Raw genomic sequence first — 576,716 nt, forward strand, 5'->3', positions numbered from 1 at the left:
AAAACTGTTCAGAGAGATCATGTCCCCCCAGAAATTATCACTGAAAAGGTTGATTATGAATCAATAGAAACTTTTTTTTCTATAACAAATTATGTTGAGCTATACCGTACCCCCCAGGCTCCACCCCCAAATCAGAGTAAGAATCTCTTGGGGGTTTTTTGTTTGTTTTTTGTTAGTTTTCATCACTGTAACTATGCTGAAATTCAAAGCAGAGGGGGCAGATATTACACAACTTCATGAAATATACTAAATATACCAGTGGAAATCAAATGTGAGGCATGGTTAGTTTCTAGGGGGGAGACTTACTTGAGATTTTCTGAAGAATTCTTCAGGTTTCCTCCAGCCCCATTTGTTCCTGATGCTGATCAGTGTTTATGATTCCATTATCTTCTTTATGTTACAGGTTCCTCCTTCCCCCAACATTCACTCCATTGTTTTATTATGTGTTGACATCAGCCTGCGGACGATGGTGTTCTGGCAGAGTCCCCTTCCATGGCTTTGTGAATACCACTGGTAAGTGTACTTTGAGCCTCTTTCTGGAACTATATCCCCAGGGCTGCAAATTATACTTGATTTCATTGTTTGCAAGTGTGTAGGGCCAATATGTCTGTTTAAGACACTGAGCCAAGTATTGTCTTTCCAGCACATCTATAACTATTGATTCCTATGAGAGAGGCCTAATTATATTTGTGCTCATCTTAAAACCACAGCATTGAAAGAGGCTTTAAAAATTCCTTCATCTCATCTAGGGCCTGGGTCCATCCCCATCCCCCATCAGCCTTCTGTGGTACAAGTAATAGACACCAACTCTGGGCAAGTTAAACCAAAAAGGATATTTGTGTTATTGAAAGGGGTCTCCAGAAATAAAAAGGCAGCTGAAGAACCAGGCTAGGACGACTCAGGAACCATGAAGATTCTGAGGATCTAGGTGACAGGCACTAAGTGCTGTCACCCAGTGGTGACTCCAAGGAGATATTTGAGGATATTTGGAGGAACTTTAAACCCTTCCATCCTACCCTAATTCTTTGTGTGAGAAGTTGAGCTTTCCTACCCTTATGCAAAATGCTATGTGAAGATAGGTTAAAGTGGCCCCCCAAATCCTGCCCTCAACAGACTGCCAGCCCCATCCCTTCTACATAGAAATTATGAGGCTGCCACTGAAACAAACACTGGGGGATCAGCTTTGCATAGTCTTCCCAACCCCATACTTAACCACTGCAGAGAAGAGAGTCCTGGGGAAGAAATTCCATTTGGACAACCTTAGGTGTGTGACCACCCTTTGGCCAGTGTCATTGTTTAAGTCAAGGCTGCCACAATAGAGGAGAGGGAATTCTCCAGAAGGAAAATTGGGGGCTGTTCCCCAAGGGAGAGAGAATGGCCAAAAAAGATGTGGTCACTACCTTACCAAGAGAGCAAGAATCACTCTCAGTGATATTGGCTGTGCTGACTCTTCAAGTAGCCTCTCGAGAAGTTCTGACGGCTGCAAATCCTGCCTTTTCCTCAAGAGAGCTCAGCCCCCCACACCCGCCGTGGCTTTCCTCTACTGATCCTGGCTACACATTCTTGAGCTCATCCAAAGCACATCTTTCAGATGTTTGATGTCAGCTTGCAAGTCGAACTCTCTTTGCAAGTTGCTCTCTCCTTCTCTAGATATTTTTGGGCGCTCTGAACTAGCTATTTTATTTTGCTGGGATGCACTTGCCCCAAATCCTTACATGCCTGACTCTATTTCACCCTTCAGTTCTCAGCTCAAATTTCATCTTCTAGATGAGACCTAATCGGACATATCAAGCTCAAGGCCCTCGTAATCAATGCTTCTCTCTGTCTGCCACCCTGCATACATTTCGTTGCAATATGAAATTACTTTTTTGGGGTTTACATTTTGTCTATCTTTCCCATGAAACTAAGCTTTAAGTTCCATGAGAACAGAGACCTTCTCTGTCTTTGTATTACTGTATATACTTGTTGCCTAGAATTGTGCCTTTTAGACTAAAGTTGCCCAATAAATATTAATTAAATAAATTAACAAATTAATATGTTTTATACAACCTTTTAGTGTAATAGATAATATGCATGGAGAAACATGCATAAGATAATATGCACGGTTGAAGAGATGGTTCTAAAGTGAGGATTTGTTAACCACTACCCAAGTCAAGAAACAGAATAGTACTGGAATCCAAGAAACGATCTTTGCACTTCATGTATCCATTTCCAATCAAAACCCCTTCTTCCCCTAGAGGTGACTACTATCTTCACTTACGTGATAATCATTTATTTGCTTTTCTTCATAGTATTATCACCTATACACTCATCACTAAACCATATAGTTTAGTTTTGTCTGCACTTAGAACTAGATATAAATGGAATTATATGCACTTATCTGCACAATTATTTCACTAATAATTACTTCATATAATTATTTTAAATAATCTATTATGTAATTATATTATATTATAATTGGTATATTAAATATTATTATATTATATAATATTATCTATTATGTAATTATGTATTTATTTATATTATTAGTGGAAATACTGATTATAATAATTATTACAATTATACCAATAATTATTTCACATATATTTAGTATACTATATGTACTTATCTGCACAATAATTATTTTACTAATTATTAGTGAAAATAATTATATGTAATTATCTAGAAAACTATAAATAATTATAAAAAATTATACTAATTATATGTATAATTAGTATAAGTGTACATATAATTATACATATGATTATTTTATAAATGTTTATAAATAATTATTTTTACAAATAATTAGCGAGATAATTATTGTAATATAATTAGTATAATTATTTCGCTAATTATTGGGCAGAGAAGCACATAGAAATAATGATTTTAAACTTTCAACTTCTAGCATGATGGAATGAGAAGGCAGAGAAATTCTGTCCTCAAAAAGCAACTATTAAGTTGGTCAAAACTTCAAAACCAACAATTTCAGTGCTCTGGAAGTTGACCAAAAGCGTACCACAAACTGATGAAATGTCCTGAAGTTTGGGTAAGAACATCATGAGTCTGTGGCGGTGTTGCCCAGGCTGCTCCCATCCCCTCCCCGCCTGCCAGTTCTGTGGTGGTAGTTCAACCAGGGGGGCCAGGTCATGGAGACCCACAGCCTTGTTGCTGCTGCCAGAAGGTGCTCCTTGATTTGGAATGTTGTCAGTTAAAGTGGCAATCTTAGTAACAAGTGGCTAGGGAGAGCCAGCAGCTCTACTAGTCTGAGATTATGGCCCTATTTGGGACAAGGGATGGACTGAGAGGCTTCCAGGGATTTAACAGGGATGCACAGATGTGAGATAGCCCCAGGGGCTTGATAATCTCCCCACATATCCTGGGTTGACTGGAGGCTGTGCTCATGTACTACAGAGATAAGCTTGAACCCACGCCATTCACACATGCCTGGCAAATAGAACCTGCACACATGAACAGAAGAGAAATAAGAAAACCCATCAGAAAATAAAAGTCAAGCCTGACTTAAAAACTTCCCAAATTTTGAATGTACTCCCCACTCCACACATAGCCCATTAGCAAAGAGTGAAAGCCTCACTGGCTTGAGGTGTTTGAGTGCTATTCCTGACCATTCTTTACCTGAACTCTAAGCTATCAAGGGCAATTCCCAGGCATCCAGGCTTTAAAATGTAAACAAAGATAAAAACTGATCAAAGTCAACATTGGCCACACGCTTTATAGATTTAGCCCAGGCAAGTTGCTAAGTTAAAAAACAAACAAACAAACAAATAAAACAACTCTAGGAGGAAAAAAAATCACAATCCAGAGTGGCTGCAGTATTAGCTAAGATGTTCAATATTCAATATAAAATTACAAGGCATATAAAGAAACCAAAAGGGTGACCAAACTGAGTCTACTGAAACTGTCTCTGAGTGATTCCAGATAATGAATTTAGAAGACAAAAATTTCAAAGTAGCTATTATAAATGTGTTCAAAGAGATGAAGAAAACAATTTTTAAAGATTGAAGCAAAACATGACAACAATGACTGAATAAATAGAGAATCTCAATAAAGAGATAAAAATTATTTAAAACAAACGAAAATTCTGAAGTTAAAAATTCTAATAACTGAAATGAAAAGTTTACTACAGAAGCTCAACTGTAATTCTGAGCTAGAAAAAGAAAGAACTAGGGCCGAGTGTGGTGGTTCATGCCTGTAATGCCAACACTTTGGGATGCTGACGCAGTCAGATCACTTGAGGCCAGGAGTTCAAGACCAGCCTGGCCAACATGGTGAAACTCCATCTCTACTAAAAATACAAAAAAAAGTGGCCAGGCATGGTGGCATGCGCCTATAATCTCAGCCACTCGGGAGGCTGAGACAGGAGAATTGCTTGAACCAGAGTGACAGAGGTTACATTGAGCTGAGATCATACCACTGCATGCCAGCCAGGGTGAGAGAGTGAGTGAGACCTTAAAAAAAAAAAAAAAAAGAAAGAAAAAGAAAAAAGAAAGAAAGAACCAGGAATTTGAAAAGAGAGCAGTGAAAATTACCCAATCTGAAAAATAGTGAGAAAAAAGATGAAAGAGCAATAGACAATCCTTATAGACCTGTGGAATAATATTAAATGTACCAACCTAGGTGTAATGGGAGTCTCAGAAAGAGATGGAATGGAAAATGAGATAGAAAAACACCTAAAAATAATGGCCAAAAACATTTCAAATTTGATGAAAATATATTAATGTACAGATCCAAGAACTTCAAAGAATTTCAAGTAGGATATACACAAAAAGATCCTCCTTAAACACCTCAGAATTAACCTGTTGAAAAATAAATACAAAGAAAAAATCTCAAAAACATAAAAAACCCACAACACAGAGGAACAAGAATCCTAGTAACAGCTGATTTCCTATCAGAAAGAATGGAGGCCAGAAAAGCAGTAGAAAGCTATATTCAAAGTGCTGATAGGAAAATTTTTTAAAAGCCTGCAAACTTAGAATTCTACATCAAACAAAATTATCCTTCAAAAGTGAATGCAAAAATAAAGATGTTCCAGAAATAAACGAATATTGAAAGAATTCCTCACTAGCAGAGCTGCATTACAAAAATACAGAAAAGGTCTGTCAGGCTGAAAAAAAGTGATAACAGAAAATAGCTGTAATCCTAAAGAATAAATGAAGAATGTCAGAAATGACAAATATGTGGGAAAATATAAAAGTCTCTAGAAATGTTTTTCTCATTTTTATTTTAATTTCTTTAAATGGTACGAGACTGTATAAGGCAATACTTATAACAATCTAGTTGTATAGATATAATCTATACAACATAATAGCACTAACGAAGGGGGAAGAAAGAGATATATTAGAGCAAGCTTGTCCAACCCATGGCCTGTGGGCCACATACAGCCCAGGATGGCTTTAAATGTGACCCAACACAAATTTGTAAGCTTTCTTAAAACATTATGAGATTTATGCATGGAACTTTTTAAAAGCTCATTAGCTATCATTAGTGTTATTGGATTTTATGTGTGGCCCAAGACACTTTATCTTCCGATGTGGCCCAGGGAAGTAAAAAAACTGGAAACCCCTGTATTAGAGCAATGTTTCTATATTTTACCAGAAATGACTTAGTATTATTCTGAAGTAGATTGTGATAAGTTGAAATGCATATCGTAAACCCTAATACAACCACTAAGAAAATACCTAAACAACATATAGTAAAATGTAGACAGAGGAATTAAAAATGACACATTAAAAATATTTAACACAAAAGGAGGCAGTAAAGCAGGAACAGAGGAAATACATGACAAACAACACACAGCAAAATGGCAGGCATAATGCAAATATTATCAACAGTTACATTAACATTAAACAAGATTGGACTAAACACTCACTAAATACTCCACTCAAAAGGCAGAGATTGTCAGACTGAATGAAAAAGCAAGAGCCAATAATATGCTATCTATAAGAGATCTGTTTTAGGTTCAAAGGCACATAGGTTAAAAGAAAAGGATGGAAATAATATACCAGGTAAACATTAACCATAAGAGGGTTGGAATGGCTTTTATCAGACAAAATAATCTTTAAAATAAGAAATATTATCAGAGACAAAAGGGCATGCTATAATAATAAAATGGTAATACATTCAGAAAATATAACAATTATAAATCTCTATGCACCAAATAATAGAGCTTCAAAACACATAAAGCAAAATTTGACATAATTAAAAGGAGATGTAAACAATTTAACAATAATAGTTGAAGATTTCACACTCAGTAATTGATACAACTAGAGAGAAAAACAAGAAGCGTATGGAAGACCTGAACACACTAAGACCTGAATAACACTATCAATCAATTTAACTAACATTTATAGAGCAAACAACTCAATAAATCCCAAATACATATTATTTTCAAGTGCACATGGAACATTCTCCAGGATAAATCATATAATGTGTCAATAAACAAATCTCAACAAATTTTTAAAGTTTGAAATCATCTAAAGTTTGTTCTCGGATCACAACAGAATTAAATTAGGTTTAGGGATCCACAACAGTAAGAATTCTGAGTATAACTCAAATATTTGGAAATTATACAACACACTTTTAAATAGCCCATGAGTCAAAGAAGAAATCACAAGGGAAATTAAAATACACTTTGAACTAAATGATAATGAAAACACAGCATAGAAAATGTATGGATTGATTAAATAAGCACTTAGAAGGAAAATTTTAGCTCTAAATGTCTGTATCAGAAAAGAACAAAAGTAATCTAAAGGTAATCAGTAATCTAAAATTCCTCCTTAAGAAACTATAAGCAAAAAGAGAGAAATAAAAAATATTAGAGCAGAAATCAGTGGATCTCATAAAGAGAATCAGTGAAACCAAAAGTTTGTTCTTTGAAAATATTAAGAAAATTGGCAAATTCTTAGCAAGTCTAACAAAGAAAAGAAAATAGAAGATACAGATTGTTAAAAATCAGAAATTAAAGAATGGACGTTATTACCAACACTATGGGAATTAAAAGGATTATATGAAAATATTATGAGTAACTTTATACCAACAAATTAGGCAACTTAGATGAAATGAGAACATTCTTTGAAAGACATAAATTACAAACATTAATAAATAGAAAATATGGATAGATTAGAAGTGAAGAAATTGAACACTCATGTTCATAGCAGCATTATTCCCAATAGCCATAAGGTAGAAGCAGCCCAAGCATTCATTGACAAGTGAATGAATTAACAAATGTGGTGTACACATGTAATGGAATATTATTCAACCTTGAAAAAGAAGGAAATTCTGACACACGCTACCACATAAATAAACTTTGAACTTACTTCAGTCACAAAAAGACAAACACAGCTGGGTGCGGTGGCTTGCACCTGTAACCCCAGCATTTGGGGAGGCCAAGGAAGATGGATAACTGAGATCAGGAGTTCAAGACCAGCCTGGTCAACATGGTGAAACTGTCTCTACAAATAAATTAGCTGGGTGTGGTGGTGTGTACATGTAATCCCAGCTATTTGGGTGGCAGAGGCACGAGAATCACTTGAACGCAGAAGGTGGAGGTTGCAATGAGTCAAGACTGCACCATTGCACTCCAGCCTGCATGACAGAGGGGTACTCTGCCTCAAAAACAAAAGACAAATGCTATATGATTCCACTTATATGAGGTGCCTAGATTAGTCAAATTTATAGACACAGAAAGTAGAATGGTGGTTGCAGGAGGAGGGGAGAATGGGAAGATGTTTAGTGGTATAGAGTTTCAGTTTGATGAAAATAGTTCTGGAGATTGGTTGCACAAGTTTGACTGTACTTAACATTACTGAACTGTACACTTAAAAATGACTCAGGTGGTAAATTTTATGTTATGCAGTTTTACCACAGTTTTTTAAAAAAGAAGCTTCCTTGGAGAACACAAGACTTCAGCACATCATTACACCTGTATAAACTCAATGCATTCCAAAACATTATAAAAAGAAGAATTAGCAATTAAGAAAGTCTGAGTAAACCTCAAATATTTGAATTTAAAAGAAATTGAATTAGCAATTAAAAAATATTTCCAGAGAGAATAGTCCAGAACCAGATGACTTTACTGGTAAATTCAATCAAATATTTAAAGAAATAATACCAATCCTTCACAACCTTTTTCCAAAAATAGAGGGGGAGGGAACACTTCTGAACTCACTTGATAAAGTCACTATTACCCAAAACCAGACAATGACCTTACTGGAAAAGAAAACTATAGACCAATTTCCTTCATGAACATAGATACAAACATTCTCAACAAAATATTAGAAATTTGAATTTAGCAATATATAAATAGGATTATACACTACGACCAAGTAAGATATATCCCTGACATGTTAGGTGATTTAATGGCACTTTTGTAGAGTATATACCTAGAGGTGAAATTTCTAAATTATTGGGTAAAATATTTTGTAAATAATCTCAGACTTGGTTCCAAAGTGGTTGTACTTATTAACAGTGTATGAGAGTTCTCACGTGTATTAAATAACACTGGCATTGTCAGACTTTTAAACTTTTGACTACTTTTATTTTTTTTTTTTTTCAAACAAGGTCTTGTTCTGTGACCCAGACGGACTCACTGCAGCCTCAAACTCCTGGGCTCAAGTGATCCTCCTGCCTCAGTCTTCTGAAGATCTGGGACCACAGGCATGTGCCACCACATCCAGCTAATTAAAAAAAAAAATGTTGTAAAGATGGGGTCTCCCCATGTTGCCCAGACTGGTCTCTAACTCCTGGGCTCAAGCAATCCTCCCCCCTCATACTCCGAAATTGCTGGGATTACAGGCATGAGCCATCGCACCCAGCCTAACTTTTGCCTATTTGATAGGTATAAGACTATCTTACTCTGGTTTTATTTTGTATTTGCCTGAATTGTAATACAGTTGAGCACCTTCTTATGTGCGGTTAGACATTTGGGTATCTTCTGTACATGTGTGTAAAATGCCTGCTAGAGTTTATAAATAGTGATAATATATAAGATGTTATTGAGTGTTTACTACATGCCAGGCACTAATTACTAGATAAAGATTCATTTTATCATCACAATAAAGCTAAGTAGTACATACTATTATTATCTACATTAACAACTTTTTTCTGCTTCTATTGTGAAGACAATATGATTTTCCTCTTTTAATCTATTAATGTGGTGAATTACTTGCTTTTCATTATGTTACAACAACCTTAAAATCAAAGGATAAATTCTACTTGTTCATGAGCTATTGTCCTTCTTGTATATTGTGAATTCAATTTGTTAATATTTTGTTTAAATTTTTAAAAATCTAGGTTAATGAATAGGATTAACCTATATTCTTCTCTTACACTGTTTTTGTTAGGTTTTGGTATCATTATTATTATTATTATTATTATTGTTTTTTTTTTTTTTTTTTTTTTTTTTGAGACGGAGTATTTCTGTGTCCCCCAGGCTGGAGTGCAGTGGCGCGATCTCGGCTCACTGCAACCTCCACCTCCTGGGTTCACGCCATTCTCCTGCCTCAGCCCCCCGAGTAGCTGGGACTACAGGCGCCCGCCACCACGCCCGGCTAATTTTTTTTTTTTTTTTTTTGTATTTTCAGTAGAGACGGGGTTTCACCGTGTTAGCCAGGGTGGTCTCGATCTCCTGACCTGGTGATCCACCCGCCTCGGCCTCCCAAAGTGCTGGGATTACAGGCTTGAGCCACCGTGCCCGGCCTATTATTATTGTTTTTGAGGCAGAGTCTTACTTGGTAGTCCAAGCTGGAGTACATTGGTAGTGCGATCTTGGCTCACTGCAACCTCTGCCTCCCAGGTTCAAGCGATTCTCCCGTCTCAGCCTCCTGAGTAGCTGGGATTACAGGTGCCCACCACCAAGCCCAGCTAATTTTTGTATTTTCAGTAGAGACGGGTTTTGCCATATTGGCCAGACTGGTCTCGAACTCCTGACCTCGGGTGATCCGCCTGCTTTGCCTCCTAAAGTGCTGGGATTACATGTGTGAGCCAGCGCTCCTGGCATCAATGTTATTTTTAATCATGAGTATCATTATTCCATTACAGTAGTCCCACCTTATTCACAGGACATACTTTTGAAGACACCCAGTGGACGACTGGAACTGCTAATAGTGCCAAACCCTATCAATACTATGTTTTTCCTATATATGCTTACCTATGATAGAGTTTAATTTATAAATTAGGCACAGTAAGAGATGAACAATAGCTAATAATAAAATAGAACAATTATAACAACATACAGTAATGAAAGTTATGTGAGTGTGGTCTCTCTCAGAATATCTTATTGTACTATACTCATCTATTTTCTTTAATTTTTTTTAACTCAATGGTTCTTTTAGAGACATATACTTGCCTATTTTCAGATCATGGTTGACCTTGGGTAATTGAAACGCAGGAAAGTGAAACGTGGGATGAGGAGGCACTACCGAAATTTCCCCTACTCGTTTGGAAGTAACACACTCTAGTTCTATAACTGTGGTTGTTACCTTATATTATGGATTGAATTGTTTTCCTCCAAAAGATACACTGAAGCCTTAACCTCCCACCTCCACTCTGTAACCTGATTTTGAAATAGGGTCTTGCAGATGTAATCAAATTAAGATGAGGTCATCAGGGTGCAACCTAATCCAATATGGCTGGCATCCTAGTAAGAGGAGATGGCAGTAAAACACGGGGATGACAGCCCAGTGAAGACAGAGTCAGAGATTGGAGTGATACTGCCACAAGCCAAGGAATACCCGAGACTACTAGAGGCTAGAAAAAGCAAAGAGGGCTTCTTCCCAAGAGCCTTCAGAGAGAACATGGCCCTGCCAACACCTTGATTTTGGACTTCTAGCCTCTGATACTATGAAAGAATATATTTCTGTTGTTTAAGTCCCCCGGTTTGTGGTACTCTGTTATGGCAGGGGTAGGAAATTAATCCTAGAAATTCCAACCTCCATAATTAATGTACCCAAGTTTACAAGTAATCAGAATGTTATTCCCTTCATGGACAAATGCGGAACACAGGGAAACCACAAAGCAGAACCTTTTATTATTTCTCTATTTCCCTTCTTCAAATTCATATGCTTTTGTTATCTGGTACTTTAATCAATCCCCCCTTTTCCCCACTAGAAATTCCGATTGCTGTTTTATACAGTTGATGCTTATTTTGTTTACCCACATTATCTACTTGCTTTGTTCCACAAAGTTTGATGCATCTCAGATATTCTTTCTGGTGTCATTGTCTTTCTGCCTAAGTACAGGAAGAGATTTTCTGTAGTGAGAATCTGCTGACGACAAATTCTGTCAGGTTTAGTTTGACTTTCACTGGGTGTAGAATTCTATGTGGCCATGATTTTCTTTTGGTACACTTAAGACAGCATTTCACTATCTTCCCTCTACCATTACTGCTGCTGAGAGAAGAGCTAGCTCTTCGTTGGAATCACTCTAATTGCCATGCTTTAAAAAGTTATTTATCGGGCTAGACGTGGTGGCTCATGCCTCTAATCTGTGCGTGTCTGGAATTGGTGGGTTCTCGGTCTCACTGACTTCAAGAATGAAGCCACAGACCTTCGCAGTGAGTGTTACAGTTTTTTTTTGTTTTTTTTTGAGACAGAGTCTCACTCTGTCGCCCAGGCTGGAGTGCAGTGGCGCAATCTCGGCTCACTGCAAACCTAGATTCTCCTGCCTCAGCCTTTCCGAGTAGCTGGGACTACAGGCGCCCGCCACCACGCCCGGCTAATTTTTTTGTATTTTTAGTAGAGACGGGATTTCACCGTTGTCTCGATCTCCTGACCTCGTGATCCGCCCGCCTCAGCCTCCCAAAGTGCTGGGATTACAAGCCTGAGCCACCGTGCATGGCCGAGTGTTACAGTCCTTAAAGGCGGCACGAAGTTTGTTCCTTCTGATGTTTGGACATGTTCGGAGTTTCTTCCTTCTGGTGGGTTCGTGGACTCGCTGGCTCAGGAGTGAAGCTGCAGACCTTCACGGTGAGTGTTACAGCTCTCAAGACTGAGCGTCTGGAGTTAGTTCCTCCCGGTGGGTTCGTGGTCTCACTGGCTTCAGGAGTGAAGCTACAGTCCTTCGTGGTGAGTGTTACAGCTCATAAAGGCAGTGTGGACCCAAAGCGTGAGCAGCAGCAAGATTCATTGCGAAGAGTGAAAGAACAAAACCTCCACAGTGTGAAAGGGGACCCCAACGGATTGCCACTGCTGGCTCTGGCAGCCTGCTTTTATTGTCTTATCTGGCCTCACCTATATCCTGATGATTGGTCCATTTTACAGAGAGTCGATTGGTCTGTTTTACAGAGAGCTGATTGGTCCGTTTTGACAGGGTGCTGATTGGTGTATTTACAATCCCTGAGCTAGACACAAAAGTTCTCCATGTCCCCACTAGATTGGCTACATACAGAGTGTTCACTGGTGTATTTACAAACCCTGAGCTAGACACAGAATGCTGATTGGTGCATTTACAAACCTTGAGCTAGATGCAGTGCCGATTGGTATATTCACAATCCCTTAGCTAGACATAAAGATTCTCCAAGTCCCCACCAGATTAACTAGATACAGAGTGCCCACTGGTGCATTCACAAACCCGGAGCTAGACAGACACAGGGTGCTGATTCGTGTGTTTACAAACCTTGAGCTAGTTACAGAGTGCTGATTGGTGTATTTACAATCCCTTAGCTAGACATAAAGCTTCTCCAAGTCCCCAGCAGGCTCAGGAGCCCACCTGACTTCACTCAGTGGATCCCCCGCCGGGGCTGCAGGTGGAGCTGCCTGCCAGTCCCACGTGCCCTGCGCCTGCACTCCTCAGCCCTTAGGCGGCTGATGGAACTGGGTGCCGGGAGCAGGGAGCGGCGCTCCTCAGGGAGGCTGGGGCTGCACAGGAGCCCATGGCAGGTGGGGGGAGGCTCAGGCATGGCGGGCTGAAGTTCCCGAGCCCTGCCCTGCCCTGGGGCAGCTAAGGCCCGGTGAGAAATCAAGCACAGCAGCTGCTGGCCCAGGTGCTAAGCCCCTCACTGCCGGGGGCTTGCCGGCCGGCCTACCGCTCCGAGTGCTGGCCAAGGAGCCCACGCCCACCTGGAACTCGTGCTGTCCGGCAAGCGCCGCACGCAGCCCTGGTTCCTGCCCGCCCCTCTCCCTCCACACCTCCCCACAAGCTGAGGGAGCCGGCTCCGGCCTTGGCCAGCCCAGAAAGGGGCTACCACAGTGCAGCGGCAGGCTGAAGGGCTCCTCAAGTGCGGCCAGAGTAGGCTCCAAGGCCGAGGAGGCACTGAGAGCCAGTGAGGGCTGCAAGGGCTGCCAGCATGCTGTCACCTCTCACCAGCACTTTGGGAGGCGGAGGCGGGAGGATCACGAGGTCAGGAGATCAAGGGCATCGTGGCTAACAGGGTGAAACCCCATCTTTACTAAAAATACAAAAAAATTAGCCGGGCGTGGTGGTGGGCGCCTGCAGTCCCAGCTACTTGGAGGGAGAATGGCGTGAACCTGGGAGGCAGAGCTTGCAGTGAGCCGAGATGGCGCCACTGCACTCCAGCCTGCGTGACAGAGCAAGACTCCGTCTCACCAAAAAAAAAAAAAAAAAAAAAGTAGCTTATCTTTTTTTCCTCTGGCTGTTTTAAATATTTTTCTCTTTACTTTTGTTTTTCTGCAATTTTACTATAGTGCATCTAGTTGCAGATTTTATTTTACTTGCTTGGGGCTCTCTGGATCTCCTCAATTTATAGATTAACATGTTCCTTCGATTCTGGAAAATTCTCAGCCATTTTCTCTCCAAACATTTCCTGCACCTCATCCTCTCTTTCCTCTCCTCCCAAGGACACAGTGTTAGATTTCTCACTATATCCTCCTTGTGCCTTACTCTCGTTTTTATTTTTCCTGCTCCATGTTTCGGTTGGATAGTTTATCTTTCCATTTATTAATTCTCATCCAATCTGCTGTTGAATCCATTCACTGAGTTCTTAACATTATTTTAGTCTTTATTTATAAAAATTGTTTTTTTCAAATCTGGTATGACAAATTTGATAGTTTTTCTGTTTCCTGCAGATATTGTAGAGTTTGTCATTTACTTCTTTACACATGGTTAACTACGGTGATATTTTAGTCTGTATGATACTTTCAATACAGGAGGGGAGTGCAGATGTTTCTGCTTTCTGTTGATTCTGTGGATTCTCACTGAAATTCTAGCTTAATTTGAGGAGGTCTCCTAAAAATTTCCCACATTGGATGGCTTTGAGCCCTGTCCTTTGCTGCCTCTCCCCATACAGCCCCTGAGCAGAGCCCAAGTGAACTACAAGCAGAAATGCTTTCAGGCCTAAGTGCTTTCGTGTCTGATATTCCAGTCCTTTTTCTGGTTACAAGTCTGTCCCCTCAAATTGTCCTGGGAACTTCCGACTGCTGTTTTTTTCTTTTCAGTCCTTTTCAGGAGAGTTCAAAATTATTTTGACCTGTGTGTGTGTGTGTTGGTAGTAGAGGGTTCATTTGAATGACCTAGCTGCCATGGCTGGAAACCAGAAGCTCAATGATACTATTTTTGGTGTCTCACATTCTTGAGTATATCCAAGTTGGCATGATATCCCCACAACATAATGGAATTTGAGTGCTTAACTGCATGTGAAGTACTATGCATATGATTATGGACTAGCATCAAGGAAAAGCAAGGGGAAATTAACTTTGCTTAGATTTCTTATCCAATTCTAGTTATTTAAGAATATTATCCAAGTCCTTATTTAACAACAACCGTTTGCACATCTCAAGACAGTATGAAGTCCACAAATCTTAACATAAGAAACTGAACTCGTAGTCTAAGTGCCAACATATTAACTGGACACAGATTTATTTAAACAATCAGATTTGTGAATGGAAGCCTCCAAAAACACAAAATTTAAAAATCAACAATTGCTTTTGCTTATTAGAAAGAGGCTGTATTTTTATATTTTAAAAATATCAATGCTTCTCACACATGCCCTTATACAAAATTAATGAAATAGAATATTTTATCAAAATATTCAAAATAACTATGCTTTTAATGCTAACACTACTGTGAAGACTAAAAACATTTTGAATTCAAATTACAAAATCATTTGGTCTGAAAACATAAGGTACTCCACATTTTACCTATTGTAAAGTTTAAAGTCCTTGTGAGCAATTTGAAGTGTCAACTTTCCTACTGATGTGGCCTACATATTTCAAAATCCAATCTCTATTCTGTTTAATAGTAGGTGCTTTCTGAAAGCTATAGTCTATCACACAAGAAAATACTTCTTCTCACTTATACAACACATGTGTTCATGCCATTCAATTTCAGAGTACAAATACTAAGTCGACTGGTCTTCATTCTCTTGAAAAGCTAAGCGAGGTAAAAAAGTAATAGCCATAACGTACAGATCACAAAAAAGGTTCTTTTCCACGTGGTTTCCAACAGCCACGATGAAGCTAGCATTGGGTGCTGAATGAGTGTCATGTGGGTTTTCCGGGGCCCAGGGCAGTCATGCTCAGCAGCAAGGACATCATTCCTCAGGTTGCTTAAGAAGTCAAACCCAGGCCAGGTGCAGTGGCTCATGCCTGTAATCCCAGCACTTTGGGAGGCCGAAGCAGGCAGATCACGAGGTCAGGAGTTCGAGACCAGCCTGACCAACATGGTGAAACCCCCGTCTCTACTAAAAATACAAAAATTAGCTGGCCTGGTGGCATGCGCCTGTAATCCCAGCTACTCAGTAGCCTGAGGCAGGAGAATCACTTGAATCCAGAAGGTGGAGGTTGTATTGAGCCAAGATCACGCCACTGCACTCCAGCCTGGGCAACAGAGCAAGACTTAGTCTCAAAGAAAAAACAAAGAAGTCAAACCCTGTCTCTCCTGACCCCATAGCCTCTACATGCTCCACCTTGATTTCCAGAGGCTTGAGACCCCAGATGTCCCTTCTGTAGCTTAATCAAGTCATCTGGGTTGGTTTCTCCACATTGCTTTTGCACATATACTTATAAATGGGTATCTCAAAGGGGAAACCGAATCTTTCTCTTGAGAGGCAGCATGGTGGAGTGATGGCCTCAGGCTTGGCCTGGGATCCAATGCTGACTTCGCCACCTACTGCCTTACGATCTTAGACAAACTGTCTCATCCCTCTTTGCCTCAGTTTCCTCATTTGTTAGAAGAGATAATGATTGCTTCCACTTCATAGACTTGCCATGAGGAATCAATGAGGTCATAAACAAAGGATTTAGACTAGTTTGGCATATAAAAAGTGCTCAATAAATTTTTTGATGTTATTATTCAGACTTGAGAAATGTTGTGCACTGCTTTGGTTAACTCACCTGGGGAGAGTAATATTCTTGAGAGAGAGTTTTGAATGTAGTTCAGAAATAATTAAATGCCTTCCTTGATTGAAATAGAAAGGCAATTAAGACAATGAAGTATTTTTCTCTGTAGTATCTAGGACATATTTTCTCATTTTCCTTTTGTAATGGGAAAATGTGAAACTCGGTGAAACTTTCTCAGAGTAGTGACAAATTACTCATTCTGAGGTCAATTGTTCCCCAACAAATACATTTCAAACAGGGAAGGTGGGTAAGATTCTAGGCCTCGGAATTCAGTGCTGGGGTAGAATGATGTTTAGGACTCAGGCAGCCCAGATTACTAGTGTTGCCAGCCATATGATTTTGGAAAAGCTCTTTAATCCCTCTGGGTCTCAGGCTTCCTAACTATAAACTAGGGGTAAAAATATCCATTGGCAATGGTGATGGTGTTAGGGTGACAGGAGACAGGCTGTGACTGTTACTACATGGTAGCTAAGCAAAAACCCAGGACTGACTTTACAATGGGTTGCAGGGACTGACTATAATAGGGAGCAACATGTTCACATAAAATGGACCCAGTAGCCAAGCTTCTTTCATTCTACCCAAGAAAACCATCTCACAGGCCAGGTGCGGCAGCTCACACCTGTAATCCCAGCACTTTGGGAGGCCTGAGGCAAGCGGATCACCTGAGGTCAGGAGTTCAAGACCAGCCTGACCAACATGGTGAAACCCTGTCTCTACTAAAAATACAAAAATTAGCTAGGCATGGTGGCAGGTGCCTGTAATCCCAGCAGCTCGGGAGGCTGAGGCAGGAGAATCGCTTGAACCCCAGAGGCAGATTTTGCAGTGAGTTGATGTCGTGCTATTGCACTCCAGCCTGGGTGATAAGAAAGAAAAAGAGAGAAAGAAAGAAAGAAAATCATCTCACAGATACATGTATCTTGTTATCTGGGATGGGGCACAAAACATCTCAAATATGTGTCTAGGAATAGGGCAGTGGAATGAAGGAGGGGGAGGCAGTGACAACTTAGAATGTTATAGATGCTGCATCCATTAATCTCTTCATACACATCAGTATGTTTCTGATGGGAATTATATTATTTCATTAATGGGTATTGGGAAGGCTCTGGAGAGGGTAAGCAGATGAATAATCCACAGTCCCTGTCTTTAAAAGAACTGTAGGGAGAAAAGGGAAGTATAGTATTTACAGAAAGGCATCTATGTATTTGAATATTATATCAGAGCAGGCTATTGTCAAACAGCTCTAAAATTTCAATGACTTGACAAAATAGATGTTCATGTCTTGCTCATACAAAATCTATTTCCTCATGTAGTAGTTTATGGACACAGACTCCTTCCATTTTGTGACTCTGAGATACCCTAGAGTGGGAGTCAGCAAACTGTGGCTCATGGGTCAATTCCAACCTACCTACTGTTTTTTTTTTTTTTTTTTTTTTTTTTTGAGACAGAGTCTCCCAGGCTGTAGTGCGGTGGCGCGATCTTGGCTTACTGCAGCCTCCGCCTCCCAGGTTCAAGCAATTCTCCTGCCTCAGCCTCCTGAGTAGCTGGGATTAGAGGTATACGCCACCACACCCGGCTAATTTTTGTATTTTTAGTAAAGATGGGGTTTCACCATGTTGGTCAGGCTGGTCTTGAACTCCTGACCTCATGATCCACCTGCCTCGGCCAATCTACTGTTTTTAAACATTCCTTTTTTGTAAATAAAGTTTTATTGGAACACAGTCACACCTATTCACTTCCCTTTCATCTGTGCTTTGTAGCTGCTCTCACGTTGAAATGGTAGAGTGAAGCAGTTGTGACAGAGACTGTATGGCCCATGAAGGTTAAAATATTTAGCATCTGTCTTGTTAGAGAGAAAATTTGCTAAGTCTTGCCAGAGGGCATCAGAGTCCAGTGTTAGATTCTCTGATTCAGCCCACAGAATGGGGAGAAAAAGAGTGGAAGATTATGCAGGAGGATTGATGGACTATGGAAATGGCTTTCTTCAATCCCACCTCAGCCTGACTTCAACAGAAGCCAGGAAATGCAGCCTTGCTATTGCCCGGAAGGAAAATGCAAAGCAGTTCTCCACAGACTGGTACTGTGCTAGACTCTTCCATTCACTCTCTCCTTTTTGTTCATCAAAACAACCCTTTAAGCTGGGTATGGTGGCCTGAGTCTATAGTCCTAGGAACTTGGGAGGCTGAGGCAGGAGGATCACTTGAGCCCAGGAGTTTGAGGCTGCTAAGATCTTTGATCACACCTGTTAACAGCCACTGCACTCCAGCTTGGGCAACATAGACCTTGTCTCTAAAAAACAATCAAGCAAACAAAAACCAAAGACAGAACTGCTTTGCAAATGAGTTATCTGAGGTTCAGAGAGGTTAAGCAACTTGCCTCAAGGTCACCCAGCATCAAAATATTTGTAGTTGTAGTAGCAATAAGATTCTCATCATACCTGTGCTATTCTTTCTGAAAAATCTTTTTTAATTGTGGTAAAATATATTAATACTTCACGTGACATGTACTCCTCTAACTATTTTTAATGTGTGCACTTCAGTGGCATCTGAAATGTGTTCTTGAGACTGGGAAGTTTCCCAGTTGTTAATAAGAAATTTAAAACTTAGGGTTTTCATTTCAATGATAATCTTAAAAAGTTAGATTCGTCTGGGCAATACCTTTAAACTGAAGACTGACATGAAATTTCTGAGCTTAAATTTTAGTTTGTGCTTATTGGTGCTAATGGTAATTCTGAATTGTCATAGGCTGGTAAGAAGGGGCTGAAATAGATTTGATACTGAAATTATTCCTTTAAGCTTTTCCTATATACTATGAACTAAGGAATGTTTTGTGGTAGTTCACAAAAAGAGAAAAGTGGTAGAAGAATTAAGTCATTACAAATGACATAACTATAAAGGCATGCCATATCCAAAAGAATCTACTCCACTGAATTCAAAACGGTGTTGATATTTGAGAGGCAATTCAGTTTCCACAAAACAATGTCATCCAGTATATTTGATTATTGTTTACTTATAAATCTTTGGTTTTGTGGGGTATTTCTTTTTCTTTTAGTTTGCAATTTAGTTTCGCCACTGTTTAAGCATTGTTATGCATGAAGAATTGATCTCTAGTTTTATGCTTGCACATATTTTAGTTACATAATAAAATTAATTTAAATAAAAACATGAAGGTCTAGAAGAATACTTTCTCCTTGAAAGGTATGTGTCTATGGCTGAAGTATAAGAGTGTCTACCCTACAGAGATAGTTCTCTTTTACAAAAGATTTAAATTTGAATTAGGTAACCGTGCCAGTGAAGACAAGCTAAGTTCAGCTGCAATAACAAGCAAGCCAGAAATCTGAGTGGCTTAAACCACTTGCTTACATTAAATCCATTGCATATTGGTAAAGAGCTCATGGTGCTTCTTCTGTCTGCCTATAAACTCCTCTTGGTGTTAAAATATTCCATTTACTGAACAAAAACAACACATGATAAACTGCTCAGAAAGGAAACTTGTTTTTGCTTTTCAGGGATGGACATCTGTTTGGCCCTATAGGCATATATAGTCCAAGAAACTTCTTCTGCCAGTTTCTTCTAAATGTCTGCCTACAAACTTCTCTTTGTGATAAAATCTCCATTCACTGAGCAAAAACAGTACATGATGAAGTGTTCAGAAAAAGAAAGGTTGTTAATATTTTTCACGCCTGGGTAACTGTATGGCTCTATAGGCGCAAATGGGTTTAAGAAACCTCTGCTAGCTTCTTCTTCATGTCTGCCTATAAAATCGTCTTAGTGTTAAAATCTTCTATTCACAGAAGGAAAACAGTACATGATGAACTGCTCAGAAAAGAAGCTTGTTTTTACTTTCCAGGGCTGGATATCTATATGGATATCAGGACCCAAACTGATCATCATAGCAGAACCTAAACTGATGGATCTACCCTCAGTAATATTTCTGGTTGAGGAAAACGAGCGCTCTGGGGGTTCTCTCACCTGCAGATAAATGCACTGAATCAATTAAGTCAGATGACCGCACCAAAATTCTAGAACAGGAGCATAGTCCTCAGGTATGGCCAGGATGAGAGTGAACCAGGCATCTGTTACCAGAGATCATGTCTGCGACAGAAAGCATCTTGCATCTTTTTATAAAATAGTGCTCCATGGCATTGTTCTGACACTTTCTATTCCCTACTAAAGCTTCAGACAGCTTTCTAAATTACATAGGCAGCTGTGGCTTTTGAGTTACATCCCAAATCTGGTGCTTCTTAGCCACACGGTATGGGCAGATCTAAACCTGTTCCTCCTCTGTGAAGCGGGGCAGAAATGTCAGTTGCCTGGTGTGTTGCGAGAAGTCAAGGCAGTAACTCATGTGAAACTTCTTTGCCAAATTTAAATTATTATCCAAATGAAAATATTATAACAATATTATTCTTGGCAGTCAGTCATGCCACACCAAGGATAAAGAATAGACAGTAATGATTTCACCCTATAGCACTCATCATACAATCAATATTTTCTCACAAAAGTTTCCTGAAAATCCACAGAAAAACTCTTTAGGTTATCAGATAATGAAACCTATAGAGAATAGCTCTTCAATATAGAAGCAAATTTCTCCTCTTGGCTAGAAAATGACAAAGCATTTTACATGGCCCCAAATCTATACAGCACACTTTTCTAGCAGATTCCCACGTTTAAAAGATTTGAGGTTTAAGGAAAGAAGTACTATTTTGCCTAAGAAGCAGTTGTTTTAAATTGAGATCAGTATGAAAAAATGAAAAAAGGTTCACAAAATAGTGTTGGGGATGGAGACACAGGAAGATTTTTATACTGTACCATCAACGCTGAAACTGCTATCACCCAGATACCTCAAAATTCTAGCTTAGTAAAACTGAGTGGTACCCTGAAGTTCATGTTGTCTACTCTTATTTTCTAGTTGTCTTAGTCAGCTCAGACAGCTATAACAAAATACCACAAACTAGGTGGCTTAAGCAACTAACATTTATTTTTCACCATTCTGGAAGTTGGAAAGTGTGAGATCAGGATGCCAACATGATGAGGTTCTGGTGAGGGCTCTCTTCCTGGCTTGCAGAAAGCTACCTTCTTGTTGTGTCCTCATATGACAGGGAGAGACAGAGACAGATGGAGAGTACACGCTAGCTTTAGTCTCTACCTCTTCTTTTAAGGACACTAATCCCACATTCATGGCCTCATCTTAACCTAATTACCTCCTCATTATCTTTGGGAAGTAATACCAACACATTGTGCATTTGGGTTTCAATATATGAATTTGGCAGGGCAGAGGAGCGGGGCAAGGCAGAAACATTCAGTCCATCACACCACATGAGGACAAGAAGGTCTGGAAAAGTTAAATGACTTGCCCTAGATCACGTTATTAAATTCAAGTTGATTAGTCAAATATTTTTCCTTTTCACCAATCTGATGTTATAGAATTGAACATGAGGAAGAGAGAAAAGTTCCTTTACGTCTGCATACAGTTGCTAATAAAGCCTTTTCTTTTTTTCTGTCTTTTTTTTTTTTTTGAGATGGGTCTCTCTCTGTCACCCAGGCTGGAGTGCAGTGGTATGATCTTGACTCACTGCAACCTCTGCCTCCTGGGTTCAAGCAATTCTCCTGCCTCAGCCTCCTGAGTAGCTGGGACTACAGGCGTGTGCCACCACGCCTAGCTAATTTTTGTATTTTTAGTAGGGACAGGGTTTCGTCATGTTGGTCAGGCTGGTCTCGAACTCCTGGCCTCAGATGATCCACTCGCCTCAGCCTCCCAAAGTGCTGGGATTACAGATGTGAGCCACTGTGCCTGGCCAATTGCTAATAAAGTATTTTCTAATCAAAACCTATGTAACTCACTTCATGATGTATCTGCAAGTGGACTAAGGACCCACTGAATATTCTTGTCGAGGTCTAGCAATAATTTTGAGATTCCTTTTAAGTATTTGTACAATTTAGTTGTTCTCTTTATTTCAGAGGGCTCCAGATGTTTTGACCCCAGGGAAATATATGAATAGACTAAGAAAATGAGATTCAGATTTCTAGTTGAATGATTTCATTTTCTGATTATTTTATTTAACTAGACATGGCAGTCTACTTTTCACTCTAGGAGAAGAATTTTCAAATTGTCCCCAAAAAGAAAAGAAAAGAAAAGATAGTTTCCTTTCTAAGTGTATTATTCCAGAGAGGCTAGGTTATACTGCAGTACAGAAAAATCTCTGGGATTTACGGTAACAAAGGATTATTTCTCATTCTTGCTAAATGTCTATGGGTGTAGGAGAGGTCTCCCCTCCACACGTCTGTGCCGGGGGTGGGATGCTGATGGAAACTCCATGTGGGGGGACAGCAACAGCTGTGCCACCGGGAAGGGGATTTGGTAAATTGAACAATGGCTCTTCATGCTTCTGCCTGTAAGTGACACATGTCACTTCTGCTAATTCGTTATTTGCCAGGGCAAATCACAAGATCACAGCTAAATGCAGAAAGGTCAGAATACTTCCATCCTTCTATGCACCTGGAAGAAGAAAACCCAAAATTTTGGTGAACATCTCTAATGGCCACCATACTAGGAATAAAAAAGGAAAACAGAACACACTCCAACTTTGTCAAAACGCCAGTGTCTCACACCATCAATATGAATCAAATTCTCAAATATCCATCAGCTATACAATAAAATATCTTAACACATTATAGAGTTTTCTGAATCCATTTCTTCATCTCTATACAAGAGAATTGCATAGAATGGGAAGCAAGTACAATAAAGTAAATTAAACTGGGGCTGGAGTGAAGTTTCTAGAAATGGATTGTGGGCCGCAAAATGTGGAGGCACATTTATACCTTTTGTGGTTTTTGTTAGCCTCATTTCTCAGAGGAGAAATCATGTGTTTATGACATGACAATACTAGTCAACAATCTTTCCAAAATAATTGGATAGTAGGAAAGTTATAGCTGTAACGGGAAAAAGTTCATTTTCATCTAATTGCCAATAGGAATGTTTGTTTAATGGGTCACTCTGGAAAGAGATGTTAAATCTTTAAAACTTAACCTTTTTGGGAGATGTCTTAAGGTCTAGAATATGTTCAGACAACCTTCATTTGTTTATTTTATTTGGATACAATCATTTGCTTAGACACGTATTTTTAAACTTTTAATGTATTAGTAGTAATACATTATTTTATTTGAGTTTTCTTTTATTTGGATACAATCATTTGCTTAGACACGTATTTTTAAACTTTTAATGTATTGGTAGCAACGATGTTTTCAAGTAGGGAAACATTTAAACTAGCCCAGGATCTCCCCTAAATTAAAAAATAGAGTTTTGTACTTTCCAGAATAATAAGCATTTTTTTTTCTTTTTCTTTTTTCCTTTTTTTGAGGCAGAGTTTTGTTCTTGTTGCCCAGGTGGAGTGCAATGGTATGATCTCGGCTCACTGCAACCTCTGCCTCCTGGGTTCAAGAGATTCTCCTGCCTCAGCCTCCCAAGTAGCTAGGATTAAAGGCACCCGTCACCACGCCTGGCTAATTTTTTGTATTTTTAGTAGAGACAGGGTTTCACCATATTGTCCAGGCTGGTCTCAAACTCCTGACCTCAGGTTATCCACCTGCCTCGGACTCCCAAAGTGCTGGGATTACAGGAGTGAGACACCGTGCCTGGCCAATAAGTACTTTTATAGCATTTCTTTAAATCTTTCTTGGTAAAGATCTACAAAGCAGGAGGAAATTACGAGAGGCAAAGTTTGCTGGTTTACTGTTTAATTATATCTCTCCCCACTACCCCTTAAATATTTGTAACAGAGCAGTGTTAACATTAACACCCTAACCACCTTAAACTAAAAATATTTATTATATAATTCATGTCTAAGATGAAAATGAAGATATAACAGTAAGATGATTTCACACAGAGGTACAGTGAATTCTGTGTGACTAGGGTAAGTCAATTTTGTGTTTTAGTTTTGTTTCTTTTGTGTTTCAGTAGTTTCAAGTTATTATAATTACTGAGTAATGACTAGAATGCTATATATCATGTAATTCACATTTTTTTTCTCATTTAATCCTCCACAGTAAACCTACTTTTAGAACTTAGGAAACTGAGGATGAAGTGACTTGACCAAGGTCTCCTAGCTACTTAGCAGAGGAATACTCTTTAGAGATAAATAACTGTGGTGACATTTCAATCAAAGTATCTGATAATTGCAGTGCCTTCCCACACCCAACTCACTAGGAGAAGAAATAATTTAAATGATACATTTATTGATAAACACACAAGTACTCATTCTGTGTCTTTTCCTATCACAAAGCCCACGGATATAGAGACGAATAAGTCCGCAAGACAGAGGTTAAGAAAAGTTGGCTCTGGCATCAGATAGGCTGGCTTGGATGAGGCTCTGCAATGCTACCTTGGATGGGTACTTATTTTCTCTAACCTCAGTTTCTTCATCTGCAAAATGGGAAAAAATATTCGTGCTTTCCTCATGGTTTTGCTAGGGAAATGAAATAAGACAATATATTTTTGCACAGTACAGTGCATTAAACGCTCCATAGTATGCACTTGATATATGTACTAGGTTTTATTGTTGAATAAGCAAGGATAGCCATGGCTCCTCTCAGAGGAGCTCCCTGATTAGGGAGAGGAGGAAAACGTTTAAGTGGCATTTCCTGTCCAATGTGATGCGAGCAGTAGGGAAACCAGGGAAAGGCACGAATGACTGCCTTGGAAAAGTCTAAAAAGGTTTCATAGAGGTGACTTTTGAGCTGGTGATTTTAGGGGGAGCAGTGCTTCACCGGATGTAGAAGGAGGTAGACATTCTGGCTATGTCCAAATGTGGGGTGGAAAGGCGTGTTTGGGGACCTCAATACTCAGGATAAGGGAACACTGGAGCGAGAGAAAGGGAAATAATGAAAGTGCATGGAAAACCAGTAAGTGTGGAACCTTGGGGGCTTGGACTAGAAAGGGCCAGCCTTCTGTGGCCGTGAGGGAGGGAAGCTGGAGGATCGCGAGGTGGCGCTGTGGCTCCACCTTAAGGGAAGATTCTGGAGCTCGCGAGTCACCCGCACTCCAAGGGCAGCCTCGGAGAGGTGGGGCAGCGCAGTCTTGGTGGGTTTGGCATCTTCACGGCAGCTGCCAAAAAATGACGTTGATAAAGATAATAAATACATAAGCAAATAAACCGGAAGCAGTCCCTTTTAGGACACACGGCAAGCATCAATAATCAGAGACCGTCGGCGAGGAAGGATTAAGAGCACGGAACTGTCCAGCAGGGACCGTTCCCAGCTCAGTCCGCGTAATCCGTAGGCCCGCAGCGGGAACCCGCATCGCCTGCCGGGAGCTGAGCTGTAAGCTAACCCGCGTCTTCGGGCGGGCCCAGCGCCTCGTAGGCGTCTCCCTAAAGCCGAAGTCGTAGCAGTCTGCACGCCTGCCCTTGGGCCCTCGGTCCGCACCCTGCCTGGACCTAGATTTTTTTGGATTTTTTTTTTTGCTGAATTTCATACCCACACGTGTACACAAAACCACGTGTGAGTTCAGGCTCACACACGTTTACGATGCTCTTGCACAATACACACGGACTTTTGCAAATGCACACCCCACTCAGACACGTCTACACATGACGCGTGCACACACTATACACATGCGCACTCACGCCCGTGTGCACCAATGCCTTACGCACCCACGCACACATTCAGGCAAGTGCTCGCTGTCACCCGCACAAACACACACTTACTGCACCGGTCCACAAATGTGCAGCCACTTTTCGCACATGCAAACATATTTGCACATTCACATCATACACATCTCGCATCCTAGTAGCCAACAAAGACCTCACAGCACGCAAAGGTGTGTAAATATCCAGCAAATTGTCCCTCGAAGGAAGTATGCGCGCAAACTTTTTGTTATCCAGGCATCTCGAGCTTTTCTGCTAAACTCACCCTCCCTCCTCCAACTTTCCCCTGAATAAACAGGCCTATTCCTCCCAGTCTCCCCTCTGAGAATGTTTTAAGGCCAAGGTTTCCTCCATAAGGTTTGCGCTACTGAAGGGATGCTAATTTTCAAATCGCTAAGAAGCTCCCTTCTCCCATCCCAGAGCCTCCTTCTACCGAGGGAGCAGGGACCTTCCCAGATCGGACTCCAATCTCGTGGACTAGGGGACTGTGGGCAAGGGCCACTGGGTGGGATATGATGGCGCCCTAGGGCATCCTCGGATTTAAAGATCCTTTCCGACAGTGCCCCCAACTGTAGTCTCCCGACTCAGAATGACTTCAGCTTTTAGCTATCTATGGTCATGCCAGGGCCGAATCAGCATCTCCCCCATTAAAGCCCATCCGCAAGTGTCCAGATTTCTGTCCTTCGATGGGCATCAGGAACATCCCCCCCAAAGTCAGATACTTAGTCTGTTCCAATAGGCGAGCTTGCGTGAGCTCTAAGATCTCATCTAGGACTGGGAGAGAGAAGTGACTGACAGGAGGTCACATAGTAAATGTGGCAGAGCCAGGGCCGGGGCTGGCACGTCCCTGGCGCGCTCTGTCCCTGTGGGCCAGGAGAGAGAGAAGCACATCGGTAACTGACCACGTGAATGCGCATTCAGTACGCGCATTAGTTAGGACGTTTCATAATATTCCCCTTTCCTCTCTCTCCTTTGCTCCCTGCCCTCGGGAGGCACCGTGCGCGCTCGCTCCTTTCTCCTCCCGGATGCGGAACCCGGGCCTAGGAGCTCCAGAGCCAAAGGACACTTGAGCGTTTGGGGGCAAGAGATTCGCGCCACAGCTGGGTGGACGGTTTGGCTCTATATTTAAGGGGACAGGCTCTGGCGATATTCTGGCTTGGGACAGGTTTTTCAACTTCGCTCACAGGGTCTCCGTTTGCTCACCTGTAAAACGCCGGAGTGGTCTTACCTGCCGTGGTCTGTGGCGGATATTCGGTGAGCTCCTGCCCGTAAAGCCTTCAACAAATGGGATCTATTATTATCTGGGGCCGCCCAGGGGGAAACCCAAGAGAGTTGGCAGGCTCGCCCCAGTAAGGTCTGTAAGGAACCCCTTGCCCCAGGCTTCTGGCCCTATCAGACTAAGCGCTCCCAACCTGGGACAGAGCCCCGCGGTGTTGTTTGCTTGGTCTCTATCTCCTAGCCGTCTGTGGGTGTCTTTGTCCTTCTCTAGGCCTCAGTTTCCCTGTGTGTACCATGGGGGGTGGGAGGTGGAGGTGCGCTCCCAGGGCCGGGAAGTGTCGGTCATACTGGGCCAGCAGAGGAGGCCTTCTCTGGAGCGCAAGGAGTCGGAAACAGAAATCAGATTCTGGATTTCCAGTGGACCCCTGGCCTGCTACTCCTACGCGTTCCCCGAGGACTGTGCATGGAGATCACCGAGGAAAAGAGCCACGGTTTTGAGGGCTGGCGGTGTGTCACCGTGTTGGGTCACTCCCGCCATCTTCCGGGTGCAGTTCAGGGGCCCCGCAGAGCCGCGCCTTCGCGCAGGTCCCGGCTTTCCCAGGGCCCCGGGCCGACACCCACTCCTATTCTCCTCCACCGGGCAGCGCCGTGGCCCCTGCTCCTCTCCACCTCAACCCCGACTCCAGGCTGCTGGTCGACTCTTCTGGAGCGGCCGCAAACTGAGGGACTTTGCGCCTTGGCTTAGGTCGTTCCATCTTTCTTTTCCCCTTTCCCTTCCCAACACTGAAGTAGGCGTCTGTCCTCCTGCCTCGTTCGAAGGTGTCCCTGGCAGGTGGCGAGGGAAGGGGGCACGTCCCGGGACGGTTTGCCCTTCTGGGGGCGCGCCCTCACAAGAGGAATGGAGATCAACGGAATTTTCCAAGTGACAGGTCCCAAGTCTGGCCTCCTGGGGGCGGACGAGCAGAGACGATTCCCTCTCGCTGGGACCTTTCCACGGGCCTTAGTTTGGCTGTATTTATCTAGTCTCTTCTCTTTGGGGAGACCGGTGTGTTTCTACTGGAGTCCCCGGAAATTACTAGTAGATGTTGCCTTTCAGGAAGGGGAATTGATTTCCCTGTGCCTCAAGAGGGTTGGGATAGCCAAGGAGCAGAAGGTCAGGGTGGGAGTGGGTGGGTAGGGAGGGCTTGCACACTGCCCTGGGCTTCCTCCAGGCCCAGGTCAAGAGATCCCGAGAGCTGGACAGCCCTGCCTACCGCTGGGAGCATCTGAGGAGCTGTGTATCCTGAACTCCCACAGCTGCAGAAATTTTGAGGAGCTCAGCAGGGAAACTAGGCTCCAGGGGAAACCCCAAACCTCTCTAGTTTTTCTTTCCAGGTGTAAACATTCTGCTGTATGTTTTCCCCATGCAAAAATCTTTTTTCCTCACGTCTTCTTTCCCTTCCTTCTTTCTCTCAGAGATGATATATATTCAAAAATCAAGAGTTTCCAAATAACTTTAAACACAGATCCCAGGCACCAACACAGGAGGTTCTGATTCTGTGGGTCAGGATAAGGCCTGGAAATCTGCATTTCTAACAAGTGCCTGCACCCTTCCCCATGTGATTAGCCTGATGAACCCAGTTTGGGGATTACTATTATAAACTACCCTAAAGTCAAATCCCTCATATGCCATAAAGCCTAGGCAATGCTGTACATACTAGAATATCTCATTACAGGATACCTTTACCATAAAGTATATACCTAAGGTAATTGTGATGGATAGTGCTTGAAGTATCTGCTTTCAGGTATGATGGCAATCACCCTCTACACACATGCTTTGTCTCTGGAGGTAGTGCTACCCTCACATGAAGATTTAGAAGTATTTAAGAGGCTCTTTTTCAAAGTTTAAAATTACAATTGCTGGTTCAATATTCACCAGAGAAAATCCACAAAAAAACTACTGCTCTGCTGGCCTGTGTATCATTTCCAGTTTTCTGTCACTCACACTGTCTCTCTTCCACTTTCTCTTTAGCCTCCTTCCTACTTAAACATTTATTACAGGATGAGAAAGCCAGGTTGAAAGCACAAGGACACCCAGAAGAAAAGCTATGAATACACTCTGCTTGATTAAAATAAAGCACACTCACCACCCCAGGTGAGGTATGTGCTGCCTCTGCACAGCCAAAGGAAATTAGTCTTATCAAAATATTCCTGCCCCCTTTTATTTTTCTTCCTTCTCTAGCCTGGCAGGTATGGAAATTGCCTCCCTCATATTTAGTTCATGGAGAGACTGGCTCTGGGGTAGAAATTGAGCTGCTCAATACTTCTTGCTTTGTGCCACTTTCTCATTTGGGTGAGTCAGCTTCAGGCTCTCAACAAACGCATCCTTTGCAGATGCTTCTAGATTCTGCTCAACCCCAGAAATCTATCTGCTGTGTGTCTCTTGCTGATCCTGGACCTGAGGGTGTCTATGCTTTTCCTTTCCCTGGCACTTTTGTCGCCTTCTCTGGCAGTGATCTGCTCCCTTATTTTGTGTCCCTCACCACTGGAGACACCCCACCAGACTCAGCTGGGAGTCCTGCAGTTGAGGACGGTTTACTGGAGAGTAAAATGGAGGTTCAGGCAGATAAAGAGAAGGAGGCCTGGGCCTTTTGCCAGGGCTATATGGGACCCATTGATAGGATGGGTGGGCTTTGCTTCCTCATCTCCTTACCTTCAAGGATCCTCTCTGAGCTGGAGAATATGGCCCAGGCAGAGGGAGGGATTGACTCTGGAGACCCCCTTGGACCTGGAGCATCAGGTTAAGTTTGGAGCTTTAGAAAGTTTTTAGCAGGCCAAGTTTCAATTGTGCATTTAAATACTATAGAGACTGAAAATGTTCACATACCTATCCCCACAAACCTACAGCCCTTCAAGTCTCTCCACCATTATACCCTTCTTCAACATGAACGCTATGTTAGGAACCCTTGTAAATGCTATGGGGATCCCAGAAGATCAGACCAATCCCTTTGGGGAAGTCCTGGAAGAGATGGCATTAATTATGGTACCAGGGGAAAGTGCTCAGCACACAAGAGGTCTAGATTACATGTGTGAGAGCTGGGCAGGCCTGGTGCACAGAAGGTAAAGCAGTGTTTGAGGACAGTGGCCATGCACTGCAGGCCAGGACCACACTCTTTCATCCAGTTTAGGAATCAGGAAGTGGCTCCACTGCTCTGCCAAGAGCACAAAGCATAACTCTTGCCTGTCTCTATTCAACATGGGCATGTGTACTTTTCCATCACTGACCCCATAAGCTTCCTAAATCAAAGGACCAAGGAAGGCCAGCAGAAAGGGGACCTGGATTTCTGGCCTAAGGACTCCCCGAAGGAGTCCTTAGCAGATTTGGCTGCAGTCAGGGAGTTCCTTTGAGGGCAATGAAACAGAAGTTCACCATGTGCTTATTAGAGGTTACAACCTGCTAAAAAATGATGGGGCACATTACCCAGAAACTTCTAGCTATTTCCTTTGCCAGCCACAAAGATACATGCTGAAAAGCCTGAGGAAGTAGACAATTTCGTCATTTTTTCTTTCCCTTTTTCCTTTCATCTCTCCCGTTTCCATTCGTTCCTCCTCCCTGTCTCCTTCTTTCTCTCTCCCTCCTTCCTTCCCATTTTCTTTTCCCCTTCTTCCTTCCCCTTTTCTTCTTTCCTCCCCACCATCCTTCTCTTCTACCCCCACGCTTTTCATATGGCAGAGACAGAGTTAGGAAGGATTTGTTCAAGCCCTCCTTTTTAACAGGAAGAATAAAGGAGGATGAGAAAAACCCTGCACCAAATAACCAGCTAATCAAGGACGGTTAACATTGCTGTTGCTTTGGTAGTTACTCTAAAAACAAACAAACAAACCAACTACTTGGGGTGGGGATGAGGGGTTGGCATTTAATTTGAGAAAATTTAAAAACGCATCCTGACACAGCCCCAGTGAGAGCATTCATTCCACCATTCACATATCTCGAGGACTGCCCAAGAGAGGTGAGCGTGAGAGTGAGAACAGTGCCCAACCCTGGCAGCCTCTAGGCTAGCGGCTGGGAGAGAAGCGTTTCAGAGGCCAAGGTGGGAGCAGAGCCTGGTACCCCACTTCCTGGGGACCCACAGCGTCTCATTTGCCGGGGCCCAGCGTCCATTCATCCCTCCCAGCGTGGAGGCCGTGCCCCTCCGCGAGTTACCAGCCCCGACCTCGCGCACCCATATTCCATCCCACCACCCCCGCCTCAAAGCGAAGAGGTGGGCACCTGGGACGCGCGTCCTGCTTTTTCTGCCCGGGCTCTCCCGTCTCCTCCACTTTTGTCCCCGACGTCCCAGAACAGCGGAGCAGGACGCGGCATCAGCCCTGGGAGGGCGCAGCCTGCGAGCCTCCAGCGCGCTCAGGGCGCGGCGAGGATGCTAATGGACTGCAATGGCCAGGATGCAGACCCCCAGCTCAATTTCCTGAGGAAGACACCCGCCTCCCTTTCCCTCTGTCCCCTCTCCGTCCTCGCTCGGACCCGCTCCTCCCCAGCCCAGACGCCAGTGCTCAGCGCTCCCTCGCTCGCCACTTTGCGAGGAACTTTGGCCGGCTCCCCTGCGCCACCGGGAGCGGGATGTTAATGAGAGAGCGTGGCCTGGCGCCGCCAGCGAGCCGGCTCCCGGGCCGCGATTGGCTGCGGCGGGCGGAAAGATGACGTTATGCAAATGAAGGGGCGGGGCCTCGAGGCGCGGGCCCCGCCTCCTCCCTTTGGGGTTAGTGTGCCTGTGTTTAGCTCTGGGGAGAGTCAAACTGGATTCCATAGGGAAAGCCTGCAAATCACTTCTATTTTAGCAAGGAGAAAACAGAATCTCCATCCAGCAGGGTCCACCCCTCTCTCTTTCTCCCTCTCCTCTCTCTCTATCTCTCTTTCCCTCCCCCCCTTTCCTCTCTCCCTCTCTCCCCTTCCCCCCACCCTCTCTGGTGTATCTGTCTACGGCAACCAGCGTCCTCCTCATCTACACGCAAAGGAAAGAAACATCTTTGGTTGGGAGAGAAGGAGGAAAAAAAAAGAGAGAGAGAGGAAAAAACTTGCCTGGTTGTGGAAAATGACACTTGAAGTAGCAAAGCCGGCAGCGCGAGTTGAGTCTATTGTTTCTTAAATTGCCATCAGGGTTTTTTTTTTTTTTTTTTTTCTTCCTGCTTCTTCAAGTGAAGGGTACCTCTACAAAAGGAAACTCCAGCCCCTCCTGTCCTCCACCGGCCTGTGATCATTACAAAAAAAAAAAAAAAAGCAAAAAAAAAAAAAAAGCACCCAAACCAAAAATCAACCAACCAAAACAACCCCCAACAGCCAAGCATACATCTCTAATTTTATTATTTTGGTCTTTTCGTTGGATTTTCCCTTTCTTCTTTTTTTCGGGTTATCGCTCAGTTTTGAGCAGAGGTTTACATTTTTTAAAAATTTGCTTTCCAGCCCGCCTTGATCTTCTAAGTGCGAGTTCATCGTCTGAGAAAAAAAATCTCTGGTTGGCGTTTTTGTTTCTTTTCTTTTTCTTTCTTTTCTTTCCCTTTTTTTTTTTTTTTTTAAATTTTTTCAAGGGGGAGGAGATTTTCCACAAGAAAAGGTTGTTTTCATGTTTGGGATTCAGGAAAGCATCCAACGGAGTGGAAGCAGCATGAAGGAAGAGCCGCTGGGCAGCGGCATGAACGCGGTGCGGACGTGGATGCAGGGCGCCGGGGTGCTGGACGCCAACACGGCGGCGCAGAGGTGGGTACCGCGCGGGGACCGAGGCCGAGGTGAGCCGCGAGCGGGAGAGCCGGGAGTCGGCGGCGGCGGCGGCGGCGGCAGCGGCAGCTGCTGCCGCGGGGCCGGGCCGCGGGGTGCGTCCGCAGCCGCTGCGCTCCGCTCTCCGCCGGGGCTCCGCGCTCTCCAGCCGCTCTGCCTTCGTCGCCTTCGGCCGGAGGACCTGGAGCTGTCTGCGAGGAGCCCACGCTTTGCCAGCACTTTCCCCTGCCTCGTCTGTGACTGTTTTCATTTTGTTTTAACCCAGAAGAGGCGTCTCAACACAGCATGTTGGATATCTGTGTTTTATGTTTTTATGTGATTGCTCTTTCTTTTCCGGCCGGCTGTCTTTTCTTCTTTCCCTTCGCTCTTCCTTTCTCTCTTTTCTTTCTTTCTTTCTTTCTCTTCCTTCTTTCTTTCTTCCTTCCTTTCTTTCTTTTCTTTTTTCTTTCCTTCTTTTCTTTTTCCTTTTTCTTTCCCTTCCCTCTTCCTGCCTTTCTTTTTTCTTTCTTCCTTCTTTCCTTTCTTCCCTCCTTTATTTTCTTCTCTTCTCCTTCCTCTTCCTTTCTTTCCCTCTTCCCTCCTTCCATTTCTTTCGTTCTTTTCTTTCCTGTCTCTCTTCCTGCCTTCTTTTCTTTCTTCTTTCTTTCATTTCCTTCTCTCATTTCTTTCCCCCACCTTCCCTTAATTCCTCCCTCACTCTTTTCCTTCCTTCCTTCCTCTCTCCATTTTCTTTCTCTTCTTTCTTCAGCTTCCCTCCTTTCTCCTCTTTCTCCTTTCCTTACCTCTCTGGCTCTCCTGTTTTTTCGTCCCATTTCTCCCCTGAGTCTTCTCTTATTTCTGCTATCTGGTTCTCTTCCCTCCCTCTCTGTCTTTCAGTTTTTCTTAGTCTACCGGTAGAATAGCAACTCCCAACTTTAATTCTGACATCTCCCAAAAGTCTTCTCCACCCCCTGTCACCATGGCCCCTTCCAGCCCCTCTCTCACTCGCAGCTCCCTAGACACTAGACTGTGTGGCCTGGAGGCATTGCCCTTGGAGGTTGACCTGAGGGAACTTTCCTGGGCACACCCAAGGCCCTTTCCCAGGCTCCTGGTCCCAAGTGAGAAATGGCCTTTTTCCCCCCATTAAGTCACCAGCTGAGCTTGGGACAGTGGGGGATCTGGTGGCCCCAGGCCCTATCGGACTCAGAGTGCGGAAGGGGAAGAAGGAAGATGACTAATTACATCATCTCCAGCCTCCCTGGGCTGGGGACAATTGTCCCCAACGCTGTTCCCTTCCCCACTGAGTATTAGGATGGGGGTGGGTGGTAGTGAGAGTGAATTGGGTAACTGGGCTGGAAGTGAAAGTGTGTGCGCGGGGCGCTCGTGTGTGTTCGTGTATGTGTATGTGTGTGCCTGTGCGCGCTTGTGTTGGGCAGGTCCGGCTGTCAGTGGCCGCCTGGCGCCCCAGGCGCTCCAGCCTCCCGTCGCCGGCCGGCGCACTGAGCCAGCAGCCCTGGCCTTTAGGATTTCTGGAATGAGTGTGAGGATTTCTGCGAAACAGCGAAACTTTGTTAGGACAGGTCTTTAAGAAAACACCCCTCTTCCCTTTTTCACAGCGACCACCCGCGACAGTTCTGAGCCCCGCCCTCGGACCCTTCTCCACATGCTTTTTGGTGGTGGGGGGATGTGGCTTCCCAAGGCCGGGCACTCGCAGTTGGCCGGAGCGTGAGGGGTTCCTGGAGGGTGGCTGCTGCGGCGAGACGCCGAGCGTGTTTTCCATCCATTCCCACCTGCCCTGCTAGCTGAGACGTGAGATTCGAGGGGTGCCGGAATAGAACTGTGGGTTCTATTCCGCGAAGGTGGGTTCACTGCATCCACCGCCACTTTTCTTCCTCCCCACGCAGTGCGTGTCAGGTAGGAGTAAATGTTTATAGCGTTTCATCTCGCGCGCAAAACCCAAACAAAACTTTCACACCTCTTCAGCGAGTTCTGAGGACGCACGCGTCCTTGGCGGAGAGGACGAGGACATGAGGGGACATGTGCGTCCCGTTGTCAGCTGGGTCTATGTCGCCTGAAGGGGCGTGAAGAGCGCCCACTGGATGTTTTGGGGAAAGAGGAGGTGGGTGTTTGAGGGTTCGAATGTGTGTACAGGGTGACAAGGGGCGCGGGTCGGCGTCCGGTTTAGCCATCTAACTCTGCGTCTTTGGCCGCAGCGGGGTGGGTCTGGCCCGGGCTCACTTTGAGAAGCAGCCGCCTTCCAATCTGCGGAAATCCAACTTCTTCCACTTCGTCCTGGCCCTCTACGACAGACAGGGCCAGCCCGTGGAGATCGAGAGGACAGCGTTTGTGGGGTTCGTGGAGAAGGAAAAAGTAAGTGGGCGCAGCGCTGTCGCCCCTCGTCCCCGGCTCGGCTCGGGAGCAGGCCCAGGAGCCTTGGGCGGCGCGCCCTTCCTTGAGTGCAAAGCATCCATAACACACTTCTGTGTGGGGGTCCCCCAAGCCACTTCCCATCCCAGACGAACCCAGGGTCCTGGTCCACTGGCTCCTTCTCCAGAAAAGTTCGCACGGAGCCCCCAGAGCTAGAGAGAGGCAGGCCTGGCTCTACAATCCACAGCCAGGGGCACCCGGGATGAACCCGCCCTCCACTACCAGATTACGCACCGCCTGCCTCTGGTGGCCGGGGCACGAGCCCCTAGGCCCTGGAAAGAGGATCGCCTGTGTGGGCCCGACGGAATTTTCTTTTGGGAGAGAGGGAGCAGTCAGGAACGGGGGGCGGAGGAGGGATCACAATTGGCCGCAATTTCTGCTGCTACCGTGGCTGGCTGGCTCGCCAGCGGGGGTCCCGGCTTGGGGAAAGTTGCCTCGAAAGTTGGTCCACTCGCTCACGCAGACCTCTCTCCTGCATCTCTTGTGTCTTTGCGTCCTGATGCAACCCAGGAAGCCAACAGCGAAAAGACCAATAACGGAATTCACTACCGGCTTCAGCTTCTCTACAGCAATGGTGAGGCCCGGGTCGGGTCTATGCCCTCACCCTGGGGCTCCGGGTCTGGGCAGGGGGCGCAGGGAGCTCCAGGTGGAAGAAATCCTCCAGCGAAGGTCAGTCATCCGCTTTATTCGAGGTGAATCAGCCTCTCCTAAATTTCGCCCCAGGAGGTTTCACCTGAGGAGGCTCCGAGTGGCCCAAGAGATTATCGGTCTCGCGTTTACCTGGGGCCAGGTGTAGTGCCTCATCCCTCCCTGAGCCACTTTCATTCTTCCTCCCCTTCCTGAGGCCTGTTCCTTTGGCTTGGCCCAGGCTCCAGGCCCAAGGCCCCCTGGGCTTAGGGGCCAGGAAGGGTCATGGCCTTGAAGGCTGCGTGCGAGAGCAGAGGGACTCTTGCCGTGAGAATAGACAAGTCGGGGTACCCCCATCCCAGTCCCAGCTGCAGAACTTGCGGTCTGGCTTCCAGGAGCGCTAAGGCAAGGCCAGCAGCACCTCTCTGGACACTGGGGAAGGGAGATCCTGGCTGTATTTTCCAGGACAGTGGGAGTTCCAATCAGCCTTGGAGCCCCTTTCGTGGTATGTGTGTGGGGGTTTCGTTGTTATTTTTTGTTGTTGTTTAGTTATTGTCCACCCACCCTCCATCGCCTCTCACTTAATTCTCCTCCCTTTCCTCATTTCCAACCCTAGGGATACGGACGGAGCAGGATTTCTACGTGCGCCTCATTGACTCCATGACAAAACAAGTAAGTTTCTTGATTTTGGGCCACGGGGGACTCTGTCACAAAATTCAGGGCAGTCAAGAAGCTAGTTGCTCCACCGCAGGTGGGCTGGGACTCTAAAAGCCAGAGGGGGCGGCTCAGACCACACTTGCACCGCCTTCCAGTGTCCATTCATGCACTTGCACCGCCGCGTGGGGATGAGGGCTCGACGGCGCCGTCCCTCCAAGGGAACTCGGGCCTTGTGAATTAAGACTGCAGGGTGCTGAGTGGCGAGAATAAAGGCTGAATTTCCTCTGACCCGGACAGGGAGCCCCGAAGGGCGCAAAAGGTGCCCAGGGACCCTGGTGCGGAGTGGGCTGAACCTCTGAAACCCAAGCTAGCCAGGCCTCCCCGGGAGGCAGAGGGGCGAGGGGCTGCGGGGGCGGAGGAGGGGTGGCAGAGGCGGCTTCCCCAGGAATGATGAGATGGGCTGAGAGCGCAGATGACCATTCTGCAGATTTGTTTTCAAAGGGAGTGATGGTGAAGGTAGCGTTGAAAGAGGGAGCGACAATTGTTAGAGGATACTTTGCAAAAACCCTCCTGCTTTTGCCTCCAAGTTTGGCAGGAAGCCAGGCAGCATGAGTGAGCTTGTGGTCTTAAAGGTACATAGACGGCATTTTCTTAAGCTCCCAACACTCGGGTGTCAAGCAGTATACATTAAGGTTGAGTTATGGTTTAAAAGATACAATTATGAGCCGAGTCAGAAAAGAGGCCTGACGTTTTAATGAGGCACAGGAGCTTTTCCCCCTTCTTCTTAATTTTAAGAAAAAGTTTAGTTTCAGAATTAAGTAGCTGGTTAGGTAGTTGGAGGAGTTAGTAGCAGAAAAAAGAAGACAGCTTTATTGGGTGGGGGAAAGAAATCAGAACAAAGAAAAAAGTTATCCATTGTGTACTAACCAGCAATTTAGCAAGAGGATTAAAATTTATTTACTTGATTATGATTTTAGAATGTTTCCTTTAAAGTAAGAGAAATGATTTTCTTTCATAGATATTGCTAAGAAAGTTTCAAATTAGGGTATATATGCATGTTTAAAAATTGTTTTTAGATACACCACGGCTTAAATATGTGGTAGAAATGTCACATTAATAAGCTGTTGAGCATTTTAAAAATCTAATCTTCAAGAACCAATTTATTAACAGCTATTTTTGATGATCACTTTCATATTTCGATGTGACACCAGTAGAAAACAAGAGTATAAGCTCTATCTTTTAAAATAAAAATAAGTATTCATTGAAATCTGTTTCATGTTATTTGCCTAAAATATTTGGCTTTCTTAAAAATCTGTTTATTTCTCAGTTGATTGCTCAGAGTAAATCACCATTTATAATTTTGGTCTTGGTTTTATTTTCTTTAATGGATTTAATCATTACATAGGATAATTCCCTTTCATTTGGACACTGCATTTTTTTTTTTTTGCCTTCCAAGGCAGAAACACAAAAGCCTGATTTTTAATAACTTTTTTTTTCTTTTGCGATGTCAAAATAAAAATGTCTTAAGTGGAATTTTGTTTTCCAAAATTGCCTTTGATACCCTGGATATCCTTTCCTGCCATACTCATTACAGGAAAAAAAAAAAAAAGAAAAGCTGGGAGCGAGAGGGGGAAAGTAGGAACTCTAAGACATACTCTATATGTATTTATTAGGATTTACTTTCTAAAAGATAAAAGGCACACATACACAAATCAGTACATAAGGCCCGTCTGCTTGTGCAACATTGACCAATGAAATATTAAATTATAGGTAGCACTATGAAATGAACAATTGTAAGAAGCACAGAATTAAGACATGTTTGAAGTGATTAATCGCTCTCTGAATTAAACCTCCTCAAAATTTTATTTTAAGTCTCTCTAGTCAAAAAGTGCCACTACTAATTGATTTTCCCATTACGGGATGAACTTACTTTATACTCATATAAAAATGGGTGGAGAATCATCTTTTGATATTTTTAAAGCAATACATCAAATATCATTTTACTAACAAGGTCATAGAGCTTAAGAAAAACTGCAGCTTAAGGCATTCTTTGGCCACTTGGTGTCATAAATTCTATCAGGAAAGAGGGAGGAAGAGAGAGAGAAAGAGAGAGAGAGGAATAAGAACAAGATTAGTTTTATTTTCGATAATAGCACTTACGAGAAAGTCATTTGCCATAATATGACATCTCAGTAAAAGTCAAAATTATAAATGCATGCAATGATATATTTGGGTGGGGAGTGGCCTGAGAAAAGGTTTAATAATTATCTAAGTCTAAAAAATATCAGGAAAAGGAATATTTCAAAGCATACCTGTGTGCTTTCATAATAATTGTTTAAATAACCACCTCTCTGTAGCTTTCACTTTGAAAGGCAGTTCCTACTCATTATCCAATTGCTTGTTCTTTGATTATGTGCTGCAAGTTTTGGAAGTAGGTTAGCTTCTTGTCTACAGGGTTAATACAATGGCCTCCAAAAAGCAGATAGATGAGCGTGAAGAAGCTTAACTTTCCCTAGGTGTGACAAAAAAATTATTTATATTTAGCCTTAATGAGTAAAACAGTGAATCTTCATCTAGCTTGAAATTATTCTATCATAATTAAATACCAAGTCTGATTTAAAGTTTCTTGAATCTTTGATTTTAGTTTAATATACAGTGGCTCCTTAAATCAGATGTAAGTCTTGATATAAACTGATTGATTAAATGATTACATTTTTTTTCCTGTGAAATTCTTCCTCATAGATTATGGATTTTGATAATTATTTAGAGTACAGAATGAAACGCTTCTGGTCTGATAAGTTCTGATAACATCATCAATTGTGGAAGGAATACCTAGCCACTGTTCAAGTGTCTTTCTTAGCTGCCTGTTTATTATAACATTTTTCCTATCAGAGACACAGCTTTATGTGAGTGATGTCATATCCTTGACTAGAAAGTGGGGTTAAAACTCAAAAGGAATTTTGGGCAAGCAAAATTTAAAACTATTTGTGCATTCTATATTTCCATAAACTGTTCTTGATCTTGGGTGGAATAAGCAGCATTGAGATAAAAAAGAAATGTACTCAATCAACCAAGATGTATTGGTATGACACAGTATTTCACACCTTTTCAAAGTGTCTCATTAGACTATTTTGGGTAATGACTCTTAATTTTTGGACTCTACCAGGAAAGATGAAGCTTCATTAGAAATGAATATATAAGAATCTGAGATCCCTTATCACTATGCCTTCATTGTAAAGCACACAGGATATAATATTTTAAAAATTCATCCACCAACTAGAAAATAAGAGGCTTGCTTTTGGGAAGCGTTGTTCAAAACCAAGTTTAGCTGGACTAAAAATAGTTTGTTTTCGTGTCATTACTGTTTTTGGTATTCCATTAGTGAGCATGCAGAATGCCCTGTAGGACCCAGAAGTTTATGGCTGTTGCATCCAGAAACAATATCTACTGCAGAAGCTCAAATGAATCCAGTGGGGGAGGTCTGAGGTTTAGTGGGCATCCTTTCAGATTTTCATGTAGTATTTGAAATATGATTACATTCTGTGGATTGCTATAGTGAGTTATTTATCTTTAAATAGTTTTTTTTAAAGTTTAGCTTATCTTCCCTCTTGCCATCTTGCTTTAAAAGAGTGATATTTTATAATTCAAAGAAAAGATACCAAATTGTATTAAGTTATCAAAACAAAACACTCTCTTCCCCTAAACAAAAGCCTGTTTGAGAAGCAGAAAATCATAGTCACATAATCCTTGTATGTATGGATTTGAAAGTAGGTGATGTAGTGAGGAGACTGTGAAAAGGGTCCCAAGACAGTGGGGGGTCCAAGGTACAATCATCAGAAATGCTATCAGGTTTCTCTTCCCAGCTAGACTTCTTTATATATTTGTTTTGATCTTCCCCGTACTTTAAGTTATTGATGCAAATGTATTTTTTTCTATTGATTGTTTCATTATATCCTGCCATGGCTACATAGATTTGCTTAACAACCCTTTCAGTTCTTGGTTCTTCATTGGTAGATAAACACATTTTCAGTATATCAATAAGTTCCGAAGGAATTCACTAGGCCAGCAGAGAGGTTCTTTCATATATTTGGGGAAATAAACAAACAAAAAAGGACACAGCAAGTTTATAGTCAGAGGCCATATTACAGCAGCTTTCTCTCTCTTTTGGTAACATGTCAAAAATGCAGGTGATTTAAATTTCCTTGCACATAGAGGAATGAAGAAGTTTGGAATTTTTATGCATGATCAGGACCTGTGTTTGGGAAAATGTAAACTCATCACAGTGGAAAATGTGTTGTTTGGAGTCTGGGGGTGAAAACAAAGCTGATGGTTTTGGAGAGATTGCCGGAGCCAGATGGCCTAGTACTTCCCCAGTCTGGCGGGCCAACTGCTCCCTCCTGGATAATATACAGCCATTTGTTCGGGGATATTTACGCTAGAGCTGTTTCCATGTGAATGTTTGAACAGCATTAAAAACGAACATATTAGTAGAGATGCATTTATTGAACTCATATGACTGTACAGATAGTCTGTTCTCTCTGTCTTCTATTGCTGAGAGCAATGAAGGAGTGTTTGGACATTGGTGAATTGTCTACATAGTTGTTGAGCAAGAATGGTCTGGTCTTAGTGAGCAATTAAAATACATCAATGTTTGGAATCAGACTAATGGAAATAATGTTAGCACCTACCTTGAAGCTCTGTTGTGAGAATTAAATAACTTCATACGTGTTAAGAACTTAGAACAGCAACTGGTACAAATTAAGTGCTTAATAAATTAGATGTTTTATTATTATTATTATTATTATTGCCCCATTGGGTTGACAAAGCCAATTGTATTTACTAATATAGGTGTAAATATAGTTACCATAGGAGAGAAATATCTTTTATTTGTGCTAGAAAAAGAAGTACAATATGGGATTGTTAGAGTGATTTAGTTTTTTTATGGTATTTGAATAATATAAGGGGTTTTAGCTCTTTGAGACATAAAAGATGCATTCTAAAGCTAACTGCTTTTGGTGCACATTCTCTTTTTATTCAGGGCTGTGATGTAACTGAACAGCATACTGAATCTGATATCATTCCTTCGCAACTTTCCTAATTCACTTCTGAAAATGGGCCTGCTTAGCTGCTGAGCTGAAATTACATCTTTGTAATTTGTTCACCAGTAGCCAAGCTACTAATGGAAGCAAAATTTTTATTTTATTTTATTCCACTACTAATGTTGGATTGCTGTTTGACACGTTGTTTATGAAATGTCAGATTTGTAGTGTTTCCTTTGGCATGGTTTAATTGTTAACTAGTGTGCCTTCACCTACTGGAAATTTCTAAGATCAGATCAGCTGGCACCATTTTTTTTTTTTTTTTTTTAATGACAAGCAGTAGAACTTGGTGGTTGAATGTAATGATTATTATTATAGTGTGTTGATATTGTAGGTGTGCATATCATTTTTTGATTAGCTCAATTCTTGGTAATTTGCTGCCAAAGTCTTGTTGACAGTTTGCATTCAGAAGATATTTCACTTTTGGTTAAAGCAGGTACTTTGTACTTTCATGAACTTATTCTCTTAGGTGACAAAGTAGGTTTGGCTTTTTATTTTGTAAGGGGAAAAAGGAGTAACATATTTTCAAGGTACTGTTTTGATTTAAATAGAAAATTAGGAGTCTTTGTTAGTTACTGATAACCTTTCTTTTCCCTCCCTCCAATCCTTTCTTCCTTCCTTCCTCTCTTTTTCTTAATTTCTTTTCCTTCCTTTCCTTTCTCCTTTTTTTTCTTTTCTTCTTTCTTTCTTTTCTTTTCTTTTTTCTTTTTCCTCTTCCTCTTCTTCAACTAATGATGATAAGTTTCCTTTTGTTTGGTTATAAATCAAGAAAGGCCCCTAATGAAAATATTTTGTTTCCAAAAATCCTTTGGATTTTGCTGAACCAAAGTCAAAAGTATTCTCTTCACTGCCTTTATTTTGGTGTGGAACACAAAGAGTTAAAACTATTAGAAAAGTAAACACAGAAAAACCATGTTCAATTCTCTGTATTTCCTTTGGCATCCTATTGAAGTGTGATCCCGGTGTACATTCACTGTGTATTTTTTCATTTTACTGTGTGGTCTTTACCTATAGTAAGTTTCAATTAACTTTTAAGACCTAGCGGTATTTAAGAAAAGCTAGAATGAACTATGCTTCACAGTATGCCTTTCAAAACAGTGGCAACTAAGGCAGGTTTTGTATATTGATTGATTGGTTGATTTTCAAAGATATTACAGGTTACTTTATAATTGAGCGTTTAGAATTGATATTTTATTCATAACAGTAAAATTTCCAGAGCTGTTTTTCCATAAGAATATGAAAGTTTAACAATTTCTATGTTTTCTTCTTTAGTTAATTATTTTAAATATCCTTTAAAAGCCCCTTAATCTGAAGTGAAGACAGTATCAAAAAATAATATGAGATATTTTCTTTCTACTTATTAGAGTATGACAGTAGAAAAGGCAGGCTAGTATATCACAAAAATAAATCTGTTCCAAATATGTCCACTTTTGACAGCTTGTTTGTCAATTTCACCAGGTTTTTAAAGTTGAGATGAGGTTAATGTTGTTTACTATTTAACTCTTCCTCTTACACAAGCATTCCTGTCACCTTAAGGGATTTATTTGCCATTGGCAGGATTAATTTAAACATTGTTTTCTACTTGATATTGCATTTTTGTTTCTTAGGTTACAAACCTCAACTTGATTCACTAACAATTGATTTACTTAAATAATATATTTTATATTATTTTTCTCCCCCTCCCACCCATCTATATAGCAGGCATCCCATCTTCACTTCAGATAAACACATTGATTTATTTAAACCAGTGTTGTCTTTGTCCCTCTCACAACAGACAACTTTCCTCATAGTGAGCAGACTCATGATTTACTGTGGAGGATGAAAATAAGCCTTCTTCTTGGTGTTCCATTGTCTGGGCCCTAAACCAGCTGTCTATTAAAATGGTTTCACTTAAAATAGCCAATGCTGTTTATATGCTTCTGTGATCTCCCAGCTGATCCAACCCCAACCAGCTTTACTCATACACCACAGAGGCACATATTTAAATTAGGAAGAAACGCAGAAACTTCTCCCGAAGTTGGTGTTAGCAGGATCCCTGTCTTTTATGGCTTAAAGTCTGGGTTTGCTGAGCTGTGGACCAGTGTTGATCTGTATGCTAATGTAGATGGTAAAATTGATGTAGGGCTATCAGTTGGGTGTGCAAGCTGCAGGGAGAACTTTATGGCATTTTGAAAATTCTTATTGTTGCCACTCTGCATCAGAGACATTCATCAAAATGAATTTATCATATATTCTTATAGTGGATCCAATCAGGATGTTGATTTCCATGCCCATACCTTCTGTATGATATGGGTACATGTGTGTATGTGTGTTTAACAATACTTTTCAGTAACAAAAACTGCTTTGGTGAGGTTAGAGGTGGATCTGTCTTTGACTGAATTCCACTCTAGAGCTAACCTCATTACACTGAGTTTCTAGTTTACTTTAGTTACAGGATTTTAGTCCTACTCCATGGTGGAGTCTCACTTGCTTTTATTTCAGAAGTCACAGAGGCAGCACTTCTTTCTCTGACTTTATGTGCTGAAAATATTGTTCTATAGAGGCCCCAAGGAGAGGGAGAGAAGAAACTTCATGCTTGCACTCCTCCCTAGAGTTCCTAACTATTTCTGAGCAAATCCAAACTGATGGTTTCATTTTTCTATGCTTGATTTGGAGAAAGATTCTGTTTTGACTCTGCTGCTGGAAGCATAGTGGCAGTGTGGTATTTGGTGAAGAGATGTATCTTGGAGGCGCAGGGCCTTAAACAAGTCATATTCAGTCACCAAAGAAGTGACACAGGATTTCTGGAAGTCTGTATCATCTGCTGTTTAGGGAAGCCATGAATATATTTGCATTGCAGCATTGCATCCATTGAATATCATCATGGGCCCACTAATTTCAATGGAACCAGCAGTCTTAGTAAAACTAATATTTGCATTATCTAGAAAGAATTGAAATGAAAAGATCTGATGTAACTGATAATTCCCCCGCCTCCAAAAACCAAGCTTTTCTATATATATATATGTGTCTGTGTGTATATATATATTATATATATATTTTATATATATATTATATATATATTTTATATATATATGTGTGTGTGTGTGTATGTGTGCATACATATATATATTAGGGAAAGCCCCATCAGTATCTGTGAATTTATTTACCAGCTTACTTCTTTTAGCTTAGCATGACAAATATATTATTTTTTAAAAAGTGGTGGAACCAAAACATGACAAATATTAAAGCTGAAACAGAGATTATTATGAGTATTTAGAGAACATACAAGCCATGTAGTACTAATAGGATCTAGAAGAAATGCTTCATTAGAGTTTTTTAGCATCATGTATGAGATCTAATAAGTAATTTACTGTGTTTTTAAAAATGTTTTCAGGAGTGATTGCAGGAAATAAAGCAGGCAGATATAATTTTTGGTTTTCAAAACATTTTTAGTTAATGCATTTTCTTGAGTAATGCAACTGCTTAGGATTTTGAAAAGGTCTTTTAAGAATACAGGAAAGGATCATCAATGCATGCTGAAACTAGCGGATGAAAATTTGACACATAATAAGATATTAACACAATCTAGATTACGTCCACAGAAGATAGTTATGAATTGCATAGGGTAAAATAATAACTTTACCCTGGGGAAACCTGGCTGATGATCTCTGATAGCAAGCACTACCTTAGCCAGTCAGAATTTATGTTGCCAGTAGTGGAACTAGTCAACAACATGATTTGATACACTGAGAAGAACTCAAAATCACCTCTGTGGTATCCCTGCTCTGAAGTATGTAACTTTAATCCAAGCCTGAGGAAACGCAGGCAAACCCAAATTGAGGGATGTTCTACAAAATAGCTGGCTTGTATTCTTCAAAAATATCAATGTCATGAAATATAAAGACTCAGAAATGTTCCATATTAAAGGAGACGTGACAACTGAATGCAGCATTAGATTTTCTTTTGCTGTAAAGGACATTATTGGGTAACTGGTGAATCTCAGTAGGGTCTGTAGGTTAGATTATTGTATCAACATTAATTTTCTGATTTAGATATCTGTACTGTGGTTATGTAAGAGAATTCCTTGTTTTGAAGACATACAGGCTGAAGTATTTAGGGCATGTCTGCAATTTACTTAATAAATGATTCAGAAAAAAATACAGAGAAAAGAATAAAGCAAATTTAATAAAATATAAACATTTTAGTAATCTGGTAAAATCTGGATGAAGAGTATCTTGGAATTCTTTACATATTCTTGAAAGTTTTTTGTAGGTCTACAAGTATGTCAAAGTAAAAACATTTTTAAAATACAAGGTATTATAGGTTAGCCATAAGAAGTGGTTTCAATGGACCAATGGTGGAGAAGTATTTTCTCCTCATGCAAGTACATTTTCTCATTTTTTATTTTACTGCAATGTTCATTTTGTAACGGGATCAGATACCATAACCACAGTTCTCTCTGAGGATCTATACACACTGGGTCGTAAGTTATACTTATCATTTACAGGTTCTGAAAGTCCCAGGTTCAAAAACAAAGCACATTAGAGCAAACTACAAGTTAGTCTTGTAGCATCTCTACGTACTATATAAAGATAGTCTCCGGCTAATTTAAGTAGTTTTGTCATCAAGGAATTGAGGGCTATAGGAATGTGTGAAAGTAATTTTATTAACAATTTGAAGCCATGTGATATTAGTATTATGCAGTGATACAGTGTTAAATTAGCTAAATGTAGCCCAGTGCAGAGCCCTGCTCTGCTAATAGCTGTGTGTGTTGCTTTGGTCCAGGTATTAACATGTAGATCCATGAAAGCTGAAGTCCCAGGGAATCTTCTTGGGTCCTTGAGTAAAATGTTCATTTTACAAACACATTACAAAAAATAGAAAAAACTATTTGGACTGGTGAGGTGGTTTGGGACTCCAGATTTTGAGAGTCAGTTGTAACTCTTCTTAGTTTAGGGAGATAACTGTATGGCTTAAATCCACACACACAGCATATGCCAGCGAGTATTCCTGTTTGGGTGGGTGTACACCCTGTGAGAGCACATGTTCTCAGCCTGTTGATGGGAAGAGGGATTTTCCCTGACTGATGAGTCATTGCAAACGTGACACAGTTAGTGAATGGACTCCTTAGTTCACCTACACTTGTTTTCTACTACTCACCCCTGGAAGACTAAATGTTGAGCCTGGAAGTAGTAAAGTGAGGAGGCAAATACATATCATTTAAAAATCAAATCCAAATGCTTTTCTATATTTTCACTGAATAGTATCTCAATCTGCTAAGCCTTCTGGGGTTTCCCTCCTTATTGATGAGATTTATTTATATTCTGTATTAAAAGGAGAATTCTGGCTGTCTTGCCCGTCTCACACTCTGATCCAAAGATGTGCATTGTGGCAAGGTGGTTGAAGGGGCAGAGAGGAACATACCTCGTTCCATGCCTTTCGGGTTAATCCCGAATAACATACCTTCAGACAATTAACCCAGTGATGTCTTTGGCTCCTCAAAGCTAATTTGGCCTTCAGTAGTGGTGAAGTGGTTAAGAACTCAATTGTGATCTTTTTTTTTTTTCCTGCTACTTGTTTCCATTCTTAGCTAAAACTGTGCTTTTGCTTTTAGGCCATAGTGTATGAAGGCCAAGACAAGAACCCAGAAATGTGCCGAGTCTTGCTCACACATGAGATCATGTGCAGGTAAGAAATATCTTGGTCTCTCCCATTAATTAGCAAAGAGAAGATGAATTTGCATTTCAAATCTTGGTGAACTTTGGTCTTTTTTTTTTTTTGGTACACATTTATCTTGCTTCTATAGACAATCTAAAAAGAACTGTTAGATGTGAGTATTTGGTAGTAAAGTGTCAGGCATCACAGTAGTTCTCAATTATTTATTAGATTTCATCCCGAAAGACATACATTTCCATTTTGATATCACACTGTTAATGGGCACAAAGCACTGCCTTCCCCTACTCCCTTAAAATCAAATAAAACAATATAGCCCTTTTAATGTTAATATATGTGCTCAACTGCATTGCTAGTAAAATGAGTAAGAGTTCTATTGATGTCAGCAGAGTCTTCTGTTTGGGTAAGACTTGAAAGTTATAGTTCCCCTTTCTAATTCTCCCACTTGAAAATATGACGTCCACACTTAGGCATCATTTCTTCTTAAATTGAATGTGGGTTTTTTTTTTTCTTGCCCTTGCATCTCACCTCTTAGTTACCCTATATATAACTCTGACAATGTAGCCAATACTTCTCAGAGGTAGTGAGCTTTCGGAAGGAAGGCAAAGATGCGTCCCTAAAAGGTATAAAATTCATGTGACCTGTAGATGAGTGTCTTTATTTTTGCCTGTAATCAGACTGAAGCTACATTTGAAAACAGGCAAGTAGACCAAATTAACTTCCATGGCCTCAGCCAGGCTTTCCACATGTGAGGGAGCAGGCCAGGGAACAGCCCTTTAACTTGCATTCTTATTCTGCATAAAGTAACACCAGCACTTTGCTCCCAATATATTCTGAATAATTGGATAAAGCATGAAGATGCCACTGTGCATCAGAGAAAGGCTACTAATTGCTTTGTTAACCATGCAGGCTCTTCCTGGCACAATGCTGGCCTGGCTGCTATTACTGACCAATCCGTTTAGGGCTTCAGCTGCTGCCTCAGCATGGGTGGGCTTTATTTGCTGCTCATGGACTTGTGGGGGAAAGCAACCTTAAAACTCTACAGGTGGAAAGAAAAAGGGCTTAATGTACTTTCTGAGTGAAATCCCAAATACCAGCTTCTTCTATGTCTACAATTATGTATGGATACATAATTTTCATTTTTTCCCTTTTAAAAATATTTCTAACATATTATTCTAAAATATATAGGAGTTTCACAAGTTTTCATTTCAGTGATTTGTAAAACTTGTTAATTATTATGAAAACAGGTTGTTTTTCTCTAATTTTAAAACAGTAGCTGAACCCCCAAAATACGGCAATAGATTTCTTGATAAGATATTATTAGGCAAAAATTAATGTTATATTGTACATAACAATTCTACAATAAAGCTGAGTTGCACCTTTCAGAATTGTGAGTAAAATTCATTTTAGAAAGCGTTAAAACATGACCTCTTTCTTCTTACTATCTTTTTTGACCATATCTCTGTTCTGGCTTCTTACAATTAGCATGTCATTAGAATGAATTTTCCATGTTGTACTACATGTGATTCTAGCAAAATAGGAAACAGGAAGATGGATCTCAACCAATAGGCCAAATAACATCTATATATTATAGATTTGCGTCTCATATCTGCACATGTTTAGACTATGCTAGAAATCATTCTAGTCTTGAAACACTTAAAGATATATTATGCCTTTCACACACGGGCCTACCCTCTATTAATGCAGTTTATATTTTTCTTGTTTTTAAAATTCATTGGTCTAAAGTACTTTATTATGCTGGTTGGTGTGCTTTACTGCTGATGTTCTTTCTATTTTTCAGAAACATAAAAATAGCAAAAATAAAATTCTGAAGCCACTGAAGGCAAATGATGATGTTTGTACTGCGTGGCTAAGAGGGAAAAGCCGTATTCAAAATGTCATCCTGCTAATGTTACAGATTACGGGTTTTCCTGGCTGCCTATAGATGTATAAGGGGTACTGTTTGTTTACCAGGCCGCCATGACCCTATTACACAAACCTGTCATCTATTGTGTGGCTAACAGTCTTTTAAATTGCAAATCTGATGCTCTTTAGGGGGCTTTAGGAAAAAAATTCTCACTTTCCACACCATCCTATTTCTCTTGATTTCTTGCCTGTTTTAAGTGGAAGTTGGGATGTGCTGAATTTGCACCAGGGGTGCAAATGCAGGCTCAATTATAAGCATAAAATTAGAGTCTGTTCCCCATTAATCAGGCTGGCTAATTGCTATGCACCACCATTAGCCATATGGTGTGAAAGACAGCTTGCTCTCCCCAAGATGAAATTTCTTCATTGCAGACATGAAATAGTGAGGGCCCTGGATTTTAAAATGGCTTGTTTTAGATATTTAATTTCTAAACAACTTTCTGCAGTGCTTTCTATCAAAGCTAACGGCACAATAAAACTTTGCGTTGATGTCGTGAAAGCTGTATATTTATAGTATGTCGGCTATGGTGAAGGAGACTCAGAGAATTTAGATCGACAAGACAAGGCTTGGTATGATTCTGTTTTGTTGCAGGCAAAGGGGGAAAAAAAAGAAAAACTGAGAAACACCAGAGAATTGTGTCTCAGGTGGTTGCAAATTTTAAAAATCCATTGTGTTCTGTCTAAAAGGTGACCCCACTGCCTGGGCTGGCTAAGGGACTGGCCACCATTGGATTATATTATAATTATTATTACAACTCAGAGACAAAACCTCTTTGACTTGACATGGAGCTCTTTCTGTGAAATTCTGAGAGAGTCTCTGCCTGTTTGGTAAATTGGAATCTATCATATCAATCATCATTACATTTTGCTATACCTGGTGGCTACGCTCTTAAAATAATACGGCCCCACGCATGATTTTCTAAAGCACGATTCTAGAAGGGATTTGATTAAAGGGCCTCCTGACATTCTGTGTTTAAATGTGGATGGAAAATAGGAACTATGCTTGGTCAGTGAACCTAGTTCCCAGAGCTCTGTTTAAGAAAGACCTTTTTCCCTCATCAGTGTACGGTTTCTTATAGGACCATGAGTTCTCAGGGCTCCCTTGAGCTCCCTTTTCTTCCTTTCTCTTTCACTGGCTTATTCTGATTCCATCCTTCAGATTCCCACTTAAGCATGGCTTCTTCAGGGAAGCATCCCCCTGGCTGTCAGCCTGAGTCAAGTCCCATTGTTACGTTGTCCTGTAAACAGTGGTCCTCTTTTATCCATGAAGGATGTGTTGCGTGACCCACAGTGGACACCTGAAACTGCAGATGGTACCGAACCTTACATATGCTATATTTTTCCTATACATGCATGCCTATGATAATGTTTAATTTAGAAATTAGACATAATAAGAGATGAACAACAATTAGTAATAAAATAGAACAATCATAAAAACAAACTGTATTAAAAGCTATGTGGATGTGGTCTCTCTCTCCAAATATCGTACAGTATCCCAGCCCTTTGGGAGGCCAGGGTGGGAGGATTGTTTGAGCCCATGAGTTCAAGACTGCCCTGGGCAACATAGTGAGACCCCCCATCTCTATAGAAACTAAAAGAAAAATTAGCCAGGTGTGGTGCGTGCCTATATTCCCAGCTACTCAGGGGGCTGAGGTGGAAGGATCGCTTGAGCCCAGCAGATCCAGGCTGCAGTGAGCCAAGATTGCACCACTGCACTCCAGCTTGGGTGACAGAATGAGACCCCATCTCAAAACAACAACAAAAAAATGTACTGGACCACAGGTAACTGAAACCATGGAAAGCAAAACCATGGATAAGGGGGACTACTGTCTGCTGTGCTTTTCTTTCATAGCACTCAGCACACTTGTAACTTTTTGCCCACAATCTGTCTTCCTTTGCTGGACTGATTGCTTTTTGAAGGCAAGGAACTTACTGGGTGTTCCTCTGTCTTCAGTTTTCCTATTCGTGAAATGGAGGATAATATTACTTATCTGATAGGGTGGTGATTAAGATTAAATTCAATAATCCCCACAAATGCTTATCACAGTGCCTTGACACACAGTAAGTACTGAATATCTATTGTTATTATTGATAGTAGGAGTATTTGTATTAATAGAAGCAGCAACAGCAATATTTCAGTGTGGGGCTAAGTACCTGGTGCGCAGTTGTTCAGTGTGAATGAGGATAAAATAACTTTGAATCAAAGTGAAATGTCTACTGAAACATTCATGTACTTTGTTCATTCTAGTTGTGGGGGTTAAGGATGTTTTCATTTATTCTTTTAGCAACTACTATGTGCAAAACACTCAAAAACAGAGAACCAGGAAATACTTCGTTCTGCAGTGGGGGAGCTTATGGTATGGCCTGGGAGATGATATTGGTTGGCAGACAACGAGACTGCACTCTAGAAAGGGTTGAATGTGATGAGAGGTTGAGGCAAAGGGCTATGTCTATTCAGAGAAGGGAGGAAATACTTGTAGGTGGGTAGCAGGAATAGGGAGAGGGATTTTAGAGGGTGCATGAAGTGTTTGGGCACATCTGTTTCAGTCCAGCCAAAATTTCTCTGTGGAGAGTCCTGCAGGTGGAGAGTCCTGCAGGTGGATGGTCCTGAGTTCTGGATCTGGAAATAAAGTTATGGTCAAAGATAACTGACTTCAGAGGTCTTTTCCCAAGGGTGAGAGTTGAAGCTATGGGCTTAGATGGGATTGACAAGGGAGGGGGAATAGAAAGAGAAGTCATGGCTATAGTCTTGGGGGAATAATCACGCTTAGCAAGAAGGCAGGGTGTGTTAGAGAGTTCAGAAAAAGAAGCTTGAGCATACAGAGCATAGAAATAAAAGGAGGAGGTCAGGTATAGTGGCCCATGTCTGTAACCCCAGCATTTGGGAGGCTGAGGTGGGCAGATCACTTGAGGCCAAGAGTTCAAGACCAGTCTGGCCAACATGGTGAAACCCCATCTCTACCAAAAAATACAAAAATCAGCTGAGTGTGGTGGTGTGCGAACCTGTGGTCCAAGCTACTTGGGAGGCTGAGGCACAAGAATCACTTGAACCCAGGAGGTGGAGGTTGCAGTGAGCAGAGATTGCGCCACTGCACTCCAGCCTGGGTGACAGAGCGAGACTCCACTCCATCTCAAAAAAAAAAAAAGATAAAAGGAGGGTGTTTCAAAGAGGGGGAGTCATATAACAAGTGCTAGAGAGATCCAGATGGACATGAAGGCTGAGAAAGCACCAGACGGTCACTGGTAAACTTTAAGAGGAGATTCAAGTACGCACTGAGGGCCTGGATGCCTGTATTATGTGGATGAAGTGGCAAGCAGTGACAGGGACTCTTATAAGAAGGATGTCGGCAGTGAAGAAACTAACTCAGAGAAAAGAAGGAGCGTCCTTTTAAAATTTTAGACAATGGGAAAACTTGATAATGTTTGCAAACTGAAGGAAATAATTAACCAGGGAGGGAGGAATGGCAAATGCAAAACAGAAGAGGAGTACTTGGTGGGGCTGGTCCCAGGTAAGGCAGAATGAGACGGACCTGTGAGCTCAGGTACTTGAGTTAGTGTGATGAGGATGGATCACTTACTTTAAGACATGGGAGGAAGAGAGAGGATAGAAGAGCCTATTTATGTAATGGATTCTTTAAAATCAAGTCATCTTTATAACTATTAATAAGTCTATTCAGATAAATCATAGATCTGTCTCTAGCCACTTTAGGGAAATAGGTAAGGCATCTTGCTTTTCACTAGTTTGAAATGATGCTTTCCTCCCATTGAGAAAGACACTATTTGTAGGAAAAAGTTCCATGTCCCTAAGATGAGGATGTGCCGATCCCATCACTGGGAATATTTAGGTGTTTCTTGCTCTAGTTTATGAAGCTCTAGAAATATGCCACCTGTGTTAGGCTGGTAAGAAAGAGACTCATAAGTTCACTTTTCTCTGGATGTGCGGAATTCTTTGGGAGACACACGATCCTGCTGAGGAAAGGGCTGCTGATATCGGTTTGCAGTGTAGGTACCACACCAGGTGCTGGCTACCTATGCCTGAGACTGGCCACATTGTTCTCCTGTCACTGGGGTTGCAGGTTCGGAGGGGATGTAAACAGTGGCCTGCTTTTAATATCTTACCCTGGCGACAAAGCAAATTAGGAAACTCCAAGCCTTGCAAGATGCCAGCATGAGAGAGCAAATCCCAAGTCTGTGCCTGGTACAGTGCCCAACACACATAGTAGGAGCCTAAAAAATAGTGCTTTGAATGGATGAAGGTCCGTCAGTCACACAGTGATGAGGACCTAATTATCATTGTGATTTTTTTATTAACACTGTCACTTTTTCTGTTAAGTGCTTTTGCATCTGTTTCATCTACAGAATTGTTTCAGTATGAGCCCTCTTCTGCCTTAAACATAAGTGAATTCATTCTCCTTTCAGCCTTTCCTTCTTGGTTTCCTCCTGTGTATAATGGAGGTTGGTGCTCACTCTTGGTCCTTCTGAGCTTAGCAGAAAGAACTATGGGGAGTTCTACCTGAAAAGGGAGAACTCACATGGGCAGGAAAGAGCATCGTGGCAACAAAGGAGAGGTCCTCGCTCTGCTCGGCTCTAGGAAGCCACAGGGGGCTTGATATCAGCTCAGTCTACAAGAAGTCTTTCCTTCCACCGCTTATGGTTGATTTTTAATTTTTAATATAAAAGCATATTGCCATATAAAGCAGAACACTAGGCTGGGCATGGTGGCTTGCGCCTGTAATCCCAGCACTTCGGGAGGCTGAGCTGGGTGGATTGCTTGAGCCCAGGAATTTGAGACCAGCCTGGGCGACATGGTGAGACTCAGTCTCCACAAAAAAATACACAAAATTAGCCGGCTTGTTGGCATGTGCCTGTAGTCCCAACTACTTAAGGGCCTGAGGTGGGAGGATCACTTGAGCCCCAGGAGGTCAAGATAGCTGTGAGCTGAGCTGAGATCACACCACTGCACTCCAGCCTGGGAGTGCAAAAAAAAAAAAAAAAAAAGCAAACCACTGCAAAAATATAAAAATAAAATGCATGTCTTCCATTCTTCCCCACTGCCTGTTCCACTCTCTATAGGTTAACTCTTTGAGGTTCCTACATTTAAAAAATATTTCCTGATGGCATACTGTGTGCCAGGCTCAGCTCTAGTTGCTGGGGATATAGGGGTGAACAAAATAGTCTACGACTGTCTTTGTGGGGCTTATATTCAGGTGAGAGAGACAATAAAAGACGAATATAAAATACAACATGGTGAGTACTATGAAGAAAAGTGAAGCAGAATGAGGAGCTAGAGTGCTCTAGGGCAGTCAGGGAAGGCATTTCTTTCTTTTTTCTTTTTGAGATGGAGTTTTGCTCTTGTCACCCAGGCTGGAGTGCAATGGCACGATATCAGCTCACTGCAACCTCCGTCTCCTGAGTTCAACCGATTCTCCTGCCTCAGCCTCCTGAGTAGCTGGGATCACAGGCGCCCACCACCACATCCAGCTAATTTTTTTTTTTTTTAATTTTTATTAGAGACGGGATTTCACCATGTTGGCCAGGCTGGCCTTGAACTCATGACCTCAGGTGATCTACCCAACTTGGCCTCCCAAAGTGCTGGGATTATAGGTGTAATCCACCATGCCCGACAGGGAAGGCATTTCTAAAGCCATGACATTATGCAGAGACTTGAATGAAGTGAGGGAGTGAACCATAGTTGCAGAAACTGTCTCTTCCCCTCCCTCTCTCCCTTTCACTCTTTCATGCTTTCATTTTTCTCCCAGAAATGGGGCCATACTCTGAATAGTATTCTGCGACTTGGTTTTCTCAGTTCACAGTATGCTGTAGATTTCTTTCCACGCCAGTGCTTCTAACCCTACGTTTATTCTTTTTAATGCTGCACAGAACTCCATATACACATGTATGTGTACACACACATCCATATATATACACACATACGTATGTATGTACACACGTGTGTGTGTGTATATATATATATTTAAAAGGAGCATATTGTAGACATTATTTTGTAGCAGACACTATTTTGAGGTGCAGGACGGAAGCTGGAGTAGCCCATTTCAGGAATAATGACTATGTGATGCAGTGATGTGACCCAAGAAACAGGAAACATATTGGGCTTATTTTTCATACTTGGCTTAAAGTTTTTTTTGTAAGTGGTGAGAGACCTCCAGCCCTTTATTCTTTTTTCTCTACTTTTCTTCATTTTCCCCACTTCATTTCTGTATTTCCTTCTACACTTCTGCTCTTTGCATCTGCCTATTTCCCTGGGTCCCTTAGAAAGGAATGCTTCAATTCATCTGGCTGCTGTCAGGGGCATTTTTATTTTTAGATGACGACTGTGCTTAAGTCAAAAGGAAAAATCTCAGGCCTGGGGTGGCATGCTTGGGGGAGGTGGTTTGTTCTACAGGGTGGGATGAGGTGCAACTTCCTTCCATCAACAATGCCTTGGATTTATCTGTCACCCTTTTATTCTTCTGGATTGTATTTGCCCCCCAATACATAACAATCATTCATAAAATTATACATTTATTCAATCAATTAATATTTGAGCTTTTCTTTTCTACCCCAGGCCTTATGCCACTCATTAGGTAAGTAAAATTGATAGTTTCTTCCTCTAGGAAGTCTACAAGTTAAAGGAAGAGAAGAATAGGAAGAGGGAGAAAGACAGTAACAAAAAATACACACACATATATGTAAAAATATAATTTGCATTGAGTTAAGTGCCTTAAAAGGAAAAAAAAACAGGAAAAACCTAATGGAGATTAAAGGTGGGGTGTCAGTCCAAACCTCTCTGGGGAAGGAGCTATAGGCTGAGCTCTGAGGGTGAGAAAAGGTTGGCTGACTAGGGAAGGGTTGGAGGAGTGGCCTGCCAGGCAAGTCGGCCAGGGTCTGGGCCTGAGGTCAGATTGAACAGGGCACAACTGAGAGGGATTGAAATGGGCCAGTGAGGTAGGAGCTTGGCAAGTTGGAGGAAGGGGGCAGGAGGTTGGGAGGTGGTCTGGTATGATGTCATGTCATGGATTTGTTCTAAGTGCAGTGAGAAGCCATTAAAAGGTCTTGGGCAGTGCGGTGGCACAGTACCGCTGACATTTGTAAAAGCTCACTCTGGCTCTTGCAGGGGGTCAGAGTGGAGACAGAAAAGTAGGCAGCCACTGCAGAGTCCAAGGACGTGGATGGAGATGGTGTAGTGGGGAAGGAGAAAATCAGATAGGCTTGAAAAACAGACCCTTGTGCATGGTTATCAGCAAGCAGGTTGGAGGAGTTCCTGGAGGACATTTCTCCCAGGCAGGTCTGTGGGCAGCTTGCATTGCCTACTTGCTGTTTTGAAAAGGAAAATGAAGGAGAAATAGGTTTTCTCACCTGGCAGTTTTCCTCCATGGGTAAAGGAGACGTGGGCTCTGTCGATGGGCTGCTTTTGGAGACCAGCTGCTTCTGCAGAGCACAGGGCAGATTTGCTTGGACTTGAAGGAGGAGGGGACTGAAGAGGGTAGGTGCAGGGGGTGATAATGATGCTTCATTGTGGCTTTAGTGAGGCCAGTCATGAAGCCAAGTCTTTATACCCTTATTGCCTCAAGCCTGTTCCATGGCATTTAGAGGTGGATACTTCAATTGCCCCATTTTACAGATGAGGAAACTGAGATCCTGTGAGGTGGATTACCTTGCTCAAGTTGACATAGGCAGCTCTATCAGATTTCAGAACGAGTGTTCTTAACCACTATACTATTCTGAGAAGCCCATAAAATGTAGGTATAGGGGATCAGAGCTCAGGGATGGAGGAGTTACATTTTTATGTATTTTCTGGCATGCATTTCAACTGCTTGTACTTTCCACTGCTTCAACTACTTGTTACTTTATGTGTCTCTTAGATATCGAGATACTTTGGGTTTCCCGTCCCAAAAGTAGCAGCATATAGCAGAACTCAGGCCTGGAGGAAATAGTTCCCTCTGAATCAGAAGGTGAAAGGCTATAAGGTAGGCAGAGTGGTTTTAGCTGAGGCTTTGACAAAGGAGATACAGTTCTTACTCTTACTTTCCAAAGATATGAGAGAAAAACAGAAGACACCTAAGAGTGGAGACTAATTCTCTTCTCAGAGGCATAGTTATGGCAAGAAAAGAGACTTTCCAATTTTGGTGAAGGACTCCCTATGCAGGAGTACATTTCTAGGTCCTGAAGATGAAGTTCAATATTTGGTTCTCTCCAGCAGCCCTCTAAATTTAGCCTGTTATGATTCACTAAGTTGTAAGTGTGCGCGTATATGTGTATCTCTCTCTGTGTACACCTGTGTGTGTAAGAGCAAGAAGTGCATATTTGCTTGTGGTGCCTGGTGAAATATAAGTTTTGGAGAACTTCCCTCCCCATCTACTTCACTGCTTTTATAAGTATGCCCCTGGTGCAGATCTTGTTTTATTTGCAAACAAGTTTCAGATGGATCGTTTTCTGTTGACCATTGTACTTTTCAAAAACAGAAAATGTTCACCCTTTAGAAGGCATCTCAGTTTTTAAAAAACTGGCAGCCACAACTGGCAGGGGAGATTTTAGTAACAGGTACTTTTCGAGCCCATAGGCTGTTCCTTCTCTAATATAAAGAGCGTCCTCTCACAGAGCGGTGCTAACCTTTACTTCCAATGTCCATAATGCCCCCAGAAAACTTAAGTGAGGGCCAGAGCAGGCTTTTATAGCCAGAGGAATGTGAATCTCCACTTTCTTTTATCTTGCCTCTTCCTTGTCTCAGTTATTGTGTTTTACCTTTATTCTCATGAAAATGGTTCAAAAGCAAACAGTTCTAGCTGTAGGATTTTTGGAAAGGCAGTGGTTGAAGGAAATGCTACCCATAAAGGAGAAAAGAGAAGAAAAAGGAATCCATTTAATACAAAATGACTGGAGGGGGAGATATCACTCATACCTCATTATTGATGCGTTCCACACAATTAGTGTGATCTTCAGGGAAGAACGTTTGAGCCACCCACAACCTCGAATATTCTCATTGGGTAGATGTGATAACAGTGCACTTCACAGTGAACTCTGCCAGCACCGCGGGCAGTGATGGGGAGACCCCATCTTGGGGCTCTGAGTCTTGGCTTTGGGTGAGCCCCTCTCCCCCACCTCCTTCTTTGAGCAGGGAGAGGTTAAGCCTGGCCATTAACCCATAGGTGACCCAAATAGAATTTTCTGTCCCAGGGATCCGTTGATTGCCAGGTATGGCTTTGTGGTAATTCTAGCATTTGCAACCCAGCAATTTGAGCCTTCTGTCTGCCTAAATGACGATTTTACATTGTAATGGTTGTACTAAATCCTTTCGCTTTTGCTCCATAGCCGCTGTTGTGACAAGAAAAGCTGTGGCAACCGAAATGAGACTCCCTCAGATCCAGTGATAATTGACAGGTAGGGACCACTCTTCTTTCACTGGATTCTTATTCCTCATTATAATGAAACACCTGCCCTTGTGTTGCTCACGGGCGAGGGTTAGGAATGCATGTGGCCGAAATTTGCCTGTTGGTCATGACTTATGCTGCGCTGAGCGATTTTGATTCCTGGGAAAGCCATATAGAATGTTCTTTTAGAGGCCTGTTCCTTGGATGGCTCCGGTTTTTGTCTGATTCATGCTCCTAAAGGAATATATTTTTTCTTTCCTGACTTTCTGTGGCTCAATCCTCATGCTGTGCCAGGAAGCTTCAGAAATAAAATAATAATAGTTTGTGATTTATGAAATGTGGTTGGGTGCTTATAAATATTTAACTTTTATTTGAAAAATGTTTGAATCATTATCACTTTTAGCTACAGTAGTTCTGTTGGACGTAATCCATCTACATTTTAAGGTTTTATTTATGCATAAAAGCAATTTAAAGAGATCTGTGAACCAAGATTTTCTACTTTATTTGCCGGGTTTGATTGCAGTATGAGACTATATTGTAAGTTGATTAATTTACCCTCCTTGTCTTAATTATTGTGTTTTTAAACAGATCCATATTACTAATCTGACATGACCAAGTAAATCACTGTAGAACAATAAATCTGTTTTAGTTGTTCGGTGCAATTTTGAGTCAGTGTGCACGCATTATGCAAAGTCGCATTCCAAATATTCATTTTACATTTTAATTATTGAAATTCATTGTATGGAAACATGTATGATAAACCATTTGTTACATAGCATTACTCACTGAGAGTTAAATGGCCTGCAAGGTTTATAGATACTGTCAATTGTCAGCTAGGAAAAGAGCTAGCATCTTGTACTAGCTGGAAAAAGAGTCTTGCCAATAAGACTGACTGATCCCTCATTGAGGACACCAACGGCTGAACACAAGTCCCTTTTTGGGTTTCGGCAATATTGATTTTTGACAACAACAACAACAAAAGAAAAAAAACCCCATCTTTCTTTCTACCTTTTTGGGGCTTGTTTTATCATTTTTCAGTTAACAACAACAACAACAAAAAACAAGATGTTTACTTTGCTTCATCATAATTTATGCCAGTAGATTGATTGTTGATTTTGACTTACGTGAGTCTTCAGGCTTAAACTCAGTTGATTGCCAAGAAGCTTTATAAAGGTTACATTTCAATCAGATATTTTAACTAAATATTCCTCACTAATATTCACTAAAATATATATATTTTTGCTCCACGTAGGAGTATTAGTATATTTGATTCAAAGTTAAAAGATGAGAAAGTTTGACATATGTGTGCTACCTATAGAATTAGGATAACATGTTTATCTACAAAAGCAGATATACTGTTCATATAATTGCTTTTTCTGTGATTGAACATAAGTCTCCAAATGAATAAGGTCACAAGTAAATTTAACCTTTATGCTGGTTTGTTTTATTTAAATTTACCTCTCCAAAATATCATTTGTTATTTTAAGCATTTTTCTTCCTCCTCTGTTGAAAAGAAAGTGTACTGATCAAAGGGCCAGCCCAAATAGTCCCCAAAACTTTGAAACTATAAGCATTTTGTTCTGCCATGTAGTTGCTTTTGGTTTAGATGATGACAAGAACCTTACGTTGCCACCCTCAATGAAAACACTTTTTTTTTTTTTTGCTTGTGAATGGGTTAAGCTTTTAAGTTCTTCGTTTGGTTTGAAGCTGTGACTCTGATACAGAAGGTTGATATGACTGTGGTTTGAATAACATTCGATTTTGACCTGTTCCTGTGGGTTGCAATGGCATAAGAAACTTGACTCAGCAGCACTGTAATTAGCCCGGCCCCTGTTTTTGAAACAGGATTGTGTTACCTGGATTGCATTAGTGTGGCTTCTATTGTTGCCGCCTTGCATCTGTCCCAGAAGGGTACTTAAAACCTTTTCTTGGCTGGGGTAGTTCAAACAATTTAGGCAAAATAAGTATGCACTTTATGCTGTTGGTGGCTTTGGAGATATTACTCATGACATTTATCCTTTTCATTTTTTTTTCCCTTTTGGTTTGACAAAGTGGAAAGCAGTGTGTAGCCAGTCTTGGTCTCTTCAGATAGGAGTACTTTAAAAACAGCTGAAACTCAGTGTATGTGCACAAGCCCCACAGCATATGTTTATTCGCTGGCTGTTGCCATTGTCTCTGATGAACTATCTTTTCACGCAGTGATGCCAGTTGATATGCAAAACCCCATTTAGCTATTTTTATTTGCATCTGAGTTTTCAGAATTTATTTGTCCTTCAGGCTGCCAAAGGTTTTAAAAGCTCCAGTCCTGTCTGTGCTGATATGTGAAACTTCCATTCTTAACAATGAGAGAAGAGAATAACAACAAGAAAAGAACTTATGCAAGAAAGGGCAAAATAGAAAAGATTTTTCAATTCCATAAAATTGCTGCAAAGGGGAAAAAATGATGGCAACCGTGTTTGAATTTCATAGTTTCCAATTTGATTCTATATTACTGATTGCATAATATCTGTGTTACGTGCTTAGGGTTTGATTTGCTTTCAGATTTATGGATGTGAATCCCTGAATATTTTGTAAAAATAGGCTATGAGGCCTGCATCCAGTAGCAATAGTAACTGTTTTCAAAAGATGCATACGATATGCAATTACAGAGCTGAGGGTACAGGCAATCCTTCCACTAGGATTTAGCATAGTTTTAACACGCAGTCAACTTTTGAGCACCAATAATTTTTAGCTCTTTGCTTGTCCTTCAGAATTTGGGAGAACACTGCTATTTTTATCAGTCAAAAGACTTTTAGCAGTGGTTATTCAGGAAAACTATTTATAGGGTAGAGAGAAGAGGCTTTCTGGTCATAGTGCAATCGTGCAGGGCAAGCTATTTCTGTGTTAAATTTTGGCTGTATTATTTGCTGCCAGTGACTTTGGGACATCAGCCTGGCATATTCTGTCAAAAAAGTAGAATTAACAAAATCAGCAGTTGCAAACTGTGATTTAGAAAAGGGGCTTCTACTATGCTTCATCCTTATGGCATGCACAGACTAAGAAAAATATGACCCCAATTCTTTTTACAATCATGACAATTTGTCAAGTCACTTCAAAAAAGTTTATAGAAAAATTGCTGTAAATATAGGAAGTGCACATCTGGAGTTGAATGCCAGGTTACGTTTCTGTGTGATGCCAAATAGCTTGATTAAGAAGCACATAACCCAGCCTGCACTCAGTGATCCAGATATTTGAGCTGCATAGGCATGGGAAAAGTCAAATGTGTTATGTTTAATAGCAAAAAACCAGGAACTAATAACAGCAGATTTCATTATTTTTGAGGTAAAGGGCTATGTGTGGTAATTATTGTTAAAGTAAAAAGCAAAAAATGACTTCCAGTTATTGAATTATGGTGGAGATTGATTTAACATATTCACACAGTAACTAATATTTGAATTTAAAAGGTTTGCAATAAACTTCATGTTTAGAAATTGAATAAATAGAAGTTTTATTACCACATTGGATATCCTTGTGTCCTAACCTTTTTCCTTGGAGTTATCTTAGTTCAATAAATAAAACCTCATTAGACTATTCCCATTTCAACGAGTTTATTAAATTTTGCAGGAGTAATTAGCATAAGCTGTGCTAATTTTTCTGGAGGACTAATGAGGGAGGTTCTTAATTAGGTTTACTTTGTAAGAATCAGAAAAGATGATAATGACAAAAGTCACATAGGGTAGTCTGAATTGGGAACCCAGTTTTTCTGCATCTATTAAAAAATCTTTCACTTTCTATATGGAAACTTTTTAATAAATGTTAGAACTGAATATATTAAGTATGCAGACTGTTAGTCCATATCTAGTTAGGATGACCATTCATTCTTGATTTGCTTCCCCAAACTCTTTATTTTCCTAAACTATCTTTGAGCAATGACATGGATGAATACAGATGGTCTTATAAAAACATTTCTTTCTCCAAAGTATGCTGGAGGCTTCTTTTCACAAGTTTCTGGCTAGATTTCCATTGCTTATTTGCAGTGGGGCGGGATAGGGGGCAGCTTAATGTTTGTTTGTTTGTTTGTTTCAATTTAGAATTAGTGTGATTGATGAAATGAACCACTAAGTAAGGGTGACAATGTGAGCGTCATTCCTTGTGCAATGAATCCTTACCTGTTAACAAGTGGATTTTTTTTTTAGTAGATAGAAATACTAAAGGATGAAATTCCATCTCAAATTATGTTCTCCTATTGGTGTGAATTTAGACCTAGTTTTTTAAAGATATAATGTAGCTCCAGTAACCTAAAAGTTTTGGGTTCCTCAAAGCTGATATTTAAAACGTGGATGTTAAAAGCTTGTCAACTTATGTACCTCCAAGAATTTTGAGTTTGTTTATTGTAAACTTAACAGAATTACCATGCCTTTTCTCCCCATTTTTAAGAATTCCTGTATCTATATGTATAGCTATGGGATGTAGGCCTTGACATTGAGATAAAAAAATACACAAATTTTGTAAAATGAAAAACCTAGTCTGTTTGGAATTACTTCAGGTCACACTTACCCAAGGGTCTCCTATAAAGAAAAAAAAGCCTATATTTCTTTTTTCCAGATTTGTCTAAAGATCTTCCACATCTAGATCACTTCCATTTAGGTAACACGAACTGGGTTTGTTTTATGATTATCTGAAATAGAATGTTCAGTAATGAAAATATTAGAATGCCCATTTGTCTGTTGATTTTATATGATGTACATCATATGAACAGAAAAGCTTAACCATGTTATGGTTGCTCAGATAAACAAGTTTATCGGACTCATTCTTTTTCTAAGAGGTGTAAATTCTGTGGTAAGACTTTTCAGAAAAGTGCAGTGTTGTCTTATCATCAAGCTAATTTTCTTCATTAAATTGACCCCAATGTATTTATAGAACATATATGCCCATATGTATAATAGGAAAACAATATAAAAATTTTAGAGTTAGGAGAGATCTATCTATCTAGCCATCCATCCATCCATCCATCCATCCATCCATCCATCCATCCACCCACATACTTTTTACCATTGGGTCGGGTGTGGTATATATTTGCCAAGGATTGTAAAGGCATCTGGGCCTTTCAACAATCAATGGCTTTCTTCTGTCTTTTATAATCAGAGGTAAATTCCAATATTTATTTATTTTTTGTCATCCACATAAAGTCCTCAATTAACATGAACATAAATATATAATTTTATTAAAGTTGCAAATGAAGCTTTTAGTTAGTTTCATGATTTCATTCCAATGCCCTATCAACTCTTATTATTTTGGTCTTCATCCAGTTTTTAGAAGGACCAACCACCACCAATGCATAATCATTCTGCACTATACACAAATGGCTGTCTGGGGTATGAAGAACCAGAGGTGTAAATGCATTTCTCAGCGTTCTGATAAACCTTTTATACCACCTGATTTGTAACCTTGACTGCTTGGTTAAAATAAAAGGAGGAGGAATTCACTCTCTAAAATTGCTCTAGGCAGGATAATTATCGTGTTTTTGGTTGGTTTGAGAGGTTTGCATTTTTTCAAAAGTGAAAAGCCAGCATTGACACTGAGCATGAATTTAAGACTGTTTATTAACCCTAGTGTGTTTAAACATTTGTTTTCTCAGTGGGAATTCACATGTGATTATTAGCAGTGAGACTTATGTGAATGAGTATCATTCTAAATTTTATCACATATCAGATAATACCGTTCTGAATATGAGAGGAGCCCCGTATATTTGTGTGCAGTTTGCTACCGGGATAAGAAAATAACTAATACAATAAGCTGATAGTAGTCTATATTCCATTTGCTATCAGCTATTCCCAAATACACAACCAGGATACATTAAAATGCATTTCGAATATGCTGACAATGTATCATAATGCAAAGTACTTTTACATGGTATAATACTATTGCAGACACTGTGTAATGAACAACAGTGGTTTTCCTGTAAAGGAAATAATGGCAGCAACTTCCAAGAAATGTATTTAACGGAGCTTCAGAGAATCAGTAGTGTGTATGTGTAGCATGGCCCGGGTGTCAGCCCGTGGTGTAGGTTTTTAATCCCATGTCATCATAACTTTGCTTTTGTAACAGTTCTGGAAAAATACAGAAAAGCAGTACGAAGTCCCCTGTGTGTCCCATTAGCAACTATGCACAATCATTTTGTAATGAGAATATATGATTATATTAAACATGCTTTTACTTTCCTAAAAGAAGTTGCTTAGAACGGAGGGAAAAACTCTCTCGAAGTGTAACTCTCCATTGATAAATTCCCCTCATTTCCTCATTTCCCTCTCCTGCCAGCAGCCGGTTAAGTCTCTAATAAAAATTGACCAGATTTTAAAAACTCCATTTAAAGGTTCCTGCATAAAGAGATGGTATTTTGGTCACTTTAATTTGCATGAGATGTTATCTGAAATCGACCACTAATTCTTCCTTCTCACAGCCCCCTATCCCATTCCTCTCTTTACAAACCATGTAACTACATACCATCCAGGACAATATAAAAGTGACCTCAATACTCCTATTGCAATCAATGAAATATGGTGAACAGTACAGGCTTGACTTTCATTGCTTCCTGCCTTGAAAGGTGTGGGTAGATGAAGAAAAATCTCCCTTACAAACTATTTCTCCAGTTACAAGTCTTTGTCCAGAAGCAAAAGAATGTTTTAACGTTACAGTACTTATTATAATAGAATTTTAATTGCCCTAATCTTGCTAAAGTGTGAAGCTGAGTGTGTGTGTGTGTGTGTGTGTGCACATGTATTCCTAATAGGGAGGGGAGTCATGCAAAAAAAAAAAAATCTTTGCTACATTTTTCATGGGTGGGGCAGGGGGTGTCACATATGTTAAATGATGCAAACTTAATTAAACTGATTCTGGGGAAGAACAGGCCATTGGCATTCCATGTATGAAATGTATACCCCACTTTCAGTGGGAACAGAGTGGTCTTCTGTGTGCTTTGGGAATTTCTATTTTTGAAAGTGAAGTGCTTGGTTCCAGTTGCAAACATGCCCTAAACCCTACTTGTCATGACTGAACTAGACAAGCTGGCAAATTATATAGCTTGATCCTACACAATAACCTCCAAAATGGCACTTGGTAACTATACCATCCTGCTAACTGTTTGAGGCACAATAGTTTTGTAATATAATATAAAGTAATGGTGTTAGCCAACACATCTTTAATAAGATATTGTTCGTGCCTTTGCCATATGCTACAGAGCAGCCTCTCACTCGGTGGGCCTTTTGATTCCTCTCAATAAGATTATTTCAAATACTCTAATCCTGAATCATTGACATGAATACAAAAGCCTAGTGACATCTAATAGATGCCTCTTAGCTTTGCTTTTCCTCTTGTTCCTTTCCTTTTTCTTCTCTTTTTACCTGACAAAAAGCTCATAGACACTTGGGCTCTGTCTCTCAGTAGCAGCATGGGGGGCTCCTCATGAAATATAAAGGGGGAAAAAGGACTGACAGAGGCCCGATAAGCTACAGAGTGAAGGGCCATAGATTAAAAGTAAATGCCAGTAAATCCTACCCTGTACACTCACTTGTTCTTTTATTGTTTTCTTTAACACTTTCAGAGCCAGGGCAGGGAAAAAAACAGAAAATAGTAATCAAGCTGCCCATGTGTATTTTTAATCTGGACACTATCACTATTATATATATTTTATGGGGCTTTGGCAACATTCTCAAATTTTGGTTCATGTAAAGGTTGTGGACGGTTTTTTTTTTTTAAATGGCCTTTTAATCAATATCAAGAATCCCTCAAGAACTTTTTTGCTCATTTGCTGCTCAATTAACTTAATATTGATACCATGTGTGGGTAGGAAGAGCCCTTCTGTAGGGTGTGAACACTGGGGCTCAGGACATGATGTCTTCAAGGCTGAAATAACTTTTTTTCTTTTCTTTTTTAATCGATGAATTGAAAATTATCAAAGTAAAATGATAGGATATTTTGTTTCATGACATCAGCTGCTGCTTTTTCATGTGGTGCTGCTCCCTGCCAGTGCCGTGAATTCTCTGCCTGTGCCGGGTGGTGCACGCGACTCAGACTCTGCTGGTGCATGCCGAGGAGTCAGAAGCCCAGCTGGGTAACTTTTCTAATGGTCAAAAGGTTATTCCTTCCTCCACCTTCCTGAAGCAACCATGATTTGACTAAAGCTCTTTATTACTCCACCTGAATATCAGACAGTCATGCTGCTTGCAATTTATTTATTGTTTTCCAGAGGTAAACTACTGAGATTTTCCCCACCTGTTTTTAATGTGCTTCTCATTCATAAGTATTCTGATCTGTTAGTAATACTTGATAATATCACTTTTAATAGTCTTGGGTGCACTATTGGCTGAAGCCCCCTCACAGGATGGAAAGTTAGTTTGAAGAAGTATGGATCCCCATTAGGTTTAGCTACATACACCACACACACCACACACACACACACACACACACACACACACACACATACACTACAGAGACCAAAAAAAAAGATGAAAAGAGAGCAGTCTCTTTTCCATTTTTCAAAAAGTTCTTTAGAAAAGAAAGTTGGTTAAGAGTTCACCTGGTTGTCTTTGAAGCTGTTACCAACAGTTGAAAACCCATGTTTCTCTACACAGTCTTGTTGTTTTCCTAAAGCCAGATTCTAATGTCAGATGTACGGGATATGTCTCAGAATATGGTTTTAAATACTGAGTTGTTCTTCCTGTAGCTGTAGAAATGAGAGTGCCCTGATCTGGCTCATAAAGACCAGCATCTGAATCCTGGTCTATGAGCACCTTAAAACAAAGCAAGCAAAACCCCTGATCCCTGTGAGTTTAATAGTAGCTTACATCTAAATGGCACTTCCAGCATTTTAGAGCACGTCAGGGTATACCATCTCAGAAAATTCTCTTCGCACAAATTGACTCCATTTGACAGATCTGTAAACTGAGGCACACAGCCTAAGGAACTATCCACTTTATTGGTGACGAAGCAAGTGATTAGAAACTCCACATCTCCTATCTCCCAGACTGATTTTTTTCCCTTTTCTCAATTGCTCAGCTAAAAACACTGTTTTCAGTATTTCATAATGTCTCTTTTATTTCATTTTTCTTGCTTCCGCAGATCATTTCCATGTATTACTCTAAACCTATTTACCAAGCCAGCTTTCTTAGTTGATGTCACAATTAACTTTCAGGATTTTATATATATATATACACACACACATATGTAAACATATATATATACACACATACACATATATGCATATATAGATATATGACATTGTTTATCGTACTCATTGCTGGAGCAATGTTTGAGTTCTTATGTCCTCATTTAATTTGATTGTGTATTTGCTTGATAAAAACATCAGTAATCCACAGAGAAATCTGGGAGGAGGCACAGTATGATGGCAAAGGCATAGATTTTGGAGTGCATTGGCTAAGGGATCCAGTTCCTCCACAGCTACTTATTAGTAGCTGAGTCTCAGGGGGCTCAGTTTTCTCATCTTCAAAATGGGAAAAGTCACTTCTATTTTGAAGCGTTGTGAGGATTAAAACACCTAGCACTGGGCTTGGCACATATCAGGTGCTTAAAATCAGGTAGCTCTTGCAATTTGAGCATCATATATTCCATGTGGATTTTCATTCTTAATGTGATCGTTGCAATGGGACTTTCTTTTGAGTACAATTACCTTACTGAAGTTAACCATGGTAGCTAAGTCTCCTTAGATGAAGACTCACTCATTGTTTTGTTTCCACAAATACTTATTAAGCCTCTATTATATGTCATGCACTGTTTTCAGGGTTGGGGGTATAACAGTGAAAAAGACAAACACAGTTCCTGGCTTCGTGGAGCTTTCTCAGTGTCTCAGGGTTGATCTCTGCCCCCAGTCCCCCAAAAATAGTTGGAATAGTAATAGCAAGTATAAACAAAGAATATATTGATATATATGTTTTAAAAATAGAAGAATGCCATTTTAGACTGGGATCATGATGTAGAAGAAAAATATCCCTGGGTTAAAGTCGCCTTTTAGCTCATACCCAGAGGTATCGAACTTGGGCAAATTCCACGGCTTTATTGCACTCTTCTGAGGCAGTCTACATGTTGGTTAAGACTGAAGGAAGAGATCTCTAAGACCCTTTCCAACTATGGAATTCTAATTGTAGCTGTTTGTGGTATTGCTGAGCACAGGCAGGTAGATGAGCTCTTTGGAGGGTAGGCTGTAAGCCTAAGAGGGCAGTGACTATGTTCAGCACAGTGCCTCCCTCCTGTGTACTAGATGCTTAGGGTTTGTTTTTGTGAAAAGAAAGAATGACAGGAACTAGAAATGCAGTTGTTGAATCTGGTGGTCTCATCTCTCTGTCTAAAGACAGGCTTGTTATAACTACACAATAAAGTGAAATGGCATTGCCATTAAAGAATGATGAGGAACAGAAAATGTAAGATAAAATATTAAATTTGTTACAGTTAAAAATGTTAATCTTCACACGATTACCATGCAAATCTCCTCATTGCCTAACTGTTTAATTGATCAAGTAAATCACGGAGCAGACAAGTGAAAATCTCTGCTGTTGACATTCTCACAAAGCATATTTTCAAGAATATATTCTATTAACTATGTGTATTACACATGATAACGGGAATTTTTTATTTTGTAGAAACACATATATGTGGCATCCTTTGCAAGACAGCAGATTTCAGAGAGTTTGGGAGAAGGCTTGATTTTTGCGGGGCAAAAATTCAGCCATCCTCTATTATGTCAAACGCGAAATCAGTGTTAGAAGGACCCCTGTGCAAGCAGCGCCTTTGTTTTATATACTATTAGAAGACTTCAGAATTCACCACCTTTTCTTTCAGGCAGGTATAGCATTGACATGGTACTCTGGAGATTGAAGGGTTAATGAATTCTCTTTCTCTCCCTCCCCCCTCCCCAATCTTCCTGTCCCCCACCCCCAATCCCATCATGTGCCTGGTTGACTCTGAAAGAAGGGGCTTGAAGTTGCCCACAGGGCATCCCTTTCCCCAGCCTTCTCCAAGGCCACCTGGGCAGACGGGAGCTTGCCTTCTGTCCTTAGGACACAAAATCCAATCAGGCGCCTGGCCTGCCAGTCTCTCTGACCTGCGAGCTGGGAAGAGGGAGGAGAAGCAGAGGCCCTCACATTTGATAGGCTGCATCTTTGTGGCTTTAGGGGGCTCCTGTGTCTGCTCGAGGAAGGAAGTTCTCCCTTATTTTAAGATAAGGTGTCATTCATGAGAGCAATGTGCTGAACTAATCAGGTTAATTGAGAGGCCGTGAGTCGTCCTCATTGAGCCCATCTCTTCTTCCTGTTAAAGGCAGATAGCGCAGACAGACAGATTACACATATTTTAGTTTTTTCCCAAAAGCTTATGAAATAATGTAGGCAGGCAGGGAACGTAGGTTCAGCTGAATGTCATTCAGGCTATTTGAGCATGGATTCTTATTGTAGAACAATGTAGCATTCAAAAAATAATAAAAGAATAAGCTCTCCTCAAGATTGAAAGATGAATGTCTCTGAATGTCTGATACACTCTTTTTTTTCTTAATATTATATTAAACTAACCTTAGCATTTCAGATCAGCTAGGAAAGAATGTTGGTTGAAGAGTCCAGTTAGATTCCTCCGCGGCTATTTTATTTAAGATTGAAACGTAAAAAAAAAAAAAATAAAAAAAAAAAATCTCATCGTGATGTGTCATCAGTGACAAGTAGCTTCTTGAGCCATGTTTCGATTCTTCGGCTTCCGAGCCGGACACTGGGGGCTGTCGCCCTGACTAATCGCATCTCGGACTCCCTCTGGAGCAGCCGAGTGGAGAAGAAAACAGTGTTTCAACTGAATTCCATAAAGGGCGGGGGCTCCTCCTCCCTCTTCTCCACTCAAAATGATTTGTCATAGTTTAATTTTAAACACTATCCTTGACTATTCTTTCTTTCTACCCCACCTCTTTCCACATTTTTTTTTCTTGGAAGTTCCAGGAATGACTTTAATTATCTCCACAATCAAATTCTCGTTGCTGCCTCTGTGAAAGTGTGCAGTCATAGATGGCAGGGATTATTTTCTTTAGCACTTGGGGATAGAGAAACCGGTTGTTTCAAAATGAGAACCAGCTGGTTCCACAGAGCCCTTATTTAATGGGGAGCCACTTTGTACACAAAGCCTTTGCTCAGGTCAGTCATTATGGCAAACCCCAAATCAGCAGTGTTTGGTCTATCACCCTGTATTAAATGTCGAGCGAGGAGTGATTTATCAGATATGATAATAATAATAATAATAATAATTAAGAAATACCCAGCACACCCTGCATCTTTAATTTTGCCTCAACTAAACACTCCGGTTTGGAAGGAACATTTCTCAAACTTCTTCCTACAGTAATTACAATCATAGACCTAGTTTACCACTGCTCTCTCATAGATGGCTGAGGGGTGTGTGTGTGTGTGTGTGTGTGTGTGTGTGTGTGTAGCTTTAACCCTCTCTAAATCTAGAAAATAAAATTAAGCTCATCTTTCAACATAATCTTTTATCTGACAAGCACAGTAGATAGATGAAAGGTAGATAGCCAAGTTGTGGGTCCCCTTAATAGAACCAATTGGAGGGAGAGATAACTGCTATTATCAAACATCTTTTATGCCATCCTGTAAAATAAGGACAAGGGTGATATACCATATATATTTTGCTGTCTTTCTAGCTTGTAGAAATTGGTTTGTTGTCATACCCTGTTAATCTCTAACAGCACCAAATTCAATTTGAAATGAGGAGAGTACTTTCACTATTTGACTGTACAAAATACTTTTGAAGCATGCAAAAAGAAAAAGAAAGGATAAAAGACACGTAAAACCACAATAGATATTCAGTTATGAGAATAGTTTGCCTTTAGAACCTAGGTTGCATTTTTCTAAGGTGAATAGTTTTGGAGGATGCAATGTTTATTCAATCAGGAATTGAAGGATTAAAAAATAGCAACTTTACATAGATTTTAAAAAATCTAGTTTAACCAAATTTTATCTTACAAATATGAGAAATTATTTTGCATTACTAATAAGAATATGTGGCTTTTAAAAATTATGGCATGCTTTTTTTACATTGATAGCAACACAACAAAATACTTTGAAGAGAGGATAACGATTTAAAAATTTATTCTCATGGAGTTTCATTAAGCTGAGCACTGGTATATCTATTTTTAATTATTTTTATTTTTAGGATTTCCATATTGAAATATGGTTTGGGTAAAATCTTATCTAATTATTTTGTTTGTTTACCAACTATTTTGATTATATAATGTCTCTTTAGTTCAAACGGTAATTCTATTGTATATTTTCTGTATTTGTATTTTTAAAAAATTCTGTTGATTTTTTAATATAAAAAACAAATGACTGTTATATTTCTAGTCACTCAAATTTGAACTGAATTTTACTTCCTGTTTCAAAGGTCAAGGCAGGCTGACCTCAACAGCAGTGTGGAGGCTGCTGAATTATTCATATCATTGACTTTGTGTCAGCTTCCACATTTGTGGAGAGGGATGTTTTATTCATTTATCTCATTTAGGGTTCTTCTCTGCACCTGTTTCTACCATTAAGTACCCTGTAATTTGCATTTGATGCTAATTTAGTTTCATATCAGCCTGGTCCCCCCTTGTTAATTTAATTTTCTAAGACCCTTTTCATTACAGTAGAACTGTTTTCCTCTTTAAAGCAAACATCTATACAAGTAATTGTATAAACTGCCTTTTAAATAATATCTTTTAGAAGATTCCATCGTTTAATTCCTTAATTCCTATAATTAGCCATGGTTTGATTAATGTTTCAAAGGGTTAAATTAAAATGCAGAATTACTCAAATGCATACTTGAATAATTTCTTATATACAGCAGAGTTAGTGTTGTGGTGTTCTTCCTGAGAATTCTCAGACAGTATGTCTTAACAGCAGTCATTTTCTTTATTTAGAGTGCTATTTAGTTTACTAATAGTGATTCTTTCAAAATCACTGTGCACTCAACATTACTTGTGAAATGTTAGTTTTTTTTTCTTTCATCAAATTGTTGATAGACAGTGGCTTAAAAATGTTTCTGCAACATTGATAATGACATACCCAAAATAATCAAGGCAGAATTAGGTCCAATTCCTTGATCTATCCTGGAAGTTTGGTATAATGAATTTCAGGAAACTCTGTTATATTATATGTCTGTTTCTCTTCTTACCAGCTCTTTTATTTCTGTCTGCTGCTCAGGGTAGATTGCCTGGAAATTTGTCAGCTTTCCAGACATGGTTTTAGCCAGCTTTGGTTTGTATCTATGGACACCCGTTGGGCTACAGTTGCCACCTACATATTGTAGAAATTAGGAGTAAGTTGTTTGAGGAGGCCTGATTGAAATGGTGGCTACATGGCAGAAGTGGCCATGTCCCTGGAATGTCTGTCAAGGATTTGGGGGTTATGAGAACATGCTACTCATATAAACCAGGTCCATAGCCCCTCTGACTGTTCGGAAAAGAATTCTAGCTCAGTCCTTTTCTTGGAACTGTTTGGAGGGTGTTTGACATGAATGGCCTTATGGAATCCGTTGGTAGTGGGAATTCAAAACAAGGGTATGAATTACAAATTCAAGCACTAAGATACGTGGAAATTAAACAGAAGGGAAGTGGCTGCAGCTGAATATTACTAAGAAATTAGCCCAAACTCTACAGATCCTTATTTCCACTAGGTTGGATTAGTTTGATCTGTTGTTCATATTCTCTGGGAAAACCAAATGAGGCAGTTCCTTTGGGTTTCTGGAAAGATCTCAGGTCTATTGAAACTGGAGTTTGAAGGTGGGTTTTCCTTTTCTTTCAGTTATAAATGATTCCTGGGGACTCCCACACACAACTTTGTCATTGTGGAAATGTGAAAGGGTATCTCCAGATATTCTAGCAGACAGCTTCATTTGTCTGGTTGCAAGGTAGGGCTGGGGGTGGACTGGACACTTCCCCAGGGTGCCCTTCAGCTGAGAACTTCCCTGGACCTATCAGCGACTTTTTCACATCCTACGGCTTATTAAGGTAGCTCTGTGCTTCTGCTGATGGTCCTAAAGCAAAGTGAGAGCTTTCAGGAATGAAATATGGGATCTTTATTCATTAACAAAACATTTACTTACTCATTCTCCCTCCCACATCCCTCTCCCCCAGGTTTAGATATTCTTTTTAGTTTGGACAAGTCCGTAAGCTCCAATAGAAAAGTCTCCTTGAGGTTTGATTAAACGGCTGGGTTTAAAAACAATAAAGACTATCTGCGGAGCTCGTGAGAATGCAGGAAAGGTTTTCCCACCCAATTCTGGCTGATGCTTGGAATTCCACTGTCAGAATCTCATCCCTTTAGCTAAGAACCTTCAATGTACACCAAAACATACACAACTTAGGGAAGGCTAGCACTTTAATTCTATCATTCACATACCTCTTCGAGGGAATGACATAAAGATCTCACATGGATTCAGCTCTTTTTAGTTTTCATGACAACACAGTGAGGTAAGCAGGATTTCTTTGTACCATTTAACAAATATGGAGAATGAATAGCTTAAGAACGCTAATACATAGCCTAGCTAGATCCCAAAGGCAGGTTTTCAAAAAAATCTAGATTCCTGTAGGAAGAGACCACGATTCCATTTAAGCTGGATGGACTCTCAGAGATTACAATTCAGCCCCTTCATTTTAAAGATGAGAAAGCTGAGGCCAAGAGAAGCACAGCAAAGTTGCCCAAAGATCTAATTAGTCTCAGAGCCAGGACCATAAGCCAAGTCCCTGGCTCTGGTTCCAGTGGCTTTTCTACTACTACTCTGGGCCGTCTGGGTCCTGCTCGGCTCTCCATTTCACCTTGTGTGCAATCAGCCTTAGGGAAGGGTACAACGTGTCTTTTCTGGGTTTGGGTCCAAGGAAACCCCTGAGTCCTGTATCTCTAACAAGGCCTAGCATTGTGCATGGAGCACAAGTTAAATTGTTTCTCAGAAATTATAACAGTCCGTTGGGCGCGGTGGCTCAGGCTTAGTAATCCCAGCACTTTGGGAGGCTGAGGCAGGTGGATCACCTGAGATCAGGAGTTTGAGACCAGCCTCGCCAAAATGGCAAAACCCCGTCTCTACTAAAAATACAAAAATGAGCTTGGTATGATGGCACATGCCTGTAATCCCAGCTACTCAGGAGGCTGAGGCAGGAGAATCACTTGAACCCAGGAGGCGGAGGTTGCAGTGAGCTGAGATGGTGCCATTGCACTTCAGCCTGGGTGACAGAGTGAGACTCCATCTCAAAAAAAAAAAAAAAAAAAAAAGGAAAGAAAAGAAAAGAAAAGAAAGAAATTATAACAGTCATGGGGAGGAGGAAGCTACAGAATATCCCATCATAAAATATTACTTTATTTTTAAAAGCCCACATATTTCATTTATTTGCAACTGTGCTTGTTCATACTACGTCACATAACACTGTGCGAAAATTGCAATTTTTGTTTTTGTTTGCCAGAGGTATTTCATCAATAGTCATCTTTCAGTAGGAATTTTACAAAAGGTCTTTCTATTCCAGATGTCTTATCATGAGCAGTTGTCTCTGACAATTATCTTTCTCTGGAAGGTACTGACATACATAAATACTGACATTGGCAATTTTCAAATAAGTCTTAATTTAAAATTTTTTCTTATATTTAAACCTAAACAAATTGAAAGTACCCTTTCCAAAAATAATAATAAAGGAAGTGAGGCATTGTTGCAGAATATAATTCTGAAAAAATTGTAGTGAAAGGGGAAAAAAGTACACTGTATTTCTTCCTACTTAAACCACTTTTGTGTACAGTTTTGCCTAAGCCCGAAGAGGTTTGTCACACATTTGGAATTGCCAAGGAAGGGCAGAAGTCATGGGTATGGTGCTGAGAGAAATTATTAGCCGCTGGCATAGTCTCATGCTGAACTGCAGGAGAATGATTCCAGAAGGCAAAGGGGCATCCGCCTGGTAAGCTGGAGGGAGAGGTGGGGAGTTGCCAGCTTCTGTACTGTTTCAGAGTATGGGGCAAAGGAGGAAGTGACAATTATTTCACCTCTGAATTATTTGACTATCTGGTCTGGCTGAAAAGATTGAGCTGATTTGGAAAAATTTAATTTTTTCCATCTCCATTGAAAGATGTGACTGAATGTAGTCAACCAACTAAATCTTTCTTCCCAGTATCAATCCACTAAAATTAATTTTAAAAGGTGGAATTTTGAATTTATGTATACTCTTTTCTTCTCTTTTTCCCTTCCCAAATTGTTATAAATCATTCAACAGGCTGGATTCCTTTCTGCTCCCAGATATTTTGATACCAGAAGCCAGAAAGGATAATCATGCTAAACCTATTAAAAAATGGTTTCATGAAGGGGTAGTCTCTCCTTTAGAAACCATTGTTTACATTCACAGAGGTGGTGAGAACAAGCAGCTGTTGAGTTCATTGACCTCAGACAGGAGAAACAAAGGACCCAGCATGTTAATTTATTCAATAAAGTTCATGAAGCATCTACTATATAAAATAAGTTGTACCCCCAATCCCAGATTGGGGACTGCCCCAAAAGCACTTTGTGGTCCTCCCAGGGCACTCACCTGTTAAGGAAATTGGATTTGGTGTAGAATCTCTTTCTCTTTTTCAAATCACCACCAAATCCATTGCTATTCATCTGTCTCCTGCCATTACCTGGCCGTTCCCAGGGTAACGTCCCACCTCCAAAAAGAGATTTAAAGTAATTCATCACTCATCAGATTTAGTGTAGGTTAATTCCCTACTATGCTAATAATTTTCATCTTCAAGGTACTAATAGTTCTAATATGAACCCAAATTTGTGCATATTCTTCTGTTAAGGAGAAAGCATGCTTTGGTTCTGTTAAAGGCTCGACATGTTAAATTGCTCATTCTGATATGGGACTTCTCATTCATTATGAAATGAGAAGGAACCTCATATAGATGCTGAACTGGGACACAGGAGACCTGGTTTTGAGTACTGCCCCTGCTGTTATTTAGATATGTGAGCCTCTATGTCTGTGTGTCTCTTAACTTCTCTGGATTTCAGCTTTCTCATTTATAAAAAGAGAGAAGTGAACACTTAGGATCTTTAAGGTTACCCCTCTCAATGACTTTAATCCTCTCTACCCTTATAAATCTGGTTACCTCTCATATCTGACACTGGGCAGTACCTATTATTAAACATGCGCTTAAGTAGCATGTACTATAAGGTAAATAGCAACCTCACAGTCAGAACTGAACAACCAACAATATTCTCAATCAACTTTCGGTTCTTCTTCCTTACCTCATCCAAGGGATCAGACAGGTAATAAGAAGATAAGGCAGCAGGTACAGCCCATGTCTATTGCTAAAATCTACCTTAAGGCAGGAAGCTAGTGGGTGAGATCTTTAGATGATGCACCTTACAAGGCTAATTGAGTTGTTATATTTAAATTTATCGGTAGCATAACTTGGGCAAGATGGGGAAGGGATCTAGTAAAAAGAAAATCGTAGGCTTGTAAAATGTGAGGCACGTGGACCAACACATTTATCTCTGTGAGACAGTAACCCCAAAAGGCTGTGGGCAGAGGTTACCTATGCAACATCCTCAAGTTGTCTCTTAATCTGGTTGAGACTTGTCTTCCAGATGAAGCAGCCTAATGTTCATATACAGAGAATCTACACTGAGTTGCACATAGTACATGCTCATTAAATAATTGTTCATTTTCTGCATATCCACTTTGTTTCTGTACTTTTAGGGTGGATAGTTCCTTTTAAGGCAAATAATGCTGAGTATCTTTGGAATGAAGCTATGAAATTATATGCTCTGCTAATATCCTTTGCTTGTGAGTGACAATATAGTATATATTCCTTAAGCTTGAAGAAATTAGAATTTCATAAAATCTTGAAAAAAATTTTTTTCTATATGCAGAGGGGATGAGAGAGAGACTGAGAAACAGAAAACTTTGTCCGGGATGGGAACCAGATCTCTCTCTCTATTCTTTAAATTTTAAATTATCCAACTGTTAAATATAAACATTATAATATTTTGACAGGTTTCCAAAGAAATAAAATTGTGAGTCACATGGATAATGATTTTTCTGAGAATTCCAGGTACAGAATAGGCCCTTTCAGGATTTCCTGTTTTTTTGTTTGCTTTCCTTCACTTCTTATTTTAGGTCCAATAAACCTTTAAGCAGGATCAAGTGTTAAGACAAACCAACTACAGAGCTAATGTATAGAACATTAATTCTATAGAAATGCCCTATAAAAAGCAAAGAAATAAGACTAACTATTAAAAGAAATCCATATGTCTCTGGAATTTTTATTTAAGTTTATATTAGCAATAATGACCTTGGTTCTAGGGAATTCGGTAACGATTAATGACCAGCAAGGGGTCACTGGCCCCATGGTGCTTTGGGCCAGCAACCCCTTCCAACAGGGACAAGAACTGGCCATTTATCCCAAGGAAGTGCCCTAAGGCAAGGTCCTTATCCTCTTGCCATCTGATTGTAATTTAACCTCAGCTTTTAAAGGGCCCTTAGGAGCAAAGATACAATGGGTTGTGCTTTCAGTATTTTAAAGAGTTTATTTTTGCCATGCAATGCCTAATTGGGTATCACTGAAAAGAGTTGTCAAAATAAAGTTGATAATTATGTTCCTTTTATTCTGGGGTACAGATACTCATTTTGTGTCTGTATATCTGCTGGCTTGTATTGGTGTAGTGTGCATCTATGCAGATGCTTATACTCACATTCCTGTGTCTGATGTGTGTGTGTGTGTGTGTGTGAGAGAGAGAGAGAGAGAGAGGTTAAAATACCCAATGCCAGATCAACAGAATAAATAAAACTTTAATGACAGAAACTTCAGTCACATTAGTTTTACCTGCAAGAATAAATTCCTGTAATATGTAAAATAAGGGGCCAGAGGCAGAGTAAAATTAGTCTTTTCTTGGTTACAGATGACTGGTGTGGCAGTGACTGGCATTGGTGTTTTGCATGTTCTGTGTGTTATTGTCATTACTGTAATTACTGATGATAACTAATCATTTATGAAGCCACATATTAGCTGAATTCTGGGTATTCTCTCATTTAATCCTTACAGCAATTCTATGTGGCGAATATTCTTATTTCTCCCATTTTACAGATGAGGAAACTGGGGCTTCCGTTGGTTAAATAACTTGCCCATCGTCAACACAGCTATTAAGTGGTGGAGCTGGGATGCCAACCTTGCAGTGTCTGACCCCAAACATCAGGGTTTTAATCATAACACTATTCTGCCTCTATTTAAAAACTAACATTTCCATTTTCTAAGCGCAGCCCTTAAGATATTCATTTAGGCAAATCTCCATCCTTTGCTGGTGTAATCGCTATTCCTTTTGTTGGTCATTGCTCCCCTGGGCTTCCCTCAAACATGGTCAGAGGTGCCCCGGACTTTTTAAAGATGGAAGAAAGGCCACATGGCCCTGCATAATTTGACCGAGACAGCTGTGCAGTTGGTTGTCTCATTTAAATTACAACCACAAAAAAGATGTGCCAGGCTTCACTGACGCAAAGCTAAGGGCAGGAACACGGAACCGTTTCCTGAACCTGCCCTGGGTTCCTGCCAAAGGTAAGCAGCCACGCTCAGCGGGGTCTCACAGACCACTGAGGAGGCAGTGAGCTTCACTAAAACAATTATCCCTCCCCAGGGCTCTGCTGAAGGTTTGCAGCTCCAAATTCTCATGGTAAAGGATCCGACCAGTCTCTGAATTCCAGCTTGGAATGGCTGACCTAGGCAGGAACTTGAAGACAATTCCTCTGAGAGTGAGGGAGAAAAACAAAGGTGTGGGATTTAAAAGGCTGGTATTGCAAAGGATCATCTTGACAGGCTGTGGCTCAGATTTAGAGAAACCCCAAACTGATTTGCAGAGGACTGAACACCAAACCTTGTAACCACAGAGCAGGCTTCGGGGAGGTAGTCATAGGACCTGACAAGCAATCTTTTAATGCAGAATCTGGTACAAAGATCCATGTGTGTATTTTTGCTGTGGGTTTTCTTTTTCTATGTCTTTTGGAATGGAGTCTAATCGTCCAAAGGATAGTTTTCACGTGTAGTGTTTTTCTCTTTGATTTGAGGTAGGAGGTTTTCTGTGGCTGCAAAGCAATACACATATACCTACGTGGCATACGATATCTTATTTTTTTTGGTGGAATTGTTAGCATGCATATTTTTCTCAGCTAAATGATTTTTAACAGCAGTTATTTAGTTCCTATTGCACCTTTCCAAAATTGCATTCATGGTAGATACTTCCCAAATAAGGTTTAGTTTTATTAAAATTCTCATGTCTTTCTGAAACAAATATACTAAATCTTCCAGAAGAGCCCATAATAATTTTTTTGCATGTGTCTTATGAGCCTGTGCGAATGTGTGCACCACGCAGATTTGTGTACACATTTGTATGTAATACTGTTGTAATACTGTTACAACTATAAATGGCAAAAGAACGTACTTTAAGCCTCTTGGGGTTTCAACAAATTGTGATAAAAAGTGGTGGTGGCCGAGATGACTTTCTCCCACTCTATTAAAAAAAAGTGCAAAATGAATGAGGACAAACTGCATGTGCTGGCTGCGATTGTGATTGTGCACAACTGCAAAGCGGGATCGGCCGGGATGGAGGCCACGGAGCAGGAACACCCCGTGTCTTGCCCCCCCCTCTGAATGCCTCTCAGTAGTGGCATTGTGGGGACTCATGAATTACTTCTTACAGTCGGGGCTCCTTGCTATAAATCCAGCCCTGGTGCCGAGCGCACTGTGGGCAGCGGAGCACCGAGCCGGGCAGGCGGTGTTTGTGTTGTTGTTAGCGACACGTAGCGAGTTCCTCCTAAGCGGAAAGGCCCCGGCTCCAGTTTGTCGCCAGCGAAAGCCGAAACACGAGTCGCACATGTGGAGCGGGAGCCGTCAGCCGCCCAGGGGGTGGGGTGGCTGCGGGAGGCGGGTAGAGGGGGAGGGAGTGCGGCCCGAGGCGGGGCCTAGCGCTCACCGGGGGATTTGTTTGGGGGGCTGGGGAGGGGAGGGAGGGGACAGGGTGGGAGCAAAGAAAATAGCCCAAGGGGAACCAGGAAAAGGATGCCTTGACCTCTAAATGTTGTGCCCTCCCCGTGACATCTCACTACTTGTCTGAATATTTGAGAGAATTAAAATAAAAAAAGGGAACCCTTTGTGGTGCGGCTTCAAAATGGTTTTCCTTCCCAGGATATCCTGTGCCTGTCTTTGGGTGAGTTTTTCATGGGTTACTTGGTTAGGAGACGTCTCCTATCCCTTTAAGAGGTAAAAACATAAAAAAAAATGTAAATGTAGGGACTTTAACACTTCCCCCCTTCCTAACATTCATCTAATTGCTGTTAAGCCACACTGAAAACCCTGGGGCCTGGTGTTCACCAGGGTAAAGTTACATTTCACAAGCAGAAAATTGACTCACCACTTAGGAAAATTGGCTACCAATTATGTGTCAAAGGCTCTAAAGTCAGACCTGAGGTTTTCTTTTTGCCAGAATGGGGAATTAAAAAGAGCACAGGCACCCAGCTTTGTCCTGGCTACTCCCTCTGGGAGCGATTCTTGCTTGCCGCTGGGTTTCTTCTGAGTTTGCTTCTAAGCCTTGGCGGGGAAGGAGGGCTCCTGGCTGAACCCGGCCTGACTCGCTAGCAGGACGAAGGGAGGCAGGAGTCAAGTCAACCCTTAGAAGTGAGTTCATGCACAAGTAGGTTACAAACATGCTTATGGCCTGTGTGCAGAAAGTAACTGGTGGCCTAGCACAGTTGACCAAAGTTCTAAGAGCTATGACTGAGACTCAGGGGCCCAGTGGAGCTGAAGAAAGGAGGGGCTTCTGAAGGCCAAGTCACTAAAGTCAAGGGACATCTGCTGTCTCTGGTGACATGTCTATCACACCCACACCATGTACATTGTCCTGGAAATTTATTGTTGTCTCCTGTTGTAGGAGAAGCCACCTGGGCAGGAGGGGAGACAGTCCCTTGTGGGAGGATTGATGGTCCTGGGTGGGGAAACATGGAGGGGTAGAAGTCAAGAGAGAACAAGAGGAAGAGACAGACAGGGATACAGAGTCATAGATACAGGGGCAGAGGTGGAGTAATGCAGAGAGAAAGAGAGAGAGGAGAGGGAGGAGAGGAGAGAGAAAAAAGAGAGAAAAGAGAAGAGAGAGAGAGAGAAATGAACCTCTTGTTTACTTCTCTCCCCACTGTCCCCTTGTTCTCTTGTATCCACTTTCTTGACATACTCCTTGCCTTCTTCCAAGGCCTGCTTTCTGTTCCTGTCAGAGTGGCTTATCCCTGGTTTTATTTTTATGCCTTGAAATTAAACCTTATTTAGTGCTTCATTTTCTGCCTCTAGAGGGAGAGAAAGAGAAAGCGTTAGGACCCGCCAAATTGAATGAATTTGCTGTGCTGTGTCAGAGAGAGTTAGTTTTGTAGGACAACCAGGATGTAAAATCATTCTGGAGATTATCCCCAGATAAGCACCCCTCCCAAGAACACGATGTGATATGTAATAATTTTAGTGAGGAAAACCATCCTCATTTTGCCTTCTGGGAAATCTTATGCTATTTCTATTTGATTCTAATGTTGGACAATTTCCAGAGTTCTGAAGAACCATCTTAACTCCTCAATGATTTTGACAGGGAAGACAAAAAAGGGACAGCAATTCTGGGGCTGGGTCTCAACCAAAATATCTAATTTCAATTTAGTCCTGGCTTCTTAGCCGGAACAAAGAGAGAGTTTTTACATTTTGCGGAATATTTAGTTCACCTCAAAGTCTATTGGGTTAAAATATATGTGTATGTGAGTTTTTCCTTACATAGTGGTTCAGAATGCCTGAGAGTTTGTCTAATCAAGACTCAAATATTTTGAGTGGTTTTTTTTCCCTCCACCATCCTACTTCTCTGAGAGATCTTTTCTAGTTTTAGGAATCTCACAAGCTTCCTCAAGTGATGCTTAATTAGAGGAGCTTTCTATCCACTAAGTATTTTCTTAAATGTATAATTGATTGTGCAAGGAAGGAAGAGCTGCTGGAGTGGAAATCATACATCATTTCATTATTAATGGCAATGTCTAAATAAAATGCAGACTTTGTCATGCTAATGGATAGCTGAGTATGTTTAGCTTTAAATCAGAAGCTTTTTTCCCCTTTACTGTTCTGGGATCATTTTAGGAAGTTTAAGTAGCATTTAATATATTGATAAATACCTTCTAGAATGCTGGGCTAGGGTTGGAAAAAGGAGCCAAATGAAATCCTGACGAATGCAGGGGAATGGTGTGACAAAATGAATAATTTGGGATGCCGTGTACATTACCTCCTTTTTACTACCTGTGAAGAAGCTGGATTTTTACCTGGATTTAATTTGGAAGACATGTGTATTTAGCACTTACTGTGTACTGTTTCCACTGAAAACATCCACAGATGTCCTCAGAGAACAACAGAACTGAAAAGTTGCTGAACGGCCCTCACCCTGTTTTTGGTGTGGAATTCATCAGCCAGAGTGAAAGAGTCTCTTGTGGATCCTGAAATGGCTGGCTTAGATCAGAGGCTCTCTTAGTTTGCAGTTCCCCAGAAATTAGACCTTCAGCAGGGATTTGGATGCAGGTAGTTTATGTGGGCATGATCTTAGGAAGCAGGAAATGAGGGAGAGAGAAGAGGGAAAAAAGGCAAGGAAGAAAAAGTAAGGCAGTGATGCATTATCAGAGTCACTGCTGTGGCTGGTACATGGTCCCACTGGAATCTTCTAAGGGACAGAATAAAATGTGTCTCCTAGAGTCAGGCTCCAGGAGTACAAGAGGCTAGAGCATTATCTCCTGGCTCCTGTCCCCTCCTGGTTGAGGGCTGTCCCAGGGTGCTGGTGTGCAGGCTGAGCATCTCCTTCAGAGTTGGCATGACGTGGAAGGAAGCCGCGACATGGCAGGATGTGGTCAGGGTCAGACATGTGGCTGAAGTCACAGGTGGGACACAGGGATGTGAGGTAGGCACCAGACACATCTGTTATAGAAGCTGAGTGTAAAGTTCCTATGGGGAGGGAAGCTTGATAGTCCATCCTTTGTTCTTTATTGAGTACCTACTGCGTACTTGGGCGTAGGAGGCACCTGGTGATTCTTCATTGAGTCCATCAAGAAGTGCACAAATTCATATACCACAAATGTTTGTTGAGTGCCCATTGTATGTCTGGAGACCATTCTGTCTTCTTCCCTAAGAGTGTTCATGCTGTTGGACCAGGTGTTATGATTTTGCTCTGGAGAATATGGTATTTCCACATGGAGCATGTGGAAAATATAGTGCCTATCTCCTGAAAGGTCCAGGTGATGCAAAGATGAATGAGACATGATTGGAGGTTTGTCTTCTGTCTGAAATGCAGACAGTTCTGGGTTGGGCAGCTCTGTAAGATGCTGAACATGTGTCCTTCCAAGAAGCAAGGATCAGAAAGTAGACTTTGATGGGGGATGTGAGAGAAAAGTGCAGATAGGCTTCTATGAATTTACTAAAAGTTTTGGAAAGGTTATACCCCCGTGGGAGGGAAATAGCAGTAATGGGGTATGTGGCAATGGGTACAAAAGGGTTGGGGCTGATGTGTGAAGGGCCTTGAAGGGCATGAGAAGAAGTATGGGTTTTCTTTTGTAGGGAGTCTTTTTACACAAAGGGGAACATAAAATTCATGTGAATGAAAACTCAATGTCAAAACATGAATTCATCTTCCTCCTTATTATTGACGGATTTCTCTATCCCTTCAGTTATAGGAACTGAGGAATGATCCTTGCTGTTGCCCCACCCCCATCTCTGTCAGCCATACTGGTTATCTCTCAGCTCTGTCCCCTTTGTGCCACCCCCACTCTGCGACCTGACTCCTGCCTTAATTCCAGATTGGTGTCTCTGCATTCCTTTGGTTTTTCTAGAGACCCTTCTCTCCTTATAGTGGCCAAAGTAAGCTTTTGAGAATTCAAAACTGATCACGACATTCCATAGCCTTCAATTCATCAGTGGCTCCTTATTGTTCTCAGGATAAAAGCCAACTTTCTTACTCATCTGCTGTTCCCATTGCTTCTGTCAGGGACATTCATTCCTCTCTGAGAAGTTCAATTCATCCATCAGATTCTAGCCCCTTTCCCTTCAGTTCTCAGAGACACCTTCACTCCCCAGCTGGGACAGTTCCCAGCATAGGATGCTGTAAGCTCCATGCAGTCAGGAGCTGTGGTTGTTTGTTTACTATTCTATTCCTCCTGACACTCAGTACTCAATAATAAACACAGTGCCAGACACTCAGTGCGCAATAATATCTATTGAATGAGTTATTGGATGAAAAGCAATGTAGCTTGTGGCTGTGGAGGGTACGGACTCTGTCCAGTGGTGTGCTGTAGCTGGCTTATGTGGACTCATAAGAACCAATTGAGTGAATCTTTTCCCAGCTCTGTTCAGTGATATCACATTGGTAGCTTGAAGTCATTCATAGTGGGGATAGAAATTGGCAAACACTACAGAGCTGGGCTCCCTCCACCCACTTTACTCAGAACACTGTTGATCCTGCCAGTCATGAATCTTATCCAATCTTATGTTTCTCAGATTTACCCTCCATACTGTGAGTTGTCACCAGTTTTCTGGAGGGCAGAGATCACATCTTATTAGTCTCTGAATCATTAATCTGTAGCAGAGTGTACAATTCAATAAGCATCTGTTTAAAAAAAGAAAGACGCTCACTAGTGGCTTGAGTCTCCCGTCCTGGCATGCTGTCTCTTCTACTTAATGTGCTCTTTGAGAAAAGGATTTTGAAATGATGCTTTGGCATCTTTGAGGTCTCTTCCCTTCCACCACTCCACTTAGGCCCACGGCTCTTACACATTCCACTGATGTTCCAGTAGAATGTTTTAATAAGTAGGATTTTTGTCATTGCGCAAGTCGACACAATCTAAAATTCACCAGTAGACCTAGTGGGTTCAATTCAACAAGATTATTGAGAGCCTGTTTTGTGGGAGATGCTATTGCTTATATGCTTGTGAAACAGATATTTTCTGCCCTTGAGGGTCTGTGCACTGAGAGGCACAGTCATATGCAAACCAAGAGTAACTGATAAGATGGTTAAATGGTGGGACAGAGTGTCAGGGGCACCTACATCAGAATTGATTAATTCTGTATGGGGGTCATGGAAAGCTAGAGAGAAGGGATATTTGAGTTAGACTTGGAGGAATATACGGAGAGCTATAGGGAACAGAGCCCAGAGGCAAGGAGATCAATTTGGGAAGTTACTGAGATAGTAATGGCCCAGAGATGATGAAGTCTTGGTCATTACTGGTGGCAGAGCTAGAAGGGAGTGGGCAGGGAACAAAGCTCAGATAGGCTATGGGGAGGTGAGGGAGAAGAGAATCAAGGTGAACTGTCTGGATCATTTTCTCCTCCAGTCCTTTTTGTGGTGGGAAGATGGGAGAATTGAAACGATCTAAATATGGCTTCCTAATGTTCATGTTATCGTGACTAATCTTGATAAGACTTTATGACAACTTTATCTCAAGCTCCTGCAGTTTCAATAGAAATTGGATTTTAGGATGCACAATTTGATTTAGCCAAACAGCTTTGGACTTCCATCGTACTTCATTGTCCCTGAGTGTCATGACTGTCATTGTCTGCATTTTAATTCTGTTTCTATTTGAGTCATTCATTAAGTACCTAAAAATTATGCATATAGTAAATTCACAGGATACCATATGCAAATAAGAAGTACCCCTCACCCTAGTCCTAAATAAACATTGTGGATTTGTTAAATAAATTTGGGAGTTTCAGATCTTTTTTTAATGCAATGAATTGTAACGTCACACTTCCAATACAACAAGGATTCTTTTTTTTTTTCTTCTTTTAAATACAAGGAGAAAAAAAAAAATTTCATTTTGAGTCAGAAAGTGGGTGTACGTGGGGAAAAAAAAAGGAGGGAGGGAGGAACTGTATATAAATTCTCTTTTGGGTTTTGGCACAAAAAAGTTGTTCCCATCAGCTCAGCTTGGCTAAGAGAGGCCTCCAGATAAGAATTCTTGAGATCTCTGACTCTTCTCCACATGAAAAATTTAAAAAACATTAAAAAAAAGAAGAAATTACAAATGATCTGATTTTGAATGCCAAAAATCTAACCTTTGATGTTGGCTTTTTGGAAGTTAAATAATGAACCAAAGTTTCTTTTTTTCCTCTTTTTTCTAAAGGACTACTTCATAAAGCCTATCTTACTTTATAATAAAAGGAGGAAAACATAAATAAAGGACACTCAAATATTTATACAGTTATTCAAAGGATTAAATGTATTTGGTAAGGTCTTAAGGTTATTTAATATTTTCCCCTTCTTTTGAATCTTTGTTTTTAGCCCTGGTACATTGAAGATTTTCTTTTTCCTGTGGTTTTGTTTATGGAAATTAACAAATTCCCTTATGATCCTTAAGAAGTTACTTTAGAAATATACAAATATACATGAATGAGAGAAAGGGGATATGAAATAGATGAGATAAAGAAATATTGTCATAATAACTACACCCTTTATATTACACTACTTAGTTAACACTGGGTATAATTGAATAAATGACAAAAACAGTGAGTAATAGGCTACTTATTTGACTTATAGATAAAAATCTTGGGGACTTGCACTTTAGAAGAATATAATTTTACTTTTAATTTTTATGTTATATGAATACTCTGTGGCAATGTACATACTCCACATGTATTTTCTGCCTCATGACTTACACTGGAAGAGAGAGGAATGATTAGTTTATATGTTAAAAATGCAGTGAATTTTTATTTGTCCTGAGTCCACCTCCTCCACTCCTACACACCAGCTAGGATTCTCTTGTGAGACAAACACACTTTATAATTTTGGTTTGTTTAGTTATATCAAAATTTAAGTATTCAGACAATAGTTTTTAGTAGATTAAAACAACAACAATAGCAACAACCACCACAATACCTGCATTTACTTGGGGCCCTTCAAAACCCCAGTGTTTCCAATAATGCAATTTGTTGCTTAATAAATAGGAGGTTGGGCCTCCTCTGCTAAGATTGTCATCACTTTCACTTAAGATGAATTAAATTTCTCTTAACAAACATTAATGGGTATTCTATGTAGTTAAACATTCTGGTTAATAGATAATTTCTTCATATGATATACACAGAACATCATTTTTAGATATAATAACATAGCTATGATCAATACAGTTTTATTCAACAATTAGGTGTTGTATAAGGTCCCTGGGGGAATTGTATAACGTGTTCTCTTCTCTCAAAGAACTTCTCACCTAATGACATTTTTCTGTGATTCAGAGATACCTTGGTGACTTGCTGTGAATTAGGGTCACAATTATGACTATAATTTATCATTGTACTGTGACTGCACAAGTGCCAGTTAATAGAAGATTCAGAATGATAGAATGCAGAATAAATCACATCACCTTTTTCTGGAGTAGTGTCTTGGTGAGCCGAAGCAGAAGCAGAGCATGGATGCTGATATTATTTCCATCTGCAAGCCCTCATGACGTATGAAGTGCCGTGAGACATTTATGGTTTTGTTGCTACCATTAAGACCTTTGGCAGAGTCCTAAACTTATTTTGGTCTCTCTCTCTCTTTTATTGCAAGCTATTTCCAGCTGTTTATTTTTATCTTGCTTTGAGATGTTTAAATAAAAGACATAATTTGAATCTAAATTGTAGTTGTTATCAGATCTGGCTAGAATAATAAGACAGTGATATCAATTCTCCTGGCTTGAAGTTTGAAGTAGTGGGTCATTTATTCATTCAGTGAACACCTACTATGTACCAAGCAAAGACTGTTGTAGACTTTGCATAGACTTTATAGTCTAGTGGGAGAGGCAGTCATTTAAAGAATCACATAAATAAAGGTAAAATTACAATTGTTTTAGGTGCTATGAAGGAAAGGGCAGGAGGATGATATGATATGCCAGGGAGAAGAACTGGCTTATTGAGGGTTCTGGAAATGTGTCCCCAGTGAAGTGATGATCAAACTGAGCAAATCTCTTATGCCTGCATTTTCCCCTTAGAGTCCAAACATACATGCTGGAATCAGATGGACAAGGGTTCCAAGTCTCCAGTGTTCCTAACTAGCCATATGACCTTGGAAAAGCAACCTCATCTCTTCGGAACTTAGAGTTTTTATCTGCAAAATAGAGAAAGCAACATCCATCCTGCTGGATTGCTTGGTGTTGTTGAAACAATACATTCTATAGGTACCTGATTCAATTAGATAGTAGGTGCTTCATAAATATCAGCTACTATTATTATTTCACCTATGATAAAATATAAGTTATGTGAATCAGGCCTTATCCTTTCCAGAGTTATTTTTTAAGAGGGCTTTCCTGAAGCCTAACCTTAAGCAGCTACCTAGTAGCTCCCTGTCATGACATCCTATTTTTTAATTTTTTTTTTTTACTGTGAATATTTGGTAAATAAAAATAAAATATATGTAACATGCTATAAAGTCATCTAAACTTGTGAACACTCTACAGAACTTAACAACTTAGACTTTTAAAAATTTAAGATATTAATAAGTAGGAGGGCCATGGTACAGTTCTCTTTAGAAGATGGATTTTTTTAAGTAACTGAAAAAGGAGGTAATTATTTTAAGCTTTAATATAGTTTTTGTTGCTGGGGAGCTAAAACATACACACACACACACACACACACACAGGCAAAGAAATTTTTTTTTTTCCTTTGGGAAAACAGTAATATGTCTAAACTGGTTTGGAGGAAGTTTATTGTTTCCCAGCCAGAATGACATTTAGGATATTTGAATTCATTGATCATAGTTTTGGGTAAATAAATGCTGAAATAGGGTCAGCTTTTAGATATATGGATGGGCTGGGATGCAAGAGAAAGGCTGGCTTCAGGTCCAGGCTTTGCCTTTGATGGGCTATGTACCTGGGACTTGTTTATTTTGCTTTTTTTTGGAGCTTCAGTTTCCTCACCTCTGAACTGAGTGGATGAAATGACCGTCAAGTTTTTCCATGTCCTCAGCCCCCGTCTGTGTGATCTGGTCTTCTCAGATCCAGATCCCTTTGTGAGCAGAAGATGCAGGCAGGGACCAGTATCCCCATGAATGAGGCAGGCTACCTGCAGGTGTGCATCCCTCCATGCCATGGCTCTGATGGGTTGGCGCCGACAGCAAGCTTTTTTGCATGGGAAAAAGTTCCCTTCCAATTACACAGCAGTTTTGTGGTGGCTGAGGGCTATAATGGGAATGCTTTGCAGCCAAAGCACTCTCATTCATAAATTCCACTGTGACACTCTAATTTTTTCTCTTTTGGATAGATCAGTATTCTGTGGTTTCCTCCACCACAGCCATGCAAGCAAAAGTGAGTAGTTAAATGTCGTCATGGCCTTTAAATCTCTGCAACACACGGACATGACAGTGTCAATCATAAGCGATATTTGGTGCAGTAAATAACAGTGAGCTGACCCTTCCAATATCTTCTAGGAGGTGTCTTTAAAATGAAGTACAGGAAAGAACTAAATATAGGAGCTGGTCTGTTTCTAGTTTATGGATTTCTCTAGAAATAGACATTTTATCCTGGTAAAAGCTCTGTGTTCATCACACACAGCTAGATGCATATGCTGAATGTCAACCTCCGTGCAGGTGTGAATATCTATTGTAAATTATGGAAATTTAGGCTGCTTTTAAAAATATTTTCTACATCTGCTTTCGTAATTTGCATTATTCCTGGGATCCCTTTCTAGAAGTGACTAAAATGCAGAAAGAAAATCAAAGTAAATATCATTCAAAGAAATGAAATATATAAAATAACCACACAGAATCCATATACGACAGGCTGTTTTAGTATTTATTTTTCAAACATAAGAAGTATATATATTCCCTTAAAGCCAATGTATGAGTCCCTTTAGCAGTGATCTAAAAGATTTCTATTTCATGAAAAACATTCTTCTGAGAATCTGCACCCTGTGTTCATGTGGGTATGTATATGACACAGAACATTAAAAAGTTAACGTTTGCATTTTCCATGCAGTGTTTGTTATGTTTTCATAGCAGGGATGGGTTAGATTCAGCATAACTGGAATTTCAGAAATACTGTTAGTTTATTAAGGCATTGGGGATTGGTCAAGCTCAGTTCAAATGACCATCGATGTGTGTGACGATGGGTACCAAATTGTGGTGTAGTGAACTGTGGATTGTAAGTCTGCCAAGGGTTTGCCTCTGTATTCCCCTTTGGAAAAGATGACTGTTCCTCTGTGGATATGTAGCACAGAATCCATTTCTAAACAGCTACGATAAAATCTGTTTATTGGTGTCTCTTGGCTACATACAGCCACCTGTCTAAAAGCGTAAATTCACATGTAGAAAGTGGTCTATTCTCCCTACATAAGTATATGTCACCCCCATCGGCATCAATGAAAGCTATGTGCTTACCAGCAGGAGAATAGATTCGTATGCTGTGAAAAGGTATGGAATTCTGATTTATAGTCTGTGTTGCTTTTAATGGATATACCTGCAACAGCCACAGAGCTAAGCCTGTAAGGTGTTAAAATAAAACATTTTACAGTGCAATATATTGCCTGCTTGTTAGTTAAAAGCACTACCAGGGAGCACAGTTTGGTTAAATTTGGCTGTGTTAAAAACACATGTACAAAATCTTTGTTTTCTTTTCTCCATTCTTGTTCTCTGTATTTCTCCAAGGATGCTTTCCCTGTTTCCAGCACTCAAGGCCTGGCAACCCCAAGGGCACTGAGGGTGGACATGCGTGTGGCTTGAGATGAAACTAAAATGAAAGATTAAAGCAATTCTGAAAGATTTCAAGATAGGCCACTGCCAACTCAGCTTCAGAAGAAGAAAAAGGGAAGGAAAACTAGTTTCTTGAGTCACTTGTAATCTGGATGATAGCCATTTTGGTGGTGGCCTCAATGGATGTGAAGTAGATAGTGCTTTCAAACCCTTCATGCCAAGGCTCAAAAGCCTTTGCAGAATCATTTATTAAATATTTAAGCGCTTCCTCTTTCTGCCTCTCACTCAGCGACAGAGAGAGCCTGAGAGCAGCATTTTCTAAGCCCAGTGCGGTGCTGGTGTGCAGCACCTTCCTTACGTTTACTGGCCAGGGTCAGCTTTATTTTGGCTGATTCTCAAGCAAGCACCGCTTCCTCACAGCTGCAGGACCCTCACCATTACAATTACAAATGCTAATGAAAATACTTGGATCTATGTCCTTTTGTGTTTGTGGAGTCTTTAATTGAGGTGACATTTTAAAGAAATTCACAGTGCTTTAGAGAATGGTTAATATTACATTTGAGCAAAAAACAATTTTATGCATAAAATTTAGGATTACCTCAAGCAAAGCTTTTGTTTAGTTTTATCACCTTTTGGAGGTACTCCAGAAAATATTTTAAACCTAGCTGTCTATATCAGGGGTCTGGGGACCTCATTATTAGAAATGCTGGGCTGTACTCATTCAATAATTTATTCCTTACTTGTTTTACTCCCTGCCCAAGTCTTGCTTTTAGGTGAGCACGAATCAAATCCAATGGGACATTTTTAGCTATTCCCAGGGCCCTTGAGAAGGAATAATAGTATGTGTTGGTTTTAAGTTTCATGACAAAACCGCTTTTAATATTTAAATAATTTTTCTTCTGAAATGGGGAACTTCAAATAAAAAAGTTATTTAATAGCGAAGTTAATTTAACAACTGGCTTTCCTATTTCTTTCTTTCTTATAATCTGGAATGGTGCTAAAATAAAGTATAATGTAATATTTCAGATAAATATATTTAGGCCCTGTGAAAATCCCGCTTCACAGCATTTGTAGGGAAATGTAATGCATGCAAAAGTAGACAGTAGTTTATATAGTAGTTTTATTTTAACTAGTACAATATAACAACCTGACATGCTGTGAAAAATAAATAACTTTTAGAAAATGCATTTTCCAAGTATGAAAGTAATATTGAAAAATGACTGAGGTAATCACTTTTGTATAGATTCTGAAAGTAGAAGAGAGGGGAATAGTAATTTATGGTTTAATGCATAGAGTTATACAAAAGTGTAAAAGATTTTCTTTTCTGATGGACCCGGAGGAATCTGCTGTGCCATTTTGCAGAATGACTCAGGGAAGAGGGCTGACTTGTGAGCCAGCACGTGCAGGCGTCTTGGCCAACTCATTTATACCACAGACTCTTTGTTTTGGTTTTGGGGTTAGCAGATTGAGCAAATGGATTTCTTTTTTATTCCTTCAGAGGAAAAAGGACTCTTTTGGCTGTTGAATTCCAATTTTCTAAAGGAAGTAAACATTCCATCTCAGGCTTCTCACACATTCAGATAAACACCACTTTGAATCATATGTTTATCCTGGAAGGAAATCGCCGCTCCATTTTGTAGATGGGGGCCCAGGAAAGAGGCTACTTGTCCACGATCCTACAGCTAGTGGGCATCTGAACCGGGATCTCTTTCTACCCCATCCCATTAGCCCTCCTGGGAAGAGTTAGGGTGGAATTTCTGAGACTTCCACAAGCAATTAGGTGCTCAGACACTAGATCAAGGGGAACTTTCAAAGTGGTGTTGATAGTCTTGCTAATAGGTCAGGCAGCCCAAAACAGTGCAAATATTATGAGGTCATCAGCACTACACCAAGGAATGGCTTAGGAATGAGGTCTGATCCCCACTCTCCATAGTCTCTATCAGCTACCCACTGGCCTTCTTAAATACAGTCTAAGTTAATGTGTGTTTGCTTGCTGTGAGACATGGCCTTTTTTGCTAATTCCTTTCACCCCATACTCTCCTCCTGTATGGAAATACTAGCGCCACCCTGCATTCGATTTTATTTAAGTTGTTTTGACCCTGAGTCTTAACGTCTCCCTTTGATATGAGTAGGTAGGTCCATCTCGACTGGAGAATGTATATATAACAAGTCTCTTTCGTTGGTTCTAAAAGTGTAAAATATCTGGTCTGTTACCTAAATGCAGAATGGAGAAGGCAGGGCAAGGTCAGACTAGGGTGGATTTCCCCACTCATTTCCCTCCACTGTTTCGCATGGTGTTTTATCTTTTTGCTATAAAGCTTATAGGTTAAAGAGAAAGGTGAGATTGCTTTGCTGTCTGTCATGGTGATGGTGGGCCGTGAATTTAGGGAGAAAGGACTGCCGAGATAAGAAATGACATGGTCTTGAATCCCTGGGATTGCAAAGGATAAGGAAAGACATGGGGCAAAATCAAGACATTTCCTTCACAGTATCCCAGAGAAGTGTGGTGAGTTCTTCAAAAATAGCCTTGGCAGCCAGCCTCTCTTGCCACTCTGGCACTGCCCACGAACCTAGGTATGGGTATTTGTGCAGAAACAGTCCCTGCAAATTGACTTGAACCCCAGTCCTCTTTCCCTAGGAGATCAGAGGGTGGCTGATATGACAAATGTGATGGTGGCAGTGGTCCTTATTGATAAGGAAGCTTGGAGGGGTTGAGAGAGGAGCTGATCTTCTTATCAGAAGCAAGGTATCTGAAAGTGCCAACCCATCTCTGATGAGACAATTAAGCAGTTGAAGTGCAACTCTGAAATTCTTCTCTTCTGACCTCTCAGTCACTGTCTTCAGTCTTTTTTCGTGCATCACAAACTTTATCCCTTACTCTGCACCCATGAAGCCAATATTCCCTAAGAACCAAGTCTTTCCTGAGCAAGGCAAGGTAATATGAATAGAGTGAAATAGTTTCATGTCCTCCACCACTGGGGGTCAGGAAAGGAGAACTTCCATTTTAAATCTTTGGGGAGATCAACCCAAGGACTGAATCTTTTAATGGTAAAGTTCAAGGTCCTCTGAACCCCAAAAGGAGATTTTAAGGGAGTGAGTGATTATCACAATACTTTTGTGCATGCATGACCCTGGGAAAGGCAATAATTTGGAGGGCAAATTCTGTTTCCTCACAGTCTTCAGCCTCTCCATTCATAAAACAAGTCTGAAAAGGGATTTCTTGCCTACCCATATAAAATAATTTGGGATCTGATAAAAATGATGATGTCAGCCAACATTACTTGTGTGACAACAACTGTTGTCATCCTTATGCATAGATGAGGAAAGCTGAAGCTTAGCGAGGTTAGATGAATTGTACAAAGTCTGCAGCTAGTTTGTAGAAAAACTGGGATTTGAATCCAGGTAGTTTAATTTCAGCCTCTATGTATGAAACCATTACTCTGTACTGCCTCCTTCAAATATGGTCCAACATCCTTCAATCCTGTGATTTATAACATCAAATTTCTGCTGATAACTTAACCTTTGGTATCATTTAATATCTAGAGCTGCCAAATAGATTTTCTGACTTTAAAACTCTCGGTTTCTTCCTGGCATTTACTTTTCACTTATTTTGGTGTTTTTTTTGTTTTGTTTTGGTTTTTTTTGTTTTTTGTTTTTTTACCAGTTCTATTTAACAGAAGTAAAACAGAAAATATTTGGTGGTTTAGAGATGTTTCCCTTCTCATAAGCTTTCAGTCACTGATGGCTGATGAGCCTTTGGATTTATTGCTCCCCTGATGAAATGGTGATCTAAACTCAGCTGCCTCGGTTCTCTTTCTCTCTCTCTCTCTCTTTCTTTCTCTTTCTCTCCCCCTGTCTCTGATGGCTTCAATGAGTCAATAATGTAATTAGGCCACAAAAATAGAGAAAACCAGTGGCTTCTGGTTTATTTTTTGATTTTCTAGTAGGAAATACCCCTAATCCTTGATGTTCTCTTGCATATATTTTCCAAAGAGCACCACGTTAAGCCAGATTTTTATTGACTGGTCTTTGTTTCTCAACATGAGGGGAAAAATGGTGATAGGGCACTGTCCTGGTTGGACCAGGTAGGCAGGAACCATCAGACAGTAGGATCTTGTGCCTCGCTCTTGGTTTTTATTACCTAGAGCTCCATCATGAGTCCCAGGGTGGATTGAAATCTTACATTGAGGCCAAAAGTGAAAGGAAAACCAGGACAAAGAAATCTGCAGGGCAAGGGGCGGGGCTTGGTTAGCAAGAGCAATGGAAAACAACGACAATGAAGTAGCTTGTAGCTTACTGCCTAATATGTGTAAAGCGATGGTACAGGCAAGATGGAGTTAATTCAATAAAATAAATATAAAATACTCTCTCCTCTGTCAGGCCTCGCTGGAAGCGGGTCAGGGGTCACTGAGCCGCTTCACTGGAGCACTAATCGATTTGCTGTCAAGGTGGCCTGCTGGGGTTTCAAGCCGGAGAGGAATTGAGAGGCGCTCTGGCCCAATTTCCATAATTGCTCACTGCCTTTAGTGTACAACCTTTTATGAAACACAAAAAATATATCATGGAATTGTATTGATTAGCCATTGGGCTGAATAATTCACTTAGTATTTATTACCTGACCCCAAGAGGTTAAATAAATCCACTATCTAACTTGGGTTTGTGAGAAATATTACTTATTCATTGAAATGTGGGCTGATTATTGCACAATAGGCCTGTATCTTTGTTTCTTGATTTTGCAATCAAGATTAACCCTTCTTGCATTTTAGGGCTAACAAGTCAAAAAAAGCATGGTTTGAGTGCTTCCCAAAATAAGCCCAATAAAATCAATGCTGAATATCCCTTTGAAGCAGTTTTTTTTGATGTTGAATTTTGGTCCTTTGAGTCAAATTTCAAGATGGCCTCAATGTATAGATGCCAATGAAATATAGATGCAAGCCTGGTTTTCACTGTAAACACTACATTTTATAATAACAGATGTAATAATAGTGATGACATCTAAGCCCATTTTTATTACACCATTTTTGGAAAGCTTACCCTATTACATTAAACACCCATAAATTAGATGTCCCAGGAGACAAAGGGGTGTAGGAGGTGGTTGGGTAGAATGAAGACTTTTTTGGTCTTAAAGAGGAATCAATCCTGGACAGATAACTGATATTTATTCCAGAAAAAAAGCCAATTTTCAGTAACTTGAAAGTATGATGGAATTTTATCTGTAGGGCATTTTATGCATTTGTAAACTTTAGGGCAATCATTAATTATTTACCGGCCAATGGCATTTGCACATTTCTGTTACTCTGAGCAGTAAATCTGTTTTGATGTGCTATGCATCCCAGGCACAACTACATGGCATTCAAATCTAATTATGTTCTCAGTTGCCATGAGCTCTAACTGTCAAGATACAACCCTTCCTTAACTCCCTCTGAAAAAGACGTTTTAACTTTTGTGTAAAGTCTTTCTTCAGTTTCCTGTCTGCATCCTCTAGCATCTCAAAGCATTGTTTTTGAGGTTTAATGGAATTTGTTGTAGGTCAAGGAAAGGAAGCCATGTGAAGCTTTTTTTCCCCTCTCTTCAATGAAAGGGAAAGGAGAAAAACATTCATTTGAGTTCAGAGCTAACTATGTTTGTTGATCATTTAGCATTTCTGTATCCAGGATCTAATCTTACGATTAATGGTAGGAAAAGCTGGGGCTCTGGAGTTATGCTCAGAATCTGCCTTTCCTGTGCTGTGGAGTGGAAGGAAGAGATGGCTGCAAAGCGGGTAAACGTGTGCAGAACTTCCTAAAGCATGCTCAGGTGCACCCCACTTCCCGCTTCCAGGCGGCTGCTCCTGTGAATTTGGGCATTACATTCAATTTCTGTGTTCCATGTTACCACGATTTGTTGATTACCATTTTGGAAATTTTCAAGTTTGGATTTTGATGTTTGGTCTCTATATTTAGTTTGGGGGTGGGGGCGGATGTGGGAGGGTGGAGAAGGTAGAGGAGGGAAAGAAAGAGAGAATAGAATACTTGAATTTTTTTTTTTAAGCAAGGTTTTAAGTCTTGCTTTCCTTCCCCTCCCTCCTGTCTGTGTGGGGCTCCTTTAAATAGAGAACACAGTTAACAAAATGACTTGAGAGCTCTTGATAGCCTCTTGAGATAATTTGGTTACAAGCACTGAGCAGAATACATTCTTTGGATATACTCATTTCAAGTGCTAATCGTGAATGTTAAATTTTTAAGGAAGCCAGTGTCATAATACTGTTCATGGCAATTCCAAAATAAATATTAGTGAGATGCTTTGAAGGGAGAGGGTGGTTTCAGAGAGATAGGAAGACAGACATATTCTGGTTTTTGTTTCCATAAAATTCTTCTATAATGTAACCTGGAATCTGCCATAAGGCACAGGATTTGCCTATGTTTAAGAATAATAACATCTAGAAAAGCGATCTGTTGAAGAGGCTAGAAATAATCACTCTGTTTTATGCAGCTTATGTAATAGTCCAAGGAAACTAAGAGCTGATCAAGGAGCCCGTGGCATGTCTTGATTTCTAAATATAACTGTTTTGAGTGGGTGGGGGAAATCCCTTCCTATGCAATAAATATAATGGAAAGGGCCTAGTCTTTGAAATCAGATGGCCCTGGGTTTGAATCCTGGCTACCACTTGTACCTGGAAAACTTAAGTAAATTATTCTGTTTTTTACATTTGTACAACGGAGATAATCGTACCTATACTCACAGGATTTTGGACTGAGGATTTAGAAACCAGGATTACAGGAGATGATTCCGGCACAAATTAATGTATAAATAAGTGGTAGTTGTTCTATTGTTATTCTTCAGAAAATTAAACAGGGCATTTGTTACACCTGTTGATATTGACTGGACATTTTGAGACTCCTCTTGGTGGAGATGCTAAACCGAAAACAATCTACGTGTACCAGAGCATCCAAGAATGTATTCACCAGGTAACTTAGAAGAAATACATAGTTCAACATTTGAAAATTATTGTTTTTTTATCATTAAAATTCCTTCGAAGACGGGAGGAGTGTGGCTGATTTGCAACTGCACCCACAAAAGATGGCGGGTTTTGTTTTATATTTTAACTAAAAGTGGCCAAGATTTTCCAACTGTTCTATTTTTACAAATTTTAAAAGTTTCATCGCTGGGTTAGATTTAGGGCCTGTGTGGGAAACAGAGACTTCTGCCAGCAGCGCAGCGAGAGCCCTGCTGTGTTGTGGTTTCCATGTATTTTTACATTCCACGCATTGCTGAACTGTGTATAGGAGCAAGCTCTAAATCACCGGTGCTTTATGTGAGTTTGCGACCTTTTGATTTGGGCTTCAGACTGAATGCATGATTTTAAAACTGGAGATGTGCTAGTGACTGTGCCACACAGACTTTGCCTCCTCCCCTTCTCCCAGCTCCACCCTTCACTTCCCCAGTTGAAGTCAAAGGTAGACTTTATATAGCACAGGAAACATTTGGGACTGCTAGTAAATACTTGTAAGAAAGGAGGAGGCTTTCATTGTTGGAGGTGCATATGCTGGGCGTTAAAGAAAGCCTGGTGGAGATGGGAGGTGAGGAGGGGGTTACTGCTTCTCCCAAATGTCCAGATTTCTTCAGGACAGATTATCTGTCTTAGTGGATTCTGGGCATGTTGTTAAAGAATTCCACATATAGGATCCCTTTCTAGTTGGTGATCCTCTTTTATAAATTCCTACAGCTCCAAATGTTGTTTAGGCCCCTGACCTCTTCTCCACCTCCCAGCCTGTCCCTGGGCTCTACTCTTTTCTTTTTCTTTTCTTTTTTTTTTTTTTTTTTGAACGAAGTCTCGCTCTGTAGCCCAGGTTGGAGTGCAGTGGCATGATCTCAGCTCACCACAGCCTCTACCTCACGGGTTCAAGTGATTCTCCTGCCTCAGCCTCCAGAGTAGCTGGGATTACAGGCACGCACCACTGCATCCGGCTAACTTTTTGTATTTTTAGTAGATACGGGGTTTCACCATGTTGGCCAGGCTGGTCTTGAACTCCCAACCTCAGGTAATCCACCCGCCTCGGGCTCCGAAAGTGCTGGGATTACAAGCATGAACCACCGTGCCCAGCTACTCTTTTCATACTTCACAGCCCCACATCCAGCCCATCATGCACACTACAGCCATGCTAGTCTCCATAAAGTCCCGTTCCGAACATGTCACTGTGGCTCACATCCATTGGAACCCTCTTCCTTTGACTTATCTGGCCTGTGGGCTTAAATTCACCTTTTCAGCCTTATATTCCTTTAATGTCCTCAGGAGTGTCCATGCTTCTGCGATCCAGACTTCTTCTTCTTTCCCAGACACATTCAGTACTTGTCCATCTCCAATTTCTGGCTCCCCTTGCTCCTTCTGCAGGGCTGGCTTTCCCACCTGGCCCTCTGCTCAGATCGGATCCTGTTGGCCCTGTAAGGAGCCACACAAAGCGTCGCCTCTGCTGGAGGCTTTCTCCAGCTCCTCTGGAGGGAATCTGTCCTGCCTCTCTCTACTGCTTCATTCATGATTAGATTTTAATTAGAAGTATATCTATTTACTCAACAAATATTTGTGGAGTACCTCTTTTATGCCAGCTCCTTTGCTTAATGCTGGGACGTAGAGATGAATAATAATATACCATCCCCTGGCCATCAAGGGTTATTTTTAAACATTAAAAAAAGGTTAGAAAAGTAATTTAACTGCATTACAGAAAAATAGGAAAAGAAATAAAAAAGGAAAGACCCCATAATCCAATTATACTCATATTATTGCACTTTTAATTCATGTGCACTTTTATGTTTTTTAAAAATTATGATATTACAACTACAATTTTGTGTTCTTTGTTTTATATTCATATATATGTAAAACAAAGTACATACAAAGTATTTATATATATTTTTTTCTGTGTCTCTATATAGCCTAGGTTTAATGGATAATAAATTACCTTCTTATTGTTGAAAATTGAGGTTTTTTCATTTTCAACTATTATCTACAAATAATACTGATGAGCATATTCATATTTATAGATTTTTTTTTTTTTTGAAGGAGTTTTGCTCTTTGTTGCCCAAGCTGGAGTGCAATGGTGTAATCTTGGCTCACTGCAACATCTGCCTCCCAGATTCAAGTGATGATACTCTCGCCTCAGCCTCCTGAGTAGCTGGGACTACAGGCACATGCTACCATAACCAGCTAATTCTTGTATTTTTAGTAGAGAAGGGGTTTCACATGTTGGCCAGGCTGGTCTCGAATTCCTGACCTCAAGTGATCCACCCGCCTTGGCCTTCCAAAGAGTTAGGATTACAGGCGTGAGCCATGGTGCCCGGCCTAGTTATTTTTTATAATTTGGATCATTTTTTTAAGATAGTAGGGTAATTTTTTTTTAATTATTAGAACTTCTTTTTCAAGTAAACTTGAAACAGAATCTGAATTTCTACAACAGAACTGTGCTGTTTGTCAGGAGGTAGAATTCCTATAGCCCCAACCATTCTTCCCCTTTCATAATCATTCCCTGGACTTCGCTGTCAAAAATCTTGAAGCCCCTCTGCAGAATCCTAGGGCTTTGCAGAAAACACTTTGAAAGCCTTGGGATAAATCTCAGAAGAATTACTGCTTCAGACATTTCAACATTTTCATGGCTGTCAATGCATAATGTCAAATTGTTTTCCAACAACTTGAGTCCCCAATGCTCGATTCTATTGGTTATTTGTGAGAGTACCATTTATTCAAATCTTTGCCAACATCGCGTATCTATCATTAAAGTTACTTTTACCTAACTTAATAGATTGAAATTGGGCTTTACTTACATGAGTGTTTATCTTATGAGTATGGTTGGGCATTTTTCCATATGTGCATTTTTTATTTATATGTCTTTTTTGGTGACTTCTCTATTTCATTCCCATTGATTCATTCTTTATGGAGATCTTATTTTGCTTATCAATTGGTTTAAGGCTTTACAGAATAAAGGTAATAGCTATCAAAAATAATGTATATATTTTAGGGTTGTGAAACACATATGATTGATTCTTCCATTTTGTTTGCAAAGCAAACAACTGTGATTTTATTCCCAGTACCCACTCTGCCACACTCCAGCCTCACTGGCCTTCTTCTGAAATGCTAAACCTGTTCATCCCCTGGGAACTTGCTGTTCCTTCTTTCTAGAACTTTTCCTGCAGAATAACCATGACTGGCTCTTTCTTGTCTTTTAGCTCAAATATCACCTTCTCAGAGAAGTTCCTCCTTTCCTTCCAACCTTCCATCCAACCATCAAGCCACCCAGTCACCCAGTCCTCCATTTATCCTTTAACAAATGTTTGTTGAATCCATGCTCCGTGCTAGCACTGTGCTTGGTGCAGGGGATAGAGCTGTGAACAAAACAGATGAAGTCTCTCTGTTTTCATGTTGAATGTCTTACTCTTATTTGTTTCTTTCTTTAATTGTGTGACTCCTTCACCCCCACCCGTAGAATGGCAATTCTTTGTGAATGGGTACCTTATCCTTCTTGCTCACCATTACATTCCAGCCCAATACTTTCTAAATAAATGTTTGCTGGATGAAAAATATTTCAAGCCCACCCCTTCTGCAATCTCCTCCTCTAGTGCGGCACCATTACAATTGCTTGGTATGTTGATAGCATCTTTTCAGAAGCTTAGGTTTTCTTAGTCCAGTGGTATATTTATTGGGTTTTCTCTCTCTTCCTTGTCACCAAGTTCCTGGATAGAATGAAATGAGGGAATATCCTCTCTCCTCTATCCTTACCCCAAGTCCTCCTATTGCCATCATGCCACTCATGAGTTTTGATCCAAAGGATGTATTTTTCCTTTAGTGCATGAGCCCAGCTCCCATTAGGGTTAATGAGGAGGATGCTCTTTCATCTAGAGCCTGCTGGGATTGTTCAAGCACTGTCTACATACTTAAAATAGAGACACTTCAGAAAGTAGGAAGCAGTTGCACAAAGCCCCAACTTCAATCTGCTTTTAATAATAGAAACTCTTATTTACCAAGTCCATGTCATTTTTTCCCTTGCAAGCTTTATTTGGAAGATAAATGGGCTAAAGTTCATTTTTCCAAAAGAGAGTAAATGAAAGATCCATATGAACTGGGGGAACACTGGGCGTGACAAACTTGCATGTACTTTGTACAACTCAGGAGCTGCAAAGATCTACTCAAAATTCAGCTGTGGCCTACCCTGCTGAGTGACAGTTGTTGGAAGGCTGGAAAATTCAGGCTAGAGGGGTAGGAACCAGAATCAGCATGTCATTGTTTCAATCCAGTAAGTGTTTTTCAGATGCCAGCTGCTATACAGTGCTGAGAAGTCAGGCAGTGACTATGATGAAGGACTAACATTTTGGGATAGCGTGATCTGAAGATCAATTGGTCAAATGAAGATTCCCAAGCCTCAGCCAGAATCAGAATATCTAGGGGCAGGTGACTGGGGATTTGCATTTTCAGCAAGCTCCTCTTAGATTCTTTTGCATTCTAAGGTCTGAAGAACACTGGTGTGGTAGTGTGAGAAAGAAAGACAGAAAATAATGATTGAGTGCTGAATGTTAAGCAAGGTGCTAGGAGAGGGTGTGTTAGGGCAGCCTAACCTGGTCTGGGGATGAACAGTGGTCTGAGAACGCTCCTGGAAGAAGCGACATTGTATTAGTGACTTGGAGGAGTAAGGGTTAGCTAGGAGTGGATGGGGTCAAGGCCTGGTCTTGGATAAATGGTAGATTAACAGGAGGAGGAATTTAGTAGCTCTCTGAAAAGTGTTCAAGTCATCAGTGTAAACTAGCACAATGTCCATGTGTCTACAACATCAGGAATGGGAGGAGTGTACAAGTAGGAATTTCTTGCTCATGAAAAAAATCAGGCTACGTAGTGGCACTGCCCCTGCTGAAATGCTGGACATACCCTCTTCCTGTTTTCTAATGGAGGGATGAATGGATCCAGGACAGCCATGAAAATATGCACTAATGGTCCAGATAGATGCCTGAGGCCAGAGAAGCCAACTGGGTGGGGCTAATGGAAATTAGGCAGGGACCCAAACTAAACGAAATAGATTGTATCTCTTCTTCTCTTCATTTTTCAGTTTGTTTGATTCCCCCCAAGTGGGAATTTGTTTGTGCTGCAGGCAGAGGCCTACTATTTTCTCTTAGCTTAGAGACACAGGGAGGGCAGGAGGGCAAGGAGCAGAAAAAGGAAGGTTTGATTATTAGAAAATAAAGCGGCATTGGTCCTATGCTTGTGTATTGGGCCATGTCCTTCCCAGATCAACTATCTGCTGATCTGATGTAGTAGATTTCAATATCTAGGGCTGCATTTAGCTTAGGGAAATAAAAATTTGATTTGAGAACATGCATGCCTTCTAAGGCCTGCAGTTCTGGAGAACTGTGAGTCCAGCACGTGGGGTGGATTTTTTTCTGTGCTGGGGAATAAAGGCCTGGACTTCATTGGGATGGTAAGAGCAATGGTGGCCAGCCTAGGACTCTGTTGGCGTCAGCTCTAGTTTTCCCAGCATTGCTAATGGGAAATGTTATTTTTGCCCCCACAGTTCTTAACTCCTATGTTTGCTTGGTTTGTTAGCACTGACTGGCTTCCCTCTGTATGCTCTTCCTTCTCCTGTAGTCTCAAATGTTCTTACACTGACCTGGCTATTTAAAAGCATGAATTCCCTGATGGATGTGGGGCTATTTGTATTGAACCTGGAATTTTTCTTCCCTAAGTCCAACTTATATATATAAAAAAAACAGTCTTCATTAACACAAGAGCCTACTCACCAAAATACTGACTAAGTCTGGCTGTAGAGTTTCACTTCATGACCTTTTAGGGTTGTGAATGTCAAAGACTGAGCCCAGGGCAGTGTGAAATAATAAACAACTGGGCCGTAAGATCCAGCTTGACGGGCATCATCTGAAATCACCTTCCTGAATTTATTAGAGTTAATCAATCCAGGCTGAAAAACGGAGCTAGGAAATCTCTCCCACCATGCTCTATTTCATTCATACTTCCATCACGTAATAGACATTTGTGAGTTTTGTTTCACTGTTGTATTTTTTTGAGACAATCAAGCATGTCCCCAAATAGATGCTCCTTGGATGTAACTTGAAAGGTGATAAAATGCCCAAGAAGAAAATCACCAAGTTGTTGCTTCACTTGAATTGCCCAGGGCTTTTTTCCAAAGGTAAAACTTATTCCTCCTATTCAGAGGTGTATGTTGGTGGTGACAGTAGTTAGCAGGAATCACATCTCATTTCAAACATCCAGGCAGACCTGTAGAGATACATTAAGGAGATGACCCATTGAAAGAGAGCTACCTATAGAAAAATCTTACAGGGTTCAGGCTAGGGCAACTGCTTGTGACCTCAAAGATTGGAAATAAAAAGGCTGCTATTAGTTCCACATCGGTTCTCAGAGTGAATGTTGCAGAGTGATGGAGGGTGTTAAGCTGTCAAATACCAGCAAGGGTTAATAAGGTTAAAGAAGAAATAAAAGCTGGTCAACAATAAAGTGGTATGGATAAATCAGCTTCAATAAATAAAGCATGTCATGTCATGTATACACAGTGCAGGAAAAACAAAAATCATAACTCATGTACTCAGGCAGTAGTTGCAGGAATTCTTCAGTGGGACATCCCAGATGCTTTCCTTGGGCATCTTACATGCTTACTTGGACACATCAACAGCCCCCTTTTCTCTCTGGAAGTCATTTACTCTCTCCCCTTTTAGAAGAATTTTCTAACATCTATCAGACTGTGTAAAATATAAGAAGAGCAGAGCCAGGGTAGCTTAGCACCTGATGTCAAAGAAAGGCAGTTATAAACCACCACACCAAGGAGGTGATTCACTTTCTGTCCCCTTTGACCTCTACCCTGGAAAGGGAGGTCAGATAGATACCTTTTGTGTGGGCTGTATTTGCCCAGCTGACCAGGAAAATTCAGGGCTTTGGTGGCCAAAGGATTTTGCAGATTATTCTGTACATTTGTATATTTCCTGTAAGTAACGGAAAGCCTTGATGACCCTGCAGCTGAAATGCCTTCACAGCCATAGACACTTGCTATTGTGCCCTAGAGGGAAATCTTGCAGGCAAGGTGGCTCTGCGCACCTATGTTGCCGTGTAAGTGCCAGGCTCCAGCTCAGTTTTAACTGGTTGATGGCTGGCCATTCCAGCTGACTTGTGGACCTCACTTTTATTGTTTCTTGTCTACTTCCAGACTCAATGGCTATGGAGAATGCTTCTGGTTAGTGGTCACTTTTACTTAGAGACAATTCTATAAAGCATGAGTACAAAGAATCATATGATGTATTTATTTTTTAAAGAAGGACACCCCACTTACACATTTAAGTCAATATTACTCTTTTGAGAAGCTGAGGACTTATTCCATTGCTTCAAACCTATTTTGACTCCCAGCCTGTGGCATATTACTTTGACTATCCTTGGTAGGGACAAGTCTCCATCCTTGGGGTCTGTGTTTGGAAAGAGCCTAACATTAGGTGTCAAACAGGTGATCACGTTGGGTGATTTTTTTCTTTGTTGCATTAGATTATAAAGTGTAAGTACTGATTTTTTTTGTTTGGCTTGGTTTTCGATAGGACTGTCAAGGGCTTTCCAAAATATATCAAGCAAGGGCCATAAAATTGGAAAAATTACATCGTTTCTCCAAGACTTAAGTTCTGGTAGATGTGTTGACTAAGCATCAGCCTATCACTTTATAGTCCTAGCTTGTCAACTGTCACGCAGGTAATGAGTTTTTGAAGGTGCACTTTCTATTCTCAGGAAGAGCCTTCCAGCAGGGAATTAGTAGTCTATGAAAAGTGACCTTGCTGCCTTCTTTGCTTGGATCTGTTGAGCTCCTGGAACTCTAGAAACCGGTTTGTGAAGTGTGTAAGGGTTCCAGGATCTCAGCATCTGGGGTGGCCCAAGTCATGGAGGTTTTATCAGAATACTAGGGGCTTTCCCTTTCTTAGGAGATAAGGTTCTGGCCTTCAACCACTATTTTCACTGACAATTTGTCTTTCCTTGCTTGAATAATCCCGCTAGCAATCTAAAGAAATAACTTTTATTCCAAAGAAACATACTCATAAAGCTGTGAATTGTTAAACAGAACATGTAAGTTTCTCATATGCCTACCTTCCACTCCTCCTGTTTCCCACCCTTTCCTCCAACTCCACATTCAACTTAGGATAGTTTTATTTACACAGTGAGGCCTGATTGTTTTGGGGCTTTCTTTGTCATATATCATGCCATTTAAAGGTAAGCAATACATTTGTGACTATTCTTTTAGGATACATCAGACTTTCCCTACAAATCTAAACGGAGTGAGTGGTATGGAAAACTAGCTGCTAGAATTTTGTTTTTGCGAGTAAAAGGCAAAGTAACATAAAAATTAAACAAACGTCTTCCTTTCCAATCACTATCTGCATGTTGCAAACCATGTAGATTTGTAACTTTGCCAATACACTATGGTGTAGGAAGGGTGCCTCTGTTCCAAGGGCTTCACTCTTTGGAGATGTGTTTTCAGAACATGGAACACAGCGGGGTCAAGTCTATCAGTATGAGGCACAGGGACAATGGGGAGACTAATTTAAAAAGCATAATGTGGGCATCAGACAGAATTGGGTTTAAATTTCTGTATTTTCCTTACCAGTCAAAAGGTCTTGCTTGGTTCGGTCTGAACTTCATTTCCCTATCTGTACAATGGGCACAATTCCTTTTTCATAAGGTTTTTAGTGCTGTATCTATCATGTAATGATCATAGAATCTGATATAGCCTCTTGATTCTCTTTCTTTTGTCTGAAGCCATTTGCATAAAATAAGTCTCACAAACTTAGTTTTTTTTTTTTTTAGTGAGAAAATTCTGGCATCTGATGTAGAAAATAAATTAATATCTGCTTTAGAGTTCTCTTTTCTGCAATGAAGCACAGCTGTTATTACTGTTAATGGCCCCAAGCTTTCACGATTCCCAAACCAGAAAAACAAGCGCAAGATCTTTGCTATGTTGAAGGGAGAACTGGGAAGGCAAGGTCTCAATTCAGGGCCATTTGGAAATATTAATATAATCATTTAATTTCATAATTTCTTTCAGCATTTGGCTCGATGACTTTACAATATTTTTTTAAAAGTCAAATGCTAACAAAGAGAAAACTTTGAGTACTTCTTGCATTTTCTTGCATTGAAGACTCTTCTTGCATTTTTTCTTTTTTTTCCTCTCTGTCCCTCTGTCCGTTTGTCTCTCTTTGAATATGTCTGAGTTGAGGAGTGACTTTGAGAATCAAGTGACATTGCGTTGCCTAAATAGCTTGTGTTCTTATCCCAGTGGCTGGTTTTCAAAAAAAAGACTCCTTTTTCAGTCTCTTTTCTTCTTCATTATATACAAACTGCAAGGCAGAAAGCCCTTTTGCCTGTGCCCTAATTCCTTAGCCCATCCTTAATTAGTGTTTTTACGGTTAATCCCTACCATATATCTTTAAGAGTTGCACATGCGTTGGCTCCCCACAAGTTTTATTGCATTCAAAATAGAGGCAAGCTGGCAGTGTGTGATGGTGGGAATATATACAGTCACTGAGGAGGGTTGGCTGTTACTTGTAATTGATTGCTCACTGAAGCCTGCCCGCGCACTTTACCCCGAGGCCTGACTTTCCTCCATATGCCTAGTGTCAGAACTTGGAAGCCAGCTGGTCAGTCAGCGCACATCCTGTGGGAAGCGGCAGACACAGGCGGCCGGGTAGCCATCAGCCTCCCCGAGCACATTTCCTCTGTGTTTTGATAATAGTTCTGTAAGCTTTAATTATGCTGTGTGACAACACATTCATGAACTATCAAAATAAATCCTTTGAGGAGATGGCTGCTAACAAGTTTTGAAGCAACAGTGCTTGTTGCAAAGAAGTCAGGAGCGAGGCAATCAGATTTTGCAGGATCCCCCTGGATGTTGAAACCAGATGAAACGTTCTCTTGCCTTTTTTTTTTTTTTTTTTTTATCGTGCTGACAAATGTTCCTTTTAAAGCTGTGCCCTTAAGAAGTTAACTGAAGACACTTATTGCAACACTCGAGTGTATCCAACACAGCGTTTCACGATTAGCAGCGGTAATGCAGGCATAAAAGCTGTGCCCCAATATCAGTATATAATCTGGAGGAACACCACAGGGTCCATTAAGGCCATTTACAGTTGAGACTGAGACTAATGGTATTAAATTATTACGGCTATTGCTAAAAGGGCATTATAAGTGAATCCCTTCCAGCTGGGTTGGTTGTATATGCTCTTTGTCAACAGTACAGTCCTTTAAGTATATCCTTATTGTTCACGATCATTTAGACGTGCTGCCGTGAGCTTTACTGAAGGTGTAAATAACATCTGACAAAAAGACTGGGAATTAGGGTTTGATTAAACTTGGCTTAGAGTTAAGTGGAGCTGAGTAGTTCTTGGGCAAATCCTCCTTGTCTTTATACACACACGCACGTGTGCTCACACATGGGATTGCCTGTGTTCATGCGCTGCATGCGGCTGTGTACTTTTGCCTGACCTCACAGGCACAGGTGGACCCGTAAGTTAATTAGAGTTGCTTGGATTGTCCGAGGTGATTGTTCTGTTTGGAACTTGGCAGAATTTAGGGCATTAGTGTTAGAATGCCAAAGAGAATTCTGTTTGGAAACCACGTTTTTAAGAAAGAAGAGCGATTCATAATCCTCAGCATACATTAGTCTCCTATTTTTTTTTCCTCCTATGAGTGCGGTTGCCCTTTTTTTTGGCGGGAGATTCCCAGAACTTCCTCCAAGGTTGGTAGCATTGTTAAGTGTTAAGTTATTTTAGCTCCCTCACTGCCCAAACAGGATACTGCTTTAGGGAATAATTAAGCACCAGGGTCTTCAATTTCAATTTACTAAAGTAAGGAAGTTGCAGAGAGAAATTTGAGAATAAATTCAAAGTTGCTACTGAGCTCAAATAATGAACATGGCATGAATTAATAACTCCAGTATTGTCAGGGGTGCAAGAGAGAGAAGACTGAAGCACACCCCGGAGCCAGTCTTCTCAGGAAGAGGTCAAGGGTCAGAAGGTGTTCATTGCAAATAAGAACAGGTAGGTTGCCGTATTAAGTATATTCACATGTATTATTCATAACTATTATACTATATATGTCTCCTCTTCATTGTATAAATTAAATAACTGTAGCTAATTAATTGTTATTACTTATCCCCATAGTTTGCCTAGATCAGATATATTTTCTGAGCATCTACTTACTTTATGACTTCCACTGTACTAGGCACTTTGGAGAGGGGGAAGAATCATATCAGACATGACTCTTGCCTCAGGGAGTTTACAATCCAGCTGGGAAGAATAGGTGAGTTTAACAGAAAAGAGAAACTTGTTCAGAGCTAGATTACATGGTACTAGTCATGAGTATAATAAAAGTTTAAAGAAGAGACAAAGTAGGTGAGGTATTTTGGCCACAGAGTGTGTAGGAAATGGGACTTGAGCTGGGTACAGAACTGCAGGAAGGAGGAGGTGGGAGGAGGTGGCAAAGAGAGCAGAGGAGTCCGCATCGCTCGATTGAGGGTGAAGGCCCAGAGAGGACTGAGCAGTGGGCTTTGGCAGATACTGCAAAGGCTGGCTGGGTTGAGGCAGAGCCTTGTTTCTGCTGAGTCCTGTGTTAGGGTCTGGGGACACAAATGGGTAAGACATTGTGCTACCCTCAGGGGACTTAGAGCCTCTTGCGGCCATTCTCAATCTATGTGCCTTTCCACTGGAATAAAAATTTGTTTGCACCGAATTCAAGGAACTCAGGCCCTTTGAAGCCCATCAATTGATCCCTTGGCTCAAGGTTAAGAACTGCTGCCTCATGGGAATGTGCCGTAAGTTTAAGGTGGGCTGGTTTGCAGGGGTGAGGTAAGGACACTTAGAATCCTGGCAAAGGAGTCTGACTGACATAGGAGGCAACAGGGGGCCTTTGAAAAGACCTATAGGGAACGTTAGAGATGGGCCATTGTCTATCCACCTCATTCTTAGGTGGGGAAACTGAGATCCCAGGGCTGAGGTCACCACCCAAGCTCCCCAAGTTGTTCCTAGGGGTTCTTTTTTTATCCTTAGCTTAATGGAAACTTCTTGCTTGGATCTGACTTTCTCAGGAATTATTAGGGTGGCAGCAAAGGGTGCAAGATGAAAAAGTGACCTACGTTAACGTCTCCTTATCAGAGATGCACCAAGAACAATCGGAGCAGTAAGAGAAAAGCAGAGTTTAGGAAGAAGCTAAGAACAAAGGATGGAGCCACTGGCATGAAAGAAACTCTACCAAATCCAGTTTTAATGCACATCACTGTTGGCACATGAGACACTTCTTAGTGAGAAACCTCTTCTTGAACTTTGTGATAAAGCAGAGAATCTTTGCAATCTTTGAAACCTTTCACTTTGGAAATATCCACAAAACAAATGGGAAAAACAAACATTAATGAGGCAGATATAAAACACTTTGGAGAAAAAATAATTTAGCATTTTCATAGTTGCTATAGAAACACCTCAGCCCTCACTCGTGCTAATTAGTTGGATTTTACACATTTTATATTTGGAAATGCAAATCAGTTTTCATAAATTATTACTTATTTTTCATTTATATTTACAGTACTGTTATCTAGGTATACACAGAAAGTCTAGGATATTATTTAGTTATATAACGTGACACACTTAGTTATATGAGCCCGACATTATATCCACAAGACATTTCTTAGTTTAAATATTCTCCTGTTAAATGTTGTGGGAAATTATACAGAGATTTAGAATTTTTACAGAAGAAAATGTAAATTATGTGGTGGCTTACTAAAGGGCTTTCTCATGGAGTCTTGGGAGAGAAGGGGAGGAGTTTTACCCCCAGTAGACTTTAGTAAACATTTAAAAACTTTTCTCTGGTCGTGGGAATTATGGTTGGTTTGGGTGTCTTCTGAACTTTTGGTACTAAACATTCCATCTGTAAACACTTACTGGACTTACAATGATTGGAGAAGACACAGGCATGTTTGTAGCAAAGGGAATATAGGACAGCTCCAAGATCTGGGGCGGTTTATAGTCTTTGCGGAGGAGGTGAGTGAATGCTCAGACTCAGTAGATGGCAATTATAGACATATTTTCAGTTTATAGAAAGAAGACAGGAGGAGTGAAGCTGTGGACTTTGGCTTTGTTGTTGAAAAGGGGTACTCTGTGACAGACCTGGGTTCAACTCTCAGCGCTGTTACTTACTAGCTACGTGATTTGGGGCAAATTACTTGGCCACTCCAATCCTGTTCCTGTAAAATGGAGGCAAAAGGAATAATTCTTACATTATAGAGTTTTTGTAAAGATTAAGTGATAGAATATTTATTAAGCATTTGGTTCAGGGCCCAGTACATTATGAAGTGCTTAGCCAGTGTTGTCTGTTATAAAATTGTCATCACAGTCAATTCTCACTGTGCATGCAATTATCCTTCTGATTTCAACTATGTGTGCTGGAACAAAAAATTAAAAAAGAGAAAAGAATGCTAAGAATAGTTTAAATAATGTTCTTCATACACTCACTGTGCATCTGCCTCCTAGTGAGCCCAAAATATAAACAGGCTGGTGATCAGACCTTTGTATATAGATGTTAATGCTCAAGGGTGCAAACACATGCATACTGCACTCTATATGTGGTTTCAGGTATTTGCAAAGATTTTTTAGACTTTCTGAAGTTTTTATCTTATACCCTGACGTGAGACACTAACTCCCACATCATAGTTGAAGCCACTGTTATTGGTGTGTTGATAGTGTTACTATTGGCTTGATGTGAAAGAACAAATAGGGTAGCTGATGGAATGACTGGAAGCTACAGTTGAGACCTTGGATTAGATCTAGATGTCCTTGGATGATTTTGATAAGGAGAGAAAACAGTTAGTGGGTAGAAGTGGTGAAAGATCCTTAAATGTCCAGTGTGAGGGAGAGAGAGAAGAGGGGGTGGGGTTAGCGATGGGAGGTGTTGGGAGGGGCCATGGCTCCTTGCCCAGGAGGTTGGAGCAGGGACGGGGGAGACAGGAAATGGGCCTCTGAGTAATGGGAGCCACAGAGAGACTGACTGGGTGCTTAGCCCCATGTGGGAAATAAGCAACACAGGGAGAAAGAAGTTTATATGGGCACTAGTATTTTTAGAGACTGTCCTTTCAGTGATGCATTTGAATAACAAGGTGTCCTAATACTCCTTAGCCTTCTCAGTCTTATGTCTTCAGTTATTTGAAAAACAAAGTAAATAGCATCGCTTCCTTCCCTAGGCTGATTTCCGTCTTTTCCTGAATCAGTAAGCAAGGATTTGTTTCTTCTTTGTGTGTATGACCCCATTTAAATTCAGAGTTCATGGTAACATAAATGGTAACTGGTAGGAAAACAAATAAAGTACAAATGCATAAATACATTTCTTTTTCAAAATTTACCACATTAAAGAAGCCAATAGTTTTGATGTTATCTCCACAAGGTTGAGACTTTGCTATTTATTAGACCTACTGGGATGTGTCCAGGCAGGAAATGTAAGGTACTAAAGGAATGGGGGTTGAGGGAGATGGCAAGCTGGAAGCGAGTGTGCCTTCTAATGGAAAGAGCTGAGGCTCATTCTCAGTTCTCTCTGCTTGTTGCTGTTAGAGAATTGAACCCAGGGTTATCAGATATGATTTTTTGATAAAAGCCAGAAGGTATTTTATTGTGAAATCGGATTTTAAGTGATGGCAACTAATTTTCAAAAATTTAAATCACTACGAAAGCAAAACAAAACAAAATTAGTCTGTGAGTTGCTGGTTTGTCAACTTTCTTTTATAGCTGCAGGGTAGCTAGATGTGGTTATTGAGCACTGGAGAAGTAGCCAGCACAGATTGAGATACGCATTAGGTATAAAATACACACCGATTTTGGAATATTAAGAAAAGCATCTATAATCATTAATATTGCTTACATGTCAAAATAATATTTGGGATATCATGGGTTAAATAAAACATTGCTGAAATTGATTTTACTTGGTTTTTTTCTCTTTTTAAAATGTGGCTATCAGAACATTTTGAATTACATGTGTGGCTTGCATTATATTTCTAGTGGACTCACTGCTCTAGAGAATTTGAGCTGGGTTTTTCCTCTAAGGTCATCTCTCAAAGTGTGTTTGTGATTTTCTGTGGGTGAAGGACCATGAACTTATCTACTTGTCCATTCTTCCTTCTTAGACCAATCTAAGGTCAAGAAGGGTCTGTCTTTTGAGGGACCCTCCAGCCGGGTCAGTTTTGATCCAAGGATAGAGCTAAAGATGGATCTCATGCTTTGAGCTCAGGTTTCGATTGGCTAGTCAGTGTGTGCCCAGCTGTCCTCACCCAAGTGCCAGTAATGATGACCCTGACACCTGGCATTGCAGTCATAGGCATGGAGTCCTTGGTGCCTAGGTTCTTCAGAAGGCATGGTAAATTCCTGGGAATCACACTTCTTTTGTTTGCCATCATTTTGCTTAAAATCTTATTTTCTATTAGATAAAAAAGAGCAAGCACTTAAAATTTCCTATCATCGTTATCATTGGAGTCACATTTTAACTCACATTTTGAGTTAAATTGAAGCCCATATTTTAATTGATTCAAGTCTTTCAAGCCTCACCTCAAGAAGTTTAACTTATGAGAGAGCAATTCCCAAAGGCAAGAGGGTGGTAACCAGTCAGAGGGGCCATAGCTGAAAAAAACAACTTGGAAAGATGGGAAGCCACTGGCCAAGTTCTTCTCTCCAGCTTTTCAGAGAACACAGTGTGTTTGTAGAGCTCATCAAGCAAGCTCTAGATTCAAGTCCAGGAAATGTTATTGCTTTACTTTCTAGGGACTAGGTTCTGTATGGAATGTTTGCACAGACATCACCTCTTTTAATTCTCACCTCATGAAACACATCTAGTAACCTCTACTGAGGTTTTATGTGCTTAATCTTAAGAGAGGCAAGGAGGAACACTTGACAGTCTCCACCCACCTCCAGACATGCTAAGGATTTAATAATTTTCTTAAAGACAGGATAGTTAGAGTGCCCAGATACGGGAATATGGATGTTCCTTTTGTTCCTTTCTTTGGTCCAGCTCAGTGGCGCTCAAATTTTAGTAGGCTGTAAACGCAAATCCATATGTGTGGTATTTTATGGGCATTCTAAGTGATTCTCAAGGGTAGTTTTGACTACATGTGATTTTTGCTTTTCAGGCTAAGTCTAGGACCCAACTTCTTGGCTAAATGGAACTCCTTTAAATGTGTAAAAGTTCTTAGAGCACAACTCCAGGTGGTTGGATACAAAGATGCGGACCATATAGCCACTGTCCCCAGTGCTTACAGAACAATGTGTGTTCTTCATGTGGGCTTTGGTGGGGTGGGGAGAAAACCCACTGAAGTTTAAATAGTCTCAGTGTTCCTGAAGTTAAGGAGCAGAGGTGTGGCCTGGCATGGGGAGGCATTCTTTGGAAATGGAGGTGGCAGCAGACAGGCATCCTGAAGAGGAGAACAGCCCGGCCCAAGGCGACTTCCCTGCCTGAGGTTCAGGTCCTCCAGGTATTTGGCTTCACTTCAGCCACGCTCACCTTATCTCTAGAAATTGCTTCAAGATCAGCTCCAAGCTGAGTTCCTGCAGCTTTCAAGAGTGTCATTTATGAGGCCCTCAACCTTAAGTATAGCTTGATGTTGGAGCTTCCTGGTTGTTACAGGGAATACGGTGAAATTAATCCATTTTGTGAGAGTTCACCACGAGTTCTGTTGTGCGAGGATCTTAGTGCCAGTAGCTAACATTGAGGGTTTATGATATGCCAGAGACTGTGCTACATATTAAAGTTAGATCCTATCACATTTAATTCACGTAATACTCTGAGGTAGGTTTTACTCATCCTCTTTCACAGATTAGAAAATTGAGAGAAATTAAATCATTTGCTCAGTGTTCCATGCCTTTCTTTAGGTGACTGCATCAGCCATAGTTAGATTTGGCTGCAAGTGAGGGAGCCTCTGGCCTGACCCAAAACAAAACAAGAGTGGCCTAAATAAGGCAGAATTTTATTACTCTCACATAAATGAAGCCTGGAAGTAAGCAGCCTAGACCTGAGGTGGAAGCTGTTTCCCTCGAAGCCCTCCAGCCAGGTTCCCTCTAGCATATTCTTCTGCCATCCTTAGAGGGTGGTCTCATCCCTGTTCTCCAAGATGGAGCTGTAGCCATTACAGCAATATTCCTAGCAGCAGAATGGAGGAAGGAAAGGGGCAGGGCAGACCCTTCCTCTTAATGATACTGCTTGCATATTACAGATAGCACCCTGCTTTCATCTCATTGGCCAGAAATTGGTCACATGGTTACCTAGCTTTAAGGAAGTTTGAGAAATACAGTTTTTATTATGGGCAGCCATGTACTCAAATAAACATTGAGGATGTTATAACTTCATATGAAAGAGCAAAGAGATATTTGGGGTCAGCAATAGACTTTGGTCACCATAGTGACTTTGGGTAAGTCACTTAGATTCCTCTTGCTTTTTCATCTATAAAATGAAAATGATGATTACTTGTTCTCACTTGTGCCTCATAACACTCCTAGAGTTAGGATAACTCTAGTTAGGGGTGTCATGAGGAGTAAGTGAGACTTTGGAAAGCATTTAGCATAATGTCCTATAGTTGGTATCATTCAAAACATAGCTCTTTTTAATTAAAACATGACAAATCCTTCCATATTTCTGTTAATTTTGGGTACATGGTAACATAGTCACTAGAGAAAGATGCTTGCTTTCTATATTTTCTCATTCGTGATCTGTTTTCACTATTAAATAATACTTTGGAATCTTCTGCCTACCATGTAACTTTAGTTTAATATCTATTTTTCTGTCAGGCTGAGGTGGTAAGATTCACTGATCATGAATTTTAAAAAGTTTGAAGAAGAAATAACAAAAGATAATGTTGACTTTCTTTCTCTTTCTGTTGATACTCTCACAGATGGTTCCTTTCTCTGTAGAACTCAATTTTATGTTGTGTGCTTAGGAAGCCCAATGTTGATGTAACTATAATTTAAAATAATTTGGAACTTACCCTTTAAAGGAGTGGGCTAATTGGGAAATTTCACATCTGGATCTATATTTATATCTATCCAGGTTACCACTATTTTAGATTGGCTTGGGAGAGAGGCATTCTTTTTCAACCAGAAGTTGGAACTCTTCTTTGGAGCGCTGAAGACTGGTGTTAAAATTGAACATCTTTGCTTGGGAGGAGTGTGAGCTGGAAAGATAGGTGTGCATGGGACAGAGAGTGTTATGCCTTCAGTTTGGATCAGTCTCAAGGTGTTAGTACAGCCGATAGGGATGGGTGGGGGTGTTAAGCTAAAGTCCTTATTGGTTTCCCACTGGATGAACCCATCTGGATCAGTCCCCACTGCATCACCATAGGGCTCCAGTGGTTTGATCTTCTGCCTCACCAGCCTCAGCCTGGATCTCAGGCACAGCATTCTGGGCCCTCCAGCCTCATTCATGCTCCCTGTACCTTGGGGTCCTTCTGCAATTGGACCCCTCTACCTGGAGTGCCTTCCTTGCCTCTCTGCCTCTTGAAGTATTCCTCGTCCTTCAGATGCTATTTCCAGGAAAGTCTCTCTGAGTTCCTGAGTTGTCGGGCTTCTTTGTTTTCACTCTTATAACACTGGGCCTGTGTCCTTCAGAGACATGCCTAGAGTCCTCTTAGGAGACTATTTGATTCATGCTTGCCTCCTCCTTTAGTCTGTAAGCTCACTGAGGGCAGCGCCTGTGTCTGCTTTTGCTGACCTTCTTGTTCCCTGTGCTTGGCATGGTGCTTCACAAATATCCACAGAATAAACCAATTTGAAAATTCATATATTACTTATGGATCATCCTCTGGTAACTTAGAAGGGCTGCTCAAAAAGGACTTTAATATAAATATATATTTAAAGCTTAGCAATTGCATGATGGGTACACTGGTTTGCCAGGGCTGCCATTACAAAGTACCACAGACTAGGTGGCCTAAACAGCAGAAATCTATTTCCTCACATTTCTGGAGGCCAGAGATCTGAGATCAAAGTGCTGTTGGGGTTGGTTTCTTCTGAGGGCCTCTTTCCTTGGCTTGTAGACGCCGTCTTCTTCCAGTGCCTTTGCACGGTCTTCTCCTGGGCATGTCTGTGTTCTAATGTCTTCCTCTTATAAGGACACTAGTCATATTGGATTAAGGCCCACCCCAATGACCTTATTTAATTTTAATGACCTCTTTAAAGACCCTGTCTCCAAGGCTGGGTGCAGTGGCTTATGCTTATAATTCCAGCACTTTGGGTTGCCAAGTTGGGAGGATTGCTTGAGGCTAGGAGTTTGAGACCAATCTGGCCAACAGGGCGAAACCCTGTCTCTACAAAACTCTACAAAAAAAAAAAAAAGTACAAAAATTAGCAGAGAATAGTGGCTTGCCTGTAGTCCCAGCTACTCAGGAGGCTGAAGTGAGAGGATTGCTTGAGCCTGGGAGGTTGAGGATGCAGTGAGCCGAGATCTCACCACTGCATTCCACCTAGCCTGGGTGACAGAGTGAGACCCTGTCTAAAAAAAGAAAAAAAAAAAAAAAGAACTTATCTCCAAATACAGTCACATTCTGAGGTACTGGGGGTTAGGACTTCAACATATGAATTTTGGGGTGGAATGGGACACAATTCAGCCCATGGCAGTGGCCATCATTAGACTCTTAACTAATATGGAAGCCAAATGTTCTTCAAATCACATGTCAGCATTTTCTTTTCTTTTCTTTTCTTTTTTCTTTTTTTTTTTTGGGATGGAATCTCTCTCTGTTGCCAGGCTAGAATGCAGTGGCACGATCTCAGCTCACTGCAATCTCTACCTCCTGGGTTCAAGCCATTCTCCTGCCTCAGCCTCCTGAGTAGCTGGGATTACAGGCGCGTGCCACCACACCCAGCTAATTTTTGTATTGTTAGTAGAGATGGGGTTTCGCCATGTTGGCCAGGTTGGTCTTGAACTCCAGACTTCATGATCCGCCTGCCTCGGCCTCCCAAAGTGCTGGGATTACAGGCGTGAGCCACCACACCCGGCCACATGTCAGCATTTTCTAAGCAGAGACCAGGGTCATTGCAGTAAGGTCTCTCTTGGTTAGAGTGATTCAAAGCCAAGTGGCTTCCGAATGACACAGCAAGAAAGCCAAAGAAAAGGCTCCACAAAGGCTATGTGGGCCACATTAAAGCGCAAGATTTATTTTCATTATATTTTTTCTTAGCAGAGCCCATCTTATCTGGTTAGACAGGCTTCTTTAGAACCAGATTTTGTTCTTTGTGACATTTGGAGTTAATATGAGGAAATGCTCTTTGTATTGCCCAGTATTGAAAATGTCAGTAAACAAACGCAGCAGTCAGAGAAGGGGGGGTTCTAACAAAAGACATTGTTTCTTGATGCAGGAGGTAACGAGTATTTAGAACAAAGGTTTTCTCAAAATAGGCTTTTTAGCAAACTTTGGAGCCCTGCTCTGGTACCCCACCCGCTTCCATTCTGCTGAAACAGCGATGTTGATGAAAATACTTATTATTTTAACCAGCCCCCCAAACTTACCAACACAAACACACTCTTAATTTCAGGGCTGACAGCAGGGCTGGGAAGGTCCTTATAGGATCGCAAAACAACTCGGGCAGTTGAGGGCTTCCGGCAGCCAGCTAACAAAAATATACTCTCAGAGGATGCAGCTCAGGGAGGCGTGGGACCCGCACAGCAGAGAGCCTGAAAGCTGGCCTTTCCGTTTTTTACAGAGCTTCACCCCTCACATCTGGCGGAGCTGTGACAATCAGTGTTGGACCATTTTAGAAATCAGATACCCTGGGTACCAGGAAGTTGATTTGCCTTCGACTTCCTTAAGAAAACACGCATTAATATTTAAGCTGGGTTTTCATAAAAGAAGCGTTGTGCTTGAGATGTGAAATAAAGTTAGGCGGCTGGGAAAACTCCTCCAGATACAGTGACCCTGATGCAATTCAAATCACACTCCAGATTTGAAAAGGAAAGGGAGCAGGGCTCACCCTCCCCGCAAAGTCTTTGTGGCATTTTGTATCTACTGTTTTATGGCGTGTGTCTATAATTTGCAAGGAACTGGACTTTAAGTTGTAACTTCCTTCTCTGTAAACAGAAGTTGGAGATTCACGAAGGTTACTTTCTTAAGTGATCCCAAAAAACACTGTTTATGATTTCCCCTTGGTATTGTTTCTTTGCAGCTTTTTTCAATTAAAGAGCTCTGTGGCGTACATCATCTCGTTACGGGGCTCATGGAGGCTCTTGTTGTACAGGTCCAGCCTTACGCAGTTCCCTGCCCTCCTTTGGATCTACTCCCTGTGGAGCTGACATTGAGATGGTGTCAGATAAATCAGGCAGGACAATTCTGATAGTGCCATCTTGAATGTAGTGTGATTTTAGTATGTCTCTGAAAGAGTTGTGGAGACAAATACAGTTCTTAAAGGGTGAAAGAGCTTTTTCAAAGATCAGTATAAATGGTTTACTTTAAAAATAAACATTTTAAATCACTTTGATCTTAGCTGTCCAAAAGATGCAAACTAGTCATGCTTCTGGGCGAGTATTTTCCGGGGTTTTAAACCTAGCATAGACCATTTCCTCTTTGTTTGCAAGAAGATAAATAATTTTTGGAACAACAGAACACAGAAGAAGCAATGTGTAAGTAGTGGACAGGTAATATACTGAAGGTGTTGCAAGAGCGGAAATTGGTTTTGCATTTGCCCATAGAGCTTTTGGTAACCTCTGTAGGTAAGGTTATTTATCCAGATCTGAATTCTGCAAACTACATTCCTCTGTCTGTGTCTATCCATCTCCTACTCATCTCCATCTCATCTGCGAGGATATCGTGACTTGTTTTTGGTCAGATACCTTATTGAAAATTTGCCCATGACTTGGCATAACTTCAACCTTTTGTTTCAAAAATTAGACTTTACTCTTTCACGCTGTATACTTTCATGCTCACCCGGCATCATCATTCAAATATGATTTCAGCATTAACTTAGTACTTAAGTGTCAAGCCTGTATTTGGTATTTTGGTACAATGGTTAATATTTTGAGAATTGCTTGAATGTTAGATTTTGAGTAAGTCGTACATAATTGCAACAGGAGTAAGTTCTGATGCACTTTCAAAATCTAACCACAAATTATGCAGAGATAAAGTGAAATAATTTTGAGATTTTCCACATGTTTCTTTTGCATGGAAAAGCAAGTGTCAGCTATGCTAATATCACATACTATTTCATCTTTAATTTATTTTTGCTTTTTTTTTTTGAGACGGGGTCTTGCTCTATTGCCCAGGCTGGAGTGCAGATCTCAGCTCACTGCAGCCTGGACTTCCTTGGCTCAAGGGATTCTCCTGCCTCAGCCTCCTGAGTAGCTGGGACCACAGGTGTGCACCACCATGCCCAGCTAATTTTTTTTGCTTGTTTTTTATGTGATGTCTAAAATAGTTACCTCCTGGATAATAGGAAGTTGTCCTCAGTAGGTCAGCCATCTTTTTTGTATTCATAGTATGAATTCTCACTCTAAAGTTTAAGGAGACGTGATCATTTACAAAGATACTTTAAGACCAGGGCTGGCATAGTAAAGAAAGTGTGATATTTTATTGTTAACTGGCTTCTAGTGGCATTTCTCAAATGAGGCTCTTTTGTCAAGTTCCATACAATCACACGGTGGAGGGTAGGTTTTGAAGGAGGAAATACTGTGCAAGACAATTTGGGTAGTTCTGTGTGGGTCTCTTAACAATAACAGAAAACGTGTGCTCTTTGTTGGACAGACAGAACCACAAAGTGGACACAGGATTATCTGAATGAAGACATCTGAGTTTTAATATGAGATCTTCAACTAACAAGCTTTGTAACTTTAGGCAAGACTTTTAACTTTTCTGGGGGGTTTTCTCCTCCATAAATTGAAAAGGGCCTGGCTTGACATCAAGTTAAAAATATAATTAAAGTAAATAAAAGCAGAGCTCTTGTGGTTGAGGAGAGCATGAGGCTGGGAGAGCTTTCCACTGGCTGAGCTTCCCCTTGGCCAAGGTCAAAATCACCTCCTACTGCCAGCATCTTACATTCCTTGAGTCTAAAAGAGATGATGTTAATTAGAATTCAAACTGATAAAAGCCATTTTGACATTTTTAAAGTGTCCCTTTGCTAATATTACTTGTTATAGAGGACTTGGAAAACATGAAAATGTTTAGGCTGGGCGCGGTGGCTCACACCTGTAATCCCAGCACTTCAGGAGGCCAAGGTGGGCGAATCACGTGACGTCAGGAGTTTGAGACCAGCCTGGCAACATGGTGAAACCTTGTCTCTACTAAAAATACAGAAAAAAATTAGCTGGGTGTGGTGGTGCACGCCTGCAATCCCAACTACTTGGGAGGCCGGGGCGGGAGAATCGTTGATGCCCAGGAGGCTGAGGCTGCAGTGAGTCCAGATTGTGCCACTGCTCTCTAGCCTGCCTTCATGACAGAGCAAGACTCTGTCTTTAAAAAAAAAAAAAAAGAAAAAAGAAGACATTTAAAAAGGTGACCAAAATAATTTATTCACACCAATTCCCAGATAAATGCATTTGAGATGTATTTTGTCTTTTATTTTCTTTCATATCAGTCTCCTCATCTGTTTGTTAACTAAAGTGTGTGTGTGTGATTTTTAAAAAGATCCTTGCTATTGGATATTTAAGTTATTTCCAGTTTTTCATGGTTATAAATATCACTGTGATGAACACCTTTGAATATAAATCTTCAACTGTTGCTCTGATTACAATCTTAGAATAGATTTCTAGACATAGAATTTCTGGGTCAAAAGTTTGGCTTCTTAAACTTCTAGTGATCTCATTTTATTTTACTTTTGTTTGGTACCACTTGTTTCAATAGAAATAATCTCTTATTCTTACACATGGAACCATGATGAGTTGTTCAGACTGTTAGGTGAAATAGTATTGAAGAGTAGTGAATGTGAAGCAGCTCTTACATGCTAGCAAATAAAGTCTATCTCCCACATCATGATTAAATGGGTCATTGTCCACTTTGTATGCCATGGTAGAAAGCTGCTTTCCAATTTGGAGAAAACAACTTGTAAAATCAATTTGAACATTTGTTGGGTAACTGGGATCTATCTGGTTGCTAAGATTTTTCTTTCCTTCACATCTCATGATACTTAACGTTGGTTTAAACAAATAGGACTTATGTGTTTCTAACACCCCTCATTTCTGAACTCCTATTTTTGAAAAAAAAAAAAAAATTGGAACTGTGCATTTTGATGGAGGGGGAGAGAATAAATGCATATTTAAGGTATGAATGCTTCTTTCAGGAATTGATCTGCATCTTGGCTGGCAAATCTCTCAGGTGCACGAAGGGGCCCTGGCTACTTGGTCATTCATGGAGGAATATATTTTTTAAATGCTTTCTTGACCCTCTTCTAATTTGGAGGCAAGCACATTCCTCACTTTTTCCCAACCAAAGCGAACCAAATTTTCATGTGCACAGAGTGTGTTTTCAGTGGATTAGACCCAAAGCTATGTTGTTCTAGAGGTCTTAGAACTGCTTATGTAGTACACAATAAGCTTTGTAGCACAATTTAAATGTTGATTTTAACATATAAACAGTCATCCAAAGGCATTTCAGAAAAGATGTTTTTAGGAGTTGGCTTAAAAGTGTATTGGATAATGACTTCTCAAGCATGTTTATTTTTTTTTTTGGTGTCTTTATTTAGGCATATAAAGTTTTTCCTTTTACTGGGACCCCATAAAGAAGTCTGTGTCCCCGTTTTTTCTCTCTCTGTGCTTCTTCCTTTCCTTTTCCAGCTGTTCCTTTAATTCGTCTGAGACATTAGATGACATTCTTTATTTTGCCAACAATGACTTATTTATAACTAATTGCCTGGGTTCTGGGATTGTTAGGAAACTGTATTGACAATGATAATTTTTAGTTGTCTCACAATGAGGGCACATGAATTATCACAGATTCCAATCAAAAAATGGCAAGTGAGAAACAAAGCCCCCACCAACGGTACATTTCTGACATTGCCTTTGTTAAGTGTTGCATTAATAGGAAGGTGACATTCTTTTGAGAAGTAAAGCATATGTAAATAGGAGGAGTTTTTAAAAATAGAATTCTTCAAGCCAGACTCATTTCTACAGCTTCATAAGGAACAGAACAAGTTAGACAGAAACCTTCTGTTAACAGAGAGTAGAAATTGGAGTTGTTTTCCTGCTTTATTTATGGACCAAATTTTTTTATGTTTTGAGTATTTTTGGGTATAGTTTGGTATAATTAAGTGTGGTCTGACCAATCAATTCTGTGTTTAAATTTCATCATTAGTGAGAACCCAAGAGATTCCTAGGCTTTTTTTTTTTTTTAACATGACTATGATTGGTTATATGAGTTTGCAAAATTACAAACCTAATTTCTGAGTGGTGTCAAAGATGGGATTACCTGAAAAGGATTCCCACGTTGCTTTGTGATTTGGTGATTATGGTTCTTGACTTCTCTAAGAGAGGAATAAAAGTGCCACACTCACTAATGACCAAATTGGTCAGTTCCACTCATATGCCCCCTATAGCCTCTTTACCATCTGGCCTTTCCAGAGTTAACCTATTGTAAAATTAGATTGTAAAAATGGACAGAGTGGCCACCACTCTGGGATAAGGGTGAAGGACTCATGGTGTCATCCCCACTAAATACTCCAGTGGAAATTATCACTTAATTATTTGTGGTATCATACAGCTCCCCAAAGAGATGGGCTTCCTTTTCAGCCCCAGTTATCTTTTGGAAGTGTAACTCTTTCATTTTGATTGTCCTGGGAACACACACAGTTTTCTCTTGATGGGGAAACCCCTCTCTGAAGGTCTGCGTTTTAAGTGGCAGAGATGCAAAAACAGCCTTCTAGACAGTGTTTCTAATTGAATTCTCCTCTATACTGTTATGCATAAACTGAGTAATGCATCCAAGGAAGAAGAGAGGATGAGAAAGGTCAGGAAGTTTAGATTCCAGTAAAATTTAAATAGCCACTGCATTTGCCATAACAAAACATCATGAACTATGATTCTGTTAGCACACAGGAAAAGTCAATTAGATGAACTGATTTTTTATGGTGTTGGGAATATTATAATTCAGGGATTCTTAACCTATAGCTTAACCTATAGGCAATTTAAGACTAGATTTCAGGGGTAGGGCAGTGAAACTTCTAAAATTGTTGTAACATTTTTTATTAAGTCATAGGCAGTTTCCTAGGGAGAGGCTTTTATCAAATTCTCAGAAGAGTCCACTCCCATAGAAGATTAAGGAACCACTGCATTCTATCATCATAATTTTTTGTCTTCTTTCAAAAGTTGATATTCTGTTTTTTTTTAATGCAGAAAAGACAAAAGCATGTACAACTCTGATATTTCATGATCTTTAATTTCTTCCCCCTCCTGGATGTCCTATAATAAATGTACAGGAAAGAAATATAAAACGTATCCAAACTCAGTTAATAGCTCTGAGAAATGTACACTCAGAGTGCTTTAAAATCAGGTTACAAATATCATTTTCAATTTGCTGGGGAGAAAATAGGAAGAGTCCCTTGGAATACGGAATAAATGCATCGCATGTACATTATCAGTGTTGGTTCATTATATTCTCATTGGCCCACAACTCAACACATCTTTAAGAAGCAAAAGTGCATACACTCTCCCTACTGACAATATTTAGGGGAAGGCCACATACTTTGTGAACTACAGTGAGTTGAGTTCTTGTAGTCAAAGCAGTAGTAGGTGGAGCTTCATTCTCTGGTATTAAAATCCTAAAAGTGAGTAGTGTTATTAATTGGGGGCACTTTTGAGATTTGATTAAGAAATTTACTGCTCTTGTGGGTTGTTTCCTCCCTTGTGGGATGTTCTGGATGAATGTCAAGGTCTGGCCCCAGTGGATTCCAGAAAGCTTGTTCATCTTAATTTGCTGTGAAGCTATGGGAACTTTTCTGTTGCAGTCTTTGGGTCATGGTAACGTGTAAAGCCTAGAGTTTGTTGAAGGGCACTTTTCTCCCTCTAAAATTCTCCATTCCTCACAACTGGTTTTTATTATTCTGTGACATGCTGGGAGTGTTGCTATGACTGTTTGAGAAGTATGGGCAGATATATTGCTGGCTGGCTTCTTACAGGAAGAGTTTCCCATGATGGTAAGTCTGGCTGTAAATTTCAAGCAGCGTTGCCACTTCCACCTCAAGCTTATCAAGACTCTTAGCCTTCCTTCACCATGAAGAATCCAGGATCTCATCACCTGAAGCTATTGAAATAATGTGACATTCAGTGGATCTAGAGACTTCCAGAGCACAGTTCCCTACTTGGCAGCTAGTAGGGAAACATGGAATTCATTATAGAACAAGCTAAGCAGTTGTAAATTGAAATATGGCAGCAATAACTACCTTTCTACTCAGTGACTCTGAAGGACTTTGATTATCTGCCTACCTACCTGCCTACCTACCTACTACCTCTCTGTCTTTTTGGTTTGCTACTTTATAGCAAAATGATAGTGTTCTGGAAAGACCTGAATTCTGGTCCCAGGTCTTGTAAGTCAGAGCTGTTGAACCTTAAGATAGTCTGGTAGCCTCCCTGGACTTTGTTTATCTTATCTGTAAAAGGAACGTAATATTATATGCTTTGCTGACTTAATATAGTCAGAGTGAGGAGGAAATGAGACATCAAATGTGATATCACTGAGAAGCAGTTTCTTTTTTTTTGGAGATGGAGTCTTGCTCTTGTCGCCCAGGCGGGAGTGCAGTGGTGTGATTTCGGATCACTGCAACCTCTGCCTCCGGGTTCAAGCGATTCTCCTGCCTCAGCCTCCTAAGTAGCTGGGATTACAGGTGCCTGCCACCATGCCTGGCTAATTTTTGTATTTTTAGTAGAGATGGGGTTTCACCATGTTGCCCAGGCTGGTCTCAAACTCCCAACTTCAAGTGATCTGCCCACCTTGGCCTCCCAGTGTGCTGGGATTTCAGCTGTGAGGCACCGTGCCCAGCCCACTGAGAAGCATTTTAAAGCCAAATGATGATTGCCTTTTTCCTTGATAGAAACTCTCCCAACATTTTAGTGGCTCACAGTTCTGGCTTTGGAGTCAGACAGGGCTGGGTGAGAATCCTGACTACACCACTTACTCATCTATGATCTCAAAGGAGCCACTTGTGTAATCTTAGCTCCATCTTCCTCATCTTTAGAACAGGAGCAGTGATAGATCACACCTACTAGAGCTGGAGTGTGGATTTAACCAGGTGAGATACGTGAAGTTTGAGCACATGGCTTGTGGGCATGTGCTCAGTGCTCAATGAATGTAAGCTATTGTCACGTTTTGAGTCCCTCTGCCTATATTGCTAAGAATTAGAACATCCTGAAAACAGATCCATGCATATGTGCTCTAAGAATGCACAATACACAGGCAAGCTGTCATTTTAAGAGGAAATCATCCAAGGTCTTCTGGTTAGTCCTCAATAATCACCTTCTATTACAATCAGATTAAATCTTCAAGTGGTGGCAGAATGCCAGTTTTTTTTTCCTGCAGTTCTCAGTTTCCTGTGCCTTCTAGTGGTATTCAAAATACTTCACAATTCAACTCAAGAAATTTAGCACATCTTCAGAATAAATTATTATTGTCATTAGCACATTACCACCCAAGAAAATCTGTACAGAAACAGAATGCCCAGAATGAGACACTGCGTGTTCATCAGCTTGTGGGTGCCATATGTATGGGGATGTTTTTGTTTCGGCTGTTGCTTTTTGTACACCAAAGCTAAAAGCAAGACACACCCAATGATGTTTGTTGATCTTGTGACTAACAGAGTTAGCAAAGAGCCAATTAAAGCAGTTCAAACAGACAGAAAGATAAAGATGCCAGTGCAGAGAAAAGTCACAGCAGCAATAACCCTTGATAAAAGGGCAAATGGAACCAAGATCTTACCTTTCTTGAGCTTATATATGTAAATGTATCTGGCAGTAGAAGCATCCCAAACTTGCATCATGAGTAAAGAGCGATCGAAAGGAAAATCTGTTTTGATTATTTTCACAAAACTTCCTTTTGATGTGCACTGATTTTAATCAACTTTCCTACAGAGCTGCAAATTAGTCCTCTAGCTCTCCATCCACTCTATTGCTTTCCTTCCTTATGATTCTTGTTACATTTTAGTTTAGCACATGACAGATCCTTTTTACTTTACAGATTTCCAAAGGTGATAATTTCTTACATTTTACATGACTATGTATACTAAAGATGAAGTATTGCTTTCAAGTACAATTTTAGGTGCCTATATGGCTTCATCCTTTGAATAGCACTCCTTCCTCCTTTTCTATATATATATAAAAACTATGTCAGCCTTGAACCCAAACTAAAATTTCTTCCATTAAAGGGTATGTTCATTATTTACTGTAAGATGAATGCCCTATGGATTTTTAAACCTAAGCCTGGAAAATAGGAAATAATTCACTCTGGCTTGAAAAGGGTGGAGATTTCTTTGTTTCTTTTTATATTTATTCAGGAAAAGCTGACAATCGTCCCACATTAATGAACTACACCATCAATCACTGTGTTGACAATGAGCGGAAAAGCGAGGTATATGTCAGGCTAACGGCATATTGCCTTTTTCAGTGAGGGCATGGCTGTTTATAGCACTTTCATTGGCAAAATACTTTTGCACTGGAATAGGAATAGAAAGGAGAATTACAAAGGCAGCCAGTGGAAAGAGCTTTATGTTTTCAAATTATGGAAAAAGTAATAGGGGAAAATTGAGAAATGATTATTTTTGTACTGTGTGTACCTATCCCACAGGACTTGAAGAGTAAATGGAAAATGAAAAAAAAAAAAAAAAAAAGGCTGGGGGGAGGGTGGTTTCTTTTATTTCTCACCTTATTCTACTGGGCTGTTGTCTTTCCCTAAGATCATGGCAAAAAGTTTCAGAGATTGTGAACAACAACTGTATTGGAACCCTGCAACCATTACAAAATTGAATTAGAAGTAATTGGTTTTATGCTACTCTGAGCACCCATCATAGCTTAAATACATACACACGTGCATGCACTCAGGCACATACACACACACACACAAACACACACACACGGGTGATAATGAAAAATACTTTAGTGGCCTCAGGAAATGATAGAATTTTCTCCCATGTTTAGCTCTTACTCTCCTGAGGAACAGGTTGGTAAGGAGATTAGCTAAGCCCTGGTGAAATCGCTGTGTCAAACAATATTGTGGCGAACTGTGACTCAGGCTTAACAGCTATGTGGTCCTGTAGCCCCTGAGAGGAGGAATCTTCATCTGTTTTGGGGAGGGCACTTTATCCTCTCCTTAAAAATCTAAACAACTTTAGTGTCAACTTAATAAGTTGGCCAAAAAGGACAAGATGAAGGTAATATCAGAAGCTAGTAATTATTAGAGGGGGTTAGTATGTGTTAAGGACTCATAACAGCCTTGTGAGGTGGGGGAATATCATTTCTTTTACAGATAAGCAAACTGAGGCTCAGAGGGATGAAATGATTTGCACTGGGGATCACACAGTCAGTGAATGGCTGAGTCATAATTTGTGGATCTTTCTTAACTACAGATTCCAGTCTCTTCAATGCTAGACCAGTGCTTTTCAAACCTTTTGTCCTCAGACTCCTTTACACTTTTAAAAATTGTTGAAGATCCAAAAAAATTTTGTGGATGTGGCTTATGTCTATCCATATTTACTGTCTTATAAATTAAAATGAGAAATTAAAAAAAATTTCTTTCTTACTCATTTAAAAATAACAATAGCAACCCCATCACATGTTCACATAAACACAGTTTATAATGATAAAATAACTCCATGTTCTGAAACAAAAACATTTAGTTAGAAGAATGGCATGGTTTTACATTTTTACATTGTCTGACTTTTAATAGAATACAGTATTCTCATATTTGCTTCTATATTCTGTTCCTGGATGTCATTTTGATCAAAGTATATGAAGGAAACCCAGCTTCATAAATATATATAGTTGGAAAAAAAGAGGACTATTTTAATTGTTATTTTTCAGATAGCTGTGACTATTCTTCTTTGATACTACACCAAAACTTAACAAGTTTCTTAAAAGTTAGTTGTGTGATACCTGAAACAATATCAATGAATTTTTTAACTCCTTACATTAAAATACATTGGTATATCTTTCACTATGAATAGGTCTTTTACCCATCATCATTTTATAACATCACTCATTGGTCTTTCGAAAAATATTGGTTCACTGAGTTATGTTCATTGAGTTATGTGACATACTTTGTTAGACAATGTCAATGATTTATGTTCATTAATATCACCATTGATCTCATCAGAAAAGGTATTGGAGAGCTGTCAATCTCATAGTGGTGGACCCAGGTTTTCCAAAATTCTGATTTCTACTTGAAAGCTTGAATTTTATTATTGGCAACACCTGCTGTCAATAGTTTTCTTTGAAGTGACAGTCTTACTTTTTGAGAAAATGTTTGCAATACACAAGTTTGAAAAGCCATAGTTTGTCAGTTGTATTTTCAAGTAAAAATGCTGTTCTATGGAAAAAGCAAAACAAAATAGAAAACAACTACTTCAGCTTGCAACTGAGATGGTTGCACAAATGCTTTATCTGGACATGATCATTGTACTTTTTGGTATGCAGCGGAAAGCTTTATCTGTATTACTCATTTTATCATTTTATCTCAAAGAATAGTACGAAGATGTAAGGAGGGTCAAGATTTAGTAAAATTTAATATTTAAAAAAGTTTAATAAAATTAGTAGTTTTATTACTTCAACAACATTCTTAAGTGAAGTGGCTTTGATGCTTTGTGTTTGTGTGTGTGTGTGTTTTTACTGCAAGTGTGTGATGGAGAAGAATACAATGATTAGTGAGTATGGTTTGGCATGATTGCCATGATTCTCACAAGGCATGAATTGCTTTATCCATCATTGCTTTTGCACCTTCAGCACAAATGTCAGGTCAGTAGTATTATAAGGAAAATAGTTTTGACCCCATGGCCCATAAAAGAGACTCAGAGACATTCAGATTTCTGCAGGAGCACATTTGAGAACTGCTGCTCCACACAATACTGTCTCTCAAAAATGCCAGTGATAGATGTACCAACAGCTTTCTGTAGCAAAACAGCAGAAAAAGTGAACAGTAGGAAAAGAGTTGGATGCTATCATTCTTACAATAAAGTTTTAATGCTTATTTTTATACATGTATGTCTGTCTGTAATGGTAGGTAGAGGCTTTGTTAAAATGTCAGTAGGTTTTTATTTCTTATTGAATCTTTGTGCTTCATTTCAAAGAAGAAAGAAAAAAATACACTACGGATCAGTGGATAGCATAATTTTGAGACCATCAGCAACTGCTGAACTTAGTTTTCATTTTTACCATGTCAACATTGGAACATACTGATCGATTCTCTGTTTATAATCCTGAAAACTTGCCACTTGGAATAGATTTAAAATATTTGTGTATAGTTACAGCATTTTAAGAGGCAAAACCCACCAATTTCTCACGAATGCTTGGAAAGCTTTCTGTTCTCTAACTGAAAACATCTCATGTTCCCGCTTAGCCAAGAGAGAGAGAAAGATTTCAAGACAGATCCTTTAACTGGATGTAAGGAGTTCTCTAAAAAACTTAACAACTTATTCGAAAGTAGTTCTTCTTAAAGAAGAAACCTGTCTTGGTTAAAGTGAAGAAAATTTGGGATTTTTATGGAAACTAATTATAAGTACTAATACTTCTGAAGTTATGTCTCCATTGCTTGGAATGACTATTGGTCACATTTTCTGTTTTTGGGGCATTATACACTCTTAGGAATTGCTGGTGTTTCAGGCTGCAGCATAGCTTCATCCCAGAGTGCAGTCTCTGGGTAAGAGCCATCAATATGGCTTTCATTCTGTTTCTTTTTCTGTCAGAATTTTTTTTTTCTTTCAAAGAGAAAATGAAACACAAAAACTCTTGTGTGTGCTTGAGGTTCATTCACTGCAATTTGAGAAGTGTGGTATTCGGACTGAGCCTTTGAAGCTTCCATGACAGAGAAATGCTTTGGGTGTAGGCACTAAACTTTTCAGGTTGTGGGTATTTTTCAGTACTAAGTGAAAAGCATACATAATATGCATCGTGATCCGGCACAGTTGGGGAATCAAAGATCTGTTTGATCAAGTCAACAGCACTTCCCAAAGTGTGGTAAGCTACCAGTAAAAGCACCGGTGCTGGCCTGTGAGATGATTTCAGGAGGTACACAGGCATTTCGAATTTAATAATTATATGCCTACTTTTGTGCTTCCCTTCAGTTGAGTGGTTTTCTACATATAGTTTCCTTTTAGAATAATTTTGCTGAAAATAGCTAGTCAATTTAAAGAAAAGTTATTAAGTAAATGACAATAAGGGCGGTAGGTGGGTTGGTAAAATGATAGACAAATGATTGAAGTTTTTGGAAGCTGAGGTAGTTCAGACATTTAGTGCGTTCATTTGCTTATTCAACGTTATGTATCGAATACCTGTCTATTCCAGATACTGTGGATTCAGGCAGTCAATAGTGGGAACAAAGTCCCTGGCCTTGTGGAACTCTCATCCTCGATGTGGAAGAGAAATAAATATATGCTATAATGTTAGGTAGTTAGTGTCGTAAAGGAAAATAAGGCAGGGTTAGGGGCTAGAGCTTGCGGAGTGGGGGCAGTTTTAGAGAAGTGGCGGGGAAAGCTTTGTTGAGGAGGTTGCATCTGAGCAGAAAGCAACACAGATTGGGTTTAGTTCATTTTGCAATCACACATGGGGTGTTTGGCTCTGGAAAACAAATACAGAAAAGACTGGCCAGAAGAAGCTCATAATTTGGGGGTGGAGGACTTCATTAAAATTTAATAAGATAGAGTATAGTGAAAGCGATGCAAGGAGGAGACACTGGGAGCATGGAAGAAGGGAATGGCTGTCCTAATTGATGGGAGGTAGTATCATGGAAGATTTCCTAGAGGAGGTCAGTGTCCTGAATTGAGCCTTTCAGAATGAGGAGGAGGTGGCAGGGGAGGGGAAGGAAATGGTGGCAGGGCAGGGCCTTTACAGCAGAGAGAACAGCATATGCAAAGGTATAAAACATTCCTTGTGGGGGGCACATAGTGGGCATCCAGTAAATTCCTGTTGAATGCAAAAATGATGTGAGGAGTGCTTTGATGTTGCAGGAACATGAGCGTTGAGGTAAGGAGTAGAGGGAGAGCCTGCTGTAGAGCTAGCAAAGGCCTGTGTCTGGGAGGCTTGGACTTCTTCCTTTGGGCTACAGGGATCCACTGGAGGGTTTTACAAGAGGGGTGACATGTTACCTGTGCTTCATTCATTAACTACTATTGTGTTAGTTTGGAGAATAAATTTGCATGGCGTAAGAAGCACCAGTGAAAATCAGGAATGGGTTCAACAAGACCCAGAAAGAAGTAATGGGAAGAAAAGAGCTACAGGGAGTCTGTTGGATTTGGCAGAATGGGCATGATTGGTGAATTTAAAGCAGCTTAATTTATGCATTGAGGGTAGTATCTGGATTTTGGGGAACTGAGGAGTAGACGGAGGATAAGCAACTCTACATATGTGGATTAGCAATTTTTAGATAATTGGAAACTGCAAAATATTTAATACTTAGCTATGTAGAATGTGAAGTATTTATTCAGAATGGGGCTGAATGTCCAGCACTGCTCACAGACCCAGTTCAAGGGTCTTCCGCTTGGACTCTTCTCTTTAGAGGGTCCCAGTTTGGCTCTCCTCAGGGAGTGAGACCCTTGGGGCCACCTGGAAACTGCCCACTCTTGTAAGATGTTGCTCAGAGTTCTTGGGACCCAGGAATTCACTGCTCCAAAGGCCCTGAGTTCATATTCAAGGCTTGGTTCTGCAGGGTGTACTCATGTGTGCACCCTGAGTCTTGAGGAGTAGACCAAGGGCTTTTGTGAAGGATGAGGAGGGAGATTGGATGTGAGCACTGCTGTGTTCATATGTGTGCTATGTTCTGATCCTTGAGATTTGGATCAGAGCCAGAGGTGGAAAGAGAAGAGGATGGGTTGTAGTTGGGGCTGGCCTCCCTATGCCACCGACTACTTGAGAGGAACATTGAAGAACCTGAAAATTCTACAATCGAAGTTGGCCTTCCAGGTTGTTATAAAGAAGTATTTGTCAAGATAGGAGGTATAATGTATTTCATTTAAAAGTTTGCTAGCTTGTTTTATAGCTTTTAAATATTTAGACATGTAAGATGTGAGCCTTCTTTTATTAGGAATGGGCTTGAGTATCATAATTCTTTGCATTTGTTGTCTTTAAACTAGAAACTCAGTAATAATTGGTAGAAGTGTCCAGTTCCTGTAAGGCTGCTTAAGTGGATTTTTACTAACTATAAAGTGTTTTCAAGAAATTGTGTTAAGATTCGCCTCACTTTGCATCGATACTGCATGTCTTTGGCCTCCCCACAACCTTAAAAATGTACACCCAGAACTGAATTAAGTAATTTAGAGTAAGCTCACATTTTAAAGTTACTTTTACAAACCAAATTTGAAGAAAGTGAAACAATACCCTTCGCCCCTTACTTCTGGGTAAAAGACAGAAATCACAACTGTCCAAATCTAGACAACAATCTTTATGGTTAACTTATAAAGTGAGAGTTAGTTAAAAATTTCATAAAAATTAGAGAAAATTGTAGCAAAGCCATCACTAATTTACCCAGGAAGTATATTGAGAAATTACATGCTTACAAGTTATTTATAAAGTCCCAGATATGTTTGTTGATCTGATTAAAACAACACTTAGTACTTCCAGAAAAATTCCTTTCTAGATAAAAAGATCCGATAAATCAGCATGATTATCAGATTTCTCTAACAAAAGAAAGGGTGTTGGAAAGAGTGAATTCCAGATAAGTCTTGTGTAATGCTCCTGAAAGCCATGAGGTCACCAGTAAATTAAAGTTGGATTTGGGACCCAGAATCTGTTATAGCTGTTTGTATTCTCCAAGGCTGGAGGCCAGACAGCTAGAAACAGGGCTGAGATCCTCAGAGAGTCTAAATCCTCTTCATGCAGCACTTGACACCGTTATTGCACCTCTGGAATCTAGTAGGTTTCACTAATACATTTTGGGGGGCTCTGCACGTCATGTGATAAAATTGCATTGCGAGTCTGTGACCGAAAATGAGATCATCTTTCTTAGCTCATCGTTTCAGGCAAGGGCCACCCTACCCATAGGTGGAGTAGCACAGAGTACACTGTGATATGAAGAAAGAAGGAACTGAGATTTTTATCGTGCAGTGATCCTGTGCCAGGCAGGGTGCTGGGTTCTTTCTTAAATCATCCTGTTAATCCTTACAATGACCCTGTAAGAAGGTCGGAGAGGGTAAGGCATATATTCAAGCTCACAGAGCTTAACAAATGGCAGATCCTGGAGTCGTTCTGCTCTCCACAGGATGCCCTGTTCGGGGCTTTTTCCTCAACTCCACACTGAGGGGTGTCAAGAGCCTCTCTTGCACTGGAAGATTATTTAGCTTTTTAGACCCAGGACTCAGAAGGGCCTTGGAGATTATATAGTCACAGAATCCTGACACCTGTGCATTTGCTGCTGAATTCACAGCAGTTCTAAGCCAAGCATATGAGCGTCCCCCTAGCATTGATCTGCTACTGTGCCTAAAAGTTTCCCCTGCAGTGACTATTCCACATGAAACCAATGTCTCTTGTTAAATAAAATATGACTGTATCATGAAGACACCACCAATACTTAGGTTCAGATGATTTTATGCCACTAGTAAGAATCCAAGGACAATGTGTTATTGGGGAAAAGTAGAAGAAGGAAAATCTGACGCAGCACCTGGCATGCTCTTTCTCCAATTTTCTACCACTTACTCCCATTCCCCAAATTCTCCCATCAAGGAGGAAATGAACTCTGAGACAGAAGATGAGTTTTCCTCAAAGCTTGGCCAGGATATAAGTGGATGCCTTATTGGGCAAAGCAGAGGGTAACCAATTAGAAGGCCCTGGCTTCTCTTGATTGATAGCTGAGAACCCATCAGAGGGATCAGTGCTTTCTCTGTGTATTGCTGGAGTCTGAAAGTGTGACTCTCATGTCATTGATTCATTTCTGAAGTGTTAAATTCAGAATAAATTTTTGATAATCAAAATGAACTTGGAGAACCTTGTTGTTTAGCATTGTCTAGAGTGAAGAATTCTTGCCTAATGCAAAAAGTCATCCATGAATTTTCTGCCATATTAGTTTGAGCAAAACTGTGTTTTTTGCCCTACTGGATCTCTTAATGTAATGGCATGTTTGGGATTTTGAGGTTGAAATGAATTTCTGATAAAATAACGATTCCAATGATAAAATGTAAAATGGTAATGCAAGATCAGTCACTCTCATTATGAGGCGTCCGGCTAATATGATTATAAGTGTTAAAGCCAGGCAAAATCTTAGGCGTAGAGTTCCAAGAAATATTATACTTTACTCAAAAGGCATGCAAGGGATGTTCCAGAGTTGTCATTAGTAGATTATGATGTCAGGTGACAGCTCCGCAGGTTGTGTCATTCTTGCTTATGTTGTGTTTTCACAGCTCCCTTTAACAAGACACATTTAGACTTAGTGGATTTTGTAGGTTGAAAATCCCCTTGACTCTAAGATGAAGAGTTAAAAGAGGCTGAGGTTGGCTTGCTTGCTGGGTTTGGGCAAAGCCACTCTACACAATACCCGAATAATATCTGGAATCAGATCGCTCATTATACTTATAGAAAATTAGAGTGTTCTTTGGTCTATTCATATTGTTGGAGTTTCCCATTTGTCTTTCCTTGGTGGGGAAGTTAAAGAGGAATCTCACAATTATTTAAGTTGGTGGGATAGAGATGTAGCTCATGTTGTTCTCCTTCTGAGACATACCCACCTGCAGGAAGGGGAATGATTAACCCACCCCATGAGGGGGTTTGGCTGAGCATAGAATGAGATAGGAGAACCCAAGTAACTCACCCATCTTCCCTCCTGCTGTGTTGATAACTGGGGTCATTTATCCACAAAGCTTAAAGTGACGGAGACAACCATAGGCATTTGCGAATTCCTTGTCTGCTTGCCTATTTGCCTAGGACAGACTTACATTTTGACTTGCCCTTTCCTCCCCAGTTGGACTGGAATTTGAGATGTTCCATCTAGTCTGTTTAATCCTTTAGGTCTGACCATGATCTGAGATGAAGTTTGTTCCTTGGTTTTGCTTTTGCTGGTTTGCAATCTTGGTTCTCGACTTAGACTTGGAAGGCTGGACATAGCCAGAGAGAGTGGCAGTGGTAATCTTTACACGTGCTTTCTCCTTATTTCATTTTACATTCAGAGCAATCCCTTGAACTCACAGGATGAGTATTGTTAGTTCCATTTTACAGACAAGAAAAGAAGGCTCAGAGTAGTGAAAGGACTTGCCCTTTGAGTAGTTGATGTCTGTGTCCAAATATTTATTCCACTATTTTCTCTACTAATCATGGTATTTCTCATCACCATTGCTATGCCTGTGACTGGAATTTTTATCCCTGTTTTCAGAGGGAAAACATTAGGATTTTAAGAAACTTTTCCTCCTTGATAATCCGTCAATTCAGTAGTTGTGCCAGATAACAACCAGAGACCTCCTTGTAGGTCACACTCAACCCCTAACAAGTCTAAAAGAAACAGGGCCAGGCGTGGTGGCTCATGCCTGTAATCCTAGCACTTTGGGAGGCAGAGGTGGGTGGATTGCCTGAGCTCAGGAATTTGAGACGAGCCTGGACAACACAGTGAAACCCCATCTCTACTAAAATACAAAAAAATTAGCCGGATGTGACAGTGTGCACCTGTAGTTCCAGCTACTTGGGAGGCTAAGGCAGGAGAATCGCTTGAGCCCAGGCAGCGGAGGTTGCAGTGAGCCAAGGTTGCTCCATTGCACTCTAGCCTGGGCAACAGAGCAAGACTCTGTCTCAAAAAAAAAAAAAAAAAAGAAAGAAAGAAACAGCAGGGCTCTTAATATACCCCTTAGTGGAGATAAATCCTATAAAATTACACTTCAGCAGCAAAATAGACAAGCACAGTAATTTTGGTGTGAAATGTGCAAAGTCTTATTTACAGAACATCTCATGATGCTGTTCCCAGATGTCTTTTTAAAGAAATTTTTAGTTACATGCAAAGGAACTGAAAACCAGGAATATAATTGGTAAGAAACGTAAATCTGTCCAAAAAAAACAATTGCAACAACTTGATGAGATATATATTTTCTCAGCATCAGCATAAAAGAAAGAACATTCTGATCCAGAAATGGTATGTAAGTAAATAAACTTTAATTGGTTTGACAATGCCCCTTTTCCTGGCAGTGCCAAGAATCCTAGCATTATAATTACACAGTTCTGGGCAGACATGTGGTTTCCATTAAGAAAGACTTGTGATTGACTGAGTTCATGAGGCATGTCAGAAAAAACACATCAATGTCTTTATAAGAAGGGAAGAGAAATGGATCTAAATGTATTTATAACTTCACAAGATACACATTCATAGTTTCAAAAGGGCATACATTTCTTTAATTCCGATGAAAAAAAAATCATTAGGGAAAGCCATTGAGAGCATTTTGGCCTCCACTGCTACATGAGCACAGTACAGTGACTTGCATTTAGGTAAAAGGAATACTTTTTTTTTTTTTTTCCCTTACAAGGATTTATTTAAGGATTCTGGAAGGCAAATGTTGAGGAAAGTCTTAGTTGAATAAGCTGTTGCTTCATGGTTTAAACGTTCCCCAACCTCCTTTTTTCCTTTAAATGGCTTTACCATTAACAAAAAGATTTTTCAGATCCATTCTGTCTTAGCCCCGTGTGGTGAGCCAAGTAGGATTTAGTAGTCTATCTCCCCTCAACCCTACCACCACCTCAACTTTTTAATAGAGGAGGAGACTGAGTCTTGGGAAGTTAGTGAGTTGCTGAAGGTCTTACAGCTAATAAATGCTTTTAATTTAAAATGTGTTGCAAAAACACTGGAGAGGGGTGAAATGGGCAGGCAGGGAGGGGCTTCGTTCAGCTCTTGCATTGTGCAAATGCCAACACTCCACAGGTAACACGGATACAACGTAAGAAATGGTTTGGATTTTATATGCAAAAGGATAAAACTAGCTTGGTTGAGAAGGGTGCATTTCCTCCAAGAACATTTTAAACAAAAACCTAATGACTTGCCGTAATCACCTAAAGTGACTAAAATATTGAATTGTTTATTTTTTGCTTTTGCATAAATACTTTTAAGATGATAAATACTTTTAGGTCTGCCAAATACTGTCATCTTTTGGCAATGTTAACATCTCAGGCTTGATATATTTTCTTGACAGTGAACAATTGTGTGTGTGCGCTTTTTCTTTTCTTGAAAAACATTTTGTCAAGAAGTAGTGGCAAAACATGTGGTAGTGTTTTTAAAGAGACTATCTCTACAAAGGCATCTCTTGCATAAAATACGAGACTTTTTAATTTAAAAAATAAATTTGCTTTATTCAATGGAATGTCTAAAGCTGTTTTATGATTCAGATATTTTTAAGCGACCATCTGGTATGCTAGAATGAATATGAAAAATATTGCAGTCTGAAATTCATGAAACAATGGCCTATGATGTCATCAATAATAAAAATAACAATGAATGATAGCCTCCATTTATCAGGTGTTTCTATGTGCCAGGCATTGTGCTCTGTGGAACATGTTTCTTTAATTCTCTCATTAGTGCCAGGGGTAGGGATTATTAACTCTATTTTACAAACATAGAAATTACAGTTCAATAATGTATTGCTCAAGATCACACAGATAGTACATAGCAGAGCAGGGATTTATGATTCCCTCCCTTCCTTACGATGTCCGTTACTCTTTCTGCAGTTGCTGGACGTTGAGACATTGAGCAGGTCCTATGACTAAAGCTCAGTGTTGGGATCCATTAGTATAGTTCTTATATACTGGCTTTTGTCATCAATTGGCCCATTGGTGCTGAGAAAAATGGAAATTGATGGGTTTAATTGAGATTAGCCCAAGTCTTGAGTGAGATTATCTCTGACATAGAAACTAAGAGAGTAAAGAGCCTCAACAGATCACATTATAGGAATAGTAGAATTCTGTTACGAGCCTTTTTCTTTATAGTTCTTATAAAAAAGTGAAAACACATTTATGCAATTCCCATTAAGAGTTACTGTGGATAGGGACAGACAAGGACAACAAGGCACAGGGAGACTAAGGGACTTGCTTGGTCACACAGCTGGTTTTTACTTGAATTGGGGCTGGAAATAAGACTTTCTGACTTGGAACCCAGTTCTGTATGGAATCACATTAGTTCTCAAAGCCAAGCCTGGTGCTTATTTTCTGGGACTGTATGAGTGACATCACAGTGAGAGCTGGTCTTTGTGTCATTACTCTTTGGTATCAAAACCTTAATTCAAGGCCTGTCTTATTGCAGTTGCCTTCTAACTTGACTTTCTGCTTAAAATAGTCTCCTCCTCTAATCCATTCCTCCACACTGCAGCTAGGGAGACCTTCTTTAAAGTGCCTCTTCTGTTATGCCTTTCTCCAGTGAAGAAGCTTGAGCTGGCTTCACGGAGCCAGGATTGCTGAGTGTTGACCCAAGGCCTTCCTGGTAGGAACCCAGAGGCTGGTTTCCCTGGGATGTCCCCACAGTGTGCTCCATCACCAGCAGAAGAGTGCCATCCTGGTATCAGGGTGGTGTTTCTCTGCATTCTTTATGCTGCCCCACCTGCACTTTGAACCCCTTGGTGCCCCAATCCCATGTCTAGAATCATTTTCACCCTGCCGCAGGAGGTTCATGTTTTGCTTCCTCTTTGAAGCTTCCTGATCCGTCTCTTAATCACCCCCTCCAGTGGTTTCTCTGAAGTGTTGTTGTGTTTTGTTTGTATGTCTCATAACACTCATCATTTTCCATCTTGTATTCTAGTTGCCTTTTCCATGTTTTATTCCCCCTGCTAAGACTGCAAGTTCCTGAAGGGCCGTACCACTTAAAGTTTTGCATAGAAATAATGCACTCCATAGCACTTAGCAGGGCAGGTCAGGCAGTCAACGGATACTGTCTGGTATAAGGGAAGGAGTGAGTTATAGCATGTCAGACATGCTGTTATAATAAATTAATATGTCTTGAATGAATGAACACATGAATGAATGGCTGTGATAGGCACTTGACCTCTTACAGATTTAAGAAAGGGGAGTAAGAGTGAAAGTTTTAAAGTCGTTAATGCTGATCCTCTCTCCTCATGGCCACTCTGCTCTTCTGACCATGAGCTGGGTTTGGAGCTGCACACAAACACAGGAAGGCTTTAGTAAGAAAGCCTGTGTCCCCACCAGGTTTCTGTCTGCCTTGATCACAGGGATGCCTGCAATTGGTTTTAAATGGTGGTGGATTACACTGATGGCTGTGACTAAGCACTTGTCTGAGGTTTTCCAAGAGCCCCACCATCACTTGTATCCATCATTTGACATGAAGAGGTTTGTGTTTGCTCTCCAGTCTGACAAGAAATTGTCCATCATTTGGCTCAGGAGCAGCAATCTCCCACCCTAGCAGCCTGCATTCAGGTCCGATTGTGCATTTTATTAAAAACCAAGCACAGCTCTCTGACCTGGGGATTGAAGAGGAGGCTTTGCAGAAAGCCCTTCTTCTCCAATTTGTTCTTTTCTGTTTCGTGCTGGAACAAGAGAAGTACAGACTGTAGCTGTCCAGCTGCTGTGATATGGAGGGGTGTCACTCAATTAGGTGTTGGAGGTGGGTAGGAGGATTTGCTGGGTATCAGACAGCCCGGAAGTCAACACACATCTCCTGGTGTGCCCCAGAGGCCTGGAAACGTGCATGACACTGAAGGACACATCAATGATGTCCCTTTGGGGCAGAGAAGAGGGCCTAAGGCCGCAGTGGGCAAGACCAGTGGCTGCCAGAGGGTTTTCTGTTGGAATTATGCAGGAGCTAATTCAACTGGAGATACCAGCTGCTGAATGAGGCAAAGAGGGAAGACCCCTATGAGGGTTTAAAAAATTCTTTTCCTTCCTCTCTGTGTTATTTCACTGGCTACACTTTGCAAAGTCTAAGCCAGAAGGAGAGAAAAGGAGCAAAATATTTGAAGTGGTTATCTCTCCTTTGCATCAGCTAGGGGCAACCTGAACAGGCTATGCACTTCTTGTCATATTTATATTATTGATAAGTTCTGGGAGGCAGACTCAGAAGAACAATGGGCCTATTTAAAGCCTCTTGGAATTGCATCAGCTGATACAATAGCAACCCTATCCCCTCAACTTCTCCCTTCAAAGATAGGGTGGTGGGTGTATTAGGCAGAGTCCTTTGGTTTACAAGCAACAGAAACTGACTCTTGACAACTTAAGCAAAGGGAAAGGGATTTATTGGAGAGCTTAGAAGTGAGAGGAGTTGAATAAGGAGGAGTTGGGAAGATGAACATGTGAGGCAGTTCTGGGGCTGTGGTGTAGTCTCTCAGGATGCTGCCTGGCAGAGGCCTGGACTCCTCCTTTTTCCTCCCCTAGGTCCCAATCTTCTCAAGAGTCGGTGTCTAGGGAAAGAGTGAGAATGGCCTGACATGGTTATCAGTTTCCCTAAGACCATGAAGAATGGACCAGGGGCAGTTTACGAAAGGAAAAGTACAATTACGAAGAGAAGGAGGGGGCATTGGGCAGGAAAAATGACAGACTTCCACCAGAATGGGCCAGGTCCACTGCAGATGGCTGGCTCATAGTTTCTTCCGTCTTTGTGACCAGAGGTATTCATTCATTCACTCATCTATTCCACCTATTTTAAGTACCTACTATGTTCCAGATAACGTGCTAGATGCTGAAAATACAGTATTTAATAATCCAGTTGTCTGTGTTGTAAATGGTGCTTCAGAAACAGAGGAGCTGGGGAGAGTGGCCTGTTTTCTCCACAGTGCTGCTCCAGTGAGCCCCGGGGGAATGCCATTCTCAATGCTAGTAAGTGGGGGATATGCATAGAAGGGGATCTAGGCCTTTGACTTTCCTCCTTCAGAAAGTTTTCTATATTTTACTATCTAGTCTTGGTTGCAATTGCTTCTAGTAATTTTTTCCTGTAAGTATTTATCTACATAATTTGCAGTATAGTACTTCCAGTTGATTTATGTTGCTTCAGATTTCTTATATCTTTTTCCTGGGCAATTAGTTGTGTTATGATCCCTATGAAATGTCTAGACACCCACGGACACATGTAATGCTTCTACTTTTAGTGGTCTTCCCTATCCCCCACTTCCTCCTTGGAGTGTCTAGTAACTACAAGAAAACACAGGGTTATGGATCCTATGTCTGTGTGAATTTGGACATCCTCTGAATCTTTTCCTGCCTTCATTCTCTCATCTGTCATACAAGGTAATCCCTGCCCTGCCTACCTCCTTGTATTGTTGGGAGGATCAAATGAAATAATGGGTATTAAAAGGCTTTGAAAAATTAAAAGGGTTCTTAAACTCCAAGGGCCTGGGATTCTATGGCTGAAGGCTAGAGGGCGTAACATGAGGAATGATGACTCCATAGTAAAGATAATAGAAAAGTAACAATAGTAGTGCAACTTATCTGGGGTTTATTATACTCCAGGCACTATGCTTGTAATGCCCACCCACTAGTGGCTGTAGGAGATACTGATGCTATCTCCATTTTACAGATGAAGAAACTGAGGCTCAGAAAAGTAAAATAGTTTGCCCAGGGGCATATGGTTTGGTATATGCATAAGCCTGGATTTTAATGAAAACCTGTCTACTTTATCTCTCCAACTAGATGAATGAATGCTGTTCCTGTCTAACTCCCTCATATTTCTCAGATCTCTTAGCACTAGGGTTGGAAGCTCCACAGTAGATGTAGGGTTAAAAATGTGGAAGCTGAAATTAGACAACCTCAACTTCACATTTGGCTCTGACACCTCCTAGCTGTGTGATTGAAGCTGAGTTATTCAGTCTCTCTGAGCCTCAGATTCCTTATGTGAAGTGGTGGCAGTAGTAGTTCCTTATTCATAGGTGTGTTTAGCAGAAGTGCACATGCAAAGTTATAGAAATAGTAATAATAATTACTATTATTTGGTTAAATGAGTGATTAAATTTCTAAACAGGGGTCCAGGCAAAGATTATATAAATCTGGCAAGCCCAATGAAATGAGAGAGATTAAATTCTTAGGAATTTTCTCTCCCCTTCCCCCAACCTCACACCAGAGAAAAGTCCACAAATGGATAGCTTCCTAACTTAATTTGGTCTCAGATGCATTTGGCTTGGTCTGCAGAATATTTTTTAAGAATTTGAATTTGATGCCAACATCACGAAATCAGGCTTCACATTCAAATCCATATATCTGGCTGCTTTTATAAAATTGGAGAATGTATAATTATGGGCTCACACGCCTGCCCAGCAACCCCCAGCTGTTGCTGAGTATAGCTGCTCTCTTTACCTGGGGATGCAGCACTTCTGTGTGTTCCTGTAGGCATTTGAGTTTGAGGCCCCTGCCTGAGAACCACCAGAGTCAGCCTAGAAAACCTAGGGGAGGAGATAGAAGCGACTCTTTTTAATCTTAAAAAAAGTCTAGTCCTGAAATTGTACCTGTTCCCAATTTCGTCCAGGACTTGTCATCAGCATTTACTTCCACCTATTATGCTAAGAAGTAGAGAGCAGCACCCATTGTTGCAGACCAAGGAAGGGGGAGATACAAGGGAAAACTAGAGAGAGAAGGACGGGAGTAATGGTGTTTTTTAATTAAGCTGGGAAGGAGACAGGGGCTGGGAGCGGAATGGCTCGCGGCTCAGCATTTATCACGCAACTCCCCCCTCCACCCGGTGCCTGTGCCGGACAGGAGAGCCAAGCTGCTTGGAATGGCTTTGCTGATGTGCCATTGCTGGGGTAAGTGGTTATTGATGAAGGGGCTTAAGTGGTATGTGCCCCAGAGCTCACTCCCAGCCTCTGCAGTGTACCCCGTCTCCAGGAGCTTTGTTGCACAGTGCTGACCTCCATGGGTCCTCTTGGCACCCAAGTCAAGGAATCATACCTTCTTCTTCCTGCCCTTCTCACACACACTGAGCTAGGAGTTAGGAAGCTGGACTGTCTGTCCAGGCTTTCTGACTTTAGACTCTGATGCCTCTGCTTTAATGGCTTTATTACTGATCTGAGAAGTAGGCAAGTAGCACATTAATGGCTTTTGTGGATAATAGTGGTTTGGGAGATGTCACATCAGCAAAATTCCAAAAGGATATGTGGATCCAGAACTTTGAAAGAAAAGGAGGGGAAGGTTAAAAACAAACAAAAAAGTAAATGCAGGGAGAAAAGAGATCTTTGCATTTTAAAATTATTTTGAGTGCAATATTAAGTCTCAGAAGATTTTAGAGATCCTTTCTCCCAATGGTTCTCTGCCCTGGACTTATATTAGAATTTCCTGGGCATCTTTAAGGCAAATACTGATGTCTAGCCTTTGCCTCCAGAGACCCTGAAATAATCGGTATGGGGTAGAGCCTAACACTGGCGTTTTCTAAAAGTTCCTCAGGTGATCGTAGTGTGCAGTCAGGTTGAAAACACTGATCTAACTTTTTCACCTTATGGTCAAGATAGGTGATGTTCAGTGGCTTTCACACAGTCCCAAAGCTGGTTAGGCAGAACTACCACCAGAAATCCAGGTTGCCAGTTTTCAGCCCAGGTGTTTATTTTAAACCGGATTTCCTTGCAAACGCTATTCTTGTATCATTTTCATGACTATTGCCATATCTTTATATCATCTGTACTGTTTTAAAAAACAAATGTATTTACATCAATTTACTCTTTAAACTTGAATTTATTTGAAAAGAAACTATAGTGCCGCAGTAAGTAGCAGCAGTTCAGTCTCACCTGCCGTAGATGGAGGGTAACCACAAGATAAATTCAGTGAAAAGAAAGCAGCATTGGGCCGGGTTTCGTGGCTCATGCCTGTAGTCCCAGCACTTTGGGAGGCCGAGGTGGGTGGATCAGGAGGTCAGGAGATCGAGACTATCTTGGCTAACACGGTGAAAACCCATCTGTACTAAAAATACAAAAAATTAGCTGGGCATGGTGGCACGTGCCTGTAGTCCCAGCTACTCAAGAGGCTGAGGCAGGAGAATCGCTTGAACCCAGGAGGCGGAGGCTGCAGTGAGCTAAGATCGAACCACTGCACTCCAGCCTGGGTGACAGAGTGAGACTCCATCTCAAAAAAAAAAAAGGAAAAAAAGCAGTGTTGTTAGCTTGTAGCTGGACACTGTTGCCTGCCAATGACTCTGCTAAACATAGAGATTGGCAAGTGGTAGGTGTTCCAGATACTAGCACCAAACTGAGACTCCCTCATTGATGTAATCAGAACAATTAAGAGAAAATTGAAAACGACACTCTTACTATGTGATTCCATATTATTTAATGCTCATGTCCTTGTACCACTAGAATTGTCCTGAGCACATTACTGGTACAGTTTTATTTCCCTTAACAAGTGATGGTAGTGCTTATATAATAAGCAAAGTAGCCTAAAAAAAGGTCAGTATCTACAAAATGGAAAAATGAAGTATAAACTCAGGTCGTTGAACAAGAGACTTGAGAAACTTAGAGAATAGAAGTTAGAAACATGAACTAATCATGAACAGCACCATAGAAATCAATTTTCAAATCAGGTGAGAATCTTAACATTTATGGTTTTGGCCACCATTGATATATCATTGTTAGCAGACTTGTAGGTAGTGGTCTCAGCTTAAAGCAATAAGTTGAATTTAGAGGAGCTGGAAACTTTAAGAAGAGTTTCTTGAGATTTTGTTTTACTCTTTCTTTTGAGATTCCAGGTATGATTTGCAAGATTCATGGCAAATAAACTCCTAACTAAAGGACTCAAATATTATAACAGTAACCAGCATTTTAATTCTATTTTTTATTATTGAATTTCCACTGGAAGAGACATAGTTCTATGTTCTTTATTTGGTTACACACACACACACACACACACACACACACACACACACACACACACACAAAGTTGCAGGATGAGAATCTGCCCAGATAAAGTACTAACATACTCTCAGGTACTTATAAAAATTACTATCCTAGGCCTGGAATCTATTCTAGGTTTTGGTTGAGCACATTATCTCAGATTTGGTCATATTCGCCCTCCCTCCATATCTCACTCCCACCCATGTGGTAGCATTCATTTTCCGAATTGAAACACTTGCTTTGTATTCCCTTTGATTTTTCCAAAGACATTAGAGCCAATAGGGAGTCTTAGTCACCTGGTCAATACTCTTTGATACATTTCCCTAAATGGCATGTTCTCCTTCATGTCGTTGCATCCATGCAATAATTAAATGTACCTTCAAACACTATTGAAGGCAGGTAGTCTTTGAGCTTATTGCTTAATTAGTTCAGGTTTGTCCTGTAGTTTCCCATCACTGTGCAATCAATACTACTCTAGACAACATTCCACCAATATTGTGAAAAGATGCCTCTTGCCTCCACGAGTGGATGCAGCAGAGTTCAAATTGTGTTGTAAATTAGTCGTATGGGAAATATCAAGTCAGTCATACATTCAGAGAACTTAATAAGTGAATATACCTCTTCAAAACACACTTTATATACAGAAAAAAAACCCCTACCTACTTCCTTGGGACTTATTGTTCCTTTCTTCTTTCATGTCTTCAGGTTAGTAAAAATTTCAACCGAATAAAAGATACAGCTTTTTCAAGGTTCCTGACAAAGAGAACCCTTATACTATTTTACCACCTTCTGGGCCATCACACTAATTTGATTGAAAGGAAAAGCTGGTATTTTTCTGACAAGAGATCTACTAGGGAGCTGAAAGGGTAAGGGTTGAGGGAGTCAGGAGCCCCCAAGATGGATATCCAGGGCCTCTTAGATAAAGTGCGGCAGGTGGAGCCTGGTGCCAGGGGCAGCGGATCCTGGGATAGCTTTGCCCTATGAGGTAACAAAGCAGTTCCTCATAGGGGAGCAGACCAGAAGGATTCATAGTTTCTAACCATTCGTTATGTTGGATTTCCTCCCAAGACAATTCTGGTTAAATCAAGAGTTTCATACGTAGGATGCTGAATGGGAATTTGACCCTTTTTAGACCACAATATATATATATCTTTTGCTTTAAATACCAACAGGATTATATTCTCGGAATCAAGGGATCATGGATACTTTATTAAATTATATTTAGCTAGGGAGTTTTCCAAAAAAAAGCAAGCTGGACTTGTGATGGAAAAATTCAAGTACCGTGTAAAGCAAAAAGAATTAGACTGTGAATGCCTGGCCAACAGAGATTTTTATTTTGTTATTAATTCATCTATTCAACAAATATTTATCAAGTATCTTCAAGGTGCCAAGCACTGTGCTAGGATCTGGATGTATCACACTAAGTAAGGCAGAATAAAAAGTTATGGCCCTCAGGTAATTTAATCTTGTTAATCTTTATATCCTCGTTGCCTGACACAGTGGCTGACATGCAATAGTCCCTCAATAAATAGGACTGTTAACTTGAATGTGAAGTATGCTCAAGTGCATCCTTTTCATCTGTGTTTTTAAGCCTTGGTCAATCTGCACCTTTGATTGAGCCTTACTGTGCAAATAATACTATTAGTAACAACTGTAGCAGCTAATGTTTATTTAATAAATGTCAAATGATTTACATTCATTAGCTCATTGTCTCAGGCCATTTATCTATTTGACCTAGGATTTCTAAAGATATTTTTGGGCATGTTTAAAACCTATCTACTTTTTTTACAGAGTTTCAATTAGTGTGTAGTTTGGTCTAGGCCATTGTAACTTATTTTGAATCCTTTTCCCCAAACCATAATTTGACAATGAAATCCCATTTTAAGCACATAGTGGGAACTCAAACAAGTTCTGATTGAGTGAACTGGATGTGATTTTAAAATGATGTTATCAGGAGGCTTATCTAGCTAGATCATGAGTCAAGTCTCAGATCTGTATGATAATAATTTGAAGCCATTAGTCAATGCTGTTTTGCTATATGTGTCCACTGGACCTTTAATTCTTTTTTTTTTAGTAACATTCTATCAGCACTGTTTTGATGAAATATTTAAAACAAAACAATAGTAATTGTTCTACATCAGTCAGTGCAGTTCTGCAAAGTAAACGTAGCTTTTTGCACCATTTTGTTAGGAGCTTGTGGATTATATCATATGCCCAACCAACAACATAAAACCTTTAAAAATACAGAACTCAGAGTACTTGAATGTTTATAAAGTTTTTTAAAATTAATTTTTAATGAGTTTTAATATTTTAATATTATACTGGATTTTAAGTAAGAAAGTTGTTCTCGTATTAGGCAGTGGTGTACAATATTACTTCATGGGATAATGTTTAATTAAAATACACTAATTTATGTGTTTGTTTATTAGCTCTATCCCTAAAGCAGAGAGAACCTCTTCACAATTTTATGAAAAATGTAAATGAGGGTTTTGGCACCACTAATATAGTTAAATTAAAATAGGTGAAAATGTATGCTTCTACTTTCATAACTTTATAAAAAAGAACCTTAAAATGTTGATTTGACATATAATAAAGATCAGTTTTCAGTGAAAAGATTAAACTCCCATGAAAACAACCTTCTATTTTTCTAATTTCCTTTTGACTTTATTAGGTTTTACCTGATTTGTTCTTGTCTCAAAACATTTTTCCTTGTTTCTGTAATTGTCGGAGTCATTTTGATGCAAGGATATTATAGTCCGTTTTTTTTTTTTTAACATTTGGAAATGGTTAGCTACCCTTGCTGAATATGGCCCATTTTGAGTATTGGTGTAACAAATGAGAAACACCTTATTGAATAGTATATATTCTTTGCTGGTTTCTCTTATCCCTAACTAAGATTTTATGTTCCTCAAGATTTGGGCTTGGTTTTTGTAAACTTTTGCAGTGGTTTTAAATATTCATCATGTTTTAGAAATTAGCAATTATATTATAGCATTAACCTTATTATGAAACTTACTAGTTTCATTTTCCTTTTTAAAATAATTGTTTAAATCCCTTGATATAGGCAAGGGGAAAAAAATGAGAAGGAATGTCGTACTCCAGTTTTTCAGAGTTTTATTTAAGTATTCTAGATACCAGTACACAAACACCTGCTGTTTTTACTGGGTGTCATAGAGACACCTTCAGTAGCAACATGTTTCTAGCAGAAAATAAAACAGATTCAAAATACATTAAAAGGGAGAATGCCATGAGATATTTTCTCTCCATTCTTCCTTTGTTAGTTATTTATATTCACACATCTTCACTTCACTACATTCCTTAGTAAACAGCTTGCAGGGGGTTGATGTTTGTTAATGAACTGTCAATAAACACATGTTCTCTCGACTTCTTAAAAAAAGACTATATTGGGGGTGAGTGTGCTGGTTTCCAATTCCTGTTCACGCCATGGAGACAGAGAGAGGAGTCTTGGCTGCGGATCTGGCCTCAGAGCTGGGCACGGTTTGCGGTCACGTGGTGGAAGCACAGCTTTTGTGCAGGGAGGAAAGTGGCAGATTTTGATAGAGAGCGTGCCAGCAGTTATTAGGAAGAAATTGGGAAGTGTTTGGAAACAGGGCTGCTAGCATTCCCAACAAAGCTGGAGAAGTCTCTCCAAAGAACAAAAGGCAAGCACACATTCAGGGTGAGGACTTTCTTCTCTGTTGACATATGAGACGTGAAGTGAGTCAGAGGCTGACCCAGGTTTGGAGAGAGGACAAATAATAATATCTTTGTTGAAGGAAATGGGGTCTAGTCATTTCCTTTTCTTCCTCCTGTTATTATTCTTTCTTTGCCTTCTCTTTTTCTCTCTATGGCTGAACATCTCCACTCAAGTGTCTAATGAAGTCCTTCTGACTATAAAATACCAACGGAGAAGAACCTTGGTCATTTGGAAACAAACAAACAAACAAACAAACAAACAAAAAACACTCCCAGTGACTTGTGGGTAGAGGAAAGCAATGATACTGCAAGCAGAGAGTGAATGCAGGGAAGGGGCCAGAGCATGACCTTTTCATTTTGGGCATCATCCTAAAGTACAAATGAATAAGAGAAACTTAGAACAGCCTTAAAGAAAACTATTTATAATTTGATTAGTGTTATTACTGCCTTCTATTCATTTTGAATCAAATTATCTCAAGAGCAACAATTCTGGAAATTTTTGCTTTAGAAAAAGAAAAAAAAGGTTGAATTTCCCAGTATCCTTGTCTGCTTTTTTTTTTTCCTTAAAAATTTCATGCATTGTTAGGGAAGAAAAGTCTAGTCTAACTCACAAATGCATCCTTATTCTCATGTATATTTGATACCGGCCCCAGTCTAATCTGATAAAGTGCACTTTGCCTGTGGTGTCTTACAATAAGCTGGCTGCATTAGTGCCGGGAAAAATCAATACCGATTTATAATTTACCATCGCAAAAACCTATCACTTTTTATGACCCTCCATCCTGGCTCATTAATATTACATTAAAACACACACACCCACTGCAACAGGGGGAAATTGTAGCTTGTCAGGTTTACAGCCATAAAGAAACCTTTAATTGGGCTTAGTTTGGGAATTCAGGCACAGATTTTGTTTATTTGTTTTATTTTTAATGTATGATATTTACCTTAGTAAATTTTAAGATAATGCATAATATACCTATCTATTTCTCTGAAAAGAAAGGAGAAAAGCATGTCGCAGAAATTCTGACATCCACTTTCGTATAGATCTTATACATTTTAATAGTCTCTAATAGCATTCTTCTCTGTTTTTCTATAGTCTCCAAACCTTTTTCACTTTCTTCTTTTTTCTCTTTGTGTGAGTGTGGATTTCTTTTTGCTGAAACATTCCAGCTGATGGTATTTCTCTTATCTTTTTGGCTTGTCATAGTTGATATTTATCCTTCCCACCTCAGATCAGGAAGAAGCTAAATGCCATCTTTTGCATTGTCTGTCTCTCAAAGAAAGGATGCATATTTGATTTTTCTTCTACACCGAATAGAGAATATTACACTGACCCTGCTTGGAAACTGAATGATTCTCCTAGTGCTTGTTCTTTCCCAAAAGAGAACTGTAGACTCTGTGTGTGTGTGTGTGTGTGTGTGTGTGTGTGTGTGTGTGTGTGTCTGTATCTTCAATTCTTTTACCTTCAAGAAACCCCCAAAGAAAAATCAAACAATAGTCTTTCCTTAATCAAGCCTATTAAGCGGCTTTGCCCTCATATGTTTTTAGACTTAAAAGTCTTATATCTAAATTCTTTCCAGATAATGTAAAAAAAAAAAATGATGTCACTGTTTATGTTGGCAGCGGCAAGGTGCTCTATTTATTTCATACTATTCAAATAGTTTCCAGGGAATTTTTCCTGTAAAAATCGTGAAGAACCGACCTTACCACACGGCTTGCCCCTTTCCCTTGCTGCCTTAAAGGTTAAGGCTTCTGCCCCTTCCAACCTTAAAAAGAGGCAAAATGAAGTGTAAAGCAGAGCCAAAAAAATAAATAAATAAGGGAAGGGGGAAATTCAGTGTGTTCTCAAGTGTGCAGTAGATCCACACCATGCAGCAAATACATGTCGTGATTGGGTTTTTAAAAGACGTCCGCCTGGCCCCTGACTGACAGGGCCTATTGATTTTTTAGGTTTCTGCCGTCATCGGTTTCCAGCCTCACAGCGGCCGCATGTCGGGGGTCAGGGCGCACCGGGGCGCAGTGAGCCAGCCCTCGCCACTTCCCAAAGTGAAGGGCCGCTGAAAGAAAATCAATCATGTCATAAGTGAGAAGCATCAAAAATTTTCCCCCTGTATGGCCAAGGCCCATCAGCCTGTCTCCACTCAGTAGCTAAGGTTAGGCATCTGTCAAGTCAGACTAGGTGAAAAGTATTAGAAATGCCAGTTTACCCACGGGTAGACCGTGTGGGTGTGAGGCAGCCTCTTCCCTTTGTCTGGCCATCCCGGGATGACAGGGTTGGGGTTTTCACTTAATTTTTGAGTCAGAATCACCCATTTTCCCTTCCTTTAGCCTTTGTGTGTGTGTGTGTGTGTGTGTGTGTGTGTCTCTTTCTCTCTCCTCCCCCCTCCTAAGGCAGGGCGGGTTGAGGCCTGGTACCCTGTTTATTTAAGAACCAGTGAAAAGTCAAAGTGGATGCATTCCCAGGCAGCCCACTTGGAGGTCAGTGCCATGGCATTCTTACTAAGTCACAGAGTATATTTCCCTAAATGAAGCAGATTTTTAACTACCCCTTTCATATCTTGCTGTGGAAACGCACATGACACAGATAAGTTTAACTGTGAAATTAATAGTGCACATCCCATGGTAGAAATTTTATTTGGCTACTGTGCTGATGTTTCTGAACTGATAGGACACTAAATTTTCTTCCTGTGCCACTAATTGGGAGAACGTATATTTTTAGTTCTCAGAGAAATGATCAGGACTATTCTGTTCATTTTTAAACAACTTTTTATATTTCTTACATTCCAAATCCATATCATGAGATTGCATAGTTTGTTGAAAGAAACCATATTGTCTAACTTAAAGAAACCCTTTACATGTACTTGCTAATTCTGAGCTTAGTATTTAGTTTTCAAGCTATAAATCATAGATTATGTATTCTGTGAGAGAATTATAGGTTTTTATTAATATATTTTAGATTAGATTATTTTTAAATCAATAAGGTTCAAATGAATAGTTTTGCTTGCTTGTCTGTTTCGAGGGATAAGAAGGGTGGATTGGGGAACTGGCTGTCAGGCGGGCCTCACTTTGTGGTTTGCAGCTACTCAGCTCTGCCTCCTTTCAGGTGTGTTGGTTCACTCTGGTTCCATGATAGTCGCTGTCCATTTAAGAACAGTTTGAAATTTCCCAACGAGAGCTTCTTACTGGAAAACCTGCAGGAGGAGTTCATTTGGGTGTAGGGGCAGATTCTGAGATCTCCTTCTGTGCATGGGATGACTACCCCAGGAGCATTAGAAGGACCTGAAAATGAATTGAACTGAGAGCTCTGCTGTAACTTTCCACCCTAAATTGACATTCACTGCTTGAACCAAGATGTATACTCACTAATAAATATTTTAGCTCTCTATGCCTCAGTGATTACACTGGCCATTCCATACAGATAAAAAGACAAAATGTTTCTTTAATCAGTACTGTGATGTGAGACCGTTAAGGTAATAGTGCTTGAAACTATTAGAATCTCAAAGATATTGACTGGCTTGCTTTTGGCATGGCAATTATAATTACATTTTTAGGTTACATTTTTATGGGTTTATACTAGTTATTCTAACATAAAAGAAATTGCTGTCCAGAATTTTAACAGAGGGCAGAATGATCTAGGTTGAAATCCTTAGCAGTCCCAGCATCAGGGCTGCTAATATATGATCTAATTGTGATCAATACTTTCTTTTCTAGTTTCTGTAATGACAAGGCCTTTGCAATAAAAACACTACCATCTTTTTGAAATCCACAGAATGATAAATGACCTAGGCCAACTTGGGGGGAGGTGGGAAAGTGTGGTGTATTTTACATTCCTAGTGATTTATTGTGGGTTTGCACACATAACTGGTGTGAAATCAAGCTGGAGGGGGGTTGAGGGGAGGAGGAAAAGTACCCAACAAAGAAATCCATTCTACCTAAAATGCCTAGGTTTAAGTCCCATTACCATTGATGTGAGCTAAGTACTCTCATCAAGAGGCTTGGGAGCCCTTGAGTATTTAGATTCTTTTTGTAACATTACAGGAGAGGGGAAAAAAGCCAACACAATGAACCACTACTTTGCTATGTATGAATGGCTAGGTCAGCCTAACTCATGTGTTACATAAAAAGGACCAATTTCATTCTGTCTTGACAATAAATGAAAGCTTGGCTTTGAAGGTACTCTTTGCCGGGTCTATTTGCTTTTGGAGACAGTCTATTGGACAGGCTCTGGGAGGCAGGTTATTTCAGGTGTAAGAAAGGAAATCGCCTCGTTTCATTAACTATTAGGGACTTAACTTCCTTTGGTGTAAAGCTGAGTCCAATCATCCCAGATCTCCAATGAGAGGGTGGGGGCGTGCTTGCTGTCCTAATCAAACCCAGCTGGTCATTCAGTCCCAACAGGTAAAGTTTTTGAGGAAGCCCAGTAGAGATTTGTGAGTTCTACAATATAAAAATGTGAAAAATGTGTCAATGTGAGCCCCTTCCAGCTCTGACCCCCCAGTTGTTTATGTCCAACAGTGTTTCTCATGTGGCTGTGGTTAAGTTTCTCCCTCTTTCCATTTTAAACTTCCGTTTGTAGGTTGCCTGTGACATTTTGCTTCAGGCCAGCACTTAGCATATAATATTACAGATGCCTGAAATCTTTCAGCCTTTCTTTTTCTTTTCTTCTTTTCTTCCTTTCACTCTCACTCTTTTTTTCCTGCCTCTCTCTCTCTTTCATTTCACTCCCAACTCCTTTTTTTCTTACAACACCCAAAACTCTTTTGTTTAAAAAAGTTGGAAAATATATGAAGACACCACACAGCATTCACAACTTTAGCACTGATGTGATCTATTTTTCTGCTATTCAACAGACCTCGATTTTTTCCCTATGAACCAGAAAGTCTTTCGTTTTCTTGTCTCAGTAAACACAGCATACGGTACATACTAAGTATTAGGACTCAGGGGTCTTATTCAAATATTTTTTGGGGGGAGAGGGGTCAGGACTATAGAAAGAGATACAGGAGGTGTAGGAGACAGGGTTTTAATGTGAGATCATTAATCATTTCTTTTTTCCTGAATCAGGCTTGGGACAGAAGGGATAAAGAGGGTTTTCCCCTCAAATATTCAATTTATCCTATCAGATTTCCCACAGTGACTTTCTCTACCAAGGTTCTTAATGCACTACTCTTAGAATGTCTCATCAGTGACCAGAGCTGATGGGGTCTTTGAACATTAGACGGTACCCATTAGTCAAGGTCCCTGGGCTAACATCTCTGGATGGCATTTTCTTCTAAGTGTGCCATTAGTTAGTATAATGGACTGGTGTCTGTCAGCCTTTGGGGCAGGACAGAGAGGTGCATCGAAGACCCTTTGTTAGAAGATGGGCTGTGTTTTTTCTTCAACCTGGAAGCATGTCCCCAGCAACGTTTTTAGCTTTTGAAAGACAATAAATGTTAATAGCTTCAGTGAAGTCTTTACAATCTCCCAGGTCAGAAATTGTTGTTGTTTTTTCTCCTTAAAGTCTCAAATATGGATTTACAAAATACTCTTTGGAACCATTATAGTCTTTTGGGTAAATAGTTTTCATTTTAAAACATTTTTATAATACACACATTTTAAAAAATGTTGTAAATATGTATTTTTACGATTGATCGTGACAGCGCCTTAAAGAGCCATTATTGCCTATCAGGGAGATAATGTGTGTGTGTATTAAAGAAATTGTCTACAAAAAGAAAACTCCATCTCGAAGCCGTGTATGTTTCCAATGAGGATTTTTTTCTCACCAATAAACTTGAAAAAATTATGCAAAACAATTGAAATTTAGACAGATCATCCAAGTGAGACAGTTCAGAGTTGAGGATTTTTGCAATGCCTCTCAAGTGGCAATTGAGAAATTTCAGGATTGAAAGCTCAGAAACGCTGGCTACCTTCCTTGAGGCTGTGAACATAGGTTACCAAAGGTTTAGGTAATTTGCCAGACTTTCTGCCTCAAGCCTGCAGTTTTTAAAAAGAGAAGGCTCTGATTATATTGGGTTCTCTGAACCACAGGTTGCCATCCAATCACGGAGGGCTAGAAATCAGTCCAAATAGGGCAACTACTTGTTGGTTTATTCAAACGTACTGACTGTATCATTGTGCTAGGAATTAGAGATATTAAGAGGATGAGCTGCATCTATGCCCTTGGGGAGCATGCAGACCTACAAACATGTTCACTGTGGCAAATCTACAATGGAGGCATGAATGAATCGAAACACCAGCAAAATGATTTAGGAATAAGAACGGAACTGCTGTTCATAAGATCTAGGTGTCTGTGGATTTCCTCAGGGTACAAGGTGGTGGCAAAAGACTGAGGGAGCTGGCCCACGTGGGGAGAGGTGGTGAGAACCAAAAAACGGCATTCAGGTGATAACAACAGTAACAATGACCACAGCTGCTACTACCACTACTATTACTAGGAATTATTGAGGATTTTATGGGACATTTAGCTAAGAATAGAATATGAATTAATTTTTACCTCAGAAGATAAATGTTTGCCTCATTCAACCAAGAAATATTTATTGCATGCCTTCTATATGCTAGTTACTTGGGGGTATAATGATAATAGGGTCCTGTTCCCATGGAACTTACAGTTACTGAGGTTGGGGGTTCTGGAGCTCAGACATTAAATTTAAAATTCACACACCTGAATGTGAAATCTGTAATGTGATAAGTTTACAAAAGGGAGGACACCAAATATCTGGCTGATTTGCTGGTCCTATCTAATGAAGGCAGCAGGTGTGTGTGTGTGTGTGTGTGTGTGTGTGTGTGTGTGTGTGTTGGTTTGAGCTGGTTAGGAAGGTCAGGGAAACCTCTGAGAAAGTGGTGAAAGAAGAATGGAAGTCATGTAGGTGAAGGGGTGGGATTGGGGTGGGGGAGTGTGAAGAATGTTCTAGAGAGGGAAATAGGGGATGAAGAGAGAAAAGGCTAGAAGGAGGAGAAATAAAAAGATGCATCAAGAGGGTGGAAATATCCTTCCTTCTCCTCCGCTTCCCTTCTTTCAACAAGTATTTATTGAGTACCTTTCAAGATCCAGACACCGATCTTAGCAATGGGGATTAGCACAAATAAAAGAGTGAAAAAATCCCTGCCCTCGTGGAGCTTACATTCTAGGGCAAGGAGACAGACAATCAACACACAAACCAGTAAAATATACAGTACATCAAATGGTGATGAATTCTGCAAGGAAAATAGTTTGAGAAATAAGGTGAAGAAATATTTGGGGAGGGGCTGAAGTTGTTATTTTAAATACAGTAACCAGAAAAAGCCTCACTGATAGGCTGGCTTTTGAGCCAAAACCTGAAGGAGCAGAGGGACAGAGCCTTGCAGATAGCTAGGGGAAGCAAACACAGGGCAGGAAAGGCAGTGTGAGGCCAGGCCCTGCAGGGAGTGTGCCTGACAGGTTTGAGGAAGGCTATGGAAGCCAGTGGGGAGGAGCAGAACATGCATGCAAGAAAGTAGCAGGTGGCGCTGCCCAAGGCATCCTGGGGCCATTTCTTGGGCCTCGTGGGCGCTATAGAGGTCCTGGGCTTTTACTCTGAGTGAGATCGGAAGCCATCGAAAGTGGAGGACAAATAGATGAGAAGAAGGTTTCCGAGCAATGAAGAAGATATCCACCCAGTCATTAGCATTAAGCTGAGAAGTCTTAAACTAAAGGGAAGCATTTCCAACAACAGGCTTTGGGTATTCCAGGTCATCTGACATTTCCTGCATGAAACCTTAAGACCACTACAACTAGAGATTTGATGTTTTTAGAATGGCTTCTGGGTCAGTTCCACTAACAGGATGGCTAAGCCGATCATGATTCATAAAGATGCATTTTGGGAACAGATCCATTGTATTTATTAAACATCGATCTGCTTTGACAACCCTATTGCAAAACTCAGTTTCCACAAAACCATCTATGTTTATGTGACAACTGTGTACCTAAATATACGAGATAGTACATGGGTAATATGGGCAGGTGACTGAAATAAAGTCAGCTGAGGGCTGAGTGACAGGGTATCCAGCTGGGTAGATGGAGGAGCAGGGAGGGAAAAAGAGCAGCTGGGGACACAGATTGAGGTGGGCAGGCAAGACAATGGTCTGTCAGGATGAGCACCTTCCCACAAAGGTCATCAGCCCTTCATGGACAATCAGCACAGACACCTTGGCTTTTGTATAAGCTGAAGTTTCATTCTCTAGAGAAGCCAGTGTGTTCTCCAAAAGGAAGGTTAAAATTCATTGTGGCAATTTGCAAAATGATGAAGAGGAAGAAATAGTGTATTACTCACATTCAAATGCTTTGTTACCCATACATGAGGGTCCTTCTTCTGGTTCCCTTTCTAGCATTAGGGCTATAGTCTTTGGTATGAATCTTTAATATTAATCTCTGAACACTAGGAAGCAATTCAATGTTATGGACTTTAGGTCCTCGGCACTTTTCCAGGGCGGAGGTGAGGGAGAGCACTCCCTAGGCTTAGCTCTTGAAGACAGTGCTGGATGGGCGTGTTGGTTCTGTGGGCTTTTTAGAGGCCACAGTAAAAATCTTCTTATATTTAGATCTCTTTACGCTTTGGGACTGCTTGTGATGTTTTTCCTGTGGTCTTTTGGTCATCTCCTTGACAATTTCCTCCTATGGCATTTGTTCTAGAAAACAGAGATTCTCAGTGTCTTGGGGCAAACACTCTTTGATTTTTAGTGAAAAGTCACGGAACCTCTTCAGCCTTGACCTGGGTGGGAGGTGTCTGGCAACCGAAGCAAAAGCAACTACAACTCCAAGAAGGCAGTCCCCTGAGAGCCTGTACTGTTGGGTCCAGGGCCTTGATGCCGGGAAGTTATTTCGTTTATGTTTGCTTGTTTAAAGTCCCCATTTGCTTTTCTTCAAGGTCCAGCTTCCAAATCTAGTTGACTTTTTACCATCACTCACTGGGCTGGCCACACAGTGCCGGAATTCCTGGGTCTCCCTGGACAGGCTATTTTCCGAGACCCATGGAAATCAGATCAATGCTCGCTTGCTCTATGACTTTCATCATCCACGTGCTTTCTAAATATGAACTCATTCTTCTTGCAAGAATCAGGCTAAGCATTGTTATCCCCACTTTACAGATGGGCGTGCCCAGATTTCATTATTCTGAAGATAGATTTTGAGTCCTTGATAAATGTACTTAGCATTATAGTACATTGAAGATGAAAATGCCTAATAGGTTACCCAGTATTGCCCCTCCCTCTTCACCTCCATGCTATCAGAAGCTCCTGCAATCTACTTTCTAGTGCTTTGACCAGTCTTCGTTTAAATGTCCCAGGGGAACCTCCCTGTAAAGCTACCTTGGAGAAAGAATCTCCTTCTAAAAGCTACTTTTGTGGTCTCAGTGCTGCAACTCCTCCTCCCTACAGCTGAAAGGCACTTGGAAGTGAGAGGAATATGGTTGGAAGTCTCTTTTCCTTTCTCTTTTAGGAGAATTACAAATTCCAAGAGTCACACGTGTATCTTTTCCTTTTATAGTAGATTTTTATATGCCTTTCTAGGTTTACTAACAGACATACAGGATTTTGAGTTACAGTTGGGACATGAGCTCATGAAATTAGTCTTAACTGCTTTAACCCGTAGGTGCTCGTGTTTATGGAATAAGAAAGTCATAATCGCTGACCGCAGCCGTTAAAATCTGATGTGAGTCAACTTTGAGTACAAAGACTTTCTATAAGCCAACCCTCTTGAAGCAGAAATGATCACAATGTAATATAATGAGAATAATTAATAAGGAGTGTGCCAGTGACCTTGAATATTAATATTGTTTCCTTTTCCTGTAAACAAACTGGGTTATTTTATTATTATTTTAGTGTGTAATTTGGCATAAACACTCCTTTTCACATAATTTCCCCAGGTGACTTTTGTCTCCTTGGCAATTTCCGGCTTTAATAAAGAAAACCTAATTAAGAAGGAGCTGTTGATTGGTTTGCTAGTGTAATTAACACAGGTGATGCTAATGAGTTTCTATGAAACTGGTGGTTTATGGGAAAAATAAACAGACCGTTGTTGCATATGGCCCAACTGATATCTGCACTCTGGAAGAAATGCTGATTTCCAAGTCTCCTGTGAGTGGTTTGTGGGCATGGAATAGGCAGATAAAATATTTTATAAGATTCATTAGTGGAACTTGACTAAATTGAGAGCAAAAAAAAATCTCAGTGTTAGGCAATATTAAAAAATCTGATCCCTGGCTGTAGTACTGTTTAGATTTGTCATTTTTCATGTGCCTAAAAAGGGGCAGATTTCTTTTGTTTGGGGTGTGTTTCCAATTTTCATTATAGGCATTTGAAGTTTGCAAAGCTTCTAGCAGCCTTTTCTCTCTCTCTCTCTCTTTCTCTCTCTCTCTTTCTCTTCTTTCTTTCTTTCTTTCTTTCTCTCTCTCTCTTTCTCTCTTTCTTCTTTCTCTCTCTCTTTCTTTCCAGAGTCTCACTCTATCACCCAAGCTTGAATGCAGTGGCACGATTACAGCTCACTGCAGGCTAAACTGCCAGGGCTCAAGTGATCCTCCCACCTCAGCCACTGGAGTAGCTGGGACTACAGGTGCCTGCCACCATGTTCAACTAATTTTTGCTTTTTTTTTTTTTTTTGTAGAGATGGGGTTTCACCATGTTGCCTAGGCTGATCTCAAACTCCTGGGCTCAAGTGATCCTCCTGCCTCGGCCTCTCAGAGTGCTGGGATTATAGGCGTGAACCACGGCACCTGGCCCCCAGCAGTCTTTCTAGGGACCTTTTAATTTTTATTCTCTTCTCCTTGACTTTGTCCATTGACTCTTGAGGATGCTGTGACCAGGAAGGCACATGGGATTGCTGCAGAAATTAAGATTCCTTAAAGTCTCTTTTCTTGGCCTACAAATCCTTCCTGAGGAGCTCTTCTTTTGGGTTGGGGGGGGGCAGAGTCTTGCTCTGTTGCCCAAGGCTGGAGCACAGTGGTGCAATTTTGGCTTACTGAAACCTCTGCCCCCCAGGTTGAAGTGAGTCTCATGCCTCAACCTCCTGTGTAGCTGGGATTACAGGTGCACGCCACCATGCTGGGCTAATTTTTGTATTTTTAGTAGAGACGGGGTTTCACCATGTTGTCCAGGCTGGTCTTGAACTCCTGACCTCAAGTGATCTGCCTGCCTCAACCTCCCAAAGTTCTGGGATTATAGGCGTGAGGCACCACGCTCGGCCAATCCTGAGAAACTCTTGATATTTGTATTTTCAGTGGCATCCAGGCTAGGTTGGTACATCCAGAATTACTTACAAGAAGCAAATTTCTCTTCTTTTTTTCTTACTTTTTCTGGGCTGGGAGGGGTGGTGGGGACACGGGTTCAGATGTCATTTCACAACTTTATACAATGAACAAGATTTTTGTGGCATCAATGCATATTTTCTCATTGTAAATTTTACTTGGAATACATAGCTATTAGTGTTGATAATTTACAAATGCCCTGTTCAATTTCAAAAATGATTTTTGAAGTTGTTTTCATAAAAGACAAGTTGATCATAAGCCCTTTGATGTTTACACAGCATTTCGAGGCCCCTTCTCTTTTTCAGTGGTGTGTTCTTCCCAAATCAATTTTTTAAGTATGTGTTTTCTCTTCATTTTTATCTGATATTTCATCAGCAGCAAGTTAATTCTTTCTCTTTTTTTCCTGCCTCCAAAAATGCCTATTCCACTTTGTCTCTCATCTATTGCTATGTGACAGAAAAACCAGAGACATTCTGTGTCTCACAATGCACCTCCAGGGACATCTTTTGAACTCTCATAATTTGTATTTATTGCCACCCACTTTGTAAGTTCACAGTTTAATTTGCCAGCAGTGGCAGTGTTAGGCCGACACAGTAAAACAAGATAACGTTAAAATGTCAGAATGAGAGGGGGCATGAATGATGCATTACCCCTACCAGGACTTGCACTTGTCATTCCTTTCCACCAAAGTGATGTTAACTACCTTTTGAGAGCTTTATCTGACTGGTATTACTCAGAAATAGGATCATTAGTTCACTGTTCTGATTAGGAAGCCGCTATGCTTGATTAACTCTTCTTGGACTGGGATCTCAGTGGAAGCATTAAATGAATCGCACTGACTTAGACATCTAGAACTAATTTATAATTATTTTTTTGCAATTATTTTTAGTTGTTGACATGTGTTTTTCCATGATGTGGTACTTAACGGGAATGAGTTAAACCTACTGGAGACAAGCATGTTTGAGTTGCATATTTTAATCCACATTTCAAGACAGGTCTTCTAGATTTACAAAATGTTTCCTGTGGACAGATACTAAGCCATCGTTCTCAATAGCATCTATGTCTAATTCATTCACAACTTTTTGAAATTTCTGAGTTTGGGAAATTTCAGCCCTTTTGTAGTTTTGGCTGAATCATTGCCCTAGGGAGAAACTAGTTGAATTCATGTTTACTCACAGTGGTGACTTCATGGGCGTTCAGAAGCAGGGCTAACATGTGCCTTAAAGAAACTTCCAAAGTGATAAATCTAGAATATTGAAACAGGAAATCCCTCCCCACTTCCCCATTCCCCGAAACCACCTCACGCGGTTCTTTCCCTCTCTAAAATTTTCTTCCTAATCCTGCTGCTGTCTGAAATCCTATCATATTGATTCTTTGGCTTCTGAGCAACTACATAACTCTCTGCCCTCTTCCAAACATATACTCGATACGTATATGGATGAGTTTTAGATTATCTCAAGAGCCAGTTTTGATAGGGAAAGCATTGAAAAGCTAGAAGGTGGGTATGGGAGTAGCACTAAGGAGGAAATTTATCCTACAACAAGCATCTTGATTGTAATAAAGACGTCTTTTGAGTTTCATAGGAAAGGGCTCCATTTTACAGTAAAGATATGTATTGATTCTGGTCCATAGTTCCAGAATGAAACTTGTATTTTAGTTTAGCCTTTCCAAAATAAGAATATTTTTCACCTTATAATTCAAAACAGAAACAGAGCTGTATGAAATAATCTGAGAGGGATTTGTGTCTCTCCTGCACTACCGCATGTACAGTGCCCAGCACTCCTGGGGGCTCCCTGTGCATTTGTTAAATGGAAGGGATGAAGTTATCACTATGGAGCAGCCTTCCCCACCCCCCTTTTAAGTACTTTCCCCCAAATCTCTTATTTCCTGAAAAGGCTTTTTTATCTGTGTAGATCCAGAAACTTGGGTTGTTATTACAGATGCCTCTGATGAACCTGGGGTTACCCTGAGCATATTAACAGCACCATCCCATTATGTTCCTTTATCATATACTTGACATCTGCCCTAAGTTACTATCCTTCACTATCTGCTTAAGTAAACCTATGTTCTCTTTGGAGATTTCTTGGCAGCTAACCCTTGGCTGTAGATACAGATGAATTGGCCTTCAGCTATTTGTATTAAAAATATAATCAGGACTTGCTTGTCTAAAAAGGTGATTTGGACCTGGTTTTCAGTACCAAGCCAGGTGGCTGTCTTTCAGGGGGACAAGTTTAACTGAGATGGGGGAAGCTGGATAGCAGTGTAAGAATTCAAAAAGGAACTTGTTTTCAGGGTAGTTACGATAAAGCCCTAAGAGGTACAGGAAAAAGAATATGTGTTTGGTTTGAGTTTCTTGGGTCTATTAATTGCCTTCTAAGAGTGTACTTTTTGTCAGGGTGAATCATTTATCGCCAATTCCAGTTTATTGATATTTCTCTCTGTGAGCCCATTTTTCAGTGGTTTTGCCATCTATTGCCCAGAGAATTGATGCTGTCTGAGATTTGACTGTAATGCTGCTTTTGGAGAGTGGGGAAATGAAGGCATAGAAAAATAAATAGCTTTTTATAACCCTATGTGAAAAGGTGGTCATCAAATTGGAAGGACTTTTTCTTTTTCTCCTTCTATACCTGTGTAGCAGAACCTTTTGGTCAATATGGGTCAGGCTTAATCAAAATTAACTTTACTTTAAAACTGCTGTTACTTGGAAGTTTCCTTTCTATACTCTTTCTTAGAAGGGAAGGTTGGGTGTGAAGTTCTAAAAGAAAAGCTCTTTGGCCAAGAAAATATAAAACATTTTCCCAAGAGTCACAAATATCAGTGTGTGTTTTAGGGAAGCAACCAATGTTACTTCTCCTAGAAATAATTGGTGTAACTGAATTAAGATTACTTTCCCAAATCAGATCCTCTGCCTTACTCAAGGTTTCCTGTGTCCTGCCTTGTCCCAGATAGAGAACAAAATGAAACCCTCACCAATTTTGTCTACCTTTTTTGCTCTAAGCCAAGGTTTTGCAGCACCATTAGGATGTAGATTATCATATTTAAAACCTGTGATGACACCGTTGTACCCATCTGAATGATTAATCTGCTCATTAAAAGAGTGCCGATGGGCTAGTCTAATTGGAACATGGATCTTCTTAAAGGACGTTACAGGGTCGGGAATAGGAAATATTACTCATAACATAAAGTAGGGATTAATTATGCTACTAAATACTACTGTGTGAAATTTACATATGGGTCTGGTTAGAGACAAGGATTAGAAAAAGTGCAGCATCCCATTTTATAACATTTATGTCAACTTTAAGACAGGTGGTGTGTTCCTTCTTTAATCCCAAATCTTAAATCAACATTTACAAAAGCTGTTATAAACTCAAATGCCACAGAAGGCTTAGAGGTTGGGATAAATGCAGAATTTGCATAAGTGAATCACCGTGATTTAACTGTATGGATTTTCAAAAACAATTGCAAAGATCCAAAGCTGCAGAGCAGTCTCTACTCTCCGTTAAACCTTAAACTTCTGCATGATATTAATCTTCCTAGGAATGAAAGTACAATTGGGATCTTTCAGAAAATAGGCAAATCCACTAAGCACAAGTTTACAAGTATTTTTTTTCCAAATAACCTTTCTTTAAACAAACAATATGTATAAAAGATGTAAGGGGATTGCTCAAAGCAAAGGGGATGGGAGATTTGAATCTCCACTTAAGAGCTTTTACGCCACATGCATCCTATGGCCACACAGTTAGAAAACCACCGTATAATATGGAGGTGGATCCTAGAATCTGGGTTGAAAAGAACCTTGAAGCTCTTTTATTCTGTCTCCCTCATTCCCAGGCAAGGGAGCACAAAACTTACATAATGAGTTAGTGACAAGCCAGAGCTAAAAAGTAAAGTTTTTGGCTCATAGTTCAGGGCCATTTTCAACAAACAACATGATATCTCTAGTCTGGTTACCAAATATCTCGACATGTTGGATTATTTGTTTGACGCATCACATGTTAAGGTATCTCTGTTTACTGAAGTCAGACCTGTTTGACAAATGTGAAATATATTCTTACACATCTTGATGATTTGTTGCATTTCCACTACTTGAAAATTCATATTTCTTTTTACTTGTAGGCAGATGTCAGATCATGTGTCAAGTAAAATATGGAAAGTTGCTCCTCTGGAGTAAACACTCTACCGAGAGAAATGAAAATTAGAGCACTTGGTTATACGTGGGCCTCTACCTGTTTAAGGAACTCAAAGGATTACATATTGGTGTTTTGGATCCTTCCAAGCTCAGAGAATTTCCCTGGGCTTTGGTAATCATATATTTCTGGGATTGGGGAAGCCTTAGGTAGAGAATGCTGTGCTTAAAGAGACCCTAACAGACTATCATTGTCAATTCGAGCTCCTCCATACCTGTGGGTCCTTCTAACCAGCTCCCATGTTTGTTCTCTCCTCTTCATTTTATTCTGCTTGTCTGACTGAGTTGAATTCACCATTATCTCTCACCCAGATTACTGGAGTAACTTCCTAGCTATCTCCTGGCCTCCAGTCTTAACCCTACTCGGTCTGCTGTCTACATGGCAGCTAGAATGATCTTTCTGATGCTTCTGACATCACTCTTCTGCTTTAAAGTGGCTCCCACTTGGACAGCCTGGCTCCTCATTGTCCCAGAGATAAAAGTGCAGGCTTTTAAGGTTATGTACAGTGTCCTTCCTGGCTTCATTTCTTGCTACTCCCCTCCTTACATTGGACCACTTTGCACTGATGCAAACTTACCGTGAACTCTGAGCTTGCTTTTGTCTTTGCACCTGTTTTCCCCTATAACTGGTATACTCTTCTTAGCTTTCTCCTTGCCTCAGCTTCCATCTGGCTGTGTCTGACTTATCCTTAGGATTAAATTCAGCATTAGCTTCTCAAAGGGGCCTTCTTGGACCCACCAACTTAGGGTACAAGTGTGCACTCTCTCTCCATCATAGCATTTTTCACACTGCTTGGTAACAGTTTACCATGTAACTCCCCCCACCTCCAGCAGCGAGCTCCTTGAGGGCAGGGCGCAGGATATTATTGTTTTCCTATTTTTGTTTCCAAGTACTGATTCCAAGAATGAAATCAATAAATGTGGGAGGAAGGAAAGAAAGCAATAAACCCCAATAAGAATTTACACTAGAAGTTATGCAGAGAAAATGTTCCAACACTCTTTCATTAGATATTCCATTATATACTGCCATTCATTAATAGCTGGGTGGGTGCCTTTTTATGTCATGTTTAAATGTTTCAATTTAATATCTTTGTTTTTTTCCTACCCAAGTTACAATAGGGATCAGGTGACCACCAGCTTCCCTAGCATCACCTTTAAAAGCACAGGCTCCCTGGGGTCATTCTATTTGTGATTCTATGTTGCATGCTTTGTGATATGTTTTGTGTGCAGGCAGAGGCCTATAATTGGTAGAAGAGGTAGGAAAGTTGTTTTTCAGTTGGAGAGAGAAGCTTTTGTCATGGACTTCGGAGTATTCTCTAAGCTTGAGTTGTGGCATGTCGTAGAGGTCAGTTCTGAAGATGTTCTTACTGTCATCTGATAGAGGAGATGAAACCTTCAAAGAACCTATACTGTCATTCTGTAAAAGTTAATAGCAAAGTATCATTGCAGATCTGTTGGAAAATGCTTGGTTTTTTTTTTGTGGTAAACCTCTGAACATTTTTAAGACTCTAGTGTGCAGAGAACCTTTCTTTAGAAATTCAGATCTGGTGGGATACCATTATTGTCTAGTGGTGGAACAGACATTTGAGGATAGTATTCTTTAGTGAATATCATTCATTCCTGGACCTCCACAGTCTGCAAGTGAAAATATAAGCTATAAGCCACCGAAGAAGTTAAGGAGATACGTGATTGTAGTAAAACCTTGACTGGCCAGAATGCCAGGGAAATGGAGTGATCTGTTATTTTTTTTCAGCTTTGCTGGTGAAAAAGGATTTCATCATCTTTTTTGGTAAATAGTGGTCTGGCTATAGGGCAGTGTTATAGGAGGTACAGGAGGTTGGGCTAGATGTGAACTCACTCTGGGGTGTCACTGAGTTGTTTTCCTAAATTTTAGAATTGTGGGCCTTTTGAGTCAGTATGAAACTTACCCATGATCTGATAAAACCCCATCCTTAAAGAAGTGGAAAGAGAGGCTGCAGAGGTGGCTCGAAGTCCTATACCTTTTTAGTCCCACAAGCAAGATTTATACTTTGCTCTCAGACTTCTAATTCACTGTTCTTCACCCTAAACTGTAAGTACCTATATGGGCTTTGTGGGCTTTAAAAAGTATTTACTTTCTTTCTCTTATAAGCCCAGTACAGAAAGCAATGCTAGTTAACTGAGGAAAGTGAATAGAATGTAAGAAGTTGTACTCTGATAAAACAAAGCTTTCTATAATGACACTGGTTTATAGCACTGAGAAACTTCATGATTCTAGAAACTCTTCCTAGGGAATGTGCAGAGTCAAAGGTTGCAGACTGGCAGCTGTGATCATGTTGAGCTTGGGGAAGCATTTAGTTTGGCCAGTGTGGTGTTGTTGCCTTGTAGATGGGGTATATGGTCCTCTGCTTGCCTCGGTCCCCAGCCTCTTGGCAGCTTCACTTCATTATGCTATTGGCTTGGTTTCCAAGGCTTTTGAATTGGAAGCTCTGAGTTTAATGTGATTGTTTGTTTTGTTTGGGGCCTACAGGAAGGTAAGCAAGAGATGCCTATTTTATTTTCAAAACATCTGAGAAGGGGGCTACATTTATGGGATGGGCTAGTTGTTGACATGTTGTTTACATATTTTAGAAGCATACTGCCCCTCAAGCTGCCACCAGCTTTATCAGGTCACTTAAACACAGTCCCGTGCTGCCATCGATAGTCCAAATCTGTGACAACTGGTAACCTTCAGCATTTGTATGGAAAGATGGTTGATCGGCCTGTGCGTCGGCACAGATGCAAGGTGTAAACAAATGGGGTTGTTGCATTTGTGCCACTAACCACTCAGGTTTATACAAAAAGTATCAAGCTTTCCCTGTTTTATCTGGAATAAGACTTTCCAGGATTTCAAAATTTCATTTTTCTCTCTTCCTAAAAAAATTTGCTCTCTTTCCCTCAGAAGCTTAGATAAAGAAATAATTATTGAGAAAACAAATGACCTTCACTGGTGGGAGTTTTACTGAGTGGTAGGTGGTAAGCATATAATTTATCTCTTGTTCCTAAAATGATTTTTATTTTTTAGAAAATAAATTAAAAGAGTAACTTATATTCTCTGTAAAGAATTTAAAAGAATACAGACCAGAAAGAAAAAATTATCTTTTATCCAAAAATTTGGAAAAATCATCTTTTTAACATCTTCTGTATTTTTTTCAGAATATTTTCTGTGTATATATCAGAACTGTATATTTACAAAATTGGATTATACTGTTTTGTGACTTGCTTTTTTCTTTTATTGTGAATATTTTAGTGTATCTCATAATTTTTTAAACACATAGTTGCATAGTGTTACATCCTGTGGCCATAAGTTATTTACTCTGTTGTAGAGTCTGTAGTCAGTTTTCAATTTTTTGCAATTGTTAAAATCAGCAATGAGCCACCTTGTGTATCTTCGGGTTGAATATGATTTTTTTTTTCCTTTAGGCTTAATTCGTCAAAGTGTAATCTTTGAATTGAAGGAGATGATTTATTTTATTTTATTTTATTATTATACTTTAGGTTTTAGGGTACATGTGCACAATGTGCAGGTTTGTTACATATGTATCCATGTGCCATGTTGGTTTGCTGCACCATTAACTCGTCATTTAGCATTAGGTATAAAGAGATGATTATTTTTAAGCCTTCTGGTACATGTGGCTAAATTGCCCTCCAAAAAGGTTATACTATTTACACTTTCACTATGTGTTAAGACAGTGCAGTTCGCTGGCATCCTCAAAGGACCTCATTTAAAAACTTGTACCAACTTGGTAAACTGAAATATAGTATTTCTATTTTGTGATTATTGCTGAGGTTGAATACTGAGCTCGATATTTTTCTTTGTGTTTTTGGCCATTTGTATGCATATTTTGGTGAATTGCCTGTTCATTTTCTCCCTTATTTTTTTCTCTTATGGGCTTTTATTTAGGTTTTAAAAAATAAACATTTATTGTCTCACAAGAAGTTCAGGTCAGATGTAGCAATCTGAAGGCTCGACTGGGGCTGGGAGATCTGTTTCCAAGGTAGCTCGTTCACAGGGCTATTGGCCTGAGGCCTCAGTTTCTTGATACATAGCCTTTCCGAGGCTGATTGGGTATCCTGATGACATGGCAGCCAGCTTCTCCCACATTGAGTGAGCCTACAGAGAGCAAACAGGAAACTGACAGGCCTTTTTGACCTAGTCTTGGAAGTCATACATTGCACTTTTGTCTTCTTCTATTTATTAAGAGCAAGTCACTAACTCTAGCCCACATTCAGGAGAGGGAAACTAAGTTCTACCTCTTGAAGAATTTGTGGATGTATTCAAAAACCATTAGAGAACTTATTTTTTTAAAACATTTTTCAAACATTTTCCTCCAGTTTGCCCTTCAATTTTAATTGTTTTTACAGGGATGTACAATTTTAATGTACTTAAGTCTATTAGTCATTTCCATTTTTAGAGTCTTTCTTTTGCTTTGTGCTTAACAATGTCTTCTCTACTCTAGGGTCAAATAAATCTTCACCTATAATTTTCTTTTAGTTCTTTGTTGATTTCACTTTTTGCATCTAACCTCTTTAATGTTTCTATAATTTATTTTTAGAAATAAATTAGATACAGCAATTTTTTTTCTGAATAACATTTATTTAAGTGGCAATTTTTGAATAAGCTCACTTTCTCCTAATGATTTAGAATGCCTCATTTATTATCAGTAAATATAGGGTAGATATTCCACTGATACTTACAATATGACTATAGCCCTTATTAAAATCTTAAAATGCTTCCATGCTGATTGGTAAATATCTGCTGCTCTAAGTGTCCCGTCCTTTCCTTCCCCCTCAGTTCAGATCCTTCTCTATCAATTTAAAGGGGCTTCTCTGGTGCATTTAAAGGAGTGAGTGTGGTATTGTGTCTTCCAGACTGGAGCTCCAGGGACAATGTAGGTGTCAATTCTGCTATTTTGAATAGCCACCCTAACTAAGGATATAGAGGCACATGGCTTTCTGTTCTGTTCCATTGATTGGTTGATCTAGTTTGATTCTCTTACTGCATGATTTTAATTGCTATGGCTGTATAATGTGTTTTAATTATATAATCATCCCCTATTTTCATGATTATTATTGCTTATTTATTCTTGTATATGAATGAATGAATCATATTTTTGGTTAAAATAATGTCTTTAGTATGTTGAATAATGTATTAAAGACTGGGGAAGTTGACATCTCTACTATATTGAGTCTTTCTATCTTGAAAGTATATATATTCTTATGTCTTAAAAGTCTTCCTATTTTAAAAGAATTATATATTATTTATGTCTTTAAAATTCTTGACCAGACCTGGTGGCTCATGCCTGTAATCCCAGCACTTTGGGAGGCCGAGGCAGACAGATTGCCTGAGGTCAGAAGATTCAGACCAGCTTGGTCAACATGGTGAAACCCTGTCTCTACTAAAAACACAAAAATCTGCCAGGTGTGGTGGCACACTCCTGTAATCCCAGCTACTCGGGAGGCTGAGGCAGAAGAATCTCTTGAACCCTGGAGACGGAGGTTGCAGTGAGCTGAGATCGAGCCACTGCACTCCAGCTAGGGTGACAGAGTGAGACTCCATCTCAAAAAAAAAAAAAAAAAAAAACTTCTTAAGTAGAGTTAGAGTTTTTCTTTATATTTTTGTTTTAGTTTATTTCGATTTATTTTATGTTTGGCATCTTTTTTTGGTGTTAGGAATAGTATATTTTCTAAAATATGGGCAAATGCTTATTACAATTATTTATTCCTCAGATATGTTAATGGTTCAGGGGTTCTTTAAGAAAGATATTTTCTAAGTTTCGGAAAATGCAAATTTACTGAAGTCCTTTAAATAATCCCTCCTCTCACTAGAATTTTGAATTACCTTGATATGATGCACAAAAATTCTGGTCACTTACAAATTGTTTAAGTAGCCAGTTCAAGATGACTTGGGGACAACTTGAGTAATGTGTGAATCGTGTGGGCAATCACATGTTGTTGATATCCAAAATACCAGCCTTTTCATTTTCTTTTTCTGAATGTTTCTGCTTGAAATTACCCATGGTTTAAAATATGCACGGCACATGGCATTGAACGTGGAAAGTGTTGTTAAGTTTTGAATGGGATGGTTAGAAAACGGGGTTTCTGGTTGTGTAAGAGTCTCTCATCTGGATCTGAAGCCTCTTCCAGGGAATTCCAGGCCTTCACCCCTCTATGTTATAAAAATGACTGGGTGACTTAGCAAAGCAATAATACCAGTGGGATGTGTATATTAACCTGTCTGTGGGGGGAAAATGCTGAGAGCAACAGGCCTATAATTTAGGTAATAGCAATAGTCTATGAAAAACATGCTGCTTTTGCCTTGATGCTAATCAGGAAACCATCAGACAGTCTTCCCTGACTGAGTAAGGGCAGGGCGGGAAGGAAGTCAGCTGTCATCATGTTTTTGAAGAAGAAAAAAATGAGAGGTGAACTGAACTCTGTGATCGGAACCTCACTCTAAGGCCGCTTCCTGAATTTAAAGGTGTGGTACTCCAATCAGCACCGCAAATTGGAGGCATCTGATTTGCATGGATTAACAGGAGTGGGTCACAACCTTCTGACAGGTCAATGGCACCACTGGGGATTTGAAGAAAACTTTGATTCTCCCTCTTTTCCCCCTCTGCCATGAAGCAATCATGCTGTTCTATTGTAAAAGAGGATCCCTTACTTATAAAGCCAAGCTTGTCATTTAAATTCACTCAAGTTAGGACACCACCGAGCTCTGTCAGATGTCAGTCTCAATTCAGCAGGAGAATGTTTTTCAACAGCTTTCTAACCTCTTTGCCGGGAAACACAGAGGCTGGGATCAAGGGGGAGGGGCAGCTGACTGGGCTTGAAGGATTTTTACAAAGGCAAGATTGGAATTTTTCATTTCAGGCAGGTTTTCTTTTTCTTTACGTTTTCTTCTTATTATTTTTTCCTTTTTCCCTCTAAGCCTCGTGTAAAAGATATTCCCACAAAAAGGGAGTGAAAAAAATCAGATTGGTTGTAAGGACTACTTCATTTGAGGGTCTCCTTGAAGGCATTTAAACCTGGGAGTGATGTTGGCATCTTTTCTGCATTAGGGGTAGTGGCTGTTTGCCAATCATTTCCCTTGAAAAATATCGTGCGACCATAAAGGAACTATGAAATGTTTGGCAGAGGAAGCGTCCATGGCAGAATAGGGACAAAGGGAAATGGAGATTTTCTGATTCAGCCTCTGGTGCCAGACCCAAATAAAAAGAAGAGGCGCATGCCATGGAACTATGGCTTATCTGAAACACCCTGGGTCAAGGAGCTTTGAAATGGTAGTGGCAGAGTTGGGACCATTTTTTTCTTGAATATTGATACACCAAGTGCTCCGGAGATAAAATGTTCAGAGAGTTCTAATATACTCACTTGCTACGTATTGTTTTCTACATTTATCTACAACTGTTGATTCAGCATCTCCTATAGGCCAGAGATTATGCCAGACCTAATTTGCAACAAAACAGATTTGGTTCCTGCCCTCTTGGGACTTCCTGCTTAGACCTGCCTCATCAATTTTCATTTCTTATGTGACTTGATCTTTGTCATGTAAATTCCAGTATTTTCTTGCATCCATGACAGTGCTTAGCATTGTATTAATAATACCTTACCAAAAAGTTTGGTACATATCTATCATTTTATTGGCTGTTCAAATAATGTTTAAATTTAGAAGCCTCAGTTTTCTCATCTGTAAAATGGGGATAATAATGTCTATCTCACAGGGCACTTGTGAAGAGTGAATGACGTATAGACAGCACTCAGCAGAGAGCTTGGCACAGAGTACTTAGTAATTGGGAGCTGCTAGCATTTTTCATTAGAAGTGTGGCTCACGCCTGTAATCCCAGCACTTTGGGAGGCCGAGACGGGTGGATCACAAGGTCAGGAGATCGAGACCATCCTGGCTAACACGGTGAAACCCCGTCTCTACTAAAAACACAAAAAATTAGCTGGGTGTGGTGGCAGGTGCCTGTAGTCCCAGCTACTCGGGAGGCTGAGGCAAGAGAATGGCGTGAACCCGGGAGTTGGAGCTTGCAGTGAGCCCAGATCACGCCACTGCACTCCAGCCTGGGTGACAGAGCAAGACTCCATCTCAAAAAAAAAAAAAAAAAAAAAAAAAGAAGTGTTGGTGGCAGAGGTAGTGGTAGTACATGCTTAACGTCTAGAACCTTCTCTTCTGGTTAATTCCACTGGAATCTTTCTATAATATTTTCAACTTCTTTTTTCCTTTAGTAAGTATGTCTTTCTCAAAGAATTAATTGTTGGATGGTTGAAGATAACTTGGAAGACCTTAAGGTCATGATTTCATGATTTGAAACAAATTGTCAAGAGCTATTTTAGAAGGAATATCTGAAAGTGTGCGTGCGTGTGTGTGTGTGTGCGTGTGTGTCTATGTGTGCGTGCAATCTAAGGTACATTCTGCAATTAAGCTTCCAGTTAAAATTCCAGTTTTGAAAAGCCTCTTGAACTCCTTTTTGAGTTCTCTTTCTTTTAATGGTACAAATGTCCTTTCAGAGAAAGGTGCTCTCAGCTCTCATTCTCCTCCTGGTGAAAAACATTCAGAGACCATTAGGCTGCGTCTCAGTGAAAGGAAACTGCAGCATAGAACTTGATCTGAAAAGCCTGTGACACACCGTGTCCCTCCAAAGTAGAAGCCTCCTTGGTACTACAAGACTGTGGACTGGAGTGTGTTGCTGGAGTTTGACATGGGTTCAAATCTTGCCTTTGCCATTTATTAGCTTTGTGACCTTGGGCAAATTTCTAAATCTGAAAGACACGCACACACACACACATTTATATTTGTTTAATTAATGCAGTATCTGGCATATTCAAGCAGGAGCTTGTAACAAATAAGTAACAACTGTAAGCAATAAGTATTTGTTGCATAAACAAAGCAATGGCCTGTAGGTACTCCTCCTTTGGTAAGCCATTGCTAAGCATCTCTTTGCTCCTCTTCCTTTCAGCTGCTGGCTGAACCTGCAGCATCTTCTTGTGACTCCCCTCAGTGGTAGCACACTTCTACTCTTTGAGGGTTGATCTGAGTTTCGGAAACAGCCAGCAGTAATTTGGTACTGAGGCTGGTGTAAAACATCAGTCTATTAAAGATCATTTTAGATCAGAAATGATGCGTCCCTGTAAGGGAACTACTATATTGAGATGAACTCATAGCATTCGGCCTGGATTTTAAAGACGAGCTGCAAATGCTCTCAAGCAGTCTTCCAAAGTGACAATTAAGAATGGGATGGAATTCATTTTGATGTCCAGATCTAGTCTAAAAGTCAGTCACATTCCAGGTCTCCCTCTGGCCACTGTGCTCGGGAAAGCGAGGAGCAGTGAGATATGGCCGTTGCTGATATGAAAAGCAGAAGGTGGAGGTCCCAGGCTGCTGAGTTAGCCCTCAGTTTGAATCCTGCCTCTGCTGTTTATTAGCTCTAAGTCTTGAGGCCTCTTATATACATCTACTCTGCAATTACTTCTCTCTCTCTCTTTTTTTTAGACAGAGTTTCGCTCTTGTTGCCCATTCTGGAGTGCAGTGGTGCAATCTTGGCTCACTACAACCTCTGCCTCCCGGATTCTAGAGATTCTCTTGCCTCAGCCTCCCAAGTAGCTGGGATTACAGGTGCCCACCACTACGCCCGGCTGATTTTTGTATTTTCAGTAGAGGTGGGGTTTCACCATGTTGGCCAGGTTGGTCTTGAACTCCTGACCTCGTGATCCACCTGCCTTGGCCTCCCAAAGTGCTGGGATTACAGGCGTGAGCCACTGAGCCTGGCCCAATTACTTCTCTGTAATTTTTTTCCCCTGAGGATTGGTGGGGGGGGGGGGGGGAAGCTTGGCACATAACACTCCATGTTAAGTTTCAGGATTATTTCTTCTTTTTACATTATTTTAGTTTTTTGTTCATATGTACTTAGGGCTCACACTTTGCTTGGCTCCATAAGTCCTAGAGAAAAGTGATATGAGAAATGAATTCACATGAAGCATTAGTGCCTTAGTCTCTTACTGTTTTTACCTTTCCCATGAATATTTGTGCTTACAAAATGGTGTCCAGAAAGGCAGTGCCTCAGCGAGATAAATATGTTTCTAATCTTAGCATCTCGGGCAGAGTGAGGCTGGCATCTGAGGTTGGGGAGGCCACAGGGCCACACTACTGACCGCATTGGTAGCAGACTCCATTAGGTTGACAGAAAGGTTAAGGTTCCTGGAATCTGTCTCTGAATTCTCCTTACCCCCTCATTAGGTTAGAAGCCAACGCCAATACAAGTAAGCAATACCAAACCCTCTTTTGCTTACAGAGGTGTTATTAAGTTGGGGGCATCCTAAGAACAATTCATTGCAAATAATCGTTGGCACATTTATTCTCATGGCACAACTTTCAAAAGCAAATTAATTATAAACTGGTTGCAATTTAATTCAGTTTGTCTGGATTATGTGTTTGCAAGGCCTAGAGTACATTTGGCACCATTGCTGGCACATTTGGATTTTAATGTCTTTGACAAGCCACAGCTTCCTTGGCCTGGGTAAACGGCCCACTGCCATACTGTCATTTAACTAGATTGCGTCAGAGTGATTCTTTAGCTTCGCGGTGGGTCTTCAGTTTACAACCCCCACACCACCCCTATCAGCCGCACGGGCATGGATCTCAACACGTATCAGGAAACTGGAAGAAAACTGTGAACAGAATACTCTGAGAAAATGATGGTTAATCGTGTAGAAAAGTTTAACTATTTGCATCAGCACAATATTACACAGGCACATACGACTTTCAGTTCCCTAAACCTGAGAAAAGATTTAACAACATTGTGTGAAATCTGACATCTTGCTATTCATATAAATGTAAAAGGCAGATTGGGAAAAATACAGTAAAATCCCCCCTTTTGTGCAGAGAACGGTGCATATTTTTCCCCTAATTATGGAAGGTAGCCTTTTATTTCTTTTGAATTCATTCATTTCTGAGCCTGTGTTTTCAGCTTGCTTATGAAACTCAATTATAAAACCAAGGGTTAAAAATTAAGTCAAGTCACAGGCTATACTCCTCTTTGATTTTGGGGCTCCTGAGAACTTCCAACCCTCTGCCACTGGCTTGAAAAATCTCTACCCTTATAAATCTCTCAAGCTTTCATGCACCTCTCCTACACAGCAGATTAATTAAGGAAAAAGATGGAAAACTCCTGGCACCATTTTATCTTTCCAAACGGTGATTTGCCTCTTCCCCTCAAATCTTCCCTTCCCTCTCCTCTGCTCCCTTCTCAAAAAGAAAGTGTATGATTGTCAACTTTCCGAGTTCAAGACAGTGGAGGATTAAACTGGCCTTACTGAGATTTGAACTTGTGACTCAAGGATTGGATTTTGTGAAAGAGGCCCAAACTCTCCGGACTGGACAGGTTACAGCTCCAGTTTCTGTCCCTCTGCTGTCTTTTCCTGGGCAGCATGAAGATCTCTGGCATTTATCTATCTATGAGGCTTGCAAAATCATGGCCTGTCATAATGGTAAATAAAATGTGTTAAAGTTAATATGAAGAAGAAAGGAGCAATTACAACTTATTAAAACAGTCTTCAAATATACTTAAGCAGAGGTTTGCCACGTAAACACACAATTAAAGCAGGAATTTGTGATGGATGCAAGAGTTTGACGGTCCCAGACATACTGTTTACTGGTGTAGTTAGCAGATGGATAAGTCAACTGATCCCAGATGTGCAGCTTATAAATATAAACTCATGTCTTACTAGTGATGTATGTCTGCAAGTAGCAACAAATTACTTTCTATTTAACTCTTGACTGTTTGCTAGGGGGAGCTTCATAATGCTCACTTGCTTAAAAAAAAAAAGAATTTTTAAACAAGTTTCCTCTTTCAAAAGTGGTAACCAAATATCTAAAAACAAGGTACTTTAGTGCAGGAGTTGTTTTAAAGGACAGGTTTAAATAGGCTTACTTTATTCTTTTAAGTTCAGATACCTAAGCCTTGTGTCCCTAGCCACAGTTTTCAGATATTTGCAGCTAATTAATTCTTAGGAAATCTAATCTGAATTGAATTAATTTTCCCTTTTAGGGCACACGAAGCAACTTCTAGGTAAGAAAAAAAATGAAAACAGCTTTTGTTGCACATAATTCTTGCAACTAATGAAAAGTAATATTGCTGTTCCCTTCAAATAATGCAATAGCAAAACACCAAATGAGAACATTGCATTGTATTGTTATATTTGCTGTTTAAATAATTTAGCTGCAAAAATCTGAAGGCTGCTTTAGCTGTAATTAATTATTCATTAATGACATGCTAATTGCACAATACCTTTGAATATTTAACAAAATGCAAAAACCAGGCTCTGAAGTTCTGTTTTTAGTGCAAGGGGGAGAAGATTCTTTAGTCCATCACTGTACCAGGAGGACAAAAAAAAAGTCCTTTTTCACATGCGAGGTAAAGTAGTAGTAGTGGCCTACTTTCCATTCACCATCTCAGTCACCCTTTGTGCCGTGGAATATAATGTCCTTATCTAGACTTAACAATTGACAGGGTGGTAAATCCCTTGACTTTTGTCCAAATGATTTCTCTACAAAAATGGGTTAATTATCGCCTTTCCCTAGCTTTTTGACTAACAAAAGGCCCTGGATCTCTTTTTTCCTTTCTTTCCTATTTACTGTAAGGAGCTCTTTGAAATGTGATAGTTTAATCGGCAACACCTTCTACAGGGGGAATACTGAGAGGCCGGCCTGGCCCTGCCTGGAGCTCAGGTTGCTGTGTGAACATTACCGTGGTTAGGAGATATGACCTTTATTATGCCAAAGCCATCCTGGACTTTCAGGATGAAAAACTCCTGAGTGCTCGGTAGTCGACTTCATTTGTTTCTGCTAATAAAAGCTGGCGGGTTTTTAACAGTGTCTTCTAGTGGATGGGATGACTAAAGGGCACAGTGTTGAACTGGCTTAGTTGTGTTTCACTAATTCCCTGCAAGACAGCGAGTTTGCATCTTTCTGTGCCCTGTCTCTGTTTCCAAGCCTGAAAGCTCCTCATTGTCTCTGACCTGTAAGTCAGAGATACTCTTCATAGTGGATAAGCAGAGAAGAGGACTGGCTTTTTTTCTTTTTATTTGTCATTATCATCATCTTGGTCCCAATCAGAGAATCACCAGCTCCTAATTTAGTACAAGGCAGTGAGCTGTGTGGCAGCTTGTCCTTGTGGTTGAGAATATATTTCATGCACTAGGGCCTACTTAGTCATATTTTGCATTTGACTGCCATTACTATTAATGGCATTTATGAATGCACATTGGCGGGAAGAAGACCCCATTGAATCTGTGCATTATCAGAGATTGGGGAATTAGCATACTCTGTGTCTGGTTCATGATGGATTTTACTGTGCTGTGGAAATACTTAGCAATTAAATGAGAAATCACCATTGTGAACGTGCACCTGCCAGGAAAAAAAGAATGGAGTAGAGAAGGAGGGGCATTCACTCAAGTTGATGCCAAGTTCCCTCTTTTGCCATTGCCTTCTCTCATATGGGAAATGCTACATCTGCCTGTAGCCATTGTTCAACATGGCAATATATAATAGAGCCACTGTTTAGTAAACGCATGGCATCACAGGCCCACCCAGCCAAAAGTGTGTCAGGGTCAAAAGTGTTTATAGTCAATTTGGAAGTCACAGCTTGCAAAGTGAAAAGTGAAATAATGCAAAAGTAGTGTATGATTTAGTGCCACACGAATTAGAGAGTTCAGGGATTGCAAAGTGGCAAACCATGTGTTCAGACCAACCCAGAATCAGATGCATTTTACCTGGCTTGAACTTTTTTCATTCTAAGTTGGAGTTAATATTTAAAAATTGGGAGATTTATATAGAAATCTGACTTTCCATCTTCTCTTGAAAAGTCAGAAGGTCTACCAACATGGGCTGCCAGCCATCCCACGTGGCAACAATTGGCCAGAGCTAAGTAGCCCGGGCTTGCATTTTCCATTTGAATACCTCACCTGCCTGGAAGTTTCCTACCTTGGAACAGAGATTTGAGGTAGGAGTGACTATGGGTTAGAGTGAACAGGGAAGGATGACTTTTGGACAAACTCCACCAAATACACTCTCCACATGCCAGTGGTATTCAGTCATGATGAGATTTCAGATGGTTCTCGCCACTCATTTATAGCCTTTTCCTTTCTCAGAGTAAAATGTCACAGATAAAGAAGGTTGTCTCCCAGGCCACTGAGGAAATACTTCTTTGGCTTTCTGCATGGTCCTCAGAACGGGGCCAATTTTACCCATAAGACTTCTTGATTTCTTTTTTAGATCTCAGAATTTGTTTTATTAAGCCCCTCTTCTGTGCGAGACACTGGGCGGAGCACTTCTCACACAAATCCACTTCTTTCTGGTCCTGTGTGGGCTGGACTCTAGCAGTAGTCAATGGAAAGCTTTGGATTGTTATAGTGGAACCTCTGCCTGGACTGAAGTTTTGTTGGGAAATAAATGGCAGTGTGAAGAACAGGTTACTATTCTTCATCGGCTACTGACTCTGGGACTTTAGCATACCTTGAGTACCTTGGGTACATTCACTTAGGATTAATGAATGATGTTGTTACATAAAACCTTGTTTCTGCTCAAGTCCCGAAGTGAATAACATCTAAGAGAAGTAGGCAGGAGTGCCAAGAGAAGCCAATTTCATCAGTGTTAATTAGAGAACTTTGGGCCAGGAAATAGAAGAGCATGGGTAATCCATGTCTCCTTAGCCCACTGCCTCTGTGGAAGCCAGCCTGAAACTTTTGATGTTACTTAGCAATATTAGGGAAACATCTGTGAACAGGCACCACTGTACACCACTGGGAATTGCCTAAAAGTGATACAACGTGAATCTGTCAAGTGACAAATACTGCTGTGGGAGCATGACTTATAAACTGTGTGAACACAGTTCTTCCTGGAAGTTTGGATTGAGCTAGGGAGTGGTGGTTACCAGTAGAGAATTTGTTATCCTAGTGTGAATTAGGGAATACATATCTAACATGAGACAACTAGAGCAGGGGAATTCTTGGATAAATATGGGTAGGGTGTGTATGGCTTAGTGCACATTTGAAGTTCATGACTGAGAAGATTTACTTTGTGAACATTTATTGAATAGATACAATGGGAAAGCCTGTATTTGTTGAAAGGGGCAGATATAGACATCTGAACCAAAGTACCACATTGGCCAGCCGTGTCTAGATTTGGTATGGGTCACCTTTTTATCTTCTAGGAAATTATCTTACTTGTTGAAGTGGCCTCTTTTGGAAAAAGCCTGAACATAGTTTGTCTATTGTGATCTGTTCTTTTTCCTGATGAAAATATTTTCTTTTTAGTTTTTAACTTTAAAAAGTTTAAAAAGTTGTTTTTTAACTTTTTAAGTTTAAGATGGGGGTCTCACTATGTTGCCCAGGCTGGTCTCAAACTCTTGGCCTCAAGCAATCCTCCCATCTTTACCTCCCAAAGTGCTTGGGATTACAGATGTGAGCCACTGCACCTTGCCCATAATGAAAACGTTTTAAAGGAACTAGAAGAATGATAAATGGGCATGCCATCAAGGTGTGGAAACTATGATAATTCACAAATTAAATCTGCTCAAATGCTTTTGTGGATTGATAAGAGACAAGTGATTATGGATCAAGTTATTAATATTCATCAATGTAAAGAATAAGTTGGGGAATTATATAGAATTGTAAGGAGAACAGGAAAAGGTGTAAGAGGGGATATAAATTACTATTCTCCTATATGCACAGACAAAAATCACAAATGTCTAGTATAAAAAAGGAAGGGTCTTGAAATCCATTGGCATTTCCAGAAAATATTCCATGACCTACTCCTGTTGCAAATGTGCCTTTTACCATTGCAGGGCGATAAAATGCCACGATCCAACTCCAGAGTACAATTAAGGGCTTGTGTGATACAGCAGGCAGCTATCCCATACTTGAGAGTTTTCATTGTATAATTAAAATAAACTGAGGGGCAGGAGGCAGGGAATGAAGTGGGGGAGGAAGGTCCGGCTGAAGCATATTCAGACATGACATTTTCTAATGTCGATAACCATCGAGAGCTCGGCTTCTCTGTCTATGAAGACAAGAATGCCACATGTCAGTCAAAGGCAGAGTCGCTGAGCAGGGCTGGAGACTGGAGGAAGCAAGAGAGGGTTCATTTGGCTCTGGGAGAGTGCAGACTGGTCTCCTCTCAGGCTTTAATTGTGCTTCCTTTGTGTCAGTGGTGTCCACGTCCAGATTTCTGATGATGAGTCCTGATGATTCGGAGAGATAGCAGGTAGTGCAAATTTGGCTCTCCCCTTTCAAGCTGGGATTCTAGGCCATGCTTAGTCCCAGTGGAATAGATAAAAATAACACACCCAAGAAGCAATCTCAGACTTATGTTTTTGAAAGGCATTTTAAGCAGTTTTGGCCCTTATACAGTACACTTGAATAATGCCCCTGCTACAATGATTTTTTTTTTAAAGGATTCCAGTGTACATCCCTCTGCGAGGGGCTCTGTCACTCTATTTATATGCTGTAGTAAACTAGCTTCCTCTCCTTTGGCTGGGCAGCAGCTGCCATTGGCCTGCCCTTGGGCCTCCCCTACATCACAGAGACAAGCACATGTGTGAGAAGAACCCAGATCTCCCCCAGCAAGGAACGGAATGAGGACTCCAACCTGGGAGCATGTAGTGATGTTTTGACACACCCACCCGTACCCTCCATCCCGATGCAGGAAAAACTGGAATCTCTCTGTTCCTGTGACAGTCTGTCAATTTTCCTTCCAGAATAGTTCTTAGGAAGCACACTCACCCTCTAGGAATGGGGGATTCATGTCTTAAAAGATCATTACAAGTTCTTCAGTATATGCTGAAATTTTTTTCTGTTGTAGTGCTGGAGGTAAATACCAAGAGAGCTAGTGCTTTAAAAACAAAAGCTGGTTGTTAATGGAATAAGGATGCTTCAGCGATTTAGGGAGAGAACTTTTAAAAGGGGGCTCCACATTTCTACTGTTCTCCTTCAACCTCCATTTCTACAAAGGAGGTAAATGATTTTCATCCCAACTCTTTACTTTCGTATTTAGCTTTGCTCAGACATGATTCCTTCTCCTTTACGATTTCTGTTGGCTGCTATCCCCCTGTGTACCTCCCAAATCTAGGATTATAGATTGTCATGGCATAGATTAGAGGAAAGCTTAAGGAGGTTCCCAGGCAAGATGGCCGAATAGGAACAGCTCCTGTCTGCAGCTCCCAGTGAGACCAACGCAGAAGGCGGGTGATTTCCTCATTTCCAACTGAGATACCTGGTTCATCTCATTGGGATTGGTTAGACAGTGAGTGCAGCCCAGGGAGGGCAAGCAGAAGCAGGATGGGGTGTTGCCTTACCTGGAAAGCACAAGCAGTCAGGGAACTCCCTCCCCTAGCCAAGGGAAGCCGTGAGGGATCCTGCTGTGAGGGATGGTGCTATCTGGCCCAGATACTATGCTTTCCCCATGGTCTTTGCAACCCACAGACCAGGAGATTCCCTTGGGTGCCAACACCACAAGAGCCCTGGGTTTCAAGCACAAAACTGGGTGGCCCTTTGGGCAGACACCAAGTTAGCTGCAGGAGTTTTTTTTTTTTTTTTCCATACCCCAGTGGCACTGGGAATGCCAGTGAGACAGAACCGCTCGCTCCCCTGGAAAGGGGGCTGAAGCCAGGGAGCCAAGTTGTCTTGCTCAGTGGATCCCACCTCCATGGATCCCAGCAAGCTAAGATCCATTGGCCTGAAATTCTTGCTGCCAGCACAGCAGTCTGAAGTGGACCTGGGATGCTTGAGGTTGGTGGGGGTGGGGAGGGGCATTTACTATTACAGAGTGTAAACAAAGTGTAAACAAAGCCGCTGGGAAGTTCGAACTAGGGGGAGCCCACTGCAGTGCCACAAAGCCACTGTAGCCAGACTGCCTCTCTAGATTCCTCCTCTCTAGGCAGGGCATCTCTGAAAGAAAGGCAGCAGCCCCAGTCAGGGGCTTATAGATAAAACTCCCATCTCCCTGGGACAGAGCACCTTGGTGAAGGGGCAGCTGTGGGTGCGGGTTCAGCAGACTTAAACGCTCCTGCCTGCTGGCTCTGAAGAGAGCAGCAGATCTCCCAGCACAGCGTTGGAGCTCTGATAAGGGACAGACTGACTCCTCAAGTGGGTCTCTGACCCCCATGCCTCCCGATGGAGAGACACCTCCCAGCAGTGGTCGACAGACACCTCATACAGGAGAGCTCTGGCTGGCATTTGGTGGGTGCCCCTCTGGGATGAAGCTTCCAGAGGAAGGAACAGGCAGCAGTCTTGGCTGTTCTGCAGCCTCTGCTGGTGATACCTAGGCAAACAGGGTCTGGAGTGGACCCCCAACAAACTCCAGCAGACCTGCAGAAGAGGAGCCTGTTAGAAGGAAAACTAACAAACAGAAGGCAATAGTATCAACATCAAAAAGAAGGATGACCAAGCAACAACTCCATCTGAAGGTCACCAACATCAAAGACCAAAGGTATATAAATCCGTGAAGATGAGCAAAAACCAGTGCAAAAAGGCTGAAAATGCCAAAAACCAGAATGCCTCTTCTCCTCCAAAGGATCACAACTCCTCGCCAGCAAGGGAACAAAACTGACAGAGAATTAGTTTGACGAATTGACAGAAGTAGGCTTCAGAGGGTGGGTAATAACAAACTCCTTTGAGCTAAAGGAGCATGTTCTAACCCAATACAAGGAAGCTAAGAACCTTGATAAAAGCTTAGAGGAATTGCTAACTAGAATAACCAGAAGAACAATAGAGAAGAACATAAATGACCTGATGGAGCTGAAAAACACAGCACGAGAACTTCCCGAAACATACAGAAGTATCAATAGCTGAATTGATCAAGCAGAAGAAAGGATATCAGAGATTGAAGATCAACTTAATGAAATAAAGCATGAAGACAAGATTAGAGAAAAAAGAATAAAAAGGAATGAACAAAGCCTCCAAGAAATATGGGACTATGTGAAAAGACCAAATCTACGTTTGATTCGTGTACCTGAAAGTGACGGGGAGAATGGAACCAAGTTGGAAAACACTTCAGAATATCATCCAGGAGAACTTACCCAACCTAGCAAGACAGGCCAACATTCAAATTCAGGAAATACAGAGAATACCACAAAGATACTCCTTGAGAAGAGCAGCCCCAAGACACATAATTATCAGATTCACCAAGGTTGAAATGAAGGAAAAAATATTAAGGACAGCCAGAGAGAAAGGTTGGGTTACCCACAAAGGGAAGCCCATCAGACTAACAGCAGATCTCTCTGCAGAAACCCTACAAGCCAGAAGAGAATGGGGGCCAATATTCAACATTCTTAAAGAATTTTCAACTCAGAATTTCATGCTACTGGTACCAAAACAGATATATAGACCAATGGAACAGAACAGAGCCCTCAGAAATAACATCACACATCTACAACCATCTGATCTTTGACAAACCTGACAAAAACAAGTAATGGGGAAAGAATTCCCTATTTAATAAATTGCATTGGGAAAACTGTCCAGCCATATGCAGAAAACTGAAACTGGACCCTTTCCTTACACCTTATACAAAAATTAACTCAAGATGGATTAAAGATTTAAACATAAAACCTAAAACCATAAAAACCCTAGAAGAAAACCTAGGCAATGCCATTTAGGACATAGGCATGGGCAAAGACTTCATGACTAAAATACTAAAAGCAATTGCAACAAAAGCCAAAATTGACAAATGGGATCTAATTAAACTAAAGAGCTTCTGCACAGCAAAATAAACTATTATCAGAGTGAACAGGCAACCTACAGAATGGGAGAAAATTTTTGCAATTTATCCATCTGACAAAGGGCTAATATCCAGAATCTACATGGAACTTAAACAAATTTACAAGAGAAAAAAACCAACAACCCCATCAAAAAGCGGGTGAGGGAAATGAACAGTCATTTTTCTAAAGAAGACATTTATGTGGCCAACAAACATATGAATAAAAGCTCATCATCACTGGTCATTAGAGAAATGCAAATCAAAACCACAATGAGATCCCATCTCACGCCAGTTAGAATGGGGATCATTCAAAAGTCAGGAAACAACAGATGGTGGAGAGGATGTGGAGAAATAGGAACACTTTTACACTGTTGGTGGGAGTGTAAATTAGTTCAACCATTGTGGAAGATAGCATGGTGATTCCTCAAAGATCTAGAACCAGAAATATAATTTGAGCCAGCAATCCCGTTACTGGGTGTATACCCAAAGGATCATAAATCATTGTACTATAAAGACACATGCACACGTATGTTTACTGAAGCACTATTCACAATAGCAAAGACTTGGAACCAGTCCAAATGCCCATCAATGATAGACTGGATAAAGAAAATGTGGCACATATACACCATGGAATACTATGCGGCCATAAAAAATAATGAGTTCATGTCCTTTGCAGGGACATGGATAAAGCTGGAAACCATCATTCTCAGCAAACTAACACAGGAACAGAAAAGCAAACACTGCATGTTCTCACTCATACGTGGGAGTTGAACAATGAGAATATATGGGCATAGGGAGGGGAACATCACATGCTGGGGCCTGTAGGTGGGTGGAGGGCAAGGGGAGGGATAGCATTAGGAGAAACTAATGTAGATGATGGGTTGATGGGTGCAGCAAACCACCATGGCACATGTATACCTATGTAACAAACCTGCATGTTCTGCATATGTATCCCAGAACTTAAAGTATAATAATAAAAAAATAAAGAATAACTGATGAATTTCAAATAAGTTTTCTCTCTCCTGCTTACACAAATCGATTGCTTGTGGCTGCTTGGAGTGCTTTGATGGGAAGTCTAGGAAGGCGCAGTCCGGGCTCAGTGGAAATGAGCGTGATGATAAAGCTTTCCCTGCACAAGAGGGTCTGATATTTCTCACTGCTGATTTTGCATAATCTTATTTTCCATATATTATGAGAGAAATGATTATAAGTTACTTGATTGACCCAAACACAGAGCAGTTGTGCTGCATAGAATATTTCAATGCCTTCTTTCCCATTCCAGGGGCCCTGCTGCCCCCTGCCCTCCCCACTATTCTGTTTCCCATGTCAGTTGAGATTTCAGAGATGGTTCACAGTTTTCCCAGGAATTCAGACTTCCGCTTAGAAGAGGCACTGCCACGCTCTTAGGTAAAATCTGCTCAGCTTGCCTCCCTGATTCTAGAACCCAGATTGATTCTGGAAGTTATGTCAGAGGTCTTGTATGCATATGTCACGAGAGACCTGTTCTGTTTAGAAGCTTTTCTGGGGAGATTTGGATCCAGTTATGGATGCCACGTATAATATATATCACAACTGGAATTAATTACTTCTTTCTGTAATTATTATATAGCCTTTCACCTTGCTAGACTTTAAGATCCAAAAGAGCACTGCTTTTCTCTCTATTGTGTCCTCAGAGCCTAGCACACTGCCTCCGGAATGTGTGTGTGTGTGTGTGTGTGTGTGTGTGTGTGTGTGTGTGTATCCAATAAACACTTGCTAAATGAAGCGAATGAATGGTTATCAGTACACTTTTAGACTCTGGAAGTCAGCCCTAAAGATTCCCTAAAGACTGTCTAGTTAGAATGATGACTAGCCTATGTGTCATTCTGGCCACTCTTTGCATTAATGTGACCTCCTGAAAGACAGAATATTCAATTTGCCAGAGGACTGCCCTGGATTCATTTGTGACTCATGATCAGTCTTTCTAGTCACCTGCAACAGTCTTTTCTCTTTCTTTCCCTCCCTCCCTCCCTCCCACTTCCCTCCCTTCATCCCTTTTCCCCTCCCTCCCTTGCCCCTTTCCTCCCTTCCTCCCTTCCTCTCTTCCTCCTTCCCTCCTTCTCCCCTTCCTCTTTTCCTCCTTCCCTCTTTCCCCCTCCCTCTTCTACTGTCTTTTCTCTTTCTCTTCTCTCCCCTCCCTTCTTCCCCCTCCTCCTCCTTCGACCACATTCTTGCAACAACACTTGCCTTGCTTTTGCCATTTCTACTATTCTCCTCTGGAAATCTATGGCGCCAGCCATCGTAGAGCCTTTCTAGATGGTCCTTCTATTCCAGCATTTCTCCTTACAGTGTATTAAACCCCACGGGCTGAACTTTCTTAAAGACTGCTTTAGTAGACCATTCCTCCTTCAAAAACCTTCACTAGATCCCTATTTCCTTGTATATGAAATTAAAGTCTCTATTTGGAATTCGTGATAACTAGTAATCCCACTTATCCAATTCTAATGTCCAGTGAAGCAAAAACAACATACAATATTAATAAGAACTCTCATTTGTTGAGGGCTTACCACATGTCAAACACTGTGCTAAATGTTTTTTTCCTATGGAGTTCCAGCTACTATAATTATCCCCAATTTATAAATAAAGTTTCTAAAGCTAAAATAGCTGAAGTAACTTGCCCAAGGTTACATGATGAGTCAGTGATAGAACTAGGATTGAATGCAGGTGGTCTGATTTCAGAGCTAGGGTCCTTGACAATTAGTTAATGATATTATATTTGATGTTCCTTATATATTACCAGATAGGGGTTTCATATATACAGGGACACAATGCTAAATGTGATGATATCTTAGGACACTGCTTCACAATGAGATAAAAGTATTTAAAATAAGTACTGTATATATATTTTATTTTATATAGCACAGTTTCTCAGAGAAATCCCGTACATGATATATGTGTTAATATCTGAATTTTTACCCATTCCTTTCTTTCTTGTTTTTAGTGTTTGTAGTGAAAAGAATATTGCATATTTATAAAATGCATATTTCTCTAATAGTCGTATGCCTTTTGTTTCCTCAGAAAAATACTAAAGGCATATTAGCTGGGAAACTATTCACAACTATACCAAGGCTTTTGTTTACTGATCCTTCCCATCTGACGAATCATTTCACCTTCAGAGCATTAGAAAAGAGGATGTATTTAAGTGGCCTAGGATACCACAGTTCTGGACACAGTAGTAGAGGTTGTTGCAGTTATTACTACTCCTTGGACTGATCACCATCTGATGTGGGACCCCTAATCCTTGGGCAAATCCTGCCCTTTGGTTTCAGCAGGGGTGTGGACTGAGAAAGCATCCTGCGCACAGGTGAAGCAGTTTGCAGGTGCTGTCACACCCCACTATACCAAGGCTTTGTTCCAAGAAATATAGCAACCAAATAGCATAACAAAATGGTTAAGATCTTGGGTTCTAGCATCTAGACCTTAAAATCTAGGATCAAGGATCTTTGGATCCTTGGAAGAAGCAGTTAAGTTTGGATAATTCAGTGGAAGTCCTGATGATAAATGTGTGCACGAGTGTGTGTGCATGTGCCCCTATAGAGTGTGTTTAGGAGGAGGACAGAGACAGGATGAATGAATATCTTCCTTCGAAACTGGCAGTGTTATTAGGCTTTGACTATAGATGGTTCTGTTGTATTGGTTCCTTTGCCTCTGAAAAGCTGGGTTCTTGCTACAGGAATTTATGCTTGAGAGATTTGCTGTATTTGTATGTGTTCCTGATTCAATCTCTCCGGTCTGCATTGTTTGGGTCTAACCCCTCACATTATCAGTCTTCCTCAAATGTGTGTGTCTGGAATGAGTGCCTCTTTCACTCACAGCAAACCTGAAGTGCATGAATGGCTTACAGAAAAGCCCCAGGTGCCATATGTTCATCTTTTTTATTTTCTGTCCACCCCAATACAGCTGGTGGTAGTCAGCAACAGATGATTGTTTTCAGTTTTGTCTTTTCTTGAGGCTAAGAGCTTTGCCCTAATGATCTTCAAGGTGGTTGACATTTTCAATTAAAGTCTGCTCAGTCAGACAGATATAACTTCTCACAAAAAGCTGTCAGGAGCTGTCTCCTACCCAAATGTTACACAGATAATGATTATAATCATAATTGGTTTCAATTCATACACAGGCCATCCTTTCATCTGGAGTGGTTTTATTCCAGAGATAGTCCACTGGGAAGTGTCCTCTGTTGGGGATTCACTTTCCATTGGAGTCCATCCTCCATTTGACCCGCGGGGGGGCGGTGGGATGGGGGGGTGCAGTCAGAAGGCTAATTGTGTGGAAAGAGCCTGTTTTATCTTCTCTCCTTGTAAAAGGCTGGATAAGGTGGCCTGTATGAACTTCCTGTCTTTGATGTCTCCCCGAGAATGTTCCAAGAACGTTCCAAGAACTACAGCAGCCAAATAGCATAGCAAAATGCTTAAGATCCTGGGCTCTAGAGTCAGACAAATCTAGGTTCAAATCCCAGCTTCACCACTTGCCAGCTGTCTGGCCTTGGGGAAGTTATTTTACCTCTCTAAGCTTTTGTTTACTGATCCTTCCCATCAGACGAATCACTTCACCTTCAGAACATTAGAAAAGAGGATGTATTTAAGTGGCCTAGGATACCACAGTTCTGGACACAGTAGTAGAGGTTGTCACAGTTATTACTACTCCCCGGACTCACCACCATCTGATGTGGGACCTCCAATTCTTGGGCAAATCCCGCCCTTTGGTTTCAACAGGTGTGTGGACTGAGAAACCGTCCTGCACACAATCTCCAAGTTGTTCAGTCCTCTCCCAGGTGAAGCAGTTTGCAGGATCCATCACACCCAGCTGCTTGGCTAGTTGCTTTGTGGTTCTCTTACCAGCAAAGGCTGCAGCTGGTGATTCTGCTAAATTGAAGTGGGAACAAGAAAACTCTCCCAGAACGCACCAGGGCGAGGCAAGGCGCTACAGCTACCTGCCAGGTAAATAGATACTGGGTGCTGCAGTTGGAAAGAGAGCAGGAAAGCCCCTGGGTGAAGCCTTTAATGAGGAGAGTGGTAAGAGGGTATGAGAGTATTCCTTGAGAACTGTTCCAGAATTCCAAACTGGAATATTCAGACTCCATAATCCACGGTGTTTGTTAGCTTGGTAGTTGTGTGCCTCTCTGGGATCATGGGCTCTGTGGGTCCAAGAAGGACAGATTTCCATGATGACAGTTTCTTAGATGATTTCTGAGGTAGGAGCTACCTCACAGCCTCCCCCACCCCCGCCCGGAAAGCAGACACAGTTAACCCTCCATGACTATTGATATTCGCTGATTGAGTGCTTAAAAAGTGGCAGACTAAAGGTTTTCTACAATTGTATTGCAGATGTCCTCATTCCACCAAATCATACCACAGAGCAAAGTCTGATTATGTCATTCCTCTGTGTGCATAATAAAGCCCAAAGTTGACATTCAAGATATCAAGTAGCTTCCCATTTAACTAAATTTCAATTTAATTCCAGTTTTAAGCCAGGTGTGCTGGAGATTTTCAGTTTTCTTGTCCTTGCTTATTCTGGTCTGCTGATCTGGTATACCCATTTTCTGGTCATCATCTTCACGTTGACTACCAGCCTCTTCTAGGAGGCTTTCCAACTCCCTCTAAGCCAGCTGGAAGTACCCATCTTGCCTCTGATTTTCCATAGCATGTGTCCATATCTTCTGGCACTTTCAGTTTTGTACTTGGGAGCACAGGTTGTTTCTATGTGTATCTTTTCTCTGTCTAGGCCATAAATCCTTGAGGGTTAGTTTCTAGTTTATCTTTTTCAGAAGTTTTTCAGAAGATTCAGCACTTGTCCCGCACATAATAAGCCCTGAGGTACATGTGAGGCCAGTGAGTAGCACCAAGTGCCCACAGGCTCCGTTTAATGTGCTGCTCCTCTTGATTTATTTAGATGCATAAAAGCACAATATGTGTGCCAGGTCTTGAAATTACAGCAGAAAATAATATGGACACAGCTCTTGCTCTCCTGGAGACCAGTGGGAAAGTTGGACCAGAAAGTACATGTTATGTTCAGTGATTCCATACTTAAATCCAGGATGTCAGAGATGCCTCTTGGAGGGGCCCTAAGCTAATATTTAAGGTTAGGTGCTAAAAAAAGAAGAGCTTTAAGCTTTGGAATGTTATAGACTGAATGTTTGTGTCTTTCCAATATTCATATTTCAAAGCTCCAACCCCCGACGTGATATTATTAGGAGGTGAGGTTTTTGGGAGGTAATTAGGTTTATAGAAAGTTAGGAAGGTATAGCCCTCCCCTGCCATAATGGCATTACCATCTTCATAAGAAGAGGAAAAGAGACGAGTGCTCTCTCTCTCTCGTTCTTTGTGCCATGTGAGGTCGCAGCAAGAAGGCAGCCCTCTGCAGACTGGGAAGAGAGCCCTCAGCAGATATTGAATCTGCAGCACCCTCATCTTGGACTTCTCAGCCTTCAGAACTGTGAGAAATACATTTCCTTTGTTTATCAACCACACAGTATATGGCATTTTGTTATGGCAGCCCCAGCCAACTAAGACAGTAATAAAGATGGGAAGAGCATGAGAGTGTTTGGGACAGAGGGAACAGCTGGGACAATTCCCGGAGGAGAAGGGAACATAGCTTGTTTGGAAAACCCTAAATAGCTTATAATGCTGGAGCAGAGGAGGGGAGGAGGAGGGTAAAAGGTGAAGCTGCACAGGCTGTCCCGGGTCAGGGCCTGGAAGGCACTAGGGTTCATGTCAGAAATGCTGGACTCTCCCCTGGGAGCAAAAAGGAGGTGATTGATTAATTCAGAGGCTATGTTAAAGTATCACAATTTTATGTTGGTTATTCAGGATCCTGCAGTAAGGATAATGAGTTTCTTTTGAATTGAAAAGGGTCTCAAACAAAACAAGAACAAAACCAAAACAAAAATATCGAGATTCCAGGAGCAAAGACCAAGGCACTTGAGCCGGAGTGAATATTCCTCCTTCAAAGAAAGGTACATTTTGCCTTACAGTGTGAACATGTCAGGTCCACGGTGAGACATTATTCTCATGGCTCTGACTGGCAGCCAGGAGCCGTGGAGGAGCTCTTGAAGTGAATGGGGATATTTCTTGAGTGGTTTATTGAGAAAGCACAATGGCTAAGGGGTGGGTGTGGGGGACAATGCTTCAGGCTCTCGCCAGTGGGTGCCTGATGAAATACATCTTGACGTGTCATTGAAGTGTGGAGCCGTGCGGCCCCGTGAGGTCACCTGTCCCACCCCCTGCCCAGGCAGATTATTCCTCACACTCTCTTTCTCAGCTCTTTGTCCAGTGGCTTTATGCACCTCAAGCGATGGGGCTTCCACCGCCTCCCTTGGGAAGCCATTCCGCACTCGAATAGAGCCCACTCTTAAGAAGGTTGCCCTGATATTCAGCCCAAGTTTTCCTTTCTGTAATTACATCCCATTCCGCTCTGCTCTACCCCTTTGCGTGACCCTGAGCAATTCTTTCCCTTCATCGGTGTGCCTACACCCTTGCTCAGGGAGAGTATTTGATCCTCGGTTCTTTTTGTCATCCCTGAGCTTTGCTTATTCCTGGCTGGTGCTGCGGGAACCCTTATAAGTAGCTCCTGCTGCTGTTCTCTTTAATCCTCGTGGCTTCCCTTCTTTGATTTCTGTCCAATTTGCCTATTTCTTTCAGGGGTACTGAAGGGCCCAGAATGAATCCGAGGCTTCCTAACTATATTATTTATTAATCTTTTATATGGAAGACCTTCTCAATGATGCTAAATCAGGTTGGGTGGAAAAATAAAAATCTCTTTGAAAGACGGAGCTGATGTGAACTCCCTGTGATAAGGACTCTGGACACTTCAGAAAAAAATGAGTTTGAATACAAGGAAAAGTACCCCCACCCAGTCTTCTGATATTCATGCACCTGTACTTCATTGTACTATTGAGGGCAGAGGAAGCATGAATTTAGGCCACCGAGAGACTGAAATGACCCTCCCCAGTCAGTCGCACTAAGTACAGCCTATTCTCCAAGCCAAGCTTTCGGTTGCCCTCCTCCATGACCCTCTCTTTGATCTCCCCTAACCTCTACTTTGGTATAAGCAGATAAAAACAATCCCTCCTTCCCATGACTTGCCACAGTACTTTTGCAGGGCTTGCTTTGGTGGTACTTCCTATTCTCCATTTTATTCATTTACCCATCCAGCAAACGTTTATCTCGTGCCTACTCTGATCATGATACTATGGCTTATACTGGGGGAAGTGGAAGATCAACAAGATTAAGGTTATAGGGCAAAATTCTTGCCCTCAAGGAGTTTCCCATCCAGAGGAAGAAGCCAGTGCATAGCTGTAGACAGATGCTGGAGTGGAGATGTGCTGGAAAACGGCATGACTATGAAACAGGAGTGACTTGCAATAGATTCTCATACTTGTTGTGGATTGTGAGCTCACAAATGTGGGAAGGGTCACCGATTTATCTGGGTATTGCCTACAAAGCCTACCATGTGCCATCCACATGCTGATGTTAGTATGGTACACTTATATGTGCCAGGCAATGTGCTAAGCACTTTGTATGTGTATGTCATTTAGTCTTTACAACTTTAGGTACTATTATTACCTTTACATACGAAGGAGGAAACCACGCCTCTAGGATACAAAGTAACAGACCTGAACCTGAAGTCACAGAGGTGGCAGGTGGCAGCTGAGTTTGAACTGAGACCCTTTGCCTGCAGTGTCTGTTCTCCTGTGCTCTGTGCTATATATATGTGGGTCATCCATTCATGATCAGCTGAGATGGGAAACTGAGGCAGGAAATATGGTTCACAAGGCAGTTAATCAGAGACCATTTTCATGTGTTATCCCATGTCATCTCCCCGTTGCTGGTCTTGGCAAAAAGCAAAAATGGAAGTAGCAAGGCATTTTGTGTTGTCAGACACCTAGGGAACATGCACAGATATTTATTTATCATTTCATTGGTTGCGTTGGAAAGAGGATGAGAAACCAAGCCTCTCCTTTTTAAAAAAATATTTTCTAATCCAGTGTCATCACATAATTCAACCAGTCTATCTTGGACTATTGAGGAGCAGAGGGATCTGTCTCAGAAAATGGCCACCCAGTGCAAAGATAGCTGAATAAAAATGAAATATGAATCATCTACTTATTTGAAAAACCTCTGGGTTCTTGGCAGATTTTTGGAATCATATATATTGTCTTTTTCTGGCATATACCCAGCACAGAGTAGGTGTTTGTCATGAATTTGTTTAAATGAATACATGGTCCCTACTTCAGATACATTTTGCGCTTTTTTGGGTGAGAGTTGTATAAATGTGCTCCAGCCAAGAAATGGCTCATTATAGTGATGGGAATTGTGATAATTTTAAACAGAGTCACTAAAGGGAAGAAAATAATCATGTTAGTTTGTCTTTTTGTATGTGCTGTCCTTTTGATAAATGCCTTTTTTGGGAGATGGGTCTAGTTTTTCTTCTGCATATGTTTTCTAATCATTTGTATGTGTCTGTGTGTGCACGCGTGTACATGCAGTGAGTCTGCAGCAGTGGATATAGGGTGTTCTACCAGCTGGCCTGCCCCAGTTCACTTATGCTAATCTGGGAGTGGGACAGCAGCACCTGTGCCCATGGCTCCCCAGAGGCTTGCTGGGCAAGCGGGGTGGCTGTGCTGCAGCAGCACATTTGCGTCTCCGGAATGTGTCCTCAGTTCCTTGGTGCCTCTGGGCTGTGCTCTCTGAGTTCACCTTAACTGTGCCCTCGGAACACAGCCTCTGACTGGCTGCTGCCTCCAAGATGCCTCTGGCAAACCCCTTGTTCTCATCTTCTCTTGGGCAGGGGAATAGGATGAGGGGCAGGGAGCTGGATGAAGGACACTTGCCTGCCCGAGCACCTCCATTGAGGCCAAACAAAAACTGGGTCCACCATTTCACTAGAATAAACACTAGTGCCCATTTTTCTTAAATGTATTTCAATCTAATAGATGAAAAAACGTAGCGTAATCAGTTACATCTTAGGCTCTGGAGCCAGGCTGCCTGGGATGCACCCTGGCTCTAACACATTTTTGTTGAATCTTGGGCAAATTAATCTCAACGAGTCTGTTTCCTTTTCTGTAAAATGGGGATAATGATAATGTCTGCCTTGTAGACTTGCAATGAGTGCAATCATGTACATAAAGCATTTAGCTCAGGGTCAGGCTCTAATTTTTACTTACTGCTTCTTCTGGCACGGACATTTAGTGAATACTACGTGCCAGGCACTGTCCTAAACATTTTACATATGTTGTCTCCTTTGATCTTCATAACAACCTACTAAGGACATTGAAGTTATTTGACTAAATAACTTGCATTTGAATTCTAACTCAAATAGTTATGAAGTTAACAGAGGAAAAATGTTTGGACTGATTATAAGTTCTACAGTGCCAGAGTCTGTAATCTTTCCAAATATTCAACACTGCCCATTACAAGATCTGTCTGAGAGTTGAATTTTGAATGGCTTATTTGAACTACGAAAAACATTTGAACTTGAAAGCTGGAGAAAGAGGACGAAAAAGGTCAGTCCCAAGATCTTTCACTCTGGAAGCTTCTATTTCTCTCTCTTTCAAATGACCTCCCCTCATATCTCTACAGAGTGATATGGCATGCAGTCTTCCAGATAACTTTAAGGAGACAATCTAGCATGGCGATGGTGGGATTGCTCTTGTATGAGTGTGTGTGTGTGTGTGTGTGTGTGTGTGTGTATGTGTATGAAGTGCAGTATACTACACTGACTGGCGTTGCAGAGGTTGTTGAGTGAATGAAGGAAGGAACTATGCATATAAATGACACATGGTTCTAAAGTGAGATTCGGCTCCCATAAGTGGTTTGGGAGAGTCTGTGTCATCCCTTTAACCTGGTAATCATACCACGTACACACTCCTACACCCAACACACACACACCATTCTCATTTGCCTGTGTGTAATGGGCATGGTGAAATCTACCTGTGGCTCCTTATCATGGTTTTGAGATTCTGTTTTCAATAGTATGATAGATATTGAATGAGGGCAAGTTTCGTTTTTGTGTAATTCAATAAAAGAGCAAAATACAAAAAAGAGTCATTAAAGCATTGTGACATCAACGCAGACTGTCCTTTGTGGAAGTGCAAAGCAGAGGAGGTGCTGTGTTTACTGAAAGGTCTGTGCTTTCAATTTATTCATTTGGGTTCTTTCGTTTTGGGGTGTGAGCAGATCTAATTTATTTGTGAATGTATGCTAACTTTAAAGTGAAAAAGAAACCTATATTGAACGCCTACTATTTCTCCAGCTCTGTGTTAGGTTACTTAGCTTTTACACACCCTTTGAGAAATAAGGTGAGTGACCATTGGCTCAGAGAGGTTAAGTCACTTGCCTGAAGTGGCAGAACTACTAAGCAACAGGACAAAGATGCAAGTCCTGGTCTCTCTGTTCTCAGCTGTCTTTCTTCCACCTCATAGCTTTGAAAAGATTCAAACAATCAGTGAACCCTTCAATGAGTAGTTGAATTTTATTTACTCTCCAGTAGGGAAAAATCTATATTATTTTTCTGAGCATCTCCAAAGCCCACATAAATCCTGTTGCATTAAGAATTTGATTGGGAAAATGTTAAGCAGACAATTTATTGATCCCCTCATCTCCAGCCGACAAGGTGGCTTGTTTTGTGCACCTCTTTCGGTGTCTTCATTTTAGTTGTAATTATGTTATCCTTCGTAAGAATGACGGTTGCCTATAGTGGTAAGTTTTCTACCTGCAGCTGAACTAGACCCCCTTCCTTTAGCAAAAGCAATTTCAAACATTTTGTTTTTTTTTAAAAACAGTCTCTGGGAAAAAGTTTACATGTCAAAATATTTTTCCCAGTTTGCTTTGAATTTTTAGTTTTCAAAATTTAAGTGATACCCAGTATGTATGTGTTGACAGTTTCTCACTGATTAGGAAGAAAAAGATTAAAAAAAAAATGAGTAAATGAACTGAGCCTTGGCTACAATTATCCTAAGCCCAGTGAAAGGAAAAGTGCCTTCAGAAGTTCTGAGGGATCAGAGACCAGGGTGTCTATCACTCCTTAAAGTGAGTAAATAAATCCTTCAAGGAAAATATCTACCCATGAGGATCTTGGACCATGCTAAGAAATGATCTGGGGCTCCAAATGTTACACTCTTGTCTCATGTGAATCTACAGGAAACTTTATACAAACTGAGGTAACTATTATGGGTTTGATGTACAGAGATACTTTTAAAGGAGTGTTCTGGGAGTGCCCTACTGAGAATCTCATAATAGCAGTTCCAGCATTTCAGTAATCTCTGGGCTTGAATGTGGCTAAATAGTTATGAAGTTCATAGAGGAAGTATGTATGTTTGGACTGATTATGTTATAAATTATGTAATGATATAAATTATACCATAATATAAAACTTCTAATAACATCTGGGTATATTCTAAAAAAGACATATTATTGAATTATTTTATAATTTTCATGTTTAAAATGAATACTCTTTACAAAGTATAAAGATAAACATTAAAATTGCCTTTCACTTTATCTTCCCTCAATAACCACTGTTCACGCTTTGGTATCTGTTTTCTACTCTTTTATTTTAATGTTTACATAAATAGATGCATTGAAATTTATGAATATGAGGACATATGTGTTATACCTGATGTTACATCTTTAGCCCTCTCCTTTGTTGCTATTTTTATTAATATGCATTCCGAGAACACGTTTTTTAATGACTGTATAATATTGTATCATGTGGATATATCATCATTTATCTAACCAATCTGCCATTGTTAGACATTTAAGTTTTTAATTTTTCATTTTTATAAATAACGCTTTGATAAGCATCCCTGATTTCCTTAAGATAGATTCCTAGAAGCGCAATTACAGGCTCAAAGGATATGAATGTTTTCAAATTCTTGATGCAATACCAAAGTGCTTCCCAGAGAGGCTGTGCCAGTGTGTGCTCACTCCCCTCCCACGGGTGAGAGTGCTCATCCGCTGTGTCCACACTGGTGCTGAGTGCTATCATTACTTGACATCTTTGCCATTTTATTAAAGAGCATATGGCTGGTTGCTAAAGGTAAGGTGGCAAACTAAAAAAACTGTGAAGAGAAGCAGAAGTTTAAATTCCAGACAATAAATGAAAATTGGTAAAGGCATCTGGTTCTTCTAGAAACATCCTTCCATTAATTTGTAGATGAGTATCTCCTATTTCTAGGAGGATGTGTCAACATTTCACAGCCTCCTAGAGTATTAGCTGCCCCTAAGCCTCTCTCTGTATATTCTCATCTGGCATTAATGCACCTTAGATAGGGATTTGGAACGTTTACCACCTTGTTAGAACTTCTGAGCCATTTCTAATGTCTTTCCTATGCTGAACCCTCCAATAAAAAGCAAGTGACTGTTTATATAATATTAGAGCATTTTGAGGTTCCTCTGCAGCTAACTAGTTTAAAAATGACAAATTAAGGCAAAGTTTGATTTGCTCCATGATACTGATGTTTGCATTTCCTGGGATGTTTCAGGGAATTGACTAAAAATTTTGATGGAGACAGTCTTTGAGAGTGTTCTATAAAACTCCACAAGGTCATCTAATTCAATCCCTTGCTGTAGGATCAAACCAGCCCAAAACATGAATACCATGAGGAAGGAAAACAATTTTCATTTTTCATTCACAGTAGTTAAGTGTATTGACAAAATCCCCCAAACACCTGTTTTTTCCTAATCTGTGGCTGGGTAGTTAGTAAATAAGTGTGGAGCATGTTGAGCTTATTCTGAATCAGCAACACCGCTATAGGAAGAATAGTGACTGCTTTAAGTTATAAAATGTGATGGGTCAGAATGGCTTTTCTTTGGCGTTAAAAAAAAGTAAACTAGAAATGGGCAGCTTAGTGGGAAATAATTACTTTTGGCGAAATCAGGTGAGATATGAGACTGGACCTGCTGCTTTGATGAAGAATTTGCTGTGCACAGCCTTGTCATTTCCATCGTAAGAAAATCAGAGATGCTCATCAAAGCATTGCTTATAAAAATGAAAAATTAAAAACGTAAACGTCTAACATTGGTCCCCCATTTGCAAAGCAACAGGCTGCCATAGAAACACTGCAGAGCTTTTTAGTTTGTGCAAGATATGAAAATGTGTGTTTTTTTGGGGGTGGGGGGCAACCTCAGAAAATTAAAGGAGACCATTTTGAATTGCAGAGGTGGTATGACTTGGTGAGATTGGAACAGGGCTTATACTTGCTTTGCCTCTGACCTGGGATAAATTACTTTGCTCAGTTTACCTTATCTGTAAAATGGAGGCATTTTAATGCTTGCCCCCCATTAGATGCCTTAGAAATGTGAACAAGCATTTTGAATTCTTATGAAGAAGGCAGTGTGGAAATTCACAATGTGATAAATTCCTAAAATGCATCATACAGCCATACTTGTGTTTGGGAGACTGGAACCATTTTAAAGAAAAAAGTATCCAAAGTATCCCATTCTTGTTCAAATCAAATGCTGAATTATGTAGTGGCACGCCTATGCTACCAAGATAAGACTACATAGCTTTACCTGCAGGGCGTGGGAAGGTGGGCAGCTCTGTGTGATCAGAGGCGCAGAACCTGCCACACAATGGCCAGGCTCAGAGGAGCATCTTTTTACCCATATCTTGTTGATTCCAGATTTCCTTGATTAGTCATTTGCATGCTCATTTTTGTTCTGTTCCTCTCTGGCGGGGTCTGTTAATTACTAAACATGGGAGACTTAACAACCCCCCCCCCCCCCAAAAAAAAAAACCAAACTAGAAAACAGCTCGAGCCTTTTTTGCTCAAGTTTTGTTTTAGGTCCAGTAATTTGAATGGGCAGCCAAAGGAAAAAAAAAAAGTAACAGATACACCTAACTTGCATTTCGTATTTCTAACACTCAAAAGTACAATGCTTATGGTAATGAATTTTATCTATTACGAGGGAAAACAATCACCTTTGATGACATTATAGAATAAACACATTTAACAGCATGCTGAATTGCTGAAGTATCATTTTCAACGACCTCATTAGTGTCACTTAATTAAAACTTCCTGCTCTTGACTTTGATGCTGGTACAGGCAAAAACACAGAGGGAATTGAACAAACAACAAAAAAGGTGTAGGGGGTGCATTTTCTAGTGATAAATCGCAGAGGTTGCTAATGAAACCAAATTATGTACCTTTTTCCTGCAACTCCCATAAAATAATCTGAAACACGCAGCAACTTTGCATCAAACAAATTAATCAGCTGTCAGTGGATTTGCCTTATAATAATCTTTTGCACTTATTGATCACTTAAAAAGGGGAGGGGCTTTTTTTTCTCTGTACACAAGCATTAGGTTGGTGATAATTAAAGCCTCAGCTTCAGAAATGCCATAATAACCGTTAATTAGCAGGATGCTATTTTCAACATAATTTGCTAATTAGGCAGTGAGCTGGTATAGTGTATATACCTAATTATGACGGGTCTTGTGCTGTAGACACATGTGACTGGAGTGTAAATGACACCATTATAGGAGTCCTAGCAGATTTTTTAAAAATATAGTTTGTTCAGAAGTGCTTAGTTCTTTAGGGACTTCTTCGTATGGGGAATATTACTCTTGGCTGTTTTGCACGAGGCTAAGAAGAGGAAACATTATGTAGAAATATACCATTTCTTTTATCTGTACTGTGGACAGACAGGATCACTAATTCTAAAGAAGCTTTGTCGCCTGATGCCTAATACAAAGGCTGATAATTTAGGCACTGAAGTTGTACATACTGTACTAGTAGAGAATTACTGTTTGCTTGCCACATGGATTCATCTGTGGACCAGGACGCTCTAAATCTTTTAATATTATATGTCTGCCATACCTTGATTTTTCTGCCACACACTGATAACCTATAACATGTATCTTTCTGCCTCTGTCTCTCCCTCCTACTTTTCCCTTCATGTCATAAAGAAAATCTAGACTTTCGAAAATGGTTGTTTATTTCTGCCTGGTTTCTTCTCTAGCCCATTGTCTGTCTTGATTTTTAAAAAAGATTTAAAAATTTTTAAAAGAGAGGAATGATAAAATACGAAAAGTAAGGGTGAGCGTCATGCAAAAGTCTCAAATTATATGCATATTAGCAATATTTATGAGTTTAAATTTGGCTTTTCAGCAGAGCATAAGCAGAGTGAGATCATTTGCAGATATATAAACTGGCTTCCTGGATCATAATAGCTGATTTCTTTTAAATGTTTTACCTTGTTTCAAATAAAACTATATTTCTTTATTCCCTTTAAACGAAATGAAAACTTAATTCAATAATAAATGAGCTTCAGAGCAGCACAAGAGTCACTTAACTTAAATCTTTTTGTAGAGGTTCCCACTTAAGCGGCTTGAAAGACAGTAAATCACACTGAAGAACGGACATCCCAATTTCATTGCTGCGCTGTAGAGAGCTGAATTAATGGCCTTCTCTTTAGAATGTATGGATGTGCTTTCCAGCTGCTGAGCCTGACAGTGTTATAGCTCAATTAATGTGATTTTGATGTAATTGCAGATAGGGAGCATGGTGCCGAAAAATTATTTTTTTCATAAGAATCACATTTTATCATCCAGATGTGGGCAGAGGGGTGCTTTTTAAAGCTAAATGTGATAAGTAACAGGGCTCCTATTTTTGTTTTTTTAATAATATATTTCTGAGAAAGGGGAGAACAGTGAATTAACATAGTTATTTATTGAGCACTTACTATGTGCCCTGCACTGTGCTAAGCATTTTACTCTAACATATCATTTGATCTTTACAAGCCTATGGAGCAGGTCGTATTGTTATCCCCATTTCACAGATGAGAAAAAGGAGTCAAAGAGAGATCAGGCTAGTAGAGGCAGGCCTGGGAGGGATTTGAACCCTTATATATCTGACATCCTGAGATCATAATTAACCATCATATGGTTTCTCTCCAAGTTGTCCTCAGAGGCCTCTGGCTGGAGATAGTAGGATCCATAAATGTTTAAATGGTTAAACCAACTTTTTAGAACATTATAGAGTGGTGTTGTGAGAAATAGGTTTTAGGCAGGTTGCCTGGGTGTGAAGCCTAGATCTGCAGATTTCTAGCTGTGTTTGATTTTAGGCAATCTGTTTAAACACCCTGAGCCTGAGCTTCCTCAACTGTAAAGAGGGTGTACTAATGATGGCTTCTTCGTATGATTTGTTACAAAGATTAAATGAGAGAATCTGTGTAAAGTGTTCAGAACAGTGCCTGGAACATAGTAAGTGATAGCCAAGATAACTGATAGCCAAACACAAGCCAGCAAGGTCATTGATCTCTTCCAGTACAGTTTTCTTTGCCTCATCTTATCTATTGGGTGCAGACTGCCTCTGGGAACTTGGCTGCCAATATTTCTGGGAAGTACCCAGAATGGCATTTAACATAATATGGGCTGTGCCTGCTGGGATTGATGTGAAAAGGCCTTTCTTTTTTGATGCCATTTTAATTCCCGTATTATTAGAATGAATAATGATGCTAACTTGGAAAATGATAAGCTGTGTACTTGTTGGTGTATATAGCATTAGCTGTCAGCCCAAGCTCTGCTCATAGATATTAGAAAAGCACTGAATTTAAGGCACTGTTTGGGGCTCCAGGACACAAGAAGAACAAAGCAGTGGTTCATTAACTGAAACAAAACTCAGTACATCTCTTGCATTCATGATAGAAGATCTAGTTAAGGAAAGAGCATGGAGAAAAATGATGACATCGATGATGATTATGATGGTAACTGAGTGCTTACTATTCGCCATTCTGCAAAATTATCACATTCAATGCTCATGATATTTCTACAGATAAGAACTAGTGTTATCCCTACTTATAGTTGAGGGAAATGAACATCAAAGAAGTAATTTGTCCAAAGTAATACAGCTGCAAATCTTTTTATGCATCCTCTCACCTCAGTTACTGATCCACATTGCATAGATGTGGTGAAGCCACCTTAAATTTGCCTTGAGTTATGGGTGAAGGCAGGTGGGGTCAAGAGGCCTGGATTACTTTTATTTCTTGGCATTCATGGCATCAACAAGGAAGGCTTGCTTTTCCACTGGCTCGTTACTTTGTAAATAATAATGTCATTTATTTGTGGTTGTATTGATTGAGTTGCAATTATTACATTACTAAAGTCTGTATAGACAACTTATTAAGAGGGCTATTATTTGTACAATAAATCCTGGGCATTATCATTGCTGTGGACCAATAATTTAAATAAGATAGTTCTTTCTTTCTTTTTTTTCTTTGTTTTTTTTTTGTTTGTTTTTTGAGACGGAGTCTCTCTCTCTCTGTCATCCAGGCTGGAGTGCAGTGGCTCAATCTTGGCTCACTGTCACTTCCGCCTCCTGGGTTCAAGCGATTCTTCTGCCTCAGCCTCCCAAGTAGCTGGGATTACAGGCATGTGCCACCATGCCCAGCTAATTTTTGTATTTTTAGTAGAGACAGAGTTTCACCATATTGGCCAGGCTGGTCTTGAACTGCTGACCTCATGATCCACCCACTTTGGCCTCCCAAAGTGCTGGGATTACAGACGTGATCCACCGTGCCTGGCCAATAAGATAGTTATTTCTAATAATATACTGGATTGGAACATTTTGACGTCTAATAATCCTAATGTGTATGGTGATGTCATTGTTTCTTATTATTACCTTCAGAATCAATATGCAAAAGTTAATATTAAATTTTGACATCACAGGGGATGCATTTATTAAGATATAACAAATGCGCTATCATTTGCTTATAAGTAGACCTAAATAGAAATGAGCTAGGGTGCTTAGTATACTTGCTGAAATACACATGATATGAATAGCTAGGCTTTATTATTTTTATAGAAAAATAGTTATGGAAAGGATTTTTTGGGGGGTTAGAAATATAACCCATATATTAAAGGCACATTTCAATGGTGGAAGTATAAATAAAATATATTAAGCAGGCACTATTTGTTTTTACAATTTTGCCTTGCAGTAAACCTTCAACTTTGAAGCTATTGAAAGAAATTCCTCTTGTACCATTTTGATTCATTGTCTTTTTGGAGCCCACTAAACTTTGTTCCTGGACACATGGGTAGTGGGAATAATACTGTGGACTGTTTCTGTTCCTGTGTATTATCAATCCTGCACATTGATTCTCTTCCAAGAGCATGACCTTCTCAGTTTAAAAACAGTTGATATATTAATTAGAATTAAGTTAGGTTGTAATTAATTCCCGCTCATCTCCACCCACCACACTTCTACCAAATAACAGTAGCTTAAGTAACAGAAGCTTGCTTATTTGTTTGTTTTCCTGTTTAGGAAATCTGGAGATGGTGCAGTGTGGGGTGTGGCTCTGTGGTGTTGGGGCCCTGGTTTCTATTTTGTTCTTCTGTTGTGCATGGCTACAATTCCCAAGGTCACCTAACCATCAGAGACAGTTGCTGGAGCTTCAGCCTTTACCTGCACATCGTGGCCAGTGGAAGGAGGAAGGAGAGAAGAAGAGGGAGCCCTTTCCCTTTGGAGATCCTTGAAGGAGTTACACTTATCACTTCTCCACGCATCCATTGGCCAGAATTAGTCACATGGCCACCAGGGAGGCCAGGAAATCTTCCATTTATCTATCCAGTTATGCACCATTCATTTACTTAACAAATATTTATTGTATATTCACTCTGTGTTTGCTTTATTCCTGGCAATAAAGAGGTGAACAGGCAGACAAGGCCCCTATTCTGATAGCTCTTGCATCCTAGCAGGGAGCTAGACAATAAGATAAAAGTGATACGTGCTGTGAGGAAAATAAAGCAGGTTGATTTCATAAAGAGGTGATTCATGGCCACTGATAGGGATTACTTTAGATTGGGCAGTGAGAGATTCCCTTTCCAGAAAGGTGACCCAACTGGTGAATGCAGTGATCTTGGGTGTGAGGAGAACTATTTCAGGCAGTGGGAACAGCATGTGCAAAGGCCCTGAGATTGGGATGAGTTTAGTTTATTTCAGGAACAGAAAGAAAGCTGCACACAAGTGGCATGAGATGGCTGTAGAGGAGTAGGCAGGAGTGGGGCCAGGCTAGAGATTGGATTTCTTTCTAAAAGCAGTGAAAACCACTTAGAGGGGAGGCTAAACTACAGAAAGGAAGGACGGGCACGTGATTCAATTTATCTCAGCCTAGGCTGGAGTGCAGTGGCGCAATCTCAGCTCACTGCAAGCTCCGCCTCCCGGTTTCACGCCATTCTCCTGCCTCAGCCTGCCGAGTAGCTGGGACTACAGGAGCCCGCCACCACACCCAGCTAATTTTTTTGTATTTTTAGTAGAGACGGGGTTTCACCATGTTAGCCAGGATGGTCTCCATCTCCTGACCTCGTGATCCGCCCGCATCGGCCTCGGCCTCCCAAAGTGCTGGGATTACAGGCGTGAGCCACCACACCCGGCCCAGTTTATCATTTTTAAAAGATCATTCTGAATGCCACATGGAGAAAGGTGTAGGAAACAGACCTATGATGCTGCCTCACTCAGCTGTGGCGCTGCCTCACTCAGCTGTGGCGCTGCCTCACTCAGCTGTGGCTGGTGTAGGGAGAGAGGGATTTGCCCTCTGCATCTATGTCTATGTTGAACAAATGAAGGAGATTTTCTTTGTCCAGTGGCATCCAGGGATTTGTGTTCTGCCAGGACCTTACGATGTGGCTTTTGCAACACACTGAGAGGCTTGCACGTTACAGAGACATGAGGGAATTGCATGGAAAACCTCCTTCCTCTCTGCAGCATCTGGCATGAGGAAGGTAGTGAGCTTTCACAGTGAAAAGGCAGAAAGACTGCAGGTGAAATGGAACAACAGCTCACCAAGTAATCTGCCTTCTCGGCAAATTGTTTATCCGTCATGGGGCAGAGCTGATGTAGATGGGCTGCCTGAGCCCCAGGGTGAACCCAGGAGTGGAATGCTAGGGGATAAAAAGTTAGATGACTAAAAACTTTGTCTTGTCATTCTCACAAGGGACAATGTTTTGTGAATAACACATCTGAGCTGCGGAGAAGGTCTCAAGGGCTTAAAACTAGTGATTAAAACAGTACAACTCTGTGTGAATGTAGTTTCAAGTAAGATCATTAAAATGTTGCTGTAGCCAAAAAAGGCTAAAAGAAAGAGGCAGTAAACAATGCCCAGGTTTGGCTTTTGAGCTCAGAGGTAATTGGTTTTGAATCTTCCTTTTGACTGGTCCATACTAGTTAACGAAATTTGAGATTTGTTGATTCAGAATCATTGAGACTTGGATCTGAAAGGGACCTTACAGTGAAATGGGCTGGGCCCTGGTTTTACACACGGGTACAATTTGAGACCCAGAAGAGGCGTGACTTCTCCAGTTTCTTGATTTAAGCTATTTCCTCTAGAGCAGACTTAAGGAAGCTAATAGTAGATCCCTTTGGTATAATGTGGCTTTTTTCAAATCCCACCTCCCGCCGCCCAGCACTTTCATTCTTTGCCTGGTATTGCAGAAGCTCAGCAGAGCTACATGGCTTCAACAAAACTAAATTTCCTGTTTTGAAATAAAATTGATGGAGCGATCTGAGACCCACCCTCCATAATAAGGGAAAATTTCTTAAACTATTTTGAAAGTGGCAATATTTTCTGTAAGGAATAACTGAAAGATGGATTCATTTTCATCATTAAATATGGGATGAGAATGCCAGAGAAGTTTTAATCTGTAATTTTAAGAGAAGGAGAGAGAGGAGGAGATGATTTTTACGGATAAAGTAAGGTTGGGCATATACTTTGAAAAGCAAGCTTTTCAGGCAGCTGTTAAAATCTTTAAAAAAATTTTACCCCCATTGGAAGGGTGTTACTTATCACCTGGACCTGGAGAATTTTAGAGCTTTAGGAATAAACTGACTATTCTCTGATTCTGAGCAGTCTAGCTTTGCTTTGATGAAGAGGCTAACACTCTTCCTGGGTTTTGCTGGAAAGCCCCAAGGCCTTCGGGCTCCATGGAGGGGCTTTCTGCATTCAAATTGCCCCTCCTGCTAATAGACCACCTAATTGGCTAATTGTAGGCTCAGCCATTCACTTGGGCTGCAATTAGCCACTTACTTCTTACTTTGCAGGTACAAGTGGCCACTTGAATTCTCAAAAAGTCCATCGTGAATTCAGTTATTTGTGTGTCTCATTCCACCTGGACAGAGAGTGGTTAGAAAAAAGAGTAAAATAAAATAAATGATAGTCCTTGAAATAAAATCCCTCTGAAATCTGGCTCAGGCTTTCTCAATTCTGAAGTGACAATAACCTGAACAGTTAGTTCTTTTTTCAAAAAATGCATATTAAACATAACACACACATATATCCCAGTAACTGGAGACTTAATTTTTCTCTTAGTGTCCTTAATGTAGAGCAAGACATACCCACCTGCTGTTTTTCAGCTTCTTAACTTTCCGTAAATCTACTTTTCCAACGCTTATATCTTCTGTGTGTAATTTAATTGGCTACTGTACCTTTCTGTATAAAATGAATGTGCTAATTTCTAGAGTGATGCATTAATTCTCTTTGTTATCCACAAAATTCTGGAGAAATGGAAGATCTGTTTTAAATGTCTGCCCCTCACTGACTCTGTCTTCTAGCAAAGTGGAAGAACTATTGTTTTCCTACACCTTTTTGATGTGGTCGGTTATTGTTATGTTGGGTCAAAGGGACTTACCTGGGGGATGACAGATGCAGACATTCTGCCACCAGCTTCCTTAGAAGTGCACAATAGCAACCAAATCAAATCACTGAGAGGATACTGGGTAGAAAGTTGCTTTTGGGGAGAATTCTAGGAAAGAGAAGACTGTGACCTCTGTTACTGCACAATGTCAAGGACAGATGGGAAGAAGGTATGAATCAATATATGTCAACGGCACAGATGGTATAGCCATACAGTGTCCACATCCTGATTTTCTATCCCCTGAAACTGAAATTAATAATGCCTTCATTATAGGCAGTAGCTGCCAAGCAGCTGAGAGAACCCAGCACAACTAAGAGCACTGCTCTGAGCAAGGTGTTTGAAACAGGAGTTTTCGCTGTCTGTCTGTCTCTCTCTCTCTCTCTTTTAGAAGATTAGGAATGCTATGGATCATGAGGCAAAAGGGAATCATCTTTTGATGCTGAGTTTTACAGGTTCAAGAAACCAAAGATAGAGCAACTGTGGTTGCTTCCTGCTTTGCAATATGTTTGTGCCAGGGAATCTTTCCCCAGGTTCTGGCCATGTCATAAGGGAGAGGGTTAACTCTGCTGTGCCAATTATTGGGCTTGGGGTGTTGAAGATCTCAGACCAGGGTTGGAAGTGGAGTGCAAAGTAAAAATAAGCAACCACAAACCGCCAAAACAAGTATTGGTACATTTCTACAAGCTCCGGCTAGTAATGATGAATTCAGTATTCATCACATGGACTAATTAATGCACGCTAACACATCCCAGTGCAATTTGCGAGTCACAGATTGCATTAGGTGATACAAATGACTCATTTGTGAACCTGAAGGATGACCTTTGGCAGGACTATCTGCTGACCTCAAAAATATTAAAGAAAGGTTATTTCACCTTGCCATTGTCTCCAAATGCCAAAATAGCCCAATTAAAAACCTTGACTTGGAACCATAGGAGCAGATGTGAGTCCTAAAGGGCATTAATTATTTTCAGTGTCAGCTGGTTGTATAACTGAGGCCAAATGAGAGTTTGGAAAGCTATTAAGGCAGTGTATTATATGCACTGGGTCTAAGATTTGAATTCAGAATAAGGTGTAGATTTCATCTATTTAGGCAAGCTGTATAGAATTTGTGCTGGCTGTCCTGTTAAGGATTAAGGGCTAACATAGGTGAAACAAAGCTCATCACCCTTGCTGGGTTCTTCCCTCTGTAATCATTCATCTATTTTCCTAAGTCTATTTGCAGAACCATCATTAGTTACCATATTGTGAGGTCAAATGCATAAACGTGTGCAGTATTAGCTTGCTTCCAAGTGGACTTTTCTCCCTCTCTACAAGTCTAAGCACTGCAAATGATCCTATACTATTTCCACCCCCAAATGTGGTGACAGATGAAGATATGTACCCAAGCTAGGTTCCCATATGGCTAATTTCTACATTTGTTTTAACAACATGCAGATTTTTAGGCAAATTGAAACACAAGGACTTCCATATTCATGACATCCTCTCCAGTGCCATCATCCCTTCCTCCAGGTGGGTTTCAGGGAGTCACGCTGGTGCCAGAGCCTGCACTAAAAGGAAAAGGGGCAAGCATGTCTATGAGGTGTGATTGATTCACAAGAGTTCCTGTTAAAAAAAAATGGAGCCAGGTGCAGTGGCTCATGCCTATAATCCCAGCTACTTGGGAGGCTGAGAAGGGAGGATCATTTGAGCCCAGGAGTTGCAGGCTGCATTGAGCTATAATTGCACCACTGCACTCCAGGCTGGGCAACAGAGCAAGACCGTGTTTCTCAAAAAAAAAAAAAAAGAAAGAAAGAAAAGTTCCCTTGGCATTGCCTGCTGCACATGCCTTTCAAGTCACTAACTTTTACTGTGGACGCTGACCACCAAGGCCTGCCATGTGTCCAGTAGGTACAAAGTAGAGGTGTTGGAGGGCAGGGAACGACATATTCTTTTCAGCCTCTTTAGAGCTGAAGTTTCAGATTCTGGTTCACCTTCACGTCCAATTGAAAGGGATGGAAAAGGTAGAACAATATGATAGGAAGTCCAGGGGATTGGGGACCAGACAAATTTGGGTTTGGATCTCAGTTTGGTTATTTAGTTGCTGTGTAAACCTGAGCATGTCCCTAACTCAGATTCAGTGTCCTCACCTCAATCATAACACCTGATGGGATTGTTAAGAAGATTACATTAAGTATATGTGTGTGTATACACACACACACACACACACACACATATATATATATAATGAGCACCTTTTTTGGAATACATCTTTCTAAATATTGATGATTTGCAATTTCTCATATATATATGTTGCAAGTTATGTACATATGTACCTAAAGAGGTGCTAGGATATCATGGCTATTGTTATTTTTATCATGGGGAATTTATAGGCAGTTTTCAGAGATCTGATTTTTTTCCTCTAGATTTTTCTTTCTGTCCTTTTGTGGGGCTATGTGCAATGCATATAGCAGAAAAATACAGCTTAGAAATTAGAGTCCTGTCTTTAAAGCCCTGTTCAGTTGGAAAGTTGCTTAATCTTGATAAACTTCAGATTGCTATCTGTAAATTGGGATAATAATACATACCGTCGTGTTTTTTGAGAGGATTAAATGAGATAATGGATGCGTATGGTGCTTGGCATTTGGTAGGAGTTAGATCAATGAATGCAATCTTACTGTCCTTGCCCTCAGAATATTCCTATCCTTTGTCCCCACATATGCTGTTAATAAGCCTTTAGTTGAGAGAAGATGTAGTTCTGTTTCAGGTTTCCCAGGCTAGTTCCCTGGTGTTTATTTATTCAAAAAAAATGAGTACCGTTGTTGGAATACGTCTTTGCTAGACATTGATGATTTGTAACTTCTCATTCTCAAAGTTGAAGGGAGATCTGCTTTTTCATTTGGTGTCTTTATGTTTCTCTGTTGTTTTCCAGCACATTATTTGGTGACATCCCATGTTATAGATCAAAATATCGCGGGCATCAAGATTGTTCTCACTGGCCTCTCAGATATGGTTGATGTTATCTATGAGATAACCCTCTCCAGGGATTTTCTCCTCTGGCTACTTAGACCACATGTTGCCCAAGCAACATGAGTACCATGTTCCCCCTACAAGGTTGTTATTATTCCAAACTGCCATTTCAAAAGAAAAAATCTTAATTTCATCCTAAGACCCTCATAAATGCCAGCAGCTGATGAAAGCAGGTTTGTTTCTTGCTCCTTGGGAGGTGGCCACCCATGTCAGCACTGGAGAGTGTCTGCACATCCTTGCAGGCCCAACAAGTGCTAAACAGATGGAGTGAGTTCAGAGCTGAATTACCAAGGAGAAAATTCTGTTCTTTCACCAAATGTGATTTTTAACAGCCATTTGCAAAGAGCGCTACGCCATGGAATATTGGGAGGGTTGGCTTCATGGATAATGAATGCCTTAGTTGAAAGCCCATTCAAACTCTGTCAGCAGCTAATTTCTATATACAAGCCCTCCCTTAACTTAAATTTCAAGAAAGCAAGCATGCATTTCTGAATGCATGGGCTGACTTTGTGCCAGAACGGAACTTCCTACTGGACAGTAACTTGCCCTAATTTTGGTATGCCTTGCCCAGCACACAGGTTGCTGCTCTGAGTATTTGGTAAATAAATAATAACTTCATTGTTAGTCCATTCTCTCCAGAGATGAACCAATGTAAAGTAAGGATAAGTGTGGGGAGTGGAGAGAGATGGGTGAGAGGTGGGTTTAGTTACATGAGCACTCAGATAACCTTATCATAAAGTGGCTTAACTATACACACAATATTCCGCTGAGGGATCAGTAAATTATTAAATCTCAGTTTCTCAGTCTTTCTGTCTTAGTCTCAATCTCTTTATCTCTTACTAATTCTCTGTCTCGTAACACTAATGGTAATCCATTCTTCTCCAGTATCGGTTCTCAAGCCTTAGCTCACAGAGAAATCACCTAAGAAACTAGTTAAAAGTGCAACTCACTGGAGTTGACGTCAAGAGTCTGTTTCTATAAAGTCGGGTGGGCCTGAGAATTCTGCGTTTTAACAGAACCCTTCTCCCCAACCCAGGAGATGCTAGTATAAATGGCCCTTAAGCCATGTTTTGGGAGAAGCTAGATGATGCTGATGGAGACCAACTTGCTTCACCATAAGCAAGGTTGCAAAATACAAGAAGACTGAAAGAGTTTCTAGTAGTTTGAGGGCTTTTTAATCATTTCTAGTATTAGCGGAATTCTTTAAACAAAATCTCCATAAAATTCTTCCTTCAAATGAAATAGAAAAAGCCTGCAAATAAAACCTCTCCCAAGTAAAGCTGCCCTGGCTGAAGGAGAGGGAGGCCCAGGGAGCCCTGCCACTTGCCTTCTCTCTCTCTTCTATCTTCAATGGCCTCAGTGTTCTGGCCAGTGTTCCTAGAGTCCACATCCCCCTTTCTTCCCAAAGGGACCCACGATGAAGGCCTGGGTCCTTGTGACAGGAAAGACGACCTCATAGGATGTCTGAGTTCTAGCTCCAGCCTTTCCTCTTTGCTGCATGGCCTCAGGAAACTTATTTAACTTCCCTGACCTTCAGGTCATCCCTTGAGGAAAAAGAGGGAGTTTGGGCTAGATCAGTTTTTCTGGATGTCCCGTCGTTCACAGATCCGCTGTAACTTTTGCTATAGATGAGTACCACCTGGAATATTTACTCCATATTTGTCTTTATAATAGAAAAAGTCTATTCACTGTTGCTTAACTAAATATTCACTTAGTTTTTGAGCTAAGCAATGCTCTCTACAGTTAAAAGTTTGATGTGCCACTTACGGTTTTTCTTTCCTAACACATGAAGATAAATACATAACCACTAACAAGTGTGTATACCTAAAATCAGTGGTTTGCACATGACCCTTGAGAAACATCAAGCCAGATGGTCTCTAAAGACCTCCTGCTCCATTCGCTGGAGCTGGTATCCAGGTAGTTCTGTGTTGTTATTACTTTGGGGGTTTACAGATGGGGGTAGGTTATAGGGAAAAACAAAGAAATCCTCTGAGTGTTATAAGCAAATGAAAGGAGTGAGGAGGACAAGAACTGCTTGTATTGCTGGAAAGAATGAGGGAGCTGGAGGCTTGGAGAGTGTGTACAAAGGACCTAAATGGTTCAAAGAGAGCTTTCAGTATTAATTTTGTAGAGACATAGGGCCACCAGCTGCTTGATTTTATTTAGGTATAATAGGGAGCTTAATAACCAAGAACATCATTGGTTTCTTGTTTGTTTCTTTTATTGAGTGTCAAAGAGCTAACAGTTTTTATTATAGATCTCCCAGGGCTGAAGTTGGCTAGTTAGGACAGTGGCAAGGCAGGACACTAGTGAAGGGTGCCAGGAAAGAGCCTTACCCTGTCCTTGGTATATTTTGAAAACTGAGCTCTAAATAAATGGTTTTCAAGAGACACGTTGTGGGAGGCAGAGGATGCTGAAGTCTTGCTTCCGGCACAGATTGCAGAAGGAAAGACAATGTTTATGACCTGCTTATTGCATGGAATGGGAGACAATGGCTCCAAACGTATACCCGCTGAGCTGGCTTGGAAAATCCACGCAGACAATCTAGCAGTCATGGTGGTCCAGAGCAATGAAATAAAAAATGTAATTGAAAAGTGAGGGAAACTATAGCATGATTAAATTTGGCCAGCATTGAGGCACACAGTTATAACATGGAAGTCAGCCCAGAGTACATATTAGGTTAACAGCTTTGGCTTCAGAGATAGACAGACCTGGGTTCAAATCCCATCTCTGCCACTTCCTGGATGTGATTGCTTGGACTAGGTACTTAATCTTTCTGAGCCTTAGTTTATTCACCTACCAAATGGATCTAATATATACTTCCAGGGCCACCTTAAGTATTTCATGACTTAAAGAACTTTGTACAATGTTTGGCATATAGAATAATATTTTAGTAAATTGTACGTGCTATTTTTACATGATGGTTTTATTTCGTTCTATCAACTCCAATGAGGTAAGTAGTATATAGGTGGCCCATAGAGATGGAAAGGAGATTGCTAAGACTCTGGCATTTTCCCAGAAGAGCCCATTGTGTGCCTCTGAAATGCTGCATTCTTATGACTAATATTAATCTTGAAAAATCATTACTTAATGATCTTGAGATATCCATGACAGGGTCACTTGTCATGCCACATGAATCTTGACTAAGGTTTCAAGGACAAGAAGTCTTTGGACAGATAATTTCCATCCTCGGCATAAAGGCTCTTCTCAGTAGGTACAGGAGGATTAAGAAGAAGTAAAGAACTATGACCTGACTGCAGTCTACTCAGCCAACATCAGCCAAATTTGGAGCCCCCTTTGTCAGTCAGGAGGTCACCCACACTTGTCAGGAGCTACAGGTGTTGAGGGCATGAAAAGGCAAGGTCTGTCAGGACATTGTGAATCAGGAAAACCAGACCTTTGCTCTTCAGAGGCTCCCACATGTGAAGATTCTTAATAAACTTTCTCACCTGCCAGAAAGTGTGAAAGCCTTGAATGTGGATCCCTCTTGATACACCTGGCATTGTTGCATTGAGTTTTGTCATCCGTTTCTAGAAAAGATAAAGCAAGCTTATTTTATAACTTCTTTTCTTGTTTTTACTTACTCTATCTTCATCTTCATTAACCACAACAACCAAGAGTGCCAGAATTCTCTTGTAGCACTAACCCCCTTCTCTGCCTCCTTGTCTCCTTCCGTGAAAAGGCAACAGCCATCTGTTTCTTTAAGGGCCACAGATCTCCTTACTGCTTGTGCCATAACTAAGAATTGCTTGTGTGTCTCCACGGAATTCCCCCCACCCCCGATTGCTTTACATAAATGTCCAATTAATGCCAGTTAAAAGTTCTTGTTCATGATCTGTCTGAAGGGAGAGACAAAGAAGGGAAGTGGAGATGGCCCCACTGCTGTGGCCATGTCCTACTTCTGTGATGCATTACCAGCAACTTCTTTCCACATGTTTTTGCATTGTTTCTTCTTACATTTATCCTCTGACTATTGTTTCCTTTTGTTCCAGCAACAGCTGGAAATGGTAAATTTGTGTTTTGAGCCAATGTTTTCCTTTGCCCTGGCATTTCTAAACATTTATTTTCCTACAAGCCCAAAGTACCAGCAAAGAACGCTTTTGGAAAGATCATCATCCCGGCGGCTGCCCATCGCCCTCCGAGGCTGTCCCTTTAAATGAGGCCCCCAGAGTTCACTTTCTGAAGTTCATTAGCTTGTGTTATCAATAATTTAGGATAATACTCCGGTGGAGCCTGAGTGCCTGGCCCGCCCCATTTTCACTGTCAGTTTTCTCATAGCCTAGCAGTCCAGTGAACTTGATAAGTGTCCCATCATCCTGTTAATCAAATTACTTATGAACTAAAATTGACAGTTTTCATTAATTATAAAGGATTATTCTAATTGCAATTCAAATTTATTCATTTAGAACAGACGGCATTCAGTAATATTTCAGGAAATTTGCATATTAAATGGAGAGGGTCGTCCATTAAGTATGGTAATGTATGCATATTTCCTTATTTTTAACTTCTAGGCCATATGCACTGCTGCTACTTCAGCAGGTGAAAAACCAGAACGTGCTTAATTTGTTCAACAAACACAGGGGCCAGAGCACATCTTTTGGCACTCAGTACTGGCATCCTTCTACCTTTATTCCTTCTGCCTTTCCTTTCCCCACCTCCTACTGCCCCACACACAGCCAAAACCGTGGTTGCTCTTTCGAAGAAACTTTTTTGATAAACCTGGGCATATCCCCCCCTCCTTTTCTTTTTCTTAAATGTAGGCACAGCTGGTAAGGGTTGATTGAAATGTTTTGCCATAGAAGCTGTGTTCATTAATTTCTTCAAGATGCTGAAGTAGGCATTAAGGTTGCCGGCTGGAGTCCTTCCCTGTGACATGTGGAACAGCAAGGGGCCTAATAGTCAGCCTTGTAACATCAACTGGTTACCCCCCTCGTGCGGCATGAACCTTTCCCCTCCAGTGAAAAATGAACCTGTCTGAGACAAAAGCACAAACCACGCATGCAATGAGACAGTGCCATTATTCACACCCATATAGGCTGTTTTCAGAGATCATTAAAAATCATATCTCCATGATATTAATAAGCACCTTCCCTGATCCAGTTCTCGGGTAACAGGAAGGTATATTTAGCGCTGCCCCCACCACCTACCTAATCTAAGATCATGAATCTGGGAGGAAAAAAAATGCATGTAAGATGAAGGTTAACAAGCTGGTGTGGTAGGAGCCACTTGGCTTTTTAAACAGCTGGTGTGTCCCAGCTCTCCCTACACCAGGCCGAGTGGAGAAAGACAGGGTGTGGCCCCCACCACATCGAGTTGTTTCTGATGACTTTTGCCTCTACTCCTCAGAAATTATTGGTATCTGGTCTTAATGATCTGAAGAAAGCATCTGCCAGCTCATTCATCTCCAAAAACTCACACTGAATAACTGGTTGCTCATTTAACCTGGTTTCAAGTAGACTTGTTTTTCATTTTCTACAGTTAAACTAAAGGCTTTGTTGTTTTATGTACAGATAGTTTATTTGCGGAGCATATTTCAGTCTGTTGGTATAATACTCGCGCTCTCGTGGCCATATGTTATTGATTGAAAAGCCTCCACGAACTCGAATTCTGAATAGGCACTGTGTCCTTGGTAGGTGTCCGAGAGGCAGAGACTTAGGGCCTGCTCCCTGCCTTGCCAAACCCATACCGAGGGCCCTTTCCTCTGCCTTCCCTCCTCCCAAGCAATACGTAAATCACAACCAGTGCGGAGTCCAGTTAATGCTTCAGTTGTTTACACAACCTCTCCCCAAATCTCAGCGGGAGCATGCAGTACCCAGCTTTCTCCTTTTTGGGGTACAGCCATTTCTGCTGGAATCACTAGGATCGAGAAAACAGACCACCAAGGGCTATTTCTGAAAACACTGATGGAAAATTCTCAGAAATCATTCAAGCCCACTGACGTGTGTTAAGTCAAGCGAAGTGTCTCCCTGTGGAACATCTTTTCCTGCACTTAGTTCAGCTTTAGAACCATGAAGCCCTGGTCTTAATCCTATTTCTGATGTGAGTTAATTTTCAATGCAAGTTTTAAAAAATTTAATTGTCACTGATTACTTTGACATGCAATAGTAAAATAAGATAAAAGAATGCCACAAATGATTAAAGTAAAACTTAACAACATACGCATTTAAAAAATCCCAGAACTCTATTTTTGTTATGGGAAATATTAAGTTGCATAATGTGACCCAGCGGTACAGGATAATTGCTTAAGAAGCTGTATTGTACAGATATTTTGTATATTATATCCTCATGTGCAGTATTTCTGGTGATGAATTCCTCTGCAGAAAAAGGCCCTCTTGAATGGATGTTGATTATATCAGAATGTGGAGCAAAAGTGATGCCAGGAATAGAAGGTGGTCCTGGATATGCAGGCGTCCTCTGGAAATGTTGAGGACAATATCTCAGGAATTGCCTTTGCAGTCAGCATCTATACTACCTGCAAGAATAACTACTAGAACCTTTTTCACGTGCTACATTTTTTTTTTCTTGAGGCTGATACAGAGTAGGAAGGACAGGAATACAAGTGATGTATAAAACATGGCACAGAGCTAATGAGGCGGAATTAGGCATAGTGGAGGGAGCTAACCTCTCTGAGCCCCATTTATTATATCTGCAAAGTGGAGCTAACATTTGCCCTATCTTCTTCATGGGGCTGCTGTGAAGATCCCCTGAGACCCATCTGTTTTCCAAATTCTCCTGTTCATCAGAATCACCTGAGAGTAGTTAAAATACACATCTCCAGGCCCTTCTACCAAGGGATTCTAGTTCAGTAGGCCTGGGGTGAGGCTTGAGAATCTGTATTCTTAAATATTCTTGGGTGATTTTTATGATCCAGCAAATTTAGAAGGGACGGGCACACTGTATGTTAAGTGCTCTCCAAGATACAGTACTCTTAGGAAGTAAGAGGCTTGCACAAGAAGTAATTAGAAAGTAGTTCAAGACTGCACCTATGCATATCATTCCATTTTAAATTGGGCAAAGCTCTGGATTATAGGAATTCTAAGCATCCACTACATTCTGGAACTTGAACTTTGGTGGGTAAGTCCCTGGGATCTGTAGGTGAAACTAATGGCTATGTGAAATTTGCAATGTTTGTGCAGAAATGGGAATCTTTGTGTCCACCAGGAGAACCCATGAGGAAGGGCCCTTACTCTCCTAAGACATGTGCAGCCCACACTACTTAGATGAGCCCTGAGTCAACAGCAGGTGCTTTTCAACCAAATATCTAGGTCATTCTGTGAATGTTCTTTATAGTTAAAAAGACTCTGGAGGTGAAACTGTCATTACTCACCCACTAAAGAAATGAACTTGGAGAAATGGAGGAGAGAGCAGTTTCTTGTCTGTGAAAGCACATGGAAATGGTGATAGAGATCAGATATGGCTGTATTTATGAACCATTATTGATGCAGAACCACTTCATACCATGTCAGAGAAGAATAAATTGGATAACAATGGGGTGACAGCATCATCCAATCTAATGTTAGTGTTGCTTAATAGTTACATTTTAGCTGCCAAGTAGGGCATGTGGAGTGGGTGCTGAGACTCTCAGTTCACAGTGATTCCAGCCAAGGATCGTAAGAGGAGTGGTGGGTATACTCTCCTACTCAAGGAATCCCATTCCAGGGCAAGGTGAAATGGGGTGAGTAATGCTGTTAAGAGATGATGATTATTATGTTATGATTTGCTCCTACTGTATGCTGTCATAGCAGAAAATGCCCTGTTGTCTCAGTTTGCAGTGGTAATGGATTATAGCTTGGTTTTAGATGAGATGGAAAAAAAAATGGGTCTTCATTTCTTCCCCTCTCCACCCTGAGGATGATAGATGATTAAAAACAAAACAAAACTGAAAAAAAAACCCCTCTATCCTCATGAAACATTTTTTGTTAATTGTCTCTTTGTAGGTAGTGGACTGCCAGGCTGGTTAGAGACAGAAGTAAACGGTCATGTCTCTGACCTCTGAGAGCTGACACCTTTAGTTAGTGATACTGAGTTAGGCATAAAGCTCACAGAGGTAAATGAGCAAGCCTTGGATGTTGAAAGAGTACATGGAAGAAGGTCTAAACATTTTGTACAAAATGGGTGTTACATTTGGTTTTAGCATTCAGCGATTTCATGAAAGGAAGGAGATTTGCAGAGGTTTCCTGTTCAGATAGGCGACTCATTGAGGGAAGTTTTCTAGTAGCTGCTGCAATTTCAGAATGTGTGTTCCATGACTGAAGAGATAGAAAGGAGACTATGGTACATGGGGAAGGAAATTCTCTCTACTGGGCTCTTGGTACTCTCCCCTGACTGCCTTGCTCCCCTGCAAGGCATACACACACTGCTTTAAAATATAGGGGATTTATTTTTCTTGTGAATGTGAAACTCTGAATCAGCAGGTGCTAATTGGAAATAGAGTTTTGTGGACTAGTCGAGGACAGCAGTGTTTCCCTTTGGGGCCACAAATTGGACTTTATAATTTCCTATTGAATCACTGCAACAGGCTTCGGCCAGCCTTTGTTTTAGGGGTGTCCTAATACTTTCCAAGATCCTGCACCAATTATTGTGTGCATCTGGAGAAGACAGGGCTTACAATCTTCACGTTTTTCCATAAACCATAAAGTCTGTTTGTTCTGAGAAATACTTAAAGATTGGGGAAAAAATTACTAGGTATTTCTGAGATTAGTCTGAGGGCATACATCAATTAATTTTTTTATTGAGCAAAGAAAATCACATCTACATAAAATATGTAGTTTAAAAAAATCATCTTTGCTACAGAGATTCAACATACTGGTTCTTTTGTATAGGATCTAATTTCACCAAAGTAATTCAATCTCACAGTTCTCTGAAACATTTTCAAAGATAGAGATGTGTTTAGGATTTGATGGTGACCCACCTTCCTCAGCATATCCGTATGCTGGTTTACTTCCACGAATTTCTAAGTACCATTAATGGAAATTAAATGTACCTTTCTCTAAGAGAAATATTAACAGAAAGTTATGCTTTTGTGAGATAGATCAACATGTGAAGGCATTGTAATAATTTGATTATGGTACCATCTTTTTCATCCTTGGAAGACCCACAGCTTGCTGGGTGGCCACGCTGTTTCTGATAGGAACAGTGAATTTCCATTTTACAGATTGGGACACTGAGGACCAGAGGACAAATAAATCATTTTTGGCTAGCACTGGAGTCAGTAACAAAAATGTCAGACAAATTCCATAGCTCAATGAGGATGACAATGTCTCTTCATTTCAAATGTATGCAGTTGGGAAATTAGGAAATATTACATCTGATTGTATTAAAAATGTTAAAATCTGCTCTTCTAGTTCTAGCTCTGTTCTTTCCCCTGCATTTTTTTTTTTTTTTTTTTTTTTTTTTTTGAGACAGAGTCTCGCTCTGTCACCAGGCCGAAGTGCAGTGGCGTGATCTCGGCTCACTGCAACCTCCGCTTCCCTGGTTCAACCTCTGCCTCCCTGGTTCGAGTGATTCTCCTGCCTCAGCCTCCTGAATAGCTGGGATTAAAGGCCTGTGCCACCACGTCCAGCCAATTTTTGTATGTTTAGTACAGATGGGGTTTCACCATGTTGGCCAGGATGGGGCCTCCCCTCCTCCTTGACCTGATCTGTAAGTGTAAGAACTCTCATCACGGCCAGTGCCCCGTCTTGGAGAGTGTCGTGTTAGAAGAGGAGTAAATTCTTCCTGAGCCAACCAATGATCAGTCATGCCTGGCAGCATGAGTTTTGATTCCCCTCAATGAAGTTTGTATAACTTCAAATGATCCTAATGGTGACACAATTATCTGGTCCTCTTTAATATGTGACCAGGGTTCTTGGTCCTCTAGTTAACATGGGTTATTTTTGAACATAAGCCCTTATTGTTTGGCATTTGTTTCTGTGTCTTCTAAACCAAACCAAACCAACCAAACAGCGCCCCTCTCCAAAAAACCCCCACCAAAATTCAAACAGACAAACCAACAAAAACCACCAGCACCACCATCCTAACCTGAGTGTACATTGCAGTCCCACCAGAGAAGGAATGCAAACACTCGGTGCAGTTTGAAACACCTCCGTGCATTTCACATCTCATGTTTCTGTTCTTTCTTTCTTTTGCTTTCTTTTTTCTTTCTTTCTTTTTTTTTTTTTTTCTGCTGCCCATGAGTTTCATTTTCCCATGTGCCATAATATTAATGTTTTTCCCTGCTGGCTTCCCAGCCTGGGGGTCACAGCTCGTGTTTCACAACACAAGACACCCAACCATAAATCTCCTTTAAATAATACAGACGGCAGGAGGGGCACTGTTGAGAGCCAGTCGGTCTGAACAAAGTGGCATTGATGCATGGCAAGCGGAGCAGCTTGACCACAGCCCTGCTGGACAGGTAGAGTGTGGAGCAGCCTTTATTTAAGGGGAGGAAGGCATGTGCTCTGCATGGCTCCAAAGAGCCAACCTGTTCTGGTTCTCAGTATGAGTTGGCTGCCAATCACCGAGCTTTCCAGAGAATAATCACGCCACCTCTTCCTGGCTCTGGTTGGAATACCCAATTAACATAATTTGTGTTTGGAGGTGCAAACACATCTCCTCCATTATAAATCTGCATTTCTTGAGGCCTCTTGGCCATATTTAAAATGAAGTTGGGAACTGTCAGGGTGGAAGTAACAACACACACCTGATCGGAATACATGATGCATTGTGACGAGGCTGTTTCCTTATTCTAAAACCTAGAGTGGTTAATTTAAGGGGCCTGGAAAAAAAGCTTGATTGGAGTTAATGGGAGCCTTGCTTGCAGAGGAGCTTACTAAGATGGGAAAGGAAAGAGATGAGGGTTTGCCTAGGGATTTGTTAGCACAAACAAAAATTATAACAACTTATTGACACCCCTCATCCAAGAAATCATGTTAAGATAATTTATCTGTGGCAATACCTTTTGTGAACAAAGATACGTGCAAATCTATGTAGATATACATAGAGATGATGTGGACAAGGTATACAAAGATATTTAGTTTGTGCACAAAGATAAAAAATGCATGTATGGGTGTGTACACCCTCCCCAACAGTTTGGGAAATAATTGTCAAGCACAGCAGGTAATGTGTATTTTAAGTAAAGAAGAGGATATAGTGAGAGGAGCCACAAAGTTTCTTTCGACTGACAAGGCTTTTCAGGATTTATGCCTTGCTCATCAGTTGCCAAACTCCAGCTCGGTAATTTTTGTCTGCCAAAACTCGGTGGTGGGGTGTTGGGGAGAAGATTCGCATCTCATTTGGTGAATTTTTTTTGGACTACTTTTTCTACAGCTATTAGTTACACTTTTGAAAAGTCAACACAGCTTCTAATTTCTCGATTACTTAACTCATTGTAGTGGTGTCGGGAGCAGTTTTCATTGAAGTGATTTCTAGAAGCTACTGCATACTTGACAAATGCGCTGAGAACAAAAGAGAGAGAGAACACTAATGCAGGGAATGATTGTGCTGGTTTTGGTTGGTTACACCTTTGAGCATTTGTTATTTTTTTATACTGTTGACATTAATTGCTACTGTAATGTAATAATTGCTTCAAAGATACACGTTTTGGGTGGTGATAGGAGTGAAAGAGGAGAACTGATTCTGTTCTTATTCATTTAAAATAACAAATGAAAGTGATAACTCAGGAATTCATTTCATGGGACCAGGACACCCATGAGAATAGGAAGGTTTTGGTAAACATGTTAACATCCCATACTGCAAGTTTTGCTTTTCCAGCTTAACGTGGTTTTACATGGGGCATCTCAGTGATGAGTTAATGTGTTATAGAATTACCCTAGATGTTAATTGGGTATTTAGCAATATGCTAAGATACATACCTATTTTCCCATATTTGCAAGCCATGGGTGTAATTTTGGCCTTATCTTTTTTCCACCTCATTCATAAATGTAGGTTTTCAATTATTTGAAAAAACTTTGTTTCTGATTTTATTTGTTTTGGTGGCTTTTTAGAGCTAAGAGCACCATACTGATACCACCCTGCGAGTATGTGGTATTGCTGTGCAAGATACTTCCCTCCTTGTCACCTTCGCTCCACTGTTTATCTGTCTGGGTCCGCATTAGAGTGACTGCTGCGTGAAGGCAGAGATGATGTCTGTTTCGGAAACTGTCATACTCCCAGTATCTAGCCATAATTACTTTTAGTCTGACCAACTGCCCTGATTTGCCTGGGGACTTTCCTGGTTTTAGAACTGAGTTCCAACCCCAGGATGTCCCCCAGTCCCAGACTATCTGGGTACATAGGTGCTCATCAATATTTTCTGAATAAATGAACCCCTCATCGTAAGGAGGTTACAGAGTTATGTGGGAGAAAAGTGAACTCAACTTCTATTTAAAATTAGCATCATATGTGTACATCTTATCTCCCTGGTCAACACTAAAGGATGTGAGAGCAAGGACTGTGTCTCTTCTATTTCTTTGAATTTTTCACGGTGCCCTAGTAAACCTTTGAAGATAGAATTCAGTCAAGAGCCAAATGAAATAGAACCAAAGAGCAAATTGTTCTGTAGTATAAACCCAGACTCTACTCCTTCCTGGCTCTGTGAGGTTGGGCAAGTTACTGTATGTCTCTGTCATCTTTTTCCATTATCATCGTGTGTAAAATGGGAATAATAATAGTACCTGCCTCATAGAGGTGGTGTCAAAATTCAGTAAGACCGGACTGGGCACGGTGGCTCACGCTTGTAATCCCAGCACTTTGGGAGGCCGAGGCGGGTGGATCACGAGGTCAGGAGATCGAGACCACGGTGAAACCCCGTCTCTACTAAAAATACAAAAAATTACCCGGGCATGGTGGCGGGCGCCTGTAGTCCCAGCTACTCAGAGAGGCTGAGGCAGGAGAATCGCGTGAACCTGGGAGGCAGAGCTTGCAGTGAGCCGAGATTGCGCCACTGCACTCCAGCCCGGGCGACAGAGCGAGACTCCGTCTCAAAAAAAAAAAAAAAAAATTCAGTAAGACCAAGTGCAGAGCACAGCCTCTGCTTCGTGGTGAGTATGAGATGTGTGTAAGCTATTCCTCCTCCTCCCCTGCACCTGCCTGTTCCTTCTCCACACATAATAAACACTGAGCATGTTCAGATAAGTGACAGTGCCTTTTTGTTGGTACATCTTGTTAAACTGAATTTTGAGTTGTTTTTGTATAGAATGGTTTGCCTGGAAAAAGATGCTTTTTTGTATGTATGATTGGTTCCGAAATGTCTCATTCATTTTACCTGGAGTCTCTTTGCTTTTTTTTTTTTCCTGCATTGCCAGGGTAAGGAAAGACAGGCAGCCTACTTCCAAGCAAGTGATCTGTTACAGGTGGGATAGTGAAACTGTCACTTACAACATTCTGGTAGAGAATGAACACAAGACAACACTCACACTAGCAAAGAGAGAAGCTTTGAGGGGAGGTGTGTGATATACTGAGTCTACCTTTATCCCTCTCTCCCTATCGAACCACCTTCCCCTCATGGTAAAGCTGGGACCTGGGTATATTGGTGGCAACGTTTCTCTGCTGCTGACCTCAAAGAGACTAAAAGCATATGTGAGTGAAATGAAAAATGAGCAGCTATTTATAAATAACTCCTGTTAACGAAGGCATGTGTTTCATGGAAATAATCTCATACAAATGACTGCTTTATTTTGCTCTCTCCTCCATTCCCTTGTATCCCTCCTGCTACCCACTAAGTGGGGCCAGGGCAAGGCTTTCCTTACAGGTCCCCTATTTTCTTAATTTTTCTGGTGGCAAGCAGCAGAACAGAGTGGTGTCACTGGGTTGCCTTTAGAACTTTAGTCATTAAATCTCCTTTGCCCCAGCTTCAGTGATGCATATTTCAATAATGATCGAGGAAAATTGGTTTATGGTAGTTTAATAAAATCAGAAGACAAATGTTGCCCCTGTGCAAAGGAACTGAATTACATACTTCATGAACCAAATTAGTACCAAAACATTTGGCTTTGTTCGAAAGGTAATATGCATTTATGGGCCCATTTTTCAGTAAGATAAATACGACACACGCCAAGATTTCCCTGAAGTAAATACTGTAAATAATAAAAGACTCTGCCAAGGAAAGCTGAGAAATGACTTAATCCTCACCCAGTACTATCGCAATGCCAAAACGCCACTGTCTGGACTCGAGAACAAACTGCCTCTTTAATAAACTCATCTCATGATCAAGAGAGTGCAAGGCCCTTTAATTTCCCAATAATGGTCAATATTCCTCAATTCTGGCTTAAAAAAATACATTCACATAGGAGCTAGGGCATTTTATGGCATAAGCAAATTTGATTACCAAGTAACAAAATACATTTTGAGGATGGTTGGGAGTCACACGGCAGCAATGTTTATGTGAATAGGTGCAAATGGGGAGGTTTTTGCAGAAAGTAAAAGCTATCACTCTTAGCCTAACTCTATAATCCTCATTTCGCTTGAGCTTATTCCAGTTTGATTTCAGTTAAAGTTTTCTGCTAGCAAAATGTGCTGAATGTATTTCTTCTCTGGGTGCAGATTTGCCTGTGAGAAGCTGGGGTGATAAAGAGAATGCAGTGAGATGTGAATAACATGAGAATTCACAGTGCCAGCAAGTGCCTTCTTGAAAGTTATTCAGCTGGTTCTAGAAGATGTTACAACACACTTCCCGTAGTAGGGCACATTGTTGTCTTAATGCTGGAGAATAACAAATTGAAATGCCACCTGAGCAGGCAGTAATATAAATGAACAGAGGAGGCGAGATTTGAGAAATGCATCAGGGAGTGGGGAGTACTGGGGTAAACTGGCAAGCATGTGCCTTGTATAAAGGGGAAGTCACCAATATCCCCAGGTCTCAGCTTTACCATAAGAGGAAGGTGGTTCTGTAGGGAGTGGGGGGTAAAGGTAGACTCAGTGGGCCTTTAGAAATGGGCCCGTAAACGGATATTACCTTTCAAAAAAAGTCAAATTCAGTTCCTTTGTAATTTCGGTTCCCAACTAATAGCTGCTGTGCAGGAATGTGGACCCAGTATTGCTGGATGTTTTATTTTCACAAAATGTGGGATATCTTGATGTTTCAATGAATGCTCCCAATTAGTAAATGCTGACAATAAAAACAGAAAGACACTGTATCCCAAATAAAACAAAGGCCATGGGCTTAGAGTTTGCGAATTGTGCTTTGAAGTTTTGGGCTTGCAACACGAGAAAACAAATAGGCTGTAATGAATGGCATTTAGTCCTGAAGCAGAGGCGAAGGTGGCAGCTCACGTGGCTGGGAACTTGCTGTGTGCTGGGCTCTGTCCTAAGCTCCAGGTACATCACCTCATTGGGTCTTCAGGTCCCCCTCTCAAGCAGGCACTGTGAGTAGGTACTACTTCTTCTCTGTTTTATAGATGTGGAAACGGAGGCTCCAAAAGGCACAGGCAGAATTTGAACTCAGGTTGGCTCTGTGAGCTCTGAGGCACCACTCAACCATTCCTTCCCCTTGCTTTGGTGGTGTGGCGCCACAGGAAGTAATGTGAATTGGAGTCAGGGCCTTGGGTTTGGGTTTTGCAGCTCCCCACCGCTTCTTGTCTTTTACCCTGAGCCTCTACTTCTCCCTGGATCAAGCGTTTTGTACCCTCCACCCCCTAGAATACCGGGTCTTTTACCCTGAGCCTCTACTTCTCCTTGTATCAAGTGGACATGATACTACCTGCCCGCTTTACCTCACGGGGTGGGGGAGGATTACCTCAGGAATACGAGCAGAAGAGTGTGGCAAATTGTGAAGTTCTCTGTCAACACAAGGAGAAGGAATATTGCTCATAATTAGAGAATACAGACAGGTGAGATAGTAAAGCCACTGATTGTCTTTGGATCAAATACAATTAAATAGCAATCCCTTCTTGACTCTTCAACTCAATAAAGTGTCTATTTGTAGAAGTGGCTAAAACTGAATTCACTTTGAAAATTAATCAGCCACCACCAATGGCTGGATTAGCAGACTGCGTTTTTTTTTAAGTGAAAAAGAACACAGCAGATAAAGAAATCTACCTTGCAAACAGAAGTTAACAGCCTAAAGACCTGGCCATTGTCTGCCAGGCTCTTGACAGGAGGACAGAGCATGAGGGCACCCCACTGCTGGTGCCTTCTGTAACCCCTAATCAAGGGACTTCCCTTAGGAGAAGCCAGAGAGAGGGGCCATTGCTGACCTGATTTGGAACTATTAATTGAAGGTGGCTGATAAGGGAAACTTCCTGACCCAGACACGGTGAGCATTTGAAGAGAAAAAAGAAAAAAAGGGGCATGCAGAAAACATTTATGGAAAATACCCCAAGGATGATGCAGAAAGCTGTTTATGCATGTAGGCAGTGAGTAATCTTCTTATTTATAAATGAATGAGCTGACCTGGGGAAGGGGAGCTTTGTGGATTATAATCACAATCCAATGCGACAGGCTTCTTCGCTGAAGAGCTCTCCCCTCACAGCCAAAGCCTTGCAGAATTTTTCCCCCTTTATACTGGAGTCTCAACCTAATGGCAGTGCTAATTTGTCCTCCAAAGTTTCATGAACTGAAGGTCCTAGTTATTTTAATTTACAAGATCTACTTTAAGGAAAATCTTTTGTGCCTGCTCAATGTTGTTCTTAACTTTCCAGCTTTCCCTTCTCCTCTTTCCCCAGAGCCGTCCTTTCGCTCTACCCAGCAAAGTCTCTAACTGCACCTGTCAAAGAACCTTTCCTGTCTCTGGGCTTGGATTAGACACCCCCAGTTAGAACCTTTGCCTGCTCTTCTCTATCCACAGCTTTGTGTCCTTGGCCACCATGCTGAAATCTTTTGTCCCCATACAAGAAGCCTTTTGGGCTGGGCTCTGTGGTTCACACCTGTAATCTCAGCACTTTGAGAGGCTGATATGGGAGGATCCCTTGAGACAAGGAGTTTGGACCAGCTTGGATAACATAGAGAGACCTTGTCTCTAATAATAATAATAATGATAATAATAATAATAAAATTATTCAGATGTGGTGATGCATGCCTGTAGTCCTAGCTACCTGGGAGGCTGAGGCAGGAAGATTGCTTGATCCATGAGTTCAAGGCTGCAGTGGTCTATGATTGCACCACTGCAACTGCATTGCAGCCTGAGACACAGAGCAAGACCCTGTTTCTAGAAAAAAAAAAAAAAAGAAAAAGAAGCAGGCTTTTGGGCCTCGCCCTACTTTGATCACGCCATGAATCAAGTCAGCTTGTAACTTGGGCATGGAGTTTCATCAATACTCTTGCTCAGTAATTGATAGGTAATTATTTTGAGGGTGGAGTTTTGATTGCATTGTGTGGTTGTGTCTCTACAGCCTCATGGGAGACATTCTTATTAGCTTCCTAAGAATTTCCTCTCCTTCTCGACAGCAGTAAATAATACATAAACAAGCACTCCTTACTCTCAGTAGATGGGAAGCAGTATATTGTCAAGTTAGGAGCATCAGAAAACTTGTGTGTGTCTTTTTTTTTTGAGATGGAGTCTTGCTCTGTCGTGCCCAGGCTGGAGTGCAGTGGTGCAATCTCAGCTCACTGCAACCTCTGCCTACCTGGTTCAAGTGTTTCTCCTGCCTCAGCCTCCTGAGTAGCTGGGACTACAGGTGCATGCCACCACACCCAGCTAATTTTTGTATTTTTAGTAGAGACAGGGTTACACCACATTGCTCAGGCTGGTCTCGAACTCCTGGCCTAAAGTGATCCACCTGCCTTGGCTTCCCAAAGTGCTGGTATTACAGGCGTGAGCCACCACACCAGGCCAAAAACTTGGTTTTGAGTCTTCTCTTCACTACTCACTCTCTGTGTAAACCGGGGGAAGTTACTGCATTCTCTATACCTCTCTTTTCATATCTCTAAAAAGGGGGTTAAAAGAATACCTACTTCATATAACTAACATATGCCTGGCATATACCCCAAATATTTCTTGGTAAGCTCTTAATAAATGTTAGGTATAATTATTATTATGGAAAATGCTTGTTGACTAACTGAACTTATCACCAAATACTTTCGCTGTTACAAAATAGTGCTCACATAGTGTTGGATGTTGAATGAAGGAATGAAAAAAATGATTGAATGAGGGAATGAATGAACCAGAAGGCACAGATATATTCATTCATTTATTGTTGACGGCCCATTGAGTGTCAGCTGAGGATGTAGCCAAGAACAAGGCAAACACTATCCCTGCTGTCATGGACTTCAAGCCCAGAGGAGGCAGACAAATAATAAGAACATTAAATAAGGCAATTTTTCAGACAGCAAGCTTTAGCGGTGCTAGGTGAATGTGAGGACAATTACAGAGAACTAATGGTATTTATCCTACAGTCAACCCAATGGAGACCAGAAAGTAGGTTCAAATGTCTGATAAGATGTATGAGAGAGAGAAAGAATTGTTCTATGTTATTCCAAAGAGCAAGAATAACATCCATGTGGTAGAAGTTAACAAGGAAGATGATTTTAACTCTGGCTAATGAAGATACTTCTGGCTCAATAGTCCAGAAGTGGACTGACTGCCTTGAGGGCAGTGAGTTCATTATCAAAAGAAGAGCATAAACATTACTCAAGACATTCTTGAGTAATATGTAAGGTTGCTTTGGATAATCTCCAAGGTTTTTTCTAGAGTAAAGATTCTAGGATTTGCTGTTCTCCAATTGACTAATGAAGAGATCTCTTAGGCTTTGGGATAAGAGAGACCACATTTCAAGTCTAATTATTAATACTATCTGCGGGACCTTACTTATTTCCACTTTCCTCCTCTGTAGAATGGGCAGACTTATTTGGAACGGGGTAAAGATTACATTAACTGAGGCTTGTAAAGTACCTAGTGTAATGCCTGGTGCCCAATAAATGGCAGTTGCTGTTGCAGTTGATATTTTTATGATCATTGTTATTAGCATCAAAATTTGGGAATAGCTGCCTTAGTTCTCTGCTTCAGGGGATCCTCCCTGCTGAGGCAGTGACTAGGGAGCAAGTCAAGGAAGTAGTTAGGGGTCAGTGGGAAACAGGTGGTAGCTGCCTTGTTGAAAAAAACAGAGTTGTACAAATGCTATCAATTTCCGGGCCTCATGCCCATGTCATTACCAAATCAGAACTGTCTAGAGAGAAAGAGCCCTCCTCCATCTCAGATGACAGTTCTTTTATCATTTTTCCCTCTTCTGAGCTACCTTTATTGTTAATCAAAATTTGATTTCATAGGAAGGAAAAAGTAGTAAAAAGTGATAGAGGAGTGGAGACACAGTATAATTTGTTTTGCACCCTCCACTCCCCTCTCCCACTGCCCAGGTCTCCAGGGAGATGGCCTTGAAGATACATTCACATATGCCTCTTGGATCCAGGCATCTTTGTAAAATATAACCCCAGAGGGAAAAACACAAGAACATCTTCTTAGATAAGAACGTGCCAATTCTTCTGGTTCAAAATGTCTTCGTGTGAAAAATTTCCTGCAGCGGTAGGAGGAAGCTCATGCACAGGACAAGCATGAGACACATCTGGAGGGAGCCCAAGCCGGGAACCCGAGGGCCTGACCATCTGCCAGAGGGCCAGATGCTGCTGCTGGAAGCCTCTTGCCTCCCAGCTTGTCATCTGGGTTCGATGATGCCATCCAAAAGAGGGCCACAGAGTGGGAGGGTGATGAGCAATCCATCTTCTCCCACCCACAGTTCTTAATTGTGTGATGTAGGGGGTGGGAGGAAGAGAAGAGGGTTAAAAAGTTTGCCCACAAAACCGCACCTTTCTCTTGGAAACGGCCATCCTAAAACACATGGCTCTGAGCACCCAGAACTTTTAGAATATTCCATTCAATATCTCGAAGAGGCTTGGCTGTGTAGCTGTCAGTGGGGGCTGCCATCTTCTGTCAACTTGGGAGTGTATTAAGAGTTTCTAACCAATTGCATTGGTCGTTACATTATGGGATTTCCTATATTGCAAGTGTTCTTCCTATTAACAGCTTTGGTGTCTGATTTTGGCCAAAGCAGATCATTGGGATTCAGAGGGACATCCTCTTCTTTTTCCATTGCAGAAACAATCAAGAGTCTGTGCATACAGCACTCATAAAAGAAAAATGATCAAAACCACACACAAAAAAAAGACTATTAAATTCCAGATGAGATTACTGCTTCATGTGATTCCCACCATTCAGGAATGTCTTTCTGCTTTGTAATTGCCCACTGACAGACTTACACAAGCAAGATGTAAACATAGTAGGATTATCTCTTACACTATCATAGATGTTTTCTGCTAAATCCTTAGACATCTAGGATGGTTTTGGCCATGGCCTGTTTTCAGTGCCAGTGGTGGTATGTTTTTGTATTAGTGTACATGCTTTAACTTACAAGTAATTGCAATATTTTCTAGGCATATGCAAGGCAGAAACTGTTTTATTTTAAAATGGCACCTGTTGGAATAGTTTAATATGTAATTTTCATTTTCACGTAATTATTCAGATACACTATTAAATAACTTATGCATCCTGTATTCAACAATATTAGGAACAGTATATTGTGTGTCTAAAATCTTGGGCTGCTGATAGTTCCTCTGCATTCATTAGAGGAATGACTGGGGCATCCTGGGCTGAAACCTTGTTATCACTGCTCTTTGTAAGCAGGTTGTGTTGTCACTGTGGGGAGGGAGGGCTATTTTAAGCTTTGTTTCCACATTTCTTTTTGCAGGGCTGGTAGGACCACCACCTCAGGCAGTCTTTCACTGCCCTGTAACATGGATCCTTCCTAAATCTTCACTGTTGGATTGTGTTGCAACTTCTGCCTATTAGAGTTGCATCTGCAATAAAAAAGCGAGGTTCCTGAGAGACAAAAAAGATAATCCCCTGCTTAGTGCGTGGATGATAGCCACACTGAGTGCAGTACTACCAGTGGAAAGTCTGAGGTTTTGAAAATAGCAGAAGTGAGGGAAATGAAAATGTGATGTGAATTTATACTCAACAATTGTTTTCTATATTTCTTAGGCTAACAAATGTCCAAGTTAGAAAAACCTCTGGTACTGGGTAGTTTGGAAAAATAAAAGTTGCATTGCAAAAATAAAAAGAAAGATCCCGTTCTAAGGTTAGGGCAAATGCTTGAAGGTGGAAAGAACTTCCGATTCTGGTTGGTGGTTTATTATATATGCTTCAGGGACTTGGGCACAGTTGACTACAATGAGTAATTTCTGAGAAACGATAGTGAGGGACAAGAACTTTTCTGCCAGCGTCAGAAATTCTTAAGTCTGATGTCAAATGATTAGTAATGATGTGGAACAGTTGCCAATGCAAATATTGGTAAAAGGAGAGCACCTGGAGAAATCAAAAAAGACCGGGGGCTATTCAGACCCAAGATAGATGTCTCTGGTCCTCAGTAGCTAAGTATATACACTATAATAACAGTGCTGCTTTTGATATTTAATAAAATGTTTTAAAGACAAAGGGTAAACTTAAAAGTCATGGTTCTTAAATAGCAAGAGATTAGGGTCTTCTGGGGAACAAAACTCCAACAAAAGATTCCCTTTTACACAGTTTTGGAATCAGCAATGACCTTTCAATGGCAAATAGTGATGGCCAGCGTTTGTCGAGCCCTCTAGATGCCTCGCCCAGCACCTTTTGTGCATTGTCTCATTTCCTCCTCACAGCAGTCCAGTGGAGGTACTATTAATATCCCCATTTTCCACTGTCAAAGCTCACACCACTCTTCACTGTTAGAGACAAGACATAACTCTCCATTTCCAAACTAATCATCTTGTAAGAGGAAGAGAAAGTAACTTCACCAAAACAGCTGTGGAGGCAGTGGCACAACTTGAACTTGAAGCTAAGTCTTGTGGCTCTTTTTGCCATTGGATGGTGGCTTCTATGAAATTCTGTTGCTTGTGGTTAATTAGCATCATCAACTTGCACAGTTCATTTCTTAGTCGCATATGCATGTTAGCTGTCCCTTTCAACTAGATGAGAGCAAGAATGATTTTTTTTTTTAACGTTTAAGTTCAGGGCCACATGTGCAGGATGTGCAGGTTTGTTATATAGGTAAACGTGTGTCATGGGGGTTCGTTGTACAGATTATTTCATCATCCAGGTATTAAGCCTAGTACCCATTAGTTATTTTTCCTAAGCCTCTCCCTCCTCCAACCCTCCACCCTCTAGAAGGCCCTAGTGTGTGTTGTTTCCCTCTATGTGTCCATGTGTTCTCATCATTTAGCTTCCACTTATAAGTGAGAACATGCAGTATTTGGTTTTCTGTTTTGTGTTAGTTTGCTAAGGATAATGGCCTCCAGCTCCACCCATGTCCCTGCAAAGGACATGATCTCTTTCTTTTTATAGCTGCATAGTATTCCATGGTGTGTATGTACCACATTTTCTTTATCCAGTCTATCATTGATGGGCATTTGGGTTGATTCCATGTCTTTGCTATTGTGAATAGTGCTGCAGGAACATACACGTGCATATGTGTCTTTATAATAGAATGAGAGCAAGAATAATTTTAGTTGTCCTGCAGTAATACTAAGGGTCTAATAGACCCTTAACAAATATGAACTGGCTGCTCAAAGTGCCTCTATGTTCGGTGTGTCTTGGGCTGAAATCAAGGGATCCAAATTCTACCTCCATTACTATTTAGCTATAAGAACTGGACACATCTCTGAAACTCTGTGCCACTGGGATAGGATAGGTGAGTGGGCAGGGGTAGGGGCAACCAGTTTTTTTTTCCGATCTTCCAAGGAGAAAAATGCAATATCAAAAGTGGAAATTCTTTGGGTATTTATTTTACAAAAGGTTTTAAAGAGCTATTGGAGTCATTTGGTCTACAGAGACAATTTTAATGGAATAATGAAAGAAGATGGTGAGATCATGGAGAATAAAGCAACCACCCATGTGACTTTATCCTATGTGTGTAAATATGCACAACACATATGTACAACATCAGAGAAACAAGAACTTTGAAATCATACAATTTGAGTCCCAGACTTTGCCACTTAGCTGTGTGGTCTTGAGCAAGTTACTTAAGCTTTGATTTTTTTCATCAGGAAGTTGTGGGTAATAATATTCCCCTAAAACAAGATTAAATTAGAGAATTATGAAAAACAATCAGCACGTAGTACATTACAGGTCTTCAGAGATGGTAGCGATTACTATTATTGAATGAACCATTTATTGAGTGTTTAATCTTTCAGAAACGTGTATAAAGGAGATACAAGAAAAAAAATGGGCAAAGCTTGTGCCCTCTGGAGATTACAATTTAATCGGTAATAGTTGAGGAAAAAAAACTCACCTTCCCATCAATATAGCAAATCATATTCAACAGTGGATAATTAAATGGAAATTCTGTGATCCGGTCTCCACATCGAATGGTACCATAGTCCTTGAAAGCTCTTTATCCTCAAGTGATTAAGGAATATTTTATTTTGATTGAAAGTGATTTGAAACTTGCCTTCTGTGAAGGGTTAACAATCCATATTATTATTTCCTTTTATTGTCTTTGTGACTAAAGAACCTTTCCTTGTTCAACCTGCCTGTGCCTTTAATTTTTCTCTTCCTTGTTATCCATTGTATACAGTAATTTGGAATTCCTTTCCTTTCCATCTTTTAACCACTCCTCTTCTTTGCCTCTCTCTTTATGCTGAATCAAGAATGCATTTCAGGAGAAGAAATGTTTGTATATGTCAATAGTTCCAAAAGTATGATGTAGCTGATCTCAGGAGTTTTATTTTTAGAAGTTGGAAGTTGAGTTGCATTTCAGCAGCTGGTTGGAAAACAAGCTTCAGATATGTTTACAGGCTGGGAGCAGTTTCCACTTGTGCCTCAAGGGATCACTGGTTAGGTAGTTCAGGCTACCAGGCTTCAGAATCTCCTTTGGCCAGGTCACTCCTCCCGATCTGAATTGCTTACCATTCTTCTCTCGAGAAGTATCTTGTTTATGGATGGTGCCCCAGTAGAATGATAGCATTGTCTTTAGTCACTGACCTGGGCAGGGCAGATGACTTTCCTTCTTTCTGGCCCAGCTTCTTGTCTGTAGATTATGCATAATATTTGGCATCAATTATTGCGACCATTAAATGAGATAATACATGTAGAATGCTTAGGCATATAGTAAGTACTCTGTAAATGTCCACTGATATTAGTATTAACTTTATTTTCATCACTATTATTATTATAAAATAGCCAAACAAATATTATTGTTACAATTTTATTTTGAGACAGGGCCTCACTATGTTGCCAGGCTGGCCTCAAATTCCTAGGCTCAAGCAATCCATCTGCTGTTGAACCTGGCTAAATGTTATTTCTTTACTGCATTTTTATTCTTTTTCAAAGTGCTGTACTGAGTACTCTGCTCATAATGAATGCTCAATGAATAGTGTTGATGTCCAACATTTCCTACCTGCCATCTGACTTATTCTTGATGCTCATAGTCCTGCAAGGGAAAATGATCATCTGTTCTCCTCAACTGGTAAATAAATTTGGACAATGCTAAATAAATTTGGACAAGATTCTTATAGACTGAAATTGATTTTGGCATTCATTATAATCTTTATCCTATTTAATGTTCATATTTATATATTTCACTGATGGGTTGTTACATAATATACAGTATATATAGTATATGTAACATTAACTTTCTAAAATCTAAAGGATTCTGCATTCTGAAACATACCTGGCTTCTTAAAGGAAAGCAGATAAGGGACTGTTGGCTTAGAGATGTGGGCGAACTGATACTTTATAAAGCTTTTATGTGCACTGGCCCATCTTATTGTTGTAAAAGCCCATTGATATCAGCAGGGCAAGCATGAGCCCCATTTTACAGATAAGGAAATGGAAACACAGGGACGTTGGATGACCTGTCCAGGTGACACAGTAAATGGCCAAGTTCCTATATTTCTTCTGCCACACTTCCTGCTCTTCTCTGTGATGTTGAAAGAGCAACTACTCTTGCCTGTAAAACCACGAGGAGGTGATATCTGGTTTGAGTTTTGAAGGATGGGTCACTCTACATGCTGCAAGTAATTGGGACCTTTTTAGCACCATGGAAAATAATCTGCCTCTTGATGGAACTTAACCCAGGGTAGTTTCAGGAGTATGAGTAAAAAAGGGGGAGAAAAATAAACCTGAAAAGGGTAAAGACATATTTAGGCATTAAAAGATTTTACTTTTTATTTATCTGCCTTCTATTTTTTATTTTCTCATGTTTGTGCATAGAGAGGATTTTTAAGAACCAAAGAAAAAAAAATTCAATGGCCTCTTCCCTAACTCAAGCTTGAAAAAAGATCCAAAATAGATTTGATTCAAAGAATAATATTGTCCCAGTATTAAATTTTGGTATCAGAAATGCATAGAGAAATTTAATGATTATTTCATGATGCAATCAATACTCTGGACTCTGCTATGTTTGCTAGGAACTTGGAAGTGGCATTTTAGAGGATATGTTAATTTTTTATTTTAGTGACCTTTTTTTCCTTCATTCATTTGCAGGAGTTTAGTATTTGGGCCAGAACTGCTTAAAACATATTTTAAATAAAGCTTCTCAACCTCACTTCCCTCCTTTTTTAATGATGTAATCTTTGATAATTTTAAATGTTTTAGCAGAGCTCTTTAAAGAACACCAAATCTTTGTAAGATTTCTCAGATAACATTGTCCTACACCTGGAACACAAGAACCATTTTGAAACGGTAATTTGGTCCCCGAAGAGCCCTTCAGCCTCTTCCCTGCTTGCTTGCCCTAACTGGACTGTCTAGAGAGAAAGCCCAAGATAAATGGGGCTGGATTTATGCAGAGTAATTTAAAGTCTCCTGCCTCTTCTTGTCTGTCTTGTGGAGAATATACTTGGAAATGTGTTTTAAGGTTGAAGCATCCCTTGAACACTTATTTTGTCATTTTGTTTTCTTCCTTTCTCTTCGTGGAACCTTTATTAGAAGACTGACGAGCCTTGGCCTCAGCAAAGGTTTAAGTGAGCTGATTCTTCATGTAATAAATCTAAAGACATATTAAAAGCAAGGAAAAGGGATTTCCCCTGTGTTTTGGGGGGATTTATAAGTGCCAAAGGCTAAACAACTTACAAGAGAAGTAAGATTGCCCCTTTTTCTAACCTGGACATGTTCTAATATTGTGACATAGCGTAGAATTAAGCTGGCTTACTAAGTAGAAACATGTAACGTAATTGAAAATGCACAATACAGAGAGGAATTCTCAATACAGCAATGTCCTGTTGTGAAGATTACACTGATTTATAAGGAATGCCTTAACTCCTAATCCCAGCCATGCAAGACTATAGAGTCAAGTTGAGTATTTTATAACCAGGGGAAGAGAAAAAAGGCTTAATAATATATATTCCCAAAATTGAATATAAATTTGGAACTGGTGGTTGAGCAAGCCATTCATTTCTCTTAAAACAATGTAACAATGAAAACATTTTTATTACATTTTGACATGTGGATTTTCAAAGAAGTTCAGGCATTCTCTATTTCAAAAATGATGGGTATAGCCAAATCAGAGAGGAGTAATGGAAATGAGTGGTGTGTGAGGGAGAAGGATAAATATTGTGGGACATAAACTGTTTAGAAAAGATCAGCAAAGAAGAAACGTGTCAGGCTAGCAGAAATAAAGCCAAAGGAATAACCTTATGTATAAAGTAAGGGTTAGAAAAAAAATCAAAGTAAAAGGGGTGCTTGGAGTAGATGCTGAGTGAGCAAAATCATTATGGCTTGAAATTAAAAATAATAAAAAATAAGAATAGAAAGTGAGTGCACCACTTCTTTCTTTTTTTGTAAAATGTCTTATCAGGAAATGTCATATCATGAGGTCTGCTCAGGATGGAGAATTTTAAGAGCTTGTTTATGCATCAAAGATATCCTGGGGATTGTACCCATCTCTAAGTTCAAAATATATTTTATGGATATATGTCTTAAACATATAGCCTAAAGGTAATTTTATACAATATATTAAATAATTTTGTGCATGAAACGAAGTTTTGACTGCGACCCATCACATGAGGCCAGGAGTGGAATTTTCCACTTGTGTCATGTCAGCACTTAAGCTCATATTTTGGAGCATTTTGGATTTTAGATCTTTGGTTTTTTTCGTCACCCAGGCTGGAATGCAGTGGCGCAATCTTGGCTCCCTGAAGCCTCCACCTCCCGTGTTCAAGCAATTCTCCTCCCTCAGCTTCCTGAGTAGCTGGGGTTACAGGTGTGCACCACCACGACCGGCTAATTTTTGTATTTTTAGTAGAGATGGGATTTCACCATGTTGGTTAGGCTGGTCTCAAACTCCTGATCTCAAGTGATCCGCCTGCCTCATCCTCCTAAAGTGATGGGATTTCAGGCATGAGCCACCATGCCCGGCCTCAGATTTTTGGATTAGGGATGCTCGACCTGTATATAATAGTGGAAGAGTAAAATACTGTTGAATAGAATATTAAACTTAGGAAGGACTATAAATATGTGTGTGTATGTATATGTGTGTGTGTGTGTGCATATAGGAATAAAATGAAGGGAAATATCTTTGGAAGATAATATTCCCTGGTATGTTGTACACAATCACAGCAATTGTGGGTGAAATCCATAAAGGCTATGTTGACTCTGCATACAGAACAAGGGGAGCTCTTGGGTGAATGGTAACTCACTGGCAAAAATAAACAAATAAATATTTTTTAAAAATAAAGACAATATTGAGGTTTGCATCATTTGTTTGTCAGTGAGACCAGAAGAATAAAAACTGAAATACCAAAAGAAATTTCTAGTTCATAGGAATTGGAAAACTATAGAGTAAGAGGGAGTTGAACATTCAAAACCTTGCCAAGGAGACTTTACTGAGCCAAGAAATGGCTAATTATTGTGTGTGTCTATAGCACACACATATATATGCATAACCATACCTATGTAATTTACAATTTACACACACACACACACACACACATATGCGTATACACTAGCTGGCTCTAAGAAGGAAAAATATCAGAGAAATAAAGATTAGCCCAAAGTTGAGACCTGGGAAAGTGATGGCTCTGGAAATGGCCAGACTTTAGCACTGGGTCTACTTCAAATCCAAAGGAAATAACGGGAGAGCTGCTAGAGAGATTTATGTTTTGCTTGCAGGGAAGTGAGCATTAGGGGAAAAATACACATATATATCAATAAAAAGGGAAGAGGATTTTGTTACCATAAGAGAAGGATGAGATCCTTCCTACAGTTACAGGGACACAGTTCCCACTGAAATCAATTTTCGTTGCTCAGAGACCACTGCACTTAGTTTTCTAACTGCGGAAGTTGGCTACATACAGAAATGATGTCTTGAAGCCAAAAGAAGGCAGTGGCAGGAGAGAGACATAGGGTTTTAAAAATGCCAACCTCCCATATCAGAAAGCATTGTTGTGCTCAAACTAAAACAAACACACACACACAAAACTAAATTATGTGCAGTGGGAAATCGTGAACTTCAATACCTCCTCACTTCAGGGTAACCTGTGATTCTTTTGTGGAAAAGAGAGTAACATACCAGTTTCACTTGTGGATTAACTTCCTGAGTGGACAGAAAATCTGTCTTATGCTCAACAGTCAAGTTGTTTATCTTTGATGTTTCAGGCAAGGAGAAGAAAACAAATAGTGTCCATAATAAGATAGACACTAGCCCAGGATGCAGTAAAGCATTTCATGAGGACTTGGCTAAACGGAGGGTAGAACTAATGCCATCAGAGCTGATTGAGTTTTATTTTAAAATGTTAAATAGAAAACCTACACTTTCAAAAGTGATTCATTCCCAAGTAAAGGGAAAATGGCATAATCTCAGCTTCAGTATATAAAACTCTTGTATATTTGATAGCAGGCTTAGCAGCAGGGTGGCAGGGGCTTGGGGGAGGGACCGAAAACAAAGGCAGCAGACAAAATGAAAAGTATAAATAGAAGTATTGAATATACAGTAACCTGGAGGAAATTACTCTAATGCTGCTCTCAGTTCTTGTCTCCATTTGTAACAATGAGAAAGAAATGACTGAGGTATGTAAGATAATGCTATAGGAGTCCCATGGTTCAGACAGGAAAAAGGTCTGTGTCTTTAGAAAAGAAAATTAAAAGATTAATGGAGCTCGTTGAGAAGTTTGCATGGTTCTGAGAGGCATGTAGAAGTGGCTGGTGGCTATTTGTTTTAGAATTAAATATATGAGGATAAGGGCTGTTAAATGAATAAACAAATACGGATCATCTTTGACATTCCTTGTAGGAAAGCATAATTGCCACATTGAATAAAGGCCTTGTGGCCAGACAGCAGGAATTAAACATTTTTTAAAAATTACATAAGTGTAATACTTAGGGAAAAAAACTCTTAAAATATCCCTGTGTGACAGTGTTAGCTTTGCAAAATTTTTTTATATCTAGCATATATATTTTCATTTTATGCATTCTCACAACAACCTGGAGGATTAGACAGGAGGATATTATTATAGTTGTCCTTCCGTATCTGTGGGGGATTGGATCCAGGATGCCCCCTTGGATACCAAAATCTGCAGATGCTCAAATCCTTTATATAAAATGTCGTAATATTTGCATATAACCTAGGCATATTCTCCCGTATACTTTAAATAATCTCTATATTACTTATAATACCCAAATCAATGTGAATGCTATGTGAATTGTTGCCATACTGTATTTTTAAACATTTGTTTTGTTTTCGTATCACTGTTTATTGTTTGAATATCTTTGATTTGTGGTTGTTGAATCTGTGGATGTGAAACCCATAGATACAGAGGACCAACTGCAGAAGAGAAGTAGAGAAGACCTGGATGTTGGCTTTGACTCTGCTGGTAGCTCATTCCATGACTTCACACATATTCCCTTAATCCCTCAGGGTCTAATCTGTAAAATGGAACATCTGAGAAAATAATTTATGAAGCTTTTCTGCTCTAGCTTCTAGAAACCTTTAGTTGTCCAGTTTCACTAATGAATTAGGTATAACAGAGGCTAGAATGCCATTCTTAGCTCAGCATCATAAATACCTTAGATGTACTTATTCTCAAACTTTCTGCTCAGCTTTGCCATCATCTTTGAGGTTTTTTTTCCTTAATTTTTCCTGTATATAACATTAAGCAGTAGAGGAATTGCTAGGACTTGTACAAATTTATTTTTAAAATTTTAACCTCAAGAACCCTAAGTAGAATGACAAAGTGGATCCTTTAGCTGCTCCAGCTGAAAAGCTGACTAAATACTGTCCTCAGCAGAATTTTCCAGGGTCCTTCTTGCCATATCCCACTTGCGAGTACTGTCCCCCCATCCTCACCACTTGCCGTCCCCATCTATTGATTTAGATGTGCTTTATTCCACAAGTACTTGTTTAATGCTTACCATGGGCCAGGCATACAGTATTAGGTGTTTAAATTAGCATTATAGAATCCTGGCCACTTTCTAAATGGTGGAGTTTGAAGTTGTGGGAAATCAGGGTAGTTTTGGTAGTGTTACAAGCAGGTCTTTCTCAGTGGGAAACATACATGAGGAAAAAACCCTAAAGCAATCAGTGGGAACTTAATGCCTAAATACATGGATGGGATGGGAGCAGGAAAGGAAGAGAATTATTCAACGTATTGGTGGGAGAAGTAAAGGGAAGAAAAGTCTGCTTGTGTTGATTGGGAGAGGACACATCTATGACAGGGAGGAGGGCAGGAGGAAAATCTGGTGGGAAGATGAAGAGGGAGAAGGAGGAAGAGAACCCTAGGTTCATAGATGGAAGTGGTGGTGGGTGTTCCCGGAGTGGCAGAGGCTGGAAGAGAACTGCACTATGGGAGAGATGATAGGGCAGTAGTGGGGATATGAAGGAGTAAATTCATATCGAGACACAAATTAAACCCTTTTGGTTATTGTTTTTCCCACTGCAGACTTCTCCTCTATTCAAAATGTATCAGTACCAGTTCCATGGTCTTTAATATAATTTGTCAATTTTTATTGGGATCTGGTGGAGGTATTTATTTTAAATTGAAAAGATATAGTCATAGAAAATGTTTTCTTGACAACTCACTGAACAAATTTAGCACACTGGGTGTGAAAGCTTTCTGTAGCTATGTAGATTTATTACTTTTATGACTCTATACTAGGTTCACATTCTTGCCTCTTAGGAATGTACACAACTTTCTCTGAGAACAGTTTGGCCCAGTTACATTTTATTAGCCATAATACATGCTAGCCATAGTCAATATTCTTTCTGATATTTTGATTTTAAGTCAGACATTGATTCCACAATATACACACAACAAACACACACACGTGTGTGCACACACACACACACGAATAAAAAATGAGGAGTGAATTTTAAGAGCCTCTTTCATTTCTTCACCAACTAGGAAAAACGGAAGAAGAACTTAGTGGTGGTAGCTGTCAATATATGTTGCCTTTTGTGGGGTCTCTTTCCTAATCAAATAAATAATTTGTAAGGTTTTGATGACAAAAGGATGTGACTTCTGCCGAGCCCTCACCTGCCAGCTTTACTCCAAGCAGACTGATTTAGAGGTTTAAGCAAAGAAACAGTCCTTTCTCCTGTTTCCCCTGGAAACAGAGAGTCCCATGGTGAGGTTAATCATTTGAATTTTGCAATTCATATTGAGGCAAAACAGAAATCATTCTTCACCTTAACCCTGGAAATGTGTTGGCAAACTTTTCAGAGCTCAAGGTTAGGCTTTTCCCCCACCTCTTTGAATCATAAACATGAATGCTTTAAATATATTGTTTCATAACCCAGTCTCCCACTGAAGTGAATCTTACTGGGCAATAGAAAAATGGAGTAGAAATCACTTCTAGAATACTGGGTTAAAGTGAAAATAAATAGAGGAGTATAAAAGATGCTTCCAATCACAGAGAAGCTTGTTGAGGATGCAGGTGGAAGCTGACCGTGAGGTTGTCATTCAAAATGGTATCTTACCCATATGTTTTTCTTAAGAATTGTCTGGCAAAATGTACACATTTTATTTAATAGTATGTATTATTTATATTTATTAAATATGAAATTTAGTTAAAACTGCTTCTGAGAAACAGGACATTTCAGAGATGAGCCTTAGCATGAAGGTCACTAATTCTAGGCCCAGGAATTTTGCAACAACATTACAGGCATTCGTCACTAGCTACAATGGCTGTTTCTGAAGAAACCACGTATACATTGAAGTCCATTTTTAAAATCTAGGGTGGTTGATGGTAAACTTTGTGGTTTATTTTTAGGATCAAAGAATTTCTAAGTTATTGACAAGGAAAAGATGTATCTTCGGCTTGGCTGTTATAATTCAGCAGATGTCTCTGTACCTGTTAGGTTTTATTGGCCATATTTTTCAAATGAAAATAGAGACATATGGTCTTATATGTCTAAAAAAGTTATGACAACAGAACAGAAGCCATTCATTTGTTGAGTCATTGAAAAGAAATGTTAAGTACCCATTTGTTTTTGCCAATTGGTGTGCCTAAAAAAGACTGAATACTTGAAATTGGGGCCTTTGAAAAATCTAGGTTTCTACATCTGTGGTGTCCTCTTCTGTTAATATAAAGTCTCTCTCTCTTTTTTTTTTTTTTTTTTTTGAGACGGAGTTTCACTCTTGTTGCCCAGGCTAGAGTGCAAGGGCATGATCTTGGCTCATTGCAACCTCCGCCACCTGGGTTCAAGCAATTCTCCTGCCTCAGCTTCCTGAGTAGCTGGGATTACAGGTGCCCACCACCACACCCAGCTAGTTTTTGTATTCGTAGTAGAGACCATGTTGGCCAAGCTGGTCTCAAACTCCTGACCTCAGATGGTCTGCCTGCCTCGGCCTCCCTAAGTGCTGGGATTACAGACGTGAGCCACCGCGCCCAGCCTAAGTCTCCGTTTGTAAAGAAAATAATCATCCTATGTGTGTTTTGAATTTAAAGTAAGTATGCATTTTCTCAAAGTGGCTCTACGTGTTGTTAATCTCCTAGTATGTAGGCAGCATTACCTTACATAAATGTCTGGCTAGAAGTAAATCTTTGAAAGAGAAACAGAAACATGACTTACTTTATATTGGTTTAAGATAGAGGGTTTGGGATTGGAGTTCCATGTGGTGAAAACCCTCTTTTACCCCCAAATCTGTACAGAAATGCTTTAATCTAAAGAATGTATTTGTGAATCCTTTGGACTCGAAAACACCAGTGCAGAGCAAATGCCTATCTATCTAACTTGGAATGTTATACTTCAGAAATAGCATGGAATGTGTCAGTTATTGATGAAGATTGCTGGAAGACACTGAGCATTTGGCTTCAGACCAGCTTTTGATTTGCCAATGCAAGGAACGTCTGTTGGGTTTGTAAAACTTGTGGTTTAGCCACTGGTCCACACAGCTTTTCCAATGCAACATTTTGATGACAGGCAGGCCTTGAATTATGACTTTGCTTCTAACAGGCTGCATAGACAATAGCTGTATCCTTGTAGATAATCTGGAAGTTAGGCATTGATGGGTTCCTCTAAGGATTAGGACAGAAGAGTTGGGCAAAGGGAGTGGCACACCTTCCCATTCACACCGAGTGCTGCCAGCAAGGCCAGGCTCCTTTCTTCCTCCTGCCTTAGAACAACCTCCTTCAAACTGTGCTTGGAGTGAGACTTGGGGGAAGTTGTAGGGAGGGCAGAGGCAGAGAAGAAATTTCAACAGGTACTTTGCAGAACAGACCTGCTACATTTGATCACGTATTTTCTGACATTTTTCTATGCTAGGAAGAGCAAATTGAAAACAACAGAGAACATCATGGCAGAGAATAATGGTTGACATAGCCTTCAGTGCTTGGCAGACCTAGGTTTGAGTCCTAATTCTGACACTTGGTGACATTTAAATGACTTGCCCAGACATTGTGGACCTTGTTTCCACATCTGTAATGGAGCCAGTATCTTTCCTGCAGAGTCATTGTGAGGATTTGATGAGCAGAGGTGGACAAAGTGGTAGTGGAGTGCCTGGCCCATAGCAGGTGCTCGATAAACTCTGATGATATGATGATGATTGTGTGGGCTGCTTCTGCTCCTTGTAATACCCCTGCAATGTGTGCATAATTAGCTGATCCTCTGAATGTCATTGAACCAATAGTACCACCACCCAGGCAGCTCCATCAGCCCAAAGCAAGGGTGTCACCCTTATTTAGTCTGTCATCAACTCCTGACCGCATTACTGACTTAACATTTCTTGCCTGAGTCCACTTCTCTTTCTCTTGTGTCCTCTTTATTTTCCACTCCGACAACTGTGACTGTCTTCTCACTGTTCCCCTTTCCTATTATGTGGCTCCATTTTAATTTGTCTTCCACGTGACAGCCAGAGGGCTGCTTCTAAGACACCATCTTCTGGCTGAAACCTTTCCATGTCTTCCCATTGTCATCTGGATGAACTTTAGATGCATAAGCAAATTGCCTGTGTCTTCAGTGGTCAGCCTGGGCTTATGTCTCCTTCCTCTGCATCCCCAAACAGTCATAGACCTGGCCTTCTACCACACTGAGCTCCCTGCAGTTGCAGGAGTGGGCCTTTAACCTCAGGCAGGTGTGCTTTTGCACATGCTGCATCTGCTGCCTGGAGCACCCCTTCTCTCCATTTGTGAGACAAATAGCACAGAAGTTCAGCGTACAAACGTAGAGTTAGGCCACCTGCATTTGAATCCTGGATCTCCCTCTCAGTAGCTGGGTGACTTTGGGTAAATTATTTAATTTCTCTGTGTCTCAATTCCTCATTTTAAATTATGGATAATACTACCTACTTTTCCTGTCAATAAGCACAAATGGACGAAGAGACAAATTGTTTAAGATATTTTCTATCATAGAGTAAGCAATTAATTGAATATTAATAGTATAATAATGATGATCAGTATTGTTCTTGCTGCTGTTTCAGAATTGCACTCAGGATTAAACTCTGTCATGATGATTTTTCTGACATCTCCCCCGAAGGCTGAGTTGGGTGTGTCTCTTGCACCCTCCTGTTATGCCCTGTGTTCCACCTAAAAGCACTCTCACACAGCATTCCAGCTGTCTGTTCAACTTTCCCCTGTCCTGAGGGCTACCTTGCTTACCTTTTTTTATTTTTACATCTCCAGCAGTGATCATGGTGCTTGGCAAGTAATTAGTGCTAAATAGATGCTTATTGAATGTATTATTCTCATTTTACAGATGAGAAAAGTGAGATTAAAAGAATTTGAGAGGTGTATTAAAGTGTTCACAGAACTCCCTAGATTCATATTTCTTATCTACAAAAGAAGGTATAATCAAGTACTTGTTAGAGTCAGGAATAAACTGAGATCTCTCTGACTTTCAACCCCTCATTTATTCCACTATGCCTCACTTACTATATTTTGCTAAGATGATTCTGATCAAATTGAAATGGATGACACTTGATTTAGTGTCACAGCAGCTATTCTGTTCTTTGAACCAAAATAAGTCTCTGAAAATATGACAACAGTGACTTAAGCTGTCAGGATAGAAAAATGTTAGCAAATAATAGTATTGTGCCAGAAACTTTACAGGGTGCAGGGTGTTTGTTCACCTGCTTTAACAGGATCATACTAGAGAAAAGATGCTGTGTGTGTTGGGGCACACAGCTTCCCTGAAGACATCTCGGTTCCCAAGGCGGTGCTGAGTTTGCTGTGTGCTTCCTAACTTTTTGCTCTGCTGGGAGGTTTGTTAGTTTCTGCCTTGTTAGTAGTATATATGGCTCTTATACTAGACTGTGAGCTCCTCCAGGGCAGGGACCACTTCTTTATCGTCATATCTTCCTTGGTTCTTCACACAGTGCCAGAGTAAAATGCTATGAACAGTAAGGAAGGAGACGCACAGTCTTTGGCATCTGGTGGAACCCAGGCTCAGTGGCTTATCAGCTGTGAATTGAGTAAGCCGCGTAACCTGCCAAAGCCTCAACTTCCCTACTTGTAAAATGGGGCTAACTACTCTCACAGGATTGTGAGACTTGGAGACGGTAATGTTTGTAATATCCTCAGCATAGTTCCTGGTGCTGATTGAAGGCTACCATCTCTGGAGCGCTTAGCATTCAAGCGAGCACAGCGCCTTTTAGTAGGGAGTGCATGGTGGGGCATGCCGAATGTGTTATTAACTCTCTGCATCACCTGGGTATGCATTTCTTTATGCTGATATGTGTATGTGTGTGTGTGTATACACACACACACACACACACACATATATATATATGTTCCTGTAAAGTGAAGAAAAGCTGTCGCCAGAAAAAGGGACATTCATGTTTTATATGTATTATATGTGTATATATACATACATTTGTATCTATGCATACATGTATATACACACAGACACAGATACATACATTTCAAAAATGAGTGTACCTCTCTGTGGTGACAGCATCCCTTGACTTCTTTTTTTATCGTTACATACATATTTTGAAGAAAAAAGACTGATAGGATCAAAATGGCTGCAGACATTTTATGGGCTTGGGGATTGTCTCCTCTTCCATAAAGAAATAGTAAAACAAAAGGAATGAAGGAAGAAACACAAGAGAGGTTGACAAATAGAAATGGAATGATTCGCCCCCTTTTTCTTTCTTTGAAGGCCTGTGTCTTTACCCACAGATAAATACATTCCTAACACAGTCATGCAGATTCACACATGAACAGCGGGGCTCTGCACCATCTTGGGGTGCACCTGCCGTGCAAGGTGCTCGATGGTGTGTAACACAGCAACGTGTATTGCTCCATGAATATCCCTGTGCTATCGAAACCTCCTATTGGAGAAGATATGTTAAAAGACTACTATCTTTCTAGTCCCAAATCAGTTGCATCTTGGAATTACTGAGTTGTTGGCCATTACTTTCCTATCCTTTTTTATTTTAAGGACTCATTGTTGTGATAAGGTTGGATACAGTTATTTTTCCTTTGAGAAACTTTGCATATTTTTATCTTGTATTGTCACAAAATAATTAGGAAAATCTCCTAATTTCTCCATACCTTTCTCCAACACCTCTCTTTCCAGCTTGGGTCTGTAAATGTTCCAGGACTTGGATTATCCCTTTGCCGGCTGAGTACCTGGCATCTAGCACATTGCAGCCCAGAGTATGTGGCAGGCTCAGGGGACGCCAACTCATTTTAAGGAGAAAACACTCATTTTTCCTGTGACAATGAGCATGACATTCACATGCTTGCATCCTGTACCGACTTGCAGCTTTTACACCAAATGGAGAGACGTTACTAAATGAACATATCTTGCTCTTGTGTAAATAGATAGATTAATGGTGTTAAGTGAAAGCCAAGCCTGCTTGAAATGTTAACTTCCTTATGGGGTTTAGAGTTTCTCTTATTTTTGATAAATGGACCAATCTGGCAATAAAATCCTTGCACAGTAGGTTAATAATGTCATAGCTGAACTGTGAAATAGTAATGTGTGTACCATCTCTCAGCAAACAATAATCCTTGAAGCCTGATAAATCTATTTCCAGCCCAATTGCATGTTCATTGTTACCCACAACTCCTTCTTTGCAAATACAAAGCAGTTTTGTCACATGTATTTTTAAGCAGAAGCAACTAGGGAAGTCAAAGACACATAGCCCTGTGAAGGGAGGTGGGGGACAGATTCATCTGCAGCTCTTCTGAGCCTCTCCTGCCCCCAGGGCCTGAGGTCACTCCTGAGAATCCCTGCATTGCTGGTTGGGGTACAGTGTAACCTTCCAGTCCTCCCTGAGCCCACATCACTGATTTGCTGCTGGAAGCAGACAACGATTGGGACCAAGGAAGCAAACATCCCCCAGGCTCTTCAGTTTTCATTGATCACTTGGTTGCGAGCAAGGTTTGGTGCTATGTAGCCCAAATCCCTGATGACAAGAGAGGCGATGTGGAGACGTCTCTATGCTGACTTCCTGTAGAGCTGGGAATACAGAATCTGGTGAATGTCTGCAGGCTTCAGACAGCCCACAGCACATACAGACCTGTGTGCAGAGCACTTCAGCACCGCAGCAGATCGTAAACAAAAGACAGCCAAATGCCCTCCTTGTACTAACACAGAGGAGGAGGTATGGCCCCCTCTTGCCCATCTGTAGCCAGGGGCAGGCAACTCCAGGGTAAAATTTACACTGTGTTGCTAAAAAAGAGAACTGTATCCAAAATCACAGGTGATTTTGAGGGGATTATTTAAGCGTCAGAATCTAAGTAGCTTGGGGCAGTTCACTAAACTTGACAAACAGGCTACTTTAGTCCTGTCTGACTGTATCAGCATAATAGGGCAATGAAGCTTTTATTCATTCAAAGAAAGGTCGAGTTTGATTGGCAGGGCAGCCTGCCTGAACGCGAGTGGCTCTTTCCCCCAACACTTCTCTGCTATCAATTACCGTTTTGAATACGAAGTGTTTCTAATGTAAAATAATGCCAACCTCTGCTTCTGTCCTCAGGCCGGAGAGTTTCTTTGTGTTATTTATTCCCAGTCTGTGACTGTTCTGAACCTTCCTCTCTTTACTGTTTTTTTTCTCCCTCTTCTTCTTCTTTGCAGTCTCTAAGTGATGTAACATTGCCAACAGAAGTGAGGTTCATGCAGAAAACATTCCTGTTCTTTATTTTAATCAATAACCTCCTGGGTGAATGACATTTCCACCTTAGTGATTTAAAATCAGAAGACCAGGGGATGTCCGTGCTTGTGAATCACCCCGGGTTCCAGGAACAAAGAAGGCATTTTTGTTTTTTGTAATTTCCCCTTCACACTACGAACAACTGGGCTCTGAAGTTGATTTCATTTAGCAGTCAACTTCTGTCTAGAAAAATGTGCACAACTGAACCGAACACCGTTCTTATTTAGATCGGCAAGCGATTTGCTTCAGCTGCCATCTGTTGGCCGGTTAGCTATCTTAATTTGATGTTGGGGACATTACCTGATTTTGTATATTGCGTTTTGATCTGCATCATGTTTGAGAAATTTCTGCAAATGACTCTAAGGGTGCTATCAGACAAATATGTACATATGTTTAATGCCATGCTGGGCAGAGGAGTGTGGGAATGTACCAGCGTGTATATAAGACAGTGTGCATCTTACCTAATAATCTTTATGGCCAGATTGAGAATAAATTCTTCAAAATTTTCTTCCCTCCACATTTCCAACTGGCCCTTATTTAAACGTCATTAATGTTGAGCTCTCTCATGGTATCCTTATCCATGTTTCTAAAGCTGCGGTTTCTCAGGTTATCAAGTTTATAACCCTTGTGAGCAAGTCATGGGTGGTGGAGGAAGCGTGATGGAGTATCTGCATGAGACTGGGGTCTGAGTGTGGGAAACCTGTGGGATCTTCTCTTCCTCCCTTTCTCAGAGCGCCCAGAGTTTGACAGCGCTTTGTGAGTATTTATCAAGAGCCTCCCAAAAGAGGCCGTGGGGCAGTTTGCGAAGTGCACAAGGCAAAAAGTCAATAGCCTGGTTTCTTGTGCTGGCTGGGCTTCTTGCCATTAATTAGTTGTGTGATTTTGGGGCCAGTCCTTTAACCCATCTGCACTTCCATCTCCGTGTGTGTAAAATAAGGTGATTGTACTGGGCGATCTCTAAACACCCTTCCTGTCCTGATGTTCCAGAAAGCCTGGTTTGGGAGAGAGAGAGACAGACACAGAAAGGCGTGTGGCCCAATCTCTGCTCTCAAGTATTTCAACCATAGGAGTGATTAATATTCACCACACAGATTCAAAATCGGGGCTACTCCAGGGCTGGGGTGCCCTCCTGTCCATTTCTTTTCTCCTCACTAATAAACTCAAATTGCCTACAACTTTTCTTTTTATTATTATTATTATACTTTAAGTTCTAGGGTACATGTGCACAATGTGCAGGTTTCTTACCTATGTATACATGTGCCATGTTGGTGTGCTGACATGCACACGTATGTTTATTGCGGCACTATTCACAATAGCAGAGACTTGGAACCATCCCAAATGTCCATCAATGCCTACAACTGTTCATCATGATTTTATTCTTCTCAGCATTGCCTTCCACACGATGCTCTTTTCTATATAACTTCTTCCTGTGAGTTTCTATAATATTTGCTCTGTGCCTTTCTTTTCTCACATTCATTGTCTTTCAGGTAGAAACACCCAAGAGTGTTTCCACTTGAACTTTCCTCTTTCTCAGGACAGCCTCTTTGCCAAACCCATCTTGACGCATGTCCTCTCCTCCTTGAGCATACGTGCTTGCAAACACTATGTGTGGTAGAATCATATGTTGTTGCCACATTGAAGACACATAAGATGCCTCCACTTTCTATGTTCACCATTGTGATCATTGATCACGTGTATGTGCCCAGTTACATACTGTACTGAACCAACTACTCTACGCCAGACGTTTACAAACAAAACATTCAGACAACAGATGGGGCATAGAGGATGATAATAAGGCAGAGTGGATGGCAGCAATCAGCAGGGTGAATAATAGGGATGTAGACTAGACCAAAGGAGAAAAAAAATCCTGGGAGTTTTGGTTGCAAATTTGGAATGAAGAGAATCTATTCTCTTTTTCTGTTTATTGGGCTTTAGGACTATGTAAACAAATTTAGGCTGGCAAGGCCAGGCATGGTGGCTCACGCCTGTACTCCCAGCAAGCACTTTGGGAGGCTAAGGCAGGCGGAACACTTGAGGTCAAGAGTTTGAAACCACCCTGGCCAACATGGTGAAACTCCATCTCTACTAAAAATAAAAAAATTAGCTGGGCATCATGGCACATCCTGTAATCCCAGCTACTCAGGAGGCTGAGGAAAAAGACTCACTTGAACCCGGGAGGCGGAGGTTGCAGTGAGCTGAGATCATTCCACTGCACTCCAGCCTGGGTGACAGCGAAAGACTCCCTCTCATGAAAAAAAAAAAAAAAAAAAATAGACTGGCTAAAAGTAGAAATGTGGCCGGGCGCGGTGACTCACACCTGTAATCCCAGCACTTTGGGAGGCCGAGGCGGGTGGATCACGAGGTCAGGAGATCGAGACCATCCTGGCTAACACAGTGAAACCCCGTCTGTACTAAAAATACAAAAAATTAGCCAGGCGAGGTGGTCGGCGCCTGTAGTCCCAGCTACTCGGGAGGCTGAGGCAGGAGAATGGCGTGAACCCCGGGGGGGCGGAGCCTGCAGTGAGCCGAGATCGCGCCATTGCACTCCACCCTGGGCGACAGCGAGACTCTGTCTCAAAAAAAAAAAAAGTAGAAATGTGTGATCTTGGGCAAATTACTCAAATTACTCGTCTGAGTGTCAGTTTCCTCATTGAAAAATGAAGGCAGTACTAGCATGTACCCACATCATAGCATTGTTGTGGGGGTTAAATGAGATAATGAGATCAAATGAGACACAGCCTTTAGCAGGGCACCTAGCCCACAATAAGGGTTCAGTAAATATTTCCTCTTGTTGTTACTGTTATGTGGAAGTCATAACACCAGAAACCAGTGCCTTAATTGAAGAGATACTTTTAGAGAAATGGGCACTAGCTTTGATTTGGGAGGCTCTGTGGTCACAAGTCCCTGCAATCTAACCAGTAAAGCTTTCTCTTTCCTCTCTCTCTTCCCATGCCACTTTCTCATGCTCATATACATTTTTTTCCTGCTGATAGTTACATATACATATCTGTCCTCACTCCAAAGCAGGTCAATATTCTCATTGCTGTTCGTTGCAAAGTCATAGGTGATTTATTACTAGGGAAAATACTTTTTGGACTCTGCATTTGCATACTCAGTTAGTGTTTTCTGGGTTGTCTTCTGCTTGCAAATTGATTTAAACTTCTCCCATGAGCAGTGACAAGTTTTCTTTGGACTTGAGCACCTGACAGAGTTGCAGTTGGTTTAGGTTCCATACAGCAACATGGAGTTATGTTATTTTCCATTGTGACTCAGGAGTTGGCATATGCATTCTATTCCTTGCTGGCTTTGCAGGCACTGGAAGCTATTATTTCCAGAGCAATATATGGCGACCGGAAATGACTTCGTTCCTAATTATTCTAATGAGGCTTCCCAAGCATTATTGGAAAGGGAAGCCATGGAAACTGTGCATCCTCACAAAACTTAGTACTGTCAGCATAACATTAGGTCTAAAAAGGTTTTCAAAATATAATAGCAATTGGAAAGGGTGTGTGTGTGTGTTTTTAGTATTTGGTTGTAAACTATTATCATAACTCAGGGTCACTAAAATGTCTCTCTAGAAAGAGAACAGCCTAACAGGAATGAAATAATTTAGTCTCTATTTTTGATGAAGCAATAATATTTTTGAACAGTCAGCTGAATGCCTTCTAAGTTGCCTGGGTGCCTAAAGGGCTTAGAAAGTTCTTCCATGGAGATAAATAAGCTGTCAATTCATGATGAAGAAAATCAAACTCATGGTGTTGATCTTGGCTGGGACGCTGGTACAAGTATGAGAGAAATTTTTGCCGAGATGTAGCATAGCCCATGTGTTAGCGGTTAGCACTCCAGTGCCACACTGTGCCTCTGCTCGCCTTTTCAAAAGGTAAACATGGCTGTCGAAATAAGGAAAAGAAAAGATTAACCCATTCAGGGGCATGCACCTAGTAAGTGACACTGTAACTCCCTAGAGGATACGAAAAGAATAGGGGCAAGAGTCCAGAGAGTGGCTTTTATTCAGTTACTGGATTTCCTCTTCTCAGCACCTTCTCAGGGTTGGGCTTGGAACTGTGGGATGAGGTTCTGAAGTGAATCTGGGTGCAGTAGGAAAAGGAGTTGGTGGAGGTAGAGGCTTGAAGAAAATGCATGCCAAAAGCCAGTTCACTTGCTCAGTTCTTTACACTTTTACAATAAAACAGGGTATTTCTCTGACTTTGTGGTCTAAAGCCATGCATATTTTGGAGCACCTAAAAGAAGACAGCAAACAGGGTAGTTCTATTTGTACCAGGCTAGTGCACGAATGTAAAAAAGACCTCTAAATGTTACCCTCCTGTTATGAAAATCCAAAGCTGGGCATGAGCAGAAGAAAGGGAGAGAATCATGCTATTTTTTAATTTCCTTTGCATTAATACAATCGAAAGGGGGCTATCAAAGCATAACACTGGCCTGCCCTCCAGCTGCTGCGGTAGGTGGCGTTTCACTTGGTTGCCTTGAGATTTACAAATTCTAAAGGTATTTTCATGCCTCCAAATCGAACACAAAAGGCAGGCCCATGGAACAGTGGCTCTGAACTTCTTAAACTGAATAATAGGGCAACGTGAAACTTTTTATGGAAAGATATTGTTTTTCCTGAAGTTCTTGTGGTACAGGTTGTAGGAGCTTCCTTTTTTATCTATGCCCTCGGAGGTCTCACAAAGCAGCAGGCACAGTGAGACCAAAAACATCAGTTTGTTTCCCATCTAGGAAGTCTCCAGTAATAATGGGTCCATGTAATAAAAGTATCTTCTAGCCAAGACTCAAATAGAGAATTCTGATGTAACTTCCTGAAGAGTACACTGGAGGGAAAAGGGGTCGTGGGATTGGGGGTAGGAGATACATGAATCTCTCTAAGCCTCAGTTTTCGTATCCTTAAATGGAGACAATAATAATACTACCTATTAGAGGTATTGGGAGGCTAAAGGAGACAGTGCCTGCAAAGTACAGTGCCTGCCTTATTGCAAGCTCACTGTAAATACTTGAAGTTGTTACTGATTTTTATTTCTGCTAATATTATTATATCTTATATTATTGGCCATCGTGTTTCAACTAGTCATGTGATACCGAATATGCCATGGAACAGTTTTTTGGCCTCTAAACTTTTCTCATCCACAAAATGAAGCGGTTGGATCAGAAGATGTCTAAGGTTCCTTCCTGTACTAAGATCCTAGAGTCCTAAAGTTCCATTCTTGTCGTTGTAATGAGTGAAAAGCACACATATTCATACCAAAAGGGTCATAAATTTAAGATTCTTCTGTGGAGGGACTGGGAAAAGTCTTTACAGTTTTAGATTGTAATTAAGAAAGTGAATTATGCTAAAATTGACTTTAGGAAAACAATGGTGTTTTGTGTAACCACATGGATATCATCTGGGTATATGTAAATAGGAGGCAGGTAAAAATGATGAATGTTAATCTCTGTAAAATTCAAATGAATATTAACTCTTATTCAAATAGCACAAGTACATTGCACAGGGAAATCAAGACGTGAATTCATATGATTTCATTTTTTTCAGCTGCGCACATCCTTTGGTTACAGAAACAGCTCAGAACTTAGGCATTGCTCGTTTCCTAATAGAGTATGACATCTGGGCTGCTACTTTTAAATATAGTAGCTTGTTTGCTCCGGCTTATGGCTCAGTAATATTTGTTTTGTCTTATGAATGTAGTGAAAGCAGGGATTACAGGTATTCCTCAAGGACTAATTAGAAATAAAAGCTTATGTATATGAGGGAAGTTTTCAGATAGGAAGTGCTCTTGCTTGAGTCATGAAGAAGTGACACTGGTTTCAGTTTCAATTTTGGTACATTGGAACTTGGTACTTTTTGTAGAGTCCATTTGGAAAGGTTAAAAAAAAATCACTTGGAATTATCTGCAGAAGTTCAGGTTAAAAATGGTTTGTCCTTCTTCCTCGGTTTCAAGCTCCTCTGCCCTATTGACAAATTCATACCTTCATTCCTCTGTTTGGATTTTAGGAAATAAATTCAAGAAAAGAAATATATGTAACTATCAGCACTGTTTACATAAAATAATGGTGTTCTAGAGATCAAAGAGAGGCCTTGTCTTGGAAATACAATTTGGCCAAAACTGCCTGGTTGTGTGTGTGTGTGTGTGTGTGTGTGTGTGTGTGTGTGTGTTCATCTCTCCATGATTCATTCTGAGAGCTGTTTTAGCCTTCATAAAATATTCATGCTAGTTGTGCATGGTTCTATAATTGCCATCTCAGGCCTTGAATTATTTATAGGTTGTACTGTTCACATAGTCTCATTTACTGATAGAGAAGATAACACCATACAAGAGGATCCCAAACACTCTGAGGCCTGTTACTTTGCATTAAGTAGTGGAATTATATTACTGTAGGTGTAAAACGCTGGCCTTTTTTTCCTCCTCTCCCTTTAATATATCATTTTTGTATTTATAATATGCTAATTGTCAGAATGCTGTTAAGCCTCATAATTCCTGCCGAGTTTTGCAGAAATCAAGATGTGGCTGAGATGATTTAGCTCTTGATCTCAGAATGATCGTTCTAAAAAAAACCTGTCTACACACAGCATAATTTATTGAAATGATGTATGACTTTACATGCATACCTGAGCCCTTTTGTTTTGTACTATTGATCAGTTTGTATGTCTCAGTGTTAACCAACACGTGGTTGGTTTCGGTAGACATTTACCAAGAGCCTTGCAAGCTTGCTGTCCCTAATTAAATACTGGGTCTCAATTCACTTGTGTGACAGTTTCTCTGCACCTATTTATTTTGCTTTCCTAATTCTCCTTTCCCTTTTCTGCCAACTTGACCTTTCTTCCACATAGATTATACTCTTGATATTTATTTGAGGGTAGGAACATGCTATAGGAACATACTATAGTTGTGTCTCCTCTCTCTTTTTTTGGTGTTATTTAGTTTCAAAAGTCCATTTAATGTTAATAAATATCAAAAGCCAGATTCACCACAGAGTGTACTTTTCTGGTATTTCATTATCAGTACCCATGTTTAAAAAGGAAAAACAGAAAAATTCATGGCAGCTCATAATCTGCTGATATATTCTAGTTTTCTCCTCTACCGGTGGAAACTCATGAATTTTCCTCTGGCCTAGGAACTTCCAACTCTATACAGATCACTAACAAACCATCCTCCGTCTCCTCTCTTTAAGCTGATCAATATTTTCTCTCTAGCCTTCTTTCCATCATACAGGTTGTATTCCCTTGTGTGTGTGATGTGAGCTTTCCCATACCTGTATTAGCCAACTCACGGCTTCTCACTGTTGACCTGCATACTGCTGGTGGTGGTACTTCTCACTGTATACCTACATACTGCTGGATGCTTTTAAGTGGTACCTGTAGGTAACTTTAAATAGCACTGAATCAGGTGATAAGGAAATCATCTTATTTAAAATTTCTTTTAGTTTTCCTGATTAGGCCAAAGTCCTTGTTTGGTGGGAATCTGTCTTTAACACCTCCCTCATATTTGCTTCATCTCGCTTTTCAATGAATACCCTGTGGTAGGCAACAGTATCTAGCCAAAATTTAGTAAATTTTTAAAATTTTGTTTACATTCACTTTTAATTATGTTGCTTTCTTTTATCTCAGACAAGCAGTATTGGTTTTCATTCATAGTAGGAATGGAAGGTGTCATTCAAAAATAAGTTTATTAGGGATAAAAGGAAATGAGTCAGTATACATAAAATATTAAGTGAATAATATTATAGGTAAAAATGGCAAAAACTCTGAAGGTGCTGTTATGAGTGATTGAAGTTCAGGGAACACTGTGGCAATGCCAAAATGTGGCGAATCACTCTAGAGAGCTGTGTATTCTATAGAGTCAAAGGGAATGGAAGGGTTGAGTGATGGGTAAAAAGAGGATGTAAAATCTAAGATGCTAGTGGGGGTAAAGATGTTCACTTTTGGGCAATTCATTTATCTTTGTCTTTAGACAGTAAAATCTCCACTAACTAAATGGGGTTCTGGTCAGTCAGCTTTTCTAATTGAAGGTTCACTTGTATTGATGAAAATCATTTCTAACGGCGCAGGAGTCCCATTTCCACTACAGTAAGTCAGAGTCGAGGGAGAAATTGACTATCATTAATGAATGAAGGTTTTCAGGTTGTTTTAAGCCATTGTGGATCTTGTAGAGTAATGTTGATTAGCAGTAAAAAAAAAAAAAAAAAAAAATAGTGTCATTCTTGACTGAAGAGCCCTGGACAAAGGTATGGTTTATGATAAAGCCAAAATATTAGCTTGTTTTGTTATCCAAAGGGAATGTGCTCTGGGAGATTTCTGGTCTATGCCCAGGCACAGTGCCTGGCATATGGTAAGAGCTTAGCACATACCCATTGTATTGAACTAACTGAATTAACGGTATGTAGCTGGGCTCTGATTAACTAATAGTTCCTAAAACAATGTACTCACAGAAAAGAAAAGTGAAGCATGATTGAAGATGAAATAAGATCATTGTTTCATCTACTAGTGTATCCCACAGTGTAAATGCCTATGTTTGTACACTGGGTGGTGGCCCAGGAATAAATTATGTAGTTCTTAGGAGCTTTTGACAGTTCACTTGACAAGAGTGAATTGTGTGCTAAGCAGTTTTAAAATTAAAATTTAGATATGAATGTCTTGCCTTCTCATTTCCTTCCATTCTATCACCAAAATCAGAAAAGACCAAAAACAGGGCCGGGTACAGTGGCTCAGGCCTGTAATCCCAGCACTTTGGGATGCCAAGGCTGGCGGATCCGTTCGAGGGGTCAGGAGTTCGAGACCAGCCTGGACAGCATGATAAAACCCTGTCTCTACTAAAAATACACAAATTAGCTGGGCATAGTGGTGCATACCTGTAGTTCCACCTACTCGGGAGGCTGAGACAAGAGAATCAATGGTACCCAGGAGGCGGAGGTTGCAGTGAGCTGAGATCATGCCGCTGGACTCCAGCCTGGGTGAAACAGTGAGGCTCTATCTCAAAGAAAAAAAAAAAAAGAAAAGACTAAAACTTTTCTACTTGGATAGATAGGAAAGTCCTGTCTAAAGGCAGAGGGAAGCTTAAGACCATCATGGGGCTGGGATGACTGCATCTCTCCTGACTACTTATTAGTGTCTGTTTTGGCAACAGATTATGTTGTGAAGTATTTTTTGTAAAATTCTTTCCACTGACTTTCCGTATTTTTAGAAAAGCCATGGCTACAATTCCACCAAGTGCTCTGCACCTGCTGTGGTAACTACCTGCCTTCTTTTAGGCTTTGATCCCATTGGACCTGAGTGTTCCAAGCTGGTGCTGTCTAGGTTTTTGTTTTGTTTTGTTTTTAGTTCAATTCTAGAAAAATGAATTTGGTGCATTGCTGTAGAAAGAGATCCTGGATCATAAGGCTAGGTCTGAGGAAGGTTGTGGCCCCAACTCTGCAATGAATGAACTGTGTGTCATTGAGCAAATCCACTAAGCTATCTGAGCTTCTATCTCCCTGTCTGTGGAAAGACATGACTGAATTAGAGGTTCTCCATTGTAACATTTTATGGTTCTATCATTCCTGTTTCCACATGTGGGGATGGACTTCAGATCCTTGGCCAGGGGGTTTTATAAAGTCAGAGCATCATTTGTCATAACTTAAAGAAGACTGCTTGTTAAATATTTCTTATTTCTGCGTCCCTAGACATATGACCATCTGCAAGAATGACTCTCTGGCTATTTCCTCCCTATTTTGATTGTTCTACATATTATTATTATTAGGTAAATAGTCCTAATAGCAACAGTTGTGTTAACACAATTGTATGGCATTTTTTTCCAAGGGAGCCCAAATGTGTCTAGAACATTATTTAATTACTATTTTTTAAGTCAGGAGGGGATGGTCATGCAGATTTGTTCTCATGCAGAACTTTGTTTTTTCTAACTACCTGGCATTTGGTTTTAATGTCTTAATTTGTGTTCTGCAGCAATCTGCATGTCAGAAGTTGAACCTCTCCAAGCTTATGCTGGTCTTAGACCCTAAGGCTTGAAGGGAAAGTAGTAGCAGCTAGATGAGCACCTCACTTATCTGATATTTCTTCCAAGTAGTGCCTGGTCTTTTCTAGAATGTGTGCTGTGATAGGGAATTCATCTTGTAAGGCAGCCCCTTCACTATTAGAGAGTATTTTTTTCCTTCTGTCATATTAGAGTGTTCCTTCTTGACTGAATTTTCACGCTTTGGTCCCAGTCTGTCCTATAGACTTTTTAACTGTAGGTTTGCTGCTTTGTACAAAGAGTAAATAGTTCAAATATTTGGAAACAGCTATCTTGTTTCATCAAGTCTTCTCTCTATCAGACTAAATATTCCTTCAAATATTCTCCTCATCTTGCAGAGTCCTCTGATGCCCTGTCCACTCTATGTTAAATATAAACAAGTGCAAAGAGCCAGGGCATTAGGTCAACCAGATGTTGGTTCAGGTTCCAGACCTTGCTATGTGGTTGTGGGCTAGTGGGCAAGCCTCAGATTTCACATTCTTTTTTCTTTCTTTTTCTTTTTGAGGCACAGCCTCACTCTGTTGCCCAGGCTGGAGTACAGTGGTGCAATCACAGCTCACTGAAGCCTTGACCTCTTGGGCTCAGGTGATTCTCTTACCTTAGCCTCCCGAATAGCTGGGACTATGGGTGTGTACCACCGTGCCCAGCTAATTTTTTGTACAGATGGGGTTTTGCCATGTTGCCCAGGCTGCTCTTGAACTCCTCAGCTCCAGGGATCTTCCTGCCTTGACCTCCTAAAGTGCTGGTAATACAAGCTTGAGCCACTGCACCTGGCCAAATTTCTTATTCTTAAGATGGTGATAATATGTGAAAATGCCTAATGTCATCCATAGTCTATAGTAGATGCTAAATGAAATTATTGCTTCCTGTTACTAACTTTATTTTCTTGTCCTAAATTATGACATCTAGTAATGGTGGAACTCCAGAAACGCCCAGTCCTTTCTGGAGGAGTAGAGCAGAATGTTCACATCACCTCAATTGTGAACACTGTATTTTTAATAACATGGCCAAATGCTATTTTGCCTTTGGTTGAAGTGGAGGGCATGCACACTTCTGTTTCGGGCTCTCTAAATCTAGTCCTTGCCAATGTGCTTTGGCAAAAAAACTTTGTTTTGGCATGAAGTGTACTGCTTGTTGATACACAGTGGCAGCTTTGGAGCATGAAATCTTGCTCTTTATGAGTATTTGGCATATTGTGGAATTAGAGTTTTGCCTTGTCTGGGTTTTCTTGGCTTTCTTCAGCAGCCTCCCTACCTGGTCCCCAAAACAAAACAGCAGGAATAAATATCACCCTCAGACATGCCTCTTTCTCATTCAAAAGAAAGGCAAACAAAATAGGTATCCCCTAGAGCACAGAGAATAGACTCTCCAATTATCTTCATGAAAGAATAAAGACAGTCTTTCCAGTGTTCACAAGATCAAGTAGTGAATATGTCATGCATGATTCCAAGTCACTGGCCTGGATGAAAAGGCAGAGTGAAGTGAAAAGGGGATGGGGAGACCTTGGATTTGGGTGGGTCCCAAAGATCAAAACAAAACAAAACAAACAACAAAACATGTGTGTGTGTGTGTGTGTGTGTGTGTGTGTGTGTGTGTATTAGGACCTGGGCCAGTTAGGGGAAAAAAGAGAACACTACTAATATAGCAAAACAGAATGTTTGGAGAAGAGGAAATAAGAGGGTCTCAATGATTTCATGCAATGAAATGATGTTAAAAGGTTGAGGGGGGGTCTTCCCTCCTGTGACCCCACAAACTGAATGGCAATGCCTTTCTCTCTAGTGGGCTGGACTGAAAAGTGTGGTGTATTCTCTCAGGGTATCCAGATCCTTTGGGTCCTCCCGGATAAGCAACAGCACATTGTTATGCAAATTGTTCCTATTCCCAGTGGGATCTCACTGCGCCTTGTGAAGCCCTCTCTGCTGGGAAAAGCACTTTTCAGCTGTCTTCTCCTGGGTTGATATCTTTATAGAGCAACCAAAGCAGACAGCATTCTGCATTTTCTTCCATACGGTGGCCAGAGTTCTGGTGTCTTCCATTTTTGTCTTACTTTTACACACATACACACACATGTACACACCCCAAACCCAGTGCCTTTTTCCTCTGACACACTGCAGAAAACACCAATCCTGGATGGAGAAAAAGTTGAATGCCACATTTCATGATTCCGAAGGAAAAGTACGTATCATCTTTCTTTTCTTTCTTGGTCCCTCTTTGTCAAGAGAACATGAAACCGCCTTCGATTGCTGTTAGTTGATTCTATGAAGTAATTTTGAATCTTTTCAAGAGTAGGTTAAAAGTTAATGCTTTCAACATCAACCATGTTGAAATCATTTCAAGTTTTGCTTATGCCATTCCCACCCTTCTGTCCCCAGCAAAGAATTGCCATGGCTTTTGACCGCTGTGCAGCATTTTCAGCATCTGCACTACATGAAAATTGTGCAAACACCCAGAGACAGGGGCCCCATGTAATCACTTGACTTATTGGTCTGCTAGTCTGTACTGTTGCACACCATGTGTGGCTGTGTGACGTGTGACTCCGCACCACACTCTGAAGCCATTTTCTTGAGCATCAGACGTTGCTCAATTTTCACATAACAAAAAAGCAGTGCACTTTCTTCACTGTGAATTTCTCTTCAATGTGTTAGGGGATGTGAACGGTGTTAGTCCTTGAACTAGACATTCACAGATCCCAGAAAAAAAACAAACAAACCCAAAACACTGAACTGGGCAGTATGTTCCCTGCCAGATGAAGTGCAATGCAAGTACTTTCCTAATAAACATGTAATAAAAACAGTTTGGAGCTCTCGTCTTAATTTCCTTTAAATTTTAGAGTGATTTTTTTTTTAAGCAGCATGTTTAGCTCTCTAACATTTCTAACACATAGATTGAAAGAATTAAACTCTCAGCCACATACACACAAAAATAAACTCTATAAACTCTGGGTTTATAAAACAGGAATCTTTGTCTAGACATTTAAATCCTAAGGCTATTATTTCTTAATGATAATTCAATGACAGAATGAAGAATATGGCAAAAAAATGAATAGGAGCCATTTTTTATGTTGTTTGTTTCTTGGAGAACTCTGATTTGAATCCTGTCCCTGATATTTGAGCGAAATCCTTGTGTCAGAACTACATAAAGAATTTCCAGATTTATATATACAGTCTTTAGAGAAAAAAAAAATTTTAAGCTTTTGTAGGATTTGTATAGTCACATGGTAATGCTATCTTCTGAGTTTTGTAGGCAAGTAGAAAAAACAAGTGAAGGCAGAGTCTGAAATGGTTAAACGCTCATCAAAGAGGAGCCATAATAGCAACCCTGGAGAATCCACTTCAAACTTTTCAAGTATCTAGTTTTTCAAATGTTATTCATTTTTATGTCCATTGTAATAATTAGCTCTGAAGCTAAGATAGGATTACAGGGAGAAAGAAAATATTAATAATAAAATATCTAATCATATGGAAGTCTTTGGTACACTCCAATAAATGGAGAGGTGTTTTTTTCCCCCAAACTAAGGCAGGTGAGAATTGTCTGCACCAAGAACTCAGCCCACAGAGCTGTGACCTTGTATGCAGATTGATTCCCGAGGAAATCTCAGGCGTTCTTTGCCCCTAGAGTTTTGTCACTGTGTATGGTGTTCAATCCAGGTGTGCAAAGACCCAAAGTGTCTCTGTAGTTCCAGAGCTGCCTCTGACAGGGGCAAAGAAACAAAAAAGGGTCACCAGTTAAAGAAACACTATATCCCATCTTGAACCTTGAGTTAGACGAAAATATGGAGGTAGAGTTACACCCAAATTACATACTAATGATTTTTTGAAATATGAAATCATGGCTTAGAAGAAGATATAAATTATTCAGGTCTGTTTAGAAGCAAATAAGTAACCTCTTCCAACCCAACACCCAACGACCACCAATTTTGTCATAAAAACTCAGGCCCTTCCTCTAATTACTGGTATTCTAGGCATAATGTGAATCCTCCCCTTTCATTGACACCATTATTAGCTGGGATGTGAGGCTACCCTGAAACCTGGCCAGGCGCAATAGACCAGAACTTACAACAAACTTGAAATTGACATTGACCACATTTATGGGACTGTCATGGTTCCTAGTGCTGCATGTTTAACCTTTTAGAGAAGAAAGTACAGGGGATATTGCACAGCTCTTTGTGAAAAATTATGCATCATATTTATTCCATGTTTGTGCCTCTGTGTATGTTGGCATGCTTTGTTAGTTTGTGTGGTATGTCTGTATGTGCTTAGACGTATGCACTATGTGGCTATACATATATATATATGTATATATATGTATTACTGGAGTCCCCAGTGTATAGTTTATAGTTTGGAAAGAAATCATCTTCCATCATTCGTCACTGCCTAGCTGTTGTAGACTGGGCCAGAACATCATTTGTTAACGGCGACAAAGCCGCACTCATAAACGCCGACATGTTACATTAATTTATAGGCACTGAGTGACTTATTAAAAGTGACGTGTGAAATATAACAGGGCCCGGTATGGATGATTAGGTTTCGGGCTTTGAATTGTTGACAAGGCAGGGGTAATGAATTGCGGGACACCAGCTCCTGCATTTCCCCCTCATTAGTCAGTATTAGCTACATTAATAGTAATAATTGGATATATTCATCATTTAAAATGTTTTAATAAATGTTTGGACAGTACCCGATCAGAGCTGTCAAATATTAGGCTGGAAGGGTTGTGACAAGAGAAAAATGATGATGTTCCTTAGGTGAGAGATTTATGCAGCTTTGGAGGTGCCAGCCTTGACTTTCTACTCCCTAAGGATCTCTGAGTTCAAATGAGTTAGGGTTACAAACCATGGAAATGGGGAAACCTGACTCTCTCCTGTCTCAGAGGACATTTCTGCAAGAAGGCTTTGAAGGAGATCAAGAGGACCTGTCCAGAGGGGCCTCAGGTCTGCAACTGGTTTGCCTAGGATGGCCTCTGGGAAGAGATTAAGGGACCCAGCTTTGACCCAAGTTAGCTTTGTGGCCTTGGGCAAGTGCCTTCACCTTTCTGAGCTTCCATTTCCATGCCTATAATGTTTCATTTGGGTCCCTTTGAGATCTAACATTATGTGAGTTTGATCATCAAATGTGATACCATTAGCCTAGAGCAACCTCTAAGTCACTTCTTCCTTTCTCCACTCTTACTAGTATTTATTGAGGACTAACGTATTTGCTCCAACGAGGGTGAATAAGACCTTTCTTTTGCCTCCAGGAAGGTGATCTGCAGACATTGTTTAAGTATTTGCAGCATTATCTCTGTGATATGGATGTGGTTATATTCCTGCAGTAATTGGAGGCTAGATGTGTCCAATTTTATGGTTTAGTTCTTTATTGATCTTTCTCTGTTACTGTGATCAGATTAGAGTGATTGTATTATATGCAAAAGATCTGGGGGAAAAGTTTCAGTAGCAATGTATATGGCTGCTATTCCCCTACCCTACTACAGCAAACACAACACAACACATATATCTTAAACTTGAATTTGAACAAATACAGATTTTAGATCAAGATGGGAAATGATTGTGATCCCATTATCACCCACTATTATCATCATCAAATTAGTACTAGCTTAACCTTACTGAGCATTTACTATATGACATCCATAGCCCTTGGAACTTTATATATATTCTTACTTATTTCTCACAATAATCCTTCAAGGTAGATATTATAGTTCTCATTTTACAGATAAGGAGGCAGAGGCTTAGAAAGTTTAAGTGACTTGGTTATGGTCACACAACTGATAAGTGGTAGGGCCCAGACTGGAACCTTTTTTAACCAAGTTCATGTCATAACCAACCTGCTGTGCTGCCTCTAACATTCTGGAGGCTTGCTCAGTTCTGGCATAATTGAGGAGGGGTGTTGGCTAATTAGAGAGTATTTGGAAAAGGGTGAACAGGATGGAACGGGTTTGTGAATCCTATCTTGAAGGGGTGGATAACTAAAGTAGGTTTACTCTGGAAAAGAGTCCTGGGAAGAGAAGGTGGCCAGTTTCTCTGATTTAAATTATTTTTGGGTTGTCTCAGGGAAGAAGGAGATGTAATGCTATCTGAACCCAAGCTCAAAACTGAAGTTTCTGAAGGTAAATGATAGGAGGGAAGAATTCAGTTCTCAGGAAGAGGGCACCTCCTGGCAGAGCTGTCCAGCTCATATGGGAAGGACCACCTCCCAGTGACGGGCTGCTCTCTGTTAGAGATGGAATGATCCTGCCTCTCCTGGAACTGTCTTCGCATCACCTCCCTCCTTGCTCACTGTGCTGCAGCCACACTGGCCTTTGCATTAACTGGAATGCTTTTCTGGGTTTTGGCATGGCTGGGCTCCTTCTCGCCCTTCAAGTCCCAGCCAATATATCATAATTTCCAAGATCTTCTCTTCTCCCCTTTCTAGCAACCATCACTTTCCATCTGCCATCCATTCTTTTCTAATAGTTGGAGTCAGTAACTGACATTATCTTTTTTAACTTGTGAGTCTTTCACTTGTTTTCTGTCTTTTTTCCCCACTAGAAAGTCAGTTGATGGAGGGAGAGTGCTCTCCTATCTTCTCCACTCCAGCAACCAGAACAGGCATAGAACTACTGGGGCAATCATTTGTCAGGGACACTGGGGAAAGGATCCCTTCTTTGGGTGAAAAGCTACTCTAGACAACTCCAATGTTTCTTCCTCGTTCTTGTAGTCCGTGAGCACCTCATTTTTACAGCAGTTTCCCTTGCCCCTTTGGCTTGGCAGAAAGATAAGGAAGACAAGACTATTTGAGATTTTAAGTAAATCCAGTGCCAGATCTTGGTTAGTTTAAAAACCAGTACTCTCTTCATATCCAAGGTGACCCCCAAGTTAGATTTTTTTTTTTTTTTTTTTTTTGAGACGGAGTCTTGCTCTGTCACCCAGTTTGGAGTGCAGTGGCATGATCTCGGCTCACTGCAACCTCCACCTCCCGGGTTCAGGTGATTCTCCTGCTTCAGCCTCCCTACTAGCTGGTGTGTACCACCACAACCAGCTAATTTTTTGTATTTTTAGTAGAGACGGGGTTCTGCCATGTTGGCCAGGCTGGTCTCAAACGCCTGACCTCAGGTGATCCACCTGCCTCAGTCTCCCAAAATGCTGGAATTACAGGCATGAGCCACCACACCTGGCCCCTGAGTTAGATTCTATTTACCCCCTCAGTTAACTCTGCATCTGCTGCCATTGAGCTTCCGGTTTCTATATATTTTTATGAGACTTTGGCATCATTTACGTAAAATATGTTTAGAGCACACCAAAGAAAAGGTTTGAGTTATATTAAAGAGACTTTACAGAGCTTGTATTTATTGTTATAAATGATATTCTGCATTTCATGAAAAAAATCAAGATTATGGTCACACAGTATAAAGCTGCAGATGTTTTTTATTAATACAATTTGGTTTTGCAAACATTCCGGCATATGATTTTTTTTTTATAATAAGCCATGATACTCTGCACACACACACATGGTTTACAGCTAGAGTGTCTTCAGGCTCTTGGTCTATGTTACTTTATTTTGGATTCTCAATTATTTCTTAATCGTAGGTAGCATTTTATCATTTGTTGTTTCAGAATCAAGCAGATATTTATAAGTAAGCTCTATCTCAGGTTCTGAGGATACAGAGACGAACATACATGGTTGTTATCTTCAAGGATCTTACTCTCTCGTTGTGGGGAGATTGGTAAGTGGCAGTCATGGAGCAATGGGATGAATGTGGTTCTGGAGGAATGTGCCATGGAAAACTGAGGTGCGATGTTCTATGCCTGCCTGGAGGAACTTGGGAAGGCTTCCTAGAGGGAGAGGTAGGAGTTGTGATCATTCTTGAAATATAGGAGATTTTTTAGACCAGGAGTGGGCAGGGGTGAGGACTTATATGGGGGAAGGCTTAAGAGAGCTCAGAGAGTTTAGGGAACATCAAGTGAGTTAGAGTTCCAAACCATAAGCATGAAGGTTACAAACCTTTAATATAAAGGAACGTAAAGGATATATGGGATAGGGGGCAAGAGATTTAGCTGACTGGGTTTTTGGTGCCAAATTGTAAATGGTGGACTTTATACCATGTGACAGTGAGAAGAGATCACATATAATTTGAGTCAATAGCAGTTGTATTTGAGGCTGACCTCTCAGGACAACAAAAAGTCTTCAAAATCAAAGCCAAGGTCTGTAGAATTCAATCGTTCAAGAATGTGAGTCTAATGAAGGACTGCTGTTCCTGATGAGATGTTCTTGTTGAACAATTTCCAGGTATAATTTTAGGAAAATGATAATCATATTGTAGGTCACTTGTTTTGAAGTTTCCTTAAAGCCTAAGTTCACAATATGGTGTCCACTTTGCAAAGGATGCAGTTTCTCAGGGAGGATATAACTTCATTCAGACTTTAAGCAGAGATCGCTTAAAAAATGAGCTTTCTCTCACCCTACTCTTGGACATGCTGTCTTGATGGTAGCATGGGCCAAGTAGAAAACCTGACTGTATCCAATATTAACTTGCTTTGCTGTAGTTGAGTCCTTTTCTCAGACCTGTAGCAGGCACAGTGGGACAAGCATAGTGGCACGTAGGGGGCTTCTCTGAGACAGCCTTCATTTGTAGTTACTGCTAGCCCAATACGGTGACTACTCTGTCATGGGTTTCAATGCATTCTAGAATGGCAGGTGAAGACAGGTTGGATCATGGATATGCAATATGTGCTGCTTGCTTCACTGCAGTTTTTGTTTGTTTGTGTGTGTGTGTGTTTTTTTTTTTTTTTTTTTTTTAATAAACATTGGATGTCCCTGGAACCCAACTTATCAAAACCATTTACACCATTGGGCCACTTTTTGAAGTTTTCCCAGCCTACTTTGGCTGAATCTCAAGTTACCTTGACCTATGCCAACATTTTTTTTCAGATGAAACTATTTTACCCTCCATCTCCAGCAATCTGCCACCTTTGACTCAGAAATTCTTGTCCTAGGTAATTGTTTCAAGGCAATCCTTGCATATTCAGATAAAATTTTACATACAAGGATGTTCACCAAGGGATTATTTATCATAGCAAAAAAATTTGAAAGTAATCAAACATTAGGAGATCATTTGAATGTCTACTGTATATGATGAAATGTTAGGGAGTAAAATAATATTTTGAAGATATGAAATAACATAAAAAAGGATATCTGTATATGGTTATTAAATTTGTATGTACTTGAAGAGATTGAGACAAAATGGGATACAGGTGGCTTTTATTTATCTATGAATTTTGGATTTTAAACACTTTTTTTTTTTTTTTTTACAACAAGTCAACCTTTATAAGAAAAAAAATCTAGACACTATTTCAAAATATACCACTTGGAATTTTAAAGAGGTGTCTCTTTGTAAGATGCCACATAACCAAAGAAAAGGCAAGGTGATGCATCATGGCCAAAACAAGTGGGAATTGCTAAAGTCAAACTAAACTGCTTTGGCCCTGGGATCTTGTTAAGCAGCAGAGAAGCATTAATTGAAGGCAGCATTTGACTAAGCTAATTCCGGACATTTCTCTCAACTCCTGTGCCATTGGTTTCAAGTTGCAGGGAACATTTCTGGCTCAGGCCAATGGAGGGAGTATACATAAACATGGGGTTTATTTTGTCAGGGATGTTCTTGAGAGACTCAATTCTCTACTGATCTTTTTTTGTTCTTTGTGGACATTTATTTACTTTTGAAAATGCCCCTGCAGATCCTTGCTTGAGTGAAAAGGAGATGTGTTCTCATGGCAGGCCTCCATTGCTGATCAGCAAGTCTCTAAAAATTGAGTGTACATTCGGTTACTGCAGTTTTTAACATTCTACTAGGTTGGCTTCATTTCTATAAATGAATGATTTTTCTTCAGATATTTTCACAAATCCCCATTTGATAGACGGCATTAATAATGTTTCTCTTCACCTTCCAGTTCCTTTATTTTTTTTAGCCTGCCTTTGAGTAAGATTCTTGATAATGAGAGTTCTTAGCCATCACCTTGAATCCTCCAGGGGACACAGGGGACAAGTGACCAGAAAAGGTCCCAGTTGATTTTACTCATCACCCCTTTAGTGAGTGCATGAGAAGAGAGGAGATTTACAGTTAAGGTCCTAAATCAGTTCTGGCTGTTAAAGCTTTTGTTGAGGATTTAGGGAGGCTAAAGCTAAAACTGAGTGTCATCTTGGAGGTTAATCTACCCACCTCTGGAATGTGTGTCCTGTTCCCTGTGATACTGACATGGCGAAACAGCTGATGGTTAGAGGCCCATGCTCACCCTTGTGCAGGGTGCTGGAGGTGATGTCATGATGGCGATATCAGAGTTCTGAGGCAAAAGGGATTTATGCGCCAAGACACACATGCAACAGAGACACAGGATGTGCCATGGTCTCAGACTGAAAGGGAGAAGGAGCAAAAGAGTCTGAGCCATCAGAAAATGTCACTTGTTTGTCTTACAAAACCTTAAGCAACGGTTCTTAAAATTCAAGCTGACCACGTTGGCTCAGAAAAGCAGGCAGTGAGGGTTTTCTTGTCTTTCTAAAAGTGAAAAGGGCTCAGTGGCACTGAAGAGAATGATGCCAAGATGGCAGCCAAGTCCTATCTCAGTGGAAATCGTGAGAGGTGGCTCCTGTCCACATGGTGGTGGCTTGTCTCTACACTCTGAGTGGGGCCACTTATACCCCAGATCTGCATTCCTATGTCAGAAGCCAGGGTGAGTAGGCATTCTTCACACATATGTGAATACCTTCCAAATCATGATCAGGTGGCTACAAATAGTGTCATGAACAAGAACACAGATATTGGCCTTAGTCATACCTGGATTTGAATCCAGGGTCCCACAAGTACTAGATTTGTGACCTCAGGCAGTTGGACTATTGCTAGTGTCTACCTTAGTAGTTTCTATCTTAGGGTTGTTGTGAGCATTCAATAAGATGATGTTAGTAAAGTGCCTAGCAAATGACCTTGCACAAATAATGGTAACCTTAGAAATAAGAATAATTGTAATCATGCTGATAGCATCATTAGTAGGTGCAGAACTAGAAGTTTATTGGCAGTACTGTGGAAGTGTATCCATCAGTACTTGTCTTATTTTTCTGGAGATCCCAAAGTGAAATATTAGACTAATGTTCATTTATTCACCAAATGGTGATATACAAACAAGATTCTACTAAACATTGTGGAGGAAACAGGGTTATATAAAATATGTTCCCTTCACATAGATGGTTATAATCTGGTTGGCCAGATGTGAAATGTAAATGCAGATAGGCAAAGTACAAGGTACTAAGTGACAAATGAGATATCAACAAAAGCCTTGGGAATTTAGATAATGCTGTTCTGGCCAATGTGATCAAGGTGGATTTGGAGTTGGCTTGAGGAGTGGGCTCGATTACCTTGCAGTAGACGGACAGCTTTCCAGACAGAGGGAAGTGTTTGACCACAGGTTAAGTGAGGGGCAGCTTTGGAGGTACAAGTGAATTAGTTTCAGTCAGAAATAGTCCCAAGTGTAATCAGTGAGGTTCAGCAAAGCCTCAACTCCCTTGACCCCTTCTAGGTGTTCACAGCCAAATGAAGCCATCAGATTCATGCACAGATACCCAAAGTATAAAATGACCTCAGGATTGTAAGAAAGACACTCACAGACTTTGGACACCTCAGTTGTACAGAGAAGCGATATCAACTCCGAATGGGAAAACCTGGGAAGTCTTACGGGGAGAGGGAGAATCTTAACCAGACCTGGAAGTGGAAGGATAGGGGGTCTTTGGAAGGGAGAGAAAGGCATTACAGGCAAAAGGAATGATTGAGCTAAAGCTTGGAGGTCAGAGAGGGCTCTGATTTTCCAGTGAACATGGGCCATATTATATATGAAGTCCACAAAGTGATTCTAATTTGAGTTAAAGACCAATATAAATGCATATCACTTGACTCAAATGGAGGGCAGATAAGAACTCTTACTGGCCCTTTTTTCACATTAACATTGAGATGCGTCTCTTGTATGGAAAATGGAGAGGGGCTGATTTTTCTTTTGGTAGATAAACACGTTGTCGGGTGGCAATGATTGTGGTGAAAGTCTTTTAGACCACCCATGGATGTCAGGCAGAAGCAGACTGCCTGAGTCCTCTACTCCTAAAGCTCACTGTCTAACAAGCCAAGACAGCTGCCCAGTTTGTTCACTGTCTCCCTGTCACTCACCCGGCCCCATCCCTGACCTCATCAGGAGGGCTTTACCTTCCCTGAAAAGTGAACCAACTACTTCCACACCAAAAGGTCTGTTCAAGCCAAGCCCCTCTTCCTTTCCTCTGAGCCCCCATCTTCTGGAGCAGGCTGCCTTGATGTGAAATACAGAGGCACATTTTAAAAATGTATGTTTCAGAAAAAGGGGAGCAGAAATTCAGCTTCTACTAAATGTTTGTCCCTTAAGCCTTGGTTTCTTTACTTTATACTTTGCTGCTTAAAAGGAGGAGAATGCAGTCTTCAGAGCAAGCCAGTGCCTTCCAGATTTGTTATCTAATGATGACATTGTTATCCAGAGGTGGCTTTATTTTGAAGTGTGTGTGTGCGTGTGTGTGTGTGTGTGTGTGTGTGTGTGTTCCCCGTTCTTTTGAGCAAGCAGGTATGAAGAAGCAGTACTTGAGAAGGCAGCATGTGTCAGGCGGGTCTGCTGTTCTCTTTGAAGAATTGCCATGTCTCAGCTTCTAAATTTCTTAGGAACCTGAACTAATGCAAGTTTACCACTAGATGCAGCCAGTGAAATGCCAGCGTCATGTTACAATTAACAGTAATTCTGGTGGCTGTCATCACTTACTCTGAACAGAGGATCTCCAGCAAAAGCATGACACTGTCATGGCTGCTAATTCAAAGGCATTGTGTGAACTATGACAGACCTTATGGTGCACCTTTTATGCTTATTCAAATGAATAAAGTCTAGTCACTTAAATGGAGGAGAGGGAGAAAAAGTTTTAACACATTTCTGCAGATGAGCCCACGAAGGGTCAACTTGGAAAAAAAAAGTTGTGTTAAGGAAAGTAATTAAACAGAGGCAGAGAGATTGAATATTAGTGCTTTTACAGAGTAAATGAGGATAAATTCTGTTAATTATGTGACTTTTTCCAGTACTAATGTGATAATAAAGCACTCTAATTCTGGAGAGGCTTGTCACAATCCCAGCTAAGGCAGTGACCCTTCTACTAGGTGAGACCAAGAAGCAACTTACAAAGCTTTCCAGCAAAAAAAGCAAGAAATCAAAGTTAAATGGATTTTTCCCCCTCTCTCCATTTTTAGTATGGAAAACTGCTACCCAACACCATCATGAAACTCTTGGTGAATGGACTGTCTTACTTGAGGCACGAAAGCACTTACACTTACTTTTTTTTTGCTTAGTTCCTGAGGGAAGAAACGTGAGCAATTCAAAGAGTATAAATAGCCCAGTGCAGGATTCTAGTCCAATGATTAACAGCACCAAGAAGATTATACTTGGAATGTGAGTGAAATTTGGTCTTCAGGACTTCAATCTTACAAACATTTATGTCATTGTGAATGGGTAGGAACTTGTTTTTAGGGGCAACAGAGATAGGAAACTTGATATTTTGCAACATAATAATTGTAGCGGAAGCCCAGAGGAGAGAGTTTGGGGAGATTTTGGGGGACAGCCAGGGGAGTGTCCCAGTGCATGTGATATTTGGTGGATGGGATTATGTGTTGTTCAGGTGAGAAGGGATGGGAGAGGTGAAGAGAAAGTTTGCCAGGAGAGAGCCATAGCATTTGCAAAACTACCGAGTTGGCCAAGCAGAAGGGGTGCTGAGGGAATGCAGAAGGATCTAACAGGGTTAGATCTAACAAACACTGTTGGTCTTCACATCAACATAATCTCTGTGGTAGAGAGTAGGAGGCAGAAGATGGCAAAGATAGTTTTGTTCCAGATCACAAAGGAAGGAAGTGATTGCTTCAAGGGCAGAAGAAAGGTTTGTTTTGTTTTTTCTCATTTTTTTAAAATAGAGAGACATGTTGCCAGATTTTACCATGCAGTATCTAAGGACTGAGGGAAATACGGTAGCTGCCAGTGAAGGCATATTGCTGTACCCTACAGTGGTACAGGGAACCCAGGTTCTTAGCCCAGTTGCAGTTCTTATGAGCACAAGCTGTCTAGTGAGACTCTGCATTCAAATCTTGTCTATACCTGCCATGAGCTATCTGTTGGCAGGCAAGTTACTTAATCTCCCTGTGATTCAGCTGGTTTCTTACCTGGAGCCCTGGGACAGAAATGGAGGCAGGGTGAGTGGATGGGGGAGCTTAGGGTTGCTGTGAGGACTAAAAAAATGTACTAAATGTAGTATAAACATTAGCTATGCTTAACTCATTATTATTTTTCTAAAGCTTAGCACTTGGTAAAGTATTCAGTTAGGCTACTTTGGAGCAATCTTTCCCTCTAAAAGAATCAACCATCATCAAAAGGAAATTGGTATTCTGAGTCATCTTGGCTAAGAATCACCACACCACTAGAGTGTGTAGGCAAACTTGCTTCCCTAATTCAAGGAAAAATACATAAAATCCCATATTCTCCCAGGCTGTGCACTTTGAGAACAATTTATCATCATTATCTTTGTTAAGAGAAGAGCCTTCCATATCAAAAATAACACTCAAAACACTCTCAGAGTTCAGGGAATGGTTTTGGAAGTAGACTCATTGAGAGGGAACACATACTAGGTTCAAGCAGACCCACTGCTCTCTCACCACACCTCTTGGCTTAAATTGGGGTGCAGGATTGTGTCAGGTTTCTCTCAGAGGCCCCTCTCTGACATCTGGTAGCCATCAGCAGAAGAACCCCAGAGAGAGGGATGTAAAACTCAGAGAAGAATTAGGGATCTCTATTGTAGCCTGCTATACCTGCTGGTAGCTTCTTCTCTTCTTAACTTTGAAGACTCTCTACTTTGCTTTAATAAACGATTGTTTTATGACCATTTTTATTTATATCCTCCACATTGTATGGCTCTTCCTGCCATACTTAAGAATCTAGCCTGGAGTCAACTGAGAAAGACATTGAAGAACAAGTGTGTGTTTGGAGCAGGGCAGGGGGTGTCCCACCATGGTCTCATTTCAGCGGGTGGGTCCTTAAGTATTGCTGGGGCAGGATTTGTTTTCATGTGTTACACTACAGATGACCAGAGGTGCTGGGGAGAAAGTCCTGATGCATAGTCACTATTATGAGTTGGAAAATTCAGAAAGTTGAGAATTCATCAGGCGTTCATTTACTTACTTACTCATTCACTTAGCAAATATTTGACTGCCAGATGCCAAGCACTATAATAGGATCTGGGTATGACGGTGATGGGGAATGAGAGGGGGACCACTGAGGTAGGATACAGGAACATATTCCTGGGGAGATGACATCTCAGAGGCCTGAAGGCTGGGAGAGAACTAGGGCCAGATCCCTCCGGGACCCAGGGTGGGGAAGAGCTTGGCATGTCTGTGGATGTGAAAAGTAGCCGCCATGGCTAGGGTGCTCACAAATGGGAACCAGAGGCTGCCACTAATCAGCTGGGTGACCCTGGCCATGCCAACTGACTTCTTGGAGCTTCAGTAGACTCATCTGTCAAATGGAAATGACTTTATTCACTCCCTGTCACATACTTCAAGACTTTTTGTGAGGATCAATTAAAGAAAAGTTAGAAATGATTTTTTAAAGTGATGCACAGTTTAAAAGGTATAGCCTGTTTTTAAAAATCGTTATTGATTTAGTGGAAAATTATTGCCTATAGAATTTAGCATAAGTTTGAATACCTGTTTTTGATACAAGGAAGTTTATCCCCATTAATACCAGAAGCTGGCTCTTATCACGTGGTCTTACTTTTAACTCGGTGCAGGGGAAATCAGTGAGTTCTTTTTTTTTTTTTTTTTTTCTGAGACAGAGTCTTGCTCTGTTGCCCAGGCCGGAGTGCAGTGGCGTGATCTCGGCTCACTGCAAGCTCCGCTTCCCGGGTTCACGCCATTCTCCTGCCTCAGCCTCCCGAGTAGCTGGGACTACAGGCACCTGCCACCACACCCGGCTAATTTTTTGTATTTTTAGTAAAGATGGGGTTTCACCGTGTTAGCCAGGATGGTCTCAATCTCCTGACCTCGTGATCCGCCCGCCTCGGCCTCCCAAAGTGCTGGGATTACAGGCGTGAGCCACCGCGCCTGGCGGAAATCAGTGAGTTCTATGCTAAGATTTTGCTCTCTGTTATGAATAATATATTCTGGGCCCAGATCCTGGTTCTTTCATTTATATGTGACCTTGTGTTCTTTTACTAATTCCCTTCACCTCAGTACATTCATCTGTAGATGGGAATATAGTAGGCCCTAACAAAGAGGTGGTGGTAAGAATTCATTGGAATGATTGTGTAAATGCCCAGTGCCTGGCATGTGCTGATCAAAATGGGAGCTCTTTATGTGAAAATGGGAGTGATTCCCATGCCAACAAGGCCTGGCCAGATCCAAGTGTCCTCCCATTAAATGTAGGAAGGGAAAAAACTTGCTTGTGCTGGGTTTGATGGCGTCTTCTTTCATACAGAGAGTTCCAAATTGCTGACTTTTGAGGCCACAGACTCTTTAGAAGCAGGGAGGAAGGCACAGAGTCAGTTGTTTTGTTTCCTGCATGGTTAATTGGTTGTAAAATGCTACTAAAACTTACTGCTTCTGATTAAATTAAGTGCCCTGGGAAATCCAGCTGTGAACAGGTGGGTATTGGAGGTTTTCCCTGTGTCTCTATTCACTGTCTGTGGACAGCCTCATGCTGGTAAATATGCACTGCCTTCACTTTTGCTTCTGGGACCAGATGCTTTTCCCAACTTCTCCCTTCACCCAACCCGTCAGCTGCCAAAGGTCTGGGAGAAAATCAAGCTTGACTACATCTGAATTTCAAGTGACGCGTTCCTTAAAAATAACAAAACAAACAAAACACGCCATTGCTTCAAAAGCAAGAACTACGTTTGGTTTTTAATGAGAGGAGTCCCATTTAGTGGAGCCACAGGGGTCCTTGTTTTGTTATTGTTTTTATTTTAAAATGGGCACAAAGTGGCCCTGCCCTAGTCTTGCAGACAAATGACTTGCTGCCACTTTGGTTATTACAGTTTAGGGCAGGAGATGCAAACTGCATCCCTCTACCAGATTTGTTGCGTCTGGCCCTTCTGTTGTTTGGAAGATTGGCAAATTTCACACTTAACAATATGTATTTCCAGCTTCTCTTCAAATAGGAGAGTCTGACAACACTGTACCCATATTGCCCTGTGGAGTCAGTCGGCTGGAGAAGAGTCAAGCTGTCCCTGAAGACAAGACATTGACTCTTGAGTTCTGATAATTCCCAGTACTCGCTGTGGTTTTACATGCAGCCTAGTTCACTCATTGATTGACCTTCCTGGGCTCTGCAGGGTCTGAGTTTGAGACTCTGCATTTAAAAGCTTCTATCATTTTGAAAGTTAATAGCAATTCTGTATGAGAAATAAAAAATATATACATAAATGTATGTGTATGTGAGTGTGTGTGCATGTGATAGACTTAAGAATATTGAAGTTCTGGAGCCTAAAAGTTACCAGCACTCTATTGAATATTCTCTCTCTTACAGTTTTGAGACTGTCTTGTCTCCTGCCACCCTCTAAGCACATCTCCTTCCCCACTTCTCCTTATCTTTCTTGGAGGGCATTGTATGATGTAAGCTCGTCCTACCTTCTCTCTTCCCTACCTATGAAAACTCACTTTTCCAGTGATCTCTACAAGGTGGAATATGAGTGGATTATATTCTATTATAGATTCATCCCAAATGTATTGAATTTTCCAGCAACCCCAGCTGCACATCCTTTTGGGTTCAACTCTCATAAATGGAAATTGCATCTCTTTTTTTTAAAGCCACCCAAACAAAAGTCCTGAGACTAGCTCAGATAGAGCCTGATTGGCTTGACTTGGGTCACATGCCAGTCTCTAAAGCAGTTACATAGTTGGGGGTTATGATGCTCTGACTGGCCGGGCCTAGATCACAAGTGCCGCTTTGGTCCAAGTGTGGAATGAGTTTATGCTGCTGAAATGTAAAGACTCTTGAGTGAGGGTGAAGATGTTCTCTAAAAAGAGAATAGCAGACTATTATCAAAACAGAATAAAAAGGATTCTGGCAGTCAATTCAGACTCCTTCCATCATCTGAAGCCTCTGGACCCATTCCACAGGAAAACAAGTATACAAAAGTTTGCATACAATGTTGGAGTGATCACGAACACCATGTAGACCATCCACTGAGTGCTGGTTAAGAATATCTGGATTAGATCATTTCTTATCCCATTCCAGCATTCTTTGTTTTAGTAAATGATCAACCAATTTTGTGATGAAATGAAAGCTTTTTTCAGAATTATGTTTCCAGTGTTTCAGGTTTAAACTGAAGCTGTTCAAAAGTGACACGTGGGGAGGGCGAGCGAGTGACCTGTGAGCTACAAAGCACCCTCAGAAAGTCTAAATGCTGTCATTGTTCGTCTCTGATACTGCTTTAGTTTCATTTTCCATCAGCATCCTTATGATATCATGAGAAATAGTGCTTAATAAAGTGTCAGACTCTATTTTGCATTATGATTTCAAAATGATAAATTTCTTCTTATATTTTTATGGACTAGAACACACAGGCTTATTGGATCGTCCATAATATAGACTAGAATAATTTGGAGCACAAGAGATTATTGTCAGTGCTCTGTGGGCATGATGCTCACTGGTCATTTTTATTTGTAGACTGGTCGTGAGCTTTAAATCCAAATTAAGGAGTCACTTGTTTTTATCTGAGCTCAGCTTGTGTGGCATATTGGGATGCAGAGTTTTTTTTTCAATGAAATCCATTGCTCAAATTAAATTCATTATCCCCAGTGATGTGTGAGGCCAGGGGATGGCAGGCAACACATGAAGATGTTGAGATTGGGTCAAGGGAGGGTATGCTGGGAAAAGTGAACAGACAGATGCGGTGAATATTAAAAGGGTAGTGATTATTTAAAATAGTTTCAAAATACTTTTCATCCTTAGCAAGATTCTGTGTTTTTTTTCCCCCTCCCCTGCCTTGGGGAATAGCTTTTTCAGCTGATCCCTTTTGTCTATATGTACTTTTTTTTTTTTTTTTTGGTTGAAAAGTGAGTTTATTTATTTTCCTTGAAGGACAAAGTTTCCAAATATCAGCTTTCTACTGCAAACAGGAACCCCTTCCCTCCCCTCCCCTCCCCTCTCCTCCCCTCCCCACCCTTTCCCTCTCCTCCCCTCTCCACCCTTCCCTCCCCACCCTTCCCTCCCCACCCTTCCCCACCTTCCCCTCCCCTTCCCCTCCCTTCCCCTACCCTCCCCTACCCTTCTCTTCCCTCTCCTCCCCCGCTCCCCTTCTCACCCCTCCACACCCTTCACCTCACCTCTTCTCCCTTTCCCTTCTTCCCTTCCCTTCCCTTCTTCCCTTCCCTTCCTTTCTATTCCCTTCCCTTCCCTCCTTCCCTTTCCTTCCCTTCCTTTCTCTTCCCTTCTTTTCTTCCCTTCCCTTCCATTTTCTTCCCTTCCTTTTTTCCCTTCCCTTCCTTTCTCTTCCCTTCCTTTCTCTTCCCTTCCCTTCTACCCTTCCCTTCCCTTGACTTCTCCTCCCTGCTTCACTTCCCTTCCTCCCCTCCCCTTTCCTTCCTTTCCTTTCTTCTCTTCCCTTCCCTTCCCTTTCCTTCTTCCCTTTCTTGACAGAGTCTCCCTCTGTCACTCAGTCTTGGCTCATTGCAACCTTCACCTCCTGGGTTGAAGTGATTCTCCTGCCTCAGCCTCCCGAGTAGCTGAGATTACAGGTGTGCACCACCACACCTGGCTAATTTTTGTATTTTTAGTAGAGACAGTGTTTCACCATGTTGGCCAGGCTGGTCTCAAACTCCTGACCTCAGGTGATCTGCCTGCCTCCCAAATTGCTGGGATTATGGGCATGAACCATTATGTCTGGCTAGGAACCTTTTTCTTTCCCTGCAGCTTGTGCTGGGATAAGAGAGGATGGGTGGGGAAATTTTATTTTTATTTCTACGCAGCAGTGTTTTGACTTGTTTTTTTGAGACGGAGTCTCTCTCTGTCACCTAGACTGGCACCATCTCAGCTCACTGCAACTTCCGCCTCCCAGGTTCAAGTGATTCTCTTGCCTCAGCCTCCAGAATAGCTGGGATTTCAGGTGCCTGCCACCACGCCTGGTTAATTTTTTAGTTTTTAGTGGAGACAGGGTTTCACCATGTTGGTCAGGCTGGTCTCAAACTCTTGACCTCAAGCAATCCATGCGCCTCAGCCTCCCAAAGTGCTGGGATTACAGGTGTGAATCACCGCACCTGGCCCTACTTAAGTTTTTTTTGTTTTTTTTTTTTTCGAGACGGAGTCTTGCTCTGTCACCCAGGCTGGAGTGCAGTGGCACAATCCCGGCTCACTGCAAGCTCCGCCTCCCGGGTTCACGCCATTCTCCTGCCTCAGCCTCTCCGAGTAGCTGGGACTACAGGCGCCTGCCACCACGCCCGGCTAATTTTTTTGTATTTTTAGTAGAGACGGGGTTTCACCGTGGTCTCGATCTCCTGACCTCGTGATCTGCCTGCCTCGGCCTCCCAAAGTGCTGGGATTACAAGCGTGAGCCACCGCGCCTGGCCCCTACTTAAGTTTTTATGCTGAATTTCAATTGCACATGATGAGATGCCCAGGCAATTCACAATTTCTGGTATATAGCTCCATGATTTCACTTATCACATAGTATTGGTATTATTGTTAATTTTAAGAATCAACTAGCTATCAATTCTCAAGCTTTAGTGTGCATCAAAATTCTTCAAATGCCCCTCTGGTCCAAGTGGACTCATCCCACAGGAAAGAGTATGTACAGAAATTTGCATACAGTTCCTACTTTCTCTCTGCCAGGGCAAGTTTCTCAAGGCTGATGAAGACAGCCTGAGAACTGTACTTCGATGAACTTTCACAAGGGAAGGGACTGGGTTTTCTTTTGTATGCCTTCTGTTTGGTGCAAAGTATGTGCTTAGTAAATACTTATTGAATAAGGACAGACTGAATGAATAAATAGAACCTAAGGAAATAGGCTGAATGAAGAAATAGTAAATCATTAAGAGTTTTAACTAAGGGTTTCAACAAAAGTCAACAGAATGGTCTGTAGAATTTTGGAGAAGGAACTAAACAGACTTTAGTTACATGGCCTTTTACTCCTTTGGTTTACACTTGAATGATGGGAAAACAATGGCAGGTTTAACTTGGAGATAAAAATTTCTCAACATCAAAGTTTAAAATATTAAGTAGGAAGTTAAGGACACCAGTGGTGTGGAGCCTTCCCAGTTGATACTCATGTATGAATTATGCAATATGAAACTAATAAATGATGTACATTTCACAGAGTGTGAGATGGATAGCTCTTAAGTGTTCACATTTGAGTTAAAAGGTAAATCTTAGAGCATAGAGACTTTGAGAAAGCCACTCATAATCTTTAGTTACTAATTTATTCCTTGTAGAATGGAGCCAACGTCCCTAGGTTCTGTGCTGAATGATATTCACTTCAAGTTTTACAATGCAGTTGTTTGTTATTTCATTAAGGTAGTGCCTATTCATAGAAAATTCAGAAAATATAGAAGAAAGAAATAATCTTTATGCTATAATTCAAAGCTAACTGCCATTAATATTTGCAGCTAGTTTAAATCAGCTGTGTATTCAGTGTTTTTTTGCATGTACAGCTGTGCGAGATGCTGTCGGGAATGGAAAGGCACTATCAGAAGTCCATGGTGTCACGGAGGGGCAGACCATTATATAAGCAACTGCAGGCCTTGCAGTGAAGGCCAAGTGTGACAAGTGCTGTAACAGAGTGTAGGTGGCAGGGATTAATTCTAGCTCCGGGTATCTGGGAAGGTTTCATGAGCTCAGTACATTTATACCGCACCTGGAGGGATAAGTGGGATGATGGGAAGCTGAGATGGTGTGGGAGTGAGGGAGGCATTTCAGATCCAGGGAGGCAGCCTATGGTGAAGGCAGGAAGGAGATTTCATGTTCAGGGCACAGGATGTAGCTCGGTGTGACTTAGCAAAGAATGCTGAAAAGTGAAGAGTAGGAGATCACTTTATTGGCATTATTAGGGACTTTGAAAGACTCACTGATCTAGCCCCTGCCAGAACACCCACAACTGATTAATATTTTAAAAGTATTCAATCTTCCTTGGCAATTACTCGAATACTCTATCATCCTAAGAGTCAAAAGTTTTCCTGGGAATTTGAATGTAAAGAGTTGTCTTCTTTTTTATTTTTCTTTTGGAGAAAAACTTGAACCAAAGTTATGGTGCTCTTAGTAAAATTGGTATTGAATGAGAAGAATCACTACATATTGGACTCTCTGGAAAGTCTGTTGGTTGAGTAAGTGAATGAATGTGTGACAACGAACATTTGTACTTTTTGAAGTCTTGAAAAGAATCATAAGTTGAGCATCCAGGCAGAACTGTATGCCTCAGTTACTGTGGACTTGAACTTCTTGATCTGTCTGACATCTGTCACCTCCACAGGGGAAGTTAATATCAAAACCCTCTGAACCCTTAGAAGGGAAAAGTGAAATTCTAACATGAGATTCTAAATGAATCTGCTTTAAAATGCTAAACACATATGTACTGAACAAGGAGCTATTAACAGCCTTTCATTTTCAACCCCTGGCTTTCTGTCTGCATGAAAGACATACAAAAGTAGTGACTGGTGACAATCATAACTACATATAGTATAACTTAATCCTTATGATGATGTTCATTGACTCTTCCCAAGAGACCCAGATTACATTGGTTTTGTTTTGGCCACTGTTCTCCATATTTGGGTTGGTTCTGTTACCAGATCACCCACTGGTCTTTCATTATGGTTAAAATGCATTTGAGGGATCACAAATAGGGTGAAAGTGGTTGGAAGCAAACTCAAAAAATATTAAAATTTATAATTGGCTATAATCTAGTGAAAGTGTTGGCATTTCCAGTGAAATGATTATGCTGGCTTCAGTTGTAATTTTGAATGAATCTGGTGATGATAATAAGAATATAACCAGGTATGGTCTATGATCCCATGATATATATATAACATGTAAAGAATATAGTTTAATGGATGTGGGCTTTGGAGTCAAACTACCTATGTTCAAATCTCAGCTCCACTTGTTACTAGATGGGAAACCTTGGGCAAATTACCCCTTACCTCTCGGTAGCATTATCTATAAAACGAGAAAAGAAGTAGAATCTCATAGGACTGTTGTACAGAGTAAATAAATTAATACATACAAAGCACTCAGGACAGGGCCTTACACATGGTGTAGTGCTTGTGTTTGCTGTAGTAACTGCTAAGCTGGGGAGCTGAGGCTCCTCCTGCCTCATTTTTTATGCTTGGCTTTGTGGGGTGGGTTGCTGTTACTGAAGCAAAGTTGCCACCTGCCTATGCATCCTTTTCAGCCTGGGGAAAGATTTGCACCAGTAACCCAGAAGTGCAAGACCTGATACCTTTGCTCAAAACCTGTCCCTAGGTCTGCAGGAACTCTGTGGCCATGATTCTCAGTAGAAATTGGGTTCCTTGTAATGGAAACAGTTTAAAACAAATGTGTCCTCAGTCTGTCCCCAGTTCCAAGAAGGACAGACGGACACTTGGTTTTGTGATCTGCCTCATTCCTGCCACATATTTCAAATCATTAGGATGACTTCAAATGTTCGCCCAGGGCCAGAGTTTGCACCTTAATATGTTTTGGCAAGAAACACTTGGCATTTGAGTAATCTGTGTAAAAGAGCATCCCTGAGGATAAACATCTCTACCACACATGAACTTAGAATTCTTTCTTTCTTAAATTTCCAGTCAGACCTTGCTAGGGGAGTAAGTTGGGCCAGATAGCCAGAAGTCAGTGTTAAGCTACAGCCCCCTTGCTCTAACCTGCCTTCTCTGTGTCATTTCTAAGAAATCGTAATTTTTTCTTTCCCCATTGGCCACTGGTTAGTTGTCCTGTCCTCTACCTATTCACTGTCTCAAGCCTTTTTCCTGCCTTTCAGATTTGACTTCGAGTATGAGGAGACCTATGTGGAGTGGGTCCTTTTCCTTAAAACTATTTTTAAATTCTTTCATTGGCTGCTGTGCTGTGACAGCACCATTTTGTTTTTTTTAAATTCTTGCCACTAATGATGCCCTTCCCTCAAGGGCATACTCTGAGCTCTGAGGTAATGAATGCTTTTCAGGTTGATCATGTTCATCCCTTCAGGCTGAGAACACTTTCCAGAAATGCCCAAGATCTAAAGGACCTTGGCCAGCGGAAAAGGTAAACTTCTTGAAGTCAGTGGCCAAGAATAGGGGCAGCCACATGCTTTCCCCCTGGGATCCCCAAGATAGTGCCACAACTCGGTACCATTCCACCTTCCACTGTGGGGAGAGAGGAGAGAATTTGCTTCATCCGTGCAGAATTCCCTCCAGGATCTTATTCCTCCCCTTTCTGCCCACCCACCTCTCAAACAGAATGATTGGTGCTTAAGTCAAAGAGGGTCTCTCTCAGGAATGCATGTTAGTATCAGAAAAGGAGAGGAAGTCAGCCTGGCAGTGAGCAACCTTTACCCTTACATGGGTTCAGCCTCTTCAGCCTGCCCTTGTGGCATCCTGGGATTTTGGCAGCCTTATGGGTATCAGATTTTCACATGGATGAACTGTACTCTACAACTACTTCTGTGTGCTAGGAACGAAAATGCTTTCTTTGACATTGAAAATAGAGTTTTCTCCTTCTCACTGTTTTGGCCTGCTCTGTTGCAAGAGAGATCCATTTTTCAGGGCTATGAGACTCTTGTTTATCTCTTCTCAGAGCTCTGTGTCTTTGAAGGCTACCAGGAGGTAGTGACAACATTTCAGATAAAGCCCCTGGCAGCTCAGGTGGGCTGGGTAGGGATAGGTGCTTTTTGGTTCAATATTTTCAATTTGGGAGAGAATCGTTAGACTCTTAGAAAGACTTCCTTGGCTATTTCTGGGCAGTAGGCTTGGTCATGGAGGCAAGAGGTTCTGCATTTCTTTTTCAAAGCAAAGGTGATGGTGCTGTCTATGGAAACAACTTTTCCAAAGAGGTCCTTTTAATCATGAGGCATTTTGCTGTCTACCCTCCAGTGTGTGTGGGGTGGGAGCAGCTTGAACTTCACACGGAAGGGACCCCACAGTTGTTTCCACACAGCTGTTTCCTGCATTGGGCCAGAGCAAGTCTCCATGTCCTGAATATCTTCGGGAAGGATCATCTGCCACATAACCATCTGCAGGCATAAGTCAAGAGGAACTTTCGAGGAGCCTTAAGATTGCAAATGGAGGTTTTATGTCTCAGTTTAGGTGTGCCTTGATGCTTTTCCTGTCCAGCATGGACATTATGAGAGCAGCTGCAAGAATCCAAATGTGATTTTTCAGAATTTGGGTTAGGGGAGGTAAAAACTCAACCTGCTCAGCCCAGATCGATTGCAATGCTTTGCATAATAATGCCTCACAAGCTGTTGCCTAATGGGCAGTTTTACTGTGTGTGCCCTTCACTTCTGACTAGCTGGAGTCCTCCACGATTTAAGGCACTACTCCTTTCCTTTATGTGTCTTAGCCTTTGGGTAAAGCTGCTGTAGTCATTATTATCTTTCTTTGGTGGTTATTTCTTCTTCTTCTTTTTTTTTTTCTTTTTTAGGTCATTCAGTGAAACCTATAGTTCTCATTGGGTACATAAGTCTTTCCTTCTTTTCTTGACCTTAACATTTAAAGAGTGAAGAATACTTTTTGTATCTGAAAATCTCAACATCTCTGAGTGCTAGGCAGTAAGCAGTTGCCAGGGTTAAATGATGAAGAAACGAATTATCACTTCCTCTATGGCAGGTACTATTTCAACACTCCACGTATGTTAACTCATTTAATTCTCTTAACTCTTTAAAGTAGGTTCCGATGTTCCTCCCATCTTACAGATGAGAAAATTGAGGCACAGAGAGGTTAAATAATTTGTCTAAAGTCACCCAATTAATTAAGGAGTAAAGCTAAAATTATGGTGAAAGCTGCACAGTGATCCTAGGAGAGAGGTACTATTATTCTCATGTTTTAATGAGGCCACTGAGGTTCAGAGAATTGTTGAAATTCACCCAGGCTTGTCTTAGCTCCAATGCAAGCTCTTGCCCAGTATGCTCTACTGCTGTCTTTACTGTAAAAACACCCTTATTTCTATCCCTTGGAGACCCTAGACTCCATTTAGTTGAGCAAGTATTTACTGAAAACCCACTGGGTTCTAGGTCTTATGCCAGGCACTATGCATGCAGGGATGATTTTTTAAAAATTTTATATCCTCATGTAGGTGAGTCAGATCCTGCTGACTAATTGAATTAATTTTCCTTTTGGGGGAGTCCAGAGGTGCCTGTTGGTCTTGAGTATTGTGCTGGTTACAAGGAAGCTACTCAAACTAGATACTAGTATCTGTTGCTTGGCAAAAGGTGATACAGGTATGTCATTGAATAAGCAATTTTGTTCTACAAATGTTTGTGTTGGGTTCAGTTAGTTCCATGATGGGCTAATGTCCTACACTGGCCTGATCGGTGAACCCAGATACAACTTTTAATAGGATGTCACTTTTGGTTTTATGACTGTCACTTCCTCATTTGAGATAGTAAACTAAACAGTTTCAGAGCACAGGCATTCAGCTCTTACAGGATTGGCTTGAGAAGCTAATATTATGTTGGGAAAATCATATAACTAGACATCAGGACATGCGGATTATAGTTCCAGCTCTGATATTCATTATTAACTATGTGAATATTGTCATGTATTCTGTTACCTCATTTTTCTCATAGGCAAAATGAGGAGGTTAGACTAAGTGATGGTTAAGATCACTTATAAAATCCTAGAGTTCATGGAAAACACATACCATGACTAGTCCTTTTGGTCAATTTACAAGATTGGTTGTTGGCTAGATAAATCCCTTAATTTTGTTGTCTTTGTTTTCTTGCCTTTCAAATGGCTTTGATAATTCCTGGTGCACCTAATTTATAGAAATTCCATGAGGATTTAGTGAGATATTGGTAATATAAGTGCTCTGAATAATTAACGCATTGCATGAACACAAGATGATATTATTTGTACTGAAAGTTAACAGAAATATGTCGAGTTTATCGTGACCTCCTTCCCTCCCCCCTCAAAAAAAAAAAAAAAAAGATTTGAGTTAAAAAGGAGTTTGATCCTGATCAGGCTGTTTCCTGGAGTTTATGGAACTCCTTGGAACTCTACAGGGTCAATAGGGGCTTTGTCCTGCTGTGGGTCAGTTTCCCACAGTTGGGGTAAGGCTGCCACACTTTTTCTCCTGACAACACTTTATCAAACACACCCGCCTCACAAAATGCAGCAATTCATTAGACAAAAGTGAGGTTTTGAGTTACAATAACCTCTGCTTTGTTAAAAGCCCCCTCGGAATCTGAAATCTTCTCCGTAGGCCAGCAGATGTGCACGTGTCCCCCGGTTTACAAAGGCCTTATAAACTTAGCCTGATAAGTCATCCCCCAAATTCGTGTGCCATGTCTGTTTCTCAGTGGGGATATTTTTAACTCCTCCTTCTAACTCCTCTCAGTTCCTTTAAGGAAGCGTAATCCGAAAGGGTCAGGCACTTGGCTTTTACTTAGGGGAAAACTTTGAAAGAATTTCAGAGGCTCCCTCTGGGGTAGGGCTGGCTTTCCCCAAAAGAACTGACCCTTCAGAGCGTCTTTGCCACATAAGGGCTTGTGTGAGGCCTCAGGCACCAGTTGACGGCCGTGTCTTCCCCACGACAGATGGTCGAGCTTTCAATTTCAGCAAGTGATCCACTGTTGAAGGGGCAGGCGGGGGACTCTGCCAGCATGCCAAGTGACAGGCCAGCTTAGGGTAACAGGGATCTGGTGTGTGCCCGGCATAGCTTTTGTGCTAACGATGGGCTGCTGACAGGCGCCCCGCCCTAGCTCATCTTTGAGGCAGAAGATCCCCTGCTCCCTTGATTCTGTTTCTCCCTGGCATAGCTGGTGTCCTGTTTGCCTGTCTTTCAAAATTCATTTTGGCACCAGATGGACCCCCTCATGGTGGCTAGCAGTTGTCTGACTTGAAGAAGCCAGAGGGTGTGCTGACAGCTCCTTCTAGCACAACCTGAATCTGGCTGTCGGGTCTGGGCTCAAATGGCTTAAACACACACAGGCGGCAAATATTACCAACCCTGGGGAAGCAAGCAGGGGGGCCCTTTTCAGGGAGAATGGCAATGATGTCTACTTCCATAATGTTCATGCTGCTGTTGTGGAAATCATGATACTAATAATTATTCTTAGTAGTTCGATTAGTCTTATTTACTCTTATTAGCAAAATTGCTGTTACAGTACAATTGCTATCAATAGTACAATTAGTATTAACATCATTACTGCACTACTTCTGTCATTACTAAAACTACTACATCATGGTGGTTAAGAGTACAGTCTCTGGAGCTACGCTGTCTGAATTTGAATTCTAGACTCACACTTCATAGCTTTGGACAAGTTGTTTCACTTCTCTGAATCTCAGTTTCCTCATCTATAAAATGGAATTAATAGCAGAGGTTACTTAGGAGGATTGTATGAGAAAACGGATTTGTTCTTAGCATTGAACTGAGCACAAGGTAAGCACTCAATACACGGAAGCCATTCTTATGATGACTGCCATCATCAGCATACCTACCATGTATCTGTTACTCTGCCTTATCTCAATTTTCACAGTTTCCCTATACAGTAAGTCCTGTTATTATACCAGTTTATAGATAAGGAAAGTGTGGTGCAGAGAAGTTCAGCTCCTTATCCAAAGTCACACAGGTAGTACCTGTCAGAGTCAGGATATGAATCTCATTATTCTGGGTGTTTCTAATGGCTGTGGCCTTTCACTATATCACACCCACTCTTGTTGTCAGTTTAGTGGTAATCAGCCCTCTCCTGGGGCTTGAAGTAGCTTGGAAATACGCCCTTCTAACTGGCTGTTCTTGAAAGCAGCGGCCAGTTTTCATGTCTTCAGTGTCTATGGATATAGGATTGAACTCTAGCAAGATTCGAGGATCACAACTATCAGCTCCAGTGTATTAAATGGTTTCTGAAAGCCATGTGTGATCAGCAGGGCTACCCAGCACTTGCCTTCTGGGAGCTCAGTCCAACAAGACATGGCAAAGGCACTTAGGATTTGCGCCACTCCCTTAACCCCCCTTCCTTTACCAAATCTATCATATCGAAAGTGGGCAAGAGTCAGTGACTGGCTGATTGTCCTGTGCAAGGACAGTGTGGGTCTTGGTACCAGGAAAGGGGAGCTCAAAATCGGATTTTGTTTCACACAGCTAGGCTTCAGTGGTGTTCTGTAAGCCATTTGTCTTGGATGAAAGGTTGATCAACTTTGGCTTCTGTGGAGAGAATCTGGAAGTAGCGGCAAGTGATTATTTAGAGGCCTGCTTTCATTGATGGGCAGTCAAATGTTGTGCGGTGTTAACAAGTCATTTTAGGAAGATGTTTGCATTGTTAAATGTTACTCTTTTGGTTGAAAAGGCCATTGTTTGTCTCTAAAGAATGATTCCCACAACATACTCCCATCTTGGCAGATTCTAAGAGACCAAGGAGGAGAGGGATTCATCTGGGACTTCTCTCAGTTTCATATTCAGAAATTGGCTGAACTTTGTATGTCTTTGTGCAGTGCTGTTGTTATAGAGGATCCAAGTGTTACATGATTGACAGACATTGCAGTCAGAGCCAAATTCAGAATGAGGCATCATAGGGCGATAGTTCTTCATAATCTATTTGTGTCGAGGTGGGGATTTTACTCCAGTGTGGACTTGAAGTGGAAGAAAGGGGAAGAGAATTGAATTACAACAAGAATTCAGTTGACCAGCATTTTAATGCATTTTGATATTTTTAGGAAACATTTGAGCCTGAAATCCACAGGAACATCACATCTAGGCCTAATAGTAAAAGAGATTGCAAAACTTAGGTATCTTTGGAAATACTTCTTTTCCCAAACCTGGACAGGTAGAGGGTTTAATTACAGGTGGCCGACATGAATGCCCGAATATGACACTTTCAGTAGCTGCTGCTTTTCCATGATAGACTTTAACAACTGTGATGGTTACATAAGAAATAACTCAGAAAGTTATAGAGTGACCATATAATTTATCACCCATACCAAGACATTTTTGAGAGTTAAAGTAGGTACTATTAATACATACACCAGTACAGCTGGTATAAACTAGGATTTTTCTTGGCAAATTGGGACCTTTGGTCACCTTAGCAAGTAAAACCCATGAATCTCACTATAGAACCAATTCAGAAACCAACGTGGCAGTGAGGCAGGAAAATCTTTATTCAGTCACAGCTAGCTCTTGTCTACAGCAGACAGTTTAAGAAAAACATTCAGGAGGTATTTGAGATGTCAAAGGAGTTTAGTTAGTTTGTGAATTTTACTTATTTCTCATGGGTACTACTAATTAAAACATTTTACTTGAGAGGCTAAGATAAAAAGTGTTTACCAAATCCTTGTATTCATCCAGCATGTATTTGCCAGTTCATCATCTGTGAGTTTATAGGGCTTAAATTGCATGTTGTTGTTGGGGACCATGAGTAATTCTCAGACAATTATATCCAATTGGAACCTATCTTAAATTATGATGAAAGCCTTCCTTCTGTATGAGTGAAAATACTTCCTTGGGGCATAATTCTTCTGTGAGATCTGTTGGCGGTACCAAGAGTGTTTGTGTCATAAGGAAGGTCCAGCGTGGATACAAAACAAAGGCTAAGGCCACAAATGAAATATTGGTTCTAACACCATGCTGAATATTTCAGAAAACGCGTAAAGAGAATCGAATGCACAACCCAGGGGTGACTTACCTCTTTTTTCCCTCCCGTGTCAGAAACTGAAATGCTAACCATGATGATTTGTTTCTTCACAGGTTCTTCTTGAAATTTTTCCTCAAATGTAACCAAAATTGCCTAAAGAATGCAGGAAACCCACGTGACATGCGGAGATTCCAGGTGGGTCTGACTTATCTTTCTTGAATCTCAATAATGGAATGAATGTCAGAAGAGGATAAAAAAGTCTTAGGCAGAAGATAAGTAGTTGTTTTCCCAGAGGTGAAGAGCAGCTGAGGCCCTTGGTCCCCCAGGTATCTGCAATCTAGCAGTTGTTTAGATTAGAGAAGAGTGGGAACTGTACCACCTGTGCTCACTGGTGGAGATAATGGTGTCTTTTGAGTCTAGTTTTGGCTTCCTGAATGGACTCACGTGCCTAAACCCCCACAGATTAAGTAAAGTACATAGAAATGATGAATTCGTTGCCTAAAATTTTGTATGTGGAAAACCAGTAAATAAGAGTAAAGAGGCAGAGCGCAATGGCTCATGCCTGTAATCCCAGCATTTTGGGAGGCTGAGGTAGGCAGATTGTTTGAGGTTAAGAGTTCAAGACCAGCCTGGCCAACACGGGTGAAACTTCAACCCTACAGAAAAATACAAAACTTAGCTGGATGTGGTGAATTTGCCTGTTGTCCCAGCTACTTGGGAGGCTGAGGTAGGAATATCACTTGAACCCAGGAGTTGGAGGTTGCAGCTGAGATCATGCCACTGCACTCCAGCCTGGATAATGGAGTAAGATCCTATACCCCCTACCAAAACAAAACAAAACAAAAACAAACAAAAAACAGTAAAGAGTACAACTGGTAAAACTGCTCTGCTTTACAGTAATGGCTTTCTCTTCCTTTGCTTCTCTCTGCTCACCTCTTCCAATCTTGGAAATTGTTAGTGGTAGCTGCCTATTATAAATGGCCCTGGTAAGAAGCATAACATCTCTAAAATGATACAGATAACAGTTCTGTTTCAGAAATGTCCTTAATTATACATTTACTAAAGGAAGAGGACTCACAAACACATGCATTTACTTCTAAGACACAAAATGGTACTTGGATTTTAGGAAAGGTTGTTGAGTCTAGACGTGGTGCTTCTCTGACTTAAAATTACTGAAAATCCCCTGAGGATCTTATTAAAATGCTAATAGAAGTCTGGGGTGGGACTGGAATTCTGCATTCCTCACAAGCTCCTGTATGATGCCAAAGCCACTGCCCACACTTTGAGTTGCAAAGTTTTACACCCTCGTGCTGCTCTCCACCTAATGGCATGGCTAAGTTATTTGCATGGTCAATGTTAGTTTCCCTGTCAGAGCAATGATCCATTTACGTATACTCATATGGTCCATCAGGGAAACAGCGTGGTGTTTAAAGTATGCTCTTAAGTATATTTAGTCAGCTTTAAGTGTAGATTGAAATGTATGATCTCTGAGAGGATCTTGAATAATTTTAGCTGCACCTTCATTCTCTGATGGGAAAAAGGAAAGACAATCTTGAGCATTGACTGGGGATGTCAATATCTCTTAGTCTCCAAGATGATTTCTTTTAAGGAGGTGAGACTTACTAGTCTCATTAAAGAACAAATGCAGTAGAAAAAAGTCATCTCTCCTGAGATCCTGAGGTATTTCTCTAAAATCATCTTGGCCTCACCACCTTTTGTCTTGACACACAGGAATGGGGAGGTTTCTTTTTTTCTTTTCTTTCTTTCTTTCCTTTTTTTTTTTTTTTTTTGAGATGGAGTCTCGCTCTGTCGCCCAGGCTGGAGTGCAGTGGCACGATCTCGGCTCACTGCAAGCTCTGCCTCCCAGGTTCATGCCATTCTCCCCCCTCAGCCTCCAGAGTAGCTGGGTCTACAGGCACCCGCCACCATGCCCGGCTAATGTTTTTGTATTTTTAGTAGAGACGGGGTTTCACTGTGTCAGCTGGGATGGTCTTGATCTCCTGACCTTGTGATCTGCTTGTCTCGGCCTCCCAAAGTGCTGGAATTACAGGCGTGAGCCACTGCGCCTGGCCAGGAATGGGAAGGTTTCTAGTTTCTTGCAAAATGTTTCCTCTGGTCATCTTCTGACTTCAAACTTGGTGTTCTCATTCCCATAAAGGATTTTTTGTGTTATGTTTTGAGTCAGCTTTGCAATTAAGCTGGCAAAACCACACATGTGGTGCTACTAAGTGTGTGTTGCTGAGGGTCTTGCAACATGAGGCTGAATTTTGGAATAAACTGTTTTGTAGCTTGCTTTGGTCTTGACATGAGCCTTATATTTCTTTTGACCAAAGCTTGAGTTAGGAGCAAAGTATAGCTGGGCGTGAAACAATGTATGTCTAATAAACATGTCTAATGCCTAATGTATACCAGGATTAACTCTGCTGTACCTCTTAGGGCAGCAGAGTCTGGGATGGACTTTGATGACACTGGGAACCTAAAAGAGCATTCATGTAGAACTTCCAGGGGCTCTCTTTACTTTGTGGAACCTACTAGTAAAATGTCTGAAAAGGTTGAATTATAGAAATATACCTCTTGATGAGAAACCAATTTAGTCTATTATTTTTGAGAACATCTACAAAGCTTCTATTTTGCAAACAAAATAGTTATTCTTTGTTTAGTAGAAAGGCTACTGAGATGAGGAGGCACAACATAGATATCTGGAAAGTCTTATAATCCTTTGGAGCTTCAGTTTCCTCAACTGTAAAATGGCGTAAAATTGACAATTCTGCTTATATCACTACATATGAAAGAAAGTAATATTTTGCATGTATAGCTAATTTGTAAGTGATAAAATACAAATGCAAGCCTTTGGAGAAAATCCATGTGATAAACTGAAGATGGATCATGAGTTCAGTCTAGGGTTTCTCAACCTGGGCACAGTTAACATTTTTGACTGGATAATCCTTTTTGGGGGCAATCATGGGGGTGTGCCCCCGTGCATTGTAGGATGTTTAGCAGTGTCACTGGCCTCTACCCTCCAGATGCTAGTAGAGAACATCTACCTCCAAATCATGACACCCAAAAATGTCTATAGACATTATCAAATGTCCCCTGGTGGAGAGAGGAGGGGCAAAATGGCCCCTGACTGAGAACTACTGATTTAGTCCTATATCTGATAACCGCTGACAAGCTCTTAGTGGTGACAGTGCCACTGTCCCAAAAACTGCACACTTTGATTAAGCGTGAGAGCTGCCCAGCACAAAGTCCATACTGTCTTTCAAATAAATATGATTTATCTGAACTCTGACACTGACAATGCTCTTGCCCATGATTCTCAAATGGGTCCTAAAATAGATCAATAGGGGCAGCTACCTTGGCCACCATAGAGTCAGTTTTTGAGTTAAGGATGAGCCGTGTCTTTCTTTATTAACAATGACAAATTCCTTTTCGGGTCTCAGGTTTAACCTGCTTTGTTCCCATCACCCACTCTTTGCTGCCTAGAAGAGGATGGAGGAACCTATGGCGGAAGGAACACTGACACATTTTATTTTGTATCCCTATACATTAATACATTTCTTTATTATTTTCACACAATCAACATTGGTTTTCATGCATGCAGGCGCATGGATATTTGTGTAGTTAGAGGATGGATGAATTGCCTCAAGAGTTAAAGCAAAACCTCAAATCTCTCTAACCCAACCGTTTACTTTTTCTTCTTCAGTCTTTTTCTCTTTCATGACTATTTACTCCTACCTCTCTCTGTGTTATTTCATGCTGGCAGCCATTACACCCTTTTTGAATCCTTTTATTTTTTCTTGAATTATATAAAAACAGTCACTCATTCTGAACTCCCTACAAGGGATGCTGTTTGTTTGTCTTCTGTAAATGTTGGTTTTCTCCGTCTCCTTCTGAAGTCCAGATCTTTTCCCATTTTATAGGCTCTCTCCAGTATCTTCTCCACTCATAGCATCTTAACCACTATTTATGCATTGAGGACTCTGATATCAGAATCTCTGAGACCTGACACCCAGGTTTAGGTCTAACTGTCCAGATGTCTGCTGGATATTTCCAGGAACTTCAACTCAGTCAGCCCCAAACTGAACTCATTGTCATCCTCAGGTGTTTTTCTGTTTGTTTGTTTTGCCTCCACCCCAAGCTTTTTAGGTTCTCTGTCTTGGTTCATTCTTAACTGCATTAAATGCCGGGAAGATAACTGTGTCTATATTCAGCATGTTCCATGTTCACGTGTATAAATGCATGTGTCCATGTGTTCATCTTTATGTGCTTCTATGGATATTGGTAGCAATGATGATGATGATAAAGCTAACATTTATTTGGTGCTTCTTTAGTGAGAGACATTGTGCAAAGTATTTTACATGAGTTATCATGTTTATCGTCAAAATACCCTTGTTAAGAATATGGAAATGTGGATTATTCCCATTTTTAAAATGAGGAAACATTTTAGAACAGTTAAGCAATTTACCCAAAGTCACACATCTACTAAATGGTAAGGCAGTGGTATAATCCAAGCAGTCTGACTCAGATTTTTCTGATGTTTTGGAACAAAAAAAAATTGTCCGTAGTCTGTGAGCAGATATTTAGTGAGGCTATAAGGAGATCTTGTAACACCTGAGAGCCCTAATGACCCCCCCACAAATATGTGCTGGAAACCCAGGAAAGCCTGAGAGGGGTCTTCAAAAGAGATATTTGTCCTAGTAGAGCCTAAAGGTGCCATCTGCATGAAGAACATTGACACACAATCAAAGTTCATCATGCAGAGGGTAGAGTTGTGTGGAAGTGGGGGAACATGAACATTTTTCCAGAGTACAGCTACAGTGTTGATCAATTTCTACTTGCAGGGACTTTAGAAAAACAAGCTATTATTTAGCAGGCAACCTGAGCTTCACTTAACCTGTAAAGGGTTTGGTCAGTTCTCCAAGGCAAGAGAGCCCCTCACCTAGATGGGGCATGAATAAAGTGCCCCCAAGACATCTCAGAGTAGTCTGCTAAGAAATCCTACTAAATTTCCCAAGTCTTAGGACCGAACCAAGACAGGGAGGATTAGTCTTTGCTGTAGCTGTCCTGGCTACAGAGGTGTGTGTCATAATGATATTGGTTGAAGATTGCTTATGAATAAGACCAATACTTTTTAGCATTTTTCTCATAGCACACTAATTGGGAGGCTGGTTTCAAATATTTTTATGTCTCTGTTGCCTCTGAGGGTGAGTGAAAGAGTGTCTTTCCGGCACAAAAAAACTCTGGTCTCTTCCTTACATGTCAATGTGGCTTTTACCAGTTATATTGAAAACCTGAGTCCTGGCACATCTGACTGAAGGCACCCTCTCTTGCCTACTAAGCAGGGTCTGTGCAGTGGTCACTGCTGCTGCTTTCCTCCATCTCACTTTGTATGCTTGCCAGCCAGCCTGATCTTCATATAGCAACGCCGGAGCGTGTCTCCTCTGAACAGCAATCAGGGGCCTGTGTAGGTGACTGAGGAGGACATAAGAAAGGTTGTTGATCTCTTGACATGGAAAGACATTCTGTCAAGCAAACTCAGCTTCACAGCGGCTGGGCTTCTGCTGTGTAAACAGAGATTGCTTAATTACACAGGTCGTGTCAATTAGTGTGACCTTAGTGTTTTCAAGAAATTAATCACTTTCTGCAGCGCTGGGCTGTGTTCATACTTTAAGGCAGTATGGAATAAACCTTGTAGAAAATCTGGCACAATCTTTTTTTTTTTTTTTTAATTTACAATGGATGCTTTCCCTAGGCTGTGGTTAGGGTAAGAAATTTGCTTAAATACAACAGTGCATACAGGCTTTGTTAAGGACTGGTGGGTATGAGGAAGCCTGGAGGAAAGAGAAGGGGAGCAAGCTGGGGATGGAAATAGCTCACGACACAGGGAGAAATTCACTTATGACTAAACAAGCCTATTTCTTCATCTTGACACTAAAAAGATGCTAATGTCAAAGGACTATGTTAAAACCATGCCACGGTCTGGTTTTTAACAGACAGGAGCCAGACAATTCAACCTTAAGATTTAAATTTTTATCAATAGCTTTCCTTTTGGGGACTGGCAGAATGAGGGTGGTAAGGGAAGAACAAGAATTGGGTTCAAGCTGTCATTGCAATAGATACCATAATACCTGGAGACTGAAGTAAAGTATAAATTTCCAAATTCATCTTATCTCTTCAAGAAAGTTTTTCCATTGGCTATAAATCTATATTCACATATAACTATTAGATCTATAACTATATATGAATGTAAATAGAAGACATAGTTATGCATACATGCATGCATGCATGCATTCAGTAATATTTATTGAAGTTCTAAGTGGTGAGTCTATCATGATGAACAAGAAAGATAAGGTCTTTGCCCTAATGAAACTTACATTCTTCTTGGGATGATACTAGCTCTTGTACAAATAGACCATATAATATCGAATGACTCACCTGCAGCAGAAGGTTATTTCTTGCTCACATAATGGTACAAGGCAGGTGTTCCTGGTTGACGAGCAGGTATTGTCCTTGAGGTTATTTGGGGACCTGGGCTCCTCTTATTTTATGCTTCCCCTATTCTACAGAAACCTGCTCTCTTTATCCAGTTCTCTGATGGGAGAAGGACACATGAAGGGTGCCATGTGCTTTTTAAAACCCTTGGCTTACACATTTGCTCACTTCCATTGGCTAGAAGTCAGTCACGTGGTCATACACAACCACAGGGAGGCTTGCATGGTCTAGCTGTGCAGCCCATGAAGACAAGAAAATGGATGTATGTAGAATAATTGCCATTAGCTGCTGCAATGAAGATGTGTACAAATTAACAATTACAAATATTAGAAATTGTAACTGCTGCTATAAAGAAAATTAAACAGGATATTATGAGAGAGAAAAACAGTGTGGGGTGGGAGGTGAAAACCTCTTTTTTTTTTTTTTTTTTTTTTTTTTGAGACGGAGTCTGGCTCTGTTGCCAGGCTGGAGTGTGGTGGTGCCATCTTGGCTCACTGCAACCACTGCCTCCTGGGTTCAAGCGATTCTCCTGCCTCAGCCTTCCGAGTAGCTGGGACTACAGGCACGCACCAGCACCCCTGGCTAATTTTTGTATTTTTTTTTTAGTAGAGAAGGGGGAAAACCTCTCTTAAAGTAGGTGACCAGGAAAGCGTTCTGAGGTGAGGACACTCAAGTTCAGAGATCAGGAATAAGGATAAACCATCCTGGGAAGAGCCAGAGAGGGTTCTGAGCAAGGGGAATAGCAAACACAAAACTCATGTCTACCTCATGTTTATCTAAGGAGGCAAACAATCTTGCTTCACGTCTTAGTCATTTGGATAGTAAAGAAGAGGAGAAACCACTGGGTTATTCATCCCAAATTCCCACCAAAAATGTGTTTTGCTTTTTAAAATGATGACATGAGTTATGACACTGAAAGGCAACTCCCTGCCTTTTCAAGTAAATTCTAGAAATTTTGGAGAATCTTTGCTGTTTGTTTAGCAAGCCATGGTATCTCTGGATCCATATGTTATAGGGAATGATTAGAGGATTCTTAAAATACATGCCTGATCTCTGCAGTTTCCGTCTGCTTTAAATACACTTACATAAAAGGGATAAGAATATGTCCTTCTTTATTTCTCCTCCACTGACTCCCACCCCGTCTTGGATGTACTTACATTGTTATATTGTTTTGACAAATAGCACATCTTGCAATTAAATTCTCTACCAACAGAATGCTAGGGGCCTGAGCTGCGATCACTCTCTTCATACAGAATAATTTCAAGAGGCTCCATGCTGATTAATTATACTGAAAGCAGCTCTAATGATAGTTTCAGAATACAGGATTAATTCACATAACATGGTACATACAAATGGTGGATTTTCAACCTGATATATTAAACCATTATGGCTTATTGGGCAAATATGTATCTTGGCATGAGCCTTATGCTGAGCCTTGGCAGAAAGTGTGCATCACTGAGAAGGAATCTTTATGAACAGCATTTGATGAGTGGTTGCTCTGCACTTAGAGAACATATATTTCTACATTAAGCACAGCTGCCTTTAAAGGAAATGTAAAATACATTAAAGGATGAATGTAAAAGTGTTTGGTTTGATCAGTGATTGCCAATGGATGCTGGCTCTGAAGATGCCTATAGTTACTGGGATTTACCAGCAAAAGGTATCCTTATATTCTTCTACTTTTTAAGTTGTAATTTGTAGAGCTCTAGTTATATGTCAGACAATGTACTAAGTGTTATACATGTATAATCTTACTTATTTTTCTACCACTTTTTCTCTTGTTTGCTTTGGTCCTGTCAAGCACATTGGCCTTCCTTCATTTTTCTTCCCCACATACACCAAACTCATTCCTGCCTCAGGATCTTTGCACTTTCTATTCTGTCTCCCTGGAAAACTCTTCTGACACATTGAATGGCTGGACATTTTTTATTCAGATTTCAGGCTGGGCACAGTGGCTCATACCTGTAAGTCCAGCACTTTGGGAGTACGAGGCAGGTGGATTGCTTGAGGCCAGGAGTTTGAGACCAGCCTGGCCAACATGGCGAAACCCCATTTCTTCTAAAAATACAAAAAATAAAATTTCGGTTTTTTTCGTCACTTCCTTAAAGAAGCCTTTCCTAATCACCCAGTTATAAATATCTCCCACCTAGGAATCATCTAGGTGGGAGATATTTTATTTTTTCTTAGAACTTATCACAATCTGAAATTTGCTTTTATTGCTTACTTATTTTCTGACTCCCTCTCTGTCCCCAGTAAGAACTAAACTCCTGCTTGGTAAATGCTTTATCGGTTTTTTTTCATTGTTGCTTCTTCAGTGGATAGAATAATGTTTGGCACATGGTAGGCACATAGTGGGCTCACCACTTATTCCTATGACTAAGTGACTCATCTAAGATTACAAGCAAGTAGGTGATGGGACTGGGGATCAAATTCAGGATCATCTAACTCTAGAATCTGAGCCATTGACCAATATGCCATTTTCTTGCTCCTGATTTCCATGTCCCTATGCCGTAGCCCCATCGTTACAGAGCACACATGACAATCCTGTTTGTCTCATTCCTACCTAAAATGGCCAATGAGGACACACACACACAGAGCACCAGTTAAACACCAATGACACCCTCAAGAGTTGTAAGAGTTGTCAAAAGTGTCTCAATCCACAGAGGGAGGAATGAGGTTCAGATGACTTGTGAGCTTTTCATGTTTATCATGTGTCACTGTTCAGGAGACAGAAGCTAATTCTAGTTTCCAAAGGTCTAGATTAATTTAGCACATGTATCTGAGGATTTGGAAGTGTCTGTTCTTGTCTTCCTGTTAAGAGCTAGTTTTGTCTCAAGCCTTAAAGTGTGAATGTAATTCCATTAACCACTCCTTTACTCCAGTAGTTCCACTCCGTGACATCCTGTAGGTTCACACGTCCTCCATAATTTTTAATGAGTTATTTGGAATCTTTCAACCAGATAGAAGCTAGCAATCAGGAACATTTCTGAGAATATCGCATTCCACATCAGCCAAGGATATTTTAAAGGACAAAGTTAATGAAGACCTAACTGCTGCAAACCATTTTTATGTAAATAATACTTAAACTGTAGTCAGTCACACAGGCACCATAGATTTGTACTGGAAGATATTAGGAGAGTCCAGAGAGGATGTAAGCCAGGACTGTGTATTGAAAGGCCAATGGCCAACTGCGTTGGCTCACACCTGTAATCCCAGCACTTTGGGAGGCCGAGATGGACGGATCACGAGGTCAAGAGATCAAGACCATCCTAGCCAACGTGGTGAAACACCATGTCTACTAAAAATATAAAAATTAGCTGGGTGTGATGGTGCGCCCCTATAGTCCCAGCTAGTCAGGAGGCTGAGGCAGGAGAATTGCTTGAATCTGGGAGGCAGAGGTTGCAGTGAGCCGAGACTGCACTCTGCACTCCAGCTTGGTGACAGAGCGAGACTCCATCTCAAAAAAAAAAAAAAAAAAAAAAAAAAAATGGTGAAAGGCCAGAACTGGGAGTGGGTGAGAACTGCACTGTGAGTCTACAGGTTTCCCTTCAGGCTTGCCTCTGCTCTTAATTTGTCCTATGATCTTGAAGTTGTTTTTTTTAAACTCCTGGTCCTTGGTTTTCTAAGCTGTAAAAGAAGGTGTTGGACAAATTTGGACTGTCATAACTTATATTGAGGAGTCCTTTTATCATTTTCTCCTATGAACCTCCTGTGATGACATATTTTTCAATCAAATTGCATTTATTAAGAATCACGTTCTCTTTAGAGTTCTTTAATGCCATGTAAAACCGCTAGTTGAGAGCTTCTCATGTAGATGAGATAACCAGAGTTTCCATATGGAGTTGATAGGGTCCCAGACACGGGAAAGTTAACTGAGTATTTCAGTATGCAGCCTTACTGTGGATGCTTTTATGATTCCCTCTGTGCAATAATGTCACCCATTATTACAGTCAAAAACTCTTAGTTAGGAGCCACTAGATTAGCTGATCTCTGGGATCTCTAGTGACTCTAACATTTGACGAGTCTGCAAAGTAGTTCAGCTGACAGGTGGAATGTAGAATGTAGACTATAGGGGGTTCAGGGTAGAAGTGTGATCAATACCTTTTAAAAAATATAGAGAGTTTATTTTGTAGAGCAGTTTTAGGTTTACAGAAATATAATACCCTCTCAACCCCATCCCCATCCTCTACCCCCCACTTTCCCCTATTATTAACATCTTGGATTAGTGTGATACATTTGTTACAATTGATGTGCCAGTATTAATATATTATTAAAATTCATAGTTTTGTGGGCTGGGTGTGGTGGCTCATGCCTATAATCCCAGCACTTTGGGAGGCTGAGATGGGTAGATCATATGAGCCCAGGAGTTTGAGACAAGTCTGGGCAACAGGGTGAAACCCTGTTTTCACAAAAAAATACAAAAAAAAAAAAAAAAAGGCTGAGTGTGGTGGTGCATGCCTCTAGTTCCAGCTACTCAGGAGCTGAGGTGGGAGGACCGCTTGAGCCCAGGAGGCAGAGGTTGCAGTAAGCTGAGATCACACCATTGCACTCCAGTCTGGGTGACAGAGCAGGACCCTGTCTCAAAAATCAACACAAATCAATTTATAGTTTACACTAGAGTTCACTGTTTATGTGTACATTCTATAGGTTTGGACAAAAGCATGGACATATGCATCATTACAGTATTATACAGAATGGTTTCACTGCTCTAAAAATCCCCTATCCTTCACCCATTCCTCCCTCTCTTCTCCCAGACTCCTGGCAACCACTGATCTTTTCACTGTCTTCATAGTTTTGCCTTTTCCAGAATATCATATAGTTGGAATCATACAGTATATAGACTCTTGAGATTCACTTTTTGTTATTTAGTAATACGCATTTAAGACCCCTCTATGACTGTCTGTGGCTTGATAGCTCATTTTCTTAAATTGCAAAATGATATTCTATTATATGAATTACCAGTTTGTTTATCCATTCGTCCATTGAAGGACATCTTGGTTGCCAATGCCTTTTATTTAGTTGAGATTTTTATTCACATAATTTTAGGTTTACATGCAGTTATAGAAGTAACACAGAAAGATCCTACGTACCCATTAGCCAGTCTTCCTCAGTAACATTTTGAAAAGTTATTTTACAATATGACAATCAGAATATGGACATTCATGTAATCTACCATCTTATTCAGGTTTCCCTTGTTTTACTAGTACTTGTTTGTGTGGGTGTATTTTTAGTTCTACAAAATTGTATTATGTGTCTAGCTTTGTCTAACACCACAGTCCATATATAGGGAATTTTCATCACCACAAGGATCCCTCGTCTTGTCCTTTTTTAGTAATCATACTCACCTTCTCTGTGTGTCCAAATTTCCTCCTGTAAGGATTGGATTAGGGACCCCTCTAATGGCCTCATTTTAAAGTAATCAAAGCCCTATCTGAAAATATAGTCACATTCTAAGGTACTGGGGATCAGACCTTCAATGTATGAATTTCTGGGGAAGGAAAAATTCAGCTCTTAACATGCAGTATGTATCCCCTGGTTACTGGCTTTTTACCCTCAACATAATTCCCTGGGATATCAATAGTTTGTTCCTTTTTATTGCTGAGTATTATTCCATGAAATGCTGCCCAATGCTTTTCATTTAATGTACTTCAAGTTAATATTTTTAAAGCCTTGTGATTAGGGGCCCTAAATTAATGCAAAAGTACAACAAGCAAAAAACAGAGGTTAGGAAGCATAGAACAGACTAACTTTAACCCTAATTTCCTTTTACTGAGTTACCATGTATCAGCATTGAAAACCAAGATTTGGAATTTTTAAATAATCATTCAAAATTAACGTGAGGAAGTGTTTATTTTTTGGAAGGAAGTACTTAACTGTCACAATATTCTAAATTTAAATTTCAAAAATATATTTATGGTCTAATCTTTGCTCTGATTCTGTGTTTGTTGGAGAAATGCTTAAAGATACAAATTTCAACATGTTTGGTTGCTTTTGTCATAACTCCTTCTTTCCCACAAACTGCTACTTTTGTTAATGTGATCTTCCACTCATGATTGAATTTAGCTGCTTGTGTCTTTTTGAAAATCTGCTCATGAGACAGAGGTTATGCTTCATGAATCTTAGATAATAGAGTTCGGACATACAAGGTCTCCTGCCTGACATGAAGGGAAGAGGGGCTGCCCGAGAAGTGATGGTGAGGAAGTACTCACCAATAACAAAACTCCTGAGAAACCCTCATTGATGGGAAATATTGGGAAAACTAGACTGAACTGATGAGACATCTCATTTACAGACTATTTTCAGAATAGTAAGGTTTCATTTAGTTATAATAAAGCCTCAACTGTAACAGGGTAAGATACAGATAGGGTCTAGAAAGCGACATTATATAAACCAATGAAAACCGCAATCTATGCAAGGCCTAAATGTATAATAATGTGTTACTAGCACAAAGGTCTTTAAAATTGTACGTTTGTGTTGAGCAGTGGACATAGAAGAAACACTTTCTGTATCCTTTTATTTAAAATTACAGTGTATGTTGGGTCTTCTTTATGGTCATTAAGATGCTTCAGGTTATCAACCTGACACATTCTTTTGAACTTCTTGTTTAACATCACCCACAAAGTGACAACTACTACTCTATTACTGCTACTAATGTTTATTGAGTGCTCCATGTGAACCAGGAACCATGCTGGCCACTTTAATTAATTTAAGCCTCACAGTTACCTTATGAGTTAAGTATGGTGGTTATTCCCATTGAGAGTCAGGGACACTGGGACTCAGAGAAGTTAACCTGGCCAAAGTCACATCAACCAGGAAAGCTTGAGAGCCAAGGATGAAATTTTGTGTCTAGTTCTTTCAAATTCTAAATAGAGCAGGATAGGAATAATACCTTTTAGGGGTATCTATCCAGAAAAGGATATAACAGAGGAGATTCTGAACCACTGATATGAGCCAGGAAATTGAAAATATCAGTGTAAAATATCCAAAGTCCATGGGTAGCTAGAAACTTCTTTTCTGCCCTTCTTGTTCTCATATAACAAATACTCTCAACTGGAAAGGAAGGCCCAGATGAAAAGTACCTTGGAACGTGCTGAGTGTTAATCAGCATATCTCTGGATTGCCACATTAAGAAGCAAAGCCACCAGTAGAAATTTCATTCCAAAAATATAGTGATAAAGTATACATGTATAAATCTAAACCTGTTTACATAGGCTGATATTTATTTCAGAAGATATAACTTGGGCATCTTCAAGAATCAAGTGCACAATTTATTTCAAAACCATTCTAGAGCAGTGCCATCCTATAGAACATTATGCAATGATAAAAAAATTCCCTGTTCACCATGTCCAATGCAGTAGGCAATAGTCGCCTATGGCTATGAAACGCTCAGTGTGGCTATTGAGGCTCAGAAAGGGAATCTAAAATGTCGTTTAGTTTAAATTTAAATAGCCAGGCATTTGGCTTCTGTATTGGACAGTGCAGTTCTAGAAAGTAAAGGTGTAATTATAACAGATATCATGAAATTCTAAACGTATCTTTTCCTTCATATTCTCATCATCTGTTTCTCTGGGCAGGGGAGTGGAGAAGGGGAGAAAGAAGGAAAGGGTGGTTGTGTCCAAAGGTAAAATCATTTTTAATGTTTATCTGTCTCAAATTTAGGCTGTAGTTTATTGACAAAATTTAGGAAGGTTGAAGATTTGGCAGGCCTATCTGTCCCCTTGCCTGTGTGAATGTGTCAGCACCTCATTAATCATGTGGTAAACTATAAAGGCCCTTTTCCCTCCTACCATGGGCCTATTTTTAAAGGACACTTCAGTACCCCTTTTGCATCTCACAGTGGTTTTTTTTTTTTTTTTTTAATTTACAAGTCGCTCTGTGGATTAATTTTAGCATATGTTTTATTTAAATATATCCTGAATATTTCCAAATTGAAATGGGAGAAATTGTTTTGTGGTAGGGAAGTTGTGCTGTGAGTTTTTGAGGAACATATTAGCTGCTCATTTTCTAGAAATTAAAAGTATGAAGATTCTCTGTATTATCTTTTTTCCAATTTTGATTGGCATTTCAGCCAAATGATTCTATCACACATGTGGCCCTGGTGGTTCTTCTCTTGCCAAGAAAAGAAAAACATATGGGGTATAGTTTTTTTTTTCCTTAACCGTTTTTGACATTTTTGTTCAATGTAGGATTAGATGACAGTGTCTTTGAAAGATACTGAATATTTTAAGCCTTAAGTTTGTAGAGCTTGTGTCTTACAGGTGCATGGTGAATTGTCATTGTTTTTTTTTTTCCTCCTAAGACAGACATCTAGAATAACCACTTTCTGTATTTCCTGACACTGAAAACAGATATGGTTTGGGATTCCTTTTATAGTTTCTTCAGCTAACGACTCCAGTGACCGCTCAATTGTGGTCTCATAGTAAATCAAAATTTCTTTGAAAGACCCAGCTCTGTTATGTAATTGTAAGTCCTAAGAAGTCGTCTCTCTAAAAAGAAAAGTGAATTTCTGTTATCTTAAATAATAATTGACTTTGCCACTGCATATGATAGTTTTTGAAGGCAAAATAGTAGACCGTTTTCTTCTCTTCTTTCTTTTAAATTAACCTGTAAACATACAAGCTGTGTTTACACATAAGGCTGTGTCAGATCTGGTTGGTCAATCATGAATAAAGAGAAGAACCACTCTGCAAACTTCTGCATCAAACTTACATGTCATCCCCCAAATGACTTGTTCTAGATGGAATTTGGGGTTTCACAGTGGCTAAGGAGAATACTCTGATTCCCTGATTGAACTCTCAACTGTTTCCTATGCATTTTAATAAAGTAGATTTAGAAAACAAAATCAACCTTATGCTACTAGCATGGGTGATGTGTTCATAGCCTGCAATTCGTGGGCCTCTTTGAGGCTCTGGGAAAGGAAATTCATCGTATTTTGCCAGGATGCACTTAGGTCAAGGAGGAGGACAGTGGAACTTTTAAGTACGGAAAGACTGGTGGGGACTGGCATCCAAGCTGACAATTCACAGGCATAGGCCAGGGCCCAGCGTTTTCCCCTCTGCCCAACTTAGCTGATGAAACATGTTGCACAAGACTCTTCAGAAGTCGATGCCCCCTTCAGCCAACTTGGAGAAAAGGCTTCCTCAGAAACTGAGGCCTCGGTCTGGTCTGTGCCAACCCTTGTAAAGCGGTTCACCTCTTCAGAGGCTAATGCCTCTCAAAACCAAGAACAATTAAAGCAAGAGTCTTTCCAAGGAACTGGGGAATTGAGCAAAATAAATCAGAAATCCTCAGCCTTCGCTCTGGAGGCTCGCCTCATTATGAGAGCAGATCTATTAGCCCTCTTGCCATTGTCTTTCATTTCTCAAGTGAGGTGATTCTAATTAAATTAATCTGCATGTCAATCTATCGGTGATCAATCAAAGAGCCTGAGGTTTCCCCTATGCTGCAGGGTGCTTGCGGCTGACAGGGGCTGATAATGGAGGAAGAAATAAACTGTCGAGCAAAGTTAATTAGTCAACATAATAGGTGGATTAAACGGGAGCGGGCTGATTGCTGTTTCCCGTGTCAAAGCATGAGGTGGGAGCTGAAGCTGCAATTACAGACAATTATTATATTTGGTTGTAAGAGGTCGCATGAATAAACATATCTCTGTGGGTTTCAGTTTTAATCCCTTTCCCCATTTAATATAAGGAGAAGTGTAGGTCATTTCTTCTCATTGTTTTAGTCAAAGTTCTCTGAGACAACATCTTTGCCTGTGTCTCTTCTGGCAAACTGGGTTCACAGTCACTTTATGAGATGGTTTCAGTGTCTAAATTATGCCTTGGGCCAGTCCCACCAGTTTTTTGTTTTTTTTTTTTAATTTGAAACAGATCTAAGACCCTTAATTAGCAGGAATTTTTGGGGATGGGGTGATGGTGATAGCAGTGAGGGGGACTTTGGTCTGATGAACCAAACTAATGTAGAAAGAAAAAAGTACAAGAAATCTCAAAAAGACACCCAGGAGAGAAAAAATGCATCCCAGCTCTTACTGAAATCTTTTTCATTTCTCTATCCTCTTAACCCTGACACAGTGGGAGAAATATTTTAAAGATTCAAAAGATTTTTATTTGCATGATCAACTGTGATATCTGCTTCAGTGTCTAAACTGAAGGGTAATTTAGGTGAAACACAACCACCCTTGTGTAAAAAAATATGCTAATAAAGATCCTCTTGTTAAAATTACAGTTAACAGTGTACCTTCTGCTGTATAACTATAAACTGTGCAATTTTACTTAAAACTGCATCAAAAGCGTTCCATGCCAAAGACCCACTCATCAATAGCTCCTCTTGTTAGACTTGTACAGCATAAGCACCAGTTATTATGTGAAATAGCTATGCAATTTTCTTCAGCTCCCAGCTGTTATTTATTTAACTTGAGTTTATTACCCACCATGCTTTTATATTAAAATGTTCATTCACTTCTTTCTTATGTCTCCAGGTCGTGGTGTCTACGACAGTCAATGTGGATGGCCATGTCCTGGCAGTCTCTGATAACATGTTTGTCCATAATAATTCCAAGCATGGGCGGAGGGCTCGGAGGCTTGACCCCTCGGAAGGTACGCCCTCTTATCTGGAACATGGTAGGCGAATCATTTTCATTGGTTGGCATTGCTACTTTAACTGTGAATATATTTGGTTTCTTTCTTCCACTCCACCACATGTTCTATTCTGTTGCAAATTTCAAAAGTCTTTTTGAATAAGGTTGGTCCTCCAGGGTTTTTTCTCTTCAACATATGATGCCAAATATTTAAAGACAGGAAAATATCTCTGAGGCCCACCTTTCTTGTGGGACCACTCTCTACTCTGGAAATGGCTAATATTGCCTCCTTTCAGGTTGAGAGAAAGAAGGAGGCCTGGGCCACTGCTTTATTCTAAGCTCCCACTGGATTACAAAATAAGGAAAGGCCAATCCAAGGGAAAAATAAGGAAAGGCCACACAATTTGGTATCACTAAAATTGTGATATATTTGACATATTTATAATTGACCATTGAGGTTTTATAATGAACCCATCCTCTTTACCATCCTCCTGGTGTATCTCAGTGACTACCTGTTGAACTTCATTTGGAGATCAGGTTCAATGTTGAGGTTGGAGGTGCTTTCTGAATATGAAGCCCAGACCAAATGTCCCTCCTGTGCCCTGTACCTAACTCTCACCTCTTCACCATGTGATAGAACTTGCTATCTGTAAGTAGACTTTGGTAGGGAGAAATCCCATTTGTCTTGAGAATTATGGCTAATCAGTGGTGCCTTTGAGAGGACTGAAGGAAATCAGATAAAAATTTGAATCAAGGAAAGTGAATGCCACTCAGAAGAATCATGGGTTGGGTTAGGGGCATGCCTGAATTTTTCAGTGCTGCATGTGTGTGTAATGTATCCACTCTTCCTCCTCTCCACTCATCCATCCATCCATCCATCCATTCATCTATCCATCCATCTGTCTATCCATCCATCCATCCATCCATCCATCCATCCATCCATCCAAGAATGAGTGACTGAGGCTCTGCTGGATACCAGTCACCATATTAGACTTTCTTCAATTGCTTCAAACTCTCAACCCATTTCCCTCACTTCCCTTTCCAGTTTGCTAGGGTCAGCAAGATTCTTTTCAGAACACTACCACACAAATTATCACCTGATTGCCTGTTTTTTTCCATGGGCCAGGAGTTGCCCATAATTCACAAGGTAGAAAACTCCCTTCTCTGCCAGCATCCCAATTTAATAAACACATCACTCTCATCATTTTTGCCTGGCTTTTCCCCCTGTGCTTATGGAACACACGAACTGTACTTTTTATTAATTAGCCAGATGTAATGCTCTTAGAAGGGATTCTTCACCACATCCAGTTTTACAGTCTTTTTAAAGTAAACCATCATCTTTCAAAAGCTGCTTCTTTATGGTTTCATTAGTGCTGACATGGATGGATATTACATTTTGCAGGAGGCCATTTCAAACACCTGCTCATAATTACATTCCTAGTTCCATTTCTGTACTTAAAATTATTCTGATCCTCACTTTACAGTAATGTTGTCTTTATAATACCCTTGGAGTCACTTAAGGCATTGTGTGACTAGAGGTGTTTAGGTGAAAGGAGGAGGAAAAAATTAGGGAAATACTCAGTGGGCATGATTTGGAGAGTGCTGCTTAAGGAGTGAAGTTACATTTTTGACTGTGGGTGGTTAGTTGCAATAGGTACTGCCCAATCTGGTGACAGACTTGACTGTCAGTTTGAAATCTGGGTTCACACTTTCAAAATATGCTCAGGCCACACCCAGCTCCTATTTCTGCTCTTGGGAAGCCAGTGAGAAAGCTCCTGACACCACGCAAATTATCCCTCCAACAAAAACGCAAAGCAAACATAGAATATAGCCTGCTCTAAAGGATCCCTCTAGGCAATGAGGATCAGTAACATTATTTTGCAGCATGATAAAGGACTGGGTCTTGAAATAGGTACCAGGAACCCCAAATTCAATCTTTAGTTTCACTCTGGCCTCTATTTGACCTTGGACAAGTCGCTTTAGCTTTTAGGATCCTTGATTTCTTCGTTGTTAAAATGAAGGTGATGATCTGTAGGAGAGTTAAAAAAAAAAAATCTGTGCTTTGGGTGGGGGCAGGTAATGTAGATAGGGAAGTGGGCTGGGTGGAGGCTGAGAAGACAGGCAAGTACATGCTCTGGTGCCCCTCGGCCCCAGCCAGTTGTTGCTAAGGGGAATGAGAGCCCAAGTGGGGCCAGATGTTCCAGTTTGGCAACAATTAATTTTTAATTGTTGGTAACTAATTACAAAATTTTTGGACACTGAAGGGAAGAGAGGGGGAAAAAAAGCCACTTAGGAAGAATGCAGCCACAGGCCAGCAGTTTGAGCCCTCTGGATCAACACAGCTCTAAGCTTCCTCCCAGCTCAGATATTCCCTCTTCTAAGAGTATTAATATTTCAGTTGAGATATCATATTATTCTAAGTTTTAAAGTCAGCATTTTATTCACCTGCTTCAGTTTATGAGTCCACAGATGGCCCTATTACTATAAGATATTATTCAAAAAATGGTGAGATTTCACTGTGTGTAAGTGGTTGGCCATCCTTGGGGACATAGGTATGTCCTATTTCCTTCAGCAAGGGGCTTTGCCTTCACCTAAGCCTTATTTCACTTCTCTCCAGTGGAAAGAAAGGGTAGACATGTTCAAATTCTTAGTAATGACAATAACATAGAAATCTGCTTCTCTGCAGAGTGAGTCAACCAACCACACAAAACCACCCACTCATTTAGACACTTCAGGCTGACACATAAATATCTACTCAGCAAAGGATGACTATTGAAGTCTTTCATTGGTAATGTGTGGGAGTGGACCTAGATGCTAATTCATGTTGATGTGAGGGTAATACTTTATTTTGCTGTTGAAAAGTCCTATTTCAAAATGCTCTGTTTAAAAGACTTCGAGAATCACACACCCTCATCCCTCTGTCTCTCCACTCCCAGCCCCCACCGCCTTCAAACAGCTACCACATGGTGAGACCGCAAAGCATGTTCTCCTCTTGTGACCTGTGGGAACCTACGTTCTCCCCCATTCTGGACTTTTTACCATCTAATTTACAGGTAGCCTGAATTATTTTGGGCTATTCTGCAAATCTCTATTTATATCCTGCTTGTCAGACTGTTGGAGGAAGTTTCCTTTTGTGGCTCACCTTTCTGCATGTAAGTAGAGACAGAGATCGTGCTTTACATTCATGCATGGGCTTTCTTATGTGACCCAGGGACTCGCAAACCCCTGTGCTCTGATAAATGACCCTGTAATTCAAGTATGAGAGTTGACAAAGGCAAATTTATTTCATAGACTCTTGCATGGTCCAAAGATAGTGAATCCTGGCATGCTACAGATCGTGGAAAATGGTCTTCCCCCGTACTTTCTCTTCATTCATAAATACCAAGATTTTCTTTGGCTGGATATTTATGGGACCATTTAGCCTAGTGAGGTTTCTTCTTTAAGCAATAGCTTTATGGAAGATGTACAGTTGTGGAGAGAGGCAGCCTCAGAATGTAACTGCTCTCTCAGTTCCAATTTTTGAAAAAGCATGGGCTCGGGATGAAAGGAGCTGAGTGGCTGCCACAAGGCTATGTTCAGCGCTACCCTGTGTACTTGCCTTGTCTTCCAGTCATTTGGGCAAGTTCATGAAGACTGTGTTCTGGGGAGTCATTGAGGGACCTGAGGATTGTTGCTACTGGCATTGTTGTTCCCCTGAGTTCCAGGTTGTGTTTACTTGAATTCAAGGCCAACTGTGGCATCAGTTTCTCTGTTTCTTCCCCCTGTGGCAAAATGCGGTGCCCTCACAACCCTGTGGTGCACAGCCCCTGTCAGCTTGCATGCGCTAACACTTTATTATCGAATGATCTAATATGCTACAAGGCAAAGTGCCCGTGCTCATCATTCTGACATAGAATGCCGGGAGAAGTGACTAAATTACTTTATGTACCATTAGCGCTTGCAGCTATGGTGAACTCACCGGCAGCATTTATGCAAATGCCTGTGAATACACTCTAGTGGCTTTGTCAGGAAACCGTCTGACAAGCAGTTTAAATGCTCATTTTTTAAAGGGGATATATGTATTTTTTTATTTTGGTGTGCATGTGTTTTTCTCCGTTCCTCTCTTCTTTTTCTTTCCCTTCTCCCCTTTTTGGGCTTTTGGAGGGCTCGCCTCCTCCATAGTGACTAGAGAAATGTGAGCATGTTCTAGAGCTCACCCACCAGTAGGAGCCCTTTCCAGGAGTGGGATTAAGTCCCCAATAGGGTATTCTTTAGATCTAGTTTCTTTTTTTATTGTTTGAATATGTACATCCTTCATATTTATTTGGAAAAAAAAATCAATGGAACTATTAGTCAAGAGTTTTTAGAATATAAACATGTTAGTGTTATGAGCTCTGACCTGGGGTCCTACTTAGTTTTTTAGATTTAAGATAGATTCTTTAAAACATACTCACTTTTTAAAAATGGAAAATGATTGAAATTTAGCTTTTGTGGGCATCAGATACAAATCAATTAAATTTCCCTTCAAAGTTATAAGAAAGACTGCAACATAAAACATAAATGTGCCAAGATCTCAAGATAAATAAAAACAATAGTGGAGTTTGGTCACACTCAAAATATTTTGAAGAATAAAGACTGATGATAGACTCACTGGGCCCACCTCCTGGCTGTAATTATAGCTTTGGAGAAATAGAGTCAGGTATTCACCACCACCAGTGAATTCTGACCTTTTGGTTGTAGTGTCACATTACAACTGTCCCTGACAATATGGTGGTGTTCTTGATCTTTAGCATATGACCTTCTATAATCCTTTTGATCCAGACAGAGGCAGTTTTTGCTTCTGTCAGTTGCCCCTGGGTGTCCAGTACCATTGACTTCCTGTGACCAGCTGCATTTAAATGTGTTTTTCGTTTGTTTGGTTTTGTTTGTTTGTTTGTTTTTATGTTTTTACGGAAGTGTGGAGAAAGACGGTTTGAGCTTGGAGAGACTACCCCAAATTGAGCCTGTCTCTTTTCCCTTCTGTATAATATGGTCCTAACAAGAGGATAGAAGGAGGATCAGGCTCTCTGGCTGAAGTGGCCCTGGGAAGGTCACTTTGCTTCTGTGGGCCTCAGTTTTGTATGTCCGGTGAGAGCCAGGTGGAGTCCTCTCTAGGCTTCCTTTTAGCATGTACTATTTTATGGTGCTCTGAACTGAAGCTATTGGCACATGACTTTCTGCAGGAGGTGACTTTGGAGAAATAGGGCTTTCTGGGAACAGAGAAATCCACTGGCATTTTCTAATAGAATCCTTCCTTTGGATCTCCAGCCAAGGGATAAGGTGTCAATAAGGTGGACTTGAAATCGCTCATTCATACTGAGCATGCACTACATGCCAGACATTAAGCTAGGTGCAGTAGGATAATGCAGACTCAGTCCTTGTCTTCACAGAATATATGATGTGAATAGCAAGGAGAGGTACTAAGCAAAGTGTATGACAGTGTAAATAGCGAGGAGAGGTACTAAGCAAAATTAGAATGGTGCATCAAAGGCGGACCACAAAAGCGAGGAGAGTAATGAAGTGTCAGGGAAGCCTTGTTTGAGGAAATCTCATTTATGCCAAAACCAAAGAGATGAGTAGGTTTTTACTAGGTGTCTTAGTCTGTTTTCTGTTGCTTTAACAGACTGGGTAATTTTTGAGGAAAGGAGTTTATGTCTTACGGTTCTGGAGGCTGAGAAGTCCAAGGGCATGATGCCAGCACTGGTGAGGGCTTCCAGGCTGCATCATCCCATTGTGGAAAGGTGGAAAGGCAAGCAAGTGTGGGTGAAGAGAGCTCACTTTTATAACTACCCCACTCCCACAATAATGGAATTAGTCTGTTCAGGAAGGTAGAGCTCCCATGACCTAATCACTTCTTAAAGGTCCTACCTCTTAATACTGTTGAATCTGCAATTACATTTCAACATGAATTTTGGTAGGGACATTGAACCATTCATCTATTCAAACCATACCACTGGGCAAAAGGGACAAAAAAAATTGCCAGGTATAGGAAACTGTGTGCAAGGGTTGTTTTGCTTAGGTGAATTCCAGGAACAAAAGGAGACTGAGAGGGCTCCTGTTGCTCCCAGGCAAGGGAGGAGTGGCAGGAGATGAGACTAGAGTGGCAGTGAGGGCTACATCATGCAGGCCAAAGTGGGCTGGTCAGGCCATGGTCTCGGTGGCAATTGCGAAGTGGGGAGGAGGTCAAGCAGGGCTTTGATGAACTCCGTTGCAATTACATGGGCTCCTCAGATCCCATGAAAGCCCAGGGCAAGATTGCTCAGACCTGCTTATAACTTTGCTCTTTGCTGCTGGACTTTGGAAACTCACCAGGGAGTTGGCTGTGCTTTGGAGCTGTCCCCCTAATTACTCCTTATTGTATCAATAGTGCATGTGTTCTTTATAGAAAGTCAAACATTTTAAGAGTCCTTTTTCCTTTTTTTTTTTTTTCAGATGGCTTTGTATCATTGATTTACTTTTTCATAAGTGGCTTAGAAAGAGTGTACCTTTTGACATCTTTTCAAATTTGTAGAGACCCTCAACTTTTCATGGTCTTTAGAGTAGAGGACTGCTGCATTATTTGACCCATTAAAATGTATATTACTCCACCAAAACTTAATGAGTGAAAATAAACTAAAACCACAGAGAAAAATATACCCTCCCAAATTTCTCTCTCCCCTCCCACCAGGGGCAATGCCTGAGTCACAGCTCACACTGAGTGAAGTCAGTGAAGGATGGAAGATCATTTCTTTCACTCTTTCTCATTTTACAGAGACCCAGAGAGTGGATATAATCTGCTCAAACTTAAACATAGCTTGTTTCTGTCAAAATCCTTTCAGTACTCTTTGTACTTGTCCATGTGCATTTCAGGGTTTGCATAGTTTCCTGGTCGCTGGATAAACATGCCAGGGGATTTGGGGTCCACCCCAATGCCTGTGCATTTCATATTGGCTTAGCCTTGCCTCCAGTCTTTGTGGGATTCCCAGGATGCTGAGAAGAATGTCTGTAAAATAAATCCAACTTCTTGACAGAAATGTACATTCAAGGGCAGATGATGGATGATGCATAGCTTCCCACACAGCCAACAGCCCTTCTGTGGCTAGTTTTGGTGCAGAATCCCAGCCAAGCCCACTAAGGCAAGATCATCTTGGTGAAGGGCCCAGGCTAAGTAGAAAAATATTGGTGTCATCTTTTGTGACTGAGGGTGGCATGTTACAATTTACCAATTGATTTTCCTACTTGAAAAAAGAAGACAGGTGCCAGAGCAGAACATTAGGGCTAAGAATATCCAGATGTGTCATAAAATAGAGCACTGGGACCTCAGATTTTCAGGTATCAAATCAGGGCTTTTACTTTGAGCAGTTGAGACGATGCCTTTTGTCTTTCCTTGAAATAGAAAGGATGTGGTAAGTGGTCAAGATAACGCACAAGGATGTTAGTGAAGACTGATTTCCAGTGTATCCCCTGAGTAATTCATAAAGCAGGTAACACCAGAAATCCTAACACTGGGGATATGGTAGCCAGCAGGATCTCAGCATCGGACAGATTGGAGAGTTCATGAGCAGGTGATCTATGTTCTGCTCATTTGACCATGGCACCACCAATAGCATTGATAACAAAGGAGAAATAGTGCTCAGAATTTTTGCCATGCTTGACAGTAACCAGACCAGGTAATAATATTTATTATTCTATTATTATTTACTACCACTACTGTTGTTTTTTTTTTAACTATTAGCATTTATGGATCATTTACTATATATGCCAGCACCATGGTAACTATTTTACTTATCATCTCATCAGGTCTTCCAACGAATCTCATGATATATAATAATTATTATCCCCATTTTACAGATGAGAATACTGAGGTTTAGAAAGAGTCAGTAACTTACTCAAAGCTGCAGAGCTAATTAGAATTGGACCTGGAATTTGACCTTAGGTCTGCCTAATAACAGTGTTAAGAATAATAACAATAAACATTCCCTGAGCCCTACTATGACAGGCACAGAGTGCTATAGGTACCCTGTTGTAAAGATGGGAAAACCAAGGCTAAAGAGAGGGTCAATAACTAGCCTAAAGTCACACAGCAATTAAGTAGTAGACCCAGGGTTCAAACCCAGGAAGCTTGATGCTGAAGTCTGCACTCTCATCTACTGCTCTGATCCATTACAGTATGAGAAATTCCTTCCATCCCCTATCCTATTGTTCTTATTTTTTTCTTAACACAAGCAAGGCAATTGTGCTGGTATCTTAAATAGACTTTTCAAAAGTTAGCCCAGAGCATACCTTTTTTAAAAAATGGGGCACATCACGTATATTTAGTTTATAGTTTATTTTCCTTCAGAAACCTGAAGGAAATTTTTCCCGTGGCTGGGACACATTCTGCTAGTCAAATTTTAAAAAATGCTGATTTTATTCGATGACTAGTGCATTTTCTATGGAGCTGGCAAGATAATAAGGATGCTGGTAATATTTTATTTATTTGCAAGAATGTTCTAACTCATCTCCCTAGAAATCATTTGTTGACCATATGGGCTCTCTGGCACGTGTACAAGGTGTGGAGGAAGGAGTCCATGAGAAAATGATGAGATGATGAGTTAAGCAACCGTTAGGATACTGAAGAGTTTGTAAACCTCATGCTAGAAATAACATGGGAAACCAATTTGGATATAGGGAGGCTAGTTTCTTATATGAATTTCTTGACAAACCTGTAAACTGTGGGAAATTTCCAGTATTTGGTTGGTTGAGCTAATAAATGAGTGAGTCACACCTTACTTATTTTAATAAGCACAAAGTGTGGCGTGTTGCATGTTGTAGGGGAGATTTGGGGGGAAAAGACTGTTGCTTTCTACTTATATTTTGGCCAGAAATGACAGGACTTTATTTAAAAACTTTTTTTTTTTTGAGACAGGGGCTTGCTCTGTTGCCCAGGCTATGAAGTGCAGTGGTGGAATCATAGCTCACTTTAGCCTCAAACTCCTGCACTCAAGCTATCCTCTCACCTCAGCTTCCCAAGTAGCTGGGACTACAGGTGCACTCCACCACATCAGGCTAATTATTTTGATTTTGTAGAGACAGGGGTCACTATGTTGCCCAGGCTGGTCTTGAATGCCCGGGCTTAAGCAATTACATCCCCTTGGTCTCCCAAAGTGCTGGCATTACAGGTATGAGCCAGCCTGGTCAGAACTTTTTTAAGCCTAATTTTTCTTGTCTTATATTTGGTTACAAAAGTATCATAATTCCAATTGCGTTGATTTGCCTAATTGATTGTTTCAAACCAAGCTGTCTCTATACTTACCTGTCACAGGAGTTTACCTCACTTGAGAATTTCAGAGGCTTCAAATGATGTTTATGGGCAAGTGAAAGCTTTGATGTGCTGTTCATAAACCCTTCTTAAGATGAGATATTTAGAAGCAGTGGCCAGGGGTTGATTTTGAAATAATTTTGTTTGACCATTTTCAGTTATATATGCAGAAATAAATTAAAACCAAGCTCTGCCACTACCTTACTACATGACTTTGAGTATGTACTTTGATTTCTCTGGGCCTCTGTTTCCTCATCAATTAAGGTGGGTCTTGGAAGAGCCCTTCAAGCTCTGATGATTTGTTTTTTGAACCCAGCTAATTCTGTGAGAGGTTCTTCTATCTCTTGAGGGGCTACACACCTGCAGCCTTGGAAAAGTGGCTACCAAAATGCCCAGGTGAACAGACCCAATTTCCCTCCACCTTGGCCATCTCTGCAGGAGGTTAACAGTTGGTTCTAGGAGGCCCGGAAAAGCCATAGAAATGTGGCATACATAGCCATTGTGCCTTAGGTAGCTCTCACCCTGCATTCTTCTCCCTGGATTTCTTCAGCTGGGAGGGTATTGTGTACAAGTGGCTTGATGGTTTGCAGTGAGCTTTCAGACCACTATTTCCCATGCAGTAGGTGAGATAATTTTAGAAAATGGAGGAAAAACATTAAAACACTTTTAATGGTTGTGTGTTTATGTTAATGCATAAACAAAACAATAACTCCAACTTCAAAATCATGATCTCACAGCTATTATTGCTTAGGGCAAGACTAAAGTTGAAGAAAAAGTTGACTAAACAAACATAGCAGCTGAATACTATTAAGTAAATAATAGTGTAAGTGGTACAGGGATAGAGGAAAATCAGGACTGAAGTTTGGGAAATGCTGTTAGAGAGGGCTGTAAGGGTTGGGGGAAGTAATAATTCTTTCAAGTCACCAGGAAACAGTGTAGGACCCTGGGAAACATTCTTTTTTTGAGTCAAATCATTTTTAAAAGAAAGTCCTTTAGGCTCAGTTTACCATTAGAATAGACTTAAATATCCTAACAGGATTTAAAAAAATAAAACTCCCAAGCTGCTGTTTTTTTTTATTTTTAAGCAAGTAGGGTCTGCATGTCAGAGAGCAGAAATTAGTTTACAAAGAGGACTTGCATCAAGAGAGAAAATCAGCCAGGGTCCACCCAGGCAGCACATTATGATAATATATACGGAACCAGCTGGACACTGAGCAAGGCTGACATTGTGTTGTCAAGGGCAGGATCGCCCATCAATTTCTGAGCTAGAATTTGAGTTCAAATGACAGAAAGAGCAGCAACTGTGTTGAAACTGATGCATGGGGGAGGGGCAGGCAGGCAGGAACCACCAGGCCTAAAGGCAGGAAGTCCTGGTACCTCCGGAAGGGGGTGGCTCTGTTTTCTCATCTGGCTGCTACCCTTCCTTCTAACCTTAACATCTGTCAGCAAGATCCACCTGGGTCCTTGCATGATTAGAGCCCACTAAAGGGGGAGCTTACTGGTGCTAATTTTAACCCCCAAGAGAATGGAGTGCCTGCTGCTGAAATGGGGGCTAGGTTGACCCAGGAAATGGGACTCCACATAGCCACCAGTTGTCAACCTAAGAAGCCCATCGTGGGTGTGGTGGCAATGGTTCATAACTTTTGGAAGAATTCTTAACTTTTCAGCTACTCTGTTTAGTTCCTTAACATCTTAATAACACCAGTGATTCCTCTTTAGTTCGTTTACTTATTCGATCATTCATCTATTTAACACTACCACATGTTTAGTGACTGATTGCCAATTATATCGGACAATAGGGCTACAGAGGTGATAAGGCAGGGACAGTTGTTAGCATTATGACGTAGACTGTCACGTGAGTGTAAGTATTTATGTGCCGATATTAGACAAATAATGGCACATGGAATGATTTAAACTGCAATGATGGTTAAGTGCTATAAGGTACAAATACAGACTCCTAAGAGAGCTTAAAACTGGGAGACTCAGCCAAGTCTGAAGAATCAGGGAAATTTTTAAAATTTTAAATGAGAATGAATAGGAGAGGGGAAAGCATATTCAAAATTCCATGTGGGGATAAAACATTAGAAGCTGTAGGGAGGGCAAATAGGGAAGGTAGGTTAAGTCTGAGATCCATTTTTGAGAAACAAAACTTGGAAAATTTCCGTAGGTTGTTTACTCTTTGACTTTGAGATGTGGTTCCATTGCAGTTCCTTAATCATGGGCTAACAGAACTCATCGTCCATAAAATGGTAGCATTTAGAGCAGTGTTTTGGGTGATCATGGCCTTACTGTTACGATAGCGGTTGTTAAGTACTTTCTCTGCATCAAGTTCAGTGCTGAGCACTTTGTATGATCTCTTTTAATGCTCTTAACAGCCATGGGAGGGCACTAGTATTATTAGTTTTACTTAACACATTTGGGAAACTGAGGCCATCCTTTAAGGATTTGGTCGTGGCCAAAGTTAGGTTTTCATCTGCAGCTTTTGGATCTCCAAGTAGCTGACACAAGGGGTCCTCACCACTGTTTTTTCTTATTGTTTAGTCAGTGCTAATCTCCCCTCCACATTGGATTTCAGACATGGAGAGAAATTCTCCTGCTATTTGAGCATGTAATATAATACCTGCTTCAATTGAAACAAATTGACGACATTACTCAAAGGCAAATTGAAAAGCCAGATCTATGCTAAATCCCAAGGGTAAGTTAGTTGGCATGTGCAGTGATATATGGGAAGGTGCTTTTCTGGGTTAAGATAAAAAGTCCTGGTATCACGTCACACTATCAGGCACCCCATCTCAAACTCCCTGTGCCAGCCCTGCAACTTGAAATACTCAGTGGACAGAAATGATACTTTATAGAAATTAGGTGGTCATCATTCTTATCAGATGAATATGATGCCATCAGCATGATTTTAGCATCCTCAGAAAAAAGAGATTTACCTGGAGGGACACAAGAGAAAATCTGAGGCATGGATTGCAGGACTGTGGCTTTTCTGCCGGCCTGCCGTGTGCAAGTTGGCTGGGAAATGACCTAGTAATTAAAATCTTGCTAAAACGTATGCTGCTGGTCAGTCATAACAGAAGCACTAACATGGGTAACCAGAGAAAGAAAAGAAAAGCGAAACACAAAAGTAACACTCTTGAGCCCACAGGGTGCAGAAATAGATCTGAATGGACTGAGTGCATATCTGAACACTAAGCATGAAAGCAGAACCCAAGTACTAATATATTTTTATCCCAATCTGTGAAATTAATCAATATTTTATATGCGAACATATGCTCCTGTGTTGCTGGCTTATTTAATTGACAGTTGCAATCAGCAGGACACCAGTTGTTCAAACCCACATTTTTCATCCACAGTTCTGGGGAGAAATGCAGCAGGGGACCCAGGGAACAGGGACACAGACAGTGTCAGATTTGAGGCCTCTTCTCAACCCTTCAGTTTCTTTCATTGACCTTGGGGCAAAGTAATAAAAATTTCGAGATAGTGCATATATTGAATAGGAACAGAGAGCAATGTACTTGGGCTGCCATTTAGAAGAATGATAATTAAAATGAACATAGTTGATACAAATTGAGATCTTTAATTCTTCATTATTTTTTATCTATTTCTCTTTTGAACATAGCTGGAGAAGCCAACAGATACTGAGCACCTACTATGTGCTGGGCCTGAGGCAAATGCTGTTGGGTGTATTATCCGTGGGCTGGTGGGTGAGAGGGGTATATCCCAGCCAGTTCCAATGTATTGGATCATTTCTTGATAGAGGAAGAAAATATATCTTTGGTCTTTCTTTGCCAAAATCTTCTGGCGGAATCATCAAACCAGCTGTGCTTTTCCAGTAACTGTTATGTGCAACAAATCTATAAAGTCAAACCTCATATTCCTCTACCTTTTAACTTTGGCAGAATCCTAGAAACTCTCCTTGATTTGGTTAGCTAACGGCCTGTGGAATCCAATCTTTGCTGTTTAAAAGAAAAAGAAAGTTGGGGGAAAGTATTATTAAGGTACTATTTTAGAATAGTCTATTTGTTAGTCAGTAAATTGTTATTATTTTCATGATACTTGCAACATTCTATAGTGAAGACCATTGGAATGGACAATGTCCAGATTAAAAATGAAAGTTAAAAGGGACTGCCTGATACTTTAAAAATGTTTCTCATAGTGTTGCTATCATTCGTATTAGATGTTCAGACTCTGTGTGTTTTTAGCAGCCCAACATGTAACAATAGAAAAGCTTCTAAGCCTGGAAGTTTGGCAGTATTTTCAATGTTCCTGTGTTTAAATTGGCACCTGTGCTATTATATTAGGATGCCATTTTCTGAACTTGGAAATAGAAGAAGGTGGAGAGAGATTTTACTATAATTCATATGCGGGTCTGAGTCTTACGGGGAAAATAACTTTACTTGGAAATAGACTAGTAATATTCTGTAAAGTTAATAAATATCCACCCTCTATCTTGGGGATAAGAAATTGCACAACTTAAGATTTTATGGGACTTTGGCTGTATTTGTATGACTGAAGTGAATATTTTAGCCAAACTGAACAGAAATTTCAGATAAACACCAAAGTTGAAGCGTAGTTTGGGTGTTTTAAATATTTGACTATATCAATCAACGTGGATTCTCAAAGTCTCAAGTCCAGTTGAATCCCTGAGATTCAGCTATGTCGTTTGTAAAGTGGAATGAGGAATATGGTCTGCTTGCCTAGTGCTCAAGGTTGATATTAAGAATAATTAAGATAATGTATGGTAAAGCCCTTTAAAAACTTAACAATGCTAGTTAATTGTCAGGTATGGGTTGAGTGCAGAGTACTGTCTATCCAGTTCGTAAATGAATGAGGTCCCTGTCTGCAAGGGATGCATTGACTAGTTGGGGTGATTTGCCTGTGTATATACCTGCCCAGCTGTATATATAAACACATGCATATATCAAGATAAGAGTTCAAGGAAAAGTGCAGTAAATAATAAATGGGAAAGATAGGAAGAGTTCGCTAAAGGGTTAGTGTTTTGTAGACTGGGATAGAAAGAGACACCTTCATGCAAAAGATGGATCTTTTTGGCAAGTAACTGTTTGGGTGATGGAAGTAAGTGGTATATCTTTCATAAAAAAATAAGCTGGGAACATGCAAAGGATGTTTGGAGACAGTGGATTTGGGAAGCTGGTCATTACCATCTTTCTTTTCTTCTTCCCTATTTTCCTTCTCCTTCTCCTACAGCAACTTCTTTTTTTTTTTTTTTTTTTTTTTTTTTTTTTTTTTGAGACAGAGTCTCGCTCTGTCGCCCAGGCTGGAGTGCAGTGGTGCAGTCTCGGCTCACTGCAAGCTCTGCCTCTCAGGTTCATGCCATTCTCCTGCCTCAGCCTCTCCGAGTAGCTGGGACTACAGGCGCCCGCCACCACGCCCGGCTAATTTTTTGTATTTTTAGTAGAGACGGGGTTTCACCGTGGTCTCGATCTCCTGACCTAGTGATCCGCCCGCCTCGGCCTCCCAATTCTCTTCTCCCTCCTCCTCTTCATCATCATCTCACATTTTTTGCCCACTCTGTACTGAACTCTTCACGTAGGTTAACTCATTCAAACCTTATGACAACCCTATGAGGTGGGCTGTCTTGTAATTATTATCCTCAATTAAAGTGGTAGAGACTGAGGCTTTCAAAAAGTGAAGTAATTTGCCCAAGGTGGTAAATGATGAAGCTGAAACGTGGGCTAGCTGAGGCCCCCTGAATCCAGAGCTGGTGCTCTTAACTGCTGCTGAGGCTGAAAATGAGGCTGGAAAGGGAGAATGGGCCAGACTCATGAGGGTGGCCTTGATCCTGCTGGCTAAGTTTTGAAAGCTGGTATTTGAAGAAGGTTAATCTGGGTTTTGATAGGTAGACTGGACTTTGCATATAACTAATAATTATGTAGTAGAAGTGAATCACAAACAGGCAAGTGTGAGTATTTGCTCTTTGATATCCAGACAGAACAGCCCAGACCCCAACGAGTAATTTTTGAGGAAGTTGAGTCAGTACATCATGGAGTTGAGATGAAAGTGGACTTCCCACTCTTCTTTGCATGGCTTACGTGGGCAAAGTCAATGATACATATTCCTGTGCTTATGACATCACAGATCATCACCACGGAAACATCTGTGCTGTAACAAATGCTGGATTGCAGTGTCACTGAATGTGTCAGGGAGGAGAGGAAACTGGCTCAAAATGATAAGGCTCTGAATAATGAAAGTTCACTGAAATATGTTAGCAATGGCAGCCTCTGCTGTGGAGAGAAATATAAGCAGAACTATTCCGAAAAGCACAAAGCAGGACTTGTGCATTATTAAAGGTTGGGCAAGGTTGGTTTCAAAATGCTGCTCACATTCAAAACATGATTTTCTTAAAAAGTCACTATCTATGCTGTCTTGCATGATGACAATAAAAATCCTTCAGGAAGAGGGAGCTCATCTCCCAAACTGCATATAGGAAATCTTCTGCATAGCAAAGAAAGGCCATCTGGGGGACTTCCATGTGTTTTGGGAGAAGACGTAAAGATCAGGAGCAAAATTGGCCATGATTATGTTTATTGTTTGGTAAGTCAGTGACAGTATTAGTTCTATGATTGCAGAAATTAATAATTAATCAGTAAAAGATGACTCTGAGCCCTCCGAGGATTTATATAAGTTGCACAGTGGTAGATCATGAACCGAATCCAGCCTTCAGCCATATTTATGTTTGGGTTGCATGGCACCTTAAGAAATTATGTATTAGTTGCTGGCAATTAAAAATAGAGAGATTATATGAAAACCTGGATTTACAAATGTCTTTTATAATCAGAAGAGCTGGTAGTGCTGGATCCACATTCTCAAATGGCAACGGATAGGGAAAACTCAGAAATCATCTTCCTTTTGGATGAAGCACATACTCTACATTTAGCCACAATCCCCACCAATCCCATTGCATCGCCTTGTCCCATTTCATTGACTTACCTTCCTGCCTAGCCCCGTGAGCATTTGATTTTGTGATCCTCGTTGGAGGGATTAGAGATTAATTGTTGTTCCTAGCACAGTTCCTAGTCTATGGAGGGCACCCCCTATATTGTAGCTCTGATTAGTCTCTATCAGTTATAGGCTGAGTTATGAAAACTTGATCCTGAGATCAGTGGTATCCAATTGAACTTCCTGTGATGATGGAAGTGTCCTATCTCTGTGCTGTCCAATATGATAGCTACTAGCCACTATAACTGTTGACTACTTGAAAGTATGGTATGACTGAGGAAATAATTTGTATTTCATATTAATTAATTGAAAATTAAATGTAAATAGCTGCATGTAGCTAGTGGCTACTGTAATGGGCAAAGCAAAAGCAGATTGAGTAATGAGATCAAACATCCAGTCAGCTGTCCTCATTTAGGATAGAATGTGGAAGATAGACAGTAGGGTTGTGTGTGTGAACTTGCCCATCTTATAAGAGATGACTTATAGTAGGCTTCATCGCCTAGGGGCATCTACTTCCAAAGCGGGAACCACTACCTGGCTAGAATTCTTGTCAATTTCAGGAGCCTAAGACATGTGTTTTACAAAATGTTTATGTGCGCATTCATAGCAATAAGCATAAGTCATCTTAAGCTTAAATGGGAAGTCTGACTGTTCTCTGTCCCCTAAATGTTCAGTTAAGGGTACTAGTTAAGTATAATAACTGTACTTGTGAGTGGAAAAGCTTACATTATTTTATGAGGTGCTTGACTCCCACATTCACGACAGCATAGAGCCAAGAGCCAGGGTGAGTGAGGGTACTGTGAGAAGGAAGGCTATGGAATCCTGCTAGACTGCTGGAGGGATCCTCCCTTCTTAGGGCCAAGGGCACACAGGCTGCCATCTCTTGAGATTTCCATCATGAACACACTGAGCACATCTAATGATCATGTTGCTATAAACCAGCCCACAAGTAGGATTCTAAAAGATCCCTCTCTCATGCAACTTTTTCTTTCGTTCACACCTTGTTTGCCTGGGAAACTTGTCACTGGCCCTCTCCACCATGCCTGGTAGTCAGAGCCCTCCCTTTGTCTTTGTCATAGAGTTGAAACCCAGAGCCATCTACCAAGCTCTGGCTGATTGGCAACCCACTGGCCTTTTTCCTGAAACCTGCCTGCCGTAAGCCAACTTTTCCAGTTGATCAATAAGTGACTTCACTGCTTCTAGGGATATGTGCATGGAGGACAAAACAAATGTCTGCTTTTTTCACTCCAGTTGAAGCTCGAATTATAGCTTCTGCTCCCACACCCATACCCCTGCCCCAGCAAAAAAAACACATGCTTCCTCAAAAACATAGAAATCTTAAAGAAAATGATAGAAACAGTGTTGTAGCTAATTTTGTTAAGTGATGACTAATACTGATCCTCTTGTAATAGAAAAAAAAAGAAGAAAACACACGTGAATATCTTCTGCTTGGATCATTCATCCAATTGGAATTATACGTCATCTAATCTTACAGTCAAATTCCGCTAAGAGGATACCATGTCTTTTTTATCTTTGTGGGCAAACATCAATGTAAACTCCTATTATAGTAGTGAATTGAATGATTCCTAGAATTCAATAGGAAGAGAAAGACAAAACCCTCTAACAAAAAAGTAGATTCTACATGTTTTAAAATTTCTTCTTAGCAAAATTCATAGCAAAAACATTTCCTAGAAAAAGATCAAGGTAATATGAACTGAGAGTAACTAATGAAATGCTAAATTATCTGCATGCATCTATGTTTTTATTGCTGAATTTGGTCCTGCCTCCAGACATAAGGAGGCTAAAAATTCATATTCAGATAAGGAAAGGCAAACCTTGGCGAACAGATGGAGCAGAGTTCAGCATAAAGGTTTAATCCTATCAGGCCGATTCCTGTATGGCCATCTGGATAATCCGGCACACACATTCAAGGCCTGTTAAAAATACGACTCCAGCCAAGATTAACGTCACAGATTTTCCACTAGACTTGCTCATATTTGACTTTATGATTTTCCAGGCCCAGGAAGACTGCTTGTGAATAAAGAATTGAATAGTCCTTGAAGAAGCAGTTGCATATTTTTTTAACCTGAAAATTGTTTCCCCTTTTCACAATATCGGGTGTCCATTTTTGGAAGATTATTTTCATTTCCTTTTTTCCCCTTGGCTTTCATTTCCCAAACTTTTCTTACAACAGGACAATAAGGAGAATTGGACTAAAAATAATTTTGTGCATGAAAGTTCTCCTTGTCAGGAAGAAGAGAGTTATTTACTTATTGTATAATCAGAGGCACGTGAATGTACTATTGTTGCAACAAATATCACAATTGGATTCATGAATAATTCATTTTGAAAAATCTCTTACCCTCCATGACAATTTTTCCCCATTGCTTTGCAATGGACTTACTGGCAGTCATAGAATAAGAGGCGGGAAAGAAACCCAAAGAACTGATGACAATATTTGCCTTTGGCTGCTCTAAGATTAATATTTTGTACATTTTAATTTTGGATTTGGCAGATCAAACGTGAGGTGGAAAACGGTATAGTCACACCTTGAGTTATAAAATTCTGAGCTGCAGTGTAGTTAACAAACAATTTTTGCATATTATGAAACAATGCTATGTTGTGTGTCATTAAATCAAAAAGCCTTCAACAAGTCTTTCAAATGCAATTTAGAAGTTACAGGTACATCAAAATGTCAAGATTTCTTACTGCTAAATTGTCAAATAACCCTGTGTAATGAACCTGCACAGTTCCAGATCTCCGACAGACAAACTCAGGAATCCAAAAGCGCTTGCCCTGGAATGTTTTGGATTACAGTTGTTGCACCAGCATTTTTGTCCTTCCCTTGCTCAGGTGCTATGTCCATTGATTGTTGAGAAATTTTGCTAATTCAGAATAAAATAAGAAAGCTGCAAAATAGGAAGAGAATATAATTTGGGCTTAGTCTATAATTAGCAAATGGCATAAATTGGAACTTAGACACTATTTTGCTAAGTTTAGGTACATCTAGATATTCACCACTAAGCTAACACTGCCTTAATGTAGATGGACATTGGAGCTACATTTCCAAATAGTGCCTGTGAATTTTTCCGTTTCTTCTTTTCTGTGAGAGCCATTAATGCTGTCAAAGCAAAGGGCATTCTTGCCAAATGAAGTCACTTTGGAATAAAGGATGAAAAACACTTGAAATTCTCAATCTCCTCATTTAATATTTAATAGGTTTAATTGCATCTAGTACGGAGAAATCTCTGTATCATGGGTTACATTTCTCCTTAAAGTGACAAACATCACACACACACACACACACACACACACGACTCTTTTTCATATATAATACATGAATCTTTGCCAAGTATTATCTAGATATGCTAGTGGACAGGGCAATAAATGCAGACAAATAACAAAATGAAATAAAAACCCTAATAAGCAATAAAATGCTTAACTGCATAATGCAATTACTGAAGAAAATAAAGTGAGGCAGAAACAAATCGCTAGTAACACAAGTTAAAGCAACAGCATAAGTGTTATAAAGGCTGCTACACCTTGCATGAGGAAACTGTCAAATTTGTTTGTTTATTGGCTGAGTTTATTTGTTTATTTGGAGTTAGCATTCTGAAAGTGAAGTTTGTATACTCTGGTACCAGAGTTCAGGTCAGGCATTCTAACTGCTTCTGGTTTCTAAAGCATCCAGTTGGAGAATGGATAAACAAAGAATAGATTTGCCTCATGTGCATGGTGAAAATACAGAGGTCCAGTCTTCCAGCTGGAAGAAAACCTTCTGTTGGTCCTCTTGCCTGTCCAGTAGCTGCTAGTTTCATGATCAAAGAAGGCAGGTTGTAGTGCTAAGGAGCTGTGAGCAGGAAGGTCATCATTCACTGAAAAAAAAAAAAAAAAAATCACCAGCAAAAACAAGCATTCAGATTGAGCAGGAGGAAGAGATATCTGTGTGCTGAGTCCAAGTGGAATATTTTGTGCCCTCAATAGTCTCTCCATTTCTCCCAAGTACAACATCACCAAAATTAAGGAGATAAAAGGGAGAAAAGCATGAGTTTTACGAGGTCACAAGTATCCCGTAGAAATGAGCTGAGCTCATGGGTTTTATGTTTTCTGCCAAGTCTCAAAAATTTGGGACAATAACATTAAAGTCAATTCCTCATTTCTGAAAAGTTTCCCATTAATATTCATTCCAGGCAAATGAGATCCTTAAAAAAACATTCTACTTTGGAGGGACTGTTGCCAGTTCCACCTACTCAGTACATTTAGCTGGATATGTTAGCAAGTAGCTGAACTTGGAGTTCTTACGAAAGTCTTACAATAAACTACATAATCTGAACTGATGAGAGTATAGGGTATTCTCGTAAATAAACTCTGGTTAATGAGGAGCTGATGATAATTATTATAGCAGCAACTAGCGTATGATGTGGTGCATAGTAAAACAACAAAACACAAGTAGTCATTTTCTGTGTATTTTGCTGGAACTCTGTGAGGTGAGTGCCCACATGGCAACTACAACTTAAAGAAGGTAAGAGACTATTTCGAGGTTGCACTAAGTGCTAGATGTGGAATTTGAACAACTGGAGTTCTTGCCCATTTTCAAATACAGTCATACTCCAAATGTTAAAATCAACAATATAATTTCATATTTCTGTCTTTACTCAGAAGCCAGTAAAGGCTAGTGCCAGCATTTTCACCTCCATTGTAAGCATCAGTGGTCTGCTTTGTAGAAATGCTCACTAATGGCCGGGCGCGGTGGCTCACGCTTGTAATCCCAGCACTCTGGGAGGCCGAGGCGGGCGGATCACGAGGTCAGGAGATCGAGACCACGGTGAAACCCCGTCTCTACTAAAAATACAAAAAATTAGCCGGGCGTGGTGGCGGGCGCCTGTAGTCCCAGCTACTCGGAGAGGCTGAGGCAGGAGAATGGCGTGAACCCGGGAGGTGGAGCTTGCAGTGAGCCGAGATCGCGCCACTGCACTCCAGCCTGGGTGAAAGAGCAAGACTCCGTCTCAAAAAAAAAAAAAAAAAAAAGAAATGCTCACTAATAGAGATTTCTGGTTAATAGAATTCTGGAAAAGAGAGTGTGCATGTTTTCCTACACCATATGTAATGGGAATGGAAAAGAACCTTATATCACCTTGAGATTTAGATTTAGGTTAGAAAATTTCTACATTTGTACATTTTATCAACTCACAGAGTGTTGTTTCTCCAGTGTATTTAGATACAGGAATGGAGAAAAAAGCCAAACAATATATCTCTAATTAGGCTTTCATAATGTCACATTGATTATCACAAAAGCCTCATTTTGGGGATAAGATATGATAAATGCTGAACCTGGGTCATCTATATGGCTACCCCAAACAAGTGAGGTATTGATCACAGCACAGAGAGATTTCAGAAGAAAAAAATAAGAGCAGCCCTGGGGCCCTGCTGATAGCTGCACACACCACTAATTCACCTCAATGGGCAGGCACCTCTGAGCTCAATTAACCCTTATTCCCAAGGCCACCCATAAACCCCGAGGTAAACATGGCTCTCCTGGCCCTTGCTTTCTATCAATGAAATAGATCATTTCTATTGGAGGCTGAAGTGCGATTCCAGCTTATAAATTCACCTTGCTAATAAAGAGACTGATGCTCCCAGTGCAAGTGTGCAGGCACTTGAATCATGTAACACTTATTCTGTAAATCAGAAAATTTTAAACTACCGAGGGCATCTGTGATTTCTTCTGCCTTCTGTGGCTTTTCGAAGGAAATATAAATGCTCGGGAGATAGAGCAGGTGATAGCAAATGTCCCCTGGTGCAATTGTCTGCACACAGAACATTAGTTGTTAAATACGTACTGGAGCTGAACGATTTTCTTTCTTTCTTTCTTTCTTTTTTTCTTTTTTTTTTTTTTTTATTCTTCCGTCTCTTTTCCTTCTCACCATGACCATTGTTCAAGAAGCAAATTGGAAATCTGGTAATTAGGCCCTGACTCATGGTGTAGTATTAGAGTCCTGAGCCAAAGTTCAACACCCTGAAATGAAATTTAAACCAATTAATCTGTTAGATTTTTATCGCTTGTCCGTGTTTTCTCAGCAATTCCCCCAGCACGTGGCCTTTGATCAACTCTCATACAAACGCTAAAATGTGTGCCTGCTGCTAGCAAGATGGGAATGACATTAACATGGTACTCATAAAACAATCAGAGCAGAGAAGCCCTCAAACAGGCAGGGCATAGTAATATTTAATAAAAGCACACACATAATCTTCAGAATTAGCATTTTGTGCCTTGCAGTACCTTTGGGAGAAGAGCTTTTATTTGTGGAGTGATCATTATTATAACAAAGAAGAGCTACCTAATAATTTCCACTTTAACTCTGCAATGTGCCATGAGCATTTCAGAGCCATTATGCTAAACTGTGGTAGGATAATCATGTTATTGTCGTAGTTTGAAGGAAGGAAAATCTACTTTTGTGGCTGGTGAGGGGTGGGGGAAGGGATTTAAAAAAAGAGGCAAACCCCGCCCCCTAACCCTAAACTTTTATTTTTAGTGAGATTTAAAACCAGAAATTGGGTCACTGGCCTTGCGGATACTTAAGAGTGTGAAAATTCGTTGGAGAGGAAGAAAGAATCTTGTATTAATTAAATCAAAAATTTGCTGGTAAAAGTGGTTTTGTATTCAAATACCGCCCCCACATTCCATAATATTTTCTTGGAGATAGAATTGTATTGATTATCACATCCCTGTGCTGAATTGAACTCTTTCATAAATCTTTTCACAGTCAAATTCCACTGAATCCATCCACTGTGACTATTAAAAGTGATTTTTCCCTGTCTTCCCTGTGTTTCTCTCTGGGTATCCCAAATGTAAGAAACAAGTCCTTGGCTGCTTTGGATGTTGTCTGAGCTTTCTCAGAGAGAACATATCCAAAATGAGGAGAGAAGGGGAGGCTCAGGGTCAGCGCAGCTGTTTTGTTTGTTTTATTTTGCTTTTTTAAAATGTAATTTTGCTCTAAAAAGTAAAACTGTTCTCTCTCATAGAATTAAATGTTCTGCTGCTACTTAATTTTTTAATTATTATTACATAGTACCTTATTTGTACACATTGAAAAAATTTAAATCATACAGATACATAGGGAATAAATGTTAATAGTCCTCCTTTTCTGTCAACCCCAGTCTAGTCCTTTTTATAAGGACCCGCTGGGGACAGTTATGCATATCCTTCCTTCCAGGCCTTTGTCCATCATACCTGTTCACATATAACTACATGCATACACATACTAGTGCATACACAGGTTCATATATATCATTTAAAAATAAACTTAATTACACTGTTCTTTAGTTTGCAAATTGTTTTTTTTCACTTGCTAACCTATTTTGAAATCTTTCCATCTCAGTTTATAGAATTGTTTTGTGTATTTTAATGACACTCCTAGTATTCTATAGTATGAATATACCATAATTTCTTTAACCACTCCCTACTGGAGGCACCTAGACATCTGAATTTTTTGCTGTCAATACCACAATGAACATTTGGGTACCTATAGTTTTAGCCACAGTTGCAAGTATTTCCAGGTCTGCTTTTAGCCTGGCAGGTGTGTCATGAGTAGGGTTAAAATGTAAAATAGCAGCCTGTGAGTTAAAGCCAGCCTACAAACATTTTGTTTGGCCTACGCATTAAAAAAATACTGAATTCGTTTCCAACATTTAAAGATTGAAAAATTTGATATAAAAATGTGGCTTCCTGGCTTCTTTGGAAAGATCACCAGAAATCCAGATGATGCTAGGCCTGCATTTTTATGGGGTCACCAAAGGCTGAAGCTGAGCAGTGCTGCCACCTTTCCCTGGGGCACGTGCAATTCACCAGCACCTTCCCGTTGCATTACAGATGTTGAGAATCAGTGGCCATTCATCTCATGCTTGTTCTGAGAGCCTGAGCTGCTGCATTCATTTGTATGTCTTGCCTTGGTCTACATGGGTCTGTGAATTCTTAACAATAGCTCTTGGGCCTGATTCTCTTTTGCTGGTCACGGGGTTTTCTACATTGCATTATTGACATTTTGCAGTTCTTCATTTATGGGGACTATCCCACGCATTCATGCATTGTTGGATAATTAGAATCTTTTATTTTATTTTATTTTATTTATTTATTTATTTATTTATTTATTTATTTATTTTAAGAGACAGAGTCTCGCTCTGTCTGGAGTACAGGGGTGCAGTCATAGCTCACTGCAGCCTTGAACTCCTGGGCTCAAGCAATCCTTCTGTTTCAGCCTCCCCAGTAGCTAGTATGACAGGCTTGCACCTGGCTAGTTTTTAAAAAACCTTTCATAGAGACAGAGTCTTACTGTGTTGCCTGGGTCAGTCTTGAACTCTTGGCCACAAGAGATCCTCTCACCTTGGCCTCTCAAAGTGCTGGGTTTACAGGTGTGAGCCACTACACCCGGTTTGACCTCCAGTTACTAAATGCTACTAGCTTCCCCTCCTCATCCTGTCTCTCTGTGATAGCTGATGATTCCTTTACATATTTTTCAAATTTGCCAGTGGGGAGGTGCCACCGAGCTTCCCCTCAAGACTAATATGTTATAACAGATATATAGGAGGAGCTTTGGAACCCTTAGAGGTCTAAACTTAGAAAGGTCTGAATGACTTACCTGCTCTAAGAATGGCATAGAGTCTCGGAGCAGGGATGGTGGTTGGTGCTGATTGTAGAGGTAGGATGGACTGAGGGGTGTGTCATTCTTCCTGGGGTACTTCCCTTAAGGCTTTATTTCTCTAAAACTAAGAAGATGGTGTCAAATATTGTTTCCTCACCTGGTTATCTCTGGAAGCTTGATGCTCTTTCTTGCCTCTGAGGCACTGACATATAGCTTTGCTTCTGGAAAATTGCTCACAGTATTTGAAAACATTGCAACTTTCCTTGGGAAGTGTTTGAAAGCACATACACACACATGCATGTACACCCACGTGACTTCTGTATCCTACATATAACAAGTGGAAAAAAGAGTGAAGGGGTCAAGTTCAAAACCAGCAGGTCTTGGCCATGCTATTTTAAGGCCTTTCCTATAGGAGGGTTTCTCAAAGACACAGAAACACCCGTTTCCACCTCCCTTTGTGCAATGATGAGAAAGCCTGCAGGAGACCGTATTTAGCTAAAGAAATATGTGTGTGTGATTAAAAAAATAAAAATTAACAGAAATTCCACAGCTAAAACTGATAATAAACACCAAGACCATTTTGTGATCTGTGTGGGTAATCTCAGGGTCAGCAATTAATGACCCCATTGGATTCCATAGTTTGGCTCAGTCAGGACTCTCAAGACCAATTCAGTTAAAACAATATCCTGTTCTTCTCAGAAGTACTAGGGATATCATAACACTTTTTGTACTCCATTCTAGCAACTAAGTAGACTGAGTTATAAATTAAGAATTGATATTTGGGGACATTAACAAAATGTTTCCAAACTGCATATGTATTTAGAACTTTATGTAGTTGTCAAATATAGTTTATTTCTCTTATAACTTGCTTCAAATCATACATCATATTCTACCACTGGTTTGGGAGTACTTAATCATGCATTTAAACATTTTTTACTTTTAAAGGTCACTTTTGTTTAAGAAAAAGCCCTATGGTTGTGGAACACTGATCACAACCTCTATGTATGTTAAAAAATCAGACAAGAAATGTCAAGTCACGAATCATTTACATCTTCTTGATTAATTATTTTGTTTTTGGGAGAAAGTAGAGGAGAGAAAAGTCATCTGAACTGCCCAGTTTAAGTTGTAAATGCATTGCTATGAGTTCAGCCAACATGAAATGTTTAGTTTGGATATTTCCAAATTTCTCTGTGCAAATTTTTAAGATTAATTTGAATCAAAATCAAACCCATTCTATTTGTTTGTGTGGTGGCACGTGAGCAATGGTCCCACCGGGCTGGACTTAATATTTTCTTTCCTTCTTGCAAAAGTTAAAGCATGACATTTTGCCAAATTTGACAAAGTCCAAATATTTTTTTGCCAGTTTTTTCCCGTTAAAATTAACTAGTGCTCTCATTGGCTTCAATGCTCGGAAAGTCAGTCTTGGATACTTAATAAACTTTTTATTAAAGATGAGGGTCCCATTTTCTCTCCTTGAACAGTATCTCCCTTTAGGATTTTGCTTTCTTGTTGTTCATAAAAATAATCATGAGAACAGAAGCATGACACTGTAGAGTTAAAAGTCCTCAGTGGCACAAAGGTGCCCTCTGAGAGATTTTAAAAACAATCCAACAATTACATTTATGCCCAGCAATTCTGCTGAAAGTATGCCATGCTCATTAAACAAACCACCTCCAGTCTATTTGGAATCACAGTATTTGCAAATTATTTCCCATCTCCAAGGGCCATTTATTATGGAAAGAAAAGAGATATGAAATTTTGAAAAAGTCAGTTCTAGGGTTTTATGCCTGGGAAAGACAGCAAAGCAAAGGTCATGGAAAACTCTGTGGTTGAGCCCTGACTCAGCTATTTGGTTACATAATTCACCCTGAGTGACCTGCATTCTTCACATCTGTAAAATGGGATCTATGACATTTATTTGAAAAAAAAAATCTTAATGATTTTTAATGAGACATGTTGCAATGTTAGTGTTTCAGACAGAAGGCATGGAGCAAGAATCATTTCCTGCTCCAGTCTCCTCTCTTTCTTAGCTTCCTATTGGATGGTAATGTTTATCTAAAAAAATGTAAGTTTTCTTTTCAGGAGATATATTTAACTATGAAGCAATTCTGTAAGGTTTCCAATATATTCCAGGAAGTCACCCATTTTTAATAAGAAAAAAATCCTTAGCATTTCACAAATTAAAATTTCCTTAGTGTTTTATTTCATAAAGTTTCAGGTTTGATAAAGATTTGGGTAAAATATATGTATCATAATAGAAACGATGAAAAGAATGCTTTTCAAAACTGAAGTTGCACCCTGAAGTTTCAGGTCCTAATGTGGCTAGAAAATGCTGAGATCTTGAGGGACTTTCTGTTAGTGAAAAGATAAAAGATTTTTTTTTTCCTTTTTCTCAAGTCTTCATCATTAAAGTTTGGTTCTAACAGCAGACTCCTTCTCTTTTTCATGTGTGTTGAAAAGCAGCTACTCCCTGTATCAAAGCCATCAGCCCGAGTGAAGGATGGACGACGGGAGGCGCGACTGTGATCATCATAGGGGACAATTTCTTTGATGGGTTACAGGTCATATTCGGTACCATGCTGGTCTGGAGTGAGGTAGGTGTTGTCTGAACATTAATATCTAATAGCTTGATCTAGTTGAAGATACTGTCTATACTTGAATTTCTAATAGAATGTGTAGACTTTAGTGGTGCCGCTCTGGGTGGGCCAGCTTCAGTCTACAGAATTTGGGGAAACTAGAAGAGTTGGTTTGGGTTTACCAGGAGGCAACAGTTACTACTGGAATGACTTCCATTCTTTGGCCCATAAGCAATGGGAGAGCTTCTGTTTTGCAGTTTGTCTTCTTGGGCTTGCCATGGTGTGGAGGTCCTATTGTATGTTGGGAATTGAAGAGGAGATGCAAAGTCACAAGATGTATAGAAAAAGCCCATTCAAGTTTTAGCAAGGGTGTAATCTGTGGCTATTTTGTAGAAAGAGTCTACTGTAGCCTGATCTTCAAGGAACATCATTCAACGGCAGCATAATCCAGGTGTAGGTGGTTCTTGACTTATTCGATGACTATTCATCAGAGAGAGTGATTTGCTGGGAGAACCTAGAACCACCAAGGGCTTTTTCTAGCTATAGGAATTTACAGCTCTCAAGCATCTCAGTGTGTGACTGCAACCCCCTGAAAATGACCATGTTTTAATTGTGCAGTGCTATCCAAGCACTGTGATTGTTCTTTTAATCTACCAGTTGACTTTTCTGGCAACCATCAGCATCAGTTCAAGATTACAAAACATGCATCCTGTTATATAGATGCCATGGCAAATCTACCATTGTGTTCTCAGTTCTGAGCCCCAGTTTCTTAGCCAGCATGCTCCGAGCACCCTCTTTTTCACTTCACCAAAGTTTAGAATAAAAACAATGTTAGGCCTACAAGGTACCATAGGGTTCATTCATCCCATTTGCTCTGTAAGCATGTAGTCATCCTAACTTACTGAGACTTACCATATGCTAGGCAATGTGCTAAACCTTAAGATAGATCATCTCACCCTTCTTTCTACACTATTAGGTAGATACTCGTAGCATATTTCTTTTCTTGATAAGGATACTGAGGCTTCGAGACAAATAGTTACATAGTCACAGAGCAGCTGCCCAAAGCCTATAGAATGTAAGTGATTTGTATATGGCCACACAAAGATTTCCATTTCTAGCTGTGCTCCCATGACACTGGTTTAGCCCATCTACATATTTTCTTTGTGTTGTTTTCTCTCTAGAGGGGCCATACAGATGAGCAGAAAGTTAAGGCTATGATACTTGGGTATGTTTGTCTTTCCAGAACAGAGGCTGTTCTTTTTAAGCCTTCTGTGTATGCTGCTTACTGCCAGTAACCCACTCAGGCAAGCCCCTTGCTAGCTCGTGCTGCTGCTGCCTTGGTATTTTCTACTCAGCAAACAAGGGGTATGCATTTGGTCATAGAATCAAAGTTCTCATAAAGCCAAATCAGAGATGAGCTTCCCAGACCACCCAACTAATTGTTAGGCAAGTTGGAACATTCCAGGTATGAAAGGTGGAGTAACTTCCCCTTGCCAACTGTACTCTATTTTTTGTTGAAACTATTGGGTTGTAAATTAGAAGCATCAAATTCATGGCATGTTTTGCTGCCAGCCTGGTGTCTTCATCCTGCTGGAGACAGCAGTCCTCACGAGGACAGCCTGTCCCAGGTCTTGTGGGCTGTGTCTTCCACCTTTTCCATCTTTCTTTCTGTTGCTTATCTCGGAAGTTGGGAGATGGGAAGAGTAAATATAATATGGACTCCTTGCTTCCTATCATTGCAGTCAAAGTGGAGCTCAAAATTGGCATTTGAAATTACTGACCCTGTGAGAAGGAGGTGGGTTAGTCTGCAGCTTCCTATAAAACCTTGTGCCTTCTTAACCCAAGTGGACTCCGTTGAATATGGAATAAGGACACATCAGGAAATCATTCATTTGCACCTCTGCCTTGCGCTTAATCAAGGTCCCTCTGTTTTTTCTCACTTTCCTACTTTCTTGACCTGTTTTGGGAACAGCAAAGGGAGGTTAGCATGTAACTTGGATTTATCCAAATTGCTTTAAAGGATCTGTTTCTATATAACAAAATTGATGAAATTCATAGGAAGGAAAACCCATTAATGCATTACCTTTGTCCTCCTCCCTCCTTTGTCCCTCCAGTGCCACTGCCTTGTGTGTGCCAGGAGCCCCTCTTCACTCTGTCCCAGGAGTCAGGGTGGGTCCAACCAGGAGCTGAGAGTGGAGGATGCATGCTCCTTCGTTGTCTGGCCCCTGCTTTCGGACTGCTCTTGGTTGTAGCTATGTCATAAATCAACTGTGACCCTGTCCTGGTGCAAACTGTTTCCCAAAATATTTGTGCAGATCTTCTTTTAAAACAAGCAAATCCAACTGCATTAGCAGTTGGGTACCTGGATGTAGGACTTTAAATTGGGCTGTTATCATCATGATTGTCCTGATGTTCAGAATAATGAGCCTTGTAGAAGTGAACCTTTTTTTGTAATATTCTAAACTATTTCTATATTTAGGTTTTTATACAGGCTACTTGGCACACACAATTTTCTCTGCCTTTTCATGGAAGGAGAGAATTTGATACTGCCCCAAATAAAGAAATCCATTGTATAAAGGTGAGAATGGAGAAATAGCTCAGACTTGCTAAGGGTTCATCATGTGTAGGCACTTTATAGGTATTACTTTAAGCCTCACAATAGCCTTCTATGCAATATTCCTGTTATTCTAATTTTACATATGAGTGAACTGAGTTTCAGAGAGGTTAAAAAGCTTGCCCAAGGTTACACAGCCAGATAGGACTAGAGATTGGATTTGAACTATACCGTATTTTTTTTATATATAAAGGAAGGAAAAGTCCTAGTTAATAAGAGAGCATATGCAATCTTGAGAGAGGGAAGAATGACAGAAAGAGGAAAGAAAGAAAAAAAACGGAGAGGTTTCATAAGCCAGGTGGTATAGTAGTAGAAAGTAGTAATAGTAATTGTAGTCGTGATGATGGTTGTTTTTAATCAAATAAAATTACATGAGTACCTTTTATTTTTGTAGAAGCAGAAAAATATTAACCAAGTTTGAGGCCATTTGTCAAGGCTTGCATTGTACAGAATCAGAATTTGATCAGAAGACATCCAAGAAAAAGCTACAGAAAATGCAGAGTATGACTAATATTAGCTAACATTCATTCATTGAGCACTTAGTTCCTGCCAGGCAATATGATAAGTGTTTGTTAGCGCCCTTGTGGGATTCTCACCACTGTGTATGATGTTGTTTTTACTTTACCGACGAGGAAATTGAAGCTTGGGGAAGTTAAGTAAGTGGTTCAGTTACCAAGTGGTAGAGAGACGAGACTTGAACCCAAGCAGTCCAACCCCAGGGCTTACCTTCTTAACCTTCCATAATTTAGCCTATGCCACCATTTTTATAGTAGGGTGTTATCAGATCAGGGTGATAGGCTCACATTGCCATGATGTCTTGTGCTGAGGGTGCCTTAACAGTTGCTGTTACCTTCCAAGGTCAGGTAGAATTGGCATGTACAGACTCAGAGGTAAGAGGGCTTCCCTTCATCTTCCAGTTGTATGTTTGTGATCGGCGCCACTGGATTCTAGGTAGAATTTATCTTTATGAAGTAAAGGATACATGCCTGTGCTAGGGCAAGACAGTTCACCTGTTTAGCCTCATCTCTAGAGCTGGATCCCTGTCCATCCAAAGTCTTTGCCCCAGACCACATGATCTTGAGGTTTATGCCATCTCTAAGATCCAGGCCTTCTAATTTTTAGTAGACTTTTATCACTTCTGCATTTCCTTACTGTATACCCAACACACCCAGGAAGCAGGCTGGCGGGCTAGGACAAATAGATAACATTTCAGATTAGCAGCTAATGCCATTATTTAGTCTTTTTTTTTTAGCTAAAGAATTTTTTAAAGAGCCAGAGAAAATCAGGCTGGCTTAATTGACTCTAATCTGTGCTCTTTCCCTACCAACCCAATCTTCTGCCAATGAGTAGTTCAGTTTAGCTCATGGATCGCTCCCTGAGGGGTGGGAAGAAGAAAGGGGCACTTTATTGCTCCTAACTCAGCTCTGCCTTCTGCGAGCTCCCAAGTTCACATGGCTTTCTTGTGAATTTGATTTGCCCCCTTCCTCTTTCTTTATTGTTTCTTGCGCTTTCTCCCCTCCCTCTTTTTAGAAAGTAAATTATTTTACCCTTATTCTTGTGCTCTTGCCCTGTCCTACCCTAAAAGTCTTTCAAAAAAATTGTTTTAGTATTTTATATACAAATCTAGGAAAACTAGCAGGGTTGATGTGTGATAATGTTTAATGTGGGGTGAGATTTTTTTCTTGACCAGAGCCGCACTTGGTTGTTTTGCTTTTCTACCAACATGTGATTTGGAGCAGGGAGGGGATCCTGCTTCTGGTTTGCAGAACTAATTGTTATTTTAATATCTCCTCCAAATTCCTCCAATTTCTAAACAGTGAGCACTGGTTGGCTTGCCTGCTGGGTGTCTAGCACTGGGATAGGTATCATGGGTAATTAAAGTTGGGCTTTGTGGGATCTGGTGTTTTATTTGGAAAGACAACTTGCTTCCATGAAGCAAATTAGAGAGTTACATAATATATTTATATAATCTAGTATTAAATTGGTAGTTTACAATTCACGCTAAGTTCTGGAAGGCAGTGAGAATGGTGTAGTCAGAAGTAGATTGTTTGAATGACCAATCAAGTTCCTCTTATGTATGGATGTAGCTCTGTGCTAGGTACGTTAGGCTCTCATGACCCTTTTATTTTATCACAGAATTTATACAACTTAGAGTATTTAAGCTGTCAATTAAAAAAAAAAGTACAATGGTGGGTTTGGTGGGGAGCAGAGAATAATATTCCAGGCAAGGGTTGAGATTGCATGGGGTAGCAGTGGATAAGTAACCAATTGAGAGACTTGGGTATTGATTGTCCTTCCATTGCCCAATCAGAGGATATAGATTTAGTCATTGTTGGTCGCTGGACCTCAGTTTCTCATCTGAAAATGAAGGGCTTAGTCTATATCCTCTTTGAAAGCAGTGCTACAATTCTAGCAATTCTTTTTTTTTTTTTTTTTTTTGAGACGGAATCTTGCTCTGTTGCTCAGGCTGGAGTGCAGTGGCATGGTCTCACCCCACTGCAACCTCCACTTCCCAGGTTCAAGCGATTCTCCTGCCTCAGCCTCCCAAGTAGCTGGGACTACAGGCACGTGCCACCACACCCGGCTAATCTTTGTAATTTTAGTAGAGACGGGGTTTTGCCATGTTGGCTAGGCTGGTCTCAAACTCCTGACATTGTGATCCACCCGACTCGGCCTCCCAAAGTGCTGGGATTACAGGCATGAGCGACCGCACCCAGCCTAGTGATTCCTTTTAGAGTTTGTTCCCCTGAGAATCCCCCCACAGTCAGAAGGGGACAGTGGTGGCAGGTGGAAACTGCTCCTTTTCTTCCACTGTTGTTCTTCTCTTTCAGAGCACACTTGCAATACACAGATGTGATGTTTATTTGCAAAAGGATTCTTTGAACTTCATCAAAACAATTTAATTGGCCACAAAACTGGATCTCCCTATTGATAGGTCTTTAGTCAATATTTTTACTCTCTATGCTTCAGATTCTGGTATCTGATATAAATCTGAGACTTACGCCACAGTGTTGGCCTAATTCGTCTTCTAGATAATGCTATGGAAGACTAGTTCTTCAGGATATTAATAGATACCCATTGGGAGATGAGAAAGGGAGATTTTTCCTGGTAAGTTTGGGAAATGTTGAGTCAAACAAATTCTACTGGTCGTTCTTCTAGGGCTTTGCACAATGTTTGAGGTACTAGCGTGCACTGCAAATACTTAGATACAGTATTCAGCATGTCCCAAACTTTTGTGAAGGCAGAACTCTTTTTTTTTTTTTTTCCCCAAGGATCACCTTACAGGGAGATATATTGGTGATGGCTGAAGTGCATTTTGATTTCATGCTAATGGAGCCAAGTCATGAAATTCAATCACGAAGTGGTTGGACTGGGATAGATGTGAGAAAACCATCTGAAATATTTGCAGAATATCATTCAGATTAGACTAGGAATGTTTAGAGCCATTATTCTTCAATGCTGCAAAGCTTTGAACAAAATTTCCCTCATATTTTGCATCTGGTTTTAGTCAGTACACACTTGGCATTAGATGCTATATGATTTTGTAGGGCAGCTATATTTAAAGATTGCCAGTACCACTTAGCTCAGATGGGAGAAGCTAAAGTTTCCTTGTATATGAAGCAATTAGTCTCACACAGGTTCTCCTCGTTGTCTTTATCCCGATGCATGCTTTCTTCAGCTACATCCCCGGACATAGGGAATGAAGTCAAAAGAAACCTCTGGGGGAGACCTGTGGGGTGAATATAGTTGGGTAAATGGTGGTTTAGGGGCTGAGAAGCAATTTTGCCACTTAAATCAAAAAATTGGAAAACCAAGTGGTAAATGCAGTCCTTGATTTCTTTCTTTCTTCCTATCTATCTCTACTTTCCATTCTCCTTTGTACACATAGCTCAGAGGAATGATTGTCAATAAACAAGAGGATTGGCTTCTCTATGATATTCAAGAGTGGATGACTAAGATGCATACATGTATTCCACCGGAAGTTTCCCAGGCCTTTTTGCCCGGCCTTGACTCTTACTGAACCACATGTAGAGTCACCACATTTTAAGGGCCTTGAGAAACCTTTTTTCAGTCAAGTATAGTTTCTTATTTTGTGAGGAAAAAGAGACTTCACAATGGTAGGGTGGCTTGTCCTGGGAGCATATTATCTACTTAATGCTGGGCTCAGAGCCCAGTTCTCTTGACATCCAGCTTCACCCCCATTCAGCTTTTGGTTATACCAGATTTTCTCATGAAATTTCCATGGGCTTTTAACATACTTCCAGAAATTTACCAAACCTTCCTGAATTTTATACATAATTGCCCTAGCACTCTAAAGGCTTATCTATACCACGTTTTATGTGAGATACAGCTCCACTAAAATAAAAAAGAAAATTAAGATGGAGAAAGACATTATGTCAAATATTACCTCTTTCAAAATGTCATGATAGAAATGTAATACAATGTAAATAGTTGTGTCCATTTATTTTACATATATTGAGGCTTACATGTATAAATTTAATTCAAAGTTGATTGAATGCGTGGATTTAAAATAACTCATAGTTGCCTATTTTTTTCTAAATATGTCTCATGTCCTATATTTAACCTTTGCTTATTGACCATCTATTATATAGAAGTTGCTTTATGCAAAATTATAAATGTTATTTGTTAAAAAATTTAAAAGCAGTCTGGATTAGTTGCATTAAACTTTGAATATGGCTTTGAAGAACAACTTTCAAGCCCAAGTAATTTTATGAGAAATCATTTCTAAATGAGCCAGCATATTGAAAAAACAGATAAAAATGGTCTAATGGCCTTTTTAATATAGTTTCATAGTTACAACCATGCTCACTTTATTCCTAAGATGCCTTAGTCTATATTTTTATTTTTGATGACTGAGACACTTGAAATCTATTTTCTATGTTGATAATTATGAAATAGTTAAAAAGGACTTTAAGATGACATTTTCAGCTCATTATTTACAGTGTGTTCAGGAGGTACATGTGTCTGTAACTTGAAAATAGGAACCACAGAAGTGTGATGAATTTCTAATTTTTATATGAATCAATGACAGAATTCACACCTGGCTGCGGTCACGTGAGTTTTATGAGGGAAATGAATATTTATGGATATTTAGATAGTGCTGTATTCCTTTCCTGCTGATTGCTGATCGCTGGGATGGCTCCCTGATACCCTGAACTAAATAAAGCCTTCTACCTTATACAACTTTTACTGGCTTTCTCTTTTCTAAAGCCACAACTTTTTAGTTTGAGATTCAAGCACACCACCTTGACTCCAACCTTTCTTTTCAACATCCTCAACCAACATTCATTTTAATTTATATTCTGTTCCATTGACTTGTTAGCTGCTTCTTGTACCTGTGGTAATTTTTCTCCCTGTCTTGCTGGTGCCATTGCTCCCCATGGGATCCCTTTCCCGCCTTTCTGTGCCCATATCCCTCTGCCCTTTAAGATCCTGTAAAATACCACCTTTTTCTCTGAAATCTTCCCATATGACTCCAGGTATAGAATATTTTCTCTTCTGTCTAAATTCTTATGTTGCCTTATTTCTACCATACTGTGTTCCTTATACCTTTCCATCTTTAATTATCCTGATTTAAGGGCATTCCCTCTTCCTTGAAGGCAGGATCCAGGATAAATTCAGCTTAATCTTTTGTGATGCCCAGCACAGAGCTTTGCACATCTGAGGCATTAGTGAAAATTTGTTGAATGACACTATTTCCCCTTTCATTCATTCATTCAAACAAATGCTCCCTAATAGCAACTGTTGTAGTTGACAATGCTTGAAAGTGTCAGTACTAGACAGATTGTGGTCCAGGTTTTGCTAATGCATGTATAGGTAGGTAGTTTATATTTAGATATAATTGTTGTGTAATAAGTATGCACACAAATGTCTTAATGTAAATCTATTGGTGATGGTGAAGATTGAGTAGTAATAGAAGTAACACGTGTTGACTGATTGACACAAGTGATGCCTTTCCCTACACTTGTTACAGGAATTGTGTCAATTAATCCTTGTAATAAACTATCAGATAACAAGTCCCATCCTACTCTCTCCCTCTTTCCCCAATAAGGAAACTGAAGGTCATAGAGGTTGAGTGACTTTACAAAGTTCCCACAGCTGATTATTGACAAAGCTTGGATTTGAATCAAAGTCTACCTGACTCCATAGCCGTCTCTTAACTGTCTAATATGAATGTAATAAAACTTATTTATCCAGAGATGTGTTATAATAATCTCAACTCTCTAAAATTCAGCATGAAACCAGAAGCAAGCTAAAAAAGTAAATAAAATAAAAAGCTTTGGGTTAATAAGAACAATACTTCTTAACAAACTATGTTATCTGTTTTCCTAGGTCACAGCAAATTAGAAGGCCCAAACTAGAGGCAGATCATGTGTGGAGGCAGGCTATTGGATACAGGCTAAGTGACAGCTGATGGCCTGATGTCTAGGGAAGAAATGGAAAACCTAAAAAGCAGACACAGAACTATATTACTATGCAGCTCATTAATGACGGTGGCCCTGAGTAATCAAAAAAGAGATGGCAATTATATTTAGTATATTCTGTTTAAAACAGCAAGATATGTATAATGCAACCTTGAAAGACTTTCAGCAGAAGCAGTTGTACAGCCACATTATTAAAAGGGGTTTGGCTTCAGTTTTTTGTAGTGCTTACTTTTATTACAACTCTGAGTTCCATTACTGGTTGTATGTGCTAGTATAAATGTATACCATATCTAGATATGACCAACACCACAAAAAATGTTAGAATGAGTCTCTGTATCGTAAAGCTTTGACATCTTTTTTGTTTTTAAGCTTGGAGAGACTCTACAAGTCTTTTGGTGAAAGGTGAATTTATTCCCTGACTACTTAATCTATCAGTCTTTTGGCTTTTATATTTTTCTTTACTAATTCCATAGGCAAAGATTCTGCCTTGTGAATTGCCAATGTTGATAATAAGCATTCATCCCCTTCCATAAATGCATTCTGATTTCCTTTTCCTTTTATATTTTAATTTTCAAACAAACAAGCAAGGAACATAGGACACTGAGCCAGGCCTGAGTAGGGAATGATGTTCCTTCTTGACTGAATTTAGAAAAACAAGCCTTGAGAAAGAGCTCATTGTGTAGCCTCAAACCACAGGGGCTGGCGTTGCTGGTGTCTGATGCTCTCCTTCTGGAATACCCTGGGCCTCAGGAACTCACCCTTGCTTTTCCAGCTCCCAGATGGTCAGGATGGGATCCAGTCTTTAATGGGGCCCAACTGGCACAAGATCTACATCCTGGGAAGAGAGCTGGAGAAAGTTTATTTAAAAAATAAATTACAAAATAAATAAATAAATAACCCACAAAACCAGAGGTAGTGGAAGCATAATGTATTTACTTCAGTCTTTTTTCTCCCAAATCTGTTATTTTGAAAGATGATCTTGTTGCCATTTTGTTTTGTACAATTAACTGCATTGATTTCAGGACCTGGTTACATTCCTGGTCAGAAGAACTGGGCAGTATATTTCTGTGAATGCTTAATGACGATACCAGGAAGTTTGTGGTGGCAAAGTAAGAAGTTTTTTTGTTGTTGTTGTTTGGGAATTTTTTAGTAAAAAGAATTCAGAATGGAGTGGTGTTGATTATTTTCTTTTTGTAGATTCATAAGAAACTTTAGTGAATCTTTATCTTAATTATTAATGGTGGCTAATGGCATCACAATATTTATTCATTCAATGTTCAACAAGTATTTATTGAGTGCCTACTAGTTCCAGGGCCTTGTTAAACACTGGGAACATAGCAAAAACAAAGAAGGCCAAGATCATATCCTTATGGGGCTGATATTCTACTTAGGGAGACACGGACAATGAATAGGAAAGCACATCTACATCTCTCTACCATCCACCTGAGTCTATGTCGATATCTATGTTGAGAGAAATTTCAGTGATAGGTAACAAGACTGACTACTCAAAAGCTAGATTTTAAGTCCCCCATTTAACTCAATTCCTGAGACTTTAATTTCAAAAGTCTCCTTTGACATTCATACATAAAGTTTATCATCTTTAAGGATTCACGTGACTCAGCATAATTTGGTAAACATCGGTTTAAAGTTATTTTCTTGAAAGGACAAAAGGAAACCAGAATGTTTGTGAAACAGTAAATGCCTCCTCTGGCTTTTTCTCACGTTCCCTGAGAAATCATACACTGCTTTTGAGACAGCAATTCTTGGGAATGAAAGAATCTGTGTTATGAAACCCAGAGAACTCTGATTAGGGAACAAACCAAAACACACCAAGGAACTCAGAAGAAGAGCTGGCATCCCCTGATTTATGTGGTAGCCACTTCAGGGAAATAGAGATATAATATGGAGGTTCAGCCAGCACAGTCGCCAAGAATATATGCTTTTCATATTTCAGCTTCCTTTAGGAACTCCTGAAAATAATATATTTTAAATGCCGTGTCTAACTCCAAAAAGATGCATGTTTCAGAGTGGTGGAGGGAAAACAAGTTTGCCTGTTTGGTCCCTAACACCTTGGTATCTCTTTTAAAATCCATAGTTTGATTTGGTTCTAGAGCTTTAATTATGCTTTTATGTTACAGTTTTCTTATTTAAGTGTCTGCTTCATGTCTATCACTCAGTACCCCCTGCCTATCTCAAAAGAGATGGATATTATTATCCTAACTGAGGAGAAGGGAGAATGCTGTGAGAATTATTAATACATAAATTAAAAATTAATCTGGAAAGTGCTTTAGGGTCCCCAGAGAAGCTCTACTCAAACATAAAGCATATATAATATTATTATCAGCACCTCCACAGAGAAGATAGGAGCTGGTGCAATATAAGATTAGTAAACTGAGGCACAGAGGGTGTCAATGAGTGAATGGGCTAGCATGACCCTTCAATGGGTAACATCTAAAAACCACCTTGCCAGTGCCCACTTTAGGCTTTTTCTAGCCACAAATGCTCATTATTTTTCCAGAGAAGAAACATTTCCTTCCTTTTATCCCTTCTCGTTGAGTCTTTGCTTGTTTTGGACTTTTTTTCTTTACTTTTAAGTGTTGAAGGTGATTAAGGTTAAAATATTAGCTCCTAAACCTAGTAATGAGAAATCACTGGTGTGCTTTCTAGTAACCCCAGTTATTTTTTGGCTTTGTGGCTTGGAACTTCAAATTGCATTATTTTACCTACTCCTATTGGTTGGAAAACATGGATAAAGACTTATCTTGGAATTGCTTTTTTGTTTTCCTGGGGAATCATTCTCAGCTTGCCTTTCACCAGTGAGGAAAGTTGTTTTGAGTAGCCCCTATGTTCCCAGTTCATTTCAAGGTATGGGAAAAGCTGAGGATACAATCCACGCTTTCAAAGGCAGAGGTCAGATGCAAAGTACATGTACCAGGAATTATGGAAAAACAATAAACAGTCATATGAAGAGACAGTCATGGCTGTATAATGATGGTCATTAGTCAGGCCGACTGGCCACTTCCAGTTGGTTTCTTGATCATATTTCTTAACTTTCCTGAAACTTATTTTTCTCATCTATGAACCAGCTAATAATCATACCTACCCCATAATACTACAGGATGTAAATCACTGAAAGAGTTTAACATAGCACTTGACACATGGGAAAAAGACAACAAAAGGTCATTATAGTTGAAGTCATTATCAGGGTCATTACCATCATCAATTTAGTGAGAACTAGAACAATACAGATAATAAAAGCTGTGGAATTCTACAACATGCTTCTACTCATGTTTTTAAACACTAGGTACTCTCATTTACCTACCATGTGGGCCATACTTTTGATATGATGGGAGGCTGTCTAAAACCCATGTAGAAGCTTGTCCTCTTCCCTGCCTCTCTTCTGGGCTTCCAGACTTTGCAGGCTGCCTCTTTGGAGTTCTACGTGCACAGCTGCATGATCTACCATGCATTCTCTCTCCTGATTTCAGCTCTTCTGTCAAGGAGAGGCCCCATTCAACCACCTTCATGTCTGGCTCCATCTCTGTCATGGCCACAGCAGCTTTACTTTGTACCCAGAGGCCTCAGTGGGCATATCTCACCTGGCTAACCCCCACAGGATTCTTCAGGTTCTGTGGTCTGAGTCTGGAGAAGAGAAAATGCTCACACAGGCAGCTTAGAGGGAGCAGAAGTGTTGCTGCTGGCAGGTCCCTGGCATGCTGACAGCCTCACCTGGAGGCCTGCAGAGATTATGTGTGTTTCATCTTAATGCCACATGGAAAAATTCTTTTTTCTGAATATAGTATTAATGCATTTTTATTGTTGAGCAATTGGAGAATTCAGAAAGGCATACAGAAGAAAGTAAAATTGCCCATACCTCTACCATCTAGAGGTAACTTCCATTAACATTTTGATGTTTTTCCTTTCTTCTGTGCAAATACACATCTAATTCTTATATAATCACATGTAATACATATTGCTCCAAACTGATGTTATTCTACTTTTTAAATAACATTTTTCTCATAATAAAAATAATGGCTTTATATGTACAAATAGGTTTATTCCATAATTATTTACATGATCCAGTGCAAGTTTGGGGAATTTACACACACAGAAATACATACACATAGGAGGAAGAGGCAGACAGAGAAGACAAATCACATCGAATGTTATCACTCCAGAAATAAACACTCTTACCATTTAGCAAAGATCTTTTGTGGCATACTTTTTAAGTATTAATTTTTAAACTTTTTTTATTTCATTTTATCATTTCTCACTGGAGTTACACACATTTAGACATCCTTTACTTTTTTACCACTTACATGATATACAAGCTCATGCTCATATTGAGATCTGAGTGCTGAGCTAGTCAGATAACTAATATTAAAAGCAACTTAGGTAGAAAACGAGAGTTGAGTATTATCAGGTTAAGAACAGTAGACTCACCTGGACTCATGGATAATGATTAAGATACCCAGTGGAGTCAATGATTTAGTAGAATTCTGGCCTAATTTATGTAAATATTTATTCCAGAAATATTTTGAAAATATTCTGTATGTAAATCATTAACTACTTAATTTGTTTTTTATTTTATTTTATTTTATTATTTTTTCTGAGATAGTCTTGCTCTGTTGCCCAGGCTGGACAGCAGTGGCACAATCACGACTCACTGCAACCTCGACTTCCTGGGCTCAAGCAATCCTCCCACTTCAGCCTCCCAAGTAGCTGGGACTACAGGCGCATGCTGCCATGCCTGGCTAATTAAAATTTTTTTTTGTAGAGGCAGGTTCTCACTTTGTTTCTCAGGCTGGTCTCAAATTCCTAGGCTCAAGTGATCCTCGTGCCTCGGCCTCCCAAAGTGTTGAGATTACAGATATGAGCCACCACACCAGGCCAAGTTAACTACTTTAGAGGTTGCAAATGTGAATTAGACTGTGTTCCTGATCTCAGGAAATATCTAATGAGAGAAAGATGTGTAGGACAGTATTTATGGCACAAAGCAAAATAGGCTGCTAAGTATTATAGTATCAATATCATAATAGTATAAATTCCTCAAAAATGCAGCAACTTTCACCCTTAGGATCAGGTAAAACTTACTGGAAGAGGGAGCGTATGATTGGGGTCTTTAAGAACAAGTAGAATGTCAGTAGAAGAATGTTTAGGAAAGAATGGCATGGAGAAAGCAAAACTGTGGGGCAAGGGGATGGCGTTTTCATGTATCCACATGCCCTTTACTCCATAATGTGGTAAAGCAAAGTGGGAAGTGTGCCTAGGAAGGGAAATTGGCCATCAGGCCTTGGTGAACCCTAAATATTATTCTGTTAAGGAGTTTGAACTATGTAATAGGCAAAGGGGGCAGCTGAGGGTTTGGTTTGAGGCAGGGCATAATATGATGAGATTGTATTTGAAGAAGATAATTAAGGTGGAAAAAGTAGAAGTAGAGGGAGACCATTTAGAAGGCAATTTTTCCTACTATTGTAATAGTGTAAGAAACAGTGACAGTCTGAACAGGAGAAAGAGAAGACACAGAGAAGAGCCAGTGGGGCCCAGTTTGGGGCAGAATCAATATGACTTAAGAAAAATAAAGGAAGAAAAAGAAATAATGGTAACCTCAAGTTTTCTGTTTTGGGTAATTCAAAGGCTAACATTCCTTTAACTGAGACAGGAGACACAGGAACAAGAAATATATTTAGAGGTAGTAAGATGATAAATTTAGCTTGGGTTATGTTGAGATTGAGATGGCAAGAAGACTTATTTGGGGAGATTCTGTTACTCTGTTGCTAATAAAAGTTTGATGCTTGGCCAAAGAGATCAAGTCTACAGGTGTAGATTTGGAAATCAGTTTAGCTGAGGTGGCTGAGCTAATGGGTGAAATCAAGAAGTGCTAGGCAAATAGATAAAAAAAAAGAGGACAAAACTTGTGAAATTTCTACAATTAACAAGTTGACAGAAAAGAGCAAGTGAAAACCAAAATAATCAGGAATCAATGAATAAGAGAAGATCTCTGGAAAATACTTCTTTACAGGTATAAGAGATTGGTTTTCATCCAAGTGTTTCAAATAAATTAACTTGCCTGACCATCAACTTTTCTCATCTGAAGTACATAAACCACAAACATGATTTTAAAAAATTAGTGAACATGAAAGTGCTTTGGTAAACCATCAGACACTTTGCAAGTCTTACGTCTTATGATTATTGTCACATAAGAAAATGGAGAGTTCCAAGGAAGGGAAAGTAGTGTCAGATGCTACAGAGTTTCAAAAGAATATTTATTTCTAGCCCAAATTGTTTGGCTTGTAATTTAAGGAAGTTAAGTCAAAGAATGAATCTGTTCTCTAATCACTTAGAACAGTATTTACCAAAGTAATGGGGCATAGACCCTTGGTAGTACAAGAGACATTTTTAGATTTGACACAGACATGAATTAGAACTGAATCACACTGTGAGAAAGTTAGTCTCCTTTTGGTTTCTCTTTTAATCAATCCTTTTGTTTCTCTTTTAATCTTTGTTTTATTCCATAATTATGATTTTTATTAAAGGGATAAAGTCTCAGGGCAAAGAAGTCTTTAACATTTAACACTAGCTAATCACCCTTTTCAATAAATTCCTTCAGGTTGTCAACAATAGCTAGCTAGAATTTATATTAACTTCAAGATTACTATCTACAATACCTTCTTATTTTGCAGTTGATACCAGTTTTCCAATTATGGTAGTGACATAAAGTTTTCTTTTCAAATAAGTTTTTTAAATAAAAAGATAATCACTTTTAAATTATTAAGTATGTAATTATATAGGTGGTATATAGATATGACAAAACTAAGAAAGTGATATTCCAATGATGAAAGTTTGAAAAATTTAGACTAGCCCTCCCTCCTTCTGTTGCTTTGAGTGGCTGCCTTGGGTTCAACCAGGCTGGAACAATGTGTGAAATTTGTTTTGTGATTTGTGGGTCTGGAGTTCTACACCCTAGATCTAGACCCTGTCCCTCCTCTAGGGTGTTGGGTCAATTTTCGGAGCCACCAGACATTTCTAGATTTTTGTGTCCTTAACTGTCAAAATAAGAAGATTAGCTTTAAACTATCACTAACATTCCTTCCAGCAATAAATTCTGCAGTTCTTTGAGTGATTAGTAAATAAGCCTGTGCTTTCAAATTGATCAAAGTTAGCTAAAATGTTTTTCCTCCATAAGCATCAATATCATGTGTCAATGCTAGAGATTCTTCCCAGACTAAGATTCACAGCTAGGAAAACATCAACAAATTTATTCTCTAATTATGATTCAGATCCTACCTCATCTGTGAAGGATTGTTGTTTAGAAGGAATCTCTGCTTTAGTTAGGGCAATTAATTAAAATTGAAAATGAAATTGTAAATGAAAATTTGTTTGCATTTCCTGAGCCTAATGCTTTATGCTAAAGCCTCACTCTCAGTCTGTAGTTTTATTGCAGTCATATCTAATCAATTTATAAAGCCCATGAATTTTATTCCTTGGTATAGCAACTCATACATATTAAGTCCCTATACTTAAAAAGAATCTTCATCCATCTATTTACTAATATCTTTCCATCTTTTAAAATTTATTTCCCCTGAGAACAAGGAGAGCAGGTGAAGTGTTTTCTAACTGGCTGAAAGTTCTTATCAGTATTATTGTGAGTTAATGGTACTCTGTATCCCAAGTACGTGTTAAAATTAGAAGCATACCTTCTATTTGAAATATAACAACATGGAACATCCTTCACCACCAAAAGCATGGCAAAGGACCAGGCAATAAATGAAAAATGGAGACAGCACAGGTGCAGAAAACACACACACAAAGTCTTTGGATCAGAAAAAAACTGAGTTTGTTACTACCTTTAAAAAGTTTCTATATGAACAATTTTTTCTCTATGAATACAAAGGAAGTGTTTGTCCCGTGATTTTTTTGAACTGCATCAGCGTTGCCTTTTGCTCTAACTTGCTGTGACAAGGGTAGAGTTGCTTATGCAAGCAACTTAATTTTAAGATTCTGTTTTCTCACCTGAAAAAAAAGGATAAAAATACAGTCATTGTTCTGACCAAATTGTTGTTTGTATGTAAAATATCCACCAATGTGGTAGATACCTCCTGGGTACTCTACAAGTTTTAGTTCCCAACATTGCAGTAACAGTGTCTCAACAATTAACATGCTCTTGATTTGGGGAAGGTCATCTTTTACTGCCCTTCAGAGCCTCTTTCTTCTTATTCTCTCTACATTATTAAACTCGATTTCCTGATTTCCACGCTCACAGATTACAAGAGCAAATTAGAAGGTGCTAAGAACAACAGGAAAAAAAAGACAAAGAAGCAGAATAAAAGAGAAGTAATTTCAAAATCTTAGAAAACTGGAGCCATTTAGTACAGGGATAAATAGCTCTTCATACCTCAACAGTCATTTAGGGCTTTTTTTATATTACAGCAAGATATAATACAGGGTATTCTAAATGATGATCTTTATTTACCAAGGGTAAGTTAAATTATACACACTTTGCTTATTTTAAAAGCATACAATGCATTTTGGAAGAATTAACAATATGAATAGAACTTTTTTTTATAATTTTAACTTTTATTTTAGATTTAGGGGGTAAAAGTGCAGGTTTGTAACATGGGTATATTGATGTTGAGGTTTGGGATACGAATGACCCTGCTAACCAGGTAGTGAGCAATGTACAGATAGTTTTTCAATCTTTGTTCCTTTCCTTCCTCCCCAATCTAGGAGTACCCAATGTCTATAGCTGCCACGTTTATGTCCATGAGTATGCCCTGCTTAGCTCCTACTTATAAGTGAGAACATGCGGTATTTGGTTTTCTGTTCCTGTGCAGAATAAAATTTTAAGAAACTTTTTTTTGTGTTTTGCTGGGTGAAACCTTAGCCTTTGAAAACACTAAGCCATGGAGATGAACTCGGTCTTCATGGGTTCCACATAAGCACGGTCTTACTGAAATATCTTTTGTGCATCTTCAGCAAATAAGCCAAGGCTGTATATATTCTATGGAGGAGGATAAGGCATTTGTAATTGCTAAGTTAGAATGGTTTTTATGCAGATATGACTTTTTCTTTGTTTCAAGAAGGAACATTTGATATAAATTACTTGTGGGCTTTAGCAATAACAACTTTTTCAAATTATTTTCCCTAGGACTTGGTGTTAGAACAGTTTATCCAGTCAGGGACCCATTGGCTATATCCAGCCTCTCATGGTGTTATCTGTGATTCTCTGGGCAAAACACTTGAACTGGGCCTGCTTTGCACATTGAAATAAGAGCCCTTTCTAAGTTATCCCCATGAGAACAGCACAAGCATGTTAGTTTAAACTCGTGTATACTATATAAATTATCCACTGTATGCAGTGGACTCAATACCACAAATATTGAGCTAACTGCATCTGAAAGGAGTCAAAGAGTAGACAATTGCAGAATCCCATAGAAAGAGAACATGTAGAATCCAGCACCATCAGAGGTCAACCAGTCAAATACCAGGGCTGGATTTTTCAAAGAACCAGATAATGCCAGTTTTATGGCCATTAATAACATTTTAGTTATGTAAACAAAGATAAGAGTAATACAAAATAAATTCTGCTTCATGGTGTAATCTGATTGCCAACAGAGTTCAGAAATGAACTTTCTCATTGTGCACGTGGCATTGCATAATGGACCAGTGATCATTCCGCAGCCTCCCCAGCCTTCCCTTTCCCTTTCCCTTTTATGGAGAGTCCTTAGTTCTGCCAGATCCCTAAGCTATTCTAGGGAGGCAGATTCTTTGCTTTCCCCTGTAAAGCTCTTTGATTGTGCCTCTGGTAGTTAATACACCAAATGGTCTTCAGGGGTACTTCATACGTGCACTCTGCAGCTAATCACAGTGCCTTGGCCTGCTGTTTCCCTACCTCTGTGTTTTCCACATGTTGACGGGCTCAGTTCAAACACCAGGCCCATCAACTTCTGGAGAGGCATGGCAAAGCTCGGCTCTGATTTGGGTGTCTGCTTCAGAGATTTTCCAAAGGATATCCTGTAGTAGATAAATCATTTCATTAGGCCAGGTTCCCTGTTCAAACCAGGAAGCAGAGGGCCTGGCATGTAGGAAAACCCACATAATGTTGTTATGGCTGTACTCAGAGCATTTGTAAATATTGTTGTCAGTGTCTTTCATGCAGGTTCCATCAAGATTGGATTTAAACATAGACACGTTAATTATGTGTTTTAAAGCTTTGTTTATGGAGAGCTGTTAGGAAGACTGTGAAGTTTTAAATATTGCAATGACAATTTTTCCCCCCAAATGTCTCCTCCAGTTGATCACTCCTCATGCCATCCGTGTGCAGACCCCTCCTCGACACATCCCTGGTGTTGTGGAAGTCACACTGTCCTACAAATCTAAGCAGTTCTGCAAAGGAACACCAGGCAGATTCATTTACACAGGTAAGAACCACTGCACATGGTGAGCACAGAACTGCCTTGGTCTTGTGGGGTCTTTCCCCTTATCTTGTCTGTATAAAAGCATCTGTTTTATTTTAAAATCTAGTTAAAGCCTGCTTTCTTTTTTCATTTTACCATATGTATGACCAAACATGGTGCTTTTATTATTGTATTAAGAATTCATCTAGGTGTCCATGTTGAATGGCAGGTTCTGTTGAAATAACTGGTTGGATACCTAAAGATGCCACATGAAAAATAAGAGAAGGGGAAAGAGGTGTAGCTAATCCTGAGTTTCTGGATGTTAAGCCACCTTGTTAGGGTTTGTTTGCTTTATGGAGTAGGTTTGTGCTTTCATGAACAGTACGTCTTTCGTCTAGCCTGTTCACTGCACTTGTATTACATACAATTGGTAGTTTTCATATTTAATTCTGGGTTGGTGCCTTCTTTCCGAGTATGCTGCATTTTTGTCCTCCCAAAACAGCCTTGGCACATGGCTCTGCCTTGCGGCAAGAAGCTAGGGTTTCAGAGTGAATGTGAATTCCCTCCCATCAGACAGAGAGAACCAGGCAGCATCTCTGTGGAATGACATCAAGTAAAAAGGCTGAGTGCCCAATGTGTACGCTAAGAGATCCCTAGATTGTGAAGTGCAAACCAAACACCCAGGGATCTTTTACAATTCACATTCTGCTACAGTAGGTCTAGGTAGAACCTGAGATCCTGTTTCTTAAGAGCTCCCAGGTGAGGCTAATGCTGCTGGTCAAAGAACCACAGGTGGAGTGAGGTTCTGGGCCCTCTGCTTAGTGTCAGTCATCCTTGGATAGTGGTAGCTGTCTCCACGAACCGGTCCCAGGTTTCCTTTTCCATTCAGTAAAAGACCACAAGGCCAGACTAAGTACACGGCGGAAGTTGCTTTCACACAAAGAGATAACAGAGCAGTGAAGGGATAACAGTTAACAAATCATAATTATAACCATACAATTAAGTGGGTGAATTTTATTTTTCTGTGACATTTTACTTCAGAGCATCTTTCCCTTGTATTTCAATATTAGGAGTAAAACCAAACATACTTCTTAGTCACCCAGTTTCTCTCTCTCTCTCTCGAAATTATAAAAACAATTAATGCATCCTGACCCTTGGAAATGCCTCCCAGCCCTTTAAACAAAATGCAGGTTTGGTGCCTGCCTGACGATTAGTTTTAGTTAATTGAAAATTATAGGATTGACCCAAGAGGAAAATTTTGTTTGCACTCCAATCACTTTTACAAATTAAGGAAAATTACCACAATTTTGTTTAGCTAAGGTTTCACACTGAGTTCAAGAAATTAGCTCAGCCATCCCAACAAAGTCAGCACTTTGTTAGTGAGCACTTGAAAAAATAATAGTCTATCTGGAGTTTTGTGGTGTATACAAACGAAGCATAGAGAAAGCTATGATGCTTTATAGAAGTAGGCCAAGTGTTTTTAATTAGGCTCATTGGTTCAGCGCAAGTTTTGAAGAACAATCAAACTAGCAGATTAGCTGTTTCTTTTAAAGCTAGGATTTCTTGCCATTCATTTTTCCCATGAGAACTTCCACATAGCAGTGTGTGTGTGTGTGTCTGTGTGTGTGTCTGTGTGTGTGTGTGTGTTTTACAAGTCTCATTATGGGGCTGCAGGAAAAGGACCAATTGAAACTTCTGATACTGTAACATTCCCCAGCATCATTCCAATGGATGGGAGTTTTTCACAGTGTTCCCCACTGAACTCGGTGTTCTGGAACATATTTCAAAACCACAGAGGCCAAATGTTTTCTCTGAGAAGTTTGGACTCTGTTTTTGGCCGAAAACATTAGGCCTCGCTGGCTGCTTATTTACTCAGCTATTAAGAACAAGAAAAGGAGAAGAAAAAGAAGAAAATGCTTGTGTGGTGGGAGGTACAGGAGGCAATCAGGCATGGTTTCCGCTTTGGTGACAACGTCCCTGCCCATTAATGGTTACATTTTGTGGTCAGGTCTCATTTAGAAGAAATTATTTTTAATCAGTCTTCAACAAAATATCCCCTAGAGCCACCTGGCCATAAAAGTTAGAAAAAAAAAATCACCCTCATTAAATTACTTAAGTTCTCAAAAGAAAAGGGCTAGGTATCCATCAATATTTGGAGTTTTTTTAAACACTAAAAAAAAAAAATTGCCGTCAGTTTAAGAAATCACATCTTAGAAAATCTATATCACACTAGAATTAAGAAAAAAGTGTTGGATTTTCAAGTCTAGAAAAGTAGTTAAGGATAAGAGCAATAAGTTGGCGCATATGCACGTGTGTACATCTGTGGGAAATTTAAGGTATGAAAAAATGCTTCTGGTGATCTGGCCTCAAACTGTGGGCACCAGGCAAGAAGCCTTGTTTTTTTTTTTTTTTAAGTATTCTAGGAGAGAGTTCTAACCTCTCCCCATATTGGAAAAATAAAAATCTGAAGAAATTGGCACAGTGATTTCCCCTCTGGTATAGTTACTTGGCTGTTAACAGTTATTGTGACATCACATCATTTCTGATGAAAGGGAATCTGTGTTCACTGGTGACCTACACACAGACCTTTTGATCATTAGCATTAAATGCCTCTACCATGCGTTGCTTGTTCATGGCTGGGGCTACTGGCCTCTGTGATTTACTCAGTTTACCTCTGCTGTCACCACTTAATAGTAAGGGTATAGAGGTGGCTCATAAAACCTCTCTGTTCTTTGTATCCAAACAACTGCTCAGATCATTGCAAATGTACAGCATGCCTCCTTTGTCCACCCACAGAAGTTCACACTTCATTTTCTTTAACATCCATAGTATTTCAAGATGTGAGCCTTGGTTTTCTGGATTGGGTGAGCTAACCCTCTTCTTTGTTAGTGAAATATCACTTGGAATTTTTCCCTTGAAAAATATTATTGAGCTGAAAAGTAACACCCCAAACTAAGGCCTTATTGCTGTTTTTAAAGTATGCAAGAGAGAGTTGGCATTTGTAGATGTAAATGTCTCTAAAAGTCCATAGCATTAACAAGAAGAAAAAAGGCAAGAACAACATGGCTTAATCTATACTAATAAAGGCAGACCTTTTGGGGAGGGAAGAATCTGACCAAGCACAGATTGCCTGCAAGCTGGCTCCACTTGTGAAGATGGTAAGCAAGCATACATCTCTCCCTCATTGGTTCTTCAGACCAGAGACACACGAGGAATCCACGGCTGCTAATGTGCCATGCCCTTGTGTTTGTCCAATCAGAGGCACAGACTCTGGAAAGTGAATCCTGACTGGATTAGAAGCAGAAAAGCTCAATAGCACTTTCTAGATCTTACTTTATTGTGTCCAGTTATTGTTATGTAAATGTAGGGCAAGGCCGACTTTAATTTTCAATAAATGTTTTCTAAGAGAAGGCAACAAAAACACTATCTAATCACATGATTGATTTCAAATCCCTATTATTGTTTCTGGTCAGTCCAGTGGGAATTAAATCCACTATAACCTCACTGCCATGTAAGGGCTCTCCCTAATACCTTTATTATTCTCACAGCTTGTTTTCTTGCAGGTGTTACATCTTTAAGTGACTTGGATCTTTTAGAATCATGATCTCTCCTGCTAAGCCCTAAGTAGCCTTGGAAGCTAATAAAAGACTCTTAGGCACCTTCAGCTGCTTCCTCAAAGTTTTTGTAGTTGGTTTTCCTGATAAGAAGTGGCCAATTCCAAATGCATGTTTTGCCTTCATTCTAGTTGTATTTTCTGTAAGAATTTTCATATATTCTCAGGGAATATATGACTGAAAGAATGGGACACCAGGACAAGGTTTGAGCAGCCTAGGGGTACCCTGAGAGCTGTACACCACCTGACCCCCCAAAAGTTGGTGAAAACGGTGATGAATGATTATCTAACAACTCAGATGTCTGGTTAGGTCACTTATCAGATCTTTACTACCACTAACTTTTCCAATTCCAAACATTTTTCACTCAATTTCCTGTTCCTGTGGAAGGACTAACCCACATTCCTGTGTATTAGCCTGTGAACTAACTTCGAAATGAGAATTCTTCGTGGAAATACTTCCTGTTTGTACCTTGTGCCCAAAATAACTCCACATCCCTTGCCAATGCATAACACATTGCTTTGCACATAGGAGGGGCTATTTTGTCTGCATATGCTCTGTGGAACTTGACAGCTTTCACTATGACTTTTAAGTTTTCCATTTTTTCTCCCTATCCCTCTTATTTTCTTCTTGCTCTCTCATCTCCCCTATCTCCCTTTTGCCTTCCTCCCTCTTTTCTTTACTCCCCTCATCCTTTCCTCCCTCCCTCCTAAGGGGATAGTACCTTGCATACTGATTGACTGCTTAGGTTCAAGATGATGGATATAGATTGAATTCTCAGATCTACCATTTACTAGAGAGGTTATCCTTGGGACATCATATGATGCCTCTAAACCACCGTCACCTTATCTTTATAAGGAAATAATAATAATACCTTGCTGGGGTTGTTTTTAGGATCAGGGAAACATATGTAAAGTTTTAGGATCACGGAACTGTATTTAGCATGAGGCTAGATACTAGTAGTTTCCATTAATAAATGGTGGCCATTATGATTCATTCCTTTGTTTCTGAGTCCCTACCAGGAATAACTATTTTCCACGGATTGTTTATCATCCTCGTCATCTTCCTAGAAATCTAAGAAATGTCTTTTGGGATTATTAGTAACACAACTGTAGGCATCAGTTTAAAGAAACAAGTAACACCTGTCAACCCCAAATAAAAGGAGCAAAGTGTAAATAAAGTAGCAAGATAAAGAAATGCATAAGTGTAAATGTAATAATTTGCTTAAAACAAATATTTTCGCAGGAATGCATCACACAGCTAATATTTTAATCAGATACTCCTGATTTGTAAAGTTCTCTGGTGTTAACTTTTTTAGGGAACAACACATGCTTGTTCTCTTATTTCCATCTCAGCCCCTCCTCTGGAGGTCCTCGCAACAGGAGTACAGCCTATCACCAACTCTCTTCAAAAGTATTTAGGTTATAATCAGCTTCAACTCCAGCTTCAAGAGTTTTCACCAGAAAGCTCTGTTTCTCATTCTTGGAAACCTCCTCCACAAAATGAAGGCTGCCACCTTGGGCTTGAACAAAGTCATCGGTTTTAGGGAGGAAGTGGAGTTTGCACCTAATGGATCTCCTGCACTTTAGCCTTTCTTACACGAATTCTTTGTCACAGCATGCTTCTGAAAAGCCACTTTCATGTCATTACCCTGCGGAGAAACCTTCCCTCTTTGCTCACTGTATGTAAGATGTAGCCCAAGTCCCAATGTTTGGCTCACTGTGCTCTGGGGCTAGGGCTTATGATGCTCCAGTCAAACCAGTTTCCTTGCTGTGCCTCCAGCTCGCTTTAGCTACTTTGGACATGGTGATTCACCTGAAGGATCCAGTTCAAACTCTTACCTCTCTGAAGTGTTCTCTGACCACTGTGGTATAGTGGACAGAGCCCTGGGCTGATAGCAGTGAGGCTTGCGTTGTATGCCAGCCTTGCCACTCACTAGCTATGGGACAAGTTGCTTACGTGCTCCGGACTCCGGTCTCTTCATTGTGCAATGAGTCAGTTGGAATGACTTTGGTGCTCCCTGTAACTCATCTGGATTGACTGAGAGAGTCTCTGTCCTTGAATCTCTTTTGTCCCATGTGCTAAAACCATCTCATTCATCATTCACTTCCTTTTGTCCTTAGCTCTCTTGTTCTGTTCATAGGTAGACAAATCATAAAAAGTCCACAAGCTTCATGAAGAAAGAGAAACTCTTCCTCAATCTTATTTTATATACTATGTTGAAGCGATTTGGCTCAGCATTTTACTTGTAATAAGTGCTAATAATTGACATATTGCTCAGGATCAATGGGTCTTCATTGATTTTTGTCCTCTGGATAACATGGAATGTAAATAAGAGCTGTTAATTAAGAATCTGTCCCTTTCTACTTGAAGTTTTACATGCATGAACATAGTTTAAAAAAATGAGATTTGGCTTATATTATAAATTTCATTTTCTTATCTGTAAAATGGAGCTAGTTTAATAGTACCTTCACCTAAGGAGTAAAAGGGTTAATGTATTTGATTCAATCCTGAGAGTACCTGGTCCAGTACGAGTGCTCCCCAAAAGTAAGTGAGAAAAGCAGATAGTGGGTATATATATTTTTGAAAATCCAAAGAATTTGTCATCAGTGTTTGATGTTATGTATGTGTCAGCTTGGATTGTGAGTAAAGACATTGTTTCTTTCTAGGCATTAGAATAGGAATAAAAATACCTGTGTTCTGTTCTGATTTTACTACTTGCTTTTGTTACTTCATTCATTCACCTCACAAATGTTTGTGGATTGCCTGTCCTATTCTAGGCAATGTTCTAAACCAGTTCTAGGCCAAGTCCTAAAACAGTGTTAAGCAAAACCAGACACAATCCCTGTTTTCTTTATTCTAAAGACTAAGAGGGAAAATGGGTGTTCATAAGTTTACTATTTCAAACCTGGTACGTGTCCAGAAAGAAACAGTGCTCTTGATCAGCACATAATAAAGGAGCCCTGACCCATCAGAGATATTTCTCTACAGGAAAAATTGCACGAGCTGAAGTTTGAAGGATGACAAAGAGCTAACCCAACAACCAGTGAAGGGTGGGGGTAGCATGGGGTTAGGGAATGAGCCTTCCAGCAGAGGGAGCAAATGAGAAGGCCCTGGGTGGGAGGAAACACGGTACCCTGGATGGCTGTAAGAATTGCAGTGAGGCTGGAAAATCAAGAGGGAGGAGGAGAACTGTGAGAGAGAAGCCTGTGAGAAGCAGGCAGGGACAAGGGTATGCAAAACTTTATAAGCCATGGGGAGGAGTTTGGTTGTTATCTTAAGAATAATGGACAGTTTTGAAGTGTCTGAAATGACAGGTGGATGTGACCAGGTTTACATTTTGAGAACAAACTAACTCTGGCTTCAAGAAGCATAAGAGACCAGAATGTATCTTGGACGGCCTCTTAGGAGGTCATTGCAGTAGTCTGGGAAAGAGATTTGGTGACGTTGATTCGGGTGGTAATCAATCAGTGGAGATGGAATGGAGTGAGAGGAATCAAGAGGAATTTAAGAGGAAAAATGGAAAGGACTTGATGGGTTAGATGTGGGGATGAGGGAGACAGAGGAGTTAAAGCTGCTAGATTTTTGTCTTCCTCAACTTAAGGGATGGTAGGGCCATCACTTTTCTGTGCATCCCAAGGATCTTGTGAGTATCAATGAAAAAATGGCCATGAAAATATTTTGCATAGCGTAATATTCTATACATATGTTAACTGTTATAAAGACAAGCCTACGCAAACTCAGAAAGAATTGGAGAAAGGAAGGCAAGAATGTGTTTTCTTTTTTTGTCAGATTGTTTTCACTTAGGATTCAGCCGAAAGAGGGCTGGGTAATGAATACTTGACTAGCAGCTCTGCCTTAGCAGTGTCCTAATTGGAATAGACCCAACAAGAAAGAAAAATTCACAGGCTGCTCCTGTCCACATGTCTTAAATATTACTCCAAATGAACCATTTACACACACAGAAAAGAATTCAAGGCAGAGGGAGTGTTTATTCTTTTTGCTTTTGTGATACTAAGGGTAGGTCCCAAGCCTCTCCTTTTTTTTTTTCCCCACAAAATATGATTTTTTCCTGATCAGATGTATGCTGATGTGATCAGTGATTCTGAATCTGCTGGCATTTGTGCAGTTAAATACTGTTGGCGTCATAATGAGAACAACAACAACAAAAGTCACTGAAAGTAACCATTGTACTTCCGTGACAGCTATAAAATCAGAGCCATTTCTGCAAAGAATAAAGCTGATCTGAAGGAAGCATATTATTTTGCATATTTTACGTATATACTTTCCAAGAAATATGACCTTTATTTCCTATTTGGAGTGGAGTGTAATCAGGACTTGAGTAGCTAGTATAACAGGATCATTAAAAGGGATATTTTCACTGACATTAGAGGTCTAAATGGCCACGAGGCCTTATATACAACCTTGGCTTTTTCCTGTCTACTCAGAGTTAATAAGTGATAAGGCCAGGAGAGAGATAAATCACAGAAATCCCTGTCCAAAGAAAACATATTGACTACAGCCAAGCAAATAACAGACCATAACCAATGGTCCCATTCATCATTCATGTAATAAGGATATAAAGTATTTCCTACCAATGAAACCGTACAGTAGGAAAAGGCAGATAAGCTGGCCCAATCTAAGGCATGAGATTTGGTTATTAAGGAACATGAACTATTTGTCACATGGCTTTAATCTTAAGATGTGTTGCCATTTCTAAACTATAAATTTCTGGTAAGGGATTAGAAAGCTATTAACAATAAAGGTAGGAACTGAGCTGTATATGTATTCTTGCCAATGTAATGTAACACTGTAAAGTTTTGAACCTCTAATCTTTTTAGTATGATATTACATGATTTGGTTTGCAAAGCCAATAAACTATTTGGAAGTATTCAAGTTTATTTTTTTTAAACCGAGCATCATGATAAATTAACCCTTCAGCTTTTGACTGTATATCCTGAAATTTTCTCAAATATTGTGGAATAGGAGGAGGAAGTGGAACTCTAAATTTCTTTTCCTCTTTTCCTAAGATGTATTCCAAATGTTTGATGGAGGATTATTCATTTTACTTATCTGTGTTTGCAGTGATGTAGATGCCAGTCCTGTTCATTGTTAAAGTTAACGAAGACATGTAGGACCCGCTAGGGCATTCACTTTTGTTTTTCATTCTTTATTGTAAAGTTATGCATGTTGATTTCAGATCATTTAGGAAGCACCAATAAAACATAATTAAAATAATATTGAAATTGCTTACATTCCTACCAGTTTCTTGTAACATAAACACTCAATAAATGTGAGCTATTAATATTGTTTAATGATATATATTTTGCAGTATTTTTCCTATGCATATATCTGACTTATTACCATAATACTTATATCTTACATCATATTATTTCTTTTTTCATTTGAAAATACATAAATATCAGGGAGTTATGAATTTAAAACAATTTTTAGTCATTGATAATCATCTTATGCCCCAGCAGAACCTTATACTGAGATATATCATTATCTTCATGTTAAAGCATAGCCCCCTGGAATTTGGTTTCTCCTCTCTTTTTCTTTCTGAAAAACCCACAGCACAGGGTCAATAAGTCCTACACCTGGATTATTTGGGGTCAGGATCTGAAATTTATCAGCCATCCCCAACTGAGTGGGTGTGTGTTGCTCCAAGGGCCCAGTGTCCTGAGAGCTTGGGAGCAGCTCCCAAAAGCATTTAGCTGTATAGTGTGGCACTGCTTCTGTTTTCAAGCTGAACAACCTCCAAGGTAAATGAATTCCATAATCATGCTCCCCTGCTTCCCGGGACCCACCACGTGCTGCGCTTTTTATAAGTTAAAATGAAACTCATCTAAAACCCTCACGATATCTGAAATGTAATCAAATCCAAAATTGTAACAAAAAGTACGTCAATGTAGGTCCTTCTCTGATCCTCCGTAGGCCAGCAGCATTTCTTGCTAGAGCTTTGAGCTCCTCCTTTGTCTCCCGGCTCTTCTGGTTTTCCACTTCAGTGGGCTTTTGACATCTGTTGACTTTTCTCCTGTTGTTCTCTCCTATTCCACACCTTTTTTTTTTCACACTAACTCTATCTTTTCTCTCAGTCTTCTTGTTCTCTACAATTACTAAATGTAAAGCAATCCCCACCCCCACCCCCCCGGCGCCACCCCTGAGAATCTGTGTAAGACAACCTCTATTATTAGCCTATTTTTAACACCAAAAAACTCAGGTGAAGTGACTTCCTGGGTTATGTAGTAAGTGGAGGAGCCAGAACTTGGACCCTGGTGAAGGGTACCAGAGCCTGCACTGAGTAAGCCTCCTGGCATGCTACTTTACCTTGTTAATTTATGGAATTGCCTGATTCCCTGAAATGAGGTTGTTGGTGATGGGAGAGTGGCGGGTATTTCTAGGACACGTGAGTTCTGACAGGAACTGGAGCCTTAAATATTTTAACCAAATTATATAATTGTGAACATAATGCATACTTATATGGAAGATTTTTAAAATACAAAAAAGTATGAAATAATGATTATCCATTATTCCATCCCTCAGGGATAATCACTTAATGTTTTTGAGTACTTACTTCTAATATAGAAACCATATAGAAGGAAGAGACAGATAAGCTCTCACAATCTAAGGCATGAGATTTGGTTATTAAGGGACATGAACTATTTATCACATGGCTTTAATCTTTAAGATGTGTTGCCATTTCTAAATTATAAATTTCTGGTAAGGGATGAGAAAGCTATTAACAATAAAGGTAGGAACTGAGCTGTATATGTATTCTTGCCAATGTAATGCAACACTGTAAAGTTTTGAACCTCTAATCTTTTTAGTATGATATAACATGATTTGGTTTTCAAAGCCAATAAACTATTTGGAAGTATTCAAGGGTATACAAGAAGGTACTAAAAAATACTCCTATATTTTTATCAGCGAGTCACAATAGGTTTATATAGTTTTGCATCCTGCTTTGTTGTTTATATTATACACTACACATTTCCTCTGTTAGTTCAAATTCTCCCTGAATGCATTTGGTGGGTGTATAATAGTCCGTCTGATGGCTGCATCATAATTTGCTTCATCATTCCTCTATCATTGGACAGCCATATCTTGTCTTTTTTTCAGAATTTTTAACATCAGCTATGCCAGAATATAGTGTGATTCTAAATATATGGTGTTCTCCCTTTTTTCTAGTGAAGTTTTGAGCTTCCAGGGCGAGTTAACCATATACATATTTATAGATACCAATACATTATCAAATGTCTACTTACAATATTTCACATATAAATTTTGTTACTTGTACCTATCTAATATCACATACATAATTTATAACATTTACAAATACAACTTCTGCATTTTGGGTTTCCACCATTAATCAAACTTTTTCTAGTCATTTTTTCATCAGTTTTTTTTTTAAATCAAAGCCAGAGCCATTTTTCTCCCATTATAGTCTCTTCTAAGTTGTTTGTGATACACCTCTTTTTAAATTTATGCATGGTGCTTTCACTGGAAGTTTTTTTTCTAAGCCGTAAGTAACCATTAGCAATATTTTAAAAACCAGTATTTGAAAGGCTTGTTTTGAGGAATATTTGTAATGATAAGAGGTCAATCTCCTTAAAAAGCTACTAAATTTGTATTAACTTTCTAATCCTTTTTGTCTTGACTGACTTCTGCACCTCTGTAAGCATTACTAAACCACCATTGATTATGATTATTTCATGCCCCTACCAATTTAAAGTAACATAATTGAGAAAGTATCTTGCTTTAAAAATACTCAAATATTTAATGAGAGAACATTTTTGGAGGGCAGGGGATCTGCCCATATATAGTTCAGCACACTGATATTTCTTTCCCATTGCTGGGTCCTCAGCCCTGTGCAATCCTTGGTATGAGTTGAATTATCTGTACCACAAGTCAGATATTTTTGACTTGAATAAAGTAGGCTCACCCTTTTACGTGGACGTCATATTATTCAAGGTACTGAAAGTGCAGGTGGAAACCATCCCATTAATATCAGGCCTGAGTTTTTCTGCAGTATCTCTCAATGATGAGAGGTAGACAGAAACTGGCACTCCCTAAATCATGAGCAGAAACAACAACAGAAGAGCAGACTTCCCCTCATACCCACTGCTGTTCAACCTGGCACGTGTAATTGTTCATCTTTTTCCTGTTAACATCAACTGTGGTTAACTTCTTTACATCACGGGTGGAAGGCCTGACTTGCTAGGCGTAGCCACCTGGGATCAGCCTCGGTGGTTAGCTGCAGGAAGCACCAACTCCCAGTCAATACGGAGTTAATTTAGATCTTTGTTTAATGCCAAAAATATATTCACATTTAAATATCTGCACAAAATATGGCCTTCCCAGTCATTCTATACACGTTCATCATTTCCTTTGAGTTTTAATTGATTTTTAAAATAGTCAATGAGGCCAGGATGACTCTTTGAGCTTGTAGGGAGGTTTAGATGAAGGAGTGTCTCTGAACAATCTGTTTTCAGCAAGCTTGTAATTCTCGTGATTCTCTACTTTTTTAAGACTAGAAAAATGAAACATTTGCACTGGTTAGCTCAGAAGACACAGGAGGGTTATCTAAAGGTTTAGAAATTTTCCTTAATAAAATTACTAGCATCAAAGCAAAAAAAATTGTTGTGACTTACTGGAATGTTCTATATTGGGGGTCAAAGTACAGGCCTGATTACTGATACTATGTGTCTCTTCTTCATCTTAGTGTTTGTAGAAACAAGTAAATTTACTTAAATGCATTTTTATAGTTGACAAAGCCTTTCTCATTCATCAATTCCTTTTTGTTCTTTATGAGGAAAGACAGGTATTTTTAGCCCCATTTTCAGGTATAAAAATGAGGTGTAGAAAGAAGTGAAGTGATTAATTTATGGTCATTTAAGCCATCTAGTGATGGGTCTGATATCAGATCTGTATTCCTCCAACTAGTTGATTATACCTTTCAATATCTTAGATTTTTATACCTACCAAATGGACTTATCCCAGTTTTATTCCACTTTTTAGTTTTCTATAAACATAATTCACTAGTTAGACTGGGGGCTTCTAGAACCTCAAGCTGCCTCCCCAGCATTGACACTTTGAGTACATGTAGTTCTTTTATTTTATTGACAGTACTATCACCAGCTGATACAATCTGAATTATTTCTTTGCTTCCTTGTGTGTAGCCTGTGTCTCTCACTAGAATATAAGCTTCCTGAAGGCCGTGTCCTTGTCTTTCTCAACCAGTGTATTCACAGTGCCCAGCATGGAGTGAGACGCAATAAATATTAATCAAATCAATGAATTAAAAAATGTGTGAAGGAATGACGGACAAATGTGACCTTAAATATATGGGATGTGAGTCTTCAAGATAATCTAGTTGTCCAAGTTGTTGATGTCTTTATAGATGGTGAAAACAAGGCTTACAGAGTTTTAAAGACTTGGCTAAAGTCCCTCAGTTAGTGGTAGATATTTACACCAGATTCCTTTTCTTCCACCTATCAGCCAAGAGCTTGTCTCCACACTACGTATATTTTCCTTAGCCTCACCTAGTTACAAAGAAACTGTATGACTATAGATCTCTAGAATCATGACAGATCCCAGTTTGAGTCCTGGCCCAAATTCTTGCTAGTTTCTTAACCACTCTGAGACTCCATTTTCTCATCTGCAAAATGGGAATGAGAATATATCACAGGACTGCTGTGAGGATTTGATAAGGTCATGCATATAAAAAGCTTAGTACAGTGCATGGCATATAGTAAGTGCCTGATTAATGGTGGATCTTATCAAAAGAGCATCCAAGAGAACAGTTGCCTGTAATTTTGAGTTTTACAGATGGAAAGGTCCTCAGAGATAGCCTGGACCAATCCTAACATTTTGTAGAGGAGTCAGCTGAGGCTCAGATAAGGGAAGGGTCTTTCCCAAACTAACACAGGATGAATTTGCTTACAAAACCAGAGCAGATCACATATAAATGGATTTACTAATTACTTTGTGAATAGATTCCCAAGTATGCAAATATATAAAAACATAAAATTTTTGAATGTATATGAAAATCAACAAACATCACCATGGTCATTTGATAAACTCTCTTTAATTCTCTAATTTCATGAATCTTTCAGTAAACTCTCAAGGAAAGGGTGAGGTGGTATAGATGCTTAATTCCTCGGACCTTCCAATATGTGATATGTTTACAAAAGGGTGTCATGGACATCATTATTCTGATTTGTTTACATGCTTTTCTGTCTGTTGACAAAAAAGAAGGGGGTTTTCTTGACCTCTGAGTAAATCAAAGCCCCGCAGAAAAGCCAAGTGCCATTTTCACCATGGGTGAACTGGAGTTACGCAATTTAAGGACATGTCCTTTATCTCATCTTCTTGTGGGAGCCCAGTGTAAGAGCAGGGCATGTCAGACACCAGCACATTGTTGGAAGACCTCATTGGAACTGATGGATCATATTCCCTGGGTCCATTTGGGGAGGGACTTAGTGGGGTCCACCCAAATATACTGTCCCCTGCTGCACTCTTGTAATCTAATGCCCAGTGAAGACTTTTGGTGAAATTCCCTCTTGGCCACAAAATGTCTGTGGACCCTCCTTTGTGCCTCAGTCCCCTGGTGGTCCTTGAGGAGATAAGATGTAAAAGCCTTTATTCAGTGATCTTCTGCTTAGTGGGTTTAGAGGCAAATCATCAAGGGCCAATGAGAGAGAAATACTTGCAAGATGATGGTCATCAGGGATAAGATTAAAACCTGCCTGAGAAGAGATCTGTGCTGTGTGCCTGGCCCAGTGAAGTTAGTTACTGTTTGTTTGATGCCCGACAGGCAGGTTGACTGGCTGACGATGAATGAGTCCAGAAAGTGTTGTTAGGATTATACTGCAGTTAGAGGTGAGGAGGGTATCTATCATTCAATTTTTCCATGGCATATCCGAATTCATAAAAAAATTAGCCAGGCGCGGTGGCTCACCCTTGTTAATCCCAGCACTTTGGGAGGCTGAGGCGGGCTGATCACAAGGTCAGGAGATCGAGACCATCCTGGCTAACACGGCGAAACCCCGTCTCTACTAAAAATACAAAAAAGCCGAGCGCGGTGGCGGGCGCCTGTAGTCCCAGCTACTGGGGAGGCTGAGGTAGGAGAATGGTGTGAACCCAGGAGGCGGAGCTTGCAGTGAGCCGAGATTGTGCCACTGCACTCCAGCCTGGGCGACAGAGCAAGACTCCGTCTCCAAAAAAAAAAAAAAAAAAAAAAATCAAGATTGTATTATATAAGGGATTTCTGTTCTAAACCTTATTTGGGGCTTGTGTTAGGATTCAAAGAAAAGATTTTGTTTTCAGGCCTTCCTAAAAAGGCACTGAATTATTAGTTAAAAGCCAAAAAGGGCCAGTTGTCCATTGATGCTACAGGTAATGAGTAGAGTAAAAAGTAAAATATATCTATTCCCCCTTTCCAACTGCAGCTAATTAAGGGTAGCTCATTTAAAAGCAGACCTAATTTAATCTCTAATATAAGTGTTCAATTAAAGTTGTTCCCACTGCTTTCTTCTCAGAAGGCTGCTTTACACATTTATATATGATGCATTTATGGTATGAATCCTTCTAAGGATCCAGGTGGTAATAGAAAAGTGCTTTCAGGACTTCATAATTGCCCAAATTAAATAATATGTATGTAAATGGGGATTGGGGTATAAATTGTGCACTGCAATGCTATAAGGAATTGAGCCCCTATATTCTGCTATCTTTGCTATCTTTCAGCCAACCAGAATAAAGTACTCCCCATTTTATTCTATACTACTTAGAATAGTTTATTGCATTATTAAGTACATGTTACAAGAAGCACATTGTTGTTTAAGACTCATTGATTTAAGTAGAACTATTCTTATAAAGTTCCATAGGCTTTTACATAAAAAGAGAAGAGCCCATATAAAATTATAAAACCTTAATGTAATAAAACAGCCTATAATATAATATTCTCCCATTTTCTAAAGAAATCACCAAAAATTTTTAATGAGTTTATTAGAACTACTGTTTGTGAATCCTGGGATGTCATGTCTAATTAGGCTTAATGGATTTAAGTATTTCTTTAATGAAATCTCTAGCTTAACTCACCAGGATTATATTCCTTGTCCTCCTGCCCTTAAAATGATTTTACTTTATTTTTATTTTGGGTGGCATTAAAAAGAAATGAAAGACTATGATTCTGCCTCATTCTCAGATGGATATAGTGAAAAATACAGTGCTTATTATGAAGTTAATGTGAATTACTATGTAATTACCACTGGCTGCACTGTAGTGATTATTTAGTTACCACTGAGCATTCTCTGCCAAATAACACACATTATTTCATAGGAAGCATAGAATTAACTCAAGTCATCCCGGAACTCGGGGAGAGAGTATATTCCTGATCTCTTTCGTTGAGTGTGGGCGCTGCTAATGTTAACATCTAAATAATCAAGCTTGGAGCAAACCGACAGCAGAACAGGATATGAGTTTACATGATTTGATTTGCTGATGTTTTAAACACCTAGCAGGAGACAGCTATAGAAGCCAATTAAATCTCTCCAAGGTGCATAGAGTTATCTCCTTTGTGAGAAACAATTTAAGGGAATTGCATTGGCCCTTTAACTGAGGGGAGAAAAAGCATTAGGAATGAAATTTCAGATGCAAAGTGCTGATCAATCCTGCCTCCTTTTGTGTTTTTCAGCTTTGTGCTGTTTGGGCTGTTGCTATTTTAAAGGATTTGCACTTTTATTTTGCAAGCACAGGGTTATGTTAAACTTTTCTTTGGCTATCGATTATGACGTGCTTTAAACAAGGCATTGTGTCTAAAAGAGTAAAACAAAAACAAAAACAAAAAACATGTCAGTACATTCTGTCCCTTTCAGATACTGCATCTTATTTAGTGTACCGGAATTCCCAGTTTAAAGTAATCACAAAATTTATGGAGAAACGGATAAAAAAGGTTGTAAAATATCGATTTGAGGAAAATAATAACACAACTCATCGATAATAAGAAGAAAAATGAAGCAATAATTCAGGGGGTATCGAGCGGCTTGCTGCTGGGAGTATTGATCCAGTCCTTTACAGTATAAGATCGCACCTGAGATTGCTCTGAAAGAAAGAACAGCATTCCTTCGCTCATTATTTCTTAGATACTATCGCCTTGTTACATGGGTCCTGCAGAGTTGGAATAGTTGTGGCTGGGAGAGTGGGACCTGCAATAATAATAATAAATAAATAAATAGCTCAGAAATCTATATTGCCTTAAAGCCACCATGCCTGGTCTTAATAACACATTGGCTCTGGTTTTATAAGTTCTTCATTGCCTTATAGTAGCTAATGACAATTCCTATGTTGTGTGGTTCATTTAGGGGCCGAACAGATCTTCATCTTACATAATGGGTTCTCATGTTTGGAAGGAATTCCTGTCTTGACTGTTGTATTTCTTGTTAAGTCACTAAATTGAAAACAATACATTTATGCCACGTTGGGCCATGGAAAATGTTGGCTTTTGCTTTAATGGGGCATTGTTTTACATTTTAAGACAATTTTTGGACTCAGCAGGACTATGATGGTTCCTGAGCAAAATCTTTAAATAAATTTGGCCTGAAACTTTGAAATTCAAGTTCATAAGTCATGAATTTCTGATTTGTGATAACTGTGAATTTATTAATTCACCTATAATTTCCAAAGTCTTAAAGGACAAATCTACTTGGCAATGTACTATCATCACAGTGAGGCCTTAAAATGGCAGACTGTATTTCATTCCTGAAGAATTCTAGGTTCTTTTCAGACTTTAAGATGATCTTACAAGTAGTATTGAAGAAACATGAATATTTTGCTCTCACATTATTGTTTTTTTGGAGGGGAGGGTGCAATAATATTCAAATTCCAATTTAATTAAAACATTTTGAATAGCTATTATGTTCCAGGCATTTTCTATGTTCTGTGACCCAGAAAGGTAAGGTTCTTGCCCCCAAGACACCTGTATTCCAATGAGAGAAGGAAGGCAATACACAAGGAGGCAGAGAATATAACAATCAGATTGGCAAAAGTGTTAAGAAAGAAATAGGATGATCTGGTACAGTGCAATGAGGGGAGCTAGAGGACTTATTTAGACAGCCATGTGTACCTTAGAATTTGTACAGTATACAAATGGATAGCACTGTAAGCCCTCACAGCATCACCCAGGTACACTTGTTTTTATTTCCAAGCATCTGTGGATTTTCCCTAGTGCTCACGCGATGCTATCATTTGCCCAGAAGATTCACTCTCCCTATCCCATCCCCCAGCCACTCTGTGATCATTATCTAGAAATATGAGCCGTATCAGCTGACTATGTTCTCAGCAGATCAAGCTTCATGAAATTTCAATAAGCATTGATTCATGTCATTGTAGCAGATCCTTGAAATTGTTGTTTCTGTAATATCTGTCTCTCCTTTTCTGACTCTAAAAGAAAAAAATAGGTCCATGGAACAAGAGGCTTATGCGTGGTGTCAATAAAGGTGAATAGAGGGGGAAGGATGGAGAAGCAGAAAGAATAAGACATCTAACTATCAAGACTAACTCCCAAAATAGCTTTCAATAAACTGCAAAGCACACCCCTCCTTCTTTATCCACATAGTAAGATTGAAAGTCATCACTGAGTCTTAAACTGTGAATATTGAAATTGTAAGATGTATGGTACATTTAGTGGAGACGTTGGTGAAGTGCACAAGTCATTTTAACTTTGTCTTTTAATTTTCAAGATTTATTGGTTCCAAGGGAAGAGAATATTTATAAGCGTTTTAGGTATTCACAAAACAAGTAGTTGCCAAACAGTGCAAAGAATGAAAAGAAATCATCATTATGAAGCTGGATGATTCAGGAAATGTGGTGATAAATATGGGAGTGACAACATATTATCTCAGCCTTTTCTAGCTCCACATTTTTGAGTCATGATTATCAAGTGTATCACTTCAGGGAGTATGCTAAGTCAGTTTGGAGCTAGAGGAATTTTAGTTTTAAAAGAATAACCACGCCATGTTTGGGAAGTACAAATACAATAAATTATGTCAAGTCATCTCAGTTTGAATAAATATATATTGTATAATTTGCTTCTGTCTTTTAATTTCTCATAATGAAAAGAAAATGGCAAGCAACATGAAAGCAATTAATTGCAACAATGATTACTTAGCTTCTTAGTGCCTGAATTAAAAAGAACATTAAGATTACTTTTCTAATAGCTCATATGTTTTTTTTAAAAAAGTCATTGATGTTTTATAAAGGGCAGGTGCATTTGAATTGTCCTAAAATACTAGTTTTTCCCTCGTGGGCAAACAGATTGTCAAAAATAAACTGTTGGCCATTCTGCTGGTTGTGTCATAGTGTAGTCTCAAATTCAGGAAGATAAATGTCATATCCTAGCTAATCTATTGTAATCCTTCTCTGTTGTGTGCTTCTTTTGAGACAGGCTGATTATTGAAATACAAACTTGTGACTGTCACTGTGATTTTCTTATGTGTATAAGTCCTCTCTCATCAGCCCAGAGCTTTGTATTCAGCAGTACCCAGTAGATGTTGAGTAAATGAATGGATCAAGAGTCAAGACCTTGCCCTCTGGCCATAGAGAGATTACATTATCATTTAAACCTCTATTTTCTCACCTCAATAATGGAGAAAATAAATAAGCGTATCTTCTTCACTAGTTTGTTGTGACAATTGAAATAATACGAGTAAAGTACTTGGCACATTATAAATGGTGCACATGAAGAACTCAAAAAATGATAGTTATTATTAAAGACTTTAAGTAGTTCTCAATCTGTGATTATCTCAGAGTTTACTTCCATTTGGTTTACAAGTGTATTTCCAGTGCCTCATACTATGCCTGGTCTAGAAGATGCTCAAAAAGTGCTTGCTGAATGAACAAAGCCCCCAATTCTTATTAATAAATAACAACAGCTACTGCTGCTAACACTCACAAAGCACTTACTCTACCACACACTGTTTTAAGCACTCAACATATTTTTAGACATCTAATCTTAAAAACAACACTACAAGACAGGTACTATTATTATCGCCGTATTACAAATGAAGAAACTGAGTCAAAGAGGTGTTCAGCATTTGCTCAAGGTTATGCAACTAGAAAGTGGTAAAGGCAGGACTTTTACGCAGGCAGACTGGCTTCAGAGTCCAGGCTCTTGTGTGTATAACATGATCTTCAGTATTTAGGCACAAAGGTAATGGAAATGTTGCACTGTGCCCCATTTATTCATTCAACAAATATCTATTAATCATCCTCAGTATGTTAGTTACTGGAGATACCACGTACATAATGTGCAAAGATGTGCATAATCCCTGTCCTCATAGAAATTATAGTCTAACAAGTCTGATTTCCTCAAGTTTCAATTTGTTCCATACTTTCCTCAGTGACTCTTGTAATGAGAGACAGTTAAAGTCTGACTTGATGCAGTAGAATGGAGGCTATAAACATTTGCAGGAAGGAGAGTGCAGGGGTAAGCCTACAAGGGAGACAGTTAGGGTGGTATTGTACTGATCATTATGGGTTACCTAGCAGACAGCCCACCTTCCCTTTAGGATGTATGCATGTAGCATGACTTTTGAAGCCCTGGATGCCACTGAAGCCCTTTTCTCCTCTCAAATTTTGTAAGCAGATGTGTGATCTTGCCATCTGTACCACCACACTGACATCTAGGTCCAAACTGAGCAAAGCATTGCTCCAATTTAGCCACAAGGAGGCAAGCTCCTGGCTCAGCCTGGGAAGGGTGATGGGGTATTTGGAATGAGCCCACTTTTTTTTCTTTTCTTTTTTTTTTTTTTTTTCAGCATAAGGGTCAGAAGTCATGTTTTTTTACAAAGAGGCTCCACTAACTTTGTCTTTTATGTTCAGTGCCTCAACTTCAAGGTTACAGGAATTAGTGCCCATGTGTCCACATTTTAAATCTGTGGTAGAATGTCCTAAATCCATAGGCACACAAAAACCGTGGCACATGCATAAATTTCACACTGCTCTGCTTGTCTCTCCAGTTTGAATTTGCCTTCTTCATTATTTAGTTAATTCATTTGTTCATTCTTTCATTCATTCATCATCTATTTCTTTTTTTTTTTTTTTTTTTGTTGAGACGGAGTCTGCCCTGTCGCCCAGGCTGGAGTGCAGTGGCGCAATCTCGGCTCACTGCAAGCTCCGCCTCCCGGGTTCACGCCATTCTCCTGCCTCAGCCTCTCCGAGTAGCTGGGACTACAGGCGCCCGCCACCACGCCTGGCTAATTTTTTTTTTTTTTTTGTATTTTTAGTAGAGACGGGGTTTCACCGTGGTCTCACCGTGGTCTCGATCTCCTGACCTCGTGATCCGCCCGCCTCGGCCTCCCAAAGTGCTGGGATTACAAGCGTGAGCCACTGCGCCTGGCTCATTCATCTATTTCTTTATTAAACGTTTACTGGGGAATTAAAAAAAAAAGGCAGCTGCAAGGATAGAGTTTGCATGTTAGGCACCGCAAGCACAATGACTGGCAGAGAGTTAAAGTCCTGTAATGGTTGTCAGATAAGTGGATTGATGAAGGAATAAAAAAGGAATTCGAAAACCATGATATTTATACTTCAAGAGGTTATTTTTAATCAGGAATGGATTCAAGTAAAATATTCTAAGTAATTTTTGAAGAATGAGTAAGTTACTCAATTTAAAAAAATAAAGGGGGCAAAAGAAAAAATAAAATTTGTCCCAACAGAGTTCAGTGATTTTACAAAACAAATCCATTGATCTAGACTCTCCCAATTTTGTCTGCCTTTTCCTGTGACCACGGGTCAAGATGACTGATTACCCAGGGAAAGGCGCTATAGACTATCTCATAAACATAAAACAAAACAAAACAAAAAACTCACACTTGGTCAGAAGGCAGCCCAAACGCTTCATCTCCAGAGGCTGGGAAAGTTGATCTGTGGTTGAGATTTGGCCAGAGGGAAAGAGCCTGCCAGAATGAGAGCCTGGAATCTGGGGGGCTCAACCAAGATGCCAGTAGAACTCACCTCAAGAGCCCAACACATTCAGCAAGTTAGCAGCCAGGGCCAACTACAGAACTTACTAAGGTTTGCTGCTGAGCTCTTTAAGCTGCTAAAGTACCACTGACATTTTGGCCAAGTTAGGAAATTTTTTTTTTTTCTTTTTGAGGCAGAGTCTGGTTCTGTCCCCCAGGCTGGAGTGCAGTGGCACCATCTCGGCTCACTGCAAGCTCCACCTCCTGGGTTCACGCCATTCTCCTGCCTCAGCCTCCCGAGTAGCTGGGACTACAGGTGCCCGCCACCATGCCCTGCTAATTTTTTTGTATTTTTAGTAGAGACAGGGTTTCACTATGTTGGCCAGGATGGTCTCGAACTCCTGACCTCGTGATCCGCCCACCTTGGCCTGCCAAAGTGCTAGGATTACAGGCTTGAGCCACTGTGCCCGGCCCAAGTTAGGAAATTTTAGAAAGAGAGCCTTAAAAACAAAAATATCTGATTTCACACGTGCCTTTTTTCAATAGAAAACTTCCAGATGTCTTTATCTACACTATTTCATTCAGAATCATAGGTGATCTTTCACCAAACTATGTTTTGAATATTTGGGCACTAGTTTTTGCTTCTACAGATAGGCCCTGACCCAAACTCCCTCAAACATAGAGGTTCTCCCCAAATCCTCTCATGGCAACAACCATTTTCCATGAAGCCCCTCTCCCTCCAAGGGCATTGTACCAAGGCCCTTGCAGGCCTCAGCCTTTGTTTTCTTTTTTAAAATTCTGTGGGAGTTCCAAGTCCATCAAATATCTCAAAATGCCTTCCCAATCCCTGTCTTTCTTTCCACTTTTAGGCCTTCAGCTAGTTAATCCCAATAAAGATTTAGGAGCTTGAAAGTAAAATGAACTTCCTAAAGTAGAAGTCTATTGGTCTCTTGAATTTCATTCTCTGCCTTTTATTGAATGTCAGCTATGTGCAAAGTGTGGTACAAAGCACTAAGATAAAATAGGAGACAGGTGCAGAGCAAGGATGAACAGGAGGCAGGCTGTGCTGGCATATGATGCAAATCAAAGTGACAAAATGCTCTGGTAGAAATCTGGGTAAATGGCTAGGGAGAAGACAGCCCAGCCTGGGAGTCCAGGGAACTAGAGAAGTGGGGAGGGGATATGGCCAGGGGGCTCAGGGTAGGAAAGATTACTTTAAATGCGTGTTTTCTACTTTTTCCCTAATTACTGAGCTCCATCTTCTTAAAAATGTGCAATGGGCAGTCTTTATATGTGAAAAAAAACAAACATTAGTTTATAAGAAATTATAAGAAAAACTCTACACCATCATTATCTATCCCCTTTTAATTTTACTTCTCAGCCATAATATGTTCTACAATAGTCCAGGACCTTACACAAATGATTTCTCAAACTCATTGTTGGCATTGTCCCTCTCTGTCCTCTTAATTCCTTCTCTCCCTGACCTCTCATGAGAGATTTCAGGTTACTTAGGGTATTTTCATTTTCTTTATCATGCTATGGAAAATCCTGAGCACTCGCTTGAATTCAATTTTGAGTAAGAAAAATTCCTTGCAATTGTAATTGTTGGCATTGAATTGAGTGGAGTTTCCAATATTCATCTATTGTCATCTAAACACTTTTGTTTAGAGCAAAATAAGGTGCTTGTTACAATGAGTCAAATATTTGGGGGTCTTTATCAGGTCAGGATGATGTTTTTGATCTGGCCAAAATGTAGTATTTGCTAATACTTTTTCTAACTAGAAAAAAAATCCAATCTGATATCATAGATTTGGAATCAAGGCTGGTGAGTGGCATAGGTTGAGGAGGCTCTTTTGGAAAAGTTATTGAAAGAATAAATAAATGAATGAATGAAGAATACTCCAGCCTGGATTTAAGAGTAAACCATATCACTTGCTTCCTTTTCAAGATGGCCTCGTGTGGATTCTTAGATTATTGAAGCTTTGGAGCATTTTGCTAGGAAATCCTTTCCTTCTATTGCAACATTGTGGCGATCAGGCTGCACTGTCAGTTGAGCACTGGGGACTGAGATGTGTGTGAATGCTGTGGTCAGTCAGGTCTGAGCTCAATGAAAAGTCATTGCCTGAGGGTTGCGTAACTTGATTGCTACAGGTAGGGAATGGCCTTTCACCAACACCAAAGATTTATTGACTTTTGGGTGGAAAAAGTCAGCTTTTATATTTCAAGAGAGTAAATCATCTCTTGTTAATTGTGAAGCCTTCAAAGGCTATTTAGGATGGTGAACTTCTGCTAGAGCTTCATGCAGTAATATGTAAAATATGTAGTTGACCAGAAGTTTACAGTTTTGACTAATAGAAGTATTAGTCAATGAGTAATACTTCAAGTTTGCCAAGTCCCAGCTTATAACTGGACCTTCATAAGCCAGCCTCATGTTCTAACAGTAGAAGCACCCTAGACTTGCAACTTTAAACCTTAGTTAGAAAAAAAATTGGCAAATACTGTATTTTGGCCAGAAAAGAAAGTCTAGGGCTACAACATTTTACCAGGGACTCATGTTAACATTTGGTCTACAACAACTTTGTTTATAGGATACTCATGCAGGTAAGCTTTGTGGTCGTCACAATATTTCTGAAAGTAAACATTTTTGGAAGTAGAAATTTGAGAAAGCTATGGTGGTGCTATTAAGTAACACAGGCCATGGAGAATTTGATCAATGAAGATCAACAACTTTGATGAAATAGTTTTTACCTGAATAATGAATAATTTATTTTGCCTAACAGTCTACATTGCTAAAAAGGTGAAAGCAGTGGTCAATTTAAAGAAGAAAAGTGCATTCACTCAAAAGTTTTTGGCAGAAAGGAGAAAAAATATCTGGTTTATTGATTTCCTTATTTGCTTTCCAGCTGGTGGTTTTGGTGTGGTCGAGACACTTCATGGGGTTCCTGCCTTTAGTTATGCTAGTTGTAGCAGACCACTACCTTGAATCAAGAAAGCATGTTGGTCTAACTCGAAGATTATAGCCAGAACCCATCTGAGGGCTAGAATTTCTTTCCACTAAAAGTTCCGTTATAAATTCTTGTGTTTTGTCGTGTTTCTAGGTATATGTTTAAATGGTTTCAAAATTGATTGCTTTTAATAGTTCTTTTGTTGTTGCTGACAGTTGAGACAGTAAGATGGAGATACACACAGGCTTTTCTTATTAACAGATTTCCTGTTATACATGTATTAAGATTGTCGGCTTCTACTCCTGTTTCCTTTCCTTCTTTCTTTCTCTCTCTCTCTCTTTTTTTTTTTAATTTAGCTTGCTTCATCAGAGGGAGAAAGACTAGCTCAATTGTATTATCCTGTTAGATTGCATAAATCATGTTTAGATAAAAAAAATTACTTTCTGCTTTCTTACTACAGTTCATGATTTCCATTTCGTAAGGCATCTTTTCTAAATTTTGTGCTTTATTATTTTTGCGGTGTTGAGCGAGCGAAAACAAACTCTAGTTCATAATTCACTTTAAAGAACATACCCTTTCTTTCTATTTTCTTGTTAAAACCAAATTGTGTGCAATTTGTAGGAAATTGAAACCACATTTTTCACTTAACTTTCCAAAATTAAAATTTATGGGGAAAAAGAAGCAATAAAACAGTTACAATCTGGTCATCTATAATTATCTGTGTGGTGTGAGCAGTTCCACATTTGAAAAAAGTGACACGGATAACTTATCAAGATTTTACAACCGTGGGACATTTCACTTCTTATTTGCTGCATTGGAGCCAAGATCTCTACAAAATGCTGAAAGTTACACTGTCAGTTTGAAAGTTACATGTGCGAAGAGGAGCTTTGAAATGTATAGAAAACAATGGACAGTATCTAAAAACAGTTGTTTTCCTCCCTCACTCAGTAATGAAATGTATTACAGTAAAAATTTGCCATTGTAGACTGTTCTTATTTCCAGTATTGTTCTTGATTTCAGTTACTTTAACATTCTCTTGTCACGCTCTACTGGGTAGGAGAAAACCACAGAACTAGCGAGATGAACCATCTGTTTATTGGTGCTGCCATTGCTGTCTTGGTATCTCTACTTCTAAAGCTTTCTGCATCTTTATAGATTTCCTAAGAAATGGATCCTTGAAGATATTCAAGTCCTAAGCTGTGCTTTTTTTTTTAAATAAATACTTTTTCCCCTTTTAATTTTGCCATCTAATTGTTTCTAAGTTATAATAGTAAAAAGTTTTAGATTCTAAGAAATTTGATACTTCAATCCTAGTTCTTAATAGAGGGAAAGTTCATTTAACAATGGCTCCTTTGTGGAAATATACTCATATTTAGACAACTTGATGCAGCTGTGGTGAAGTCATTCATTTGTGTTTTCATTCAGTAAACATTTATTGAGTATCTATTTAGTTTCACATCTTCTGTTAGAATCTAAATATAGAGTGGGGAACAAAACACTACAAATAGTACTGCACATAGTAATTATTCCCTTGAACCTTAGCATCATCAACATCATTCTGGATAAAAATGTATGGATGGACAGATCTTTGGCAGTACAAAAAAAAAGATCTAAAACCACTACAATCCTGAGTCTCATCTTAAGCTCAACTGAAATTGTACCCTTGCCTCAGCAACTTACAAATGTTCAAATGTTTTATAAATATTTTGGCCATGTCCATTTCTTTATTGGTAAGTTGATTCTGATCAATATTATCAGAGTTTTAAAAATGTTTTCATTTAATGGATAAGTACTTATTGTATAACACAGTCTTCTAAGTGTTTTACAAATATTTAGCCCACTGAATCCCTGAACATCTCTATAGGGAAGGTATTTGACTGTCCTGATTGAACAGGTAAGGAAACTGAGACATAGATTAAGCCATTTGCCAGAGTTACTCAAGTGGAGGAACCTAGCCAGACCATCTGACTCCAGAATTCATCCTCTTAACTGCTCCACTGTACTCTTTCCTCAGTACTTTGATATTTCTATAACTACGTATGTCTTTTAAAAGTGTGATGATCCCTGAGTGTATGATGCTTGGACATATCTGGTAGGATTCTGCAGACAGCTTACTCTGCCTGTAAGTGGGGAGGTTCCAAAGAGGCATCAGTAAAGGAGTCCCTGGCATGTGATGGCCCTCAGGTCATTATGAGCCAGGGGCAAACGAAACATGTGTCCTACCTTCCATTCATTCTAAGTGGTTTATTCGCCCATCTCTCTAATACTTGCTTAGATATAAAAATAATATGTGCTAATTTAGAAAATTTAGAGAAAAACAGGATAGAATTTCAGGAGTTAAAATCATCCGATACCCGTCACCCAGAGGTAACCACTAAAAACATTTTTGTATATTTCTTTCATATTTTTCTATACATAACAAATATATATGAACATTTTCTTCATATTTGTGGTCATACTGTATACGTGTTTATACACACACAGTTTTATATCCTGTTTTTTTCACATAGCCTAATAAGCATTTTCCCACGCATTAAAATTTCTTCATAAACATAATGTTAAAAGGCTGATCATCTCCCACAGTGTGGATTTACTATATTTATTTATCCATTCACTATTGCTAGAAATTTAAGTTGTTTTATTTATACTCATACAATGATACAATCTTTGCTCTTTTCTCTAACTTTGATGCTTTAAAAACCATAGTAATTTGTGGTAACTAAATGTTCTATCCCTTTATGAAGATTTTTTTAAATGCCCTAAATGATTTTTTTTTTGCGAGTGGTAGATTTTTTAAAAAACTTTTGAAATAATTTTTTCATATAATGCTTTTATTATTTGCACTATAAAATGATGCTATAAAATATAGAGTAGAAATAAAATATGCCCAAGTGTACACATGAACTCACGATTAGTCTAGGAAATTATATCTAGCCATAAAGTGAGAATATTAAAGCTGTTGTATCTATATTAATACAATCAGCCATACTTTTTAATGATAAGTATTTAATCTATCAGTGTCCTCTCTCTTTTTTATCACCCAGTTGCAAACTAGATTCATTTTGGATAATTACCTTTGGTACTAAATGTATATTATCTGCCCAGTTAGGAAATAGATCTGAGGGAATTCATAAATCAATAGTAATAAAGTAAACAGAGAAATGGAATCTATTTCCTCTCTTACCATTTGTTTGAACCCACGCTACTAAAGACAGGGACCCTGTCTAATGGATGTCGGACAGAGGACCACAAGTAAACCCCATTGGGAACAGCTTTCCTTTAAGAATTGATCTGATATTTCAGGAAATATCTTATTGTTTGAATATTATAATGGTAGGTGCTTAATGACAACTACGATGCTTTGACTTCTGCTGTTTACGGAATTGATTTCAGTTTCTCTTTCAATGTTTTTGTATCTATTACTGGGTGCACCTCCTTTCTCTCCAACCTCTTTCTAGCCTTCATAAAACAATTTTTGACAGAGCATTAATGTTAGATTTACCAGTGTTATGCTAACCACAATCTCATTGTCCAAAGGGAGATAAAAATCCAGTGTCCCATACTGTTGACTACAAAAGAGGCTCTCTGTAGTTTCAACGTTGAAAAGATAATTCAATACTCAGAATGGGACCTGTACCTCTACTTCAGCACAAACATGGGAGAGTTAGTTTACCTTGCCCAGACCTCCAAATTGTCTAGCAGGCTAATGAAACTCTGAGAAAAGTCATGCCCAGCCTCCCTTGTTGATATGCTAAATCCCACAGCCAAGAAAATATTCCTGCCATGTAAAAGAAACTCATCACTGCTATTATTCAGTGTATATTCACCTCCCTCATGTAATATAAAAGTATTACCTGTTTTCCCCAAATCCTAAACTCTATAGGAGCTTATTGACTTATGTCACAACTAATGGCATTGCTAGGAGGTATACTAGAGCCCACTTTCACAGTTTTCTACCAAGTGTTGACTTCACCGTAGCATGGTTGATCCTAGACTCAAGTGACCTGATTTGGTGGTGCCTTCCACACCAAAGTTTCAAGGCCAGGAATGTAGTGAGTTAGGAATCTCTTTCTGTGTTTACAGGTTTATAGTCACTGTTGGTTTTAGAATCTTGGCCAAGGGGAAGACTATTAGATTCTGAGTTTATTTCCAAAGCAAAAGCAGGAAATCTAAAGAGATGGCATTGCATATTTTGGGAGGTGGATCTTCTTCGTGGTTTCCAATATTTTAATGACAATTAGAAAATTGTTTTTGATAGGACCCAAGTAGTTCCAAATTCAGAAAGAACTTAAATATGCTTCTATCTTTCACAAAGTCCAATTGTAAATGATGTCTTTATTAGCAGAGATACATACTCTTGCACCCTTGTGACTTTAAGAGGCCACATACTAGGGAAGAGGTATGTGCTTCCTCAAGGAGCTCGCTTCTCCTGGCATAGAAGGGCAGTCAATCTAGGCCCTCTTCCACAGGGAATTGCCATGCTGTGGGCCACAACTTGACAAGATTGCTTTAGGGACACACCTCAAACTCCTGCTTAGGTTTTTCTGCTCTGGAGAGACAAAGTGGAACTTTCAAACAGGCCAAATATTTCAAGAGAGAAATCTGCAATTAGTTTTCTTCCTCCCTCCTTTGATCATTATACCATCCTTTTACATCTGCCAGGCTCTATTTGCAAGCCTCGTCTTCCCTCAGTAGGCACATTTGAAGCCTGCTTAACTGGTATTCAGAGGGCAGAATGGCATTATTTGTGATTCCTTTGCCACTGACTCGGAGCAGTGATGGGAGGACGTCAATTTTGCAAGGGCAGCATTATTTGACACTCTTGCTGCTCAGCCCCAGAACGCTCGTTTGGTTGTGAAGATGAGCACTTAATATGCTGCCTTCTTTTCTCTCCTGTCCCTTCCATATTCCTGCTGAATCTCACATTCCTGTAAGCACAGCCCTGAGAATGCCAGCCTTCAGACAAGCCAGAAAGAAGACACCCTGTGAAAATGGGGCATTAATGGTTTGTGAATCCGAAGATAGTTAACTGATATGTGCATTCAATTAAGATTAGTTTTTCAGTTAAAAGACTCCCCAGGAAGAGCGGCTTTATTCTCATTTCTGGGGTATGAGCAGTTAATGAAGAAGGCATACCAGAATTCCACCCGTGTTATCCGGAGCTACCTCTGGATTCCATAACCATTTTCAACTTACTTGATGAGGGGAAACTTGCCAGTTGAGATTAAACAAGCTGGACAATGGTCATGGAGAAGCATGTGTCATTTCCCATCTTTTTTGTGGGTGACATCACCACCACACACCTCACAGAAACTGGTCTTGTATTTAAGTGTGATCCATTCTGGCAACTTTCCCTTTTAAAATGTATGTCTTAACCAAGTGAAGTCTTTATGTAGCATATGTGGATATGCATTTATATTTTTCAAGTCTAAGACAGATATTTTTACTGTAGGCATCTTTTACTATTTGTTTTCTCCTGTGTTGCCCTGAAGGGAAAGATAACACCATTGCTTCCAATGTATTAGCTAAATGCTTCCACAGGGGCAGTCCATCACAGAGAAGCCAGTTAACAATAGTGACAGCCTGCCCTGGTTCAGCTCTTACTGCTGTGCAACTGGGGCAAGATCCGTCACCCCTCTGTCGTCCTAAGGGTCTTTCTCCTGTAAAATGGTGATGATAACAGTACAAGACTTCACAGAGACAGCAAAGAGTTGGTGATTTGTAAGATAGTGCTTAGCACAGTCGCTGGCACATGGTCATTGTGCATCAATTACTGTGAACTACTATTCTTATCTCATTTCCATTACAAGAATGTAGGTAAAGTCACAGCATGTTGTTTTTAGTCTTGGAGGTTTTTGCAAAACAGCCTTTAAAGGACAGCTTGGGAATGGCTTTAAAACATGTGGATGCTTTGTAGACATGGTCCATGATACTTTCATGGTCCTGGGAACGTTTGTTGTCTTCCTTTTAGTTGGTGTTTGTTTTACAAAATGGCAGGTCCATTTGGCTTTGAAATGGCCAGCAGTAATAGGAATTGGATCATGTATGTGAAGATGTCATCTGAATGACAGATTTGATGTTGTCTTTTTCCATAGGTGCAATTCAATCACATTTCATTTCTTTGCCTACCAATCCTTCACCCAAGACTAGCAGCCACTGTTTTCTCATCTGTGAAACAGGAATACCTACCTTTTGGGGTGTCCAAAGGAAAATAACAAGTTCACAAAAGTGAAATGCTCAGAACCGCTTCTCAACAAATGATCCTATTTAAGTCAGGCTTACAAGGAGGAATGAGGCAGAGGACCTGGGGTTGGTTTGGTTCCAACATTTGAGTTTTAGTTGTGATTCAGCTGTTGACTAGCTGTTGATCTTACACTGGTCACTTAGGCTTTCCAAGCCTGGTTGTGTTTGCTGAAGGAAGATTTTTGCAGTAATAAAGTTCTGAGGTTGATTGAGGAGATGTGCATTTGCCCCTCTCTACCTGACCACATCAAGATCACACTGTTAAATCTAGAGTTAGAAGGGAGACTTAGAAGAATGTATTTGTATCTAAAAGTTGTTTTGGTAGCTTTTGAAAAATGCAATCCAATATATGATTTTGTCCTTAAAGGGTCACAATACCTATTGTCCCAATATAATCACAAAAATTTTCCATTTGAGAATAGGTCAGCAGTTTATCAAGCCAATCTCTGCTCCTGTAGATATGTCCCAGCCCTCTGAAAAAGCCAGCAACAATATCTCACATATTGGTCTCAGGCAAAGTGAATTCCACCGATGGAGCTAAATATGTATTTTTATTTCCTCTAAATTCACCAGGCTTCAATAGGAGCAGGAAGATTATAGAGAGAGTATAGAAGGAAGGTCACTTTGTTTTTCCTTGTTGGTTTTATGCGGGTCCATTCCACCCATAAATATAGAAAGAAATGCAAGATTCAGTTTGGGGAACTTCAGTCTCTTAATTCCAGTTAGAAGGAAAAAGAGGTCCGGAGGAATCTTAGCAACAACAAGGGCTTCTGGTAACACTAGATGACATTTCTAAAGGCCTTTGCCCACTTGGAAAAATAGTTTATGTGGCCACTGGGCCTACTTTTGGGGACGCCTCTGAACTTAAAACAGATCCAGTCTCTAAGCTTAAAATTCTTTCATCCTCCCTACCCAAAATAGCCAGTTAGCCCTCCAGAAAGCTTGTACCGATTTCTAACCAATCATCCGGGTATAAGGGTTCTCATTATCTCTATTAAAGTTTCTGTCATTAAGAATTTACCCAATTGTCACTTTTATTAGTAAAAGCTAACCTACTTTTGCTTCATCTTGTGCTGTGACAAATGCTATGCTCTAACAGCATCCTGTCATAAAGTTTTCTAATGATGCATGTACCTTAGGAGAACCATTTGCAGCTCTCAGACAAGCTAAACAGAAATATTAACCATGAGTCTTCCTCCAAGCTGGAAATAACCCAAAGCAGTAGTAATAAAAACTTAATCATGAAACATGGACTATGCTATCCTATCCTTAAAAGTTCAGGCCATAACTTTGGCTAAGCCTCTCTTTCACTCCCTACACTCACCCACATTATTCCATGGGAATTAGGAAAGCCTCTTTAGCAGTTGGGATGGCACGTCAAAGAAAGAATCAAAGCCTGAAGGTGGAGGCTGATTGGTTTCTTCTGCTTAGGTTAGTGGATTACCAGGGTGTTTGCTTATAGATCAACAGCAACAGCCAACATTATTTTCACTTTCTCCTAGACAGTGTGGTCCATATTCCAATTAGAACCCCCACCCTCCCTCTTTATCCTCCACATTTAGACAACAAATTATATCCACATGGCAATTTCTTTCTAATGCAGTTACCAGACCCCTTTGTTTGGAGCCTAAATTCAAATGAGATTATGAAGGCCTTTGGATCAGTAATGTAGCAACTGGTCCAGTCTCTTCAGCTCTTGAGAATTGATGTAGGCACTAATGAGATAAATTCACTAAAACGCTTTTACACGGAGACATGGTAAAGATACACGACACAAAGAGTCTTCTGTGTACCTGGCTTAGGTGGGTGGGTTCAAACCTTTTCCTTGCTGAAGGTCAGAACCAGTGTCAAATTTACAGAAAACCCACTTATGATGCTTGGTGTTCCCTTTGGTTTTTATCGTCACAGTAGGTATTACCGGACCAAGAAGTAATTACACCATTATTTTTTATGTGGTGCTTTATTACTTGCTTTTCAAAATTGGTTTCCACCATCTCACAAGCTAATAGCAACAAATATGTGATTGTAATGTTCACTCTGTCAGGAGACCTGGGGTTATTGCGGAAGTGGCCACATACCCATTGCCCACACAATAACTGTTACTCCAAAACAAGTGAACTGCTTAACTAAACATCTATTGATTGTAAGACGCTGGGGACCAATATTAAGACCACCAACATCCAAAGGGGAAGATTAAATTCTAGTTATTATACACTGTATTTTGTCAATATTTTGTGGTGAGGAGACAGATCACAAGTCCAAATCTAGGGTAGATTAGAAGAAGTAGAACTTCGTTGGGTACCTTAACTCATTAACTTAGTTCCATCTACTTCTTAAAAGACAGGCATTAAGAGTGTGAGCAGAAAACATCAAGAACCATGGAAATCCCCTCATCTTCACTCCTCCAAATATACCAACAGGAATTAACCAAATCTAAAAGTCAACTCAAGGTTTATCGTCATAGTTGTTTCCGGTGAATGTCACAGCTTTTGTCTTGAGGCACCTGAAGTTCTACAGTTTTCTTTAGGACTGGGGACTGATCTGGGACTGAGTGTCTTCCACGCTTTCTTGTATGGCTGTTATGATAAGCTAAGCTACAATTGGGCAAACAAGTTTGCCAACCTCACTTACTCATTTAGGTTCATATCTTTTTACTGGGAGTTATAGAGTGAGACTGAAGAAAACCAGAACTTTAGGGTTAAAGCATCCACAAGTTGTCTAAAACTGTGTGTGCCATTTATGCTAATGATCTTAGTATAACATTTACAACTTCCTAATATACTAATTTACAAATTTGCTTACATTTACAACCTCTCCTCAGACCTCTCCTGGTTGGTTACTTGACTGCACTAGATGGTGTTGATAACACCTTATGTTTTGAGTTCCTCGTTTCAGTGATACTATTCTCTCCTGGTATTCTTTCTACCTTTTTGACCTGCATTTGTCCTGTTTTGTCTCTCAATCTCTCTCTAACCATTCCTTACCTGCTTGTGTTCCCCATAGTGTCTGTCCTGGGTTCTTTTTTCACATGTGGTTTTTGCTGTTACCTATATATTGGTGTTCCTGATAGAATTAACTCCATCACTGAACTTTTTTCCTGAGCTTCTGTTCTTTTTTTTTTTTTTGGACAGTGTCTCACTTTATCGCCCAGGCTGGAGTGCTCACTGCAACCTCCACCTCCCAGATTCAAGCAATTCTCCTGCCTCAGCCTCCCAAGTAGCTGGGACCACAAGTATGCACTACCACACCTGGCTGATTTTTGTATTTTTAGTAGAGATGGGGTTTCACCATGTTAGCCAGGCTGGTCTTGAACTCCTGGCCTCAAGTGATCCACCCGCCTTAGCCTCCCAAAGGCATTGCAGGCATGAGCCACCATGCCGAGTCTGAGCTTGTCTACTAGATATTTTTACCTAGATGTTCTTCTGGCACCTAAATTCCAGCATGTCTGAAATTGAACTCATGATTTTTTTTCCTCCTGTATATAGTTTTCTTTCTGCTAAATGGCCACTGTTTCCACTCAGTCAGATAAATTAGAAATGTCAGCCATCCCCCATTCTTCGTATCCCCTTACATCTGGCATATTACTGAATTCATGTAGATTTTATTCTAAAATATCTCTGAAATCTACTTTTTCCTCCATGACCGCCCCATCATTAGTTGGTCTTTTATTTTCCATTTGGATTATTACAATAATGCTGCCTTTAAGAGCCAGCCTTCATTTTACTTCTATGGCTCTTTAAAATGTTGATCACATCGTGTTACTCCTACGATCTGGAAAATCTTAAATGACTCTTTGCTGTCTACCTGCTCTTAGCAAGGCACCAAGGCCAATACTGTTACTTATGGTTAACTTTTAACACCTCACTCTCAACATGTTAAGCTGTACTCTCCCCAAACTGGAACATCCAACCCTACTTGAGCACATCTTTTGTATAACTCTTTCCCTTTGCTCTTTCTGTTCCCATTGCCTGGAATGCTTTTCCTGTCCTTTTCCGTAGAAAAGTCCTATTTATCTTTCCATACCCAAGTCAGATATTTGAGCTAAGTATTTCCCTGACTCTACTACAGAGAATTTTTTCCTCCTTTTGTGCAGTGTACATTAATAATGCTACAGTTTTGTATACTTTTGGGTAGCCAATTACAGGTCTGTCTCCCCACTGGACCATGTTCTTCTCAAGGGTATGGCACAGTGCCGAGAAGAGTTTTTCAAATGGAGTCATTTCCAGCTGGGGACTCACAGGGCGCTGGACTTGTGTGCTGTACTTTTTTCTTTTCATATTCTTAAGCATGGGGCCTTGTATACAGCAACCCTACAATTTTATTTAATTAATTAAACAGTATAAAACACCCCAAGTCTGGAAATGAATCCCATCTTAATTAGGTGTCTCCTACTTATTTTTTTCTCCTTTGTTCACAGAACTTACATTGTTTTAAAATGGTTGTGTCCTACTCCAGATGGAGCTCATTTTCAGGGTAATATTTGAGAACCAGAGGTGGTAGAATTCTTTGAACTGTAATTCCAAGTTAGCGTAAAGGAGAGGGGGAAGGTTGAGTCCCAGGGACAAGTGTAACACACCCACTGTTCTAGAACCCTCATCTTCCTGCCTTGTATTTGACACACTGTTTTAGAATTCTGTTTGTGTCTTTCTGCCCCTCTAGACTCTGGAGTTCCTTGAGAGTGGGGAATATGTAAATATGTCTAATTAGTCCTGTATTCATTGCACCTGCCCCTGTTCTTAGCACATGGCCTATATTCTATTAATAGTAATAACAACTGCCTGTTGGGTGTTTATGTGCTAATCACTATACAAATAATAGCACATTAAATCTTCACTTCACAGTTGAGGAAGACTTTAAAGAATGTAAGTGACTTTTCCAAAAGGAACATATATCTGGTCAATGATGTAGACTGGCTGCAATCTAGCTGAGTCTTACTCCAAGACAGCTGAGACAAAGGGAAGAAGAGTGTGTTATTAGGAAAATGGAAGTCAAATGGGTTCTGGAGTGTTTTCTTGGAATATAAATTGAGACAAACGAAAGGACTAAAACAGATTGTAGATAGAAGGATACATGAAGAGCAAAAACAGTATCACAAAAGTCCTGGAAGCCAAAATTATTAGAGATCTGCTCTGAAGAGCCCTTGGTTGGCCTAACTTGCTGCTCTAATGAACAGGTTCAGAGTAGGGCTCTGGAGGCAGACTGCCTGGGTTTGAATCCCAGCCCCTACATTCATTAGCTCGGTGGATTTAGGCAAAGTCTTAACTCTTCAAGCCTCCGTTTTCTTCTGTGTCTAATGGGAATAATGATAGTACCTCCTCGTAGAGTTGTTGTGAAGGATAGGTTAATCAATATAAAGTGCTTGGCATACAGTAAGGCCTTAGGAAGTGTGAGCTGCTGTTGCTGCTGTTGTAATTATTAAAAGAAGACAAGATACACATGAATGAATGTAATTCATTGTGGCACTTAGCATTTAATTAATATTATGCTTCTGAGTGAATCCATGTTTTCTAAACTTATCGACCAAGGTGTCCCTACAAACTTAATGGGATGCTATGAGATATTTTAAACTTGAGGGAAACAGTACATCAGATACTGTATAAACTACCAGTTTAAGGTAGTTCAAAGCTCAATGTTACATTATACTGCTTTTTTTTTTTTTTTTTTTTTTTTTAAGACAGGGTCTTGCTCTGTCACCCAGGCTGGAGTGCAGTAGTGAAATCATGGCTCACTGTGGCTTCAAACTCCCCAGCTCAAGCTGTTCTCCCACTTCAGCCTCCCGAGTAGCTGGAACCACAGTCATATACCACCATGCTTGGCTAATTTTTTAATCTTTTGTAGAGACGAGGTCTCACTATATTGACCAGGCTGGTTTCAAACTCCTGGGCTGCAGCTGTCCTTCTGCCTCAGCCTCCCAGTGTGCTAGGATTACAGGTGTGAGCCACTGTGCCCAGCCTTACAGTGCATTCTTTTGATGGTGTCATACCTTTGCAAAGCTGGTTTTCAGCATTTACTGTGGTTAAAAAAAAAAAAGTGCCATGTGAAAACCAATATGGAATCAAAAATGAGGGTGGCTGTGTTTATAGTCTGATTCTGAGTTGTGCAAAGTTGTGTGGTGCCCACCAGGAACACACGTTTCACTAGTAAATTGTGATTATTTTAAAATGAAATAAAATGTTATATTTTTCTGTCCATTTCTTTATATTGTTTTTGTCAAATATGTATGTCCCACTAAGTTGCTAGAACATAAAGTTTAAGCTGTTTGCATCTGAGTAGTTAATAAACAGAATTGTTGGGCATTGCTTTTGGCTTAGGGATGCTTTGAAGGGATTGCTGAGATACTCAGGGTACTGTGAACAGAGAAAGTTTGAGGAGCTCTGAAGTAGACAATAAATACATAAGCAAAATGTGTGTTAAAAGTGTTCTAGCATGTAATAGAGGGAGGAGACTTCTTAGGATCAAGATGCTCAGCAAAAATAATCATTTAGGTTAGGTCAATATTGAAGAAGGCTGACTTCATTTGTTTTTAAATCAAGATGCTATTTAAGTTGGAGCTTTGGCTGATAAAAACTTCCAGGCTTATCTGCAAGGCCATTGTAGCTCGCTGCATGGCATACTTGTTATAAGTTCTCTGTAATTCCATTAAAATGTTACCAAATAATCACTTAATCTTCTAATATCTTCCAGTTACAAGTACTTTCCTGTCTTATTAGTGGAATTAGTGGATGATTTGGAGCCACTTTTTTATCACCATTCTTGGGATTTGTTTTTTCCTTTCCAGTCTGACCGTCTGCAGAGCTCTGTTAATAACTTCATTACAACTCTTCTGAAACCTGTCCACTGGTTTGGAGGAAACGACTCTGTGAACAGTGGGAGTCATTTTCTGAGTTGTCTCATAAAACCATGATATTAACAATCACAAGTAGGACTTCAGCTCAGAACTCCGCGTTTGGTTAGCACAAGGCTCAGGGAAGGGTTTCTTTGCCTTGGAGCCTAACTCGGTGCTGTCCCCTGCTGAGAGCCATAAGTCGCTGGTAGGCTTGTTCTATAAGAGTAATAAGTATTGTTGTTTAGCAATTGTGTTGAAATTCAGCTCCACTATGTCTGACAGTATTTATCTAAAATACTTTCCCTGGTGCGTGTTCAAGTTCCAGTAAACCGTGTCTTATTGTGCGACCTTTTCATTTTCCAGTGAAAAGGGATCAGCTCGTCAGATAAAAGCTACAAGCCAGAGTACAGGAAAAATGCGTGCTCAGAAAATCCAAGCATGATTGAAAACAAGATGTGTTAAATCAATGCGGTTTATCGCCTGCCTATTCCCGGCAATTGCTGTTCTAAGCTCATTCTGAACACACACGGGATGATAAAAGTATAGTGTCACAGCACTTGCTGGGGTGGGGAGGTAAGAAAACATGTTTATCAGACAGGCTCGGTGATTTTCCCCCCTCGATAACAGCTAATGTCAAAACTCTTTGGGAGGAAATCTGAAGAACAATTATAGAAGTAATATTACTCTTGTTATATCAGAAACTGTGCCAGTAGGGAAGAGAATTATGGACGTATCCCTACATGTTAAGACAGAATATGTTGGTCTCCAATATTTAAATGCCATCATCCATTACACAGTGGAAATTATTCTTCTCATCTCATTTAAAGGAGCAAATTTGGCTTTGAAACCTAATCATAAATGATCCAAATTAAGAAAACACCCAAAATGAAAAAGCTTGAAAGGCCAAAAAAAAAACTGTGTACATTCAACTTCTGTTTGCTCGAGGGATTTAATTTTAGTTTTAAAGTTGGATCAAATTTGGGAATCTAAATTAAGGCTCCTGGAAGGCCATGCTGTTCAGAGCACATCATACACAGTAAAAGGGGCAGGTTTTCTCATCAGCTGTAGTACACTTAGAGAGCAATACAGTTTTTCCTAATTATTGGAGGTTCACCTACTTCCCATTTTAGACAGAGTGTAGCCCTCCAGGGCAAGAAAGGGGTCTGTTCATGAAGAGATGCTCCACTTCTGCCAGTAACTTCTCACCACACATCTAGAAAATGCCAACCGGTTGTAGTATAAATTGGTTTAATGTATCTCAGAGACAGCATTTGTGTCTCTTTCTTTCTAAAGTCAAATCAGCATTTGAGAGCTCCTTGTAGGCTTAGGCCTATAAGAAGGACTTGATGTGACAGAAAACAGTTTCTTGAGCATTTGGGGGCAAATTTAAAATACTAGGGTGGCCTCCCCGAAAGTTTGTGTTAGTTGACATGGTGAGCCTTACATAATAAAAATCAGGCCACCAAATGGCTTGTTCATGTGTAAAATGTCAGGAGCCTAGGCACAGAGATTCCTGTTAGTGCTGGGATTTTGTTTCACAGATATTTAGTAAAAACAAAAACAAAAAACAGCAGTTTAATTGATTTGGTATCAGGACTTGTTAATGTGCTGCAAATTGAGGTTCATCAATATTAACATAAAATAGTCATCTTGGAATAATAAAGGACTGCAAAAATATAAACAATGAGGCTTCTGTGCTAATTTATGCAACCAACTTTTTCTGTGCCTCAGTCTCCCACCTTTGAATTAGGAGTACTTTTTAACATTTACGTCAAGGGCATATTGTAGGAACCAAGGAGATAATTTCTAGAAAGCACTTTGTTATTACTGGATAAAGAGTCTTATATGACCTCAGGGTATGTTTAAAATGGCAACTCCACAAGGAATCATTGTGACTATTACACCTACAATCTTCAGAGGTCCTTATAACTTAGAGAATAATTGAGTTCAAGATGCAAAATCTTAAAAATTAGTTTTCTTTTGCAGATGCCTTTGAAAGTCACCTGTCAAAATGTAAATTGGCATAAATTTTATGAAGGATAGTTAGGAAATATGTATACTGAAAGACTTGAAATGTGCATGTTCTTTTATCCTGAGAAGTGCTCATTATAAATGCTTCTTAAGTCAGTGAAAATTTTGGGAAAAAAAACCCTACATTGCAGTTAGTAGAGGATTTGTTACATAAATTATGTCTATCTGTATAATACGGTAAGCTACAAACATCAAAAAGAGATAGGTATAAGCCTGTATATAATCTATATTTTTATAAAATAGTATTGTGAAAATGTTTGAAAGCATACATACTAAAATATCAATCATGCTTCTACATGAATGGGGATCTTATGGGGTTTCCCACCTTCAAACTTTTTTTTATATAATAATTATGTTAACATTACTTTTAGATTTAGAAAAACAGTAAGGTGATTTCATTTTGAAAAACAAAAGCAAGTCTCTTAATTCTTTGTTCCTCTTCTTGATTGCTTTTACTTCTCCAAGAATTGTTAATTTCTAAACATAGGCAAGTTCTTTGCATTCCAAGCTACAGTCCTGAGGATCTTCCCTCATCAGTCTTCCTCCGAGTGCCCCTGCTTTGTTTCATCCTCCTAGGCTCTTTGCTTTTCAGTTGACCTTCTGTCTTCAGCCTTTGCTTTGCATGTTGCCCTGGCTGCACTCTTTGTAAAAAGGACGTAGCCACTCACGGCACCTAATACCTCTGATTGTGCTTGTGGTAGAGTGAGGCATTGCTTCCTTTGCTTGACTTTTGAATCTCAAAGTTGTTGTCACACATCTAGAGACCTGAAGACTACAAATGAGACATCAGGGTGGCCAGGCACGGTGGCTCACGCTTGTAATCCCAGCACTTTGGGAGGCCGAGGCGGGCGGATCACGAGGTCAGGAGATCGAGACCATCCTGGCTAACACGGTGAAACCCCGTCTCTATTAAAAATACAAAAAAATTAGCCGGGCGTGGTGGTGGGCCCCTGTAGTCTCAGCTCCTCGGGAGGCTGAGGCAGGAGAATGGCATGAACCCGGGAGGCGGAGTTAGCAGCGAGCCGAGATCGCGCCACTCCACTCCAGCCTGGGCGGCGGAGCGAGACTCCATCTCAAAAAAAAAAAAAAAAAAAAAAAAAAAAGACACCAGGGCGTGTTCAAAGGCAGTTTGGAAATTTTCCTCTGGCTTCTCTATTGGTTAATTCTGCCTATGTTGGCTTCGTCTTGACACCCTTCTTGTTGCAGAAAGTTACAGCTTTCTGTGGTTCCAGGAGTCCTCCCCTGAAGCCATCCTGAGCCTCACTCTCTCCGAGGCGGGGGCACCAGGCTGTAAAAGCATTTCACGGGAAAGCAGGAGCTCCACTTGCAAGGAATTTGGTGTTAGGTTTCTTAGGAAGTGTATCGCTCCCACGGAAGAGGTGACCTGGTGTGCCGTTTGTGCATCAAACATCTAGGCAGGTAATGAAATATCCAAAAGGCTGGAAATGCAACAAATTTCCTTGTGAACAATATTTCTGGCCTTGTTTAGGTTTCTGGTTGATTTTTCGGTTTATATATTTTAAACTCAGTCTTAAAGATAGATTCGTGAAGATAACTTGCTGTTTTATTGTTTACCTCTGCTTGTTAATTTAGTGACTGAGGGAAAAATGGGGCCATTATGGAACAAAAAGGCTCTGCCTAACACATATGTAATAACTCTCATGCCCAGAATGGATCTGCCTTGGAGGGAAATGCTCTGCTGTTACTCCTTTAGTTCAAATATAGAGTAGTCACCAGGGAAGCTTGGAGACCCAGGTGCTAGTTTTATCATTGACTCTGCTATGAGGTTTTATTTATTACTTGGCGTGGAGTCTAGATATTCGTTTGGACATTAAATGGCAATAGAATATTAATATTGCCTTCCTAATATCTGCATTTCTTTTTATTTCCAGTCAAAATGACATCATGTCACACAACCATTAAAAAAAGGAAATTAAAACCCCAGAAATATGTGAAAGCACGGCAGTGAGTCGCTGAGCTATAAAAGCAGGGAACTCTGTGAGCCAATGTTGGAATGGCACCCAAAGCACTTTTCCCCTGGTGTTTCTGAACAGAACTCTGCAGCCTCTCATTCCCATTGTTTCCAGGAATAAGTATTCAAGAAGTTAAGGGGGATGGAGGAGTGACTTCTTTAAAAGGAAACTCCAAAAAGAGAAAAATCAGTTTTCATAACTGAGAATGCATCTGGCTTGACTATATGATTTTAATTTGCAAATAAACCCCCTTACAGAGAATTTCCTTTATTTGATGTGTTTGCGAAGTGGATTTCTTTAAGAAAGAAAAAGAGACTATAGGCATGAAAATGCCACATATACATTTGGCTAGAATTCACTCATTATTAAGAGTTTTCAATTGAATTTTAGAAGCTTGTGATTAGTATGAGTGCATAAAAACTAGTTGTGTTATCTCAATTTTCTTTGCATATAGCATTTCATGCTGTATGCTGCATAATTAGAGATTATAGCTTTGTAGAACCAGAGCTGTTCTGTCTTGACCACCACCTGGGCTGAAGCCCATTAAGAGAAAGGCTGAGAGACCGGTTGCTGGTTTCCTTTAGGGGAGTCTGAGATGATGAGATCCGGAAGGAACCTGAAGCCCTCTATAAGCAGTCCCAACATAAAGCCAGAATAAAACGGTTTGATTTTTTTAACCATTTCATAAACTTTATTTTCAAAAGTAGTAATGTTGATACAGTTCAAACGGCATCCTGGTGCATACAACAGATAAATCCCACCAATATCCATTCCCCAATATCACATCATAGCTGTGGGTGAGGGGATCCTTCTCAAATCTCAGCTGAGACATTTGCCCTGCAAGCTTGATCTCCTGTTTGGGAGTATTTGATCTTGCTTTTTATACATTACAGGAACGCTTCAGATGTACCCCTCCATAAGCTGTACACAACTCCACGAAGTCCTACTATGCTGGTTCAGTAAATATCTTTCTACCAGTAAAAGAGTTTGAAGGGGTCGGTGGAAGACAGCTTGAATTCAATTGCTGTGGCCTCTCAATACCCTGATTGTTCTTTAAATTAATGTATCCCCATTAAGTGTATTGTGACCCTAGACTTTGTCAGAAAGAGGAGCAGAGGTGGTGACTATGAGGACCTGGCTGTGAGAGGCTGAGGTGCTGAGCTGCATCCCAGCTCTGCAAGTAGAGGGTTTCATCTCTCTTTCAGGGTTGGATTATGTGTACCTTTCAGAAAGTTTGTTTTTAAGGGCTTATGGTGTTGTGACACTAAACAGTTCATTCCTATGAATGCCACCCCCTCTCCTTGAGCATATGGTAAGCACTAAAAATGATTACTGAATAAATGGATAATTTAATGTCTTTCGGAATTTTTAAAATGCATACATTGGCCCCATTTTATTCTCATGGTATAAACATTGAGGCTTTTCTATTTGGGATAATGGATTCTTCTAAACCTAACTGGTTTAGGGTGACGCCCTCTCAAACCCTTTTCAGAGTACGTGGACTGGGTATTTGGAAGCAGGGCCACACAAGCTGTTCTCATCATTCCATTCCTCTTGCAGTTTACAGCTTCATCTGTTTTTCTTTTTTCAATCTAAGATGCTCATGCTTCTTTATTTGTGGTTAATTGTGTCCAATTAAGTTTTTTTTTTCTTGCTCTACCAGATTCTCGGAATTGTCCCAAGTTTGAGGGGAAAAAAAAATTGGTTAGTCCCATTTCTTCTGGTGCCTCCTGAGCCCTGCGCTTGAGTACAATGAGGTCACTTTGTTGAAGGATTAACTTTATATTACATTCTTGCAGAGTAGATGTATGTCCCTAAGGTATGACTACCCCCACTGATGAAATAAATATACCATTCTTTATGATTCCTCCCTGTTACCCTCTCTGTTGATTTTCAGAGAGTTTATGAATAGTCACATATTTATACAACTGGCCAAAAGTATACTACTTATTTTTCTTATGGTCTGTAATAACCTATGCAAGGTTATTAAAGGGTATACAGACCCCTCTTAAAGCATAGTTTCTTATGTCATTTACTTTATACAAGCAGGTCAAATTCCATCTCAGCAACAATCTCTTGCTCTTAACCTTTTTCTCTGATTATAAAAGTAATATATGTTCATTGTGGAAAATTTAGAAAATTCACAGCAAAAAGAACAGAAAGAAAAGCACTTTAAGACCCGCTACTTAGAAACAACTACTATTTGGCAGTTTATACACAGACATATTTTCTTTATTCGATATATGTTTGTTTAAAAAAAGCAACTATATTGTACACATGCTCCTGTAATCTACTTTTTAACCAAGCAATATATCAGTAAATATTTTTTCCTATGACATTGCTTTTGAGGATGGCATCATATTCTATTCCATGAGGGTGCCTTAAGTTAACCATCCCCCACTTCCCAGATATTTAATATATTTTTTTGTAGGGGCAGTTAAAATAACAATCTTTGTCAGATTGCTCCCCCACACTCAGTAATTGGTTTAATTTTTTTCTCTGGTCAATGCAATCAGATAAATCATCAAGTTCCTTTGGATTTAGGACAATGAGCTTTGTCTAGCATCTTTAATGTTAGCTTTGTCTGCAGCACTGGACAATTCCATTGTAATATTCAATACCTGTATTGAGGGCAGGTTAACTTGTTTAAAACTATGAACAGACAGCAAATCATAAAGGCATGGGACATAAGTTAAAAGCCCTTGCCTTACTATTTAAATATTTCCTCTCTCATAGTACATGTCCATGGAGTAAATCCTTATTTTTCTTTGAATAATGAGTTTAATATGTCTAATTCAATTACTCTGTGACAGCAGAATGACTTCTCCTCAGCTCTTTAGCTATTAGTTCCATATGATATTTGAATTGGTTCTTTTAATTGCTGATATTGTCGGTCATTCCTCTGTGAGCTGGCCATATAGCCGGAGAAACATCTCTCTCCCCGCCATACATCAGACAGTCATTCAATTAACAATCATGAATTTCTAGACAGAATAGGAATTCATTATGCTAATGATTGAAGAGGTGGGGCAACAATTCAAATTTTATTGGTATCTTAGACTGAAAAGTAAAACCAAGAATTAGAATTTTCAGGATGCTGAATTATGTTTTCAGATATTAAAATGATGCATTTAATTGTCTAAAGCTACTATTTATGGTTAAACATTTTTGTTGGCAATTAGCATTATGGGTGGGGGTGGATATTATAAATAACTTAAACCTTGGTGCTCATTCCTGTCTCTCTCATGCATTTCTTGATTAAATACCGTGGATTTTACGATTAACAGCTTCCCTGCCTAAAGAATTCTATGTCATTTTCTCTACAAGTCTAATTTGAAAAAAGAATTATTCTCAAGGGTTTAGAAAGTAATTCATAAAATGGAAGGAATAATAAATATTGTGCCTTAACTCATATACTAGTATAGATAGAAAGATTTGGTACACCTGGGTGTAATTTTAGTTAATTTCCACAAGAGACAGGTTGAAAGTTTACTGTTTGGAAATGGGGAGAGGGTTGACTAAATCTCATATTTGCAAAAATGATTACATTATCTTAAATGAAAATGCCACTCTATTAATGACTTCAATAAGCATTGCATTTGGGGAAAAAAATCTTTCTAATAAAAAGTTACCTAAAGTTCACTCTAACTTAAAATATACAAGTGAAGAAAATGTACTTACTCTGATTTATGTGTCTTTTGGAGGTGTAATTATTGGCTTTTTACTCACCTATGTAAAACAATGTACTTTTGTAAATGGATTTCTGGCCACTTTATGCAGCCTTTTTTTTCCTTTTTTTTTCCTTACATAAAAAGTAAGCACTGTCAATCAAGGAATTTTAAGGTTTATTTCCTCTTTAGAAATGATTGATAGCCTTTTAGATTTACAAGTTGACAAGTTAAAGGGTTCTATTGGTATAATTATGTACTAAATTCACAGTCTTTCAATTTAAATGTCCTTTTAAAACCACAAGATTATCATACCTGTATTTTGAAAAGTGGGCCAGTCAGTTTGGGTTGGTATACAAATTGCTTCCATTAGCCTTGGGACCTATTTGAATTTAATACAGTTTTTTAAAGTTAGTACTAGTATGAATCTTACTTTTAAAATTTAGGTTAATGGAAATGCATTTTAAGTAAAGCGTGTGGCAACTTGTTTTTTAATGTATAGCTAAATGTCAGAACTACACAGACTGTCTTTTTTATTCAGCATGTGAGAAAATACATGGTCGAACACTTTGATTACACTAAAAAAGAAAAGAAATTAAAAAAAAACACCCACCTACCCCTTACTTAGAGAATATAGGGATGTGGAGGCTATGGATAGGAGCTGGAGCTGCCATGTTTTCCATCTCCGCTGTTTCATATGAGACAGCCTGAAGATATTTCACATACCGGGGAGAAATTTTGAAAATGATAGACCAGAGTCCACTTAATATTGTGTTTAATTTAAGGATGCTTTGAAGAGTGTGTAGTCAACGTGCACACAGCAAGGTCCTTTGTCTCCAAATGTTATTCCAGGTTTGCTCTTCTTTTGGTGTTTTCAAGGATTATTCTTGGAGATTTGGCTGCTCTAAGCTAGTACTTCACAGACGTTGGTCCCAAATAGTATCAATATTGGTGAAAGGATCTATCATTTCAGATGTGAGCGTTTTGAATCAGGGCATTTTCAATACCCATCCCTTTGTAGACTCTCTCAAGGGTGGCACTGGCTTTCCATACCTCAACGATTCACTTCTACTCACTCTCCTCTGCTCTCACCAATCTCTTACATGCTTAATTGTGCTGAGATATTGTATCAGCTGAGGTCCGCTAGGGACTTTGCAGTTAAGCAGATACTTTTAATTCTCCTGCTGTTGACAGTGTATAGATAACACCAGGCAAGCCCTTGAGTGTTTTTACCTGAGCAACTGAATTAGAGTGGATACTAAAAACCTCACATCAAATACCATTTTACTTTCTATTTATGATCACGTAAGGAGTGTAGAATTTGGCCAAAGGAACACTGTCCAAGACCTACTCCTAATGTTCTTTTGGGCAGGTCACTCCCCACCGTGGTATAAAGCAGATGGTGGAAAGTTCAGCAAAGAGATCATTCACACAATCATCTTGTGATCCAATTCAAAAGTATCAATTAAACTTTGGACTTCCCGGTTATTTCCACACCATTAGTGTTGCAAGCCACGTTCTGCTTTATTTCTTGAAAATGTACTAATTGTGTGACTTCTTTATTGCAGCGCTCAACGAACCCACCATCGATTATGGTTTCCAGAGGTTACAGAAGGTCATTCCTCGGCACCCTGGTGACCCCGAGCGTTTGCCAAAGGTGAGGATACTGCCTTTTTGTAATTTCTGAAAATTTGGACTTGAGTGATTTGCAGAAAACTCTGCTGCTGATAAAAATTAGTTCACAGGTAAACAACTCATATTTTTGTGTTTTGTATGTTTGGTGCTATAAGGTAAGCAATAATAAAAGTAGCAAGCACTTATGTGCCAGGCAATACTGTGCTTACTTTTATATCTGTTATGCCATTTTATCCTCTCAACAATGCTCTGATGTTGGTACTATTACCATTCCTATTTTAGAGGAGAAAATAAGCAAAGAGAGATTAAATAATAATTTGCCCAAGGTCACATAGCATGTAAATTGCTAAATCAAGATTTGAACCTATGCAGCATGGCCCTAGAGTCTGGGCTACTTAATCGCTACATCTTACCAATTCTCAAAAGAAAAAGCAGCACCAAGTTTCTGTCTACAAGTATCCGTACTTAGTCCTGGCAAGAGGAGAATAGTTAGGGCTCAAAATGTATTGGTAGATCTTGAGATTGGGCAAAGACAACCTCTCTTCTCCTAAGGCATTCTACCTAGTTGGGAAAATAGGCACAAATACGAGAGAAATTAAACAAAAATTCAAGACAGAGTCATATATGTCACCAAATACATCATTAATTGCCAGTGCAGAAAGAAGGAAACTGACCTTTATTGACTATTGCGTACCTGTTGTGAATGTTTGGGATATCCCCATCCCACCTGAAGAACTTGGGCTTTATGTGGGAGAGAGTCCCAAACACAACTAATCATAACCAAAAATACTAGCTCATTAAAGAAAAGTGCAACCAACATTCTGTGAGGACTCAGAAGAGAGGGCAGTTAAATGTGAAGGAAGTTCAAAGTACAGAATTTGTTGAGCTTGCATTCACTATTTACTGACAGCAAAAACTTCATTTACTACACAAGTGAAAACTATTAACATTAAATTGAATTAGTAGTTTGAAGGACTCTTTCTTGCCACAGTAAGTCTAGAGATAGGCCATTTCTAGGTTTATGTATCCTTGTAAAACACTTGTGAAAATGAAGTTGCCATCCTTCTTAGCTCGTTGAAGCTCCTTGGGGGATCAGTTCATCATCAAATCCTACCTGTGTGCTGGCTGCTTTTGTAGGCAGGGCCATCTGTCAGAACTGGCCCTGTCTGGGAGAGATCCACCCCTCAGGCCACTACACAGATATGAGGTCCATGGGGAGGAGGGGTGCTAACTGCTCCGAGAGAGGAAGGACTGTGATGAGCAAGGGCCTTTGTCCTGCATCTTGACTTTGGGGGAAAAACACCTTCAGTTTTCAGAGATGATGCCTTCAGTTTCAACCTTCAATTTCCAAGAACAACCTCTCTTCCACTGAAGTGCTGTCCTTCCCTTTCCTTTTCCACCCCAATCTATTCTTGGTAAGCAATTAAATCATCTACAGGTTATTTAATATTATTTAGTAGATTAAATAATCTAACTATAATAATAAACAGCAGTCTCCACCCATGGCGTAGATGGTCTGTGGAGAGATTTACCATTAGGTTCCTCTGTCTAGCAAGAACATGGTCCCATGCATTTCCTATGGGACAACTGGTAATTTTATAGCACGATGATATAAATGATGTGGGTCTGACTAATGGTAGGTGCCTTAGCTGTCTTCGTGCTAGAACAAAGGCAGGGGTACAATGCCAGATTCTTCCCATTGTTCCCAGTGAGGAACATTTGGGCACTGTATTCACTTTATATTTAGCACTTGCTTTACCATTTGATCTCTAGAGTTCACTGGAGGTATTGAGGAGAGTCAGGTTGGACAAGGTGGAATTCAGACATTGGCCACTTGCTAGCTCTGCAACCTAGGTCAAAATTGTTTACCTCTCTGTGCCTCAATGTCCTCATCCGTTAAATGGGGATGGTGCTATGTTGTACCTTTTCGAGTTTTATTACAATGACTTATTTAGCAGCCAACAAAAGGTATCTATGATGATTTGCCAGTTGAGTGAGAATGGGACCCTTGCTTCTGAGAGCTCTTCCACCCAATCTCTGCAGAGCAGGAAATCCTAATCCTGGTGAGCAGTTGAACATGTGATTTCTCTTCTGTGCCTCAGTTTCTTCATTGATAAAATGGGGATAATTAATCATGCTAACTCACAGGGGATCATGTAAGGATAAAGAGAGGTCATCTCATGGGTGCCCTTGGCATAGCATCTGGCCCATAGTTGCCACTTTGAAAATACTTATCGCACAGTGGCTCATGCTGGTAATCCCAGCAATTTGGGAAGCAGAGGTGGGAGAATTGCTTAAGGCCAGGAATTCGATACTAGCCTGGGCACCGTCACAAGACCTCATCTCTACAAACTAAAAAAAAAAGTTAGCCAGACATGGTGGTGTGTGCATGTAGTCCCAGCTACTTGGGAGGCTGAGGTGTAAGGACTGCTTAAGCCTAGGAGGTCAAGGCTGCAGTGAGACATACCCACCATTGCACTCCAGCCTGGGTGACAGAGCCAGAAGACCCTGTCTCAGAGAAAAATAGAAGACAAATCTGGTTTAATGGTTGAGGTCTACGGAAACCAGACAGTCCTTTTTCTTATTAGAAAGGAGAGAAATGGGAATCTAGGGTTGAGTTTTATGTACTTACTTTTGAAAACACTTTTATGGTTGCATGTTACGTTCAGAAATGTTGAACAAATAGCATAGGCACGTGTCACTTTGTCCCTGATGGTAAAATTCCCAACCCTCTTTTCCTGGGTTTGGAAAGAGTAATCAAGGACACAATGGATTTGTGTGTTAAGGAAACACTCCGCGGCTTGCATCTAGCCACTTGATCGTGCAAGGCCTGGCTGGAGCCCACCCCAGGAAGCTCTCAGTGTGACTCAGAGCCGAGTGGCTGTCCTCTCGGCTTTGAATGTTAAAGTGGAGCGAGAGTTCAAGGGCAGGGTCAGGAAGTGGCGGATGGAGCCAGCACAAGGTATTCCTGTGGACTTGGGAGATTTATACTCCTGCTGTCCATTGTTAGGGGGATAAAAATGGGCTGCGCCTTTCTTAGGATCATGGTCAGTGTTTGTCAAACAGGAGTGTTTCAGTGAGCTATGGACCACACACTTTAAAAAACAAACTCCTCTTTATTAAACCCATGTGTTTGTGAATAGACAAAGCTAGATTCATACAACCACCCACATATTCTGTCAAAAGAAACTGCTCCAAAGACCAAGCAGACAGCTTTCCATAATAATATGCCTTTGTATACAGGCATGTGCTTTTTCAAAAAAACTTGGACGTGCTTTGTTTTATTGGAGTCCCTCCTGCGAGAGAGGCTGGGGCAGCAGACATCTTTACCATTTACCAAGTAGGAAAACGGGAGCAAGCAGAATCCTGCTCTGTAAATTATTTTGTCCCTGAAAGTCACCATCAGTGATAGTTGCTGTACACACAAATTTAAAATACTGTGATTATGCTAACCCCAGATGTTTTTTGGTTTCCTTTTTCATATACACAGGGAGAAAAGGGCAGGCTAAGGTTTTTAAATCACAGCATTCTGTTCTGTTTCATACAGTTTCGCCTTTCTCTCTGGATCCTGGCAGGAAGGGGAGGAACATGTGACCAACTTTGGGGTCAAGGTTGACTTTTCTTATAATTTAGAGGTGGAGGGGATGGGGAACATGGTCGATCAGAAATTCTGAGATGCTGATGGCCACAGTGATGCAATCCAGACACATTGAGCAAGGAGTGCTCTCTGTATTCAAGGTCAGAAATGTCTCCGCCCCCTTGCAGTTTGTTAGTTGCCTTCATGAGTGGTCAGTAAGCCTTAGCCCTAAGGCAGTGACAGCGCGCCCTGAGCTTAGCTGGCGTCAGGCAGGTCAACTGTGAATCCTAGGAAGCAAGGAATGTTTACTTCATGCCTACTGTGAGCCCAGCACTGCATTATTAAGGTTTTCGAAGAGCATAGAGGCCAAGAGAGTGGGCTCTCAAGTCAAACGCGATCCCCTACTTGGTGCACATGACCTAACCTCCCAAGCTTCAGGTTTCTCCTCTGTAAAGCAGCTGCGTCACAGCATTGTTGTCAGGTGTTAATGAGATAATTTATGCCAAGAGGCATCCCTGGCATCTAGTGAGACTCCAGTAAATGGGGGCCACTAATCCCTGCACCATGGGTGTTCCCCATTTTACAGTTGAGAAGTTAGAGTCCCCAGAGGTCTGAGTGACTTGCTAGGACGTCACAGCTAGCAAGTGGGAAAACTACGATTCAAACTCAGGCCCTCAGGGTCAGTAGCCTCACTGTCTTCACTATGTTGAGTGAGTTCCCACTTCTCCTGCCTTGAGGTGTCTCCTCTGCAGACACCTGGCCCCCATCCTTACGTAGATTCTCACCAGCTTTCTCTGGTTTCCCTACTGAGAAGGTTTGGCCTGGGGACCTTCTCAGGGCCAATGTGTCTTTTCTGCAAGAGCCAGCCCCTCTTTTAGAGAAAATAAAGCAGTTTGGGAAAAGTAACAAAGGCTGCATTTGTGTATTTTGCTTTATGGAGCTGAAAATATCTGGTAAATTGATCCAGTGGGAGTAATAAATACACATTACTTTATCTTGTTCTTCATGTCCTATACCCCTGAGCCTTGATAGAACACCACCACTTAATAGACTTAAAAAAGAGTAATTACACTCATTGGTTGTGTGATTTTTCAGCCCTCCCAGCCCTGCCTGACCTTCTAATTTAGATCACCATGTCTAACTAATGCATTTATATTCATCTTTTATGAAGCATGTATAGTACAGAATTGACTTCAGAGCCTTTTTCAAGCTGTCCTCCTAGGTCCCCAGTCTAATTAGTAGTAAGGAGAATGGGGGCTATCCACCTCTATACGTTTGTATGTGTAGATAACAGGTAGACATGGCTCAAAGCATTTTCTATCCTTTATGAAACATAAAAAAGTATTTATTGCATTTTTACTTTAAAGCTTTTATACATTCGAGCATTATTTACAGCTAAACATGCAGGCAAAAGATGCGACTGTTTTTAAAATGATTACTGTTAATGTTTCTGCTTGTCAGAAGTGCTTAAATTTTCCTGCACTTTGTCTAAAAACTTAGTACTGTTGCCTTTTAAGAACAACACGTTTAAAAGATCTTGCAAGTCAGATTTGCAAACACTGCTGACAGTTTGTGATGAATGAGATTGCAAAATTTGCAAGATGTTTGTCATTTCACACAGCCGACATATTAAGGAACAGATTAAGAAACGTGAAACCCCTATGGAAAACAACCATCCCAAACAAACCTCCGCCAAACCTTGAACCCAGAGAGCACACCAGAATCTCTCACCCGGGTTTTCTCTCCCAACTTCCCACTCAGCCAGTGGAACCCAATTGTTCTCAGTGCATTTTCTCTCACCATATGGTCTCCTCATTACCATACACTAAGAGTCCATATGGGAAACTTGTGAAATGAACTGTATTCATTTTAACTGCCAGATGAGCAGCCTTTTGCTTTGCAAGCTTAGCTTAAGTCATCTGCTGTCTTCATGTTGTTATGGCAACACAGCACCAATAAAAAATTCTAATCTACTGTAAGTGATCACAGTATTTTAAGTGCTTGCCTATAACTGCCCTCAAAGGGGAAGAGAGAGGAGGGTTCTATTTGTCCAAGGAGCAAAAAGTTGTTCATTCCAGCAGGTGTCAGTAAAGAAGTCAGTGATGTGGGGATTGAAGTACCAGTGTGGCTGGCTGTGCAGTAGCTTGGGATTATAAGGGAGGTGAACACCAGTGGGGTGGATGGTGGGAAGGAGGGGTTGTGGACCCTTTTGGTGGGTCTCCAAAAGCACATTGAATGTCAAGCCCCATAGTGTCTCTGGCAGACATGTTACTCTGGTGGTGCTGTGTGGCCAGCCTGCCATGAAGGAACTCAAGGCTTCCTTGGAAATACAGAGGTGGCAAATCCTCACAGTAGCTTCCTCCTTCACTGGCATTCGAAAATCTCAGTCTCTATGAGGCAGCTCTCCCTGTACATGTGAATTAGTCATTTCAAACACCAGGCTAATTAAGAGTACCTTAAAGTAATGGAAGTAGGCAGCAACATCCTTAAATATAAATCATTTTCACCTCTGCGGGCCACATGATATGTTGCATCTCTGTCGCTCTATCTGTATTGAAAGTGAATGTTTATAGTCTCAGTTCATCAGTTCACATTAGCCTCATGCTGAATATTTAAACACAGAACAATTTGAACACACCATGAAGGAAGACAGTGACTGCACTTTCATTTGGAACAGCAAGGGCTCATCTAATAATAATTTAGTAAATCAGCCATTTAGTGGCTCAGTTGTGCACTGCATTGTGCCAAATATTATTCACTTCAACTGTACACTTGCAAAATTGAAATTCAGACTCCAGTCACAGGCACTGTTTTTGCTCAGTGGAGAGACGAGACCTAAAATCACCCTCCCTAAAGAGCGTTCGTGTTTAGTGATTTATCATAAATACAGAGCTGGGGCAAAATAAAACTGGAGTTGGCTGTATACAATGTATTCTAATTATGCTTTTATTGTTTTAGTCTTTATGCAAAGACTATCAGTAATTCAAAACCTGCAGTTGCATCAGTGAAAATACAAATAAGAAATCTTTGCATAACCACATTGCCTCCTAGCAGAAAGGGAGATGACTAAGGGTTTCAGAAAAGGATAAAGAAAAACTTAACATCTTCATATTCCACACTGACACTAGCATCTCTCTTGCTCTTGCTATTTCTCTTTCTCGTGTATTTACTTTTTTAATTTCAGGAAACTCAATTAACATTATATCCTGAAATGAAAGTGACCCTCCTCAGACAAAAACACAGAAACAAATGGCAAATCTTATGGTATACTCAGATCTTAGAAAAAACATGCCTGAGTTTGATTCCAGGAAACATTTTGTCTCTGCATTCTCTTGTCAAAAGAGACAAGCTATGGAATGCTGTCCATTTCCCCCACCCTCTCCTGTATCTACCAGAAAACTTACAGGCAGGTTCCATTTCCCCATTTGATAATATGCTCAGTTTAGGGGCTTGGTATCCACTACTACTTATATTTCTTTTTATCCAGGGAGTTTAGCCTGGATCTGTGTACCCCTAAAATTGCATTTAGAATTCCTGTGTGTGTGTGCGTGCATGTGTGCATTATGAATATGCACACACAAATGCCTGCACATGTAATTTATCTGGGGAAAGAAGTTGTAGCTTCACTAAAAAGGCCGATGGCCTCCATGAAAGTTGTAATTCTCACCTCTTTAAGTTATTTATCTTTAGCTGACTTATTTTGCCGGAAATTCTTCTGCTTGTCATTATTGTTTCCTTCCCATTTTAGAGATGAGGAAACTGAGGTTTATACAGGACAAGTAACCTTCTCAAGCTTATGCAGCTAGTAAGTGGAGGTTTCCTAACTTCCCATACTTCCTAACCAGTAGTCCATTTAGGGTCTTTTATAGAGTTTTGAAAATAGGATTACATCTCAAACATAGCACTCAAGGCACGCAATACACATTGACTTTAAGAATGCATGTATTTTGCCAGAGTTCCTTGGAAAAAAATGGGGATTATTAATAATATTGCTGGTTATTGCCTGATAAGCACTAACTAAATATGATCTACTAAACCAGGTGTTGGTATTAACTCTGTTTTACAGATGAGGACACAGAGGCATGTGTTTACACTGCTAATACATAGCAGAACATGGATTTGAGCCAAGTCTATTGGACTCCAGATCCAGAGCCTATATCCCCTAAGCAGTGCCTCCCAGAATTAAGAAATTTTAAGAAAAAAAGCCAATTTACAAAATCAATCTTAAAACCCTTCCAGCCTGGTTAGGGAAGGAGGCAAGTGGTGGCCTGGACCTGAGGTTAGCTCACAAAGGGCTGAGCTAGGTGGAAGCGGCAGGAAGAATTCACATGTAAATGCAAACAAACTCTAGGTACCATGCTTTCCCTCTTTAGCTGCAGAGTCATTGTGGGAGGGACTTGCAGTAACCGTTATCCAATAGCTCAGTGCTGGAACTCTTTCGAGTTCCTTTTTAGCACTGAGTTCTTGATGGGGAGGATTAAGTGTAACTTATTTCATATCACACCCTGCGTACAGGGGCATTGAACATAATTACTCATTAGTTCAAGGGTAGGTGACAGGAGAACCAAGGGACGAACTCATTTCTACCTCCAGCCACCCAACATCTTCCCCTTAAAGACTGAAGCCCTTAGGAACAGAGACGCTCGGAGGTCTTAAGTCTTGCTCACCATTTTCAGCCCTCAGTAACACTTCAGTGGAGCATTAGAGTAATAAGTGCCAAGCCCCAACGGTCTTGAAGCAGTGGATTTTAATTGCAGTTATACTCAGGACCATCTGTAAAGCCTTGAGAATTACCATTTACAGATATTGTTTGTCTGGAGATACATATAATAACCGATGATGTTCATGCTCAACAGTTTAAGAAGCAAAAGCAAATTATATTTTTGAGTCCCTTATATATCTATATAGTATGGGAACGTGTCACTCAAGTTTCCCTATAGCATACGTCCAAAAATATAAATATGCATGTGCATTTGTATACACACACCAAACATACAAACACATCCACGTATGTGTAAATGACAAATACATCTCTTTGTTTACTGAGCAGTCCCTCTACTTTTAAGCTCGGTATTTATTCAGCCTTGGCCGAGGGAAAGAAGCCACAGCCAAAAGACAAAGAGAAACAGAAGTAGTTAATTTTTGGCTTTTTGTGTTTTCTAAAAGCTCAGGCCTTGGCGACTTAAAGGTGACTTAAAAGATTTTCAAGGGTAATTTTGACTCTAGGCCATTTTTGTTTCATGTGCTGACTTTACAACCTACCCCTGAAAAAGGAACCTCTGTCCAGAGCTTTCTCTTTAAGCAGACACTTTTATCCTGATCAGAAAGTCGATTTCCAAGGCACTCAGCAGGACCTAACCCACAGCGTTGGTCTTAAACCAGTACAATGAATTGGAATAAGAAGATCCCGCCAGAGGTTACCAAGTTCAGCTCTGTACCTCCAAGCAGGTCATAGTCACAAGGGTGCAGACACCATTTTTCACTGTATTTGTGGCGGGAAGCACCCCAGGCTCCCATTCACCAATTACCATGACACCATTTAGAAGAAAATGCCAGGAGACCAAATAAAAAAAAAAAAGGGAGGGGAAAGCCATTGTCATAACTCTTCTCAGAAATACCTGGTTTCACAATTTATACTTAACTGCTGACACTTGAAAAGTCGAACATTTTGGTAAAATGAATCAAGCTGTAATGTTTCTTTTATGAGATCCCCTTGCAGGAAAGGGAAGCTTGGCACCTCATGGAGCCCAAGCTTAGTTATCCATCATAGTAAAGTCAGCTGTCCTAGCCAGCTTCTCAGAGGTCACGCGATGGAACCAACAGCTCTTACAACTATATTATTGCTTACGGGACAGTAATTGAGGTACCAGATAAAAATTACCTGGTCTAATAGGCAGCGAACAATTTTCACTCAATAAAATTATGAGCCAAATCATTCATTTCATAACACTCTGGCTAATTTATTTGTTGACCTTTTAATATCCATAGCTCTTCAGTGGTATTAACTGCAACTCAGACAAAATCTCTTGTTCATTTCACTTTCATTGATTTTTTTTTCCATTGAGGCAATAACAGTTGCTTGAAAACAGCCTTTTTCTTTCCACTGTAAAAGTCAATCACGTAAGTTAGTATGTCTTACGTTGATATAGCTGCGTTAGCTTACAACCTAGTTTAATTTCATATGATTCAGAGTCTCCTACACCATGTTTTTAACAAAGGCAAGGCTTCCTGGTTTACCTCCAACCACGCTGCATGCTGGTTCATAATAATATGTTTGAGAAGTAAGAGGGCTGTCATCTAATCTGAACATAAAATCAACTTTAAAATTAGAGGAGGTTCAGAAGAGGTCTTCCCGCTGCATTTTCTTTAGACTAGAATGCTTTTGGTGCCTTGGCCTCTGGTATTAATAGCAGTAGACGCTTTCAAAATATTTAATTCTTTTGTTCTGGAAATGTCTAGAGATTTTTACTGTGGTTTGAATTTCATTTTTTAAAAAGACTGGGCAAAAAGTATGCGCTAGAATGTTCTGTAGGGCAGTCGAAGCTTCAGCTGAATCTTCTTATATACTAAAATACTATGAAGTCTTTAGAATGCGGAGTTATAAAATATAATTGTTATACATTTGGCATTTTATGCCTCCCTGGAAATAACTACTTGCTACCTATACCTCATTTATGTTCCTCCTTTCCATTTCAATTTACTCTAAAGTGGTCCTTAGCTATAATGAGAATGCCCCTTTCAACAGAAACATGTTTAATTATATCCATGCTACATGTAAGTGACTCCTCTCAGTCATAGGGCTTCTCAGTAAAGAGTGTGTAAAGTGTGACACTAAAGGCTTCTAATGATCTGCAGTAAGCTCTATTTCAAGAAGTTTATATTACAAGAAAAAATGAAAAATTTGAGGAATGTCTCAGAGGATGGGAAACTAAACGGTGCCCAAGTGTTATTTTGGTTTGTTTTACTCTTTCCCTCACTGCCCTCATTATACTGATTTTTTAGAATGCAAAGTCTACCATTGTGGAATTTTCCATTTGGCTGAATAAACACAAAGGAAGTTGGGATATAAAACTACTCTGCAAAGAAATACATCTCAGGACAACTAGTATTTATTGCATTGTACATCCAGCTCTGCAGGAAATGGGCTGCAAGAAACTTCCAATCAATTTCTCAGCATTTGGCCTTTCCAATCAGTAATGTCACCCAGGCTTTCAGAAGCCAGTGGGGAAAGATCCAGGACTTAAAGTCTGGGAGCTGAATGCACACATCAAAATCTGGGTCCTGCAGCAAACCCTATATGAAGGAAGGCAATGAAATCAATGCTGATTTCATCGATACATACTTATCATCTCTACATCAAGAGTGATTTTCTCATTTCACTTCATTGTATGTTGCTGATATTTGGCCACTACATTTTGAATCCCCTGATAAAGCAAAGTAGATTGGTGATAAATGGGTATCAGGGAAATGTGCAGCGACAGAGAAGTATTGTGCTTCTTTCTCAGAAATCACCCAACTCAACTTGACTTTGATTATTGATGCTTGTAGTTTTGTTTTTTTTTTCTGTTTCCATCTACATCCCTGAAAACATTATTTCCTATTTGCGTAAGCATAAAGCCAAGCACAGATTATCCTCTCAAATTACTGAAGCATCCCCGGGCTTTAATTTTACGGGTGGAGTTCCCAGAGTCTCAAAATCTAATGCTGAAACATGAAAATTAATGTTGTGTTCGTGTATGGGTATCTATCGGCTTTATGAGTTGACCTACACGTGCTATGAACAAAAGAAAGTTCAGACTATCTTCCCTGCTCATCTGGGGTTGAGTTTCCCAAAACATTGAACTGGGTTTATAAATGGGCCCAGTATTGGCCAGTTAGACAACTTTTCCCTTCACTCTAGGAGGCTAGATGTGGCCAGTGAACTTGAGCTTATTAGCTATAGATTTCAGGTCAAAGGCTAAAGAGAAGACTCCCACAGACGGTGAATAATCCTAAGATTTTTAACTCATAAAATAGGAGATGAGTTAACTATGTCTGCATATTTGTCATGATATGCGTGGTTCCCAATGTGTCTTTCTATGAATATGCAAATACCTAACTATTTCCAAGGGCCTAAGAGTACAGCTAATAAAAGGCTGAGGACCATAAGGACCAACCTCATGTTGCTAGCAGCCTATAACTTGAGATAATGTCTGTACTAGGCATGATTCATTGTATTAATCATGAAATTAAAATGTAAGTCCAAGCCACCAGGAATGAAAGAGCAAATTCATAAAAAAGTGACATAAAAAAACAGTGATCAAAACTTGACCTTTGGGAATTTATATATTGGATTTAAAATCTGTAGCTAAATGGAACACCAAATTTAAGTCTTCTACTTTTATAAACCATGCCAAATATGACTTTGTCATTTCATTATACAAATTAAGTGTGTACTTTTAAAAATCAGTAACTGTATCTTAGAATAACACATCAACATGAATTTCTCAAGACTTGTGGTTTGCTAAACATTATGGTAGGAGCTTAGAGAAGGAGATTAAGAACCTATCACTGGCCTCAAAAAGTCTGCAGTCTAGCTATGGAGAATGAAGACTAACACACTTCAGATCAGAGCAGAATGACCTCTCAGTATGTACTTCTGTGCTGTGCTGGGTGACACAGATGTTCAGCACTCTTTTTCAGAGGAAACAGAGATATTAGGAGCTGGGGTTATCAGTGAAGGCAGAATTATTTCTGATAGAACAGTGTGATTTTCAAGAGCCAGGCTCTGATGTCTAACAGGCCTGGGGTTGAATCCATGCTCAGCCACTAGTCAGAGGTGGAAACTTTGGGAAAGTTAGCTGACCTCTCTGAGTGTCAGTTTCCTCATCTGCCAGATGGTAATAGAAAGAATACCTTACGAGGCTTTCTATGAAGGTTGAATGAGTTCTTGTTCCACTTTGCACATGTACCCTAAAACTTAAAGTATAATAATAATAAAAAAAAAATTCAAAAAAAAAAGAGAGTGATCTCCTTCATTACCATACTATCACGATCCCCTTCAGTAGAGGCTTCAGAGGATGGAGAGAGGCATTGTCAATGGGCACAGATTGAAGCCAGCATTCCCCCCCAAAAAAGGGGAAGGCAAAAGGAGTGAAGATATGGAGATAGAAAGGAGCCAAATGTTTTACTTCTAGGCTGGGGAGGACAAGCAGAGAGAGCAGTTCTTCAAATACATAGGGAGAGATGACTGGATAAAGATGGTAGGACCAAATGATGGCGACAATCTTTTGTGACTCTCATCAAACTTTGTAGGTCGGTGCTGGGAAGATAATGTGCCCTGAAAGTTGCTGGAGAATAAGATCCACATATGATGACAGACAAGGGCAACAAGAAGCTCAAACAATATTTGCTAATTGATTGGGTTGCAAAGTAGAAAGTAAAGCTGAATCTTCCCTTTATATTTGTAGCCCATTCAGCATTTTTTATTATAAAGCTTCCAAAATATAAGTAAAACCCATGCCAGCTCCATTTGAACCGTTTCTTGGAACCCATTCCTCCTTCGGTCTCCCAAACATTTCTGTAGACTCTAAATAGAGGAAGAATAATGTATTCACATTTTTCTCCATAGACCCCCGCTCACATAACCATCAACCTATGGTCATAGCAAGACAGGTGAAGCCACATTTTGATAGTGAGATGAAATCAATCAGTGAAAAGTAGTTGTTTTTAAGGAGTAAAGCTTTTTTGTATCTTTAAGAGAGAAGAAATCCAAGGCCATGAACAGAAAAATTGTCTGACTCAGGATGTAGATTGGAGAACAAGCATTACATCTACAAGGAGACTCTGGGGCTTTTCGATATTTAGGATACTAGTATTTGTCTTTTTAATTCTCAAAAGGGAGTTTTTTAAAAAAAATCCAAGGATAGGATTAATTATCTTGGAATTGTCTAATATCCACTCTTATGTTTGAAACTGCAAGCAGGGAGACGTTTTAAACATTATGAAAAGAAGAGAAAATCTCCCCTGACAAATAGATGCCTTGAAACATTAGATATTAGTACTAGTCAAGTGCTCTTTCTTTTCAGAAATATTAAAATTGCATATTAAAATGAAAGATCCTTAGACTGAGCTCCTGCCTAATGCCACAAAAAAAATAAGAATTTAAGAACAATTTTAGAGACAAAAGATTATATGAAACATCCAGCTCTTCCCCTTATGGGAAATTTCTTTTTTTAACATCCAAGGCTCAATCATTTCCTAATGTGAAATTACAGATTTTGCAAATTACCATATAAAACTGCAAAAAAATTACACTTGTGACCACAGAAGAGATGGCATACACTATCAATTTGATTTTAAAAGGCATACATCTTTTATACTACCTGTCATTTTTATAATGCCTTTTATAAATTTAATCAATACATTTTAACATTCTATATACTTTAAGTGCAATATACAATAAATATTCAAGTTTCATCTTAAACATGCTTTAGCCTTTAAATTGTTAAAACTGCAGTGCCCTTTCAATCTACTTACATAATGTCATAAAATATACATTTCAAGGTAAATGAAGTCAGCTACTTCAATTTAGTCCCTCAAACTGGTAGTAAATGAGAGGTTAACACTATGGTGCCAAACCCATTATTGAGTAAATTTAGCACCTTGGACAGCTCTGTAAAATCTTTATTGCTTTCCTGACCTGCTCGTCATGTTCTGTCTGTGTGTTCAGTGGCTCTCAGCTCTGATTGAAAGGCAATATATTAGATCCCCAACACAAACACGCTTGGGGGCTAGTTCACTGGGAGCGTAATGACATGGAGGTGAGAGCAATTTTCTGGTCACTGAAATCCAAGCACCTTGCAGGTCCATTGCACTAACTCACAGAGGACCCAGAAATTTCCTTTCTCCTTCGCATTTGCAGAAATAACTAATAGAAGCCGAATCACATGGGCAAAGCTGAACCAAGTCTTTCTTAAATCCTTACAAGTTGATACTACAGTGAAGGATTTTTTTAATGGGTAAGATATTATTTAAGGGTGTCCCTTCCAGGACAAGAAATCCAGATTCACACTCCTCAAATCCAAGACTGCTGGCCTGAAGTGACGCTGTGCTGATGACCTACCTATGGCAATACTCAATGGGAAAACATGCCCCAGCATGGTGGATCAAAGAAGGCAGCATCATGGATCAAAGAAGGATGCTCCTTTAGGAAACAAGATCCTCGTGTTTTATTCTCAAAGGATTAAATGGGGATGGGAGCTCTGGATATCGATATAAAGGGAAAAAAAAAGTAGATTATGTCATTGAAAAACTCTATCACCAAGGATATGTAATATATACTGATAGATGGTATGTTTTCAGACTTATGAAAACTTCGAAGATCTTGGAGTTTAATTTTGAACTTCCCTCCTCCCTGCTTCTGTGAAATTAATTAAAATAAGGTACACTGCTCTAAGTCCCCAATTATAGTGTTACAAGAGCGAAGTTCACAAGTGCAGTTTCTTTCTGTGCCTCATCATGCTTGTGACAAACAGGAGACTTGCTATTTTCCCCCCTAAAATGGAAAGAAAGGAAAATACCTTCTCTGCCAAGCCCCAACACTGGCATAAATATTTATTTGGAGAAATAAATGAACATAGGCCTAGAGAAGTCAAATCTTAGTAAATAAACTCACTTGATCCTGTTTTTTGTTTTCATCTTTCCTAAGAGCCAAATAAAGCCAAGAGGTTTTAGTGAAGGCAACACAGGCTGAATTTGATCTGGGGATAGGGTTTAGTGTGCCCATACCATAGTAAATTATTAACCGCTGTGGTCAGACACTAAGGCAAACAAAAAGTGTTATATTAGCTTGTAGCTTACATTAAAAAATAAATGATTTCAGATGTATTGGTTCAAATCCCTTTGATTATATAATGTTCTTTACTCCCTACATGAAAAATAACTAAACTGTTTTATAAAGGGGGTCTATCAGCTTAAGGCAAGCATAAATGTTTATTGAGAACTGAAAACCCCTCTATCTTATTTTTGAATTTAGGACATTAGATATGTCATAAGTAGTTACTGTAGTATGACAACTACTTTATCTTATATTATAGAGAATTTAAAATTGAAAAATGCTAATATGTATCTAAAAGCTTGTCATTTCAAGAGTTGTTCAAGGATTTTTGAAGAGGCTATGGTGACAGCAAAATGAATGCGATTATCTCCCTATTTTCTGATCAGCGACTGCAGTCTGTGAAAATTGAACAGCACTGCTTCTCCATGTAGAAATCTATTGTATAAAATATTTAAAGTTACACTTCTGTTTGAAACTTTGCCCACAGCCAAAAATGGTAAACATATCTTCCTGCAAATCACCTCTGATGATCATACCACACCATTAGGTTTGGTTCTCTGACAAGCCCCTACCTTTTATATGCATTAAGCTTAACTTTGCTTTTCTTTTCACATTCTAGTGGAAATGAATCTGAAGAAAATTAGGGAAAAATGAAGAGAGTGATTTCTTTCAGTTAGAACCAAAAATATTAGCACCACACTCACTTTTGTGGAGTACTCCCTATTATTAGAACCAAGCATGCAGGCTAAATATGGAAGTCCACCTAAGTAAAAAGAGGGAGATATTTTTTCTTCAACTGGAATGAGTAGCCGAGCATATATCTAGGATGAGAATGAATGAGCAAATGGGGGAAATCACAAACAATACTGAAATAGCAAATAATTGCTATAAAAGAAATAGATATTGCCAGTAATGAAAATTGGTGCAGAGGGGACTTCTGATGACAGTAGAGTCCTTTCATAAGAGTTTTTGACAAACAGTGCATTGCCTCAGTATGTGGGTTTCCTACATCACCCTCTTATATTATGGCTCTGTCATCCAAGAGAGATAAACAAAAGAAGTTTAATACTACATGCTTCTGGTAGCTGAAGATTGATTGGAAATCCCTTGAAAATGACCTGTCTGATAAGGTCATTGTTCCTGGAATAAGCAATTAAGTGCAAAATAAACACATCTTAGGGATTCATACCACGCATTGAATGACATCGATTGTAGTAATCTAGTAAATGACCTAGGAATTGTATTCAGCAATAAACATATGAGTGCTTTATCATGCCTATGGCAGACTATTGAGTGATGCATTTTATCTTGCAGTACCAATGATGCTCACCTTTTGACTCAATTAAGTGTGTATGTGAACAGGGATAAATTGGTGATTTAACGCCGTTCTGGGGTTCCCCAAGCTACGGCCTTTATAGCAGTGCCTTGGCAAAGTATGGCCAGAGGGACTGGAATGTGATCATGTCAAAAGATAACGACAACCTGCCTTCACTCAAAGGATTGTATCTGCTTTTCTCTTGACAGGAAGTAATACTCAAAAGGGCTGCGGATCTGGTAGAAGCACTGTATGGGATGCCACACAACAACCAGGTGAGCGCTGTGGGTTTCTAGCCTGTGTGGACTGCCACATGCAATTAAAGATGTCAGATTCCGCATCGTAATGAGAAAGCACAAACACTATAAAAGCCATGTGCATGAGTTAAGAGTATAAGTAATTCAGATATAACATGTTGCAAGATGATTCAATCCTCTCTCTTGTAAACCTTTTATTGCCCTTTCCAATGAATCGTTTTCCATATGAGAAAAGGTACTCCATTTGAAACTAATCTTTAGTGGGAACATACTTCATAATTGAAGAGGAGAGTTACTGGTGCTTTATTTTATTTCTCTCAGGCTTTCAAGCAAATTTAGGAAGAGAAAGAGGGTTTAATTTTTTCTCCAAAAAGTATAACAAGGCCTGAATAGTATTGTCTGCTTCTGTTTCATAGAACTCCACGTATAAGATTCACATAGCTTAGGAAACTGAGTCTGACAAACCATTCACTCCTTTTTCGTGTAACCTGAGTCAATGTCTGAGGGACACAGTCCTATTAATACTCAGGAATGCAGGTAGTCATGTACAGCCTTCCCTTAACATCAACAGGGGAGATGAATTGCAGCCTCTCTTCCTCTCCCCCTGGGTAACCTCAGACTTCCTACATGTTATTGGGAAGGATGGAAAACCCCATGGTGCTGTCCTGTATGGACTGTAGGGTAGTATGAAGGCATAGTTAAGATAATGGACTTTCAAAGTTAGACAAACAGGCTTATGAATCTCAGCTCTGTTCTTAAATAGGTGAGTGTCCTTAGATGAGGTTTTGACTTTCTGAGCCTCAGTTTCCCCATTTGGGATACGGGCATGATGATGATGAGACTAATATAACAGGTTTGTCATGAGGGTCACAGAAGTTAATGCAGCTGACCACTGAAAACCCTGAGCACAGTGCCTGGCACTGAAAAAATGGTATTATTGGGAATATGATTGGGGGCAGCTAAAGGGGATATTCCTTTGACTTTTCAGGAAATCATTCTGAAGAGAGCGGCTGACATTGCCGAGGCCCTGTACAGTGTTCCCCGCAACCACAACCAACTCCCGGCCCTTGCTAACACCTCGGTCCATGCGGGGATGATGGGCGTGAATTCGTTCAGTGGACAATTGGCCGTGAATGTCTCCGAGGCATCACAAGCCACGAATCAGGGTCAGAAGCTTGCTTTTCTCTTCCCTCCCCTTTTCCCTCTCCCTCCCCAACCTTAAGCACCCCATCTCCTCATTTATTGGTCATGAACAATTTTTACATTAAAAACTTATTTTCATCCCAAAAGGAAGATTCTTAGTTTGTGTGTATAAGATATTATTGTACAATGTTGGTCCTAGCTATCATTCTGGTAATCTAATATAGAGGGCTAGAAAGGATGCATGCATTTAGCCATCTCTCTACATTTGACTTTTCACCATAAACCATGAATGACAGATTGCGAAGAGGGATGGAATTAAAGTTTTGAGGGCCCAAAGCACATCATTCTTGCCCAGGGAATAGGAACCTGTTAACTCCAGGGTACATCTCTTAGATCGGGATTTATTTCTGCTCTAAAATGATAATTTATAGGCCCAGCATTGCCATTTCTCACGGCCCTGCTAAGTATTTATGATCTCCTAAGAAATGTGTCTTTTGCTCGCTTCCCATTTTAATCACAGAGCTAGCACCACCAACCCACGCACATGAATCACCCACTCCCTTCCCTCTGGGTTGCGGCGACGGGGCCAGAAACAGAGACCTTCCTTTCCCCGAGTCTTCCAGGATTACCACCATCTGAATGCCACCCTCACCTCCGGTTTTGCCCCCACCCCTCAGGTTTCACCCGCAACTCAAGCAGCGTATCACCACACGGGTACGTGCCGAGCACCACTCCCCAGCAGACCAACTATAACTCCGTCACCACGAGCATGAACGGATACGGCTCTGCCGCCATGTCCAATTTGGGCGGCTCCCCCACCTTCCTCAACGGCTCAGCTGCCAACTCCCCCTATGCCAGTAAGTAGAGATGTGTGTCCTGCATTCCTGCACGTTTTGCTAGAAGAACTTGGCATCATGCCATGTGGCCCAGTGGGCAGGGCTTCTCGGTCCAAGGGCCCCTATCTTTGTCTCCTGCAAGGCACTCCCCTGGGTGATGGTGCTAAAGGCACCATTATCTCCAGCAGGAATCTCCGCTCTCCAGTGCTCACCTTCCTTCCTACCAAGTCTCCCTAACAGTCAGAATGTTGCTACCGTCCAAAGCGGCTGTATGAAGTCGCTTCAGGAACCCATGCTCGGAGTTAGATGAAGATGAGTTGACTCCCGCTTCTCCCAGTTACTAACTCCCACCTCTACCAGTTACCACCAGCTACTCGGGAAACTGAGGCAGGAGGTTTGCTTGAGCCCAGGAGTTCAAGGTTACAGTGAGCCATGATTGTGCCACTGCACTCCATTGCCTGGGTGACAGAGCAAGACTCCGTCTCAAAGAAAAAAAAAAAGCAATCAAAAAAACCCCATAAACAATGAGGACACCATATTTGTCATCTACTTAATCCCAAAACGTATATTAGTTTTGTCTTGTTTCATCTGATTATTTTAGCTACATAAAAGGAAGCAAGTTCATTTCCTCTCCAAGCCTCAATTTTCTCATCTGTAAAATTGGGAAGGAACTAGCACCCACCCCATCCAGTGTTGTGAGACATAGAGAAGATAATGCATACAGTGAGCTTGTCCTGATGGCAGACACATGGAGGCGCATTTAGTAAATCTAATAATCATAGTGATGCAAAGATAATAACGTGGTGGTGATGGTATGACATAGTAACAATAGTCTAAAACTTAACTTCTCTCCCTTCATAATTATTCATAAAGCACTCATGTTGAAAAATTCCGATGGAATAAAAAAATAAGACATTCCACTGGTGAACACACATATGACTCCTTTACTTTTTAATGCTTGGATTTTTCCCCTTTGTGTTTGGTGTATATTTAAAACAACAACAAATCAAAACACACTTTTTTCCAGAAATCTGGCAAGATTTAAAAAAAGAAAAAGAAAACCACATACACATACAAAAAATGTTCTTTGGTGCCTTGTCTCTGCCTTAAAGAAGTTTGCCTACAAAAAAATTTTGGTACATTTATATTGCTTCTAAAGAACCTCAGAGAACCGGCCTCCTTATCTATAAAATGTCATAACCCATGTCCTCACAATCTCTTGATCTCGCTCTGACTTTGAAGTTCATCTTGGACATTGCGAGTGACTCTTCTGATGTGTAAAATGTGGCCAAACTCTTAGATATTTGTAGAAGGGTAGATAGATGTGCCATTAAATAAAAGAATATTCATGATTTCTTAAGGAGTCTTGGCTAAAAATACTACAAATGATGCCCTCTCTCATAGTGAAAGTATGGATTGTTCTAGTTCTTTGAAAGAGGAAAGATCATTCTTGCCCTGTAAGAGAAGTTATTTCTGAAAATGTACTTAGAGACTTTTACTTTCTGGGTGAATTTTTCTGCTCAAGGTCCACAAAATTACACATTTCTACTTAGTTTGGAATCAGCAGTTTGTTGAACATTTACAACTCCCCAAATAATCTGCATATATTATGTCTGTCTACTCACAAGTCAATGTTTAGGATCAGTTTCACATTAGATTTTGATTTATCAAAAGATTGTTTCTCACAGAGATCTATAATTTCAGTGTTCTCCCATTTATTCAATCAGAAAATGTTTCGATCATGACCTGAAAATTAAAAGGTGGCATTCTTAATTAAATCAATAAACTAATTGCTATATGGTAACAATTCAATTTTGGGGCTTGGAATGCTCTCCTCCCCAAGCCTGTGCAGACACTCAGCCGCTTCAGCCTGAGATTGCATCTGTCAGACTGTGAAACTTTGAACATTTAATTTCCATTAATTGATTTTCTCAGTGCTCACAAATATAGTATTAAATTCTCAAATAGGCTCTCAGATGGGACGGTTTTATTTGCACAAATGCAAATAAAACAATAAACACAAAGCCCAGTTGATTTGAATTTTTGCCTCTGTAATACTTAATTATTCATAAAGCACTCATGTTGAAAAATTCCGATGGAATAAAAAAAAATAACACATTCCACTGGTGAACACACTTTCTGGTGTGGTGGCTGATAACTAATAATGTTATAACAAATGGAGCTGCTTGACTATATTTTACCCCTACCTCTGTTAACTGGCCCCCCACCCCAAAACTCCCCACCTCTAAATACACATAATGATCGCATTTGCCAATGAGATTAATTGCCTTCCTCAGTGAACCAGCAGGATTTCAAGTCTACGAATATTTAAAAATCAAACCTCCAGTGCAGGAGTTTTGCAATTTAAATGGGTGTTATTACTGAGCGTATTTTCACATTTACAAATCCTAAGAGATGTATAAAAATGCTGGCCTCATTAAAAGAAAAAGTACAGTTTAGAAAATGTTTGTGAAAACTCTGAGGATGGCGGCTCTGCATTCGGCCCCATAAAGCACTCAGTGCGTGTGGATTGGGTAGTGCCTTGGACTGATTAGAAGGGGTCATTTTCCCCTGATGGCAATTGTTGCCTATGACCAATTGGATTCCCACTTTCCAAAGGATAAGGCCACCCAAACAGCTCCTTGGACTCTGGTGGGCTCATGGGAACGAGGCTTTTCCCCCTGGAGATCTGTTTCCTTTGCAGGGTAGCTTAGCAGAAAGAGCTCGGAATTTGGGCGTGATTCCTTGCTTCAGCGCATTCTAGCTACGGCCCTTCGAAAGTAGCCTAGTGGCTAGCCCGAGTCCCAGCTTGCTTCACTTCCTCGGTTGTTAAAAAAAAAAAAAAAATGTGATAGGCCCCGACTTAAGGTTGCATTGCCCATGACAAGATGAAAAAGACGTGAAGATTCTTGTGAATGGTAAAACAATATCTGATGTTTTATTAAGTTGTGTGAAAAAATAATAAAATAGAAGAAATATCTAGGATACATACTTTCCTGTAGGAAATGGAGGAAATAGAAAGCGAGTGTGTGAAAATATTAGTCTTGACTTAGCGTATGTGAAATCTCTGTCTTCTAAAGTAACTGAGAGATTATTAGCCTGGAACAAAAGATGAGAGGCCAGGCCAAGAGGATCATGGTCGGTAGAGAATGTACATCTACCGAGCTCTTTCATATCCCCAAGCTGCTAGGTTTTCTCTGAGTTGCCAGAGTTTTCCCATCATTGGTTATCTGCATCCCTACTACTACCAAACTGTGAGTATTTATGTAAGGCTCTGATCCTACTGCTTATTAATTCCCAAACATTCATGTATATCCCATGGCAGATATAAAGAATTTGGAACTTGCAGAGTTCCACATTTTTCACAAATGCTGCATGTGGCAGTCTGGTGGCCATCCTCTCAAGCTGGCTTCTTCCTGTTCCCCCTACCCCAGCCCCTTTCCTAGAACCTTGGTTTAGGCTCTACCTGGGATGCATCCCCTGACACCTCTTCTATGAAGTCTTCTCTGATTTCCCTTCAATGCCTACACTGAGATGGCTATGTTCACCTTTGTCACTGTTTTGTGCCACTCTCTCCCTCATAAGAGGGTGTTGAACTTTTGTTTCCTGGCCTGGAGTACTCTGAGGATGGTGGCTCTGTGTTCTGCCCCATAAAGGCACTCGGTGCATTTGGATTGGTGAGTGCCTTGGGCTGATGACCAGGGGTCATTTTCCCTTAATGGCAATTGCTGCTGATGACCCCAGTGCCTAGCACACTGCCTGGCACACAGTGGCCCCACAATAAACACATAAAAGATCCCCAGTAATGAAAGGTAGCACGTGCTAAGTTCTGTATAGTGAAAGTGGATGAGAGCCTGCGAATTCAGGGAAGGTTTGTGCTGGAAGCATCGTCTGAGCAGAGCAGAGCAAGGTGGCTGGGTGAGGGATAGATCTGAGCTTCTTTGCTTCAGGATGCCATGAGAGGCACTGATTTCTCCTTTCTCATTGCCCCTCTCAGTAGTGCCATCCAGCCCCACCATGGCCTCCTCCACAAGCCTCCCCTCCAACTGCAGCAGCTCCTCGGGCATCTTCTCCTTCTCACCAGCCAACATGGTCTCAGCCGTGAAACAGAAGAGTGCTTTCGCACCAGTCGTCAGACCCCAGACCTCCCCACCTCCCACCTGCACCAGCACCAACGGGAACAGCCTGCAAGGTAAGCCCCAGGCCCCACCTGCCAATCCAGATTCAATGCCCTGACTTCACCCTTCCAGGGCCTGAAGCAGATGCATCACCATTGCTGGAGGGGATCAGCCTTGGGCCCTGCCTGATTCTCTCTGCCCTCATCTCTTCTGTTCCTTTGTATTTGCTCTCCTCAGCCCTGGCCCTTGGCCCTTGGCCATACTCATCTCTCCTCTGCTGGAGGTGCTCAAGAAGTCCTCTTTCCAACTTCAGCAATTCTTCTCAGGCCTGGGATTTGCTTGGGAATACTGTTTCTACTGACTAACAGCATCATTTCTCTTTTCTCCTCTTTCATTCCCTGTGGTCGCCATTGTCAGATCAGTCTTTTGTGGACTCTAGCAAGTTCTCCAGTGCAGGGTCTCTCCCGGGACTGGCCTTCTCCTGAAGTAGGTCACTCAACCTTCCCTTCCTGTTGCCTGTGTCAGAGTGAACGTGTGCGGGGCTGATAACAGGGAGGGGGTGAGCCATAACTTGATCAGAGCCCTGAGGTTAGATCATCATAGACCAAAGACCAAAGACTGCCTACTGGGATTAAGAAACCCCAGAACACCACTAGAGTATTCTGATTCATACTAAAATCGTTCAATCGCTTTCTCACCATTGCATGTGGAAAATAAAATAGTTGCTAAGAGTTGAGATGACCTTTTCATTAAGAATAAAAGGTTACCCACCTTTTAAAACTGAGCACATCATTTCTTACATTTTTCTTATGAGCTCAGCACTGGGTTGTGTGTCATATGTTGAGACCTGCACAGCCTCATTCATTGCCCCCAGCAGGATTGTGTGGTAGGTACTCGTATCTCCTACTTGACAGATGAGAAAACTAAAGGTTAGAGAGGTTATGAAATTGCCTGACTTTTAACAGCTGATACATGGCAGAAGCTGGCTTCAAACTCAGACTCAAATATTCATCTCCTAAATACTTTATTACTCAGAGGTGCTAAAAGAGACATAGCCAGGGTTCCTAAGGCAGCTGGTAGGGAGGTAAGATTAATAAACTAGTCAACCACCATTTATTGAGCACTGAACACTGTACCTGGAGCTGTCCTATGCATGCAGCAGATTTTATACCATTTAATCCTCACATCTTCCTAAAGTATGAGGGCCATTATGGTCTTCATTGTGCAAATGATAAAATGGAAGCTTAAAGAGGGTAAATACCTGACCACAGACATAGTCAGTTAAATGCTGGAGATGAATGTAAGCCCCATCAGAGTCTGTGCCCTTAAGCCCAGCTATACAAAGTTTCCCACAGTGTCTTCCCTTGGTGGCTGGCACCTCACTGACGGAGGTCAGCCTGGAACTGAGGGAGGGGTGAGGAAGGCAGTGCACATGTCTGGGATGTCTCAGCCCTGTTTCTTATGTACAAGTACATACATATTTATACTTGTCTACACATACTGTTTGCTGGATGCTTTACATTCTGATGAGCATATAGTGATTCTCCTGAAGACCGTATGATGTTAGCACTAGTCCCATTGTAGAGATGGGAAACTTGAGGCTCAATTTGATACAGGTCACATGGCTAGTAAATAGTACAGCTAAACTGGAACTCAAGCCATGTGACCCCAGAGCCTGAGCATCCGATCACATTGTGTTTCTGCCTCCAGAAGGACTCTTCAAAATACTCCTCAGCCCTGCTTGCAAATCTGCCCAGCACAGCCAGACTCATTGCCCCACAGAGCACGCCGCTCTTCCCCACTCTAACATACAGTGGCAAATCCATCTTCTTAGAGGAAAGAGGAAAAAAAGCGTGCCTGTGCAACTACATTTCAGGCAATATTACTCATGATAGAAAATGCCCACCTCCACAAAGTAGAGCCACTCATTCCTGCAAATCTCATTCTCTTTCAGCTAAAAATAATGCTTTGTCACCCTCAGTACACCTCCAGCTGGCAAACTAGGGATATAAAGCTTGAGCGAACATAACTTATAATAGGTTTAAGTAATGATCATACATATGGAAAGCAGAAATTTACCATTCTTGAGCTGCCAATCTCAGCCCTTGCTAAACATAGATTTGACATCAGAAACAAGATATGATGGGCTTTATAATCAGCAGTTGAGGGGAAGCACTGGAGAAGAAAAGGCCCCCGCTGTTGGAAGGTCAGTGGCTATATCACAGGCCAACAGTGACAGAAGTGGGCAGCTCCCAGGAGGCCCAATGTCTTCTCATGCCCTATGGTCCTAGGAAGGAGCAGGAAGTGGTTGGAAACAGGGGCTGGGCCCAGATCTTATGACTTCCTGGGTTTCGGGAGATCTGGTTATCACCTGAAAGCCAGGATCTGGATGAGGGTATGTGCGTGTTTAAGTAATGATGAAATGGCTTCAGGACAGGGATATATACAAAGTTTGTGCATTTGTCCTCCCAGGGATTTTCTAACTCAATTCCTACCCACTTACAGATCCCAAAAGTACGGAGACTGTCCCCATTTCTCTGAATAACCGCTGAGTCTATGCCTCTCTGTCACCTTTCCTAACACAGGGCCACAGTGTGGGAGGTTTGAGGTCTGACTCAGGGACACACCTTGTGCTGGATTCACTGTTGTGGACGACACTGCCCTTTCCTTCTGATTGAACAAATGTCAAGGAGACTTTTTTGGATTTTCCCCTATCCCATGCCCTGACTATTGAGCATGATGAAACAACTATAAAAAGAATGGACTGGGCGCGGTGGCTCACACCTGTAGTCTCAGCACTTTGGGAGGCCGAGGCGGGTGAATCACCTGAGGTCAGGTCTTTGAGACCAGCCTGGCCCACATGGCAAAACTTCGTCTCTACTAAAAATACAAAAATTAGCCGGGCCTGGCGGTGCAGCCTGTATGTTCCAGCTACTAGGGTGACTGAGGGAGGAGAATCATTTGAACCTGGGAGACAGGTTGCAGTGAGCTGAGATTGTGCCACTGCACTCCAGAGCAAGACTATGTCAAAAAGAAAGACAGAAAGAGAGAAAATGGTTTTTGTTTTGCTCATACTGTCATATACCAAATATCCCCACTTTTGAGTTGTCAGTGATGGACATACGAATGGAGAAATTAAAGTCAAATTAATGTAAACATCTCACTTTAAGCTCTTCTTTCTGCCCACTGCACCCCCAGGTGCTGTGCTGGCAGGTGGGGCCCACACTCTGGGACTTGCCTCTTTACCCTCTGCACACAATCTCCAGCAGGGCAAAGAGGACCCAGCCTTAGGTGGGCACCAGTTTTTCAGGGCACTCTTGCTTGAGCCACAGAAGTTTTCCCTGAGAAAGGTGACATTCAGAGAATTACTTCATCTTTAACTTTCCAAACTATTTCTACCATAAAAAAAAAAAAATGGATGTAGGCAGGTTATGGAATTGGTGTAAGGATCCCTGAAGTGTTTTATTCCACCTTTTTCCTTTTCAATGTTACAGTAGCACCTACTTCATTGGGACCCACCTCGTTCAGAATTGTGATCATTAAGACAGGTTAAGTGACTAGGAAGACTTGGTTAAGCAAATTGCCCAGGGAAACGAGATTAGAGGTGCCACACTTAGGCCATTTAAGTGTTTTCAAGGCCTATTTACCTCCAACTACCACTCTGTTAACTAACTGTACATGGTTCTGTTTTTTAAAGCCGACTCCTGAAAGACCTCTTCCCCAGCAGCGCTCCCTTAGTCTCCTCTGGTTACTACACGTATGTTTATTCCCCAAGAACTAAGCATGGCCATGTCACATGGTGGTGATGATGGCGAACACAGCCACTGACTAGGAGGGCTTATTCCCAGCCTGGCTTCCAACCACCCTTAAGGTAGCTTGTCTATTGTCCCTGTTATACAGAGGCGGAAACTGAGACTGAAGCTAAGTCGGCTTGTCCCCATTTACACAACTAGCAAACAAGGGAGCCTGGGCTTTAAGCCCAGACAGATTGACTGGACTATGTTAAGGCCCTATGCTATATTACATTTCTATATTCAAGTCACTAGGTTAGGCCCATGAGGGCTACAAAATCCTGCCCTCAAAATCTTCCCCTGTATTAGGGGAGACATGACACCAAAGTAAATAAGGAAGATCTGTCTGGGAGAGGCTGGGCACTCAGCTGTGGAAGTACAGAGGAAGGAAAGATGAAGGAGAATTAAGAACAAGCTCAAGGAGGAACAAGTGGGATTCAGGCCCAGGGAGATGGGGGCAAGGGGCGCTTTCAGCAGAAAGACTGAGGACAACCTTAGCCAAGAAACAGAGGCAGACATGTCCTGGATAACATGTGGTGACCAGTAGGATTCACAGATTCTATCATGATTCCAGCTGGCTTTCTCTCTCAGGTAGATAAAATGTTTGAAAAAGTTACCATATATCTGAGGGTTTTTTTTTTTTTTTTTTTGAAAAAGCAACTCTAGTCTCAACTTCCAGAGCCTCACAAAATGTCCTGTTAAAAAATAAAAATATGGTAGTCAAAAAAATTTAGAATGTGGTGCTTCCTGGATCACTATCTTGGAGATCCACAATTAAAGTCTCTGGGGCATCCTGCAGTTAAATAAAAATGACTATTTCATTTAGTTTGGCAAACTTGTTCGCCTACAGAGTCCTTTTCTGCATGTTAAGAACATTTAACGTCATAAGAAAAACTTTGGAAAAGGCAACTATATTTTGGATATAAAGAGAAAAATGCAGAGATACCTCTTTCTACTCTTATGCAGGTGAAGTAATTGATAAATCCTGGTCTCAGATACTTAAGTGTGTCTGTTTTCCAGAGCCAAAGACTTGAGTCACCAACTATGCTCAGTCTTTGTCCATGGAGATGTCCTCTCCCTTCTCCTGAAGCTTATGCTGCTTAGAGCTTGGGTTTCAGGCAATTTAGGCCTCAGAGGACTTCATTATTCAAGACAGAGGCATCCCCAAGAAGGCTGTTACATGCCATTGGAACCCCCGCTGATGTAGTGATTCCAAACCTTAGCCATGTCCTGGACAGTCTATGCATGAAAAATTAAAAACAAAAAGGCCAGAATAATTTCACAAAAATAGCATCCATATACTGATGTTTTTCTTTTCCACCTTGCTGAAGCTCAGGCTGGCTCTTCTCAACCCTAGATATCATGCAGCCCAGGACCAAATCCTATGGAATTGTCATTTTTTCCATGCACATATTCAGTTGGTGCAAGATTTACCCACTCACTTAACCCCTGTTCCTGATTAGCTCATAATTTTTTTTTTTTTTTTTTTTTTTTTTTTTTTTTTAGGAGTCTCCCTCTGTAGCCCAGGCTGGAGTGCAGTGGTGCGATCTTAGCTCACTGCAAGCTCCGCCTCCCAGGTTCATGCCATTCTCCAGCCTCAGCCTCCCGAGTGATTAGCTCATAATTCTTACACATGTAAGAATTGGTGGTTTGGGGAAGACCACATTCCACCCTCTCACTCCAAACCCTCCCAGCTCTGCAGAACTTTGTTTTGTCTTTGTTTTTATCAGAAATATGGAAACGGTAATGAAAAATGCATTGCCTCTCAAAGCAATAGTTTTCTGAGCTTCCGTCAGAGAACATGATCATCCAGCTGCTGGGGAAAATGGCAGAGCCACCATGGTCTTGTGATGTCTCGGCACGTGGTGCTGAGAGGGTGGTATCCTCATGGGAATCTTTATGCACTCCACTTGGGCAAGTTAGCATGCCAATGGCATTTCTGGAACATTCCAAGCTCCAGACACCCATCCCTCTCACCCACATAATGAATCTTCAGATTGCAGCACAGATATAAGAAAAACAACTCCTAAAACTCAAGATCTTCAGGCAGTTGTGCAGTGGAGTTTCTCTATTAAAAGGGCCTCTTTGGAGGTATCTAGGCTCAGAGGCCACGGGCAGGGATCTTTTCCCATAATTTACTCAACAGCAAGGGTTCTGCCCTTGGAGTTTAGGAAGTCATGATTGGGATTTAGAGAACAGTAATGCTTTGATGTCACATGCAAAATTCTGGGTGCAGGCAACATGGGCCTTAGAATGTTCCAGAAATGCTGTGGCATGCTGTCTTGCCCAAGTGGGGTACATGAAGATTCACCATGAGGATACTCAGCACTGTGTGCCAAGACATCACAACCTCTTTTGAAGAGAGGTTCCATAGCTCCCATTAGACTCTCAGAGAAGGCTGTGGGCTAATGAAGGCGAGGTAGGAAAGTAGGAGTGGGCCAAACCCACCCCCTAGACCCATATATTTGTTTTTAATTTCAATTTTGTGCTATCATGTATAAACTTGGCTATTTCATTTAAAAAAAAAAAAAACAAAATCTACATCTCCAGCTTCTCTTGAAATATTTGAGAAGATCAGTGGCTGTGAGCAGGCATTCCTGCCCAGTGGCATTTGGTGGGAGCTGAGTCATTGCCCAGGCATGCCCTTGGCACCATCACCTCCATCCTCACCCACCCAGGGGATTCGCTCACTCCTGTTTGCAGCCTGGGCTCTTGGGGTGCTGGAGTTTGTAGCCCCAATGGTCCAAAGTAAAAAGCACTGTTAGCTATGAACTGGCACATCAGTTAGCTTTGCTTTAGAACTTTTAATGTGGCCCTAAGTGGAGGCTTAATCTAGTTGATCTAACACACTATTTGGGTACCAAAAGACTGCTTAGATTTTTTTTTCTTTTTTTAAATTCTGGCCATTCAAATGGGATGTTTTCACAGCCCAGCTGATAAATGTTGGCTGGACCCACCAACCAAATTAGCTTTTTCCTTTGCTTTGAATCATATTGATACTGCCTGAGTTGTGTGACTATATTATAGGGAACTTCTCTTTAATGCCAGGCACACAGAATAGATTTTGGTGGAAAGCAAAAGTAGACTTGCACCTTTTGCCACAGGCTTAAAACTCCCGCTGTCTTTAATAAAGGTGCCTGGACCCACCTCCAGCCCGGATGAAAAGATCCTTCGGGAGGCAGAGCCATGCTGGGCTGTCACACAGCAAAGAACCCCCTGCACCTCCTTGCCTTTGGAGCGATAGCATCTTGAATTCTCGAGTTAAGGCTTGGATTGAAATACTGAGCTCCTGGTTTCAGTCAAACCTAGGGCTCACTTGAATCTTAGGGGGACTGCATTTCCAACTGATCCCAAGTCTTTGGGGGTTTAAGTTGGTCTGCATTTGGCAAAAGACAACTTCCTGTTTCTAAGAAAAAAAGGCTTATGAGGGCTTATGGAAAGGACTCCAGGAGCTTTTGGGCTGCAAAAAGGCTCTTGCAAAACAACATTTGGATGATTTACGTGTAAATGAATCAGAAACATGTGGATTGAATTTCCTTGTGAATACAGATGGGTTTAAAAATTAACGGAAAAAGTGTTTGGCAAAATACTTTTTGGGTTTCGTTTTAATTGAATCTAAAATGCCAGGGGTGGGGGTGGGGAAGCGGGAGGAACGTGGGGGTCTTGGGGCTAAGAGCCCAGGGTGTCCACTTGCAGGATTTGTGGTACTGGGGTTCGCTTTTTGTTTTTAAAGGCACATTCTTCCAGAATAGTAAACGAATAGTAAACGAAGAGGGCCACTTCCTAGACGCAGTCATCACTGACAAGAACATTAATTTACATTTAGATTTGCCATAAAAAGAAAGCAATGACTCTCTCTGCCTGACAAGACACTCAACTGTCATTGGGAGCCAAAGACGGCTGCCCCTTGCTTGTAATGTCAGCATCTCTTTCACCTTGACATGTTTCAAAGTTGTCACCCTGTTTTAATTTTCTTAGTTATCCTTTTATTCTTCCCAGCAATCACACAAAGTGTGCCACATGGGATGGTGCCTATTTGACATAAGAGCAAATACAACTCAGAGAAGTTAAGCAATTAACACAAGGTCGCACAGCTAGTTTAGTAGCAGAAGTGATGGGTTAAAAATCTCAGCAGCTAACCTCTATCAGGTCCTCACTGGGAGCTGAACCCAGGCTAAGCACTTTGCATATGTCATTTTATTCACCTCTCCAATAACCCTAAGTGTTGCTGTGATTGTAGCTACAGAAGCTGAGCTTCACAGCAGAAAAGCCAGAGGTGGGACTCAGGCCTATCTGATTCTGTGTTCTCTAAATACCACTATCTGCGACCTCCTAGCTTTGAACGCTTTCAACAATTTTTGGTTACCTTAAACAGCCTTCTTTTTTTCCCAGGATCTCACTCCAGCTTTCCCAGGCTACAGTTTTCTAGGAAATATGGTCAGATCATTCCCGAAACGTTGAGTGAAGCCGTGATATGGAAGACATGCTGCAGTTTCATGCAAACCTGTCTTCTCCTCCCAGCTATGCTTTCTCCCAACTTTATGTTCCCAGTGAACAAGGCCTGCTGTAGCTGGCATTTCCTTCTCCTAGCTTAAGGACCTAAGCAAAGGCACTCACGATTCCTGCTCTGTGGCTTAGTTTTTGTGCTAATACAGAGGATAGGGAGAGCCATGTTTTTGTAGAAATTGCTTGCAGTTCGGATGGACCCCTTCTTTATATTTTGGATTGAAGTGGAGGGAAAAAAGAGTGACAAAGTGAAAATTCTCACTATTTTGCAAGGTTCGAAGCTGCAACTTCCCCAGTGGTATTCAAACTATGCAACTTTCCAGTTATGCCTTAAAATTGAAATCAGATTTGGAGGGATGTTTAGGATATTTTATTCTGTTAAAGACACATACCCATGCTGATTTATTATAATTTTTAATAAAGCACATGTATATTTTATAATGAAAACTCATTCCAGAGAAGATGAGAGCAAATTTGTGGTTAATATTCAAACAAGATAGTTGTGTGTGGGTGGTTTTTTTTTTTAATCTTTATTATTTTTCTCAGTGAGAAGTTTGGACGCAAAAAAACCATTGACTTCTGTCTTCTCTTTCATAGCGATATCTGGCATGATTGTTCCTCCTATGTGAAAGAATTGCCTTGAAGAATTGTATTAATGAAGAGGTTGGATTCTGCTACAGAGAGTAATCTGATACAAGTCCCAGAGTGGAACTTTTAACTCAGGCCTTTTTAAGAGGAATCACAATAACTGCAGATTTTTAAACAAACAAAATCACCGACCTTGCAAATACTGAAATTTGGAAGAGGGATCTGCAAGTGCAGGGTGTTGGTTAAAGTTGTACCTCCCAAGTATTTGGGGGATATATTTATTCTGTATTGACAAAAGCAAATCCACTTTTTCTTTTTCTTTTTTTTTTAAGCTTAATTCTGCAATCATTTGTCTTTTATAAACCGTAAAGCTCTATACAAGGGACACTATAAATAAGACTCCATGTTTTAATTTATGATGTTTTTAAAGCTGTGTAAAGGAAGAATGAAGTGGTGATATTTACAAAAAAGTAAAAAAAAAAGAAAAGAAAAAAGAAAAAAAAAAAGCTTGTATGGGACAGAATAGGAATGCCAGTTAGATTTTTTAGAAGAACTAAGGGTCGGCTTTTGCGCCTTAAAGCATATCAAATGGTAGTTAGCTCAGACAGTGCATTTTCAATATCTAACTTAACATGCCACCCCTTAGCAGTGCAAGCTTATTTATCTCTTTTGTATTGTTGTCTTAAGTAACTGTGTAAATAAATGCAGCCTGGAAAGTTAAAACGCGATGTAAGTGATCACATTTTTCCCTCTACTCGAAAATCCAGTGCCTCTAGACAGATTGTTAAAACTGCATATTTAAATCTGATCTCATTCTCTCCTTTTACTTAAGTCAGTTTCTTCTGAAGCCGATGGCCTCTCGAGAGCTTGGTGGCACACATACTGTGTGAGAATCTCCTTTGAGACTTCATGGAACAGGGTCCAGGCACAGAATTCCACACTCTGCCCTCCAGTTAACAAGCCAAAACCTCACGTACGCTCCCCCATTTGCAAGTTTAAAGTTTACTCATCCTAAATGCTGACTTCATACCTATCTTCCAAAAGTTGATAAGAGCAACGTGGCAGGTATTTTCGATTTTCCCATTCAAGATACTGCCTCTACCAGTCGACCCTTACCATTTGTAACATAATAGATTAAAACAACAGGTTAAGTGCTTTGGAATTAAGAGTTAAAGGGAACCCGGGGTGGGGAAAGGAAAAGAAGGTTGAGACCTCCAAAACATAGTTTTCTGTTCTATGGGAATTTTTGCTCTCATTATCTGGGAAGTGTTCTTAAAAATAAGAATTAAAAGCAAAGATGCAGCAAAGCTCTGAGGATGCATTTGCCTGATATTTTTTTCTTTGCTCTTGTGTTTTTGTATGTAGTTATAAATACTGTAGATTTTTTTTGTGATTTTTTGCCAAAGTTCTTGTTCTATTTATACATTTTAATGTCTTAAGACATTTTTTCAATATCACAAAAAGATTTTACTGCATATTTTGCAAAGAAAAAAAGCTCACTACCTTTAGCTTGCACATACTTGCAAAGTTAATTAAAAGGCTTTTTGTTTTAAAGGGGATTTTGTAAAATATCCATATAAATAATGTATTTATCTTTCGAATTTGTACATTGCTTTTCCCTTCTTCCTCTTCCTCCCACCCCCAATTTATTTTATTGTGTATGTTTGCTATGTGAAAAGTGCGTATTTGTTTGGTCACCTACACTTGTATTAGCTGTTTCAATGTGATTTTTAAACATTTCATTTATAGTTATTTTTAGTATTGTTATAAACCATGCTTCAGTTTTTTTAATTTCCACCCAAAAGTCATTGTCTATTTTTGTATTATTTGTAAGTTAAGAAGTTTTTTCCAATATATGGCAAAAAAAATAGTAGCATATTATTCTTGTAGTATTTAGTTCAGTAGATTAAAAAAAAATGTATCCTTTGCTTTGGAAGCTTACAAAACAACCCTAATGCTGTTTTACTCTATTAATATGCATGGAATCTCTCCCTTTGGAGTGACGCATTTTGTGCATTAAATTCTAGGGAGAAACTTCATAGAAATCAATGAACATACTTTCTTTCTTAAGTCTGCTTGTATATTTTCTCTGTCTTTCACATAAATATAAACCAGCAGATTGGATGCCTTAACAATGCAAATCATATTCATTTCACTTGTACATTGTAACTGTGCACCAGAACTGTCAGTCATCACTAACATTCTAAGAAAAAAGAAAAAGAAAAAAAGAAAAAAAAAAAGAAATCGAAAAGCACAAAAGAACTGTTTTGTTACCTTAAGACAATGTAACTTTTTCTAGTAGAGCAAGAAATCATTTACAACAATGCTGCAACTGTGCATGCCCCCATATGGATTTTGCAATGGTTTTCACTAGACTGTCAAGAGTGCGATTTTTATGGGTTGGGGTGGGTGGGGGAGGGGAGTTGTGGGAGGGTAAGGGAGGGAGGAAAGCTGTTTTTCATGGTGAGAAATAATAATGATGACTAATAATAATAAAAAAACTGGAAAATGTAAGCAAGGTGGACGCATTGCTTCTCGGTACTCAGAAAGGTTATCTGAATTTGCGTGGTAAGCGCTGGCCTGAAGATGTACACAAGTTAAAGCCATATTTTGTCTGGTGAGCCCCTTAACTGTTTCTGAAGGAATGAACGGTGAGCCGGGAAGGTGCCCGGCTTAGACCTTGACAACAGACGCTACCCATTTGTCAGCCATGTGCAGTGGTTAGAACTCTTCTTGAAAGTCCAAAGAGCCTTTAAAATGTGTATAATTTGTGTTTCGTTGCTTCCATTTCTATTGATTAGATGAAAAGACATTCTGGCCCTCTGATCCTCTTTCTTCTCCACAAAAGTTTTACAAATAAAAGATGTTCCCCTAAATACAGAATATGGCTTTAAGAAGAAAATGAAATGAAGAATTAAATTAAGAGTTCAGTGTTGGGGCAAAAATAGAGCTTCTGGATGACTGGATTGCATAACATTGCCCTGGCCTCACATTGTACTAGGATGCAGCTTAAATGAAGTCATCTCTAAATCTACTAACCTTTCACCTTCTTATCAAAACTTTTTCAATAGACACACACTGTACAGTTCAATTGTTAGAGAACCTAACTACTGTAGAGATTGTTATAATTTTTTTTTTTTTGCAAAAATTCAAGCTGTAAAAACTTTTCAACTTTCACAATATTTAATTAAAGTTACTTCCTGTCTGTGATGGCATCTCCTAGTTGTGTATTCATTTCTCTATTTCAGATGAGCCAAAGTCCAACATAATGTAAAAGGTCTGTGTTTGCAATGACTCAGATCAGTCTTGATACCCAGTGAAAAGGAATTGGGGTAGTGCTGGGACACCCTCTTTCTAATGTAGGTCCTTGGGGATTTGCTAATCTGGGATGCAAATTGAACACACGCAGCGTACTGCTGCCCTCTGCCGGCGATAGCTGGACGTGCACATGCCCACACTGGTCCACAGAGGAGCCAAGAGCCCCCAACAACTTCAGCAGCCAAAGCCCTGAGATCCTCCTGCGTGATTGAATTGTGAATCCAGGAAGTGGCCATTCTAGAACCCCTATCCCTCGTGCTACAAGTCTGAACCAACCTTTTTTCACACACAGCTGCTAATTAATCCCAGCGAGCCTTCTGGTAAACTAATTATGTGCCCTGGCTCATTGAGGAGGAGGTAGGTGTGAACTGAGCCTTCTGTGATCAATATTTTTTAACCCCACATGAATAAGATACTTTTCCTGTTGGACAGGAGTGAAACATTCCACAAATACCAGATAGGTACCTACTCATGTAAAATTGCTTCACTTTAAATTCCATCATAATCATGAGTCTTTCTAAATGCACACTCAATGATTTTCCTACTTTTACAGTTATTAAACATGATGAGGTTAATGATACTTGTAAAATGCCTCAAAAACTCAGCAAATAGGCTGTAGACCAACAGAAACTTGATGGCCAGAGATGATAGGATGGCTGCAACACAGTCACATGTGGTGGGCACTGTTTCAGCTTTGGAATATAGCCCGATTTGAGTAATGAAAGAGTGTGATATATAAGTTAGAGAAGCTGCCATCCTTTTTAAAGAAACAGAACTCTTGCTGAAAAGTGTGGCCATTCAATATATGTTTCTTTTGAATTCTGTGTTTGATATAGTTTCCTGTATTAGATGCAGAAGATAAAGATTGAACAAGAGGCCCCTCTCCTCAGGATGCACACCATCTCAGAAAAGACACACTTATATTCAAATTATGCTAGAATGGTTGGCCAGGCTGAGACAGGTGTGCCATAATGCTCCACAGAGCACAGCTGACGTCCGCACCTCTGATACGCTGGCCTCTACGATCTTTAAGGGCTACCTCTTGAAAGTTCTCATTCACTCAATCATTCATTTATTCATTCATGCCTGTAAACTTTGTGCGTTTCCTATGCCTCTGGTACTAGGTGAGACATGGTGGATACATCGGTGGGCCATGGTGACGTTATACCCACTTGGAGCTCATCCTTGAGTGGGGCAAATGAACGTTAAGCAACCACTCAAGTGCCTGTAACAAACTAATCATGGTAATGAAGAAAATGTCTAGAATGCTCTGAAAGTACATTGCAGCAGGATCTGATTTAACCTGAAGTGCTGGGAAAGGCTCCAGAGAAAGTAACATTTGAGCTGAGGTATAAAAGCTCAGCAGGAGCTAACCAGGTGGGCCTGGCCCCTTAGGCAGAGGAAAGGAGGGAGGTGTAAGAACACTGAGCTTTGGAGCACATAAGGTACATTTAGGAACAGAAAATCTATGTGAGTGGAGTGTGCAGATGTGCACAATGAGACTGTGGGGCTTGGGAGTTCAATTCAGAACATGTCCTGAGCACTTACCACGTGCCTGGTACTGTACTAGCTGCCAGGTACACTAAGCAAATGGGCCATAGTTCCTGCCTGTAGGGCCTATGGCGAGGCTCATAAACTCACAGCCCCATATTTGTTCATAGGGGCTATGCTGGTTAAAAAGTCAGGGGGTGGGCCAGGCATGGTGGCTCACGCCTGTAATCCCAGCACTTAGGGAGGCCGAGGAGGGCAGATCACGAGGTCAGGAGATTGAGACCATCTTGGCTAACATGGTGAAACGTCATCTCTACTAAAAATACAAAAAAAATTAGCTGGGTGTGGTGGTGGGCACCTGTAGTCCCAGCTACTGGGGAGGCTGAGGCAGGAGAATGGAGTGAACTGGAAGGAGGAGCTTGCAGTGAGCCGAGATTGTGCCACTGCATTCCAGCAGTGAGTGAGACTCCATCTCAAAAAAAACAAACAAAAACAAAAAACAAAAATTGAGGGGGTAAACTAGGGATAAAAACAACCAGACAGGGAGTGGGAGGACTGGGGCCACTGGCAAGTGCATGCTCTGTCCAAAGTGAGAATCCCACTTGCTGCAGGCAACTGCTCCCATGTGAGAATGTGGACCCAGTGTTGCCCATCTTTCATTTCTCAAGAATGCCAGATATGTTACTAGATTATTTAAAAATTTGGCATAAAACTTTCATTTTTTTAAAATGTTGGCAACTTATCTAAAAACAGTGTTTTAAAAACACTGTCTTGGCCAAACAAAGTCCAGAATCCCCTAGAGTGTCAGTTTGAGACTTCTGACCAAAAGATAAGTTATGAACGGTGATGTTCACACAGCCTGATTTGAAAGTCATAATGATATGTTCTTTCCGTGGAGATCAAGGAAGACTGCAAAGAAGAGGATACTCCAGTGGTGTTCTATAGGATAAGAGTTCTCCAAACACATAAGGGAAAGTAGGTAATGGAAGGCACTGGTCAATGCCCTGGCAGCTGACTTTATGAGAAAAAAAACATTATTACCATAAATCCAAATAAGAATATGGAAAATTGGAATCATGTGCTTGTGAAAAAAAAATCCCGTCTTCTGCAGTAGCCGTATCCAATGCACAAGTATATGTCAGCTTTTAAAAACAACAACTGTTTGCCTTGCAGAAAGACCCTTATGAATGAATCCGTTTTTAAGTACACTTTCAGGGAAGTGGACTCTTTCCAACACACTATGCTCAAAGCCACAGCTGCCCTAGCATGCTCCAAAATCATCTTATCATCAAGAATTTTGCTCCTGAGATTATCTCCTCCCTCTCCAGCACCATCACATTCTCTTTCCTCAATGTTACATTCAGACCAGCTTACAAATGTGATCTCATTGAGGAAAAAGTCATTTGACCTCACTTTGCTTGTAAGCTAGCCACAGTCCTCCTGCTCCTGTTACCAGCAAATCTCAAAAGAGTTGTCTATGTCTGCTATCTTCTCTTCTTCATTTATACTTTTTCATTATTTATATTACAATATATGTTCATTGTAATGATGAAGAGTGGAGAGTCTTCCACGTTGTCAACAAGGGATCTCAATTTATATTTTAGAAGTATCATCTTGGTTGCTACAATAAGAACAAATTGGAGGGAGACAGAGGGAAAATAGAGGACATTAGGAGGCCATTGCAGTCATCCAAGCAAGGAATGAACAGCTTGGACTAGGAGAAGAAAAAGGAGGAAAATAGACAGGATTAAAAAATATTTAGGCAATAGAACCATCAGGATTTGGTGACTGATTCAATGTTGGGATTAAGGGAGATGAAAAGGTCAAGATAAAGCTCAGTTTTGTGACTGCTGGTAAAGAAATGGTTGATGTCTCTGTTTGGGCTGTTTCCTCGCTCTAGAGCGCAATAAAGAAGTCCCTTCCTCGATTTGCCTTTGCTTCCCTTCCCTCTTCCAAATATGATCCTCTTCTCCAGAGGCTTCTGTATTTACATTAGGAATGAAATTCAGTTTCCGGAGCTGGAAACACTTTGTTACTTTTTTTTTTTTTTTTTTTTAACTTAAGCATCAAGCAGTTTTATATCTTCTCTCTGGAGAGTTATGCTACAGTGGGACTGATTTTTATCTACTTAGCATGCATTTTTCCCACTGATTGTAGAATTTTCACATTCTATATTAAGAACAAACGTTCTGGGCCCTGGCGTTAACCACAGGCCTGATGGTTGGCCTTCTGTAGGAAATATCCTGCACTGGGAATTATCTTATAAGGAAAATTTAGTACTCCACAAAGACGCTGATGAAATGTCAACACAAAGGAAGGAGACCCATTGAGGGCAGTTCATTCAATAACACTGATATGGATGGGATTCTGCCAGGAAAGCAAGGAGAAATGAATGAGAAACAGGCATTACCCATGGCCTTCTCTGAAGCATTTATTTACACAATATCTCTGTACTGAACATCTTTGTGTCAACTGCTGTGCTGCTAAGGGCTGGGAATATGATTTATGTCTTAAATAGACCTATTTCCTTCATTGTTTACTGTCTAAGGAGGACAGAGACATGACTCAAACAATCACACAAACATATAATAACATACTGTGATAAAATGCTCTGTAACCCTAATATATCTGAGTGAGCATGTGGCTCTATCTCTGCATAAAGTCGAGCCTAGCTCAACAGCCAAAATTAATTAAAGGGGAACCAAATTCCTTATTTAGACCCATCAAAAGCTATTAAAATAATCTAAATATAAAGCCCACAGCAATATCTAGTAAAGTGATCTTTCTTCTATTATCTTTTCCCTCACTTCTCATCTTATTCAGATACTACTTTCTCCAATCCATCTGACCAAAAACCCCCTGCTCTATTCTAAGTTTCCATGATTTTTCTTTCTGCCTTCTCCCTCTTCGCCCATCTCTCTTATTGTTTTACTTTTTACTGTAGGGGCAGAGAGAAGGCTTCTCTTCCACTCTCTCTGAAGTTTCATTGAAATGACTCACCATAGACAGATAAATATAGGAGAAAAAGGCATACAAACTTATTTACTTGCACAAGGACCCTGGAGCCCCGCAAATATGAGACTCAAAGAAGGGCCAGATGGCTATAGCTTAAATACCGTCTTCACAGGGGAGAGGGAAACGAAAGACTATAGGTAATCTTACAAGGATAGTACATATTTTTTAGGAAAAATGAATAGACTGGGGAGGCAGACATTATCTTGTAACTGATTGTCTTATAAAACTGCAATTTACAGGAAGGTGAGGGGCAAAACTGCATTGTGAACAAAGGTTGTCTTACTGTGCAGATAAGGTCTCCCAGGTAATCTCTCTGAGCTGCTCTCAGAAGAGGAGATAAAGTTCTGCCTGAGCATGGTGATGACTTTTAGCCTCTTCTCTTCTCTGGTTGTTAATCTTTCCTGGTTATTTAATGAGATTCCTAGGGAGGTGGGTCTTAAGACAATTGCATTTCTTTCAGAAAGAAGTTTCCTTAGTCAGATAAGAAAATTCTAGAGAAAATCCCTCCCTGTGCTTGTAGGGGATGTGGGGTGGGAGGGGAACAAACAGATAAGGTTAGTAAGTTTTGGCTTCTGAGGCAGCTTCTAAGGCCTTCCAAGTTTTAAAAATCCTGCTTAGCATGCCAAAGCACCATACTTTGGGGGATCGCTCTCTATGCTCCAACATTAGCAAGTCTCTTTTCCAGCAAGAACATCTTTCCTCTTTAGCAGAGCAGGGGAAAAAAAGGAGATATGGTGCTGGTTGACTGTGATTCCTTTTGGCAGGCTGTGGGAGGGAGAGTCCATAAATGTTCCCTTGTTGATACTCAGGAGGCAGAGGTGGGAGGATCACTTGAGCCCAGGAGTTTGAGGCTGCAGTGACCTATGATCATGCCACTGCATTCCAGCCTGGGCAACAGAATGATATCCTGTCTCTAAAAATAAATAATACTAACAATCCCGGATCTGTTCTACTTTGAGGGGCAAGCATAGGGAACCATGAGCACATACAGCAAATAAATTGATTTGGTTATGTTTGAGAGAAGACCTGGAGAAGGTGAGGCAAGTCAGCAAGGAAGAGTTGGGAGTGAAGAGGAAAAATATTCCAGATAGAGACGACAGGTCACGGCACAGTGGCGGAACAGAAAGAAGGCTAGAGGGTTGGTACCACCTATTTTCCCCTGGGGAATTCTTCTCCTCGGTTCATCTCCTTCTTCCTTCTCTCATTTCTTCTTTCTCTGCTTTCAATCATGACTTCCTTCACCTTTCTCACTGCATCATGGCTGAAGAGTATTATGCTCACTGGTAGCTCTTAAAGAAGAGCCAGCATCCTAGTTCTTCCAATGGCCCTCTCCTTCCATTTCTCCCCATGCCTACCTGACCCATAAATCTACTGCATGGAATTTTAGAGACATAGTCATCTTCTCTTCAACCCTTTAGACAGCCATAATCAGAGGTTGGGGCTCCCAATGTGCTTCTTTAGAATCCAAAGGAAAACATTCCTACCCCCAGTCACATGCCCTACAAACCACTACCGCTCAAAGTGCCCAACTGAAAAGGGCAACAATGAGCCTCCTATTTTTCACAAGCACAGAATATTATTATAGAACATTTTTGTGTCCAGTACAATGCCAATTTACTTTATCAAACTTAAGGAGCCCAGAAGAAGAGAGTAAAAATAAGCAGGAAATCAATACTAATGGCAATTGGCATCCCTTGTTGAGGGCTTACTTTTATGTATTATTATTCATGTTAATTTATTTTTTGAGACAGGGTCTTACTCTGTCTCCCAGGCTGAAGTGGCAATGATGCAATCATGTCTCACTTCAGCCTCAACCTCTCAGATTCAATCAATCCTCCCACCTTAGCTCCCCAAGTAGCTGGGATTGTAGACATGCACCACCACATCTGGGCAATTTTTTTTTTTTAAATTTTTGTGGAGACGCAGTGTCACTATATTGCCAGGCTAGTCTCAAACTCCTGGGCTCAAATGATCTTCCCACCTCAGCTTCCCAAAGTGCTGGGATTACAGACATGAGCCACCACACCCAGCTGGGGGCCTAATTTTAGATGAGCTGATATACTATTAGCTATAGAAACAAGTTTGTTAACTTCTCACAGTAGCCATGTGATATGGGAGCAATTATCTCCTGCTGAAATAGAATTGCTCACCAACGCCGTATAAGAACAAAGGATCCCCAATGGAACTTGAAGGCCGTTTATTTAATGCCTATAAACACAGTAGTTAGTATATCTACGGAATGCACTGCTTCAATAATTCGTATCTATGGAAATGACTTAAATCACTCAAATTCTATAACCCTCAGTTACTCATCTTATTGTTTTAAGTGACAATAGGGGTATTTATGTTAAAAGCTGTCTAAGAAGATGATGTTAAATAAGTCACATATGGACTGATTCAGTGCCCAGGACGTATTAGCCACTCTGTCAATATCAGATATTGTTATTCCGTTCCACAATTCCAAGTTGTATGTGTGTGTACCATAACACATTTAACTGATCTCAAACCAATAGACATTAGGTTGTCTCTTATTTCTTGATACTGCACTCATTATGATGGACTCCTTGATTTAAAAAAATAAAACTCCTGCAAATTCCTGCTGCTTCTTGAAAGCTAACTGTATACAGTATCCCCAGCATTCACAGTGCCACCCTGAAGATTAGATTAGACTCCTCCTTTAACATGGGAGACTTGCCCACTTGTTTCCATATGGATCCAAAAGATGATCTGTGGCTGACTCTTGTCATAAGCACAAGCAAAACAACAGTTCTCCTTCAAATCATTTATTTGTATTATATTTCTGTATTATATAGTACCAGGGAAGGCACCAGGGAACTCCAGACAAAGTAAATAAATAAATAAAATAATCAGTCTGAATATTGTCATGTGCCAAAAGGAAGCAGATTCCAGGCAATAAATCTGCAGGGCAAAGGCTTAGCACTGCTGTTGGGGAAGAGGATAAAGATGAGAGGTGGGTAATGTAGGGGCACAGGGAAGGAGAAAAAAAGAAATATTTCCTATGCACCAACATCACTTAGTAGTAAGATCCTACTAAGCCCCTTCAGAGTTAAAAAATATAAATGTAACAGGTTTCAGCGAAATGAGATTAGGTGTAATTTAGATATGATGAATTCATTTACAAGTTGGACTGCTAGGAGTCACCATTTTCATTCAGAATGAGAAATCTCGTGAAATAACTTACTTATCCAGATAGTTAGGTGGTTACTATCTGCCAGTTGCTGACCTTGAAGCTGGTGTGAGAGCCATTGGATGTAGACAATAACCCAGTATAAAACCAAAAGCAAATTAGTAAGTTCACATGTAATTACACATTGGGAAGAGTCCTGTGAGAGAAGCTGGCAAGATATTGGACATCTCATCTTACTGATGCTGGGATTGGCCATGGACTTTCTATAGCCTGGGGGAACAGGTGGTAAGATACTGACAAAGGTCTTAGATGTGACTGTGAAGTCTGTCCTGGTTCTTACACTCCAGAGATCGGCCACGAGAAGGGGTTCCCCATGGAAACTGTTGAAACTCCAACCTGAGTTCTGAAATGTCCACACATAAAACAGGTATGAGCACAGTGACATCCTGGAGCTAAGCTCGGGTGCCCCTCAACTGGGAGCAATCACCCAGCCATGCCTGCAATATCAGCCGTTCCTCAGACCTACTGCCCTGCAAATTTGCAAGCTTGAGAATTAACACTTGCTGTTAATTCTTGAGCTTTGAGGTGACTTGTTGCATACCATGATTGTGGCAATAGCTGACTGAGACTGAAATAGAAACCTAGAAGTAGGCATGGTTGTTAAGAAAAACATGAAAAGATGTTTTCAAACTCAGTGGTGAGTGTTGAGGAAACAACAATAGTAGTTTAGTAGTTTAGAAAAATTGTGACCTGTGTCATGCAATGGTGAAACATTTAGTAAAAGTAGTACCTGTGATCATCTGGAAAGGAAGACATGTACCTGTTGAACTTAGAAACGGAATATTGAAAGCCTGAACTGGCTGTAGGTAGCCACAGTTGATAAGGTACTACATGAAAGAGATGAGCTCAGAAAAGAGCTGTCCAGTTTACAAATACAGTTGAGAGAGTCGACAGAGAACTCAGAAAATCTGGGACATACTACACTGGAAAATGATACTGTTTCTCATCTCCAGAATTTTCATCCAGTGAAATATCCTCAAAGAAAATACAGCCCGAGGGCAAAGACCAAAACAAGGACACAGCCTTTCAGATATAGCCTAGGAGCATATTCCAAATAAAAAGTGTGGCCATCACACCCTTTGTTAAGACCTCCGAAAGGATTGAAGTTGAACGTAGTCGATTCTTCCAAATGGACAAAGGGGATCCTAGAAAGATCACGTAGAAGCCTGAGGTACCTAAATTAAAATTTTATTTCACTTAAGGGTAACATAAAAAAAGAACGGGTCCCTAGAGGGCAGAGCCAAGACCTGTGGAAAACAATTGTGTAAGGATCCACTTCAAGGAAGCAGAATTAGGGTGAAGCATGTAGTTCCCCACTCCACTGATGTCGGGCTAGCCACGTGACTTGCTTGGACCAATGGAATGAAAATGGATATACCGTGAATGGAAGCCATGTGGCTTGCTCAGTATGGCTTTGGTCTGGCAGCATTATTGTGGTAATAGCTGACATACTGATTCTTGCTCTCAGACAGAATTTGGACCATCCGAACATAATTGACTCTGAACACCCAATTAAAACAACCCCTTTCGTGTCACCTTCTCTAACATCACCATTTTCTATATAGCCCTTTTCCCTCTCTGGAATTATCTCATGTGCATATTTGCTTATTTGCAGGCATTCTTATTTATTGCCATATCTGAGCACCTAGAACTGTTTCTTGCACGTATTAATACTGAATAGTATTTCTATGAATACTGCTTCCTTTGATTTCCCTCTCAAGGATTCTATAATTTTTGTAAGCATAGGTTTGTACTGGGGATATTATGAAGACGTTTGGTTTTCACCTTCAGTAGTGCCTCAAAACACTGATTATAATTTGTGTAAAGCGCATCTTGACCTGGGATGGTTACAACTCATTGGGAAACCTATATGTAGTCTAATTAATTATATCTGAATAAGATCAGCAAGTGGAACCATCTCTGAGTAACTCAGAGTAACTGAGTAACTCTAAATAACCAAGTAATCCAGGAGACAGAAAATACTTTCTGCCTGAGTTATGAGGAGCAGGAGTACTAGAGTGTTATTTCCAGTATACCTATCTTAAATGTTTTCATTGTTGATAAGGCTGTCTATATCAGGCAAAATAAAAATTATTGTAAATAATCATGAAAGTACGACACAATAAACCTCAGCTATAAGGAACAAAACCCAAAAAATGCCAAGGTTTAGTTCTCAGGAGCCCTCATTGTCCCTCTATATTTGTTCTCAACATGAAGCTCTCTCAAGATTGGATTGATTCTTTTCTTCACTCAACAGGTATTATGGCAAATGCTGGGAAAACCATGGCGAGCAAAGCCAGAGGTGGTTTTTGCCCTCAAGGAACTTTCCACCTAGTGAAAGAGCCAAATATTGATCAGATATTTATGTAACTAAATACAGTATATTAAGGTGTTTTGAGGGCTAGTTTGGAGGACAGGAAACCAAGAGAGCATCGAGTTAGAGACTGACCCTGCTTGGGCAATCAAGGATGTTTTTCCCGGAGAAAATGGAGTTCAAGCTGAGATCTGAAGGATGAGTTAGGCAAGAAAAACACTAATGGGAGATTGAATATCATACGCAAAGGACCTGAAAAAGATCAGTGTGGGTGGAGCAAGGGAAAGAGAGGTGAAAGATAAAGCTAGACACGCAGCAAGGCCCAGACTATGCAGAGCCTTGTGTAAGCCAGTCAGGAGTTTGAGTTTTATCTAGACAGTAAAAGTACCAGCTTCCAAGAGACTCAGGCAGGCATTGTTGACAAATATCGAGGGCAATTGGATGGCAGTTCTCAAACAACACCCCTCCGCTGGTGAATGCCTCTGGACTGAAACACAGCAGAGTTGTTTGCCTCCTCTTGCCCAGAATGCCATGTGTCAACTTGTAAGAGTTGGTTCACCTTTACCTTTCCATGAAGCCCGCTATGGTGTAAACAATACTCATCAGACCTCGTAAGGCTTGATATTTATTTTATTTCAACTATCACTCTTTTTTATCAAGTGTAGTTTCACACACAGCAGGTAAACCTTAATGGTTTAAGGAATAAATAGAAAATTGACAGGCTCACACCCATTAGCTAATGGATTACTAAGCAAAAGGGACTGCCTTCCACCCCAGTGCACTTAGCCCAGGGTTGCTAGGAATGTTAAAGACGACTAGCTAACACTTCATCTTCACTCCATGGGCCCAGGGGAAGGGAACTCAAACTCAAATATGGCTCCTTTGATAGACAGGTCAATGAATGTGGCTATCATTATGTAATCACATATCTTAGCATTTATTTATTATCGACTGCACAACACATTCTAGAAATGTATTGGAGACATTTGACCTGCCAAGTTGGAACGTTTGTTGGCTACAGCCTGCAGACAGAAGGACCCTGATGGGAGAATCACTCAGCCACCTTGCTTTTACCGCATTGGTGTCCCAATCATTCATGGGAACATATGTAAGAAAAATCAGCCTATTTTAAATACATCTCCCTGGAAGTAAAGGTGCCTGACATTCTGTTATCTGGAATGCTCCTCACCTTTGTAAATTAGCCACCCCACATGTTGTGCCGAGACCTCCTTTCCACAGTCTTTAATCAGTTGTTTCAGATATATGTGTCTCATCAGCATCTGAGCAATGCAATCACTGTTTTAGCCTGAATCTCATGATTTTATTGGGCTATTAAGAGCTTGATTTGTGGGCAGTGGGAACAGCAAGAGAACCCATGCCATTGATCACATTATCCAGGAGGTATCCAGCAGAACGGAGAAACCAGCAACCCACACAGAATGGTGGGAATGTAAATTAGTTCAATCACTGTGGAGAACAGTTTGGAGGTTCTTCAAAAATCTAAAAATTGAGCTCCCATATGATCCCAGCAATCCCCCTACTGGGCATATACTCAAAAGAAAGGAAATCAGCATATTGAAGAGATATCTGTACTCTAATGATGGTGTTGGGGAGAGCTGGCACATGCTTGGCCTCAGAACGCCAGGCCATGCAGCAACCCAAGCAGTGACTGTGGCCTGTGCCATCACCTTCTGACACCTTAGCTTGGTCCCTCTGGGGGTGGAGAGGAAGGGGATGAAAATTGCCTGCTTCCAAATGGAGTTTTTCCCCATGTTAAACTGAAAAATGCGTTCACAGGTAAAGGAACCACAAAACATAGTAAAAGGATCACAATGCTATTTCCTACGAGGCTGTCACTCAGAAAAATCAGCAGCTAATGAACCACCTCTTCTGCGATGCTCTAAGCCAACACTAAAGAGTTATAGACTCTTAGAAGATAAAGGTATAAGCTTAGAGATTATTTTTCGAATGCCCTCACTTACAGGATGAAAAGGCAGACTCAGGGAGGGGAAGCATCTTGCCTATCATCATGCAGCAAGAGCAGAGCTTGCACTAGCCTCAGCATCCCCATTCCCAGCACAAGAGTTGACTGTTTCTCCCTCTCTGTACTTCTCTAGTTTCTGGGTCAGTGAAAATAAAGATCTGTAAAGGCAATTTTTAAAGTTGAGAAGTGGAATAGAAAGGCAAATATCCTCTTCTCATTGAGTGGTACTCCTACAATAATAGCAAAGAAATATTAGCATATGTCATTTTAAGAAAGCTCATGTAATTCCTCATTTGTGAAGTCAACTTAGTGGTTCACGTAGTAATATATGTATGGAATTTCCTGGAGGGACTGGGAGAAAATAACCAGCAAACAGTCAAACCTAGGCTCCTTCTTTTTAGCATTCTGCCCATCTGATGAAATGAGATGTCCTGGAGGAATTTGGAAGCTGGGAAATACCTCCATCTCAGCAAACACAAATGGTGATGCATTTGCTAACTGCCCTTTGCATCTCTTCTTGTTCTGTTCTCCATTACCAGTAAGTGTGGTCTCCCTAAATCATGAATAAGATTATGTAATGCTCCATCTCCTTCAATAGCTTCCCATAATACTTAGAATGAAGCACCTGCCGCTTCTCATAGCCGCAAAGCCTTACATGATCAGAGCCCTGCTTATCTCTCCAAGCATATCTTTTACCCCTCTCCCACCTGCTCATGTCCCCTCTGTATGCCCTGCTCTTTCCCACTTCAGGACCTTTGCACATGCTCTTCCCTCTGTCTGGAAGGGTCTATTCTTTTTCTTTGTATGTCTGGTAACTTCTCTGCCAGGACTTGTCTCACATGTCAGTTTCTCAAATGAACAATCCCTGAATCTCCCAAACAAGGAATCCTTTCCTGATCCAGGTATTCTCTACCCTAAGCCCTGTGTTTCTTTCTTCTAGTACTTATCTCTAGCTCTGATAATTTTATTTTTCTGTTTACTTCTTTACTTGTACTTCCCACTAGAATTGAGTTACTGATAAAGGCAGAAACAATGTCTGTACTGTTCACAGTTATATCCTCAAAGCATAGTACAGTGCCTGGTATAACACAGACATTTAGGAAGTATTTGGGGGGGGAATAGTGATGCTGATGATTAGTACTTTCATACTAAACAGTTCCTTTTAACAGTCTTTGAGATCATTTACATGGCCAGTTATAGTCTGTAAATTAGTACTGTGATTAAAAACATGAGCTTTGGGCTGGGCACAGTGGCTCACACCTGTAATCCCAGCACTCTGAGAGGCCGAGATGGGTGGATCACTTGAGGCCAGGAGTTCAAGACCAGCCTGGTCAATACTGTAAGACCCCGTCTCTACTAAAAATACAAAAAAAAAAAAATCAGACAGGTGTGGTGGTGAATGCCTGTAATCTCAGTTACATGGGAAGCTGAGGCAGGAGTATCACTTGAACCTGGGAGATGGAGGTTGCAGTGAGTCAAGATCACGCCACTGCACTCCAGCCTTGGTGATGGAGTGAGATTCTATCTCAAACAAACAAACAAACAAACAAAAACCATGAGCTTTGGAATCAGACACAGTTCTGCTCTCACGTGATGGCTCAGTGGCCTTATGCAAATTAAAGGACTTCTGTAAGCTTCTGGATCCTATGTGTGAGCACATACTCTAGGAGTAGAGAAGAGCAGGGACTGTGATTATTACGTTACACAGAGGAATTGAGACTTACCACTTGCCCAGTGGATCAAAAGCTATAATTTCATTTCCCAGGACTAGCTGGTACAGCAAGGTGATTGGCAGGGTTTTCCCAGAGGCTGCACCTCTAATGCAAAGGCAGTGGCAAGGGCTGCTATGGAGGTCACAATGCCAGATAGGGCCTCCAGAGCTTTCAGGGGATATTCTGAGGCTCTGTCAAGCTGGCAACTTCCTTTTCTTTTCTTTTCCTTTTAAGTGATCTAGGGAGAGTTTTTTCTGAGCGAGTCTTTGGTCATTTAGAGAGAGAAACTTAATTCTCTAGTCTGTCTTCTATGCCACTTCCTATCTGATTTCTTTTAGTCTCTCCAGTCCACAGATTGACAACATAATAATAAGGTCAAGAAGAAGAGGAAGAAGTTCTCATTTCCCTGATATCATTCTGACCTTCTTTGATGTACCTCTCCCTTTCAATAATGCAAACTATACATTGTATTTTCCTTTTTACTGTGGCCTCTAGGGAGCTTGGGAGAAAGTCTGAAGTTCAACCACAAAATTTGACCAAATAGCATCCCCTCTTCAATGTCAATTCTCATAATTCCAAACTTCATTTTATTTATCTTCCTACACGTATTAATATGCTATACTGGGAACTGTCTTATATTTTAAAAATATATTGGATATAAGCTATAGAAAAATTAACTTAACAGGTAGGGCACAGTGGCTCATGCCTGTAATCCCAGCACTTTGGGAGGCCAAGGTGGGCAGATCAGGAGGTCAAGAGATCGAGACCATCCTGGCCAACATTGTGAAACCCCTTCTCTACTAAAAATACAAAAATTAGCTGGGTGTGGTGGTGCGTGCCTGTAGTCCCAGCTACTCACGAGGCTGAGGCAAGAGAATCTCTTGAACCTGGGAGGCAGAGGTTGCAGTGAGCTGAGATCATGCCACTGCACTCCAGCCTGGTGACAGAGCAAGACTGCATCTCAATAATAATAAAATAATAATAATAATAATAATAAACTTAAAGAAAAAATGTATCTACTGTTTCTCCTCTCAATTGTTCTGCTCCCCCAGTGAGATGACCGGAAGAATTTCTCTCTCTGCCATCTTTTAATTTTGGCCGTAAACTATCACTTCGGTCCATTCTACTTCATTTTCAGAGCAGTAATGTTACAGACTTCTTATAAGAAGAAACGTGCTAGTGGCAGTGCATGGAAATACAAGCTGAATGCTAAAGTCAAAGAGACAAGTAAAGGAAACACAATATTTACTAGGTGCTAGGTGTTTTGCACACATTAGTTCATCTACACTTTCTAACAACACTAAAGCCGTTCACACATGAGGGCCCGGAAGCTTAGAAAAGTTCTTTAATTTGTCTAAGGCCACTGAGCTGTTAGGTGAGAGCAGAACTGGGTCTGATTCCAAAGCTCGTGTTTTTAATCACAGTGCTAATTCACAGACTATAACTGCCCGTGTACATGATCTAAAAGACTGTTAAAAGGAATTGCTTAGTAAAAAAAATATTAATTGCCAGCATTAACTATGTACACTGTTCTCATTGGCTGTTTTAGAAAAGTTATTTAAACAGTCTCTAGGCAAAAGAAAAGTTAAGTAAGCTGGGATTTTGCAACTAATCCAAAAAAGCATGGATGGTTGGTTCAATGGTATCTGTACATGCTTTTTCTTCCAGATTTTCTCTTCTGCAAAACATTTCCCACAGTGGTCCATGTCACATATCTTAAAAATGGCTGCAAGAGGATGCAAAGTTGAGAAAAAAGGAGTTCCTTTCAGGCTTGTGTGTCCTTAGGGGAACAAAGAGGATTGTGGGCAATAACAAAATGCTTGGGAAAGGAATCAGGATGAGAACAAGGAGGCTTAGGAAGAGCTGGGCTTCCTATGGAAGTCAGATCTTCTGGACTTGAGGAGGAGAGAGTGGAGAAGAAGTGGTGAGGCAGGAACACCAAGGGTCCCAGAGAAGGGCTCTGTTCTCTGCTTCCTGGGGCAGAGCCTTGGAGTGCCCCAAGGCCAGCAGGGAATGAGGAAAGATCATGCATACAGACAGCCAGGAGATCCATATCCAAGGAGAAACCTGGTCACAGAATAGCACTCCTGCCCTCAGGTGGTACAGAAGCAGACAAGTCAATTGCCAGGGCTGGAGGGATAAGATGGAATCAGAAACGTCTCAGCAGTAGCCAGCATGGATTGCAACTAAGGATCGCCAGGCCACATCCGGCTCAGGAAAGGTTGTCTGGAGAATCAGAGAGCTGATCTTCCAAAGGTCTGGGAACCATGTGGATTGTCTGGAATTAAAGCTCACCCTTGGGGAAAAGGAATTGGAAACCAACTCATTCTGACAGAGATTAGGTTTCTGCCTCATCAGTGGGGATCAGTCTTGAAACCAAAACTGAGCTTAGAGAAAGGGAAAGCTCAGCTTCTTGCACCTCTGAGAATGTGGTCTTAAAGCTGCACCTGCTTTGCTCATTTCCACAGGGCTCCTGATGATTCACTACGTGCAGGCTCAGCTCCCAAATACAGTCTCTGAGCTGCATTAGCCACTGGGTGGGGAGTGAAAAACAGCCTCATTCCACATCCTCATGGTTCTGTACGGGAACAGTCTTCATATAAATATACACAAGAAACTCCAGTCTTCAGACATCTGAGCTTTTTAGCCCACATAATCATAACCCCTCCGAGAGCAGGGATGTCTCTATCAGTGTGTGGGTACACAGCTGCTCCTTCCAAAAGCGAATCCTCTCCATCCAATTTAGACTGAGTTTCAAGTTGATTTTGGAGAAAATGTATACAGTTTACAGGTTTAAAGCCTTTTCTTCATCCCAGAGGACAAGCAGGCTAGGGGAAAGGAATGGGGGACTGCTAACATTACAGAGAAGAAAGGAAAGTAAGGCATCCCCAGGAGACAGGGAAGAATGAGGCCAGAGATGCAAAGAGGGCAGATGACAATTGTCAGATGAGTTTCATCACTCGGCTTTGCCTCTACCTGCTCACAACTTCTCTGAAAAATTGTCCTTTGGGGCCCAAACTTTCCTTGTTTTGTCTCAGCCCAAAGGTGAGTTGGTAGGAAGTTTGAGCAGAATTGTTTCAGGCATCTTGGAGTTACGCATGCAGGCAATGAAATGACATTGTTTCCGCTTTCAAAATAAATAGGAGTTTTTGGTCACAGAGAGCTCAGGAACAAGAACTAAAGAATGGTTGAACCTTTAGACTCTGGGAGTCCCACATCCCTGGTAGCAAACAAACCTCAGAGACTGGGAGAAGAGAGAACATGTAGGAGTCTGTGGACAGAAGGAGAGGTAAAATAGATTCTGTTAACCAAGTTAACTTATTTCAGTTTAATTGTATCATTACTGAGGGATGGAAACCACAGGCCATGTCTTACCCTTTTTACTCTTCTTTTCAACCACTGAAAAGAACAAAATTCTCTTTGCCAGGCTTGTGGTTCTTAATAATTTTCCAGATTACCCTCCAATTCCAAATGGACAAAGCTCTGTGCTTTTTTTTTTTCTCCCCTTCGCCTTCCTTTGGAGATGAGGGGGTATTTTTAACCCAGCACCTTTAAACACAAACACACTAATAAAAATCTCTGAATCCAGACAGACAACATTTGTTAAAAAATATGCAGAAAAACAATTCGTACATACTATGAAGAGGCTGAGGAGTTAGGGTCAAGGCACATTTTCTGGGCAAGATTATACCTCTGGTATTTTTAAAATCAGTAAATACCTCATAGGTCCAATGTGGCAAGATTTGGTGTGGGTTATGTAGCTGCAGTGATCCCTTTTCTAGTCTCAAAGTATTCCTTATGGAGGTAGCAAATATGTAATATGAGAAAAGGCTATATAATTCCTATTTCCCACTCCATGCCCATGTGGCACTGCCACTGACTTCAAAACACGCCTTATCCTTGTACCTGCCGCCCTGCAGATAATGTATAAAATAGCAGAGAGACAGGCACATGTGCATGCTGAGCAGTGTGCTTTAAACATCTCAATATATTACCTGGCATGCGGGGTGCATCCCGACTGCTCTGCGGATGCTTCCCTCCCACCCTCCTGCCTTTGATATGCAAGGAGCTAGGGCCAAATCAGCCACTCCATCATTTCCATTATAAGCATCTTTGGGGATGAGTGCTGTGGCAGTGAGGTGCCAGGGCCCCAAATTGGACCCCACCATGAAGCTCTCAAAGCTGAGCAATTTTGCAGAATTTAATGGGCGTTGGGGGACGATTTTACAGACTGATTTCCAGGAGCACAAATATTCAAATTGCTCAGCCCCTATTTGAAGGCACATCTGAAGGTGCACCTTACAACCTGTGTGGAGCAGGCTCTTTTGAATCTTGTCCTTGAAACAAAAAAAGGGGGGAAAAAAAGAAAGAAAGAAATGCAGTGCCCCCTGGGACTTTACCGGCAGAGACTCTAAGTGCAGCGTGACTGTAAAGGCCTGCCAGGAGTCCTTGGGGCAGGAGGGAGGAAGTGGATGAGAGAGACCGGAGATGAGAAGGGCCTTCAACAGCCATTGGGGAGGCGGTGGCGGGGGAGAAGAAAGGGAGACACGCACTAAAAACAACAGAAACACAGGTGGAAACGGCCTTGTGGGAAATCAGCCTGTCAACAAACAAAGCTGGAGGCTGGAAACCACTGCCTCACCAGCCCAGCTCCTGGGCAAGGAGATTGTTCTGTAAATAAATTAGCGGTGGCTTTGACTGCTTGGAAATTAATACTGACACCATGAAAGCAGCAAATGGCTCCCTTTTATCAGGAGCAGAAGCACTACACTTTGCAAACAGATCTTCTTTGCCTTTCCCTGTTTTATTTTGCTTTGTTTTCTCGAGGAAAGTAAATTAGAGCCACTTACATCAGCAGCTCAGGTTAAAGGAAGGGGAAGAAGAGAGAGAGAGAAAAAAATAGTTTCATTTCATGTACCAGTGGCTTAGAACTTCATTTAAAGCTAATCACGCCTCCCACTTCCTGCGAGCCATTTCTGACAGCAGCATAGCCTAGAATGCACATTGAGAGACCCAGGCACAGTGAGCTTTGCTGGAGTTGCATCCAAAGAGTGGGGAAAGGGTCTCCAGGTTTCTGTCAATGGTTGAGAAAGGGTAGTTTCTAGAAAGAGTCAAGTCAGCTAAGATCTAACTTTTAAGAGCTGCCCAGTGTGGGCTTCTTCCAGAGGATCTCAGGTATTTCCTTAAACATGTACTCTTCTTCCAGAAAGATGACTGCATTTTTTTTTTTACCTTCAGAAAATAGGAGTACCTCCAAATTTATCAGGTAAAATAACTACCTTTATGAATGTGACCCAATAAGGCAAAGCAAAAGCCCTGAAACTGTAATCATGTTTATACTATTGTGAAAAATCAGAAAATCTGCCTTTTCACTCCATTTCTATCTTAATCATTGCCATTCCCCCAAACAAAATGGACCAGTGATTTTAAAGAATCAGATACCTTTAGAAAAATTGCATATTGCAAATCTCTATCACTCAATATCCTACTAGTAGAAACTCTCTCTTGATAATTTCTGTACATCTGTGGTAAACTCAAAATTTATGGAGGCAAAAAGGACTTTGAAGCCTCATAAACTCTTGAAGCATGTTCTGGACTATAAAAGGTGCAGTTATTTAATCTAATTTTACCGGAAATTACATGTTGTCTCTGCGTTGGAAGAGTGATAATCCATAGGTAATAGTTATGGTGACTCTGAAATAGCCAGAATCCTAGATTAGTGAGCATGACTCCAGTACCACCAGACATCAGAGGCTTTATTGCATATTAATTCTTTAGCTGGTGTTGAGACAAGCTTACTGGGACTCCTTCGTTACTTTGTTACAGTTGCAAACTCCCATGTAGACAAAGTCAAAAGAAAACTCAGCCTTGCACACCCAGCAATAAAGGATTGTAATGGACACAAAGCACCACAACAAGCTGTTTCATTATGAAGTGAATTAAAGGAGCTACAACTCGCTGCAGGGATCCCTCAAACTGTCAAGAACTGAGAAACACCTGGGAAGCAGCTGATGCTAGAATGGACACAAGGAAAGCACAGGAAAGAAACTAGAACTGTGTCAAGGACTTTGGGTACATGAGTGGCAAGCCACAGAGTAAACACGGAGTGACCCATGTTGTGGCTGTCCCCTCCAATCTCACATTGCAGTGCTCTTACCAGGAAGGGCCTTGTTTTCATATGAAGGCACTAGGATGTGTGTTCTGGGATAGAGACACAGAGGCTGGAAAAATCTCTGGGAAGTTCTTCATGGGAAAAAAAACCCAATTTGCTAAATGAGCAATTTGGAATAACCAATTTGTCAAATTATAAAGTTTACAGAATTCATATTGCATGAGATGATTTCTACAGTCTTTGAGGATTTGTTTTTTCAAAGTTTTAGTTTCAACAATTAGGGAAAGTCCTAAATGCCAATGTGAAATTGGCATGCATATATACTCACCATTTGGAAATCAAGGCCATGAAAATTTTAAAAATAGATGCAAATTAGCATAGATCTGCACATAAAAGGCATATGTATCATTTTGTACATGAATAGTTGAGATTTTTGAAGTTTGGATACTCCACAAAATACAGATTTAATCAAGCTACCTTGACAAATTATCAAACTAAGAGATGTTGGAAACTCAGTGAACTACACACAAAAGTTTTGGAAGAGAATCCCGCCCTAATATTTATAAAACCTAGACTAACAACATACACACTGCCTTTAATTTAGAATAGAAAATGAGTTTTCTTCTGAAAATTCAGAGGCCCCAAGGAACAGGACAGCCTAGACTACACTGACCTTTGGCTGGCTTTGCCAAACGCCTGTGGCTCTCGTAAACCTGGGCTAAGGTATTTGACTGGCAGTTTTTAGTGACTTGATAACTGGTCAGACTGGTCATTGAGTAAATCTTTTGAAAAATTGACCTAGACCCTGCTCAGTGGACATGTAATGCATCTGTGTACCATGCTGAACACAGTTGACTGCATAAGGTAAAGGTAACCAGTAACAGCTCATTTAAAGGTGTGCAAGCAAGAAAATGAGGCTGAGCTTTAGAAGCCAGTCTCACTATGAAGTTTCACACCATCTAAGCAAAGAATAGAAGCATTCCAAAGCTGTACTAAATTTAAAAGAAAAAGATGCACATTTGGATACAATTTATACAACATAAAATGTTAGTGGATCAGATAATACATGATATTTATTTATGATATAAAAACAAATTTATGCACAGATGATTACGCAGGCTGCTTGACCTTCTTAACCTTTTTGCTAAAAACACAAAATTAAGAAATAGTCTTAACTCATCCATAAAAGCAAAGGGCTATTCTCCCTTTTCTTCATATTCTTTGACAAGCCTGGAGAGTCTAGGCTACTTTTCCCTCCCTAACATGTCCATATTTCTAACTATTCAAGAACATAATGAAGACTACCAGTTGCCCTTACGGTAACCATGTGCAAATTGGAAAATTACACCTCTTCTTTCAAGATATTTTATTTCCATAGATCAGAAAATGACTATAACACATTGATTTGGTTTGGAGTGGATACTTTACTGCCACCTGCAGAAAAGTTGTCATAATTTAACCAATCTATGACATCTATTATGTGAACTGTCTTCACTTAGGACATACTTGTGCAGTATGCAATCTGCACAATATGGTGGCATTGTACCAAGGGGAAGAATATGAATGGGACACAAAGATACAGAGATTAGTTGTCATGGGGGAGAAGACTATATACAACTGGCCTGAGGTCAGAGGAGGGGCTCCAGGTTAAGAGGACATGGATTAACTATAATACTATAAGTGCATTCCTAAGGACTGCCTGTAGCCTACGGTGGAGCTCAGACCTGCCCCATTTTCTTTCATTCCTATTCTGGAATACCTTTCTTCTGATTTCCTAATTCTACTAATATTTCATTGTCCATTTTGACTTCAATTCTTCATGATTTAAGCCAGATATTTCTGCCCTCAAGTGACCATCTCCCATTCTGAGCTATTCAAAATATTTATTGTACATAAGATACACAATGCCATGATTGCAGTGGACTGCTGGTGATATGGAAGTGGCTGGCAAGGGAAGAATGTGGTCTCTTCAGATAATACAGAAGCAGGGAAGGGAAGTGCTGGGTAGAAAAGGGCATGGTCCCTGGCTAGGGTTCCATCCCAAAGGACCTACGTGAGGACAGGCATTTCCTGCCTAAATATTGCATTTCCCAAGACCACCTTGGCCTGCCACACCCCCACCCTGTGCCTATAAAAACCTGACACCCTAGCAGGCAGACACACAAGTGGCTGGACATCGTGAGGAACAAACACATAGGTGGAAGAAGACGCAAGTGGTTGGTAGTCCAGAGGGGCACACTGGCAGAAGAGCACACCAACAGGCATTGTCACACCAGCAGGTCATCGACAGGCAGGACAAAGTGGAGTTTGGCCCAGGCCATCAGGGGAGAGCCGGGGCTGGCGAGCAGTCCAACTCCAAGGGAAGACCATCTCCCTTCTGGCTCTCCCATTGGCTGAGAGCTACTTCCACTAATAAAACCTTGCACTCATTCTCCAAGCCCACATGTGATCCGATTCTTCCAGAACACCAAGGCAAGAACCCAGGATACAGAAAGCCCTATGTCTTTGCGACAAGGTAGAGGGCCTAATGGAGCTGACTAACACAAGCCGTCTACAGACAGCAAACCAAAAGAGCCCACTGGGGCTTCGGGAGCTGTAAACATCCACCCCTAGACACTGCTGTGGGATTGGAGCCCCATAGCCTGGCCATCTGTATGCTCCCCTAGAGTTTCCAGCAGCGGGGCACTGAAGAAGCAAGCCACACTCTCATCACATGCCCTGCAAGTGGGACAAGGGAACTTTTCCCGTTTCAACAGCATTCATGTATTTTACATTCTGGTTTAACCACTTGCTAGTTTTCCAAAATGTCCAATTCAGAAGTACTGGCCATTTGACCAAGGCAGAAACTTTGAGCTGGCGATCAGTAGGGCTCCTGTGAATGAATATTTTACCTGATCAATGAGCTGAACCTTCTCATCAGCATTCACATTTCAACTCAGTGTTGTTGTTTTCATCCCATGCATTTTGTGATAAAATTGTACATACTGGAGGATCAAGTGGTCTCTGAACTTGTCCCTTTTGAGTGTCAACAGCCTACTCTGTATTCAATTTTGTTGTTAACAATATACTATCTTATGTATCAAGCATTTGTTTGTGTTAGTCTTACCTTCCCCTGAGGACAGGAATCATGTCTTACATATTTTTGTCTTTTTTCCAACACCTGTCTCAACTCAGAGCATATGAGCACCTATCCAATATTCTAAGCACCTCCTACCATAATATGAGATTAATAACTTCATATTTGTGGCAGACATCATAACTGATTTTGTTACTCCATTTGACCATGACTTACAAGTGAAACAAAGAAGAACTGGATTTCTCCAGAGTGCTCCAATTTACTGTTAGATCTAATCGTATAGGTAGTGAGGTTTAAAGATCCCATAAATTCTTTCCCACTAGAGTATGACCTCATCATTTTGTACTTCTAGATGAATTCCAGGAGAATTTAGTAGCAGCCAAACAGGCAGTTTTGTGGTAAGAAGCTATGAGGTTATGAATCAGGGGACTCAATGTTTGCTCCACTGATAGCCTGCATGATGTCCTCTGGTGAATCCTGAAAGGGCAGCTCCTAGCCCTTCCAGAAGAAGGAGAGATAAGAATGGAAAGATTAAATCACGGGAATGTTGACATTGGTTATATAGCTTCAAAAATGCACCCTCCAATTTGTATTTGGTGGATTATTAGTCTCAGGAGATTGTCAGACCTGCCTCACTTTCCCATTGCTGTGGGAAACAGAGTCACCTGTCTGGAGGATAACAATGTGTGCTTGACATAATAAAGGCTTAATGTGTGTCATCCAGTCTTTTCCAAATATAACTGAATGAGAAACCCCAACTTCTTTTTGGTAATACTCATTAGCATCCTCCAGAACTAGTGCTCTATGTAATGTGCTTGGAGAATGATGCTTTGAAAGACAAGAAAAAGGGGGAAAGAAGCCAGATAATTTGAAGACAGCTAGTGAAAAGTGCTAATGCATTTAATTATTAGTGATAAGAAATGTATGTGCTAATTTCTCTAATGATGTGCTATATATTAAACATAATATAAACCCATATAATATGTTTATATGTAGTTGGCTGAGAAGGATGTCCAATACATAGGGTATAACCTGCAAATAAATAATTAGGCAACTTGAAGATAAGAATAACTTAAGCCTAATGAACAGCACCTAAATATTTCTTAGACTTCAAATGATAGGAATCAAATGTTTTCAGGGAAAACACATCACTGACACATCTAGTAAAGCTTCCAGTTGGTCAACTGCTTTTCTCTTTTGTAATATAACCAGGATACCCCAATCAATCCCCATTATTGAGCAGAAGGCAACCCATAACATCAGGCAAATTACTAGGAAAGGCAAACATTTTAAGGATTTGCCTCAAATCTCAAGTTCAGATGTACAACATATACATATATGACATAATTTATAAGACTGTGGATGTTTGATGTATGGGAGAGTTAACAAAGGGATCTGCAGAAAAGGGATAATGGGAATGATTGAAAAGTCTAAAGTGTAAAGTCTTGGCTCCTTTAGAGTTGTTGAATAATTGTATTGACAGCAATTTCCAAAAAATATTGGAGCAAGAGACAAAGTTTTAAGCCAACTTCTTTCTACACGGGAAAGTCCTCAAGATGGTATATTTAGGAATCTGTATTTTCCAGCCCTCACCATGATATGCTTAGAAATCTGTATTTTCCAGAATCTGGGATAAATTTACCTGTTCACCAAGTGAGAAAAAAGAAAACCTTTGACTGAAAGACAAGGAGTTAGGTGAGTCTAGAGATAAAACAAACAGATTAAATCTATTCCACTGAAACACAGATATATAATTTCTCTCCAGAGAATACCAAAGACTGACAAAATAAACAAAGAAATAACATGTTTCTTAACTTGTGAAATGTGACAGTCAATGGCAGATGGCAAAACAAAATGAATGCAAGAAAACAGTGTTACAAGTTTTCCAATGTTAGTAGCTAAGGAGGAAGTAGAAGGCATGACTCTCCTCTTTAAAAAGAAGCTCTTAAAAATAAGTCCCTTTCTAAAATTCATTTATAGGAGAGCTCTTATTTTTGACCATAGGCAGCATTCTTTTGTTGGGAGATGGGGAAGCAAGACTGCCCAAGTCAGCTATTCAGAATTTTCTAGAGTATCTGTTTTGCTTGCACACATCTTCCTCATTCTGGGAACAGAAACTGACAACAGAAACATCATCACTTCCACTCTCAGTCCTTGTCAAGGACATGTGACACAGACCTGCCCATGGGTAACGTTCCCCTTTTCTCTAGCCATTGTGATTACTTCGGGGAGATGGATGGGGAAACTACTGGGCATTTCCCAGAGCGAGCAGGAGAGAGGTGCTGTTACTTCCTGGCAAGACGGCTAAACTAGAAAGCTACAATCCTGGAGCAGCTGGTAACCACCTTTGCTACCATGTAGTGAGGTTTTCTCTGAAAGAAAAGCTAAGAGCAAAGAAAACAGGGATTAAAAACTACAGAGATAGGTTCCTGGCATTATTTGAACACATGAGTTTGACCATGATGAACTTTTCATCTACAGCAGTTAATACAACTTCTTTTATGCTCATCCAGTATGAGGTCTCCCCTCTTCCTCTTCCCCCTCTTCCTCTTCTCCATTACCAACCTAGCAATAAAGAAGCCAAGCCTAGAACAGTGGTTATGTTGATTGATATGAGGAAAGGGCTGGTGACCACGGTTCATAAGCAACAAATTAAAAAGCTTTGCACATAATAATCACTTTTAAGGCTACACTCAAACAAACATATTCCTAAGTCCAATGAATGTTTGATGGGCAACATATTAATTATATTACAAAGTAATTCATTATAAATTCAGTTTGTATACTTTGTTCTAAGTACTTCACAGATATATGTGTATATATATGGACATCATATACCTGATCTCACATAATAACAATAGCTACAAATAAAACTCAATCACCATATCAGTATGCCTATCTAAGTGCAAACTCAAGGAGGGCAGGATGAAACACACCTTCCTTAGCACTGTATTCCCAACATCCAGCACCATACTTGGCACATGGCTGATATTCCACTTGTGAAGGAAATGAATAACAGGACTTCTTATATTTACTTTTGGCATGTTCAAATTTAGCTACACTCAGATCCAACCAATGTTGTCAATCATTTACTATTCCTCAAACAGGAAAACAGAGATCAGTTGAAACAGTTTGATGCATATCTTGGAAGACAAAGAGTTAACATTCTAAACAGATAAAGACTTTAAAGGGACTAAGAAGGGTGTAAGCAACTTAGAATGCTGATAAGCAAAATTTTGTTTCAAGTATGTTGAATAAAATATTAAATCTTCATAGAGACCCACTTCTTTGAATTTAAGGATTTGCTAAAATCTTGTATTAAAACTTTTGTTCCTTGGTACTTGAAAAAAGCAAATGCTTTTTATGGTACACTCATCTTAGAAGGTATTATTCAATAAATGAAGAAAAACGGTTAATGAAAAATAAAAAGAATCTTATTTTACATACCAAGTTAAATTCTAGACATAACAATTTAAATGAAAAAAAAAACCACAAGAAAATATAGTTAAATAAATGATTTACGGGAAAATTGTGATAGATTTGACTGTATCCTCAAAATGGTATGAAGAAACCAACAAGCAAACAACAAACCAGGAAATCATATCTGAAATAAAAAATGGACAAAGAGTTGATATTCTAAATGTATATAAGGCATATGAACATCAAATTCACAAAAGAAGAAATATAAATGGCTAATGTACATATGAAAACAATGTTTAACTCTTACAGTAATAAAAAACACAAAATAAATATATAATGTATTTGTCCCAGTCAAATGGAAAATATGAACAAGAATCATAATCTCCAATCTTGGCAAGGGTAATGGGTCCTTCCATCAAATTTGATGGCAGTACAGTTTTGGTACAATTTTATTTTTGGAGGATGATTTTTAAAAGCTTACAATTGCATTTTTCCTGACCAGCAATTCCACTCCTAGGTTTAAAAAAAGTAGAGATGAGTACCATGATTCATATTATAACAATTCACAGAAAAGGTCAAATTAGAGCCAAACTTCATGCCCAACAATAGAAGTTTAGTTAAGTAAATTATATTCACAAGATTAAATTGTTCCAACACAAGTAATAGAGCATTGTATACGGACATGGGAAGATAGTCACAGTATACTGCTAAGAAAGAATCAGATTAAGTGGAGACTACAGGGCAATACAACTTTGTAGAAAAAATATGTGTATTCAAATATATATAAATATTGAATAAAAGAGCATAGTGTAAAATACTGACCATAATAATTTTGAGTTAACAGCTTAGGGGGAATACATAGTTTCTTTGCCTTTTTTATATTTAAAGATTTTGAATGAAGTATGTATATATAACTTATATACAGAAAAGCACACATATCATATGTGTACAGCATGATGCATTTTCAGAAATTAATCAAATCTATGTAACCAGCACTCAGGTCAAGAAACAGAATTATCAGCACCCCAGAATTTCTCTTTTTCCTCCTTCCAGACAAATTCTTCCAAGAGCTGTCACTACTATGATTTCTGAAAGTATAGAATGCTTTGCTTGTTTTTAATATATTTAATAAATAATGTCATATAGTATATATTTTGGGCGCCTAGCTTCTTTTATGTAACATTGTGTTTATAAGATATATCCAATATATTATGTTTAGCTATCATTTATTCTCACTGTTGTATTGTGTAAACATACCACAATTTCTCACTGCTGTATTGTATAAATATACCACAATTTATTTATGCATTTTAACGTTGATTGAGATTTGTGTAGTTCTGTTTGGGGCTACAGTAAATACTGTAGTTATAAATATTATAGAACCCTTCTTTGTGAATATATGTACTCATATTTGTTGGTTATATAGGTAGGAATGGAATTGCTGTGCCATAAACCATGTGGACGTTCAGCTTTAATGTACACTGGAAATAGTTCTCTTAAGTGGTTATAACAATGTACTTTTCTACCATCTGCCTAAGAGAGTTCCAGTTGCTCTATATCTCTATCAACACTTGATCTTCTCTATTGTTTTCATTTTAGCTCTTCTAGTTAATGTGTAGTGGTATTACAATGTGATTGTAATTTGCATTTCTCTGTGACTAGTATGCATTAATTTGTAATTAAAATAATGAACTATTTTGCATGTTAAAAGCTATCCCTGTATTCCCTTATCTAGAAACATTGACCTATCAATTGACAGTAGTGCATTGTAAAATACAATTTAGAAGGGCAATATGCTTTGTTTTAAAGAAAAAGATTAGCTTGATAGGATTTGGTTGGAATTCTCTGAAACTTAGCAGAGTAGGATCCTCAGCAAATTACATAGCTTCCTGGAGTCTGTTTCTCATTCTCAAACCACTTCCTAGGGAATTACTATAGGAATGACTTATGCAAAGCACAGAGTGGACACTCAATATGTATTAGGTTCCTCACACCCATGATTTGCTAAATACCATTATATTTTGCAATCTTGTGAAATTGTGGATCATGAAGAGGAAAACCTCTTAGAAGTATTTATCATAGTCAACTAGGCCTTTTTTTGAATATGTCTCTTAACTTCTATTTCTCTGTATTTTCCTAGTTTTCATTCAACTTCACTGGCTTCCTCTACTTGACACTCTAAATGTTAGCATCCTTTGGTCCAGGGTTTTCTTTTGTCCTCTATCAATCTCCTCCATAGTGATCACATCCGTTTTAAATTCTTTAAGTACCATCTAAGTTATGGTGACTGCAAAAATTCTGTCTCTGATTTTAGACGTTTGTAAAAACTACCTGTTTAGTATGTCCACTTGGATATCTCATAGACATTTAAAAAGTAACATGTCCTACACAGGAAGGGGAACATCACACACCGGGACCTGTCGTGGGGAGGGGGGAGGGATAGCATTAGGAGATATACCTAATGTAAATGATGAGTTAATGGGTGCAGCACACCAACATGGCACATGTATACACATGTAACAAACCTGCATGTTGTGCACATGTACCCTAGAACTTAAAGTATAATAATAATAATAAATTTTAAAAAAAGCTATTTACTCCACTAAATTGAAACTATTTGAATCACTGAAGCAGAGAATTATTACAGATTAAGACTTTTTGCTTATTTAAAATTACAATAGTTTGTTTTGTTTGTTATTGAGTTGTAGGAGTTCTTTGTATATTTTGGATTCAAGTCCTCTGTCAGACATATGTTTCATAAATATTACCTCCAGTCTATGGCTTGTCTATTAATTTTCTTTTAACGTGTCTTTTAATAAACAGAAGTTTTAAATTAAAAAAAAAAGTAACATGTCCTAAGAAATTAAAATGCATGGCCCCCTCCCCCTGCCAATTGGCTCCTCAGTCATCCCAATCACAGCAAATGGCATTATGAGTCTCTGAAATGCTCAAGCTGAAACCAAAGTCATTGTTGATTTCTCCATTTATTTTCTAATCCACTCCAATTTATCACCAGTATCTACTGTCTCTTAGAAACTAAATCTTGGATCAGCCCAACCTTTTTGTATTTCACTGGCACAGTTCCAATTCAAGTCACCATCACCTCTTGCGTGGACTACCAAAAAAGCCTCCAAAGTGGTCTTCCTGCTGCTACATTGTATGCTTACCCAGCCACCCTGACACCACCTTTAATTTATTCTCCACCAGTGATCATAGTAAACATTTAAAAATACAAATCACATCATAACATTCTGCATAATAAAGTCTTCAGGGAATTCCTATTGCTCTCAATATAACACCCTCTCCTGTTATTAACTCCTCTCGTCTCTCTTTTATTTTCTTCATAGAATTTATCCCCATGTGTCTTTGTTGAGTGCACAGACTGAGAAACTAAAGTAATTGACTTATTTTGGAGGAAGTGGATCTGTGGTCATGTAGAAAACCATGCTTACTAGATATACAATCATGTCATCTGCAAACAGGGACAATTTGACTTCCTCTTTTCCTACTTGAACCCCATTGTCTCAGCCCAAAATCTCCTTAAGCTGATTAGCAACTTCAGCAAAGTCTCAGGATACAAAATCAATGTACAAAAATCACAAGCATTCTTGTACACCAATCACAGACAAACAGAGAGCCAAATCATGAGTGAACTCCCATTCACAATTGCTTCAAAGAGAATAACATACTTAGGTATCCAACTTACAAGGGATGTGAAGGACCTCTTCAAGGAGAACTACAAACCACTGCTCAATGAAATAAAAGAGGATACAAACAAATGGAAGAACATTCCATGCTCATGGGTTGGAAGAATCAATATCATGAAAATGGCCATACTGCCCAAGGTAATTTATAGATTCAATGCCATCCCCATCAAGCTACCAATGACTTTCTTCACAGAATTGGAAAAAACTACTTTCAAGTTCATATGGAACCAAAAAAGAGCCCGCATCGCCAAGTCAATCCTAAGCCAAAAGAACAAAGCTGGAGGCATCATGCTACCTGACTTCAAACTATACTACAAGGCTACAGTAATCAAAACAGCATGGTACTGGTACCACAACAGAGACATAGATCAATGGAACAGAACAGAGCCCTCAGAAATGATGCCACATATCTACAACTATCTGATCTTTGACAAACCTGACAAAAACAAGAAATGGGGAAAGGATTCCCTATTTAATAAATGGTGCTGGGAAAACCGGCTAGCCATATGTAGAAAGCTGAAACTGGATCCCTTCCTTATACCTTATACAAAAATTAATTCAAGATGGATTAAAGACTTTAATGTTAGACCTAAAACCATAAAAACCCTAGAAGAAAGCCTAGGCAATACCATTCAGGACATAGGCATGGGCAAGGACTTCATGTCTAAAACACCAAAAGCAATGGCAACAAAAGCCAAAATTGACAAATGGGATCTAATTAAACTAAAGAGCTTCTGCACAGCAAAAGAAACTACCATCAGAGTGAACGGGCAACCTACAGAATGGGAGAAAATTTTTGCAACCTACTCATCTGACAAAGGGCTAATATCCAGAATCTACAATGAACTCAAACAAATTTACAAGAAAAAAACAAACAACCCCATCAAAAAGTGGGTGAAGGACATGAACAGACACTGCTCAAAAGAAGACATTTATGCAGCCAAAAAACATATGAAAAAATGCTCATCATCACTGGCCATCAGAGAAATGCAAATCAAAACCACAGTGAGATACCATCTCACACCAGTTAGAATGGCCATCATTAAAAAGTCAGGAAACAACAGGTGCTGGAGAGGATGTGGAGAAATAGGAACACTTTCACACTGTTGGTGGAAGTGTAAACTAGTTCAACCATTGTGGAAGTCGGTGTGGCGATTCCTCAGGGATCTAGAACTAGAAATACCATTTGACCCAGCCATCCCATTACTGGGTATATACCCAAAGGACTATAAATCATGCTGCCATAAAGACACATGCACACGTATGTTTGTTGTGGCACTATTCACAATAGCGAAGACTTGGAACCAACCCAAATGTCCAACAACGATAGACTGGATTAAGAAAATGTGGCACATATACACCATGGAATACTATGCAGCCACAAAAAATGATGAGTTCATGTCCTTTGTAGGGACATGGATGAAACTGGAAAACATCATTCTCAGTAAACTTTCGCAAGGACAAAAAACCGAACACCGCATGTTCTCACTCATAGGTGGGAACTGAACAATGAGAACTCATGGACACAGGAAGGGGAACATCACACTCCGGGGACTGTTGTGGGTTGGGGGGAGGGGGGAGGGACAGGATTAGAAGACATACCTAATGCTAAATGACGAGTTAATGGGTGCAGCAAACCAACACAGCACAGATACATATGTAACAAACCTGCACATTGTGCACATGTACCCTAAAACCTAAAGTATAAAAAAAAAAGAAAAAAAGAAAACCATGCTTACTATGTGAGAGTCTCTAAGCCATAATGAAATCCCTTATTCCAGATATCCTAAAAAGAACGAAGACTGAAGACTCTTGGGAAGAATATAACCTTAGGTGAGGAGAGTCTGACTAAGTTGCTAAATTCAAATCAAATGCTTTTTATACATTTTTTGAGATGATTATGGTTTCTTCTCCTTTATTTCTGTAATTGTGGCTAACTATTCAGAATGTTTTTGAAATGTTAAATCAATCTTCCATTCCTGTAATAAACCTTGCTTTATTATGATATATTCCTCATTTTATATATTGTTGGATTCTATTTGCTGATATGTGTTATTTTTCTGTCTGTATTTATGATATAATCTTTAATTTTCTTTCCTTATAATACTCTTGTAAGGCTTTAATATCAGGGTTATGCTAGCCTTACAAAATAAGGTTGAAAATATTCCTTTATTTTCCCCAAAATAAATAAAATCCTTCTTTATTTTCCCAAAAATTTTGTATAAGATTTATCACTTGCTAGAATACACCAGGTAAACCCTCTGGACCAACAGGTGTTTTTTGCTGTTACTTTGCTTTTGGTTGAGAGACATGAATTCAATATCTTTTAAAGACATAGGGCTATTCCAATTGCCTGTTTCCTCTGGTGTCTTTATTATTTGTATATTTCTAAGAAGTTGTCCATTTACTCTAAATCATTAAATTTACTGGTATACAATAATTTTTCAAATTATTATTTTAATGCCTACATAACCTGTAGTGATGTCTCCTCTTTCATTTGTGGTTTTGGCAATTTGTGTTATTTTATGATCAGTCTTTCTAGGGTTTTATAAATTTCAATAATCTTTTCAAGCAATCAACTTTTGGCTTTTTAAAATTTTCTATAGTACTTGTTTACTATTTCATTGATTTCTGGTTTTATCATTAATATTTACTTCCTTCTATATACATGGATTTAATTTGCTCTTTAGCTTATTAGGATAGAAATTTAGAACATTTGTCTCAAATATATTTTTTTCTAAATGTAAATATCTAAATTTATAAATTTCCTTATAAATATATAACATATTTATGTACGTATATTACATGTTATGTAATTATACGTATGTTATATATGTATAATTTTATGTGTAATTACACATGCACACACAACTATTAGCAGACCCTCATATCTTCCTCTCTCTTTACCCCTGGCAACTACTAATATACTTTCTGTCTATGAACTTGACTATTCTGAACATTTTATATAAATGAAATGGTACAATATGCAGCCTTTTATATCTGAATTATTTTACTTAGCATAAGTAAAATTAAAGATTCATCCATGTATAAGTATTTTGTTTCTTTTTATGACTGAATATTCCACTGTGTGGATATGCCAAATTTTGCTAATCTACTTATCAGTTGATGGATTTTTGCATTATTTCTATTTTTGACTATTATAAATAATGCTGCTGTGAACATTAGTGTACCAGTTTTTGTGTGGACATGTTTTCAATTCTCTTGGGTATAAATCTAGGAGTGAAATTGCTATGTCATGCAGTAATTCTATGTTTACTTTTTTTTGAGAACTGCCAAATTGTTTTCCAACTCTGCACCATTTAACATTCCCACCATCAATGTGTGACAGTTCCAATTTCTCTGTATCTTCAATAATACTTACTATTGTCTTTTTTATCATAGTCATCCTAGTGGGATCGAGGCGGTATCTCATTTTTGTTATTTTACTGTGGTTTGGTTTTGATCACATTTTTTGGTTTCGATTTGCATTTCCCCAATGGCTAATGATATTGAATATCTTTTTATGTGCTTATTGGCAATTTGTATATATTCTTTTCTGTTGTTGTTGGAGACAGGATCTCACCGTGTTGCCTGGGCTAGGGTGCAGTGGTGCAATCATAGCTCACTGCAACCTTGACCTTCCAGGTTCAAGTGATCCTCCCACTTCAGCCTCCTGAATAGCTGTGACTACAGAAATGCACCACCACACCCAGTGCTAATTTTTGTATTTTTTGTAGAGATAGGGTTTTGCCACCTTGCCCAGGCTGGTCTTGAACGCTTGAGCTCAAGAGATCTGCCTGCCTCAGGCTCCCAAAATGCTGGGACTACAGGCATGAGCCACTGCGCCTGGCTGATTTGTATACATTCTTTGAAGAAATGTCTATGCAGATTCTTTGCCTAATTTTAGTCTTTTTATTATTGAGTTGCAAAAGCTTTTTCAATATTGTGAATAGTAGGCAATTATCAGATACAGGATTTGCAAATATTTTCTCCAGTTCTGTGAGTTGTCTTAAAATTCTTGATAGTTTCCTTTGAAGTACAGATAATCTCTGACTTATGATGGTTTGATTACAATTTTTTTTACTTTACAGTAGATTTATCAAGATGTAATCCCTTTGTAAGTTAAGGAGAATCTGAACATATGATGGCTCAACTTACAATTTTTCAATTTTACAGTGGGTTTATTGAAGCATTAAAGGCATTTTTGATTTGAGATATATTCAATTTATGACAGTCTTATCAGGATATAATCTCATTATAAGTCAAGAAGCATCTGTACAGAAGTTTTAAATTTTGACGAGGTCCAATTTAGCTATTGCTTTCTTTTGTTACTTGTGTTTTAAGTGTCATATATGAGGCACCATTGCCTAATCTATGGTCAAAAAGATTTATACCTTTGTTTTCTTCTAAGAGTTTTGTACTTTTAATGCTTACTTTTAGGTCTATGATCTGCTATGAGTAATTTTTGAATATAGTGTAAGGTAGGAATCCATATTTATTATTTTGTATATGAATGATTATATCTCAGGACATATCCATTTATTGAAAAGACTATTATTTCCCCATTAAATTGTTTTGTTATCCATGTCAAAAATCAATTGACCATGAATGTGAGGATTAATTTCTGTATTTGAAGTTTCATTCCACTGTTCTACATGTCTATCCTTAAACTGGTACTATGTCATCTCAGTAACTGTTGATTTGTAGTGAGGTTTGAAATTGGGAAATGTGAATCCTCCAACTTTTTTCTTTTTCAGGATAGTTTTGACTATTCTGGATTATTTGCATTTCCACATGAATTTTAGATCAGCTTGTCAATTTTTGCAAAGTAGCTGAGATTTTAATAATGATTGTACTGAACTGATCAATTTATGTGCTATTGCTATCTTAAAAATAGTCGCTTTTCCAAAGCGTGAACATATATTTCCATCTGTTTAGATCTTTAACTTCTTTTAACAATGTTTAATAGTTTTCAGCACATAAGACTTGTTCCTCTTATATTAAATGTATGCCTAAGTATTTTTTTATGCTACTGTAAATGTTTTCTTAATTTTATTTTCAGACTATTGTCAGTGAATAGAAATAGTTGATTTTTGTGTATTAATCTTGTATCATTGCAATGTTGCTGAACTTATTTAATAGCTATCCTCCTCATTTACTCCTAACTAAAGCTCATTTACATTTTAGCTATAAACTAATATACATTCAATGTATTTTTTGATAAGATTTATGTCTGAAGGGGATATCACCACCGATCCCACAGAAATACAATCTACCATCGGAGAATACTACAAACACCTCTATGCAAATAAACTAGAAAATCTAGAAGAAATGGATAAATTCCTCGACAAATACACCCTCCCAAGACTAAATCAGGAAGAAGTTGAATCTCTGAATAGACCAATAACAGGTTCTGAAATTGTGGCAATAATCAATAGCTTACCAACCAAAAAGAGTCCAGGACCTGATGGATTCACAGCCGAATTCTACCAGAGGTACAAGGAGGAACTGGTACCATTCCTTCTGAAACTATTCCAATCGATAGAAAAAGAGGGAATCCTCCCTAACACATTTTATGAAGCCAGCATCGTCCTGATACCAAAGCCTGGCAGAGACATAACCAAAAAAGAGAATTTCAGACCAATATCCTTGATGAACATAGATGCAAAAATCCTCAATAAAATACTGGCAAACCGAATCCAGCAGCACATCAAAAAGCTTATCCACAATAATCAAGTGGGCTTCATCCCTGGGATGCAAGGCTGGTTCAACATACGCAAATCAATAAATGTAATCCAGCATATAAACAGAACCAAAGACAAAAACCACATGATTATCTCAATAGATGCAGAAAAGGCCTTTGACAAAATTCAACAACCCTTCATGCTAAAAACTCTCAATAAATTAGGTATTGATGGGATGTATCTCAAAATAATAAGAGCTATATACGACAAACCCACAGCCAATATCATACTGAATGGGCAAAAACTGGAAGCATTCCCTCTGAAAACTGGCACAAGACAGGGATGCCCTCTCTCACCACTCCTATTCAACATAGTGCTGGAAGTTCTGGCCAGAGCAATCAGGCAGGAGAAGGAAATAAAGGGCATGCAATTAGGAAAAGTGGAAGTCAAATTGTCCCTGTTTGCAGATGACATGATTGTATATCTAGAAAATCCCATTGTCTCAGCCCAAAATCTCCTTAAGCTGATTAGCAACTGCAGCAAAGTCTGGGATACAAAATCAATGTACTAAAATCACAAGCATTCTTGTACACCAATCACAGACAGAGAGCCAAATCATGAGTGAACTCCCATTCACAATTGTTTCAAAGAGAATAAAATACCTAGTAATCCAACTTACAAGGGAAGTGAAGGACCTCTTCAAGGAGAACTACAAACCACTGCTCAATGAAATAAAAGAGGATACAAACAAATGGAAGAACATTCCATGCTCATGGGTTGGAAGAATCAATATCATGAAAATGGCCATACTGCCCAAGGTAATTTATAGATTCAATGCCATCCCCATCAAGCTACCAATGACTTTCTTCAAAGAATTGGAAAAAACTACTTTCAAGTTCATATGGAACCAAAAAAGAGCCCGCATCGCCAAGTCAATCCTAAGCCAAAAGAACAAAGCTGGAGGCATCACGCTACCTGACTTTAAACTATACTACAAGGCTACAGTAACCAAAACAGCATGGTACTGGTACCACAGCAGAGACATAGATCAATGGAACAGAACAGAGCCCTCAGAAATGATGCCACATATCTACAACTATCTGATCTTTGACAAACCTGACAAAAACAAGAAATGGGGAAAGGATTCCCTATTTAATAAATGGTGCTGGGAAAACTGGCTAGCCATATGTAGAAAGCTGAAACTGGATCCCTTCCTTACACCTTATACAAAAATTAATTCAAGATGGATTAAAGACTTAAATGTTAGACCTAAAACCATTAAAATCCTACAAGAAAACCTAGGCAATACCATTCAGGACATAGGCGTGGGCAAGGACTTCATGTCTAAAACACCAAAAGCAATGGCAACAAAAGCCAAAATCGACAAATGGGATCTAATTAAACTAAAGAGCTTCTGCACAGCAAAACAAACTACCATCAGAGTGAACAGGCAACCTACAGAATGGGAGAAAATTTTTGCAACCTACTCATCTGACAAAGGGCTAATATCCAGAATCTACAATGAACTCAAACAAATTTACAAGAAAAAAACAAACAATCCCATCAAAAAGTGGGCAGAGGACATGAACAGACACTTCTCAAAAGAAGACATTTATGCAGCCAAAAAACACAAGAAGAAATGCTCATCATCACTGGCCATCAGAGAAATGCAAATCAAAACCACAGTGAGATACCATCTCACACCAGTTAGAATGGCCATCATTAAAAAAGCAGGAAACAACAGGTGCTGGAGAGGATGTGGAGAAATAGGAACACTTTTACACTGTTGGTGAGACTGTAAACTAGTTCAACCATTGTGGAAGTCAGTGTGGCGATTCCTCAGGGATCTAGAACTAGAAATACCATTTGACCCAGCCATCCCATTACTGGGTATATACCCAAAGGACTATAAATCATGCTGCCATAAAGACACATGCACACGTATGTTTGTTGTGGCACTATTCACAATAGCGAAGACTTGGAACCAACCCAAATGTCCAACAATGATAGACTGGATTAAGAAAATGTGGCACATATACACCATGGAATACTATGCAGCCATAAAAAATGATGAGTTCGTGTCCTTTGTAGGGACATGGATGAAACTGGAAAACATCATTCTCAGTAAACTTTTGCAAGGACAAAAAACCAAACACCACATGTTCTCACTCATAGGTGGGAATTGAACAATGAGAACTCATGGACACAGGAAGGGGAACATCACACTCCAGGGACTGTTGTGGGGTGGGGGGAGGGGGGAGGGACAGCATTAGGAGATATACCTAATGCTAAATGACGAGTTAATGGGTGCAGGAAATCAACATGGCACATGGATACATATGTAACAAACCTGCACATTGTGCACATGTACCCTAAAACCTAAAGTATAATAAAAAAAAAAAGAATCTACTTGTAAAACTTAAAAAAAAAAAAAGATTTATGTCTGAAATTTTACTGTTTGCTTTCTATATGCTTTTTTGGGTTATTCCATTCCTCAGTTATTGCCTTTTTTGTGTTAAAAAGATATTTTCTTATTCATCTTTTAAATTCCTTTGTTGTTTACTATTTTTAAAGTTATTTTCTTAGTAGTTGCTCTGGGATTTACAGTTAACATCTTAACTGGTAACAGTCTAGTTTTAATAGCAACTTATTTCAATGTTACATAAAAACTTTGCTCTTATATAGCTGCTGCACTACTCCTTTATGCATTTACTGTTATATAAATTTTATGTTTATATATTATGTATCTGTAAATATAAATTTTTAGCTATGCTTGATGGAGTTGTCTTTTAAGTCATATAGAAGAAAAAAGGAGTTACAAAAATATACTTATATTTTCTTTTATATTTACTTGTGTAATTATCTTTGCCAGTGAACTTTATTTCTTCATATGGATAAAGGTTACTGTCTAATGTTCTTTTATTTTAGCCTGAAGTAAAGTAATGTCTGCTAGTGATGAATTGTACTAGATTTTGTTTACCTTGGAATGTCTTTATTTTTCCTTCAATTTTGAAAGAAGTTTTGCTGGATATATAATTCTTAGTTGACATTTCTTTTCTTTCACCACTTTGAATACATCATCCCACTGTCTTCTGACCTCCAAAGTTTCCGACAAGAAAGCTATTATTAATCTTACTGAGAATTCTTTGTACAAGTCATATCTATCTTGTTGCTTTTAAGATTCTCTCATTGTCTTGGGCTTTCTACAGTTTGATTATGGTGTCTTAGTCTTGGTGTAGATCTCTTTGAGTTTATCCTGCATGAGTCTGCTGAGCCACTTGGATGTATACATTAATATTTGTCATCCAAATTGAGAAGATTTTGACCATTATTTCTTTAAATATTTCTTCTGCTCCCTCTATTTCTGGGATTCCCATTATGTACTTGCTGGTATACTAGATGGTATCCCTCAGGCTTCTGACACTTTGCTTATTTTTTCTTATTATTTTTTCTTTCTGTTCTTCAGACTAGATAATCTGAGTTGATCTGTGTTCAAATTTCCCAATTCTTTCTTTCACCTGCTCAAATCAGTGGTTGAGCCCTCTAGTAAAATTTTCATTTTGATTATTGTGTTTTTCAACTCTAGAATTTATATTGTGTTTTTACTATAATTTTTCTTTACTGATGCTATTTGGCAAGACATTGTTTTCATACTTTTCTTTAGTTATTTAGATGTGGTTTTCTTTCTTAAATATATTTGAAATAGCTGATTTAAAGTCTGTCTAAGGTCGGGCATGTCGGCTCATGACTGTAATCTCAGCATTTTGGGAGGCTGAGGTGGTAGTAGGATTGCTTGAGCCTGGGAGTTTGAGACCATTCTGGGCAACATGACAAGATCCCATCTCTGTAAATAGTTCAAAAATTAGCTCAGCATGGTGGCATGCATCTGTGGTCCCAGCTACTTAGGGGCATGAGGTGGGAGGATCACTTGAGCCCAGGAGGTGAGGCTGAAGTGAGCTATGATCATGCCACTGCATTCCAGCCTGGGTGACAGAGCAAGACCCTATTACCAAAAAAAAAAAAAAAAAAAAAAAGAAAATTCTTGTCTAATAAGTGTAACATCTGGGCTTTTTTTTTAAAGAGACAATTTATATATATTGATTCCCTTTTTCCTATGAATGGACCATACTCTCTGATTTCTTTGCATGTCTCATAGTTTTTGGTTGAAAAGTAAACATTTTAAGTAATACAATGTAACAACTCCGGAAATCATATTCTTTCACCTGCTTAGTGTTTATTGTTTATTTAAATGACTTTTCTGAACTAATTCTGTGAAATCTGTATTCTTTATTGTACATGAACACTGAAGTCTCTGCTCAGGTAGCCTGGTGATAAGCTAACAATTAGACAGATTTTCTTAAATAGAGAAAGGTAACTCTGTATGTGTTCAGCATGCCTTCAACACTCAGCCAGCAGTTGACAACTCTGCCTTAGTTTTCACTTTCTACTTGCACAGAACCTCAAAGTCAGTCTGAGATTAGAAATTATAGTCTTCTTAGATCTTTCCTGAACACATACAAAGCCCTATGCATGCATATAGGCTTTCAGATTCCCAGGAATATGTCAGATCTTTTGAAAGCTCTTATGGACATCTCGTTATCTAGATCTTCCTTTTAAGCTTTTCAGTTAGCCTATTGTTTGCCCCAACTTTATTCAACTCTTCAGGCAGTCATGATGTTAATCAGTTGCCTCTATTTGTTTTTGACAAATGTCCCCCAGGTAAAAGACTTTTTGCATGGCCAAGCACCCAATCAGGTTAAACAAAGACAGACTTCCAAGTGGGATCTTCCATAGAATCACCAGATAGAGCAAATAATAATAATTCTCTGGGAATGAGGCTTTGAGAGAGCTACAACCCTATTATTCTTCCTTCAGTGACTGCCAGCCCATTGTGGGCTGTTTGTTTTCAAGGCTACCACAGAGCTGGGTAGATGGGTGGGATATGGGAGTAGGGCAGCCTAAAGTGCCACAAAGCTCATTGTTCTTACTGAGATGCAGTCTTTTTTTTTTTTTTTTAAGAGCTCTTTGGATTCCTGTAAGCCTTTGGTTAATTTCTACCTTTCTAAAAAATTGATGCTGACAAGTTTTGCCCGTTTTTCCATTACTTTTGTGGAGGAAAAAGTCTTGGAAGCCTTTACCTTACCATTTTGACCAATGCCATTCAATATGTCTTTTTAAACTTAATTCCTCTTCACAATCCTATGAAGCAATATAGTAATTAGTTGAGTTTACAAATTATGAAGCTAAGACTTAGGAGATTAAGTAATCTGCATCGCGTACAGTTAGTAAATTGAATGGCTGGGGTTCAAACTCTTGTTTATTGAACTTAACAGCCTGAATCAAACATGACACTCACTAGCAAAGGAAGGTGACAGCAAACAAACGTTTCAAACTTTTGCCTTCTTCCCCAGGGATCTGGCACTTCAGGCAGTATAGTAAGGTTTAAAGAGTCACTGGCATTAATTTAAATATAAAAAAGAGATTATATTACCACTTCTCTTCTTAAAGCCCAGAAATCCAAAGATTCTGCCTACAGAAATAACATGTTCTGAGACCCTGAAAAATTAGTGTCATATAAGAGACAGTATACTAGAAAATAATATCTTATGGCACTCAGAAAAATGCCAAAAAGTCCTAAACTACCATGTCCTTCCTAGGGGAGCTTCCTTCACAGCAGGAAGGGCCCCCTGCTGTGTGAGCTGAATTCCATGAGTAAGCCTTTTTAGCTTACAAGACTGTCAAATAAGTGTTTGTGCCATTCACTCTCTTCCAACTCCATGATTGTATAAAAACAATAGCCAGGACTATACCAATTTGAGAAAGAATATCCTTTCTTGAGTGCTCAATCCCCAGAAGGATTGTTTTGTTACTTTTGTCACTACAGTCTGTGGACACACGGAGCTCCATTTTTCAAGTGAGCAATGAAAAAACGACTAACAAGTGGTCCCAGATTCCCTCATATGAAAACAATAACACACTCTGTAACTTGGAGGTCTGGAGGTTTATGTTGGCACTAATTGGAATGCTAATGCGCAATGAGTCTGGTCTCTCCTCTCAAACACTAACAAACACAAGTCATTTCCTACTGATTGGTTTCAACCTAACAACCATTTTCTTGAGCCCAAAAGAAAATTTTATTTTAGATTATTTAGATTATGTTGATTACTCACTTATGAGCCATACGTAAGTTTGGTCAATGAAGAACAGATTGCTACAACTTGTTTTCTGAAGAAACTCCTCCACCCACTTACCACCACCACCACCCAGGATTCATACTCAAACAAGAATGACATCATGTGAAAAGGAATCTAGAGCTTCCCTAAATACTTCATAAGCTTTGGGGTATCAGAGACCCTTTTGAGCATATGATGAGAGCTACGGGCTCTTGTGAAATGGTCCTACTGATAAAACTGTATTTTTATCTTGGGGCTTCTGATCTCTCTAAAAGCTCACACATTACTGAGGACCTTTCTATGGTGGGTCTTTGATCTAGTGCGACTAAAGTCTTGGCCATCTCACACAGTACATCTCGCTGAGTGACTGGAACTCTCCACCTACCAATTTCTAATTCTGCTTTGGCTCCAGAATTTGGCATGTAAAGATGAACCTGGAATATCATTTCTGGAAGACCGTCATCAATCATGGAAGCAGATTCCTTTGGAGAGTGTAAAGTATAATGGACCAAACTGTGGCTCCAGCAATGTCATGGAATCACATTGATTCTTAGATATATGTGTGATTGCTATTCTCAAAGAGTTTTTAAAAAATAGATAAATAAAATATTAATACAGGAATTAGGAAACAGGAAAAAAGAAAAGCAACTTGCAGGTCATTTTAAATGTGAGTAAAATAAAGTTATGACAGCAATATTTTTAGTTTTTACTTTTTTGCACTGCCAAATATAGAAATACAAGGATTGCTTACAAGTATAGTTATCTTCTTTAACTGTCTTCAGTTCAATAGGCACTGTTAATATCATTTGAGGAGCAGACCATGTGATCATGGTCTTAAAGGTCCTTTAAGAGCTTACAGTCTCATAAGAAGCCAACTGGTAACCTTATATAGTACTAGGTTTGGTCTCGGTAATAGTAATACACAATAGGGCTCTGGCAGCACAGACAAAGGTGCATGGTTCATCTGGGCAGAGTGTGAGTGAGGAAGGTGGTAGGAGAGGAGTCAGGGGAAGCCCTTGGGAAGATATGAAGGCTCCGACTATAGAAGGAAGAATAGCATTCAAGCATTCTAAGGATAAAGAACAGGATTTCCAAAGGCACAAAGCAATAAGGTATGTAAGGGTCACTGCGAGTTATGCAGTTTGAATGGGGTTTGATACGTAACTAGGGAGACAGGGTTAGAATGGGACTGAAGAGGTTATCAGGGTGGCTGGACCACAGGTGATCTTATTTGCCTATCTGGGAAATATGCCTTTTCAAGAAGCTGTGGGAAACTGTGTGTACTGGGTAGTGATTTGAGCAGGCTGTGTTTTGGATGGTAAACACATCCAAACACCCCTGGCTACAGCAAGGGGGACATATTTAAGGCAGAAGTAGAAGCAGAAGGGTGAGAAGTGCTAAAGGCCTGCACTGGGGAAATGTTTTTTAGGGCAGAGAGAAAAAGACTACCTCAGGGAAATTTTCTGAGAAAGAATTGCTAGGACTTTGTGGTTGGCCAGATGTTGCAATGAGGGAGATGGTGGAGAAAGGATGGACAAATGTGGAACTTGAACTAAGAGATACTACATGGGATAAGGAACACTTGGTATAGTACGGAGAAGATGCATCATTGAGTTTGAGATGCAGATAGGGACACCTTGTAAATATCAGAATGAATCTAAGGATAACGGTTAAAATTGTGTGAGTGAAAGATCTCTCAATGGAAATATGTAGGAAATTAGAGTTCTTGATATTTTGGAGTCATATACTTTTTTTTTTTACAACGAATAAAATTTAAAAATTTAATTCATACTTAGCAAATGCTATAAATTTTTTGTAATATAATAGATATGAGACTGTTTTAAAGGGTCATCTTATTCCAACCTTTAATTAAACAAAAAGCAAAATCTAAATAAGTAAAAATGGCATCTCAACATAGTGGTATAGGGTTCAAAACATTCTAGTTGGAAATGGAACCATACTTCCCACTCTAGAAAAAACTATTTCATTGGAGTCATATACTTCTCAAAGAATATGAAGTAAAAGATTGACTTGCACCCCAGGGAAGTACCCATGGGCATGCACACATTTGATTTTACTTATAACTTTAGTGGGTCATAGAGCTGGATTCACATCTTCCATGAAAAGCAAGAGTAGCATCCTATGACTGGAGGTAGGGTGTGCTGGATTCAAGTTTCTGGCTCATGTATCAATCAAGTTAGAAGGACTTGGGAAGGCCATCTGATCTTGGGATACGGAAAATAAATGAGTAACGTTTAGTGATCACGAGTACTCCCTTGGTTATGAGGCTCTAGAGAATACAGAATCACTGATCTCAAAAGCTGCCTCTCCTTTCTTCTCCCTCATAAGTCTAATTTTTCTGCCTCCCTTCTCACACCCCTGCCTCTCTGACAGAGGCACAATGACAAACTCATTTTCCAAATGTGAGTAGTGATCAGATGCTATTTGAGTTCTTGTCCAACATATGGTTGTATAGAATAATTTTTCAGAGGAATTTTTATACTCAATATTTCTGCTACTTCTATAACCTGCCCATAAATTTTAGATCTTGCTGGGGAGTGGGGAGGGGCTGAGTAATGGAAGAAATGATAGATATGCCTAAGATCACAAAGGAATTCAAGGAGATCATTCTGGTCACTGGCTGGTTCATTTTCTAGCTACAAGACCATAGTACTTTAATGCAAAGATCCATGAAAACATGTCAAAACAGAACTAAAAGTGAATTAAGTATAATTTTCTATTATTCTTATTGAAATTTTGTTAAGTAATAAACAGCCTCATTATTAGTATGACAATTTGTGGCTTCAAGATAAAAGAGGAAGAGAGAGATCAAGAAATAGATGTTTCTTGGAATTTATCATTAACAAAGCTTGACCTTTACTTATTTTGTTATTTTTGTTCGCTTCTCCATCTCTTTAGAAAGGTACAGGTGTTTTTGATATATATTAATGTCCCTAAAAGATCCACAGGGACAAAGAAGAAACTAAATTTATTGAACACCTACTGTAGACCAAGAATAGTGCTACATAAATGTTCTTTAATAGTCAAAGGAAATTTAGAAGTATTATCATCCACATTTTAAAGATGATAAAAGATAAGTGAGTTTGGGGGGATAAAAAAGAGAGAGGAATGTATAATTGTCATTGTGACCAAAACAGCCACAATAACACAATGACAACTAGTCATTATATATTGAACACTTGTCTTATGCAAGCTCGGCATTAAGTGCTCAACAATCATTGGCACACTTAACTCTCATTACCCCCATCTTATGACACAAATTTTTACTACTCACTGTAGAAATGAGAAAAACAATTCTCAAAGGACTTGTCCACAGTCACATGGCTTTCTGGTGCTAGACCTGAGATTCAGAGAATAAAGGGTCACTGATGCACATGTGTACATTTGTGTGGTGTGGGGTGGGTGGCCATAGTCCCCATGCGTTCTCAAACCCACCTCTAAATTGAAAGATGAACAGCATCGTAAATCATGAAAACCATCCAGGATGTCTCTTCTAACTATTGCTGCCTGTCCTTTTAGCACAAATTTTCATTTTATTGGCATTCCATAGACTCAAATGTACTCTTGAATTGGATGCTGTTATTTTCAGTCAGTAGAGATAGTGTGGGTGAAGCTATCAAAGCATTCTCATTCCAAAGGCTCCCAGACACATAGCCAACACATGGGAGATGAACCACCAGAAATGGGAGGCATGTGAGAATTTGGAGAGAAAACCTATACTCTCAGAATCAAAAGGACTGCTGTCTTAAACTGGGCAAAGCAGACTATGTTTCTTTCCTTCTATCAGACTTTCAGTGGCTCCCTATTGCCCAAGGGAACAAAGGTCAGTGTTTTGTTAATGTGTTAACAAAACACATTAGTCCTTTGGTATTTGACCCACTGTCTATTTGAGACTCACCACCTTCTCTTCCCTATCTCCCTCTTCCCATGCATGGGTCATCTTTTTATACAAAGTGGCTGGGAAGTCTCTGAACATGACCTCAACTTTGAAGGCCTTTGCACATACTGTTCCCTCTGCCTGGAATGCACACTTGCATAGCTCACCTGGAGACAGCTGGCTGCCTTCTCCTTTGTGCTACCATAGCATTTTGTTGTGCTATTTCTAGAGCACATTTTCTTCTGCCTGATAGTTCTCTGTGTGTCTTTTATTCTTACCTAAAGCTGTAAGTCTGGCACATTGCCTGGCATACAGTAGAAGTTTAGCAGATTTTGAGTGAATAAATGCATGCAAAACCATATTGAGTTAAGTAGGGACTTGTGACAGGCTGTCCATAGACCACAGTGTAAAGTAGAACAATTCTGAGATCAGCTTCTATAATCTCCATCTTAATTGCACAAGAGGGACTGAAAATAGTTAGCATTTGTGTATTCATCCTACATACATTTATAAAGTGCCTTCTCTGTTGGGTGTTGTTCAAGGAGTCTTACAGCGGTGAATAACATAGATTTAGCTTAAGTTCTCATTTAGCTTATATTTTGATTGGAGAAAAAGTCAGACAAATCAACAAAACAAGACTCTCTCCAGTTAAAATAAGTTCTATGAAGAAACTGAAGCAGAGTAGAGCGCAATAAAACATGATGCTATGAACTGAATTGTGTACACCCCAAATTCACATGTTGAAGCCCTAACCCACAATGTGATGGCATTTGGACATGGGGCCTTTGGGAGGTAATGAGATTTACATGAGGTCATGAGGGTGGGGCCCTTACCATGGGACTAGTGACCTTATAAGAAAAGACAGAGCTTGCTTTCTCTCTCCATCATTTGAAGATACTGTCATGGCCATTTGCAAAGAAGGAAAAGAAAGGGTTCTCACCAGAACCTGACTATGCTGGCATCCTGATCTGAGGCTTTCAGCCTCCTGATCTGTGAGAAAACACATTTCTGTTGTTTAAGCTATCCAGTCTGTGACATTTTGTTGTGGTAGCCTGAAATGACAAAAACACGTGGGCCTGCTATTTTAGATTGGATGGTGTGGAAGGGACTATCTGAAAGGCTGATATTTGAGCTAAGACCCAAATGTTGAGAAAAAGGCAGTCAAGTGAAGATCTGGGATGAAGGAATAAGTTTTTGAGTAAAAGGGGTGTGTAAGGAAGGCTTGCCGTTTGTAAAATTACGGCACAATCAAAACTGGGCATCAATTTCTCTCTCCTCCCTTTCTCTCCCACCAGTGTCCACCAGTAATGCTTCATGCCCAGGAACCTAGTGTTTTTAACCAGTACCTCTGTCCCTTTGGGACCATCTACATGGTCCTATCCTTCTCCCAAAGCCATCTGGGCTTGGGATTTTCTTAGTTTCTTTCTTCATCAAAACTTGCTTTTCCTGTGTCCCATTTCCTCCACAACTGATACCTGCTAATATATCTAAGGGATGTGAGTTATTCTCCCCAGATAACGTCGGCATTGCACAGGGACATACCAGAGGCAACTTGATTCCAGATGAATGGCAGCAATGATGGGAATTCAAGAATCATGGTGGCCGCTGAGCGGGTATTTTGAAGCAAACAAGTCTCTCTTACGGCTCTCAAAGAATCCAGCATAGGTGGTTATATTTCCCCTGTCTGGGATGGCTTCTCCAGTGTAGAGAAGTTACTGACTGCCTGGAATATACTTCAAATTGACACACTTGAGAAGAATAAAAGATCTCTATTTCAATTCTAAAACACTACTGAAAATGGAGCTAGGTTGTAATTTAGGGCAAATATTGACAATATCTCCAAAAGATTTTATCCCAGTACACTTATATAAGCCCTAGGTTGAATAATTCCTTGTTAAAGGATTTTAGATTAGAATCTGAGTTTTAAATGCTGAACCACAAAGGAGCTGTTGAAACCTCCATAAGCAGCTAAAATCTAGTTCTCACTTCACAAGAAATTTGGCCAAGGAAGATATTAAATAGAGTGGTGTCACTAGTCAGAGTTGATGAAATGCGAGCACAGAGATGGTACCTATCAAGAGGGAAATTAGAATAAATGAATATTAAAATATTTAAATCTATAATAATGTGTTCAAAACACAATTCTGAAGAACGTTATCACTGGAAGTGAGAAACCAGTGCTAAGTCACTTACATTCTTTTCTAAGCAAGCTCCTTCCCTCCATTTCAACTCATTAGGATAATGTTAGCTTCAAGTGTAATGGTGTAATTTTAACTGTACTGTACACAAATTACTCTGGTTCTTGCGCTGACAAGCTTTAGCAATAATCCCCCTTGGTAGAGCTTTAGCAATTGCTACAATGCTAGAAAAACAAAAAAGAATGGGGCATTTAGAAATAAGAAATATATAGTTAGGAAAACCAGTAGGTTATTATTTACCAAGGGCAGAGAAGAACGCTCTGCTTCTAAGTTCACTGGGTTTAGTGACTGCCTTCCTTAAAGCTTAAAAAAAGTAAAGGAGATTTTGCCATTTCTGAAATGCCTTGGACACTACAATACCTCACACAGTACAATGTCATGAGAAACAGCATCATCCTATAGATCTTTGATTTTTGCTAGTTAATCATCTAAAGGATAGACTTCTGATACTAACCTATATATACACACACCTATAAACACATGCTTGTTTGAGTGCTAAAGGTCAAATTTCTGCCACATAGTATAAAGCAAATATATATTTTTAATGTTCAATGGCTACTATCCAGTACTCTTCGTTAGAAAAATGGAGAAGGTAGTAACTTCCTCACAGATGTCTATGAGGATTAAATTAAGTAATGAATGTCAAGCACTTAATACAGTGCTTGCCATGCAGTGAGGACTTAATATTATAGAAGACAGCAGCCATTATTATTGCTATTATTTGCTGGAAGGTGAATACAATGATTCTGTTATTTCTGTTATTTGAATGAGAATCCAGAACTCTAAAGCACTTCCACGTACATTACTACATTTGAACCTTAAAACCTTAAAACTTGTGATGGGTCGACAAGAACACTCATTCTTCCAGATGGGAAAGGTGGTACTCCAGAAGAATAAGCTACTTGCTCAAGGTGTTGTAGCTAGAATTATAGCCTGGATTGTCTAAATCCTAGTGACCCACATAGCCTCTCTTTATTGCTCCTCTCAGTAACCTGGACTTGCAACTATCCATTCATTTATTCAATATGTATTTATTAAGAGCTTACCTTATATCAGATACTGCTTCTTACACAGAGGCCTCAGCAGAGAACAAGACAGTGAGCTTATTTTCCTGTGGGAGTTTTGGACTAGATGGTTGAGACAGTACAATTAATGTGATAAGAAATCTAGTGTTATGGGCTGAATTGTGGCCCCCTCCCACTCCATTCATATATTGGGGCCCTAATCCCCAGTAATGTAGAATGTGACTGTATTTGGAGATACATTGGGGTAGGCTTTAATCCAATCTGACTGATGTCCTTATAAGAGGAAATTTGGACACAGGACACCAGGGGCAAGAGTGCAGAAAAAAGAGCATGTGAAGACAAAGCGAGAAGGCAGCCATCTGCACTCCAGGAAAGAGAAACTTCGGAAGAAACCTTCATCTTACACTTCCAGCCTCCAGCACAGTGAGAAAACACATTTCTGTTATTTAAGCTGCCTGGTCTGGTATTTCGTTATGCTCATCCTAGCAGACAAATCCATCTCATAAAAGAAGTTAATAAATAGTGTGGAAAACAGGTGAGGAAGTAAGCACTAAGGATGATCAGGAGTGTTGTGGGGGCGCGTTGCAATATTCAACAGGGGGGTTGGCATAGGTTTCAATGGCAAGAGAAAATTTGAGCAAAGACTTGAAGACAGTAAAGGAATTTGCTATGAAGACCCTTGGAGAAGGGCTTCCCAGTAGAGGGGACAGTTAGTACAAAGGTCCTGAGGTGGGAGTGTGCAGACATGGTAAGGAACCACTGTGGAGAAGAGTGTGGCTGGAGTAGAACGAGCAGGGGTGTGTAGGGGAAGTCAGAGAGGCAAAGCAAAGGGAGGGCCAGGTCAGGAAAGCCTTGCAGGCCACTGAAAGAGCTTTGATTTCTTCTCTGCATGAAATGAAGAACTGTTGCTGGGTTCTGAACGAAGTGACGCGACCCGACATATTTTAAAAGAATCACTTTGGCTTCTGTGTTAAGAATAGACATAGGCTGTTACAGTAATTCAGGCAAGAGATGACAGCAAGTTCAAACTAGAGTACTAGGCATGGAAGTGGTGATAAATGGTTAGATTCTGGATCTGCTGTGAAGGTGAAGCCAACAGGATTTCTTGATGGGTTGGACAATGGGAGATGAGAGAAAGAGTAACGTCAAGGATGACTCCCAGGTTTTTGGCCTGAGCAAAGGAGAGGACATCATTGCAACCATCTAAGATGGAGAAAGCCACAGGTAGAAGTGATTTGAAGAGGAGGATCAACAATTTAATTTTAGATGTATTGAGTTTAGAATATCAGACATTCAAATGGAGATGTCAGGTAAGCAGCCTCATGTTGGTGTCTGATATTGGGAAGAGAGCACTGTGCACTGCACCAGGGATATAAGAGACTAAGCCTGATTGGAGACAGGATGAAAACAAAGACTGAGCCCTGGGGAACCCATCAGAAAGAAGTCAGGGAGAAGTAGGAGAATCAGCAAAAGAGACTGAGAAGGAACACTGGTGTCTCCTGTTTCCGAGAAGCTGAGTGAAGAGATTGTTTTTAGGATGAAAGGTTTGATCAACTGTGTCAGATACTGCCAATAAGTCAACGAAGATGGGTACTAAGAATTGACCTTTGGATTTAGCATGGAAGTCACTGGTGACCCAGAAAAAGAAATGTCTGTGGGCTTGTAAGGGAGATAGCTTGACTGGGGTTGGTTTGTGAGAGGGAAAAGAAAGGAATTAAGGACAGTGAAGACAAGTAACTCTTCGGCCTTGTGTGGTGGCTCACACCTGTAATCCCAGCACTTTGGGAGGCTGAGATGGGCGGATCACGAGGTCAGGAGATAGAGACCATCCTGGTTAACATGGTGAAACCCCATCTCTACTAAAAGTACAAAAACAACAACAACAAAAAATTAGCCGGGCGTGATGGCAGGCGCCTGTAGTCCCAGCTACTCAGGAGGCTGAAGCAGGAGAATGGCGTGAGCCCAGGAGGCAGAGATTGCAGTGACCCAAGATCGTGCCACTGCACTCCAGCCTGGGTGACAGAGCAAGACTCCGTCTCAAAAAAAAAAAAAAAAAAAGTAATTCTTCAAGGACCCTTGATGTGAAGAGGAGCAAGAAAATGAGACAGTATTGGTGGGAAAGTTAAGTGAAGATTCAACATTTTCTGGAAAAATGTCTTTCCTTATAGGAAAATGGGAGAAATAACAGAATGTTTGTATTTCCATCAGAATAATCCAGTAGAGAGGGGAAATTGATACAGAGGAAGAGGAGAGAATAGCTGGGGTTATCTGAGGAGGGAGTGGGGATGGCATCTCATGGTCCTGATAGGCTTTCAGTAGAAAGGAGGGCAGTTAGTCCATGCACCTGTGTAGCTGGGTTGAGGTAGGGCTGGGGGCTTCTGCTTGTTTCTATTTTTCTCAGTGAAGGATGAAGAAGCAGGGTCAACAGCTGAGAGTGAAGCTGGAGAAGGGATGTTGAGGGTTGGAACTAGAGAAGGTATGATATAGTAATATATTTGTTTGCATAGCAAAGTACCACAAACTGGGTGGCTTAAATGAAATTTATTGTCTCACAGTTTTGGAATCTAGAAGTCTGATATCAAGAGGTTAGCAGTACTGGTTCCTTCTAGGAGCTGTGAGGAAGAATCTTTTCCAGACCTCTCCCCCAGTTGCTAGTGGCTTGCTGGCAACCTTTGGTGCTCCTTGGCTTGTAGAAGCATCACCTCTGTCTGTCTTCACCTTCACATGGTGTTCTTGGTGTGTGTGTCTTTGTATCTGAATTTCCCCTTTTTATAAGGACACCAGCTATCATAGATTAAGGCTCACCCTACTGACCTTAATTTAATTAATTACAACTGCGAGGACCCTATTCCCAAATAAGGTCATATTCTGAGATATTGGGGTTAAGGACTTCAACATATGGATTTTGGTGGGAGACACAGTTCAAACCTATCACAAGTGGCTACAGAGAGCAGAATAGTCTAGAAGTTTAGTGTGTTTGCCTGGAAGCACCAAGAGCCATGTGACATTTGTGGTCATAATTCCAAAGTCAGTCCATTCAGCACGAGAGACCATTTTCTCCACCAACATTCAGTTGAATGGTGCGGGTATAAAGGAGAAAGAAAATTGGATTTAACCAAGGTTGTGGTTTTACGTGATAACTGCAGTAAGGGATTCAAGGATATATATCATTAAGTGATTATTATAATTTACCAAAGAATTGAAGTGAGGTAGGGAGGAAAGATGGGATTTAAGTTGTTAAGGGACAGAGAAAAGTTTAATTTAGGATCAATGGATTGGAGCTCCTGGTGAGGGTGAAGATGATTGAAGTTGGGGCACTTGGGGAAGTTAGAATATCAGGAGATAAGCAGAAAGGGAGGTGCACAAAACTGAAATAAAATGGTATTTGATTTTTGCTGATTATGAGGTCCAAGGTATGGCAAGGGAGTGAGTGGCTGAGCTGGGGAAGTGGACAAGGTCGTTGGAGGAGAAGAGGTGACATTATTGAGAAGCTAGTGTCTTAGAAGGAACATCTATGTACCCATTGAAATTATAAAGTTTTCATTAATTCGTTCGTTCATTCATTCATTCAGTTATACATCTGTCAGCCATGAAGTAGAATAGAACCCTGTTAAGAACAAGGATCATGAAACCCAACAGGAGAGCCACTGCTAAGCCCAGCTGTCCCTAGCTGAGCTTAGAAGATGGTCTTAGGCTGGCCTATTGCTGGGTAATTATGGGAGTAGAAAAAGAAAGACAACTTCTGTGACGCTAACTTTGAAACTCCTTTGAAACCCAAATAAACAATTAACCCAGAGGAAAATAAAAACTTCATATTCTAAATATCCTTCACTGCTTGTTTTAGAAATTATTGTTATTTGGCCTCGTCAGTAGCTTACACCCATTGTGTTGATATGTGTGTTTCCTGGGGATTCTACACACTCCAAGATCTGAAGAGTAAGCAAAAATAGTGCTTCTGCTTGAAACCTTCACAGTTTATAGCCACATTTACATAACATTAAATAAGTCAACAAAGGCATCATTAGCTCCCATTAAAATATGAGCAAAGAAATTTAAATGAACAAGACAGGCTAATTGGTAAGTAATGTTGTGTATCAAAAATTATGACAGTAAGATACCCCAGTTAATGAGAAGCCCTACAATCATGTTTACTACATATTTAAAAATTAAATGAAGGTGAATAAAAGTTAACAGAAAAGATTTTCCCCTTCATGGATGCTATTATATCTGTTTTTCAAAGTTAAAACTGCTAAGGGCAATTTTAGCCATTTACCTTGACAAAAGAGCTCTTTACAATTTATATAATTTTACCATTTTGGTTCTCCTTGGGTCATAAACAGGGAAGCCATGGACAGAGTAGTGGGAAAGGGCAGCAGTCTTGATTTATACCCAGGAGGAGGTCTTAGTTTTCTCTCGGGCCTTGGTCATTAGAGGAACTCTTTCCTCCCTTAAACTACAGAGGCTATGGGCCCAATCCTGAGCAAAGTGTGCCCTTCAAGTCAGCTGTAGGAAACGATGTGTTCAACCACTTCATGTGTTCAACCACTCCACTTCATGTCTGAATGACAGTGGCTCCTAGTGCTGTCTGCTTGAAGGATCACCTGGGGTGAAACTCTAAAAATGCTGATGTGTAGGCCCCACTACAGAACAATTAAATCAGAATCTCAGTGGGGGTCCATTCATCTGTATTTTAGAAAAGCTTCCCCATTGATTCTAAAGTACAGCCAAGGTTGAAAACCACTGCCCTAGTGCTCTTTCTACCATTGACTGAGTGACCACTATATACTAGGCTGTCTGCTAGGAACATATGCAGGCTAGTTTATACTTCATTTGATATGATTGTAGTTTCAGACAGCTGAGGCATTAGTAGCAAATATTTGGGAGGAGAGGAAAAAAAAAAAAGGAGGTCTTCCTGGCATCCCTTAGGGGATTCAGAGTATCTGCAAGTCAAGCCAAGATCTAACCATGTGATGTTGGCATGTTGTGAGCAGTGAATGTGGGATAGAAGCTGTCTTGGTGTCCCAGGCAACACAGCGTCCAATGTACTCTGTGTGTGTGTGCACACGTGTGTGCATGTGTGTTGAGAGAAGATGTGGTTTTAACACTTTGTTTAGCTCAAGACACTAACTTTCTTTGAAAGTAGAGGACTTCCTTTATATATTTCTCCTGGTCAGCACAACTCTGCAATAATAGCTAAGACAGCTGACCCTTCCCGAGGGTCAAGCTGAGAAAGGCCCAAGAGAAACCACTCTATAGGTTGTATTAATTGCCTACTCCTTAACCCCAAATCCAGCTGCCTAAGTCCTTAGAGCCTCCATTTTTGGGTTTGTCTATGAGGAAAATTTTTAGAAAGCCAATGTTATGGGAATCAAGGCTTTTAGATGCTAATGCCAAGAGGAAATTGCTCTTGCTTCTGAACTCTGAAAAGAAGTTAATTTAATAAACCATAAAGAGGTTTTTTTTTTTAACTTGTATTTTAGGTTCAGGGGTACATGTGCAGGTTTGTTACATAGGTAAACTCATGTCACAGGGGTTTGTTGTACAGATTATTTCATTGCCCAGTTACTAAACCTAGTACCCAGTAGTTATTTTTTCTGTTCGTCTTCTTACCACCCTCCACCCTCAGGTAGGCCCCAGTGTCTATCGTTTCCCTCTATGTGTCTCATTGTTTAGCTCACACTTATAAGTGAGAACATGCAGTATTTAGTTTTCTGTTCCTGCATTAGTTTGCTTAGGATAATGGCCTCCAGCTCCATCCATGTTTCTGCAAAGGACATGATCTTGTTATTTTTATGGCTGTTTAGTGTTCCATGGTGTATATGTACCAACTTTTCTTTATCCAATCTACCATTGATGGGCATTTAGGTTGATTCCATGTCTTTGCTATTGTAAATAGTGTTGCAATGAACACTCACATACGTCTTTAAGATAGAATGATTTATATTCCTTTAGGTATATTCCCAGTAATGGGATTGCTGGTTTGAATGTTAGTTCTGTTTTCAGCTCTTTGAGGAATCACCGCCTTGCCCTCCACAATGGTTGAACTAATTTACACCCCCATCAACAGTGCATAAGTGCTCCCTTTTCTCCATCACCTCTCCCCATCTGTTACTTTTTGACTTTTTATTAATAGCCATTCTGGCTGATATGAGATGGTCTCATTGTAGTTTTGATTTGCATTTCTCTAATGATCAAGTGATAGATATTTTTTTCGTTAAGATTGTTGGCTGCATCTATATCTTCTTTTGAAAAGTGTCTGTTCAAGTCCTATGTCCACTTTTTAATAGCTTTTTTTTTGTTTTTTTTTTGTAAATTTAAGTTCCTTGTAGTTCTGGATATTAGACTGTTGGCAGATGCATAGTTTGCAAATGTTTTCTCCCATTCTGTAGGTTGTCTGTTTACTCTGATAGTTTCTTTTGCTATGCAGAAGCTCTTTAATTAGATTCCACTTGTCAATTTTTGTTTTTTGTTGGAGTGCTCTTGGTGTCCTTGTCATAAAATCTTCACCCTTTCCTATGTCCAGGATGATATTGCCTAGGATGTCTCCCTGGGTTTTTATAGATTTGGGTTTTACATTAAGGTCTTTAATCCATCTTGAGTTGATTTTTTTAGACGGTATAGGGAAGGGGTCCTGCTTCAATATTCTGCATATGGCTAGCCAGTTATCCTGGCACCATTTATTGAACAGGGAGTCCTTTCTCCATTGCTTGCATTCATTAGCTTTGTCAAAGATTAGATGTTTGTAGGTGAGCTGCCTTATTTCTGGGCTCTCTATTCTGTTCCATTAATCTATGTGCCTGTTTTTGTACCGGTACCATCCTGTGTGGGTTACTATAGCCCTGTAGTACCGTTAACAATGCATCCAACTGGAAGTAAAAAGAAACATTCTGTATTACAGTGCTAGGGTTATCTGCTTTATCCCCTCCATGTGGAAAATGACTCATGGGCTATAGCAACTGTAGAGCCTTATGTATGAAAACCCATAAATGACAAGTTTTTATTCTGTGGCCTCTGTTTTAGAGTTCCCTACCTAAAAATTTGTCTGAATTTGACTTTTTCCAAAATGATTTCCTATCCTTGAAATGGTCTTCACCCTAGATCTAATACATCTCTCTCACTTCCTTTAAACTGCTCTAGAAACCCCAAATCCTTATAGACTTGATTTATTCATTGGGTCATTCAGAGGATATTGATGGAAATGCACTCTATGCTACATACTGGACCAGGTGCTGGGAATGTAGTAGTGAACAGAACAGTCATGGTCCTTGCTCTTAAGAAACTTGTATTCTACCAGGAAAGAAGATATTATACAGGCAAGTTAACAATTATTTTCTTCCAATTTTGATAATGCTTATGTGGAAGTCATCCAAGAAATGTTGCAAGTATATAACAGAAGAACTTGAGCCAGTCTTTGGGGTCTGGTGGAGCTGAGGTAAAGAGCTCCCTGAAGAAGTGTTAACTCAGATAGGAAAGACCGCAAGCATGCATCTAACATAGCTGAGTGAAGAGGAAAAGTGAGAGTACTTACAGCAGAGCCAACAGCCAGTACAAAGGCCCTGAGGCAGAAAAGAAGAAAGCAATTTCCATGAATTGAAAACCAGGAGGAAGGGTATGACTGGAGTGAAATAAGCCACACTATGAAAGACAGATGAGAGGTAGAAAGGGCCACATGCCAGACTGACGGCCATAGTAAGAAGCATATATTGTAATTACACTGGGAACTTTTTGAAGGTATTCTTGTAAGCAAGTGGTTGACATAATCAGATATGCATTAAAAAATTCACTTTGGCTGAACATAGAAGTAAAACTGGAAAGAACTAGTGGCATTATCTGGGAGGACTACTTTGGAGATGATTGAATTTACCTATTGGTGTGGATGAAGACCTGGGCTGGAGTGGGGGCTGTGGAGCTGAGAGGATGTGTCTGAGATTAATATAGGCTGATTCCCTGCTGCAGGTTCTTGTTTACAATGCCCAGTCGACAATGAGATTCCCAATCACCTACTCAGAAAGTAGATTCAGGCCTTACCAATAAATAAATACAAATTGGCATGCCTGGGAATTGTATATATGGCCTGAAAGACTAACAAAAAGAGATTCTTTTACGTTAGCCAGCTGTACTTCAGAATAATACACAGACCTCTGTGAATCATTTCATGGTTTATTAAACAAAATTCTGTTTGCAATTGGCAAGTTAGGAAAATAAATGTCCATGTTTGTTTTCACTTTCTATTTCCTTGGTTTGTTTAGAGACGCACAGCCCCAATCTCAGGGCTGTCCTTGGAGACCCATTAAGCAGACCTGCATCCCCACTTTGGAATGTCCCAGGGAAATCAGTGGCAGATTTCCATTCACTCCTACGAGAACAAAAGGGAATTCTTGATGTTGTTCCCATCAGCAGAGAGGGTGTATGGGCTGCCTGCCAGGGCTAGCAGGTTACCAGCCTCTTCTGTGTTACTGTTCTAGATTCTAACCCCTTGGACCATCTGCCCTTCTGAAACTGGGAGAATGCTGTGCATAATCTACTTGCAGAAGAGCTTTCCCTTTTCTAAGAAATGATACTCTACCACTATTAACTAAGCATGTCATTTGGGGTGTATGTGTATGTGTGTGTATTTTGGGGGAAGGTTTATTTGGCTTAATTTGACTTGAGTGCCTGGTTTAGGGGTGGGGCAGGGAACTTGAACATGCCTCAGAATCCCTTGGAGGACTTGTTAAAATACAGAGTGCTGGGCCTCATCTCCAGAGTTTCTAAGTCAGATCTGGGGTTGGGCCGGAGAATTTGCACTTCTAACAAGTTCCCAGATGATGCTGAAGCTGTTGGTCTGGGGACCAAGTTTTCAGAACCACTGGTCTATGTGATGCAGCCCACAGGTCTGTTGTATTCAGTGAACAAACTATTATCAAGTGCCTCTTGTGTGCCTGGCCCTGTACCTGCATCTAGGTCCTTGAATATCCAGTTTCTTCAGCTTGGAGTTCTCTTCGAGCCTTCCCTGCCCTGCAAGGCTTAGTTTATCTGGTCCCTGAGGCATCACCCATGCTTTCTCTACCCCATGTTTATCTATTACCTTGCGTGGCAAATGCCCTCCCTTGAGAATAGGGTCTTCCTCATTCTTCTTGGTGCAAGAGTTGGCACATAGTAAGGGTTAAGTTAAATAAAATCAGTGCTTGGTAAATAAATGAATGACGGGTTCAGGATAGATCTCTGACCTGGGACACCTTGGCAGCGTCTAGGATATTCACCTGGAACTGAATCATATTTCTATGGACATCATCATTTATTAGGGCTTCTAATATGTGCTCTACTTTATAGTAGGTAGGCTTTCTCTCTTATGGGCTAAGATTTTTACATCCAATTATACCAAAGAAAATAGTCAAATATAAAATTACAATATAAGGATAACCTTTTCTGTTGATGGACATATCTAAAGTCACTAAGCATTGTAGGCTTCTGGAAGAAAAGGTCATCATTGCTCTGCACATATCAGGTGAATCTCTGATCTGATATGTTCATGGACTTATTGAATTCAGTTATTCATTCAAATTCTTATTTAAAATGCCAGTGTGTTAGGCTAGGCACAGGAGAATCTTAAAGTTGCCAGGAGACTTAGAGTTTCTTTACTGTAACCATTTTCCAGATACTAGAATCCTCTCAAAACTTTTCCAGCCCAGATGGCCAACAACTACTTAAACACTTCTAGTAAAGAAGACTTGCTAACTCCAATGGTAGCCAATCTTTGAATCACTGCTGATAACCTTTCTTATATACAGATCTCTCTCCTTGAAGTTTCTTCTATAGAACTTATTTTGCCCTCCTTCAGTAATAGAGCATGTTTAATTTCTCTTCCCCAGGGCAGCCTCATTAGATAAGGGAGGTGGGTATGACACAGTGGGGCTGAGCACGGACACAGAAGCTGGATGCCCCAGCTTCAAATCCTATTTCCCAAATATGTCAGTTACTTAACCTTCTATGATCCAGTTTCTCATCTCTAAAATGGGGACAATATGCCTTAAATAATTGTTGTGAGAATTAACAAATTTATCGCACGCAATGAAATTAGAACAGGGTCTGGCATATAATGACCAGTAATTAATATTAATTGTTGTTACTTTTATTACTCTTCTTTGCAAAAAGGTATCTTCTCTTCTCAATGTCCAACTAAGCATCCTTGTGTCAGCCAATCATGACATCACCCAGCACTGGCTGTTCTCATCTCCTTGAACTTTTCCAGAGCACACCTCCAGTGTATTAGATCCTTGTTATCATGGTGTTCAGAACAGAGCCTAACACTAGGGGCTGTTTGTCCCGCACAGGATAGAAACGGATTATCATCCCTTTTGTTTTCAATTCAGTTTGGTAGTAAGAGGAGTAATAATAAAAATATATTAAGTGCCTATTCTATGCAGATATTATGCTAGACTCTTTAAATACATCATTTCTCATTCTTTAAACAGTTGAGTGAGACAGGTAAAGGTGCTTGCACAGGAGATCACAAAGGGATAGAGGATCCAGGATTCAAACAGATCTGCAGGCATCAGAGGGGACCTGCTTGTCATCCTCCATGCTGTTGCATTATACCCAGTGAATGTCCAAGAAATGACAGGGTCCCTGATCTAGCAGTCAGGGCACAGATGTAAAATAAGTCACAAGTCTTGCAGCACTGTGTGGGAAGAGTGGTCAGATTACAGCCTTATTTATTCACCATTGCAATAGCTATTCTCTCTGTGATCTTTTGCCCTGTTTCTTGAGTTAGGCAAAGAAAATCCTCTTGGGCAGAATATAATAAAGCCCTGAAACCATTTGGAGGACCAAGCCTGTTGCATTGCAAACATCACGATGAGATAGTTGGTATCAAAAGAATGTAGTACATTGGGTGCTACTTCCTCCTACCATCCAGTTATTAATGGGTCATGCAATAACTATTTTTCCCGTTACCAAATAGTTTGTAACAGTAACAGTAACTGCTGATCAGCACTGAATGTCATCTGCAAGGACTGTTGGGTAGATGAGCAGCAGCTGACATGCATTGGGCACTTGGTTCATGCCAGGCTGCCTGCCGAATGCTACACACTCATTCCCTCCTATGTCATGATAGCCCAGCAAGTGAGCCATCAGAGTTATTGTCTTTCCTGAATGAGGAAGCTGCGATTAGGCCAGGCATGTGGCTTGTCTCATACGTACATATATACGGGAGGCTAGGGTTTGAATTCCAAGCTGTTTGAACCCCTTTGTTGCCACAATTCTGTCTAGGAGCTGTTTCTACATATGTCTCATTTTCCTCTGACTAATGTCCAGGAGTGCCTTTCCTTCACACATACATACATACCACTGCCACCACCACAATGAGGCCAGCTGGAAGCTGGTGGGGCTCTGTGGGGGCTACGGAGGATGGCGGGTGTTCCTGTGGGGAGCACACAGCCACCACCCCATCAGCCACAGAAAATTCTTAAGGAAAGGCTCAGCTCTCCCAAAACGGAAGGAGGTAAATACTAGTAAACACAATTCCATATCCACAGGAGGTGTGTGCTTTTACAAAGCATGGTCATGCATGTTAAATTATTACATTCCTACAGCTAGGGCCTCAGCTAGATTTGACTTTGGAACCCCCGTTTTTATTTTCTTCCCTTCTTTGATATCTTACTTTTTAAACTTTTCATTTAAAATAAAAATTTATGGAAATAAAGCTTGAGCATTGTAGGAAAAAAGGGGGAATATAGATAAGCAGGCCGGGCGCGGTGGCTCACGCCTGTAATCCCAGCACTTTGGGAGGCCGAGGCAGGCGGATCATGAGGTCAGGAGATCGAGACCACGGTGAAACCCCGTCTCTACTAAAAATACAAAAAATTAGCCGGGCGTAGTGGCGAGCGCCTGTAGTCCCAGCTACTCGGGAGGCTGAGGCAGGAGAATGGCGTGAACCCGGGAGGCGGAGCTTGCAGTGAGCCGAGATTGTGCCACTGCGCTCCAGCCTGGGCGACAGAGCGAGATTCCGTCTCAAAAAAAAAAGAAATATAGATAAGCAAAGATAAAAAATGCAAAGCTGTCCAAATCCTCCTTCCAAGGCAACCTCTATTAACATGTTTATTTTTTCCTAGACACATTTTTTCCCCCAAATACACACATACTTTTTTTTTTAAAGAAAGTAATATCATACATATGAATTCATGACCTGTTTTTATTTCCTCCACAATATATTATGCATGTGTTTCCATGTTAGTATTTGTGGTGCTCTCTAGAACCATTTTTAATGGCCCATTCTATCTCACTATTTTAATATCTTAAAGTTAGACAAACAAACCCTATTCTTTTTTTGCTCTCTCTCTAAAGCTATTTAGTAGAATGATGGGCCAGTTAAACGAAAACAAATAGCAAACATTTTTCTTCCCAATAGCCTTAGCCAGAACCTTAAATCTCCCTTCCTACCCCCACCCCTCACTGCCCAAATTCCACCTGGACACAAGACTGCCTAGAGAATGAGGTAGCTCTACCTGGGGTGTACCATCAATTCAGAGAAGCATCTTAAACTCAATCCAAGCCCGGAAATCACAAAGGGTTTCCTATTGCCTTCTTTGGGACAAAGACAAAGGAGGGGCTAATGTTACCTGTATTCTGACCAGTCTGATAAGGGCAAGGTCTACAATCTTAACTAATCCCCCCAAGCCTTTGTAGTGGGCAATGAGAGGATCCCTCACGCTGACTCAGATTCTCCACAGAAGAGAAAATGCACACAGCCATTGATGGAAGAGCTTTCCCAAGCTCTCCCCTTACCAGCCATTGTCACAGTTAAAACTAGATAACTCTCTGTGTGTGTACATCCAGGCCTCCCTTGCTGCCCTAGGATAACATTTGTCATTAAAACAAAAAATGCCTACTTTGGAGGTTTATCATTCGCTGCCAGATCAGATGAAGTTTTTTCTTTAAAAAAGAAAAAAAGACGACAATAAGAAACTGAAGGGGAAAAAGAGGTGGGGAGAGAAGAGATCAAGGGGGTTAAGCATATATGAGGAATTACAGGGATGAGTTAGTTATGGATATTTGCTTGGTGGTATGTTGTGGCTTCCATTTCTATGCATCACATTAATTTGTCCCCATCCTTCTTTGCATGGGTGAGAGAATTTCCAAGCAAAGCACCCTCTGCATTTGAATCCATGCCAACTGTCAAAGGTACACAACAGGACTGCTAAAAGCAAGAGAGGGGCTGATGGAATCTTAATAGCTCTGGGAACTCATTCACTCCTTCCTCTCCTTGGAGCCCCATTAATTGTACAGTTGGTAACATCAAATGATTTTGAATCCCTTTTCTACAACTGCTATTTTAGCTCCTTTCCCATCTTTAAACTATATTTCCCGTGGTAATTATTACATTTCTTTTATTTCCAATGTCAGCTTATTTAAAAAAAAAATCAGACAGCACAGCTAAAGGAGCCAAAATAGAACAATTTGTCATATTAAGCAAATATTTATTTGCATAATTGTCACTCTCATTTCTATATTAGCACAGCAGCAAAACTAACAATATTCAATTCAGAAGGGCAAGACATGGTATGCAAGACCTTGTGTCTCACTGGGGAATAGCCAGGGGACTAAACGACAACAGACCTCACCTTCTAAGGCCCATGTCCAATTCCAAGTTAGGAATTTTCCCTACTATACCATTGCCCCTGACCTGATTACCTCAGGGAATATCTTAACGTTTTATAGATAAAATTTAATCTGATATTATATTTAAAATATATTGCATAAAGTTAAAAAATGAACTGCAAGCCAGAATATGAGAACTTTCATTTTCCAGGAAAACGGGTCTGCAAAAATAGCCCCAATTTATTGATCTTTTAGCCTCAATTTGTCGATCTCTCAATGATCTCTCCCAATTCCTAACACAAAGTAGATCAACAATCTCTTCTGATTCCTAACACAAAGCAGGTAAATCCAAAGAATTTTGCATTTGTTTAGGAAAATTCTTATTTGTGAGCCTTGTTTCTACACAGAATTATGCAGAAGGTAGGCCTGCCCTAGGTTCCTTGAAATATGAGTGAAGAAAGACCATCTCAGAAAATGTTTTAAATTTATGTATATTAATTTATATGAAGTTAAATGACCTTTGTAGTTAAAATTTAGAAAACATTTATTATATGTCAACTCAATGTGTTGCTATTGATAATATAATAGGTGGTGATTTTTATTTCCATATAGAAAAAACTGTCAAGATCACTTTATGCTAGTGGGCATATGAAAAAAATCATACTGTTTAAACTGGCAACTAGTATTTTCTTAACTAGAGAATCTATAGCTTTCTGGTCTAGTTTCCTGGTCATTTATGAAAACATATCCAAGATCTGAAATAACCCTGGGACTGTGTCTTTTCAAGAATCAAGCATACAACTATGTAATTTGAAGGCTTTAGGTATTTATAACACAGGCTGTGCAGTCAGATCAGTGGGGAAATCCCAGCTCTGTCACTAAGAGCTGTGTAACTCTGGGCAAGTAACCTGACCTCTGAGAGCATAGCTGTCTGCACCTGTAAAAGAGAGATCAGAAAAATGTCTATCACACATAACCCTACGGAGACAAGTTATATGAAGGCAAGGTGCCCAGCACATAGTAAGTGTCAGTCAATAGTATTCATCATTAATGTGTGTGCTAATTTGCAAAAAGACTCCCTTCTCAGCTCAGTGTTTGGGAAAGCCACACCATAAATGAGAAATCCAGGGACTGGAGTGGGGAAAGGAAGTGCTGGATGGAGGGTGGGAGGGGTTGGCAATGGATGCAGAAATCCATTTTAATTGCGATTTGAAACTAGAATCTTGACCTCCTAAAGTGGCAGCTTGATCTTTTGTCATCAGAGCCTCTATTAATCAGAGTGGGACTTGAAAGTAAGGTAGTTTCTTTCAAATTATCCACTAGCACACCATGGGGATCTTTTTCTCCTCCTCTGGAATCTTCTGGTAAGATTATAGAGTTTATGGTCCCCATAATGCACATGTACAGTATCTATTTCATTTAATTCACTATTAACACTTCCAGTTTCACTGACTGCAACACAGCTGGATAAAAAGAATTGAAATCAACCATCTATGGTAGACTTGGAATGTAGCTATTAGCAGTTTTATTTGCAAACCCACCCTGCTCTCACCTATCTTGCGTAATGCTGTAAATTCCATTCAATACCCAATTATTAAATACAGCTTTATGCCAAGCACAGTCACTATGTTTTCCCCAGCAAACACATTTCTTACACTGGTTTTGCTACACCCCAGTGTCACCCAGAGGTGTGAGAGATTTTTGTAAAAAGCCAACCAAGTAAACAAGTTTTGTAAAATTTCTGTATCTGTAAGGCAAAATTTAAATGTTACATTTGTATAACTTGAGAAAGTGAAATGGTTATTTTTTCTAGTCTTGAGTTTTATGGTGCTATAACTTTCTGTTACCAGCAGAGGTGTTTTGGCAGTTGGCATCTGTGTAAGAGAGATCCATATAGCTAGCTCCAAATCAGGGAGTGAACCATTTTAGAGCCTTACGTGGACAGGAAACGGAAAACCATCCATCCTCGAGGCATCTACGCTTACCATGTTTCTCTTTCTGGGAACACACCTCTTATATTCTTTTCTCTGTGCCACTGATCACTTGTCAGGGCAGATTGGCTTTCTCTGCTACTCTCTCAGCTCACAATTGGCTGAAAAAGGCCACCTCATTCTCATCTCAATGTAACCTTTCATTAAGATGCCTGCCATTGTCTGATTCCAGGTGATGGGTCTCTTAGTTCAGATTTTCAAGAGAAAGAACTGAATGCGTCATCATCTAGTCTTTGGCCTACCTCCCCCTAAGTCCTGAGTCTACCCCTGTTCTAACCAGTTGTAAGGGAAGAAGGGTAATATGGTACAAAACTGGTGGGCTAGACCTACCTTTTACAAATGTGTTTGTCACAATGAAGCCACTCAATCAAATTTCTCACTTCCTCTCTCAATAGAGAGGGTACCCAAACTTGTGATGTAGCCCTTCAAACTAAGAGATTCCCTACCTTTTCAAAATTAAATAACCTGAAGTTTCTCCAAAATAACCTGTGTTTCAAATGCATTTAAAATTCTCTCATCTTTTCCCATTTTGATTCATCCTAAAGTCATTTAAACAGGTATCTCCTATTGGTTTCTTCAGGCTGTTCACCTGTGTCAGAATATACATATAATGAAATTATATCAATAGTCATACTGAGAAAAATATTTTAATCCATATGTTTGGAAATTCACACTTGAATCTAGTTTCATTTTATACATGCTAAAATTTTGGACAAGCTAACAAACAGAGCTTATATAACTGTTTAACTACTCATGCAGAATAAAAATTGCCAACATACATAATATCCCATTGTTTCACACTACTTCTGAAAATTGTTCCAGAAATATTTTCAGGACTCTCCCTCTGAGATGGGGCCAAAAACGTCTTGTACATCCTTCAATGTATAGCTAAGTGCCTAGGGCTATATCAAGCTCATTGTTCATTAGGACAAAGCCTTTCACTCTCATAACTTTCTCCTTCCCTGTGCAGGAGGGAGAAACAGGGCGGGTGTTGGGTGGGGGGTAGAATGGAGTGGGACACAAGGCCCGTTTTGAAATGTATGAGAGTTGGATACTCCCAAAATTCCAACAAGATTACACACACACACAAATCTCATCTGGTAAATATTACATTCTGTTTTTCTCTTTGCTTTAGTTTTTATACAACTTGACAGTTTGTGGTATCGTGCCACATTTCAGAGCTAAGGTTTACAAACATCTGGCTCATGGGCAGCATTCCATTCCCCATGGCCCCCAGTGTCTCTGGGATAAAGTGTTTGCAACATACCAACCGAGGTGGAAAACAAGAATTTTCCTAGAGAACAATGGGGCTAAGCAAGGCATTAGGGTTCATGAGATTCCTCTGAAGGAGTCTGGGCTTTGTACAATTAATCCACTTGTTGCCACCCAGATGGCCCATGGAGAGGTAGGAATCCTTGGACCTCCCCTGCTGAGTGGCAAGTTGATTGGATCGCATTAAATCCTTGGAGACATAAAAATTTACCCAGTAAAGCATCATAACAAAAAAGTAATACAAATTCGACAGTCACTTCAATGGAATATTTTAAATCTCTATTCCACTCTGGGTTCTGTTTATGAAAAATAAAATCTTTTTCCTTTCTTGTACTTTTCATGAAGGAAAAGATAATGTAATCATTCATATTAGTTAAAGCATGTGGAATAACATCTAGCGCTTAGTAAGAGCTGTTTAAGTTTTTGCTTTCATTATTATTATTATTTCTATATTGCTTGTCAGTTCATACATAGGAAAGTTACTTTTAAATAGTCAGGTTTAGGTGTTTAATTACCATAATTGATATGCCATCTCTCTCTCTCTTTGTTATCTTTTCTTCTCTTCTGGTTTAAATGCTGTGATAGGACATTAATATTGTCCGAGGCAAGAAACTGTAGTGTTATTTTAACTCTTTTTAAATGAATATGCTTCCCAACAACTTAGAAAGCACCCAAGTTGTTCCTGAGAAACAAATACTTGTTTTCAATATAACAGAAGACATCCCGAATGGGTTGTCATATTTCCCTGGAGAGAATATCTCACCAAGTCTCCAGAACTTTTGAGAATATTAACTTGAGGATGGGGCCTGAGCAGAGGGCCATAGATTCTCAGGAAGGTCCATTTAGTTCTTGCAATCATGTACAAACGTGTGTGTGTCTGCGTGTGTGTGTGTGTATACACATTTTCCTAAGGGAAGGGCCAATAGCTTCCATCAGCTCTTTAAAACTAGTCATAAAACGGAAAAGGCTAATAACTATTTACATCAGGGAAATAAAGGAAGCCAGAATAGCAAAGAATTCTCCATGGAGTTATGGAAGAAGCAGAGTCTTTGTTTGTCCAGGCATGCCCTTCTCTCACCTCAGTATCACCTTTCATCCTTCTCCAGACACCAAGTATGGTAAGTGCAATATTTCTCCATTTCCCTGTGAAAAATGAATCTCAGATTTCTAATTAACTCTGAAAGGGTACACACAGACTACAGAAGTCTTCTTTATAAAGGCAGAAATCTTTGACTAAGGAGGAAAAACAAGGGAACTTGACTTTCAGACTCTCATCTGATGAGTTGTTCAGGCTTGTATGGTTTCTGTGTACAACCAACCTGTCCTAGATTCACTACAGAGAGTTGAAACGTTGTCTTTCTCAAGGCAGATTCAGTTGCGATCGCAGAGCCCTCATTTAAGTCATCTACAAATAGCTCTTCAGCATCAACTTTGTGCCATATGGTACGGGTGGCCATGAGGGGAGAAGAATAAGGCAGCCCTGACCAGCAAGAATCTAGCAACCTGGATAGAACAACATAAGTTGGTACCTTCATACAACGGGAGAGAAATACATGTTTATTGAGCATGAGAGTCTGAGAGATCTAATTATGGTACAGAGCCTGGTGCTAGACACACTGATGGTGCAGAGAAAGAGGTCAGAAGCCTGGGCTTCATAGTAAGGCAGAAAGGGGGTCAAATTCTCACTCTACTACTTGAGGAAAGAGGAACCTCTTCACCAAAGCCTGATAATCAGAAGTGGACATGACTGGAATGCTTTGCTTATAAGACAGTTGTCAGGATAAAATAGGAAAACATGTACAATTAGAGCATGGTATGGTGTCTGATAGACAGAAGGAACCCAACAAATTTTAATTATCACAAATTGTCTCACTGAATCCTCATAACAGCTGTATGTGACAGGTAATAACTCTCATTTTGCAGATGGGGAGACTCTTATTAGGATACTCTTATTAGGAGGTGGGAAGAACACGACTGCAGCCACTGGCCTATAAGTGACAGAGTTGGTCTCTTTTCACTACACAGGAAGTTTCTCTAATGTAGTTTACATACTGATCTCACAGGAGGTTAACTTGGATGGTACACAGGAATAATAGTTATGTACTGACTATAATATATACAGAGAAACATAACTACTACCAGTCTCATTTTTCATGTTTAGAATGAAGCTGAGTATGAGAAATTATGTTGATTTAAAAATATTAAACCTGTAGTCATACAGATGAGACATTGAAGTGGCTAAAGTTATCAATGTGACTTATAGAAGCAGAGGAAGATAGAACTATCTACTCACTAATGTAGAGCAGGAAAAATATCAAAGGAATGAATACAGTGTTGAGGTTCAGACCTAAGGCCTGGAATGTGTGTGTATGTATGTGTATATTTCTATGTGTATATATATTTAAATTCTAGTCATCCTAGAATTTCAATATAACTTGCTAATGTATTCTTGCTAGAGCTGTTAGAGATTGGATTATAGCATTTGCCTGTGATTCAAGAAGCTACTTTCTTCCAGAGAACGTTGGCACTCTACCTGACCCAACCAATATCCCTAGTGAGGAAACTGCTGTTAATGATCTTGATGACCAGAAGGTTATTAAAGGCGGCAGATGCCAGTGGACATTTGAGGGACACAAGGTAGAGACCATAAGGAAAGAAAATGAATAGTAAACTCTATCTTAATCACAATATTTTCCTTAATAAATCCATCAGACCTAAGTAGCACCTGGTACCAATTTCAATGCTGTGACACATTACCCATAGATGATGTTTCTGTTGCTTTTTTATAAAACATTTTTTCCTTCTTCCAGTATTTTATCATTCAGCCCTAAGCTCTGCTGCTGGAGAAACAGAAAAGTAATAGAGCCGTTGATTTTCCCCATCTTATTTGCCTTTCTTTCTTATTACTCCCAAAGGGAGCTATTTATACTTTTGAAAGAGGGATGAGAGGGGAGGTCCTTATAGAGAAACTCACTTAAGCCAATGATGAGACTAGGCAAACAATGTCATAGAGATCTCATAAAGTAGAAGGAGGATGAGTTTGAGCACCAGGTTGTAATAGGTTCAAATCTTATCTCTACACTCCCGGTTGTGTCACCTTGAATAAGTCATTTAATTGTTCTGAGCTTGAATTTCTTCATTTAAAAAATAAGGATATCATGAAATACCCCAGCGTTGTCATGAAGACTAAATAAGCATGAAGTAGGTAAAGAAGCTAATATATAATAGTGCTCAACAAGATTTAAGCTATTAACCTTTCCTGCTGTTGTCATTTCAGTGTTTCGTTTCAGTTGTTATTCTGTCTCCACTTCCTGGTAGTAAACAGGAAGATTCTAATCTAATTCCAAATGTTTTCTTCCAGCATCAGGCACTCTGGCAAAGACCCATTTTCCAAACCCCTGTCTTTGAAAGTTTCCTATCTTAAAACTGTCAACACAGGCATGTGCAACGTTAGCCAAGGTCTGCCTTTGTGCAAAAGCAAAGTCTCTGCCACATCCAGGGAGATGAGCTTTTCCACTGAAGGTGCCAAAGGGCTGTGTACCATCCCATAAAACTCATTCATCCTTGGAAAGTCATGGCCAACATACTTACTTGGACCACTTTTTATTTTATGAGAATGAAATTTATCATTGATTTCAGCAATTCTCTTTTCTTCCTGAACACATACTGTATTTATCTTTTGGCTCCTCAGCATCACCAGGAGTTTCCATTCATCTAGGAAATAATTTCTGAACATTTTAATATCAGTTTGTAGTCTCTCCCTCCCAATAGGAGATCTGAGAATTTTAGAGTCTAATAGAGAGTTTATGAAAATTAACTACTCCATCACCTTGGGTAAAAGGCAGAGATGGTATTCCAAGGGCAGGAGATACCAGGTAACATGAAAAAGGAGCTAAACTATTGATCTCCATCTCTACCCATACCATCATAATCCAAGCTACCTTCATCTTTGGCTTCCATTGTTGAATGGCCACTTAAGCAGGGCCATCTGATACCTATTTTCTGATACCTTGCTAATCCATTTTCTAAGGTGCTGGCAGAATACTTCCTTAAGACACAAATCCAACACTAGGACCCTACCTGTTTAAAATCTTTCAGTGAATTCTCACTCCCAAATTGATAATGGCTAAAAGCTTCAACATGGCTTGAAAGACAGTTCATAGCTCTTCTCCATTCTTCCCCAGCCTACCACTCCCTGCCTGTACCCATGCAACCTCAGCAAATGTATTTCCCTCTCCCTGGGACGCTCTTCTGCCCTGTTGCCTAGCTAATGCTCATAGATTAAGTAGTGCACAGGGCTGATGCCCAAATTCAGGACCGCTTCTTTTGTGATTATGCCCTCACATTCCCTTCTTGCATTCCTTTCCCATATAGCATGTTGTATATGTCTCTGTTTGTAATTACTGTATACAATCATTAGTGTAATTATTGTGTTGATCTCTCTTGTTAGACTCTAAGCAAGAGCTTTAACAATTTGCTCATCATTGTATCTCCAGGACCAGGAATATGGGAATAATACTAGCAACAGCCATTACTAACCAATTCTAATGGAAAAACTGAAGCATACAGAGGTTAAGCGTGCTACCGTAAAGTTTCACTGTTAATAAATGAGATATCTGGGTCTTCAATCCAGGTAATTTGGCTTTCTGAGTCTGTGCTTTTAACTAATTACACCAATGTACTTCTCAAGCAGTAGCAGTTGCTCAAGTCATAGCAAATACCTGATAAGTATTTGTTAATTCAATAATGAGTAATGAATAGGCTATTGCCGAAATGGCCCACCGGGAGGCTCAAGACTCTAGAATTTGTTCAGGATTTAAGAGAAAGTCACTGAAATGGCAAATCCGATGGGGGCATAAGATGGGCATTATCTGGCAAACCTATGTGGTAGTGAATACCAAAGAAGCATCCCTCCCATGAGCTGTGTTTGTTATACTGGAAGCTGCCACATCTATCTTGCTGTTTGGAAATGCTGGCGGAAAACATTCCTGTACCTGACTAAGCAAGAACAAGTTTAAATATAGATGAGGGCTCTCAACCTGCTGCTGTTGAGGCTATAACAGGTGACGGTATAAATTTTTTTTTTCTGTAGGTAAGCACGTTACAAATCCTTTGAAAGTTGAGCCTGAACCATGACTACTCTTGAGTGTTTATCCCCAAGAGCTTTTAACGTGATGCTGGGGACCACTGTCATTTACTGAAGGATTTGTCTATTTGCTATGAATGTCAAGAGACTGAGAACTTGTCTATTTACCATGAATGTCAAGAGACTGACATTCATAAAGATGAACAAATACCTTTTACCTACAGAGGCTGTGCCTTCAAGGAGGTCATTTGGGGCTGATGGCAAGTGAAGAGCATAGAAGTAGTTCTAGGGGGATTCTTTTGTCCCCAAAGAACAAGGGAAATGGCAAAGGAGGGATTTTGCTGACCTCCTCAAAGGATTTAACATTTGGAGAGTTACTTGCTCAACACTTAGTCAACAATATGAACAGGGAACATTTACACAGACCAGACCAGAGCACATGTCAGTGGGAGGGATAAACATGGAGAAGATGTGTCCCTGTCCTTGGAGAGGTGATGCTTTAGTTTGGAAGGTCAAACACTCAAATAACACTGCACCAATGTTTCCAAAACAACTAACACACCAGGGCAAATGAAGAGCATGCAAACTAAATGGCACAGTGTAAACAGGAGAGGCGCCAAATTTCACTGGGACCAGTTTTGACATTTACTGGCCACTGTGTGTACAATGTTAAAGACTAGAGGTAGAAAAACATGATTTTTCCATTCCTCGAGGAGCTTAAAAATGGAATGTGGAGGCAGACATGGAATCCCAGATGTGGTCACTGCCAAGACAAAGGTAACCCAGGTGCTAGGAATCCAGAAGGAGACCAGTCAGGCAGGGCTTCCCAGAGCTGAATGTTAGAGCATAAGAAAGGTGTCAGTGGTGGTCGAGGGGTGGTAGGAGGAATGCAAAGCTGAGAATACATGTTCCAAGTCACACAGGTCATCACTGGTAATGCTAAAATGTGAACCTGATCTTTCTGGCTCTAAATCCCTTATAATTTCCACTGTAACAGGTTGTATCCCAAGTCAGGAAAGATAGATGATTTGCCATATGTAGATACTATGTTTTAGGCTTGGCTTCTATCCTTTAACTCTACTAATCTTGACTATTATTTACATAAGAACTTAAATAATTGACCCAATATGGAAACTTTAAGTGGTTTACTGTTTTCTGCTGAAGTCTAAAATGTGGCCTAAAGCAAGGACTCAATAAATATTTGATGAATAAGCTGAATGAGCAAAAGAACGAATGTATACCTCCATGAATAGATGATGAGACTGTAGAGAAAGACAGGAGTAGAAGCATGAAGGACATGGAAGAGCTAAGTCTAAAACAGAGTTTTGAGGGAAGGAGGGTCATGAAATGGAAAATAAAGATCAAGAAGAGCAAATAGAAATGCAAGGAGGGAAAAACAATTAGGTTAGGCATGTTACTCTCATAGCTTCAGTCAATGAAAGCTGTAATATCAGTACCAGCCCAGTGTGGTTTACTGAACATTTACTGTGTGCCAGGTCTCATATTTTTTTTTGTACATATGGCTAATCCTTATTACAGACCTGCAGGTCGGGTAGTATTTTTCCATTGGATAGTTGATGAAACAGTATAAGAAAGGTTTGTAACCTGGCATAGAAAAATTGGTGATTGGATTAAAATACAGATCACTTGATCTAAAGACCGTTGTTATTTTCAATATATTCCCTTCCAATGAGCTACTAATTCTAAGCATCAGCCACATGCAGTACATACAACCTTGTTCTAAGTTTACAATATAGGGGTCCTCCTAGGCCTCGAATCTAGATTGTAATGTATGAAAAAGTAGGTAGTTTCAAGGAGGAAACTATTTCTGGAAAATTAATGCATTGGCTTTGATTATAACATTCAAAGTTGCAGAAATTCAATTATTCACTCACTCTTCATTATTTATTTAGTATCAGTTCATTTTCTAAGTGTAAGAGTTACCAGTCAGACCAAGTCTCTGCCTTCAGAAACATTAGCTTTTAGATGAGGATTAGCAGAGAAGCAAACAGATAATATAAATAAAAATTTTAGATTATGATAAGCCTATAAAGAGAATGAAGGCAAGCCACAAGGTAGCCCTTGACTGTGGGGTGGAAGAGCTACTAAAGGTGACCTAGGGAGATCCTCTTCCCTGAGCAGTGGCTTGAGGGTGAGATGATCCAGGAGTGAGCGTATCTGGAGTATCTTTGGTTCTCAAGAGGAGAACAGGTACAAAAACCCTGAGAAGAGAGTAAGCACCACGAGTTTAATCAACAGAAGTCCCCAGTGTGATTTGATCCTAGTAGATGAGAACAGTTGGAACAGGAGTTGAGAGCTGTGGACAAGTAGTCAGGGGACAAAACAGATGTGACATTGTAGACCACAGTAAGGACTGCATTTTGTCTGAATAGGAATTCATTAGATTTGTACACAAGGAAGAGAATTTCCTAACTTCTTAATGTACCACAGATTTTAGGTACCACAGAAGGAGACCAGTGAATGGCTATTAGCTGCATCCAGGTGCAAGGTGTTAATGGCATGGACTAAAGTGGGAGAAGTAGAGATAGTGAAAAATTGGTAAAATATTGAAATATATTTTAAATGTACAGTTGATGGGACTTGCTGATGGAGTGGCTGTAGGGTCAGAAAAAAAAAGAGGAATCAAGGATGACTCCTGAGATTTTGACCCAAGCAACTACAAGAATTAAATCCCACTTCTTGAGATGGAGAAATAGGTTGCGTATGAGGGGGAAATGAGTTCTACGTAATTCATATTTATGAGGTGATGCATATTAAATACATAAGGATGTCATATAAACAGTAGGACTCAGCAATGTGAGGCTCAGAGGGCAAGTCAGAGCTGGAGATGATAATGAAGACATCATCACCATATTGAGATTTAAAGCTTCGGGTTCAGAGGAGATCACCAAGGGAGTGTGCAAATAAAAGGAAGAGGAGTAAAAATGAGGCCTTGGGACATATGAATGGAGGCCCAGTTTTGAAGGAAAGACTAGCATAGGTAAAAGGAAGATGAGGGGTGTGTGAGGTATGGAAACCTGGGGAAGAAAGTGTTTCAAGAAGGAGGCAGTGGTAAACTGGTATGAAATATGACTAAGAGGCCAAATAAAATGAGAAAGGAGAATTCACCATGGTATACAGCCCCAGGTTTCTGTGTAGGTATTTAGATTGTGCCCTGCACAAGAATCCCTGGCTGAACGGGTGAGGGAAGGCTGAAATCTAGCCCCTGCATCTGTTTGCCAATACTCTGCACTCCTTCCTGCCTCAGGCACTTCATACCTGCTGTTTGCTCTACCTGGGACAGCCTGCCATCATTTTCCCCTTTCCACCAGCCCTCTCCTCTTAACCTAATCAATCTTTTCTCCTTTAAGCCTCAGCTTAAACAACTTTGCTTCCACCTGGAACCTTTCCTGAGTGCCGAAACTTCTGTATTTTTCATTAAGTAACAACACAAGTGTAATTACATCTCTTACTGGATGCTTAATCTTTCCTAATCTTTTTCCCCTGGTACTATATTAGTTCTGGGAATGCATGACTATGTCTTCCTTGTTCACCTCATGATCCCCGGAGCCCAGCATGGTACCTGACACATCAGAGACCCTCAATACCTCTTTGTTAAATGAGTGAATACATGAATGAATGAATGAATGAATGAAGCCTTGTTCAAGTCTTTGTTTCCTTTAGAACTAAATTTTGAACATAGAATCTTGCTTCAGCCTCAGTTAGACTAATGTGCTTATTAGCAACTTTCTACTGAGTTCTGAAGACTCTTCTCCCAAAGCCTCTCAGTTTGCCTCTAGGGCAGCTGGGTCTATTGCCTCTTTGGTAAGATGATGATCTAGATTGCAGCAGGGGACACCATCTACTTCTGTGTTTCTAAATCATCTATGCTAATGTTAAGACTCTTCAGTTGGGTTTTTATGTTGCCCAGCAACCCTGCCATGCACATGATGTGGGAGTCCTGATCACCAGAACCAAGTTTTGGTTTCCTGTTAATAGCTCAATAAATCCAAGGTGAAGGAGGTGACGGTTGGTCGTATGAGACAGTGGATCTCAGCCTTTTTTCTTCTATTACGCTCATGATATTCACACTAATAACATGTTCCCAAAGGTTAGCCATATTTTGATCCCCCCAAAAGTCTTCACCCCACAAAATAAAAGAGTACCAGGAAATATAAGCATTTAAATAGGCACAATTCAAAAGCAGATCAGTAAAGGTCATAAATATAGTAAGCTGAGGATTAGTAAAATTCATCCTAAGCTAGAAGCAGATCTATCCTTTTCTTTCCTATTCAAGAAAATATTGGATTGCAGGTGAAGGACAATGCTAGAAATCTCATAATAGCCTTGAATTGGCTATAATAAACATAAGAATGTCTATAATAAACACACAAAATTTTGGTTTCATCATAATAAAAACAAGTAGGTCTTTATGTTTCATCATAAGATCCCTATTTTGACAATTATCTTAATTATATTTTTCACAAATTTTAATTTTTAACGATGTCAAATGTTGTGGTAGGAAGCACTTTTGAGAAGGAATTATGAGTTCTGGCTTTAATACTTAAATAAAGGGAAACAATGGCTCCTTATGTCCTTAAGTAGTGCCATGGTACTTGCTAAGTTTTTCAATAGAATTTCACAGGTGGGTTTTGCATGATGATACTAGTTTAGTGGCTAAGGAACACATCGGGAAGACCAAGAGCACCTCTTCCTTTGATGCTCTAGAGAGTGATTCTCAAAGTGTGATCTCCTGACTAGCAGCAATAGCATCACTTTGGAACACACTGGACATACAAATGATCAAACTTCACTCCAGATGTACTGAATCAGAAACTCTGGGGTGGGATCCAGCAATCTATATTTTAACAAGGCCTCCAAGTAATTTTGGTGCACTCTACAGTTTGAGAAACACTAATCTAGAAGAGCAGCATATTTGTTCACTAAGAAGAGAATAAATATAAGACATTAAAATATGGAATCAATTTAAAAAAAAGTATGACCCATGATTTTCCTTCCACCAAGACACTACAGAAAATGTAGCTATCACAGCAGAAATGCCAATCAAGGGTGGGAGGGGGAAGTGGGTTACAAGATTCTTCTTCTAAAACCAAAAGGTACAATTTCTCCAAATACAAGACTGAAACAAATTAAAAGTCAAACAATAAAATATGAAATATAATAAGGGAAAGTTGGCTTCTACACATGCGGTAACTAAATCTATTCAAAACAAAAACATTGGTAATTGGCAGCTGGCACGAAGTCATCAGGACATGCCTGCTGAGAGATTCCCACCAGTGTCCTAGTTAAAAATTACATATAATATGCCCATATATAAGCTTGTTATTGAGAAGTGTGAGAACATCAAGTAGTGCATGCTTCTCGAATCCTCCAAGAAAGTTGGGCAGATATGAAGAGCTGAAATTATTTCCCAAGAGATTAGGGTATAGGGAGAAATCCTAGTCTTAATCCCCACTTCATCTCTCCCACACGACAGCTGGCAGCACAGGCTGAAGACAGATCCCTGAACTGGGCTATGGGAGCATCCAAAGGGAATGAGAGACTTGATACCACTTGACTCCTGGGCTGGGGCCTATGGAAGGGAAAGGCAGCAGGCAGTTCACAGACTAACATAGAAGAAGATACCTCTGTGGTTGGAAAGATACGTTAAGATGACTCGTACCCTATCAGAAAAGTGCATCACCATAAATAAACCAATTGACTATCTGAAAAACTCTCAAGGAAGGGGTGGTTAATGGGGCTAATCTAAAGATGGAGAAATAATAATATCTCTTATGGCAATCGTTTTCAATATAGTGGTTCACTGGGATGAACTGAGAAGCAAATACATGGCCATTCACCAGAGCTTGCAATCTTTGATCTAAGCAAGCATGATCATACAAAATCCATATGGTAAAATATAGAAAATCTTTGGAAAGTACTACGGTGCAACTAAGAATACAAGAAACCATTATTTTCATTTATTTGAATATTGAAGCCAGGACTATACCATTCATTCCCAGCAGTATTTTTTACTACACTATTTGTTATTCCTAAAAGTTAAAGTTCTTGACAAATATAATAGAGCAGCTGTCAATATAGAGATTTTTCTTATTCAGGAAAAAAAACCTTTTTTCTATGCTGATGAAACCAAGATTTTTGATGGATTGGTGGGATTCAACGTAAACAAGTTTATGAGCTGCCCATATGAACTATCTTGAATGAATATGATTTGCCTAAATTTTTCTACTATTATCAGAAAAGAGGAAATACGGTGAATGCAATTTTTCAGGGGCCAAAAATATGATATAAACTTTAAGACTTTTCCATATTTGATTAAATAATGAGTCATGTTATTATGGACTTGTTGAAAAAAGTATTTTGAAGTGTGTATGTAGAATTCTACTTTCTTTTAAAATCTCTCAAGGATCTCCTGGATAAATACTTTTCATGATATATTTTCTTATTTATGCACATGACTTTAGTAATTCTAGATTTTTGTTTCTGGTGACTCAGTTTTTGTTCTATAGTTTTATGAATATGTCTATACAAAGGAGATTAAATTGCCTCACCATACAATGTAACCAATCACTCTCACAAACTCTTTCATAAAATAGCGCCTTGAAGTCAGATTAGGAACTAATCCCCCCTTTCAAGGTTAGTCTCAAAGAAAGCAATCAATTGGCTGTAGACACAAAGAAGTACTTCCATTCCCCCAAACATAATTCATTTTGACTCTATAATCGGCCCTGGGATTTCTGACTATGATGACTTGTGACTTAACTGTGTTAAGGTTGGTAAAAGAAAATTATCTGGATTGGATGGCAAATTAAACCATTCTAAGTCAATAGCATTTTAGTCTCAATGACTTTGTTAGATTATAATACAGTCAAAAACAGAGCTTTAGGGGAATGAGATAAAGATCTGGTAAGTTTTGTTTTTGTTTGTTTTGTTTGAGACGGGGTTCATTTAAAGCTGGAATGCAATGGTATGATCATAGTTCACTGCAGCCTTGAACTCCTGGGCTCAAGCAATCCTTCCACCTCAATCTCCTAAGTAGTTAGGATTACAGGTACACACCACAACACCTGGGTAGTTTTTCTTTTTTTATTTTTTGTAGAGACAGGGTCTCCCTGTGTTGCCCAGGCTGGTCTCAAACTCTAGCCTTTAGTGATCCTCCTGCCTCTCTCTCAAAGTATTGGGTTTATAGGACTGAGCCACTGCACCTGGCCTCTGGTAAATTTGGATGAAAGGAAACCAAAAGGAAAAGGTTTGGGACATGGGGTGGGGATCCCACTGGAGCAATATCTACATGGATGAAATCCATGAAGGACCCAGGAAGCTAGAATTTGGAGCCATCATATTCTTGAAAAGAACACTGAGTGGAGAATTGAGGAGTTTGTTTACCCAACCACTTTGCAAAATACTAGGGTTCATTCTGTTGTGCATTTGCTCATCACACACATTCATTCCACAAACACTAATGGAGCATGACTGTAGACAAAATACCATTTCAGACAGTGGAAGAAGAGAAGAAAACTCAGTTTCCTAACTTAAAATCCAGAATAATACCAACTAGACTAAGTTGCCTCTTTGTCCAGGAAAGTTTATGCCACAAATCAAAATAAAGGCAGGTCTTTAGGAGAACCTCATTGCTATCAGAGATGCTCTAAACTTGTAGGAGCCTATCAATTAAGTGTTTAGCACTCAGGTGTTGGTTTATTTTGGATCTTGGGCTTGATGTGATGATTTATTCTTGAGAAAACTTGTTTTGGGATTCCAGCTGTTGGGATCAAATCCACAGGGATAAGGGAAGTCAACTTCCTTCCTCACTTTCTCTGATTGAAGACAGTTTTGTGAACGTGGTGGGGGGCAGGGGTGGTGGGGATCATGATGGCTTGCAAACTCAGCATCAGCCTCCATTGCTTTTCATGTTTGTTGCTCAGAAAACTGAGATTCAGATTACCATGGTTTGAGAATTGAAATCCTGACAAGAACAATTAAATTCTGGATTTATATTCCTAGCAATTTCATCTTGTCATTTGTGGTTTTCTTCAAATTACAAAACAATTAAATGAAGAATTTGGCAAAGAAATTGAACCAGATGCAAGTTTCTTGTCCCCCCCCCAACCCCCTATTTCCTTTTAATGGCAGCAAAAAGAATGTAATTTAAGTCTTCCCAGCTCTTCAGCTGTGGAACAGCTGAGCAGGCATCTTGAAGGAGAAAGTGTCTCTTTCACTAAACAGTGTGATGGAGTGTTTTATCTGCAATGTTGAAGAGGAAAGCCCTTGAAGTACCGAATTCCCTAAGAGAGATGAAACACACACATACTCCAACCACAGCATTTATTATCCTGACATTGCAATTTAGTAAACGAAAGATACAAAAAGTGTCATTCTGGCCTACCTTTTTGTAGATACACATATGAGAGAGTTCCTTGAAAATGTAATGAAGCCAAAAGCTTATTCGAAGACACAAATTAAGCCCTGATATCTGAACTGGTCTAATAAATGCCAAATTATGTTGTCAGCCATTTAGATGAATGCTCAGAATTTTTAGGTTCTTCTGCAGATAGGTGATGCATAAGATCAAATACATTTTATGTACCTTTCATACTCCGTATATGTTTCATCAGAATGGTAAAACACTTATTTTTTCAGATTTATCACCTGCATACACTCATTATACCTCTTAAAAATCCTTCAGTTTGTAGAACTAGCAGGGCATTTGACAAACAGGCCCAAAATGCTCTTGCAGAGCCTCAAAGGATGAACTCCATGCCATCTGGGAGCAGAACATCTCCAACCAGGTATTCAAGAGCAGACAACTCAACAGACAGTATACATCATCCAAAGAAAGTTTGCAGAAAGTTTGGCTGTGCAGTTCCAAAAATTAAACCCAAAGTGTTGCATTACATTTTACTCTGAAAGAAGTGCAAGAGCCTCTGAATAATGATTTCTTATGCTGAAAAAGAACTTTTCCATTTTTCCTGACCCATGACTTGATATCAGACAAAAAGTGTATCAGGTGAAGGAAATGCTATTTGCCTGAGTGGTTCCATTTTTGTCACCATCCATCTTCCCCTACCTTACTGCCAAACACACATGTGGACTTAGAATAAAAAAAAAATTTCCTTTCTGAGTGTTTCCTCCCCTTCTAAGGAATATGCCAAGATGAGGAAAGCAGTGTTTGGCATTAGTGGGCTCCATTAATACTGTCTATGAAACGTACCAGTCATGGGATCTAGGAAAAGTTTTTATCTCTGTACCAAAAAATTTTCATCTTAACAAAGAAAAATATCATTACTTCCATAATAGAGTTATTGTGAGATAATATATGGAACATCCTAATGAAGCAGTTCTCAGATGCCTGAATGCTATCATTGTTGATACGAGTTCATGCTAGCTGCAGTCCACCACCTCCGATGACTTAGTATTTGCTTTCTCTTCTCTGTGCTCACAAGATTTAACATCAATACTTTTGATCACCATTTATATATTCCCTGGAGTTTGAATTACTTTTTTTCTATTTATAGTTTGTTTTCCTTTCCCAGACCAAATGACCCTTATTTTTTAAAAACATAAATTTTTTTCTTTTCTACAATACCTGCTTAGATTAAAATTTTAACAAATTTAGATAAGTAAATAAAAATTACCTACAGTCTCATCTCTACATAACATTTGGGTGTATGTCCTTCCGTGTTTTGTTTAATTACAATGTATGACTATTTTACCTTTAGTAGCTATGATGGTTATAGTAAAAATACACTCAGATAGGGATCAGAAAAAGTCTAAGGTGAAACATTTAGAAGGGGAGACACATCAGCTAGGACATCGATGCAGTGGTCCTGAGTATCTACAGGCAAACATAGATGCTTCCTAAAAAGTTAGGAGAAAAGAGCATCAAAAGACAAGTGTCACTGTGTCACCTGGTGTCTGCCATTATTGGAGTCACAGAAACAGATGTGACCTTGTAGAAGGAGGGTTCTTTCATTGGGATATGAGGGAAACAACCAAGTACAGTGACTGTCATCCCTTATAACCAAGGCAGTATTTGCAATGGTTAAACTGGATATGTTTTTCTTGGCATGGCCAAGCTAAGCTTTTGTCATTCACTGAGCAGACGTCCACCAAATTAGAAACATTGGGACAGGCAATTTCTGTGATGTTTTGGTTTCAACAGTACTGATCTGTAATTATTTCTACAAACAAAAAGAAAGTGTTTGACAGAGACATTTAAAGACCTAAAACAACTTTCTTATAGGAAACACATGTGTCTTCTCCAATTTAAAACACACTATTATGCTAATAAGAGGACACTCAGCAAGTGGAATTTGCTAGTGATTTGTTGGGGGCTGGGGTAGTGATCAGAAGGTAAGAACCAACTGACTTTTGTTAGCTGTTTTGAACAGAGGCCAACAGAGCAAAGTCCAACAAATATGTCCTTAGAATGACCCTGTTATACACACAGGGGAAGTATCTGTGTTTTTCATGGGACTGTACAAAGCTCTTTAGAAAACACAATGAAAATGAATTTCTGGTTTGTATTAGTGCCTTCTCACCTCGTCCCTGAGTTGAAATATACAGCTCTTTTTTTCTTTTAAGTTCTGTGATACATTTGCAGGACGTGCAGGTTTGTCACATAGGTAAATGTGTGCCATGGTGGTTTCTTGCACCTATCAATCAAATATACAGCTCTTTAGACTTGAAGTCAAATAGATTTGTATACAAGTATGGTGTGCCTTCTGTGACTTCAATGTGCAACTTAGTGTAAGAACAGCAATGCCAGCTCTTTCTCAAAAAGCGAAGTCTGTGTTGTCTCTAATTTTACTGCCACCTTCAACATCCACCACAATCTCACCAATAAAAAGAAAGAAATTACAAGTCCATACTAATGGCCATTGTACTTGGAGATACAGCAACTTGTATTTGGAAACGGGCGATCGATAAAGCATAGTAGCCATCAGAAGGAAGCTTTCACAATGAAACACGTTTAGTGATTAGCAGCGCTAAGTTTGAGAAAAACAATGAATTCCGTAATGTTTCATTCCACCTCTAAATGACTGCACACTTCAGGAGTGGTTTTGTTCGTGTACAGGTAAGTAGCCCACAATGCAAAGAGGAAAGTGCAGTGAAGAAACTTTTGCCAAAGTCATGCTTTCTTGATTTATTTTTTTAATAAAAATTGAGAAGAATACTGCCAAGATTTCTTCCATCTATCATTAACTTGTATCATTTCCTATCACCATCATTAGTCTTAGGACTCTACCTCCAAAGCTTATTTGACTCTATTCCAAGCTCTTTTTGCTCCAGGTCTTGCTGTTTTTTTCATGGCTAAAGTCCCCAAGATCATCGGGCACCTAGAACTGGGTTGTTTTTTAAATATGTGTTTGGTTTTCTTTTTGTTTATTACAGGAAATATTCCCTGTTCCCAATAGCTTTGCCTTTGTGAGTTTACAGAAAATGTTCGAGTTCCATTTCTGCAAGCATCGTCCCCATGTGACTCCCTGAACACATCATAGCCCTGCATTAAAATGTAAATGGCATCAGGAAGGGACATCACTTTAACCTCTTATCAATTATCTGCCTCAGTATGAGTCAGGTTATCTGCCTATATCTAGAAAAATTAATCACTCCCTGCTGTGACAGTCCTCATATATTCCAGTTTTCCGAAGCACTTTCTAATTTCATATAATTTTACCCTTCTCAAAAGGGTGACTTATTAAACTTTTACCTACTTATGACTATTTGTATACATTAATATTTTATATAAATTAAAATGTTGACCAAAAAAAATCATGGGTCAAAGCATGTGTCCTGCTTTTTCCTTCTAGAAGTACAGTACGTGCCTGGGGAGTTTGCATGTTCTAGTTTTAGCAGTCACTGGGCTGTGCCATAGTGCTTTGCACACATGGCCAAACTACCTCCGTGGGCAATGCCTACTCAAGGGCAAAGACCTTAGCTGGTGCTCAATAAATGCTTACTGAGTGATTAGCAAAGATCCTAAGTGGACTAATACATTTGGATTTAAAAAATAAACACAACAATGTGTCCACTGGTCTGGGGAAGTGTGACCTAACAGAATTACTGAAGAGAATATGGTCCCAATCAGTAGGAGACACCAGGAGACTTCAAGAGCAGTGGTTCTCAACCAAGAACGATCTTGCCCCGCACTGGCCCTTTGGTAATGTCTGGAGACATATTTTGGTTTTCATGACTGAGGTTGTACTACTGGTATCTAGTGGGTAAAGGCCGGGATGCTGCTGAATATCCTGTATTCAGGATATTCAGACCCCCACAATAACAAATTATTTAGCCCCAATTCTCAACAGTGCCAAGGTTGAGAAACCCTTCTCTAGAGCACTGAGTAGGTAGATTAGGTAGGAGGGGTAGAGGCAGAGCTGAAACAAGAAAATAAAATAACATGTGCTGTGCAACCTGGGTTCTGGCCTAGATATTTTGCATAGATCATCTCCTTTAATCCTGGCAACAAATCCTGTGGTTGATATTATTATTACCCTATCTTATGAATGAAGAAGCCAAGGTTAAGTAACTGACTCAAGGTCACACAGCTGGGAAATGGTAGAGGTGGTATTTTTGAACTCAGGATCTTTTAAACCCTCCCTTAACCACCTCCACGAACCTTGCCTCTAATGGAGATTTTTTTTTTAAGATTCTAATTTCCAATTAACAAAATTAAAGCATCATGTAATAGCATGTTAAAATATAATAAGAGTGAAACTCATAAACAAGTATCATGATGAGAAAAGACAAACAGAATTATAAAAGGATTCCTGAAATGAAAATCACACATAGGTACGCAATGACCAAAGCTGGCCTTCAAAGTTGGCTTTGACTTCCTAAGTGGACAAAGTGAAAAAGAAATTGTAATCAGTTACACAATGCACATTATTCATGAAATGAAAAGCCCACCAATTGCTCAGGTCTAGCTAATGTTTGCCAGCTCAGAGGACTGAGAGAAATTTCTCATAGTCCTCATAAGTAAGCCACTATCTGTATCATCAAGAATATCTCTATTCATGTCCTTGGCCAACTTTTTAATGTTTTTTTTCTTGTGAATTTGTTTTTATCTTGTGAATTTGCTCAAGTTCTTTATAAATGCTGGAGATTAGACCTTTGTTAGATGCATAGTTTACGAATATTTTCTCCTATTCTGTAGGTTGTCTGTTTACTCTGTTGATAGTTTCTTTCTCTATCAAGAAACTCTTGAGTTTAATTAGATCCCATTTGTCAATTTATGCACTTTTTTTTTCTTTTTTTTGAGATGAAGTCTTGCTCTGTCACCCAGGCTGGAGTGCCATGGCACCATCTCAGCTCACTGCAACCTCCACCTCTCGGGTTCATGCGATTCTCCTGCCTCAGCCTCCCGAGTTGCTGGGACTATAGGCACATGCCACCACACCCGGCTAAATTTTGTATTTTTAGTATAGATGGGGTTTCGCCATGTTGGCCAGGCTGGTCTCGAACTCCTGACCTTAGAATCCACCCACCTCAGCCTCCCAAAGTGATGAGATTACAGAATTTATACACTTTTCTAAAGAAGACATATATGCCACCAACAAGCATATGAAAAAAAGCTAAATATCACTGGTCATTAGAGAAATGCAAATCAAAACCACAATGAGATACCATCTCACAGTCAGAATGGCTATTATTAAAAAGTTAAAAAAAAACAGATGCTGGTGAGGTTGTGGAGAAAAGCGAACACTTTATACTGTTGATGGGAGTGTCAGTTCAACCATTGTGGAAAGATATGGCAAGTCCTCAAAAACATAAAAAATGGCTTCTCATGGTGTGTCTTTAGAACTCAGTTTACACTTGATGAGGACATAAGATATTTAAAGACATAAAACTATCATTCAAACCCAGCAATTCCATTACTGGGTAGACACCCAGGGGATTAGAAATCATTCTAGCATAAAGACACATGAACATGAATGTTCATTGCAACACTATTCACAATAGCAAATAATGGAATCAACTTAACTGCCCGTCGATAACGGATTGGATAAAGAAAACGTGGTACATATACATCATGGAGTATTATGCAGCCATAAAAAAGAACATGTCCTTTGCAGAAACATGGATGGAGCTGGAGGCCATTATCCTAAGCAAATTAATTCAGGAACAGAAAACCAAATGCTGCATGTTCTCATTATAAGTGGGAGCTAAATGATGAGAACTCATGAACACAAAGAAGAGGACAACAGACACCAGGGTCTACTTGAGAGTGGAGGGTGGGAGGAGGAAGAGGAGCAGAAAAGATAACTATTGGGTACTAGGCTTAGTGCCTCAGTGACAAAATAATATGTACAAAAAACCCATGTGACATGAGTTTACCTATATAACGAACCTGCACATGTACCCCCAAACCTAAAAGTTAAAAAAAGAATATTTCTACAATGATTAAAAAGTGTTTTGCTTTGCCATTTCTCTCAGCATCCCTCTGTTCAATAATACAAAACAGTTTATTAGAAGGGATGGGTTGGACATGACCAAAAGAGAGCTAAGGTACAAACCACGATCTGACTACGTTTAAGTACCGAAACCAAGAGGATGGAAAGCTGCAACACCACGAGTCAGCCCTCTAGGGACGTGGCTCCTCATGATGCCTCTGTAGTACTCGTTTCCACACTTAAAACGAGATGGTTAGTAAGTATTTATCTTGTAGGGCAATGGCTCATAATGTTTTAATTCATTCAAGAAGAATTGGATCATTACTCAGTTGGCCATTGGGCTGGGGTCTGCACCTCATTCACAGAGATAAATGTGGCAGATGGGATCCTTGTTGCCACAGAGCTATAGCCTGATGAAAGACAGAGAGATTCACCTACATATACAACCCCGAATCACACTTTCAACAGATATTTATAGAGCACCTACAATGGGTAGGTGTAATGCAGTGGCTATCTATCATTTTGTTAAAACTGATCACATTAAACAATCCTCTTTTTATTCTTGCATTGAGGAACTCAGCGAAATAGCCAAGTGACTAAGTGGAGAAGGTTCAAATAAGGAGACCTGCAATGGCTCCACCTATTCTTATAAAGATCTTGCATTTTTAGTTGAGAGAGCGACATTCCTATAGCAGTCAGACTGAGTAATGCTGATGGTGTGTAGTGCCTAATCTCTACTGCTGGACCCCTGGGCACTTGGATCCATCTATTCATCCATCTAACACCAGGATACAAAAGTCATTCAGGTTGGTCCAGATAAAAGCAATACCAAACTTCTACAATGAAGGATCAGGTAGCCATGATATTCCTTTGACTATTCAGTATTGAATCTATCAATCCCACAACTCCAATTTGCTCAGTCAATACTACTAATTGTGTCAGCTTCTCAGCTCTGGCAGAAGGTTGTCTCTACCCCCCTAATCACTGGAACATAATAGAGATTCATTTCCCTTCTGAAAGGAAGCTCTACCAAGAGAAAAGGGAAAGAATATGTTTTGTTATCTCTGGACTAAAATTATTGTATTTCTCTAAAAGCAATAATCTTTACCATTACAATGGCACGAGCAGGGCACCACACCACATACTGTTGTTTTTCATTTTTTTTTTTTTTTTGAGACAGAGTCTCACTCTATTGCCCAGGCTGGAGTGCAGTGGTGCGATCTCGGCTCACTGCAAGCTTCGCCTCCTGGGTTCATGCCATTCTCCTGCCTCAGCCTCCCCAGTAGCTGGGACTACAGGTGCCCGCCAATATGCCCGGCTAATTTTTTGTATTTTTAGTACAGACGGGGTTTCACCATGCTAGCCAGGATGGTCTCGAGATCCTGACCTCATGATCTGCCCGCCTTGGCCTCCCAAAGTGCTGGGATTACAAGCGTGAGCCATAGTGTTTGTTTTAATCGGTGTACTTTGTCAATTCCATCCCAGATTGGATTCATTCTTCTCCAGAAACCTTACCAAATTGAGTCTGATTTTTCCTATGAAATGACATTTGGCTGCACAAACATGCTCGACTGTATTAAAGGATAGCATGATGAACATCAGCATTTCAGTGATATGAACCCAGCTCAGATGAAAAACATCAGAAACCTTCATACTCCCTACACTTTTCCCCCCAAAGAGTTCAAAAGATCTAATTCTTTCCCACTTAGGTTCAGTCCATTCCCAGATCTGAGCCGAGAAAGGAGAATGCAAGAGTTTATTTTAAATTATATTTGGCTTAAAAAACCCACTGTGTTTCCAATTCTGAAAACAAACAAAAGTGTAGTTATCTGAAAATACAGAGAAAAGGCTGTGCTCTTTAAATCATGCTACAATCTGTAGGGTTTGTGTTTTTTGTTTTTCGTTTTGTTGTTGTTGTTACCATGAACAGTACCTAACACACTGTTAGACAAGATAAGTTATCCAGATAGCCTACTCGACTCTGAGGGAATTTCTATTCTATAAAACCAAATATTGGTGTGTATCTAACTGATGTTCAAACAAAGTACAAAGAGTTTCAGATTTAAGATATTTAAAGACATAAAATGATCCTGTTAAGGGTATATATAGTTAATATGCTAGAAGATTCATGAGTTTTATTGATAACCTGTATTTTCAAAACTAAACATAAAGTTAGATCTTGTCCTTTGATCAATGGCTAGTTAATAATAATGAATTTCTAGTTTTTACAGTATATTCAAACTGCAGAGTTTCCATTTTAGCACCTAGAAAAAAGTTTTACTAACACTTTCGAGAAACAATATTTTTGATAAAAGCAGGCAAGACTTTAATTAAAAAGAAAACTTGAAAAACGGAAAAAGTAAAAAATTGGACAGTTAAAATGAATATTCTTATTGTACTACTATGAACAAATTCTAGTTATAAGATTAATTATGGGAATGATATGACAGTTGATGCCTATGATACGAGATTACCTAGGTCATGTTTTGTGTTTTTTTTTTTAAGAGACATAAAATGAATAAAGGTAGCTTTTACTAATTACCTTTCACTCAATCAAGAAAAGATTCATGGGAAGGAAAATAGGATGTTAGACTATGTTCATTCATATCCACCTACTTTAAAAACTAAAGGCAGTGGCTCACGCCTGTAATCCCAGCACTTTGGGAGGCCGAGGCGGGCAGATCACGAGGTCAGGAGATGGAGACCATCCTGGCTAACACGTCTCCACTAAAAACACAAGAAAATTAGCTGGACGTGGTGGCGGGCACCTGTAGACCCAGCTACTGGGGAGGCTGAGGCAGGAGAATGGCATGAACCCAGGAGGTGGAGCTTGCAGTGAGTCGAGATCGCACCACTGCATTCCAGCCTGGGCAACTAAGTAAGACTCAGTCTCAAAAATATAATAATAAATAAAAATAAAAACATGAAAGGAATTAAACTAAGTGTTTCGTTTTGGCTGTATTGAGTCAATTGTACTACTGCACTCTCTATCAGGTATTGAGAGCTTTCTCCTGAGTTATGCCTTCCAGAACAAGACCAGCGAAGAATTGCTCTTTGAGAAAGAAATCTGGTGCTTCTTCCCCATTGCTTTTCTTTAAACTTTGACATTGAAGTAACATGTAGAAATGCTTCTCATTTTAATAAGGGCATATTTTTAATTGTATGAAAAGCACCAGAATAGTACCTAAAAATAGAAGATCCCTAAAATGCTAGGGTCTTTACCGTGTCAAATGACAGTTGTTTATGACATCAATTTATTTACTTTGCAATTACATAAAAATAGCAATAACATGGCAAGTGAGATGATGCGATTGATTAACATGCTGAATTATTCATTCGATTTCAGCTGTTAACGTCACATGAGACATCTTCCAATGTACAGTGCCTAAATTATCATGAATCTTTTTGCCACGACCACTCAAACCTCTCTGATGCTTTCTGTATCCATTTATGCATACTGCCTGGAATTCCTGGTATCTCCTTAACTAAGTCCAAAGTGATTCTATACGTTAAGGGCTAAAGAGTGGGGCTCCAGCAATCGGTCTCCAGGAAGTGACATTCTGTTCTGAGAAAGGTCAGTTAGAAAGCTGACCTGACCACACAAGCATGCTATTTTCCAGATTCACTGTGTAATCATACTCATAGCACCAACATCTCAGCAAGGAAAAATGGCCCTTCTGTAGGGTGGTTATTTTCAACAGCTGAAATATGGGTTCTGACATGACCATGGTTGCTGGAATGGTCTCCACCATGGACCAGACTAAACCTGGTACCTTCTCACAAATGCACTGTGTGAGATTAAAGGGTACTTATTTATGGGAGACTTCTCTCATTATCTCGAATAAGTTAGGGTCCCTGCTGTGTAATCTCACAGCATCTGTACTTCTCTGCACAGCGTATTCCATGATACTTACTTTGAGTATTGTTACTGGCGTAAGATCATTTGTCCCCTAGACTAAGTGCCTCCATACCTCTATTTCCCAGTCTCTTTGCCTAATTAGTGGCACATAAAAGACATTTGATAAAAATATGCTAACTAAATAGATAAAAACCATTCCCACCACTCAGCTACAGCTCTCTCAGACACTAAAATTCTCTTCATAGATGAAAAGGTGTTTGTTAACTTTTAAACAAATATTCTTGTAGTACATTAAATAAAACATCATCCATATCATCTTGTCATGTTCTAAATTTCTCATACCTTTCTGTTTTGGCAAAAATACAAAAATTAACTTAGATTTCACTCAAGGAAGAAACCACCATTTCCTAAAGAAACCTTCTCATTAGAATACGGTCCTTTTGTCTTTGTTTCAACTAGCTGAATTTGCAATACATTAATAGTTTGAGAAAAAAAAAGGCATGTTTTCATTATTTAAAACCATGCTTGGCATTTGGGTGTAAAACAAGAGATAAAATAGGTGATCATGATTTCATGATGACTTTGTAACTATTACTATGGCACTGAAGATAAACTCATAGGCACAAGTTTTTCTTCCTAAATAGATAGAACATTTTTTTTAAAAACAAGTTTGTAGCCTAATTATTGCTGGTTTTGCAGATATTGTAATTCCTAAATAGATATGATTATAACATTTGATCATGATTTGATCATGATTTAATGATTTCCTATTTTACACCCAGATGCTAAGTATGATTGTTTTGGGGTGGTAAGATGATGGGCGGTTAAAATTCATATTTTCTAAATGAACATAAATATAGAAATTTCTTACTTTTAGAAGCAGAGAAAAAAATTAACTGTCAAAAGATGTATTTCAAAACAAAGGAATTAGAATATTAGCAAAGCCAGCAATCATTAGGCTATGAACTTGGTAAAATAAAGTTATAATCATATCTATCTAGGAAGAAGAGCCTTTGTGAGTTTCTCTTCAGTGCCATAGTAATAGTATTAGTTACAAAGTCGAAAATTCAGATGTCAGTGAATTCCTATCATTAGTTTTAATAGTGAATTTTCATATTTTTGTTCATCTACTGCCTTCTCCAGAACATCAGGGATCTGGCACATAGTAGTCACTCAATAAATATTTGCTGAAATACTACAGGGGTGAACACACTTCCTCAGAAAAGCTGAGTTTGGAGAGGTTAAATTAGTCTTGATTTTCTACAGTGTATTGGGCAGACATATGACATCAGAGCATCGCTGTCAGATACAGCAAACTCTTATTCCCTCGGCCTGTCCCACCTTTACTCCTAGCCAAGCATTGGACCTCAGACACAGGGCAAAATGAAGAAGAGTCTTGCCAAGTGCTGAGAGAAGCCTGCTTTGCCTGGACGCCAATGCCTGGGGTTTGGCGTGCTAAGGCATCTGTTGTGGTCGTGGATTTGAGTTGAGTGATTCCTGCTGAAAACACTGTGAATAATTCTAACAATGTCACTGCATGCTGTTGCCCTTGTCTTTCTTCTCTCTGGGTCATGTTTCCAGCCACAGATGATTAGTAATAAACACTAATCAGTAAACTGGTCAGAAAACAATGCCAAAGCTAAGGTCTGCCAAATGTGCACTAATCGGATACTGGGTTCTGATTTTAATTAGGCCTGGACGTTTGTTTTTACGTTAGTATGGGGGAAGAAGGTGGGGGATTAAATAAAAAGAAAAGCAACAGCAGGGAACTGATCTTCTGGCAGATTAAGCATCATCAATCTTTCTCGTTTTCTATAGTTATAAAATAAGTCTTAAAAAGTTTGTGCCACGTTATTTTTTCCATATGTAGGTATGTGATAGAGGATGGATCTCCCAGAAGGCTCAAATTGTTGTCTTGCTTGCTCATGCTTGGTGGCTTTCCTCATGCTTGGTCGGTTTCTTGATTATACATCTATATATCTATACATATATATAACACTTCCAGTCTAAAAAATACACGTGCATCTAATGGAGAACTGTCTCAGACACATCCTCCATCTTCCACAGGCATCAGGGGGAGAAAGTTAGTTAATACAGCAAGTGGGAAAGACTGCAATGCTTATGCTTAGTCACATCTAAATATCATTTTATAGGAAGACCATCAAAATGAGAAGCTCTAGCTCTTTGGTTTTGAATCCTACAGGATTCTAATAAGAATATTTCTTACTTCCACTTACTCTCTTACTTTGTAACCTTTGTCCACAAAACATACTACATATAAACTTGATCTATATTTTGGCCATATTTTATCATAAGACACATCAAAGCTTCTAAGATCCAAATTTATATTTTTCCTCCTTGCATTACCATAGAGATTGTTGTTCATTCTTAATGAGTCATATTCCTGGGACAGCATCTAGCACATAGTAAGTGTTCTATTATTATTTCAGGCTGGGTGAGCGGAGAAGCAATCAGGGAAGAAAGTATAGAAATGACAAGAGCAAATGCAAGAAAATAAACATCGTGAATAAGAAAGAGAAGTATCCTAGAAGGTCACACCAGAGAACAATGAGAAATGGGGTTTGATAGGTAGCAGAAGGACATAGTGAAAAAAGCTTAGACGATTTGGTAGGGCAATATAAATGCAACTTAACGCTTTGGTTCTTAATCAGAAAGTGGGATTATAGGATTATAGGATTTTGAATAAGAGAGTGAGGCTAATCAATGCCTTCCGGTCAAAGACCACCAGGAACACACTGGTTGTTGAACAAGTTGGGTGTATTACTTCAGGCAGAGCGGGAGAACATGCACCTAGAGAGCCATGGGGTGTCTCAGTAGGAAGGTGTTAGAAAGGGTTCCTTATAGAATTTGGGCTTCATTTGATTGAGTTTGGAGTTGAAAGAAAAGGGGTTTACTCTGAATTGGGTGCTGTCAGAACGTGAGCATAACTCTAAAATTGACTATCTGAATGAACTTTAGAAAGAGAGAAGATTAGAGTGAAGCTAAAGCTGTAATAGGTGAAGAAGCTGCAGTCACTCATACTAACTGGGGTGGGAGGTGCTTGATATTTTTGTAGTTTGAACAGTGACCTGTTCTGCTTAGAAATAATATTTTTCTGCTTAGAAATAATAATGAAGTGGTCTTGGCTTTTGTCTCACTTCAGCATGGTCAGAGTGACATTACCTGATGATGTTTGATAAGATTATGTCCAACAGGACGACACCAGGGCCTAGCTTTGAATTCCAAATCAGCTACTAACACCACCAAGTTCTAGTTGTACATATCAGGCCAGTGCCCAGATGTCAGACACAGCTTTTCTCTTTCTTACTGCGCAGGGGAGCAGTACTTTAGGAAGATTCATTGTTGTATAATATGAACTGAGCAGAAGAGACACTCAAAGGTAGGAAGACCATGAGCTGGTCATTGCAGTGGAGGCGGGCTGTGCTATCCATGCATCACTGCATGGAACCTCAAAACAACTCCACAAGGTAGGAGCCATTATCCCTCTTTTATAGATGGAGACCCAAGGCTCAGAAAAGCTAAACAAATAGCCCTACATCATAGCTAGTTAGTGGAGAAGAGGTTTAACCCAGACCTGCCTGGCTGCATCATAACAATGACTCTAAAGGAATTCTTGAAACCAGAGGCTTTGGAGAAGATGTGGTTAACCCTGCGTGCACACTAGAGTGGCTTGATGAACTTTCCAAAGCGTGCCAGGTTTTATCCTCAGAGATCTTGATTTAAGTGGTCAGCCTGGGGACTGGGTATTGGTATGTGTTAAATACACTTCGGGTGATTCTAATGTGCAACAGATTTGAGGATTAGAACAGTAAGAGAAAGGATAAACTCTTTCTGGAGTTAACAATAGCAATCGCTAAGTTGGTTAACTCTCCAAAGCGGTGTTGGGGAAAGATCATGCTATTTTGCAATTTGATGGATTCTCGTGTGAAAAAGACTAAAAAACAAGAACACAAATGTGTGATCTCTTTTCCTCAAGAAACCACTCTAGCATTCAATATCCCCAATCTCCCTGAGCATCATGGCAGCCAAGAATAGCTATGGGGACAAACACAGACTTCCTTAATTTTGTTAAATGGTGAAACAAATGAGCCGCCTCTAAGAGCTTGAATTTTTGTAAAGGAATGTGTTCAGACACAATGGGTCTTTTCTCTTCCTCCTATTCTCTGTGCCAAAACAGAGAGGTATTAGGTAGTTTACTTAATCCTTCTCTCCAAGTAACTAGGGATAAAAATGCACTGGGGATCTGAATTTCATCCTTAAGTGGTTTAGGAGGGTAGCAGAACTCCAATAATCAGTAGGAAAACTTCTGGGGGAATGAAACATAATTATAACAAAATAAAGTGAAAGTGGCAATAGCTTTGTTAAATTGTTGAAGCTGCCCTCCAAAATAGATGTTTTTCAGTTGGAAGAATGGCACAGTTTGACAGCCACTAAAGAAGTATACCAAAAAAGTTCACACAAGCTGCCAAACAACAAAAGCCATCAAATATCAGAGAAGCTTGAAAAGTTGGGTTAACCTTTAAACAGCAGGTGTGTCTCACTCACAAGTAAAGACAGGATGCAAGCACAGGGTGTGGGGGGGGGTGATTATAACTGGGGAGGCCAACGCTGGGTGAGGAGGAACTAAAAAGGGTCACGTCCCCATTCAGGTGATATGTATGTCTTTTTGAAAAGGAAAAACAGCTTTCCATGGATATTGCCTGCCTGTTACTTAATGTCTCTGAGCTTTGGTTTCCTTATAGGTAGAATAAGATGGCCTGTTGTAACTCTTGGAAGCCATATAGGATTGATGATGCCGATCTTGTCAGCAGAGCTGCAAAGATGCTCTCACGGGGCCAAATATCTGAGACTAGATTGGGTGTTCTTTATAAAGCACTGAGGAAAAATAATGTTGAATGAAAGTATTTTCATTATTCATTAATTCACAAAAATTAGTTGGTCAGTTTGTGGTTACTTATCACTAAGAGTTTAAAAGAATATTGATTCATCAATATAGGGTGGAGTGGGAAGATACCCATGCAGTTCCTCTTTTCTTTCTCACGATATAATCTTCATGATGGGAGTTCATGGTCACAGAAAAACATCTGGGCAGATTATTCCCCAAAGTGGCACTTTTTATGGCCAGTTTAGAAGCTAAGGTAATGTAATAAGTTCTAAGGAGTAGTAAGTCAGGCCATGGCAACCGAGATTTAGATTTGGGTCTTTGTTGGTCACTTCATACAGGTGACCCTTGAGCAACATTGGTTTGGATTGCACAGTCTACTTACATGTGGATTTTCTTCCTCCTCTGCCACCTCTGAGACAGCAAGACCAACCCCCTCTCATCCTCATCCTCCTCTGCCTACTCAATGTGAAGATGAAGAGGACGAAGACCTTTATGATGATCCACTTCCACTTAATGAACAGTAAATGTATTTTTTCTTCCTTATGGTTTTCTCAGTGTCTTTTCTCTAGCTTACTTTATTATAAGAATATAACACATCATACACATAACATCCAAATATTCATTAGTCGACTGTTTATCAGTAAGACTCCCGGTCAGCAGTAGGCTATTAATAGTTAAGTTTTGGGGGAGTCAACAGTTATACATGGATTTTTGACCACATTGGGGCCAGCACCCCTAACTCCTGCATTGTTCATGGGTCATCTATAATCGTAGTGTTGTTGTGGCAAACAGTGTGGCAATTACTCAAAGCCCTAAAAACAGAACTTCCATTCAACCCAGCAATCCTATTACTGGGTATATACCCAAAGGAACATAAATTGTTCTATCATGAAGACACATGCATGTGTATGTTCATTGTAGAACTATTCACAATAGCAAAGACATGGAATCAACCTAAATGCCCATCAATGGTAGACTGGATACAGAAAATGTGGAACATATGCACATGGAATACTATGCAGCCATAAAAAAGAACAATATCATATCCTTTGCAGGAACATGGATGGAGCTGGGGGCCACTATCCTTAGCAAACTAACAAGGAATGGAAAACCATATACCACATGTTTTCACTTATAAGTGGGAGCTGAATGATGAGAATACATAGACACTAGAGGAGAACACCACACACTGGGGCCTATTAAAGGGTGGAGGGTGGGAGGAAGGAGAGAATCAGGAAAAATAACTAATGGGTACTAGGCTTAATACCTGGATGATGAAATGTGTACAACAAACCCCCATGACACAACTTGACCTATATAACAAGGCTGCACTTGTATCCCTGAACTTAAAATAAAAGTCAAAATAAATGTAATATTGCAGGGAACTGAAATAACATCAGGAACCCTCAGTTGCCCCATCTGTAAAATGTAGATAGTAACACTTACCTCATGCTATGTTCTCTTTCTAAACTGTGAGTAAAGACCATGTTTTGTTTTGTTTTTTTTCTCATCATGGTAGGACCTCAATATGGTCTCTGAATAAAGGAATGACAGGCTACAGGGATATAATAAGGTAATATCTTGCACATAGCTCTTCATACATAACAGTACTGGGTATTAATATTGACCATGGAGATCTGTGTTGGTAACTCCTAACCATGAACTTCTGAGATGGATATGTATGCCAGGCTTCAGTCATCACTGGGTCACATCTCTACCCCTGACCATTTGTGATTGGCTTGGAGAGGGGTCAATTACCCAATCAGGGCAATTACCCAAAGAGACTTTGGCTAGGAATCCTGGAAAGAGACCATTATCTTTTCCCTCTGAAAAGTGAATCAGAGAGAATGTAGAATCTGGGACTGCTGCCACAGTTCTGTGAGTATGTGGAGCCTGACGAGGGAGACAACACCAAGGGACAGGTCACTGGGAAATGAAGAGAGAGAAACAGATCCCAGCGATATCATTTGAGCCCTGGATCAAGCAGTAGGTAAAATCATATCTACCTTGGTCTATCCTATTGTATAAGCTTTACTGAAAGCTTCTTACTTGTTTTACTGCTTATAGAAATTTATGTCAGTTGCAACATTATTGTCATCATCATAAATAAAGTAACAAAAACAAGGATCAAATATGTCTGCTGTATAACAACTTAATGTTTTTAATTTTGCATGGACAAATATGAGGAAGACCTTAACTTCAAAGTTTTTCCACTTAAGACAGAACACAATTACTTCCTTCTTGAGTGATTCATATTGGTTCTTTCCTGATGTCCCAGGAAGTGGGGATCTGGCTAACACAGATGTTTAGAAAAGGAAACACATATAGTATTCTTTTCTTTTAAATCCCATACAACATCCTGCCTCCCTGGCAGAAATAGTTGAGCTACTCTTTCACCTGGCTGTGACTGTTTTGAAAACATCATTATAATTTTCTCCTTTCCAATTGATCTGTGTGGGACCACCTCCTCAAATCACAAGCAAATTGCTCCTGAAAGTAACATCTGGGCCCACAATTAAATTAATTCACACATCAGATACTGCCCATTACTGGACACTAGACACATGATCTGATTTGAGAGTTAATCAACCACTACCCGAGAAATGAAGTTTAAAACATCCAGAAGATAGACAACTTGAAGTTTTTCTTCATTGTACTTGAGTTTGAGTACAGATAATGCTCTATCATCTGGGAACTTGGGAACAATTTTCATGGTCTCCATCAGCATCTCCAAAAGTATGCTAGAAACTTGCTTTGAAAATTCATTTGCAATCAATTGTATTATACAACAAGCAATGATGCAAACTGTAAAATCATTCAACAATGATTCAATGAGCACTTTTTTAAAAAAATCATCATATATTAGGCACATCAGAAGGGCAAGGAAAATACAAAGATGAGTGAAATGTGGTTTCTGCCTTCAAGGAGCTTATAGTCTAGGACAGTAAAATTCAGTGTTGAGACTGCCAGTTGAACCACAGGGTGTGCACACAAAGATTTCTGATAAGCACAGTCATTTCACTTAATCCTCACAATTCTCTGAGCTAGATTGTATTATTTTCCTAATTTTCAGATGGGAAATACAAGATTCTTCAAAGTTAAATAGCTTTGCCTGAGTTCACATAGCTGGTAAGTGGCAGAACAGGACTTCCCCAGGCCTAGGTCTTGTTCAATATACTATACTCATTGGGCCAGAGGATGGAATACTCTTTTTTTTTTTTTTTTTTTTTTTTTTTTTTTTGAGACGGAGTCTCGCTCTGTCGCCCAGGCTGGAGTGCAGTGGCACAATCTCGGCTCACTGTAAGCTCCGCCTCCCGGGTTCACGCCATTCTCCTGTCTCAGCCTCTCCGAGTAGCTGGGACTACAGGCGCCCACCACCACGCCCGGCTAATTTTTTGTATTTTTAGTAGAGACGGGGTTTCACCGTGGTTTCGATCTCCTGACCTCGTGATCCGCCCGCCTCGGCCTCCCAAAGTGCTGGGATTACAAGCGTGAGCCACCGCGCCCGGCCGAGGATGGAATACTCTTATCAGATACTGTATTTCTCAATCTTTGAAAATCTCTCTCAACTTTCGTCATTCAACTTTCAGTGCCATAGGCATATGTAGGGACAATAATTGAGCTCTGCCCTAAAAAGCATATTGAAATACATGAGAGTGACTTTTGTCCTAGGAGTCTTTGATCTCACTTTTAATTTTTAAAGAGTAAATCACTCACCAGTGCTGTACTTGTGCTTAGTAACACATTATTTGTGACACCGTTTGCAAGCGTGTGTCATGACCCATGGTCAAGAGCTACTGGTCCAAATGGAAGACTGAAGAGCATTCTAGGAAAATCAAGCTGCCTCTTGCAAGTCCCACCACCTCCATCCAGCGGCCTGCTTTGGGGGCCCTGCCCCTTGCTGACTAGACTCATGCTTTGCTACTGGTAGTGAAAAGGAATTGGTATACCAAGTCCTCTTTGAAGGTGTGGTGGGAAAGAGGGAGCTGGAAATCGAATTCTAAGAGATGGAATAGTTTTTCCAAAGGGACAAATGCTAGCAAAAAAGAAAAAAGAAGGCAACAGGGAATCCCATTCAGAATACTGCAAGGCCTTAGACTTCATGGATGCTCCATGGGCCATTGTGGTCATGGCTCTCTCCTTAACTTCTCCACAGGAAAACCTATCTTTTGTAGAATCACTGTCCTATTAAAATAAGGCATGTTTGGGAAAGGAGAGGGAATACAAGTTAAACCACATGTACCCTCACTGGCCCATTATATTTTAAGGCTACACTTTAGTAGGACACAAATAGGAGTAGAAGCCCTCTCAACTCCCTCTTTTCTGCTTCACTTCGCATTACTCCAGGGGTTTCATTATTTTAGGAGTTTAATGTTCGTCCATTTAACTTGAGAAGTCTGGGTAACCTGCTCAGCATAATGCTTTTATAATTTTGGTCACAAAGTGATATGACAATGAAAAGCCAGACATGTTTCATTTTCCTAAGATTGTGATCTCCCCAAAAATAGTTTTGTTAATATCAGAGGGAAGAGTTGCAAATAGATTCACCCTGGCAGTTACCCTTCTGTAGGCAGTCAGCTTGAGCTATTAGGAGTCTGACGTGACCAACCCATTGTACACAAGCACAAATGACCAAAAGATGAAGAGACCTACATCTTAAATATGAAGACACAGGAAATTATTTTCCCATGTCCTGTTTAAAGCTTTGAAATTCTATGAAAACTAGGCAATATATATTTAATCAACATTCGTCTATTGACTGTTCGTAGAATGATGCCAGGCACTCAGGGGTAATTCAGAAGAAATGGAAAGCATAGTTCATTTCCTCAAAGAATGTTTAATCGGAGAGAAGAGACATGGAGACAGTATTCATTAGGCAGCTAAGTTTCAAAGCAAGCTGTTTATAGTTAAGTAGGAATTAGGCAATAGAGACTCATCAGAAAAGGGAGATACTCACTTGGGCTATAGTGAGGAGGAAAGCGCCTGTCTGGAAGGTAAGCTACGCAGGTTTGGAAAGAAACAAAGGCAAGAGAAGAACTCATCTTCCAGAGGAGGACTATTACTGAAAGAGGCAAGTCAGGAACGAACTTTTATAGCAGTGTCATATCATTAATTAATTCTTTTCAAAGTACTCATTACTATCCTCTTACCTGTCCAACAGGTCCGGGGGACATTGGGGGAAGTGGAGAAGAGCCATTTGGTCCATTTTACAGAAATGGCTAATACGTAAAATGGTTTTTGCAGAGTCCCATACCAAATTAAACTGAGCCTCACTAACTTGCTATTTCCTCCTAAGCCACTAGCTTAAACAAAAAAAATAGAAGGAATTGACCTCTTTTTACTCCTCTGGTCAGGACACGTGCTGCGAGTTGGTAAGTGCCAAAAATTGAAGATGTTATATGTAACAACACATCATAATGAGCACTTCTAATTATTATCTTTGTGTAAAGATGAGAAAATTGAGGCTTACCGAGGTTGAGTCACTTGCCCAAGGTGGTGAAACAGGAGCTCAAACTCAGAGTTGTTCAGTTCTGAAGTCCAGGCTCTTAACCACTCTCTGTCAGGCTCTCCTAATAAGATCTCAGGGTTAGCAATATCAGCATCACCTGGGAATGCAAAGAACCAGACCCACCCCACCCTCACAGAATCGGAAACTCCAGGGGTGGAGCCCAGCTCTCTATGGTTCAAAAAGCCCTCCAGGTGATTCTAATGCAAGCTCAGGTTGGAGAACTGCTTACAGTCACTTCTCTGGCTATTACGCTTAAACGGAGGCTTAGTGTAAGCAGGGGATGCAAGAAAGATAAATGTCTTAGACTCGACACCATGAGAGGAACAAAGCTTTTGGATATCTCTGAACCACTGATGACTCTGCATGGGCCAACCTGTCTAAACACAATTTATGTATGAAGACACAGGCTGGACACAGGGACCAACTCCCAGGAGCATCCACTCCAGGGGGATGGCTGCCAAGCAGAGGTCATAATTCCAGCTCCACATCACCAGCACTGTGACCTTGCACAAGTCCTGTAGCCTTTCCACATCCAAACGTCCTCATCTGCTCCTAGAGGCTGCTGGGTTATGTGATTTGTATCATCTTTTCCTGCTCTAAAACCTCTAGTCCCTCAGGCAATCCTCTCAGGGCCAAGGCAAAATGAGTTGCTAGATGGAGTGGCAGACTAAGAATCTGGGAAGACAAGATAACTCTGAAGGCTTCAAGGATTCAAGAATGAAGGAGGTGGAGGCTGAAGCTAGGAAGGGTTCAGACAGGAAGAGAGCAGAAGAGGGAAGGCAGTGCATCCAGGTGTGGAAGAACAGGGGCAGGGCTAAGGCGAGCCAGGTGTGCTGTGAGATCAGTCTGAGCAGATGAAAGCAGTGCTTGACAATTAGAGAAACAAGCAAAATTCTCAAAAAGAGAGTTTCACCTGGACCATGAAGTGTTTCTATTCAGTAGAGCCATTGAATGCACTGATTATTGTTTTTCTTTTAACCTAGCACAGTTATTGTCAACCAACGGCAATTATACCCCTCAGCAGACATTTGGCAATGTCTGGAGATGTCTTTAGTTTTCACTACTGGTTGGGAGGGTTTTGGAGTTGCTACTGGCCTCTAGTGAGTAGAGAGACCAGGGATGCTAGGATACTGCTAAGCATTCTACAGTTCACAAGACATCCCTATTCCCCCAAAAATTAAATGGCCCAAATGTCAAGAGTGTATAGGCTGAAAAGCATTGACCTAGCAGATAACCCCATGCCGGAACATCTAATAACCAGTTTAGAAGCAGCACATAATGATGACTATGCTATGTAGGGTTCTAAGTACTTTAAGGGCCTGTTTTCACAGCAACCCTCTGTCCTTCTGTTGCTTTTTTTTTAAAGGTAGATTTTATGATTTTTTTAGAGCAACTTTAGGTTCACAGAAAAACTGAGCAAATGTGCAGAGGTTCCTCATAAAACCCTGGTTCCCACATACTCACAGCCTCTCCCACTATCTGTGCCTACTTTTCGTAGCTTCTTTTTACTGGTAAGAAACTGGGGTATAAAGACGCCCAGAAACTTAGCTAGCAAGATGTGGCACTCAAATGTGGACTCGAGTCTGAAGAATTTGAAAGTGACCGCTCCTGTGTGCTACCCCGTTCTTTCTATGGCTCTGTTACCTTCCCTGTTGGGTTAATATGTCAGCCCTGCTGTAAGCACAAGGGGCAGAAAGGAGCAAGCCAGGCCTGCTTCTGAAAATGCAGGGCCCTTTAATTTAGACCCTTCATCTACTTCAGACTCTCACTGTTATTTTACTGGATGAATTGAGGAGCTAAGGCATTGGACACAAATAGATTTCAAAAAGACATCTGCTCGATAAAAGTCTACGTGAAATTATTGTTTGCTAGGCATTTAAATGCCTTTGTGGCCTTTCCTCATTTTTTTCCAGGGGAGTCTGGGGTATCAGCTGATAGGAGAGGTGAACCATGAAAAATGCTGGGTTCCAGTCAAAGTAATTCCATTAGGGGCAGAAATGACTCGCTGAAACATGAGGAAGGGAAATCATTTGCAGCATACCAACAGCTGGGCCCAAATGACATCACTCACCAAAATCAAAGCAAATGAGCTAATCAGATATGCATAAAAGCCCTTTTTGTTTGCTTGCTTAGAAAGTAACAATTTACTTTCAAGCTAGAGGTGAAAAAAATAACTCTCTGAATATTTTGACCCTGATATTTTGCTTTTTAAAATTGTTTTCAATTATTAGAGCAGACATGAAAATAAAATGTCTGAAATGTTCTGAGTTCACTGCATATTAGGAGGAATTACCACAGGAATGTTATTTTCACAGGTTCCTGCTAAACATTTGATGGCCCCCAGCCTCACATCCTCATCAAAGGGACCAAAGTTATCCATTGGTTTTTATCCATCACATCCCTTCACATTTTGACCTTCCTTTCTGTTTCCTAGCAAGTTCACCCAGCCTGTGGTTGAGTAAATGCATATTAAATTAAGGGCTGAAGGCTGTGGGTAAAAGTAGAATTAAATAATGTTAAGTGAAAAAAGCCAAAGGCAGAGAATTCAGTGTTACCCACCTGGTAAGGCAAAGCAGGAAGATCCCACCATTCCACAAGGATGGAGGCTGGAGATGGTGCCAGGGAGGCGCTGGGTTTTGGGACACTGGTACAGGCAGCAAGAGCACCCAAGGAACTGAGGTTTTTAGGTTCTAGTAAAAACTGTCTTCTGCTTCTCCTGGTCTCTTACCCCAGAGATGAACTGAGCAGGCAAAGCAGGATTTTAGTGTTGCATTTGGAGATGCAGCTCAGTCTTCACTGAGGAGTTAGCTGGGGACACTCAGAGGGAAGGGTGTCAGGGCTCACTCTCTCAGGTGATAGTATGTTATGAGAAGTATTAGTGCTTTAGGCCAGGTGCGGTGGCTCATGCCTGTAATCCCCAGCACTTTGGGAGGCTGAGGCGGGTGAATCACGAGGTCAGGAGATCGAGACCATCCTCGATAACATGGTGAAACCCCGTCTCTACTAAAAATACAAAAGTTTTTTTTTGTATTTTTATTTGTACAGGCGTGGTGGTGGGTGCCTGTAGTCCCAGCTATTCTGGAGGCCAGGGCAAGAGAATGGCGTGAACCCAGGAGGCGGAGCTTGCAGTGAGCCGAGATCGCGCCACTGCACTCCAGCCTGGGTGCCGTCTCAAAAAAAAGGAAGTATTAGTGTTTCAAGCTGTAGAGTGGGTATGGCCTGGGGAAGGAGGCTCAGAAAGCAGTGTCCAGTAACTCATAAAGCATGGTTTTCCACTGAAGTCATCCAGAAGCCAGCTGCCATTCCAGGTACCAGAATCCCCAGTGGTAACCATGTTATTGTTATTACTATTATGGTGAGAATACTTAACATGAGATCTACTCTCTGAACACTATTTTAAGTGCACAGCATAGTATTGTTAACTATAGGGACAATGTTGTACAGCAGATCTCTAGAAGGTATTCATCTTGCATAACTGGAACGTTATACCCATTGAACAGCAACTCTACGTTGTCCTCTCCTCCAGCCCCTGGCAACCACCATTCTTCTCTCTGTTCTTATGAATTTGACTATTTCAGATACCTCATATAAGTGGAATCATGCAGTATTTGTCCTTCTGAGACTTGCTGCTATGGTTTGAATGTGTCCTCTCCAAAATTCTTTTTGAAACTTAATCCCTGTTAAGAGATAAGCCCTTTTGGGAAGTGACTAAGTCTTGACAGCTCTGGCCTTATATTAATAAAAGGGCTGGAGGGAACTAGACTAGGCCTTTTTTGCCCTTCCACTTTCTGCCATGTGTGGACACAATATCCAAGGTGCCATCTTGAAGCAGAGGGCAGCCTTCACCAGACACGAGTTGCCAGGGCATTGTTCTTGGACTTCACAGCCTCCAGAACTGTGAGAAATAAATTTCTATTGTGTATAACCTACCTTGTCTGTGGTAGTTTATTAGAGCAGCACAAAAATGAACAAAGACACTGGCTTTTTTCACTTTAGGGTGGCCACTTTTAATGGGGCCTGAGTGTACACCCTAAGATGCCAGGCCCCAAGAGGCAGAAGTGCTTGTGTCTGCCCTACAGGCGCAGGGTGCAGGGGCCGGGGCTGGAGCTAGGCTGGAAGAGGTACAGGCCTTCCCTGCACTCGCTTACTTGAGGCCTCTGTGTAAGCCATTCCTAGGGAAAGGGACATTTTATATGTACCTTATCACAAAATAAACTTATAGTTCCTATTTTTCTCTCCATTAAGAATGTTCCCTTTATTTTTCTGAGGAATAAAGAAAAAATATTTTTCATAAAATAAGTCTCTGAAAGTATCTTTAAAAATGTCTTTCTCTACAACTCAGCAACAAGAAGAATAAATAACCTAACTAAAAAATGGGCAAAGGACTTAAATAGACATTTCTCCAAAGATTTATGAATGACCAATAAGCACAAAAAAAGCTAAACATCATTAATCATTTGAGAAATGCAAATCAAAACTATAATGAGATATTAACTCACATCCTTTAGGGTACTACTATCAAAAAAACTCCAGATAATAACAAGTGTTGACAAAGATGCAGAGAAATTGGCCCCTTGTGTTCTGTTAGCAGAATTGCAAAATGGTGCAGCTGCTGTGGAAAACAGTATGGTAGGTCCTCAAAAATTAAAAGTAGAGCTACCATATGATCCAGCAATTCCACTTCTGGGTATATACCCAAAATAATTGATATGAGGGTCTTGAACAGATATTTACATACTCATCTTTGTAACAGCACTACTCACAATAGCTAAAACACAGAAGCAACCCAAGTGTACAATGACAGAAGAATGGATAAACAAAATGTGGTATAGACATACAACAAAATATTACGCAGCCTTAGGAGGAAAGAAATTCTGATGCATGCTACAACATGGATGCACCTTGAGGATATCATGCTAAGTGAAATAAGTCAGTCACAAAAACCCAATATTGTATGAGTATACTTACATAAGGTACCTAGAGTAGACACACTGATAAAGACAGAAAGTAGAATGGTGTTTCCTTCAGTGGCTGGGGGAAGGGGCACGGGGTGCTATTGTTTAATGGATAGACAGTCTCAGTTTTCCAAGATGAAAAGTTCTAAAGGTGGATGGTTGTGAGGCCTGCACAATAATGGGAATGACTTAATACCACTGAACTGTATATATAAAAATGGCTAAGATAGCACATTATATGTTACATGTATTTTATTTTATTGTATTTTTTATTTTTTATTTTTTTGAGATGGAGTCTCGCTCTGTTGCCCAGGCTGGAGTGCAGTGGCATGATCTTGGCTCACTGCAAACTCCGCCTCCCGGGTTCATGCCATTCTCCTGCCTCAGCTTCCCATGTAGCTGGGACTACAGGCACTCGTCACCATGCCTGGCTAATTTTTTGTACTTTTGGTAGAGACGGGGTTTCACCATGTTAGCCAGGATGGTCTCGATCTCCTGACCTCGTGATCCGCCTGCCTCAGCCTCCCAAAGTGCTGGGATTACAGGCACGAACCACCACGCCTGGCCTGTTACATGTATTTTAGAACACTTAATAGAATTGTCTTTCTCATGAGATCTGACTTTGGAGGTAACCACTACCTATGTGATTTGGAAAAGATTAACAGCAGCATTTTTACAATTAATTGAGTGTTGATTACCTATTAAGAGCTATACACACATCTCATTTAACCCTCACTACAACTCCCATAAGCTTTATTGTTCCATTATTTCATAGGAGGAAACTGAGGTACAGAAAGTGTGAATGTCTTTTCCATAATCAGATAGGTATTAAGTGGCAGAGGGTTGGAATCCAGAAGTGGCTCTGAAGTTCACACATCTATCATGCTGCCTCATGTAGTTGCCATCCATTAAGCCTCCAGCAGTTACATGGATGACATTTCTAGAAAGAGGCAGAGCCAGAATGCAAACTCAGGTTTGTCTGACTCTAAAACTCCATCCTTGGTCCACTACATACTGCTGAACTGATTTTATTTATTGTGAAGACAAACTTATATCTTGTTCAATGACTCTCATCTTGACTGAGGCATTTTCCCATTTGATACTATAGGAGATAACACTGATTGAACTCTTCATGTGTGCCAGGCACTGTTCTAAGAACTTTGCATAGATTAACTGATTTAATACTCACAACAACCCCAAGAGGCAGATTCCATCACTGTCCCCATATTAGAGATGGGAAATCTGATGCACAGAGAGATGAAGTAAGCGTGCCCATGGACAAAAAGCTAGTGGTTGGCTGGGCAAGGTTACAAAGCCAGGCAGGCAGTGTCTAAAAAGGTCATGCTCTGTAAACACCCAGCTACACTGTGTAATTAGAATTCACCCTGAGGATTTGGCAGAAAGTCTACACCAACAAACTTTGATTAAATAAAATATTTAGTGATGGAATGTGATGATATTCTAGAAGGTATTGTCTTTTAGAAGCAGAAAATCCTATCTGCTATTGATTTAGTTGGATTTTTTTGCAGACATTTCGGCAGAACTTATTTGTATTTCTTTTAAAAAGTTGTTACATCATCAGGCTGCTGTGTTCAATGGCTTCTAGAAGCCATTTGACCCTTTCATGGTAAAAGTTGGATGATGACAAAAGATGCTACGCTATGTGAAACAACTGGATTTCAGGGCAGTTTTGAGGTTCTCTTTAGAATCCAGCATATTTTGACTTCAGATGAGGCCCTTGATGAAATGGAGCTTGAAATGTGACACCTGCTAAAAAGGCAAACTGAGGCACAATAAATTTTGAAAGAGTTGAGTTGTGCAAACAGTGATTCATGAATCTGGTAGTTCCAAATTAGAAGTGGCTTGGAAGCTCCACCAGAGGAACACGAGAGGGAGGTTTTTATAGGATAAACTTGGAAGTAAAGCAAAGCAAATATTTGATTGGTTATAGTCATATGGCTGCCTTATTTGGTCTCTCTTGCTGGAAGACCCCTAGTTATATAACGATAAGTGTTTTGGCTGCTCCTGATTGGTTGAGCTTAAGTTCTATTTTTCTTTAATATAGGCATTTATAAGAAAAATAGCTCAAGTTAAGTTTTGCTCATGCTGCAAATCAAGGAGGGTTAAACTCACTGATGAGGCCTACCTGGCTTGGTCTGCTCAGGGATTCTTCAGGCCTGGTCTCCTTTTTAATTTACTTTCACATGCCTCCTGGGACCAGGAACTGGACTGGCAACCTCCCAGAGTTGGTGTAACTGGAGAAGGAGGTGGTTGAGGCACTTCAAAAGCCTCAAAGCACTGTGTGTCACTGACTCAACTCACCTAGTGCTCTCACCTGGATCCTTGCACCTGGCATCTGCAGGGGAGGCAAAGTCATCTTTACCCATCACACTCAGTGGATACCCTTTTGTTTAGTGCATCCAATGATCTACAGCAATTCTTATACATGCTAGAGTTGAGTAATGATTGCTCTAGGTTAAAGAAATGAACAAAAGTCTATATACACTGACGACTGGGTGTTCAAACATTCTGCCCTTAAGGGAACCATCAAATCTTTGGCGAAGGTGGAGGGTGAATGGAGATTTCTGGTGTTCTTGTTTGCCTAAAGGGTTCAAAGTGGTTCCATTTCGTTTTAAAGCTCAGCACATATAACCTTAATATATGTTAATGGAGATGTTTGTGACTGTGAGTTGAACACATATGATTGTGGTGGGTGCATGAGATGGGGAGGAGGATGTGGGCTTAGGTTGTAAAGTCAGCTCAATAAATTAAAGGTTTTAATCCCATCTGCTTAGACAAACCTGCTGAGGGCTTCAGGCAAGGGGCTCAGTGAAGGTCAAATATATATAGTTCAGCAAGCAAAAACTAACCTGAAAGCAACATGAGTTCCCTCCTTGCATTTCTCCAAGTGAAGGACTAGCACAGTGGTGAAGATTGGCATTAGACCCAGAATGCCTGGGCATAAATCCTGGTTGTGCCACTTACTAGCTGGATCACTTTAAAAAAGTTACTTAATGTGGGTAAAGTAGGATTACTTTAAGATAGAACTACCTCACACAATTGTTGGGAGGATTGAAATGAAGGGAAATACAAGACAGGTGCTTAGAATAGTGCCTGGTACATGGTAAATCCTAAATAAGTTTTAACTCAAGAGCTGTAAAATCACATTTTCTCTCATTCTCTGCAAGCTGCTCAACATTTCTCTTAAGAATTACCCAAATTTCTTCCACTAGCCCTTTACCTCTTCCTCCTCTTGTTGCTTCTGGATCTTCAAAAGCCAAAAGCACCATAGTAAAGGGAAGTTACCAGGAAGAAACTAACTAGAACTCTTGAATTGAGTGGAAAGATGTCTAGGAAAAGGTACACTTCCTTTTCATGCACATATAAGGCATTGTTGTCATCTCATTATCTTTACCATTATTGGAAGCAACACACTCCAAATAGCGATTAAGAATAAAATTATATAGCATTCTATTATAAAGACACACGCAAACGTATGTTTATTGCAGTACTTTTCACAATAGCAAAGACTTGGAACGAACTCAAATGCCCATCAATGATAGACTGGATAAAGAAAATGTGGCACATATACATCACGGAATACTATGCAGCCATAAGAAGGATGAGTTCATGTCCTTTGCAGGGGCATGGATGAAGCTGGAAACCATCATCCTCAGCAAACTAACACAGGAACAGAAAACCAAACACCACATGTCCTCACTCATAAGTGGGAGTCGAATAATGAGAACACATGGACACAGGGAGGGGAACATCGCACACCAGGGCCTGTTGGGGGGTGGGGGACTAGGGGAGTGATAGCATTAGGAAGAATACCTAATGTCAATGACAGGTTGATGTGTGCAGCAAACCACCATGGCATGTGTATACCTATGTAACAAACCTGCATATTCTGCACATGTATCTCAGAACTTAAAGTATATATATATATATATTATATATATATATATATATAAAAGGAACTTCCAAGTCAATGCCCTCTGAGTTTGAATCTTTGCTTCGCTGAGACCACAGGAAGGTTTCAAAGTCAACAGAATCTGTTTCTTTTTCTATAAGGTGTGGTTGATAATACTGATCTTATCGGGTTATTGTGAAGCTTAAAGCTGGCAGTATCGTAATGTGCTGGCATACAGTAAGTGCTCAGGAATTGGGAGTCATTGTTACTATATTTCACTCCTTCTACAAAAATAAGAGGCAGGATGGGAGGCAAACATCAAGGTGGAAACCATCCAGCACTACTTCAGGCTAATACTAATAGAAATGCTGCTTTGGGGTTTGTTCTTAATATTGTAGCCCCCAGGACTTTCATCTTTAGCCTACTGGTCCTTGCTGCTTTACCCAGAATCAAGAAAATCTGTCTCTGCAGAGTTCACCTTTTCCAGAAGCTGAGTAAGAAAGAGAAAAACAAAGCCTAGTTTCCCAGGTTGCTATTCTCTCAAGATAAGAAAAGCCACTTGGAAGGTACCATGAACAGAGGACGGGGAATGAGATGGAGGCCCAAAAGTTTAGTAGAGGAAGGTGCGGGTCCCCAGGCCCCTAGAAGCCGGCTGTCTTCCAGGTCTAATTGCAGCACATTCCTGAGATCTGTCGTCACCAAGCCATGATGCAAACGCCTCAGCATTGTGGGTGGAGAGGAATTAGAATATCTATGAAAGTCACACAAAAACATATGCTGACCCCTTCAGACCTGTGATCATATTCTAAGTGGAGCCAAACTAAATGAAATCAAGGTCTCTGTCCAGCGTTTGAGAGCCAGTGAAAATAGGAACTCAGTGTTTCTCTAAATACACAGAGTGTATTACCTTAGTCATAAAATTGGGGACTTTCAAATCTAATTTGTTCAGCCCTAGTGCTGTTGAAGGCTGGGCAGGGTTCCAAAGGAAATCACCTCCACGCAAACAGAGATTAGCAGCTCTCCACTGGAGACATATGGGAATGATTCCCTATAATCTCCAGTAATTGTGGCTGCATTACATTCAAATCCTGTTTTCAATTTTCTTAAACTTCTAGACTGATTGTGTTATTAAATCATGCTGGCTGATGTGTTTAATAAGGACCTATTAAATGTTTATAAAATTAGGGAAATAAATATGGGCTTTTAGTCAGATCGCCCAATGGATCTGGTAACCTATTGTTAAAATAACAGCCCTGCTGTTAAAACTGCTTCTCCTGACTGCATTGGCTGGTACTCACTTTAAAACATTATCCCAACATTCATGCAGAGCTGTTTATTCTAACACTCCATTCACTAAAGAATTTGAGCCCCGCCCCCATCCCTAGGCTCCACTCCACAAAAAAAGAAATACATTCAAAGAAGACTAACTAACTGTAAGATATAGTGTCTTGGCTGTCAAGAAATGTCACCTCTGCTTCCAAAGAAGTAGTGATACAAACAATTTTGAGAGAAGACCCAGAGGGACCAGTTTTGTTGTTGTTGTTATTGTTGAAACCTTCACCTGGCTTAATTTCAGCACAGAAATTGCATTTAAGTTCTCCAAGGCCTTCAGTCAGAAGGTATGATCGGCCTTTAGAGAGGGAAGGAAAACTTGGCTAGAATTTATACAGCAGGGACAGAGAATGAATACAATCTATGCTTCAGACAGATGGGCTTACTTAGGAATTATTTTATCCATTGAATCTTGGTGATCATGGCTGGCTTGAGAAGTTTAGAAGTTCTCTATGACATGGCTCAGACTAGTGCAGTACCATTGGCTTCACTGGCATTTGAAAGCAAAGACTAGAAATGTCTGCAGAATGGATCCAGGCATGGAGGCCTATGCTCTCTTAAGAGGGAAGAATGGAGTATGGACCAAGTTAGGGGGCTTGCCTTTAGCTTTATATTCTGTAGCCACTCGACATGGGAGAGGCATTTCCCTGTCCAAGAAACCTCCTTTTCCTTATCTCTAAAATGGAGATATTGACAGTATCGACCTCTTGTGTAGATTAAATAGGACGTAGTGTCCGGCACACAGGAGGGGCTCTAGTGTTGTTGCTCAAAAAACGAGAAGTGGAGAAGTAGAGGCTATGGTCCAAATCAGTGATCTCTTTTGAAGTGCTAAAAATAACTATGAAGCGATGTTAATAATAAATATTAATACAATATTAGCTGTCTGAGCATGCTCCTGAGTGCAGCATTAAACCCAGTACCGCATGATTCTGTCCAAAGCAATTCCCTAATACAGACACAAAACCATAACTTCAATCCTCCCTGCCAAAACACTCTAAGCCACCTGGCCTTAAACCACAGTTTCCTACACCCTCGACCACAGCTCAAATAATTCTATTATCTTCAGGGCAAATGCAAACCCCACTTTCTTGGATGGATTAACCTTTGAGTTTCCCCTAAGGAAAGAGAGGGCAATTAAACAATCTTTCTGGTACTTAAAAAAAAAAAAAAGGCCAACAAACCACATCATTATCTTGGTATAAACACACCTCCTTAAAATATTTTATTTCTAACAAGTGTGTACTGAGTTCCCCAACTTGCCTACTGCCTCCACCTCCATTCCAGAATATGGTAAAATGATTGGGGGGCTGGCCTGGTTCACATTAGAGACTCTGCAAGGTTGGGGGAGAATTGGATATAAGGTTAATATTTGGCAGAACCTTGTAAATGACCTGATTGTTATTTTATATTGGCTAGAGCCTCCAAATCACTGCGTCTTGCCAGAAAGACCCGAGTCTGGCCAGGTAGTTACACACAACAGTGTCATAAGCCTGCTCCATGGAGGGACACACTTACTCTGTGTGTGTTTGTGTGTGTGTGTGTGTTTTCTGTATTTGCACAGGCCCCCACTGTTCTGCTTATGCCCAGCCAAAATACAGCAGAAACCCAGCACAGCAATTATTTTTACGAATTTTGTTTTGGTCTGCCCTCAGGGGAACTTCTCCCAGTTTAATTGTCTGGGGGGATTGTTTCCTTGTGGGATTTTATTTCAAAACATTCCTGTTAAAATTTCTTTCTGAGGGGAAAGGAAAGAGAGGATGATTTTTTTTTTAATCTACTTAAACACACAAACCTACAATCACATAAAAATTCACCAAACTATGTATTCTGAAATTAATAGAGGTGTTTTGTGATGCATAGATTTTTAAATTATTTGTCTAAAGATATGTTTAGAATTGATTATATTAAAGCTGTATAAATCTTGAATTCCCTTCCCCTACTTCCATGCCTTGGAAATGAATTCAAGCAAACCAACTGAATTTTAAGTTAAGACAAACAGGGGGAGAGATCATTCATCTCCAGTTATACATGAAATAGCTTATAATAGTGGATGCTGAGTTCATGAAGTATATGTTCAACCCCCTTTGATATAAATTCCATCATCAGCTCACAAAGAAATTGTATTTATGCATAAGACAGTGCTCTCTAACATGAACTCCTATAAATTATGAGAACAGAAAATCCAAATTTATAAGATGCCATTTCTGGATTTATTTTTAATGCTCTCTCCCGCATATTACCAAATAAATGCCACATTAGCAGAGCATGAAAGGCTTTTTACTGGCATAAGCTACGACTCTGAAATTCACAGCACAGACTGGGCTGGGTTTAGGTGCAAATGAACGAGCAAACAGAAAGTATGGGAGGGATCCCGTGCTTGGGGGTGCTTAGGAGGTCCAAAGGCCTGTTGTTTCCTGTAGTGTAGATAAGCTGGTCATTTTTCTTGGAAGGAAGGCACATTTCCTGATTCGTTAACAATATTAAACATAGGTGATTATTGGCATTTCCTAAGAAATATTTGTTTTCCCTTCCAAACTCCACACGTAGGATAAGACTTAATCCTCCTCTCTATCTTCTACTAATTCATTCAGCAGTTCATGTGTCTGTTCATTCGTTCATTTATTCATCAAATGTTATTGACCGCTTCAAGTGTGTCAATCATTCAGCTATGGAACTGAGGATATGGAATCTAGAAGGAAGATAATACAGGGTAGTAGTTAGAACACAAGCTGTCAAGTCATTCTGCCTAAGTTATACATGAAGAAATAATAATAGTATTAATAATATTGCTTACTTGGTGCCAGCCAGTATTCTAGGTTTTATATTATTACATGAGTTAACTCATATAATATTCCTACATACCTATGAGGTTAGATGCTATAATTTATTATTTTAACTATGAGAAACTTGGTTTAAAATGATCTGATAGTAAGGATAGAGCTGGCATTTGAACCTATGGTTTCAAGGTCAGCAGATTGAGTCACTGTGTTGAAAAATGTAGGTGTTCCTAAATCAATCTATCAGTCAATCATCAATCCCCCAGCTCTGCCTTTCTCTGACTGTGTGACCTTGGGTAAGTTAGTTAACCACTCAGTGCTTTAATGTTCTTATCTATAAATGGAGATAATAATAGTACCTGCCTCATATCATAGTGGTGACAATTAAGGGAAAACTTATACATGTGCAGCACTTAGAACAGTGCCTGGCACAGGTATGTGCTCAGTGCTCACTCTTAATAGTAATTATCATCATTATGTGACAAATCTCCTTTCTTGTTACATACAATGGATGCATTAAGACATCAGGGCTTGGCAAGATGGAAGAATAGATGGCTCCACTGATTGTCCCCACCATAAGGACACCAATTTAACAACTATTTACACAGAAAAAAGCTTCTTAACAACCAAAAATCAGACGAGTCCTCACAGTACCTGGTGTTAACTTTGTATTGCTGAAAGAGGCACTGAAGAAGAAAAATAGTCTGGCATCTCTGATGCCACCCCTCCCCAACCCCCAGCAGCAGCTGTGTGGTGCTGAGAGTGTCTCTGGGTGCTGGGGGAGGGAGAGCAGAGAAACTGTGAGGCATTGAACTCAGTGCTGTCCTGTTAGAGCAGAAAGGAAAATTGGACCAAACTTAGCTGACGCTTGCCCATGAAGGAAGCATTTGAACCAGCCCTAGCCAGTTGGGTGGGAATCACTGATCCCAGAGGCCAGAAGCTTGAGTGCCTGCAGACCTCCCCACTGATGGCTATAGTGCTCTGAGGTGCTAAGTAAACTTGAAAGGCAGTCTAGGCCATAAGAACTGCAACTCTTAGGTGAATCCTAGTGCTAAACTGGGCCCAGAGAGAGTGGACTGGGGAGAACTCAACATACTGAGACAAAAACTGGGGTGGCTAAGGGAATGCTGGCCTCACCCCTCCCCTAACCCCAAGCTGCACAGCTTTCAGGTCCGAAAGAGATGCCTTCCTTCTGCTTGAGGAGGGGAGAGGAAAGAGTGGAGGGGCTTTGTCTTTCTTCGTGAATACCAGCTCAGCCACGGCAGGATAGGGCACCAGTCAGAGTTGGGAGGCCCCTGTTTCAGGCCCTAGTTCCCAGGCAACATTTCTAGACACACTCTGGGCCAGAAGGGAATTCGCTGCCTTGAAGGAAAGGACTCAGTCCTGGGAGAATTCATCACCTACTAACTAAAGAGCCCTTGGGCCCTGAATAACCAGCAGCAATACCCAGCTACTACATCAAGGGCCTTGGGTGAGCCTCTGAGAGTTGCTGGATTCAGGAACCAGTACAGCCGCAAGAGAGTAGAACACCAAGCAGGCTCTTGGGGTCCCTGATTCCAGGGCTTGACTTGTGGATGGCATTTCTGGACCTGCTCTGGGCCAGAGAGGAGCCCAAACTTGAAGGGTGAGTCCCAGGCCAGGCAGCACTCTCTACAAGCTGACTTAAGAGCTCTGAGACATTAAGAGAACATCCTAGGTAGTCTTACCATATTCCCCATGGCCTGTGGTGGTGGCTACAGGGTGAGGCTCCTCTGCCTTTGGAAAGGGGAGGAAAGACTGAGAATGACTGTGTCTTGTGGTTTGAGTGCCAGCCAAGTCACAGTACAATAGAACACCAAGTGGATGTCTAAGGTTTTTGACTCCAGTATCTCACTCTTGGATGGTACTTCTAGACCCACCAGGGCCTAGGGAAACTTGCCGTTCTGAAGGGAAGAAGAACACAGGCTTGACTGGCTTTGTGACCTGCTGATTATAGAACACCAGGGTCTTGAGCGAACATAAGCGGTACCCAGGGAGTGGTTACAGCAGGCCTTGGGTGAGACTCAGTGCTGTTCTGGCTTTAGCTCTGACACAGTGCAGTCATAGTGGAAGTGGCCACAGGGATGCTTGTGTCACTCCACCCCCAGCTTTAGGTGGCTCAGAAGAGAAAGAGAGAGAGACAGAGAGAGAGAGAGAGGGAGAGAGAGAGAATGAGACTCTATTTGTTTGGGAGAAAGTAAGAGAAGAGAACAAGCGTCTCTACCTGGTAATCCAGAGAATTCTTCTAGACCTTGTCCAAGACCACCACCAGTCTGCAAGAACCACAGTGTTACTGGTCTGGGGGTATTCCCTAAACCAGATACAGTTTAGTTTATAACACCCAAGTACTTTCAAATATCCGGAAAGCTTTCCCAAGAAGGATGGGTACAAACAAGCTCAGACAGTGAAGTCTACAATAAACACCTAATTCTTTAATGCCTAGACACCAAAGAACATCTACTAGCATCAACACGATGCAGGAAAACATAACCTCACCAAATGAACTAAATAAGCCATCAGGAACCAATCCTGGAGAAACAGAGACATGTGACCTTTCAGACAGAGAATTCAAAGTAGCTGTGTTAATTTCAGAAAGCACAGAGAAGAAATTCAGAATTCTATCAGGTAAATTTAACAAAGAGATTGAAATAATTAAAAAGAATCAAGCAGGAATTCTAGAGCTGAAAAATGCAGTTGGTATACTGAAGAATGCATCAGAGCTCTTTAATAGCAGAATGGATCAAGCAGCAGAAAGAATTAGTAAGCTTGAAGACAGGCTATTTGAAAATACAGAGAAAGAGGAGAAAAAAGATAAGGAATTTTGAAAAAAGAAACATGCCTACAGGATCTAGAAAAATAGCTAAAAAGGGCAGATCAAAGAGTCATTGGCCTTAAAGAGGAGGTAGAGAAAGAAATAAGGATGGAAAGTTCATTCAAAGGGAAAAATAACAAGGAACTTCCCAAATCTAGGAAAAAGATATCAATATTCGAGAACAAGAAGGTTATAGAACACCAAGCAGATTTAACCTAAAGAAGACTACCTCAATGCATTTAATAATCAAATTTCCAAAGGTCAAGGATAAAGAAAGGATCCTAAAAACAGCATGAGAAAAGAAACAAATAACATACAGTGAAGCTCCAAAATGTTCTACTTGGAAGTCTACTTGGTGTCTGGCAACAGACTTTTCAGTGGAAACCTTACAGATCAGGAGAGAGTGGCATGACATATTTAAAGTGTTGAAGGAAAAAAAAATCTTTTACTCTAGAATAGTATATCTGGTGAAAATATCCTTCAAACATGAAGAAGAAATAATGATATTCCCAGACAAACAAAAGCCGAGGGATTTCATCAACACCAGACCTGTCTTACAAGAAATGCTAAAGGGAGTACTTCGATCAGAAAGAAAGGGATGTTAATGAGCAAAAAGTAATCGCCTGAAGGTACAAAAGTCACTGGTAATAGTAAGTACACAGAAAAACACAGAATATCAAAACACCAACTGTGATGTCTAAACTACTCTTATCCTAAGTAGAAAGACTAAATGATGAATCAATAAAAAATAGCTACAATTTTGTAGACAAAAGACAGTACAAAAAGATATAAATAGAAACAACAGAAAGTTAAAAAGCAGGGGGACAAAGTTAAGGCATAGATTTCTGCTTCTTCTTCTTATTATTTTTTTTTTTTTTGAGACGGAGTCTCGCTCTGTCATCCAGGCTGGAGTGCAGTGGTGCGATCTTGGCTCACTGCAACCTCCGCCTCCCAGGTTCAAGCAATTCTCCCACCCCAGCCTCCCAAGTAGCTGGGATTACAGGTGTGCACCACCACGCCCAGCTAATTTTTTGTATTTTTAGTAGAAACGGGGTTTCACCATTTTAGCCAGAATGCTCTCGATCTCCTGACCTCATGATCCGCCAGCCCCAGCCTCCCAAAGTGCTGGGATTACAGGCATGAGCCACTGTGCCCAGCCAACTTTTTGTTATTAATAGTTTTCTTTTTGCTTGTTCATTTATGCAAACAGTGTTAAGTTGTTATCAGAGTAAATAATGGGTTATAAAATAGTATTTCTGTTAAGATTGTTTTTTGTTAAGATTGTTTTTGTATCTCAAAAAATTTGAAATAATATCAAGCATCTTCTCTGATCACAATAGAATAAAACTAGAAATTAATAATGAGGAATTTTGGAAACTATACAAATACATGGAAATTAAACAATATGCTCTTGAATGACCAGTGGGTTAATGAAGAAATGAAGAAAGAAATTGAAAAATTTCTTGAAACAAATGATAATGGAAACACAACATATCAAAACCTATGAGATACAGCAAAAGCAGTATTAAGAGGGAAATTTATAGCTATCAGTGCCTACATCAAAAAAGAGAAAAAACTTCAAATAAACAATCTAACAATGCATCTTAAAAAACTAGAAAAGCAAGAGTAAAACGAATCCAAAGGAAGTAGAAGAAAAGAAGTAATAAATATCAGATCAGAAATAAATGAAATTGAAATGAAGAAAACAATACAAAAGATCAATGAAATAGAAGGTTTTTTTTAAGTTAAACAAAATTGACTAACCTTTAGCGTGACTGAGACAAAAGGAGAGAACATCCAAATAAATACAACTAGAAATGAAAAAGGGGCCATTACGACTGACGCTGCAGAAATTCAAAGGATCATTAGTGGCTACTATGAACAACAATATGCCAATAAGTTGGAAAATCTGTAAGAAATGAACAAATTTCTAGACACATACAACCTACCAAGATTGAACCAGGAAGAAGTCCAAAACATAAACAGACCAGTAACAAGTAACACGATCAAAGCTGTAATAAGTTTCCCAGTAAAGAAAAGCCCAGGACCTGATGGCTTCACTGCCGTATTCTACCAAATATTTAAAGAGAAACTAATTCCAATTTTACTCAAACTATTTCGAAAAATAGAGGAGAAAATTCTTCCAAACTCATTCAACAAGGGTAATAATACCCCAATACCAAAACCAAAGACACATGAAGAAAATAAAACTACAGGCTACAATATTCTGTATTATGTATACTATACTACAATATTCATCTCTGATGAATAGTGATGCAAAAATTCTCAACAAAATACTAGTAAACTGAATTCAGCAATACATTAGAAACATCATTCATCATGATCAAGTGGGGTTTATCCCTGGGATGCAAGGATGGTTCAACATAAGCAAATTAATCAATAAACTATATTATATCAACAGAATGAAGGATAAAACTATATGATCATTTCAACTGATGCTGAAAAACTATTTGATAAAATTCAACATTCCTTCATGATAAAAATCCTCAAAAAAACTGAGTATAAAAAGAATAGACCTCAACATCACAAAAAGATCATCATGTAGGCACATAGTTATTATCAGGTTATTGCAAGGCAAGACAAAGGAAAGAATCTTAAGAGCTGTGAGGCAAAAATATCACATAAACTATAAAGGAAAACCTATCAGATTAACAGCAGATTTCTCAGGAGAAACCCTAAAGGTAGAAGGGATTGTGTCCTATTTTTAGCCTCCTTAAACAAAACAATTATCAGCCAGGAATTTTGTATCCAGCAAAACTAAGCTTCATAAATGAAGGAAAGATACAGTCTTTTCCAGAAAAATAAATGCTGAGAAAATTCACCATTACCAAGCCAGCACTATAAGAACTGCTCAAAAGAGCTCTAAATCTTGAAACAAATCCTCAAAATACGCCAAAATAGAACCTCCTTAGGCATAAATTTCACAGGGCCTATATAACAATAACACAATGAAAAAGGCATAAAGTAGTCAGGCAACAAATAGTAAGATGAATAGAATAGTACCTCCCATCTTGATACTGACATTGAATGTAAGTGGCCTAAATGCTCCACTGAAAAGATAACAGAATGGCAGAATGGATAAGAGTTCACCAATCAAGTTTCTGCTGTCATCAGGAGACTCACCTGACACAAAAGGACTCAAATAAAGTTAAGGTAAAGGGGTGGAAAAATATATTTCATGCAAATGGACACCAAAAGCAAGCAGGAGTAGCTATTCTTATATCAGACAAAACAAAACAACAGCATTTAAAAAAGACAAAAAGGGACATTATATAATGATAAAAGGACTAGTCCAACAGGAAAATATCACAATCCTAAATATATATGCACCTAACACTGGAGCTTCAGAATTTATAAAACAATTACTACTAGACCTAACAGCTCTAGACAAGTCACGAAGACAGAAAGTCAACAAAGAAACAATGGACTTAAACTATACCCTGCAACAAATGACTTGACAGATATTTACAGAACATTCTATACAATAAGTGCAGAATATACATTCTATTCATCAGCACATGGAACATTTTCCAAGGTAGACAATATGATAGGCCACAAAACAAGTCTCAGTACACTTAAGACAATTGAACTTATATCAAGTACTCTCTCAGAGTGGAATAAAATGAAATCAACTCTAGAAGGAACCCTCAAAACCATGTAAATATGTGGAAATTAAATAACCTGCTCCTGAATGATTATTGGGTCAAAAATGAAATCAAGATGGAAATTTTAAAAATTATTTGAATTGGATGATAATAGCGACACAACCTATCAAAACGTCTGGGATACAGCAAAAGTGAGGCTAACAGGAAAGTTCATAGTACGAAATGTCCACTTTGAAAAGTCTGAAAGAGCATAAATAGACAATCTAAGGTCACACCTCATGGAATTGGAGAAACAAGAACAATCCAAACACAAACCCCAGCAGAAAAAAAGAACAAAGATAAGAGCAGAACTAAATGAAATGGAAACAACAACAACAAATACAAAAGATAATGAAACAGAAACCTGGTTCTTTGAAAAGATAAATAAAATTGATAGACCTTTAGCAAGATTAACTAAGAAAAGAAGAGAGAAGATCCAAATAAGCTCAATTAGAAACAAAATGGGAGATACCACAACTGATACCACAGAAATACAAAAGATTATTCAAGGCCACTATGAACACTTATGCACATAAACTAAAAAACCTAGAGGAGATGGACAAATTCTTGGAAATATACAACCCTCCTAGATTAAACCAGGAAGATATAGAATCTCTGAACAGGCCAATAAGAAGCAGCAAGATTGAAATGGTAATTTAAACATTCCATGCAAATGGACACCAAAAGCAAGCAGGAGTACCTATTCTTATATCAGACAAAAAAAACAACAGCATTTAAAAAAGACAAAAGGGGACATTATATAATGATAAAAGGACTAGTCCAACAGGAAAATATCACAATCCTAAATATATATGTGAGTCCAGGACCAGATGGACTCACAGCTGAATTCTATCACACATTCAAAGAGGAATTGGTACCAATCCTCTTGACACTATTCCAAAAGACAAAGAAAGAGGGAATCTTACCTAAATCATTCTATAAAGCCAGTATCACCCTAATACCAAAACCAGGGAAAGGCATAAAAAAAAATACAGACCAATATTCCTAATGAACATAGATGCAAAAATCCTCAGGAAAATACTAGTGAACCCAATCCAACAGCATATCAAAAAGATAATCTACCATGATCAATTGGGTTCCATACCAGAGATGCAAGGATGGTTTAATATCAATAAGTGGTTTAAGTTAATAAATGTGATACAACACATAAATAGGATTGAAAACAAAAACCACATGATTATCTCAATAGAAGCAGAAAATACATTTGATAAAATTCAGCATCACTTTATGATTAAAACTCTCAGCAAAATTGGCATAAAAGGGACATACCTTAAGGTAATAAAAGCCATTTACAGGAAACCCACAGCCAACATTGTACTGAATGGGGAAAAGTTGAAAGCATTTCCCCTGGGAACTGGAACAAGACAAGGATGCCCACTTTCACCACTTCTATTCCACATAGTACTGGAAGTCCTAGCCAGGGCAATCAGACAAGAGAAAGAAATAAAGAGCATCCAAATTGGTAAAGAGGAAGTCAAACTGTCACAGTTTGCTGATGATATGATCATATATCTAGAAAACCCTAAAGACTCATCCAAAAAGCTCCTAGAACTGGTAAATGAATTCAGCAAAGTTTCAGGTTACAAAATTAATGCACACAAATCAATAGCTCTGCTATACACCAACAGCAACCAAGCTGAGAATCAAATCAAGAACTCAACCCCTTTCACAATAGCTGCAAAAAATAAAATAAAATTCTTAGTATATCTAACCAAGGAGGTGAAAGACCTGTACAAGGAAAAAAACTACAAAACACTGCTGAAAGAAATCATAGATGACACAAACAAATGGAAACACATCCTATGCTCATGGACGGGTAGAATCAATATTGTGAAAATGACCATACTGCCAGGGGTGGTTTCAAGATGGCCGAATAGGAACAGCTCCAGCCTACAGCTCCCAGCATAAGCAACGCAGAAGATGGGTGATGTCTGCATTTCCAACTAAGCAAAGGGCACACCAGGAGATTATATCCCATGCCTGGCTCAGAGGGTCCCATGCCCACAGAGCCTCACTCATTGCTAGCACAGCAGTCTGAGATCGATCTGCAAGGTAGCAGCGAGGCTGGGGGAGGGGTGCCCACCATTGCTAAGGCTTGAGTAGGGAAACAAAGCAGCTGGGAAGCTCCAACTGAGGGGAGCCCACCACAGCTCAAGGAGGCCTGCCTGCCTCTGTAGACTCCACCTCTGGGGGCAGGACATAGCCAAACAAAAGGCAGCAGAAACCTCTGCAGACTTAAATGTCCCTGTCTGACAGCTTTGAAGAGAGTAGTGGTTTTCCCAGCACGGAGTTTGAGATCTGACAATGGACAGACTGCCTCCTCAAGTGGGTCCCTGACACCCGAGTAGCCAAACTGGGAGCCAAACTACTCAGCCATAAAAGGAAATGAAATAATGGCATTTGCAGCAACCTGGATGGAATTGGAGACTTATTCTAAGTGAAGTAATGGAAATTGGAATGGAAATTTCCAAACATTTGAGAACAAATGTTCTCACTCATTTGTGGGAGCTAAGCTGTGAGGATACAAAGGCATAAGAATGACATATTGGACTTTGGGGACTTGGGAGAAAGGGTGGGGGTGACAACGGATAAAAGACTACACATTAGGTACAGTGTACACTGCTGTGGTGATGGGTACACCAAAATCTCAGATATCACCACTAAAGAACTTATTCATGTAACCAAACACCACCTGTTCCCCCAAAATCTATTGAAATATAATAATTAAAAGTAAGAAAAAAACATAACAAAATCAGTAGCATTTCTATATGTCAACAGTGAACAATGTGGAAAAGAAATGTAAAAAGTAATAACATTTACAATAGCCACAAATAAAATTAAATATCTAGGAATTAACCAAAGAAGTGAAAGTGTGCTATAATGAAAACTATGAAACACTGACGAAAGAAATTAAAGAGTACACCAAAAAAATAATAAAAAAAGTTATGTTCATGGATTGGAAGAATCAGTATTGTTAAGATATATATACTACCCAAAGCAATCTACAGATTCAGTGCAATCCCTATCAAAATACCAATGACATTCCTCGCAGAAATAGAAAAAAATTATCCTAAAATTTATATGGAACCACAAAAGACCCGGAATAGCCAAAGCTATCCTAGGCAAAAATAACAAAAGTGAAGAAATCACACTACCTGACTTCAAATTACATAGAGAGCTATAGTGATCAAAACAGCATGGTACTGACATAAAAACAGACACACATATCAATGGAACAGAACAGAGAACCCAGAAACAAATAAACGCACCTACAGTGACTTCATTTTTGACAAAGATACTAGGAATATACAGTGGGAAAAAAGATAGTCTTTTCAATAAATGGTGCTGGCAAAACCAGATATCCATATGTAGAAGAATGAAGCTATACTCCTGCTTTTCACCATATACAAAAATCAAATCAAAATTGATTAAAGACTTTAAGAACTCAAACTATGCAACTACTACAAAAAAAAAAACATTGGGGAAAATCTCCAGGACACTGGTCTGGGCAAAAATTTCTTAAACTATATCCGACAAGCATAGGCAACAAAAGCAAAAATGGACAAATGGGATGACTTGAAGTTAAAAAGATATTGCACAGCAAAGGAAACAATCAACAAAAAGCAAAGAGACAACTCACAGAATGAGAGAAAACATTTGAAAACTATCCCTCTGATAAGAGATTAATAACCAGAATATATAAAGAGCTCAGATAACCCTATAGGAAAAAGTCTAGTAATCCAGTCAAAAAATGGGCAAAAGATTTAAATAGACATTTCTCAAAAGAAAACATACAAATGGCAAATATGCATATGAAAAGGTGCTCAACATCTTTGATCATCAGAGGAAGGCAAATCTAAACTACAATGAGATATCACCTCACCCCAGTTAAATGGCTCATATCCAAAACAGGTAATAACAAATGCTGACGAGGATTGCTGTTGGTGGCAATGTAAATTAGTACAACCACTATGGAGAACAGTTTGGAGGTTCCTCAAGACAGTAAAACTAGAGCTACCATATGATCCATCAATCCTACTGCAGTAGGATTCAGTAATTTAGTATAGTAATTTAGCATACTAATTTAGAGCTAATTCCATCAGCTCTCCAAAGCTTCAGTATCCTGCTTAGTATACCAAATTCTTTAGTATACTAAATTAGTATACCAAATTCTTTAGTATACTAAATTAGTATACCAAATTCTTTAGTATACTAAATTAGTATACCAAATTCTTTAGTATACTAAATTAGTATACCAAATTCTTTAGAAAGAAAATTAGAATACTGAAGAGGTATCTGCGCTCCCATGTTTGTTGCAACACTGTTTACAATAGCCAAGATTTGGAAACAACCCAAGTGTCCATCAACAGATGAATGGATGAAGAAATGTGGTACATATACACAATGGAGTACTATTCAGCCATAAAAAAGAATGAGATCCTGTCATTTGCAACAACATAGATTAAACTGGAGGTCATTATGTTAAGTGAAATAAGCCAGGCATAGGAAGACAAACATCACATTTTGGGGCTCTAAAAATCTAACAATTGAACTCATGGATATAGAGAATAGAAGGATGGTTACCACAGGCTGGGAATGGTAGTGGGGGAGTGGGGAAGTGGAGGAGGGGATGGTTTACAGGGTAAAAAAAATAGAAAGATAGATATTTGATAGCACAATAGAGTGACTATAGTCAATAATAATTGTACACTTAAAAACAAGTAAAAGAGTGTGACTAGATTGTTTGTAACACAAAGGATAATGCTTGAGGGGATGGATACCCCATTCTCCATGGTGTCATTATTTCACGTTGCGTGCCTGTATCAAAATATCTCATGTACCCCATAAATAGATACATCTACTATGTATCTGCAAAAGTTAAAAGTAAAACAAATTAAAAAGACATCAGAGTTTCATTCTCTTCACAGAATGTTGGTTTGGGAAGGAGCAGCTCAGACAAACACAGTGTTCACCTAGCAGAGATATCAAGAAGGTCTTAGGTCATGAAGGTCAGCTATTAATGGTTCAAGCCAAACCACCAGAACAATCTAGTGAAACATCACTTCCATCACTCTGTAGTTCAAGGTAAGTTTGGGGACTGGAAGGACAGTATTCAGTGCAGCTCTCCAAAGCTTCAGTCCACAACCCAAGTCCCCACATGCAGTTCAACTTCCCACCCCACGTCCTCCCCCAATTATTAGTCTCTTTACAGGAAAGACCTGAGACAGTGTCTCAGATCTTCAGGCTTTTGAGTATTTTCTCTTTTATAAAAAAACTCAAAGGCCATAAGGGCAGGATGCCAAAATATCAAATTGTACAAAAACACTCAACTGGCAACTATTCAATAATAGCTCATTATGTCCATAGAGTGGTTGACAACTCCCTTTCAGTCTCTATCTTCAGAAATCAGCTACTGTCTGTTTAACGTCCTATCTTTTGTCTCAGGCAATGTTCTTGAGGGCAAGCAACAGAAACTGAATTGGGCTGACTTATGCCAAGAAAGAATTTATCAAAAGGATAGAATAAGATACCAGAGAAAACCAAGTTCAGAAACTATTATCCTGAGGCCAGGCATGATGGCTCATGCCTGTAATCGCAGCACTTTGAAAAGTCGAGGCGTGTGGATCACTTGAGGTCAGGAGTTCAAGATGAGCTTGGCCAACATGGTGAAACCCTGTCTCTACTAAAAATACAAAAACTAGCAGGGCGTGGTGGTGTGTGCCTTCAGTCCCAGCTATTTGGGAGGCTGAGGCAGGAGAATGACTTGAACCCGGGAAGTGGAGGTTGCAGTGAGCCAAGATCGAGCCACTGCACTCCAGCCTGGGCAATAAAGACTCGGTCTAAAAAAAAAAACCAAAAACCAAAAACCAAACCAAAACAAAACAAACTAAAACTACATAACTATTATCCTGGAAAAAGACCCCATTCTGCCACAAAATGGTGTCCACAAAATAGCGTTTGCTCTGGATGTGAGGCACTTAATGCTGGAACTTGTTTATCCCTGAATCAGGCTGTCTTGGGGGTACCACCATTTTCCTTTTTTTCCCCCCTTGGAAACTACATCTTGCTGTCCAAGTATCACTGCCAAATAACTATCCACAGGCCCTGCTTGATGGAACCCTACCTTCGGATGCAAAGCCAGGAGTGGATACACATGATTGGCAGAGCCTATGCCCATGCCTTTACTGTCAGTGGAATCTTGAAAGCAAGTGTCTGGCATTTTTAGATTCGATAGAAGGAGGTTGTATAATATTTTTCAGCTCAGGCTGCCATAACAAAATATCATAGTCTGTATGGCTTAAACAACAGACATTTATTCCTCACAGGTCTGGAAGCTGGGAAGTCCAAGATAAGTAAGGGCCTTGTCCCTTCTCCTAGCTTCCAGGTGGCTGTCTTCTCCATGTGTTCTTCCATGGCAAAGAGACGGATGGAGAAAAAGAGAGAGAGAGTGTGTGTGTGTGTGTGTGTGTGTTCTGGTCTCTCCTCTTCTTCTTATAAGGATACCAGTGCTATTATGGGGGCCCCCACCCTCATGACCTCATCTAAACCCGAGCACCTCCTAAAAACACCACCTCCAAATACCATAATACTGGGGGCTAGCACTTCAATATACATTTGAGGGAGGATGCAAACATTCAATTCATAATAGAAGTGGACTGTGACTGCCTTGAAATCTCAGAGCTGGAGGATCCCAAAATAACAACAAAAGGGTTTAGGTGTTAACAGCCAAAAATAATGACGAAAGCACGTAACATATTTTCAGTTAGACCAGTGATTCTCTGGGAATGATTTTGCTTATCCCTACTCAGGGATATTCACAAGGTCTAGAGACATTTTTGGTTGTCATAACTGGAAGATGTGTTAGTAGCGTCTAGTGAGTAGATGCCAGGGATGCCACTAAACATTCTACAATGCACAGGACAGCCCACAACAACAAAGGATTAAATGGCCGCAAATATTAGTCATGCCATGATGGAGAGACCCTGAGTTAGACTAAAAGCTCCATGTGGGTGAAAACCCTCTCTGGCTTTTCTCACCTTTATGTCCTGACAAACATCAAAGCATGGACTCCACATGTTCAATAGATAAACAAAAGAGGTGGTGGATTAATATATTTTTGACTTCCCACTAGTTTTAACAGAAAAGGGACCAAGAAATTCTTATTTCTTTTTGCTTGGCTTCTTCCTGGCCACCATGTCTTCTAACATGTGGCTATCCATGCAGCAGACACCTGATACATACTTATCAAATCAATAAATTCAAGGCAAAATCCAGAGTCTAAGTAATGCCTACAAAACCCTAAATAATTTGGCTTTTTGTTCACTCTTCAGCCTCCTTTCCATCCATTTTACCCCTTGCTCACTCTGTTCCAGCCTCACTGGCTTCCTTGTTGTCCTTCCTGCATGTCATCCATGCTCATGTTCCCTCTTCCTGGAATGTTCTCTGCACACTCCACTCTGCAGATAGCCATAGGCTCATTCTCTAGGCCCCTGCCCAGGTCTTTACTAAAATGACCTTTTTGCAATTAGACTTACGGTGATGACCCTTGGTAAAGAAACACCTACCACCCCACCCTTGGCATTCCTGATATCTTTACACTGCTCTTTTATTCCCCACATTCCTGATCACTTATTATAGAATTTACTAATATGTTGTTTTTACTGTTTATTATCTGTCTTCCTCCACTAGAGTGATGTTTTCATTTATCTTATTTATGATGTATATCAAGTACTTAGAGTGGTGCTGACATATAGAGGTGATCAATAAATGTTTCTTGAATGAATAAATAACTGAATCAACCCCCAAACATGGGATGGGCTGAAAATACAAATTGTTTCCCTAAAAGACTTCCTAAAATTCACAGAATGACAGACCCATTGTGGTGCAACAGATGCACAGGACGTCTGGATGTTTGGCAACGTTGGGGGCCAATGCTGGAAGCAAAGCACTGACCTGCCAAATACATCCTCTTGAGGCTTCTTGTGTACCAGACAGGACCCCAGGGCTTCCAAAAATAGCCTCTATTTCTCACAAGTCTATGAAGGAAATATTGGAGTTCAGAGTTTACAAATGAGGAAACTGGGACTCAGGGAGATTAAGTGGCCTTCCCTAGGGGCAATAGAGCTGGAAAGTAATGGAGCTGAAGAAGTGAGCTGGATTTTTCTGATTCCACAACTCATGACCCTGAATCCTACTTCCAAGGGCATTGAGCCTAGCGTGGTGGGGCAGTTCTCTTGGTGTTAGACCTCTGGAGCCTGTACCAAGTGACTATGGAGAGGTGAAGAATGTCCAGATTAACAGGCAAAAAAGGAGGCAAAATCATAGACACCAAACAGGAGACCTCTCCAAACCACCACTTAATTTTCTGACTGCTTAATAGTAATACAATACTGTATTGTGCACATTCAACAATTTCATATTAGCCATCTGATTGGCACCTCGCTACAACCCAATGCATTATTCAGACGAGAAGATTTGTGTCTATCTTCCAGGTAAAGAAATAGAGGTGTGGAATGATATAGTGACTTGTACCCATATGCCTAGGATTGGAATTTAGTGTTCTTTCTGCTATTCTACCTTGCTGCTCAATATCAATTGGAAAAAGAGCCATTTTCGTAAACAAAAAGTATATCTAGGTGTGTACTTGCATGTGCATACATGCATGCATGCATATAAACATACGTGTGTTTGTGTGTATACATGTTTGTATGAATATGTCTTTGTGTGTGCACACAAATGTATACATGCATGTGTGTTTGTGTGTGTGTGTGTGCACGCAGATGTGTGCATACAAGACCCAGACGCTAACCTCAAAAGCAACACCCTGTTTGTTGACTACTTCAGCTGTTAGGTTCTCTACATGCTCCAGATACATTTGGAATTCAAGAAGAGATGGGTGGGTGCTAAGAAACACCCTGAATGAGATGTGAGTCAAGACATCTGGTTTCTAGACCTGCCCTTTTCACTTTCCTCATTTACCTAGACAGGAGTTTGGCCATGTGATTTCTGAAATTGACAGATTCTCTGACCCTGACCTCAGCCTCAGTGTCTCTGCAAGCTGTTCTCTCCTCACACTAGTTTGTTCTCTTTGATCAGTTAATTCCTTATGTCCTGGTTTGAACCCTACTTCCACAAGAAGGTTATTGTCTCTTATAGAGTCCTCTGATTTCCTTTTATGGCATTTAGCATAGCAGTTTAAAAACATCCTTTTATGGCCGGGTGCGGTGGCTCACGCCTGTAATCTCAGCACTTTGGGAGGTCAGGGCAGGTGGATCATGAGGTCAGGAGATCGAGACCATCCTGGCTAACACAGTGAAACCCCGTCTCTACTAAAAATACAAAAAAAAAAAAAAAAAATTAGCCCGGTGTGGTGGTCCGTGCCTATAGTTCCAGCTACTCAGGAGGCTGAGGCAGGAGAATGGCGTGAACCCCAGAGGCGGAGCTTGTGGTGAACCGAGATTGCACCACTGCACTCCAGCCTGGGCCACAGAGCAACACTCCATCTCAAAACAAACAAACAAACAAACAAACAAAAACATCCTTTTATTTCTGTGTTATCTGATCAAAGTCTATCTCCCCTGGTAGGCTGAGGCTTCCACAAGAATGGGAGTCTTGTGACTTCTCCTCACTGCCCTATGCCCAGGGCTGAGCCCTGAATCGTCTTCAGAGCTCCATCATTCTGTGTTGAGTGAATGAATGCAGGACAGGACCTGGATTTGAGCTCAGTTTCCACCGGTAAGAACTTGCGTGAGAAGTAACATCATCTAAAGATCAGTAAACCAGCAAGTGCTTTCTCTCTGTAGCAACATTTTAAGATTAACCATATTTATGACATTTTGGCTTTTGACTAGCTATTCCAATGCTTGTAGTAGATTAAAATATACATATATATTTCAGTATGCTTTAAATATATATGTAATCTTTTATACATATATTTTGATAAGCTTTACATAATATTTTACATATAATATTATATAAAGCTTACCAATATACATGCCAGTAAGCTTTTTGCGAATCTGTGACATAAATATCAGATCCCCCAAATTCTTCATTCCACCATGGCCTTGTTTTTCTTCCTTATACCTGTACTGTATAAGATGTGTCCAAAAGCTCTTGGAATTATTTTGAAAATTAGAAATACTTATCCAAATGAATTGAGTGTAGCTTTACAATGTTTCTTGGGAGTGTCTATTTGCGGAGCCACTTTAGCTAACCGCACAGGAAACTTCATCTCATGACCTATGATTTCACCCTGATTTAAACCAAAATGTTCTACCCAGCTTGCTTACTTTCTTTCTTCCTCACACTTGATGCCAAATGACTTTTGATCCATTTCAGAAGTTAAATTCACACTGCAAGGATGAAAACTGACTGCAATCAAAGCTGTTCAAAATATTCTTGAGACTCGAATGATCTAGCAATGGCAGTCTCACTGGGTTACATCCACAACCTCTCAGGGTGACCACTTTGAACATGGTAGCATTTATATGATTTGTTTTTAAGATAGTCAAATTGCTTGTAGAGTCATAACTCACAATTTCTTGAAGTGAGATCATTAAGATAAAAACTGTTTTTACATAACTGTTCTTATAACATTTAATTTAAACCTTTGATATTATGGGTGGGAAATGAATCAGTAAAAAATGCTATTTATCGATATATCTGTTTAGCCCAGTAGGCTGTAATGTCAGAAGGGTAGAGATCATGTCTCTCATAATGACTGTTTTGTCCCCCAAAACAAGCATAGTTGCCTAGAGGCAATACAATATAGTGGCAATACATTCCAGTTTGCTCAAAATGGTCTCCATTTACTCTGGAGTGTTCTGGGGTAATTTTTTTTTTTTTTTTTTCCAGACGGATTCTTGCTCTGTCGCCCAGGCTGGAGTGCAGAGGCGCAATCTCAGCTCACTGCAAGCTCCGCCTCCTGGGTTCACGCCATTCTCCTGCCTCAGCATCCAGAGTAGCTGGGACTACAGGCGCCCGCCACCACGCCCGGCTAATTTTTTTTTTTTTTTTTGAGACGGAGTCTCACTCTGTCGCCCAGGCTGGAGTGCAGTGGTGCGATCTCAGCTCACTGCAAGCTCTGCCTCCCAGGTTCACGCCATTCTCCTGCCTCAGCCTCCTGAGTAGCTGGGACTACAGGCACCCGCCACCACACCCGGCTAATTTTTTTGTATTTTTAGTGGAGACGGGGTTTCACCGTGTTAGCCAGGATGGTCTCCATCTCCTGACCTCGTGATCCACCCGCCTCGGCCTCCCAAAGTGCTGGGATTACAGTCGTAAGCCACCGCACCCGCCCTGGTGTAATTTTTAATAGCACATCCATTTACTCTTGAAAATGTCCCAGTTTGGGAGATGAATTATATAGCAGTAAGCATTTTTGACTGTATCATGGGTGAAATAATGGATGAATGACTAACCAATGGTTCACATATCCATCACATATCTGAGATATGAGATGAGCTGATCAACTGACTCTCTGAAAACAAAAAGCCCTTGTCTGTAGTGTGCTGATTTGTGTGGTGTAAAAACTCTCACTGTGACTGATTTCAGGCTACCAATTTTATATCAGTGAAGTAGGGGTGAGGAAGGGTTGTGTGAGCCGGTACAAGCTGGCTCCACCAGACCACTGTCCCACATTTGTGAGACACCAAAATAAAAATGGGCATCTGGTTTGTTCCAGGGATGACAGTAAACAAAGTTTAACAACTGATATGACATGGGTACCAGTCCATCAGAATGGATGCTGATCTAATCACCGCAGACATAAACTGTGAACAACCAAGTCAGCCAACTACAGCATCATGGCTCTAGCTGCATGGGGATGAAGCCACCACCTTGATCTTTGGTAAGTGAGAGATCCTGTCCTGTGCTCTCACTTACTAAACTTACTGACTTAGTTTGTCAAAGGTGGGGCAAGGACCATAGCAATCTGACTTCCAGGTCCTCATAGCGATCTTTTGGTGTTTCCTGGAATTTTAAACAGGAGTAGTCCTCCCCTGTGTGTGGTGTACTCTCTGAAGGTTGTGAGTGGATCACAGAGCATCATAGATCCATGCTGGGAACTCCTGCTGGTCTGCCCTACTGGAGGACATTCCACAGTTTCTCTGTTTCCTTGATGTGAAATTGAACTGTAAAGGAGTTAGACAACATAAGCTAAAAGTATTCTCAACCTCTCTTTGATTTTGGTAGAAAAAAAGCTTTTTTTTTTAAGATAAAATAAAATATACTCCCGGGCCATCATATCACTGTTCTTAGAAGATGTGGGCCAACTTTCAACTCCATCAAGAAATAGGTAATTCGTCTAGTAGACGAACATATTAGTTAAAGGAAAATGAGGGCAAATCAAAACCCTTCCTTGGCATCTTGAAGGGTTGTTGGAGTGAAGCTGTGTGAAGCTGCTACTTTGATGCTGGAATGCATCCATTTTCTCTGCAGAGAACAAAGACTCAGCAGGCAACATTCCTGAAGGTTGTCAGACTCCTTAGATAGTTGATTCCTGGAAGTCAGTGTCGGACATGCCTAGTAGACAGGAGGAGGGAAATGGTGGTATCACCCGTTTAGAGAGGATCTAGTATATGACTGGAACTGACTGTCACCTACATTGTATGATTTGAAGGCATTGAGAACTCCCACATTCCACATCAGGGTCAACTTCATGAGTGTGCGACCTTTGCAGGTGCACAGTGCTCTGTGGTTGGAAGGGCCTTACGCTTTATTTAGTGCTCAGCTGTTGCCATCTTGAAATTCTCAATAACTTTTAAACAAGGGGCCCAGAATTTTTATTTTGTACCAGGTCCCACAAATTGGCTTATGTCTTTCAAAAGGGTCACTAAAAGAGCTGAGGTTATAATTTTTCAAATTGTTCATCGTGGAGACCTAGAATTGCCATCAAAACACACTATGAGTTACTATATTAGTCTGTTTTCACACTGCTATAAAGAGCTACCTGAGACTGCATAATTTATGAAGAAAAGAGGTTTAATTGACTCACAATTCAGTGTGTCTGAGGAGGCCTCAGGAAACTTGGAATTATGGCTGAAGGTGAAGTGAAAGCAAGGCACATCTTCCCTTGGTAGAGCAGGAGAGAGCGAGCAAGGGAGGATCTGCCATGCAATTTTAAACCATCGGATCACGTGAGAACTCGCTCACTATCATAAGAATGACATGGGGGAAACCACCTCCATGATCCAATCACCTCCCCCCAGGTCCCTCCCCCAACACATGGGAATTGCAATTTGACATGAGATTTGGGTGGGGACGCAGAGCCAAACCTTATCTGCCACTAAGAGATGAAGAAGTATGTATTAGGTTAATCAGGAGGAATCATTGGTTTCCTTACCTGTCAGCAAGGATACATCTATGTGAACAATTGACATAACTGATCAGAAGGCATAGTCAAGAGGAAGTAACTGGGGCACAGGAGAAGTGGCACAGCCCATAAAAGGTGATGAGAATAACGAGTGGCTTCTGGTGAAAGCCCAAAATATACAACACAGAAGCAAAGACAAGCTTTCCAAACTGGCAAATGTTATTTCCACATGGCTGCCCATGATTCCCTGAATTTGCTTCCATCTCCTCTTTTTCTTCTTTTCTCCATCCCTTGACTCTTTTATATGAGCATTCAACCAACCTTTATGGTAGACAATGAAAAATGTAATAAGAAGGATACTGAAAATGTACTCTCAGAGTTCAGAAGAGGAAGACATCCCTCCTAGGTGGCAGGAAGATGCATTTGTAGGAGTTGGCATTATAGCTGGTCTTTGGGAGATGAGAGTGACTTGGAGACAAGGTGAAGGAAAGGTTTCTAAGGAGAGAGGACAGTGGAAACAAAGGCACGAACCAAGAAAACCTGGGAGTGATCATCAAGAACAGTGCCTCGCTTTGTTCTGCTGGAGCCCAGGTTCAGGAGGAGGAGCAGTGGGAGGCAGAGCTTTCATTTCTCCCTCTATTGATTATCTTCCTAAACATTTCAGATGAACAGAAGCCACAGTTTAGAGAAAGAGGTGTTTAACCAAGTAACTGTTCCTGAGCGACTAGTCTTACTTTTCCTTGTGCTGTGACATATCATAATTCCCAATTTGGAGAATGCATCATTCAGGACAGGCTCAGTCATATTGTACTAATAAACAACCCACACATTTCAGTGCCTTGAAAATGTTAACAAACATTGGCTGGGCGCAGTGGCTCACACCTGTAATCCTAACACTTAGGGAGGCCAAGGTGGGTGGATCACGAGGTCAGGAGATTGAGACCATCCTGGCTAACACGGTGAAACCTCATCTCTACTAAAAATACAAAAAATTAGCCGGACATGGTGGTGGGCGCCTGTAGTCCCAGCTACTCTGGAGGCTGAGGCAGGAGAATGGCGTGAACCTGGGAGGCGGAGCTTGAAGTGAGCCGAGATGGCACCACTGCACTCCAGCCTGGGCAACAGAGCGAGACTGTCTCAAAAAAAAAAAAAAAAAAGGAAAGAAAATGTTAACAAAGGTTTTAGTCTCATTCATGCTATGTGAGCACTGCAGATCCTCTGGGGACCCTGCTCTACTCCAAGCTGTCCTTGGCCAGGGATTCAGGCTGAAGAAGCCCTTACGGCCTGGAGCTTTGCCTGTTTCCCTGGGAGGTGGAAAGAACAAGAGCAAATCATACATTGGCTCTTAATGGCTTTTGCCCAAAGGGGACCCCGGTCACTTCCACTCACATCTCATTGGCTGATGCAAATCTTATGATCACATCCAACTTCAAGGAGCCAGGAAAGATGCAGTCTTACTGTGTACCTAACAGAAAAGATGCTAGAAATATTTGATGAATGGCACTCGTGAAGACTATGGAGAATCTGAAGGTAATTTTTTCCAAGATATCCAAATAACTGCCTCAGTCTATGTACACTATGACTGGATGAGTAGTTTTTTGCAGTTTCATATTTTGGTGCTTTGGCAATTTAAGTTGATTATGGAATTTATTTACATATTTCATTGAGAGTCTTTAGAGAAATTTACTTTAAAAACTTCTTACTGTTAAAAAAATTCACCTGGGTGCTGTAGGCATTCTCATCCTTCCCACTCTCCTTTATTTTTTGCCACTCTGCACTGATGTCTATTGTTTGAACTACAGGATCAAGTATTACTTATGCATTACCCTAAGATTTTCTCTAGTTCAGGGATGCATCACCACTTTCTCCACCTTTGGCATGACAGACATTATGAATCAATCACGGTCCTTTTTTTCTCCACTGATCCCAATTTGAACCCTTCTCATTAGAGTGTTCCAGCTATCCACTGCCACTTGATCAGAGTCTTAAAATGAGATAAAACCAATTTATCATCTTATAACAGGAAAGAAATGCTGTTTAAAACCCAGACTGCTTCCTAAAAGTCAATAACATATTAATAGGAAGGCCTTTATTCTTTCACATATTGATTGATTTATGTATTCCTTCCTTGAGTTAACAAGTACTTATTGAGCACCTACTATGTGCCCAGATACTGTTCTGGGCACTGGGAATGCTGATGGGCATGACAAGCATGGCCCCTTACCCCATAGAACTCATATTCTGATACTGGTAAGCATGTCAATGAGTTTGTGTACGCAAGTTTGGGAGCAAGAGACAGAAGTGAACTGTACTGCAAGACAGAGGAAAGAAAATTCATATGGGAGAAACCCGATTTGGAAAGTCCAGAGGAGGAGCTGAGAGCCTGAACATTCCACAGGGAAATTCAAGAGAAAAAGAAATAGTTCCAGCATTTCCATCCTCATTCACCCTAAAGGTCAAATAAATCGATCAATACTTACTTTTATATTTGCTAAGGTTTGATTGTATATCTTTCATTGAGGTCACTATTTTTATAGATTCATTCATTCATTCATTCATTTGCTTGTTTCTTTATTTAGTTAATTATTTTCTGAGCACTTACTAGGTGTCAGATAATAGACAGTTCCCTAGGAGTTTAAATACAAATCAGAAGAAATTCTACCTTAAAGGAGTTCCAATGTTGAAATTTAGGGGACTGGGCAGGAACAGGGGGGCAATTGAGGAGCAAGTAATTACTTGGTAAAGCAGGAATAGAGGTGATGGTGCCACAGAGGAAGGAGTGATCACCTTTGGTTGCACAGAAAAGGCTCTGCAGAGGGTGGAGGAAAGTGAGGGGAATCTTCCGTGAGGAAGAGAAGGCCAAGGGTATTTTAAGCAGAGGGAAGGGTATAGTAGAGCACAGAATGGCAGACTGGAGTGAATCTGGAGAGTTCAACAGGGATCAGCAGCTTTGGAATGTTGAGGCAAGACATGAGGTAGGGAAGATCTATAGATTTAAGCCAGGGGAGTCAATGAAGTTCCTAGGATGAGGTGAGCAGTAGGAGTAGGAGGAACATTTAGGAGCTCAAGATTCTCCTCAAACCACTGAGATCACAGCCCCCAGATGCCACCTGTTTCATCTGCACATAGAACTTCCCTGATACTAATTGTGCACTTGCCTTCCTTGCTCTGCTCTTGGACTTGAGCCCTCCCCATGCTCTACAGCCCTTTGTGAGAAATGCAACAGAACATGACTGTTGCAAGAGTGTGTATACCCATTCAAAAAAGAATCATAACTGCTTGAAGGGTAATCTCTCAGCTGGTGGTATGAAAAGTTTCATCTTTAAACCTGAGCCAACAGACCACAGCACTGGAACACCTGTGTCCTCAAGACTATTTTTGGCTGGAAGTCCAGAGTTGCAAGCATGTAGAACTTCACCTTTTGATCACAGTGAGGAGTTGGGCTTGACTCTGAACAGTGCTATCTTCAAGTCTTTTATAGAGTCATCATGCAGTGGATGCTGAAGGCTGTATTTGTACACTTCTCTTTGTTTGCAAGTACAGAGAACCCCCTTGAACTAACTCAGGCCACAATGGGAGTTTATTGTAGGGATGCTGTTTGTAGCATGTGCCTATTTCACTTCCTTTTCTCTTTGGGGACTGACTTTTCTTGTTTGTAGTTTCATGGATGTGATGAAGCAATACAGCATGCTCTCTACACCCTTTTCTCTTCCTTGGCATGCAAGAAGACTTAATTTCCTTGCTCCTCTTACAGTTATGTTTGAGCTATCTAATTTAATTCTGGTCAACAGAATGCGCATGAAAGTGACATAAAGCATGACCCTGAAAAACATCCCCTGTGACCCTCTCTTCCCTTGCTGTGACAAGCTGGTGGTCATGTGTTCATGTGGCATTCCTACAAGCACGAATGTGAAGTACACTTTTACAGTGTTAAGCCACTGATATTTGAAGTTTGTGCTACCTGTCACAATAGACAAGCCCCAAATCTCAGGAAAACTTGGTCTTTTCCAGCTAGTAGAATTTCGTTTCCTTTACTCAAGAGACCAGACCCACTGAGACCTTAATCTCATTTCTACTTTCCTAGAGGAGGGACTCTGATTGGTCTTCCATTAACTGAAGCCAGAACAGAGGTCAAATGGCAAAAACATGGTTTCTCCCACAGGAAGCACATGAATCAAGGGGGTGGGAGAATCAGTTCTTAGAAAATGGAGGATATAGGCTACATAGGGTGGGCCTGACAAACAACTGGACAGATATTTCTGCTTAGAATCTTCCCAATATACTTCCAGGGAGCAGTGGGAGAGAGACCTACATTGAGCATCTTTCTAAAGGCCCAAGGCCCTGCTCGGCCACGGCTGGCCTCTGTAGCTTTCCGGTTGGCCTGAGATGCAAGCTGAGTTCAGAAGGACCACTCCTTTCAGAAGGTCTTTCACCCCATCCCAGGATCTCTGTCGTGGTTGCCAAGGAGGCTTCCAGCTGTGAAGGGACTCAGACCATGAAGTTCCAAACTAGGACTCAGACCATGAAGCTGTAACTCATTTTTCATAAGCCACTGAGCAGCTGTTAGATGTTAATGAATTTGACTCAGTACCACCCAGGAGCAAGATTTTGTGGACAAAAAATGAAAAGCCTCCAAGCTTATGACATAGCTGGTCACACCCTCTGGTCCTGTTAAAGAAGACTCATCTTCTGAGGGAGAACAAAGCCTTGCCGCCAAGTATCCTGGGCCACTAGAGCAGATGCAGCCCGTCTAGGCCTCCCCACTGCTGTTTCCCTAAAGACCTCCTACCTGTGGGGCTGTGATGTTCTGTAAAGGCAAATAAGTGTTTCTGGCACACCCTCCATTGACAGCTGTCTACAGAGGCAGACAGGTCTGATTTGCATATGGTGTATTTACATGTGGAAGAATCCTCCAAACCTTTTAAGTCCTCTGGATGTAAATGCCAGCCACAGGGAGCATGAGGGGAGTCAGTGGTAGCTCAACATAAATATGGATATTTTTTACAAGAGGGTGGAAGAGCTGGCTGGCAAGACTAGTGAAGTTCTTTGATAAATCTACAGACATTCCAGGAAGAGCAGGGTGGAACAGTTTGGAACATGGAGCCTTGTTTAAGGGAGCCAATAGAACCTTCTCTTGAAGGACAAAAACCAGATGGTCATACAACACAGGGTGTCTGCTGGAAACCTGTGGGGACTGAATGGTTGACAATGACCTTGTTATTTCTATTTCCAAAATATATCTTTTTTTTTTTTTTTTTTTTTTTTTTTTGAGATGGAGTTTCACTCTTGTCGCCCAGGCTGGAGTACAATGGCACAATCTGGGCTCACTGCAACCTCCACCTCCCAGGTTCAAGCTATTCTCCTGCCTCAGCCTCCTGAGTAGCTGGGATTACAGGCGCCCGCCACCACATCCGACTAATTTTTATATTTTTAGTAGAAACGCAGTTTCACCATGTTGGCCAGGCTGGTCTCAAACTCCTGACCTTAGGTGATCCATCTGCCTCGGCCTCCCAAAGTGCTGGAATTACCTTCAATGCATCTAGTCTCCATGTCTATTGCCAACCCTTTTGGCCCTCCTGCGCTACTGCAAGAAGCTCCTGACTGTCTCCCTATTTTCACTCTTGCCTACTTCCAGTCCATTCTCATGAGCAGCCCAGGTAATCTGCTTAAAATTGGAGCATGAGTCACCCTCAGCTCATGCTCTCCTAAGACTTAGAATAAAACAGGTTCCTTAGTGTGGTCATGAAGTAGCTTCCCTGGCCCTTGGTTTCCTCTCTATCCCCATTTAGTTCTGCTCTCTCCTACTCACTGCCCTCTGATCTCCTCTGTCTCCCCTCCAGTTACCAGCAGCTTTCCCTCTGCCAGGCTACAGTGCCTGCCGTTCATCTCGCAATGGACTCCTCTTTCCTCACTTTTCTCCTTTGGCTTGCCTCTTCGGAGAAGCCTTCCCTGACCACCCCAATTCAGCAAAGTCCCTTTACCCCCTTATTCTCCCTCACCACGCCCTGCTTGTTTTCTTCATAACTCTTACCCTGCCCATAGTCACAAATCCATGCAACTCTTTCCTTGTTATCACTTGAACCTCCTGCTAGACTGTAAACACCACCAGGCATGGCCATGGCTGTTTCCTTTGCAGAATGGATGGCCCAGTGCCCGGCACAAAAATAATTGTTGATTAAATTAATCATTTAGCCTCCAAGGAGAGTGTCTACGAATATAGGATTTGGATTCACATGGACCTGAGTTTAGCTCCTACCTCTGCCCCTTGCCAGCACAGAGACCTCCAGCCAGTGGCCTCCCCTCTGAGCCTCTATTTTCTTCCTTATCATAGGGATAAGAATGGCACTTCCCTTTTGAATTTGGTGGGAGGATGACACAATGCAGGAGAAAATTGTCAGCTGGTGCTTGGGATGTAGCAAGTGCTCAAAAAAATGTTAGCTGCTCTTACTATTAACAATATTAATTGTAATCTTATTGTTATTATTTAGCTCCATCTAGACATGACCCCAATCTTCACTGGAGAAGAGTGAACAGGGCTTTCAGATGCGGTACGTGTGTATTGTGGGTTTGTTTTGTTTTGTTTTTATCATGGTGGCACATACCCTGAGCCTTCTGTTCTATTCCTTTTACACCAGACAGCATTTTACCGCAAAGAACGGCTGCTGTTTCTCTAACGACAGCCGCACACTTAATGCTTCAATTTCCACATTTTATTTTATATGTAATTTAAAGCCCATGGTGCCTTAATTGTAAAATAGGCCTTATTAAAATAATAGCTTGAAAACCAGTGGGCTCCCTGTGCCGAGCAATGAGGGTTTTTAGTTTAACGGCTGTTTACTGGGATTTAAAAAGAGACACAACCCAAATAAAGCTGTAAAGACATTTCCACCGTGAGTGATGGGCCGAGGACCAGCTGATAATTAAGCTCCCCCATCCCCACACAATTTTTTTTATTTTGGTGCTGTCTGGAGCTTTCCTTAGAAATCCAAAACACACCCTTTGCTGCTTTTATGATTGATGAGGCAGTGAGGATACTTCAGTACGAGTAAGCAACGTGGTGCTTTGATTAATGATGCTGGTGGGACTCCCAGAAGACCAAAGAGAATAACACTGTTATCAGGAAAGCAGCTGAAGCTGCTGAGAGGGACAGTGACGCCCAGGACTGTGGAGACTGTGGAGCCATCCATGGGTAGGGTCTTTCATTCATCTCTAACCCAGCATCTCCTCCTGGAAGTCCAGAAGCCAGTGAAGAGGGGACTGAAGGGTATGCTTTTCCGTTGAATTCACAAAACTGGCACTGGGCACAGTTCGGTTCCCTGGAAATCTCAAAGGATGAAACACACACAAGCTGATAGGAGTCTTAGGCTCTATCACAGTCATGATGAGTTTTTTTCAATATGATTGTTCTTAGGCAGAAACAGTCAGATGAAGAGATTCTATAGTATAAGAAAAATAACAGTTTCTATCCACCAAGCACATGGACTTACATTGAATCCTTATAATACCCGTGAAGTAGATGTTAGTATTATTCGTCTTGGTTTTTGGCCAAGGACACCTAAACTCATAAGAACTTTGTGCATTACAGGTCACACAGCACTTGAGCTGTGGAGCCAGGACTCAAATTGAAGATGGTTCTAATGTCTAAGCCTATGCTCTCAGCCCCTTAGTAACTCTGGGCTTCCAAGAAGAGAGCTATGGAGCTTGTGGGAAGATATCCAACCAGGCTTCAGACACATGGATTTTAGATTTTGCCTCACCTTGCCTAACCTGGGATGAGCTGTGTCTCAATGTCTTGTCTTGGTGTCCCTAAATATGAAAATCCGGTATGCCCCGCCTGCCTCACAAAGCTCTCATAAGGATCAAATATATTAACATTTACAAATGCTCTTTGCAAGGTAAGAACCCCAATGGACTATTTGTTCCAGCAAAACTGTCAAGTGAAGCTATATGGAAAAACATTTATAAAGCAAATTAACACTGAAGGAGCCAAGCAAATTAAGATTCCTAGTTCCAGAGGA

At 40.1% G+C, this 576,716-nt stretch overlaps 1 protein-coding gene across 4 annotated transcripts; it reads left to right on the forward strand.

The window, feature by feature from the left end:
* The first annotated feature begins 32,032 nt into the window (after window positions 1–32,032).
* On the forward strand, window positions 32,033–436,155 carry EBF1 (EBF transcription factor 1). Of its 4 annotated transcripts, none has more exons than XM_030825784.1 (17): window positions 32,033–32,878; window positions 35,089–35,245; window positions 35,813–35,876; window positions 36,546–36,601; window positions 47,279–47,352; window positions 58,573–58,641; window positions 290,209–290,290; window positions 307,065–307,206; window positions 334,524–334,657; window positions 353,994–354,120; window positions 400,925–401,013; window positions 417,911–417,976; window positions 418,947–419,124; window positions 419,779–419,958; window positions 423,935–424,129; window positions 424,473–424,541; window positions 432,950–436,155. In XM_030825784.1, the coding sequence occupies exons 1-16, from the start codon at window positions 32,745–32,747 to the stop codon at window positions 424,538–424,540; spliced, it is 1,815 nt and encodes a 604-aa protein (XP_030681644.1). In that variant the 5' UTR covers window positions 32,033–32,744; the 3' UTR covers window position 424,541; window positions 432,950–436,155. The 4 variants fall into 4 exon arrangements, with proteins under 4 accessions (XP_030681644.1, XP_030681653.1, XP_003268641.2 ...); XM_030825793.1 differs by having other exon boundaries at window positions 334,527–334,657; XM_003268593.3 differs by lacking the exon at window positions 424,473–424,541.
* Window positions 436,156–576,716: the final 140,561 nt, after the last annotated feature.

Source organism: Nomascus leucogenys, chromosome 2, assembly GCF_006542625.1.
Source record: "Nomascus leucogenys isolate Asia chromosome 2, Asia_NLE_v1, whole genome shotgun sequence".
Classification (NCBI taxonomy): domain Eukaryota; kingdom Metazoa; phylum Chordata; class Mammalia; order Primates; family Hylobatidae; genus Nomascus; species Nomascus leucogenys.

Excerpts from the sequence above, each read along its gene's own strand:
- EBF1 (XM_030825784.1), top strand. The coding sequence starts at position 32,745 with ATGTTTGGGATTCAGGAAAGCATCCAACGGAGTGGAAGCAGCATGAAG. Across the intron at positions 35,246-35,812 it reads GGTTCGTGGAGAAGGAAAAA|GAAGCCAACAGCGAAAAGAC; the intron begins GTAAGTGGGCGC and ends GATGCAACCCAG. Across the intron at positions 419,125-419,778 it reads ATCACAAGCCACGAATCAGG|GTTTCACCCGCAACTCAAGC; the intron begins GTCAGAAGCTTG and ends CCCACCCCTCAG.